The 526,094-nt window shown below is 45.6% G+C and overlaps 28 protein-coding genes, 3 long non-coding RNA genes and 1 other non-coding gene across 62 annotated transcripts; 16 read left to right on the top strand and 16 right to left on the bottom strand.

The window, feature by feature from the left end:
* Positions 1-29,148: 29,148 nt before the first annotated feature.
* Positions 29,149-41,151, top strand: LOC118507748. Of its 4 annotated transcripts, none has more exons than XM_036046753.1 (6): positions 29,149-29,471; positions 29,593-30,442; positions 30,526-31,318; positions 39,210-39,322; positions 39,391-40,260; positions 40,325-41,151. In XM_036046753.1, the coding sequence occupies exons 1-6, from the start codon at positions 29,228-29,230 to the stop codon at positions 40,983-40,985; spliced, it is 3,531 nt and encodes a 1,176-aa protein (XP_035902646.1). In that variant the 5' UTR covers positions 29,149-29,227; the 3' UTR covers positions 40,986-41,151. The 4 variants fall into 4 exon arrangements, with proteins under 4 accessions (XP_035902646.1, XP_035902645.1, XP_035902648.1 ...); XM_036046752.1 differs by lacking the exons at positions 39,210-39,322; positions 39,391-40,260 and adding exons at positions 31,520-32,395; positions 32,460-32,906 and having other exon boundaries at positions 30,526-31,431; positions 40,772-41,151; XM_036046755.1 differs by lacking the exons at positions 39,210-39,322; positions 39,391-40,260; positions 40,325-41,151 and adding exons at positions 31,520-32,395; positions 32,460-33,259 and having other exon boundaries at positions 30,526-31,431.
* A 2,309-nt stretch (positions 41,152-43,460) lies between these two features.
* On the bottom strand, positions 43,461-44,875 carry LOC118503158 (CLIP domain-containing serine protease B14-like). The gene is made up of 3 exons (XM_036036119.1): positions 44,322-44,875; positions 43,937-44,244; positions 43,461-43,864 (listed from the first exon to the last, which is right to left on the bottom strand). The coding sequence occupies exons 1-3, from the start codon at positions 44,792-44,794 to the stop codon at positions 43,542-43,544; spliced, it is 1,104 nt and encodes a 367-aa protein (XP_035892012.1). The 5' UTR covers positions 44,795-44,875; the 3' UTR covers positions 43,461-43,541.
* A 40,086-nt stretch (positions 44,876-84,961) lies between these two features.
* Positions 84,962-87,847, bottom strand: LOC118504850 (calpain-7-like). The gene is made up of 4 exons (XM_036039862.1): positions 87,321-87,847; positions 86,530-87,158; positions 85,566-86,453; positions 84,962-85,466 (listed from the first exon to the last, which is right to left on the bottom strand). The coding sequence occupies exons 1-4, from the start codon at positions 87,607-87,609 to the stop codon at positions 85,092-85,094; spliced, it is 2,181 nt and encodes a 726-aa protein (XP_035895755.1). The 5' UTR covers positions 87,610-87,847; the 3' UTR covers positions 84,962-85,091.
* A 102-nt stretch (positions 87,848-87,949) lies between these two features.
* LOC118504852 (peroxisome biogenesis factor 2) lies at positions 87,950-90,351 on the bottom strand. Its single transcript, XM_036039864.1, has 4 exons — positions 90,220-90,351; positions 89,911-90,109; positions 89,764-89,841; positions 87,950-89,696 (listed from the first exon to the last, which is right to left on the bottom strand). The coding sequence occupies exons 2-4, from the start codon at positions 90,004-90,006 to the stop codon at positions 88,980-88,982; spliced, it is 891 nt and encodes a 296-aa protein (XP_035895757.1). The 5' UTR covers positions 90,007-90,109; positions 90,220-90,351; the 3' UTR covers positions 87,950-88,979.
* On the top strand, positions 87,976-88,990 carry LOC118504853 (DNA replication complex GINS protein PSF1-like). Of its 2 annotated transcripts, XM_036039868.1 has the most exons (3): positions 87,976-88,219; positions 88,301-88,365; positions 88,428-88,990. In XM_036039868.1, the coding sequence occupies exons 1-3, from the start codon at positions 88,148-88,150 to the stop codon at positions 88,873-88,875; spliced, it is 585 nt and encodes a 194-aa protein (XP_035895761.1). In that variant the 5' UTR covers positions 87,976-88,147; the 3' UTR covers positions 88,876-88,990. The 2 variants fall into 2 exon arrangements, with proteins under 2 accessions (XP_035895761.1, XP_035895758.1); XM_036039865.1 differs by having other exon boundaries at positions 88,119-88,365.
* Positions 90,352-90,459: 108 nt separating the features above from the next.
* LOC118504854 (protein transport protein Sec61 subunit gamma) lies at positions 90,460-91,367 on the top strand. Its single transcript, XM_036039869.1, has 2 exons — positions 90,460-90,646; positions 90,733-91,367. The coding sequence occupies exon 2, from the start codon at positions 90,740-90,742 to the stop codon at positions 90,944-90,946; it is 207 nt and encodes a 68-aa protein (XP_035895762.1). The 5' UTR covers positions 90,460-90,646; positions 90,733-90,739; the 3' UTR covers positions 90,947-91,367.
* Positions 91,368-92,125: 758 nt separating this feature from the next.
* LOC118504848 (mitogen-activated protein kinase kinase kinase kinase 5) lies at positions 92,126-103,385 on the top strand. 3 transcript variants are annotated; one of them, XR_004905353.1, is made up of 16 exons: positions 92,126-92,977; positions 93,313-93,733; positions 95,197-95,295; positions 95,385-95,683; positions 95,762-95,828; positions 95,908-95,959; positions 96,872-96,910; positions 98,303-98,627; positions 98,738-98,900; positions 99,000-99,588; positions 99,680-99,873; positions 99,955-100,049; positions 100,370-100,496; positions 100,588-100,714; positions 100,811-101,070; positions 101,170-103,385. XR_004905353.1 is itself a non-coding variant. In XM_036039859.1 (15 exons), the coding sequence occupies exons 1-15, from the start codon at positions 92,867-92,869 to the stop codon at positions 100,917-100,919; spliced, it is 2,817 nt and encodes a 938-aa protein (XP_035895752.1). In that variant the 5' UTR covers positions 92,126-92,866; the 3' UTR covers positions 100,920-103,385. The 3 variants fall into 3 exon arrangements, 2 of the variants coding, with proteins under 2 accessions (XP_035895752.1, XP_035895753.1); XM_036039859.1 differs by having other exon boundaries at positions 100,811-103,385; XM_036039860.1 differs by lacking the exon at positions 96,872-96,910 and having other exon boundaries at positions 92,127-92,977; positions 100,811-103,385.
* A 417-nt stretch (positions 103,386-103,802) lies between these two features.
* On the bottom strand, positions 103,803-106,817 carry LOC118504851. The gene is made up of 4 exons (XM_036039863.1): positions 106,614-106,817; positions 106,036-106,433; positions 104,495-105,957; positions 103,803-104,416 (listed from the first exon to the last, which is right to left on the bottom strand). The coding sequence occupies exons 1-4, from the start codon at positions 106,637-106,639 to the stop codon at positions 104,372-104,374; spliced, it is 1,932 nt and encodes a 643-aa protein (XP_035895756.1). The 5' UTR covers positions 106,640-106,817; the 3' UTR covers positions 103,803-104,371.
* Positions 106,818-107,314: 497 nt separating this feature from the next.
* Positions 107,315-111,232, top strand: LOC118504849 (protein regulator of cytokinesis 1-like). The gene is made up of 5 exons (XM_036039861.1): positions 107,315-107,594; positions 107,668-108,062; positions 108,141-109,492; positions 109,869-109,991; positions 110,311-111,232. The coding sequence occupies exons 1-5, from the start codon at positions 107,554-107,556 to the stop codon at positions 110,683-110,685; spliced, it is 2,286 nt and encodes a 761-aa protein (XP_035895754.1). The 5' UTR covers positions 107,315-107,553; the 3' UTR covers positions 110,686-111,232.
* Positions 111,233-112,574: 1,342 nt separating this feature from the next.
* On the top strand, positions 112,575-205,288 carry LOC118503600 (MOB kinase activator-like 2). 13 transcript variants are annotated; one of them, XM_036037063.1, is made up of 7 exons: positions 114,017-114,100; positions 114,187-114,246; positions 115,566-116,527; positions 197,873-198,033; positions 199,691-199,787; positions 201,398-201,685; positions 201,766-205,288. In XM_036037063.1, the coding sequence occupies exons 3-7, from the start codon at positions 116,523-116,525 to the stop codon at positions 202,457-202,459; spliced, it is 1,245 nt and encodes a 414-aa protein (XP_035892956.1). In that variant the 5' UTR covers positions 114,017-114,100; positions 114,187-114,246; positions 115,566-116,522; the 3' UTR covers positions 202,460-205,288. The 13 variants fall into 13 exon arrangements, with proteins under 13 accessions (XP_035892957.1, XP_035892955.1, XP_035892959.1 ...); XM_036037064.1 differs by lacking the exons at positions 114,017-114,100; positions 114,187-114,246 and adding an exon at positions 112,575-112,756; XM_036037062.1 differs by lacking the exons at positions 114,017-114,100; positions 114,187-114,246 and adding an exon at positions 112,575-113,482.
* Positions 158,464-168,702, top strand: LOC118503609. Its single transcript, XR_004905197.1, has 2 exons — positions 158,464-158,532; positions 168,507-168,702. It is a non-coding gene; the product is annotated as an uncharacterized LOC118503609 (long non-coding RNA).
* Positions 205,289-209,654: 4,366 nt separating the features above from the next.
* On the bottom strand, positions 209,655-211,202 carry LOC118503607 (E1A-binding protein p400-like). The gene is made up of 4 exons (XM_036037083.1): positions 210,781-211,202; positions 210,403-210,708; positions 210,135-210,249; positions 209,655-210,062 (listed from the first exon to the last, which is right to left on the bottom strand). The coding sequence occupies exons 1-4, from the start codon at positions 210,947-210,949 to the stop codon at positions 210,053-210,055; spliced, it is 600 nt and encodes a 199-aa protein (XP_035892976.1). The 5' UTR covers positions 210,950-211,202; the 3' UTR covers positions 209,655-210,052.
* Positions 211,203-211,598: 396 nt separating this feature from the next.
* Positions 211,599-213,148, bottom strand: LOC118503606 (E1A-binding protein p400-like). The gene is made up of 4 exons (XM_036037082.1): positions 212,933-213,148; positions 212,544-212,845; positions 212,166-212,471; positions 211,599-212,012 (listed from the first exon to the last, which is right to left on the bottom strand). Exons 2-4 carry the CDS (start codon positions 212,710-212,712, stop codon positions 211,855-211,857), a joined length of 633 nt encoding a protein of 210 aa, XP_035892975.1. The 5' UTR covers positions 212,713-212,845; positions 212,933-213,148; the 3' UTR covers positions 211,599-211,854.
* Positions 213,149-213,361: 213 nt separating this feature from the next.
* LOC118503604 (E1A-binding protein p400-like) lies at positions 213,362-215,230 on the bottom strand. Its single transcript, XM_036037081.1, has 4 exons — positions 214,696-215,230; positions 214,307-214,608; positions 213,929-214,234; positions 213,362-213,775 (listed from the first exon to the last, which is right to left on the bottom strand). Exons 2-4 carry the CDS (start codon positions 214,473-214,475, stop codon positions 213,618-213,620), a joined length of 633 nt encoding a protein of 210 aa, XP_035892974.1. The 5' UTR covers positions 214,476-214,608; positions 214,696-215,230; the 3' UTR covers positions 213,362-213,617.
* On the top strand, positions 215,229-217,029 carry LOC118503608 (NEDD8-conjugating enzyme UBE2F-like). The gene is made up of 3 exons (XM_036037084.1): positions 215,229-215,971; positions 216,041-216,202; positions 216,279-217,029. The coding sequence occupies exons 1-3, from the start codon at positions 215,663-215,665 to the stop codon at positions 216,393-216,395; spliced, it is 588 nt and encodes a 195-aa protein (XP_035892977.1). The 5' UTR covers positions 215,229-215,662; the 3' UTR covers positions 216,396-217,029.
* Positions 217,030-218,476: 1,447 nt separating this feature from the next.
* LOC118503602 (dnaJ homolog subfamily B member 6) lies at positions 218,477-282,941 on the bottom strand. 12 transcript variants are annotated; one of them, XM_036037067.1, is made up of 10 exons: positions 282,489-282,941; positions 274,624-274,816; positions 259,361-259,365; positions 246,855-246,958; positions 221,983-222,330; positions 221,794-221,903; positions 221,338-221,610; positions 220,510-220,728; positions 220,128-220,416; positions 218,477-220,052 (listed from the first exon to the last, which is right to left on the bottom strand). In XM_036037067.1, exons 5-10 carry the CDS (start codon positions 222,045-222,047, stop codon positions 219,950-219,952), a joined length of 1,059 nt encoding a protein of 352 aa, XP_035892960.1. In that variant the 5' UTR covers positions 222,048-222,330; positions 246,855-246,958; positions 259,361-259,365; positions 274,624-274,816; positions 282,489-282,941; the 3' UTR covers positions 218,477-219,949. The 12 variants fall into 12 exon arrangements, with proteins under 12 accessions (XP_035892960.1, XP_035892961.1, XP_035892962.1 ...); XM_036037068.1 differs by lacking the exon at positions 282,489-282,941 and adding an exon at positions 277,241-277,438; XM_036037069.1 differs by lacking the exon at positions 282,489-282,941 and adding an exon at positions 276,139-276,240.
* On the bottom strand, positions 235,926-236,084 carry LOC118508598. The gene has a single exon (XR_004905815.1). It is a non-coding gene; the product is annotated as a U4atac minor spliceosomal RNA (small nuclear RNA).
* Positions 282,942-283,561: 620 nt separating the features above from the next.
* On the top strand, positions 283,562-284,670 carry LOC118517633. The gene is made up of 2 exons (XM_036063945.1): positions 283,562-283,926; positions 284,002-284,670. Exons 1-2 carry the CDS (start codon positions 283,778-283,780, stop codon positions 284,306-284,308), a joined length of 456 nt encoding a protein of 151 aa, XP_035919838.1. The 5' UTR covers positions 283,562-283,777; the 3' UTR covers positions 284,309-284,670.
* A 21-nt stretch (positions 284,671-284,691) lies between these two features.
* On the top strand, positions 284,692-286,589 carry LOC118517630 (RING-type E3 ubiquitin-protein ligase PPIL2). The gene is made up of 3 exons (XM_036063941.1): positions 284,692-284,839; positions 284,904-286,004; positions 286,067-286,589. Exons 1-3 carry the CDS (start codon positions 284,808-284,810, stop codon positions 286,524-286,526), a joined length of 1,593 nt encoding a protein of 530 aa, XP_035919834.1. The 5' UTR covers positions 284,692-284,807; the 3' UTR covers positions 286,527-286,589.
* On the bottom strand, positions 286,552-287,444 carry LOC118517634 (probable peptide chain release factor C12orf65, mitochondrial). The gene is made up of 2 exons (XM_036063946.1): positions 287,165-287,444; positions 286,552-287,098 (listed from the first exon to the last, which is right to left on the bottom strand). Exon 2 carries the CDS (start codon positions 287,058-287,060, stop codon positions 286,614-286,616), a length of 447 nt encoding a protein of 148 aa, XP_035919839.1. The 5' UTR covers positions 287,061-287,098; positions 287,165-287,444; the 3' UTR covers positions 286,552-286,613.
* Positions 286,559-287,375, bottom strand: LOC118517637 (MIEF1 upstream open reading frame protein). The gene is made up of 2 exons (XM_036063949.1): positions 287,165-287,375; positions 286,559-287,098 (listed from the first exon to the last, which is right to left on the bottom strand). Exons 1-2 carry the CDS (start codon positions 287,336-287,338, stop codon positions 287,060-287,062), a joined length of 213 nt encoding a protein of 70 aa, XP_035919842.1. The 5' UTR covers positions 287,339-287,375; the 3' UTR covers positions 286,559-287,059.
* Positions 287,445-287,716: 272 nt separating the features above from the next.
* On the bottom strand, positions 287,717-290,006 carry LOC118506191 (histone H3-like centromeric protein CSE4). Its single transcript, XM_036042982.1, has 2 exons — positions 289,506-290,006; positions 287,717-288,187 (listed from the first exon to the last, which is right to left on the bottom strand). The coding sequence occupies exons 1-2, from the start codon at positions 289,911-289,913 to the stop codon at positions 287,768-287,770; spliced, it is 828 nt and encodes a 275-aa protein (XP_035898875.1). The 5' UTR covers positions 289,914-290,006; the 3' UTR covers positions 287,717-287,767.
* A 1,776-nt stretch (positions 290,007-291,782) lies between these two features.
* Positions 291,783-292,373, bottom strand: LOC118517636 (histone H2A). The gene has a single exon (XM_036063948.1). The coding sequence runs from the start codon at positions 292,250-292,252 to the stop codon at positions 291,878-291,880; it is 375 nt and encodes a 124-aa protein (XP_035919841.1). The 5' UTR covers positions 292,253-292,373; the 3' UTR covers positions 291,783-291,877.
* Positions 292,374-292,496: 123 nt separating this feature from the next.
* Positions 292,497-293,391, top strand: LOC118517635 (histone H2B). The gene has a single exon (XM_036063947.1). It carries the CDS (start codon positions 292,608-292,610, stop codon positions 292,980-292,982), a length of 375 nt encoding a protein of 124 aa, XP_035919840.1. The 5' UTR covers positions 292,497-292,607; the 3' UTR covers positions 292,983-293,391.
* Positions 293,392-293,949: 558 nt separating this feature from the next.
* Positions 293,950-299,978, bottom strand: LOC118517626 (membrane-bound transcription factor site-1 protease). The gene is made up of 4 exons (XM_036063935.1): positions 298,645-299,978; positions 295,611-298,581; positions 295,203-295,541; positions 293,950-295,122 (listed from the first exon to the last, which is right to left on the bottom strand). Exons 1-4 carry the CDS (start codon positions 299,095-299,097, stop codon positions 294,701-294,703), a joined length of 4,185 nt encoding a protein of 1,394 aa, XP_035919828.1. The 5' UTR covers positions 299,098-299,978; the 3' UTR covers positions 293,950-294,700.
* Positions 299,979-300,122: 144 nt separating this feature from the next.
* Positions 300,123-301,284, top strand: LOC118517632 (H/ACA ribonucleoprotein complex subunit 2-like protein). Its single transcript, XM_036063943.1, has 3 exons — positions 300,123-300,495; positions 300,559-300,631; positions 300,703-301,284. Exons 1-3 carry the CDS (start codon positions 300,330-300,332, stop codon positions 300,932-300,934), a joined length of 471 nt encoding a protein of 156 aa, XP_035919836.1. The 5' UTR covers positions 300,123-300,329; the 3' UTR covers positions 300,935-301,284.
* A 104-nt stretch (positions 301,285-301,388) lies between these two features.
* LOC118517629 lies at positions 301,389-303,979 on the bottom strand. The gene is made up of 3 exons (XM_036063940.1): positions 303,839-303,979; positions 302,130-303,769; positions 301,389-302,048 (listed from the first exon to the last, which is right to left on the bottom strand). Exons 2-3 carry the CDS (start codon positions 303,591-303,593, stop codon positions 301,854-301,856), a joined length of 1,659 nt encoding a protein of 552 aa, XP_035919833.1. The 5' UTR covers positions 303,594-303,769; positions 303,839-303,979; the 3' UTR covers positions 301,389-301,853.
* A 149-nt stretch (positions 303,980-304,128) lies between these two features.
* On the top strand, positions 304,129-305,225 carry LOC118517631 (uncharacterized protein C16orf52 homolog A). The gene is made up of 3 exons (XM_036063942.1): positions 304,129-304,397; positions 304,468-304,680; positions 304,744-305,225. The coding sequence occupies exons 1-3, from the start codon at positions 304,295-304,297 to the stop codon at positions 304,929-304,931; spliced, it is 504 nt and encodes a 167-aa protein (XP_035919835.1). The 5' UTR covers positions 304,129-304,294; the 3' UTR covers positions 304,932-305,225.
* A 105-nt stretch (positions 305,226-305,330) lies between these two features.
* On the top strand, positions 305,331-344,980 carry LOC118517628 (glycosyltransferase 25 family member). Its single transcript, XM_036063939.1, has 6 exons — positions 305,331-305,790; positions 305,853-306,081; positions 306,150-306,682; positions 306,745-306,948; positions 307,019-308,532; positions 344,867-344,980. Exons 1-5 carry the CDS (start codon positions 305,546-305,548, stop codon positions 307,740-307,742), a joined length of 1,935 nt encoding a protein of 644 aa, XP_035919832.1. The 5' UTR covers positions 305,331-305,545; the 3' UTR covers positions 307,743-308,532; positions 344,867-344,980.
* Positions 307,983-308,745, bottom strand: LOC118517638. The gene is made up of 2 exons (XR_004908336.1): positions 308,601-308,745; positions 307,983-308,539 (listed from the first exon to the last, which is right to left on the bottom strand). It is a non-coding gene; the product is annotated as an uncharacterized LOC118517638 (long non-coding RNA).
* A 246-nt stretch (positions 344,981-345,226) lies between the features above and the next one.
* LOC118517627 (ecdysone receptor) lies at positions 345,227-498,342 on the top strand. 2 transcript variants are annotated; one of them, XM_036063937.1, is made up of 8 exons: positions 345,227-345,843; positions 378,919-380,237; positions 382,989-383,161; positions 491,982-492,155; positions 492,247-492,563; positions 492,639-492,785; positions 492,860-493,012; positions 493,096-498,342. In XM_036063937.1, the coding sequence occupies exons 2-8, from the start codon at positions 379,531-379,533 to the stop codon at positions 494,038-494,040; spliced, it is 2,616 nt and encodes an 871-aa protein (XP_035919830.1). In that variant the 5' UTR covers positions 345,227-345,843; positions 378,919-379,530; the 3' UTR covers positions 494,041-498,342. The 2 variants fall into 2 exon arrangements, with proteins under 2 accessions (XP_035919830.1, XP_035919831.1); XM_036063938.1 differs by lacking the exons at positions 345,227-345,843; positions 378,919-380,237; positions 382,989-383,161 and adding exons at positions 431,521-431,707; positions 431,955-432,035; positions 444,164-445,665.
* An 11,468-nt stretch (positions 498,343-509,810) lies between these two features.
* LOC118504722 lies at positions 509,811-511,954 on the top strand. Its single transcript, XR_004905340.1, has 3 exons — positions 509,811-511,291; positions 511,415-511,744; positions 511,824-511,954. It is a non-coding gene; the product is annotated as an uncharacterized LOC118504722 (long non-coding RNA).
* Positions 511,955-526,094: the final 14,140 nt, after the last annotated feature.

Here is a 526,094-nt window from a genome sequence, read left to right as displayed (position 1 = left end):
CATCATCATCGCCGTCGTCGTCGTCATCGGACGAGCAACGGGACATCTACCGGGAGGTCATTACTCTGCATTCTCTTCCCATCGCAGCCCATCGGGGGAGGATCGTTCGAACGTGACCGAACCCCACGGCAATGTCTGTAGCCAAGAAAGCGTCGTGTCCCAGCCCCAGAAACAACTCGTCCCTCAAAACTAAATCCTGTGCTCGTATGCGTTTGCTTGCCTTCTCGCTTCTGCGAAGATTTAGACATCCACGCCGGTATCTAAATTTGTCATTTTTATTGTCCACTTTACGCTCGAACGAGCAAAAACCCGTCCCATTCCCTCCCAGCTGACGAGCACGACGCCGCGAAACAAACGACCCTACAGCCCTGCCTGTCACTGTATGTATGTGTGTGTGTGTGTGTGGCACACGGACAAGCGCACAAACTGATGAGTTCGTTGAAAAGCGGCACAAAGCACACCATGGCCACGAAGTGAAGTTTTTCGCTTAAGTAATTTTGCTGAAAGTGGAAAACTTTTCACTCGATTGCTTTCGGTGCCTTCCTACTGCGATTCGGACCTCCGACCTGTCCCGTATCCGGGTACGGTGGCGTCCGATGCGTTTCACCATTGCCACATTGACCACTCAAGCTGAACTCGACGGTGGAAGCATTTCTTGCCTTTTAGCAACAGAACCGAACCGGAGAGCAGCAGCAGCAGCGAGTTTGGGTGAAAATAAAATGTGATAGATAATGATACGTCACGGTGGTTGATCGGATGGCTCGGACGAGAATGGAAGAAAGCAGATGGAAAATTGAGTTGATAAGTAAGCACAATAGAGAGCGCCCAGTCTGACCAATGAAGTTAACTCTCCACTCCGGCCCCGGGGTGTGTTTCGAAGCCGAAGGGCAACCATCCGGAGGATCGTTAATGGCGGAGCATGGCTGTGGCGATGCATTTAGCACTGATTGCACTATCAGCCGGAATGATCGCTGTCATTTGGTTAATGCATCTGCAGAACACTACCCACAGGCCCTGAGGGATGGTTCAAGTATTGCTCCAGCAAAAACAGCTAAACTATCCCCCTTTCCACTCGGACAAGTTTTACATCGGATTAATGGGAAGTGATGCATTTCAAGTGCAGAGGGGCAATACGGATCCTTCTGTCCGGCAAAGAAGGATCTTTTCTCTTGAATTGCATTGCAGTGAATGCAATTATTTATATCTTGCATGAATGCGAGCAATGCAGTGCGGTATTGTACATCAATTGAATTGCAAATTAAACCCAATAAACCTTAGATTCATTCAATTCTTCTATTCAATAAACTTTGAATTCAGTTCAACAATTGTGGATAGTAAGGAAATGGACAGGATCAAGGACCCAGTCGAAAAGTGTCTTCAAAACCAACATAAAGAACCCTTAAAATTTTTGAGCCAGTCCCCGAAGAACTAGATGAGATGAGAGATGTTCCTTCCACAAGTCCCCTTCATCTAGTGCCTTTCGGCGAGCATCGAGGAATCAAACATGAAGGATTCTTTAAACATGATACACCACGACCGATCTTACAATTAAGAACTAAACCGCAAAATAAATGATGAATGGATGATAATGACTTAAACAAAAAAAAGAAACAATTACAATTACTATTCCATTACTTATCAATTACAAATGGTGGTCTCCTGTCAGCTGTTTTCCCCACTGGCGCATTCCAACCAAGTGTCATGACATCTCAATCGAAACCCATCTGTCCCGTGGCCCGCTGAGCTCCTTTAAACGTGAGCTCCTGTCGGTGGCAGCGAAACCATCAATCCAACAAATTGCCTTCTCCTCGTTGGCAGTTCCGACTTCTAGCTCCCAGTGATGGATGCCACATTGATGACGTTGATGTCGCCCGATTTAAGCGCAACAAACAAACCCGCTTTTGATCACCGGGTATCGGGTTTGCACAAAATTATCAGCTGGAGACGAATGTAATAAGTCACCACAGGTTGCAGACGTACTCGTTTGACGTGGCTTTCCACCGTCGTCAGCAGCTGTCAGCATGGCCGATCGTTTGCGACCAAGGCAACCGGAGAAGGATGAAAGAAAGGCCCTGTCACAGTCACTGCCCGAAAGCCACTAATTAATAAGCGATGCATTTCCACGACTCATAAGCTGTCCTTTTGACGGTGGCGAAGAACTCTATATATCTTTCGATTCGGAACCAGTCGCCAGATGGGGGTTGGGTTTTTTGGTGACTCGTCCCGGTCCCGATGATAGTACGGGTGCCTAGTTTTGGTAGACAACCACCACCAAGCAATGTCCTGTGCTGTTGGACCAATTCTGGGATTCTTGCAAGATGAGCACGATGGGAATTACCCGAAAAGGATCGGCCGTCAGTCGAAGCCTACTCTCGAGAGCTCTACGAATCGGGATGGTAGTGGTTATCTGACAGCTATCTGGACGTCTGCCGACGAGCGAGCACACACACACACGCGCTCCCCTATCTCTGTCAGGCTGGAAAAGTGTCGATTCGAACTATTCGAAAAGATAGTTTCCATCCTTTCATTGACCGGGGAAAGAAATGCTTAGTACGCCCCGCCGGAAAGCGAACGATAAATGTCTCCGGTTTTAGTTTGCTGTCGACTTTGGATTCTGGCCAGAGATTGTGTCCCACTCCATTCGTCGTGCCCACGGAGGCCACAGGAGTAGGGTGGAACAGATTTTTGCTGATACAATCAATTAATTGCTCCAAATGGTCGGTGGCTCTGCTTCACCGATGGATCTGCCTCCGGTGGACCACGACTCCGCAGGACTCGGTACAGACCGGACCAGCCCAGGCTACTGCCGGTCCGGTACAGCCCAGTGACGCCGTCACTGTCGGTGAAATGAAATGATCCGCAAAATGCAAAGTTAATCCGTACCGGATTTGGCACGTTACATCGGCTACCGGAGCCGGTCTGCTGCGAGTGTGTCTCCTACGGACGACAAATATTCGACACCGGTACGGATGGCGCTGGTACGAAACCGCACGAACCGACGCTTCCGGATGTCATTGTCGGTGCGCTGCTGTCGAATGGGAAATCAGACATCACCACCACCACGACAGGGCCGCTTATCTGGACCGGACTGGCGATGTACACGAGGACACGAGCGTTATGGTCAGCTTGCTTTATCTATCCGGGCAGGACCGATGTTTGGTACGATTTAAGCACAGCAGCAGACAACGCTTCTCAATAGAGGCCCGAGGACAATGGATTAATTTCTTAAGGTGGATCTGTACGGCTGAAAGGGAAATGTTTGATTGTCGTTGCAATTTTACTCGGTGTGAAAATGCGTCCATTTTATTACTTTAGTTAAAGCATATAAATAAAGTCCGTAAGAAGAGCCATTTATAGCTCGTTTTTATTTCGTAAAATTCGATTAAATAATCTAACCTGATGATATCTTCCATTCTTTTAACTATTAATAAAAAATTTAGTAAAAAATCTTCCAAGTGCAACTATTACTGAGGCTAGGGAGCCTTTTTCCGTATCAAGCACTGATCTTTGAGCTCAATAATTTAATTAAAAAAACTGTCTCAACAAGCTGCTCAGCTCTCTCTGTTAATAGCTTTCACAATAACAACAATCTCATTGAAAGCTTCATTTTATGAAAAATACCTACATTTGAAAAACACTAACCAATTTAATTAGGATTCAAGTGCAAATTTTCATCGTCGCTTTCTCACAGTGCATCCATCAAAGGCCCCGGCTCGACTACATTGCACAGCTGATTGCCGCTCTATATTGCAATCCTTCTCACTGCCAGGGTGCTGGATTCTGAGATGCAAGGTAATGGAAATTCCTGCTAAACAACTAATCACAATAAAATGTGCAACACCATTCGCTGGAAAAATTCTCGTTGCGCCGGGTAGAAAAATTGCATCGTATGGAAGTGACTCCACATCCAAGAATCTGCGCCTTCCACCACGCTTCCACTGGTGGGTGTCAGGATTTCTTTTCTTCGTGTACTACACCATTATCTCAACACGAAAGAGAAAAAGAGGGAGAGACAGCGAGAGAGTGAGTAAAAAAATATTCAACATGCACATTTTCAAACGGGACGACACCAGTGACAGTGAGTTCATATTTCATTACGAAAAATATTGTCCAGCAATTTATCCGCAGGGTGCCATCCCAGCAGAACTCAGGTTGAGCACAGAAACCGACCAGTCGACAACTTTTGCGCGTTTTACCTCGTTTATGGAATGCTTTTTTCGTGTGCCCGAAAACGTGCACCTTCCGGCACCAGATGCTTCTCGCCGAATGCATACGGGAGTAAAACCTGGGGGGGGGGAAAACCCGTCAACCACGCGCACGAGAAACGTGATCTTTTTGAGTCGACAAATAACTGTGACGTTTGTGCGAGCGTTATCTCTCTGTGTGTGTGTGTGTGTGTGTGTGTGTGTGTGTGTGAAACTGGAGCCTTGTGCATCCGCTCAGAAGTGCTGATCGTGCACTGGGAAGACGATTATGCAGTTGGCAATATTATCGCTCGCTGCAAATCGTGCTGCATCGGATGTGGATTTTGGAGTTCTGGGCGTGTGCACGCCCATCACACACTAATTGACAGCCGGTGAGCATCGTTCATTAGCACCCGAAAACTTGGAAGCTAATGTCCGTGGGGGAAAGTAAAGCGAGTCCCGTAATATGACACTGCACTGTCAACGATGGGGAGCATCAGCAGCAGAAAATTCCCCCCAAAGGACGCGTTCAGGGACGCTTAGCGTGGATGAAATCCCATGCTTATGACACTTATCTTTATCCAAAGGCAACCATTACCATTCAGACTATTGTTTTGCTCCTATCAATAGACAAAAGTCTATTAAAATTTAGGTAAACTACCGCTTAACTTCAAATCAGAGCTCTCTGGGGTTCCTAGACCCGGTAGGTAGGGTTAGGGAGAGTACTAATTATTCGTCCACAATACATCCATATTATTTTATTGCACTCTTAAAACCCTTACCACACACTCGCACACCGAGCTGACTAATCCCAGCAATCGGAACCGTTATCGGAAAAGTCGAATGTTTTCACTACACTCCAAAATCCGAACCGTCATTTGCATGAAATTGAAACCAGTTTCCAACCAGCCGGACGAGAACCGGCGCGAACAGGAGATGGGAGCATCAATGGGAGTGTCAGTGTTCGGTGAGCGCTTACTTAATGCTTAAGATTACGAAAACCATTCACCATTATCCACTCGATTCCTTTCTATGTTGACCTTCTTTTTTGTTTTGGTCTTGTCGGTGGCACGGGTGCGTTATGCTAATCGGGGAGGGGTTTCGTTCGCCAGAAGGATGTTAACATCTCCTTTGGGGATTTTGCTTGGGTCGTTGCCGTGTTTTTGGATCATGATTGTGGGTCTTTTCAAAGGAATAGTTTTAGTAATGGTATCCTTTATGGAAAAACTATTCAGTTTATACTATAACGTCTTGAAGATTGTTTTCTTTTGCACTCACAGTAAAAAAAAGAGGTTGCTCCTCTATCGTCACTCACGTGGATCTCATTATTTGTAATTTTATTTTCTGATTTCAACAAAAAAAGTAGAACTTCCTTTAACCTAATAGTTTCAGCGATTAATCTCTAGAACCCTGATGGCATCAACGTCTTCACTCCATTTCAGTTTGACCCTACCACGACCCTACCATTTGGACAACATTATAGGACTTTATGGACTGTCCGGTGTCTTTCTCATGACATCACCAGCCCAGTGGTGAGATCAGCGCGCTGATAGAAGAGTTCGTTATTGTAGAGACTCCTCTTTTGTCCTGCCCCAAAAAACGAGATCATCTTCCTCTTCTATAGAGGACTTCCTCAGTTTTGAAGAAAACCTATGTCTCAGAGGCGTATGTGAGTACTGGGACTATAAATGTTCAGTCCCAGCTTCGCTCGTTGATTACGGATGTCACTCGGAAAAAAAAACTCCTTGCACTAAAAACTCACATCAACAATCAACAAATCAAATCTTCAAGTCTTTGGCAGACCCTTACTTTTATGCTGGTCTTTTTTGCTTCCAGGATGCAATTTAACCTCTTCTTATAGCACTCGAAACAATTCCGAGCGCTCAAAAACCTCTGCACGCTGTGATTTGCTCTCTATTGACTTGCGGATTTCCGTCTAATACTCATACGAGACTGTCGTCATAGCGAAAAGAACCCCCCATTTTCCCGTTGTGTACAGGGAAATAAGCAAAAATTATACCGTTCCTGCCAATCCGGCATTCATGCAATCATGCAAGAAGAAAAAAACACCCCTCGTCCCGGTTTCGACACATTCTGCCAATCGCTTCCTGACTGGTACGTAGTTAACACAACTTGCCAAGCACCCCGGACGGGCTCGATGATTGCATCAACTAGCACCCCACTTGACAAAAAAAGGGGGGGAAGGGGCGATGCTGAGCTTGATTTTCTTCCGTGTGTCTTTCCGAACTCCAGTCCCAGGCAAAGAAAAGCGGTATCGTTAAAGTGAAAATTTTCAGCGATTGTGCACGACGCCAGGGACAGCCTGGGTGGGATGGGAAGCACAATTCAAATCACCAGTACTCGACTGCACATGCACACACACACGTACACAAAGGAAAATGATCGTATTGAGAAGAAAAAAAAACCCCTACAACGAACCTTCCCCATCGAGGGAGCAATTTTGGGGCAAGTTGTTTGAAAACGATTCAAACGAACCAAAAATAAGGTACCGCACCGGGTATTGTCATAGTTTTTGGTTCTGTTTCGCGTCCACCAAAGGCGCCAAGCTTTTCGTCCCTTCAACTTCAGATGATTGCACTCCGAAGAGCATTCCAGCAGCAGCCGTTCGGGGTTTTTCTTGCCACCTCCTGGACACTAGGGTTACACGACTGGGCGAGAGTTTTTGAGAAAGTTCGTTTAGGATTATCGACAATAAGCGGGTTACCGAGCGAGCGGACAAAAGGAACGCTACCAATCGGTAGTACAACATTCCCGGCCTTCTTCGTGATAGTGACGTTTACCAGTGGCGTACACTGGCACACGGGAAAGGAAAAACCCGGCGGTGGAACGGATCCCGTTCACCATTAACGCCATTTACACCGTTTACGGTAGCTGGTTGTTGGAATGTGCTCCTGTCCACTATCGGAAAAGTTCCGTTTGAAAAGGGGTTGTAGTTATTTTCTTCGCTGGTGTAAATTCGACTTCGGTCGCTGGCTTGATAAGAATTGGGTAGATCTGTTTTGGAACTTCGTGTTGTAGTTTCCAACATCCAGCAGACGCTGTAAACGATGGGGTAACAGCCAATTGTTGCGATACTACTACGGGGTACGAGCTTGCATAGTTCATCCTGATCCGTCAAGTGCAGCTAAATGCAAGCCAGTAAACGCTTGGTTTTTCAAATTCAAATTCAAATGAAAAAAGCACTTCCAATTCGTTCACAAAGGAAAGGCAACTTAGGTTAGCTCTATTTGTAGACTCTTTAAAAAATCTCCAGTGAGTCTGGTGAGCGACCTGGTTGGAGATTTAACTATCCGATCTGACTAAGATTTCACTCAAGTTCACTGATTTCCGTTCTCAGTACACATCGAGACTCAGTTAATCCCCGGTCCTTCCTTATGAAGATCGGTGCCACTGTCGCTTCTACCCCGCGGACTACCCCTTAAGAGAGTTTACGAGTGTTGAACTCATGGAATGAACCTTTAAATAAGTCTTTCTCATCACTTTTAGTGCATTAATGCAACTTCAAAAAGTTGAATCTCAATAAAGCCATAAAAAATTCTTCATGCAGCTTAGCAAAACGAGTTAATGATTAAGAAGATCTAACTTACTAATGCATTTTGATTTAATATTCACATCACTTAAAGGTTGATATAAATCAACAATTGAATCTTTCCATCAGTGCCCTTAATAAGTCGACAGTTGAAGCTTAATAGAATTAAGTTTAAATTAGTCCTCAATAATTCAACACTAATGCAGCCATAAGGTATGCTTCGATAAAGTAAATTGACCTTGAAATAAGCTAAATATCATTTGAAATCATGCCCGAGCAGGCAGACCAGCGTTCCCAACCGATCCAGATCCGTCCAGCTGGTCGGACCCAACAACAATCTCCTTAAGCCTAAATCCTTTTAGCGCTACGACACCCATACGCTGTTAACATTGTAATCCCTTCCACATACACGCACACACACTCGTGCGCATCCAGTACGCAACCAATTATTGATCTTATTTATCGCTTCGATGAATGAATTTAATTGATTTATAATCCACCCCAGGTCAACACTGCTCAAATGCAGCTGCACAAGGCACAATCCACGATTGCGTTTGGATAATGACTTGCCACCACTGCCCAAACCCGCTATCAAGCACCGGAATCATCGCCCACCAGGTGGGCACCATCATTATCATCGAACGTCAGACGCTTATGGTGCCATTTTGTGCCAATGGAGTGGAAGCAAAAAATTGGTTGCCACAAAATCGGCGCACCCATTTCCCGTTTCGCCCCACAGGAACGTACGTACGTGCATGGGAAAGTTTTGCTAACTTTCATCGATACAATTTACTTCAAGCCCTAATGGCTGTTTAAAATGATTCCCCGTTCCCGTCGGAAGGTAGCGCCCACCAGCGCGAAGAAGCAGACCGACGAAAATGTATGCAGAAAATAAATGCACATTACAAAAGTTTAATCGGCTTAACTGCTTAATTTGAGCGAGAGTCCCCACCCGCGTGTGGCGTGTACAGCCGGGGGGGGCGGAAGCGAAAATATTATCAACTTTCCTAATTGAAACATAAGCAGTTTAGCTTGCCAAGTGCAGCACAGGCACCGGCGTTGCATGTGTCAATTGGAGCGACATACTGCGGACAGCGTCTGGCAGTGTGCAGGATGATGATGATGAATGGGACAAAATGGAAACGGTGGCTGCGCACCGATCGGAACCGGCGACAACCGGTGAGAAAGGGAAATTAAGAATGTACAACAGTTTTGCTTGTACGCTCACGGAAAGCTCTTTACCTTCGTGTGCCATTTTTCCTCGGAAATTGCACACACACACATACGCTCACACAGGAAACCTCAGTTGCATACAACTGTATCCCTTCAACTCCCGGTAGCGACGGCAAAGCCTTTCCTGAACCAAAGTTTCCAACCCCAATTTTCCACCGACGTTACACAGCGCTACAAACGACAGCGGACCCACTTAAACTCATTCAGTCCCAGTTTTGGGGCGAGTAACCATTTTCCACTGAATGATTTCCATTCGCCAATGAACCTTCCCGGCCTGGCCGTGTACGAAGCGCGGAATTTCGTGGCCCCGGCCCGAAATATTAATGCAGTGTGTACACAACAGCAACGGATTAAAACTTTCCTTTGATTATGCTGATCGGATTTGATATGCCCGAGCGGCGACGACGAGCCTACTGGGCCGTTCCATCAGTACCGGTCTGTAAAAAGGATTGCAGGGGGATGTATTTTACATTCCCAAGAACGGCAAGGCAAAAAGCTTCTTGTTGACATAGAATTCGCGAAAGTTGTGTAAACGTATTAGCCGACTGCCGCCAGAGCTTCGTCGACTGGGTGTTAGCCGTTACCCGGTCGCCCGAAGTGGTAGGAAAATTTTTACCAAACTGCCAAACGAGGTAAGTTAATTAATCCTCTCCTTTACACCTAGGTGCCGCACTGATAAAAAGATGTAAGATTAATGTCAGCAAGACAGCACGAACGGTGACGAAAGAAAAATCGTGCCCGGGAGAAAGCCATTTAATCTGAAGCAAATTTAGAAAGAAAGGGTGTGTATTGTCGCTGATAGCACCGCCCGGTGGAAAAAGTTGGAACAATGTCTCAATCACAATGATGACTCTTTTTAAGTTGATTAGCGGAGTGGAAAATCAGGTTGTTTGAAGAAAATTTAAGGAAACTAGAGAAGGAGCTTTCCTCACTACTATCAAGATCAATCGGTCTTAAAGAGGCCATTCTCGGATTTTTAATCGCTGGACAATCAAGTCACTCGAACACCCTTCTGATACACCTTTGAGCTTCTCGAATTAGGATCTAACTCTCGGTCTGAGTTTGTAATATTAAAGCTTCAAAAATCAAATAATGAAAAAAAACCGCTCCTTGCACACAAGCGCCTAAATGTATGCAAGGGATAGCATTTAAACCAGGAGAACCGATTACAAACAAATAGCTACAAAAATGAATTATTCCAATTTAAATGGATTTATTCTAAAATAGTTATAGGTAAAGTCGTGTTTTCTCCACACACATAATTGATAAGGCGTTCTGATAAAGCTTGATATAACCTCTTGAATCTGTGTGCAATCCTTTGAAGTACTTCTCTATGCCGGGTACGATCAAATCAGTGGGAGATATACGTGGCGAGTACACAAGTTTGCCTGGTCGACTAGCTCTATAGGTGAGCATCGACTGTCTCTATCGTAAGATCTAAGGCAAGAGCTCGTTGTTTCCAAATTTGCCTGGAAGAACATTCCTGATAAACGCCTAAATATATGCAATACTTTATTTATTTACGACCTATTTTTCCCTTAGCCTTAAAAAAAACTTTTACGCTGTATGGATATAAAATAATTTAGGCATACTTTAATCAAAACCGATTTCAACCTTTAAGTGCCACCAAGCAGCGCAGCATTTTCTGACTACGAGTCATAAATCCTTCCATTAATCCCTCCCAAAAGAGATCTGACCTGGTTAAACGTCACAGCCCTTGATCATCTAAAGTGCTTATATTGAAGCGAATTGCATACTTTCTGGCAATGACAAAAAAAGCAATCCACTTCGCAGTTGCCTTTAACTCAATAGCATCATCGCTGTATCGCATACATAAGTCAAATGCAAATGAATCTCGCAAAAGGAAGAAGAACCCGTAAACTAATAAATTAATTACAGCACGAACCATCCATCCCGTTTCTCTTCCGCTCTTCCCTCGCGTTCCACGTTCGCCGCTATCCCTTTCCCCAAAAGGTTAAGTAATTTGAATAAATCATTCTCGTGGCGGTGCACGTTCTTATCTCGATATCAATAAACTATTCGAATTGCCACTACACAATTACGATAATTCGATTTATTTATTTATTTTTTTCTTTGCGAAATATTTCTTTCAACTCGCAAAGACGCTACGAGAGAAAGGAGCGATCTGAAAAGGGAGCAAGGGAAAATCCCCCCGACCGATTTCGGGTGCACGCTGACTCAACGAAACTACTTCAAACGATCGACGAAAACGCTTGCCAATAAAGCATTCTCCCAGCGGATGCCAGTGAATCGCCGGGAACACACTCCCATTCACTAGCGAAATGAATTTTATGCAGCTCACATAGATTTCGTTTCCCATTTTTTAAGGGGTTTTCTGGTTCGTGTCCTCCGGCGTTCACCTGCAGCTCATCTTCTTAAAAACTCCTTATGCCCGATGCCGGCAAATTCAATCAACCATTAAAACGAATCGCTTTTAAATCCTACCCTTACCATTTTCTATAGTGAGTTCGAACCCGGGACTGGGATCGGCCACGATAGCTTTCTTCCCTCCGAGACGCGTGCTTTGCGTTGTTCATCTGGGTGCGGGAGCGTTGGGCTGGGTAATCGTACCACCGGTCAATCCATTCAATTCACCGGGCAAAGGATTTACCTTCCTTTTCTTTTCTTTTTTACCTCGATGAACAGTGGAAGAGCGAGCCCAATCTGCTCGCTCGGTTTGGAAGCTGCAGTAACCGTGGGGGAAATTAGGACCTCGGGATTGTACATATTTTCTTCCGCATGCACGACGGCCAATTTTCGGTCTGACATTTCAAACATTGACGGGATGCGTCGGTGAGATTGCACGAAGAGGGAAGAGAAAATGGAATCTTACCCATCCCATGAGCAAGCAGTTTCCCTGTCCAAAGTGATTTTCAATCTTCACTTTCAGCAATGACGAGACTGATCTTGCTCGCTCCTTTTGCTCACTCGCACCCGTTCGCAACCAAACGACACCGAAATAAGCCTCGGCCATGGTGAACTATTTCCGTTTTGACACCCGCCATCCCAGCGCGCGCCAAACACGGAGCGGGCATTCCGACATTAAAATTACAAATTGAAAACACCTGAAGAATCGTTAAGCGGCCGTCCGGCCATAGAGTGCTCCCAGCAAAAGTGACGCAAACCAGGCTACACAGCATACACAACAACGCTTGCACATTTTCCGTGTTGGTACCGATTTTCCACTTTCCACCGGGCGATGGAGATGGGCAGCAAGAAAAAGTTTTTACGTCCGCTTTTGCGCTCATCAAGGTGTCGGTGTGTGTTTCCTGTAATTTTCTCCCCCGCTACCTGGATCTACCTGGTTTGCGGGACTGATTCACCTTCACACGGTGTGGAAAATGGAAACTGAAAAGTGACTAACAGCAAGCGGAGGGCCTGTCGGGAGGCATCGGAGGATGAACGCTTGTAATCGTTTTGCATATAAATACCTGTGTAAGCCTTTTCACCAGTTTCCGTTCACTGTTGAATGATGAGGCGAAAACAGCCGGGTTAGGATGGGACAGGGAGCAAATGCTTCTATTACATGGACGAAAATAAAATCAACCCAGTCCGGCGGGACGGGGCGAGATGGTACGTTACGACGATCGTTGGATTTTTCAGGCAGAGAAACAGACCGTAAGGTTTTATTTTTCGATTAAAGTTTTCCGCCCGCATTCGTCATTTCCATTTAAACACTGACAGACAGTTTTAACTGGCATCAAAATTTAATTGAAAATTCATTATTTTCTACCCTGCTACTTGCAGGTATGGGTAGAGTTGTATAATTTTATATTCAACCTTGACTAAATTTAAACTATAAATTTAGGAAATAACCAAGCAACAAATCTCCTATTTATTCCTCATAAAAAGGATATTCGACGATGAACAAAACAGGAGTCCTAGTATCGCTCTCGTTGAGCGATTGAATATTCACGACAATAATATTGAGCTGTTACGCAGCAGTGATCGGCGGATCGGTGGCCGAGGTGGTAGCAGCGTTGATTTTCACACGGTAGAACACGATATCTAATCCCGCTTGGAGGACCATTGTCTTCTCCTGGGCAGGATTGGCTATCCAGTTTTGCGTATAATTGCGTCAAGCAAGCCAGTAATAGCAGAAGCCATGACTTCATCAGCAAGGAGAACTGCAAGTACATAATCCCGAAGCAGTTATCAAAGGATCATTTCAATAAGACAGTGCTGTGATTGATTCTCCAAATATTGTGGTCCAACGTTCCTACTCTCTAAACCTCTAATTGTCAACGATGAGACCACTATATTCCAGGTGAGTTCCATGCTATCTGAGGGGCAAGTTAAAACTGTAAATGTTCTTTCGAGTTCCAGCTCTATCCCTTAGTGTTCATAGGACCCAACTGGTATAGCTGAAAGCGTACCTCCGTGTAGCTTTAAATCTGTGTATGCTGACTCAATCCAAGATTGGCCCAAGATTGTGTTGAAGAATTTCTAAGCTACAATCACCTTTCTATACATCACCTCACACATTTATTTGTCAGCAAGGCAGCTTGTGATGTCACTACTATAACTCCTTGTCACTCTTGCCTGCTATATAGGAGAGTCTAAAAACAATGATGTCTATGTCATCAGTGTATGCCAGGAACTCAATTGACTTACAGCCTATAAGAAAAAGTTGAGCCAGGATGTATTTGTTGAATCCGTTAAAGTTACATAGTGCACTTAGTGTGATTTCTTTTAAATTACAAACAGGAGTTCTCAATAGATCATTTGTGGAGGTCCGGTGGTCGAGGCGACAGCGACGCCAGTCTTCACACGGCAGGACCGGGGTCCTGCCCATCCCATCCAGACCGCCTCCCCGTGCGTAGGGCCGACTACTTTACTACGGGTAAAATTAAGTCACAGAAAGCCAGAAATGGTAGGCCTCTCGAGATTCTAGTTCCACCGAAGCATAAGAAGAAGTTCTCAATAAATGCTTCAAAATATCTTACCAATTCTCCCTATTGAATGGAAAACAGATTTTTCCTAAGAAATTATTGCAAGCTTCACTGCGGCTATTTCATCTTGTTTCATTAATATTTCCTTAAATTACTTCCAGTAATTTTTCTATCTAGAATTTCTATCCCATAGGAAAGTCTTGCCTGCATTTTCTGTAATGTTTTCTCTCCTTTCATTCCTAGACAGATCGCTAAGTCCTTCTCCCACAAGATATTTTGCTGCACGATTATTATTCCATTCCTTTATTAGTTCGTTAGGCTAAAAAACTTATTTTTCAGCCTTTCATCAATCAGAATAACCCTCTTTTATAACTCTAATATTCGGCAATCAAAATCAAGTAAAAACCCCCACTTTTTTATTACGGACTGATCAGCCAAACTCTTTATTCAAAACTTTTTTTTTGCCCAACCCAATCTAAGGCTCAATCCCTGATAATGCTGTGATTACAGGGAACGCATAAAAGCGGTAACTTTAGCCCGCTTCAATCCGGTGGGAAATGCGAACAAAATTGTCCCTCCCAATCCAAAAGCCAAATCGGCAGCAGAACCATCATACCGGCAAGCAAAACATGCCACATTTCGTCACGTACTGGACACTCACTCGCTAGGGAAATTGAATTCACCGCCAGCAACTTCGGCAACAATTGAACACATGATGAATTCGGCGATGTAGTTCTAGAGTAAGTAAATATAAAATCCCTACCCTTCACTTCAGCCAGACACAACACACAAAAACAAGAAACGAAAAAAAATGGGAAATTTCGGAAAATACCTCCCTCCCACTTCCAGCTTCCACTCGGGAGTTGCTAATAAGCTTCCAAATTCCCCCAATTTGGACCGGGCACGTCGCACAGACGCACGCAAGCGTTACCGAGGACGAAGCAAATCGCTGATTTACAGGCGAAAAATAAGCGAATTCGTACGTTTACAGATGGTTAAGATGGGAATTGGCAATCGGTGAGAAAGGGCGAACAAAGCAAATACAGGGAAAAAGGGGAAGCAAAAAATTGGAAAACTCTTCCCGGTTGGTCGGACGAAAGTATCTACCGACCGGGGGCACGTTTCCAATGCACACACATACACACACACATGGTGTGTCGAATATTTTTCACCCAATCGTTCTTGTTGTTGTGGAGCGCTTCAGCACGGCGGAAGCAAGGACATGCCATTCTTCCGTCCCCACGCGGGAAAAGAAAAGGATTGTTGGCTGGATTTTGAAATAATGCCAACGAACGAAGCATCAAATCAACCATCCAAATCATGTACAGGCGCGTTCGTCTTGGTGAGTTCTCGAGCACGATGATGGCCATGCAACACAACACGATCGCTGGTGTTGATGATGCCGATGATGATGATGATGTTGGTGCCCGGGAGCGTAAAGCATTCTAATGGAGCTCCCTGCAAACCCGGAAGCGGTACGGTTGACAGGATTGTACTTCGCAATGTACCCGGGCTCTACCCGCTCTCACCCCCACTGATCCGACCGGAAACTGTAGCAAAATCCATCACCACCCCCCCGAAACTCTCACGTTCCGTTTGACCTCCACCCGAACCCACCATCACCAGCGGGCGGCAAGTGTAAAGGAGAAAAATTGAATATTTTGTGATCAAAATTTCAATTTCTCTCCACGTTCGACGAAACCCTAGAGTCCGGAGCCCGGCAGTGAAACGGACTCGGGCCGGCCGAGTGGAGAGGGATGCCACTGCCACTGGATTGGAAGGAAACGCCAAATCACATGCCACCAACATCGCCGAACGTCCTCCTGCACGCATCCCGTTCCGCCGTGTTGCTGTAGCGCCTCGGAGCCGATGGGTAGTTATAAGTGTATAAAGAGTTCACTCTCACTTCCGGCCCTGGGGGAGGACGATCTTTGGCCCAGATGCAGCGTGTGTGTGTATGCGGCACTAAATCGAAACACGGTAACTCGGCTCGAACACAAAGCGAGTGCAGCCCGCATGTCGGAAGGCACAGTTCCTGGCACAGTGTTTCGCGTGTAGAGTGCTCGAGCTAGTGTGAAATATGATGTAGCTTTTTCGTTACCTTTTTTCTCTTTTTATCTGTTCGTTCGTCTTATCATTGTGCTCTGTATCGGAAAAAAATTCACACGCAGTTAATATTGGGGAGTAAGTATTGCCCGGATACTCAAAGAAAGTCATTACAAACGATAGAATTTGAAAGTTCAATATCTTCCAAGAATATTTAAGAGAAAATATGTGAGACTTCACGCAAATTGTGATTAAAAATTATTTGAGAGAAGAATCTTCAAATCAATAAAGTTCCGATCCGAGATCCGAATCCTTATTCGGGACTTTGTACGTATATAGGTTTAAAGTAAATGAAGTATGATTAAGGCGACCCTCTTCATACGTTAGTACCGGGGATCAAATCTCATCCGGACCGTTCCCCGGCAGTGAGATCTAACTATCCAAGTACGTGGTATCCTGAAATCTAGTAAACCAGGAAAGATAGGCATGATAAAGAGAGAGAGAGAGAGAGAGAGAGAGAAAGAGAGATAAGCAAGATATATCCCATATTCCGATGATATAGCTCGAAGAACGAGTCACACTAGCAAACACTTGAAGTATATTTAAGTAAACCTTAACCCAAATGCTTGACTAGATGTGAAATTCCTGACAATTTACCCACAATTCAATTTACCCTCCCGAAACAGTACAATGGCAAAGACAATTGTTAAACCCCGTTTTGAAGAAATGTCAATAATTTAAGTATGGACATCTCCTGATAAATTTTTCTCCATCATGCTGTACATTCCTGACGCGATTTGAAGCTTTCTCGGAACGGTAGCTCAAAATTTCAGTGCAGCAGAAATTGTTTACTCAGTTAAGAGCTTCAACGTTTTTTTTTTCTTCTCCGTCTTTCTATTTAACTACAATCGATATGCATTTTATGAGGGATCCAACTACGACGAAACAGCTGCCTGCAAGTAATCCCTGGTAATCCATCTTCAAGGGGCAACTTGATTTTGTAATTCCAAGTATTTAAGTTTTGCTACAGAGAAAAAAAGAAAGGATTTTACAGGTAAAATAAAATAAACACAAGCTATGCAGCAGCATCAATCTCAAACCCGTCCAGGAACCGACCGAATTCCAATTTAAAGCCATAGCTTGATTTTATTTTGCTGCATACATGCTCAAGATTTTCCGGAATCTGGGCAAAAGCATGTTGATATTAGCATTCCTGGAAGTGGGATAAAAAACATATTTGAACACTACAGCACATACCCGCACAATCGATGCTTGGCAATTGAAAACAACAACAACAAAAACGCTGAAACGGGAGCCACACACACACACACCCGTGTAGTGTAATCACTCGCATAAAAAAAGCTAACCGCTCGCTTCGCCGTACGAGCGAAAGCGTTATGAATTTTTGAGACATTTTTCCAACCCAGACAGCTGGATAAATTCGCTTCGACATGATATGGCACTCACAGCATGTAAATGCAGATGTCATAAGCCAATTAAATGTGTTTTTCAAAATCTACCGTTGTGTTTATGCTGTTGCAGCGGCGGATGCAGGGCGGCGGATGCTCCGGTTCCGGATTCTGTCCAACGGAATGAAGCTCCCGCAGCTGCGTGCGGTAAATATTCATACCGGCGTGACAGTCGGAAAGGATCGTCGAGCTTTGCACGCCACCGTCACCGGTATGATATGTTTTCCCTCTTTTCATCTTGTTGAGCGTTCCTTCCTTCATATCTCGAGACATCTCGAGACTTTTCCACCCACCGATTGACCCCGCTCCGCCAGGACTGCGTTCCAGAATCTAAAGACGACGGTCTGCCTGCCACAAGAAGGTCTTTACAAAAACCCCATCGAATGAAGGAAAACAGGGAGGATAGAGACAAGAAAAAAAAAGAACGAATATCGGCACACAAGGTACGCCAGTTCGACCCGGGAATGCACCACTTGCACACGAGAGCATCACCGAAATTGCATACCGCACTGTACGATCGCACCACGCGAGAAGGCTAAATATTTGCCCTAGCACTCTTACCCGGAACATGGAAAATAGATTTGCGGCTTTGCGATTGAAAACCGAACGCGAGTGAAGCGATATTCGAGCGCATCCATTTGACGTCCACGATCCGACGATGGCGTATGGCCGGGAAGGACATCAAATTGTGAAATATTGAGCGCAGCCCTCGCAACGCATTATGGTGGGAAGGAGTGATTTTCGTATTAGTCACTTTATCTGTGTGTGTGTGTATGATAAATCTGGTAGCAAAGAATCAGTTCAATCAAATTTTGCACTGATAAGATGAAGATGAAGGCGCAAAATGCAATTTCCGTGTGCAATAAAGCCAGTGAAGGATTGTTGTGTTTCTTACGTCTTATGAGATTATTCGAATGTGATTAGAAAACATTACGCAAATTTCATTCTAAGCCTCCAAAGTTTGTTAGTTATCAACTTATTTTAAACATCACTATTCTTGAATGTCTCAGTTATCCATATTCCCATCAGACGATGTGCAAGATATCTGTAATAGCCCGAAAGCTGTGGATAAAGAATTCTCAGACGAAGGTCTCCAAGATATCCGCCAGTAAAGTCCCAAATTCTTCACTAACGAGTTTTAAATCAAAGCTTTCGCTCATAGTTTCCAACAATCAAGCTCCAGCAGCTCTGTCACACTTCATCCTTAACTTTATCAGTAAAAAGCTCTCGAAAACAATGTCAAAACAAGTCTCACCATCTCCAAGGTTTCTGTCATCTGTTCGAAAAAATAGTTTAGTTATTAGTTTTGAAATAAAGCTGTAAAACACTCAAAGTGTCCAAGGTCTTCTAGGTGTTTTTCTCTTAAATGCTTCCTTAATTACAAAAGGGCAACAAGTCTCACATACGTTTGATGTTTCCTGGATACCTGAATATTCTCTCCAACATTCTTAGGTACTAACGCCCTCGTAATATTCTAGTTATCGATAAAATGATATGTGATACTAACATCTCAAACGCATCTGAAACATTTGATTGGCCAAAAACGCTCGCTAGTTCCTTAGATATCACCTCCAAATTCTTGAATAATGATCTCCAAAACGAGTGTAATTTTAATTGAAATCTTAAGAATGCAACGTACTCCCATCAGCACCATCCAAGCCAGGCGACAAAATGCACATCAAACCGTTTGGAACCGCAGCTGTTGTTTAAGGACACGACGAAGCTGCCATGTTGCGCGCCAGAAAACTTTGCCCACTGCGAAGCCGAAGAGCTCAAAGGTGCATCAAACGTTTCGCAACTTCATCGATCGTAATGAGCGGACGACTTTAATTGGTACGGTAACGAGACACTGGCACACAAAGATTGACACTTTCAAATTGGCCCGGTACCGATGGTTGCACGACCGCCCAGCGACCGCCACCCGTGTCTGCCTTCGCGCTAGCCCTGGGATCTAGGGTCAAAAGTTTACCTTGACAGTCCCATTCCTGTCGACGGTGTGCAACCCCCCGGTTGTGCCGCCCCGGCTGAATCATTGAACACGTTCACCAGCCAGACCACCTGTGTGCACCGTCACCGGTCCACCACCATCGCCTAGCCCAGCGCCCTCTCACACCGAAGGATTGAAAGTTTCAGGAAATTTTAAGTGACAGTTTGAAGAGGGGAGAAATATTAGTCCCGTGATGATTTAGCACGGCACCGGTACGCCGATAACCTTTTCGGCACCGATACTGAGCGCGCATCCCGGTGATGGGGGGAAGCGTCTTCGCTGTCCACTGACGGAAGGATATGTTCCAACTTGCTCGATGGTGAAACTTGGTCCTTTGCTTCACCGGTTGTATCGTTGGCCGTATGGTTTATCTCTTCGCCCAACTGCCCAACTTTACGCAACTCACCGAAGAGAAGAAGACGCGAGAAGAGGAAGACGGATAAGCGCACCCGTCCGGTCGAAGTTGACCTATTATTATTATTGTTTTTGGCTTTGCTGAGGTTTCTTCATCGAGTCCTTGCTGCCTTTGGTTGTGAGGCCCCAGCCCCCTGTGCTTGCTTTATTGCGCTTCAACGCCAAATTTAATTGAAACGAGATGATTAACACCTTCGGAAAAAGGGACAACTTCCATGCCGATCCTTTTTGACCTCCGGCCGCCTTTCTTTGCTGTTGGTTCCATCCATCCAAAGGTAGGTACGGTTTAATCTTTTTTAGCGATTTCATTTGTTTGGGTTTTTTGTTTTGCGTTTGTTTATTGTTCAGCCTTCTTCGACCTATTTTTGCAGTTTTTGTGAGACCTTCCAATATCCAATGTTTCGCACAAGACATCATTTGACCTAAAGCTATTTTCCACACTGCGATACACGCTGTTTCGTAGCCACTGTAATTTCACAACATGCATTACGCCGCTGAACCTTCAGCGCCCGACTAAAACCGACTGAACTTCCGGTTGAACGCGACGCTGGAAGGCACCGGCAGACACCGGCCCCGGTAAATGTACCGTCGCCTCATAATGGGCTATGATGCACTGCTCATGTGGGAAATAAAATAAGATAATATCCTGACAGCAAATTAGGTTGATTCTGTTTGTCGGTTCGGCGTTGCTGCCTTTCCCAAGGGTACCATGCTGCCCGAGCTGCCAACTCACTCAACCTGTTGGGTGTAGTTCAGCAACACCGAACCAAAGTCCATCGAGTAAGCAGGTGATTGCCGAGGAAAACACACCACGCCGACTAAAACAGCGCCGTGTAGACGAAGGCCAGGGAAACCCGTTTTTCGAGAGACCCCCAGAGCGGTCCTAGAAATGATAACGATTCAAGTGTTCAAGTCGCCAGCCTCTGTGTGTGTGTGTGGGTAAGTTTGTGTCGTTCCCAAGGAACACATTACATCCCTGAACAGAGCGCTAACCACAACCATTGCCCATAGCTACCGTAGCGAGTTTCGCTGCTTTCCACCGGAACAGCAAATTGAGACTGTCGTGGCCTCCTCGTCATGGTGGCAGGTTTATTTTTTTCTCAAACTTTTACACCACCCATCGCCCCGAAACGGGAAGCCAGGTGTGAGTTATCTTGCCGCGTGAATATTTTACCCGTGTCGGAGCTCGGGATATAGGTTGGCGCTTCTCGTACTGCACGCTGCAAACCACCGACTAGACACAGTCCTAATGGAGCCACTATTTATCTATCCGGTAGTCACCACTAACTAATGATCTTCCTGTGCCACACTATGAACACCAAAGAAGGGGCACTGCGTGGAACTGGACGAGTGGAGTGATTTTTCTTAACTGCAGCCACAGACACAGCAATATACACTGTGCCGCCTTCTCGGCTGGCGCTCACGCTCCGAACATTCGCTCTCTATGCAGTTACCCCCATCACCGGTGTAATTCACCGACTTCAATCCAACACACGGCGCACATTAACATTTGCTTTCCACAGAAATTAAGCTGCGATAATGGTATGAGCGTGGTGCTTGGAAGGAAATTTTGGGCGGTTGTTTTCCACAACCGAACGACCGATGGGAAGCGAATTCCAGCTGCAATAGCCGGAAGCAATCTTTTCCGTCCGCTCCCGGTGGAACAATACCGTCCCCGCGGGTGATTAATATTTATTGGTAGATTGGTGAAACGCTTTTAATTGGTTTCGGTTGGAGGTTTTTAGACAATTTGCCGCTATGGGAGGCAGGTTCAATGGGAGGTTGGTTAGCTCAATGCTTAGGCGGGAACATATGGTGCAATTATTACATCAGTTACATTCTCCTCAAAGTAATGTCTGAGGGGCTTTCTTAATATGCAAAAACTAGTTTTAAGGTAATGTTCAACCATGTATGGGATATCAAACGATATGTCAAGTTCCAATAGTCTTGATTATAGTCGATCTCAAAGGCAACCACTTTGAAAATTAAACTTTAAAATTTAGTTGCATACTTTCAGGGGACAAAATCCCAAGACACAAACCTATATTAAGGTCGCTTAAAGTTTTTGTTTTTAATTCAACAATTTCTACTTCTTCGGTAAAGAACCATTTGAAACACATGAAACATAAGCAAATTCAAACCATTTTAACTTTTTTTAAGATATATATAACTAACCTATTCCGAAGTCTGTGTAGTTAGGCAGCTCTTCTAGATAGTTTTATGATCAAATTTGAGATTTTTCGAGATCATATTGCTCTAATGATCCGTCTCGATGATTGCGCTTATTCGTTGATAGCTTCTTAACTGTACGAATTTCCCCCTTTAATCAACATGATTGCATACTTCCAGGAGGTATCTTTCAAGCCGCTAGCACTGGTTACATTCAACAGGCTTCGCCAAAAACAAAATTCATTTTTTTACCAAAAAACTATCAATCGTTTACTTTCCTACCAGTCATTCCATCGCAAACACACACACACACACAAAACCTGCAGTTTGTGGTGCAGTTTCGAGCAACAATCTGTTTTTCCCCATCGTCATCGTCGCGTGCACATATGGCACTAACCGCCACGAAGTACATAAGCTAAAGCGTCCCAAAACGTCGTAGCCCCCAGAAGAATGCGAACGCGGGTTGAAGGTAACATGTAAATATATTTAACCAACACTTCCTAAGCTGACGCGTGGCTTCCTTAACTGTGACCGGGGAAAAACTATGCCAACCATTACCGGAACCACTTGCAACGCCACCGCCTGGGAAGGAGCGAAGTTAGCGTATGCATTCTCGCACAACCACACAACGTGCGTCCTTCTTATCAGAGACCGTGCAGTGTGCCGCATTCCGGACCGCAGGTGTAACGGTTTTTGTCAAGTTTACTGCAAATTGAGATATCGCCATTTTACCAACTTACCGAGTGCGCTCAGACGAACCCGTGTTGCCGCAGGTCGCCGAAACGTACCCGTACGTAATCTCGACACGCTCGCGCCGGCTCTTTCGGAGGATAAGTTCGTGCGGTGCGGTTCCGGTTTTGGTACGCTTCAAATATTTGGCAAAGAAGTTTGGCCACACAATGGAGGGCGAATTTTCGCACGCACAAGTTGCGACACTTTGTCAGCGAAAGTTATTTGTGCGTTGTGTGTAATTGCTTTGATATTTTCCCGTGGAGTTGATTTCTTTTCACACTGCCCACGGGCAACCGGGCTGCCGGTTCGACGTTCTGCCTATGGTGTAGGGTTTATTTATTCCTCCCACGACGAGCCGTTTCTCCGACGCTTCGTCGCGGAAAACCTCTTCATCCCTTTCTTTAGCCCTTCCATTGCGTTTTTTTGCTGCTGCTACTGCTGCTGTGCCGTTTTGGCTTTGATCCATCGCATTCCGGCGTTAAATCCCATTAGCTCGGGCCCGCAAGCTGGTGGTGGATCTAATTTATAAAAGAACACAAAGGCTGCTTCCGATTGGCACGCATCCCCTTTTGCCATGCGCCCCCTTTCGTCTGCTGCCCCTATTCCGCTTCACTCCGTTGCCGGAAGCATAAACACTCATACTTGGTGGCTTGGCTAGCCCCGTCCCCTCCCATGAGCTTCCGGCTGGGCTGAAAAGCGTGTGGTTACGCACGATACGCTACGTGGAAATGATCATTACGACCGGTTCTCGAGAGGCTCGCACGCGCATCGAAAGGAAAAGTCAACTCGTTCACTAATTGCGTAGGCCTCCAGCAACGGCAGCTCGCCTTCCGAACCGTGGCAAAAGTTTGGCTCCGTCGCTCCGAACCCGGTTCCGGATCCGGATCCGTGTTGTGTGTAAAGTTTGCTTTCGACGAAATTTCTACCCCGGGTACCGACGGTTTGTGCTAAACAATTAGAAGAGTTATGATCCGCGAAGATGCAAACACGGTAAACTGCGGTCTGGTGATTGTTCAGTGTAGGTGCAGGACAATGGGCCCGGTCTGGAAACCGGTAGTCAAAGGCCTGTAACTGTGCGGTGCGTATGAATTGATGAACGTAATCTAATATTATTTCTGCCCGGTAGTCATACGCTCGTCGCGCGTGCTAATACAATCGAGGGTATAATATGGCAATGGTGATGAAAGCCAGAGGAACGTTAAAATTACATACAAACATTAAATTAGCACGCAAAATCAGGCGAAAAATAACATAAAAAAATTAAGTTGAAATATCAAACAAATTGTAAGATTCTGAAAGATACATTAGCAATGCATTAAATAACACAGCTAAATAGAAAAAAAAACAGTACAATATAGAACTTTAATGAAACAAAGGGAAAATTAACTGAGAAAGAAAAAGGGAAAAATTGTAATCGAGACCTAAAACACAATATCAAAACAATGAATCGAAAGAAAAACAGAAAAATTTTGAAAATAAAACAAACAAAATAGAAATAATCATAAACCCTACAATAAAATAAATAAACAAAGCAACAAAAAACTCACTAACACAATTCTATAGAACTACATCGAAAAGCAAGAAAAAACGCTAGAAAACATAGTAAACTTGTTAAGCAAAAAATTATGAAACAATATTTAAACACAATAAGAATTAAAAATACAAATGACAAATAAAATCTAGAAACTATAGAATTAAAAAAAACATAAAAAAATACAAGTGAAAAAATAAATCCATAATTGTAATGACTGTGCAAAACGGCAAGAAAATGAGAAATGAAAAGAAAGGTTCGTTAAAAAATGGCAACATGTATAATATGAGTAACGACGAGTACGTCTTGAATTTCTGAACTACAAAACTCAAAACTCAACTAGAGAAAAGCAAGTAGCAGGACACGATGTCGCGGGATGTCCATGTCTCAAACCAACATTCCCATCACAGCTAATCGAACCCAATTGGTCAGTAAATTCTAAGAACCGTCCGCACAAAATACCTTCCCTACCCACACACGAAAGTCAAAGCACAATCATATTCATAATCCAATCTTGTCTAATCTACTGACAAATTATACTCATTAATTATTTCACTAGCAAGCACTGCCGGCCGCTCACTGTGGGAGAAGTTGAAGGAGTTCGGGCCATATCCTCGTCGCCCGTCACGATTATCTAAATAATTTTCAAATTCATTATCGCTTATGTCGATGTAACGGGCATGAATTATTCAAATGAAGTGCTGCCCAATTCGGACGGCATTCGGTTGGTGGTCAAGGGAGGGGGTTGCGATACACGCACACTCACTCACACCATCCTTTGATGATGGTTTGATTTATAATGAAAGCCCGGTACCGGTGGACGGTCAGTACGGTCTAGCCGCGGATGCAGATGCATCCATTTATTCAATTTTATTCTCCTCTGACCGCCGTCGTTCAATGTGCGAGGCCACTTCATTATCCTTTTTTTTTCTTCGTTCTCATTCTACGACACCACTGCGAGAACCCAAACAGCGACACTACAAAACACCTCACACATAAAACAATGTACACAGCAGCAGCAGCAGCAGCAGTTGATTAAAAATTGATGTCGCTTGCCTTAATTACCGCTAAGCAGACTTTATTAAAGCTGCCGGTCGGACACGGGTCGGTATTGTAAGCTGCCCGGGAGGTTGTGCTGCCTTTCTGCGCAGGCGAATGCGCCAAGGTTCTACGGTACCGGGTGTTCCCGTTCCTGCTCAAACACCCAACAACACATTAGCGTTTGCTTGCACCTGTGCAACTTCGCCAGCAGGGAGCCTTCCGAGCTGGGGATAATCAACCCAGACTCTGGGCTTGGATCGGTCGGTCTCTTCTACCTGCTTCCCAGAGGGTGCAGAACGCCACAACTCCGCAATGTGTCTGCAATTGAAAGTGGTGTAGTGTACTTAAGCATACATTATGCATAATGCAACTTGCTTGGGTATTTTTTTTTTTACTTCGGTTGGGGTTTTATTTTCCCCGATTGCTCGCGAGATTGCACCGTTCAGGGTGAGTTTTTCTCCCAGTCTTTTTTTTTTGCAAAAATTTTATTTATTTTTGCCTAAGAACACAACAGTCCTTAAACCGCTTCACCACCTGGAGGGATTCTTCCTATTGCAGTGTATGTGTGTTTGGAAGGCTTAAGGAAGCAAGAGAACAGGACAGCCTTGGCTTGGTCGGCTTGGCAGCAACGACGTTAATGCAGTGCCATTTGTCGAAGGAATAAGTTATGCCGCTGCCGTGCTGATAAAACCCACTAAGTGCTACGAGTAAATCAGGCAGCTCGCGGGTTTTAATTTCCAGCTACACTACCACCCTAGCATACCTTTTAACAAACGATTGGCTAGAACGATTATTAATCATTCATTTTATTGGCACGGATCGGAGTAAACCGGAGTACGAGCAGTAGCTTCAAACAAAGCTAATACAGCTTCCCGATGTAGGATATCAATCAATTACCGTACTGCCAAAACTAATCCATCGGAGCCGGGGTGGGTGGCCTACAGCAAAACCTACAATTTATGTTCCACGCCAAACCGTTAAACAATTCTCACTTCATCTGCCAACATAACGAATGGAGTGAACAAATGCAAAACGTTCGTACCACTGGTGAACATGAGAAGCCAAGTGAACGCTCGCTGCACAGGAAAAAAACAAAAACAAAAAACACTCCACGCGAAACTCTTCAACTTTAACCCTTCAAAGCGCACCCGATGCCGACGCGGGCCAGGTTGGGACGGGGAATCCTTCCAAGCGAGAAGCACTGCTTATGCCCGTTTGCCCACTTTTAACCTCACTTTGAAGAGTGGCTGACGGTTTTTCCTCCGTTGTTTTAACCCCCAAAACTCACGGGTGTGCCGGCGATGATGGCAGTACATTACATCCACTCAAAACGTGAGTCACAAAGCAGGTGCTACGGTGCTCATTGGTTCAGCGATCACATTATTACGAACTAACCTTTATGTTTTTTTTTTTTTTTTTGAAGGATTGTATGGGTTCTGCGTGCAGAAGGAATGAGCCTCCTAGTCACACACATTAGCGAGAACAAACTTACCGTGGATCAATTCGTGGAATTAGGTAGCGAATAACGCGCTGCTATAAGTCCTGAAGTAGTTGTTACCATAATATTCGGAGAAGCACGATCAAGAAATACTTGAAACAACGAATGCTGATCACGGCGTTGATCCGGGAATCAAATTCGTGAGGACTGACTGATCCAACTACGTGGTATGATTAAGACCAGCAAGCCATCAAATAACCAGAATGACCTAGCAGTGGTCGTTAAGCCAAGAAGAGAGAGAGAGAGAGAGATTATTTACATATACAGATTATAGCATTACTTAGTCACTAGTTATAGCAAAACGTCAAACACGCGTACGTAACTTTAAGGTATAAACGCACGTAGAGCTCAGTAAGTGTACTCAGTTCTGCAGCGATGTTTTCAATTTCTTTTGCCTGAAATCTCTCACTGTTTTGACTCATCAAAAGAAATCCCCCGTTCCGCACTACACACTCAAGAGTTAATGGTTGCCAGCTGGTTCTGTCAGCATGTCAACCCACCCATGGACGTATGGGTGTATGTGTGTTGATTTACGAAATTGAATTACCTTTAAATTCCAACGGCCGCGTTAATCCTATCAATCAATCGCCATACCACCTTCACATGTACCGTCCCTACCACTTCCCTTCCCTCACCCTCCCACCCCCTTCCATTCGGGTCCAAAAAGATGGGAAAACAAAATAAAAAGCGCAATCACGCGATGGATTTCGCGGTGGGAAAATCGAAAAGGATTGCACCAGACCATCCACCGCGGAGAGTCACCCCGGGCGAGCCACCAATGCCAAGAAGTGTGTATGGGGGAATACAAAAAAAATAGCACTCCCACACAACTTTTCAACACCGGCTTTGCCAACTCATTCCCAAAAATCAGCACGCTTCCCACCCAACCCGTAGGACAGGGGGAAACTTTTCCAATAAAATAGCGCTCGAGCAAATTGAAATGTTTTCCGAACTCGTAATTTTACGGATCGGCAAATGGCGCCATCCCGATACCCGCGATGGATTGTAAATGGCCCTAGACCCCACCCGTCCGGCGCTTGGGAAACGCAAAAATCCTTACATGGTGGAAAATCCGTCACTTCGAAAAACATTACCGCCGGTTGGTGCTACCAAGCGCTCCGTACTGCCTCCGGTGTGTTTCATCAGTCGACACGACTCCGGTGAACTTTCCGAACCGTTCGAACCAACTAATGTGTTGCGAAAATGTATTACTTTATGGGGATGATGGGAAGGCGGGTATCGGTGGATAAAGCGACTGCCACAAAGCGCGTTTTTGTCAAGCGAAGGAAGAATACGAAACATTCGTACTGGGATTTAGCGGTTGTAATCAGCTTTAAGTGAGCAAACATTGAACTCCCAGTACCCGGGAACAGCACACGAACCTCCGGCGAGGACCGTGCAGGTATTGAGAAAAAAACATAGAATTTTTAAAACGACTTACAGAAGCAACAGAACTTTCTGTAAGAGCAACACGTATAGACGAGCTGCAGTTAAATATAAACAAAATGGCAATTTAATTGATTAGCGACGATTTATTCTAATTTATTCCTATTTACGGAATAATAGAACCCCCAAAAGCGGGAGCTCATTTCTTCTCAGCCCTACCAACCTATCTGATATTCGTAGGGCTTATTATTCAACCAGGAATACATCAAGTCCAACCAAATCTGCTAAAGCGCAAACTATGCTGATTTTTAAAACGAATGCAAAACTAACAAAAACATGCTCCCAGCAATGGAATGGTACGAGCGGCCATCATACGTGCAGCCATACTTCATGCTTGCTGGTGCGTAACCTTGACTGAGGTCACCAAGCTCATCTTCACAGCGGCCATGACTTCGAAACGCCTACCGTACGTACCACTTGACTAGATGAATAACGGCTGAGCTTCCAAACTATTCGCTGACCTTGCAGCTTAAATTAATGCTAAAACGCCAACCCCGTTAGGAGGCGCGTGCCATTCCACAATGCTAGAAAAAACTAGTTTTTTTTTATTCCGCGGCTGGATTTCCGACAGTCACGATCATGCTGATGGTAGATATTACAATGCTCTAGACGCGTTAAAAGTGATAAACCTGTTTTTTCTTCCCCCGAAAGCCGGCCGAATGTGGTAATAAAACATATTTCTTCACCGAAACGCGTTCTAGCGCGTTCGCCTACACAATGGGAAAGCATTTTGCTTGCAAGAAAACGGATCTTTTTAAGCTTACCGGTGTTCCCGAGGAAGGAAAGTTACTTACGCAGGTCAACAAATTTTGAATTTTAAAATTCCCCAACATTAATCGCTAAAACCTGTTCTACAAACCTTGCTAAAGTGTGAAAACTGTTGGCCAAGTTTCCTCTGGTGACAGGTATGAGCGACACAACAGTTGCTGCTGAGCTCTCGCAGTGAGCAGTTGAGCTTCACTGGAGCAGCACAGTGAATTGTAGGGTGGCTAAAGTGTGAGCATACGGAACAGTATGGACTCAAAGTTCTGCATCTCTTTGCTAGTGGGGCTCGTGCTCGGTGTGATCTGTCATGAAACATCGGCCCAGAACTATCGGATGGTTTGTGGCAGACGTAGGGTGAAATCGGTATATCTCAACCGAAATGGACTCGACGCAAAGCCGGGCCACTGGCCATGGCATGCGGCCATTTACGATAGTAAAGGAGTCGACTATAAGTGTGGCGGAACCGTCATCGACGAGAACACCATCCTAACAGGTACTCATATGGACAATAGCACTTTCGTTGGCTAAATGATGCTTGATGCTCACTCTCTCTCTCTCTCTCTCTCTCTCTCTCTCTCTCTCTCTCTCTCTCTCCCTCTATCTATCTTCTTTAGCTGCTAGCTGTGTCTTTGAAGGTAGCGTGATAAACGCAAGCGACATTTCCGTCTACCTCGGGCGCATCCATCTGTCGGAGGACACCGAGTACACCCAGGCACTTGATGCAGAGGAAATAATACTGCATCCGGCGTTCAGTGGAGACGTTTCCAACGATATTGCCCTGATCAAGCTGGCGACCAACATCACCATGACGAAGTTTGTACAACCCGTTTGCTTGTGGACCATGAACGACAATCCATACACGATCAGGGGCATGAAGGGAACGATCGTCGGCTTTGGTTCGGAAAATCATTTGAAGCAAAAGACACTTGGTGTCGTCGATGCTACGAGATGCGTGGCGAGCGATCGGGAAGGGTTCGGAAAATTGCGCGTGTCGGAAATGTTATGTGTCGCAGGACAGGAAGGTACGGGTGCGTGTGACGGAGACGGTGGCGGCGGTTTGTTCTTCGAAGTCGAGGGCAAATGGTATGTCCGAGGCATCGTTTCGTACATTTCGGGTGACACTGAAAATGAAATATGTACTACCACTAAACATGCCGCCTTCACCGACGTTACCAAGTACGTCAACTGGATTAAGAAGTACATCGATCCTGACATACTGCCAGTTAGCTCAGACTTAACCGATTTGGATTATGATGAAAAGCTTCAACTGTTTGATTTGACTACGTGTGGTGTGGCATCAAACTCGATCGCCGCCGGAGGTGTACCATGGACCTTACCATGGCTCGGGTTTGTCGGAATCTATAGGTCTTTGGACAATACTGTCGATAAGCGGTGTGTAGTGACGCTGCTTAATGAATGGTACGCTGTTGGGCCTGCACATTGCTTCCAGAACGATGGTTTAGAGTAAGTATGCTCCTGGCATCGAAGCTACTCTTGATTTCTCTAATTGATTGATCTTCCATCTTCCTGTGTTCCTAACTCCACAGACGACGCGTTCTTTTCGGTGGTAACACCGAGCTTGCACAAACGAATTGTGATGATCAAATGAGTAAGGAGCCTTGCGAAAGTCCTACGCAAATGCTCCAGATCCAACGAATCATCATTCATCCAACGTACAACATTAATAACACCGTGGACAATATAGCGCTTATTGAGCTGCTTGACCCAGCCGATACAACACAACCGAATGTACGACCCATCTGCATACCCATCGTACCCAAGCTTCGGTCAAACGCCACCACGGACCTTAGCATTGCCACCCAAACATCATCTCCAATATCGTTTGTCAGCAAACCGGTTGACTACATCGATTCCGAGAACTGCACGGACAAGTACGATCGACAAGGGTTCCCCCTGTTTCTCGAATCCAAACGATTCTGCACCCAAATCTCTACTGTCGAAGAACAGAACTGCACACAGCTCAAAGCTGGCACGCCTCTCCAAGAGCGAAGGAAAATCATCGGAAAGGAGCAGTTTTTCCTGCGAGGATTTGATTTGTTCGAACAGTCTTGTTCAGCATCACTGCCTTCTGTCCACAGTAATGTCAATGCCTATTTGGACTGGATGTTGTACAACATGAGATACAGTGTGTTGGAGGAAGCCGACGACACAACGAACGATGAGGATACACTGATAGAGGAAAGCTGGAATCAGTTGCGCCACGATCCAGACCAGGAGAAGATTTCGTTTTTCAATCTGGACACCTGTGGAGTGACAGCAACAATTGCTAACAATGCAACAAAAATTGATCGAACCTTCTATCCCTGGATGGGACTGTTGGTAACGCACAAAAACACCATGGAACCGTTAACGTACATCGAGAGCGCAGTGGTATTGATCAGCGATCGATATGCACTAGCTCCAGCCCACATTGTGAACAACTCTGTGTCATGGTGAGTATAGAACTATCCGCTTGTAAATGATCGCATCAAGTTCTTCTTAGAGGAATTGATTCAAAAACAAACTCTTATACTATTGCAGGCGATTTGTCGTTCTGGGACAGTGCAATGAATTGATTTTGGCCAGCTGTGCAAACTCGAATTGTGACCATTTGTTCCACAAAATGGAAATTAAGAACATCCTCATCCATCCCTCGTACACCGGCGACCCAAAGCGTCACAACATCGCTCTCATTGAGTTCATGAAACCAGCCGATCTGCAACATCCTTACATCAATCCCATATGCTTGCCACTCGTTCAAGAGATCCGGAATATTTATCCGCCAGAATTGACGGTGATGCCATACAGAAACTATGATAATGAAATCAAAAATGTGGCATCGGTGCATCCTTCCATCTGTCAAGAGCGATTTGCGCAGGAAGGAATGTTGCTATCATTAGATCAAATTCCCAAATGCGTCGAGGACACGGCTAAAATAGTGAGAAAACGTGTGATCCTTAAATCTGGTGCCTTGCTACAAACTACGTCCCAGATTGGCGGTAGAGATCGTTACTTCCTCAGGGGCATTAACATCCACAATGATACTCTTGCAAAAGAATATCAATACTTGCCGTACGCGTTCACGGACACCGACTTGTATCTTGACTGGATCTTGACTAATATGAAAGCACCATCCGACCAGAACTCCACTGCAACAAAAGCTCTGGATGAGTATCAACCTGCTGATTTCGGTCCAGTTAATCTTCCTGCTGTGAAGATGCACATTCAGAATGGATCGCTCGATCAGAACACCTGTGGAGTGTATCCGAAAGTTCAGGAATCAACGAATAAGCTCTACTCTCCCTGGATGGGATATGTGACTGCTCATCCCGATCCTAAGGATCTGTTGTGTGTAGTGCTTTTGATAAGCGAACGATTTGTCGTCGGGCCCGTTCACACTATCATCGATCGTACTGAGTATGTATAACGATTCTTGTTGCTACTTAACGTACAAACCTAACTCCTATTTTACTCTTAACAGCATCAAAGTTCAGCTTGGCAGTATGATCGACTCATCCGATGTGGAGTGCGAGGAAGGCGACGAGTCTACGCTTTGCGATCCTGAGCTGCAGCGCATTCCCATCACGAGAATGATTGTTCATCCGCACTTCAACCCTTCAGATTACAGTAACGACATCATGCTGCTGCAACTCTCACGATCGGTGAGAAAACCACAAATCAATCCGATCTGCTTGCCGGTTGTCGATCAGATTCGAAGCTACGATATTGCAAACGTAAGAGGCCACGCCTTCAACTTGGTCTCATTGAACTTCGTTGCAAAGAAGCTGGACGAACACACGTACATTCCCTCTTCCGAGTGTCAAAAGCGGTGGAACCAACTGGCACTGAACTGGCAGCTCGAAAACGTCACCCAATGTGTAGTGGCTCAATTTTCACCGAACACGGAATGTTTGACGACACTGCCCGGGTTCCCTGTGTACACGCTTCAAACATTCAATGGCATGGAAAGGCTTTTCCTGCGCGGTTTCGCTAAGGCATGGCCACATTTCTGTAGCAAATACTATCCCGTCATTTACACTAGCATCGATGCTCACCTGGACTGGATACTTGAGACCATAAACTAATCCAGTGATATCGAAGATGAATATTTTTAAACAGATGCAGATTACCATAAGATTTTTAAATAATGTAGCTCGCAATTACTTCGCTTGTGGTTTCAAAGGTTTAGATATATGCTTTACGTTAGAATATCCGCATCAATAAACACTAAAATTGGGGCGGTCCGGTGGCCGAGGCGACAGCGGTGCCGGTCTTCACACGGTAGGGCCGGGGTTCAAATCCCATCCAGACCGCCTCCCCCGTACTTAAGGCTGACTACTTTTCTACGGGTAAAATTAAGTCAAAGAAAGCCAGAAATGGCAGGCCGCGAGACCTCTCCAGGTTGTAGTGCCAAAGAAGACGAAGAAGCAACACTGAAATATGTAAAACCACTCGAATACTTTAGTCAGTATCTCACATCTAAACTCTGCACCTGATTTAGATTGTAATCTCAACTGGATCGGGGCCGCCACGGGACTATGTGTTGTGTTGTTTCCTTGATTTAATTATTTGAGCGCTTCTTATTTCGGCAGTAGTAGGATCTCACTATACATTTAGTCCCATGTAACCTACGGTCTGTATCTGTAAAACCCGTTTGAGTATTGTGCGTTCATCTGGCAACTGCTACGCACCAACTAGTTTGCTGTAATAACAGGTTTTGCTAGATGGCTGATAACGATGATAGCATGGTTGAAGATTTTGGCCGCACCACTTAGTTTTTGTCACTTCACATTAGCATCAACTGGCAAACTGACGCTACACCAGCGTTCGAACATGGATCAGCAATAAAGCTCTTCCGTCCACGACACACGCCCAAGTCAACGAGCTTCATGAACGTGTCGGTAAAATGGAATTCCGCATTCAGAAACAACAACTAATCATCGATTTGGTTGCAATAAGTAATAGTACCTACTCTACGTCAAACGACTTCTTCTTCTTCCTCTTCTTCCTCATCTTCCTCTTCTTCCTCTTCTTCTTAGTACAATGACCCACGTGGTGTTGCATAGCTCCAATGTCATTAAGATGTCAAGCGTAGATATTGCTTAGCTCCGGTGTCATCAAACATGATCGATGTAAAGAATCTGTATAAAAAAGTTTAAAAAATACCTTTCGCTTTTTGTGCGGTTCATCTTCTGCACTGCTTCGCACAGCTTTCTTGTTTTTTTTTTGTTCTTTTCTTTATCACTCTTTTATTCTTTATCAGCTCTTCTATATCTATTTATGAGAGATTTTAAATTCAAAATAAGCAAACCATAAAAACCTGTTCATCACACTCGCTGTGGGGTGGGAGGGGAGGGGGAGGGAGAGGCGGTACCAAAAGCATCGACACCCTCAGCTTCCAACGAAATGCGTATTGAATAATCTAAACAAAAACGAAACACGACACAGTTGCTTCTGAGCTCTCACAGCGAGCAGTTGAGGTTCGCAAGATCTAACGACCAATTAAAGCGTGCTAAGTGTTCCCTACGACACACCATGAACGCTCAGTTCCGGTTCTCCGTCCTGCTGGGACTCGTGCTCAGTGCAATATCCCACACCTCCGCACAGGACTATCGAGTGGTTTGTGGCAGACGAAGGGTGAAATCTGACTATCTCAGCTCTATCCAAAATGGGCTGGACGCAAAGCCGGGCCTCTGGCCATGGCATGCGGCCATATTCTATAAGGACAAACGTGATGAGTTCGGATATAAATGCGGAGCGACCATCATTGACGAGAACACCATTCTGACAAGTATGAACTGGCACAGACAAACCACCACTAGATATGGTAAATGAAGCATGCATTTCTTCCTTACCCTTAGCCGCCCATTGTGTCTTTGACATCGGTGTGATTAGACCGAGCAAGCTCTCCATTCACGTGGGCCGCATCCATCTGACCGAGGACACCGAGTACACGCAGCAACATGATGTGCAGGATATCATAGTACATCCGCAGTTCAGCGGGACCAAAATTCATAACGACATTGCCCTGATCAAGCTGACGACCAACATCACCATGACGAAGTTTGTGCAACCCGTTTGCTTGTGGACCATGGACGAAAATCCAAACACCATCGTCGGTAGGAACGGAACGATCGTCGGGTTTGGCTTAACGGACCAGCACGTGGTATCGGAACGCTTGAAGCAAACACTAGTGAGCGTTGTCGACGCACTGACATGCACGGCGAGTGATCGTGAAACATTCGAAAATCTGCTTACGCCCAACATGATCTGCGCTGGAGGGCAGGAAGGTGCGTGCAGAGGGATCGGTGGCGGTGGAATGTTCTTCGAAGTCGAAGGCAAATGGTTTGTCCGAGGTATCGTTTCCTTTACGCCACGATTAACCCAAGACGGGCTTTGCGATCCCTCCGTGTACACTGTCTTTACGGACGTTTCGCAATATACGGACTGGATTAAGAAGTACATCGATCTGCGCCTGTTGCCGATAGCCTCCGATCGGATAAGGCTAGGTCCATATGTGGATGGAGCGATTGTATTTCCAGATGATTAACAAGTTTGATAGTTACAGTTTCACCATCACCATCGCTAGCGGATATATTCCCGAAGCATTCGCTGCAACCAAGCTGCACGGGAGGGTAGTTTGTAATAAATTTTTGAATAAGAGCAAGTATACGATTTTATCCAGAACTCTCAAGCGAACATATCACTCAGTGGACGAAAGGAGTCACGCCGTCCAAAGCTAATCAGGTATGGAATCGTGACCATGGGGCTCATGCTCTGAAGAGCTCTGGTTGACTAAAACCCGCGAGGCTGCGTCTTCTTATCTAGCTTATCTTATCTGTAGAGACGGTAAGTAACTCCGCTGTTGAATTTAAGGCACTCGCGCTAGGTCGTAACTGTCATCAAGTTGCGGTGGACGGGTAAATTCGACCTTGACCCGATGGTAATAGAGCAAGATAGAAGAAAGTGAGCGATAAAAGAAGCAGAGCTCAAGACATGTTCGATCTTCATGTTTCGCAATCCATGTACATATGAACTTCCGCCCTTTGCCGCTATGCTATCACGTAGGGAAAGGGTTTGTTAGGTGACATTAACATTTATACATTTCTAACTTTACTGTATCGTTTCAACCAGTTTCGGTTCACACTACTCACACCCGCGATGGTTCATCACAAGAATGTTTGAAACTTCTTTTGATGCGTGAAATATGCAAATGTTATCCAAACCTGTTTGTGTACTTTTGTGTTAGCTAACCAAAAGCGGACAAATTTTTAGCACTACGAGCAAAAGCGGTATTTTTGAAAACCCGTTCTTTTCTGCTACAGGTTTTGTAACTCTTCAGTTTCCTGCTCACGGCGTTGGGAATTTTGCCTATTTTGCTGTATGTTTTCGAGAGCTATTGGACGACCGCTCAGAACGAGGCGGTGCTTAACACAGAACCGAACAGAAGAAGAAGCAAGAGTTATGCCTGGCTATTCTGATACATAGTAAAATACATTTCATTTGATTACAACTATTTTGAGGTTTTCCGAAATTCGGTTTGGATAACTCAGATAAATTTAGATTATCCTTTAAAGGGATCTTCTCTGGTTCTTCAACCTTCATCGGTTTTAAGGCCGAGACGGTGAAGCGATGTTCAATAAAAAATAACCTCACAACGACGTGAATCCATTTTTTTTCTCACTCGCTTATCTAGCACCGGTACCACAGATTAAGATGCCTGTGATAATAGTGAACCTGCTTCGTGCCAAACCTGTGAGTGACATGTTAATAAAATGCTAAACAGCACGTTCTTTTAGCTGGTAGCGTTAGTTCAAAATACCATAAGCTTTTTTAACGATGTTTCTAATGAGAACAGCCACAAAAAAATCTTCAATCTCATTTCATCAGTGTCCACGTGCTACCAGCATCACGAAACGTTGATACATCAATCGTAAATTAGCGTACGGCAAGAACATTCGAATTCAACGACATCCAATACAAAAACCTGTTCGACGTGCCCACTAATGGGTATCATCAAGAACAATCACACAACTTCCAGCGGATTGTGTTTAAAATAGTCTAAAGGAAGCGCAGAACGTCGTAGTTGCCGCTGAGCTCTCGCGGTGCGCGGTTGATCCGCACCAGTTCCTTGAAGTGTTCCAAGCGGCAAGTCTCTGCAGCCAGCATGTGCTCCAGGTTTTGGATCTCCGTCCTGCTGGGACTCGTGCTCAGTGCAATATCCCACACCTCCGCACAGGACTATCGAGTGATTTGTGGCAGGCGTAAGGTGAAATCGGTCTATCTTATCCGTAATGGGCTGGACGCAAAGCCGGGCCACTGGCCGTGGCATGCGGCCATTTACTATAAGGATACCACCAAACCACAAGGAATCGACTATAAATGTGGTGGATCCATCATCGACGACAACACCATCCTAACAGGTATGAACTCGAGAACCTCGGGAACGACTCCGAATAGCACGTCCTTTCTTCAATTCTAGCCGCTCACTGTGTGTTCACAACTGGACCGGTACGTGCAAGCAAACTGTCAATCCACGTCGGCCGTATTCATGTGACGGAAGATGCGGAGTACACCCAGAAACTTAATGCGAAGGATGTAATACTGCATCCCTCCTTCAGTGGAACTAAAATTGACAACGATATTGCCCTGATCAAGCTGGCGACGAATATCACCATGACCAAGTTTGTGCAACCCGTTTGCTTGTGGAACAAGGATGACAGTACGGAGGTGGGTAAAATTGTCGGTAAGAACGGAACGATCGTCGGGTTTGGCTTCACCGAGGTGAAAGCAGTCTCAAGCACGCTGAAGCAAACGTTGGTCGGTGTGGTCGATTCATTGACCTGCATAGAAAGTAATCGCGAAGTTTTCGGAAATCAACTTACGGCCAACATGATTTGTGCTAGAGGACAGGAAGGTGCGAGTGCGTGTAGCGGAGACAGTGGTGGCGGTATGTTTTTCGAAATCGAAGGCAAGTGGTATGTGAGGGGTATTGTCTCCTTCATTCCACAATTATCCGTCGATGGGCTTTGCGACTCATCATCATACACTGCCTTCACCGACGTGACAAAGTATATCGATTGGATTACGAAGTACATCGATCCTGAGATATTACCGCTCAGCAGGGATGTGATTGAAGTAGATTATGATGAAAAGCTTCAGCTGTTTAATTTGAATACGTGCGGTATAACAACCAACGCGGTCATCGCCGAAGGTGCACGCTGGACATTACCCTGGCTGGGTTATGTTGGAATCTACAAGTCATCGAACGATAGTATCGATAAGCGGTGTGTAGTGACGCTGCTTAATGAATGGTACGCTGTTGGGCCTGCACATTGCTTCCAGAACGATGGTTTAGAGTAAGTATGCTCCTGGCATCGCAGCTACTCTTGATTTCTCTATCTGATTGATCTTCCATCTTCCTTTGTTCCTCCTCCTCCTTAGACGACGCGTTCTTTTCGGTGGTAACACCGAGCTCACACAACCGAACTGTGACAATCGAAGGAACAAGGGCTCCTGCGAAAGTCCTACGCAAATGCTCCAGATCCAACGAATAATCATTCATCCGATGTACAGTATCAACAACACAGCGGACAATATAGCGCTTATTGAGATGCTGAATCCGGCCGATACAACACAACTGAATGTACGACCCATCTGCATACCTATCGTACCCAAGCTGCGGTCAAATACCACCACGGACCTTACAATTGCCGCTCAAACATCATCTCCAAAATCTTTTATTAGCAAACCGGTGAACTATGTAGATTCCGAGGTCTGTGGTAGCAAGTACTTGAAACAAGGGTTTCCTCTATTCCTCGCGTCCAAACGACTTTGCACCCAAATCATTAACAGAGCTGCGCAAGACTGTATTCAGCTCAAAACTGGCGCACCACTCCAACAGCTGAGAAGATTCAATGGTAAAAGGCAATATTTCCTACGTGGATTCGATATTTTCGGGCGCTCCTGCTCCACATCGTTGCCGTCCGTTTATAGCAATATCAACACATTCCTGGACTGGATACTGTACAACATGAGGCCCAATGTTGTGGAAAAGCCGGAGGAAACAACAAACGCCGAGGACGCTGCTATAGTGGACAGTTGGAATCAGTTACAACAAGAGCCGGACCAGAAAAAACTCTCTCTCTTCAATCTGGACACCTGTGGAGTGACGACTGTAAACTTCGATAAGGGCGATGATCGTCCCTTCTATCCCTGGATGGGACTGTTGGTAACGCACAAAAACACCATGGAACCGTTAACGTACATCGAGAGCGCAGTGGTATTGATCAGCGATCGATACGCAATAGCTCCAGCCCACATTGTGAGCAACTCTGTGTCATGGTGAGTGTTGCGCTGATTGCTTCTAGCGATGATTACTCATAACTACTCTATTTTATGCTCTATTGCAGGCGATTTGTCGTTCTAGGGTACTGCAATGCTTTGCTTTTAGTAAGCTGTGCCAATGCACCATGCGACCATCTGTTCAAAAAAGTGGAAATCAAGAACATTCTCATCCATCCCTCGTACGCTGGTGACCCCAAGCGTCACAACATCGCTCTCATTGAGTTCATGAAACCAGCCGATCTGCAACATCGTTACATCAAACCTATATGTTTGCCGCTCACCAAGGAGCTACGCAAGAGCAAACCGTTGGAGTTAACGGTGATACCGTTTAGAAACTATGACAATGAGATTAGAAATTTGACACTGATGCTCCCCACCAGCTGTCAAGAGCGGTTTGGACAGGAAGGGTTTGTAACCACCTTGAAAGCTGCTCCACTATGTGCGCAAGAGACAACAGTTAGTAAAGACCGTGTGACTCTTAAATCTGGCGCTATGCTGCAAACTTCGTCTCGGATTGACGGACAAGATCGATACTTCCTCAGGGGCATTAACATTCTGAACGACACCTTTGAAAAGACATACCAATACTTGCCGTACGCGTTCACGAACACCGACTTGTATCTTGACTGGATATTGGATAATATGAACGACGAGTCTCAGGAGAGTATTGCCTCCAACGATCTAGTCGAACGTCTTTCAGTTGATTCTGGTGCGGTCAGCCTTCCATCAGTAAGGCAACGGTTTAAGAAGAAGCTGGTCAACCTGAACACCTGTGGAGTGTATCCGAAAGTTGAACAGGCGACTAATAAGCTCTACTCTCCCTGGTTGGGATATGTAACTGCTCATCCCGATCCGAAAGATCTGCTGTGTATGGTAATTTTGATAAGCGAATGGTACACCGTGGGACCGGTTCACACTATCATCAATCGTACTGAGTATGTATAACGATTCTTGTTGCTGCTTAACGTACAAACCTAACTCCTATTTTACTCTTAACAGCATCAAAGTTCAGCTTGGCAGTATGATCGACTCATCCGACGTGGAGTGCGAGGAAGGCGACGAGTCTACGCTTTGCGATCCTGAGCTGCAGCGCATTCCCACCACGAGAATGATTGTTCATCCGCACTTCAACCCTTCAGATTACAGTAACGACATCATGCTGCTGCAACTCTCACGATCGGTGCGAAAACCACAAATCAATCCGATCTGCTTGCCGGTTGACGATCAGATTCGAAGCTACGATATTGCAAACGTAAGAGGCCACGCCTTCAACTTGGTCTCATTGAACTTCGTTGCAAAGAAGCTGGACGAACACACGTACATTCCCTCTTCCGAGTGTCAAAAGCGGTGGAACCAACTGGCACTGAACTGGCAGCTCGAAAACGTCACCCAATGTGTAGTGGCTCAATTTTCACCGAACACGGAATGTTTGACGACACTGCCCGGCTTCCCTGTGTACACGCTTCAAAATATCAATGGCAGAGACCGACTGTTCCTGCGCGGTTTTGCCAAGGCATGGCCACATTTCTGCAGTAAATACTATCCCGTCATTTACACCAACATCGACACTTACTCGGACTGGATACTGCAGAACATGGATGCTAGCTTAGATTATCAACAACTTTCGTTCGATCTGCATAAGGAACTATTATTTACGTAGAGCGTACCTAATCAGGTGAATCTCTTTGGTTGGATCTTGCTTGTGCTTAACGTTCGCGTGTTTGCTTCCCTGCGAAGCATTAGTATAAAAGCATAAGATCACAAAAAGAGTCTATTTTCAAGTACAATTTCACAAAACAATAAATTACAATACGATGGTAAGAGCATCCCGTCTATTAGTTGAGAATTTCTTTTACATATCAAAATCAGTTCGTCTACTTTTTTTCCAGCGGTTTGACGTATGAAAAGTTTACACCGGACCAGAAGGTCAGCAGACGACTGGTAACGTCAAAGTGGTGCCTCTGCCCATCGGTACAAAAATTGTGTCAACCAACTGTCAAAATTGGTCAAAACCCAAATGTAGCCCGGGGCAAAGTTACCTTCGGTAAACAAAACCCTGCCTCTATCAACTGTGCCAGGGCTTGCTGGAGATTTATGAACCGTGATTTTTGCAACGGAGAATTTAAACATATTACTTGTACGGAAACATTTTAGTATGCTTTTTTGTTTTCCCACCACCGTTCGGACATTTAAATAGTTCATCAACAATGAAAGAGGAAAAGCGCATAACCAAAACTTCACAACGCGAGCCAATTCGGTACCAGAGGTAAATGATGACTGAAAACAGTATCAGGTTCCCCACCGATCAACTTTGGCCCTGCGCCGTTACCGTCATGAACACTCACTGCGAAACACAGAAAAACCGCTTCCCAACCCTTTCGGTGCATAGCAAATGTTCGGTGTAATGAGTAAACCTTCCGGAAAGCTAGGATCTGCAGGTCTGGCCGCTGCACCGAACGCCATCCAAACGATGGTGGCACATGTTGGGAAGCTTTCTTGCACCAGCCACCATCGCAATCGTCATCCACCCGTACACCGGCAACCAACAACAGCGATAGCCGAAGTTTATCGGTTGATAAAAAGTCAACGATAAATTAACGTCCGCTTTTGACGTTACCGAAATGAATCCCTCCAGCCAAGTGCTGTGGGATTGCTGTTTTTGAGTCCCTCTGCATTAGCGCCGATTATAGAAAGCCGGCAAGATTAAGAAGCGCTCGTGCCAACTCAATACCACAAACAGATCCATCCAAAGCATCTGTTGCAATCCCTGCACGGTTGCTCCGGACACGCTCAAGAATGTGTTTTGCGTTTTAAAGACAGTTCTGCTTGAAGAGATATTAGCTCGGTTTCCATCGCAGCCTTCATTGTTTCTGGAAGTAAAAATATTTCGCATGTGATGTGTCCATTCCAATCCGGCGAAAAACCACAAGCCACAGCGTAGTGCGAGCTCCAACCCGAGGACTAACAACCGAGGACGTCTGCTTTGCTAACGATCATCTCGCACCGACTTGGAGCATAAGGAGCAGTAGCACACAAACAAACGCACACTTACTGCACTGATAGCGATCAGTGACTTTTGAGTTATTTCACTAGCTCCGTCCGCTCCATGGTCTGCAATAAGTCTCCGTCTTTTTAAACCCGAAGCACTGCTCTATCCACTGCTTGGATAGAGTCCGGCGTTTTCCATAATTTTCCTTCCAGGAACTAGGCAGGCAGACCTATTCATTCCGCTTTTTTCCCTTCCACTGCACGGTGGTCAGTGAGGTGCCGGGAACGCCAACCATACCAACCAAACGTGCTGTGCTGTGGTCCGAGGAACGAGAAAATGCTGATTAGTCCGGTTCGGCCAAGCTGCACTATCCATCAAGATTAGGCCCGTTGGGCAAGAGGTAGCTCCAAATTTGGTACCACCCAGCCCCAGTACGAGGGGCAAATATTTTAATTAAAATGTCTCATAACGAGTTATCGTTCAGCAGTATCGGAACGATCATCCAGACCAGACCTTGAAGGTAGGAAGCAGCAAGAGTTTATTTGTTTGATTTATTTCGTTTATTTGTTGAATTTTTGGAATGCTTTATCTCAGCAAAAAAATCATCCAACGTTCCATTGCTTAATACACTCTCTGGTCCGCATCAGGCGTACGAACCAAGGCTCTTTCTAAACATGGCACGATTTGCCATCGAGTTTTATTTCACCTTTTTGGCAAAACAGAGCACCTATATTTACTTACCGGGATTAGGACGGTGGGATTAGAGATGAGCTTTCTACCAACCACCACCACTGATTGCCAGCTGTTTCGAAGACTGTTTCGCATCCTTCCAATTTAGGTTCGTTAGTATAATTGCCGGGCCGAAGCTTCGGGCGCCGACACCATTTGCTCGTGCCAAACTTTTCCACCGTACCAGTACGATGGGATGAGTTGTTCAAACCTGGCCGGGTTTATGATTTGCGTAACATTCCCGGCTGGCTGATTTCGGCGGTTATCGAAATTGGACGAACTGTTGGACAGCTTACTTCCTCGTTGTTTGTAGACTCGCGGTAGACAGGTAAATACGGTCGGTGCAAGGTTTAGCTATGGAACTTGCATTTCACCCCACCCGTCTAGACACAGCAGTAAACAACTTTCAGCAAAAGCTTAACCCAAACAACGTCAACATTTATTCGCTGTTGGTGAACAGATAATGAAGACTAGCGCGAACAGCCACCATTCAACACCTTACACCAGAATTCCTCGGTATGTCTCCTGCGCAATCCAGTCAAGATAGTGGCTAACGTTCGTGTACACTCCTGGGACTCCTTCCATCCCACACCGGGGCCATCCGAAGCTGGTGATTCCGGTCAAATACCAAACGCCATCCGCGGACTCCATCAGCGGACCACCCGAGTCTCCGTGGCACGTGTCCTCACCGCGTACTCCACCGGCGCAGATGTGGCCCACTCCGACCCCGTCGTCATTGGGTACCTGGAACAGCTTCTTGCACCGATTCATATCAAACTCGCGCAGATTTATCTGCTTCAGCAAGTATGACATTCCGGAATCTAGGGGGTTTATATATTGTTGTAGAAATTGCATGTTAAAACACTTCGCAACCAACATGACGTCACACTGACCTTGATCTGTGGAACCCCAGCCAGCTGCCGTGTACTCCGTACCGGGACCACCCGGTGGCAGAATGGTTGCATTCACCGGTAGACATATTGGTGTGACGAAAACGTTATACTCAACATCGGCCGTCAGCTCGATCAGTGCAATGTCGTTCACGTGTACCGCGTAGTTAACGCGATAGTCGGGATGAACCACAAATCGGGCCACATCATAATCCTTCCGGCAGATCGGTACGCCGTAACCCGGAAGCTGTTTGCAATCTTTATTTCCCCGATGGTTCATATAATTCCATTCCGCAACGCGTACCGAGTGACTGAAAATGCGGGAAGAATTTGTAGGAATTTGAACAGATGAAGACTATCGATCACAGGACGTCAGCTCCAACCGTACATAGCCCATCCCTTCTTCTTGGCCATTGTGTAGCAATGGGCAGCCGTCAGCACGAACCGCTTGCTGATCAGCGAACCAGCACAGTTCGCCTGGATCTTGCGGTTGCGCGTCTGAAACCGTAACAACGCCATCCAAGGATATTCTCCTATCTTCGTATCATTCCCACCGAAAATGCGAACACCAAGCGCAAATGGGCCACACTGCGGTTCGTTCACAAACCGGGGACAGCAGACCAGTGCCCTTCCATCCGGCAGTGTGCCACACTGCAATCGCTTCAGATATTCCGTATCGTTGTAGAAAAAGTTGTCCTTGCGCAGGAGATCCAACACATAGCCACAGTCACGCACTCGTACACATTGGCCAGCGATACCTTTAGGCGTAGTACACGGTTGCGCTTCTTGCCCGATATCAGAACACCGGACAGCCGTTAGAAAACACAGCACGCCACACAACAATATCCACAAGCAATGCATTTGGAAGACGGTGAAAGATGGGCGATTGATCGTCGACTGAGCCCGATGAGCATCGGAACTGCACTGGCCGCTTAACAAGATTGCAATTCGAACAACGGGTCTGAATGATGCAGCACCGATGATGCGTAGTGTGCAAAATCAATGACGCCCCTTTTTTCAGAACCAAACGGCGCTATCACTGGACAGTATTATCCAAGTCCGAAAAAATACCCTAACAAATGGAATAACCCTCGTGAGATGGTATTTACTATGGATCAATATAAGTTTAGCTGAGGTGGATCCTCACGGAAAAGATGCTCTTCAACAATCATCCACAGTTGCTGCAGCACAACAACAGCATCGGTTGTCACATTCAGCGAAGCCAAGGCCACTATGCAGTACGCATCATTAGCATCATTTAACTCAGAAAAAATGTTATCGAAAGATGGCGTTTCACAAGAGCTAGTGCGACAACTCAGTGACGTGTCACCATTGGCAGGCTAATGATTTATGACAAGGCATTCCCGACGCTTAACGCGGGCAGATAGCATCTGCGTGTATTTTTAAAATCCCTTCTCGTTGAATGAATGTTGGTGAATGCTGTTTCACGATTATGAGCAACGGTGAGCAAAGAAAAATCATCTTCTTTTTCTACAATATCCACGAACGAACGAAACACCGCACCAAACAAATTTGCATACATCTGAGACCGTATTTTAATTAAATCTTAATTGTTGAACCATACTGGTGCTGGTATCCCAAAAACAACACAAAAAAGGTACCACAAAATTCTCTATAAAAAGCCTAATCATTCCTGTCCCGCATACTGCAACCATCGCTTCCAGAAGCCGATCGGACAAACCGGTCGTTCCTTGGACTTCTAGAAAAATGCATTAGCTACATCCTATCAGGGATCACACACACACGAGCCGGTAACCTTTTCATCCAACTTCAACTGATCAGCAGCTTGTCAGTATGCCTTCACCAGACTGTGTCTGTGTGCTCAAGTACACACACACACTCACTCATACACTCATACATACAGAGTGGTTTGTGGTGCGGTGTGCCTTGCTGTAGCTTTCTTCGAAGCTCGGCTAGAAGGTGGAAGCTACCACCGAAGGGATGGAAGCCACTGCGTTTATCGCATCGTACGCTCCTAAGCGACCAACTCATTCCGGGCGTCCAATCATGTTTTAATTCAACTTTATCCCTTGTTAATTGGAACGGACCCAACGTACGTACTTTATAACCCTGCCGGTTTCGCCATCCTTTTTTTTTTTTGACGTTGTTCATTTCATCACACTTTTTTTCTTTACCTATTTAGCACAACACTCTCTTTGCATCATCAAGCATCCAATCATCGATAAGGATTAAGGTGAAAAAAAGGGCTAGCGAAATAGCTAATGGGGCAGCGGCTTTCGTTACGAAATGTTCGAAAGCATTATGAGAAACTAATTGAAAACAAGTGTGCGATCAGCCGAAACAAACTTTATTTATAGCGCCCGATGAAAAAAAAAAACCATTTATCGGCTTCATGAGTCACCGCCTAAATGTATGCAATAAGCGCTATTCAAATTTCCCGTCCTCGCTGCTTTGGATTTTGGAGCAATTAAAGCACACAATTGCATACCTTTAGGCGTTTGCTATGCAACTTAACATCCTAAAAAGTGTCAAAAATCATCATAATCTCATGATTATTACAATTTGATTGTGTGATCTCGACTACTGCACCACTCACTGACTGCTCAACCTAACTTTACCCGGTTAATTCTCACTGCAAACCTTGGACATTAAAAAAACAATCCCCCCAAAAAACACAAAACCAACAAGATTAACCCATAAACCCATTGATTATCTTTGCAGCAATATTTTAGTAAAGTGCTCTGCGTAGCTCACTTCTTTCCCCCCTGCTCGTATCATTACACGTCCCAGGTCTTTGTTTGCTAGTGCAAAGGTTCACATTAGGTGGGTAAATGTGTAACAACTAATAGTTGTGACCCTTTTCCCGTTCTAATTTCGCCCACCGAGCTATCTCAGAAGCTATTTTTCACACCCTTCATGAGAGTTGCTAGCTGGAGAAGACTGGAGGCCCATACTTTACTGTGATTGCAATGAATGACAGGTACAAGACACAATAGTGTATGGACTCTCCGGAACAAATAATGTTCTGTGCAGTGGCTACAATTAAGCCGAGCATTACTCTCGCCGTCAGCGATAAGACGCCCCGGGGTTTGTATCATCTATCTCTTTTGTATTCAAATTTCATACAAACGGCACACAACTCTACGCATTTATGATGCAGATTGTTGGGTCCTTTGCAGAGGAAAATGCTACATGAGGATAAACTTTGTGACCATTTGTGTAGGAATTGGGTTAAGATAGTTTTACCTGGGTCTTTGTCCTCTGAGAATGGCTCTGTCACATCATTTACAGATCTTTCCTCAGCAGTGCTGTGTTAGGGCCCACGCGTACAATTTACAATATTAATATAAGCCTGCTCAAGTATAAATAAGCAAACGCAGCTAGCAGTCTCCAGCAATATTAAGAAAATGAAACCACCGTTTGTCAATCGTCCCATCCGTCTAGACGCAAAACCCAAAACACAAATATAGCCCTGCAATAGGAACTTATTGCAGTTGTACATCATTTCTGCAAGGGAACGATTTACGTACGGCGTAAATACACCTCCACATCGCCGGCAAGCATGGCGATCACGAAGAGTAAATAATTTACCCCGCCGATTCAGTGCCACGTCCCACGGTACGGCTCGATATCGCCGAATACACCACATTCGCCATTACACATTATCCTTCAGCCCGTACGAAATGCAATATTTCCCGGCACTACGTGCTTCGTAGCGAAATGAGAAACAACCCCGGTGTAAAGGTGTAATCGAATCGTCTTTCACCTCTTGCTCGTAATGAATGGTAAAAATGTATTCCATTTTCAAAAGGGGTTTTTTTCTCGTTTCCTTCCCCCAGCGGAAGCACTGGACTGGAGGCTGCAATGAATTACTTATGCGTTTATTTTTTTTTCCTCCCACCCCACCGATATTTGTACCTCTATCTAACTTCTTCAGATTTTTTTTTGCTCGGATAGCATCTTCAAGCGGAACGGAAGCGCGCCTTGTACGGGCGTGTAGCTTGGCGGTACCGGTGCGAACGCACGCCAAGTAGAAAATTGCCTCATTTAAATGTGTCTACAGCTTGGATTTGAATAATTTATTTCCAGTGCCGACAGAGTGGAGTTGAATAATTACAAAGCCCCGGCCGCACGTAATCAGAGTTTTCCGAGTTTTCCCCCCCAGATTCGTCGGTGTTACCACGACCGCGCCAGTAGAGGAAGCAACCGCGTTTCGATATTACAAGTACTTCATCAGACGTTGCGCATTTCCACTCGATGATTTTCGCGAGCCCTTTTTCCCTGTTTCCCTGCTCTTAGCCAACCCTCCCTAGACCACCCTTCCGACGGCATTGTTTGGGTGGACGGGGTGACGAAAAATGCTTAATTTCATCACTTTCCCATCTTGCCATCTTGAGGCGATTTTGCTTTTCCGTTTTGCTGCCTTCGGTTCGGCTGGCTGGCGTGCTCTATCGGATCGGTGGAGCTCTCGTTCCACCCGCGTTGCCAACATTTCCGGTTGGCAATTTTCGGAACGCATTCAATGTGTCCTTGTCGAAACGTTCTGCGATCAAGAAACAGAGATCGCACCGGAAATTCGTATTATGCACGAACGAATTAACACGTTCACAATCGCAAACCGGCTTCCTGGAGCTGTTGGAAGCTTGTAGCGTATGCAGGCAAAAGAACACACTCTTTTGTGCGTTGTGTGCTTCGGTGCTCGTCTTAATCTTTGCACAAAATCGTCGAATCGTTACTACAGCAAAAAACGAAAGAAGAGCACATTCGCTCACGGTGCTGAAGATAGCGTGAAAGTGCATTTACTAATCAATTTTCGGGCATTACACTCATGAGAGAGAAAAAAAAGGGTGGTAGAGGAAAAGTTTACAATGCCATCGGAATCTACAGTTCACGGTGCACAGTGCGTAGCGTAACTAAATGAATACTTGCTTTTTACTATGCACTTGGCCCGCCAACTTTCATAGTGTTTGCTGCAGCAATTTCAGTTTGAAAGAAGCACTGTTTAGATTGCTGAATTGATTTAGCAATTTAGATTGCTCAGATGATTATTTATAAATACGACAAAAAAAATTGTGCAAACAGCCCCTTTCAACATTAATATACTTTGAAACCATTGTTTAAGCGTTTACAGAATTTTTACTTATCAAAATGTTTAATTTAAATATGCAGTAATTTTTCAAACAATTTCTCAACAAAGGACGCTGAAAAATGTGTTTAAACATTGGTTATCAGACACCAGTAGGAAATGTTTAAAATAATAAATTGAAAGAAAAATTCATTTCCTTTTCCAAGACTGCAACATTTCTTTGAAGTGACCTTGATCGTTAATGTCAAACTGGGTCTTCTTATCTCTTATTGCAATCCAAAGGTAATTTATGTCGTAATCATTGCCCCATCGTTTTCACATTTTCTACCTAATGATCCACAATTATGCTACACACTGTAGATTATTTATTTTCTAAAGTGTCTCCGGTATGGGGATGTTAGCATTACACAAACCCAACATCGGTATAGTATGTCACACAACCGTACAGATTCGTCAAAGGCTCGAAAACGAAACACCATTTTTTTTATTGCTCCCCAAAACCCATTCATTATCAGCACATTTCTTGCTAAGATTTCTAGTTCCTTTGAAGCAATGGTACGAACGGAAGCGAAGGCCAAATGATGATTAAAATTAAAAATGGATGCATTCACGCGTCAACCCTTACACGGGAAGAAACGAAACAAGTACAACAGAAGAGAAACAAAAAAACGTCCCCAACAGCCTTTTTGATTCGCTGCGAACGAAAAACATCAAAACATTACCGAAACCGGGCTCGGTTTAAGCGGTTCGCGTAAATATAGACGTACTAATTATAACACGATTATGATGCTATAAATCAACGAACGCAGGCGACCGGCGAAATTAAGATAATGGCAAGGGACCGCGAAGAAAGCGCAAAAGTTAGGCAAAATGAGATGGCTCACACCAAAATTGGTGCAGCAAAGGATGAAGCGAAAAAAGCTGACCCTTTTTTTGCGTTCATCACAGAACGGAAGCTCGAAAGGTCGATTGCTTAATAGGCAACCGGAAGTAGCAGAGTCGTTTCTTACAACAAAGAAAAAAGGGGTTAACAATCAAGCTGCCCAGTGTGGTAGCAACGCTACCCCGTGCACTGCAGATGGGTTTTATTTTACCGCCGTCTTCGTTTGCTCAACGTTTGCGTGGACGATCTTGATGCTCGTGGTGCAAAACTGTTATTCTCGCTCATTGGACACGCTTCACGCAAATCGGAGGTTGTGCATCGTTAGCGTTAGCGGCAGGAGTTGGTGGTTGGGACGCACGAAACAGAAGTTAACAGTCGAGTATGGTGTGCGAGACCGAGAAAGGATAAATCGTCGCAAAAATAAGCCAGCCCGATGGATGGGCCGAAGGAAGGTCGGCGCAAAGTGGGAAACAATTGCAGATGCGCTTTTCTTCTACCACCTCATTTTGCTCGTTCGTTTTTTTTTTGTTGAGATGCTTCGTTCAAAGTTTTCCCGACCCTCTTCACTTTTCTTCCACAGTTTGTTACGCCTTCGTTCAAGCCACTTCATCTAGCCCATCCGGCCACCACATCCTCACAAAACGATTGAATAAATGATGATGCGACAAATGAAGAGAACAAGAAAGAGAACGTGGTAGAAAGAGCGAGAAAGAGAGCGATATGGTGGGAAAAAATGTTTCAAGCTCGACAACTTCGAAGTGGGAAGGGAAAGATGGCGCCAGCCTCGCACAACAGCTGCCACCGAGGAAGTTCGATAAATTTTGCAGCGAAAAACATATTTCCGGTAAAATTCAACAAATCGTGAATGGAAGAGCGAACCGGATCGAAAGGTTGGTGAAAGCGTATACACTAAACGAGATTTGTATTTTTTGGCTCTGTTGACGATGTCGGTTAAAAATGTGTATCTGATTTATATTTATCATTCATTTTAATTCAATTTTTTTCAATTCTGTTTTGTTGTCTTCATTACGCCTGAATGATTCTGTTGTTGATTATTATTTAATTTTTTATCTTTTTTCCTTTTATTCTCAAAGTGTGTATGCTTATATTTACGTTACACACTGTATCCTTATCGGTACAAGCGCTTTCTCTTCCTAATATTATTTTACATTTTTATAAAAAAAACCCATCTGTGCTGGCATGAGTTTTGCATCGATTCCAATTAAAATTCATTTACGAAAATAAACAAGACAACCAAAACAAAAATGGCCTCCCGTACAACGTTTTGTTTTTAATGAGTGACATATAAAAAATAGTTAACACGCACGTATCCTCTCCCTCTCTCTCTCTATCTCATACACATACACATATCAAGGATTTTTCTGCTCCAAAACCCACTCCAGCACGGTAACCTGTTCTTACTCCCAAAACCATATCACCCGATATAGCACCGGTACGTACGTACCTAATTGTGAGACATTTTCACCGAGCGGCGTGAACGATTTTTTAAAACCTTTTCCCTGCAACCTGTCATGTTGGAGGCAAACCTCACAGTCACAGAACACAAAGAGCGAACCGAGCCCGGCCTCGGTTCAAACGTACTCGAACCACTTACCAGCTCGAGCTGGAGGGCGAAATTGGGCAGAAGTGTTTATGTGAATGCTAAACGCCAACCGAACGATGGCATGTGAAACGGTGGAAAGCACTTTCGATGTGCAAGAAAGTAGGGAAAATATGAATTTTTCATCACATCCATTCATTTCCATATTCAACCAAAATAAGCATTCGAACGACCAACCAAACCCTAGCCCGGACAGATATGTCTGTGACTTTGTCTACGCTACCCACACTCTCGGCTTCCGGCCAGCGTGCATCTGCTGTTGATCATCCGTACCAGCGCTGGAACGAGGAAAGCGAAAGGAAAATGTAAATCCCAACGAAACGGCAAAAAAACACACCACCCTTCAACGAACAAATGTCCATCGTGATACGAACGCCACACTACATGACCGAGCCCGACTGGTGAGGCTTTGTGCACGGCTGTGTGCAAGCAGGTGAGTGTGCAGTGTGGGTCAGTTTCGAGCTAGTTTCGACGAAACGTTTTTCGGGAGGGCCATTTGGAAGACGGGGGAAACGATAAAAGGCTTAGGATAAGTTTCCACCATTCGGTAAGGTAATTGACGGCATCAATAATTAATCTGTACCGACCATACGTCTGTGGCAGCGGGTGGTGATGCAAGCTGGACTGGGCAGAAGAAAACAGAGCTGCCCCCGCAACTACTGCTATCGTTATGGGTTGTGTTATTCACTGTGGAAACATTCTCATACACGCAGGAAACGGTGCAGACTGCACTGAGCAGGGCTGTTGGCAGGTTAGATCATGTTCGTTATAGGAAGAAAAGATCAATTTAGTACGGCTCTAGGAATCGAAAACAAGGCCCAGCGAATCTCCCGGTGCATATACGCATTTAAAAGTAAGCTGTATATCCATTTCGTCCATAAGTACAATTAAGCAACCTTGACTGCGTCAACTTCATCCGTGGAAGGATTCGATCGTTCCGGATGTCTTGGTCATTTGTGGCTGGCTTCAATTCATTATGGGCGGGTTAAATTATTAACAAACTAATAAGTTTCTTATAAGACGTGTCTTCCTATAAGCTGGTAATGAAGTCCTAGGATCCTCGATCATTTGGAGGGCCCCGAACTCCTGAACTCCTCCTCGACCCAGTCAGCATTTTTTTTTTTTATTCATAAAGAACAGCCTGGTCGTATTGCTTATACAAAACTTATAAAAATTTAAATAAAATCCTATTTAGACCATTGTTTGTCGGCCATCCAGATGGTCTTAGTGCGTCATTTTTGACTTCCATATCTCAACCGGTAACCGTCAGCTGGATGGTCAAACCCCACTGAAATTCAGCCCCACTCTAGTCAAACTGTCATTTTAAAACCAACCAAATTTCCCGGAACGATCGAATCGAAGCGCAGGCTCAGCTTATTATCTCTGTTTGCCACCTAATCAATGAAAATCTAGCTCATCACTCAAGCAAAACGTCGGATATAAGCTCAACCGGAAGATGTCTGCACATGGCAGGTGTGAAGATTTGCTATATGTTTTGAAAAGTCTGTCAAAACCATACACACTCAAACACACACTGCAAATGGGAAATACTAATACACTACGTTAGATTCGGTTGACAGAGCCGCCGGGTTTGTTGTGGCGCAGCAAATCGATTCCGAACGGTGCCGATTTCCGTAAAGATTTGGTTGAAAGGCATTTCCGTTTGCTTGCCTCTGGCGTGAGCTAGCATTTGCTGCCGAAAGCCTGGACTGGAAGACACCACTGGCAAACACAAGCGTGTGAATGGTTTTTGATTTTAGGCGTTGCAGGAGGTGAGCCGCTTTGGTACACGGTACGCTCCGAGTCAGAATCGGGTTTATTTTGTAAGAGAAATATAAAATAAATCCTATTCCCAACACCACACATCGGGGGACGTCTAGTGCGTCTTTTCTCGCCTGATTTTGCCACACCCCAAACGAGACGTCTGTCAATCGGCTTGAGAAAGGATGACACCAGGCTGACAGTTCAGGATGCGTGGACGGTGACTCGTACGGGAGCGCGTTCCCCGTGTGTGTCCTTTGCATGCATTCAGGGGACGGAAAGAAAGACAGCACCGTAGATGCCGTACATGTGAAGCTTGCGATAACGGGCAGAATATTTCTTTCCTTTTGAGGCGGCAATACCTCCAGCGATCCTTTTTATCTTTGCCTTCGCTTGATTCAATCACCATTCCCATACATCACGCCATAATCCTATCGATCAAAAGGAGTCACTTCCGATTATGTGCTTTCCGGATACTCTCTCCACACAAACAGCATCTCAGTTGCGAACCATTGCGACAATCACAAGGCGAAAGTAAATCTTACCACTTTTGATCCAAAGACACCGCCAAACTGTTGAACCTGTGGGCGAAGATTTATCCCTGCTGATCGAAGATTTATCCGGAATTGGGCTGCAGTTCGATTCGTTTCCCTTCCCACTCAATCCCCCGATACTTCTTCCCTTGGTTAGCTTCTTGAATCAATTACCAAACGGACGGACTCGCCTTGGGTTGGGTCGGCCAACACTCTATCCGACAGTCTTCGCTGGCTGACTTTCAGCCGGCTGATCATTCTTCATCCCCAGTGCGCCAGCACCACCAGTTAACAGACGCATGTTCCAAACGGTAACGAATTAGGTAACGAAAGCTGCCAAACGTTTCACTTTCTGCGCGCGGCTAGGTCAAGATCGATGAGGTCGATGCTTTCATGAAGATTGATTAGTGGGTGCCACCAGAATAAAGTGGGTGAAAAGCAAGAAATTATGGAGATTTAAACCGTTTAAAAAAGCTGTTCGAAGGAATTGGTTGAGCTGGGGAATTTAACGTTTATTGCTTGTTTGCTTCACTTATTTATCTACTTTTATTTATTTATCCATTGTCTTAGGTTGACTCTTGCTTTAAATATTTTTGTTTAAATGTTAAACGATGAATATAATTTAAAATTTTCCATTTCTTTCTCTCAATTTTCACCAATATTTTTCTATTAGTGATATTGTGTTATAATCGAACTATAATTTTCTCTATTTTATATTTTATTTTTGTAACGCTTCGGATTTATAATACCAATTTATTTTACACTAAACTCATTTTTTTTATTCTGAAAGACTGAACCTCTAAGCATTTACTATTATCATGTAATGCAATCATCTATACATAATAATTAGCTTCATTATCTTATTTGGATTTATGTTTTAAGGGCTTATTTAATTTACTTTTTATGTTTTTATCATTTTGACTCAGTTTTCAATCTGTTTTCACTTTATTTTCATATTTTTACATGTTTTCATTAAATAATTACTTATATTTCTTTCGTTCTCTTTATATTTCTATCAATTTCCTTCATGAACAATATTTGAATATTTCCATAGTTATGCACGCTATCGGTCCATTAAAGCTATCGTATCCACTTTTCGTAACCACAAACGATATCTCCTTCAGTCCCAGATTCACCCCTTTTTTTATTCCCCATATGAATACGAAATGGATCCGTTTTTCGCATTTTTTGGGGAGGAAATATTGTCGATGCCAACACACTCCCCGTTTGTGGTTCGTTAGCTGTTAGCCCATCGGCCACCATTTCACCTTCTTCCTCCGCATGAACCCAGCTACCACGGGTACACCCAACAGCACTGGACAAACGATGTACCGACAGCGTGTAATCGGATTACTTAGTGTAATGTTCATAACCACTAAACTGATGATTCCTGTAATTGTCCGCAGCAGGGCCTCCCGACGCTCTGGCCAGTTCCGAGCCCCGGGTTTTTTTTGCGCTCTTTCATGCTCTCGGGGACTTTTTCCCACCCGGTCCCATTTTTGTTTTTTTGCTGTGCACTGTTGTTGCTTTGCATCATCGTTATTATAATACTATTTGCCTGCGCCCCTTTATGCGGCTCAACTCACAAAAGGGGATTTCGATCGCGGCAACTGTCGGATGTACATCACGGCTGCCCCCTGCGGCAAATAGTGAATAGGAGAAGTTCTCCACTCATCCTCCAATGGTTGCGGCGTTGATGCACTTACACCGGACCAGAGACGGTCGTGTCGAGTGGAGAGCTGAAGGCATATCCCGCGGGGGAGAGAAAAAAAAACGGCGCTCTCTTTCCTACGTGATGGAGTCGTCATTCGTTTTGCCATTACACACGCGGCTGATGCGATGCGTCTAATTGAAATTTAAACGCTGTCCGATGCTTACCGACTGAGCCATTCGTATGCTATCCAGCCACAGCGTCCAGCACGAGGTACGCTTTTTGGGTAACTCGTACAGTATTTTTTTGTTCGAACCATAATTATGGAACTCGCTTGCTCTCTGTCTCCTTACCCACGGCGAAGGGTCCTCGGGATATAGACTAGTTTCGGGATTCCTCCGACAACCAAGTGTGTGTGAGTGCGTATACATTTGGTGGTTGATTTTATGCACACTTTTTCTATCCCTATCTGTCTATAAAACTCGCTCTGCTAGCATTCCGAGCAGATTGCTGTAGTCGTTTAAACAAAAAAAGAAGTGGTACATCAATTAAGTGTTTTTAATGTTCCACTGAACGTCGACTGGACGAGTTTCGAGCGTCTCGTTTGTCTTCCTTTTTGTTTTTGTTGGCGGCGGAATTCACCATCACACGGCTACTCGTGCACTGTTTCTCGTTAGGCAAAGGTCCACTTATGCCGTATTTAGCTTATTTACCCAAGCGCTTACCGAAATTCTTTTAACCACACATTCTTCCGCCGGCTTAACCGTCTGAAGTAGGGAACGCGATACAGCATGGGGGAAGAAAGAAGGAGAAGAAAAAACGACTCTCCACAAAACTCGCCAGCTCACAATCTACCGGATCGTTTTGCATTCAACAAAAATTAATGCACACTCTCCGACTGCTGCACCTCCCGTTTTGCATCGTTGCAACCACCCGGCGGAAGGTTTGGTTCTCAATTTTGTTTCCTTTTTTTTCCGTTTGTTTTTGCTACCCCGAACTGCAACTTGCACTTCCCAGGCGGAGGATCCCAATTTTGCGTGTGCATTGCCTCCCACTGGGACACTCTCCCTACGTGTGGTTTTGTGGAATTGAATTTGAATATATTTTCGCGGTTGAAGTTTTGCGTACGATTCATCTTTTATCCATTTTTCAATCTCTGCGTCCAGATGTGCGGTGTTTTGGCGGTGGTTTTTTTTATCTTTTTTTTGGGAGGGGGGGACTTCTTTTTGAAGTTCTAGCAATGGATGAATCTGCATTTTTGTGCTCCAAAACTCGTTTTCAATGTGCCAGAAGTTGGTGCAGTTCGTTCTGTTTCTTCTATTATGTTCAGCGAGTTGTTGCTTGGTACAACATGTCCGACGGACAGTGGTTGAAATTCTACAGCCCCCGAAAATGTAATGCAAATTCATTACGAACATCAGCAGTTCGGGTTTAAATCAATTTCAACCACGTAAAGCGACTACTTTACACCAGCAAATATCTCGCGCAGCATTACGGCGTACGTGTAGCGTAGCTTCAGACAAAAGACTTTCCTCCCTACACACACACGGTGCATCGACTCCAGTAATTGTTATCGCATTGTTTTTGCCTTCGGCCATCTTCCCGGAAGGAGGTACGCTGTGCTGTACGATTCGACCGTAATGACCGTCGGGAACGGTGGTGGCCGGAAAGTGCCACGGGGATCGCCGCTTTCCGATGCACCTGCATCAAACGGATGGAAATGGTGATTCCGATGGCATCAAAGGAACCGAACAGGATGTATCAATTATGTAGACACGTACCGGAAGGTATGGACCTGCCAACGTGCACCGGACGGCAAACCGAACAGGACCTGTCCAACGGCAGGTGATTGAAGGAAGCAGCTGAAGCGACCAACAGTTACATACCGCTCTGGTACTGTTTGTGATGTACTCTGAAAGGCGCACCACACCACCGCGTACGGCAAAAAGGGAGATAATTAAAAGAATGTGTTTACGGCTGGTGCTGCTTTTGCTGGAGGAAATTGGTGAAAGATGTAAATAATGAGCGTTTAATGATATTAGATTATGTTACCTATTTATTTGGCTTGGGAAATTATTGTCTACATTACATACCGGAAGCAAGGGAAGTACGATTCATTGCAATTATAATTATCTCTCGCAAATATCAATTCTATTTAAATTTATCTTATCTCAATAACGTACAAAGAACGTACGCTTCCAAGCAGGCAGATTTAGCTAAACAGAATCAATTAAAATTAGTTTAAGATGCTTGGGGCATCGGGTGACCGAGCCGATAACGGCACCGGTCTTCACACGACAGGACCGGGGTTCAAATCCCATCCAGACCGCCTCCCCGTACGCAGGGCCTGACTACTTTGCTACGGGTAAAATCAAGTCACAGAAAGCCAGAAATGGCAGGCCGAGACCTCTCGAGGTTAGAGTGGCAATGAAGAAGAAGAAGATGCTTTTAAGAGCCTTTAACCAGCACTTAAGCAGCATTTGGAGCATCAAGCAGTATTTAAAAGAATTAAATAGTATTTTGATTTTATAACACATGAACTACATGTAAATCGGCATCAACTAAACTGCGTGGATCGAGTGACAAATATCAAAAATCCACCCCATTGCTCAAGTGCACCAACAAAGCAGCAAAAGTTCAAAGTTCCATCCACTTCTTAAACAGCCTTTAAGCAGTAGCAAAGCTCAATCTCTATTTTCCCATCCGTTTTGCCTGAAGAAATTCTCTTGCTCTCAATACAACCAGGAAGCAACGGCACAACCTATCGTTTACCGCCCTTCAACCAGCACTCCCGCGAACCTGCCTGACGAAACAAAAAAAATCATTTCTACACACCGTTAATTACCAACTCTTACAGCAAAAGAGCAGGAGCACCGGTGGACCAGCGCACCACACCGCACGACGGAATGAAATCTTTGTCCCTTTTCGCCACCACTAATTATCCGTCAATCAATGACAGTGACAGGAGCGCGAAACGAAAAGGTCAGCAGGATGTTGGGCCTGCTGGCCGCGATTAAATAAATCTTGCGCCATTCCGCTCGGTTCCGCTGCGAAACGTTTAGCGAGCCATCATGCTAGACCAATTAGCTTTATCAATCTGACCGATTTGTAGCATCCGATCGGCCATTTGTAATCCTGTCAATAAAAGCGCTACCGATCGGATGAAGTGCTGACCCCGCCGTACGTACACACACACACACACACGGTGCATGTAATTAGAGCAGAATTACCATTCATGGTGGCAACATGCTTACAAGCTTTGCTGTAACAAAGCATGAATAGAAGCACGCTGCACATTTAGCGCGAATAAATTACAACTAACCAGAAGCCAACCAGATCAAACGTAACGCAACGTAACGCCCTCGCGTGAACACATCCGTGCGAGGCGCTCATTACACCGGAATTAACCCGGAACACGGGCTGAACCCGTGCGGTTCCCATTACCGTTCGTTTCTTTTAATTATGTGCCTCCCATTTCTAGGAACCGCCCCACGCACGGATGATTAAAGCGGAGGGAGTGGACGAGGAGCGTAAATGAAGCGGTAAATGAAAAGTTCGCATCTCCATCGTCCGCAAGTGGACGATACAAAAACACTATCAATGAGCGGTTCGTTTTTACGCTAATTTAAGCACTAATATAATCACCCCGAGGTCGTAAGGTAGCACGGACGTGGTGTTTTAGACGGGTTTTGTGCTTCCTTTCCTATCGGTTGTGGATGTGGGCGAATGCGTATAAGTTGAATATTTGGCGCTGCGTTATTATGCTTCCTAGGTCTGTTCCATACGCCACACCGCTGACGGTGATTGGCAGAGATCGGAACTGAAGCAGGGCGAAGGTCTTCTCGAATTCGTGGCTCATCCGTATCCGGGGTGATGTGCTGCTATGCGGTGGGTATCATAAAATTTTTATGACCCTTGAAACACCCGGTGCCGGTGATTTTCGTACCAAAGCTCAAAGCACGTGGACTAAGAGCAGATAGCTCACGTTGAGATTAGGAGAGGACATTTTATGTTTAAATTGAAACACAATTTCAGCAAACAGAGGGCATTCGTTTTGGAGCTTTATACAAGAATTTAATTAATGAGATGGTTTAAAGTTTGGCTTCATCTATTTTGTTAATGATGTGCGATAAAATAAATAAAAATAAAACCGAAACTGACTCTACGTGACTGTTATTTCGCTTCTGAAGTCAATTCGAGAGATCTGAAGTCGCTGGTATAAACTAAACTAAACCGTTAGGCTGAACCTCGATAAGAAGTCGATCTTAGGCGGATGTTCGAACAACTCGAATAACACGAAAATCGGTTTATCGATTGTATGTGGGATATACTAGGCTTATATTAAGGTTACCGAAGGCTGACCTGTGTTGGAGCTGTGTTGGAACTGTGTTGGAGTTTTGTCTTGAAATGAGCTTTCAAAGACTGGGCTGAACTACCTCCAATTATTATTTTCAAATTATTTTAGAGTGAAAAATGAAAATAGCTTTTGATCTGTCCCGTCAGCGCTAGCTAACAAACCCACTATGCAAACGAATCAAGACATTACCGTGCTGCGTAATCAGCCACACTGATTGGACCGTTTCTCGCCAGTACCTTTCGGAGCGCCCACAGAATCAGAAGGACACTACGGGTGCTTGATTTATGGTTTCGGAGGAATCAACCCCGGACCGAAAAACACACACACAGGCAACAAAAAAGCAGCGCAACAACAACTTAACAAACAAACAAAAAAGCAAACCAAAAACAGCTAACCACCGTGCGAAAACGTCTCCGAGGACAGCATGCTGGCAGGTTTTGTGCGGTTTTATGCTCGTCTAATTCGAACGAAAAGGCAGCCATTCGCGAGTCGTATGTTTTGCACGGTAGGAACACTTTGCCTCGCTGCTCTGTCCCTGCTCCCCACGGCCACCTTGCCGCTTGTCTCGATTCGGCTGCCTTGCGCAAAGAATGGAACGAAATTCATTAGCATTTCGATGCTGTGTGTGTGTGTATAGTTCCAGGCGGCCAGCGTGCAGTGAAAGCTCACTTAAAAGCTTCCGGATGCAAATCAAGCAAACCACCGCAAAACTAATGGCGGTTGAAAGTACGTCACGACGTTCCTGTTGCCGGGGTTGCCTTGCCGTGTCCTGTTTTCTTTATTTCATTTGATTTCCTCCCCTATGCGAGCGATGCGACTCGGCATGCCGGAGAAAGATTAACTTGATAGCAAGCTAGCGTTAGTAGAGCTAAATGATGCGTTCGGGTTCTTTTGTTTTTTTTTTAAGTCCAAACCATCTGCACTAACTTTTCACATCCGCCATTCGCTCACATCAACGAGCAGTTAAATTTGGTATTTTTTTCCACCCCGGGGGTTTTTCTTTCGTTTTTTTTTTCGCCGAAATGGTATATTATCGAGATCATCACACCGTGGCAACTGTTGGATAATGCTATTCCGCACGGATCACTGTGGACCGGTTTTTCTCCCTTTGTGCGTTATGCACGGCGAAAGCCCTACCAAAATCGGGAGGGCGGTCGGCAAGATTTGCATAGCGGGATTTACGGGAATGAAAATTTATGGTAAAGTGCGTTGGCAAGCGATTTAGCGTGAAACGAGTGGTTGTGATGTTTATGAGGCAATTTTTATCTTTTAAGCGTTACCGATCCTACAATCGACTAGATTGAACGTGGGCTCAGCGCCAAAAGCGCATACTTTGCTCCCATTGTGATCCGATAGACGGTGTGAAGCGACAGGTAAGCATATTTGTAAGATGATGATATAAAATATTTAAATTTATTATTACACTCATACCGTGTGCTGCCTCCGACCGCGCGTGCCATCACCTTTTATCACCTTATGCTCATCAAATATTTCTCCACCTGAAATTTATGCCACTCGGACTCGGTCGACTGTCACAGCGCAAATATGAAACGAACGAAAATCGCACACAAAGTATACAATTCGTTCTTCGTGAATTAATTATTTCAAACACAGGGAAAGCAGACAAATGATACGATTCATTTCTTTTTAATGCTCGAACCACATACTCACACAACTTTCGGTAATGAGAATTGATACATTCTTTGTACGTTCCCCGAGACTATTGTCACTGAACTTTGGTCCAATTTTGGTCCATAATAACGCACCATGGCACAATGGTTCGAAATTGGAGGACATTTGTGCAAAAAAAAAATCAGACCCATGGATACCAAGTAGTAAGCGCAGGAACGATTAAGACGAGATTCGTGACATCCACTGGACTCGAGGTGTGTTATGTCCAGTCGTGGTTTTAGATAAAATAACAGACGCTCGTTAAAATATGTGAGAGGTGAGGACGCTAGCAATCACTGAAGGCGCATAAACAACTTGAGCATAGTGAGCTAACTGTCATAGAGCTATCTAGTGAGGGCAAAGCGTTCTGATGACATCAAAAGTACTTAATGAGGAAAAACATTTGGACGAGAGCTAAGCTACATAGTGAGGATCGAGCACCCCAGCAAAAAAGAGCTTCATAGTGAGTAAAACAGGAACTGACACTGTTAGAAAAGAGATTCACAGTGAGTGCCGAGCTTTCTTGAAACAGCGAAGTGGTGGAGAAACTAAAGCCTCTAGTTTAGTGAGGTAAGGTATTCTGGTAGCACCTGAACTCACTCTCCCACAAATTAAATCTCACTATAGATGTATTATTTTTGTAGGCCCGAATTTAAGATAAAATTTAAACCAAACATCCGAGTCCAAAACTGAAGTCACTATAGCGCACATTTTTAAGTAAATATTTCCATCCCCAACCGGCCCCACTGTGCTGCGCAAGCAAAGAAATAAAACAATTCACCCTCACATTGTCCAAAAACCCTCCGACACGACTCACTCGCGACTTCGGTAAAACGCAAAATAATGTTTGTTTGCCAACGGGCCAACCGTAAATTGCCATGCCCAACCCTCCCACAACACATCAACCACGCATACATCGAAAACAATCCGTCACTGAATCCGGTTCCCTTTTGTTCGCTGCAAAATGCATTCCGCACAGTTCCAAGCATCCGACATGAATTTAATTTTCCCACATCATCGTCCCGGCCGATGCATGCGTTGTGATTCATAAACAATCGGCCGGGCACCAGGGCACGGGGAACAACCAAGGACCTTTGCTTCCTGTGATAGAGTCATTAACGTCACCGTCGTTAAAATAATTATAAAATTGATTTATTGTATCATTACTTTTAATACGATATTAATGCAATGAATTTTCCACCTCGTGCGGCTGCCGGCATGTACGTTGATGCAGGTGTGCAGAAGTAAGCAGATTTTCGCATGCACAGCGCACAGACACGCATACGTTTCACAGCGCCGTCAGCGGTATGGTGGTGGGCATGGCATCGATTGAAATTATACGGACGGAATATATGCTCTCAGCCGCATCTAATACCAAGTGACAAACGAATGATTCAATCGTCAGCACAGTCTCCGCTTAGCTTCGTTTCAAGAGTTGCAGTATTAAGTATCAGCAATCGGTACGAAACTAGTTAAACATTAATTTTACCCTCTTAGTGCAGCTTTATGTCCTTTTCCGCGCGCGTTACTTTTAATAATAAATTCTTAAAAGCATCCAACCCATTCGTCCACACTTGAATGCGTGTATGTGTGCGTGCACATGTGATAATTTCCCGAAACCCTGCTCTCGTTAAATAAATAAACAAACAACCTCGCCGGCCAGCTCGTGTGGCGGCGTTCGCTTTAATGTGAACATCAGCGTGGAGTGCATTCCTACGCACAGTAAAGAGCCAATCTGTCTGGCCGTTGTTCGGTCGCAGCATCGGTAGCAAAAAAAAAACCTTCAGAATTGGGAAGCCAAACGTCCGGTCCCCGATGAAACTGTTGGTGTGCCTACTTTGCATATATTGATCCAATCCAATTATCGAGTAGACTAACGGCTATGAAATATTTATCGATACTCCCGGTACCGGTGCTGTCCCACCGGGGCGGGGGGGGAGCAGGTGCAAGCGCGACCGTCCGTTCCGGAGCGGAAGCCTAATGATGTTGCAAAATTTGCTAAAAGTCACACTAAAATGCACCTCATCGATCCCGGTTGGCCTGGGTACAGGAGCCGCATTACTCACTGACGCCTAACCGACCGGAAGGGTTCATAAATCGTGATGGCAAAAGCACTAACCGCGATGCCCTGTACACACGCGCACACCGACAAACACACGTGGTACGCATTTCGGTTGGTGGATAATGTTGCTCCGTTGTTGCTGTACGGTCGGGCCATCAACACAAATTATGCCACACGCGGCCAGGTGACGCACACCTGGAACGTTGCAGTGACGTATTCTTTGTGAATAATCGCAAAAGGACCAGGCGTCTCCATTATTGGAGTGATTTTTTTCTTCCTTATTATGTCGCTTCATTAATGCCGCTATCATTTGCATCAATCATCGTTGATAAGCTTAAATTTTATAAAATTTACTACACAAATTGAATCACACATATGTATGGATGGAAAGATCAATATTACTTCCGAAATATTTAAACCAGCTTTATTGCGACGTTTTTAAGCACAATTAAAAGCATCACCAGGGGTTGAAACCCGATTCCGAGTGTATTAAAATAACCTCCCACCAAATCAACCCCTAAACCAACCACCGCTACCTCCCCAAACACCCCGACAAAACACAGATTTTATCGATGGTTTGATAATCACACTGTCGAACACAGATTGTGACAGTGACCACGTTTCATGCCCGGTGCTGCAAATGTCATCAAACTGGCCTCACCTCGCTCGCAAGCACACTACGCAAATCACCTCCATGTACAACATTAGCTGCCACGGGATTGTAGGTTTTCCGGCAGCGGCGTTAAACCACTCGAACGCCCATTACACTCCTGGGGCCCGTACTGTGGCATCAAGGCTGGTCAGTAATTATCGCAACCAGCGAGCATACCGGTGAAGGGTATAATAATAAAGTGATCGCACGCCCGGCACCGAAATCCGATTGAGCCACCAAATGCAGCCGCTTTACAATTATGTGCAAATTTAACAGATTTTAAATGGTTATCTAGCCACCATGGGGTGGGTTACCCGGAGGTCACGGCGTTGACACGGGCGGGTCACGGTGGTTCGTGATTTTTGAACCGACAAAAACCCACAAAACGTACTCAACCGTGGGCAGTGGGCGCACACCGCACCAGGCGCCTCCATTCGGTTTTGCTCGATCATTTGCTGTTGTCTCTGGTGAGCCTGTAATTTATTTTATTTTGCTTTGAATTTAAATTAGACTCATTACGGGGCACGCATGTGTGTATGTGGGTGTATGTTGGGTGTAAATTGTGTTACGCGCCTGGCTCTTTTTGTTGTTGTTGCTTTGCTGCCTTCCTCTAGTTACGGGCGCAGAGCAGTATGCTTTGTACACGCATGTACGCGATTGCACACCCGATCTGTCATGGGCACTGTACACAATTAACCCATCACGATAATATACGGTCCGTACAGCTAACTGCCCGTGCAAAGATCAACACGATCAGATAAATAACGTTTAATCGATAAATGCCACCCATCGGGGACCGGATCCCGCAGATGGAACCGAACGGACACATTCAACGCTACGCACCGATGGTTGATGCGATACTTTGTCTCCGGTTATCTTTGTGCTCGGTTGGGAAGCTGTTACTATCGTTGAAATGGTGCACACAATGGCTAATTGATAAATTGATTAATTTCATTTGCTGTGTTGGAAACTTTATAGGGCTCCCAACGGTCTGTCAGTTGGAAAGCAAAGGAACACAAGAAAGAAGAAGAAAGATCGGAAAAATGGAGCTCGCGCCTACCCGACGGGAATGAGCAAGAGCAGTCTTGAAACGAAGTTGAAACGACGAACAAGTGTACTAATTTTTTATTTCTCTCTGCATTAAAGATTTCTAAAGAATTCAACCGCGTTTCAACATGCTGCGTATCGTAAGATTAGCTACGCAACCAGGTCGTTCCTATTAAATAAAAAAATTAGAGAATATAGAATAACGAATTACAAGGGGAAGAAGAAAATTAGGTGATTATTAGAAAATTTTATTCAAAGATATTATAAAACATTGTATAGTGTCAATAACACACTAAGAATAAAATAATTTTGGATTTTCCACCCGGTTTTCTTTTTCATAATATTAAATCCATTTAACGTTTGTACGATGTAGTAGTTCATAATATCGAAATAATGTTATTTTATGTTTATTTTTACAAAGTACCTGGCGCCTCCATCGAAAACTTCAATTTTTTTTTCATGTAATAATAATAATTAATTCAAATCTGTTGCCCAGTGGCTAGCATGTATTAAAAATTGCACAAAAATTAAAGAAAAAAAACAAAATCCTAACACAAATACCTTCAGCCATATGGTAACTAAATGTCAGTGCCACGTCAAAGTTATCACTTTTATAACATCCTTCTGGTCACTCGTGATCTACAGCTAACAACACATGAAAAAATGCGCTCTTTCCCCCCAAAAAAAGGCTAAACCCATACGCTAGCTACTTTAAGCACATCATCAACTCCCAGCACATAACAGTCAAAGGCAGCCCAATAGGTCGCTCCCGTTACGTGTGAACGCGTTTGCTCTTCTAACCTTCCAACGCAACCAGGCACAGTGTGGCATCAAGCAAAACACAAAACGAGAAAAAAAAACACCGAAATCCCACCATCATCATTCATCCTGCGAAGGAAAAAAACACACACACACACAGTACATATTAAAACCCTCCCGTACCATATGACAAGGTGGCGAGCGTCCACGTCCCACCAGGCCCGACAACCGCCCCGAACTATTTTTCATTTGCATCTGGCCACAGAACCGTGAACCATTCGTCCAAACCAAACCGAAAGCGCACGAGACGTACCAAAAACGAAAAAAGAAAAGTATCCGTCTCCCAAGACTCGGCCACGGGACGTTGCGCGAGGACACCGCCACTATTAAGTGAGAAAATATATGAAAGCCTCATTTTTCTGTCGTAAATTTTCCCCTGATATTAAATATAATGTATCATTTTAATAGTTTTCCGCCGGGTCCGGGGGATGCTCATCTCCCCCTTTCGTGCCGGTGCCAGCTTCCATCCATGATGGCATGACATTCATAATTCTGGGACCGACCCGTTTGGGCTCGTCCCGCTTTTGCCGCCATGATTTACGCTACTATTTTTATTCTCACTTAACTACACCACCATTCAGGTCGGGTTTTTCTTCCCTTTTTTTTTCTTTCTTCTCACTCACTCACACAAACACACACACACACACCCCAAAACACACCACAGAACGGTCAAAGCAGAAGACAAATGAAAAGAAAAGTCTCCCAAATGCGACTGACTTTCTGCCGAAGCAACACGCTATGGGCCAGAACGGAGTGGAGAGGAGGCGCAGCGCAAGCAAAGTACAAAGCATTCGCGGATGAAAATACTGAGTGCAAGCGAAGCGAAGTTCAAGTAAATTGTTTCCCCATTCAAACGGGCGCGACTTCATTTTGCTGGCTGAAGCCGTCCCGGGATTGGTTTTTTTCCTTTCCATTTTCCGTACATCGCTTCCCAGCTTATTGTGACGGAGTGCAACGATCCATTACGCTGCGTCACTTGCTTTTATTAATCTTCAAGGTAAAGCGTTGCTCGTCAGCTGTCCTCTTCCTCCCGCCGATTTCCCGCGCACAGGCACCATCGTTTCTCGTTTAACCACCATCCAGTGGAAGGAATGTAAAAATCCGTCCCCCTTAACATATGGGAGATTGATGTAAAAATGTATAACAACGTCTGATAAGTTCAGTAATCTCTTTGCTCCTTTCGCCCACAGTGCTCCACTGGCGGCACGATCGAATGGGTGGCCCGTCCACCGTACACGAACACGTTGATTGGTCTCGTTTGACGTTGTAAAACGCCAATCCAGCATCGTCGACGGTAACTGCGGGTCACCCATGTACTCCATGTCTTGGCGTGTGCAAATTTGTGTAAAATAAAAACATATTTATGAGCAGCGATGAATTTCGCTCCAGTTCCACTAGCTTTCGCCCACTACATCCGTCTGTTACGGGATGCCTTTTTGTTTTCTTCTTTCCTGTCCCGCGCTGTTCACTCGTCTCATCGTTTGGCTTCAATCGGTGTCAGTGCAGCAGTGATGTCTGATTTGTTCGAGTGTGTCTCAACGATTTATACGTGCACCGTGTTCGGTGCGCACGGATCCGCTTTGTTTCTGGCCTTCTTTTACCAGCAGCACAGAGATACCAGCTGGAAGGGCAACCTTGTCCTTGGGTGCTGCTTGTGCCAGCGGAGTTGTCATTTCGTTTGAAATTGATATTTCATTTTTTACATTTCTTTTATGTCCATGTGGGTGTATGTGTGTGCGGCTCGTCGTCGTTGTTGTTTGCATCCATTTTGTGTTCTTTAAATCTGCAAGAGAATTTAGAATGCAAGAGCTTACGTTCGGCTCCATTATTGATGCTTTTTATGATGCGTTTGCAAAGAAATGAACATTTAACCGAAAAGGAATCAATCCAACACGCTGCATCCAATATGTGTATTAAAGCACTGCTTAACTGGGAATGAGAAATATGACAATATTAAATAAGAAATACTGCTCTAGGAGATACTCGATGAAGTGGAAATGCATTTCTTTACTTAAACTATCCCCGTAGTGAGGACTTACCGTCCAGCTACGTGGTATCAATAGGTCTAGGTAGCTATACATAGCAGGATCGACCTAGGAGCTCCTTAAGCCAAGAACAAAAAGGTAGTATTACATACATAAGACACATCTGTATAGTTATTGGTGGTGATTTTTGCTTGGCAAGGTCAAACATGTTACCTTGCATTTTCTTGAAGCTGGCCTCGTTTATCTCTTACCAGGCCCGGATTGGAGCCGTTTGCTCGATTATTTTATAAGGAAAGTTATCCTTCCAACATCATTTGACCTGTGAAAGGGTATCTTGGTAAACTTGGCCAGGATTTCAAAAGAGAGAGTGTTAGATCACAGTACAATGTTGGCAACAGTCACAAGAAGCATTCATAATCAATTGCTGCACTACCCTGACGATTATGCAAGGTTTTCTACCTTCAATCCAACACCTGCTCAGCGGTGGACACTTAGTGCGTCATGGGAGGACATGTAGCTAGTAATGGATGAGATACCTAACCTTATTTCCAAAGCAGGTCACTCTTATCTGCAGTTTTCCAGGTCCTTTAAGGATCATTTTCTTATTGCACTTTAACTGTTTCCAACTTATCTTGGCGTTTGCGTTTTTAATTAAATAATATTTGTTTGATTGTAGGTTTCCTGTGCTTCATTTTTTGGTTATATGATTTCTTACATTAAGCCTTCTTATATTACTCACCGTCACCTGTGCGACGGAAGTCATCATGTCAACTGATCCTGTTTATCTATAACTTGAAACTGATTGCATAATTTATAACCCTTTCCACGGTTCTTTGCTTCGCCACGAATGTGTCTCGTCTGCATTTCGCTACAACCACCCAAAGGCACGAACTTTGTGGCGACGCAATGCCACATTTTATCATGTATCAATGTGACTATTTAGCCCGCTAGAGGCTCATCCACCAGGGGGGGGGGGGGGGAACAGCCTACCCCCTTTTTTCCAGGGACGTTTCCTTCGCACCGACCGAACGGTGCTGCACACGAACTTGCAGAACCATCCACAGCCGCCACTCGAGCCCGGATCGATCGAAGCTGTTGTTTTGTATGCGAGGTTCGTAAATAAGACGCCCAACCAGAAAAGTTTCGACAGTTGCCGTCTGGTGATGTGCCGCCGTGGCAGGAACGCGATCGATACAGCTGTAAGAGAAGGCCGACGAACGAGGCTGAGGGGTGAGCATCTTCCGCCCTAACGTACTGCCTAAGCCATGGCGTTCCCATCCACACGGCATTAAAGTTTAATTAATTAAGTTTACCAAAGTCAATTTACGATTATCGTGTCTCACGTGTATCGCGAAACCAAACGTGTCTAAATACGGCGTCGTAGTGTCGCTTTCTCCGCCGAGCGTGTGTGTGTGTGTGTTGCAGATGAGGGAAGATGCTAGCCTCAAAAGTGTCAACGTAGCAGCTGCCACGGTGCAGAGATGGCAAGGTTTCATCGGTTGCGCGCATACAATATGGATGCGGCCCCACTGGTACCGGGGAGTTCACAGAAATCACTATTCATAGTTTATGCATCTAGGTTTGAATGCACGATGAACAGCACGGGCAGCCGGCCTGCACCTTAATGGGCTGACAAGTGAAGCTAGTCATTACTTTAAAGAACACGAGACGATACGTAAACGTGCAGCGTCCACAGTATGACTTTGCCAAGATTAAATGTTTCTCAGCCTATTCAGCTAGAGAGAGAGAGTTTTCTTTTGTGTCGAACACACTTTAAGCCGTCCGTCATTAGTCGTCCAATTTTCTAGCATGCAACAATGTTTAAATCTCATGCGGCAATCCTGTTTTCCCAGCTCCTGTCCGTCGCCCCGCAGCACCCATCGGGGATTAGTTCATTAGGTTCGGGCATGGCGGACCAGCGTTACGTGTCCAAACTTTGTAATAGCAATGTGGACCGCACGGACCAAACCAAACGGACTTGGTGATGTGAGTGTGTGGGGTGAAAAATGCGTACCTGATCAGACGCGGAATCTCAGACTGGGACGACCTGTCAGTGTACGGAGTGCGGCACCGAAACACACTTCCCCACATTAGGCGATGGTTAGACAAAGTTGAGAAACACTCAAGTTTTTTTTTAGTAGTTTATGGATTCACGCTTTGTTTCTTTACGCCTGAAGGTATGCAATTTGCGAATCATTTTTGTTCTACCAACAGGTACACAATGTTTGTAAAAATACACACGATTGCATACATTTAGGCGGTTCAGGAGAATGTCTTTCTTTTTCTCAGCACCACCATACAAAGACCACTCTTAATGCTTGCGAGACCAGCTAACATCATTATGGTGTGAGCAAGGGTTGATCACAACTTTCCCACATAGCATCGGTTGTGATTATAGGATTCTAATTTAGTAGAAAGCGCTTACAGTGTGATGTGTGAGCCGGAGAGAAAGAAAATAATGGCTGCCAGAAAATGTTTTATCTTCGTTCTATTTTTGCCCATTTTTTTTTTTGTTTTTCGCTCTCTCCGTCCGAAATAGAGGTTAATCATCAACGTCCACTATCGACCACGGCAGTTGCACTCATTCATTACCCGTTAGCGTGTAGTGGAGTGAAAAGGATTTTAATGCCTTAAGTCATGTTTGTTAGTTACTTCTAGCTCCCGAACCCGATGTACATTAGCCAGGAAAGTGGAGCCCCATCCTTCGCATTACGGCCAATCTCAACCCATGCTACCTGGATGTGAGGCACATGGTACAGTTTTAACACACACACACACGCCCCATGCCTGCACTTGAATGCTTTTAGTCTCGATGAGATCCACAAACTTCGATTCGATGTGGCTAATGTAAAAACGTTAACCGTCAGCCCACCCGGCATCATCCGGGCTTATGCTGCCCGCCACGTTTTTCGGACAAGACGGCTAATTCCCCTGCTGCCGGTATACGCCGGGTTTACTCGGGGCACGGCAGGATTTAGATTAAAAAACTTTCCAATGGATACCGGCACATCGCAAGTGCTCGTACCGCGCTGAGGAGTAGTTTTTACGTGCTGTCAGTTGTTTTTAGCTGCACTAGCTTTACCGTAATTGTGCCCTATTGCTGGGAAAAGGTCACCTTTCATCAGTAGCTCAAATCAGTTGAGTGTGATGTGAGCGGCAAGGTTTATCAGCAGTAACATGGAGATGATTTTTTTGTTTTGTTTTCATTAATTTACTGCTAAAAACTATGAAGATGCTGGTTCCGTCAACTTAACAGTAATTATTGTTACGTTCAGAATTTGACAGCGAAAGTTAGACTCTTTGAACTTAGTCGATTGGGACGGTCCGATGGCAAGGGTGATAACGGCGCCGGTCTTCAGTCGGCAGGACCGGGGTTCAAATCCCATCCAGTCCGCCTACCCATACGCAGCAGGACTGACTAATTTGCTACGGGTAAAATCAAGTCACAGGAAACCGGGCATGGAAGGCCCTAGACCCCTCGAGGGTGTGGTTTTCTTGTTCAGGTGCAAGGGTTCAGATGCAACTGTCCATTCCGTGCTGAACCGCTACTTACACTCCAAGTTCATTCTAATGCACTCCGTAATGTTCGTAGCGTCTTGCCTACATTCTGGCGCATACAGAGTTCCTTCTACCGGCCGTTATGAGCATGATAGCAGAGTTTAAAAAAATATATAGATTCGGATAAATTTCTGAGATGTTGAGCTGCTTCTGAAATTTAAAATGAATTACAATATATTTTTAAAATAATAGGATTCATGAGCTATATTGACTATCTTGCTGTGTGTAAAATCAAGTCCTGCAGAAAGCCAGAAATTGCAGGCTGAGACCTCTCACGACTATTGTGCCGTTTTCAGATAGGAACGGAATGAACCTAGTAGGTTCTTGAACCTACTTAAACGGGAGCAGCAAACTGTGACAGTGGAAGCGTCTACCAAATGGAACACACCACACACACACACACTATTTTATTGCTTTCCACCGTTGGAGCTAGGTCCCTTTTGTGCCTTGCTCACAGAAGATTAAATTCAATGCCCCATGATCGGAAAATCCTCCTCCCCTATCAGACACACACACACGTGCATCCATTAAACCAAGTCAAAGTGATGCCATCGATTCAATAAATACGAGCGCAATTTATCATCTGACGCCATCGCAAGTACGTGTAGTAGGGTGCGTACAAAAACAGGCGCACAGGCAGTGGGATAATTTCCCTTTAAAATGTCATTGCAGTGCGGATATTTCTTTTTCGCCCGGTATTGCTTTTAAAACACAACAAGCAAATAATAGCAAAAACAAAAATCACCCAAGGGCTATATGCAAACAGCGACCCACTCGCTATCGCTAGCTGTTGCGCTCAGTAAACGTATAGAATATTGCAAAAATATGACCGACACGATTGCTGCGCAAGTTAAGCAAATAGCACAAACACAAAGCAACAAAAAAAAAGGAAAACACACCAGCTCGAGAATGCAGCTCAATGAAAATTATTTGGTAACTATCGGAGCTTTTTTTTAATTATCAAAATTGCCACATTCCAACTTCCGTGCCGCGAAACCGCGAGGAAGGGTTGAGGGAGGGCATACATTGACCCCCCCTCCGGTTGAGTCCGCTTTCAACCATATTCGGTAGGATATTGGATGCGCACTATTGCATATTACGTTACCTTCTTCAATGATGATTTCGGTTCGATTTTTTCCTTCTTTCTCGTGCTCCCTTATTTAAATCGATACTGCGGCAGCATCTTGCTCCTCCAACCTCCCCAGATTGGCCTCGTTTATGGTGATTTTGTATGCAATATTTTCTGCTTTTTGCGCCTTCGCTATCCTCTGCCCGGGTACACTCACTTTGTAGCCAACAGGCAGCGGTGGTTTACGAAATTCGTACAAAGACAAAGTTGTACAACTGGCCAAAAAAAATCCGCCCAGGGTAAAAGACTCGAGAAGACCCCCCCCTGACAAAATTTGTTAGGCGCTGTAGGATTTACGCCTAAAGGTATGCAATCCGCAGTACACGTTGCGAGAGCTTCACAGTGAGCTTTCAGTGTGCTTTCAGTGTGGTCAAAATTGGTTGAAGAAAGTCGAATAAAATATTGTTATTATTTGATTAAAATCCCCTCTCCGCTAACCCTACCATTCATTTTGGGTTACAGGGGCTTCGTACTAGTTTTCAGTCGCACTTGTGGTGAACAATCGGGCCTAAAACATGCACGGCGTTCTCGGACGGTAACGGAACAGTAATTCGATGAATACTTGTAACCTTGCATTGATATTCAGCAAAGGAGGAAACATAAGAATATCATAATCTCAAACCACTTGTTACAATGTATTTTATCAAGTTCTACTCGCTGTCTATTAACAGTATTAAGGAACAATGCACAATGTTTACATCAAATGGGTTTTGACCATACAGAAATCCCACTGTACAACATAAATGACAGGCCACAGTGCTACACACAAAAGATTCTAGGGGGGGCCTTCTCGAGTCTTTTACCCCGCCCAGAATGCACTCGCCAGACCGGTGACAAACACGTCGGTGGCACGTCGAAGCGGTGCTCCCTAGGAAAGAGAAAAACAAAAACGAAATCGGCCACCGACATAATAAACGGCACTGCTGCAGTGATTCTCTTTCGCGGTTCGGAATATAATTGATACACCCGGAGAAGCGATTTTTTTATTATCCTTCACCGCTTCACAGTTTGCACTGCACAGGCGGCACACATACGGCGCCTCGACCACTTCTCCACTTGATTTTGGTATCTCGTTGGGATTGTTTGTGTTTTGTGCTGGACATTTGCTGTATGTTTGTTACGTTTGTTATGCACATCCGCTATTATATTACCTCCCATCCATCCGAATATGCTTACAACGCGTGGAATGGATTAAAAATGTTATAACCCTACCGTTGCCCCTACACTTCGGCCAGCAGTTTCACAGCAATTATGATTTTGGTTTTTGTTTTTTTGCGTTGGAACCCCCTTTAATTGGTTTTGGGAAGAGCCATCCATTAGTTTGGATGATGGAGTAAGCAGTGAGAGTTGATCGCGCAGATACACAAGCAAAGGCTCGTGTGCAATCGATACCAGCGATGTGTGAAATGTTGTATTTTAGCGGCAAAGTGCTGCCTGTGTTGGCCCCTGGTAGAGGATGCTTTCGTAACACTCCATCAAATGTGTGTGTGGATGAACACGGCGCCGGTCTCCTTCACCTCAGTACCGGAGTTCCGTTTCGGGACCGTTCCACCGCAATGAGGACTGACTATCCTGGTACTCGGTATCAAAAGTTCTGGTAAGCCAGATCGAATGGACCGCATATCCTGGCAGCTCTTTAATCCAAGAGGAAGAAGAAGAAGAGCTAAGAAAGAAGACCGGACCTTTCCATCAGCAGTTGAAAAAAGAGATTTTAATTTTTACACGTCAGTCCCTAATTGGACCTCACACATCCCACAGTGTTCAATAGCTGTGAAGTCGACACGCCCAATTGGTCCTTGTGCTTGAAGCTGCCTTGAAGCTATTGAAGACTACCAGGTACCTGAGTTTTCATTTGACCTGAACCCGGAATCTAATCTAGCTCGTACTCAACTCAACCTGATCCCCAGCTAGCTCTCATTCATTGAAGGATCTAATATGGACTCGGTAGTCCAGTCGGTTCTACCTCTTGAAGCTATAAGAAGAGATTCTCGTATGGGTGGAACAAGACATGGTTCCAGAACATCACGTACCCAGCAGGCTATGCTGGTTAGCTGACGTGCGACGTAACTTCTTCTTTCCAACACCGTGCAACTCCGGCGAAAAATGTTGTTCTCACAAAAGAATAAAAACTTTTACGCTTCAGAGAACGATACGCATTGTTGACAAAATTGATCCTAATATGCTAGTCAAGCACTTCCTGAAGAAGACCTATTTGGACAGATACTTATCGCACGCCGCATTAGGGGGGGGGGGGGGGGGGGGAGGGTCACACCGGAACTCTATCAAACGCTTTTTTGATATGTAACTAAAAAAACAAGGAATGCTCTAGACTCTGTTTTCCTCTACCCAGCAAAACGTCGTCTAGAACGGTTCGCCAGGCCGTGAAGGATCTCCCAAACGCTTTACAACGTATGACTGTAAGGCACTAACATGCTAACGTCCCCCTCACCACCAAGCAATGAGCAGGAAGCAAATAAAATTGACCCTTTTGTCTTGCAGTAAGCGTTTTTGTCCTCATTAGTGTGAAAGAGAGAGAGAGAGAAAGAGAGGGGGTGAGAAAGCAAAACACAAACGAATGGAATCAACACAAAACGATACAATGCCCATCGGCCACCGGTACCTGGGATGAAGACTTGTGGACTGGTACAATTATTTATACTACAATTTATCGTCCCCATGGGGGGTTCCAAGGGCTACTCGGCTGCAGGCGAGCTGTGCGAGCCATTGTGGCACGGAAATAGCTTCCCGCATGGCGAGTTTTTGCATGCGTCGAAGGGAGATAATCGACTGAAAATGAGAAAATCGTTCCGTACTGAAATTAGTATTGTAAGATTTATTTCTGGGAAGACATTTATAGTAAAGTAGTAAACATTTTAAGCGAAACATATTCAAACTCAGCAATACGGCCAGGCCGTTCTTTATGACTAAAAAAAAAAATATTCAAACTCATTCCCCATGCTCACAATTTCACTGCATCCAAGCGATCCCACCGCAACGTCAAAGAAGAAGTGCTCGCGCTGCATGTTAGATTTATGGTGGAAAATTTTATGGCAAATAAAAAAACACACACACAAACAGGGCAGCTTTGTAAAACCATCCTTCAAACGAGCTGAATCTAAACACACATCCTATTATAATGCAAGCAGGAATTTTCTTACGTTACAGCGACACCAACGTGACCATCGTCGACACGTCGCAGTAAGAGTGAGCCGGCGCGCAGATATCGGTAAACAACCAGCGCTGTTCGTATGATGATCGCATGCACTTTTCACTAAATCGTATCACGAAAAAAAGGGGTTCAGTTTAGGGAAAGCAAAAACAAAAGCCGAGAAAACAAATGCACCCGGGCGAATGAGCGTGTAATAAATCATTGTTTGCAAGTGAAGTGCGCTCGTGTTTGCGCTTGTGGCGCGCTGTCTGATCGTTATGTGCTTTGCGTACTCATGCCGGACGATGTGATGCGATGGCCCGGCAAGCTGGATCTATCGCTTTTTTGGCCCTCCCCTTCTGCCTTGCCTTCCCCTTCACTCCCGCTCACGAACTCACGCCTGCAAAGAGATTTCCAACATACATTTTGGCGGCGCACACATACTTTACGACAACAACAGCAAAAAATGGTTCGAATACTAAAATGTTGCGCCGGTCCAGCACACAGCACAGCATATGTGCCACGTGCTGGATGGAAGTGTTATTTAGTACAGATTTTTTCGCTTTCATTTTCGTTATTTGGCGCTGGCTGATACATTTCCGATCGGAAACGCCAAGCTGTTTTTTTTTTGTACATTAACTTTAGAAAAATAAGCAAAATGGGCTCCAGCTGGCTGGACGAATCAGTATTTATCGCAAATCGGATGTACCCGACATTCATTGAAGTAACAGTAAATTTTCATCATATCCATTTTCCATTTTCCAGGCTTTGCTTTCTTCCCGACACACACACACGTTTACCTTACGCCCGAAGAGCAAGTCCGCATTTTGCGGACCCGATCAGGTGATTTAGGTGCCAAAAAGCACCATAATTTGGCAAATGGCATCAACGTCCCGGCAGCCCCGTCCCCCCCGATTCGCGTAACAACAAATAACGATAATTCCGTTGCTCAGTAAGTGCTATAAATTATTGCACCCAACCGAATATAGCGAGACCTGTCGGGGAAGGGGGTTTTTGTTTTCCCGTTTTCGTCCAAATGCAATCGCATCCCGTTGCATTGAAGCATAAAAGAAAAGTAACAGCGAAAAGCCACCCTCTCGCCACCACTTCTTCGAATGCAGAGTTCAGCTTCTATACGGATTATTCGGGAGGCGAGAAGGATGGAGGAGAGGGGGGGGAGGGAGAGATAGAGCTGGAAGGAATCGGAAGGGCAGGGCAAAACAAATTACCCTTTCCGCTCCTTCCCGGTTTGCCGGCCGGGAGCAGGCAGTTGGCGCTCACCAAGGCCCGTCAACCCGTAGCCCGCGCGGCGATGACAGCTTGACGATGGCTAGCGAAACGGAGACCCCCTCTTAATGACCGCCGTGGGACGTGTTGAGGAATTAAGATAGATTACAGCAAACGACCGCGCGAATCGCACCGCCACGATGGGTGGAAGCGTGGCTGGCCCTGAGCTACTACTGTGTGTTGGCCCTTCACGGCAGCTGGCACTCCAAACCTTTCCGTTTTTCTTAAAGGTTTACATCTGTACAGGATACACAGTAAACACGGTGAAGCAAAAATGACATTTTTAATACAAGAAATGTGTCTTAACACATCGCTGGTAGGAGTAAATCGAATGTTTCCCGGAAGCTCACAACATTCAACACTGTTCATCGTTTTTTCTAAGTAACTTTGCGATAAAATAGGCGCAAAGGCGATTGTGCTACTTTCGATGGCACGGAGCACACTAGTTAAGGTTGCTGTTGCTGTGCACATTGCCTACTTTTGGGCGTATTGCTTTGTTAGCCGCTTGGCTGTCCATTACGACGCTTCAGCATTGTCTATCTGTCTGCTAGTGGTGTAACTTTGTTGAAAAGATTCAAGATAAGAACCCAACTCACAATACAAACTTCGTTAAACCAAGTGGTTCGAGTGGGGGTACTCATACTAGTGATGGGTCATGCGACAAGCTGGGTACAAAGAGTGCGGGCAAATCCATCGAATGGCTTTACTAGTCTTTACACCATGGCTGACAAGAGACGCGAGATCGTGCGAGAGACCTCAACCTCATGGAAGAGAACACTGGCATCTGGAGCCCTGCTGTCGCACCATCCTTCAAGATTGCGATTCCATTCAGAAGCCAGCAATAATCTTACGGCTGAGATAATTGCAGGACAACCATCTGACCATCGATCCGACAGCCCATACAATCAACGATTTCGATCCGTGCCTTAAAGTTTACCCCGCAGCTATGCAATGCGCATCACAAATTATGCCTGACCGTTTCCGAAATCCACCGCACTCATACAGCGTTGCGCGCAAAGTATCAAATGCAAATGAAGTTACCGATCCACAAAGTTCAGATTGAGGTCCGTACGAGGTCGACAAATGATTGTGCCCGGTTCTGTCCTCGCACACGGGTAGCCGAGCGGTAGAAGATCTCGGGGCCAAGAACATATGCTCCCGGGTCAAAAGGGGTGGCCGGGCCCACCTGGTAAGTTGATTGTGTTTCCACGGAACGCTCGATGAAAAGTGTAAGGTACATCAAAGTTAAACCGACGACCGACATTGTGTGCCTGACGAAGGCGGACGCGAGCGTATGGCTGTGACAGTGCGAAAAGTGCGCCAGAGATCAATGGGAAAATTCAGCGTACCGGTACAACACAGCACGGACCGGTGTACCGACCACCAGGTACCCGAACTTCAATCATACTTTCTCGATGATGAAAACCTTCCTCCCAGGTTTCTCCAGGTGCCGCGGGGGTTGTTGCCCGTCCTTCCCAGTCCCAGCACAGTCCCAATACCTGTAATGTGTGAGCAGGGTGATACGCTGCCGACGGTGACGACTGCGACAACGACAACTTCCATCGTAAATTGCAAAGCTTCATCCCGCCGTGAGGTCGCGCAAAACGTGGGGCCAACAACGGCTTCCGTGTAGCACGTATTCGTACATTTGTGGCTTCGCGAAAATATCAAAAAGCAGTCAGTCAATATCATTTTCCCACACGGCCCTTGCCCACTTCCTTGCCGCCACCGTACCGTGATGTGGGTCAATCGCATTACGGTTGAAAGCGGCGCAAAGGAGCCCGGCCAGCTGTTTGTGGCAATCAATATTTTCTACCAGTTAATACGATTCACCGGATGGGCTTCCGTTGATTGCGGGCCCGTAACAAGATTACAGCCTCCCTAGCCCGCCCGCCTCAGCCGACTCGGCGTACATACCGCCCACGTGGGGTTTTATTTTTTTGAAAATTTTTGGCGGGCTTTTTGCAGGTCGAACGACCCGTCACTGCACTACCAACCAGCAAATTAATCCATCACGATGATGAGATCGAGGTTTTGAAGTGTGGAGTGCGCTGGGCGCATGCATGTGAAGCGTGCGATACACTTCATGCCGCTTCACATTTAACCGTTTCCGCAAACACGTGAAACTACGAAGCCCAAACACAATCGAGCCCCGCAGCACAGTGGGCATTTCGCACAAACGGTTCGGATAAAATAATTTTGCTTGGTGTATAGCTCTAAAATGACAACGATCTAGGGGTGTTTGAGGAGTTGCTGCTGGTACGATCGTAACTTCGGATAACCGCGGAAGCAGCGAAATCCGAAGGCGCTACGAAATGCACAATATATCGCTACGGACGCGAGTCCTGAGTCCTATGCTGACAGCGGGCACTGTTAGGCGGGAACAGCCGGAAGGAAGGTTTCGATGGCTGGGGCACGTGATGGGGATACCCGGATGCCCCCCCACCAAGAAGGTGTTTTTCAGCGAACCGTAGAGGACCACAGCGTGCTCCTCGTTGGCTGGATCAGGTGATCTTCTTACTTGGTTCTGCAACCGCCAGAAATGTAGACGTGTCGAGTCTGGCTTTCCGCGACCGATCTGGACCCAGTCAGTCCCTGCGTCCCAGTGTATAGTAACAGCAAACCGATATGGATACTGTTGGCTGGCTGAGCTGCTTTCCTTTGACCCAGAGCTATTAAACACTTTGCAGAGGTGTACGTTTGTGTGTGAGTGCGCTACAAGTGCGCGTACTTAGCAAATCCAACGGTTGTCAATTACCAACGATAAGATAACATATTTCGCTTGTACTATTATAACGTTACGTTACCGCTCAGTGATGCCTGTGATATGTGTCTGAACCTGCCCAACCATGTAACGCTTGCGGCGATGGTTCTGCTGCGAACCTATCAACTGCACCAACACGGCAAACGCTTCCACTTTACAATCACCGTGACGGATTCTAATGATGGTGATTTCGATCATGTCACGGTACGTCATACATCCGAACCGTCGCAAGGTGCGGTGTTTATTGGCGCAAAAGATTGGCCAGGTCTCGCCAGCGATGGGAGATCTAGCCAGCAGCAAACGTTGACCTACATCTATCCAAGGCAGATGCTAATGGTACAAGATTTTCCCTACTCGATAGCCAACTGTTTCATCTCCTTTCTGAAGCTCGGTAAGCAGAACGCCACGGCATCACCGACGACGGTCAATAGGTACGTGGTGTGCACTAGCGTTCAACTTGACCGGGACACCCCCAGAAACCCTTTTACGAAGTGGTGCCCAGCGCCAGACGACATGCTGTCGTTTGCTACCACACTGAGCGCCACCTGCTTCCGGCTTAATCGTAACGAAATGGATGATTTTCCGCCGCAGCTTAACGATGCCTGCCTGAACGCGCTCGGCAAGATAGTAGCCACCAACGGTACGTGGTCAACCAACGGTGCATCACGCACGATAACCACCTGTTCACGGTGTACGCGGCGCTGATAAGCGAGTGTGTAGAGCCTATCGAAAACCAACCCGAAACGCACTATCGGTTTAGCGCATGCTGGTGGTGCTCCCGGTTCGACACATCCGCTTCACCGATGAGCAAATTTTTAAGGTCCTGGGAAAGTGCGTACGAAGCGCTAATGCCAGAGGCGCGTCGAACAATTGGCCTCCGTGTAGTGGTACAGATTGAACGGGGCTTTTTCAATCAACTTCCGGCCAATGGTGGTGCTGCACCGACCGAGCATCAGTATTACGAACGTCTGATCGCGGCACGGTTTACCGACTTTTGCGACCGGTTCGTGCTGGTGTGCTGTGCGAGCGATGCAACACTGCTGCAGAGCAAAATACTGCTTGAGATCAGGCAGGCGAGCAGGACGGTACGGTCCCGAACGGAGCAGGAGAACATGTATTACGTGCTGCGAGCAACGTTAGCGGATGCGATTCCGCACCAACACGCCATTCGCCCGAAGTGTGTAGAAAAGGCGCTGCATCCAAAGTCGATTGAGCAGTACGCGTTACGCATTCGGGCTGAGAAATGTTTACGCTCGCTCCGGGAACGAGCGGCCTGGTTGGAGCTGAATCCGGATCGTTTGAAAATGTTAACGCTTTATGCGCGAATTGCAAAAAGCAGGACGAGCGAGGTGCTGCACTTCGGTGACTTTGCTGATGTTGTGTTAAGTGCGGCAGCGATAGCACAGACAGTGGCACTAGTACCATCCAGTGAGGCCATATTTATTGATACCGTAGATCCAACGAGCCTGCACCACCTGTACCACCTGCTGACGAATCCCACCGAGGCGTTCACCTGTGCGCACATTATCGTAACGATCCTGGACAAGGTGGACCGCGACACACTGACAGACATTCGGCAGCGAATCGCAGCTACTGGCGGCAGGCGTAAGCATCGTACCACCATTACCGTGATTGTATTGAAACTACCACCGGCACCGCCACAGGAATCGGCGCCGTGGGTCGTGGATTATCTGACGGAAGACTGTAGCAAGAAGTTGTCTGAGCGATACGGCACGCTTGATCTGCTTGGAATACGCACCCCGCTCGAGGCAGTCGTGTACCCGTGCGATTCTTTGGATCATCTAACAAATGTACTGGACGTTCACATCAACCAGCAAGCGAAGAGAACGTACGTGGATGCAAACAAAGAAAACTTTGACAAAATTAAACCTTGGTATGTAAGGCGCACCACAGGCCAATACTCAAAACACACGTATAGGCCGTACGCTATGGAGGAGAACGTCATGGCGCCCGAGTATTTCGCATTGGACGATTATCCATTTCACAGGTTAGCTACGCTGGATCAGTTCGAGGACAGACGCGAGCTGGCGGAAGCGTTGCTCTACGAAGCCAGCGCATCGACGACACCAACCAGCTCTTACAACTATCTAAAAAACGAGCGTGACCGATTGGTCCGGCTTTATGGTGAACCGGGTGCAGGCATGACATCGTACCTTACCTGGCTCGTCTGGAAACTGCAAACGGGCGATCCGGCAATGTATGTGATCAACTTTAATGCGGTAGAACATGATGCCGGTGCGTTCGAGTGGTTAACACTCGCCGTACAACCCATGGCAACCCGTACCGAGATTCTGGCCCAAGATGTGCGAACACTGTTTCGGTTGTCTCAGCTCGTTCGCCGGCGGTTGCCGACACCGGGCACCATCTTAACGGGCGACATGATCCGCAGGGAGCGTAAGCAGATTGATCGTTGCGCGGAACTGCTTACCTGCGATGGCGAAACGGTGGACGTGAAGAAGCTGCCAGCAAACGATCTATTGCTATCGTCGAACGAACTTCTTGAGGCACGATTGTTTGCGGAAAAGTACAACCGCAAGCGGCTCATATTCATGCTCGATGGAGCAGAGGACATTGAGCCCAAGCACCGGGCGGCGATCCAGCAGTTTGCCAATCGTTTGTGGGCGTACGACGGTGTACGGATAACGTTTCAATCCACTCATCCGCACCGTAGGTCGGACAGTGATTCACATCCCTATGATACTGAGTATCGCCAACTGAATCCACTGTCCCGCGTTGATGAGATACTGGCACTGCACAACTTTCTGCGCGACCGTCTCGATGCGTACCGCCGGTGTGAGAGTAGTGTGCAGGTGCAGCTAGTACCCTTCCTGTACGGTGTTTTGCGAGAGTCGTTGCGACATCAGCACATTCCTACGCAGCTACTGTACATGGCGATGAGTCGCTACCTGCCCGTGATAAAACGAGCCGTCGATTTTGACGCTCGGATCGTGAGGGGAAGCATCCGACAGTGGCGGTACGTGGACTCCTGTCACCTGCTCAAAACGATCGTAGACGAAAAGCTCCAATGGACGGACAAACTGCGACGTCAGCATGGTCTGTTGGCCGTACAGGCCGTGTTTGGCAGAGGGCACGCCGATCACCTGTGGACGCACGAAGAACGGAAGTATGCAACGAGCTTCCTGACCGATCATTACGTGTCGTTGGCAAAGTCACGCTTACTAACAGCCGACCGTGTCGGAAGGCCGACCCTGTTTCGTAAGCGTATTTTCGTACATTACTTTGCCGCCCGTTGGCTGTTCGAACACCGTTTGCGCGTCGGTCGAGAACCGTACACGATGTCGGTTGCCAGGCAATTTTTAAATCCAAACGTTAGCTCGCTACAGTACCTCTTCAATCAGATGATCCTTGCCAACATGGCCGGCACGGATGCGTTTAATGAGCTGGATGAGGACGCCGCTTATGTTCCCAGCAAAGACGCCACCGGTCGAACGCTGCTACATTTTCTGGCGGCAAAGCCCACGCCCGATGACACGATGGAGCGGACAACTATCGAGCAATGCGAAACGTTGCTCATGAAGATGCCAGCTCATCTTCTAGACGCAAAGGACGATTTCTTCGGCTGGAGTGCTCTGGATTACGCCTTCTTCACCGAAAAGTGGTGGCTCGTCAATGCGTGTCTGGAGCGTGGAGCAAAGGTTGACCTCGATGTTTGGATGCAGCAACTGCGCTCGTACGAGCTAGATGAGCTGTTGGACAGGATGAGCGCACTGGATCAGCACCTGCTGGCCAGTCACTTCGTCAGGGCTGACAGTGTGCTCGCACGGTATATCCTAAGTTCGGTTAGCGGCAGGGTTGTAAAATACTTAAAGTGCGAGAAAAACATCAGCATCCTGTCGCCGCTGGCGGAATTTCACGACAGAACGATGTTAAGCTGTTGTGTACGCAAATCGCTGTTCAGTCTGTTTGAACAGTTCGTTTCAAGCGCAGATGACCAGACACGGGTGTATGTTGCTGAGGTTCTGAGCAAGAACCGGCTATTGTCCGACGGTGCGTACCGAATGCGAATTTATCTCTACGAACAGGGTCACGTCCAAGTGTTTCCGCCTCGCGCTAAAGAAAATAGCCAATGCTTATTGTTTGCGGCAGAACGTGAGAGCCTGAAGCTATTCAAGGAAGTCTTCAATCAACTGTGCGAACAGGAGCAGCTGGTTTGCATTAAGGACGAGGAAATTGTTGAGGAGACGTGGAAAACGCCACCAAACACTGCCCAACTGGCAGCATGCGACAGCAGTATCGGTGGTGCTGTGTACTACCTCTTAATGCCGATTTTTTGCGAAGCATTGTACCAGGCTAAATTTTACCTGGTTAGCTACACTGTGCAGAAGATTGGGCTTCGAATTTCTAGAACTCTGCTTACGGCGATTATGGAGCTACTACGTTGGAAAGGGCTGCCCGGAGAGTCAGCGTGCATACTGTACTACCTGCTGGACAGGACCCAAGATTTGCACGGTACCGACGAGGAAGGTTGCACTCTGCTTCACAATGCCTGCAGAGCCGGGTGTCTCGTCACGATCGAATGTTTGCTCGCTCGGGGATTCGATCCACTGCAGACGTGCAAAGCGCGGAACCAGTTGAGTACCCTGGTTGATAGTGCCATGACAGAGGAAGCGTTTCGAGCTTCTGCAGACTGCTTGCAAAGCTTTGCAAGCAGCTCATACATCTGTGAGTGGCTTCTTCATTATGCTTTCCGACCAATGGCAGTAACGGTGGAGTAGCGATCGGAGGACATCTTCCACGTAAACGTGGCTCCTCGCGCACAAGGGCTTCTTGAGCTGTGGGACCGAAACTGCCCTATTGACTCGGTGATCTGCGGTGCGAATGCTATAGGGGTCGAACAGAGAGGAGCAGAATTCACCACGAACAAGAATTTTTGTTTGCAGGTTCCACAAGTGTATCACGTCAACTACATCGACACCGATGTTCGTGTTGCATATGTACCTAGGACATGATAGTACGTGCTGTCCGTATCCAAAAGAGGCGCACGAAAATATTGAAATTAAATCAACGAGTAAATGTATTTCTGTAAAAAAAAACTACAACCGCAACCGTTGTTGTAGTTAACGATTGTATGAACTTATTGTAACGCTATCCTCCCACCGGTAGATATCACATTGTATGATTCAATTAATTTTCTCTATCACCACGTTCGTGGTTGACTTCACCTTCAAAAAGAACGGTGATTCCTGTTCCGGCAGATAGGTGGACGGCCGTACCTGATACACACCGGCCGGTATGCCGTCGAGATGCAGCACACAGAACCCGGACCGATAGACGCCGGTATCTTGCGATACGAACGGTGCCGTGACGGTTTCGTCCGCGAGCGAAACGACCGTCAGTACCAGCCCGACCTGATACACCTTCGGACCGCGCAGCTCAATTACCAGCTCGCTCGTATCGGCCGGCCCGATGTGCAACCGGTAGAGCGGGTTGTTTTTGAAGGTCTGCGGATGATTCAGGCAACCGCCCGCCGTCTTACCCTTCCATTCACCGTTCAACTGGAATAGAAAAATGACACACACAGTAAAACATGAGCAATGTCGCACTTTTGCCGGACGGTCCGGTTTGTCGGTTTGCTTTGCTGCTGGCAGCCTTACGTTTTGCACCGTCGCGTATCGCGGACCGAGCTGTTTCAGCTCAAACTTGGTACGGCTGTATGCCCGCAGCGAGTAGTAGATGGTGGCCGTTTTCTCGTACTGCGACACCACCAGCGTGTACCGCCGCTCGGCGGTCGGATCGAGCCGGATCTTGCACAGATAGTGGGGACTGTTGATGCGCACCCCGTCAATGTACGGTGGCGGATCGGTTGGATAGTACACGCGCTTCCCGTTGCTGTTGTACACCAGCACCGTAATGTATTCGTGATTTTCGCGAAAGTCTTCAATGCTGGTGATGTGGCGGGTAAGCAGTATCCATACCGAGCCCCGGCCTGCCGGCACCGTCAGGCTAAACTGCGGATTATCGCCCACGTTGTACGCGTCCTTGGTCGGGCCGACGCCCGCACTCCACGACTGGTGGATGCAGTAGGTGTACTGGAACAGTGCCGGATCCCAGTTGAGGTAGAACACGTCGAAAAAGTTCATTATCGAGCGGTAGTCTATCCAAAACACGCCATTATCGTACGTGGCAGCCATTTTCGGATCGTACCCGAGCGTTCGCTGTAGCTCCGGCGTCCAGTGCACCACATCCAGCTCGGAATAGTTTCCACGCCACCGTAGGTGCGACCAGGGATTCTTAAGCTGCAGCAGCTTCACGCCATCGACCTCGCGCATATCGAGCACGGCGTACGCATGCGTTGAAACGAGCCCGGTGCGTTCGGCTTCCGCATCGGTCAGTTCACCCGTGGCGACCGTTACCAAGCAACGGCCCAACGCAAGCCCTTCCTGCAGCCGATCGTACACGGCGTCGGCATTAAAGTTCGGCTCGTTCGATTTGACCAACGCTCGTTCCGGTATCCATCCCGTCAGCGCGTGCAGATCGATGTTCTAGTAGTGGGGAAAAGCAAAGCACACCATTAATCACACCGTCGGTATCGCTTGCTACGTCCGCAGCAATACGCACACTGTTCGAGCCCGGGAAATCATACCCTCCCATCAGCTTCATGTACGCTTTCTCCAGCAACGACACCCAAAACTCGTTCCTGTTGCTCGAATACGAACACAGCAGCTGATTGTACCGGCCCAGCGGCAGATAATCATCGATCACCACCTTCCGCGGTATCCCATTCACGTGCATGCGTATTGTGTACTTGCCGCTCGGATTGTACATCGGCTCATCCTTGCTGTTGCGCGGATAGATGATGGAGGTGAGTATTCGGCGCTTAAATTTCTTCTCGAACTGTGACGCGACGGCGAGCGAAGCCACAAAGCTACAGTCCGACACGACCGTCTGCCGGATGCTGTAAAAGTCCGCATGGTCACCCACAATCAGCAGGGGCGTATCGGCCAGCTCACTCACACGTGCCCACCCCACAAAATCACGCTTCTGTTTCGGGGCCAGCTCCAGCATGCCGTCCTTATCGGTGAAAGGCATCGGGAAGTGGAACTTTTCCAGCAGATCGATATCCATAAAAGGGACGTACACTTTCGCGTTAATGTGCGACGTATGTTCCAGTACCCTTTTCTCCTCGTTTGTGTAAGCATGCCTGTTGCCACTGATCTCCAGCGTGGGACCCGCGCGCGAAGGGCTGGCTGTGGAATCGCCCAAGAAGTCGATACATTGTTTGTGTGTGTGTGTGTGTGTGTGTGTGTGTGTGTGTGTGTGTGTGTGTGTGTGTGTGTGTGTGTGTGTGTGTGTGTGTGTGTGGATGGGTTTTTTATTTTATTTGGGTAATGCTGTTACGTTGAACTTACCTAAACCGGTGCTGTTTTTCACTGGCTGCAAGGTTGTTGGTGAATGACTCACGGTCGGCTGCTGGGGGGGTGCCACCGGTGCCGTGTATTTGATGCCCTTCAGCTCCTCTGCACGGTCCAGAGCCTGTTTGGCAAACTTGTTCAACTTGTCACGCTTTTCACGATCCTCCAGCCGCAGGATTTTCTCCACCGCCTGTCCGTACAGGTCGATCGCTTCATCCTTCTTGCCCGCCTCATCTGCATCCAGTGCACGGTTAAGAATGGAACGAATTTCACCTTCACTAGTCATCAATCTACGTTCCTACGCGAAGCGGGAATATGTTTTATGTGTGCAGGAAGTCGGCTTGAGTCGAGTCACCGGTCGAAGAACGCAAAAGCCAGCCTGATGTTACGGGTTTAACAAAATAAAACAAAAAAGAGTTGGTTTCCATCCGCAGGACCGTGCAAAACTGTGACTCAGCTGTGTGGAGGTTTGTTATTGTTTACATTACGAACTGTCACAATTATGAACCAATGAGACATCCCTAAACTACGCTACACACCTTCAAATACACAAAACTCCCATTCTTTGCTTCCATTTTCCATGATGCAAATCTTCAATACAATTTTTTTCTGAAAGCATATTTATGCACGAAAAAAATCGATTTATCACTAAGTAAGATCATTCTTTTTGTTTCTTCTCGCTGTTCGGTTGATTAACTTGACAGCAGGATGCTTTGTCAGCTTGTCACAACAAACTATTTACCGCCAAATTGAGCCGTTTGTTTTTCATACCTTTCTGTTTGATAAAATAAGCGATCGCCTGTTGTGCACTTCGCTACGGTCCCATGTCGTCCGATAAAGGATTTGAGCTAATCAGAGAATTCGAACGTTCGACCGACCCTATACCAGCGTTCAATGTGTGTACATTGCCTGCCTGTCCCAATCGGTTTAACGTGCGTGTGTGTGTGTTTAACGTGTCTCTTCTTCGGATTTTACAGGACGATGGCGTACGGTCGGTGCTGGAGGATATTTCAAAGATATACCAGGAAAACTATGCACATGCGTAAGATTTTCGCTTCATTTACCTCTCGAGCATGGAAGCTAACCTAGCTCGCTCTCTTTCAGCATTACGTTCAACGAGACGGGCGACCGAAAATTTCTTCCCCTCGTTATGTATCGTCACAATTTGATAAAACGCCAGAAACGATGTGTGCTTGCGTACCTGGCAAACCGCCTACATCGTCTCAAGCGACTCCGGTGGCACGTGGGTCCGATTTTGCCGCCAGAAATCAAAGGTTGCATCAACGAGCCGGAATCGGTGTGGTTCAACAAGTACTCTAGAATGCTCGCCGAGTATATGGCCTCCATCCACGACGGGTACGGGCTGAATCTGACGAACGACATCAAACCACCGAAATCGCTGTACATCGAAGTTCGCTGTTTGACCGATTACGGCAAGTTTGAGCTGGAGAATGGAGAAATTATACTGCTAAAGAAAAACAGCCAGCACTACCTGCCGAAGCTGCAGTGTGAACAGCTGATTCGGCAAGGCATTCTGCAACACATTACGTAGACGTGTGCTGGTTTTGCTATGTTTCTCTTTACTCGCTTCTGCCCCGTTCCCTCTTAATGCCCTATAAAAGCCCGCTACCGTACGTAATAAATGTAACATTCGCCCTACAAAACTAGCACCTTTTTGAACGTCTCACTCCGATAATCACAAACGTTGCATTGGAACCCTGCATCGGCCAGCTGGTTACCTTTCAGGCAGAGGTAACAAAACACGTGCCGGCATCCCATGTGGTGTGGCAGAATGACCCGCTCATTGCAGTACGCACACCTGGTTTCCGCGTTCAGCTCTACCCGCTCATCCTGCCGATGGGTCGTTTCGAGCCGCAGCATATTCCTTATCTTTCGCTTCAGCGCATGGTAATTGACGAAAGGGATGGTAAATCCGAGCAGCTCCATAAACCCGGCCCATACCAGCTCGCGCGTCATGTACGAGTAGCCGATGTTTCGTCGCTTGGCTCCATCCAGCGACCGATGGTTGATACGCAACAGACAGTCCACCAGCGACGGTCTTGTCCCCGAACGCAGAAACTTGAAAAAGTTTACCAGATTAAACAACACCAAACCATTTTCGACTAGCTGCACCAGCTGCTGAACCCGTGACCAGCTTGTGAGCCGAAACTGGCAGCTTTCTTTGGCATATGGCAACACTGTTGTTAAAAAGTAATGGAAGGCTAACTTTTGCGGCGACAGTTGATCCTTCTCATACGTTATTGAAAGCATCTGCTGGCCAAAGGTGGCATAGGAGGTGCGCATCGAAAAGTTCCACAGCGCGGAATTTAATACAAAATTAATCTCTGGTTGTAGGTGGCTCAGCAATCCGGGCTAGTAGGAAGGCACAAAGAAGGGATAAGGCTACTGACTGGGAAAAGATCTGCGTACATCTTCTTACCGGTAGAACCTGCAGGACGTTCTGTATCTGCTGTCGTAGGAGGTTCGTTATCTCATGGTCTAGTTGTATGGAGTCCAGCTGCAGCAGAGTAATGCCAAACGATTAGGGCAAGCGATTGCAGGGCAGTGTGCTAAAACGAATACGAACCTGATTCACCCGTGGCACAAAATTTGTTTTCATCCTGGGCGAGCCTTGGTTTGCGGTTCCCATTATTGCGCTATCGGCCAATGTTTTTGTTTTCATCAACCGCTCCCAAATAACACTTTCTTATCAGCATGACAGCAAGTAACGCTCCTTCAATTCAACATTTACCCTTAATTCTTTGATGAAGTAAGTAAAACATTCTCTGTATGGAATAAAATCAAGGGATTACTTAGTTGTATAGTAAATCTCCAATTTTTTTTAACTTTCTTCAATTAAAAAAGTAGCACTAGTTATAAATCGTTACATGCTTACATGTCCATACGAATAACAGAACTACAATTTCTTCATTTCGCCATTCATTTTTCATTGAAAAATAATTTCGATTTTCCATGTTCAGAAGCTAACTACCATGCCCATGCGGTTAATAAACGATGGCTGCGAAATACGCCTTACAAATGCAAACTCATTCGACCACCGTTCCATAACGTCGAAAAAAAATGGCTTTTTCCGTCAACTGTCATTGTGTTTGTCCGTGTACCCTGAACCCAGTGTGCAACCACTGGTGACGTTGTCTGCTCGTTTCACACTCCGCATCCGACGTGGAATCAAAAGCGGACACACAGAGAAAAAAGAACACAAACCGCAGCCAAGAAAGCCACAGTTCGGACGCTCGGATTTCATTGCGTCTTTGAATTCTGCTTGCGCTAGATCTTGTGTTGTTGAAAACATCCCATTAAAGGTAGGTCAATCGTCATGGTGAAAGTGGCCAGCGAACGGGAAATCTGCGCCCCAATACGTTTCTAATTGCCGTTGTTTGTCCCACAGTAACGAAATGGATCAATTGACGAAATTCTATGAACCCGGCCGCTCGTTCGCCAAGGACTCGATCCGACTGATCAAGCGCTGCACCAAGCCGGACCGCCGGGAGTTCCAGAAGATTGCCATCGCCACAGCCATCGGATTCTGCATCATGGGATTCATCGGTTTCTTCGTGAAACTGATACACATCCCGATCAACAACATCATCGTCGGATCATAAGCCGTGTGCGCGCGTGTATGTTGCGTTCCCTCTTTCTTTTCCCGTTCATCGTCACCATTTATCCTGCGAGCAGAAGCGTTCAAACCCATCCACAACACCTTCATCGATACGGTATGCTCCGACTTTCTCCGGCATTTCCTAAACCTCGTCGCGAATCCACAGAACTTTGACACGAAGACAAACGGTGTCAACGGCATGGTGTTGGAAGCTCAGGGGTTGAAACGGCACCATGCAGTTGGTTAGTTGAAGGTGTATTGGCGTCGTTCCCTTACGCTCGCGTATATGATAGTGTAATAATCCTGTTTTCTTGCGTTACATGTTAGAAGTAATTCAATCTTGAGCGACCCGCTGCATGCAGTAGCATAGGTCGCGTATATTTTGTGAAACCGAATAAATAATTTATTGTTTCACTAAACAAGTACGCTGGGTGTGCAGTACTGTGAAAGAACCAAATGTAATTAAGATGTCACGAACCAACTCGCGCGAGCATTTCGTGGCATTGATTCGGAACATCTACATACTGCTGTCTAGCAGTGGTTGGCTATGTGTTGTTTGGAAGATTCTTTGGAGTAAGATACGGCCCACAACAAGAAACAAGGGCGATAATCCCACACGTACGGGAACAGTATCGAGCACGAGTAAACTGTAGCGATTTTCGAGCATTTGCTGAAGGGTAGTTTACGGGATTTTAGACACCTTAATTGCATTACATAGCAAAATAGTGCTGCCGATAAGATGATTTGCATGCCACTGCAATTCTACAGTAACAAACCAAAAACAGCAACACTTCGATCATCATGCCTCGATACAGTTGTGCAGTTGACGAGTTCATGAAAAGTACCTCAAACTAAGGTGAATTTTGATTCAAATTTATGCGAAACATAAATTCTAAGCACGGACGATCAACTGAATTGAATCTCCTACATTTAAGCACCATTTCGTTTTAATAAAATGCGACACAGAGCAACGATTATGACCACATCCTCACCGCCCGTTGTGTTTTCTCAACACATGTCAACACCCTGGCCCAGTCTGCCCCATACGATACCTGGCATTTCTGTTCGGTTTCTTACGTCACGCACCCAAACCGTCATGTGAGTAAACGAGACAGCAACAACACACGATTCCAACTAAACACTGCTCGTAGCTAGTGCTGGACTATGCATCCGACAGTCAGCCTGTCAAAACACAGACGTTTTATTGTTGGGCCCAGAAACGAAACTAAACGGGACGACGAAAGAGAGCGAGCGAGAGCGTGTGTAGCAAAGAAACAAAAAAAGATTGTTGTCCTAAGTCCTTCGATTCCGTGGGGTGTCGTTATTACCTATTGTTTTCTCGGTGCATCACACCACTCGCTCAAGCAATCGGCCCCAAACATCGTTCCTCCTGTTTCGGTCGCATTCCGGACGGCCGCTGAACGCCCATCACTCGCAGGGTGGACCAGCCCAGATAAAGGAACAGTGTCGTTGTAGTTTAGAGTTCGAAGCAAAACATTGTTCGGGTTTGGAACGTGCAATTTCGCTGGTGCTGTTGCAGCAGCAGCTGTTGCTGGGTTTGTTGCCATCCCAGCAGTTCGAGCGACCCACTCAATAGGGCTTGGCAAGACACTCGGTCGCAGTCGCCTAGCTGGCACCAAATCATCCGGAGTCCCTACTGTACTGCGTTGCCGTGCTTGATTCCGTTCGTGTGCGAGCTTGTTTGTGTGTGTGTGTGTGTGTGTAGTGTATACGAAATACGCGAGATTTCCTTTGCACCCTTCTCCACCTGCCGGAGGATCCGCATAGGGTGCACAGTACGAGGGGAGCAGGAATCCGTGTTATCCGTGAGTTTGTCGGTGCGGAGCAAGGCGGAAAAGTGTTCGGTTACGCGTACGCATCCGGTATCCGCTACGGAGCAGGCCAGGTGGAAAATGCTGGCAGAATGTCGCATCCAACCCCGATACTGAGTTCGGCCATCTCCCGCCGCAATCCGGAGGACGAGTACGAGCTGATCCACAAGATCGGTTCCGGGACGTACGGCGATGTGTACAAGGTGGGTGGCGGAAAGGGAAATCCCTCGAAGAATGCGTCCGCCCTGTCCATGTCTGGCATGCTGCTTGGAGCGTTGTTCTCAGTTTCCTGGTTGATAATTTTAGATCACAAACACTCAGCACGCCCCATCACACAGCAGCCAGGAGAGCGAAAGTGTTTAATTATTCCCCGGTCCGGGAATATCATTCCCGCGCGCACTTTCCCCATCCCTCCCCCACTTTCTCTCTCGCTCTCGCTCTGGCTCTGTTTCTGTCTCGTTTGGCCGCTGTACAGCCTCGTTCTCTGTGCTATAATAATTACATTGTTTCGTGTATGCCCTCGGCGCGTTTCTTTCAGGCCAAGAAGCTGCAGTCGAACGATCTCGCGGCGATCAAAGTCATCAAGCTCGAGCAGGGCGATGACATACAGATCATCCAGCAGGAGATACTGATGATGCGCGACTGCCGGCACTCGAACATCATCTCGTACTATGGCTCGTACATGCGCCACGACAAGCTCTGGATCTGCATGGAGTACTGCGGCGGGGGAAGCCTGCAGGACATCTACCAGGTGACCGGTCCGCTGACCGAGCTGCAGATCGCGTACATGTGCCGGGAAACGCTCCGCGGTCTGTCCTATCTGCACTCGATGGGCAAGATTCACCGTGACATCAAGGGCGCCAATATTCTGCTCACCGAGCGGGGCGACGTGAAGTTGGCCGATTTCGGTGTGAGCGCCCAGATCACGGCCACCATTAACAAGCGTCGGAGTTTCATCGGTAAGGCAGGGGCATGTTGGACGGGATGGTTGTATCGGCTTACAATCTTTCCGTTACGTTTCGTCGATCGAGAGATTGAAAGTGTAATCGATCATGTATGAGTGCACGGTTTTCACTTTCTGCGATTCCGTTCGGGCTTGCGGCGTGCACGGTTTGGCCACGGTTGATTTCAACCGTTCAAAGGCACGCAATATGCTTCGGGATATTTTCCTTTTTGCTTTCCGCACTTCCCACAAACGCCACACAAAAAAAAAACGGGGAAACAGCAATCTGAAACACATATCCCGTCCTGGTACAGGTGTTACGTGTGCTTCAAATTGTGTTTATTTCATTTCCTGCCCAGCACTATGTGTGCTACTGTTGGCGCATCGGAGTGGATTGTTCCGTAAACGGACCAACTATGTCACGCGATAGTTGCGTCGCGCGTTTACCGTGCGTGGAAGGACGATGGAAGAGCGCTAGGACGCGCCAGTTTTCGATGGGCTGATCTCGTCATGAGAATAGCACCGATCAATCCAGCTCGTATGTGTCCGTTGAAGTCTGGCCACATGTGAAGAAAAAAAAAAAACACCGGGATAGTAGCATTGAAAACACTAAAAGAAAGAGCTAGAAAATAGTTCTGGGGTACTTTGTCTGTTAGCCGACCAATGGCTTTCAATCGTATTTGTTTCTTCTGCGCACTGCGAAAATTCGCTTCCCATAGTGTACCGCGCTGCATTCGTCCGCGGGTTGGTGCTCGTGTTTGCCATTGCGGGCGGCCCTCAAGGCAAAAGGTGACCCGCGACGCGTGACGGATGTGATGCGATCTTCATTCCACTGCACGTCGCGGCACTTTTCTGCCGCAAGCGAGCGCAAGGTGTTGAAATGGTTTTTAATCGAATTGACACACTACATTTACCACACCATCCCAATGGAGCTAGGCGGCGGGGTAGATGGGTGTGATTGTGTGGGTGAGAATCGAGTGATATGGGGCAGTGGAAGCATTGCGTTCCATTATTTATTCACTATTAGTTTCATTTTTTTTTCTAAATCGCTACGCTAACACTAGATAAGGCATAGAAATACTTTAGTAGCTCATGACACATTACCGTGTCTTACTGCAAAACCGCATCGAAATCGCTTTTTGCGATACTGAATTAGCATAGACTAGGCAAATATAGCACGATGTCTTTTGTTTCGCGCTCAGTAACCAACCAGCCAGCCAGCGCACGATAAGATAACGGCTTCTCGGTGGCTGTTTTTGTTGTTGTTGTTGTACAAGGGGGACACACTGCCACTGATTGTGCGAAAGGAAATATTTTGATGTTTACATGATTACATTACTTAATTTAGTTGAATCGCTAAGGATAGAGGGATCCGGAATCTCTGAACTGAACATAACACCAGAATGCAAAACCAGAGGGATGCCTCGAAAAGATAGTATAGATCGGAGAGATTATCCATAACCTTCTTTCTACTATCAGGTACACCGTACTGGATGGCACCGGAAGTGGCAGCCGTCGAGCGGAAAGGGGGCTACAATCATCTGTGCGATATATGGGCCTGCGGTATCACAGCCATCGGTAAGAGGAAAGCAACAAACCTAATACGAAAACGAAAGTGGGTGAACCTTACTGATGCTCCGTTTTTTTTCCGGTTTCACCGGTTCCAGAGCTGGCCGAACTGCAGCCACCGATGTTTGACCTGCATCCGATGCGCGCACTGTTCCTGATGTCCAAGAGCGGTTTCAAGCCACCGACGCTGAAGGAGAAGGACCGTTGGAGTACCAATTTTCATTCCTTCCTAAAGGTGGCGCTCACGAAAAATCCCAAAAAGCGACCGACGGCCGAACGGTTGCTGCAGCACGCCTTTTTCCAGTCGGACATGTCCATCCGGTTGCCGCAGGAGTTGCTGCAAAAGTATCAAAGCCCGCACGCAAGCTACTACTATACCGATACGGAGGAGGAAGGAGTAATTACGTTTGCAATTAGTCGGAACGAGAGAAAAAAAATAGAAAATTAATCCTTTTGCTTATCCTCCTCCCTTTAGGCAATCGCCAATGGACCACAGCGCATTACGAGTCGAATGCATTCCTCTAACTCTGTTTACCATTGCAGTGAGTACAAGCGGGAGTGCATGGCCTGCTGCTAGAATGGCGCTTTCTCTAACCAACGCTTTTCTGTTTACACTTTTAGAACCGTTGGAAAGCGAGCGTTCATCTAGTCCAGAAACACTACCGAGTGATATGTAAGTATACAAGTTGGCCACAGGAGGTCATCGGAAAGGATACGATGGACGGTTTACTTATGTTGGCCTAGAAGAAGCGATCCTATTTTCGTAGTGCAATGCGTTAGCAAACTGTTTTAAACGGCTAACGCTGGCTATTTTAACTTTCACGGTAACCAGTTGATTTAACCGATCCACGCTTAGTAATTGTACCGCGATACGTTTGTTTGATCAGCTTTTGCGGATCCAAAGCTTTAACGAAAAGTTAATGTGCTAATTATGTACCACCCTGAATGTGCTGTGAATGATATTAACGTTAAAGGATGGACCATTCTGAACAAAGCCAATTCACACAATCACAACGTTGCATACACTGTGGTCTTTACAAAACGGGCACACACACATACATCCATCGACTATGCTCTAATAATCGGACATGTTTGGCGTAACGTGGATGTTAACGAAATAATTGCCAAACTGTCCTAAATCACAAAGCTCGTCCCACACACACACACACATACACACATCGTACGGGTAATTCATGTCGCGTTGAAGGTTGAACTCTAGATTTAAATAGGACAATGTACACTTGTGTCTTAAAATGGCGCCTTCAAATCAATCGAGGGACAACGGGCGAACCATTTGCTTCGTGGTACATTCGCTTACGGTGAAAAGAAAATGGAATTTCCCATCCCTTTACGGTACCAGTCCGTTGCTTACTTTACTTAGCCCACTCGTTCGGACAAAGAGTAAGATGCTCCACGTGTGCTATCTTATAATCTTTCTCTACATATAAATCTCTCTCTCTCTCTCTCTCTCTCTCTCTTTCCCTGTTGCGCTCTTAACCAACTCTTCTGCAAAACTACACAACTGGCGCCATATCTCTCTGTCTTGTGTTTTCTTCTATGTTTTTTTTTCTTTTTTTTTTTCTAGGAGTCTATTGCATTATATAGACGAGGAGTTGAAGATAAGGTAACGGACATCCGCATCGTGCCACTTTGTTGTTTCCATTTGCTCCATTCCACACACACACACACACACACCCTCTCTCAGCTCCATATTAGCAGAAAACGGAAACGTTTTTTTTCTCCCCCCAGTGCAAGCCAGCATCCATCCCTTCATAGCTCGCTAAAGGCTCGCCAATTTTCCTAAAGGGCATTCGCTTATGGCAACAGAAACTGTGTGTTTGTGTGCGTGTGTGTTTCTCTGTTGTGTGTGGCCGGTTTTCGTGTGTCTGTGTAAAATCCTATCAACGTGTTTGCAAAAACAATTGCCACCTGTACTTGGCAAATATTGCTGGTCGCTTTCCACGTGCTTAAAGCAAGCGTTCACCTGTTTAACAAATTCACTAACTTCACTTCAATTTTACCAACTGGAAGACACTGTTAGTATAGAATTGATTAAGCATCACGATCATAGAAGGGTAGGTGAGTGCCGAGGGGTGAATTTGATTGGTGTAAAATTCGCTGGTAACGCAAATGAATACCCCATACTGCCTTCTGCGCTTCGACGCTTATGCTTGTGCTCTCCTAAAGTCCTGATCGTTTCCTTGACGACGATACACACGCACACGCACACACACAGAGTCTGAAACATTTTTCTTCTCTGCCATCATGCGATCCAACTCAAGCACACGTTGCACTACCCGCTCATACCGTTTCATCTTGTTGGGTAAATGTTTTCACCTTCACGCAACACCTTTGCTCCTCCTCGCATACTCCCACATCCACACCACACACACACACACACCAGGCATGTTTTAAGTATACCCGAAAGTTAGCCTGTAGCGCTTGTAATTGATAACTTAACATAACATTCGCGAGACATTCTAACACAACAATGCTGGACAATGGGTGGGATCAGCGGTTTAACAACTCCCCAGCCCATCTGTAGCTCTTATGCCATCTAAACTACTAAGGCCCGGTACTGAATAACGAACGATAAGTAGATTCCGGCGGCTTTTGGGAGTAGTTGTTTGCAAGCGGACCATCGCTTTTCGCTGCTACTAACGAGCTAACATCGTAAGGGTCGTGTTTGCTTAGCATAAACCCGCTTTCTGGTGTTGTAACGCCATCTCGTATGAGACACGGTGGCCTTCCGCCACGTGCCGATTCGTGCCCCAGGTGTGGTCATCCTTCTTTCGTATGCCGTACATCTTCTTCCGAATTTGTTTTGGGTTTTTTTTTCTTCCTTTTGTTCTTGCTCTCTTGCTATCACTTTATGCCGTACAGAAGAGATTTTTTAGAAGAAAAAAAAAAACGTTTAATTTTGATTTGTTTTGTTTTGTTTGCTTGTTTTTATCCTTTTCTCATTGTGCGCTCTCGGTTGCTAACTGCACCATTGAACTACGGCCACACCGACCAGGCGTACGCTACCCCTGCACGATAACTCACTGTTGGCGTGTGCGAACGATGACCTGCCCACCGGCAGCAGTAACGGGCAGCAGCATCGCACAGGAAATGGGTCCGGTGGGGCGGTCGGCGCTGGCAATCACCATCGCCATCACCACCGCCAGCATCATCCGCTCGACGATGAGGACAGCCCGATGGCGCCGGACAGCAGCTACAGCCTGACGGCTGACGGTGGCCTATCGGCGGGTTCCGGGTATGACAATAATGGGCGCGACGATTCGACGCTGAGCTACGATGCGATGGATCAGCTGACCGCCAAGCTGGAGCAGCTGAACGCGGTACGTGCCATTCGTGGTCAACTATTCGAAGCCGTTGGCATATCCCGGCCCGACGCCGTTTATTCCCGTTTATTGTTTGCTTTAAATCAACGGTCCTTGTTCTTTCTTAGCAAAACGGAGCTACGGCCATGAACGAATCGCAGGACCATGGGAACAGTGGTAGTGGTGGCAGCAAGCGCCATTCAATGGATCAGCTGAATGAACTGTTCAAGGGCATCGACAAGTCTTCCAGGCAGCGTAGTTTAAGTGACGGCGATGGGAACAACGAAGGAGGTAGGATAGCGCCGACACGACCGGGGGGACACCCGGGACACGGAGCCCTAACATGTGCGGTTTTTTTCTTCCCCCTTTTTTTCCGATCCGAATGCACAGCGCCCGAATCGCAACCGGATCTGTTGAACAATACGCCACCCATTCCCCCGAAGCGACACCATCGCAGCCGCCGGCATACGCCACCGCGTCCCGTCTCCAACGGGCTACCGCCCACACCGAAGGTGCACATGGGCGCCTGCTTCTCGAAGGTGTTTAACGACTGTCCGCTGCACATCCACTGCACCGCGTCCTGGATACATCCGGAAACGCGCGATCAGCATCTGCTGATCGGGGCGGAGGAAGGCATCTTCAACCTCAACCTGAACGAGCTGCACGACGCAGCGATCGAGCAGCTGTACCCGCGCCGCACCGTTTGGCTGTACGTGATCAAGGACATCCTGATGTCGCTGTCCGGCAAGACGACCCAGCTGTACCGGCACGACCTGCTCGCGCTACATTCCAAGCAGACGCACCGCTTTTCCATGCACATGAAAAAAATCCCCGAAAAGCTGGTGCCGCGCAAGTTTGCGCTCACGACGAAGGTGCCGGACACGAAGGGCTGCACGCAGTGTTGCGTGACGCGCAATCCGTACAATGGGTACAAGTATCTGTGCGGTTCGATGGCGAGCGGGATCTTTCTGATGCAATGGTGCGTGGGTGGTTGTTCGAAGAATTGAGCGAAGTCATCGGAGGTCATTTATTTCGTTGCTTGTTTTTGTCTCCCTCTCGCTCTCTCGTAGGTACGACCCGCTGAACAAGTTTATGCTGCTGAAGCAGTGCGAATGGCCATCCGGCAATATCCAGTACTACGGCGCAAACTCGAACGTGTTCGAAATGATCATCACGCCCGAGCTGGAATATCCGATCGTGTGTGTGAACGTGCGGAAGGGCCCGAACGAGTCGCTGAAGCTCGATTTGATCAATACCAACAGCAGTACGTTTGTGTGAACCAAGCAGGAAGTACACTTGCTTCACTGTAATGTACATCGCTATGCTTACTCTCTTATCCCAACAGCTCCCAGCTGGTTTAATACCACCGTCGAAGAGATGGACGGTATGGCAACGGTCATCAATCGTCGGGATACGCTTCGACCAATAAAAGTGCATCAGGTTAGAACTGTTACCGCTATCCAACCCTTTGGTGGATGTTTGTGTGATGTGCATACCTGGAGTCAGAATGAGTGGATGAGTTAAATCTTAGCACTGATTGAAAGCATGTAAATCATCACCAAGAGTAGCCACCAACTCACTCACTACATTTTAACTCACTCAACTCGTTCACTCACTAAGCATAAGGAGTACAGCAAACAATTTGACAAACTTTTACTACAGCATGAGAAGTACTACACTCAAAAGTAGTTGGAAACCCGTCACGTCCGGGCTGGGGTCGATTTTGCATCTAACAGCGTGCACTTACGATTCTTTCACAGATTGAGAAGGATGCGATACTGGTGTGTTACGATCGGTTCGTACAAATCGTCGACATTCAGGGTTTCCCGAAGCAGAGCCGCAAGCTCATATCGCGCGTGGAATTTAGTTTTGTAATCGAAAGCATAGGTACGTACGCAAGTGAGCACACGGTGCTGGTAGCGCGCACTGGCATTATCCGCTAACCTGTATCCCCGTCTGTCGTTCTTTTCGTTCACAGTCTGTTTAACTGATAGTGTGTTAGCGTTTCACAAGTACGGTATGCAGGGTCGCTCGCTGAGGAACGGCGAAATAACGCAGGAAATTACCGACACGAGCCGCATCTACGAGCTTATCGGCAGCGACAAGTATGTGGAACGATTTTGACTGTTGACGTGCTGCTCGCTCAATTTAAAACAAACCAACCATTGCTCTAACCCCCCTTTCTTTGGGTTCACTTTCAGCAAAGTGGTAATGCTGCAAAGCCGCACGATCCGTGCGGACAGTGGCGAAGGGACGAGTGATGTTGGGCACGATCTGTACATATTGGCGGGCCACGAAGCAAGCTACTAGAAGCAATGCAAACCACCCAGATACAGGATGGAACGGACAGCCCCTACCCCTTGGTGTATTGCGGGGTGGTGCGTTCGGAAGGCCGTGCCAGCTACGTGATTGTTGGGTTTTTTTTTTCGCATGGAGATGATTTGATGCTTCATGCTAGCAGGTAAGATTGCAAGAATTGCAGGAATACAGCGCAACAGCGCAAAATGGGACGGGTGACGTGTAGGCCCAAAAACAAAAGAAGTATTAATCCTATTTTTAGTGCGCATTTGATCGCGTTATATTTCACGAAACTGACCACACATGAAGGAGATGCAAACATCAATCTATCAGGCACACTCTGTCGATCAGGGGGGTTTAAAAAAAGGCGAATGATTGCTCCGTTTGTTGAAATGTATTATTTTGATTCGACTGAAATTCGAACTCGAGAAGGGTGGCAACATTGAATTTAATTCAAACACACACACACATACATTTTTTTTTGCGTATGGGGCTGCTAGCGAACCGTAAGCAGTACCTGAAGAGTGAATTACAGGTTGCCTAAAACGGCAGTGTTACACGAGTGTGGTGGCATCGCACAAGGACACATTCAAAAACCCTCAAGAAGCAATCTTGCGTGGGCAGCAGATAGGGCCTCCTGCCCCGCGAAGTGCATGGGAGAGTATATTTTTATATATATTTATATAACAAAACAAAAATCCCCAACCACTTCCGTTTTGTGTCGCGCTGGGAAAGTAAACTGTTTCCGTTCGGACAATTCTGTGTCCGCCCAAGCTAAGCAATAGTCCCAACCGGGGCGAACATTTGCTGTATCGATGAACACTGATGGCAAACTATTTACACAAAACCAAACACTATAAAGACTATAAAACCGTGTTGGGCGCGAACCCGCTTCAACTAATCTAAATGTACAATTGCTACAACAATTCTTCAAACGAACAGTTACGGTTGCTCGCGTATAGCACGTGCACGTGTACATGACCGTGGGTACTAGCTATTCACCAGCTTGCAGACACACACACACACACGCACACACGGACGTCCACAAATACACACTCTTACAACGGAAAACCATAACCATCAAGAGCAAGTGTTGATGGGCTATAAACGCATTAGAAAACAAAAACATTTAGCAATAAACTCAAACAGTTTTGAAACAGTAATAATAATAATAATAATAGGCAGTAGGTGTCGATCGACATTAAAAGCAAAGACAAGCTATCCCGAGAGCGTACAATTACACAGCGAGAGAAAAACGAACCCCGCAGGATCCGGATTCTGTGCCGGTTGCGCCTCACCCGAATGCCAGTGCGAAACAGAGCCCCCAGTTTACCCCCGTGTAAGGGTTAGCTAGTTTTGTTCGTTTAATGTGTGTGTGTGTGTTTTTTTTTAACTTATTTAAAAGAATAATGTAGCATAACGTTTCGAGAAAGTCAGTTTAGCTGTTCGTTACGTTTTGCTGCAGCACGCGGAAAGCTCATTCCGGGCAGTAAAGTTGTGGTAGGCGGACGCAGAGAAGCTGCCCAATTACAATACATCAGCCGGTAGACGGTCGGTTGCCACTTCTGAGCCTGCTCTGTTTTAAAAACTCAACACGTGTTAGTAAGGCAGTTGCTTCTGTTTGCTGTTACGATTCCAATGGAAGACTATGAGTATATATACATCTTGCGTTATTCGTTTGTTAGTGTGTGCGTGTAGTATCGTCATCGCCTTCTAAGTGAGGCTTACTGTGAACAAAGTATTCCACCAACGCAAGGACCACCGGCGCTCTCCCACTGCAGAACCCGTATTGCTCTGCATCAATTCCACGTCAAAACATTCAAGCAGCACTATGCGGGACGAAACAACAGGCAAACCCTGCCCTCCTTTCCAGAAAAAAAATGCATTCTTTACAATTTTCTAAACTGCATTTCCTCTGCGTGCACACGCGTTTGTGCACGTGACTCTTCGTTATGTATCGTTGTGCTCGCGTTAAGTTACTAGCACTAATACACTCTATGCACTTTGTTTAACGATGCGTTTATATTATGTACTGTGAGGTTTCAGTTGAGATTGACTGTGGTTAGAGTAGTTTTCCAGTCAGTAGTAGTTTCACCGTTTTGGACCACACCACTACATGTGCGATTCGAAAGGCAAAAGGCGAGTGTGTCAACTCCTCACACACACACACATGTACACTCAAGTCAGTTTTAGGAGATAGTTTCATTCGAGTGCATATATAAGCAAGCACGATTTTGTGAGGTGTTTGGATGTGGATCATGATACGACTGGGACAAGGAGGACGAGAGGACGGACAAAATCGCCAAACCAGTTGAACAAATAGGATTGTAAGGTAGCAAAGTTGATCAAAACGTTGGATGGATGATGTAAAAAGGAAACCACACAAACACAACTTCCGGTTTGTAATGCGTAAACATAACCAAAATGGGAAGCAAATGAAGACGTGCGTAATAAAAAGTGAACCAATGGAAAGTTTAACCACTGGAGAGAGAGAGAACGAGAGAGAGAGAGAGAGAGAGAACGAGAGGCGCGTGCGGTTAAAATAAATAAAAGTCGATGATGGCCATAAAATATTGTGGAACAACAGGAAATACCTATCCGGTGGTCTTCTCCGGTCGTCCGGTGCCATTCTCATGACAACCACCCAGCCTGTTTATATCGTCGTACAGCTCGTAGTCCTCGGCATTTAAGCAAATCCTCCATTGTGCTCTGTCACAGATATCGGGCAGCTAAGCATCTTCCTCTCTCGAAATTCCGAGACGTTTGGACCGAGTGAAGACGCTCCGGGGCGTATGTGAATACTGTACAGTTATCATTGCTACCATCCTCGGAACTCGTGAAAAATTTCTTTCTACACACCAACGCGGTTAAGTAGCGCGTAATGCGAGTCCGTGATTGCGCTATAATGCTCCGGGGCGACGAGCGTACTCGTGGCGGAGAACATGAAAAAGCCAACAGTTTATTTGGTCAGTGTATGCGTATGTTAACGATTTCTGTGTCCTCCTGTGTGGATGGTTCTGCCGCTGCGGGACCTAGGCTTAGAGCATGTAACTGTGTAACTTGGGTTCGTAGTTAACAGGGCATACGACGATGCTAACGATAAAGGGAACCTTACTACCAGAGGTTCTACACTGCTGGTAACAGAGCTTATACTAATCAAAGCTGAATACTCCCAACCGCCATTGTTAAAACTAGCAATATGTGTGTTGGGGAAGCTGCTGCTGGGATTGGATTGCAAATTGGATTGCGATTGGGAACCCTATGGGGGGGGGGGAATGAAACAAGAGGAAGGGAAGGAGGCCGTCTTAAAAAAAACAATCGAAAGGAAGGCGAAGGTCAAAAAAGGCACTCGGTTTCGCGCGAGGATGATACGATGCGTCATGCGATTCTTCCAAATCTTATGCGCAAATCCTGGTTGATTCTGCTGCAAACTGGCCGCTTGCTTCTCTCAACCACGACGCCCTTCAGGAGGATGTCGGATGTCCGTTGACGGAATGGATGCGGTTTTTCTGAAACGGAGCAAGCGCACAGATTAATCCGGCTTTCAACGTACCCCGTAACGGGAGGAGGGGGTGGGAGGCACTTACAGTGGTGACTGCCGCGGTGGCCGACGCGAAGGCCTCCTCCAGCAGTTCGTCGTCGCGCTTGTGGTCCACTTCGCCGCCATCGTCGCTGCTAGTGTTGCTGCTGGCGCTGCTGCTGTTGCTGCTGCTAGTGCTGCTGTTGCCATCGTCATCACTGCCACGGTTTGAGTCGTCCGTATCCGTCTCGGATTGCTTCTCGGCCGGCTCCTCCTCCTCTGTCTGCTTTTCGATCAGCAAATCGCGCAACATCAGGTTCAGCTCCAGCACCATCTCGGGCGACAGTTGCTGACGGGCGGACGTTGCCTTCGTGCGCAGGACGGGCGCCGGCTGCACCTTGCAGCTGTTGGCCAGCTTCAGCTTCTCGCGCTTGTCCTGGCACCGCTGCAGCACCTGCATCACCGGCATCCCGTACATGGTGAACTTCACCTGGCACCGTTGCTCGAACTCGCGGCACTTGCCCTCCAGCTGCTTCCGGATCGTGGCCAGCTGCTCGCTTACCTCCGCCAGCACCTTGCTTTCGGCGCCCACGGACTGCTTCTGCTTGTCCTGCAGCTGCAGTGCCCGGTTCCACAGCTCCGCCCACTGGTAGATCAGCCGGAAGATGGCCTCGTTCTCGTGGTAGTAGCTTTGCAGCAATTTCTGCTGCTCGATGTGCGCCACGAACGCTTCCTCGTCGAGCTGGTCCGTGTACAGCACCTTGCACTGTTGGCGCTCGTTCGGCAGGATCAAGCACCGTTCCCACCACACGTTTATGCTGGCCCGGAAGCGGCGGAACATTTCCTCGATGATTTTCTCCCGATCTGCCGGTCGGCCCGCCTTCTTCTCCACGCGCATGTACGCTTCGATCGTCATCTCGAACAGCCCATTGGTTGGGGTGGACACGGAAATGTCAACCTCGGAGACGGGCGATGACGGTGGTACCGGCGGTGGGGAAACAACCTTTTTACGCGCTTCGGTCCATTTTTCCTGCACCTTGTTCTGTCCCTCCTGCTCCTGCTCCTCCTCGCCCTGCTTCGCTCGGTCAGGGTCGGTACTGGTCGGGATCGGGACGATCGGTTCTTCCGGCCGGGGCTGCTTCTTTCGTTTTTCCGGCTTTTTCGCCTTCTTCGATTGTTGCTTAGCGGTGTCGGTTTGCTGTTCCTGCTGCTGTTGCTGCTTGCGCTTCAACAGCCCCGAAAGCACAAAGTCCAGATGTTGCAGTTCGTGCAGATTGCTCAGCGAAGGAATGAGCGTTTGTTCGTTGATGAGCTGCCGGTGCCGGTCCTTGCGCGGTACCCAATCGAGCTGCTCTGCCTTCTTCCGGATGTCGGACTGCAGTTCATCGCGGGTCACAATGCGCTTCACCTTCTCCGTACGCAACCGGCTAAGGTAATCGGCAAACTGGGCCATCTTTTGTGCATCGGGCAGGAAGCCCGTTTCTGCATTGGCACACAGCGGTTCGTGTGGTGGTGCCGCCTCGCCCAACTCTGTGCAACGAAAGCAAACGAATCAGTCTGTGCAGTAAGCACGCGGGAAACAGATGGCCTCGTCGGCGGGACACATACCCTTAAGCAGCTGCACCTCCTCCAGCGTGTACTCCTCCATCAATCGTTTACGCTCGTCCGCCTGCTGCTGGAGCGAGTTGATCTGCTGCTGCAGCTGGGCCACCTTCCGGTCGAGCGACATGTTCCCATGACCCCACCCATCGATCACGCCGTCCCGTATGCCCAGCACGCGCTTCAGCTCGTACACTTTGTTCTGCAGCTCCCGGATCTGTTGCGTCTTGCGGACGCAAAAGTTCATCGTGAGGCAGTAGATTTCGCCGAGAAACTGTTCGATGCTCGACGGGAGTGAGGTTAGATAGTCTAGGTAGCAGATCTCGTCGAAAAACACCTTCCACACCTCCATCAGCAGCCGCACCTTGTGGTGCACGATCTCCAGCGAGTTTGTTAACGTGTCCTGCCTTTTGGTTGCGTGTTGTTGTTGTGCGCCAACGTCCGGGATGTTTTCGTTCGAGTGTGCCGCAAGCAGCATCGCGCACGGGGGGAGAAAGTATACAGCAAACGGAGAATGGGATTTAAGCATCGTACATCGGCATGTACAACGGGCCCGATCGAACCCGGCTCCGGGTTGCAATACTTACTCCAGCTTTGCCAATTTACTCTCCATGATCGCGCAGTAGGGGATCGTGGGACAGAGAAAAGTGTTGTAAAAACTAATCAATTCGCCCAGCGCAATATCGTAAACAGTCGTGGCCCGGTTTCCGACAATTGTCGACGAAATTCCGAAACTGCGCCCGACTCTCCTCTCCGTGCACCTCCTCCGCTCCGCGCGTGAAGTAATGCACTTTTTCGAAACAACACCCGTGAATCGCAAAGAATGCATTTTCGAACTTCGCAAGCTGTCATTCCGGAGTTATATTTTCCCGTTTTTGTGTCGGAAAATGTAAGAACCTCCTTTTTCCTGTACAAACAGATTCAAACTTCCCAAAATCCGTAATAAAGGAAAAAATGAGATTTTTTAAATGATTTGAGAAATGTATGTAGTCCCACTCACTTTCGAAAACTACAACCTTGCACAGAAATGCAGGCAGCTATCAAATTCAGTTATGATGATTAAAAATAGTTAAGTAGGCAAATACACAGCAAAATATTTAATTTAGTGTATGAATTTACTTCGTTCTTTTTTATAAAATAGTTTTGCGAAGAAAACAGAAAGCAATACATTGCGAAAATGAGTCCGTTCAACCGTTATTTTCGAACATTTTGAATTTTGCTCTTCAAATGTCACTGCATCCGGCCACTGAACTGAAACTGCGTGGTAGCGAGTTTGAACGTCCAGGTAGACGTTTGCCGTAACGTACTTTTTCAATGTCTGTTTTCTAGGTGCGTGAGACGCCCGCTATCGTGCGCTTGGTGCCGGTTTTTCGTGATCAAACAAAGCATTTACACGTGATTTTGAGTGTTGCGGGCGGGTTATTCCATTGTATTGCGAGTGTTTCAACTGCCTATCAAGAGCTGTATTCCTGTCCGAGTAGAAAATAACACCCACCAGAAGCGGAACGGAGCAAAACACACATCAGCATGATGGAGTCAGCAACAACCATTACGGATGACGATCCATTGTAAGTGGAGCCGGGGCGGGGTATCATTCGAGATTAAATTCACCAATCTGTCTGTCTGTTCTTGTTTGTGCAGTCAAAAAATACATTCACAGATGCAAATTATCTGCACCGCCGGCTTTAATCGTATGTACGCACTGTGGAGCGAAATGTTCGACAAAAACCTCTGTCTGGATTACACCGAACGCCTGCCGGACCATATGACGACGTTTTTCGAGGAAGTGTACGAAGAAAGCTTCCAGCGAAAGCAACGCTTCGTGGTGGAAATTGCACAGCTCAAGCAGGAAGCACTAACCTTGCAACGTTTGCTCGGTGAGCAGCATCCATGTTTGCCGCCCGGCTCCGAAACGAAACCACTGCTTGAACAACGCTCCGCACTGGATGCGAGCCTCGAGCAGATGAGACAGAAGCTGAACAAAAGGCACGAAATTATAGATGAATATATGCTCGAGATGGAAACGTTGTGTGAAGGTATGTGACGATGTGGGTTGATTAGTGCGCTGTTTGTAATAATGCATCTACTATTTTCGCCCCGCATTTGTTTCCCAGAACTTAGCGAAGAGCCACAAACACTGTCGAAAGATCCGCTACCAACGGAGCAAGAGCTGACCGAGTTTCGCTCGCTGTTGGACCATCTGATGGCGGAAAAGATGCAGCGTTTGGACGAAATTTCAAACCTTCGGCGAGAAACGAAGCAGCTCATGAGCAACCTGGAAACGATCCCGCTTACCGACGAGCAGCAGCGTCTGCTGAATGCGCGCAACTTCCCACCGACGCGCGCCAACATGCACGGGCTGCGGATGCTGCACGAGGAAACGGTGGCTCAGTACGAGAGCCTCAAGCAGCACATTGACGATGTGCGCCGGAAGCTGGAACGATTGTGGCACTGTCTCGAAACCGATCCGGCCGTGGTGCGAAAGTTTGGCAAGCTAACCTCCTACACACAGACCACCTTCGACCGGCTCTTTGCCGAGCACGATCGGTGCGAAACGTTGCGGCGTGAAAATATGAAATCGTTCGTAGAGCGTACCCGGCACGAAATCACCGAATGGTGGGAACGGTGCATGAAATCGGCCGACGAACGGGCCCGCTTCAGCACCTTTCACTCGGAAGATTTCAACGAAGATATGCTAAAGTTGCACGAGCTCGAGCTGGAAAGCTTGAAGGCGTTCTACAACGAGAACGAGGCCATCTTCCAGATGGTGCACCAGCGTCAGGAGATGTGGGATCGAATGCTAGCGCTCGAGAACAAATCGAACGATCCGACACGGTACAACAACCGGGGCGGCAAGCTGCTCGATGAGGAAAAGGAACGGCGGCGGATCAGCTGCCAGCTGCCCAAGATTGAAGCCAAGCTGCTGGAGGCTTGCAAGCAGTACGAGGAAGAAAACGGGCGTCAATTTACGGTGCACGGCACGGCCGTGCAAGATCTGATCGAGCAGCAATGGAAACAGCGCGAGGAAAGCAAGCATCAGATTTCGAGCGCTCGGAAGAAAGCGAACGGGCTGCTCGGCATTTCGTCGGTTGGGCGCACACCGAACCGCGGCGGTGAATCGATGATCAAATCATCCTCCATTATGAGCAGTAATCGTTCGCGCCTGGTAGGGGCCGGTGGAGGTTCCGCCATGAAAGCACCGATCACACCACTGCTAGCACGCTCCGCAACCAAGTCTGGCCCGTGGTTAAAGCGTAAGCTGGCCACACCGACCAACAGCACCAGTACGATGCACGCGAAACGATCGCTTCTCCGGGAGCTAAACAGTCCGGTGCCTGGACCTTCGTCCGCTAGCAATCGAACGGGAACCGGAACCAAGCTTACGATCGCGAAGGTTGCACCGGGGAAAATACCCGCCATCAAGGTGTACGACAGCAAGGCGGGAGGATCGGTCGCACAGAAACGGGTAGGTTTTGCCAATGGCTGCTGTAGATGTTAGGAACGAAACGTGGCAATCCGTGCTGCGATAGAACAGTCTGGTTTCACTTCTTTGGTCCATAAGGACAGTCCCGTCCGGGCTAAGCCAACATAGGCTCTCCACGGCTTACAGGACGACTTCTAGGCTTCAGTACCTGGGGGGGAGTCCCACTTCTTGGAAGGATGGGATTCACACTATTACAACAACGATCATCTGTAGCTACAACGGTCTTTATTTGTGTTCTACTCGTTCACTACTTTCATGCATAAGTGATAGAGGATGCTTTTTTATCTTCTAAACCACACATTTCATATCGTATTTATTTATAATCTTAATGCTGATTTATTTTCTTTTTCTCTTGCAGCGATCACGCCGAAAGTCACAGGGCAAACGACGTAGCGTATCGATCGCCAAGGTCCCGTCGGTCATTGTAAGCTCGACCGAAGGAACCATTCTACAGGAATCGATGTGCTATGAAAAGATCGAGGTATGTGTATAATAGCAACAGCAGGTGTAACGTTCGACTATATGTTTCTGTGTCTCTGTGGCGTTTTTTTGTCTGTAAATAATTGGTGGTGATGGTGATGGTGAAATAAACTAAACTAAAAAAACTATTAAACCTATTTTTAATAAGTAATTCAATATTGTTGCCTGAGAACGCCCGTAGGTTTGTGGACAGTAGTATTCCTCGTTTGAGTAGTTGGTCAGTTAGCAATCATCACACACACACACACCAACCTAACCTTGGTTTTTTGCTACGATGTGTCTAATGTTTTGCCACGGTTTGGCTGCCCTTTTTTTTCTAGAACTTCTTCGACAACAATGTCCCGAACCGTTCGTCGGTCGTGCCCGAGAAGCAGCAGTCGCGCCGCATTACCCGTTTGCATCAACATCGCATGATTGAACCGTTGATCAAGCTGCCCACGACGGAGAGCAGCTTTACCGAGGGCGAAGAAAACATTGAACCGGTCGCATCTGCGCCACTTCCACCAATGTCAACGGGGGCAGGTGTCCCCGTTAGCTTTTCCCACTCACCTGCCGCATCATCCACCCTGCTGCTGCGATCACCCGGTGCTGTCGGTACGAGCCACTCGACGTCGATCGCAGGCAATAGCACGCGGCTCGGTGCGGGCTCTAGACGGTTAAAGCCAGCCGCTAAAAATTGTCCCATCATTTTCTAACTTCCATTCGTCCGTCCGTTCAGCATAGCATAGTTTGTGTAATTTTTTAAGGCTAAAGGCAAGCGTTTTTTTATATCAGAACGTTCAAACGACGCATACAGTTGAGCGAATTCGAATGAAAAAATTAAAATCGCTAATGAAAGGTAGCTGGTCGAAGCTGCTCCAGCCAAATCGTCGGTGTACGTTCAGCAGCACTACGAGAGCACAACACAAAAATGTGAAAAGGTCTTTCAACCAGACAGTCGATTCACATACTGTACAAAGATGTTGTTATTACTAATATTATTTTGTTTGTTTTTGTCAAGGAGAACACATTTATATCGTTTACAGTCGAACGTTTTCTTGAACAAGAACTGGTCGCGGACCTTGCTCTCTCTCTCTTTTACATTATTTTTGCATACAATTCCTCATTCACTCATCTGATACACGCTTCGAGTTAGGGAATAGAGTGTAAGTTTAACAAAATTTTACGCAATTGTCGGAACAACATCAATTTAATTTACTGTTGAAGAAAAATAAATATGGAATCAACTAACCGAAAGAATGAACGCCATTACTTGCCAGGGGAGGATTAATGGACAAATTTCTGGTCTTGTACCTATCTTTTCTAACTCTAGACAGGGGTCAACTTCTAACTTCGAGATCTTCTGGGATAAGCCAAAGACTAAGACCTACTAAAGGATCTACAATGCCTTGCCTTGCTAGAATGAGGCAAAGCAAAAGCTACAAGGGGGTGGAGCCCCCAGTGACATTGTGATGTACAGAAGCCAGCCCATATCCTACAATCTGCTGCTCAAGGATACTACTTCCTTAGTCCAAGCGTACGCCTCTGAAACAATGACCGTTTTAAAGGATTGTCCTTCACCTTGTTCGAAAGGTCTTCGCGGCCTGCCTTGTCCGACTTTAGCTTGACTAGAACTTACCCGAGACGGATATTCTGTAACGTTATATTAGACCGTTGGCTTGGATAGAGGAATCGCAGTAGGACCAAAGGATGATGAAAGGATGGCGTAGATGCGCACTACAAGCGGATACCTTTGGCAGCTGTCCCTTTGTATGGACGTCGGTACAGGTTCGAATCGACAGGCAACCTGCGGCACATGCTGCCGTTCTTGTTGAATTCAAAAAATACTTCGTGCAAATTACTAAAAACAGCTATTTGTAATGCCAACCACTTTGTTTGGAAAATATTATCTAGTAACCAAACGATCCAGGCATTTAACGACAATTTCAAACGCTGACAGTGGAAGTGCTGTCAAGTGGAGGTAATCAAATCCAAAAGAAAAAGTAACTTTTATCTTCTAACTCTGCGTTTGTAGTAAAAATTATTTTATAAACTTGTTACAAAATTAGACTACAGTAGGCAAATTGGTATTTTAGCGTGGAGAATAAAATTGGAAGAACCCCGAACACACTCCCCACCAAGGTATATGGATATAGAAGGTAGAGTTGTTTAGAGCAAATTGACATTTCTCGACCTGACATAACAGTTCCGTGGTGATCGAGGGGAAGGGTATTGAAAAGAGTGATGGCAGCGTCGGAGGAGGCGCCGGTGGTGGTATCGCTTGCGATTTTTTGACGAAAAATGCAACCAAATATCGTCAATCTTCTGTGGAACAACATTTGATATGCGAAGATGACCCATAAATTAGCGAAATTGCTCAAGGGATTGAGAATCGAGGCTGTTTGTTCATGTTTGTTGCCCCATACCATATGTTTTTGTAAACAAACTCTGACATAACTCGACTAAAATGTCGCCCTGTCAAATCGATAAAAATCCACCTTCTAAATACATACACCTTGCTCCCCACCCTCCCCAACACACTTATGACATTTCAATGTCTACGATGATGACCGCAGGCAGTACCCACAGTGACCTTGTTGTTGTTGTTCCGAGCAGCGCACATCGTCCGCTTCCCTTCCCCATATACACACACACACACACAAACAATCCGACCCATAATCAAGAAGTTCAGTTTATCTGCTGCGAAAAGATGATTCCGAATCGGCGGCAGGGAAAATAGTTCTTGCCTCCTCACAGAGAAAAAGGTCGGTGGCATCTGCTCTTAAGGTGTGAAGAAATCCTACGTTCCGGGTTTGCTGCAGTACACACACACAAGCAGAAGATTGGCCCATCACCGGTTCTAAATTGCTGTGCGAGCAAAACGGACGAAAATTGGTGAAGATCTTCGCCCCTTCCACATAGTGCAGGAAAAATGCGGAAAACGAAAGAGTGAGGTTAATTGGGGAGCATGCATTTCAAGTGAAAATAGTAAAGAAAACCCCCCGAAAGCTGACCGTGCCGTGGTGAGTGTCACGGCAATCACGGCTTTGCGTCCCTGTAGGAACAGTTTTCAAGTTTGCACAAGCTCCAGCTCGTACGGCAGGAGAAAAGCGCTAACACACTCCCACCCCCCCGTGCCGAATTATCTACCCCCTTCTACCCTACACTGTGTGTGCCCGTGTGTGTTTGTGTGCAGTTTATACAATCGGGTGAATTTACTGGCTACAGCCTGCCTTCCGCAGATTGATTGTGGCGATCGGCAGTTGTTGCTGTTGTCGAACCAGCAGCGCAGCTCAAGGTGATTGCGATCGGAAAGAAGCGATTTTAACTGTAACCTACTACCACTACTACTATTATCGTGGAAGAGAGTGAAAAAGTGTCCAGAATCATTGTGTGTCCGCTTCCGTGTTTTCGACAAACTCTGTCACTGTGTGTGTGTGTGTGTGTGTGCGCCATTGTTTCTGCTATCAGCATAAACTTGTGACTGAAATCTATCTTTTTTCGGTACAATCGGTAAGTTTTCCTTATAAACCGAGTAAGGAAGGTGGAAAAACACGGGGTGGTTCGGGGATGGTGAGAAATAAGGGTTGTTATTTCACCACCTTCCGCCATAACCATATTCCACTTTCTTTGGCTCAAGATCAAAGTGCGCTTGTGTTCCGGGTTTTGCTAAACTTGCAGAGAAATTGCTTGTGTGCGTACGTGCGAGAGAGAGAAAGAGAGAGAGTACAGTGTGCACTGCGAGGTGCGAGCAGGCTGAAGCATTATTGTGACAGATTGTTCTTGTTGTTGTTATGAACTAAAAGGAGAAGGAAAAGTGAGGTTAGCCCGTGCTTGACAGCTCGTGCTACACAGGTGCGAGCGAGACGCGAGATACGGAGATTCGGAATAGTGGCAGCATATTGCTCTTGGGAACCACACCACAACAACACGACGAAGGAACCATTTTCATTGGTTTTCCACTACCGAATGAGGAGAATCTTATTTTTCTAGCTGTATGCCTAACATGTAAAGAAACACGTCTTCGTCCAGTACTTTCCAGAGCAATAAAATCTACGCTCGAACAATCGAAGAATCATTCGAAAGGTCAACAACACCCAAGAAAACAGTTCCGTTTGGCTACTTTTCACGGTGAGGAAAATTGGAACTCTCTGCTCCGCAAAACAGAACCAAACAATTAAAGCAAACATTAAACAACACCTTTTATTTGCTTTTAGTGTATGCAATACATCAGATGCATTTTCTTCCGGTTGGTGAAAATGTAAATTTTGGAAAAGGTCAGTTTTTCCCACCTGACATCAATGCGGGGAGGAAAGTGTGAGTGAGAGCTGTCGGAACGGAACCGTCGGAAAAGTCATCCGATTTTTTCAAACAAGAAGGATGACAAACACACACACATACAAACTCATCTTGAAATAGGACAAAACATGCTGCTTTTGGCGAGAGGAGCAAAATTTCGAGCAAAACATTAATGTTTTTTTTTGGATAACAAATCCCTCTCCGAGAGAGAAAGAAAGAGAGACCGTTTTTCATCGTAATCGTATGCTACTGTGGGAGCATAAGAAAACGGCAGATTGCAGGAGCATACAACGGGGTAGCTTTGGCTGCTTCTTTTGGCATCGGTTCGTATGAAACCTGTGTGTCCTGTGCCCTGGAGTCTCTGTCCTGTTCAAGCGAGAGTGAAAAAATTGTTGTGTTGTGTAAGTTTGGCGTCATCGTATTCCGATATTTAGTTCGGTTTGGGCTATATTTTACATAAATGCGTACTTTAAAAGAAGAGGACAATTATGTGCTTAGTAAGTGATAATTTCACTCGTCAGGAAGAACGCCGAAAGAGAACGTGAAGGGCAACTGAAATGCGTAATAATTGTGGACAGAGAGTGAAACTCCACTGGCATATAATAGTGGCATCTTCCTCTTCAGTTGGCTAAACCAATGTCGATATTCTTTGTTGTCTACGTCGTCAGATGTGTAAAAAGAGTGTTGCGTAAATCTGAAACCGTGCTGCGTAACGTTATGCTGTCCTAGGTTAATGTGCGTATTTGCAAAGTAGCTTTACTTCGATCCAAAATCCAAAAAAATCGTAGAAAACCCTTTTTTAGCTATGTTTTCGCACCACAAACAAACCTTGGATCGAAGTAGGTCGTCGGATCAGTTAGAATAACCCAGAGTAGTAGTGCTTGCTCACTACTACCGTATTAGCTCCCCGTTCGAACCGTCTCATCCCGAGCGGCTCTCATTCTCACCGCGCTAGACACTATTCTATTGCCACCGAGTCCCAGTCCAGTCGCTACCTGAAATATCCTACAGAAAATTACGTTACTTTCCACGACAGTTGAGGGTGACCCCGTTGTACGGGGGAGGACACTTTCGTTAAAAACTGAGCCCCATCTACCCGCACATACACACACACACACAATGCTCAGCCAGCTGACCCGAACTAACAGCACGCCACCGAACCGTCGTTTTCCCGAGTTTCCTAGATTTATACTCTGCACGACACACCGCCGTCTAAACTTAAACAAAACAAAACAAACAAAAAAACTGTCCTCATCCACATTCGTATTTCATAACGTTTTTATTTTTATACTTTTAGACCGACTACTACGCTACTCATCCACTCTGCCAGCGCAAGAGATCCGTAGTGAGATGAGTGCGCCGTTGCAGGCAGACAGGAGACACGGTTGACGGTTATACACATAGCAACAACCTTCGCCAGTGAGCGTGAATGTGCAGCGCGAGTGGCAGTATCGTTCCGCAATTAGGTGTCCGTGCTTTTGCTAGTGCAACAGAACGTTGCACAGATTGCTGTGTTTCCCCGTTGTGCGAAAAGGTCCTGGAAGCTGGTGAATCCCCGAAAGCCCGAGTGAGCAATCCTTCCCTCCGGGTGAGATGAGCGACGTTGGTGACGTTGTTCTTGACTCGATGCTCGTCGATCGCGTTACATAAAGGGTTGATTTTCGTTGTGGCTCCGCGCGCCGCTTTCCACACGGTGTGAGGTAGGGAAAATCCTCACACACATGCACGCACGCCCCACGACACGGTGAGTGTGAGAAAACAGGTTAGAAGTGTGCTGAAAAGTGTTTTTTTTTTCATGTGCCTCGTTGTGTGCACGCGTGGTTATGTGTGTGTGTGTTGTTCCGTGTCCGTGCTTTAACCGCGAAGAAGAAGCAGTAGTGTTTTAAGTGTTTAGGGGAAAACTCTCGTAATTATAGTTCTTTTCGAAAGGACTACCTGTCACGAGTAAAATTGGTGTGATTACGTGCCGGGGAAGAAAAAATCTCGAAAAGTGTTTATTCCTTGACGCAACGCCAACATAATATTGCGTGGTGGTTGGTACACACCCGCCGCGTTCAAGTAGGACCGTCAAAAAGAAGGTAGTCCCGGAACAAAACCCCTGTGAAAACGCCGTTGTGAACGTGCGTCATCGCCACATAGTCGTCGTCGTCGTCGTCGTCGTCGTGTTTATCGTTGCTGGTGCTGCGGTCAACCCCGAAAAGCCGTCAAACTGGAGCGACTTCCAGAATATCTGCGCGACACGGTGGACTGGTTTATGGGGTAAGTGTAAGGTTTTCCATTTTTCTAACCAGTCATTTGCTTATACTTTAGCTCATACGCTTCAGCCAACATCGATCGAAACCTTACAATGAATGTGTAGTTTTTTTTAAATGGGTCAGCTGTTAACTATTCATGCGTGGATCGCCCAGCGTGGAAACTATTCATTTTCTATTTTTTAATGAGGTCCTATCCTGTGGAAAGTCATGAGGAATATTGGACCGTTTAAAATGACGTGCCGAATGTGATGTGATGTGTGCAGGGTTTTCCAATGTCATAACACAAGCGTCCACAAGTTTAAAACAATGTGTAATATTCAATGTTGCATCTAATCGCAACTGATTCACTAATCAAACCATTTTTTTATGATGCGAAAATCCATTTTTTCACAACGGAACGGAATTTAGTAGGTGAACCTACTTGAACGAGAATTGATTATTGTGATAGTGGAAGCGACCCAGTTATCTCTTCTACATACCAATATTGTGGATCAAAGACGACCATTTCCGTACAGCTCGGAACCTTAAAGTACATTAATATAAGAACATAGTATCAATTGAAAAAAAGCACAACCATTTCGTTGCACCGACTCAACCAACGTTCATTCGTTCTGCTTTTAGCGTCGCGATCTATTATGATACAACTGTCGCGCAGGGGAAAAAAAAATTGGGTGTAAAAAATCTACTTTGTGATTTTATTTTGAACTTGGTACGGTCGTTCCTTTGAAGGAACGGAATAGATAGGTTCGAAAATTGTAGAGTAATTGTAGCTTTGGATTGGAAACGCGTTAGATTTGCCAGTTTGGCTCGTGTAAGCGAATCTTTATTCATTTCTCTTAATAGAAAAGAATTCCTGATACTGGGCGATTATATATCGGCAATATTACTCATTAAATGATACCGTTACCTTGCTTAGTTCTTCTGTTCGAGTTGAGCTCATCCGTTATTATGATGGTTTCTTGGCGCCATTTGTCTTCGTAGTTAATATAATGTCTAAACCATTATTTTGCTTACTGTGACAAACACTAATTTTTTTCTCCATTCACCCGTTTTTTATCAGCTTTAATACAACTTGAACTTTAATACAAACAAAATCAGTCAACAAAATTCACATTTTCTAAAAATTCTTTTTTTGAAAACTGAAACTAGAGGATGTGGACGAGTCTGACATTTTGTCAGCCAGATCTGCATACAAGTGTGTCAGTAACAGTGGAAACAGTGTTGCTAGAATATCTGTCTGTCAATCTGTAGGCTAATCGTAGACTGTGTGTCTTAAGCATAATTTTTAATGTATGTTTTAGCTTGGTAAACCCTCTAAAGAACAACTTCACCAGTTAAAGGAAAAGATGAAAGCTTGCTTCAATCCATTCTAACCTTTCAAGAGCGTTTCGCACAAAGGACATGTATATATATTCGCTCCGCGCGAATGTTTAGTCATTTGCTAGCATCCTATTCTATTCTACCGCTATTTTTACCTTCTTCATACTTCTTGACCTTTGAGGGCGAACTGTGTGGGCAGGCTTCTGTTGACAGGCCCACTCCAGAGAATGCACATCTTTGGAGGAGTTTTCCCTCTGCAACCGTCTTCCAAGGCCCGTAAGACGAGATACTGTAAACATAATCGTCCTGACCACGATATCCCATTAACCGCATGTTCCGCAGCCACAGATATTGATTTGCTTATCTCATCTCTTGTCTACGAGCAACTCCAGGATGATGTCAGCCGGGAGGAAAAATGTCAGACAATAAAATTTAATGTCTTTACAATTATCTGGCTTTGGCCAACTTTTTTTGTTGTTGTCGAGATCATTTAAAGGTTAGGTTTTCGTTGGTGCAGTATGGAGTAGAAAAAATGGTGGTCATTTGCTCCACCAATGAAATCAAATACACATCACGATAACGGGAACACATCAATTTCAAATCGATGGAAAAACTTCGATCGCGCTAGTATTAGTTTCCCTCATTTTCCATACCTCACAAGACTGTTCAAACACACACACACTCGTGTCACTTTTCGCAGAGGAAGGGAAACCTTTTTTCCGGGTATCACACACAAGCAACGGAATTTGTCATGGTGAAAAAGAAGCAACAACAGCAAAAACACCTCCCCCTCGCATAAGCCCCTTTTTATGGTGCTTGGCCGTGCAGAGGCCACAGTAAAGCATGAAGGTGCTTTGGACAAAATTGGATTTTCTCCTTCGGACCCGTTTTCGCAGCAAAGCAAACAGAGCCGGAGGAAATCCAATAGAGCAGAAGCAGCAGCAGCGGCGGCACGTGTGAGGAGAAGAAAAGTATCATTTCAAAGAGGAAAATCTCTCTTCATCTGCATACCCCACATGGGAAGAAGTAACGCACACGGTTTTCCTTCTTTTTCCTTTTCTATTGTTGTTGTTTTTGCAAAAATGATAGTAAAATTTTGGCTGAAAAAATTGGTTTACTACTTCCCATCAATCTTACACTGACGATCGATCAACGTTATCGTTCAATCACGCGTCTGAGTGCCCGGACCGATCGTCAAATTAAAGGTACCCGATGAATCATCGGGGTCCGGGTACAGCGCGCTCGATCGATCGTTATTGCAGCAGGCGGGCGAATCATCTTATCCGGCATTGTTTGCAATGCATTGGTGTGTGCATTTCCCAACGCAGAGCCACCAGCTGAAGGCAGAAGTTGTACAACAACTGTTGTGTGTATGTGGTGCGGTGCTGGGTTTTTTTTTGTTGTTGTTGCAAAATTTCCTTTCGGTCGTTTTTCCTGCACCTCTCTTTCCAATTTCCTGCAACGTGAGTACTGCCCATGCCTTCAGTATCTAATTAGTGTGTGGGTTTTTTGGTTGAGGAAAAATTCACCAACAGTAAAGGTGTTGTTGTTTTGCTGCTTCTTAGTGTCGGTGTGAGTGTGTGTATGTGTGTGGGTTAAACAAAAAAAAAAGAACGAAGAAACCCACACACATACACGCGGATGTGAAACAATTGGAAAAACGTGATGGAAAACTTATGATGATAAGTAGCCTAAGGGGGAAGGAAAAAGCGTTGAAACGGAGAAGGAGGTTCGTGAGGGGCAGAACTTCAGGAGTATGTAAATTAGTCTACATTGGCAGCGGATACACGATCGATCACGAATGGCCGCCATTGCAGCACACGTGTTTACACACGGAAAGATGACCGAAACAGCTCCGATTTTTTGTTGTAATATATTTTGTGAAAATAATTCTACATTAGCTTTTATTTTACCCACCGAAAGCTACTAAATCGTTGGGCAGTAAACACAGTTTTTAATTTTTATTCGCTATCTTTTTACATCGTATCTAATGAGTTTGACGGGTGTTCGAGCTCGAGAGTGTGTGGAGCTTTTTTTATTGCACAAAATCTACTTAATGAAAAGCTCTCGTGTTGCGATAAACCCAGATCAAAGTCGTCTTAAAAATTCCCACTTTTTTGTTATAAAAATTATTTGACAAATTTGCTACAATTTGGTGCCACATTATACCACGGAAGCTTCTTCATGCCGTACCTGCGAAGCTTTCTTGCACAGCCACCAATACTCGAAAAGCACACCCACACTGGTGTACGGTACCGCTGCCTAAAATGTGTGTTGGCCGCGTACATTGCGTACGATCGGCTTGCACTAGTTCCGCCTTCATGGCTTCTTCACGCCATCCATACACAGCCCCACACGGTGGGGTTGTTTTGCTTGGATGCCCCACGAGTGTGTCGATGTGTATATGTGCGGCGCTCCACTGGAAATGGCACACATTTTCCTTGCCTGTACACCATCGTGCTGGAGACCAACCGGGAGGGAGGGGGAGGGGGCGGTACGATGAGACGCAGGTCGCTTGATCGAGCCAAAACGCAACGCATATCTTATTGTGTTGTTGCGCGGTTCACGCTGTTGGGCGCTATTTCGTATGAGTTTTCGAAGGGAGCAGGCCGGAGTCGGGCAGGCAGAGAGGAGAGGTTGCGCTGTGCACAGATGGAAGAGATAGGAGGAAGCTTTCGCGTGCGCCTCGACCATCGGCAATCGATGGAAGGCGCGCAGGCACGGGTCTCGTATGGCACGGGTGTGTATGTGTAGTGTATGGTTCGAAAGGCAGCAGCGCCCCATCATCAGTGGAAGTACACGAGGTGCCCGCCTTTTTGTGCGAGCCTGCCGTCGCAGTTGGGCGGGTGTTCGGGAGCGCATTCGGGACCCGTCGAAGTTTTTCGGTGTGCGTGTGGTGGACGAAATATTTGGCAAAATTTTCCCGGCCACATCCGGGTTGCGTGGATGAGTGATCTCAGTCAGTGATCGTTGTCGTGGATCGAGCTAGATCTCTGCGATGTATTGTGCAGAGATCCTCGGTAATATCTGAACCATCTTCGCAAGTGTTGTGAGTGATAAAATCTTATTTTGGATCAGCCGGGATCTGGTTGTTGTGCAAGCGCAACTTCACAAAAGTAGGTCCGAAAGCGAGCGATCCAAAGTTCCGGCATTGATGAAGATCCTACATTCGCTTATCGTGCGCTCTCGGGCCACACAACACGGCGCAGTGTACGGTGCACTAGCTGGTGATAATAGCTGCTCCAAACCACCATGCGCGCACCCTTAGCCCTTGCTCCTATTTCACTCCACTGTTTTATCTTTACAACACAACCTTCGGCACCTTGCCCCCCCATAACTCCGGAGGTCTCTACACCGCACACCGCTTCTTGACATAGTTTCGTGCAGCGCTCCGCGTCAGTGTACACACATCCGACAGACAGTACAGAAAAACCCCCATATCGCGCACACAGGTGTTTTGTGTGCACTGTTTGCCTCGGTAGAGTCTGCTCAAACAGTGTCATCGGGTGCCATCGGTGGCCTAGTCCGTCGCGAACCGTCCTACGGGGGTGAATTGTTTCTGGGTAGATCTTGCCGGTAGTGTAGAGTGGCGTGATAAAGGGAACGAGTGAAGGAATCTCCGAGCGGCGGTTGGAGAGGCTTTTCTTTGAGGAGTTTTCCCATTCGGTTGAGGTGCTACCGATAGTGATCGATTAAGTGCCATCCACGCACACTCCTAGCCGGCTCGGTCAGGTCGAGTTTTCGCGATCCTGCACTTTCACACCGTGAGTTAGTAATCATCGACTACACCACCACCACCTCACACATACGACTACCGTACCAGCCCTGCCCATGGTCACGGCAAGAAGCTGTGAATTTTCCACCCATCAAGTGGTAACGATAAATAATCATGTGAAATTTATCACCCGCACAAGTACGGCGTAGTGGAGGTAGTGGGGCGGGAAAGTGTCTGTAGACCATCTAAACATGTGCGGGTATGCGGCAAGCGTGTGTATATGTGTGCCGATCTTCCTCTAGTAGCTCGTGATGAATGAGGTGTGTGTGTGTGTGTGTGAGTGTGTTGCTCAAATTTCTCAATTTTCCAGCCTGTTTGTTGTGCTGCTGTGTGCAAGAAAAATGAAGTGTGGGGCACCTGCACCGAGTTGAAACCGTTTTCCCCCTTAGCGTGTCGGTGAGGGTGTTAAGTGAGCGAGGTCGTCTCTCGGTCGATGGTCGATGTGGCAAACCGACGGTGGGAATGCGTTTCTGTCCGTAGTGTGTGTGATCGGAACTAATATCGCAAATCCAACCACAAATATTGACCCCCTCACTGCTGGTGAATCTCCGGACACACGATTCTCCCGTTCCCCGTGTGCGGACGACTATGGACGGTGGTGTTGGTGGTGGTGGAGGTGGAGGTGGTGGTCTGAGCAGTAGCCGCTTTTCCAAAATGTGGACCACGGCCGTGCTGAACGCGATCACGAGCCGGGCAACGTCGGCATCGAAAAACTTCTCGGTCCGCTACTCCTCCATACCGAGTAACGATGGATCATCCGGTGGACCGTCGGCGTCCGCCAGCAATCTTAGCAAGATTATGGGCGGTTCCGGTATCATACTGCCGCTGGATGTCGAGGAAACGGTTACGTGTTTCTGCAGGTTAGTCTACCGCACTAGAGAACGTCGCAATGGGACGGGATACATATCACTAGCAAGCTATTTGATGCACCAAAAGGTTATCCAATATTCGTACCCCCAACATCTTATTTGTTCGACATAAGCGCAGTTTTTTGCTTGGTTGAAGCAAAAGGGGTGTTCAAAAACGATTCGTTCCGGGAAGTATTTTTCTTCGCAATTATCAGCATCATCATCGATGGGCTACTTACGAGCTCCCGGAGTTGTTTTTGAAGTCAAACGGACAATTCAAACAACAGTTCCATCGAGCGATTGCAGCTTTGTGTTTTGGAAAATCAAGCTCTTTTTTGTGCGAACTAATGGCGACTGCCCCCGCTGGGTCAGTCACTCGGGAATAACTTCGAATTGGTTGCTTGCACAACACTTACCTTAGAAAAGCCCCATAAGAACGTCATACAGCTTCCCCTACCGAGGAGTCGAGAACCAAAATAGATTCCTGCCAATAATCCTTCTCACGACATCTGATGGATGGTAGCTCCGTTTTCGAACATAGCAACAACATCATTTGCTGCTAAAACACGCATACTTTCCGGGAATGGCGAGGATGGTTGAAAATTTTGCTTTCGGTTTTGTGCTGCATGTTCTTCAATATCCCTACCGGAGTGCTATTTTCCGCACTGGAAATAGGAACAGGAAAAGCAAATGAAATTAGTCAGCGTCACGGACAGTACCACTTTTGTGCACTTTGTTTGTAGGTGGGTGGCAGTATTAGTATTAGTGTGAAAGGGAAGGAACAACAATAGGAGCCAACGTGTTCCGTCACCCGTTCGTACGTGGCCCACGTGCCATAATACCAACCACCGCACCACACCACATCATCCCTGTGTGAATTATTTGCGCTTGGTCGTTTCGCGGTTGACCACATCCGGCCAGTGGTGGTGTGAGTTGAGTTGTGTGATAATGAAATTCGATTAGGTTCGTTGGGGAAGATATTATTGCCAGTGGGGGATTTTTGGGCGTTAAAGGTTGGGAAAATGCAGGGGGTTGATCAAAATTTGTTTGCAGCGATCTCAACACACCAAATGGTGGAAAGTGTTGTAGGTGGGCGCGACCCCTCAAGTGCGACCACTTGAAGGTCATGTTGGGGAAGACAGCACGAACAACGCTGCGTCAACTTTTTGCCGTGATTTTCCAACGCAAATTAAAGCCGTACCGTCCGGAAAGTGGACGCGAAAGGCTTCCTCGGCCTTCAATTGACTCATTATCCACCTTTCTAGGGTGTCCGGTTACGTTTCGGGTTTGGGTCGACCCAGGTCGGGGCCCGGTCCACGTCACCGTACGCATGCTAAAGAAGGGCGGAAAAACATTCATAAAGTTCCTTTCGTGAACCGAGTGAGTTGCTGCTGCTCACTTGTTAAGCCCATTAGTACCATTGCCTTGGTAGTTTGTTGGACTTTTTTTTTGCCCCCGTCAGAAAATAATTCTGACCGCGTTAAACAAAAATTTATATATATATATTTGGCATGTCAATCATTTTCATCTTTTTCTGGAAGTGTGTGTGTGATCTTCATGCTCGTCTCTCTTTTCACCACAAAGTACCCCGGAAGAGGTAAAAAGAGCGAAAAGAAAGCAGAAAGAAACACTCCGATGCCGATATAATATGCGTTGGTGCGCAAGCACTTGCGAGATAATACGGTCTGTGAACCGGTAAAAAAAAGCATCTTGAAACTAACAGTAACAACAGACCAGCAAAAGAAGCGAAAAAAAGACCCGTTGGTTTGCCAAACCTTGGGCAAAATGGTATCGTTAATATGGGTTAGGTGAGGAAGCGTACCACACGCGGCGCGGGCTCGGGAAATCTCGTAGGCGGTAAGGATGAAAATAATGCCAAAAGATAGAAGCGTGGAAATCGTGTGGATACACCAGTAGCGGCACGAACCGATGACGATATCCGCACCAATTCCGACCACTTGGTGGGTCGATCAAGAAAAAAGAGACCTGCACACAGAATAACAGGAAGTAACGTTTAATAAATCATTTTTAACAATGTTGTTCTGGTTTGTGGGGGTATCTTTTTTCGTTTTTGACTGGTTCGCTCGATGAATTTCGTTTCTGTGGTGTTAAGTCATTTTCGGTAATGTTCCGATGCGGGAATGGGGAGCAAGCGCAGCAATCGGTTGCTTTGTTGCTGTGGGTTTACGTTTTCTAGTTGAATTCTATCACTGTCGTTTGTTAGTTTGATGAATTTTGTACGTTCTTTGTTCCTTTCTTTCAAGGTGATTAGGAGCCGATTAGTAGTGTTTCTATGATTTTGTTTTGGATATTTTTTAACTTGCAGGGTTTTTCAGTTGATAAGGCAATAGCATCCATTTTTATGGTAGCCTTCTCATATGAAATGGCAAACAAAACTGGTTGATATGGAAACGGCTTTAGATGCCCCTATCAAATACCTTTTACAGGGGTTTTCAGTTGATAAGGCAATGCCATCCATTTTTATGGTAGCCTTCTTAGATGAAATGGCAAACAAAACTTGAACAAAACAAACAAGTTGATATGGCAACGGCTTCAGATAAAAGTGAAATCAAATACCTTTTATTGTAATGTCCTCAAATGATATAGTCATAGTAGCCGTTGATATTGTACGCACTTACCTGTGCGCTGGGAGGTCGTGTGCAATATCAATGGCAACTGTGACAATATCATCTGAGGACATCACAATAACAGATATGTGCATCTTGAGCCGTTTCCATATCAACAAGATTTGTTTGCCATTTCATCTAAGAAGCCTGCCATAAAAATGGATGCTATTGCCTTATCAACTGAAAAACTCTGTATTTACAATTTTTTCGTGTTATTTTTATGGATCTTGAATAATAATTTTTTTATGTGACTTCACATTTAAATTTTCTTTCGTTTACCTGTTTATTTAATACTTTACATCGAAAAATGCTCTCGATGGCGATCGAACCGTATCGGAAAGTTTGCTGTCCGTCGTTTCGTTTATATTTTACCATTCCTTTCTAGCGCTCTCGTACAACAGAAAGAGTTGTAAAATTGTATGTAACGAAATATTTTTAATTAAAAAGTTAACACATTCAACAAAAAGGGTATCAAAACGGTGTCACACAATTGTCGCGTGTCAAGATGGACCGTTTTTCGTTCTTTGATTGTAAAGTAGGTCAAGGAGCCTCAATTATGTCATTATGCTGCACGTTTGCAACGACAAACTTTCTTCTGATGGGTTTCCCTCTCACTCTCTCTCTCTCTCTCTCGCTATCTCCATTTGATGTAACACATGCATTCGCCGTCTTGTCGTGGTAGAGTTTTGAAAGTTGCTTCTGTCGTTCATTTGCATACCTACAGTGTTGTTGCTTCTGCTGGAAGAACATTTTCCTTGAAAAAAAAAAACTGTCGTAAGAAAATGTGGATGCAAGCTGTTGCAGCGATAGAAGGTATGTCCTTTTTTTTTGCTGCTCTTACCACAATTCATAAAGAGAGAGAGAGAGGGAGAGTGACGATGATAACACACATCCTGCAAGTGTTTGCCTGAATAAATTATTCGCGCTGCCGTTCGCTGGCTGGGTGGAGTGTTTTAAAAATAGTTTCATTACCATTCTGTCACGAATCGTGTGCCCGACTCCTTCTAAAGTGCATACGAAGTGCAGAACGAATTTTGTTAAGCCCATTTACATTGCGGCGTATTTAAATGCTTGCTTTTTTGTGGGGGTAGCGATGTCGCGAGCAAACATTTTTAAACCATGCACTCATCGTTTTGTTTAAAAACTTTTCCCAACCATATGTGGGTACGGTTGGTGAGACCCACCGTTCTCATATGGCTCATTGCGTGCCTGGCCCACGTGTACTTTGTTCTGGCAAAAAAGTAATGACGAACAAAAAGGAATCATAAACCAAACAATACAATTCGCAAGAGGAGATGTTCGTTCCGGCCACAAAAGATATGGCAGCGGATAATGTAGGTGTTTATTTCCTGCCGAGCTGTTGTTTTCTTTCGCGATACGAGGTTTGCATTAGCGCTGGGTGAATCCGGTGCCGACAAAGAACATGGACAGTACAGGGAAAATTCGTTCGGGATGGAAATGAAAATCAGACATTCGCGGCACAGATGGATGGACGACTAATTGGGGGAAAGTTAGGCTTTATTTATTTTGTATATATTAAACCCTGCATTACTGGCAGCAGTACAATAAAAAATTTAAATGATATCTTACTCTCCACCATTTTTTTGTGTTACCTATTGAAAGGATTAGTAATCGATGTAAGCAGATTAATTTGCTCCTATACTTGTAATTGCATCAGAGGCATGAAAATGCAACAGAAAGGAAGATCATGTACGATTAATTTTAATAAAAAAAGTTGAGATTTTAAATGGAAACAATAAAAACCCGTGCGAGATAAAAGCATTACATTATTGCGTCAGTTAGTGCTTGTGGCTTTTGGCTGCTGCCGACGGAAACGTTTGTAATCGACGATCCAGATGTTCAGTTTGATCAAAGCCAGATGTGTAATTTGATTTTTTGTTTGGTTTGCAAGCAGCCTAAAGATAAATCGGCAAACTATTCACGATTGAATTCGTAAGTCTATTTATACAGCGGAACGCTTTGCTTATCTTTAGACTTATTTCATACAAAAATAATCAATTTTTTTAAAAGGAAATTTAGACACTGCACTTGTGATTTTTTCCGATTTCATAACTGACAGCAAGCATTTACCCAAAACCAATTAAAAACACATGACCACGAGCGCTAATTGAGGCTAATTGAAACCATTTCAAGGAGGAACGTTCAGTTCCAAATCAGTATCGTTTGCTCTTCAGCACTTCAAATCTACTCGGATCAAACTGCAGGGGTTTTCAGATGATTTCACACACTGCTCACCACGTTGAAAATGTCAGTTGAATAACGTCAATATGACAAATTTATCGGAACTTACGAAACACACATTGACAACAAAAAATAGCCGTATCCACCGCATCCAACCGGTAAAGCGTTAAGCCTAAAAAAAATGTCAAGCCGACTCTAGTGCAAATTGAATATAAATGTCAGAGATATTTTGTTTTACTAGTTTCAAGGGTAAAATATTGGGATCTATGGCGACTTAGGATTGAGGACTTAGGAAACAATCCACCGCCACCTAGCTGTCCTAGTTAATCTTCCATAATTCATCCGAGTTCATTCCCTGGCGTCAATCCTTTAGCGTCAAGTGTTGTTTGCTTACGTAGTCCGTTCGAGCTCCTTCGTATAAACACAATATTCAAATTTATAATTCAATAATTAATTCAAACAGAAACTTATTCGAAAACCCCTGTAAAATAAGTACCAGGCGCTTGTTAAAAAAAACTTTGCCAATACTTTTTGTAGTTTTCTTTTATTGTGTGTAGAAAAATTGTTTGTTTCGTAAAACCATCTGACATCCTCCATTTCGGCCATGAAATTCGAAATTGCCTACCGGACAGAAGTTTCACTGTCATCATCGTGTTACGTGCGCACCGGTTGCCAATTAATTCGCAATCATCGTTCGTTCTAAACGAGCGTAGCAATTCTAGCCATTTACTGCTAAATGGAAACGGTTTCCATGTATTACCCGATAGCACTCAATCTAATGCCTCTTCCAAAGCCTGTCAAAACAAAGCAAAGCAAGGACACTCCACATCCTTAACCCCTGTGTGTAGGGTTGTCACATGTCGCTTTGATGGCGTATGGGGCGACTTAATTAAGATATATTTTGGCCGAATACAAATGCAACTACAGTAATGGAAATGGCCGATTGCTTGGAAATGGATTTCATAAAACCCAACAATTTGCTTTGGGAAAAAAACATACACAAAAAAAAATACAATTTTTATCTCCCAATTAACTTCGGACATTGTTTGCGCTTTGCTTTTCGGTGCGAAATCCTACTAATGGCACACGAAACGTCTCTTCCTACCCGCCATTGGAATGTGAGTGACGTCGCAATTTTCCATGTCCAAACAGCAGCCGCACCATCATCTCGATCATGCACAACCGGAGGATGCTAAATGAAAATGCATCAGCCCGCGTCCCAGCGTTCCGTCCCGTCGCGTTAGATTGCTTCTAAAATTAGACACTTTTCTGAAAGCCAGCTCTTCTGCTTCCGCGGAACGACCCGCAAGCTGTGGCGGGGAACGTCGCACGAGTCATTCGCTTGCTGTACGGGGAAAAAAAAACAGTGGTGTAGCACGCGGGAGCCGAAATAATCGATATTCTGGCGACACTAAAAATAAGACGCATTCACACGCAACGTTGTTTAAGCACGGCGGCTCCAAGATCTTCATCCGCCGGGCGTCCTGGTTGGCGAAGATTTGCAAAGAGATATATTAATTATTTCAACCATTTTTTTCTTCTCTCCGAGCTTATCTTCCATGTTGAGATAACAATCTAATGAAACAATATTGGATGGTTCAGGAAAAGAAAAAGCACTATTGTGGAGGAAATACTAAGCAGGAAAAGAATCCGTATACCACTTTCCAAGACAACAGCCAATCTCGGCCGGCATGGACGGGCATCTAATGGCCCAAAAACATCGGTCATCGCATCGGTGGCACGTAACGTACTCGTTAAAAAGTCGTAAAAATAAATATCACATCCACTCGACGTCACACGGATGCCCTGTCCGTTTTGCTTTCGCGCAGAGCAAAGATCTATTATCTCCAGCCCGTCCGGCGGTAGTTAAATCGACGGATTTGACGGAGATCTGCTGGTTAAAGGTCCCCACGGACCGAACCTCCGGATGTGTCACTGCCGCCGTACTCGTGCTCGTTTAGGAGATCCATTACCACGAACGGCAGTCATCAGGACTATGGTCTTTGCTTGCTTCCTTTTTCATGGGAGGAAAATGACACAACGTGTGTGTAACGTTTACGGATGGCCAACCGTTTATGACATCGGGACGTAAATTAATTTCATTTAGTGTGTAATGATTTTGATTGGCTTGCACTGGGCTCCAGGGTCCTAATCGTTTCATTAAAAACTTGTGCAGTGACAACAGTCTACAAGGATGCTACATTCCTGTTGAAGGTAACGCAACGTCGAACGTCAAATCGAAAATAAATCTCAATAAATTTGTTCCCGACCCGATTGGATTGAGAGCACAGCAGCGTACTTGAACCCTTCGCCATTAAACGGAGCACGCTTCCCGAAGGACGGCATACCATCGGTTGGAGCGCGGAGTCTATTTCCATTTGCAAACCCATCGATTTCCATCCGTCCTCCAAGCGAAGGGCCTGGCAAAAGGTCACCATCAGGAGGCCACTACACACACACACACTCACCATATGCTGGCTGGCGTCACTTTGACGCTACTACATTTCGGTCCGAGTTGTTGAGCGAGGGTTTTTCGGTGTACACCGATGCATGTTTTCCACGCTGGCCTTGGCTGGCCGGCACCCCGTTCTTCTCGCTACCTTGCTTGCTCGCGATTGGTAATGAAATTTATTGAACCTTGTGTCCGTTGTTGTTGTAGCGCGTGCGGATCGGGAGTTGAGGGTCACACCGCGCCACAACATAAATTTGACAATAATCTGCTTTAAATGCTTGTTTGACGGTGGTAATGGGTGGTTGAAATTAGTGGCATGGTTAATCGAACGAGAACCAATCTATCCAGCTGCACAGCATGGGAAGAGTGGCGAGGAAGGGTGGAGGGAGAGGATTAGGGAGGTATGATTCAAAGTCGCTTAAAATAATTGTCTTGTGTGAATATCTAATTCACGCTTACGTGTAATACACTCGCTTCTTTCTTCTAGAACCGTGTGCCAGTTGCCCCCGGGGTTTATGGTAGATGCGAGAGCGGCGCCGCCGGTCTGCACACTGCAGGACCGGGCATCAAATCCCATCTGGACCGTTCCTCCGTTGTGACGGCTGACAATACTACTCCGTTAAAGTCTAGTTAGAAAGCCAGCCAGATGAGATCGGTCGGCATGATCGCAAAGGTCATTAGAAGTTAAGAAAAAGCAAAATAAGGTTAAGAGTAAGACAAAGCAATTTCCATTTACCGCTGCTGATGTCTCCAGATGTCTAGTGATGTATTGCCAAAGAAGCCTATCTAAGCTCGGCTCGGCAAAGGAAAGAACGCTTCTTTTCTCCGATGTGATACCATTACATCATCCATTTTTCTTGCTTTTCCTTGGACCTGGCGTCCACCCGCGACGGCGACCATCAAACCAGATCTGCTGGTGGTGCTGGTGGGGTTAGACGGAATGGCGTGATCTGTTTAGAGAGGTTTCCATTGCGACGATGATGCCATTGATTGCATAATGTGTTTATCGAGTTTGAAGGCGATGGATGGCGCACATTAATGGCGTGGTGTTATTCCGTTACCGGTCGCCAGAGCTGTCGTCGCGGTAAATCCGTGAGGTGATGGGAAATGTACTCAAAGCGTGGCAGATTTGCTACTTGCAAAAGAATTGCGATTGAAATTAAATTGCCCTTTTTTCCTGTGCCCAAGAAAGAAACCAAACCTTGCCCTTTGGAGCAAGTACTTCCGACTGGCGCTTGCTGGAAATTCAGAGAGTTCGCCGAAGAAGTCTGCTGCGGCAAAGGCAATTTGATTGCTCATCACAACTTTTGGCTGTGAGGAAATTAGTTTCCTCGCCTTAGGAAAACACCGTTCAATAAAATTAGGGTCCCCGTTGGGCTGGAGTGGTGTATCCAGGCAAGCATAGGAAGCTGGAGGATTGTTGTGTGTCCAGCCTGGAGCGGGGGAGGTTGGTCAGAAAACATCGATCTTCTTGTTGGTTGAGAAGCGGACGAAATTTATGGAACGAGGAATGGACATCTCTTCAAGCGGAAGAAGCGTGTGGATGGGTGGAAGGGGGACTACTGGGACAGAGGCGGGATGTGGTAGCTTTTGTGCCATCGGTTGTCATTATGGTAACCTTGAAAAATCGATCGCACGTGCTAGGGTGGTGTGAACGCCGCAGGGAGAGCTCCCGCTGCAGGATTGGTAAAAGCATACTGTGTGGTACAATGTTGCCGGAACGGAGGTTTTTACAAAGTTTGTTGTACCCCTTTTTTTTCGCTCTAGGACATTATTTTTGGACTTTGTTTTTCTTTAAATTCTTCTCAGTGAATTTTCTTTAACGAAACAAATTCAAACAACCAAAAGCGGTTTGGGAGTTGGACTAGGATCTGTTCAGATTTAGGCACACTATTTGATTGAGCGTGGTTTTGTTTGCTCCTGCTTTTCGCTCCATTGCTTTGCATAACATCACCACTAAAACTCACGCCACCTCACGAACCATAAAGCGCATGTCCGTCCGTTTGCCGTTGAGTATGCTGTGTGTACGAGCTTGTGTGCGTGTATTTTTTTTCTTTGCCGCGTACATGTGTTTGGGCATCTTGGGGGGTTTTCCGCTTTTCCCCGTGAGATAAGTGACATTATGGTGATGGCGCTTCTATCTTTCTCACCATACCTCACGGTGAAAAAGGACAACTTTCTCACACTCATCTGATGGCTGATGGCGGTGACAGTTGTTGCTCACTTCTGTCATCCATTCATTTCCATAAAGGGGTGTATGTGTGTGTGTGAGCGTGGTTTTTCCTTCTTCTTAGTTGTGTATGTGTCAGAGGTGGAAAAATTGAAGAGGGAAAATCTCATACCAGCCCGTGCTTGCGCGCGACCCGTTTGGAAATCAGCTGTTGTTTGTTTTTGCAGAGACTTTGGTCGTTACTTGGCGGCGGCAGCGGCCAAGTAGTGTGTGAGGACCTCGCGGTGCGCGGTGTTTCTCGATTTACGATCCTGCGTGTTCCGTGTTGCAGTGATTAGTGCTCTGTCCCTTTCGTTTCGCTTACGAAATGTGTCTCACTCACGGTGTAACAGTTCCTATCGCATCTCCAAGATTCTGCCATTTGACGCAGTACTCTCTATTGCTTTGGGAAATTTGTTTCCAGCTAAGAAATAATGTTTAAGGACTAATTTTAAAAGATTTCTCCGACTTGCATCTATCTTTACTGACTCCTTACAACGCACCTTACAAAACGTTTACGATTAACGATTTCTTTCTCTTCCATTTTCATTTCAGGTGAGTGAGCCAGCTTTTTCTTCATCAAATTGAAATGGATTAACGTTGGGTCTGCGCTGCGCCCGGTTCTCTAATTCCCAATCGCAAATATTCGACCCATTTTAACGCTTTGCTTCTACGCGCCACCACGGGTAGGCAATATATTCCCTGTCAAATTAAACATTGCTTGTCCCAAAAATTGGAACTGGTTGTGTTGGGGCAAGAGAGAGAGAGAGAGCCGCCACGTTAGATACACAGGAGGACTTCCGATAATGTTGCGTAAGTGCAATACTGTTGAGACTGTTCATTTGCTTACACCACTGCTACACTCTACCCTCTGTTCGGTTCTCGATAATGTTCGAAAAAGCAGCTATCTTTCAATCGGTCACTGAACCATCCGCCAGTCTCTGGTGCGAACGCTTTGGGAGACAAACAAAGTTGAAAACCAAATATGGCCGACCGGTGGTAATGGAAGCCACCACCGGTACGCACGAGGGTAGCAGCAGAAGAACCCATCAGAAATTGCGTGCAATACGTCGTTGTCCCGACTGCTGCAGGGCGAAGAACGGTAATGTCCGGTGGTGGTGGTGGTGGTGGTCTCCGGGTGCCGTTAGAGTGTCAATGTCTCATCGGCGCGTTTGACGCAATGCCGCCGGTTGGTTGGTGTGCTCCTGGCGATGACCTAACCGCCACTCTACACCCGCCCGGGAAGCCCGTAAATCACAGCGTAGGCTGAACTGAGCTTGTTGTGGAGGGTGACTTTGATTGGGAAGATTTGGGAGCCGTGCCCCCGCACATGCAAACACCCGAGAGAGTCATCACCTACGTCCAGCGCGACATCGGAATTCAATCTCCGTATCGTGCTGGGCGATCGTAAAGGTAAGGTACCAGGCATCGAATCGGGGGTCCCCGTTACTCATAAACACGTGCCCACGTTCCGGTGGGAACATTGCTCCCGGGCAAGAAATAGCCCAAGGCACGGCAGGACTGGCAATGATATCTTCGTCTAGCCCCGTATCAAGAATGTTATCGTAAAGCGGAGCATGGAGCAGCAACAAAAAGGTCATACTGATGGCTCAATGTCGATGCGGTTAATGTGGACGTCACCGGCGGCGGTGACAGAACGATGCGTTATTTGTTAGCCCAATACGTACGGCTACTGAGTAATATCTACCGCCTTGCTTGATACATCATGGACGTAGATCTATTTCTAGATCGCAAACCGGAACACATAGTCTAAATCGTTTCAATGTCCTTTGATTGCTGCACATTAAACATTCGGTGACTCGGCAGCATTTGTTTGGCAGCTAGAAATCCGAAGAATCCCCAACATTAAAGGTATGCTGCCGGTTTTATCTCTTTCAACACGAAGGAGCAGCAGCAAATGTTAGCCCATTGCCAGAAACTTTTCCAAAGTTGCTCCCCCTTTGCTGGCCTCCACATCGACTAATCAGTCATGTCGTCAGTCGGTGGAGAAGGATACGAAAAGTTTCCCTTGTCAGGACTTTCTTTCTAACTTTGGACTAATTTCAAATCACTTCTACCGCGCGCGAGCGACGCACGACCCCGTTCTGTTTATGGCTAATGAAGAACCGAAGCAGGGCTAAGACTTTGATACCGTTCCTTGTCTATCCCGCAAACTACGGCCCACAAGCATTCTACATTTACTGACGAGCAGCAGCAGCAGCAGCACCAGTCGTCGACACCTTCCGAATTAAAAAAGGGACAGTGCGAACAAAATTCTCTAGTGCGGCCGCTCCTTGGCAATGATAAGCCCAAGCAAGAGGAAGATGGCGGACCAAGCCCCGGGCTGAAGATGAATGGTCCCGCATCTAATGCTGACGCCGGGTTGCCGGGTTCTCTGTTGCTTGCTGCAGCAGGGGCTTTGTTGTAAAGACCGGGGCAGAATACCTCTTGACAGGTCGGTAATAATTTCGTGTCGTTCCGAGATCAAAGTGTCGGTGTTGTCGGAGGAATAAACAGCAGGCGTAAGGTCTTCCGACCGCCAGACGCTGTGTTCCGCCGTGGATACAACTTTAAAGCGCCATTTTTCTTTGCTTCAAAATCTTTGGATGGGAATATTGCCAAAGTTTTCCGTTTTCCGTGTGTTATGTCATGGTACCTGTTAGGGAGCTAAAACTGTGCTTGTAATTATTTTCGCACAACACCGTATGCATCTCGTCCTGATGTTGTAGGGGTTTGGAGGTAGCAATTACTTTAAAAATATACTATCAAAATGAAGTGTCTTTTAACGTCAGCCACTCTATCGCTTGTCAGTTTAAGTGAATTATTTCAATTAAATTCTTAACCTTCGGCGCATCTATCGTCATTCGCCTGTTGGTTCATTCATGAAGACTGTAAGTTGAGCCTACGCGGTACAGCAATTCCATTAGTCACACGTCTTCACGAAGCCAAGATTCGATTGGTGACGGAAGACAAGAAATCAATTCACCGAAGATCCTGTGAAATTGAACGCCGGGTGGTAGGTCTCGGGGGGAACGAAATCGGTCCGAGCACTTCTCGACTCCGAAGCTCCGGAGAGGCAGAACGGAACCTCAGATCCAGGTGCGTTTACCGGTTTACTGGAGGAAGCCTTAGAAGCGATGAAGGAAATGTGCATCAAAAGGGAGGTACCCGAAGAAAAAAAGGACGTCCTTTCCTGGCTATCGTGTTCTGGGAAAGCGGGGTGCGCTGGTCCGGTGTACCGCCACCTACAGCGTGGTTAATTTAATTGTACACTTATCGAAGGACGGAAGATTTTCGGCCGGCCCTTTACAACCACGTCCCGGGTGGATCAGATTTCTTTTTTTTCCCAACCGTGCAGGTCTTTTCGTTAGGATAGGTTAGGGCGATTAAGATGAAATGTAACCGTACGACTCTCTCGTGTGGCCGTCGAATTGATTTTGGTCGTTGATTTCAAGTAATCGAAATGCTTTTAATCACATCCAAGGTTTTTAAGAGCTGTTAATACACTTGAACTAAAACTAAGCAGTATGAGGTCTGCTCCAAGGATGACTGTTGAGTTTATTGGCACAAAATCTAATGATTGAATGAAGTTCAAGTGATGATGTCGATCGAAAACGGGATTCAACATTCTATCCAATTGATTAAGCTGGTGTTATCTAAATGTTTGGTGCCGTACGATTCCTACCTTTCCCGGTACATGGATCCTTTCCAAGTTCGCCTATGATACCCTCTGTTGCTTGGAGTATTGTCGCCTCTAGTATCGCCACGTTATCGTTACGCGATTGATTAGGAAGGTTAGGCTTTTACGGCATTATCCCAACTCATTATCGGAAGGTTCGGGATGACCCGATTCAATAATAGGAAGCTGGATGGATTCTATCTTCTTCTCAATGGGAAGCAGTGGCATCCAACACCGGACCCGTTTGAGGCAAAAAACAATGCGTATGTAACGAAATGTGGAAAGAAGGACACCCATTGAGGAGGAGATGTAACTAAGGTACAAAGTGAATTTGTCCGACCTTTTGGAAGATTTGAAACCAGTGACGTACAAGGAATGACGATAAAGAAGAAGATTTTCATTGAATTCTGTTGGCAACGAGTCCTTTTTTTAAGTTGCAATAGTCTTCAGCGATACCTAAGCGATCCTATAAATGTCATTGTGTGTGTCTGTGTGTTGAGGATAGAAAATCGAACTTTTTTTTAAAAACTAAATAAAAATTCTTTACATATCCGTTTCTTTTACTTGGTCAGCGTTTCTCTCTCTCTCTCTCTCTCTCTCTCTCTCTCTCTCTCTCTCTCTCCAAGAATCGTGTGTAAATTATCGTAAAAGTGAGTGCAAAATTGTGTCCGCTTTGGGTTGGATTTATTTTTAAACCTTTCTGTTGTGTTTGTCCGGTTGCTAAAATGAAACACAATAAAAAAGGGAAAAAAACAAAATGAAAATATGGACAGCGAGGTGTGTGCATAGTGCACACATTTACATCCAGTTTAATTTGTTTTCGTTTTTATTTTCATTTCGCCGATGGGCAGGGTTAATTTTAACTTTTTCATGCTCTTTTGCTCTTTTTTCTGCTTTGCTTTTATATGTTGTGCCTTATAGGCTTCCTTATGAGAAACAAGAATTTTTAAAAAGTTTTATTTTTGCTGAGCGAGCTTTTGTTTGTTTTCCGTTGTACAATTAAGTCATTTTCAATGCAGTACAAAAAGAAGGCAAGTTACAATTTATCCATAAATGTTGCCGGTTTGCTAAGATTTTTTTTCTTGATTTGGTATAAGGCGGAAGTGTACCGTTTCCCTTCTCGTGTTTTTAATTGTATCTGTATATCGAACAAATCGGGCAGAGCAAAACAAAAACTAATCAAATGAAGAACATGTGAGTCCTGCAAGTGGCTCGGTATGAATAAACATAAAAAAGTTTATAGCATGGCGAAAGCATGAGGAACAAACACTGTGTACACAAACTCATGTGATCGTGCAATCGTTGTCGTCCCGTCCGTCCGGAGTAAACATGACACCGTTAGTGCTGTCGTTTAACATCCCGGAACGGTTGGATCAGAATAGCGAATGCGAGCAATTAGCACTACGCGTCGTACGTCGTCGCGCTTTTCGGGGCGGAGTTGTGGGTGATACATCATCGCGGGTGGTTGATGTTTATCGATACTCCGTAAACACCGTCTCGCAGGCTGATGTCGGTGACACAATCATGATCAGCGCCAAACTTTCAACACAACAACCTTATCCAGTTTGTTGGATTTCTACAATGTATTTTCACTTTTGAAGTTTTTTTATGTCCAAAAAATATTCACAAAGATAATTAAAGAGCAATTTTACATATTTTTCAATGTTTTTTTTAAAAACAATTCATCGAAAGTAACAGATTTGGTAGCATTGCACTATTTTGTCCCATAGTGCACATGGTGAGAGAATTAATTTTCTCAGAGAAGTTGCCAACCAACAAAATCTCACTCCTCGCTATAGTGAGCATCCCAGCCAACCAAATCTCATTGTTGCGAGAAGTGAGATATTGGTGGTTGGCTGAAATGTTTGGAGTGAAGCGGTGAACGTTTTGCTTCCTTCTCATTATAGTGAACGCTGAAGCGATTTCGTTTCACACATTTCGATTTTTTTCTTTCGCATTATAATTGGTGTTAACAATAAAACTGGTCTTTTCTAAGTCTTTTTTTTGCTAAAATTTCTATACGTTTTTATGTAAAGCATTATGAAACCGCCAACCAGTTAGCTCACTCCAAGGCGAGGAAAACGTACGTGAGTAACGGATTTCGTGAAAATGAGGAAGCGTGAGAAAAAGAGAGAGCGAGAGAGTGAGAAGGCGAGACGCGATGTCGCTCATTTCATGCGTGCATTTTGGAAGCTGGCCGGTGAGATGAAACGTCTTGCCGCTCAGTTCATTTCGAGCCGTTGCGAGGATTGGTCGCGAGCCGCGAGTGTGAATGTCGCTTACCGTGTGGCATCGTGTGGTAGTATGTTCAAAACCCCGGTTTTTGTGCTTGTGTGTGTGCGCCTGTTATTTTTTTGATTCAAACCAGGCTCAACCGATCGCGACCGATAGCGGCAATTGCAATTTGCAATGAGCAGCACTTAAATGTACGTTTGCAGTAAAAAGGGTGTCAAATTCAATCGTACGTAGGTTGTTTTGTGTTGGTAGATGTGTGCAGGGGCAGCAAAAAAAAAAAGAGTGCACAAGTGGAAAATATTTAAGAGCAGTGCACAAAATGTTATTAAAATTTGTGACCCAAAAAGTGGGTCACTTTTTTTGGAAGGAAGCAAAAATTAAACATAGTGCAAAATGTTGTGCAAAACATAGGCGATCTTGTGTACAATCGATGGTGTGATAGTTCAGTACTGTTTTTAAGAATAAATTGAGTGATGCTGCCACCTGTAATGTCAATTTGGCGTACCTGTGCTGTGTGTGCGTATGTGTGGGGGCACTATAATTACGAAGCAAATTGTCGAAAAGTACACTCACTCTGGCTCGCTACGATCGCACTAATTAAAAGTCCCAAATAGAACGTGCGTTTTGTCTGAAGGTACAATAGCATCCATCCATCAAACGGTTTCCTGTACCGAACACACCAAAAAAAACGCACACATACACACCTGTCGCATTGCTCGCTTTTTGATCTCATCCCATCAGTTTCCCCGGTGGCTGGTCGGTATTCGTGTTAGAACCTTTAGTGAACCACCAACCGCTCACTCACACGTTCACGTGCAGGAGAAAGATCGTTTATATCTTGCCAACCATTTCTGCAGCATCCGGTGTTTTGCTTCGCGCGCGTGTGTGTGTGTGTATGTGCGTGCTGGTGGAAAGGTTGAACCAAACAACATAAAAAAGAAAACAGCTGGAGAAAATACGTTCCATGCTCCAGGGGAAGGAAAGTTCGATGATCGGACAAATCATTACTTGCTCACTCAGGCGCTCAGGGTAAAAGAAGCGAAGAAACGAAGAAGCAGTGAGTGATGAGAAGTTGTTCTACCGCAACAACCACTTGTTTCTTCTCATCTGGTCTGCTGTCTGCCCGCACTAGCGCAGCTGTGGGATGGGAAGCAACCAAAACCCACCCGGAAGATCCATTTTAAAAAGTGAGGTGAAATGATGTGAAAATTAACGTACTTGTTAAGATTTAGCCCATCCGTCTGTTTCTTCTGTGTGTGGCTGCCACGTTGGTGATGTGTGTTTAATGGACTGTTTCAAAGTTGTCCTTTCAAAACAGTGTTTTTAGCTTAATCGTATCGTAATAGACAGTTTGAAGTAAGGTAATAAGGCTTTTAGGGTATAAGGCAGTACAGGGTTATAATACGAATCAATTTGCAATTATCGCGCGGAACTTTGCAATTAGCAGTAATTCGAACTACGCGGATTTCTTTGGTCGACAAAATCCGCCTAAATCGGGAAGTGACTGTATTCTGCAGCGCGTATCCTTTCACAAACAAAAAGAAGTAAAAGCATACACACACACACCCCTATCCAACGCGGCAACGGTAAAGCGTCTACCGGTGGTGAACGACCGATTTAGCAGCAGTTGAAACAATAATAATCAAAATCATGCGAGAATAATTCATGCAATGGAGCGCGCTCGGCCACGGTGCTGTGCCCGCCCGCCGACTACGCTTAAAAATAAGCAACGCACAATTGTGAACGGTGGTGAAAAATCATACGCCGCACTTCGGCCAGAAACCACAAGGAACGGAAAAAGGCAACGGCCCCTACTACCCCCCCCAAAAAAAAAGCGAGCTGTGTGTGTGTGTGTGTGGGTTTATGTTTTTATTTCCTTCGCCTTCGTAAAGCTTGCCGTTTGGTGAGACGTTTTTCGGTGGTGCGCACATAAAAGTACGGCACCACACCATTAGAAGGCGCAAAGCAGGAACCATCCACACAGAAGAAGAAGAAAAAAAAAGTCCGGGTGATCAGACGCAAACGAGCTGGAACCATCGATCGTGGAATAATATTTCCTTCATTTGCTGCTGTACCATGGAGAGGGGGAGGGGGGGGGGGGTGGGGCGTCATCACACGACGAACGGGGCGCAAGAAGTTGAGACCGTCCCCCAATCTCATTATTTTGAGGGAAAGGAAGGAGCTGAAAGCTGAGAAGAGAGAGAGAGAGAGAGAGAGAGAAAGGTGTTAATTAAACTTTTCTTGACTTTTTGCACTTAGTATAAGTTAGAATTGTGGTTTCAAATTGAAGAACTCGGGTCCAGTTGGGATTCGATACCAAGTCTCGGCCATGTTAGCAACCGGTTCCGCTATCACTAAACCACCCGGGCCGCTCTTGATCGGTCAACCTCGGACCTACATAAAAAGGGTCATGGTGTTAAACACCGAACGCCATAAATAATGTAATAAATCCCTTTTAATCAACGCCTCCTGTACGGTCTCGGGGATAGCAATCTCGCAATGGAAAAATCACACCATCTCATAATTTCTCCCGCATCGGAACAGCAGCTGCCGAAAGTTCGTGGTGGTTCGGTTCATAGGTGATAAATTAATTTTAAAATCATCCCACTTATCGCCGAAACAGAAACAACGTGCGTCCCCATGAAAGAAGGGACCACTAAATCGGGTCAAATGTCGACGCAAATTGATTGATATTTCGAGTCAAATTTTAAAGATTAGGTGGTTGAAAGTTGAAGAAAGTTGTTTAACATGCTGTTTTGGCAGTCTAATGATTCTGTGTTCTGATGTTCTGAGCATGATTCTCTCGAACACTGTCCAGAAGCTGCAGTTAATTTAGGACAGGAATAATAGCTCGAAGAAAGGAGTTTGCTCAGTCCGGAGTTTAGGGTCTCTTCAGAAGTGTGATCTTCTGCCGTCTCTGTGCACATCACTTCTCTCTGTCGAATAATCTCAGAAGATTCTCAGAACAACCATGTCTGTACCCTCAGCATATGTCAGAAGATCATCAGTATTAACTCATCAGTAGATGGTTTTCCGAATTTTCTCCTTGCAATCTTTGAAGGCTTTCGCTAACGCTAACTGTCTGGCCCGTCTCCCAGACGTAAAGCTCTTGATGGTTACAAAGGGCCTTATCCTAATTTTCTCTCTGCCTTCATCTGGCATGTGATGTTCCACAAGACCCATGGTGAACATGGTCCCGATCTGATCAGTGAAATATTTCCTTTAGGAAATGATTTCCTCACTGTGCATACTGTTGCCCACAACAACAAAATAAAGACGCACAATAGCTTCACCTTTTCTCTACTGGCCTAAATATTAAATTGTTTTCAGATGTCATTGGCAAAACGTTTGAAAGGAAACAACCAACGCTTTGCACCATTTTCAAGGCTCAATTCAAAAATGGACAGAAAAAAAAGAAAACAACACCGAATGCAAATTTTCCATCCGTGGAGGATATCAATATTCATGCAAATGTTTTTGCCATAGGTTAAACACCTTCACGGCATACGTAATAGTGGTCTGCAAAACCCATACCGTACGAAGCATCCTACTTCCGGTGGGAATATGAGATAATAGCTGGGAATTACATAAAATGAAGTATAGGCAAGCTTTAAGTATGGCACAGCTGAAGGAAGCAGATGACTTGTTTTCTTTTTAAAGCCCCCGTTTCTGCTGCCACAGTGCTGGCAACAGACACATCGCAGAAACGATAAATGATAATGAGGAAATCGTATCGGAGCAGTATGGAAATTGGCAAAACCATCAACGCGAATAGGTGGCGCGAACGTTTTACTCTACGGTTCCTTCTTCTTTTGCGTTTGTTTATGCTCAGGGTTTAGGAGTTCTTCTCGCGCAGCCGTGTCGTGTGCACATTAAAATGCATTTCTTATAATATTTGATATTAAAGCAGATGATGAAAACAAAATGAAAGACTGTCGTAAATGAGCTATCACCTTTGATGGTTAAGGAGTATCAACCACCAACTCAACTCAACAATGCGTTTTTGTTGAACTCTAATCGATAGCACGTGAAGGCAGATGTTGCGAAACGGCGGGTCATTCAGTAGTTTGAACCAGTTGCAACTCTTTACTTAAATATTCATTCATATTCATATTTCGGAACTTGCGACTTGAGCATGACGGGAGCAAGAAACGAAAACCGATTCCATATTGTTCCAATAAACCTCCGCAAGCTTTGTTCCTCCTCTGCTCGGACATCACACTCCAGATTCGACGGTTCTCGTCCCGTGTCCCCCGATCGACGCGTTGCATAATTGATCGAGAGCAGCGAGCTCTCGGGAGATGGAGGTTACGGGAAAATGATTTATCAAATATGGACGATGGCGCGACGATAAAAAGGAGGGTCCGGAAAAAAACGTCTGTCAAAAAGTGGGCCATCTCGGACAGATCCGACAAAGACGAAGTTGCGAACCGGAGAAAACGTATCCAGGTATTGGACGTTTTTCAGACGATCCCTTTTTAGATAACTGACGTGTGATGAGGGGGAAATTAGAAATTGCTGGGGGGGGGGGGGCGGAGGAGGAGGTACTCCGAAAGGGTTGGCTGCAGCCGTCAATTTATTCAATGTGCTTGATAAAATATCTACGAGCAAAATTGTCAACCACGACGCGCAGATACACGGGAGAGTCTCGCACGATGTCCCTTACGAGAAAAAGTCGTCCATTTGGGGGAGAAACAGTCGGTCCACGATATAGATATCGTAGCTCTGTAAATGGTGGTCTCTTGCTGTTTGGTGTGTATCGTACGGGAAATTACATCATACGCGAGCACAACTCTCAGCTGGTAGATGCACCAGCTGCGGGACTGCGAGACAACACCGTTTGTGCAACTTCCGAATAAGGACTCTTTCTCCTGGGCGTGGAGTTGACTGACTGTCTCACTGCCCTCTACAGAACTACTCCTGATGTTAGGTTGTGTGTGTGTGTGTGTGTGTGGAGTGAAAATATTATGCTCCTGCTCATGCAAGTTTAATTAGACAATTCCACATGTGTTGCTTCGCTATCACGACCTTCGTCCCAGAGACAGATAAAAACCGAGAACCCTCATTATCTTTCAGGGACTTTCAGGGGAATGATTAAATTCAAAAACTAATCCAATCTCCAGTTGGAAACTGTCAAGCATTATTTATTTACGAGCTGGCTCTTGGCGGGCCAGAATTTCTGATCTGATTTGATTCAGGGGCACTCTGCTCATTTGCAAAACCAATTCGCTACCCCCTCCCTAGAGCTATCCTCGCTATTCCACGCCTCGACCACGGGTTGAAGGAAGAGGACCCTGGAAAAGCTAATCAAATTAAGCATTATTGACCTCACACTCTAACGCCGCCGGTCGTTTGGAGTTCGTTTCGAGCGCTCAAATCAACTTCGGATTATATGAAGATCGATTTGCTGCTACACGGGCGAAGAAAGGTTGTTTGGCGTTTGTAGTTGGCGTGTCCGCGGCTGGACCCTGTGTGCAATACCCCTGGCGGGGTGTCCCTGGCGAGTCGTTTTCTGGTTGACACGGTTGGGTTGGGTTTTTGTGCGATCAGACCTAAGGTTTGTGGGGATCATCAATAAATCATGCTTATCCTCGTTAATGTTACGATAATATTACGTCCAGCGGGATGCACGTCACGCAAAACCCCTGCTCCAGTTCGAGCTGCCTCATTTGAATATGCCCTTCTTAGAACATCCTCGGGCACGGTCGGAGCGCAAAACTTACACTTATTCAATGAGAATGCGATCGAATGTCTAAGCACGACTTCTTGGGAAATTCTGTCGCCCACAATCGCTTCAAGAAAAGAGAGCCCGGCTACCGGCTCGTCATCATCTACTACAGCTTAGGTAAATACAGGTCACCAATGGCAGACGCTTTCTCTCCTTGCTCGGGGGTTTTTTTTTTCTTCTGTCATAATTTGTGGTGGGCAAATCATTTTCCATTTTCCCATTCAACACACGGGGATCGTGCGGGCGACCGTTTCCCGCGGGGTGACCATCCCGATCCACCTGCCCTGTCCGTCCCCCTGAAGCCTGTAGGCATTTTCCCCAGTCTGTTGTGCCTTTCGTTTTGCCCGCGAAGAGCCCATCTTTCTTCATCGCGTGGTAATGCCATTTTGGATCACGCGCTAATCGCGCCTGGGAATTAGAACATGAGAATTGGATCTACTGTGAGCGTTGTTTTTTTGTTGTTGTTTTGTTGTTGCTGTGCCGAGTTTCTTCTGGCTAGGAGTTTTCCTTCGGTGTGGGAATGATACTGATGAACTGGCTCGATCGACACGTCTGTTTTTTTTTCTGCGTGTTTTTGTTAACAGCAATTAATCATAAGAGATTAAGATGCTCTGAAAGGCGCGATGACAGGTCCAATAAATGGTTGTAAAGTATGAGACGCGTAAAACACGGGCAACTTCACAGCTGAACTAGCAATATGGATTAGTGGCGAGATGAGTAGCGTTATGCCAAAAACGTTGGAAAAAAAGTGAGAATTGATTGTGGCTCATCGACCACTTGAACTATTTGCTAATTGTACACCCTCCCACCGCGAGTCGGACAGATGTCGGCTCACATTCTATTGTTGGCGGTCCGTTAGCAGTCTCGATAAGCAAGTTGGTGGAAGAAGGCGAGTCGATGGTGCAACCTGGCTGAACCGTTTGCCATTATATCACCCGATTACGGCGATACTACTCCCTTCATTGTGTGGAGTGATCCATTTTGCCATTGCGATCTTAATGTCCACTGTTGCGGGAAGCGATGAAGGGTTAGGTAAATGGATTCCTCCTTCTGGAAGGTTACCGTTTTATGTAAGTCCTTCACAGGCGACCTCATTGGATGATTGAATACGCGTCATGAACCGGTGTACTTTGGACATACGCAAACGAATCGGCTTAAAGTGTGTTCCAAGGGTTAGTTGTTGGTCCCTGATGGATATAATTAGGCGCCAATTTCCACACTCTCCAAAACCCGTAACCTCTAGCATCAAGCTACACTTTGTAATAATTTACAACTCTCCACCATTGGCACTGCTGCTGCTGCTGCTGCTGCTGGTTGATTGCTAATCATTTGTCTGTTGATCTTTCGAGGCTCACTTAAACCTATCCGCGTAGCAAAACGCTAAGCAGTAGGCGCAATATGGCCGGTTACAACACACCACTCCTGCGCGCAGCCATGCCTTCAATGTCACTAATTTACAGCCCACCGCTAAGTAAGCGGGCAAACCCCTTTCCGGCCAAGCTGCCCCCCCTACCTTTGGGTCTTTCTTCCGCTTGAAGTTGTTGTCGGTCGGTGGGCTCGTCAAAACTCGGCAAGAAATTTGAAGTGTACACTGTGGGCTTGTGGACCTCTACTCTCGAAAAAAAAACACACAATTACGTCGGCCAGTTTTCGCGGTCGTCCCAAATGATGTCCATCAGTGCGAGGGTTTGTTCGGTGAAGTGGAAGACGGTCATTGCTTTTCCGTTTCCAATACACACACACACACACACACCCTTACCCAGCGGATGGAGTTGGCAGGAGTTTAACCCAGTTAGGGTTTAGCCTTTCCAAATGCCAAGACCACCTAATCCTCCCCATCATCGTACGATCGCGAGAGATCAGCTGTGGTGATGTTGGTTTGTATTGGATGTTGTTGTTTTACCGTTCACCACAATTGGACATCGGAGTGGCTTTGGACTGGATCTGGAGATTCTCCGCAGTCCCCCCGAGTGATCTCGTTGGCCACAATTGAGAAGTCGTGCGTTTTGCTGCTCGAATTAAGCGGTACGGTATGAACGGTTCCGAAGTACTTCCAAGGCTTTTTTTCTCCTGAGCTCCTACAATGCACTTTTGGAGCCATAATCGCATTAAACTGGAACGAGCCCAGCGATCGTGGCGTCGATGGAACTGTGTATCCAATTATACTTTCAATCTTCAAGCCTAGAGATCATACAGAGATCCATCGTTTCTGCCAACTCTGTGACGTCGTTACCCGTAGCAACCGTGTGCATCTGGGATCATTACAGTCTGACCAAGCTTTTCCACGATCGTGATCCCCTAGTAGAAAATCACGACCTACATCACGAGCTTTTTGAGTCGAAAATCTGGGTTTTTTTTACGTCGAATCTAAATCTGTAGTTAATGGGAGCTCTAAAGTTTGTGGTTCGGAGTTTGCCAGTCTCTCTTCCCCTGGGGTGTTTAGCGAGATTCACTTCGACAACCTACACACGGGACTTCCCCTTTTTGTTGGATCGTACGAATCCGTTTATCTTCTCGATCGGTTCTCTGTCTGACGGGGGTCGGTTTTGGGAGTTGAAACTCGTAGCTAGAAGGCATCAGGAAACCGGTTTTCGCCAAAAACCTACCACTGTAGCATTATCGCTGGCGACCCCTGATCGTGGCGCCTGCTCCTCGTGCATGAAGTCTTCACCACCAAATTGCTGCTGGAATGGGATGCTGTTGTGTGCTGGGTGCACTCGGAACTCGGCTTGAGTTTTGCAACAGCCGTGCCTCAAAAAAAGGTGGGCATAAATTACACTAAATCATCCCAAATAATCTTCCCGCGGGCGTAGCACAAGTCACCACCGCTCCAGACAGGGCGGCAGAGTGGAGCTGTTGTGAGCGTCCATTAGGCAATGGTAGAATGAAGTGCAACCGGCCAAACAATCACGCGCCCCGGTACACAATTCGGTGTGTTCTGGTCTCAAGCAAGCTCATAAAGGGACTCTGCTCCTGCCACAGCGGTTCCTTCCAGGTACCTTTTCTGTCCGGAAGGCACTAGTCATGGTCTGAATTTTGGCAGTGACAGCTCTAACGTGCGGGCCGCCGGGCTTCAAACACATCAATCATTTGGGATGAATTGATTCTCGGTAAACACGAGACGTTGATGAAACGTCGGCTCGAGTATGTGTGTGTGGGGGGGGGGGGGGGGGGGGTTGAAGAGAAGCCGGATGTGTGCGTGTGAAGGAGAATCGGTCAAGAAAGACAAAATGGTTTCATTTTCATCGGAATGCGTGCCGGGATGGAACGAACTAGCTGTGGAACGTCTTATTGATATTTCGTTCTCAGGCGATGGTGTTCTTGGGGCGAGGAATCTGAGGATCTTCGCAGGAACTCGACTGGGGTTTTTACCGGGGTGGCCTTAAAGGGATGTTTCGAAATTGCTGATCTCTCTCGTATAGTGCTCTTGATGTAAGATAATTTTTATAGACCTGCCTTCTTTAAGTCTCAAATTCAGTCTCTTGTACATCCTTTCTTGTGTGCCCAATTTATTGGATGTCTTGTCCGGAATGGTTTGTTCTAATCAAGGCTCAAAGTTGCCGTTTTTTCTTTGGTTTCGATCAAAGACACTCGGACCATACATAACCTTACGCTTCACAACATCCGCGAACCCTTTTCTGTAGACCACATTAGTTTAATGGCCGTAACGACGACTCGCAATCCTTGAGGCTGGTGTGTCCATGTTGGCTGGCGAAGCTTTTAATTACTGCATCACGTGTCACACACACGTTGTGCCATCTAACTACCAAACAAAAACATGCAAAGCTAATAACCTGGACACGAGGAATCGCCATGATGCGCCACTAAAAGCTCAACTCGGCAGAAGGCTTCTCCGCCTCATTCAGGGTAATTACGGATATAGTCGCCGTTTTTTTTTCTCTCAACTTTTTCTTCACCGAGCGAAGGATTTATGAGCGTGAGAGAATTGCTTGAAATTACGTGTCGACGCAAACGAAATTGCGGCGTGTCTCTTCCTCCAGCTTAGGCTTCGGACAGGAGGGTAGTTTCTAGTTGTGGTTGGTTTGGCGACCTTTTCGGGGTGGGCACATACACCAAACACGAAAAGAGGCTTGGCTTTCGCATATGACACGTTAACCTTGGCGCTGGAAGCACAATTCTGCGACAATGCGTATCTGTGTGTGTGTCCCTCAGCAAATTAATTACACTTCTTTGTACACGTGGTTTTTGGTGCGGTGACCACCATTACCAATTGGTAGGTGAAAGTGAAATGCATAATTGAATATTGGCTGGATAATGTAATCAACCATTTATCATGCTTACATGATCTGGTGTATTGCGTTACCGGGAGGGAGAGACAGCTGTAACGCATGCATGACTCATTGAGATGTATCCCTGAGCCGCTCGTTTATCGGTCCACTCTGATCAGCGGTTTGCTTGCCGCCTGGTGGTGGGGCCTTTCTTGCCGTATCGCAAATGTTACCCACATCATCAACTTCATAGCTAATAGTCCACGCGGTAACAAAACGATCACGTTTCGGCAACAAGATCTGCTCCAGATTAGCAGCAGCCGTAGGTTTAGTCATAGGTGAAAGGGAAACAAACTGGGACTGGGTACCAGTGTTCCCTGCATCGCAGAAACCTCGACCTACGACGCAGTACTCTGTATCTCACAATCGCCCGTGTTTTTGTATGGGCCAGGGCCGAAGATGCCGAAGATCGTGACGAGAAGTGTCTGATCACTGCCATGCCATAGTCTATAGCCGAGGCAAGACAGCAGCAGCATCCTAACGATATCCGAGAAGTGTCTGGAAAGAATCGTGGCCACAATGCTCGCAATGTATGCTGTGATGTCTCTCGCAACATACAATGTGGAGTTCCTCCTGCTGTGTTGGGTTTCCATTGTTCAGTCGCGAGTGTTTTCTTCTGCCAAAAGGGCAATTAATCAGACACCGTTGCCTCCATCTCGTTCTGGACGTTTGATCTGTGCAGCAGCGTCTGTGTGCACGATTGTTTTAGCCGGCCCCTGCCTATACCGTCCTCCGGCTGGCTTACGCTAGACACAATGTCCAGTGCGACGGCTCGGTGAACATGATAGTGTCTGCACGACCGGTGAGGAGGTTTCGTTGCTTCACTTCCTTGACAGCGATCATTCACCGTTGGCGGTTTGTGGGCTACCATCCAGGTCCCATTATGCCGTCCAATCTACTGACAAACAACCGGCCCAACGCTCCAGGAGAGCTTTCGCCCTTCCCTCACCAAAAGGTCCAACGGTCGAAGTGTCCAGTCCCAACCGCTAGTAGAGGTGGGACTCCATAATCACCTACTCTCACTTTTACTTCTTGTTTTACGGATCGTAAGTAACGTAGAGTAGTATTGCTTTTTTTGCTGTTGTTTTGCTGGCTCGTAGTTGCGGGTGTGATCTTATGGAGTAGTGGGCAGAGAGAGAGAGAGCTCTACGTATCGCTTTGTCCGGTTCGTAAATGACTTCCTCGTTGTGTCCGTCGGGCACTTCCCTTTTTTGGTCGCAATCAACATTTGTAATTGTGCCTCGCACCGATCGATGTTGGACATCATCATCATTCATTATCAAGAAATCGGAGTTACTGACGTCACGAGCTCCTTACATCCGCAATAATCACAATGAGATGTGACTGTTCTCCGTTTGCGCTCTTCTAGTGTTTTGTATGACGTTGAATCGAACCACCACGTTCAAGAATAACCAGCAAGGTCAAATTTGAAGTCTTTTTGTTTGTTTGTTTGTAAAATGGCACATAATGGCAATTGCATATCGTTTTTTATCCACTGAAAATCTCTAGCTCTCACTCACTCTATCTCTCCCACTCTTTGATGTACGCGGAAAATGTGTCTGAATTGCTTCGAATTTTCCACGCCACAATAATTCACGGAATGGGAGATCCGTGTTCCCATCATGTTCCCATGAAATCGGACCGACTGCCCGGATCCCGGATCCCGTTCGCTGTAAGGCAAAAAATTGGTGCAGCCTTCCAGCCACTGAGCCGCGGGAACATTTGCAGCTCCACAGCTGGTCCAATTTTCCAAGGTGTGCTGTGGTAAGCTGGGTCCAGGTTTGATGATTCACGCGCATTTTCCATAAAGTGATTTGTTCCACCGCTGCTGCTGCTGGGGAGTGCTGTCCTTGGATGATAGGGGAAACGGTGTGCTCGCTGTGGAGCAAATAGGATTACACGCTAACGCCGCCTCCGGAGTGGATCTTCGGAGCGGCAACACTGTTTGCATTTAGCTGTTTGCAAACACTCAGAACAGATCAAACATTTGTTGCAACGAGAATGAAGGGTTAGATTTATCGGTAAATGGTGTGCAAGCTATGAAGATTCGCTGGCTGAAAGCTTTTGATGAAGAGCTTTTTTTTTGAAAGTCCCTCAATGTTCCGAAAATGGCGACTGCTCGCACTCCATTTTTCCTTCCGCAATTTTTGGAAACGCTAACGCCATGCATCGCAAATAGTCAGGATGGGTTAGTCGCGGTTCACTGTTTTGCCGTAAATCGGTGGAACAAACGTACCACCGGCCGCACCAAATCGCTGTGACTTGCTGATGACCTCGAAACACCGCCGAGGGCTGTCAGTGTGCGTTTGCCAATATTGACCTAGAAAATAAAACATTACTACAGCTTGTTGGTTTACGGCACCAAACTAAATATCGACACTCTTGATTGTCATTGCAAATCGGCCGGTTGAATTTGCTACGCTTCTTTCCAAAGCCAAACCGCTGCTGGACCGTAACTAAAATATTTTCTCAATAATTGAACCCTGAAATGGGCGCGCGAGTGGTGCGGCGCCACATTCAGCTACTGCGAGGTGATTTACTGGTTAAAAAGGCAGGGTTTAAAAACGGCAAAATACACGACGGCCCAGTGTACGACGGGTGATGTTTTCCTTTCCTTCCTATATACCATTGCGGGCTAGGTCGTTTCGTTCCGTAACTGATCCCCCCCATCGAATTAGGCACGGTTTATTTTATTTTTCACGCTGTGAAACGCGGGTACGGTTTTGTGTAAACACTTCCTTTCCAAATAATTTTGTTGCACCGTTTTTTGTTTGTTGTGGTTGTGGTGTGCGCTATGATTAAAAACGGGGCAAGCACATAGATTTGTCGAAGTGGACAATTGTCATTTTTGCTGTTCGGCCCGCGTGTTGTTGGTGGTAAATGTTTGAGGGATAGCGAAGAGTAAATGTTTTTCTTTTAAATCAGGAAGTTATTCAGTTATTTGTGCATTAGAAGGAGATTTGCGTTTGTAAATAAACATTAGGCTTAAATATTTTCAAAGGGTTTTAGCTCAATATATCCTCAATTTAGTAGCAAGTCAGCTTTGTCTCGTCAAAGAAATCAGATCGCTGACGGTAAAGCTCCCTTTCTCAATTCTTACGCTTCTCTACCATTTATCGTACGATCACATTCCCAAGGTGAGATTGTATCTTATCACTTAACAATCAAGCAAACAACAATGGACCACCCCTGTTCCATGTTCTGTTCACCATCAAAGCTGACCGGTTGACAGAGCACGGCGTGTCAGAAAGACGGTTTCGACTTACGCCCCGAGCAGGCACAATTTGTACGACTTCCATTCTTTCGTGCGCTGGAACCTTAACACAACCTCCGAAAAAAAACAAAACTTCCAGCTGCACAAAACGCACAATTAAACAATTCTCTTCGCTCTTGCGTTAAAAGTGTGTGGTGCGGGTGCGTGGTGCTCTTCCCATCCCAAAAATCGAGGAAGTGGTTACATTTCAATTTGGTTGCGTTTTAAGTGTCGTATTTAAGCGTCGCACGTGACATTGGACGCAACGGAAAGCCAAGAATCGGTGGTACATGCGCAACCGGCACCGTACATCTTGGCCAGTGTGTTGACAATAGTCTTGTCGACTCCCCCCCGCCAAGCCAACTTACGCAAAGTAGCGTAACGATCATAAAGTCCCCCCCCCCCCCCCCCACAATCCGCATCGGTGTGCCGCATGTGGTGTGTGACATTGTGGTTAGGATTTGCTTTGTCGCGCCACATTCATTCGACCCGAAACCGGCGGCGTTGTTTGCGGTTTAAATGTCGACCGAGAGTGCGCCTGGAAGAGCTAACAAAACAGCAACCCCGACTGGGCTGTGGTCGGGTTTCCAGCTGCCATGAATCGGGGCTATTGTTTCGAGCGATTTCTTAAGACCAGATTATGAGCCGAGAGGCCATCAGCATCTCTCGCGCTAACGTTGTCCCGCGATCACACCCGCCAACAGTCGGGCAGATTGTTGACAGATTGGATATAAAGCGTGCGTTGTGCACAAGAAGGATTAGCTTTCGTTTAATCTGTGTTTTCATTTCAAATGTTAGGGACGCGATCATTTTAATTTAATTAGCTCCTTATATTTTAGCTTAGAACAACTTTTAGAGGACTTAATATTTAGCACGAAGCTTTATAGTGCACGATTCAATCGAAATTGCTTTTGTGCGGTTTAATCTTCACCTGGATGAGATGGTCGGTGGTATAGTGGCAGCAGTGTCAGTTGCTGCTAACACGAAGGGACTGATTTTGAATCCCATCCGGGGGGGACTGTGTTTCAACGGGCGAAGGTGATTTTCTTTTTCTTAGCTGCTGGTTAATTAAGCCAAGGATGTAAGAGTTTGTGATGCAAAAATGCAAAAGAGAAGAAGGCAACAACATCTTCTTAAGAAAAGAGACACATAAGCCAAGATCACGATCATATGCAGACATATGACAGATGCGTGAGAAAATATTGAAAATCCTCTTTTAGCTGTGTCTGCATTAAGCTTATGCAACACTGTAATAACGAAATCTTAATCCCAGAAGGCTTAGCTAGCAGCAAATCTAGCACTCACTGATTAAGCACAAACGAAAAAAAAGAACCTAGAAAGTGAAAACAGACAATACGGCATCAGTCCGTAATAATTAATAAATAAATAAATAGAAAGTGAAAACAAATACCACCAAAGTAAATCCCTCCCACACGTCTGCATCTGCTTCTGTTGCCTGCCTCCTCAGAGTCTTTATTTTGAAAGGTAAAAGTGCACCAGTTAAATCCACTGCTCGGTGATCAACCGCTCTTTCTTCGTGAGGTAGCAATAGAAGGGAACAAAATTCTTTCCTTACTTACAATGCCCGTTCCCAGTTTCCAGTCGTGACCACCCGAGTATGTGTCCTGTGCTGTCAAACTTCAAAGAGAGCACACTGGAAGCAAGAGAACGATAACGCGGGAAACAATGTACATCACAGAAAACCGCTGAGTGCGAAAGTGTGTTTCCTGTGTGGAAAGGTCTGCATAGGCAAGGTCGATAAAAAACGACTGCATCTCGCCTCCAACCCGCGTAGTTCAAGTTGTAGATGACGTAAAAAAAATCTTACCTCTGCCTATAGAAATGATGCCCTCTCTCGCAGGGGTTCGGCGCAGAATCCACTTAGACCTGCAGAGAGTTTCACCAGTGTTGATGACGTGTGTCATATCTTGCAGAGTCGGCAGAGTGATACTCTCAACCGGGTACGAACACAATGGTCTTGCTGTTGAAGCATGACCAAAAAATGAGTTAACAAACGATAAACTGCATTGAATGTAAATAATGCGTACTCTGTCGAGCGCTTGATATGGTTGTGCTATCTTCTTCTTCTTCTTTGGCCTAACTACCTCTTAGGTGATGCCTGCCATTTCTGGCTTACTAGACTTAAAGATACCACCTAGTTGGGTAGTGAAGCCCCTCACTACGGGTCCGGATGGGATTTGAACCCCGGTCCTGCCGTTTGAAGATCAGCGCCTCTCTGCTCTGCTCTGATGCTGGCCACTTCTAGCGAGCCACGTGCAGAGATCGAGATTTTCATTCACCATTTTCTTTCTATGAATAATCGTAACAAAAAACTCTCGCTACAGCAGCTGCTGGGAAATTGGAAAGTGCGAGACAGACGCCATCTAAACGTATCGCTAGTTTTCGATAGTGTGTTTTCCAGTGTTTGTTGTTTGTTTGTTACTGCACTGTTTTGCGTTCGCCCCGCTGCTTTTAATTGTTCGTTTTACATCCTATTTTCACTCTCGGTTGCTGGAGATGATGACTTTTTTGCGTGCGGTTGGTGTCTTTTTCTCCTTCTGTTTGTTTATTTCCTACGAAAACAAAGCAAAACGGGAAGCTGGTAGAGTAGAAGTGTGAAAAATAAGTTATTAAAATGCGTAATAATAATGGAAAAGACCAAAGGGGAAAGAAAAAGTTAATCGAAAAGTGAGTGCAACGTATGAGGAAAACCAAATGAAAAAAGTGTGCGCACGTGCCACCACACACAAGCAAGCAGGGTACGCCAAACAACGAAACGATCAAAGACAAAGAGACAAACGTACCTTCAAAGCAAAGTAATTTCCGTACGTTCTTTTCATTTCCTTCACGATAAATTTTACAATCATCCTCCTCGGTGCTTCCTCAGCAGCAGCAGCAGTTCCGTGAGTGATCGCGAGTGTGCAAGAAAAAGCAAAGAGAAAAAGAATCAATTGAATCAAGTGAAAGTGGGGTGAAAATAAGCAAAAGCGAGCCAAAGAAATTGAAAAAGAAATCACCACCGGCCACCAGTCGCGAGATGATCCGGAGCAGCAGCAGCAGCAGCAGCAGCAGGCAGACGCTGCCGGCCAACTGCGTGGTGTGAGGATATGTGTTGGTTCTTTGCTGTTTGTTGTCGGTGTTCGACGTAGTATTTGCGTTTTTTGTGTTTTAATATACATCCCCCGCCCCGACTGTGGTTTGATCTTACGCGAGACAGATTTGCGGAAGGCAAAAGTTTTTGTATGGCATAAGAAGAAAAAAAAAGGCAGAAAGTTTACCCTCAAACGCTCTAGTGTGACGCATTTGGCGAGTGCTCGTCCGTCGTCGTAAGTCCCAAGTGGGAATCGCTCTTCCTTTCGCTTTCCACGCCGTTTTTTTTATCCTATCCTTTGCTCTCGGTGGTGGTGGTGGTGGTGTGAGTGCCCCGGGTGGAGAAGGGGGTGAACGGTGGCGATAAAGGGGCAAGGACGACAACGCTGGAGGATACGCTCTTCCGGTTGAGCAAGTTGCGCGAACGTTTGAAGGCGATGCTTCGCTCACCGGCACATCTGATCGGGCACGGTCCGGGAGCGGGCGGTGGGGGCGTGGTGGGGCTGCACAGTCATGCCTCGTCGCCGCCCCACGCCCGGCCCTCGCTGTTCGATTCCTGCCACAGGAAGATCCGGCTGATCGGCGGTGGTCCAGTCGCATTTCTCGGCGGTTTAGTAGCGTAAGTATACGGGGGCATTCTGTTCCAGCAAACCTGGAACGTTTTGGAATCTCATTCTCAGTTTCTGCTGATCTAATGTTCATGAATCGTCTCAACAAATTGTGCTAAATGTTCATATACTGTACGAATTAACAGAGGATCCTATATACCTCATTCCAGCAATGAGGTTTATTCCTATTTCGCTACCTGGTTTTCCGTGCTCCAACTTATATTTCTTGCCTGTGTGGCCAATATGCCAAGGGTAAAAAAGATAATTTTCCACGCTGTGGTAGATTAAAGCGCATTCTCCTCGAGGGGGGGAGGATGGGTTTTTCTCTCGATCCTTCCAGCTTGGACGATTAACATCATCCCACGATCTACATTCTTCCACCTGAATGATTCCAGCTTTTATGCATCTCAGGTGAAGACGGCCCCCTTCATCTGTGAACGATAGAATAAATCCTCTTTGCTGATTTGTTAAGGATTTTAGTTTTTGCTTTTCCAACCACCTTCCGTTGCATGTAAAATATTTGCTTGCTGTCCAGCAACAACAACAGACCAGAATAAATGTCTCGAATCAATCCACATTACCTACCGAAAGCGCTAAAGTTTAAGCTAGCGTTCCGCCTCCAAACCGTTAAACTTTCTCCACGAGCTGCACAAATTGAAAAGAAAAAAGATTTTCCATCCGCCGCTGCTTGCTGTGGGAAGCGCTTTACGGTTGAGAGACTTTTCGCCTGTTTGCTGATCGTGCCGTGCACTCGATAATCTCTTTCCTTCCAGCTAAGCTAGCCGGGCAGCTGCCGAGTCTGTCTGGGTGGCGATGGCGGTTGGACCGTGGCGCATCATCGTAATGTCATTTTCCACCGTCACATCCACCTTCTCCTGGGGAGGGGGCGACTTTGAGCGTCCCCGTTTGTTTTTTTCGTTGTTTTCGTTGTTCGGTCCTCATTGCCGCTGTCCACTGCTTTCTGTTGTTTTAATGAAACGCATCGGTAGATCGGCAGCTGCTCATACAGTGGCACTAGACGTTGGTGTGCGCACTGCGGAAAAGCAAATGAGCTGAATTTTCCCAGTTTATTTTCCCGGATCTTGTGTCTTCTGGGGGAAAGAGAGGGGAATCAGAAGGGCTGGAACGGTTCCTGTTACCGGTGTGGAGACATCAAAGAGACGAGCTGAATGCGCTCCGACCGCTGACAAATGGGATAGTAATGCTTACATACTTTTTCGGTGCGCAAGACGAATTCCGATTCACTCGTTGCTGAAACATGTTTTCTGATTCGATTCATAACAATTGTGATTTTTTGTTGTTGTTGGGGAAAAATGATTTAAACATTTATACAATGAGCTATGACTTATTGTTTCTTTTAGGTTTATGAACAAGCCTGTTACTGTTTTGAAGCATAATTAAGCATTTTCCACCATTTAATTTGACTAGAAAGCAGTTTTATATGCATATCTCAGGTTCTCTTACTATTGAGGCACATCATAAAAAGAGTCTGATTCTGATTAAAGAACGATTAATATTGGATACTCAGGCGAGTGCATGAACCGCTGTTGAATGGCCGACGGATGATCTGCCAGGCCTTCGACGAAGTAAGTCTCTCATGACGCAAGAACTGCGCCACAACCACGATCATAATGAAGCAGCAGCGAAAAGCCCCATTCCGACCCTGGGAATGTATCGAAACAAACCCCATTTTGCTGACGAAGCAGTTTCGCCATTGCTGTGTAAGAATCGATTCTTTTGCACCCGATCGATGATGATGATGATGATGATGGTGCTGATGGGAAAGTAAAGCATTTCGGATCCGCTGTACTGGTGTTTGTTGTTGTTATGGGGGAATGCTTTTTTTTTTTCTTCCCCGAAGCCTGTCCGCTGTGGAGTGGCGTGTTGCAAAAATAGCCCATTGGGAATTCGTATGAAGGAAGGAAGGCAAACGTCCTGAAGAATTAGACATGGGATCCATTTTCTTTCGTATTGTCTAGCATACTGTTCCCATGAAAATGAGAACGATGAAATATGTTACCTTCCGTGCACTGCGAAATTGTAACAGTAGGAGTTAACTTGAGAGCTTAAGTTCCAAACTGGCTGAGACTTGTTAGGATGGTTGGAGAAGCAGCTCCTGCTCCTTGAAGCTAGTAACGAGAGATAGCAGTAGTAAAATCATTTTTATTCTCTTTCTCCACCACACACTGTAGTGTAGTCAAATAGCTTACACCTCAAATACACTGTTACCACGCATCAGCAAGATGTACACACAGTATACTATTCCCTGAATCACTATGACACCCTCAACAACATACACTACGCTCCTCGGAATGACAATGTGTATGCTTTTGACGTCTACCAAACGCAATCCCATGTCCATGCGTGAATCAACTTCCGTGCTATTATCACGGTACGGATCGTACATCGGCGCATTGCATTGCATCATCCGTGTGATGTAGCTGTCAAAGAACGCACACTGACACCCGTCCTTGTTGGCCAGTGCAGTCGTCCAACTGTGCAGGCGCATGTACGGATAATGCTTCAGCAACGCCTGCAACGTTCGTCTCGTTTCCGACGTGTCACTGTTCTGCGATACGAACAACCAGTATCCATTGACGTGGCTGCGCTTTTCCACTATATTGTGACACATCTGCACAAACAGTGCGCGCGATGCGTGACCCCAAAGCTCGTACCCAAGCTGCAGTTGGAGACACGCGCCGTTGTTCAGCGTCTTTACGCCCGGGCGCAACTTTATCTTAATGCCACAGCACCGGTCACCGTCTCGGTAGTTAAAATGCGTTTTGATCAAATCCACCGTAAACACGGCCGTCACCTGTCTGCAGCTCAGCGTCAGCTGCAGCTGGGTCGCGGTGGTACAACGCACCGCAAGATCTATGCAGCGCCAGTTGATGCCGCCGGTGCGAAAGAATGTATCCGTCCGGCTGCCGGACGGTTCGTAGGGTTGATAATCGACCGGATAGAGGTGCCATTCGGTGCCGATGGCGGTCCGGTTACCGTTGGAGCACATTTCCACTATTGAATTTCTAGCCGTCGGAGGCTCTTTACACTGTCCAGGACGCTTGAGTCCCGAAATCACGGACGAGTAGAGTAGCAATAGCCAAAACCGCAATAGCACCATTGCAAGCCGACATGTAACGTGTGACTACGGGGCGACTTTTGGTGATGTCCAATATATAAGGCAGCACTACCTGTAAGATGATTTAGAGAATCGACCAAATCGATCAATCGATAGCAATTTCAGCATCAACCACTAATGACGTCTGGGTAACAGACCACCTTACCTTGGACTGGAAAGACACTTGGAGATTATGTGCGTAACTTCAACTTAACGGACATGAAAATTTGATTGCCTTTTGAAAGCATTGATACTGCGTGCTAAGGAGTCTATGACGAGCTGGTTCTGAAACACTTCTTAGCACGTGTGTTAAGGTTTAGACACGTTACATTTCCTTCATGAATGTATAATATCCTCAAACTATACCATCTAACGACTCTCAACATGGATCTAATTCTATTTTTTCTTTTTCTCTCTCTCTCTCCTCTACTTTTAGGTAAGTGTCCAGCGTGTGTATAACAGCCTTTTTACTACCCCCGTTGGACGCAGTCCTTTCGTAGGCAATCTATTTTTGGAGCAACACTTTCTCAACGCTGCACAATGGCTTCTAGCGATAGGATTAAAATTTTCATCCGAGTAGGTGGTTCCAGAGCGCATGCACTTTGCGTTGCGTTGCATTACCGGGAACAGGAACTAGTTCTCTAGCGAGACCTTCAATTACAACTACACCCTATCGCCTTGTGAGCCGTTCCAGCACGGCGGGGCGAAGGGTAGCTACTTCTAGACCAGTTTCTAAAGGTATCAGCTTAAAGAGACCGTGTACAAAACTGTCACATGTGTTTTCACATGCAGTTACTTGATCCGGAGGGGGGGGGGGGGGGGGGGAGTGCACAGGCTCCTTGTTCCGGGTGCGCAACGATCACGTCTCGTTCGTTCTAGAGAACCACTGTTCTGTGTGTGTGTGTGTGGGGGCGAACGTGCTTCGCTGATTTGTGATCGCGTGAGCAATTTGGTGCGCATACGACCAGGGTGCAGTACGATCACGGGGGAAAAAAAACCGGAAAACCCGCTGTTCCAGCCACTGAGCAGCCGCGTGTGTATTGCACGGGCACTAGAGAGATCGGTATTGTTTTTCGCTGGTGAAGTTTGTCTCAGAGCCTGCAGAGTACTCCGTCACAACAAGGAATCGGAAACTGGGGCGTGTAGCGCAAGACAAACACTAGACAGCGAGTTGCAGGGGGACCTACTTTGTAAGATGGAGCATGGTCGCCAACTTTTGCTATTGGGAGCGAGGCTAAACGTGCCATGGCATCGGGAGACAATCGATGTTGGGATTAGTTTATTACAATACCGGCTTACAGCATTAGCGGCGCTTTGGTTCCTTTCGTTCCGATCGAAGCGCTGATGAGACCGCAGACAACGGGTCGCTCTGCTAGAAAGTGCCCACAATTGGCACGCGGTGACGCTTTGTGGACGCGTAGAAGGCATTATAATACACACACCGCGGGATACACCGAGTGTGGCAAAGCGCGCCTCTGTGAAGGTTAATTGTTTTGTTTACCAACCGAACCACTTCCCGGGTTTGGCGCGCTGCATCGGCCGCACGGGAGAGGAAGAACGCGTGCACCATATCGCCAGCCTCAGCTGGAACCGCCGTGATTGCGTTCTGCCTGAGAGGCGATCTATGGCTGGTGTAGTAAAGGGAAAATGTCTTTGTCTTCTCCACCCGGTGCACGTACGATTGTTCCGTGGCGCGTGGCGTTTGAAGAATGAAAGCTGTGTCGCGGTCGATGAGCACGGAGCGGAGACAACGCTCTGCCTCCAGATAACACAAACCATATTCATCGTAAAGGAATTTAAAACGCAACCAGCCATGGGGCAGTAGATGACAGTTGGCGGCGTTATTGTTCAGCACAGCTTCAGCTTTTGTGGGCAATTTTTGTTTTAACAATAATATTATTAAAATTCATTAGCCGCAGTGTGACTCTGGGAAGGGGTCGCCATATTCTTGAGAGTGTCACAGTTGCTTCAAGACCCACTTCAATAAAATTGCACCGTGAAGAACGCCATTTGTAATGACGACTTTGCGTCAGCAAACTAATGAATTCGCAATTGTACGATGTCCTTGGCTGGATCTTAATGCAATCCGGTTCCGGGAGAAATGCATCTGACACCGCAAACCTCTCCCCCGCTGGTCAGCCCTTTCTTCCCTTCCCAGCTGCGGGATAATGGGAAAATTTGCATTATGATTCATGGTTAGAAAGCTCGCCTCTCGGTACCATTTTTCTGCACGGCCATTGCGGTTATAGTGGGGTTACGTGAACCTCGTGTTTCCCCTGCGAGTCGTTTGCATAACGCTGCGCGTCCCATGTGTGCGCAACCTGTTGCCGTGCGGTGTGCAAGTTGTCGATGTTGAAGGAAATGGCAACGTTAGCTTCTTTGGACACACACACACACAACCCTTAAGGTTTCTGCTTAAAGGTCATGCCGTTGTTTTTCCAACCCCGGCCGACGGAAGCTATTGTTATGATTTGACCGCACGCGCTTCACTTTCTTTCGTCGGTGTGTCGCCGCGGTGTGTCGGAGATTGGTACCAATTGTGTGCCACACGCGCAAATGGTCACGAAGCGCGCCTTTATTCGTTTTTCTTGCCAACCGTTTGTTAAAACGCTGGAAAAAGGGTTTTTTTTTGCAACGGACAAAAGAAGCATAAACTATTTGGTGCAACAGTCATTCCGGTGCGGTGGAGCGGTTTCCCGTTCGCTTCTAACCTACTTCCTTTAGCCTTCAGCGTACGCTGCTATCAATCCCTTAGTGATGGTAGATTAAGGTGAGACGAGAGCTTTTGTTACTTTATCATAGCAGATACGTTCCTTTCTCGTTTTTCAGCAACATTTGGTGTCGCCTAAAGATAATTGCTTCGGACGGAGATATACGGTTCACGTTTCACGGAAAGTTTTCCACATGTAAAATATTAACCAAATACGGAAAAATGATGCGTTTCAATATTTTAATTTTGAAGAATGCCTTCCAGTAAAACCCCTTTTTTTGCGAGAAGGGACAACATATTGATATGCTTCTTCACAATTCCGGTTTCTTCTGCAACGTTTAAAAAAATACAACATCATCCTTGCAATAAACAAACGTGAAAGGCCGGGGCACACCAGTCGTGATGTAGCGAGCGTCATCACTGTCGCGCGCGATCCCTTGCTTTTGTCGGCCATTTTGCAAAAGCCCTCGAACGAAGAGGGCGAAGAAAGGGAATGTATCGAAATAATCCTGGTGGGTTAAAAAAACTTGCCAGAATGTTGGAATATGATGTAAGCGAAGGGCGGAAGACGACCGCCTTTACAATGTAAAAGGCCCTTCTCGATGGGGGGTGCCTGGGAAGAAAGTGTGGTTAGGGATGCTTCCAAGAACATCCTCAAAAGCAAACGGATGCTGTGCAAATATTGGTGCATCCGCTTCCCGCCGCCTACCTGTTGTGAGCGAAGGTGAGGATGTGAGCGTCTTCCGAACCAGGTGACCAGGAAGGTGACGTTCAAGAGGATGCCCAGGGGAGAGAGAAAAAAAGCACACAGGAAAAGAAAATGTAAATACCAAATTCTTTGTGACTCAATACCTTCCAAAAAGCGCTGGCAGGGGCGTAAGATAGCAGACGAGTGAAAGACGACAGAGTGCAACAAATTTTTGGATTAATCTTTCAAGGTCCCTTTTCCTTACGGCTGGGAAAGCATGCTGCCGGGTGCTGGAAGCTGTTGAACGGGCTGGCGGTGATGATGGGAAAGCCCGCTGGCTTTTGGTGCTGAAAGACAGCGCGCACAACATTGCGGGAAGATTGCGAGGATCAAATATTTACCCCCAAACCGTCAGTCATTCCATTGTTCCGAAACGAAGCTCTTTCCACACACGAGTGTAAGATGAGCGGGGAGGAAACAGTTTTTCCAGAGAATTGTATTTTTTCAAAACTAAACCGACGGAGGAAGGCTTCCAATTTTTCTGGCCCAATTTTTTTGGCTCAACAGGTCACTCGGATGTGTTGGCGAACGAAGCTTGTCCGCCTGAAGCTCCCCAGGTACTTTGTGCATCAACACTACTTGTCGATCGTAAATGATTCACCTTTATCATTTAAATTTGTTTAAATGTCAAGTGAATAACTGCTTTCGAACTGTAAAACATTAAAGTCTCCGGTGGATGGAGGAGCACCCTCCTGATGCTGAAGCCGGCTCATCACGACTTCCATCCATTCGCCCATGTAAGCGTGGGCTCATCTGTGCGTAAATTCAAAAGGGATGATTGAGACGTGAATAAATTTCTCGAGTGTGAATAAATCAACTGAAGCTTCAAAGAGAAGGTGTTCCTGCGACTGGTTGAACATCACAAACTGGAAGAGATGCTCAATGTAGCTGTTAGCAGCTTCAAGGACACGTGCTTTTTGCTAACGAAGATTGCATACTTTCACCGGGGGCTTTAAAGAAGTCGGAGAGATTGCTCCATTTTTGCTAGTGATGATAAGAGTGACGTGTCTTAATAATGTGTAAGGATGATTAATAGCTCGAAATCATCTACTGTTGTTACCGGCTCAGTCGAAGTGCATAGAAATCCATTTACAATGAGCAGATAATGTCTGTCAAAAGTCGAAGCACTTCACTAGCTGCTAGCTGATGCAGTAGTAGTTTATCTCTGGCGACAACCGAAGGTGATCAACAGCAAACAAAATCCTGTAGCGATGTAAAGGGAGCATTAGATAAACTGCTTGATGATGAAAATGTCATCATCGTACCAAGGTTTTCCAATGGATAGAGAAGGAGCGATACGACGCTAGCGTAGGCTTCGGCGCACCATCCCCGCTAGGACCAAAAGTTGATTTATCCACGATTGTTGCTGCACAACCAGCAATTCCAACAGAGGAGATACATCGCCACCCACACCACGCGTCGCGGGGCAAACCACTGGCTCCAGTGTTTTGCATTCGCTGTTTGTCGTACGATTAGACACCCACTCCGGCTGTGCGCCTAGTGACTGGTGAAGTTGTAGTGCCTGCTGATGTAAGTGACGCCGAATCTCTTGGGCACACTATTAGTTCAAGGGAATACGTGGCCGACCCTGAAATTCGCCTGCCTGGTTGGTGAAGGGGGGAGCAGCAGGAGCAGCGCTCGGTGTTCCTGGGGGTGTTTCGATAATTGTCGTTTGTCGTTGCCAAGGAACTGCAAAATTCGTTTCACGGGTGTGCAGACTAGTTTGCGAGAGCTTTTTGCATGACGCAAGACGATGGAAAGTGAGGCACTGGAATTGGCTATCTAAGGCTGGTCCAACCAAGATTTGTGCTCAGAATCGGACGCGGTGCGTTACTCGCTTACCGTTTGAACTGACCTCGTTTTTCCTTTTCCTTGGGACCTAGATAATACTGATAGTACACCACGAAACAACTGAACAAAAATTAGTGTGTGCTCCGTCTAGCTTCCTTTTGTGGGCCCAAACCAACCTGTGTCACCCGACTACCGGCTGACATTATTCAAGCTGTCATTTTCTTCACCCGCCAGTTGAGAGGTGAGCTGAGGTGATGTGTCGTGCACTCACATGTACACCGCACACCACTTCGCTCTATCGCACTGACAGCTGACCGGTTTGACTTGAGCTTAATTTAGGCCCACAGCTGATGGTAACGGTGATGATGACGACGATGATGATGATGATGATGATGAGGCGATGGTTGCATGCTTGGCCGCCTCTGCTGTGCCCGTTGCACGCGCCGGTTGTTCGCATCTCATCTCGTCGTCCGTTGTCGCCGTAGCGGCAGCAGCGAGCCGAAAGCTGATAGCGTCCGTGATGTTGCAATCGGTCGGTTTTACTACTTGCCTAGTGACCGCGACACACGGAGCAACCTCGGCATCATGTAGGATGGTGCGAAACCCATCATATCGTCGTCTCGTCTGAATTGGTCGTTATTTGACCTACTCGCACACATGTAACTGCCGGTGCGGTAGGGAAACTGCAGCGGTGAAAGAAAAAAAGCTATACTACTAGCAGTGGAGCGGTTGGTAGGTAGTAGTGAGCAACCTTTCAGCAGCTCACAAAAAAATATCCATCGAGCTGCTGTTACTCGGCTGTCAAACGAAATTTCTAGCATTCGTACGTAGAGGTTGGAGGAACTTCGGTCCCGATGGTTGTATTTTTTGGCACTGACAACCCGACAGCATGGAGAATGTTGTTCTTGGCGTTGAAGTAGCACATGTTCTGTTGACAGGTCACCCCATCGTCAAATCGTCAAGAAAGAAGAGTTGAGAGCGCAATAGGGGGCGTCCTTCACCGATTCCTTCCACCGAAGGAGATCTTTCACCTGAGCAGCACAGTCTGGTGTATTCAAACTAGTTTCAAACGACCAAGGTAACTCGATCAACACGCGGTCATAGTTTCGTCGCTCTTGTCTTTCGGTGCTGCCTTCATCTTCACGTTTCACGCCGGTCTTCGGGGTTGTGTTGGGGGTTTGCTTCCTTCTCTAGAACACACGCGCACACACGCTGGACGCTCCACCTTCCCTGGTTGTCCCGTTGGCATCAAACTGTGGCTGGTAATTGATACTGGTTTGCAGGCTGTAGTTCTCCGCACACGACACTCACTCGACACGACGAAACGCTGCAACGTATCACTGCTAACCTGATTCTAATGTCAAGGTTGCTTCCACGTTAAAGACTTGACTTACCTGGTGGTAGGCAAGTGTCGTAGAAACGGAGGTGTGGACTGTGGACACGATGATAAACGCATGTCAGTTAGGTATGCCTTCACGTTTTGTCGGTTCCTGCCGATACTCTCGCGTGGCGCTGCACATACGCCTATGTCTTAACCACTCCCAGGCACAAACAATTAAGACGTAGCTCCGGGATATTTGCCACAGGCGGGGCGCCAGGCAGGCACACGATATCTCCAGATGAAGTCGATGAAATGTTATACAGCCAAAGAAGTAAAAGTGACCCCACTAGCCCTGAGCACACGGGGGATTAGATCGGGTGTGAGGGCGAATGCACGTAGACAGAGAGTATTTGACTATTCATTTTCATCACGCCCAAGTTCGTTTGCTTTCATCACTGCTTTGAGCTGTTGCGTTGGCAGTTTGTGCAAGAGACCAATTTTCATTGATCTTGATGTTACGCTTCAATGGCTATTTTATGTGCGTTTTTTTGGAAGTTTCTCCTTAACAGCTGTTTTAACTGCTCCACGTGGTAGGCAATCAAATTAGGAATGGTTTTTCTTTTGGGAGGAGGGAGTTTCGAGCCACGAAGCGAATTAATTTCGCACTCCCCACCGTGGCACACTGAAGTAGTGTCCCAAAACTGGAGACAGATTAAGTGATGAAATTAATGCCCGATTCTACTGTGGAACAAGAGACAGCCAGCGGTTAAGTTACACGTGCGTGCGCGCGCGGCTACTAAGTGTCACTATGATTGATTTGTTTACGCGCCCGGATCGAGTTCGGATTAGTCATTGCGCCCGGTCGCCACACCGTTGGTTGCCACGTTTCGGCACGTGGTTTCCAGGCGTGATTTCGAAGCGAAACACACAGCTGGAGCGTTTTAGTGTTCTTCCCCGTTACGATCCAATTACTCGTTTCGGTGCTTTGCGTCAAGTTTTGCTCGTTTGCTTGAATTTCCAAGAAAATACGGAAATGTCAAGCGAACGGGAAATGAGAAGGGGAAATTGGCGGAGTAAGAGCGTTTCTGTTTTCTCACGTCTGTGAAGGTGATTTAAGAATTTTTCCTAACAACCGCATTCGGAGGGCTTAAACTCGCTCTCTTTATGCCAATGATTTTTTTTAAGTGCATTTTTACTAATAGAAGCGAGACGTGTTATTGATGTTCTGTGTCAACGTTTAGCACTGAAGGTCATTTCTATTGCTAGCCGGCGCGCGCAGCAGAAGCGTCCGTGGAATTGAAAACAATCCAATCCAACTTCAAGGAACTGGGGGGGGGGGGGGGGGAATGTTTTCCTAAACATCACATCCAACCAAAACACTAAATCCCCATGTCCGTGCCTTCGATACGCTTGTGTTGTGCCATTAGTTCTAATGGATGGGGGCAATAAAATTAAGGGTTTAAATTTAAATATAGATTAAAATGTAACCCAAATCACCTCGCTAATATCTTTGACCTTGTGTAGCTGCGCAGGAGGTGAACACTCCAGACCCGGGCACTCGAAGTGTTGGTAACGAAAATCCTCGGCCAGAAAAGCTGGAAGAAAAAAGGGACTGATCGGAAGGCAGTTTTCTCTTCACCCTGTTTTTTTTTTTGGTGCCAACTTCATTATCTACTGATTATGATCGTTATCATCGTGTATGCGCCTTTTCGAACCGATTTTTGCACCCATTTTCTTTGGCTGACGGTGAGGAGTTGTGATTTTTCGCGAGCAACCGACATAATTACAGCCTCGAAACGGGGTTAAAAGTTCAATAGGGTGCGTTTTTGTTTCTTTTTTTTTGCGTCAATTTTCCCTTTTTCCGATACATGTAGAGTTCCTTTTATGTGTGTGTGCGCGAGTGTCTGAAGGCGAAAAGATAGCAAAAGCAAAAGCGGAAACATTAAACAGAGCTAAAGGTGCTTGAAATTGCTTTCCTGAAGTAGAAAAACTGTGGTGCCAACAATAAAACAAAACCGAAAAAAAACCAAACTCCCCAGCCGGGAGTTAATTTTAAACTCTCCACTCACTCACGTGTGCACACGAGTATAACTTCCGGATAGCTATAGCAGCTTTTTGATGGGCAGCGTTGGGACCTTTGGAGCGGTAGAAAATAGCCAAACTGGCCTTAGCGCAAACATGATCATTGGGAATTACTTTTAATTTAGCTTGTGTGTTTTTTTTGTGCTGGTTTTTCCTCCACGGTTTTTCGCAGAGTTTTAGTTGCGCGCGAGCACCACGCGCCATTTGTATGTTAATAATAGTTGGCCGTTTTTGGCAGGAAAATAAGTTTACGACCCTTTCGGGGGAAGAAATAAATGATAGTTAAAATGTAATGGGTTTGAATAACTAATTGTAAAGCTTTTTTGTAGTAGCTGTTGTTAAAAATCAAGGGAGATTTGTTGGGATAATAAAGCGTGTGTTTTGTTGTACATCAGGGAAGCAGCGCGGGTTTAATTAAAATGAAAGGAGATTTTAATGAAATAAATTTAACCGCTTGCGGCAGAGTCTACTTATAAGAAAAAGTCACCCAGAGCTCTCATACTTGTTGCCGTCACTTGTACGCTGTTTAACACTCTCATTGTGTACTGCCGAAGTGTGTCAATCGCGAACCCGCCAACGTCAACCAGAATAAGAACTCAACCGATAAGTGTAGACAGTTTAAAGTGAAATTTAACATCATCGATACTGGTGGCAAACAGTTTACCTCAGCGAACCAGCACACTTCACTTCTTGTTTTATTAATCCCCCGCCATTTTCCGAACTGCTGCCACGGCAGTGCCCCCTCCCTCCCCAGTGTGTGTGTGTAATCCTCGCCCCGTTTCTTCTGCCATCGATTTTCCTACGTTAAATGGCACAAATTTCGAAAAAAGTACGGCTTGCGCTTAATTGGCGTAATTACATGCTAACTGTAAATTTAATGAAGCTGCAATTTATACCCTTCTGCAGCAAGCTCACCCTGTTCGGTTCGCGTTGCCCCACGCGCTTCTCGTTGCGCCCCGTTTCCGTAACTGGGTTAGATGAATTAAGCAAAGGGTGGGGTGGGTGCTTCGAAGGGCGGCCCAGTGGCGTTTTGTGGCAGGAAGCGGTGAGATGATTCTGATGAAATATGTGGAAATCATTCTCGGGATGATGGGAGTACGCTCGGTCGCTCGTTAGTAATCGATTCCATTTTGACCATGAATCCTGAATTTCTTTCTTGTCGAAACGGCACCACACACACACACACGTACGCGTACATTAATCATGTGGATTTTATAATGCTTCACTGTAACTAACGAAAACACAATTTGTCTGGTGGAAAGCGCGTGTGTGCTTTTTTCTTGCAAACGAGTGTGTGGTGCCTTGTGCCACGAAGGGTTAACATGCGTTGCAGTATTATAGCGCACGACTGTCGTTGATTGCACCAATTATCGATCGTTGGTAATTGTTTGATTTGCCGTCACACACAATCGCATTGGATCGGGCGCCGGATCAGCTGATGTTGATGTGTCTATAGAGCGTTAGAGTAGTTCCTGTATGCCGACCGTCATCAAAAAGAAGAGCAAAAACTGTCTGCAGAGAGGATCGATTTGTCGCAATGCTTTTAATGCCGCGCGATGATCGAACGTTGATCAGTGCACCGCAACACCGTTGTGGGAAGTGGATCGTTTTACAATTTCCGCCCCGTTTTTGGTTGTTGTTCTGGTGTGGTTATCCGGTTCCTGTCCCCTTTGATCGTAGCCCAGTTTCAGGCTAAATGTTTTGGGAGGTAGTTTTTGGGCATCCCACCTAACAGAACCGGTTGGGTTGCTGCGGGATAACGGACTGGCGGAAATAGCTGGTTCTAGAAAATTTATTTATTTAAAGTTCAAACGTATCAAATATCGTAGAACGTCTCTTGTCTTTGTCTCGGACATGCTTTTACTTACATTTTGTTTTATTTTTCATTCTCATTTTAGGTAAGTGTCGTGGCGCGTGTCCCAACTGTACATTTCTCTGTCTCGGATCGATGCTGAACTTCAGAGCCCTAATGCTGCCAAACAGTTGAGCATGGGAAAAGACTTCAATCCTGTAATATTCAACAGAAAATTCATAGGATGGTGTAGCAAGTATGGATGGAAAATAAGACCTCAAATATTCAGCCTGACTACATGATACAGGGGGGAGTCCACATGTCTAAAACAGCGCCACAGTATTGAGAAGCAGATGAAGGTTTCAAAAAATGTTTCTATAGACAAGTCGGAACTGTCAAAATCACATTCAAAATTATCTGCATCAGCGGGGGTTTCTTTCAACCAAAAACAACACAAATTGACTTCTTCTTATGCTCCAACCCTGAAGCCTAAGCACGCAGCATTCCTTTCCTTTTGCTCTTTTGAATGGAGCATCGTCCTCCATTCCCAGAAAGAAAAGATCTAAATGGATTTTATCTCACCATTGTTTCTCCGTTCCATTCTATCATCAACACCGGCTTTGTTGTTGTGTGTGTGTGTGTGTGTGAGCCTTTTTTACGGCCTTTTTTTCGGTGACCGACCTCCTTTTACGCGCATGAACAATAGCTGCCGGCTAAAAAGCCGATGCTGGTCATCACATCGGGGAGTGTGAGAGGAATGTGTGTTTGATAGATACACATTTAACGCTTTTCGCACCAAACACGAAAAGCTTGAGCCTTAAAATAAAGTGTCAAAAAGTGAAAGCCGCATCCTCCGTTGTGTGACGCGACTTTTTTTCAATTATGATTTTGTAAAAGAAAAACAACAGACACACACACACACGGTTGTCGTTAGGAAGGAGCGAGTGGATAGAATGGAACCTGATGATAATGATGATGAGCTGCTGATTATATGGTTTAATTTTTGAATGAACACGGGGAAAAACGCGCGCGAAAAACTGCGCGTCACACCTGCGTGTCTGGAACTTTCATTGTTAGTTTGGCTTTTTTATATAAGCGATGATGATGATCATGCTGGTGGCGGGAAAAAAGAAAAGAAACTGGCAGAGCAACATAGGCAATGGTTAACCTCCAAAAACGTAAGCAAAAATAACGCTAAACATGAAGAAGAAACGAAGGTCAAATCGAGGAGTCGACAGAAGTGAAAATCATTCATCATATGTTGCTGTGGCTCTTGGTGTGTGTGTGTATGGGTTGAACACGCCATGTGACAGTTGACTAATGAATTTAAAAATGGTTCAAAGATGGGCTTTATGAAACAGCGGAACAGTTAGAATATGTTTATCATATTTTAGTACAAAGTATTAGAAAAATAGTATTATTTTTGTCTAAAAGATTTTCCATAAAAACAATGTTGGTTAGGGAATTTTTCCAATGCTACACCGAAACTAGAAAAGGGTGAAAATGTCGTTTCTTTGCATCTGTTATTATTATTTTCAAACGAAACCGTGATGGTGTAATGCCTTTAAAAGAATATGATGGATGAGGCACTCCCGATGCTTCTCTTATACAAGCCACTGTGTTACACCTTATCTGGGTGGGTCTAGGGGGGGGACAAGTAGTGGGTGCTATTGCTTTTGTGAGTGCTACTTGTGTCCCATGGAAAGTTTGCTGAATATTCATGAACGAACGAATGAACGGTACCGCTGCCTCCCTCAACGATCGGTCTTTTTTTTTACTCTATTTATTTTGTACTTTTCATCAGCGTCCAACCGTCACTCATCGTGGAAAAGCGATCGTGAATGGAAAATTGCATGCCCTTTTGCCTACTGCCAACTGCACAGTGGGATTTGAATAATGATTTGCGGGGGAAAATAAAATAAATCAATATTGAATAATTTGTAGTATGGAGAATAGGTACAATTATTGTCACAACATAACAATTCTTTTTAATTAAAAATTGTCTCATAATTTTTATTCCGTTTGTACGTATTCCCACTGTGTGTGTGTGTGTGTGTACCCATCACCATCACCAAGCACCATCGGTATCGGTATGATAAAAATATGAACGAAAAATGGACGTGTTTGTGCTGATCGGTTCGCGTTTTTTCCCGTTGGCGGAGGAAAATGGCGCGCGTGATTGATTGCCTACTTCCTTGCTTGCCCGATGCTCCAACCCTTATACTTTGTGAAACGGAGCACTATCGGCTAACGCTAAACGTAACAAACGAGACCACCAAGAACGACCGAGCCCTTATGTGGGCTTATCGATCCCTCGATACCGTCAGCAGTGCTGCTGTGTGCACACCAACGACAAGACAGCTTCGTTCGTCCGCGTGCGATTTTTTGTTCTTGCTCCTTCTTCTTCTGTGGCTTGTATTTTTTTTACGATGTCATAAAGGGATGGGGCAAAAGATTTAATTTTATGCACATGACACACACACACACAGACCGCCATAATTACCGGAACCGGTACGGATTTTTTTTTAGTCGTTTTGCTTTATTTTGTGTTCCTTTTTGAGTGCGCTCATCTAACCTGCATTGCGAGCCGGAGGTTTCAAGCGGGTTGTTGTTGACCCACCCCATGATTCTTAGTACCATCAATCATACTTGGCCGTTTGTTTATGGCACGGAACCGTATGCTTTATAGCACATTTCCGAAACATATCGGTGCATTTTGCGCTTTGCGACACATTTTAATAACAGAATAAAAACATGTTAAGGTGAAACTGATGCTCATAAGTTTTAATGAAATATTTATGAGCATTGCACGGACTCAAAAAAAAACCAAATAAATCGTGTTGATAAAACATTATCGCTCATTACAGTAATTCCATTTTCCATATTTATCAGCAACCGCGTATTGACAATGCTGCTGCCCGTATCTGCCCCGTTCGTCGAACCGTTGCGTGTTGCAGTGTATGCCGTTTGCATTCTTATTTATTTTACAACGCCCAACGCTTCGATACAAGATGTAGTCGACGTCGTCGTCGTCATCGGGCGGGTACAATGTTCCGTTGCGCCCGCAATAAATAGCATCTGCACAAAGTTGGCAATAATTATTCCGGTTAAGCAGTAGCGCACCGGCAGCACAATGGGTCGCAATGGGTCGAACAAGTGTTGCCAAGCGAGCGCGCTCAGGTGCCTGCCTAGAACGTCGTTAACGTGACTCACTTTTCCGGGGCCAGGGTCGAGGTTTGCGAGGTGTTTGTGAACAATTTATGGAACAGTATTTTACGATGCTCGTCCTCAGCGCAGCGCAGAATAGCAAATCGATTCCAAATGTTTTGAAATGATCCAATATTTTGTTCGCCACCGTCAATAGCGTCAGTCTCACAGCGGTCGACGCACGGGTGTTCCGTCGATCCGTCGGCTGGTGGTCATTCTTGGCGTGTGTTATTAAATTAAATGTAATAGCTTTTGCTTTTATAGTTCGTGTTTTTGTTTTTTGTGCCCGTTTTGCAAATGGAGCAAGCCGATCCCGTCGTAGACAACTTTATTGGCGTTTCAGGCGTTTGATTGCTTTGGCACAACGGGAACGCCCAAGGACAAGCTCCATTTTATTTTGTTTGGATATCGCATAAAGTTGTACCTGGGCCGGTGGTAAACATGTGGACTGCTAATCGACTGGGGTTGCGAAAATCGTGACACCGGAACCAGTTTCAATATTTTGAACAGAGTTTTAGATACATGTGGTGGAATTGATATTAGGGGGACTCGTTTGTTTGGAGAATTGGATGTTTATCCACAATGTTATTTACAAGTCAACTCTCTGTCACACTCTCTATTATTTCAAAAAGTTGATGCTTTCAAATGATTGATAAATTTTGCATAACAATTTTAAAAGAATCGCAATATTAGCTTCATAAAAATAATTTGAAAATGTTTAGTTTGCTATAAAAATATACTACCATTATTATGCTATAAATTAACTGATTCTGCTATAAAATTACTTAAAAAGGTCCCTGTACGGAATTTACTCACTCAGTGGAATTCTCAAGCGATGCGGAAACGCTTATTTCGATGCAAATAACTTCCCTTAAGCCGTTCCTACGTTACGAGCACGCGAATAGCACGATCACACTCGCAACAAGAATAGGTTCCTGGTGGAAGAGAAAGCAACCCAAGATCGACAGGTTGCAGTGTACCGTACACCGGACAGAGAACAGGGAAAACAACTTCAGCAAAACAAAAAAAAAAAAAACTCCCCACACGCTCAACATATTTCGTTGTCGGTGCGGTCTTTCTCTGCCAAGCTGCTCTTGCCCCGTCCGTCCCAATGTTATGCAACGGTTATGTCTTTCATCTTAACCTGCAAGAGTTTTTCTTTTTGCAACACGTGGTGTGCGGCTGGAGAGTGTGTACTGCGCTGGTCTTACTTACTGACCCAGACGGTTGCGTCTCGTCGATTGCTCTCCCGCCAGCAAAATTGCAAATTGCTTTACAAGTTTTGCAAGTGCGCGTATGTGTGTGAAGAAGTGGATAACGAAAAAGTGAGGTTAAGTCCTTCCGAGTTCGATTGCGTTTTGATGGTCAACTTTGATAGGAAGAGCATTTAAGTACTTTGCTTGATTTGATGCCTACTAGCCCAGCCACAGAACAGTTTGTTCAACATTGTTTCGCTGTTAAAGTGTCGCTTTCAGTCGTGCTATTACTTTGCATACATTGGGTACGTTTGTGCAAGTATCATCACCAATCCATCCAGCCAATGCTGCCAATACTGGTCACTGCTGTTTGGTTACGAGTTGCAGGTTTGTTGCATCTTCTACCTTGCCACAACACACGATCATCATGCTCATCGGCATCATTACAAAAAAAAGGAAGGAACCCCCCTCCGTTTAGTTGAACTTGCCCTGTCCATGTATGAGGCTCTTCTTCTTTTTTGATCCACTCGATTAAGTTCGGCTCCATCGCTCGAGTTAGCCGTAACTGTCGTAAGCACGCGAAGGAAGCGCGAAGCTACAGATGCAAACGGCGAAGTGGATCGCCCCAACTCGTTTCATCTCGTCGACCCCCAGCGCAAAGAGAGTGTCGTCGGGGCGGTGCGGGTGCTTAACGGTGGTTTCCCGACATGTTTCTCATGTTTTTTTTTTCACTCGCGTCTACACAACATGCTGCGCAAAAAAGGGGGGAAAATCAATACCATCCATCGAGGAGCTGATGCTTTGAGGGAGGGCCGGTTTTTGGCCCCCTAAGACAGTGACCCATTTTCCCCCTTGTCGTCGCTTATGTTGTTTCTGGGTCCTCCATTTGTTGCCCCTTTTTTTGTTGTGTCTCCTTTCCACTGGCGGGTTTTGTGTCTACCTCGGTTGCGGACGACTGTTAGGACGCGACAGGACAGGAATATATCGACGGCAGTGTCAGCGAATTCGAGAGGAAAACGAGAAAAACCGGGCCCAACGACAATAACAGAAACAACTTGTCTTCTACGGTGAATTGCGTAATTGTGGGCCATTTAATGCGACGGCTTAGTGACAAAAAGGTCATAAAAACATGCAAATAAACATCGAGCCGATTCTGGCAGGGTGGTTTGCAGTTACATTGTATTATGGCGCGATTGAAAAGCGTAAGATTATGCCAAAGTTGTTACAAAAATCATCTTCAATGTTCAGTCGAATAGGGGTTTGCTAGACGCTGTTAGGATTCTGTGATAAATTTTTAATCAACAAAAAATAAAGAAATGCAATAAATAAATCGTCACAATAAGTTTACATCTCTCCCCCGAGCAGGGTTGACCTTCGCTAGTTTAGAGGTTCAACGTCCACATCGACGCAAATTCGTGTCAGTTCGGTCGGAAGCATTTTTTTTTTGTTATTGTTTTACTGCCACTTGTCACTCTCACATCCCCCCCCTTTACAAAAGGGACAATAAATTCCAATTGAAGCAAATTATCGAAGATCTGATTGCGTCTGCCCTGATTGCTGTCGATTGTTGCTACTACCCGCCGCCGTCTGCAAGTGAGTGCTTGTTCTAAAGTTCAGGCTGTCAGGGGCTGCTACTGTCCGCCTCTGTCGTTTGATAATGTCATAAAACACGAAACTTACCATTTTGATTGGCATTCCAGGCGTTGGAGCAACGGATGGGCTAAGAAAAAGTAAAAACGATTTCATTAGATTTTATCGCCCTCCTTGAGCCAATCGGAGCGATGGAACGTGATGGCGTTGTGGCGTTAGATTGAAAGATTTGGAGAATGTAGCAAGAAGAATCTAGAATTTTAGTACTCAACCAACAGCCGGAAGAAGTTCGTTTGTTGGCAATAGTTTGAATAGAAACAATTGAGTGCGAATGATTGAGTCGAGCAACCTTCCAGACAAAAATAACTTGGATTGATCACATGATATCGTTATACAACTGTGAAGAGGAGAAATGTGTGTGTTTTTTTACTGGGCTTAGCTATTTGCTATAAAAATAAAATTATAGCAGTTTTAGGCGCAACCGGGCGAGTGAGTATTTTTCTTCCTGGGTCATTAGGCATCGGTTGCTACTAATTAAGATTACTGCTGCTGGGCGATTTGGATACAGAACGAGCTGCGCCAGTTACGCTCGTTTAATTATGATTTTAATTAACTACATTCAGCTGCCTTACAGTGTTGAAATGTGGGCAAGCCAAGCGATTGGATTGCGGGTTTATAGGCAGGGATTGAGTTCTGGCAACGAGTGGTGGTCGTAATGGTAAAGTGTATCGTCCTTTTTTTATTATTTCGCTACGACAGCAAACAAAATGGCGAAACAAACCGAAAGTAAACGCAACACGGCTAGAGCTGCCTGCCTGCCTGCCGGACCTTTATGTTGTAGTTCTCACTCACCCCGTTCGAAAAGGGGGAAGAAGCGTTTTTAATTTAGCTCAGTTTTTGAAACGAACCATACGCCCTCGGTCAGTCTCGTTAGCAACCGAGCACGCGAGCTAGAAGCGACACCCGGACACACGGTGGTTTTTGTTTGCATTTAACATTTTAAGAGCATGTTCTCTGTATCCTCCCATCATCGGTGCTGTAAGGGCGATGCACAGAAGATTGCATGTCGTACGGGTTGGTGTGCGAGAATTGAAAGTGCATTTACCTTTACCTCTCTCTCTCTCTCTCTCTGTCTTGGCACATCGTCAGCAAATGGCACACGTAAACAAATTAATCATATACCAAACGATCATGAAATTTAACCAACGCTCCACAACGACACCGACTGCGCGCTCAGACACACCCCTACAGAACGTCGATGCTCGGAACAAATGTCATCCACCCCTTTGCGAAAGACAGTTGGCGGAGAGGAGGGGAGGGGGGGGGAGCGGGTAGAGTAACGGACATTGGATGCTCGGTCGAGGTTCGTCACCAAAAAAATATTCATCAAACTGTGCGCCACCACCGGCAACGATTCATTCGAAAGGTCACGTCGAGCAACGGGCTGAACGAGTTTGAGGGTCAGCCGGCGGTGGTATGAAGTAGTATATTTTTGAGCGATATACAGCCGCACACGACTGCGAATGTCTAGGTCTAGGTTTTCGCGCTTCAAAAAATGCCGGGTTCGTTAAAAATAAGTCACAAAAGATCAGCATTCAGTGAAAAAGTGGCGAGAGACACCCTTTCCATGTAACTGGTACGGACGGTTTCAACAAGCTCCCCAGCGTCATCTAGCGTAAATGTGAGAGAAAGCTATCGATTTTGACAGATACAATTACGGATCGTGGGGGGGGTGATGATGATCGCCTGCCCTACTCCAAGTGTGTCCAAAATGGTGAAAAGGTGCCGCTACTTCTGTAGGTAAACGTTAGCAGCCGTTCATTTGACGTTTGATATTTACACGAGAGAAATTTCGCAAAATTTGCAACTCAACGTGAAACGTGCAAGCTCGTTGATCGTTCGAAAAAGAACATCATTGATTACAGTTTGATTGCATCCTGAGTACGACGTCAGTAATAAGGGGCTTTGAATGTCAAACTAATCACCTAGTAGTCGTTACTACCGACACTAGAGGGTATGTGGTGGCTCCATCTGCAGGATAAATGGAGAAACGTTGTTAGCCGTCACTATGCAAATAATGGCATCGCTTTACGGCACTGGCTAATTAGCACAGTTATAGCGAATGCCAAGCTGGGAAAAATCAAAAGCCACCTCTATTCTATGGTGGACTGAATTTTCTCACCAAAGGTTCCATTTTTCAGTGTTCGACCTTGAAGGAGGTGACATTTTCCAAATGCGAGAACACTATAAATAACTTTCGGAAGTGTCGACAATGTGCTCGCAGAAGAGTGGGCTATTTTCACATATAGTCGTAGCAGCGCCTTTTTTGCATAAGCTAACACCATCATCATTATCATTATCATCTAGCCTGAGCGCGCCACTCGCATGAATGACCGCGGCGGTGGCGTCCGGTGCCGTAAACATTGACTAATCGAACGCGACCAGGCAGGCTTACAGAAGGGCAGCAGGAAAATTGGGGAAGCTCGGCCCGAAAATCGCTCTTGAAGGGCGCCACGAGGAACGCTTTTTTGTCCACGCAACAACACGCTCGCGTTCACGATCAAGCGAGTGAGCCAATGTCGTATGCAAATGAGGACCGACCCGATATTTCTGTCCCGGCGAGCATCGCCGAATGATGCTGATAAATGTCGGTGTCGTCAGACTGGAGCTGCTGTCGGTCCAGTTCGTGTAGGCTCCGTGATTTCTTAATCGTGGCGCGGCGGTTGGAACAGTTAATCCTCCGGGAAGACCTTAACCTAGTTTTTGAGAAGCAAGAAGCTTAAGAGTTACAGGTTTGACTTAAGCTTCATGAATAGAAGTTGTCATATGTCCTCGGACAATTATTTTCACCAGCCAGTTATTTTGCGAGAGAGATAGTTTTGTTTTCCGCGCAAGTAAAAATGCTCCTCATCTTTCTTTAGTACAATTGGGCCCAAATAAAATAAATCTCTACATCTACTGCTCGTCCCACTCGTCTGACAATATTTATTCGACAAAAAAATTCTCGTGAAACTTGGCTCCGAACATTGCCGGTGTGATTAAATATTATTCCTCCAAAATCCCTGGGGGGAAGAACTGCCGCCCGGTGGTGGTGCGTTCATTGCTCGCGATTAGCAGTAAACGGCTACAGTTGGCTCAATTTGTTTGTTTACGCTCGGTGCGAAATAGCAACGGGCCATTACTAGTACTAGCCAACCCAAAGCCGACAGCAACGAAATGGTGCGAAGGTGTGGTGCACAGCTCCAGGAAAAAAGTGCGTACGAGCATTAATTTAAAATGCAAATTTATCTGCTTACATCAACAAAAGGCTGTGTGTGTTCAGCGTTCGCCTGCCATGCTGTCCTCCAATATTCTGTCCGGCACTCGCCGTTGCTTGCTTGTTGCAGCACCGTTTAAGGGTGTAAATATAGGGCGCGAACGAAAAAAAAAAACCCCCCACTGCAAAAAGGGTTCTCTGGAAGCACCTTCACCACCCGTTCGCACTTTCAAATAGGTCAGTTCTTAAACCCATCGAACGGAAGGCACTATTTTTACCTCAGTTTAACGTCTCGCTTAGACCGAAACGAGACCACCGGTGGGTTCGGCTGGGGCGGTTTAGAGTGATGATGACCTTTTCGAGCTGGTGGTAGTTTTCACTTTTTGTGTTTGCACTTCCCGTTATTTCCCGTGCACTTGAAAATCGATCGACACTATTTTATGTTGGTCCAATCCTCTACTATTTGGTCGAAAGTGAAGTGTTCAACTTTGAAAGTGAGAGAGCGAGTCTTCAGCATTTCGGTCCCAAAATTGAACACACTGCTACAGCAGAACCTTCAATTATGAGGTCAATATTGAAATGAGGGTGTGCACAAAACTTTCTTTTAAACCGGAAGCACGCGTAAATGCGTTTGATGATGATGATGATGATGGGAGCGAGAACTTGCTGCTGGCGCTACTGCTGCGGGTCGTCGAAAACTGGGCTTGGTTAGCGCCATATTCTCCAACCCTTTTTGAGTCTGACGCACTAAAAAGTTGTACCACTTTTTTTAAATTTAACGCCATGTTATTCTGAAAACACCAGCGTTCTTGCGCCATTGAAGATAATATTTTTTTAAACTCCATGTTCGTGGTTTTCCTCTACAGTTTTTACCATACTGCATAGTGCCCGCAGTTTCACCACTATTATCTTCCCTGTTTCGCTCGTCCGTTATTGCAGTGACCTGGGGAAAGGTGTCTCCCATTACAGCCACCGAGCGAGGCGAGCTTGCGGGGTGCTAGCACGCTGCACTTTTAATGTATCCGGTTTCCGGGAGTGTCATCGCAGGAAGGACATCCATGATAGTTCTTTGTCCTTTCTTTTACGCTCTTGTTTTATCGACACATACACTACATCAACAGGGGGACTGATGTGTGAAGAGTCCTTGTAAAAAAAAGACAAAACCGACAACAACACCAACCACGATACAACGTCCATCGATCCTCTCTTAATCATTGGTGGTCCGTTCCGACCTTCTTCTCCCTCCCTTACTTGGTGAACTCTTTGCTGGTGGCGAACAACAAAAGACCTGCATCACACGATAATGGAGTTTTGTTTACTTTTCTACTCGCTGCTCTGCATAATGGTGACAACGCGCGCGTGTGAGTGTGTGTCCATTTTCCCGCAATGGTGGAAACCGTTCGTTCGCACATGTGCAAATCGTTGTGGCGGTTTGGACCCACGCTCCACGTTTGTGCTAAAATTGCAACGTTGTGACCTTCCCGCCACGTGTGCTACAACGGCTTGCCTGTCTGTGGGTCTGTGTGCCCTGTATGGGGGAATGGTGGCTTTCCTTTGTGGATAGCCTAACTAAACCATATTGCTTCCCTTTAACGTTATGGTAATCCCGTTTTATGTTTATAAGGGCACCCGAGCGTTGTAATGTATGCCAATGAGAGGGTTACTCTTTTTTCGTTCGTTCTACTGCACCTTTTGCACCTTCACCTTAAAGCTTCCGCAGTGGTGTGGTGTGTAAATCGATAAGTGGCAGACGCAACGGTGGCCGCGTTTCTGTGGTAGTAGTAGTAGTAGTAGAACACTATTTTGCACCGGAATGCAATTTGCACACGTGTTCTTTGGCAAATGATTTTCAAACCACACACACACACGGTTCATTACGTTTGCCATTTGCTTTTGGCAGTCGAAAGTGGCTTGCTTGGGGTGGCTTGCTGTAAGAGCAAAGATAGTTCGATCTAATGGCCCCTGAGTGGGCTAATTTATTGAATGTCGATTAACAGGCGATGGTGTAGAGGGTTCATCGATTTTTGTGGTCAATTACATGCAGTGGAATGGGAGATTAAAATTTGTTGGTAATGGAATGGTAATAGCAAAACAGATTCTCCTTAACTTCAAACCCTCGTTTCAATCCACGCAATTCCAATAGATGGCGCTAATTCGCTTTAAATCTTATCTTAGTGCAGTTTAAGTGCCTTGTTAATGTACAGCTGATAAAAAATAAAGAGACAGACTGATAACAGAAATGTATCGTTTAAGTAAACCAAAGGCTGTGAACTCCAAAAGCTACAAATTGTCATTATACAGGCTAGTCGACAGCTTTTGCAAAACCTTACAAATGTTCCAAACTACTATCAGTCGCGTGCACTTAACCTGAACCTGAATATTATATCATCGAATATCATCGCTCCCGAGGCAAATAGCTGAACGCATAGCTAACAAATAGCATCTTTCAATCATCGCCCCTAATTGACGGGCGCCAGTGAGATGAAAACTCCGATCCTGGCCTATCACCAGTTCGGCATCATTTGACCAACCCTACGCCGAGAGATGCGTTCCGGTAGCGAAAAAGAAAATCACCGCACATCAAAAGCGATCAAAATGGTTCCGCTTCTGTGCGTGCTAAATAGATGGCGCCTCGCTAGATACTGTTTCCAACAGGCTGGCCGCCCGCTTCTTCAATGCAAATCACATCTGGTACTCTGGGTGATGCTGTAATAGGTCTGGGCCGCGTGGAGACGGTGCTAATAATCGGCCACTGTTTGTCCATGTCGCGTCAGCAGCTGCCATACGGTGCTGACTGTCTGACGGTGACGGCCGTTGTAATTATGGTTCTTGTGGGCGACGTCTCTGGACAGAACAGGCATTTGTGAAGAAAAAAACTTCTTTCAGCTGAGGGTGAAAGAGTTCTCCAAAAAAGAGAACACATTCAAGACTTCAGCCGGATGAGAGGTATCGTCCGTCTAACGGAGTTACGGAGCCAAAAAACAAACCTTCTCCCATGCGTTTCTTCTTCCTTTCGTGGGTTTCGTAGCGATCATTACTTGCCACTCGCCACTCGGTTACTTAATCACTCGTATGATGCTTATCATCGCTACGCCATCTGGCGAGCGGGATTCTCCGTTGTGTTGAGGCGAAGCAGGCGAACGGGCAACGAAATGAAACGTGCTAAGCTAACGAAATGTAACACATCGCACAAGGCACAGGAAGGAAGGAAAACCCCCTTGCAGCCTAGACACGGATGGCGCCGTTACTTCGTAACAATCTTCGATAAGAGTGCGTCTCGCTGCGCACACACGTTAGTTGTCTCGATAATGGGTATACCACCGCTTTTCGCTTTCGCTTTATTCCAATCGGTATTAGGATGGAGGCTGCACTTCTGTCTCTCGCTCCCTCCCGTTTCTGACTGTGCCTCTGAGTGAGGTGTGATTGCGGGTGGAATAATGATAGAGAGCGAGGTGTTCCAGTCGAAAGACTCCCCGCACTATCGTCGTGCAACCGCTCCCCGTAGGTTAGCGTTTTACGTACTAATAATTCCATTTTACTACCCACCAATTGGCACTACTCCGCACGGTCTCCAGTCGCCGGCGGGTGAGTGGAGTGGTGGCAGCTGACGGATATGTGTTGCACATGATGGCACGATCTATGCAAATCCCAACCACAATGCATCTGTAGCGGTCAAATCCCCCCCTCCACTCGCCTCAGACTCCGATGATGAATAGGTCGCATTGTTGGACGGCGAGAGATGATGTCCGATGCCATCTGTCGGTGGCGGCAGTGGCCAGGCCGGGGCACTCTGGGCACGGGTAAGTGAGATCAGCGTGCGCTATTCGAGCGTGCGCTACCTACCGTGTATGTGTGTTGCATAATCGGGCGCAATGTGCATATGCACACATACCGATCGTGTTGTGCAAGTCGCCCGCGATCACCGCAACTCAGTAGCAATTTGAGTGTTCTTTACCGACAAACGACCCCTGACGGGGGAACGATTATCGTCATCGTTTCACCGTGAAAAAGATGGAGCGAGTGCAAGAGGTGAGCGAGGGAGATGGGGAGATCCATGGACAATAGGTAATTTGAACGGTGAAAAAGGCCTTTTTATTTCTGTCCGCTACGATGATCGCTTTGTATGATGGGTAGGTCGTTAATGTCTATTAGTAATATCTCACCAATGAAAGGGGGGATAATTTGCACATTAGCTAGTCTTTGAATCGAGTCTCATCGCAGGTATTCGATCCTGATTCGGTCACGTCACTGCGAATGATATCTATCGATCGTGATCTTTAAAAGGTCCTTTAGCAATTCTAAAGTAAGGAAATAGATCGCTCAGAAATTGACGAGTTTGAACAATTGTCTGGAGATCCCAAATTCCCGATTCCAGCTCGCCCGAAGTCATCACCGTATACTGCTGGTGCATCTGGCAAATGGCTGCACCTCATTAAAAACTGTCTAAATCACACCGGACGGATGCCATAAAGCGTCTAGCCCATTTTACTGTCCACAAACTCCATGCCCTGACATCCGGTAGCGAAACTCCGGACGTTCCAAAATCGAGAACACTCCGTCTGTGTGTGTGTTTGTGTTTGTTTGTACCTTTGCCTTCTTCCGGAAACTAAGGCTTGGGTGTTTTTGATGTCGTGAGGAGAGATGTACTGGCGCATCAGACCCAACTCGAAAGGGTGTTATTATAGTAACTCTCTCTCTCTTTCTCCTTCTCTCTCTTTCATGTTGCTTGTTGTTTTTTTGCCCCCACCGAAAAGCTTTGAAAGGCGCCTACAAAACAAAAACAATCCCATGTCAATAAAAGGGAGTTTCTTTTCGAGACCCGGAAGAAAAAGTACATACGCAAACACGGTTCGCGGTGGTACAGTGATCTAATTTCCTAGCTCCAGTTCCATCTGGACGAACCCCAAAACCATCTGGACGTGTTGGGTTATTTTTTTTTCCGTTTCGCTTTTCCCAGCAAAGGGAGCTCATATTGCACACATAGCTGCGCACCATGCTGCGGTTGTTTATTGATTGTTGGATCGAGATTTTACAACATCATCGCTCTGTTGCTTGCTGGGTCGAGGTTTTTCGCTGCTGCTGGTCGGGGTTTGGAGTTGTGTTTTTTGGAGCGATTTTTATTGCAACCGACCGACCGAGGCAGCCGGTCTCTGCGCGTGCACATCAATCGATTTCCTCTTGTTGGGGGAGAAGAAACAAAAACAAAAAATCACCCCCGAAATGAGGTCTAGAGATGCATCTGGTTTGCGCCGCATGGAAAGGGAATCCTTTCAATAGCTAGAATCGGTTGAGCAACAGCCATTCTCAAGTAGTGTGCGGGCGGGCACGTTCAAAGTTCATGCCGCTTGGTATTGAGTTTCCCAAGAAGCACTTTCGCCAATTTTGTTTCATTCTCGTTGCGGAACCCTATAAATGTCACATATTTCGTCATCACAAATTTCAACATTGAGGTCCTCGGGGTGCGTCGGGGAGACATTATTGTCGCTTGCTGAATAGTGATACAGTGCAATCATGTGTAGCCGCGCATACTGAAGGCTTCGGTTTGATTTTATTGCCTTCATGCTGGTGTGAGAGGTATACACGAGGGGTGACGTGTGCATGCCCTGGCCTATCGTTGCGTGACAGCACATGGCGTAACCGGAGGACCCAACCCTCTCCGATGATATCACTCGCTTTTGATTTACTGTTGTGGCTGGTTTTGATTTAGTTTTCCAATTGGTTTTTAACAAAATTTCTTGGCAAAATGTGTATATATTCCTCCCGATCGCCCAAGAGGACCTCAGTAGCGGAAGTGTTGCTTTCATCCTACTGCACCCTATTCACATCACACACACGCTAATTACTGCCGGCATCAGGTGGTGGAGCTGTCTAAACGTGTCCGAAGCACATTTTACTTCACACCCTTCGCAGTCGCAACCTTGGAAAATCCGTTCGTGTAGGGTGACAATTTTTCAAGACCGGCGCATCTAAGCCGCTTTGCGGATTTGCGGACACTGCATCTGTGGGCAACTGCTCAGCTAAAAGCTTTCCGTTTGATTTACATTTAAACGGCTCGGCCGCTACACTTTAGCGGTGTACCGTGCGCCCTCTGTGTCATCATTAGTGTAGAGCGTTTCCTTCATTTGCATTTCGTTGAATTGATCTTACCGAGTGACGACTGGACCAGAAGTCAATTGGGACGACATTGAAGCTCCCTTTTTCGGTCATGACACACTCCGGTAGGTGTCGGGCGTGAGATACAAAGGTACACTGTGTGTGAGTGTACGGACTTAAGCTGCTTTTGTTTGACTGAGTCTTCATGGTGACGTCCACCTGTTCGTCCCGTTCGCGCTGTGCCAATGCGGGAGGAAAAGCGTTCCCCGAATACCCCCTGTATCACCTCGGTGCTCTGACATCATCCAATTTTGGTTTGGCCGCGTTTGCTTCCGCATGCTACTGCCTCTGGAGCCTCTGTATGCACTTCGGTGACACAAGCTCTCGATTGTTTGCTTTCCCCAAAACTGTCCAAACGCAAGTCGCTTGCTGATGGTGATGCTAGGCTGCCTGGCAGGGCATCCTCGCACCATCCTTGGAACTGGTGAAAACTCACATTGTACTCGAAAGACAGTTTCGGTTACGCCGCCCGCCACCATAAGAAAACAATTCATCATCCTTTAAAAGTGATTGTGTGGACGTGTGTTGTATGAAGACTCAACAGTCGGCTGCAAAAGACGCCAGCACCATTCTGACCACCAGCAGGCAAGTCTTTCGTGTTGTGGGTGATGCAACAGCGACCGAGATGGTGCGTCATCGCTCGGAAAACATCACTTCTCCACCACACTAACCTCTCACCTTGGCAGACACCAACTCGTCCCGTCTTTACACTTCTCGCTTCCTTGTCCATGAAACAACAAACAACCGGAGAGCTGCTACCGCCACTGTTTTTCGGACGACGGTTGCGTTTGCATAACCTCGATGTTCTCGTGCACACCTACCACGATTGCTGGCTGTGGCGGTGGTGTTCGCTCCGGATCTGACGTAGTTTTTCAAGAGCTATTTGTTCTATTTTTTGTCCATCTCTTTGACTTTCTTTGCTTGTTCAGACTTCGGAGTAGCGCAGAGTAGTGGGTGCTGTGTAAGTTTTGGCATCAGTTTCTGTGGAAGTTCTTCGCTTTCTGCTTGCGAATGTGCATCATTGTTTCGAAACCGTCCAGAGTGACGCATATGCGGTGGCGAACGAATGGACTGTACCAGTTAGGAGTAAAGTGAACATCCCCAGCTCCCCCCCACACGCCTCAAGAGCCTATCAGCAAGTAACCAATGTGTTATTTATTCTGGCACTTACACACCTAAGCGTTGTACGGCTATCGTGTCGGGGCGATTATTCGCCCCAGAAACCCAGTTTGCCGATAGTGGTCAACGGCTGGCACTAACCTCAAGAACGATTCTACGGGCAGAACTTTCCATCCAAAACCGGCACCCCGACCTAGTGGCTCCAAAATTCTAATCACATGTAAACAGCCGCCCCAATTTGCCTCCCGACCCCGATCAGGTGTTTGTACGGTAACTATTTACGCCCGAATTATGGTGCACCGTACCTCGATTCTATGTAGAACAAATCTGGGCTTGAGGTGGGGACTTCCTTGTGGTACCTAGCAAGTGGTAGCTGTGGTCATCGTGGAAACTTCCCCTGACGGCAACTTCGAGCCCTCGGACAAGTTTTATTTAGATTGGTCCGATTTGAAAGTTTAATTGCGCCTTACTGCCGCCCCTAACTCTCTCTCTCTCTCTCTATCTTCGCCACATTCCACCACAGAACCTGTGCAGTGATTCTTTATTCGTCGTCCCTTCACCAGTCATCGTCGTCACGAAACGTTAAATTCAAAGAACATTAGGAAATAGGGAAGCCGCTCTGCCGCGGCACGGCGCACGAACCACCAAGCGACCGTTTGCCATCGGTCATGGTTCATGTCGGCATTATGCAAATCGAGCGCAACCGTAACATCGAAGTACAATTACACACGTAGAACTGTCGCCGGCACTCCGCGCACCGCCTGTGAACGGTGGTTCTCGACGATATGAATAACGATGGCTTTGTGTGGTGGTGTGTGTGTGTGTGTAGGGACACTCACACAAATAATCGTGCCAATCGTGTGATAAATGGAGTTTTGGTAAATTAATGTTGTGCAAAAAGTAGCAACGTTTGGACAATCGAACGGAACCCTACAAATGTTCCAAACTTTCCATAGCGACTAACAACCCGTCCGTCCGACAGTCCATGCTCAAGTTTGCCACAGCGGACAGTTTGACATTTACTGACGAGAAGAAGCTTACCGTCTTTCGCGTTTCGTCAGCAAAAACACACGCGCGGGTTGACATTTCGGCATGTCTCATTGTGTCCTCTCTTCGACCTTTTGCAGTCGTGTACAATAAAGCATAACTTCCATTGCAGGTGAAAGTGATCCATCTGTCGGTTCTTTCACTGGAAGAAAACCACCTTCAAGTAGAATGAGCTGGAACCTGTATTCTCCGTGCTGAAGGTGTAGGGGAGGTCGCCAGGCCCAGAAAAACCGCCAACCATAGTCACGTTCTCGCAACAACGCCCTAAGTAGTGAGGTCCGGAATCTCTTCAGGTTTTGCGTCCATTAAAATGGTGGATTCCAACGGCACAAGGGAAAAAAAGGAAACGAAGCATTTTTTTGCGTTTGACTAATCGTTTTGTTGTTTCGATTCGTTTCGTTTCTGCCCTTGACAGACAGGGTGTGTGTGTGTGTGTGTGTTTGTGTTACAATGTTTTTCCTAGGAAAAGTTACTTCCCTTGAATTGAGAGGCTGGTAGGTGGGGTCTACATGGAAGGAGGGAACATTGGAGGGACGTGGAGTCACTGCGGCACATTACTTCCAATCGAGAGAAGCTAACGAACATCTCCACTTATTTCACCCTTCGGAAACAACAATGTTACTTGAGTGTGACCGGATAGTCACTGCTCGCGGCACTGCTGTTGTGTGCGACTTTGTCGGTTTAATTTCAGTCTCCATGCCCAAACCTTGTGTGTGTGTGTGGCCGTCCGTTGTTCGTGGCATTTGGCGACAACAATCGAGTGTTACTTTACAAATTAGGAAATATGTTTTGTACGTGTCTATCGATGTTCGATTCCGTTAGTCGGTCTCGCCGTGTTATAGCGACCAGCAGACGAGTGTTGCTGACGTCGCGAAGGATCGATCACATAATGAAGAATTATTGATGTTTAGTTTAAGATTAATTTATACAACTATGTTTTTGACCGTTCTACCTCCGTGCAGAACATAGTATTAATTTTTATTTTTATTCTTTCTACTTTTAGGTAAGTGTCGATTTGTTCTGGATTTGTGGACGTGTAATGCCTAAGGAGAGGTTACGACTGACGCACAGCTACTTCAATGTTGAGCTTCTGGTTCGAGGATTCAAACAAAACGTCTGACGATGTGTAACGCTGTATTAAAATAAGCATAAATGGTATAAAACCTAATTGTAAGAGAATCTGGAAAATATTAAATAATTTTAAGTCAATTCTAGAATAATTCTAAAATATTAGAAGAAGAACTCACGGTTTACACTTGAAATTTATTTAAGAAACCTTTGCGATATGTTCTAACATTCAAGTGAATTACTTTTTAAAAAATCATGGAAATTACTTAAACTCGTTAAGGAAATCACAACACCAAATCTTACCGGCACCATGCGCCTCCATCGATGTTTAATGTTTTCATTTGCGAAAATTTCAACACGATTTAGTATATTTTTCGAAAGCAAAAAAAAAAGAGAGCAAAACCCAAAACAATCTACCTTTCTCACAATACATTTGCTGCAGTATGTTTTACTGGGGTGAGACAAAAAAAAGGGGTGAGAATTCGGGTGAGAAGATGAGAATGGGAGAGAAAAATCGTAACCCCTAGGGCAGAGCTTTTTTAACTTTGCTCAAACATTTTAACAAAAGCTCGCTCTCTTTCTCACCGGTGAGATACAAGTGAATGAGTGTTCATTCGCCCGTCACCAGATGAGCTTACCCTCGAGGGCCAGAAACGGACCAAAACAAACCCAACCTCATCGTCGTACGTTCGCTAGCGGGACAATTCGGAGTCACCCTGCTGATACAGACCGCCCCGCGTGCCGTAGTTTGTTGTAGTGAGTTTGCGGTTCGGTTGCCCACTCTCTCACTCGCTCGCTCGCTCGCAGTCACGAATGAATACTTCCCGGGTGTACTAGTGCGGAATTCGGGCGGGCCACGCGGATGTTGTGTTGCGCTGTCCGCCGTGAACACACAGTGCTGCACCGGCACTGTGAGGCTGCTGCTGTAAAAGCCACCCTTCAGCTGATTTACCCGTTTTCGCGTTCAAAATATATCGCTTCAAAGTGGTAATCGGAAGCCGGTGGTTGTTGTGGCCCGAACAAAAAGAAAATAATAACAAGGGCACACTCCACCCCAAGGGAGCTCTCCCCAATTTAGTGTCACATTTTGTGACCCCAAGTGTGTGTGTATGTGTGTTCCTTTTTTTTGTTGTTGGTGTGATTCTAAAAGTCGCCCTTGCTGCATTGCAGTGGTAAAGCGACGAATTATTAGCTTTACCGGGGGTTGAGAAAGTACAGCACACAGCGATGGTGGTACCGCGTAGCAAACCGTGTGGTTATGTGTATACGAAGCTCTCCGTAACGGGACCGGAAAATCGGGAAAAGTGAAAAACCTCTTTATCGATAAATCACTGAGAAAGTTTGTTGTTTTTTTTTTTATTTGGTGTGCACAAAGCACACCACGCCACGTGAAAACAAGTGTGAAAAGTGAGTGTTTGCGTTACATATGGCGTTAGTTACCGTTATCCGATTTTTCTCGGAAAGTGAATCAAAATGAAAACCCCCTCTACAGATCGACACAAACAGAACAAAAAACTCCCTCTGCGATTCTGCTTCCTTGTGGCGAAGAGTAATGCTAGCTGCTTCAGGTGTCTCACACATCACAACCAACCATTCCCAATAGTTGGATGACTCATTTGTACAACCGCAACGTGTATTCCGGTAACCCGGATTTTGGGCCGTAATGCGTATGTGTGAAGGTGCTTCTTTTTTTTTTTGCGCAACTACAACTACCACCACCATCACGATCAGGCGTAGGGTTAACAGCGGCGAAAGTAAGCCACGGTAGCGCCTGGCTATATGGGTACACGCGTGAAAGCTGACTAAATGCGCGAACCGAACAAAAAATAGCGCGCACACACGGCACGTGAAAGTGAGGTGAAGCGCAAGCAAACGTTTTGGGTGGACAGTTTGATACTGAGTTCTCAGTGTTTTTTTTTCTTCCCTCCCGGTCATTATTGCTAATCGAGAGGATGTATTTCTACGCCCCGGTAGAGTGTCAGAGAGTCCTTAGGCGACGTACGTCCACAGACTTGTACTTCACCTGTTTGCTTTGAGCTTAACCGGAGCGGTGTAAGATTTGATGCGATTCGTCACTTTGATGACTCATCGTAGGAGGCTTGTCACCAGACGCAAACTTGAAGTCGCTGGAGAATCCCCTTTTTGGATGGGGCGAAGTGGATAAGCCCCCCCCGTACTGTGACTCATGGCTGTGCTCGGTGAATATTAAATTGAAATTCGTCCACCAGAGAAAGTGCGTGCGTTAAGAAGGTGCCTTGAAGGTGTTTTGAAGAGCGACCTGAGCATGGGACGGTGTCATCATGAAAAAAGGTGACTGACATTAAGATGGGCGATTTATCAGGAGATTGATGTCTCATATCGGATATTCGATAGGCCCCCGTCCCCAAACCTTTCGCAATAAGTGTACGATCGTGCCCTACGATTGGTGCTTAGCATATAATTAAAACATTGACCTTCGGGGTCTTTCGCGAGGGAAAAAAAATCATACATGTTACTGCGCGCACAAAAGTTCGGAGCTGCTTGTTAGCTTCAGTTGGTAGTGACTCATGCAAGTAATTGTACTGAGCCAAGTGACGAAATTGCCGTTGCGTTCGCCTTTTTAACAACACGCACCAGCACCGAATGGTTTGTGGTCACACGAAAGAACAATTCTAAGGCAGTTTTTTTGTTTTGCTTCTCAGAGCGCGAAAAACTGTACGAGGTGATGTAGCCTTCGTGCTGATTTTCCTTTGTAAGCGATTTTTCCAAACAAACCCCATTAAGTCAGCGTGCAGCATAATATGGGAAGTACGGTACACAACGCTCGAAAGACACCCAAAAATAAATATCTCATCATTATCCAGTTAGTTTAATTTATCACCGGAACCGATATCCACTGTTTTTCCTCTCTCGCGGGTGGAAATTCTATTCTACTCGGGGATTATGTTTTTATTGTTGTTCCGATAAATTTACCTTTTACGTGCGCTTTTCCGTGCCATTTCCATTCGATCGGAAACAGACCGTAATAATAAAGACATTGTGCGGCTCGTTTTTTTTTTCATTGGACGGTGAAATGTGACCTTCGTGACCATCTTTCTATTACGGTTTAAAGATGCGGAAAAATGGAATTGTTTTTGGTGAGCGTCTGTTATTCGCCCCACCCTGTAGCGTTGGGGGAAATTTATTATATTTTTTTGGGCTTTTTACAGTCCATTCATATCTAAAAACTGTATCAAAAAGGTAGTAGAGGTAGAGCGAGATTGGGGGCCACTCGCATTCTGCCGGTGGTAGAAGCACATTAATATTTTTGCGACTATGAAAACTGTGGAAGGAAAACCCCTGAAGCTTAAATCACGTCCAATTAGGTTTTTGCTTTTTTTTATTTCTCTGGACTCACCGATATAGCACCACCCATTCCAGAGGCGTCGTAAATGTTTTCTTCTTGGGGCGAGTCGTCGCATCAAGAATAAGGAACGATGAGGCTACAAGGTACTTACAAGCTCTACTAGCTCCACACGCTGCTGGCATCGGGGAGGATTTGTATGCCTTTTTTTACAGTCGGCCAGACCGACAGATCTGCCAGCCGCGACGGACAGGTCTTATGGGGCAGATGGGTTCCCTGTTTTTTTTTCTTCTGCCGGAGGTTCTTCAACCTTGAGAGAGAGAGGAAGATGGCTGGGCTGGAAATGGGTGGTAGGAAAATAAAAATTTCTTTTTTATTACTGCGCCCCACCGGAACCGAGCCATGATTACTCGCTGCTTACTGCTAGTACTTAAGACTCTCTGTTTTCTTTCTTTCCCTGATCACAAGGGGTAACGGTGTGTCGAGAGCTTTTCCTCTTGAAGTAGGATGGATGAACCAGGGTCTGGTGAGGATTATGCGTGTTTTACTTGACTTTTTTTTGTTTTGTTTTTTCGATGATGTGTGGTCAAGTTCTGTTGACTTTCATGAGCTTGCGGATTTATGTCCGAAGTACGGGTGATTCGAGCGTTATTTATTGACTGTCATTAATTCGTACGTAGTCTTGCAGCTTGTTATGGAAGCTTGTAGTTTAAATTTCTTAAAGGCAAGAGTTCAATACGCTCACTCTGTCGCGCATAAATAATTCTTTCTTCAAACACGAGCTTCCAAAACCGACGCGCGTTCCTGTTCCAACGAACAGCTGGCCTTCACCATCCAACCATATGGTTGGGCTTTTGGGGTGGCGAATTTTCCAACAAGCCCCCTGAGGCTCTTTATTGCTATTGTTGTGTGTTTGTGTGTTGTGAAACCGAGTCACAAATTGCTGTATGGCGCGTTTCCACTGTTTTTGCCGCATGATGCGTTGCCTTCCCAAGTCCCCCCCCCCGAGACACAAGCTGCTTTTCCGCTTTTCTCGCCGGTAGGCATTTTTCGGGCCTGCTGTTGGAAGATGGAAAAAGAAGAATAAGCGCCAAACAAGCGGAAACTAAAAACGATAAAGCTATCCAAAAATCCAAGGTCATTAGTGAGCTGGTTTTTGTTTTTCTTGCTTCGTTCGTTCATTTCGCGTGGACTTCACACGGGGGTGGGGAGATCCTCTGTTAGTGTGCGGTAACGATTTTCCACCAGCATAAAACATTATTTTCTTTCGCTTTGCCATTTCTTGCCAGCGGGGAGCGGGGTTATTCTAGAACCGAAAGCACACACAATCACAAGAATTGGGGAGGGACAAACATCGAGCCTTGTATGTGTGGTGGTTGGTTGTTTATCTGCAGTGTGGACCGAAAAAAAAAACACGAGCCAACAACTGCAAAACAAATACAAAAGACCACAATTGGAACGGTTCCGTGACAGGACTGCTATACTGTGTGGTGTTGAAGCTCACATACAGACAAAGCTTCCGACGAGAACCCTCCAAACCAAGAACTGTTTGGAACCGCTTAAAGCTCGCCCAACAACTACCACTACCTCTACTACTGCTCAGTCTCGCGAACGTTCTCCTCGAAGCTTTCGGCCCCTGGCTGCCTGTGCCCGTCTGTCTGTCTGTCAGGCTGTCTGCAGGACTGTGTTGCTCGTGTCGTGTGTCCCAACGACCCGTAGTACACGTGCCAGGACGAACGAAGGATAATTGATCCTGTTGATTGGAGCTGTCAGCTTCACATGCCTGTCTTTCCCACCGACCAGCACCCAACCGAAACGGACACGCTTCTTTCGCAAGATGGGCCTGGACCTAATGAGCCGTATTAATCTATTGAGAGATGAAACTTGCTGCTTCATCCGGTGCCGGTGAATCCTTGCGATATAATTTGTCGCAAATTTACAGCCAATGAACTCGCACATGATTCCCCGAATGTTAGGAAGAGTTTGGGAGCGCTCAGAAGCGCCATTATAAAACATCGGCTTTTGACAGTCACGACGTTTTTTTTGCGATAAGCTCGAAAGCTGATTCCCTGTAGCAGGTTCGATAACGTTTTACAAAATAATAAGGAAGCTGGAACGTTGACGTTGAAGACTAACTTGTGAAGATTTATGGCCACTGTCCGGCGTGGCAGTTGGTTGTGTTAGATTAGCAATAAAAGGTCCTATCGGTGGTTAGATAATGCCCCAGCTCAGAACTAGAACCCGTAACACTCGGGTGGGTCCTCCCGCTGACCTTGTGCTTGTTTTCGGTTCGGGGCAGATCCGCACCCCAGCGGCCAACTGTGAGCGAGAAAAGGATATGAATTATTGAAGTCTTGCGCTACACGTGGGAATTTTGTGGAAAATTCGCACCACACACACCACGTTTTACTACCCTTCCTGTCCAGCTGTTTGCATAGCCTAGGTTTGCACAAGGCCAGCGCTAGTTGGCTACCGTCCAACGCGGTCCCAATCCTTTCCTCCAGTGCGAAAGATGGCGTGGGAATGGATCGTTAGCCACTCGATGTGTGTCTCTCTGTCGGATCGTCCATCTGGTGCACGTGCCTGCTGCACCCGGGATAATGGTTAGCTTGGCTTTATGCTGTACTTGCCAATAATGGCGACTCGGACGAACAGCTGCACTTGTGGAGGTTGGAATTTCACCGTACACAACATCATACGTAAAGATTCTAAAATATTGATGTAGTAACCTCCTTTTTATCATATTTACCGATCAAATAATTAAGATTGGAGGAGTTCTTGCTGCAGGAGCTCCAACACCTCCTCCTCAACTACCATATTGATGGCGTAGTTTTGTGTTGCTATTTGACAATTCAATTCTAACCGAAATGACGACATCCAACGTTTTCGGAAAACTGTTTTGCGACCGTTCGCGTCTTACAGAGTACGCACCCTTGCTGTTTGCAATTGTGAATCACCCGTGTGGCTTATCTCTCAGGCTTCGGCAAACACTCGACACTCACACAGCCCATGCTTCAAAGCCTTCCCAAGCGCGAAAAAAAGGGGTGTGATGGCAGTGGGTTTTACGACGTCGCAAAAAAATGTCATCGGCGTTTTGGTGTTTGGTGGTGAGCAGCACACCTATAAGCCTACCACTTTATCCCTGATAAAGCTGTTCCTTCTCTGCTGTCCCCGCAGCTCGGTAATCTATTTCGCATCACATCGGTGGAATCGCAATCTATAAATCCCCCTTTCGTTTCGATCCCTCGAAAGATAAGCACACCGTGTAAAGGGTGTTGTTGTTGGTGCGATTTCCACTTCCAAGTCCCGGTGGGTTCCAATAGCTGAAGGTGGTGCTTCGGTAGTCACCTGATCGCTGGGATCCAACTTAAAGACCCCGGAGCGGCGTCTCTCACGCAACAACACCGCGTCATCGACTCTTTCGGTGGCCGTCGTCGCCTTGTGAGAGACTTGCTCGTGAGAGGAGAGGTGTCGATGCTTATCGCAACGTGACAGGGCAACATTCGCGACATCGCAAACACAGCTGCTACGATGGGGTCCTTCTCGGGCCCAGCACGCGTTATCAGTAGACGATTTGATACCGCGAAGTGAAGGAGTGTGAACACCGCGGTGCGACACCTTTTTATTTCGGCGGAGTTTTGAGCATATTTTAGGTGCTCGGGTTGCGTGGTGTATTGATTGCAGTGCGCTCAGTATTATTAAACCTCAGGAAGCAGAATCGCATGTTGTGTCGACGGTGGTTGGCCCGAGCAAGGTATTAATGCGCGCACAGGCGGCAACGATGTTTGTGCACAGTTGATGTTGTTTGTTCCGGTAGCAGCAACACAAGTATGATCCACCCGATGAGAAACCAGCGCTGGTGGTGCCCGTTCCATTTCTTCTACTGCGAGTGCATCCTACGCCGGACGTCATCGAGACGGCGCAAGTACATTCAGCGATAATATCGCACTACCGTGATTGTGCCGCGATTGTTCAGTGTGAAAAAGGCCAAAACAAACTAGTGTTCTTAGACTTGGCGCATGTGGCGCGTCTGAGCTGTGATACATACGTGTTTGTGTGTGTGGTGTGCTGTAAACGGTTCCTATTCTAGCTAGAGCCACTCTACCCAAACTCCAAAAAGTGATCCATATCAGGAATTCTAGTCTCCTCTCCATCAAAGCAAAAACTACGGAAGGAACCGAACCAGTTCCTGCCGAAGTGCTCTGCCCTCCCCCACAAGAAGTGCCAATGAAAAGTGTGTATGAGCGCTCGTCACCTTCCAAGCTGGGCCTGATCGAGTGTATACTGTACCTGCGGAAGCCTATGTGGCAAGTGGGCATCGTACCGGCAAAGCTGACTGACGCACTCGGATCACTCGTGCGCTATGCTCAGGAATCTCTCAACATCTTCTTCTGTCCGACGTAAGTTGCTGCCGCGGCGACACAATCGACGTAACGGGGTGACATACCTGGGTCGCTTGTGCCGTAAGTCGTACAGCGGCGAGAATTTTCCGTTTTTGGTCAAGTTCCAAATTCTTAATGTTCGTTTCGTTAAATTTTGTCCGCTCGCGTATAACGTGATCTAGAGGGAGAGCTACTCATCGTTACCTTAATTGTTGGCCACAAGCTGATGAGGCTACCCTTTTCATATCTTCCCTCAGTAAAATAACAACGTCGCGACAGATGGAATACAGGATATTTAATGCCAACTTTATAAGTCATAATTTCCATAACCCATGTACAGAGAAGGTGAGCGAGAGCGGGACGTCGGATCTGGTCATGTGTGAGGGTTTTCATATCTTGTGGCCCAAGTCGTGCGAGGTTCTCCTACCAGACACGGGTGGCAATTAACCGTATGCTAAAGAACGGTCATAAAACAACTGTTGGATCGAGCGGGACTTGGATATTAAAACAGCTGGCAACAGTAAAACCCTCGGTAAGGGATATATCGTTTTGACATTTAAAGACGATAGCTTTGAGTCAATGAAAAGGAAGTTCTCACACACAGACCTTGAACTTGGCAATTCAGACTTCATGTCTCAAGTTGCTCCTTCTGTAAAAGTCTTCAACAACCGTTCTCCGGTAATATCTTGGACCAGTTCAGTTCCAACGTCCCTTGCATCTCTTCTCCTGACGCTAACGACTTATGGCACAGCACTCACGTGTACTCTGCGGCGTTAACTACGCAAACAATCCCACTCGGCCACCCCCGACCAGTGTGTAGCGGTCGTGGTTGTTGTTTACAGTGTGACCATAAAGGCCATTATATTCGCAAACGTGTGTACGCACCGTACATTCCCCTGAATGGTGGGACGTGCCCACGACGCACTTCCTCAATCAATTGGTTGAGAGTTGTGTTCTATTTCGCTCGGTGACCAGCGGCCTGGCTCATCAGCATCATCGCATCAAAACAATCAAAAACAAGACACTGGGAAAGCGGGACCTTGGCCACAAGACGCGATTGTTTACATGGCGGCGATAGATGACGCGCCGCAGAAGGACCGGCAGTGATGATCGTACGATCGTGTCTCACCGGACTCACTTAGTCTCAATTGACCTTTTGGAGGAGGGCTGGTGTACTGCTGCCCAGTATTGCCCGTAGTGCGTTTTATTCCTCCACTCGCTCGTAATCGTGATGATACGCGTGAGTAAATACGCAAGACCACGGAACCATGCGCGTCGGGGCGATAAGCAGAGACACGCGGGCAGCGAGAGTGTAGCAAGTAGTATCAGCCACTATTACGTGCCGTTATAATTTGGCGTGATGGGTGTGTGTGTGTGTGTGTGCGTGTCTGTGTTATGCGGACCCGTCGACTTACTCCTCACGCGTTGATGAATGATGTGCTGAATGAAAGAGCAAGATAGCGAGATAGATATGGTGGTTGGCACCCACGCAGACACGCCTTTCGAGTACTCCCTCGTCTTACTACTACCTGATATGAGGCGATATGTAAGGTGTTGTTTGCGTTTATGAGTGTGATATCCATGTTTTACTGCCCGGTTTGATGATCATGAACGCACACACACACACATACACCCGCCCGCGGAGAAGAAGCATCGGTTGATACCGTTTTCGCATAGAGGTCCGTTTCCGGTGTTGCGGAGCGTCGCTGTAATAGCTTATATTGAAAGGTAGATGGCGCTCTGATGGGTTCGCGGCCATTAAGACGATTAGGTGCAAGTGTCCTACTTTTGTAGCTTCCTTCCTTCCACTTCCGACCTGAAGGTGACAACACTTGCCACAACTCAAGTTCCGGTTCCGATTGGCCAACATGTCGGTCACGTGATGGATCACGACTGGTTGTTGTTGGTATAGTTGCAAACAACAACGTTCAAGTACCCTTTGTGTATGTAAATTCATCCATAAAGAACCTCGGCGATCCCCTATATTACCCAGCCCCATATCATTAAGTGGCCTCGTGACGTCCCGATCGAGAACTCTCGATTGAAACTTTATCAGTTAATTTGACCAAACCGAACATAGGCACGCGCACGTGGTCGTTGTTTTATCGAACCGGGAAGAGTCTCGTGATAATGTTTTCATTCCCTGTCTGGGGCATGCCTCTGACACGACAAAATCGGAAACACAACCCCCTAGGTCCTCATGATTATTTTCATAGTGCGCAAAATGGATCTCCCCTTGGTAAAATGTGGTGTGAATTAAAATTCAACTCTTCCCCGTGCGTCGGCAGTGCAATGAGTACGACGACTGCTACAGCACCCTCGGCGATTCGGTTGGTTGACTGTGATGACCCAAATATCTGTCGGGTGGAAAACATCTGGTTCGCACGAGCCACAAAACCTCGCCACACGCGTAAGGAAAAGTCTGTGATGGTATAAGATCAAAGAACGTTTGGCTGCGGACGACGGCGTAGAAGAAAAGAACGGGATTTGGTGGAAGATTTTGTGATTTCTTGAGGGAACAGAAGGGAAGATAAGGGCAGATATGAAGTAAAAAAAACTGGAACATTCACAGTTCATTACCGTTCATCCGTTTCCTTAAAGTAGAGGCGGAAGATCGGCAAGATCACGCTAATTTACGATCGCCTAGACGTAGCAGCGCACCACCGACACATCCATTAGACTCGGAACCACAAGACTCCGATGCATTTAGAACGGGGAAATGCGTTTCGAAACGAAATGCCATCGAAATCAAATTCACTTCCCTGGTGTAACTTTAAATTTCTCAAACATCCGCAAATCCACACAGAGCACGAGCGACGACGAGCACGTGTTTCGTTGGAAAGGGAAGAACCCCGGGCGAACGTCGCCATTAAGCAATGGAGATCTTTTTTTGAGTTAATGCTCATCTTAATGGGACGTGGGATCATCCGATGATTATGATGCAACGACTACGAAATTAAAAGTCGGCTTCCTCAAGTGAAGAATTTATAGCATTTGGAGCTAGAAGTAGTTGATTGATTTTTGTTTTGCGCGTCATCAAAGCAATCGCTGTCAACGTTGACAGATGTCACAGTAGGCACGGTTGGTTCATGTTGTTTATATGTTTCTCTTCTTCTTCATTTTCAATTACAGAAAAGCCCGACGCAAGGAACGAGACGGAGATTCGAATCAGGGCGACACAAAGCTTTACCTCGAGGAAAGTTTACTAGAGCGGAAGCTACCCGATGCGGACCTGCGGTTATTAGTCGATCTACCTGCCGGACTGGACTACAACGAATGGCTAGCCTCGCACAGTGAGTAATAGTAGTGCCGTAATGATATGCGCCATTTTGAAACTTGATCTTTGACGCTCCCAGCCTGTTCGGTGGTCCTCAGAATCTCTTCATTTTTATGATAGCAAGCACCTTTCTTGCTTGGTAGAATTGTTCAAAGTCTTTTAGAAGAAACATTTAGCTAAAACGAAAGCTTTAAAATCCGCCATTGTCGTCAACGTTTGCGATACGGATATCGTCTAACTAGAACTATTAAAAAGCAACGATGCAGCCGGCTGGTTCGGTTGATGGGGATCACCATTCATCATAAACTTCCCACGTCAGCCTTTAGCTTAACAATCGCCCCCAGACATGGTGTCGCCCACCCATCTCGTATAGAGTGATAAGACGATTTTTAACCACCAGTTTTTCTTGCCATCGGACAATGATGCGCAAAGTTGATAGTGTAGCGTCATCTTTCTCCCTCGTTTTGTTACCCTGCGTCGATGAGGTGGGTTTCGTCGTGTTTCATATTACCTATAGCACTCTTTCCTACAGGCCCAAACATTGAAGAAGCGTTCGAGATAATGTGATTCATCGGTGGGTGTCATCTTCTCACACGTTGTCTTGTCTGGATGGTGTCATAATTTTGATGGATTCTGTCAAAAAGCATGTTGCCCTCATTTTGTTTCGACTTTGTTTGTGGCGGAGAAGTCTCTAGAATTCGTATCACTTCCTCCTCGTAGTAGTAGTTACGGACTAAAATTTGAAACACACATCTGTTGGTCTCTTCTGCTAGCCTTCTTTAGTTAGTTCCAATCTAATCACCAACCGAATGCAACGATAAAGAGCATCGAGATAATACTGCTATTACAGCTGAAATAATAGCTCATAATCTTTTCAGCCCCCGGAGGTTGCACTGTCTCCGGGGGCTCGATTGTCATCAATCAAGTGGAGCTCCATTTTTTGCACTCTACTAACAGTGCTTCCCGAGTACATAAGATCCGTCTCACACTCTCTCCCTCTCTCTATAGACTAACTTTTCATTATTTTTAAACGCGTGTTTGAGTAGATAAAAGATGCAAAAAAACATTCCATTTTTTTGTGCCAACTTCTGCCCCAATGTCTGCCCAAAACCTGCGGGTTTCGGCTACTCCACCAGACAGCTGATTTTAAATGCCAAGTGTCCGAAAAGTGTCTTGACGCTCTCTCTCTCTCTCTGACTGTGGTTAGCCACTGACCAACTTCATCTCTTGCGAAGGATATCCTTCTCTCGGCGTTTGACAACTTCAAGAAATGTTTGCCAAAAAATAACTTGAGGTTCGCTGCCAAGCCAAACTTCTCACAAAAATACATCAATAAAAAAAAGTTACTGGTTTGGTTGTTGGCATCGCTGTTGGGGGGAGAACCTCAATGTCCATTTCATTTGGAACTCGTTTCTGATATGATAAATGATGGCGAAGGTCGCGTTGGTTGGTTGGTGAGTTTTTCGTTTTTGTATTTGGCTATGCAAATTGTGTTCGAAAAAGAAGGCACCAATGGTTTGCGGCATAACACTAGCATGGTGCCTTTCTTTCCTGCCTTTTTTGTTAGCCGGACTCGGTACGGTAAAAACTACATTCTAGTTTCAATGTCTTTCAGACGAATAAAAAAACAAGAACTTAGATACTAATCGAAACGTTTCAATGTCTACTTTTAGCACTTGCGCTGTTCGAGCACGTCAACCTCGTGTACGGTACCATCAGTGAATTCTGCACCACATCCGGCTGTCCAGACATGACCGGCCCAGGAACTAGGTGAGTGTAACGAGTGTGTGTGAGAGGGAGAGAGAGACCCCCTTTCCATCGAATGACAAAGGGTGCACGCTACCGAATGCATATAGGACTGTGTGCGTTTTAACGACTCTTTGCATATCTTGAGCGCGATAAAGTGACGCCCGACGGACGACCTGACCAGACACCGACACGCATATGTCACGCGCGCGTCTATTGAGGAGACAACACGGGTGTGTTTAGGCTATCTTGGACAACTTTCTTCTGCGGGCGCACTAATGGCGTCACGTTTTGATGCCGTCTGACAGATTCCGGGTCTCAATCAGGCAGGCCGAGCACGTTCGAACCTTAAATCCACGACCTCTTTGCGGTGTCTCTATCTCTTCAGAACTTCTCCTTTAGCGTGGAGTAGAGTTGTCACGTCCATCAAGTTCGGGGCCTCTAGGCTGGGCGATCGAATCACGCCAACGATCAATAATCTTGTGTCACCCGATCGTGGATCGATCCCCAACCTCAAGGCTCTCTGCTGTTTTTTCCCCCATTTCCAGTAAGACCTCGATTGAACATTTATTTGTGTAGCTGGGCCGGGTACGCGTACGGTGCCCGGAACACAGGATGTTCTGAAACAATAAATCACGATCGTACGCTTCACTTTCTTCGTGCAGTCGTGGTCCATAAAACGGACGAACTTAACAAATAAACAGTGACATAAAACGCGCACGGCTTGAGGCAATTTTGCGATAAATTATTTAACTCGTCTTTAATGAAAATAAATTAACCGCACGACGAAGATTGAAGGCAAATTGAAGGCCTCATGCTTCGGTTCGACCGAAAGCAACATCGGAATGTTTGATCAGCTCGTCAGGAGAAAGAGAGAGGGTGTGTGTATGTCCCTTCAGTTTTATTGCTGGACGTTTTTATATCTTCTCACGTGCTTATCATAATTTCGTATGCACAAAGTATCGGCATTTTGGTTTTAGAAAAGATTGACCCCTTTTAAAACCACACCCTCCGGAGTCCTCTGGCCGAAGATCCGGAGATTGTTGAAATGAAAAGGGACAGTTTGACCTGGCGCGGCTTGCCGACCCAAAGGCAAGCGATACATCGCGCATGATAAAGCAAACAGGAACCTTCACCAACCTCTCCGACGCGCGCTTTGTGCTTTGATCGTGTCCGACCCTACGGTACGAAGAACTCTTCTTAGATGTTCGTTCCCCTTCGAAAAAGTAAAGTTCCGACCTCCCATGGTGTTTGTAAAAGAGGAAGACGAGAACCAAACCAACTCGAGAGTTTTTTGGGGGTTTTTTTTTGTATGACGGTGCACATTCCGGTGATGCTCCGGTACCAATAGTGTACGCTTATTACCTCATCATTTTGGGATCGAATTGTTGTGCTAGAATTCAACAACTCTTGTTCGTTGTGCGAGCCCTATCACCTTCATCATCTCAAGATTATTCTTTTATCCCTTTCAATCGGATCTTCCTTCGTGATCCATCGCTGCGGACAGTAATGACGTGGTAGTAGGCTATGCTTAGTGCAATAACATGGACATCCAAAATAGCCGACAGCCCCTGCCAAATGTGTCATCGTGACAGTCAACCTAATAAATGTTCTGGCCTATTTCTTCGCTGCAGGATGTACCTCTGGTTCGACGAGAAGGGCAAGAAGACGCGGGTGGCGGCCCCACAGTACATCGACTACGTGATGACGTTCACCCAGAAGACGGTCAGCGACGAGTCGATCTTTCCCACCAAATATGCCAATGAGTTCCCTAGTTCGTTCGAGAGCATCGCTAGAAAAATCGTACGTTTACTGTTTCATGTGATTGCGCACCTGTACGCGGCCCACTTCCGCGAGGTCGTCCTGCTCGGACTGCACGCGCATCTAAACCTCACCTTCTCGCACCTGACCGCGTTCCATAGGTAAGTCGGCGGAATCTGCGAAGCGTTCCAGGGCACAGTAATCAAGTTGGTTTGTTTTTTCCTTCCTGTTGCAATTTTAGGCGATTTAATCTGATAGAACCCAAAGAAACAGAAGTTCTGCGCGATCTGGAGATTGCGCTCCGCCTGACGGACGACCCGACGGCTCCGGTGACGGCGGCCACCGACAGTAGTGCCTCGATCGCGTCCACGACTTCGGCCTCGACCGGCACGACCAACACGTGCTCGTCCTCGTCCACGTCCTCGACCGCTTCCTGTTCGCCGCCGCTACTCCTCACCTCCACCACCACCACCACCACCGTGCCACCGAACAACAATGGTGCGGTGAACAGTGGTTGCCCCTCCCAGCTACCATCCTCCACCACCTGCAGTGCGGACAACAATAATAGCAGTAGTAGTGATAATACCACCACCAGCAGCACCGTCCTCAACCATGCGCTCATCGATGGGGACGCGACGGCCCAGCCGATCTGCAAGCAGCCGCTCGAATCGGGCAGCGTCGTTGTAAATAGTAATAGTCATAATCATCACCCGCATCCCCATCACCACCATCATCACCACCAGCACAAGGTGGAATCGTGTGCGACGGGTGGTGGTGGCGGCGGTGGAAGTGGCAGCAGCACGGGCAGCGTTGGTGTGACCGGATGTGGCGTCGGTTATAGTGTCGGCGGCGGTGGTGGAGGCGGTGGAGGCGGTGGACATTCGGGCGGTGGGCCAAGCTCGCAGCAGTCGTCCAACACGCAGACAACGGCATAGTGGATACGTTGGACAGCGAGTGTTGGGGCCGGCGCCGGAACCATGTTCCTGCTGGGCGGGGCGGCGTGCTGTGGGGCCCTCCAGGTCCCCACCCAAATCTGACCAAAATGTGATCTTATAAAACAAAACAAAAAAACACACCCACACACACAACGCGAGAAGGCGAAGGGATAATAGAAGCAGGCAAAACACACCGACACGCACACATATGAGACACGATCGATGTGGTGGTGGTGGTGCGTGAGCGTCGTGTGTTGATGGTTGCTAGGTGTTCGGTACCGCTTGCTGGAAGTGCACTCTGCCGTTTTCAGTATCCTTCTGTACGAACACAGAGACCCCGCGTACACACGTACTCACACAATCATCAACAGCGTAAGACATCACCACCACCACCACTAACAAAACGAACAGAGCGGGGCGTCAATCTTACTTTCTTGTTGTTTTAAATGAATCTAGGAACCATTTTTAAGGTGTGGAAAGGTGTGCGTGTGTGTGTGTGAGTGTGAGGAAGGCGTTGTTGCACACCCGCGAACGGATAATATATTTGTGTTAATGTGGTAGTGTATTAAAAAGGTAGTGAAGAAGAAACCCTCCTGCAGGTCCTCGATCACGTAAAGATTTATAGGAAGCCAGTCTTAGGAAGTTTTAACTGGAATATGAGTTACGAACAACGTTTTCAACCCTTTAAGAAGGAGGACGGCAGACGCCCTACAGCTATCGAAGGGAGAAGAAGAGGGAGAAGATCGTTTTTGTTTGTTTGTCGATTGATGTGTTATCTTTGTTTACGTTTGTTTTCTGCCTCTTTTTAATTGTGATGATTGGACTTTTTAAATTATTTGCTAAATTTTTATTTCACACACTACTTCTTCTTCTCTGTTATCTAATTCTAGTTCCTGTTTTTGGATTTTCTTTTCCCTTGTAGCAACAACAACAAAAATTGTTCGTACATTAACACTTTTTATCCTCAATAATGATCGGCTTTTTTGTTTGTCGTTGTTTTGGTCGTCTTCTAGAAAAGCAAACAAAAAGCTGCGAAAAGTTGCTGTGAAACAAAAATAGAGAGAGAGAGAGAGAGAGAGAGAGAGAGAGAGAAAACATAGAGAACACACACAACAAACGAATCCTTTCCTTATATGTGCTCGTGGTCGTAGAATGGTAAAGAAAAGATCAATTGTTAGGTAATAGACATAAACAAACACAAAACACAGAAAATATAGAATCGGTGATAGAAAAAGAAAAAGTATCCTTCTTCAAACACACACACACACACACTGCTTAGGGATGACCTTCTCTTTTTGTAGCTCCACAACAGACGGTGCAAGAAGGACAGAAAACCAAATGAAGTTATTTTATATTTTAATTTACCTTCTTGTTGCATCCTTTATTTTCAATTTTCTTTTCCCTTTTTACTTCTTTGTTTTCTTTCTCCTTTTTTAATTTTCTTTTCACACTTTCAAGTTTGAGGTTAAATATCGTTTTTCTGTCGAAACAACAAAACATCCTGCCAATAACCGACAAAAAGGAGACAAACAAAGACGTTAGGACGAATGGAAGAAGACGGCTTGCTGTTAACAAAAACCAGAATATACTAAAAACAACACACACTAACACTAGAAGACACTGAGAGATGACCGCTAAGAGTGGCTCTGTTACAGTCTCTAGGAGGAAAAAATAGCCCCTTTTAGTAAAAAACCCACACACACACACATGTTAATTAGGTGAACCAATGTTTTACCTTCCTCCTCCTCCCACTTCCTTTCTCCTTGCGCAAAACAGCGAACAAAGAACGAGAGTCGAGATGCCCTCGTCGCCCCGTCCCGGGCGGTTAAAGTTTCACCAACAACAAAACACACAAGTAGAATCATATATGCAGCAAACTATAATAAATAGAAAGAGCAAAGCGAAGAGAAAAGTGCGGTAGAAAAAGCAGTAACTTAAATGCTGCTTTGCTAAAAGGGACAGTCTGTATAGAAAGAGATAGTAAGAGCTATTACTAAAAATAAAAAACAAACAAAAACACTGCAGCAGTGCACAGAAGAAGAAGAAGAAGAAGAAGAAGAAGTCGCTGAAGCTAAAAATATAAAACATTAAAAACAAAACCCGCTGTGTTAAACAAAGAAAAAGAAACACACACACACACAAAAACAGGAGTGAAAAGATAGGAAAAAATAACAAGAAAAGAAAGAAAAAAAAACACACACACACAGAATTAGGGCTATAAAATAAATAAATATATATATTTAATACAGAGATATAGAAGTGAATGCGAGAGCGAGAACAAACGAGAAAAGAGAGTCAACTTATAGAAACAAAATAAAAAGAAAGTAATAAACAAATCTGTATGAAGTAGACCGGAAGAAGAGGAAGGAGATGGTGGAAAAATGTGTTACAAGAGCGTGATAAAAAACAGAGGAAAAACCCCGGCGCCACCGGGTGTGTTATAATAAAGGATGTGTGAGTTTACAAAAACTAGTGAGAGAAGAAAAAACAAATGAATAGTGAGATGTAGACTCAAACACACACACACACTTTTGGCTCTTCTAGTTGTGCAAAGATAGCAAGTAAAGGTACTAAAGGGTAGTAACCGCGTGAAAATGGAAAATGAGGAGGTGTGAAAAAATTCCCCCCTCATTACTGGCAAGCAAGGTATCCATAGCAACCTTGTGTGTCTTTGCATGTGCGTGTGTGTGAGGGAGAGAGAGAGCTGTAAGATGAATATAGTTGCGGAGGTGAGTTAGAGCAGTACAGAAAGTGGGAAAAGAAGAAAAAAAAAGCTAAAAAAAAAAGAAACACACTTGATGCAAATACATAATCCTGCAATTGTTGTTATTTCGTGCGTTTTGTACGCTTGGTGGTATGGATGGTGCGCGAGATGGTGTGTGTTATCCTTCGAAAGAAAAGTGTTTGTGAAGTAGTGCGCCTCTGAAAGGTATAAAAAAGAAGAACCGAAGACAACGGAAATGGGGTTGGTTTTGTTTCACATTCACCAGCTTCACGAAATGCGTTATTAATTATGTTTTTAGCTCTTATTTTAGTTTGCGTTCTACATATGCATCCCCCCCCCTGGACTCTTCATCATCATCATCACCATCATCATCAAACTCATGGCTGTAAAATTCGTTTCCCATCCTACTGGATCCCATCCTACGGAGAGCAGCAGCAACGATCCATATGCACATTCATCGTGTTTTTATTTTATTTTGCATTAAAGTTTTCATCACTTTTAGGGGGCACAAGGCACGGACATTGTGATAGTGAGGTGGGGAAAAGTGAGTCATTGAATCGCCCTTTAGGGAGCGCCTAAATACAACTATAAAAAAAACAGCCGGAAAGAAGGTTAAAGTAAGGATAGAAAAACGGCTTTTTGTTGATCTAGTTGTTATAGTTGTTCTTATCACGAAACGAAACAAAAAATGAAAAGAGAAAAATTGGAAGAGGGGTTAAAGAATCGAGATTGATAAAATGGTAGAAATGTTTAAGCAAGAATAGTCGGGCGGGCTATTTTGAAAAACGACTTCAAGTATATTATTTCAGTAGAGAGAAAATGTTAAGCAGAGAGAGAGAGAGAGGGAGAGAGAAAAAAAAAACAATCTAAAGAAAGAACCAAGTTCTTCACCAATCATAAGGTATAAACTGTGTATAATATTGAGTTTGAAAAGCTAACGATCGATTTGAAAACAACAAATCAAACGGATTTTTCAAATCAGTAGGCTGGTACTGTAAGCAAACCGTTGGCACACTTTGATCCCAATTCGTGTGTTTAGAAAGTTGTGTTGTTTGACGTTGCGAAAAGCTATTTAGAGAGAGAGAGCAAGAGATGAATAATTTAAAGAAAAATAAAATGTTTTCCGAAAAAAAGAAGCATGTTCGAAATGTTCGCAAGAAAACGGCATACACAAAAGCATACATACCGCGCATTGCATAACTTTAGGCTGATTGACAAAAGTGGCCTTTAGAAGAAATAATTGTCCATTGCGTCCTCTCGTCGTACTTGGTTTGGGATTTTATTTTTTCAACAAACATAATAAAAAAAACAAAGGGAAAACAACACGCAGGAACAAGATTCAAAAAGTATTAATTGAACAAACAATACAAACAAAAAACTAACAGGACAGAAAGAGGAACGGAAAGCGGAAATGTTTCACAACAACCTTCCTTACCTGATTAGCGTTTTTTTTTATTTTTTTATTTATATGAAACATAATTTTGTAAATACAATGGTTGAAAAACTTTAGAGTTGCAATAGGTTTGAAATAACAATTGTAGCAAAATAAAAACGGGGGGAAGCAAAACGTTAATGCTGTTAATGAAGTACACACGCCATATCAGAACACGAACACGAACCTGCATTTTCCGTTTCCCACTCAATACAAATCTTCACTTTGTTCCCATTGTGTTACGATGGTTTTTAACAGTCAATTGAAAGTAAAGAATAAAATACAGAAAGCTCCTACTGAACAGCCGAAAAACCAACTGCTAAAACGAAGAGAAAAGGGTCGTAATTGCACCCCAAAACAGGTTGAACACACAACATACAAAAGAGAGACATAAAAACAGAAAGCGGATACTATTTAAAAGAAAACCCCCTATTGCAGCTTAGTATGTTTACAAATCCGTAACCGGCAGAATAGAAAGCGGAAAACATTCTGTGGAATAAAGAACACGGGAAAAGTTGTTAAAATGAACAAACTCTGATGATGCTACTTAAATAATTAAATAAGAGAGAGAGAGAGAGAGAAAAAAAATACACACACACATTATAAAGCGATACGAAGGAGGTCATGGCATCCCTTTGTGTCGTCTCAAATAAGAAAATCGCATGCGAGATGGCAGCAGCAGCAGGACGAAAAGGAAAATGCAAGAGAAAACAAAAAACCATCGCCTATAATAGCCTGTAAATCTTTCTCGCGTCATGAAAAATAATAATAAATTATGGAAAGAAATTTAACAAAGCTTAATTTTACTACCTTCGGAGAACTTCCTTTCTGATCTTCTCACACTTCTTTCTCAATTTTCAGCAATCATCGTAACGGCTCTACCAGTGGCGGATCAAGGTCTTTGGAAGCCCCCTGTGGAATGGCAGTTGAGGCCCCTCTCATTGTGACTCGTTTATGAGTAAGACCCATTGGATTTCCCTCGTCGATGAGGAGGCCCCCCTAACCGTGGAGACCGCGAGTGGCCGCTCCTTCCACTCCTAGTTTGATCCACCACTGGGCTCTACTTCTTCTGCTTAATACCCCTCTAGGCATAAACTTTTCAAATGTAGAAGATTGGTCGGCATCGGGAGAGATTTCGGGAGATCCGATTGACGGAGGAGGTCATCATTTATTCAACCGGTCTCCCAAAGTCGCACCCTAGAAGGATTACCACAGCAGAACGATTCTAACACGAGCGATGATTCTAACAGACCGTTCAGCATACTGGTGATCGCATCGTAAAAACCAATACGGGAATGAATGGTTGCTAATTTTTATTCAAACAAAAACCGGTCCCGCGTCTCCCCAGGCCCGTCGCTCGTAAACGGAATAGCCCTGTTTGAGCCGAAACACCCCTGGCAGAACGGAACCTAAGACAACTTGTAACAACGTAAGGTGTGCCTGGATGGTCCAGTTTCGCTGTGAATGAATTGATTGCGACGAATAGGATTAATCCGGATAAACTATTTGGAAGCAGTGGTCAGAGTTTCTGTTGATCGCTGACAATCCGGATCAGAGCTCCTAATGGACACACAGACTGTTGCTGTTTGTTGTTTGGTAAATCGATCCAGGGCACGAGGTGAAGATCGGTATAGTGCTCTTGAAGCAGTTTTTTCGCTCTCTCTCTCTCTCTCTCTCTCTCTTTCTCTCTCTCTCTCTGGAGTTTGATACTAATAAGATATCCGAAAGCAAATACCAGTAGATCTCCTGTCGAACGATCTATGATAAAGTGCGAGAATGAAAGAGCCTGCGTCGACACTAGCGGAAAGAAAGAGAAAAACGGATACTCTCCACTTCATTCGACTCATGTACACTAATCGATCGTGCACCTGTGTGTGATAATACAGTACAGTGCGTTACCTAGCTATATGCCTACTTGGGTTTAAGTTTTTGGAAATAAAATAAATGGCTTGAATTTAAAAAATATGTATGTTTTTGTAATATTTATAAGATTCAATTATTTGTTCTGTGTAATGAAATATGAAACATTGGGCATAAATGAAGTTACAGTTTTTCCTCTAAAATAGAGACTAGTTTATAGTGGTTTTAATTGAATTCTGCCAAATTACACATGTTTACAATTTTTTGTACATGATCTCGGTGTTAGATTGATGGTGAGTACATACATATGTATGCTGCATCGTCCCTGGAGGGTTTGAATCGAAAAGCACTATTTAAAATAACAAATAAAATAAAGCGTTTTAAGTGTGAAAAAGATCGTATTAAAATTTGCTTTGCTAATTAAATAAAATATCCGAAAAGTCGAAATAATTTCAATTAAAAGGAGTTTAAAACCCTGTTAAAAATAGTAACCAATAAATACTAATCCATAAAAAAAAACTCAAATGTACATATAATTTCGTCACTCACTGTAGTAGACGATCATGCTTGTGTGTCGCGCTTCACTACACACTGTGCCGAAAAGAGACCGGTATGTGATATACTAACAAGGCGAATGGCGCATTGAAGGTGCGCGAAAGAGATGAACGATGTTTCCCCTAAATTTCCCCCACGTGCTGGATGATCCCTATGGAGATTAGCGCTACCTCCTTGATGGATGCTCTCCTGGTGTCGGGGATCGAAAAACTGGCACTTTTTGGAGAAATTTTGCTCGTCCGGTTTGGGGCATTTTCGAGATTGAGTTGATACCTCCCGAAATGCATGATCTCCTGGTAGCGAGAATCGAGTAACTGGTGCTTTTCGGGAGCACTTTTTTCCTTCGACCAGCGGGATCGGGACGAATGTTTTTTTGATCGGGATGAGATACCTCCCCGGATGGATGCTCTCCTGGTGTCGAAGGTCACACAGCTGGTACGTTTTGGGAGGATTTTTTCTCAACCAACAAAGGAAGTGTGCGAATGGGAAAAAAGAAGAAACCAAGAAAGAAACGAAAAAACGCTTACCCACATACACGATCACAAAATTATACGATTTCGGATGACCAAGGATAATAAAAAAATATTGAATTACGACTTGTAGAATAGTTAAGGTTTAGTTTGAACAATTTTAATACATTTATTTCTCTTTTTTTTTGCGTAAAAATACAGAACTCAGCAACTGCAACTGATTTCCTTATCTCAACGCCAACTAGCTTAATGTGTTCCTCTTCTTTAAAATACCTTCTTCGCCAAAACACTCCAGTGATTCATTCTCCTTCTCCGAATGCCTTGCTTTGAGACACACACAAACACACACACACATCTTCAGTTCTTTGGCTGTATTAGCAGTTTAGTGTTTATGGCTGTGTAAGATTGCTGGAAGTATTTTAATAGAGTATTCCAAAACGGTGGAGCCTATTAGGCATATTAAAGCGTTTGCCCTCATTCTTTTTATTTTTCCCACTTTTTATCGCTGTCTGTCATTTGCGCCCTTTGTTAAACTCGATACATCGACGAATTTATCCCAACCTGAAAAGAGAATTAAACAAATAGAAAATAAATGGAGGCTCGCTGGTGTTGAGGCGGAAGAAAGCTACTTACAGCAAAGCAGCACCAAGTAACGAGGCTCCGGTAGATAAGCCCGACGGTAGTGAACCACCGAACGGTGAGTATCGCGAACCGCTGCCGGGTCCGGATAAGCCACTCAAAAATCCACCTAAAACGATAATAAGAAACAATCGTTACGCCTCTCCCTTAATGTATGCATGGTTTTCAGATAATTTATCATGTTGTGAATATTTGTTGTCGTCATGGAAACCGGTTGAATAGGTTTGTCGGGTTCGGAATCTTTAAATCCAAGCAATCATACCTCTTTCTCCGATGGGACCCGGATAGTAGGGACCCGGTTGAGGTGATCCGTACGGTGAGAAACTTGATGCCGGTGCACTGTAGTAGGGTGAGCCAGGTGGCGCAGGATATTGCACTACTTGTGGTTGGGGTCGATAGTAGGGCGACTGTTGGTACACTGGCTGCGGTTGTGCGTACTGGTACTGTGGCTGCTGCTGCGTTGCTGGCTGCTGGTACTGGACAACCGGCGGTGCCTGAGTCACTGGCTGAGGCTGCTGTACTTCAGGCACATTCATCACAGCCTGTTGAAGATTGTTAGTGTTCGTTCCTGTAAAGATTCACAATACGCATTTACAACCTTTTAGTTACTATTCACTAAGTCCACCATATCCATTCTCACCTTTATTTAATTCCACTACGACGTATTGCGGTGTATCGCCCTCTGAAAATGCGGCCGGTATAATCTCTATTCCAGGGGCCGATTCTAGCACTGGAATCGCGGCTACGATGCTTCCGAACCAAACCAAACAAAAGCAGGAAAAGTATTTTAACAAGATGCAAGTCGCCATTTTCTTTTCTTTTTTGCGATCCAGTCACAACACCGTTGCGGGAACCGTTCTTCAGCACAACCTTCTCGAAAGGACGGAAATTTCAACTGAGCGTACGGTCGTGTTTGGGTAGTAGACATGCAACCCCGTCCGTCTGTCGAGCGGAAGATGCGCAAATTTGTAGTTGTATTCTTTTTTTTTTGTAAACCGGTTTCACAATGCGTTACGTAGACCCACACACCTGATGCGAGCAATTCACACCATGCGGAAACGTTGAATGAAATGGTCCTCGCTAGTTCTAACAAAGCCGCAAACAAACTGGAAAAACCTCCGCCGTCTGATGAGTTTCAGTTAGCGCAACGCAAAATGTTCCCTCAGATATATTATATCAGTAAAAACAGGTGCAGAAAATTTTTGCAAAATAATCATTCAGCACATGCTCGAAAAAAAGCAGTTAAACATGAATACGAATATTTTTCACCAATAGTGAGCAGTGTGCCGATGATTCTCACTTGGGCGAGATGAATCTCATCTCGTTCTCACACAAACACAACAGCTCGATTCGCAAACACACTGTGTTCCTTCCTCACTGGAACTCCTATTTGAGGATGTTTTTCATACAAAATGCATTTATCTACACAGGATGCATTTCCAGCAACAAAAAGCCACATTTTCATGCCCACAGATGCGATTTCTTTATTCACTCCGCGCTCATCACTTCTCACCCGCGTGAGATCACTTCGGCGAGGGCGCGTTTGACGTTTCTGCCAACTTGACATGTTTTGACGTTGGCAGCTGACAGCTGGTGGAAAAATCTGGGAAAGTTTATTACGACAAACACGGGGGGGGGAGCAAAAGAAAAACATTCACCCCGAAACGAAAAACATTTTTAGTGGACAAACTAACGACGTCGGAAGAAACTAAAATTATTCGCACTCTTTGCGATTGTTGCCTTTTAGCTGAAGTTTTAGCAAAGCAGCACCAAGTAACGAGGCTCCGGTAGATAAGCCCGACGGTAGTGAACCACCGAACGGTGAGTATCGCGAACCGCTGCCGGGTCCGGATAAGCCACTCAAAAATCCACCTAAAACGATAATAAGAAACAATCGTTACGCCTCTCCCTTAATGTATGCATGGTTTTCAGATAATTTATCATGTTGTGAATATTTGTTGTCGTCATGGAAACCGGTTGAATAGGTTTGTCGGGTTCGGAATCTTTAAATCCAAGCAATCATACCTCTTTCTCCGATGGGACCCGGATAGTAGGGACCCGGTTGAGGTGATCCGTACGGTGAGAAACTTGATGCCGGTGCACTGTAGTAGGGTGAGCCAGGTGGCGCAGGATATTGCACTACTTGTGGTTGGGGTCGATAGTAGGGCGACTGTTGGTACACTGGCTGCGGTTGTGCGTACTGGTACTGTGGCTGCTGCTGCGTTGCTGGCTGCTGGTACTGGACAACCGGCGGTGCCTGAGTCACTGGCTGAGGCTGCTGTACTTCAGGCACATTCATCACAGCCTGTTGAAGATTGTTAGTGTTCGTTCCTGTAAAGATTCACAATACGCATTTACAACCTTTTAGTTACTATTCACTAAGTCCACCATATCCATTCTCACCTTTATTTAATTCCACTACGACGTATTGCGGTGTATCGCCCTCTGAAAATGCGGCCGGTATAATCTCTATTCCAGGGGCCGATTCTAGCACTGGAATCGCGGCTACGATGCTTCCGAACCAAACCAAACAAAAGCAGGAAAAGTATTTTAACAAGATGCAAGTCGCCATTTTCTTTTCTTTTTTGCGATCCAGTCACAACACCGTTGCGGGAACCGTTCTTCAGCACAACCTTCTCGAAAGGACGGAAATTTCAACTGAGCGTACGGTCGTGTTTGGGTAGTAGACATGCAACCCCGTCCGTCTGTCGAGCGGAAGATGCGCAAATTTGTAGTTGTATTCTTTTTTTTTTGTAAACCGGTTTCACAATGCGTTACGTAGACCCACACACCTGATGCGAGCAATTCACACCATGCGGAAACGTTGAATGAAATGGTCCTCGCTAGTTCTAACAAAGCCGCAAACAAACTGGAAAAACCTCCGCCGTCTGATGAGTTTCAGTTAGCGCAACGCAAAATGTTCCCTCAGATATATTATATCAGTAAAAACAGGTGCAGAAAATTTTTGCAAAATAATCATTCAGCACATGCTCGAAAAAAAGCAGTTAAACATGAATACGAATATTTTTCACCAATAGTGAGCAGTGTGCCGATGATTCTCACTTGGGCGAGATGAATCTCATCTCGTTCTCACACAAACACAACAGCTCGATTCGCAAACACACTGTGTTCCTTCCTCACTGGAACTCCTATTTGAGGATGTTTTTCATACAAAATGCATTTATCTACACAGGATGCATTTCCAGCAACAAAAAGCCACATTTTCATGCCCACAGATGCGATTTCTTTATTCACTCCGCGCTCATCACTTCTCACCCGCGTGAGATCACTTCGGCGAGGGCGCGTTTGACGTTTCTGCCAACTTGACATGTTTTGACGTTGGCAGCTGACAGCTGGTGGAAAAATCTGGGAAAGTTTATTACGACAAACACGGGGGGGGGAGCAAAAGAAAAACATTCACCCCGAAACGAAAAACATTTTTAGTGGACAAACTAACGACGTCGGAAGAAACTAAAATTATTCGCACTCTTTGCGATTGTTGCCTTTTAGCTGAAGTTTTAGCAAAGCAGCACCAAGTAACGAGGCTCCGGTAGATAAGCCCGACGGTAGTGAACCACCGAACGGTGAGTATCGCGAACCGCTGCCGGGTCCGGATAAGCCACTCAAAAATCCACCTAAAACGATAATAAGAAACAATCGTTACGCCTCTCCCTTAATGTATGCATGGTTTTCAGATAATTTATCATGTTGTGAATATTTGTTGTCGTCATGGAAACCGGTTGAATAGGTTTGTCGGGTTCGGAATCTTTAAATCCAAGCAATCATACCTCTTTCTCCGATGGGACCCGGATAGTAGGGACCCGGTTGAGGTGATCCGTACGGTGAGAAACTTGATGCCGGTGCACTGTAGTAGGGTGAGCCAGGTGGCGCAGGATATTGCACTACTTGTGGTTGGGGTCGATAGTAGGGCGACTGTTGGTACACTGGCTGCGGTTGTGCGTACTGGTACTGTGGCTGCTGCTGCGTTGCTGGCTGCTGGTACTGGACAACCGGCGGTGCCTGAGTCACTGGCTGAGGCTGCTGTACTTCAGGCACATTCATCACAGCCTGTTGAAGATTGTTAGTGTTCGTTCCTGTAAAGATTCACAATACGCATTTACAACCTTTTAGTTACTATTCACTAAGTCCACCATATCCATTCTCACCTTTATTTAATTCCACTACGACGTATTGCGGTGTATCGCCCTCTGAAAATGCGGCCGGTATAATCTCTATTCCAGGGGCCGATTCTAGCACTGGAATCGCGGCTACGATGCTTCCGAACCAAACCAAACAAAAGCAGGAAAAGTATTTTAACAAGATGCAAGTCGCCATTTTCTTTTCTTTTTTGCGATCCAGTCACAACACCGTTGCGGGAACCGTTCTTCAGCACAACCTTCTCGAAAGGACGGAAATTTCAACTGAGCGTACGGTCGTGTTTGGGTAGTAGACATGCAACCCCGTCCGTCTGTCGAGCGGAAGATGCGCAAATTTGTAGTTGTATTCTTTTTTTTTTGTAAACCGGTTTCACAATGCGTTACGTAGACCCACACACCTGATGCGAGCAATTCACACCATGCGGAAACGTTGAATGAAATGGTCCTCGCTAGTTCTAACAAAGCCGCAAACAAACTGGAAAAACCTCCGCCGTCTGATGAGTTTCAGTTAGCGCAACGCAAAATGTTCCCTCAGATATATTATATCAGTAAAAACAGGTGCAGAAAATTTTTGCAAAATAATCATTCAGCACATGCTCGAAAAAAAGCAGTTAAACATGAATACGAATATTTTTCACCAATAGTGAGCAGTGTGCCGATGATTCTCACTTGGGCGAGATGAATCTCATCTCGTTCTCACACAAACACAACAGCTCGATTCGCAAACACACTGTGTTCCTTCCTCACTGGAACTCCTATTTGAGGATGTTTTTCATACAAAATGCATTTATCTACACAGGATGCATTTCCAGCAACAAAAAGCCACATTTTCATGCCCACAGATGCGATTTCTTTATTCACTCCGCGCTCATCACTTCTCACCCGCGTGAGATCACTTCGGCGAGGGCGCGTTTGACGTTTCTGCCAACTTGACATGTTTTGACGTTGGCAGCTGACAGCTGGTGGAAAAATCTGGGAAAGTTTATTACGACAAACACGGGGGGGGGAGCAAAAGAAAAACATTCACCCCGAAACGAAAAACATTTTTAGTGGACAAACTAACGACGTCGGAAGAAACTAAAATTATTCGCACTCTTTGCGATTGTTGCCTTTTAGCTGAAGTAAACAAAACAGAGGATTCTGTAATGCACGATTGAAGACGTAGAAAGACGTGCAACCGAGGACGACGACGACGACGGCGGAGTGTTGTTTTTATTTGGGAGCTCAGCACACAAAAATCCCAGCGTGGCTGCAACTCCACTGCTGCACGAATGTGACTCACCGCTACGGAACACTTCCGGGAAAACTGGTACTGGTGCTGCTGCTTCAGAAAGGACTCTTTAGAAAATTAAGGTATCAAGCACAATGATCACACTGGCCCGCAAGAAGAAGGAATCGGGTAATGGAGGTGGAGCTGGCGGTAATGGTGGTTCCACCGCGGGAAGCACTGGCGGTCCTATGGCCGATGCACCGAAACGGATATCGATACGAGAGTTTCTGCTCGTGAAGGAAGTGCAAGAGCTGGAACAGAACCTTCCGACTACCTGCAAGGTGACGTTCCACGATCCGAACGTACTGAGCGAGTTCACGCTGGTGATCAGCCCGAACGAAGGTTTCTGGTGCGGCGGTCGGTTCAAGTTTAGCATTCTCGTGCCGGAAGAGTACAACATGGCGGTGAGTGTGTGGCGAACCAATGGAGAATGGAATGGGTGAATTAATCGACTTGCTTCTATTTCTTTCTAGCCTCCAAAAGTAAAATGTCTTACCAAACTATGGCACCCGAACATATCCGTCGACGGTGATATCTGTCTGTCGTTGCTCCGGCTGAACTCGATCGACGGTCTCGGGTGGGCCCCGACACGCCGTCTCAAGGATGTCATCTGGGGTCTTAACTCACTCTTCACCGTAAGCAGTTGCGGGATTTGTTCCCTCCATCCGCGTTCTAACATTCCTCCTCTTGTCCCTTCTGTTCATGCTGCAGGACCTGCTAAACTTTGATGATCCGCTCAACATCGAAGCGGCGGAACAGTATTCCAAAGACAAGGAGCGCTTCCAGGCGAAGGTGCGCGAGTACGTGTCCGCATACGCGAGAAGATAATAATTCAAGATGCTCGACCTTCCCTTCCCTTCCCTAACACCACCCTCAAGAGACTGTGACCCTGCCGTTCCTGCCTCCGGACTGGCCCTTCGGACAGAGGAAGAGAGCGAAAAACATAAAGAGAGAGAGAGAGAGAGAGAGAGAGAGGGAGAAAGAAGAGGCCGCATGTAACCACTTGATAATAGTATGGCGCACTTCCCTTAAGGAAAAAGGCTTTACAAAGGCATCAATATCAATACACGTTAAGCCAAAAACGGGCCACTAAGAAGCACGACTGGACAGAAGCATTGCCTGGCCAGAGGATCAGACATTAACAGGACGAGAATAGTTAAAATATTAATCCAGTAGACAACACACACACACAATTAAATTGCTCAACAACCATCACTCAAGCAAAAAAGAACATATTTCTTTATAAAATAGAATTTAACCACCCCGCAGCTCTTTCTGTCCCGCTCTCTTTCCGACACTCTCTTTCACTGGCCCAGCAAAGGTTAAAGGGCACCAGGATTCAGAATTGTAATTATAATAATATACCGATGTAATACTGATAATCGAATTTTCGCATGTAAGTTTAGCAATGTCTAGTAAATAAATAAAATAAGAAAACAAACAAAGGTTTAAGCAAAAAAAAGAAACGCTGTAGCTCTGAGAAACACAACAGGCGAAAAGAAAGGGAAACATTTGGAAGGGTGTTTTTTACTCAACGCGCGCGCTCTTGTTTAACAAACTCGCGAAATGTCAGAAATCTTTTATATTTTCATGTAAGTTTATATATCGGTGTTTTCTGTTCTGTTTCTCTTTTTTTACACTTTAAACTTTCGTTTGTTTGCTCCGCGTCGCTTCAATTCTATATAGAGATGTATTTAATTTTCTTTTTGTGATATTTTTCCTCTGCTTTGTTTTTCCCGCAGAAATCGCGTGTAGTTTGATTATAAGTTAACTGTTTATCTTCTTTTTTTCCGTCTTTCCTTATATCTCGCTTTGATTTTTTCTTCTTCATTTTGCTATGCGCCTTGTGTCTCTGAAGTGGTGATAGTGCCTAACGGCTGAGCATCCTATCGAAACGTGGAACGAATGAGGAGGGGGGAGGGGGAAGAGGGGTGGGGGGAGGGTAGAAGAGGTTGGTGGGTATAAGATTTATCATGTACAACACTTCCACAGTGTGATTTTCCTCGTTACCTTAATAAAAGTAATCAGGAGGAGTAATAAAAAAATGTGAGCTTTGGAGATGGGTGAGAATTTCTTCGTGAAATTCGCGTGGGGAATCTACATTCAAAAAGATTTATATCTCGTACAACTGTATCTTTAAAGAGTCTTTCTAAAGCAAGTTTTAAACCTGACCCCAAAGCACACAGCTGACCCTTTTTACTGACAGAGGAGCTGTTCGAATGGTGGCCAGATCAATTCAAATTTTGTAAAATTAAACACAATTCATATTAATTTATCTTCTTTAGAAAAAGAATTGACCCTCAAAATAAATAAAAAGAAAGAAAACAAATTAAAAGGAAGACACACTAATTTGTTGTAGAAAAGCTCGATCTTCTGAATGCTTCCTTTCGCGTTAGTATGTCGCCCGACCAATAGATGGCGCTGATCGATTTCACTCACTGCCTTACCCGCAACCGTTTCACACTGTTCTTCAGTTCAGCAGCATCAAATTAATTAATTATTGTTTTCAGAAAGGTTTCTACCAATTTCTGCACATTCTGCAATCCTACTGAAGCCCCTTATTGCTGCTAGGTTCGATCTTCCACCATGGGACTACGCCTCTCCGTAGAGTTTGACCTCTTCCACGCTCTGGTATACTACAAATTATCAGCCGAAAGAGTGATCTAGCGAAAGTTCTTGCTATCTCCACTGTTAAACCCGAGGGGGGAGACAATGCAGTCCAATATAGTCTATTTAGATGTGCAGCAACCAAGCCGTCCACATGTTTAAAGCAATACCCTCAGTTCGACGAATGATTGCATTGTTCTAAACACAAGTGGACGGCTTGATTTATGACCAGAAAAGCAATCCTGTGAATAGAAAAAATAAGTCCTTTTCTTGCTACACGTCTTGGCGCAGTGGGGAAAAACTGGATTGGAAAGTATATTATATTTTCGGGATTCGTTAGGGGCCCGGTAAAAAAATTGTTTTAAACAGCACCGGGGTTTTGCTGTTTCAACCCCTCTCACACACGGGAGAGGATCTCTCTCTCTTTTGTCTATATTTTCATCTCACATGTCACAATGGGCATGTGCACGCACGCTCGGCCAGCAGCACACGTCGGTTATGCATTATTGTGTTTAAGCCTTACAAACAAAAGCGAAATACATCCTAAATCCGAAGAAATTATAACCTACGAAACGAAATTACTACACACACACACACAACGATATTAATAAAGTGAACAAATTATGATACAATAGAGACGAACGTGTGGCGGTGTGATTTTTCGCCTTTTCACTGCACAACAACACGACCGGAGTGGGGTTTTTTTTGTCCGCGAGGGCGTTAATTTGTTTGGGACAGCGTGTATCCGTATCCGTAGGAAAACAGGAAAGGTTTTTCCAAACCAAACGGTCACCATGTACAAAACACAAATTAGTGTGGAACGCGGTGTGTAATGGTTGTTTTTAATTTTGCAGTTTTGTTGGGGGATTATTCGAATCTGCTCTGTGTGTGTTTGTGTGTCGTGAGGTCGGTTCATTTAACCACCATATTTGTATGTGCGCTGCCTCTCATGCTTCTTTCTATTACTGGTGTGTAACATTAGGTATGCGATTACTATTGGATATTGGATGGCTTCTTCTACTGGTCACTCAGAAGTAGTAGGAAAGCACAGCAATACAATGATAAATTTCATTCCTTGCGTGTGTATGTGTGATTTTTTGTGATCCCTAAAATGTACTAAAATAAGATCCGTTTTTTTTCTTCTATTTAAAATACTATCTAACGCAATCGCCTAAAAAAAATCTTGAACACTACACCAGTGAACACTAACAGAAGCTTCTGAGCACACCTTGGTATTAGTTTCAAAGGGGGCAATTGAAAGGTTGAACAAAAAACGAAGCTTGATCCTTTCGTAAAATATCGATCCTTTACATACTTGTCTCTCTAAAAACCGGTCCTGTCCAACCAACTTCACACCTCATGATCTACTTCTTAACCGCTTCCTTTTGCTACACATACCTCACACACACACACACCCCGCGCATTTACCAAGTGCACAAGGATAAAGGGATAAAAACGAAACCCGCGCAATGGAACGCTCTCTGAACGCGTCCCCACACACACACGCACACATACACACCACTCTCACACTAGTAGTATCGTATTATCATATCCGTAAGGTTTTCTACATATTATTAATTATAATTATTATGTGTATCACTAATCCTAGCGGTAGCTTTGAGAGAAATAATTGTTTTACGCTTAGCCATCAGCCCTGGGTTCCTGTTCCGGATTTACTGCTGCTGCTGCTGCTGCTGCTGCTGGTGCTGGTGCCTGGGGTCCAGTTACACACATTCGTTCCTCGGCCTGCCTCGGCTAATTATTTCTCAACGCTTTTAATGGTTGTATGGTATAGCTTGAGCGACCCCATTTACAGTCTTTGATTTTAGTACATCGTTCTCGTAGGACATGATGGTTTCCGTACCGTTCTCGTACACCCTGCAATGAGATTTGCCCAAACGATTAAAAACGGATCAATCAAACGGCGGTTTGCTGCTTGTGCTCGGGACTTACTTTTTCGTCATCAGCTTCTTGCCATTGATGAAGGTGGTCGAGGTGGAGGTACGCTTGACGGGACCACCGCCACTGTAGCTAAGCTCCGACACGGAACTCATACCACCGCGCGGTGCCATGTGACCGCTGTTGAAGAAATCGTCCATCAGCCCGAAGCTCATCAGCGGCGTCATGAACGGTGACGAGATGACGTTTTGCGGGTGTGAGTGTCGCTGCTGATGGTAATGGTGCTGGTGTCCGTTGGTGGCACCATTCGACCGTCGGCCGTGCTGATGCGCGGGTTGACTAACTGTGGGAAACGAAACGGAAAGGGAGACATTAAACTTCTAGTCGCATACGGAAGGAGGACCCAGGAACGACGTGGGGTCGCGCGCAAACATACTTCTAAACAGCTCATCGAACGGCGATCCACCGAAGAACTCTCGGAACACATCCTCCGGATCGCGGAATGTGAACGGGAAGCCGAAGAACTCGTAATCATCCATACCGCCGTTGCTGCCATTGTGTCGTCGGTGCCGCGTGCTCTGATGGTAGCGATCGGAACCTCCATTGTTGATCAGACCATCCTTGCCGTACTGGTCGTAGATGCGTCGTTTCTTTTCTGTTGGTGTGAGTGAGAGGATTATTAAACAAAACTAATTTCAAATCGGTTTTCGGCACTTGGATTAGAAAGAAACGGGGCATGCCACACACTATACGCCAGGGTTATTTTGTTACAACCGGAACACAATTTACTAGTAACTGATGTACTAGTGTTTCACATTATGAGGGAAAACAGCGTCAGAACGAATCAGATTTCGGGGCGGTTAAAAAGTTGTTAGTACGGCACGCGGTCTACCATTTTTCACACAATATTAGTCAATTTAGATCACTTCAAAAAATGCGGAATCACAAATAAATGTAATATACAGCATGAAAGCACAAGCCTTCCCCATAGTAAAGCCGTATAGACGAGGAGTTTCTCTTGGAGTCAGTCGCAAAAGACTATTTTTTTGGGTAACCACCACACGTGACACCCCCAGAGAGAAGTTTTTCTTCCTCGCCTTAAAAAAGCACAGTCAACAATTTACGTTTTAGTAGTTAGATACGCACGGGGTACGAAAAACCGGTAGCAGTAGTAGCGGTTTTTTGCATGCGGAAGCGAAAACACGCATCATTACGCAGAACACATTTATATGTATGTACAACACAACTACTAAACAATCTATACCAAAGAAGCGGAAAAACGGCGTCGTCTCAAAAAATCCTCTAAACGAATCTCTAAACGTACGACTGCTGCCACTGTTTTCCCGGCCACCGGTCGATCCGTACCGGCTGCCGCCGCCGGACCCGTAACGATGGTGATGGTAATGGTCATAGCCGCCGTTGCGACTGTAGTCGCGGTTGGTGTAGGCGGTGTAGCTGCCGGTGGTAGTGCCACCGGTACCTCCGCCGGTACCACCTTTCCGCGTGCCCCGAGTATCGTATATGTGTCGTTTGTAGGCTAGGTTTTGTGACAGAAACAAATCATAAACCGTCATGAAAAACCTCTCCTCATTCATCCTTCCACTCGAGATGTCTCGATCCTATCGCGGATTCTACCCATGTTGCTACCACAACCAACCGTAAAACCCCTTTTTCGAAATCGTTTAACCAAATTTTCGCACTCGATCGGCACCAAACTTACCATCGGAGAGTACTTCGTATGCTTCCGAAATTTCCTTAAACCGTCTGTTGGACTCTTCTGGATTGTCCGGATTTTTGTCTGGATGCCATCGGAGGGCCAGTTTTTTGTACCTAAAATAAAAAAATATGTTACAATCAGCGGTTCGTTCGACACTTCCACCGCTTGGGGAATGCCACAAACTCCACTTACGCCTTTTTTATTTCAGCCTCTGATGCCGTTCTGGACACTTCCAGAACTTTGTAGTAGTCCACCATTTTTGGGTTTAAGAGGGGTATACAAAATAGTTCCTAGTACGGGGTTTGTCTACTGCTCGGGCCGCGCCGCTTACGGGTGGGGTTTGTGGTTCGCTCTCTCGCTCTCTATGCTCTACACTCAAAGCTCCTCATACACTTCCTTCGATTTAACGATGATGATGCATGTCTTCCTGTTGAGCAGCGTCGTAGGAAAGGTGCTGGAACTTCAGGACAGTTTTTGTGAGACGACTGCAGAAAAAGCTCAACGAGAGATTTGGAGCTGAGCTGAACTGTCCGCTCGAAACTAGGTCAAAGAAATACAAAAGAAAGAGAAAAGAAAACCATGCGTTACTAGATCTGTTGAATGAAAAGTATCTACAAGTGCGTGTTGAACTCTAATTAGCTTGGTTTGATTTACATCTGCCATATAAACCTCGTATCGGGGTTGTGAGTCATGCGCGTGAAACGTCACACGCAATTCAACCATATGTTTGCGCTATCCAGTGTGAGGTTAGTGACACTGTTTCCTCGCCATGCTTTGCTCTGCAGCATCCACCCACCTCCACCCATCCATTGCGCGCTCAACGCCCAAATACAGACGCGGCCTTCTTTGCGGCTTCGCTCCAAACCTGTCGAAACCTGACCCTGGACGAGCGCGCGATCGCGCGGTGGCGGAATGTTTTTTGCCCATGACAATCGGTTAGTATTATTCATAATCCGCTTTTGGAGATCTCACCATTGCTTCCTACCACGATGCGGGAGGAAGACTTTCGGCTCAAAGATCGAACGGTTGTATCGAAAAATGGTGGTTGAAATCGATCTATTAAGCTTGAAGATGCTACCACTTGCGGTTTGCTTATGGGTGCCCGGCCGGGGCCAACAACTGTAACTGTTTATCCGAAATTGGTATTGGTTGTGCCTACCCCCACAGCAGGGGAGAGAGTTCGATCGATTTGAGATATTGGTGACCGGTAGGAAAACAAGTTCAGTGTCCTCCGATGCTCGGGGCAAAAACAAAAGACACGTGTTTCAAATCTTCAAAAATTGAACCGGGTTGACAATACGCCACGTGGTAATCATAGATATCAGTCGATTCCTGGAGCTGCTATGGTCAAACAAAATCCAAATATTTGTTACGGTTATTAAAGGCTGATGAAGAAAAACAAGGACCCTAATCACTGTATCTTCGCCTCTGTCCTAAAAGACGAAATATGTCTATTGAATGAAAGTATCTATACAGTTAGTAACCAACTAACGCCTTGTTCCTGTGGATCGGAGTGTCAGTACACATGGAAGAAAAATCCTGGATCCTGGGGAAAGTACGAAAGGCACACTATTTTTTATACTTAAATCCACGATTCGGGCAAAATACAATTGGCTGTGGTAGCTTTAGAATAGTCATCGCTTACCAAAGCTAGTCTATTTTATCCGTACGTTATCTTCAACGTTGGTCTCTGAGGCTTTATTACTCTGGAGAAGGTTGGTGTGCCAGCACAGGCAATCTTTTGTCCAGCAATATTTCGTCATCTCATCATCTCACGCTAGATCACGACAACAGTTTCCTCACGTCATTGAAGCTCTTTCTCCATTCGGAGCCACCACAAACTCAGATACGGCACGATACACACCACACGAGCATGACCACAGAACGGGAGGTGGTGGTACGTCACCAGACCGGAGATATTGCTGGCCTGCAGTGCCGTGTCACACGTTGTGACGTTTGCCTTTCGGTAACGATATTAAGCAGTCATAACAACACGATTTCAAAAACCGGTATTTGCAACGGGATTGAAGCCTAAGTACGTACATGAGTTCATGAGGTAGACGTGACGATGATGATGAAAGAACCAGACCGAGAGGACCGGGTGTTCTGATTGTGTCCTGTCGCCCATGATTGCAAATCAAAACCGCGAGACTTAACCGCTTGTTGAGGTCACATCCCTGTTCTTCTACTCACGTCTTGCTTCCTGATTTTTTACCGCGGCCTTCTGTGATTAACCGTATTGATCGGTGACCGATGGTGAATATTTCCAAAATCCCCAGAAATTCCCTCCAACAGTCCGAACGATCACCAAACGATCGTCTCTGGGTAATAATGAGTCACGCGCATATTTAGTTTTAATTTTCCACAAATTTTACAACTACACTATGTGTCACTACCTACTACCACTTACAGTGGAACCGCTCCGTCAGAAGATCAGCGAACGATTTTTTGCAATACGACGCATCGTTCGGAAGACCACATCGTGGTCCACATCCGTTTGCGTTTAAGCACCAAGACCTTTCAACCGAGAACTTTTGATTGGGTACCACGCGAATAACGTACCACACACTCCGGTTTGGCCAGAGTTGCCATCCTTATCAGTGTCACACACCAACACCCGCGCATCTCTCTTATCGGGTAACTACACGATAAGGTTTTTGAAATAGTACGTGTGCGTAGTAGGATGGGCTCCTCTGTTCACTGCACGGCATATACAGCGCGCTGCCTCGCTCAACACGTTACAGCACACGGCCGGTGTATCGGGGTTCATGGTGGACACACCGAACACTAAGAGATGCGTTGATTAGCTTGTATGTTTTCGTGCAAGCTTTGACCCAGAGAGACCCTAGTATACACACAGTACGACGCCTATTAACGCTGCTTTGATCGTATACAACGATAGTAGCAAACTGCATCTCACCATTGCAAACGCTTTCCGTGACGCTGCAAGTCGTCCCCGTTTCCTGATCTTTGTCTCAGCAGTACACGGCACTGAGTTTTCATCTTTACTAAGCAATCGGCATATTGTGTTCCAGTAAAACACAACCCCGTCTCGACAAAAAGAGGTTGCGTGCAGCACGTCTGAGCTGAGAATCTAGCCATGTTGCGTCACATTAAAAGTGACATTGAAACACTTACCACGAGTCGCACACGCCTCGCGTACACACTCTCACAGATAGTTCAAACCTTTCGAGATAATGAAAACGGCAAACGGTGCCCCTTTCGTGTGTATACCCTTCGACATACAGGAAAATTATAGCTGTTGCAATGCAGTACCCACAACTATGTTCCCGGCTTGCTGCAGGCGAGATTAATGCCATTCGTCAACACCAGCCACGGTGATGGACTCGGCACAAAGTCCGTCGATGTGATCGGCAGCAGCACGGCCGGAAAGTAGATAGCCCTCAAACTGCACACACAGCTGACGAATTACACACCATTGCTCATCACACTGCACTCACGGATGAATCATGTCCAAGTTCCAGTACTATCTGCAGGGAAATACCATGTTGAGGTACAGGCAATCGTATCTTGAGGTTAAGCTTACTATTATCACTTTCAAAAACAAATCGATGTCCTACATATAAAACCTGGAACGATCCCGGCACACCTGGGGATAAACCTAATTCATTCGCCCGGAGCGCCTAATGATCTTTCCCCCCCCCTTTTTAAAACCCCATTTTCTCCGACACTCCGGCAAGAATCTGCAATTCCTTTCCTTTCCTTTTTTCGCCTGTCGGGAAGGAAATCTCCGGGACCGCGTAGCAGTGTGCGGAAAAGTTTAGAGATGTGAAACAAATGGGAGTTCAAATGTCGTTGCACCTCAGCCCGCTCCTCCTCCAACATCTAAAGCTGGACTTTGTACACACTCACTTTCGTAAAAGCGCCCATTTAACGCGCTTCTTTTGGAGTTGGCGGTGGTGGCCGTGTTGCCTTTTATGTTGCACCGCGCACACAGTTTCCGCAACTGTTTATTGCTCACGATTAGCACGCAGCCGTTGGTGGTTGGTGGTGTTGTTCCTTAAGACACCTTCTTCCACCTTTGTGTTTCGCAGTTGCGCCCGGAGAGAGGTTGCTGAAATTGCCCATATGCGAAACAAATGCGCGTGGTTCTTTCGCATTCGGGGTGGGAGCACAAGTGGGCTACACCGTTTTATCGACACACGAAAGTGGTGGGAAATTGGCACGTCTCTCGCCCCTGCCTTGCGCCGCCCCATTCACCAGACATTGGCATCTGATCGAATGGATTAAAATGTGCATGAGGAAAGGTCAGTGGAAAGGGTGTGGGAGATTGCATACCGAAACTTCGTACCAGTGTTGCATTCATGCATGCATGCCCGTTTCGGTGCATTACTACAGCGTGTGGTGTGAAGCAGTCTCTTACCCGTTTGCCACATTCTTTCATGCTGAATTTTCCGTTGCCCTCCCGGGGGGTTTTACTGCTGCGAAATGCATAAATCCTGAAGATACTGAAAAGGCAAAGTTCCGCATGTCGCCTGAAGGTAGGGCAAGCTTAATTCATTGAGGTGAAATTGTTGCGGTTAACTTCGAAAGCCAAGCAATTCAATGCCCAACGAATTTCTAGATCTTATCGTGCTGAACACCAGGGAAACGGTAGGCTTTCTCCTGTTCCTTCGAAGGCTGCATAACGCGTAACGCTAACGTAACGCATATAACGAACGCTTAAAGCGCTCTGATGACTTGGTGAAGTGTTTTAAAAACTACATCCTAATGCCTGCAATGGAGTGACAAATAGTTCACCCGGTTCGAAAAATGCCTTTCAGCAACGCAATCTTTTATGCTACTGTCAATGCACATTGCGACACTCTTCAATTATGCTGCTACTGTCGCGGAAACACTTCAGAGAATGAGAGGACAAAGGTTTCAAAAAGCTAGATGAACTAAAGGGGGGGAAAATGAAGAAATCTTGCACCCCAAAGGCACACATCAACTACAGTAATTTTGTGTCGAACAATGCAACTACCATGTTGAGACTGCGGTGTACTCGTCTATGAGGTTCTTGTACCCAGTGAATGTCTTCCTCTACGCTGCACACTGACCCCTATCGGCATATCTTGTGCTTCCCCCTTCTAATATGCTTTCCGGTGCTGTTTTTGATGGTGTACTCCACAGACCTCACTAGTGCAAGATTTGGAACAAGAAGAACTTATTTTCCAACGTTCCGTTATCATTATTACGCGCGCTACTGTGACGCCACTACTATTCAAATACACGATAGTGTGTTTAGAAACCGCAGTGCACCACCCACTTACTGCCAAGCAATGCCATCATTCTCTCGCCTCTTTCATCATCATTTTCCTTTCCATTGTTTTCCGGCTCGTCCCAATGTAAAAAAGCCATTACATTGTGTCCCGCGCGCGTCACCAGCGTTCGACAACAACCAGGCGATTGTACATCATCCCAGACAGAGGGTGGTAAAATGGAAAACTCACCCAAAATGAAGTAAGAGAGGACACTACTTGACAACTTTTCTTCAACAATCCGCTAATCTTGTGGACCTCGCCAATGCCACACACCTATCTATCTCCCGACGAAAAGACAGAAAGAAAAGCTTATGCAACACTGGTTGTGATGTTGTGGCGTTATGCTTTAAACTACCAAAATCGTAAGAAAGTAGTAGCCCCACGCCGTGAGACACGCCTTGAGACATGCCCTTTAATTTCATTTTCGCTTCCAGTAAGGTACGCAACATTACACCCCCAGCCAAGCCAGTCAGCTAGCTACACCGTGTGCTGGAAGTTTTAATTCAATTTTACGAAGGTGCTGCGCTGCCGGACGACCCCGGGACCGGGCGGCCTTCTACACTTCCTCCTCCACAGCAGCTCCAGCAGTGACTTAACCTTTTTGTTGTTGCTTCGTTCCCTTTTTGCATTTGTTTACGAAACGCTGGCCCATTAGTATCGTGCACGATTAGACGCTTCCACCGGATGTCCGATGGGTTTTCACTTGGGCGTCAGGTTTGGAACCCAGTGTGTCTCGCCGTATACCCCGTGTGGTGTCACGTACAAGTTCTTGACTCTGTTCCCTCGTGCATGACATTCTAGTTCTCTAGCGTGGCGTGGCGTGAAGTAATCGTTTGCCCTCTGAATGATAATTACGTCCAACCTAAAACCGAAACGCATACACAGCGCGCGCAAAAGTGGGCCTTATCGTACAAAGCGATACAAACGAAATATGGAAAGTATCGTTGAAGTAAAGCACTTTTGAACTTTCGGAGCTGCAATGTCAGGTTTGAGTGCTACACAGTAAGTACAGGGAGTTTCAGCTGATGGTCTATCAAGGTGAACGTTAAGAAAGGCAAACATTCCTAATCTTTCAATTCTGCTTACAGTAAAGTGGATGAATGATACCTTGGCCAAACACAGCACGAGATTCGCGGCAGATTACGTTACGGAGGAGATTATAGCGAAATGATAGACTACCCAAGAGGAGAAGGAAAAAACAAACGCCCCCAATTGATCTGAAACTCCTCATCGTACCGAACCCTCTAAAGAAGACATTATCCCGCCAAAGAGGAGGCCAATAATCGCATAAACCATCAAGCGCTGGGTACTTTCGCGGGATGATTTCAAGTCCAACAGTGGATTAATATTCTTTCCCTCCATTATCCTGGCGCACAGCCATGCAAACTCTCATGGAAAACAATAATTAGCAACAGGTCTCTTTCCCTGTGCTAAAAGTCCAGCATTGGCTGATTGAAGTCTTCCAAAGCATTTTAGATATTCTCACGTAGAAGATTAATTACACAAAAAAAGCGAGATTCACTTTCGCAACAATGTGCCCAGTGTCACGCGTCGCATCAGAACGAACACGAACAGGCATCCTTCACCCAGCCATTAGCAAATGTTGAGAACGAACAGAACCACACACTAATAGCAACATCACGAACTTGACCCACACGGTTCTTCGGTCGTTGCTGGTGTATGCCAAATCCGCGGGTGCCACCCAATCATTTTGTAAATAGTAATTGCTTTGGTACAATTTAGCTTCCGGACATTTTTCGGTTTTCCCGCCAAACAATTGATGCTCGGGTGGGAAAATGCTACGAAAAAGCGCTTCCGCCAGAAGCGTCCGTAACTGAAAAGTGAAATAAAATTTAATTTCCAAAGCACCACGAAAGATCGTGCTGAAGTAAATCGCCTTTCCTCGCCTTCCTCCTATCGATCGATCAGCGCAACTACTAAACGCCACCGTCATCTATTAGCACCGGTGACGGTGAAGAGACTTTTCCATAGAAAGGTACCCGCACGGATCCAGCGAAGAGCGGAAGAAACTAGACGATGATCTCTCTGTTGGCACGACGACGATAGGGCGCGCGATTTGGCTTATGATCGTTACCATCAATAAACTATCTGATGATGACGATGACGATAGGACCTGTGGAAGAACGCTTGCTCCATCCGAATAGAGCAGAGCAAGAATGGCAAAAGACGTACCAGTCCCCGACCATGCTGTCTGGAGACGACATAAAGATATCGCTAAATTGAAGCTAAACGATCCATTGTGTTCCTCATCGGCTGTATCGATCTCTGGAAGCGACTAATCGATGCTGATCCGTTGACAACGATGTGCAAAAGCATAAAAGGCTCTTCAAACACAGACTCCAAGAACAGACTTCAGCGCTGAAAAGAGGATAGTCCTAGCGGTTGAAGACGTAATCGATGCACCCTACTACATCAAAGTGAGCGAAATCTGATCTTGATGTCAACCAAACCCTGCAAATCATTCAAACGACCTGCAGTGCATAGAACATAGATCTCGATTGTTCAAACGATTCTGCACTGCCTTATTGTCGTTATTGTCGCAATTGAAGTGTTTCCCAATTGGGAAAGGGGAGGTTGGCAAAATGTCGAGTGCATCCTCTCCCTACTACTACCTCGCTTCAGTTTGTTTATTGAAGTAAATCAAGGCCAATATCGGATGCATTGCCCGCGTGCGGCGCATAAAAAACGGGCGCTTCGTTGTGTTGTGACCCACACAAATTGTTTCAGTGTTGTCTCTGAGCATCCGGGGTGCTGTCTGGATGCTTTGCTGTGATTTCGTGATGGGTGTGAATTGATTTAACGATTCGCTTCGATGTGTGTTACACTGGGACAAAGATCACCAAAAAGCAGGCGCGTTGCAAAATAATATGGCTGCACTTCAATAACGTAAGGCCCAGGAGCAGTTGGATAAAGCAATTCATTCTCATGTCCCTCTCTAATGGTTGACCGGCACAAAAGAAGTTCTTTAGGGTGCGCTACTCAGCCCCCTAATGCGACTCACACACCACGTGCAACACGCCATGACGGAACAAGTAAAACGTCTACAAAGCCATGTGCTCGAGACAGGGGTTACAACAGCTGGCTGGCTAATCCATTTGCACAATCCACTTCCACCACTCACCTCGTGCTAGGAAGTTGTCCGGTATGTTTTTTGTTTTGCATGATTAGTAAAAGGCTGAGAGCTGGTCTTGTTGCTGACTCATGCAAGAGATCCTGCGTTGGTCTGACTTGCGTAGATCTTCGAGGTCACATCTACGACCGTTCAAATTAGTTTGTGGTTTAAATTAATAGGCCTTTTGACAATTTTCCAGTAAGTTAAAAATAACACAAGCTAGCTATTCATTGGACGTTATCCTAACTCTCAATTTTGAAACGCTCCAACTTGTTGTCTCGAAGGGAAATGGTTATCATTCCTTCGAACTACCCACACTCCTCAGCATCAGAGCTCGGATTAATTTAAATTGTTCGAATTGCAGCAAACCATACCACTCGCTATCATCCAGAGCCTATCAGACCTGTCTCCGCTAGACTAAACGGCTCTTCCGTGAACATTGCGAGATTGCGACACCGACGAAAGAAAAGCTAACAATAAATTGCTACCGTATTCCATCCGTCCTATCGGCTGTTTCATGACGCGCCCGCCAGTCGTGATCGTGACCGGGGACGCGTGCCGCCGGCGAAATAAATAATTGAACGTAGGAAGAAGCTTTTGCTGCGATTTTACTCCTAGCTATAAATCATGGCGGGATTGTAGCTTCAAAGCGTCCGTGAGACGAACGATATAATCTTGAAGAATTAAACCCTTCGGGAAGATGGAATTACGGGGACATCATACTCCTGGGACAAACGTTAATCCAACGACACTAAAATTGATTTCATTTAAGCATTATAAACTTTTGATTGTTAGTTATGACCCGAAAACAGAATGGACCCAAAGAGTCGCATGCTTCCTGAAGATGACTTGTGAACAAACATCATCAAAAATTATGTCCCTCAAACGATAGATTGTAATCTTCTTTCACCGATTACTGGCAACAAACTACAGGGTGTCCAATATCTTTTTCCCCTAGCGGCGTGGTGGCCCCCCCACTTCCCTTCGGGGGGTTAATTTCCCGGCGATTGATGAAGTCTATTAAAGGCAATGGGCCACCGTCGACCGGGCTTCCAGAAATCGCCAACGTCGGCCGGCGATCGACTACAGCAACACAGCGCCACCACACTGGAGCTACTTACACTCCCATTATCCGCAATAGCACCATTGCTATCCATCTATCTTTCTATCTATCTAGCTTTTTCCGCTGATTGCTTTGCCTACCTTTTGCAGCCCCCTGGAGGACGTGCAGAACGGAGCGAACGAAGGCGAGAGCGAACGCGCGCGCGCGCCCAGGCCAATTGTTGTGTTGTTCCATGACGGAACGAAACCCCGTCCGCGAGACATGCTCCAGAGCAGTAGCACGCTTACCAGCAACCTGGCGAGAGAAGGTAGTTGAGGCGGCGGCTCTACACAGCCGAGAAAGTTACGGACGAACTTTCCCATGCACTTATCTGCGTCGCTTGCGCACCCACGATCGAATGGTGGTGGCCACGATAAATCTACACCATATATTCCTTCGCCTAGCGGTCACAGCCGAGCAACCTGTACTAGCAGAGGTTCCCATCCCCGTGCGCAACAAGACCATTTCCGTTTCGTTTACGATGTGTTTTCGTACTAGGCCCCTCGGTGTGCCCGAAGTGATGAAAAATCGAGGTCGATCGGACGCGGCACGAAACGCCTAAACTGGCTACAAAAATGCATTTTGCAAAACACGTGCAACAGACGGGTGAGTGCTCTCGCGTGGTGCTGCCTTTTCTGATGCCCTTTTTCCTTCGCCTTCATGTTGTTGATGCGAGCAGTTCAGTAGCGTTTGTGCATTCAAGGGTGAACACTGTGAACATAGGAAAGCGAAAGATCACTGGAGGAATTAGGAACGTAGGAGACCCAATCTCCTCTACTTCTTCTGTTGGGGGGTGGTTGAGAAATTAAGAAAACAGAAAGATCTAAGCGATAAAACACATCTCTAGTGCTGTCTCATTACAGTCACGACGTGGACAGATGAGAAATGGCCATTAAAAGGCATTAAGCCAGGCAATTAAATGTCGGTAGGATCACTCCCAACGTTTGAAAGAAAGCAGGCATGTTGGGAGACACTTGGGGATACGTGTTTCCAGCATTCGTACGAGATATGTAAGGACCCTATTTTGACAGCTTTTCCTTGTCGGAAAGCTACCTTTGGACAATTAAACCCGAGCCAAACAATAAATGTTTTTTCGCTTACTTTTTCTCCGGTTCATTTCTTTGGTGTCAAAAATCGAATCTATGGCCAACTTAAGGCCGCCTTGAAACGAACCCCTTGGAACTTGGAGCTATAGATTTATCTCCACAACAGAAATGCAATTGTCTGCGCCGCTCTAATGCACGGACCGTGAATCAGGGTCGGCACGAAGCAATGACCCACATAAATGGTAGCAAGCGCGCCCTCAGCGAATCACATCGGCTGACAATAGTATATCGCGTCGAATAATGGAGGCGCCGATCGAACGTGGCGGCCATAATCATTTCCGGTGGCAATTTCAAAGCGTTTGCGCCACCCATCGCAACTCCATAATAAACGTGGAAGGCGTCGTACCGCCATGGATTAATGGTCGCCCCGATAGATGTATGTAGAGATAAGTAACATTTGCTTCAACGTTCCAGTAGCATTAAGGGCACGGACTCAGTCCACAAATAAAAATCGTTTTGTTTGTTCTGCTACGTGCGATTATAGATCGTCGATCACAGAGAAATCTACAAAGAAAAGCGCATTAAAAATTTCTTCGTTTCGATTGGGACTCTGGTTCACACAATCAGCGCCCCCCGAACGGTACCAACACCATTAAATCCTTACGTTTTTCCTCGCTTTTCTTTTCGCGCTCCCATGCGATCGTCACACGACAAACTGACATTAATTGCGAAGTTCAGCACTTCGGCGGTGCTTTTTGCTACGCTCCACTCTGAACGTTCTCCATTTATTATTCATCATCATCCTGACATGCCCACTTCTAATCCCGGCCCGGCTGACAGGAGATAAAAAAAACGACACCAGCAGAGGTGGAAAAAATGACAGCTTTCTCTTCCATGCTGTGAAGATGAAAAATTGGGCATGAAATTAAGAGCTTTGCCAAATCGTTCCCTGGGATGCAAAAACGCCGCACAGTACATCATATTTGCTCGGATGTATAGATGGACGGATGGATGGATGGATGGAGATGTTTTCCGCACTAATGAACGGGGTGGCCTAATCATCATTATTATGTTGATTCGCTCAGGAAGGTCTTATACGGTCCTACTCAATCGCGTCGGTTATTAGGGTTTACCTGTGACTTTAAAGGTCCCGGAAGTCGACACTAATGCACTTAATGTTCCACCCGGGGTTAAGAGGGGAAGAGGCGATTTAAATCGCCATTTACTAGTTAAACAACCCTTTTGCGGTTTTCTATTAATACATGCACAGGTAGTTTGCTTTCCCTTTTGTAGTTTTGTTTTTGTTAAGAAAGACATCACTTTCATGAACTATGTCAGGGAGATATAGATGTCAAAATTGAAACAATGTCCTACAATTTCTTCAGTCTACCTATTTCTCTAGATTGTGAACTTTGGGATGATCCGGTGGCCGAAGCGATAACGGCGCCGGTCTTCACACGGCAGTTCCGGGGTTCAAATCCCATTCGGACCCGCCTCTCCGAACGCAGGGCTTGACTGACGACTATCCGGCTACAGGTAAAATCAAGTCACAGAAAGCCAGAAATTGCAAGCCTCGACCTTTAGAGGTTTTTTAGAGCCAAGGAAGAAGAAGAACTTTAAGGAAACAATAGTTCAGTTCCTCAAAGAAACCGGGACCATTCTGTTACGAAAAATCAAGTCAGTAGGTCAGAACTTTGCAGCCCAAGACATCTCCAGATGATTCCTAGCTCCAACGGAGTTGAAGAACGTGTTAACAAAGATTAACAAATATAAAATAACTCATATCAATCGGGACCATATTAGCACCTCTAAACATTCATGCCCCAGCGGTGGAAGTGAGTTCAAACACTTGAAAGAGAAATTTTCCTCCTCTCAACCCATGGATGTCCATAATTGATCGTAATAAATCCATCATCATCATTCACTCCAAATATGCTCGCCACTTCGCTCATCAATAGGATGACCAAGTTTCCTCACATCACAAAGAGAGTGTGTGTGAGTGTGTGTTCCTCCCTGTGGAGTGTTAGAGTTTCCCGTTCTACCATCATTCGCATTAAACGCAACATCACGCAGCTCCAATTATGATCGATCAGGTCGGTCAGGTGATGATCCCTTTTCCCGCATGACTACACACACTGTACATGGCGGTTACACGGTCTCTCCTAACCCCCCACCACAGCTAACCTATCTTCCCCTCTAGCGGAGATTCCCGCATGGTTAATTATTTTATTCACATTTCTCTCGCTCTCGATCCATCACGTAAATCTTCCCGGCACGTTTGACCACAAAAAAGAGAAAAAATGAAGAGCCATATTGCAGGTTGAGTAGAGGTGTTGTTGTGCCCTGACCTGCCCCGAGTTCTTGGGTGGCATTTGCGGTTAAGAGCCACTTTCAGACCTTGGTGTCATCCACTTGGACGTCTCCTCGTTCACATGACAAGGTGGTGTGTGATTTTACGATAGAGTTTTACGGTGCAATATCGCATAAAACCGAACATGACATGCAACGTGATTCAGTTGTACACGTGGAACGGATTTATGCGATAGACTTACGGCCATAACATAAGTGTGCTTCACCGTATGCAGGCTTGCCCGAATAGAAGCATTCCATACTGAAGTGTCAGTTTTTAATTTCCGTTGCACATATCACTATGACGTACGATGGAAACGTCAAACAGATGAAAGATAGCAGCACGATAAACAATCATACAAGAAAAAACAATATACCTTACACATACCCCCCGACCCGATAGATCTGGCTGGCTGACTGACTGACCGACCGACCCAATGACTGACTGATCTAAACACAGATCAGCAGCCGCTTTCAAAAGCTGCTTTTCCACATTGTGTGCAAAAAGAAAAACACGAACTGCATTCACTATCTTTTCATCACTGAACACCTCCTCTCTCTCTCGTACACGACCCAAGCAGCATCTCCACTCGCGCAAACGAATACCTCGGCATAGGAATCGGAAAACAGGCAAGGTCACAACGCCGTCCTCTGCCTCCAGCTGCTCCGGCAAAGCGAAGGAAAATGAAAACGGAAAATCAGCACAACATAACTAAAGGAAAACGGCTGGAAGGCGACTGCAAAACAAAGCAGCAACACGAACGGCCACAATAATTAATTAATGATGCACACTCACCCCCCCCACATCTACTCGAGCGCGCCCACGTGTGCCTGTGTCGAACAAGCGTTGAAAAATGTTTGAGTTGAAAAAAAGGAAAACATATTGCTTTTATGTTGCGATCGTTTTTTTTTTTGCTTTGTTCTTTTGTTTTTCTTTTAAATTGTTTGAACTCATCTGGCGCACACACACAGACACCGGAGCGGCAGAACTCATTGGAATGAAAAATAAATTTGCCTTGCAGCACCTGTTTACCCGTCGCGATTGTGCAAAGCACATGGCGTGTGGATTTAAATAAATATGTGTTCAATTCGTGTGATAGACACATGTTTCATATCACACGAACGTAGGTAAGCAAACAGACAAATAATAAAATTCTCATTAAACCCTTCTGCCCTTTGCCGTTCGACGTTCGCATCATTTGCTGTAACCAGATTTGCACATCCCTTGTAAAGTAAAGGGATGCTTCAAAAATTCCGACCACCAAGGATCAGCTGTTTGAAAGCGAACCAGCGGACGGGGGTAAGAAAAGGACACACATCCTTTCGTTTAATGGGTTTGTCAGCATCAATGCCCTCACTACACGTTCACTGGACATTATGCTCCCCAAGACAAGGAAGAAAGAGCGAGACGGATTGATGTGCTCTTGTTCACCGTACGGCGTGTTCCGCTAGCGATGCGTAAAATGAACGCGAAACGCAACGGCGTTAGAAAGAGAGACTATGTCGCATATCAGCTGACAGTAGGGAGACAGAATTTAACCAGTAATACAGCTATAGGGTTCTATCTTATACAGCAGATCAAAACTTATCCTTGCTAATACTTACATAGCTTATAACTTGTATTACTTTAACTCTAAATCATCGTTTCTTATCTTAATGACCGCGATTTTATACCTGCAAAGAAAAGAAGGGAATAAAAACAATTAATAAAAGTGTTTGAGAAAACGCATTTCCTTAATCCCTATAATCTGTCAGCCACCGTTAAACCGGTGAATCCCATCATTCCAGGAAAATCATTAATATCATTTAAATGACTCATCCGCTCAATGCTTCACTCTTCCACTTCAAACACTAAGGCTAGGATTATTTTTCCCTCCGCTTTTCCTTACGCTCCCAAATTGCCACGCGTCGGCCTCGTTTTGCCGACTTGTCCCAACAGTTTTGTCCCGGTAAACGACAGAACGATTGACATTCGCCGGTAATCAAAGCTGCCGGTGAAACGGTTCGTGAACGTTCTGTATAAGCCACGCGGAATGTCTATTCACACCCCACCCCCAGATTGCTAAGGTGACAGCTCCCTGCCAGAGTGTCTCATTAAAACATCTCACTTTCTACCCAAGCCGTCAAGCTATTCGCTTCTGGAAAAGAGGCCTCGTTTTGTTCGCGTTGGTCACGTTGGAACTTTGCACTGCTTTCAGCATCCATTCCGTGGTGATGCACAATTTTAACTCTCAAATGGTCATGTTTTTACACTTCTCGGTGGATGTGATAAAAAGATGGCACTCTCGTGCAACAAAAAAGCCTGCAAGCTACTGTCATCAAGGCAACGGCGCTAACACGGTACGAATAATTAAAATGATAATTCTAGTTAACTTCGCCATGTGGAGGGTTTACGGTGCCCGCAGCTTCAATCTTGATGAAACTCACCGCTGCAAGCATCCTGTTGTGCCTTCGACCGTCCATCCATTTAATTGACGTTGACTTGAGCTATTGAATCAAAGCTTCCGCGCGAAGAGGAGCAACATCATTGTGAAGTACCCTTCACAGCGTTCCCCCGGCAGGAGCACAAGCAGGAAAGCTTGATGATAGTTTCCCTCCCAGCACAATTTACAGCAACGCCTCTTTGGCCACCGTCGGCCGGGTAGGCCTTTAGAAAATAGTCAACGCTGCTCGGAACGGTCAGGAGGAGGAAGTTGCGATCGCTCCGGCATCACACGGCACAGACTGGCTGGCGCGCGCGCGCGCAAATATCGTGATTGATGTCGGAATGGAACAAGACACCGGCGAAGTGTAAACTTTTATCACCTTCCCTGCTCCTCCTCCGACACGCTTTTCTTTGCCGTCTGAACGTTGGTCGCATCTTCCCGGGGCAACAAGACATGACACCATCAATTTTCCCGGCCCCCAAAGATGGATGATACCTTACCAGACGTCGCCCGCTTTCCGGCCACAAGAATGGCAAATGATCCATCTCTCGTGCAGATGCAGACCCCGCTTCTGCTGCCTACTTATATCAAACCGTTTAACAATCCACCATTTAGCAAAACACGACCGTGGATTCATCCTTGCGCTATTAATTCGCAATGAGAGATGGACATTTGTGGAAAGCGTTTCAGAAGGGGAATTAATCGATGGAGTTTCAATTTAAATAGACTCGAAGCTAAGAGCTTTGTGGAGGATAGCAGGCGAGACTCTAAGTCTACAGAATAGATGTTCAAATGCTGTTTTACATGATATATTCTATCTTCATTTCTACATAAGAGGTTTTCCTCTGCTAACCCAGGGACCTTTAATCCGAGTTCAAATTCTTAAACACAAATCCGGATAGATTACCTCTTTAAAGTGAACATATCTAAATATCTATTGAGATATCAGAACGATCTTATTTTAGTGGATCGAATCGACAAGAAGCAACAAGCAGGTGGATAAAGTCGGCGGTTCGCTATTAATAGCCCATCATTAGTACTTTTTAAATAAATGGGATGATTCGTAAGTGTAGCAGCACACATCAGCTTCTGACCTATGCGTAGAACCCTTCTGCTTCCCTTGGTAGAGAAGAACCCAACGTTTCTAATGGTGTAGTTGTCGAATTTACAAAATTTGATACCCTGTAACTCTTCTCGTCTGAACATACTTCACTCGACTACAACCACAACAGCATCAAAGTATAAGTAACTCGGAACACACCACACTACTAAATGCAGCATAAGCAGCTGCCATACACACAGTGCCGGACGCCTCTAACTCTCTCGCACACAGCAAGCATAGCGCTCAAGTGAGGCAATTTAAATTGACCTTGACGTGGCAGTGATTCGGAAGCTTGTTGAGAGGAAATATCTGCCCACCCCTCCCCTAAAGCAAAGTGTCCATTACTCATCGAAGGGCAGACAGCATGAGATGAACCATGAAATGTAGAAGGGAAATGGAAGATCGCGCTTGAGAGGTGTTTTGCAAACGCTATGCGCGCTGCTTTCAGACTAACTGAGCCGATTAATTCCCGGAGGCAGACAGAAAGGCCAGGAGGAAAAGTTTCTAACCTCCGAGTGTTTGTGTGCTTGGTACAAAGTCTAAGGTACTTTGCAAGCATGCGATGATGAAGAAAACGAGAAGCAATATCGTTCCAACCAATATTTGAATATTCAAATCAGATTTCCGAAGGAGTTAAGCATGCTCGAGCTCGAACCGCCACTTGTAATTAATCTTTTAATGAAGTGTTGTTTCTCGACCGGGAACGATGAAGCCTGTCGGTTACGGCGATTAACAATTCTCATTTCAATAAAGTTAGGATCGAATCGCATACACTTGGCGCTTAGCTTATGTTGCTTTCCTTGCTTCACAGTCTTGCTTCTTATTTGACAGACGCGTGGAACTTGTGATTATCACTCTAATTCATTCTCTTTATCTTGTGATAATTCAAAGTTGAAGTTTAGCTACACTCAATTACCACTAAGTGGTTTTTTGATAGTAACAAATTTGCCGAAACCCTTATCACACCTTTGGAAGGAAGTTTTCTAATCACCAAATTGCTGAGCGGTTGTAGCTTCGAAAGCAGTATTTCAATCAAACCACCAATGCAAAGGAATGTCAGAGATAAACCATCACACGCTCACAAGCACTATATCCAAGTCCTGTCCGAATTGGTTTGTGGCTTTCCGAGAGATTTTTTTTTTCGCGGCAGAAAGCGACTCCACACAGTTTGCTTTCGTTTTCTTATCGCCGCCACGCCTGGGTCAGTCACGGCCGGTGGTGGTGACGGCCTGTTTGACCGGAGTCGATCTCAACCCGTGGATAGGGGCACTGATACGGTACTTTCACCTCCAAAAACGAAAACCGATTGGTGGTGGCGCTGCCCTTTCGGGAGGATATACGCATGGAGAAGGTTTGCCGAGCTAAAGCCCTCCGGCAATTCGATTTCCGATGCGAAGGAGAGAAAAGAAGTCCTACTTCCATCCCAACTACTTTCCAACGCGGCAGAGGTTCGAGTGACTCCCGCCATACCACCTTCTGGTGAAAGAATTTTCCCTACCGTGCGAAATCGAACATGACCGATTGCGTTTGTTTTTCGTCGCGTTTGCCAACGTCGTCCCTTGCCGATTATGATTTGGGCGCGAGCAATATTTAGGGCGCGTGATACGGCGATCGTAAAAAGCTGCCAATCTAGGCCGGGGATTTTGGATCGCTTTTGGGATGTGGACGTCATTCCGTTCACTGCTTGACACCCTAATCTGACAACGAATTTTATACAAACCGGCAAAAGGCTGTGATTGGGAAGAACCCTTTCGGAGACCTTTTTGAATGATTTATTTCAAAAATAAGCTATATTCCATCATGAAAAGCTAAGCTTGACACAGGAGAGAGAAAGTGATTTTGTGTTTCTATAAGACTCTTTTCACGCGCAAAATTTCACTTCCAAAGCTCCCTATCGACTTCTTCTTTACTACTTGATCCCTCAAAAAGTCCTTCGTACGAGGGGAACTGGTTTAGTTCTAGGAAGGATTTGAAACCGGTCTCTTCGTGGTAACAACTAGAGCCGCAATCTTTACGCTACCGAGCCGTCCCAAGCTCCTATGCTAAGGAGAGCCATATAAGCTACAAATGAAAGATTTAAAAACATCACTGAAAGGAGTTCAAAGGATAATATTTCATTTTCAGCCTTGTCCGTGACAACTACCGTCATCAGAAATCCATTAGAACCTTCGTCCGGGTGGTCATTACACGAACGAGACTGACACGGACGATAAAAAAGTACATTTTTACACACACACACAAACCCAAAAAAACAACCACATCTTGTACCCAACACTTGCCCCACTTGCCCACAAGTTGAGCTCGTTCTCTTCTCCTGCACGATGGAACGATAAAGTTTCTAACAGGGCGTCCTAACGCAGTTTGAAAACCCGCAGCATATTTCCTTCCAACTTTGTGGTTTTGTGTTTGTTGCTGATTCTCTCACGCAAATAATTGCACCAAAGACATCGATGGTCCATACAAGGGTGTTTAGCCGAAGGAAGGGGAGAGCAAAAAAAAAGGCACTTGCCAATTGAAGCTGAAGACATCATGCGGGTTGGCTGAGCACATTCACAATGTAGACGAAGCGTTGTTCACAGTTCCATTTTCCCACCGCCCATATATCGTGTCGAAAGAAATCGAAAGAAAAACCGTTGTACATATTATTGGTGAGCTCCGTACCGATTGAGATTGTCAATCGATTGGCGAAACTTTCCAACTGGTGACCCTTCTTATACAGGCGTGCATATTCGAAGCATCCGAATGGAATGGAAAAAATGTCCATAAAATGTGCGCCTGTCTAGCTCTTAAATTGGCGATTGGATGCTTAGAGCGCTGTGTGTACGGACAACACATCTGTCGAACGCGTCTCCTTTGTGACCCATCTTTAAAGCCATTTTATAATTGTGTTTCTATTTAGCACGTTGTCAGCACTGGTAGCGAGCTCTGATACGTAAAGAAATGTTTTCTATAAAATAATTCAATTTAACAATATTAATCCCGCTTTTATATTATCCGAAAAAGATGCAATTCTGCACCACTTTCTCTCCCCCTTCGCTTTAAACTAACCCAGCGAAACGGAAAACGCTCGCCAATGAGTGTCACCGAGTTGGCAAAAATAAATTGATACAAAATGCAATCGTTTACCCGTTGTGAGGCAGCGTCATGCCTTCCCAAACAACCATTGAGACGGATCTTTCTTCGATTCTGTTTTCTTTTTTTTTTGCTCTCCCCAATAAATAGCAAGACAAACACTTGTCTGTCTGTGTATCCTTGTTTTGGCCCTAGTGTTTTCCTTTTTTGTGTAGCACTGTCATTTTTTTCTGCAAAACCGTACGCTACGCCGTACCATCATCATAACAGCTTGGTGTGTTGGTCCAATTTATTCGATTCGGTCGCCGCATCCGCTTTGATGTGATCGGGGAGATCGGGGGTTCGCTACATTTTTCTTTCTACTCTCACTTTAATTATCTGCGATCCGAACACGCCGTTTGTGATACACGATAGGGTCGCACTTGATAAGGCACCGTCGTATTGCCATCGCCGATCCGATCAAACGTTCCGATCAAAGTGGCAAACGCGATTGATAGACGCCCGCGCGTTGACGAAATTCGTACGAGTGAGTTGTGTTGTGGTAGCAAACGTCGGCAGTCGATGTCGTTCGACACACTCGTTTAATTAAAGTGCAGTCTCGATTGATTTATGTTGGACGATTCGATTCGTATCCGTCTATGGATAGTATCAATAGAAAATAGGAGCTTAGATTATATACTTTTTAACGAATAAATGTTACATTTATAATAAGTTGAAGAAAGCTGTTGTGATAAAAGGTGTGGTTCGAGGGCGAATTGGAGACTGTTATACTTCCCGACTTCTGAATCGCCCAACCCATGCAGGCTTTCAAATAAACCATTATCAGAGCCTCGTATCACGCATCAACAGTAAACATTACCATATGGTGGATCACTATCGTTTTTCCAACTTTCACTTCCCCACAGACAACCAACCAAGATCCAAGATAAACATGGCCATTAATGGATACGAAATGATCGCGTCGGAGCTTCTGTCCCCAACAACTCTCCCCCTCAAATTACGCATATCCCATTGCGCATCGTACCAGCTGTCACCGGTACATCACAAACATCTCCCCATACAGACAAACGTGTCCGGCCCCCCCGCATGTGTCAAAGTCATTATTATTGGGTGGAGAAGGATTTAAGCCAATGTGTGTAGTAACTGAAACGCGATCTATATGTTTTCTTGAAATTCGGTTTCACGCTTCATTCCATTGATTTTTTCTTTTCGGCTAAAGGGCAATACTCTGCCGCCCGTTAGGGTGTCAGGGTGAGGTTCATGGTCAAGTTGAGTTAAATGGGGAGGGAGTCAACAACCACAACATCATCACAACATCGTTGGATCTTAATCAGCCCCCCCAAAAGTGAGGAACTTAACCCACCCTTTGTGAAGAGTCATCCATCCCGATAATTACTTTGGACAGAGATCTTCACCGACACCATCCAGGCGTTGTCTCTTCCTTACAATGCCCACCCCCCCGAAAAGGATTGTGTCAAACGGATCTCACTTCTCACCCTGCCATGTGTCGTTTCGGTTTTCTGTGTGCAAAAGAAATCGAAAACAACAAAACCGTACTCCACCACGATGTTTTTTCGCTAAAATGATGCTCCCATTCCGCATCGTACAAATCTTGGAGAAGAGGTGCTACTGGGTGAGTTCTCTTCAAGTTGGTGGGGGGGGGATGCGCTGGGGAATCGTTAAAACAGGTTCCATCTGTTCGGCATTTTCGCGCGCGGACATTCTCACCAGCCGTATCTCATTTTCCGCATCCGCATCGTAACGGGAAACACGGGCCCGGTTGGGCGATTTCTTCCCGCGCGCCGGATCTCTGCCACTATTTATAGTCACATTCGCGCGGAAGGTGTTGTGGAGAGTGATATTTATGGAAAAATGTCGACTATGTGCGTTCTCCTTCTCCATCACTTGACCATCCCCTTCCTGTTTTTGTCTGCAGAGGAGGTAGGTGGTTTCCGTTTTTCCCGAGGGCGACGTCACTGTTGGCGAGGATAAGGGGAAGCAAATGGAGAGCAACTCACTAAGCTAACTAACTGCAACGACGAAATGTACACACACACACACGTGGCCGAAAAAGCAGCCGCCAGAAGTCGAAGAGAAGATCATCTTCGTATAGGAGATGAGGAGAAGATCTTTGCGGAACACACCTCACGCCAGTGGAATGGCGGCTATAGGCTAGAGGTTCTAGCGGAGTAGGTAAGGGGAGAACGATCGAAACAGTTTGGGTTTTAAATAGATATGCGAGTCTATTTTTAGTTTCCCGAAAAACCTGTCGAGGTAGTTCGAGCCAGTGTAATGGGGCCGAAATAGAAGAAAACGCCGGTGGGTAAAGCATATTTTTGCCCTCGGATGAAGAAATTTTCTTCAGGTGTACACAAAGCGTGTGCTCTTAATAGCAGACTTAGTGTACAGCCAGTTAGACAAGCCCTCACAGAAGGTCCGATGCAAAAAAATTTAATAACATTTAAAAAATATTTCATAAATTAAATATATTAAAAAATCGTACATATGTAAAAAAATATATGAAACTATAAAAAATTTAGTATCAGAAAATCATCAACAAAAACTAGAAATTTAGATATTTTAAACAATAAGTAACACAAAAAAGTGGTAAAGCAATCTATATAAAATAAGATCAAGATAAAGAAAAATACCACTAACGATATTTAGAAAACTAGATAAAAATATTCTTTTAAAAATTTCAAACCAATTTCTTTAATAATTTATAGCGTAATTCAATATAAACCCAATAGGCGATCCACACGCGTGAACACACACTGTACTAGAGCCATAAATCTGGTAGGCATGTTCGCCACCGTCCTGGAATTCATTAAATGTTTCGCTTTCTGCACAGAAAACATCTACTGTTGCAATTGTAACGCCTCTCGCAACTTTGGACGCTTCGGCGACCTAGTATTGTTAATTATTCTGCCAGTGGACTGTGATAAATGCCAATAGTTGCAATATCATTTCACAAAACCACTGCCAACTACAGTGTTGCTGTGCCGGTGAGCGCTACTTCCATCACATTGTGAAAAGGATGATACGAACGAGCCCACTGCCACAGCTTTCAATTATGCATAGTTACAAAACCATGTTTAAATTATGCACGCTAAGCATTGCCGTTCTGCGCGCCATCGGAACGCACATTGGCCACAACAGATTTAAGCTTAGATCGCTTATTATTCCAAAATTTCAATACGTGATTCATGCCGTGGTTTACATTGCATATTGTATCCCTCTGCTTCTCAATTTCTCTCTCTCTTCTCTCTGTGCCAACAAACAAACACAAATACCCCTTTATCGGCCGTCCATAAATGTTGAACAATATTTAATTGATTATGATTTGGGCAAATATTTATTGCTCTCTGGTTCGCGGCTTCTATTCAAAGCATTCTACTACACGGTTACTCATTCCACCACCACACCAACAGCAAGAACACGGTTGGACAAATTTAATCGACCTCAATTAATTTCGCTAAACCATTTCACCAACAGGGACGGTTTCAATTAGACTTGAAGTTGTGCGTTTTCTTTTGTGAGTGCCGCCTAAGCGTCCACGGTGAGCTTGAGTAAATGTTTGACGGTTCAAATATCCTTATAGAGCAGAATCTGGCTACGGAAAGCTTCACAAGATGTACTACTTTCTTCAAATATGTGTCACTAGGTCCTCAGTAGGACTTAACCCACAATTCCCGGATTGTTTAATTAAATTATCCGTAACTGGACAGAAACTGGATAGAATAGTTCTTTATCCGAGGAAGCATTCTGGATAAGATTTGATTACCGACCCTGTTGAGAGAGTGGAAGATCGTCTTCTTCTAATTCTTTAGCACTACAACCTCGAAAGGTCTCTGGTTTTCTGTATATTCCTTATACACGGAGTTGAATAGTCAGTCCTACCGGACTGACCGTATACCGGGAGGCGGTCTGGAGGGAATTTGAACGCTGGTCCTGTCATGTGAAGATCGGCACTGCTATCGCCTCAGCCACCTGGCTGATCCGTAAAAGATCGTCACCACTTCAATATCCTCAAAATGAAGGTGGTCTCTTAACTCAAAGCCTCATATTTCTCACTTCATTTTCTTTTTTGGCACTACATTTTTGAGAGGTCCTTCCATTTCTGGCTTTCTCCACATAGCTTAGCCGTAGCTAGAAGTTTTATCCTGCGTACGGGGTGTGATGGTAGAAATCGGAGAAAAATCATGCAGATTTCCATTTTTTTTTCAGTTCGAGTCTCATTGAAGTCATCAAAAGCAAACTCTCACAACAACCTTCCGAAACTATAAATTGTCAGTGTCAACAAAACCTTCTTCCACGGTGCGTTTTCTTACACTTATCACCCACCTCACACACAATCTGCCAAGGTAATGGCAGATCGCGATAACACTCGCACACTCGAAGAAGCAATAAGCTCGATCCTCGGTCTCGATAAGACTCTAAATGGCAGTGACCCGTAGGCACATAAATTAATTTGCCAAACGATAAAACACACCATATTTCCTCACGTCAAGCATTCTGGCGCCACCAAGGCAATGCCGAGAAGACACAGCGCAAACCAAGAACGCGCATGGGTTTTAATGTTTTATTTTCTTTTCGTTGTTTCAGCTGTTTGTGCTCAGAGTCCAAAACACGAGCTACGCCAACAAGTTCCGTTTTATGATGGGTCACCGAAAATAAAAAAGGAAAACAGCGAGACAACACATCCTATCTGGCATATCACAAAACGGGTATCGTCAGTACAAAAAACGAAGAAAAAGTGCTGATTCGATGTGCATTCGGGCACACGTTTCGCTAATTCTCGCTCACTAGCTAATCTTGTCCTAATGGCAGTTATTAAAGATGGCATGTGTAAAACATGAAACTGAGCTCCACCGGGAGCGAGTCGTTTGATAGGCGAGATGAGCTCGCATTTTACGATAGAAACCTTTTCCTTTCCTTTGCATTTCACTTTTTTCCCATTTTCCTCATACAAAAGATGCCCACACACGTGGGTGTTGCTTTCCATCTTTTCCTATTCCACGCCACAGTCCTATTATATGCAAATTATGCCGGCACGGTGTTGTGGGTAGGAATTAAATTAATTACTTCATTACTATCGCTTCTGTCTCGTGTGCGTGGCGATGAGCATTAGAAATGTGCACGTGAAAAATAAAGCCGAAAAAAAGCATTGAGCGTCAGTAGAGTTATTATTATGCTGCATTTTCTAGGTTAAGATCGTGTTCCACGTGAACCGTATTATTTGAAGTTCCGACACAATTGAAAAGGGAAGTGATAACAACAGCGAAAAAAATATAGCTCGACGATGTGAATTATATTATGCCCAAAAAGCAGACCTCTGAGTAGATCCGAGCATCCTTCCTGAGCATCGGCAAGAGTGAAACAAATATTCAATCGAACTAATTTCATTATTGATTGAATTTCGCTGCATTGCCATATCGTGTGATCGTTTGCGGATAGAAAATAGAAAAGATTTCTCTTCGTTTCGTGCTGCGAGCGATGAAACGTAATAATACACCCCCCTAATAAGATATTTCTATTCAATTTCCATGTCTCGGTATCTTTTAACTTACCTTTTGAGCGATGACGACAGGACAGGAATTCTTCCACTACACAGCTACCAGATCCTGCGCAATTCGAATCCGTTTCAGCATAGAAAGCGTGGTTATATCAACCCCTAAAATGATAAATAAAAAATCATTTATTAGATCATCGTGTGCAGTGCGCTTCCCAACAAGAGTGCTTAAATTTACTCGCCATAAATATTTACTCCGGTACAAGAATGTAAAACACCCCTGATGATTTACATCCCTCTTGCAATAAACTAACATTTGGTTTAATGTACATTAAAATTTTTCATGAAAACAATGTAAAACACATTGCACTATGGGATTATCATAAATCATTTTGGACAAAGGAAAAAGAAAACCATTCTTCCTATTCCCCTGGCAGAAGACAAATACCGGAACCGGCGTAGAGAGTGCAGTGTGAGAAGTGCCACTGAAGTGAAGAATCGTTCTCCTTCGTCTGGCGTGACTGTGGTGGTGCAAAAGATGAGGAAAAATATTTGCATTTGAAAAGATGCAGAACCTCTCACGTCTTCTTCTTTTACAGCTTGTGGCTTTGCATCATGCAGATAGTCTACGTGGACGAGAAATGTCATTTGCCTACTCTTAAAAGGCATGTCTCTGCTGACTGTCTACCACTCGTGGCTTTTCTTCACCTTTTGTAAGTATTATTTATTGACTTACTCGCACTCTCTCTCTCTCTCTCTCTCTCTCTGCTCAAGCTGCAGGTAATGACCGTAAAGAGGAATATTTGAAAAATGTGTGAGAAATGCACTTAGGGCTGATGCAAAGGTGGTAACCATAAAACGTTGGAACGCTTCATCGCTTCGATACCTTTGAAAAAGAGGTGCTACAGAAATGTTGCAGCAGGCTGACAGTCTTCCTATGTTCTTTAGGGACATTCCCAGCAAGGGTTAGAATAGTTATGACTAATGGCAGTTCTTTCTCTAACTTCGTCACTTCCGCAGTTCATAGTCAGAAATCTTGAAATACTTCAGATGCCTTCCAGAAATGTGTCCTACTTGTCTAATCTACTCTTCAAATTCTATGTAGAAACTGTTTCATTAACATCTGAAGACAGCAGACTCATTCTAACACCTTCACAAAAGCACAACAATCTAACAAAAGAAGGGCCGACGCATTCAAATAAGCATTTTGATTATGATTGCACACGTAAATCATGCTGCTACTCCTCATGTCAGGTTATTGACACTACTTACAACCAACGTTCTACATCCTACACCCATCAGAGCGCGCAGTCCCAACCAAAAATATTACAATCGTCCCAAACCTGTGGATCCATCAACGAAGACGGTGGGAATTTTTGGGGGGCCCAAGCGCATGTAAAGCCACACAAAACAAAAGCTAACAGATATTCGCCGCAGCAAGCAGGAAGTGCTTATTCTTTGCAAGATTTTCGGAAAGGTAAAAGACACAACAAAAATCTTCCCCGTGGGAGGCCCCCTCGTGGATAAGATGATGGGGGACAACATTTTCCCAGCGGCTTGCTCGTGTGCTCGTCCACCAAAAAAAGAGGAAACAAACAGCAGTGGAGAAAAAACAATCTCATCCCTGTACATGAATAATTTCCAATTTATTATGTGGGGCTAGTTGTTTGGGCTTGGGTGAAGCCTATAAGGGAAGAAAGACACACCCGGCGTCAGGTTGATGTGGCTCCTACCATTCAGTAAAAGTGCGATAGGAGCTTCATGACTTGGCCACGGAGGAATTAATTTGCATTCTTGCTGGGCTTGATAAACGTTCGACCGAGAGACAAACGACGAAGAATATTGCTACTGATAGATAATAGTAACTATTCGTCAGAAATTCTTATCGCTGCAAGCGTCACTTTCTTGTGCCTTCTAACGGCATGAGGTATGTTTTGTGGCTTATATTGGATGAAATAACTTGCTGGTTTTCTGGTGGCCTGGTGGCTTAGTAGTTGAAGCGTCGGGCTTCTAGACTGCAGGAATGGATTGGGATTTCAGTTCTGAGAAAAGATCTCAGAAAGGCTAACTTTTAACCAGCTCAAGGAATCTAGAATTCCAGACCAAAACCACCCCTGGGTAAGAAGAAAAGAAGGTCTACTGAGGAGAGATCAGCATAAATTAAAATTGTCCTGCAAATATCGAGCTGAGCAGTTCTAGAGATTCGTTTGGAATAAAGGTTAAGGTTTTGTTTTGAAGACACTGCCTTCGTCTTATTCGGCTTGCCTATACCAAACTATAGCGCGTACATGTATATTCTTCAGAAAAATAAATCACGTACAAAAATATAATTGTTTGTTACAGTTTACCAAGCAAATGTATATATTTCCAAACCCCAACGAAAACATCCGCCTTATCGTGAGCCTCGCACAACAGTCACAAAAGTGCTAACGGTAGGGCAGTCCTCCAACACGGGCTTGACTTGACCTCTCAAGCTCATTTACACAACGGCGTCGATATCATGTCGTGCCCCGTCGTCGAACCACTTCAGGGTGCACGGACACGAAGACTCAAACACACACAGACAAACACACATCAATAAATCCGAGGAAAGATACGATGTTATGGGTCAGGTTTTCCCTGCCTTACCCACCCATATCCATCCGGCTCACAACTTCCCAGTTTCTGCGACGTTCCCTCAGTTTGCGTAACGTATTTATAGAACACATGGTATGCGTATCGTAAGTAAAAATAATTCCTACCACCCGCGTCGCGTGTGTCGCGCCGGCGTGTGTACAGCATACACACATGTGGCTTATAGGCCGGCCGGTGCGATGTGTTTGTGTTTATACAACAGAGCCTCACCCCCCCGATAACCCTAACCAAACCATATCGCATAGGCACTGCGAGAGAAACGGAGGTAAATGTCATAAAGTAAATCAGTCAACACACGACAAAATACATCACCAGAGTGTAGCAACATATCGCAATCAACGGCCAAGAGATGGGAAGGAGTAGACCGTTTTTTTATAAAGAGCATTTTACAAAACGCGACTCTCGGCAATCGTGTAGCAACTGACAGAAAGCTCAAAGAAAGGAGAACAAACTAACACACACCTGAATCAAATCTACCCTAAGCATATGATAAATCGCGGTCATTGTTAGTAGGTGAAAACAGTTCTCAATTTTGTGCCCGCACAACTCCGCCCAATCTTCAAGAAAGTCGCGTGATAGACCCAGATTCTTAACCCCGAAAAGTTCCACAAACAAAAAACCATTTCCCGCAAATGAGGTTAAATCGTTGACCCGCACCGAATGTTCACCGACCCCAAATGAGGTCACCAACCAGCTTCATTATGAGGTCACTATTAACTACAGCTAAACTATGCATACCATCATATCAATCCGCGCGCTCATTACCAACTCCGAACTCCACGATGTCCACCAGCGAAAAGATCATTGAACTCCTACTCCATAGCGACATCCTCCTTCTTTAGGGGCTCCGCTCTGATTCATTAGCCGATCAATTAACATCATGGGTAAATTTTGTCAATCGTTTGCCAGCGCACATGTGCTGCACAGCAGTTGTCGTGTGGTGTCGTGGACGGACGACGACCATGCGACGACCATTAATTGAATTCATTATCTCTGAAACGCACCCTCCAACCCACTAGGCACAACTCTTCTTCTTAGAAAAACGCCGGCCCGTCGATGAAGCCGCAGCCGCAAACTCAGGACCGTAAACGACTAATTAATATTTATCAGAAACGATTCACGCTGGTGATTCCTTGGTCCACCAACGATGTCCACAGGCCCGGAGCTACACCGTTGAAAGCGCAGGCAGGCTGCTTCCTCAATTGAATTACCTACAAATTAGTCTTCCTCTACCAACGAGAACTTGCTTTGGACCAGTTTACTCTAGTGGTTAGGAAGTTCGGACGGGTTCTGAATATACGCTTAATGAACTCTCCCACCAGCGAACGGGAAGGTGCGTTACTTGCGAAGGCATACACAGGATATGCATACTCTTCTTAACACATGCACGCAATGTACAATCAAATTAACTACGTTTTCTTGTTCGATTTCTCGATTAGTGACAAAACCACACACAAGCGAACAACATACCATCCAATTAAAATCCTTTCCATGAGTTCTAAATCTTTCACTGCTCATCAGACAGCCATTGGAATCATTTCAAAAATGCCACAGCTGAAGAGCATATCTTTTCCATCTGACTCATTGGATGCCGAAGTTCAGCTAGAAGGTGCCCATGTCTGGACCTGGTGATCGTGCAAAAATGTGGATCACAATCAGGGCCCCCATCTTAATCGGCTGTAGCAGGCCGTTAATCTTCCAGCGAAACTCGCCTAGCATCTCGACCAGGTACACGCTACTGCAAGTACGAAGCAAACACTCGTACACATAGTCATCGCTGCACACTTCTCATTAGGGTGAACAAAAATAATTGACCATCTTTCTTCGTCCTTCACGTTTTTCTTCGCCCGTCTGTGTTCGATCTCTCGAACCCGGAAAGCTGTCGGTTCTATCGCAACGTTGCATCTCACCTGGGCGGCATAACTCCGGGTGGTGTTTTATGGGCTTCAGTGCACAACACAACTTTTCTGAGCCTCGAGCAATGTCAGTCACACTTCGATGATTCATTGGACAAGCGGGAGCTTGCCTGGTTCCGTCGAATGTCGGCTAAGCCACCATAAATGCAGCAAGCAGATCCATCCATTTCATGTGCAGTGTGCATAATAATCGCAACGGAGGGCTGTACAGCTTCATATGCAGTCGGATGAAGAAGAGACATAGGAGCAGCAGTAAGATGCAGACTGTTGGATACACACCTTCCCAGAATTCTTTGCCTCAGGCATTTCTCGTTAAGCGTCTTCTCTCATGAGAGTCTCAATAGGGGAATATTATTTGCTGTAGATTTCTAGCTGAGGTCTTTACATTAAAGAATCTGCCTATTCGCTGCATCTTAAACACGTCCAATCCAGCACCAGTATCTTATATCGCTAACGTATTATTAACACATCAAACACGACTACCACTCTCTACTCCATTGGCATCTTAAAAAACCTCCCCGAGGAATATATCTTCCAGTCTAGCGTGCGAGTGTTACCTAGCGATAATGATAGTACTAACCTAAACCAAAACAAATTAGTTTCAAATTACTACCGCTTCGCTATTCGCCGTGCTCTACTACGCACAGTACTCGCGTTAGATATAATGGCGTCAACTTAGCTAGAGAGACGCGAGAGAGCTCAGCAAAAAAAAAACAGGCTTGCAAACCACAGAAACCGCAATGTTGCCCTCCGGGTGACAGCCGCTCTAATGGTAGCGCGATATCGAGATGTAATGATGCACTTTCTGCTTCTGGAGTAAAATCGATCAACTGTATCATTATCATCGTCATGCCTCACCATGCGCGGCACACGGACACTCTATTTTACATTAGACAAAAATCAATTTGCTTGGCCCATTGTTTCGAATCGAATCAGTGTCCGAACGCTCTGATCAATCAGAAAATAGTATAATGGTTAGTGTCTACAGTGTCATTCGTTGCTAACCTTTCGCATCCCATCCATCATTTAGTTTGGTAAAGGAAGGGTCCGGGTCCCTCGAGACTATGCTCTTGCCCAGAGAACGAGGGCTTCACACCGTGTCGTTCAATATCTGGGAGGCGTGAACACCACCTTCATGTAACAGTGTTTCCTCCGGGACTGAGGTATTAGGTTCAATGCAATTTACTCCAACACATACAGACAGCTCTCTCCCTCTCTCTTCCCCATTAGCCTTTTCCTGTCACCTAGGGCACTGCAATTTGCACTCGAACGATGCGTAAGCTTGCCGCAGCCGCATGTACAGATAAATCAATCATGCAACAGGCCTACTGCTCCCCAGACCGACAATGCACTCATAACTTCCTTCCCATGCACTACCACATCCTCCGATAGCTTACGCATGGCCAATATCCAGCAAGGTTGTCTGACTAGCGAGTGAGCTACAAGCCGACTACGGCCGCTATCTTGTTATATGATACCAAGCCCAACGAACGCATGGACTCATCGGAAGTCATCCTCGTTTGTGTCCGCAACTGAGATCGCCACCGCCGGGATTTTACGATGCTTCCAAACAGTGGCTTCGCGTAAACCGATTGGAATTAAACACCCGACCCGGAGTGTTCGTTAAAGAGGGGTCCTGTCACCGCATCCATATCGTCCCGTCAGTGGTTCGTTCGGTAGCGCCTTCGTTAAGTCGTTAGGCTTTTAAAAACCACACATCCGCAAATCTAGGTCATTGCACACGAGCCGGCTAAAGTGTCGCGCTCAGGCCAATTGGCTGATCAAACACAACGGATTCTTCACCGTACACTAGCGGTGCAATAGCAGCGCTAGCAGCCAACGTGACATTAGACACCGTTCGAGGACTGCCTTCAACCCCCACGAAACGTTTCGGTGGGAGGGGGGTTTGGTCCGCAAAACACCATTACCAGCACACGAGACCGATCTGATCCGCCTGCAAAGGCGTGAATTACAAATTTATGATTACAAACACCATCTTTCATACCTACAACGAGAAACGAGCCTTTTTAAAACAGTCCACTGGTGTAAGGGTGTATGATGCCAAGGGAGCGGAGCAAACTTACCATCTGCCACCATCACACTCCGTTTGGATAGAGAATTTATAATCCATCGATGAAGCCTTCTCGAACTACTGTGCCAGCACGCGACGACACACCAACGGATGCAATCGAAATCGTGTTTCTATTGGTGGTTTGCCATGCGTTGCGAAAGTTTAGCGGTGTATTGACGAACAAAACTGCAATGAGCATGCTGATGACTGTACCCGGGTGGGGTTGGTTTCACGATTCTTTTTAATGCTATTCAATATCATTTTCATGTTGAAAGTGCTGTTTCCGGTCTGCTTCTAGCGATCGACAACGTCACTACGAGAGGTATGAAAGGGTCTCGTCATGAATATTTCAAACGTCCTAAAACAATCAGATTTCACAAATGCTAAACACCCCGGTATTAATATTCAATTGATCTCGAAATCTACATAAGACGATTGTGGACACTATGATCAGTGGGGTTATTTTAAAACTGTTTTAGCTGAAAAGTAAACTCTCCAAAATGCCTTCATCCATCCCACACAATGCCTACAACTTTGAGACTTCATCCAATAGGGATACTGTGTACCAATACAGGGGTTGCCAGGCACACAACGTCCCTCAAATCATTCTAACAATTCTGTCCACATGAACAACACAATTGTCGCTTTTGATTGCTAAACCCTGGCTAAATCTCTCATCTAATCGTGTGCATGCATGCCTAAATATTGATGCACGAAACGACGTGAATTAGGGATACCCTGTGCACGTGCCAACCGAAAACGAACGAACGAAACTACAACTAGCCCTCAAATCGCATGTGACGTATATATTCTCCAAACTCCATTAAATCCTTTATTAGATATTGGCTTGTTCCGGGACGCTTGTATGCATTGCGCCTAAACTGGCACCTCGGCGCGACACCAAAAACGCAATGTGTTTATGATTTATGCATTCGCGTGTGTGGGACGACGAACTTCATCGTGTAGATGACGCTCACGTGTGTTTGTGTGATTCAAATATCACATCGCAATAATGACCTAAGAGCACTATCGTAGTGCACACCTGTCCAGTCCCCGGCCACCTCGTGCTTTCAACCCTAGACACCCTCTTTCGGCTAGACCAAGGTGTGTTCCGGTACGCTAGGCAATAACATTCACCTACCCCAGAGCCCGAGCGACTCTTCTCAGGCCACTGCACCATCGCATGATCGTGAAAATCGCGCACCTGACACCATATGCCACACACCACATTTGCACTAATTTCTGCTGGCGTAATCCACGCCCTCGTGAAGGCCAGCCTGAGCACGGTGGGAGAACGGTCGAAGACCTTACGCTTTTCGGTCATTCGTCCACCTGGTGATGCCAATCGCACCGCAATTCACGGCAAAAATATAAACGGTTGTCGTACAATTCCTGGTCCTGGGTTGATGTATTGGCAAATTTCGACCATAGATCCTTCTCGACCGGGTCATTGCGAATGCTAGTCACCCGCTCTTGCCCTATTCCGCGCTCGCCTAATTGGAAAGTTTAAATTGGTTAAGTTTGATGATCTAGTACGGAAACAGCAGCACCACCCAAGTGTGTTTCCACACCCGCATACAATAGAGCGCGCACACAGAGGCGTGCCAAATGGGGAATCTTGTTTCAAGTGTGCTCGAAGCTAACCGCAGATGGGAGAGAACATCCCACACACTGGATGACCCACCAACAACGGAAGAAGGTGACGATGATGAGGTCTCCGGTATGAGAATTTTTGCCAAACCGAAAGAAAACCTGCCCGAAAGTCAGGGCCACGTCAGCCGAGTTTGGTACCGGTAGACACTTAATTTTAGGGTACAAGACCATTGACCAACCACACTATGGGCCGCTGAGTTCGTAGTCCTGGTTACGCTGCTAGATCAAAGCAGCCGGAACGGACAGTCGAATTGCATTTTCTGCCTAAGGATGAACATTACCCCTACGGCCGTTAATAGCGGGCGACTGACTGGTGGTGCCGTCATGTTCATTGCACTTTACTCGCAAGATGACTAACTTTGGCAGAAGAAGGCGGACTTCCCCATCGATCGAGTCTCACACCACCACTCCAAAGCCGCGAGACGTAAAAACAGGTTTGCAAGAAAAGGTTCAATGATTCTCCCACCCAGAGCACGACGGACGGACGGGCTATGGAATGTGAATGTTTGCAAAATCCAAAGCATCTGACACACAACTGAGCGTTCTTCCGGACTCATAAACGGAAGATTCCACATGTCCACACACCAGCTCGAGAGGACCAGACAAAGCTTCTGAAGTTCCGTACAACAATAATGCAACGGTTGGATCACTGCTGTGTGTCCGATAGAACAAAGATGAGATTCCCGCGTAAGGAAGAATGACAAAACGGAAACATAGCGAGCCCCCCTATCACGTCTGCGTTGATCGGGCGTATGGGATGAAGCAGGGAACACCCATAAGGGATGATCTTGTCCCGTGTCTGTCGGTGGTTGTCATTCAGTCGTTAGCTGCCATCGCCGGTCGAGATCGCGTGTGGGTGTGTTGTTGCCCCACGAGTCTCGCTGTCTCGCTCAAATGAACGTGATTAATCTCACGGGTGACTCATGCACGTTGAACTACGTAGAGAAGTAGGCAATCGGGATCGGTTTTAAATTTCACGCTTAAGAAATCTGTATCCAGCTGGAAATACCTATTTTCTAGCTTTGGAGAACACAAAAAGGCAACAATATTAATCTTCTTTCGCAATACAAAAGGAATTGATTCGTTCATTCAGCAAACCATCACAACACACAAACATACATAATGATGACAATTAACCAAATGAAAAGATCAATACTTGATGTGATTTTCACAAAGCAACATAAATTATGGTTACCCACACCACACCATTTCTTGGCGACCCCAAAAACGCAGATCGGATGGCCGTAACGAAATAAATTAATTTCACCGCAATAACTGTAATCCGTTAATCGCTTTCTCTCCGCATAGGCTTTGTCGGATGGCGGACTTAGCCGCTAACTCACTCGATGCCTCCACATCTCAGCGCGATCGTGGCCGGTAATTGTAATTGTGAGGTTAGACCCACCGCGCAGCAGCAGCAAAATCCTAACCACCAATCATCAATAAAAGACAGAAGGCAAAACATCCACCCCAAAACCACCCCGGGCACACGTTTTATGGTCATTAAAAATCGAAGGCACGGTGTGTTGTGTGCGCGTGCGATGTGATTACATCTCGATCGCTCGTCTCGCTCATCGATGGTAGGCTTCTTACCAAGACACGCCAAAATGGAGACTTCAAACTGGATCATCCCTTCCCCGCATCTTTCCCAATCGTCGGGAAAGAAAAGCTCATAACGAGCTGAAAGCGAAAACGAGAACAAAATGCCATGACGAAACCCAAACGTTTGGGCCGAAACGCCGGTCCGGACCGGCCTCCGGTGAAAAGAAATGAGCGATTATTAGAGAGCATAACGCGCGACGACGCGGTTACATATGTGTCTGGTGGTGGTTGTTGTTCACTCAACACTCTTCTAATTTCATGTTGCACCATGTCTGTGAGAGTGTGCGGCAATCTAATTGAGCACCTGGACCGGCGAAGTATGTGCTCGGGAGATCTAGCTAGTAACGTCTTGTGAGCTCACACACAACTCACTAGTGTTAATCCAATTTGTAGCTTCTACTGTATCGCCCTATATCTTACGTATTTAGGATCTGCATGAAATGCATCGAAGCTTTCCTCCCAATAACATTGTCTAAATCAGATGTTCTCAGATGTTCTCAAGACGCTTTGACGCCACCCATCCAAAAATGTGCCAACAGAGATCTCACATCATAAACTCGCGGTGCTGATGGTCAATAGTTTTCGCCGGACTGGTGCTGCTTTCCCAGGGTTGGTCGTCCAAACTGGGCCCGTGTCGCCGCCAACACCGGTTCGGGTCTGATAAGTGAATACAAAAATTAAACATAATTGGATAAAAGTGTTACAGCCGGGACGCGTATACAGCGGGAGCGGCAAGGATGCCCGCCACAGTTCTTCCCTTGTTTGAATAATCTATGAAGGAACAAGCAACAGCAACACGGATTCCCACCCCCCACCCCAAGCGCTTCCAAACGCTTCGTACGCGATGATGTAAGCGGAACGTTTTAATGCCGGATGCTAACATCGTTTCCATCCGCACGAGAACCCGACCCTACGGGGCGAGTTGTTACGGTGCCGTAGTGCGCTACCAAAGTTTGTCGTGTTCACTTAACCAACTTCGAAGTTCGAGTGGAAGCCCGGGACATGTAGAACCACACTGCCCATAACAATCCTAATGCGAAACTCTGTGTGTAAGTCCGGGTGGGCCAGTTTCTCCTGACGCCACTCGTAATGATCCTGTCGTACAAGAGGTTACGATGCTCGTTACGAAAGGCTTTACGGGCTCTCGTTCTCGCGTTCTACCGGGCTGTTGTTTCTAGGCAGCCTTTTCAAAACGTCGCGCACTACAATAGTTGACAATTCTATTTTAGTAAAATCTTTCCATTCTAAAACCCAAGCACCCAACGCACTGCCAAGCTCCCACACAAAGTGGTCGTGAAAGTTATAGCGGCACAGGGGAGTTACTCTAACAAAAGCTTATGCTTTCGGCTTTGATCGTCACAGCACTTTGAAGTTGAGAATGGATTCAGATTACTTCCTTTATGCTTCCAGGCGTGTGGTAGGTACACCCCGTACGGCTCGTTGCGAACTAGTTAGCAGTCTTTTTCGTTCTCTGAAGCCTTGCTTGTTGAGCGTTGAGCAACCAACCGCTCTGTTAGCTACAACAAAAAAAAACCACCGCGATGTAAGAAAAACCACTACCGAGGGTGGTTTCGAGTATCGTTTGCGACCAAACCAAACACACAGCGACGTCCTCCGGGCGTACGAAATTGAAAATCACTTCCTGTTGTTGCTGCTCGGTCACCGATATGCACGGCAGCAATTTGTTCCATGTTCCAATTGATTTCTTCGTACGGAACGGCGCCCATCATGCTGCCTGGAACTGGAATCAAACGCCCGCCGGCGAGACGATTTTCAACTGCCAACGAAAGATGCTCGAGATCTGAATGGCATGCTCAGCGGTGTGATAAAAACGGAGAACAGCAACCTCTTTTCCGAACGAATACGTACGTGTCGAATTTGTAACGATCTGTGACAGAAAAACGAATGACACTTTTAGCCGATTGATCCTCACCGCCCAAACTTAATCATAGGGGACTATTCTTGGAGTTTTGGCGGCCCCGGCAGGTTTTTAGTTCCTCCCCAGGAAAGCAGCTTTACTTTCGCGCGTTTCGAATCGTTCCAGGCACTCAATTTCCTTTTTTTCTATTTGAACTTCACGGATACACAATTGATTACCCTGCGGTGTGTGCCAGCACACAGTCGAGTGGAATTGGTGCAGTAACAGTAACCTATATAGAAAGCTATTTACATCTGCAGCGCGAACTAACAAGTAACATCGCTCTACGAAGGCGTCTTGCCAGCACAGAGCGTCCCCATTTCATGTTCCGATTGGCGACTCCTTCCCTCTTCTTTCGATAGATGCCCGTTTGTCCATTATTATCGTGATAGCATGAAACAAAACCAATCAAGCTAAAATTATCCAAAATGAATGCAATTGACCGTTTCCTTCTTCGTTCGGTCGGTTGGTAAAACGAGTCGCTGTCGGTCCCCGTCATTAAGGCGCAACAACGAAGGCAACAATGTGTTTGGTTGCCCCGTTGGTCAAGAATTGGCTACATTTGAAACAGGCTCATGAAAACACACGCCAGCCCATTGCGTGACACTATCACTGCGAACCTTTTCCTTTCTGGACAGATTTACACAGCGCACAGAGGTCTCGCGCCCCTCGGGTAATCCTCGCACAGACCACCGCACCGGAAATTATTTCAACAATTGGTGCAACGCTGGACTGCCTACGGTTGGTTTGTAGCACATCCAACTACGTACCTCTTCTGAAACGATAAAAAGATGAAGAGAGAGAGAGAGAGAGAGAAAACAAATAATTAGTTTAAAATTCATTCCAGCTCGTGTAAGTGTTCTGTCACGCACGATCGACTGCATTGAATGGTGGCGACGAATTGGTTCGCATCGAACGATACACACGGTGGAATACTATTTACATTAAAAAAAGAAACAATTTCCTGGCCGTCCACTCGGTAAAAGTAGATCATGCGTAAGTGAAATTGAATCGCAAATACGTAACAATTCATGTGGAGAATGTTAAGCAGGTATGAAACAGTGAATGTGTTATCGTCCCTGGAGCTAAACGATTCTTCAATACCTCAAGAAATGTTGGTCCCAGGATTATACTGATATTGATGATTGAGTGTTAAATGCGACAGCTGGACCGGTCTTCACACGACAGGACCGGGGTTCAAATCCCATCTGGGCCGTTCCTCCATAGTGAGAACCAATTATCTCTAATCTTAAAGCCAGAAATGACAGGCATACCCTAAGTGGTCGTTAGGCGAAGTGCCAAGTGTTGACCTCGAGAGAATCCCGCATTGAATTCATAATAAAAAAGATCATAAGATTAACTTAATAATATAAACAAAAATATCAACTCTAATTATTAGCAGATATATTTCAACATATGTTTTTTTAATTTAAACCTGCAACAAAAGTTGTAATAATACGCGTCTATTAGCAGAATTGAACACTCAACATTGCCATTCGGCTACAATTAACCGTACGACAGCCAAAGATCAAGATCAAGAGGAGAATCGATCTGATTGCGCTTCACTCATCGCTTCTATTTGTGGTAATTACACAGATGGCACCGTAACAAGGTTCCCCACACAGAAAGGTTGCGCTCCAAAAGCTAAAAATCGTTCCATCTGGTCTCGAAAAAGTATCAAGGCGACCACTTTTCCTAGAGCGATTCGTACGAAATGAGTTCTCAATTCGCAGCTTCCCATTTGCCCCGGCAAGCACCACGGTCGGTCTCTGAGTAATTGTCTCGAACCGACCGGGAGGCCATCTGGGCAAGAACTGTGCCCAGGGACAAAGAAGGCAGTGACGAACGCTAATTTGGTGTAAATTGTTTGCACTTCCCCTTGCCCTCGAGAGCACTTCAAGTTAACGGTGTGGCGGGCCTGGGTCACTAATTACTTCCAGCCAATATATCAACAAAGCGATCAGTTCGATACTACTGTGCTGACAACGAGGGGAGGTGGGTTTGAGGGCTCCCAAGAGTACATGGAGCACAGGGAGTAGAAAACAGCATCGCTATTTCGAATAATCTCAACTTCTCGCCTTGTTGACCAGAACCTTTCGGCACTTTTGCAGCTCTTCAGCCGGCGAAATGATACTTCGCTGCTAAGTGATGTACACCATTGGGCGGAAGCAAACGCTGGGGCAACCTTCCAAGGTGTTTCTCCAATTGTCGAAGTTTGAGCCTTGCCGTCGACTTGACCTGGCGCCTCTGGAACACGTCCAGGGCACAAATTAAGAGCCAAGGAAATTACGCTCGCGATAAAGAGCTACACACTTTCACGATAGCACAATAGAGAGATGTCTATATTAGACGCTTCCCCTGACGGAGACATAACATCCCGACCCGACCCGGTCCGAGCACGGCCAAGTAAGCGTCGAACTTATGATCATCTCGCACACAGTGTGATATTTCCGATCACCGCAGAGAATGAATTCATCTCAAGATAGGTGGGAAGAAAAATCAATCCCCACAGCACCCCATAATTATGAAATCGAAAGTTCCACTTCCTGATCACTTTCATCCGAAGAAGATGAACACCCCTTTCACTTTTTTGGGGATTTTGATAAAGCTCTTTTTTGTAGCCTTTATTTTATAATTTCTCAAATTCTTTTACAGCTTCCTTCCTTACCCGGAATTTTATCATTTGCACAGATGCGCACACACACACCTTTTTCTTATTCATTCCGAAATTTGCCAGCAACCGGGGTGAAAACTTAATTAACATTTTAATTTCTTTTTAATTGATACGAACTCGGCACACTGGAAGTCTCACAGTCTTCCAGACGATCGCCGTACATATGCCTTCCCCGTTGGGTCGCTGACCGGAAGAAGATCGCGAAGATCCCGAGGAAAAGATTGGACCGAAGCGTAAAGATGAAAGCTCCCGATTTCACTGCTCTCTCGGGTCTCGGGTTAGCCCACTCGGGAAGGGCGTGTGTATGTTTGTCAATTCGATACATTTACCATTCGAGCCTTGACCGAATGGGAGGGTAGGGCCGGCTGCATACGGGAAAACGTATCGAGATGAAGTTTAAACATACAGCATACAGGGGTATACGAGAAACCAATGCTTGCTTGCGGACGTCAACAGCTTATCTGTGCTTTATCCCAATAAACTCTTCACCTCTCGCATGTATCCGCCACGCACAAACAAGAAGAGGAATGGGCTAACTGCAGTGCCTAATTAATTTCCCGGCCTCGTGTCCAATAAACTCTCCCCATCCGTATCCGTATGCCCCTTCCCTACACGGTTGCTTTGGGTGGTGTGATCGAGTGTCGTTAGCTGGAGCGTATTTCTTGTTCCAATATTTACAATCCGACCAAATTGCACCTAAACTACATCGTGCGATGCCTTCCAGCTAATTCACACGTTTGTACGGCGCGAGGTCTTCCTGCCCCGATGTCCAAAAAATGTACGACCTCTAGCAAAGCTCTGGAAAGCACAGATTAGCTTTGTGCCGGTCAGTCTACAACATGGGCAACAGTTATCTCTTCCATTTCTCGCGAAAGGTGATCACGTTAATCGATAATATACGGTTTTATGGTACACCAGCTATAAAACCATTTTTTTCACGGGTCGTCGGATGCAGATTAATTTTTCACAGCTTTACCAATCTACGAGATCTTTCATTTCCCTCCTGTAGTAATGTCATAAATCTGTTTTTCTTTCCTCTCGAACGACGTTCCGTTCCAAGAATTTATACAACTTCAGATACATCAATTTTAAACTTCAAACGAATATTTTAAATTCTCTACCTCCTTTCAATGAGACTTCCAAAATTGTACCCTTTTGGTAAAGGTATTAATCTTTCCCGGGAGTAACCTTTTGCGCAACGTCACGTTCAAAAACGACCATTATGCAACGGCTCGGTTTTATTGCACGTGTTCGCTACACGAACCACGCGATGCGTAGGTCCACCTCTCTCCCGTGTTAGTAGACCGGTCATTATTCTTCTCTTCCTTCATGCAAATGATTGACGACAGAAAGGCGGCAAACTTCTGGCCACCGGTTCGGGTGATGTGCATTCGGACAACAACAACGACCAAAAGCGTCGAGCCACAACGAACAGACGATGTAGGCGAGCTTGAAGTGTCTATTTTAAGGTGACTCCATGGATTCCAAATTTGTGCTAGTGGATTAAATCATCTTCCATTTTTAAAATTTGCAACCGAATTGCAGGGATGTGAGCGATATTCTGCGATCGATGTATATTACATAGCTCCCCTTTTTAAAGCTCACTCTGTGTGCTCCGATTCAAAAATGAGATATTTGGAGTCTTTGCTAGGTCTCTTCGTTGAGCTAGATCATGTTTCTGATAGGGAATCATGTTACAAGCAGTTTCGCAATCGTTAATGTAGGGCTTAATTAACTTTTTGTTGTTGTTGTTTCTATTGAACCCTCACAAAGGAGTATCTTGTTCGAGTGACATAATCCCATCGATAGATGTCTAAGCAGGGCGATACAACGTAATTGAAATGGAGTCTCTAGCCGCCTTCTCTTTTTTCATCGGAACTACCGTTGACGTTGGTGTATTGTTTTGCAGGGAATAAGAACGTAGTACCAGTAGATGCAACTTTTTGGAATCTTATCAAACTTGGTGCAAATAAGAGTTAATAGTTAAAACAAATGTGTGCGCTTTGCCAGTCTCTAACTTCCTGAGAATATCTCCAAGCACAAACTTACGCAGTGAAGACTTCGTCCAGACGAGCAACTCCAACGAATCAACCCTATAAAACACACTGGTGAAACTCTCTTCCGTACGTTAATAAAAACAAACATTAAAGCAGAAACGATACGTCCCTCAAACCGACGGCCACGACGACGAAGAAATCATCCGTAGAAGGCCTCGGAGATCTCAGGCTCACTTTTACGACCACGCCTTGCGACATGTGCATGTGGCTTTTTCTCTTCAAGAGTCGTGGTCTTGATGGTGGCCTCCTCTTTCACCGCCGTTCGAGTGATAGTGACTGACCTGACCGGCCGGCCACGTGATATCTGTACGACGATGGGGAGGGGGTCCGTTGATATGGCACCATAGTTCGGTGAAAGTTTTTGGATGTGCATATGACACAAAAAAAGGAGGAAAGACGCCCAAACGAGGAAACATGTCCGGCGATGGGTAAGAAGGCTTCGTTTTTAGTGTGACCATAACTCCAGTGTCTTGTGTGTACTGTTTACAGTGGACGGATAAAGAAAAAACTCCGAACTGCATTTCTTTACTATCCCGTCAACATATGTCCAGCCCCACTCCGGGAGGGTTTGACCACCCTCGAAGGTGCATCGTTAAGATACCACACGTCTAACCATTCCTGTTCCCCCGCTATAAAGCGTTCTGCTCAGTTACTCACTCTTCTCTCGCAGCAAGCAAATCTTTCCCTGCCGAAGGGCTCAAGAAATAATTGTGTAAACAAACCTGACCCACATCGGAAAGAGACCCCCCGCCTCACCGTTGACATACTACTCCAATTAGACCATTTCACCTGGCGTACGCAGGTGACGCTAAGGAGGATAAGCTGTGTCGAATAAGCCCCCAAAAAGGAAAGAATGAAACGCGCCGACCCTAACTGGAAGATTTATGTGCCTTGCTACACGCACGCTACTGCTACGCTATCGTGTCAACTAGACAGAGACCGCAGACGAAAGGCATAGAACAGAAACGAAAGCATCGACCGGAAAACCGATTCCATCCGCACGATTCTTGGTGTGATACGCGTGTGAAGCGTCTTCTCTATTTCAAACAATCGAGTTAAGATCGGTTGATTAGACCCCATCAGGCCAGACACAACAGGGACATCACATCGGACGTTTGTCCAATCTCCAATTTTAGGAGATAGTGGTGCATAAGCCTGAACACTGGATACCACCTGATAAAAATTTCTCCAACACAAGAAGACAACCTGAGGATAGCCTCAAACACTGCTTAACAACATTTAAAACTGATTTTGAGTCAGTTTAAGCTTCGCAAGAAATTAATTTATAGCTTGTATTTGATTTTCTCGGTTACAGCTACAACAGCAACTAGCTTTGTGGTTCGCTCAAGTTGCGTGAAATAGAAAATTTACCCATTTCCTTGTGGCAACCAGCGTACAGTTTTCTTTCCCTTTTATATCACAAAACATTAATCTTCTAATCACTGAACATTTCTTTTTTTACGGCCGATTTGAATTAGCCGAACGAGATGATGCGGGTTTGTACGCGCGCTTGCGCCGACTTTTCACTGTACACCAAAAGGCAGGCGTGCGGCGAGCCGGCCTCTTTACTGCTTATTTTTGTACTACCTACTACACCACACGCTTTCATTAATCATCGTAAATTGGTGCTTTCTATCTAGCGATTTATCATCGTAACAAAACTACTTCATTGGGGGGAGGGATTGGGGATTATGGTAAAAAAGGAAGCCCGAATAGAGCAATCGAAATTCAATGGCAAATGATCGTGGACATGAAGCAAAACTGCAACAAGCGCAGGCAATCGGAACTGCCAACTGTATCTCTCTGTTGCAGTTTTTTTTTTTTAACTGAACCGGGCGAGTTTCTTAGTTCCAAAATCGCAATAATTGAAGGCTTAATGAAAGCGAGGCTAGTATTTCTTTTTGGCAGCATTTTTTGTCGGAAAAACTCATCTTAAAATCACGATAAAAGCTAGTCAGCTGTTACAAAAATATCGAACCGCCTTCACAACCGCCGGTCATAATAAAATGATAATTCATTCATTCTTGCCGTCCAGCTACCACCACTCACAATATAGTACTGTTCGCTGCCATATGAACCTGTCACAGGGGGTTTGAAAAAAGATACCTACACGTAATAATAATCCACTATTAAGAAGTGATTCAAAGCCCCCGTACTGCCCCGAGCGTGGAGTCGTTGGTGTGACCGACGCGATTAAATTGCGCGCGTCAAAAGCCAGCCCCCGCCCGCCCGACGGACGGCCTCTGGCCTGCTCAATCTGGCGTACTGGCTTTGATGGTCAGGCGGCAGTCTTAAACTGTCCTATGATGCAACGAGGGAGCATGACAGCAAAAAAAAAGCAAGCACAGACTCACACACAAATTGCAACGAGAGTGTCAAGCAGCAAACGGAGTTCATGAAAGCGCCCTCCAAGAAGCGACGAGCAACATGAAGGTGAACGTGGATCGATAAGTTTCTAGAATTAGCGGAAAGATGCTGTATAATTGCTCTGGAGTATGTCTCTACGCCATCAAGGATAACAAACCATGTAACACCTCCGTCTAATGCCCAACATTCAATGTCCATTTTTTCTAGTCCAGTCCAGGACAGAACTTCCTTGCCTTTTGTTGTATACACCACGTTTTCGAGCAGATACTGTATCAATACTCTATCGAGCAGATACCTTGTATCACTCAGAGTTCAGAGGGAATTCTTATGAAGCTGCTAAGTAACAGTAGGCCTAAGTTTAACATCCCTTCCACAAACTCACCAAGTACGATCTGCCATTTTCTTAGTATACACCCCTCGCGAACACCACAAAGCACTATTGCGTTAGGCTTGATCAGAGAACTATACTTCAGTGACGGCAGGCTGGGTTCCATTGCAAACGTTTAGCTACAAACAAACGGTGTGTGTGTGTGCAGTAGCTCAACCGTCCGCTCCCTAATCACAATAATGCGCGGCACCCCCTTTCAGTCCCTTTGTTTGGCTGGGGCGTAAGGCCAACGAGGTGGGAGCTGTAAGCGAATTTATGTTGCGTGAAGTTTTGGTTGTCCGGTAGAGAAGTAGAAAAATGAAACATCCACTCCAGTACCGCCGCCACCGCCGCCACATAATGACACGGATTCTTCAAGGGAGCTCAATATTTGTGGTGCCTGTGCCACCAGATTGTACACAGAAGGCGCACGCGATTACTATTACCACACGAGAGCTGAAGCCTACTAATCGCTATTCGGTTTTTCATCGGACCACCAAATAATAATAGACTGCATTATGAAAACTCGTCGAACTTTTCAACCTACACCGCGCGATATGGAAATGCAACGCATGGATGAGTGGAACCTTCAGAAAAATTGTGGTTTTCGGCAGCTTGTTAAAGCCTGGTCCATTTATTTAGGCTGGTTGCCGTTTGGCAATTATTTTCTTATGTCCTCCCAATACTTAGCTATTCATCTATCTTCAACGTAAACGGACATGCTAGTATTCAAACACACAAAGGGATTTAGGATCTGTCGCATCCTCCAAATGCCCCATTAAAAGTTTCGCGAACTTGTTATATTCTAACCCTAAAAAAACCCTATTACAGCATCATCTATTGTAAACAATTTCATTTCAACCGCCCTCTCATTAAACTGCCATAAAGCACCGCGCTTTATCCTTTACATCACCCATCATCCTGCTTCTTCGACCAGTGTTGTAAGCGAAAAAAAGGGGTTCAATAGGCTCTCTTAAGACACCTTGGAGATGAAGTTTTACGAAACCTCTTCAGGGACCTTCCTTCGCCCTATTGCCTTGTTAACGGCTGGTTAGCCTCCTCAGCTATTTCTTTCTTTCTCTAATCAAAAGGAGTTAAAGACAGCCTCAGTTTTGCGCTTGAAACTGTGGACCAAATTGTCAGGTTAAGCCGCTGTGGAGCGCTTTTTTCGACCGCAAACTTTCGATGATTGAGCTTGATTGAGGTTATGAACCGTAGCGCTTCTGTATTATGTAAAAGGCTTTAACTTGTACACTAGTACGTTCTTCTATACTTATTTGTGTCTCTGTTGAGGCGACATCCCTGAAAGTTCGTTTGTGCATAAAGCTGACACGGATACCCCGAAGGCTGCATATGATGCCCAATAAAGCCCCGCACGGACGGTGTGTCTTCCTATCCTTGACAATGAACGCTACAACATGCCAGAAAGCTCGTTCGCAATGAGTAACACACCTCATCAATAGTGAAGGTAGAAACAGCCCAGTACGAGGTATAAATAAAACACATCATTCCCTTGCCTGCCAATGACATGCTCGATTTTCCACCCATTAAGCAGACGGCAACCCGATTAAACAATGGCAGCAGGAAAAAAGTGAACCAAGCACCACCCCCTTTACGCCATTACCACACACACACTTGTCAACGGCACACTCTTTTCCTCCCAATTTTTCCACCCAACCAGAAGAGGTGATGGTTGCCAAGGCAAATGGGAGGACCGAGTGAGTAGCGCTCCCGATGTGCAGAAGAAGTACACAATGTTTTTCCAATCAATTCTCCCGTCGCCTGTCCAGAGCACAAAAAAAACGGTGGTGAAGTAGTAGAGGCGAGCAGAGTGTTGGCAAAAATACAAAACAGAAACATCGGCTCCACCTGCGCCACCATCGACAGGTGTGAGACATGGGGGAGGGATGACGACAGGAAAACACCAACAATGGCTGGGTAAAATGGGTAAACTTTTAACTGACAAACTGACAGTCGACGATTTGGAGGTTATGTACACACGCAATACGCGAACCCCAAAACAAAAACGTGAGAGAGTTTGTGATGCTCGTTTTCGATGGGTTTTTTTTTTTGTCGATTTTCGCTAACCAAATGCAATATGGATATTTAAGGGGGGGATGGGGGTCAGCTCAGGAAACCGGGTGTCAGTCATGTTTCAGTACACACAGACACACTTCCCATCGTGCTCAATTTCAATCGATATACCTGTGCTCTGTTCCGGTCAAGTGTATTCAACCTTCACGCGGATCAGTAGTGTGTGCTTTTCATGTTGATGCCTTCTTCTGCTTACACAGCGGCCAGCCAGCACTATTTTCATTTTGGCAACTAGGAAGAGTGGATGACAAGTCCGCACTATAGAGGGAGCATCAAAATGTGCGCGCCTTTATTTTTAGAACTAAAACAGCAATCATCATACTTGCTTTGAAACAAAACAACAAAACGAAGACAGACTCGCCACATTTAAGTTTTTCATTTCTTCTTTGCTGAAGGTGGTGCTGCAGCCGTTACGAAAAGACGTATCGGCGACATTCAAACATCACACCAACCAGCCAAAGTTAAATTTTGCCCCATCTTTCTCCACAAACATTATTATAACACAATTTCTCAAGAAATCGCTACCATAAACGAACGGCGGCGCGAGGAAAAACTGTGAAAAATTTGTGTATTTGGATTTTCTTCCACTAACATCCAAACATTCTGCGGGGGATTTTTCGTTTCTGGTACTTTCTTCCTTGTTTTCTTGGTCGGTCGCAGCACCCGCACCCGGAGGAGGTTTGATCAATATTTGCTTCCGGGAGTCATTACGATTTTTATTCGCCATGGTCACCACCATAGCCACCCTGTTCCCGTAGAAACATCGAACAACGAGAAAGAGAGAAAGAGAGAGAGAGAGCAAATGTGGAAAATAAAAAATTTAAACCGAAAAAATGTATTCTCCAGCTGCTTCTATTTCTAGACGGTTGCCACCATGTTTTAAGCAATATCCGGTGCATTATTAGCAGCCTTGTGCGATGGAGGAGTGTGCGATGCAACACAGAACCCCTATTTTGGTAGGAAAAGAACACCTGGACACGCGATTAAACATGCTTTTGTTCAAGGGTTGCAGTTTTTCCACGCGGTAACTCCTTCCGGACAACGATATCCCTGGCAGGCACCAGTAAAACCTTCAGGATCAGGATTCTCTCCCAAGTATTTACAGTGCTAGACACAATAGTGAGACCGTGTTGAAATATTCGTGTGAAGAGAAAAAAAATTGAAGAATACCTGTTTACGTACCACATATTAAAATTAAACTTAGTCTCATGTGACTCTAATTAAATCGAACTCAAGAAAACCGGATAAAGTAGACCAAGCTTCCCTGATGTCTGTAGTCACTTTCCAAAGTATCATTACCGATTTGGAACAAATATTGGTTACAAATTCTTTGTACACCAAAAACAAATCGATATTAAGCTCCCAATGCTTGCTTTTTCCCACACTGTGCTCTACTGTTCCGAAGTGGACGTCCTTTCGTTGCTGCCGACATTTTAACGGGCCCGATAAGCTATAAAGCTTAAAACTAACGTACGCCCTAAAAACCCTGAGAACTGGAAACAATCCGGAAGGAGGTTCTATCTAATCAAGCGGAAATATTTATGCTGTATAATTTATGAGCTTAACTGCCGGTCTGCTACCCTCCCATATTCTACCGATATTCATTGCCCTACTTTGGAATGGCCATGTGCCGTCATGAAAGGCTCTCACGTGTATTACAACTTTCCGATTAACATCAACAGCTCGATTTTGTGTGATCGAAGCACCCTTCATGGGGTGGAATCGTTGGAAAACTCAAAGAGATCATAAAGTATAACGCATTCCTACATTTACTCCATCATGCCACACCCTTTTTAGTAATTGGAACTTATAATTTGTTTTGTTCTTTCAAATTTCAAACAACTTGAACTGCCTTCTCTCTGGATGTCCTTTCCCAATAACGGGAGCAGCAACAAAAGCTAGTCAAGTGTAACAATTATGTCGAACTTTCAGAACTACCCAAGCCCGTGCGAAAAAAAAAAACCCCTTCGGTTCTACTCGCTGCAAGTTGTACAACTGACGTCCAATGGTCCGGAATAGTAATTGACCGTTACACAGTCACGTCAACTTTGCACATAAAACTTGTTGAGTGATTTCTTGCCCAACACACACGGCGCTACCTGATTCCATCTCACCAACGGCTCACCCACAGCACTGAAGAGACGCACTCAACCACCGCAATTAACAGGGGGGACAGCTAAAGGGGTGCAAAAAACCCCTCACCCCCCGTATCCGTTAAAGAATCGAACCGAACACACGGACAAGCTGACTCAAAAGTCGAAAAAAATCGAAAGTTAAGGTCACTAGGCACCGGCAAACCGGTTTCCTTCAAACTTTGGTCTTTTTCGCTACGGCTCGATCGCAACCAAAGTCACAGACAAGAAGTCAATGAACACACACGCGGGCGCACGTTAGGCTTGAGAAACTTTGTGCGGATAATGTGGACGAGACCGTAGCCGAGCGACTTCTAACTTTTCGAAGCGTTGAAACGGGCCTATCTATTCAAATTTTGGGGCAAACAGCTGCAATCATGTTGACGAGGAAGGTTACAAGAAGCTTCGGCCATCTTGTTAGGTAAGCAGGTCTGGCAAAAGAAACTTAAACGATTATGTCCATTAACAGTCGGCAATAATCTAAGGCTTACTGGAGCACTAAATGAGTTTGATCGATGAATATCCACGATAAAGCAGAACATCTGGTAATTATAAGACATTAATTGGATTCTTTTCTATTCGAAGTTAAATCTCATCTGGAGGATTTGCTTTGGGTCACCTAACTACTGATCGATTTACCTGTAGGGTTTGCTCTCCAATAATTGCAAACTTCCATCCGGGCACGAAACAATGGTCACTTTAGAGACACACGCTCCACTATCTCCAATAAATCTGCCCCCAACATCGGCGCAACGGAAAGCGGAGCTGGAGAGTTGGAAAATGGCATTCCAATCGAAATCAATCAACCGAACACCACCCAATCGCCAATCGGTAGGGCCAGGCACCAAAACAACAGAACGAACCCCGGACGTCACAATCATTTTACGCTTCATTAGCCGCGTCGTGTGGCAATTTCGCGATTTGCTAATGCCGGGGCAAGATATTTGCACGCGAACAAAAAAAAGCAGAGGGAACGCGTACCGAGTAGAGTGCGAGGCGTACGACGGACTGAGGTCATCGAAATAGATTTGCCATTTCGAGGTTTACAACCGGACCCGCTGCCCTAACCGTACGCAGTCGTCCGTTAACGTCCTTTCACTTCTGGTTCTGGATGAATGGGAAGTGACCCACCCCTAAGCACGTGGAGGAGAGCATCCTCAGATCTAGGTCCGTGGCCGCGTGGTGCTTGGCAAAATTGGCGGTAATTTTAGCGGATGAGAATTGATTGAATTTGTCCGGAATTGATTGAGGAACTCTGGCGGGTTCGTCCATTCCAAGAAATTCGCCATCTTTCGTATCTTCAGCTGCTTGGAGGATGATCCTATGGAGATGGATTCCCGGGCAGAAAAGGGCTTTCCAATCGGAACTTTGGGCTCCAGACTCAAATGGCAACCCTGAATCAACACACGAGAGCTAATTGAACACAAGGGGTTTTGTAGCAGTTGTCGGCGAAATCTAATTTCTCGTAGAACCAGTTCCTGTTATACTCACATTAAGCTTTAAGCTCCCCCAACGGCTCAAAAACTCAAACCGGGCCAGTAATCAAGCGTGTTGGCGGGTGCACCACAAGCAGTAGGAGGATCGGAACAGTGTGACCCAGAGCAGACGCTTCCTCACTACACCGACATCAGAGTAAAACCGGTCGGAAGGTTCTCCTTTTACATAACAATCGTTTATGCCTTTTTAGAGACACTGCCAACTTCCACAACCCGTTGGCCACGGATTCTAACCGCACGGGTGGGATGAAGCGTTGTTATTCGGGGACGCGACCGTGCGCCGTAATGTCGTAGGTTTTTTTTTCTCTCCTCAAGCCTAAGGAGAAACACTCGAGAGAAACGAACCAATGAAGCCCAGGGGGGGTTCTATCGAACATCTCTCGGCACGATCTCGATGGAAGAATGGACGAAAAACTTGGAGGATTTTTTAAGACATACCGAGACACATCTTCTTATTATCTCCGCTATGAACGCTTCTTCTGCTTCAACTAGAATCGATCAGAAAAGGAGAAAATGAAACCGTACAAAAATGGCTCAAAAAACACTGCGAGTTTCTACGGCCAGAGTCGTCTTCCAAAACTACACATACATCAAAAAGCTTAGGAACGTGATTGTTCGACACATTCCGGTTTGTCAACTCTTCGCTCCAAAAGATGGTCAGTTTTTATTCTGTGATGGGCTTCTCGCCTAGTGTTCAGAGCATGCCGACGTCCGGCAAGTATTTAACATTCTTTGCACAGGATATTTCAACCGCCACTGAACATCAGATATTAAGAATGAGACTGGTATAGATATCTAGAGGAATAGTAAAATGCAAGATGTTCTTGATATCATACAGAGTTTAAAATTTCCGTAGTTAAAAACTCTTTCAAACTTCAATTATGTTGAAGGGTGTGTCCTTGCGTCAAAAGTGCTCTTGGATCTTTACATAACGCTTCTCAGAAGGAAAACAAAACCCTCTTCCAATATTTCTAAACCAAAACATCATCCAAAATGTTTGACCCAGAAAAAAAGGAAATTGTATGTTGATTGGAAACAAAACGGAAACGATTGAATGATTTACCCACCTTCCAAGAATTGATCTTACTTCTTACGCTTCTTCTGCGAACTAATCCGACCGAAACAGATGGTACATCATTTTCAGCTGTTCATCCTCTTCACGAATTACTCAAACACATGCAACACATTTGTAAATTGCAAACCCCAACACGATATAGAGACTGATCGAAACTAAAGACTACATGGAGAGAGAGAGAGATAAAGGAAGACTGGTAAAAAAAATGCAGTTTCATTGGCTTGCAAACGATTTGACGACACCATTTAGCCCGCCGTAAAACCGTGAAACACTCATTTATATTAGCACCGTATCAGTGTCAAATTACTTTTCTGCAGACACACCAACAGACGCGCTCTCATGGGCGACACGACGGACGCAACTGGTATTGCTTGGAAAATGGACGGGGTATGAACGTCTTGCCGGGTGTGTCTCATTGGACTTTGCTGTTGTGGTTTCAACAGGAATTCCAATCGAATCAGTTCATCTCTTCACAAAACCCCTGTTAAGAGCAGCAACGCAAGAAGAAATATCTGGTATGAATTATGATCATTATTTCACTCCGTTTTTGCATGCCGCACGACACTTCCTCCTAGGTGAGGGAATCTCGTCACAATCGGTGTTGAAGCTTCGTAACAAAACGTCTCTGTTGTCGTTCGATGCATCACCAATCGATCAGACTCGTAGCAAGTTAGGTTCCCTCTACACGTTCTTTAAACGGGCTGGAATCTATAAGCCTGCGGAAGATTCTTGAAGGTTCTGGACGAGTCATTTGAACTTCACGGCAGTGTGCCAATGACGACGGTTTTTTGTTTTATTTTTGTTGGTTATGTAGCAGGCACAGAGGACGAAGCAGCATGTGAAACAGTGATGGATATGCAAACTCAAGCCACATTGCCAACAGGCCTCTCCGTAAAGCCAGTACCAGGCGGTGGCCACCGATCGATAAAATACTATTTCGGGGGAAGCATTTGCTCGTATGGCGATGTTGCGAAGAATGTACAATATTGTTGTGCATCGGCATCGGCATTGATTCTGCTTTTATTTCCTCATCGCTTATTTTACAGTATGGATAATTTGTATGGTGAGTCGTAGCAGTACCGCAATATATAAAATAAATTTTATCTACTTGACTCATTAAATTCCTTCGCAGAAACTGATTTTATATGTAAAAAAATATATACAAGAAGAATCATTTAAACACTTCATAAAATTCTAAATGTTCTAGTGCCATATAAAGGAAGGCTGGATAGTTTATTTGCAATATATTTCATTTCCAGCATGTGTGGCACATTCAACCACAGGCACACCGACACAATCTGCCCCCGGACGCCCACTCCGCGGCTGCACCGCATAAATGGCCATTGCTCATGAAACCACCCCCAACAGCAATAATAAGCAAGGCAGAAGGGGAGAAGAAACTGCTGAGGCTGTCGTCTTGGCTGCTGTCAGCAAAACTGAAATTTCAACAACAAGCAGCACGAAGCAAACGTAACGAAAAATACAGGGCAAAAATGTGTAAAAGGCAAAGAATGGAGCCATTAAAGGGGTTTACGTCTTCTTCTGCACCACGTACGGAGCGGAGGCTTGGTGGTATATATGCTTCAGGGGAAGATGGTTTTCAAACTACAAAAGGATAGCGCATGAATATTTAAATGAGATCTTCTACTTCTTGGAGAGCATTTTTCCATTTTTTTCTGTTTTAAAATCTTTAGCATCTAAAACATAAATCAATATTTTCCTCCTACTGTTAATCTTCTACCTTAAGGAAAAAATACTTAATTTTACTTACTGGCTTTGTGATGACGATTATCGTGCACCGAGAAGATCTCCTCCCAGGACTGACTTAGTGCTCCAGATATGAGAAGAATCTCCACCTTTAATTAACACCTTTTAGGTACACCACACCATATATTAACCACAAATCAAACACCCTTTTTCAAAAGCACGATTCTCTATGCACCACCTCCTGTTAACGAATCGCACTGTAAAATATATAGAAAAAAACACTGAATTAAACAAACGCTCGGTAAAAATTCGAATAAAACTTCAGCCTCAACCGTTTTAAAATATTCTTTTAGTAATATTTTTGGTACATTTTTTATCTTCCGATAAGAAGGCCGCATTTCCGCACAACTTTTTTTGAGAAAGAATAAGGTCAATCACTCACACAAACACTCACAAAATTCCCATCCCAACCCCATTCTGCTAATCGAAGTAGCAAAACCTTTTGATAAAATGTTGCTATCTCAACACGAACAACACGACCGAAAACGTGTCCGTTTTTCCACGCTCACAACGCTCTGCTCGGGCATCAGTCTTCCTGGCAAAATATTTTTCATTCCCTCCAGCAGTACAACACGTCGGATACTACTTGGGCGGATTTTCCTTTGGCACACACAGACACAGGGAACGAACTTTTCCATAGGGAAGCGGAAGCTTTCTAGGATTGAATTATTTGTGCTATTATTTTACTCCCGGTTTTCCACCTTTTTTGTCTATGTGTGTGTGTGTGTACATCTCTCCTGCTCCAATGCTCAACTAAAGGTATATTCTCTCGCCCTTTTAACTCTCACAGGAACCGTTTTGCTGTGTGTTGACCTCATGAGAAAAAGTGAGATGATGATGAGGATTGCCACGGTTCATGACATCGGCAGGAACAGCCGAACTTCCTGGAACAGGATGCCGGCCGGAGGATGAGACATGATGCTCTCCCGCCCCTCCTTCCACACACAGCAGGTGAGTTTTCCAACAGCTTTAAGGGACATTTAAAACACTTGAACAGAGAGAATGCAAGGATTTTCCACTGTTTCGCTGTTTAATAGCTTTTCCACACCGCCAGTAATGGAAAGTGATGCAATAGGTGGATGAAGCCGTAATTTTTGTTCTACATTCCCACTTACACGAACAGTGGCTTCCAGAGTGGTCCTTACACAGCTCGCAATGTATGCAATCGCAACACGCCCTACGCAAGGACGAAGCTTCAACCTTTCGCATGACAGATTGAGAGCAAGAGCAAGAGAGAGTGAGAGTGAGAACGTGCGAAAGGGAGCAAACCACCAACAACAACAAAAACACACATCCCTTCATAAGATAACATACACCGTGCTGCCGTCACTTTATCTAATCTCGAACCGTTCTTTCCAATGTCGATAAAACAAACGATCGCCAGAGAACACACGTAACAGCGCTTGATACACCTTCGAGTGCCTCAGCACAGTTGCAACACCACGGATGGCAGAGATAGCAACGGAGCGACCGACAAACCGACCACCCTACCCAGCGCAAAACCCTCCGAGTTACACACCTACGCGGCCGGATCGGTTCGCCCAAAGCACCCAACCAACACACAATAAACATACGGGCGTACGTTTACCGCGGCAGGAAGTTTTCAGACAACTGAGCAGCAATGCGAGAACGCGAAAAGACGCGCGCGGTTTCACGCAAAAGGTTCCCAACGCACACAGAGACACGCGAGCTCGTTAGCCTTCTCCTATCTCTCTCTCTCTCTCCCTTCACTTTCGCGAATTTGTGTTCCGTTCTCTTGTGAACAGCAGGCCTGTTCCTGCACCAACACTGTCACTTTCGTCCCGGTCACCTGGGTGTGCGAATCCTTTGGCCAATATCTCTTCTTCACAAGCAGGATATCCGGAAGAAGCTCCTTATGCGAATCCTCCGTACCCGCGAAAGTGCCTCGGAGACAGTGAAGGAGATTGAGAATGTTGTACCCATCCCCTACAAAAGCTGGTGAGCGAAAATCCTGCCCGACGAAGGGACGCATGCGCCATATTTCAGAGCTTGGTTGGCAACGCGTTGTTTCTCGCGAATACACCACACCGCGCGCTTTGAAAACGGGGGTGTTCTCGTGTCCCGAATGGAGAAACAATCTCAACCGGTACAACGACACTGCTGTGTAAAATGTACTGCTTCCGTTTCCTGTTTCGAAGAAGGATCGTTGCTGGCGTCCCGCAGGAAACGCAGCTTTTTGTGCTTTCGAGTAACATTTGTTTAACATTTCATTATCGTCATGAGCCCGTTCTACTCCTAAATGTCACCACACTGATGGAGACGAAGGCTCCGATGTCACATCAGCAGCAAAAACGGGTACCCCCACATAAGAAACTAAGTAACGATTATTAGAACATATCACTTGCACTCGCACATATGTCTATACGCGCACGAATGGCTGAGGTTCCGTACACACACTACACAACCACCACGCGGGGAAGAACCTTGCTGGCACTCATAGCCATAATACTGTCAAAATCAGCTGATACACAAGACACACAAGAAAAATAACAAACAACAGCGTTGAAAAACTTGAGCTGCCTTAAACCCCTTAAAACCGTTCTTCTTGATAACTCTTATCAAAAAATCGCACAAAACCAAGAACTAGCACGGAAACCTACCCGTTGATAGTGGAAGTAACAAGCACCGCCAGAGCACGATCGAGCGCACGCACTCAACCGCACATCAACGTGATATGCCCCGTGAAACCCCAAACGATTCTACGACACGTAATGGTACGCCGTACCATACACCGAGAGCCCGACACGACTCGTCCGACAACACAGTACCGCGCGGTTCAGACAACCGAGTTCAACTGAGCCGCCGTCACACAACCACACGACGATCGCGAACGATCCTCCGCACTCATGTTGCACAATATCATCATGCTCTCGCCACAACACGCTCACATACCCGCAGAGCGTGAGCCGTCCGTATACAGCAGGGGGAGCAAAAACGCACACTTTCGCCCTCCACCGAGACTCACGCGGCCCAAGCCATGAGCATGGGCCATGTACAAAGGAACCGCGCGCGCACACACCAAGAAGGAGAAGGAACTGTCTGGTGGGGGGGCAGTGGGAATGAGGAAGCACATGAGGAAGGGCGACGCGGATCATTTTAATGCCCGCGATCCCAAAAAACGATCAAGCCAAGAATCGGGAATCCAGGTAAACAAGCTGTGTAGTGGAGCCAGCAGCCAGATCTCTCACGCGCCTCACTGTGTAACTCACTTGCGCGGGAGATTTTTTTTCCATGGGGTGGGATTGTTACAGCCGGGAAGCAACTGTTCCACACGGTGTGCCTATACTTACACTATGAAAACGCTACTGCCAACAGTGGAAACGTGTGTTCGTTCGTTGACACGCATCGGCAGCCCCACGTTGGGGCCACGGCTGCATGAAGAAAGGGTTGTTGTTCAGGCGCAGTCAGTGTGTGCCTGATGAGAGTGTATGCGTCAAGGGTGAAATTCTAACGCATCGAATATGATCTGTAATTCTGATATTTGTTCAGCTACAAACATTTGCCGATTTTATGGAGGTTGATAAAATTTGATTAAAACCAAAATTATGATCGATTCTACATAATTGACATTGAAACACCGCAAGGCAAGATACACGAATGATCATACTCCTCCTAGAAAAGTTGTCCACATTAATAAAGCAATGTTAGAGTATGTTCAATTTATGAGTACAGGAAACGAATCGGGTGATATGCTCAAATTGCGTCAATTTTCTTCATGAAAAGGACATCGATGCTTAAATGGAGTGAGTTGAGCAGATATATGATTTGTGTTTTTTTTTATTTATGTAAAAATAATAACAATTGTTATTTATGTAAAATTAGTTTGATAACAATTAGGTTAAATGATTCAATTAAGCTCAAACTTCAATTTTCATGCGGTGCAACACTGTACCGGTAGGTAAACCCAATTTCAATGTATTCATTTAACTAACAACGACACGGAAAAAAATCGCAAACAAATGCGTCTAATCACATAAATTGGATCGAAAACGATTCGTGTTTCTAAATTGGAGGCAAGCAATTTTTCATTCACCACCGCACAAAGTCACCGAAAGCGCTCTAAAGAAACCAAATGTGTGTGTGTGGGGTCGTGACCATCAAAAGTAAAAAAAAAGACCCATGGAGAACTAATAATGCTCACATCATTCGTTGAGCACATAAAATATCAAAAAGTGAACGACATTCGGAGGCATGAAAAACCCACAACCGATTTGTGTACGTTAAATAATAGTGCCACTTCAAAATCTAATGTATTAAGATAAGCAGAATGTGTGGACTAGTAGAAAGTATTCGCAATTATTTTAACGCAAAAAAGAACGGATCAAAGTAGAGACGTAGGCACAGGGGGGTTAGCGCATCATTTAGCGAACTTTAATGGTTGGCAACACATTAGACACCAAGCGGGAAGATTCTCCTTTTGAATGCTACCGCGTCCAGCTTCACTGTAAGGTGATAATTAAGGAAGGAGGAAGATGCTGAATCGAGACCTGAAGGTGCTGTTACACACTACATACTAATTAGAGCCATTCTTTTCTAAACTCCAGTTTTTTTGTATCATTTGATTAACGTACATAGCATGTTTACGGATAAAAGGTTAACCCCTGTTTTTGCTATGGACATGGTAGCGAATCTATCAAAAGCACCATGTTATTAATCTAAGAATTTGGAACAATGGAAAGCTCCAAAAGTTGGCGAATAAAAAATAACCAAATCGCCAATCATTTTCTTTTTTCCAATTTGGAATTCCAAATCGAAGTTTGTAGCGCAAGAAAACTCGTTTTTTTGAAGACACTGACCTGTCTCTGTCTGTCTGTCCGTCTTAACAGATTCGCGCTTAATCAAGATTTATACCGGAATGTGGAATGTTTGCATACCATAATTAGTCGCTTATTTAATCCTATCAGCTTGAAGTATTTGTATCCAATATCCGAACCCATACCAAATTCGGGACTCATTTTCTAGAGAATCGCATAAAGTTAGGTATAGTACAGTCAGTCTTCTAGTGAGCGGCAAGCTTAAATGATAGCCATTCTGTTCATCAACCAACAGTATTTAACCTTCGTTTTCATACGCTCTATACCGCAGGATGATCATTTCTGAAGCGATTCAAGCGCCAAAATATCGTATGCAATTATATCGACAATATATCCAACAATAATTCTGGTGGTTTATGGCTTTACGGTTAAAGGATACTGCATCATAGACCTCTCTAGTTGGATTACGCCTTTCAGCTTACTTAGCTGTCTGGCAAGGCTACTCATGACCAGTAAAGGATTTCGAGCCACAAATTAAGTTTGAATCATTGTAACGATATTCCCTGGATTAGCTAACCCGCTTAATTGTACATTTCTGTGCATGCATTTTAAAGGCGACAAAGAATCAGTTAGCTTCTCGCATATCCAACATCATCAAATGGACGCACTGACTGAACCGCCGGGTCGCTCGCTTAACAGCCAACAGCTACATAATAAAAGAAAATGCCTTAAGCTATACCGTGGCTACGTGATGGAACTGTTGATTTTTATGTACTTCCCGTGCCCGATGCATTTGTGGGATGTCGGGTATGCCACACTAACTAAACAGTACATCAAATAACGCCCATACAAACACATTCAGGTGAAAAGATATACAAATTGAACGCAAAACGAGTTCTAACGCACCGGAGACCCTCAACATAATGCGTGTACGCCTTCGGAATACAACTCATCCGGATCCGCGCGTTTGTGGAGAGTTCCTCTGTGGGTGTGTTTTGTTTGCTTCCAATGAATCCAAATTCCAGATTCAAAACCGTTTGACAAATTCTCCTGGAAACCCGATCGTACTACACCTGCGCCGGGGAGAAACATCCAATAATTTGTAACAAATCAAGAGCACTTTTTTTGTCCTCTTTCCAGTCGCTGGCTCACACCTTAATGATCATCGTAATGAACGACGATGGTCTGTTGTTTCGATTCATGGAGCGAGCCAACTTTTGAGGGGAGAGACGTTGATGATGATCGGGATGACGGGAATGCACGGCATGTTTGGTATTTTAATGATCCGAGGCTTTAATCGGGAATCGAGCAGCGTGTGCAGTGAAGCTTCCTGTCCGACGGTGCAGAAGTGGCTACATGCTTAGACTTCGAGATCGCTATTCCCCGCTGTTCCAGACCATTACGATTCAAACGCAGCAAACGCACCGAGAATCCCAAATAAGACTTTCTCTACTAGATTTAGAGACAATCTGTTCAACTTTGTAAAAAAAAAGTCATTTGTTTTCATTCCAGTAGAAGCATTCCGTTACATGAGGGTACATTCAATGATACAAGTTTTACTAAAACAGTTAATTAAAGACTATTTAAAAATTACCTAAATAAAGCTTATATCTAAATATATAAAATTTCCTAAACTTGACTGCAACAACTACAAGGAACAAGGAAATCCTGGTATACGCTGAAGACATAGACATAATTGGTGTCCTCCTATCCAAGATTTACGCAGGGAGATCACATCTTCGAAGATGCCCGAATCTACATCCATCGTTGATCAAATGTCGGCACCGACACCAACACAGTTGTTGACATACGCGCAATGTTGCTGACTGGCAACCGGACATGCTGCAGTCTGCAGAATCTTATTCACCTATATCACATGGACAGTACCAATATACGTCTTTGAGACTTGGACTTCGCCAAAACTGGCAAAAGCCTCTTGCCCTAATTTCGACAGGCAACAGACTGTGGTCATGCATGACCACTATGTTTAGGCCATAAGATGAATTATGATGAAGTAATGTCGCTTCTCGAGGAACATCTTCAGCATACGAAGACCGCAAAGCGACGATAATGCCGGATGAGTAAAAATCATCCTATACTGAGCAAAAGAGAAACTTCATCATTATCATTTTCCCCGCGACATATGTACTTTGTCTTTAGGTTAATGCACAAATTAGGCATCTGAAAACACACAACGAAGAGCGGAAAAAATGCACGCATGACAAGAGGAAGACACTTTCATTGCGACGATTTTGCTGTCGACAACGACATCGAACGTTCGGGGAAGCATCCAAGCAAAGCTTACCATTAGCCCCCGAAAATGAGGCTAGCTAATGTTGTCGCACCGGGCGAAAGTGAAAATACTCTTCCGTTCTTTTAATTTGTCCCTTCTGTGGTGATGGCCTTCGCAGCTTAATTTCTTCGGAAAATGCCCAACCTTCGGTAAACATTGACATTGGTCTCAGGTCCACGGGAGAGAAGAGAAAATCTGCTTCCGGGTTTGTAATGTTCACGCTAATCTGTACCAACAAGCACCAATGCATGGTAACATTACTCTATTAATTAAAAAGTGATTTAATTCCAACACATGCATGGCATGGTTTTTGTTTTTCTGCCTCAATCAAATCCATCATCAAACCAGCATGAATCTGCGCAATACCATTTCCGTGTGGTGCAAATAAAATATCACGGGGTACAAGGATTCAGGAACACTGCAATGGTTAGTAGGCCATGCTTCTAGACTCAGCGGGAACTTTCCTGTTTCTTGCTCCTCTCCATGTGGTGAACCAAGCGAACCGTTTCTGTACCAACATGGACGAACAACATCTTTTTTCGGCGCTTCCTTCGATCAAACAACAAGCCGCACCAACACACAGGCACAGCAAGCGCCGCCGTGCACACCTTTACAGGTCGCTATGCCACATATGGGAAGCGATATGCCGATTTGCACCAAAAAGATTTGTATGAGAAGAGACTACAAAATCCACATTTAATTCGTTTAACACAATCGAAAATAACTTAAACCATCGCTTCCTTTCGTTACACTACTAGTTTCCTTGACCGCTTAATACGTCGCAAAAGGATAATTACTTACCTTCCTAAAAAAACACTAAATTCGCCTTCCTGCCAAATAGAAAACACAAATTCACGATATTTCTTCACTCGCAACGAATTTATCCACTGGAACTGCCCAAACCAGCTATCGATTAGCTTCCACTAGTTTGGAAAATACACAATTCCACGACGCACCGCACTGTAAACGTTAAATCGACACGCTTCGTTTGTTTGTTCGTTGTTTCGTGCAGAACCCTTCTTATCGTTCTGTTTCTCTCCTCTTTCGCTCGAATGGTTGCTTCCCGGTCCGGTTCAACCGATAGTCACCAATTCACCGCGAAGACTGGTTCCAGAATGGTCAGGAAAAATCCCTTTTGCCATACCACGTGTAGCCAGCCAATGTTCCCGGCGCGTACAGCCTACTGTGATCGATCCTTTCGCATTATTTTGGAAATTTCTTCCGTACAGTGCGTTTCCGGCAGTATCCTTTTGTTTATGCCGGCTGCGTCGCACACTGGGAGTGATTGGATGCCGCGATTAACATTTTATCATAGCAACACAATTGTAAACCCAAATAAACGAGAACAGATTGTCTTTATCTGCTATAGTTATTTTATAAATCATTCGAATATTTTTGCTTAATTACAAAAAAATGCCATAAATCCCTGTTCAGTTAATTTAAAGAGCTTTAAACGAAAAATACATAATCACAATCACAAATCCCATGGTGATTGCTTTGCGCGTTTTTTCAGCACCTACTGTGCACGCTTCTATACCGAATGGTTCAAGAGTTGAAAGTACATGCAATCCCATTTCAGCTTAAATTTGTTGTAGTTTTTGCTACTCATAAATTGATTAACTTTTAATTTAAATAAAAACCAATATCGGAAGTGCAAAATGTACTTAAATCTTCCGACGAATTAATAAAACAGAGGAAGCATTCAGCAGACGACATTCCTACCCCTCAAAACATTTTGTTCGTTGATTTCGTTTTACTTTTTCGCAGGTTTTTAAGAAACTTTCTTTAATTTCATTTACCAAACAATTCTAGTGATTTTATACATTGCTATTTGTAGTTGAAAGCTAATACTTTCAACTACTTTTCAGCACATTTGCCCGGCTGCATCCTGCAAGCACAGCTGACATCCCGGTGAATTGTCAAACCGCAGTTAATTTGTTTACTCCTCTCTGTACCAAAGAAATTATTACACAACCGAAAAGCTAGCTGCCGATTTTCTCGGTGCATTCATTGCTGTAGGAAAGCCGCAATCTGTTCGGACGGTACCATTTTGCATTGCTGTAGACGCGTCCCCAACACCACGCACCAGGATGCCTGACGCCGCCTTGCCGATCGTGAACACGCTGCGCCTGCGGCCATTGACGAAGGAAAACATCCTCTACTACTACTTTCCGCTGAAGGGAATGCTCAGCTATGCGGCATTGTCCGTCAACGTAATGAATCCCTCGATTGCTATCAAGTAAGCTCGCACGGTAAATGAACTATCCCAGTTGAATCCGTCTAATGCATGTGCCTACCTGTTTACCTGTTTTAGACTGTTACCAAAACGAGACGTGACGAACTTTTTGCTGCTGCATACCGTACTCGGTACGACGCTGTTCATGTACAGCAGACCGCACCTGAAAGCAGTGCCAACGAACAAACGGGTAGCGTACAGCATCTGTGGATCTGTGCTGTTTAGCTTCGGTTCGGTGCTGGTGTGGGCCGTCATTCGATCAGCCGTGCCGCGCAACCAGGGCCTTGCCACGGCGCTCGGACTGTCGTCGGGTCTGCTGATGGCCAAGCTGGGCTACGATTACATCGAGAACAACGATAGCTTGGCGGTGGCGAAGAAGAATTAAAATGCTTTTGACTTGTTTTAGGAATTCAATACAGTTTGTCCAACCCCTTTTGGCCGCTCTGAGCCACTAATGGACCTTAACTTGACCGTGGAGAAGGAAGAAAGTTATTTAGGAATTTGGGAAATTATGCTGAAGACTTAGTTTGAAGATTGGAAAAATAGACGAAGATTGTTGCTATTTTTATTACCTTACAACAGGCTTGTTGGGCAAGTGGAATGTCGGTGCTATGATTTCGATTCTATTAGGGAATTTGTGAAACATTTTCTATCGTTCTGCTTGGATTTGTACGATTCCTTGTTCGTCAGCATTATTGAAAAAATAAAAGAAATGGCTGAAGCACGTACGCAGCCGTTTTTCTTCAAGCGCATATGTCATATGTCAAACTGCTAGAAGAAAGCAGCCTGAACAAAAAGAAGCAAAAGAAGAGCCAGTTCATTTGTAAACAAACCATTTGGTGGAGGTTCCTTTCGTACGAGAAAACCATTTTCACGGCACCATAATGGGTAAAAAACAGCATCAGAAGGATAAAATGTAAGTAAACCACAATTATTCCTTGAATGAAGCTGATGTAACAGTATTTTACTACCACTTTTAGGTACCTCACGTACACCGAGTGGTCGGAGTTTTACGGAGGTCACAAACGAGACTCGGTGGAAAATGAGCAGATTAAGTTTAAGCGACTTCCGTTCGATCACTGCTGCCTTTCGATGGTACCGTTTGAACATCCCTACAGCGATAAAGATGGGAACGTGTTTGAGCTATCAGCGATCGTTGAGTTTTTGAAGAAATTCAAGGTTAACCCTGTCACGGGCACTCCGTTGGACGGCAAATCATTGATCAAGCTGAACTTTACAAAGAACCACGAAGGACAGTACCATTGCCCGACGCTATTCAAACCCTTCACCAAGAACTCACACATCGTGGCCAACGGCAAGACGGGCAATGTGTTCTCGTGGGAAGCGATTGAACAGCTGAACCTAAAGGCCAAGAACTGGAAAGATCTGCTGGACGATACACCGTTCATGCGGAAGGATCTAATTACCATCCAAGATCCGGGCAACTTGGACAAGTTCAACATAACCGGCTTTCATCACATCAAAAAGAATTTACGCGTTCCGACGGAGGAAGAACTAGCGGAAAGGAAAGACCCACAAGGACGCCTGAAAACGATCAACGCCGAAACGAAAGACATCCTAACGCAGCTGGAAAAGGATTATAAAGCTCCGGAAGAGCAGCAAGAGGAACGCCAGGTGGCGGACAAGTTTAATGCGGCCCATTACTCTACAGGGGCCGTGGCAGCTTCGTTCACGTCCACAGCTATGGTGCCCGTATCGAACCACGAAGCGGCCATAATTGACGATGATATTGTGCGGTACGAACGGGTCAAGAAGAAGGGTTATGTGCGGTTGCTTACGAACTTTGGTGCACTGAACCTGGAACTGTACTGCGAGCAGGTGCCGAAGACGTGCGAAAACTTTCTCAAACACTGTCAAAGCGGATACTACAATGGGTGTTTGTTCCATCGGTCCATTCGCAACTTTATGCTGCAGGGCGGTGATCCAACGGGTGTTGGAAACGGGGGCACGTCGGCATGGGGCAAAAAGTTTGCGGATGAAATTAGACCGAACCTGTCACATGCCGGACGGGGGATACTTTCCATGGCAAACTCGGGACCAAACACGAACGGATCTCAGTTGTAAGTGGGACCATCGGATTTGCAGTGAGACAGCTCGTTCATACGTTCTTTCTGTCTTCCAGCTTCATTACGTACCGCTCCTGCAAGCATCTGGACGGCAAGCACACCATCTTCGGCAAGCTGGTCGGTGGGCTGGAAGTGCTCACCGAGATGGAACGTGTCGAGGTGGACAACCGGGATCGGCCGATTGAAAACATATTCATCCAGCGGGCACAAGTGTTTGTCGACCCGTTCCAGGAAGTGGACGAGCAACTGGCCAAGGAAAGGGCCGATGAGCTGGAACGCATTCAAAAGGAAGCGGAAGCAAAACGTGACAAAACGGCTGGTAAGAAGGGCTCCCAACCGCTCAAGGTGTTCCGGTCCGGCGTGGGAAAGTATCTGGATACGAGCGTTACAAAGGTTCTACCCGCCGTAGCCTCTGGCGAAACACCCGGAACGAGTGGTGGAACCGATGCTTCCAAAGCGAAAAAACGAAAAGTTGCTACAGGAAATGACGGATTCGGTAATTTCAGTTCATGGTAACAATCCAGTGACGGAGCGCAAAGAATCACTTTATAAATCCTATGTCCTGTTTTATTACTATAATTTTATGACTACAATTCCTTTCAGCTAATCCTGCTTTCCGAACTCATCGCCAAACTCACGCTCCTTCCAAGCCTTTTTCTTTGCCTGCAGCTTTTGCTTTCGTCTAGCTGTTTCGGTTTGCTTTTTCGCTTCAATCCGTCCGAGTTGTGCTTCCACCGATTGGTCACCATTGTACAGATGGTCCAGCTTCCCGATCAGCATCTTCCGTGCCTCGCGACGATTTTCAAACAGTGAGCGAGTAGCATGGCACTGCACAACGATGCCGGTCGGTTTGTGCGTTAGTACGACCTTATTGTTCGTCTTGGCAACGGCCTGTCCACCGGGGCCACTTCCACGGACAAACGTTTCCTCCAGCTCTTCCTCACGCAGTACCGGTACACGGCTGTGATCGATTGCTTTCGAGAGTGTTCGCCATGGTAACAAGGGAAGCGGTGTCTGCAATCGGCGGGTTAGTCGTAGCAAGCTGTGCATTATACGACGCGTGCACGATCCAGTAGAGCACGGCCACGCTAGAAAAACGGAAAACGAAATCAATGGCGCATCGCAGGCACAGGGGAGGCATATGTGCTCGTTACCTTGTAACAGAATTCTATCTCTTTCGGATCGGTCAGTGACGCCGACTGACGAAATTCGCGCCTGATTCGGTTGAGAAAGTACTCCTGATCCGTATATTGCAGCTGGGCTCCGTAACGAAGCAACTCACGATACAAGGAAAGCACCAGCCGTTTCGAGGTGGCCGGTATGTTCATTTTATATTACGACGCTATATTACAACCGAATGCACGCTTTTTTCTACGTAGAGAACCACCAGCAAGACGTAGTTTGTGTGTTGCCGCATGGAGAGCAATACAAACACAAGTGACGTTTCCAACAGACAGCTGTGAAGCGGATAAGGCTGCGTACATTCAACCGCATGTGAAATTCATAATACAAAAATGGCGGTTACGCACGCAGCTAAGGATGCGTACTTTTCCGTTTAAGAGTGACGCTAAGAGGAAGGAGAGGGAACAGAGAAGAGGAAAAACCGACGCCAACTATGAATCACACATGAATATTCCTGTTACACTGCTGATGGCGTCTCTTTTCCCGGAAGGTTTCAACAAATTCTTTTAGCAATCTTTTGGTGGTCCTGAAAAGGACCGTTTGTGTTTATCTGAGTCGATGTTGTTAATGCCTTCTTAAGCACGCTCTCCACGGATACGGCGAGCCAGCTGGATGTCCTTGGGCATGATCGTGACGCGCTTGGCATGGATGGCACACAGATTCGTGTCCTCGAACAGACCCACGAGGTATGCTTCACTGGCCTCCTGCAGAGCGGCCACAGCCGCACTCTGGAAGCGCAGATCCGTCTTAAAATCCTGCGCAATTTCACGCACCAACCGCTGGAACGGCAGCTTACGGATCAGCAACTCCGTCGACTTCTGGTAACGACGGATTTCACGCAGAGCCACCGTTCCCGGTCGATAACGATGAGGCTTCTTCACGCCACCGGTCGATGGGGCACTCTTACGAGCGGCCTTGGTCGCCAGCTGCTTCCGTGGAGCCTTTCCTCCGGTGGACTTACGGGCGGTCTGCTTGGTACGAGCCATTTTCACTTCAGTTTAACGCTTAGATATGACGCTCTACGACACGATCACTTTGAGTAAAATTTTACGAATGAGCGAAAAAGTCTGATTCCGCTTTTTATACCCTTTCTGCCGCATGCCAGTTGTATGGTAGTGTTAGTCGACGCTTCTAGCGATGAGAGTGACAGAGACAGCGAGAACAAGCGTTTTCCCGCTCTCATTTTCTAGCTAGAAAATTGTGCTTAGCTAGAATTGTTGATCGGTCAAATTTAGCAAAGTAGCGCTCTTTTTGTTATGATACAATCCGTGTAGAAATTATTAATTTGCGTCAAAAAATTCACACACGCACAGTCGTTAACATGGGAGTTAAATTAATAACGAATGGTTTATAATATCACTTGTATTAAACTTAAACTTGTATTAGTTGCAAAAAATCATTTTCGTTCTCTTTTTTCCTTATTATTGCATTTTTTAGGCCGTAAAAGAGCAATCCATCCTTAAAAGTTTTTCTCAGAGTCCTTGAAAGAGCTAAGAATCGAAGCTAACGTTCAGGATTAAAAAGATCCCATATTCAACTTCATAATATTTAGAGTCTAGTGAAGTATCATGAAAACATGGTACAGTTATTTTTACGAGCATTTATCAAAAGATGCTCTTCTTCTTATGCCGTTCTATCAGGGTTGCATTATTGCTTCTAAAACGCCATTTGCTTGGTACATGTTTCGCCCTGGTCCTTGTATCTTCGCACCCTACTCAACACCCCTTGCACTGATGCAATGGACCGTGAAACACACACACACAATTTACAATAAAAATTAAATAAAAAAAACACACCTTTTGCTACGTATAATGGCGCCAAAGACCAGCTTGTGCGGTAGCGTCCTTTTCGCTTCCTTGGAAAGGGATGCAGTCCGGTAAAGTGATGAAGATTTTTAATTCTATACGACTGGAAAAGTATGGAAAGTTCCACTGCACAATAGTAATGAAACAGGAATATTCATGTTTAATATCTGCATGACTCACTGCGAGAATTACTGAGTCAGTTTTTTTTTATTAGATCTCTCTTCAGTATGGTACAATATGGTGATTTTATATTATCTACATCAAGTAGGCAGTGATACGTTGTCTCTCTCTCTCTCTCATTGAACAAAGCACAAGTTGCCAAAGTAACGTTTCAATACAGGACCTTTACATGATATAATGCGCCGTTATGATGAGGTACAAGAGAACCAACTTCTTTTTTGCTAACAAAGTTTGTAGTCCTGAAAAGGACCGGTTTTGTGTGGTACTGATGTCGGATGGTAATTTTGTAAGTAGTTTTTGATGTCCTGAGCGCTAGACAGCGGATTTAAGCACGCTCTCCACGGATACGGCGAGCCAGCTGGATGTCCTTGGGCATGATCGTGACGCGCTTGGCGTGGATGGCACACAGATTCGTGTCCTCGAACAGACCCACGAGGTAGGCTTCACTAGCTTCCTGCAAAGCAGCCACAGCCGCACTCTGGAAGCGCAGATCCGTCTTAAAATCCTGCGCAATTTCACGCACCAACCGCTGGAACGGCAGCTTACGGATCAGCAACTCCGTCGACTTCTGGTAACGACGGATTTCACGCAGAGCGACCGTTCCCGGTCGATAACGATGAGGCTTCTTCACGCCACCGGTCGATGGGGCACTCTTACGAGCGGCCTTGGTCGCCAGCTGCTTCCGTGGTGCCTTTCCACCGGTGGACTTACGGGCGGTCTGCTTGGTACGGGCCATTGTGCTTGGAGGATGATGCTGCGGTTATTCGGTGGCAAATCTTCACAACTCCGTGCTCGGGAACCAACTAATAACTGTACTTTTCCGGGAGTACGATTTTATATATTATTCCCCTATATGAACACGATTACCCTTCGGGGTTTTTTTGTTTGGTGGCGAGGTAGGCCAACATTAAACGGAAAGGGACGTTATTTATGCATGTGTCCCTGTCTGTTGCCCCCTTGCTCTTTCACTCCTCCTCCTAACCAGGACTTGCTATTAAAATCCGGGAAAATGTTTACCCTTCTTAACCGTTTACCTCTGTATTGGTGAAGGCAGGAATGTCCTTTTGCGGTACGCGATTCGTCTGTTCCAGAAGAAGAAGAGATCCTGCAGCACCACCACCACCAACAACAACCGCCGTGCTGTTGGTCACGCAGGCAAAAATTACCGAGGGTCAGGACGCCAAATGCGCCGTACAATGCATCCGTTTTGAAGGTTAAAGAAAAATGGTGTAAAAACAGGCCACAATGAAAATTAGGGGTAGCTAAAAATGTATTTCTTAAGGACGCCAACTAATCTGATTCTCAATCTAAGGGTACCCGAAATGATGCGAAGAGTTTCTCCTCCCTTTTTTTAGGGGTACAGAAGGTTTAATCAAATGCCAAACACTACTACCCTTGCAATCTACTCTTCATTGGATTATCGATGTACCGCTTTTCTCCAATTAGAATTCACGTGGAGATTACCCGCAAAACCCACCAATGGTTGGTACAGTTCTGTAAAACGTCCCGTGTCCAATGCGTTACATTTTACACGAATTTTAAAGCGCCAACAATTATCCCCGTCTCGCACAGCCTTCTTTCATGGAACGATTTTTGTAGTTCCGTAATATCCGTGAAGATCGCTCCTTTCGGAAAGATTGTTATTTGAGGAAAAATCTCGGGAAAGAATATCATGTGTGATTTACAAATGCATTAATGCAGATGCTTATGAAGTATATTAAACCTACTGGGAAAATACTGTGGAATCTTGTGCGTTGTAGGGTTGTTTTTATTGGTTTATTGGCTTTCTAACTGAAATTTGAGAAGGGAACAAGAACTAGGTTCTTCTGCTGTTCCTATACCTAGAAAGAAGAAGGTTCTGTCGTGTTAGGCGCTAGGGCCAGCAGCAACAAGCTGTCTACAGTATTCATATTCAAAGAAAACCAATGGAAGTAGTGATGGTTCTTTGAAAAGCATCCACGGTACCTTTCCGGATTCCGTGGGAATGGAATCGACAGTTCCACTCCATAGATGGAGTCGTCTATTTCAGCCAGGTTTTGCTTCAGGCATTACAATACAAAAGGCAACACAATAGGCCAACTGCGTTTCTCGTGAGTTCGTTTGATTTCCGATATTTGGAATCGTCTGTGGTACCAGTTCTACTTTTTTGCAAATTTTTCCCATCTCTAAATGAAAGCGATGAAAAGACGATGAAATTTTTATAGAATTGTTGTACACGGTACCATTCTGTTTATTTTATCGGTTGTAAAGACTAGAAAAAATTACGAATCTTTGAGAATATGGAGTTAACAACCAACGGCACGTTCAAATTCAATATTCAACTCCTCATGTCATGGAAGCAAATGTGAATCTTTCAACATGGCAGGATAAACGCCGGCATCATGTTTTGACTTTCTTCAGTATTTTTTGTCTCGCTTCTGTACCCGCCTCTTTCTATGTTACCTTCTCGTTCTCTTTCTATCGTGGAGATCTCTCGAGAAAAGGCAAAAACCGCAATTGCATTTTGTCGACCCTTCCCAATTACCATATACTTAATTTACCCTTTGTATTTCCCCCATTAGAACACGGATGGTAAAAACAATTTTCTTTTTCATGAATGCATATCGTCGCCCTGATAAGGGCGTTTTGTTATATCGTGAGAATTCGGGATGTTGCAGCTTTCTGTCCGTCGTCGTCGTCGTCGTCCGCCATTCAGAGCGCTTAAGCCTTCTTCTCCGTCTTCTTGGGCAGCAGCACGGCCTGGATGTTGGGCAACACGCCACCCTGGGCGATGGTCACCCCGGAAAGCAGCTTGTTCAACTCCTCGTCGTTACGGATGGCCAGCTGAAGATGACGCGGGATGATACGCGTCTTCTTGTTGTCGCGAGCGGCATTTCCTGCCAACTCGAGCACTTCGGCAGCCAGGTACTCCATGACCGCGGCCAGATAGACGGGCGCTCCGGCACCGACACGCTCGGCGTAATTTCCCTTGCGCAACAGTCGATGGATACGACCGACGGGGAATTGCAAACCGGCACGGTTGGAACGGGACTTTGCCTTTCCCTTCACTTTACCACCCTTTCCACGGCCAGACATGATGATGTAGGTTAGTTTTGCTTCAACACTTCACTTCACACTCAAATATTTCAGCAACACACTTGATACGCTCGTACGCTCGTTCACTTCCACTGCCTATCGTTCAATGTCAAAAATACCCCTTTTTCAGCTTATATAGAATTCCGCTAGTGCGCGTTTCGAAAAAGTGGGCGGAGCATCGTTTGGCAGCTTTCGCGGCTTCGGCTGTCAGCTCGGATCCATATATAAAGGATTTTTAGCGTTTTGAGTTCATTGACGAAATTTTTTCTCAACTGTGCAGTACGCTCAACACGTCCACGGAAAAGTTTTTCTTGCAAAGTGAAGTAGCAAAACAATCAGCGTGAAGTTTAGTAAAATGGCCCCGAAAACCAGTGGAAAGGCAGCGAAAAAGTCCGGAAAGGCGCAGAAGAACATTTCCAAGTCGGACAAGAAGAAGAAGCGCAAGACCCGCAAGGAAAGCTACGCCATTTACATCTACAAAGTGCTGAAGCAGGTCCATCCCGACACCGGCATTTCGTCGAAGGCCATGAGCATCATGAACAGCTTTGTGAACGATATCTTCGAGCGGATTGCGGCGGAAGCGTCCCGGCTGGCACACTACAACAAACGCTCCACGATCACGTCCCGCGAGATCCAGACGGCGGTCCGGCTGCTGTTGCCGGGTGAGCTGGCCAAGCACGCCGTGTCCGAGGGTACCAAGGCCGTGACGAAGTACACCAGCTCCAAGTAAACACAGCTACGAGTGACGAACGGACAGGAGGAAAGAGAGTATGAACGGCGGTTGTGTCCGATGGACGGAGAAGGATGGAGCCTCTTTCGAGCCGCGTTCCGGACGACCGGTGAACCAGCAGGGAAATCCTTGTGACCTGCCGGCATTAAGGAAGGATGGAGCAGTGCAGTGACGACTGGAAGAGAGGTCCGTTTGGCCGCCACCGTGTCGCCCTCTGGAGCTCCGGACACCTCTCATCATCATCAATATACACGTACACACTATTAGCCGTTAAGAGTTTCTATTTAGAGATGTAAGTTATCGCTCGAAATTATTTTAACCAAACTAATGTAACGGCGGCTGCGTAGCCGGAATATGCTGGAAGGAATAAAAAGTGAAATCACTGAATGTAAATACTCGGTAAAACATATGATGTAGTTTTTGGAATTGTAAGTATTGTTGCTAGAAGTGCGAGAAGAACATTTGGTGGTATTAGAGAAACGGTTGATACATGACAATGCTTACTCTGAGCTGTTGTTTCCATGGTTTCAACTGAGGGCCTATTTTGAAGGTTCTAGATAGGCCTAGGTAGCTGTTTCTACTTCACTCGTTCCAGCGCTGTATTGTTTCAAATATCGGGTACGTCCCTTCCAACTTGGGTCATCGTCAGCAAATCTAGTGCGATGGCGGGAACATTGACGTCCTTCGCCAACACCGTCCAAGCCAATGTGTTTCCGGAATTTGCTGCTCATATTATTATCCAAAGTTGCAATACTGTCAATAATAAGGCGCAATACTGAATCTTTGGTTGTTAGTCGGGTTATATCGTGGACAGCAGAGACACTGGGTCGCATTCTTACTGGAGAGAAAATCACTTTATGACGCATTCGAAGAGGAGTGTTTGCTGCCTTGTTAGTAATCTGAAGATTTTCCCGTTCCATAGGTCGAAAAACCATTTCTTTCAACCGAATTGAACGTTTCGAAACCGTTTTCATTTATAAAAATATAAAAATATTTTCCTTCTTTATTGTTGCGTTCCTTCCCGACTGTCTTCACCTCGACCGATGCATCACCACCAGGAACACGGACGCGTTTTTTCCAAACCGCCAACTCCCTGCCGGGAGTGGGATTAGGAAACGCGCGAGAGTATACGGATTGACATAATGTATGTTAATCGTCGTTAATACACTGTACAGGGCACCCCCTGTTTTTTTGTTGTTTTGTTTGCTACCTTACACCTACTACCCAACATTTGGTGGTTAAGTTGTTAAAGTTTTAAAATTATTTTTATAAAACTTTGTCACTACTCGCGGGTTGGAAGTAGGCGCGTCACCAAAGGGGATCATTTTCATGCACAAAAACTAAACAGAAATAAACCTACACAACCTACCACCTAAGACTATACACCGAAAGAAAACAGCACCGTTTCGTCTACACTAAATATAACCGATGAGCTAACCGGACAATAACATCTCAGACAACCTTACCCGCCTACGGACCCGCTAGGACGTGTTTGACGGATGACGGGAACTTAAACAGAGGTTAGAAAGTATAACAAGAACATAAAACAACATTGAGCGGGCCAGACCAGGCACTATCCATCTGAGCAACATCCTATCCGCAATCGGTGTTTTCCTCCTCTACCGACTAACGAGTCCTTATGCCTTAGTGTCTATCGATTCCATCGTTTTGGTATAGCCGCACACAAAAACACACACGGTTCGCTCCATCTGGCTCCTTTAGAAGCCAACCTTCTTGAAAACATAGTTAAGCCGTCGCTTGATCGTAAGTCCCTTCGTTTTGCGCACCCAGTTTAGCAGCGCCAGCAGTACAAGCAACGCCACCATTAGCGCACTCTTCGATCCGGTTAGCCAGTGGAAGGGGCCCGCACTAACCACAGTCCCACCGCCGGTGCCTTGACCTTGACCCGCATTCCGATTACTGCCACGATTTTCCGCGTAATAGTCGCTGGCCCCGGTGGCACCGCCTCCGGCGAGCGGAACAATCTTCACTCCGACGGCCATCGGTGTGCCGGCGGTGGGTGATGCACCGGACGGGCCATTAAATACGTTCGGCGGTGCATTCGGGGGAATTTTGTCCGTTTTCTTGTTGCGCCAGCCGGGTACGTCCGGTTCGTCGTTAGCGCCCAGTACGGAGCTTCCTGCACAAAATGGGAAGCGGAAGAGCAAAACGTTTTATTAGTAGAAAGAAGAAAAACCGGGACAGCTAAAGCGTACCCACCCTTTTGACTCTCCAACCGACGGCCGCGACTGCTGTAGACGAGCTCGTTGCCCACGAGCGGCAACATCGGCTGGGGTGGTCCCTGTTTGAGCTGTCGCTGCTGGACCACCAGCAGCTGCTGCTGCTGCTGTTGCTGCTGCTGCTGCTGTTCCTGGATGATTAAACGATCGTTGGGACCGGTGCCGAAGTTTAGTGTGGACATGTTTAGCGTCACCGGATACTCCCATTCCAGCCGCTGGCAGGCGGGCAGCGGTCGCTTCACACCGGTGTGCGGTACGAGGACCTTCGAGTACAGGTGCAGATTGTTGTTCGGCATTCGCTGAGGTAGCTTCACGTTTTCTGTGGAAGAAGTTTGAGAAGTGGGATGAGAATTCTTCACCTCTAGATGGCGCTCTATTCGGCACCCACCTTCAATTTGTTCCGTCTGCCGGGTAACGTTAAGATCTCGCAGCAGGCTCGTCACGTGCGCGGTCATGGTGTACTCCAGCAATGAATCCAACAGCCAAAAGCACGGCTTCTCCAGGTGCGTCGAATCGAGACAGTTCGAATCGCCGTACAGAGCGATCCTTCCGCCGGCCGTCAGTTCGGGACGATTAGCCGTCCGGGCCGTGGTGGAGTTGTGCTGCTGCTGCTGCTGCTGCTGCTTGTGTGCTGCCGCTTTCGTTCGCTCACGCAACAGCTGCCCAATGTCGTCCGCCTCGCGATCATCGTCCGGCAGTGGTTCCTCCCCAGCGTCGATCCGATTCGCTGCCTCATCCCGATTAAACTCCCCACCATCGTTCGGGACCTCCTCGTCCTCGTCCACGTCCGCTCCCCCGGCGGCGCTTAGCAGGATCCGCTTGTTAATGATTGCCCCACGGTCGATTTTGCCGTTTTCCTGCTCCAAATCTTCCAGCGTTTCATCCGGCGGAGCTAGGGGCGGACCTTCCGGGTTCGGTGTGGCCGGCTGCAACCTTGCGTACATCCTTCGGTCCGTCTGCAGCATTCCTAAAATTGCCGTCCGTGACCGTACCTTCGAGCGCGACTCATCCGGTTGCGTTATGGCGAGCCCTTCGTCCAGCAGATCCCGCTCGATCAAGATCGTACCTTCGCCGACCGGAAAGCGAACGATGTTCGCCCCGGAAGCATAGTACATTCGATGATCACGCATGTCAAAATACCCATCGGCAACTCGGTCGCCCAGGGCTATTCCAAACTCGCGCAGCAGATCGTTCAGCGCGGGCACGTTTGCTCCGCCCGTGTCCGGCATCCACCATTGGCGGGTGTTTTCGTCGTAGAATTTTATTCGCCGCATCACGGACGTGTTGTACCAGTCGGCGAACACGATCACGCTCAGCTGCCGGTCCAGTACGTCCTCGCGCAGTTTGGCGATTTCCGCCGGGAAGAATTCTTCCTCCGGATCAACGACGAGCAGTGTGCCGTAATGGGACGCGTTGAAGCAGGTGTAGGGCGCGCCGAGGACTTCCACGTAATAGCCCGCATTGCGCAGGTGGGTGTACATGTCCTTAAAGTTGGTATGGACGTGATCGGCTCGCCAGTCTAGCGGGTCGGACTTGATCTTAAGATTATCCCGTGGCAGATACCCGGGTGGATAGCGAAGGCTGTGATACTGATCCCAAAGGATACGCTTCTGTCTTGGTGGTTGCGGGATGATGCGCACCTTGATGGCGAAACTGACCGTCCCGTTACGTGGCTCCCGCTCGTTTTCACCCTCGGCAGGGCTTTGAACCGTAAGCGTTATGTGACCCTGGGCAATGCCCTCGAATCCACGACCAGCCTCATTCACACCGATATGTACCGCCATCCAACCGGACCAGGGCCACAGCTGCTCCGAGTAGCTAATCGAAACGTTCAGCAGCTCGCCGTGTTCGTTGCTGTACGGATGCCACGTGGGTCTGTTGATCACGCGCCCGATCACACCCATCCCGTTCAGAATGGTAACGTTCGCTATGACCGGCATCGAGCTGTAGTACAAGCTTTGCGTTGTGTACGGCCACATGTAATCCTCCGTGAAATCGAGATACGCTGGAGAAAGCGTTACCCTCGGCCGGTACGCTGCCAACGCTTTCATGCTTCTCAGAATGTTCAACTTGCCGTGCCCTTGCTCGAACATGTTGTTATCCGTCAACCGTTGCGCACCTTCTATGAGGGCCTGCTTCATCGAGGCAGGATTCAGATCGACTTCCGGTCGATCAAGCACACCGCTCGCGATAAGTGTTACCGCCCCGGCCACCATAGGCGATGCCACCGACGTGCCGGAAAGTGATTTACAGCCTCCGTTCAGATTGCTCCCCTTCACCTGACTGCCGTACGTCACAATGTCCGGCTTTAGGCGCCCGTACCCGTACGGCAACTCCCACGTGGTCATACCGCGCGAGCTAAACTTTGCTATATTGTCCGCATAATCCATCCCGCCGACGCCGATCACATCCATCTGGTCGCCCGGATTGTTGAGCGTCCCGTACAGTGGCCCATCGTTCCCGATCGCCGACACCATAATCACCTTATTCGCCGACAGCTCCAGCACCTTGTCCACGAACGGTTGGTCGAGAAAATCCGGTCCGCCGATGCTCAGGTTCAGCACGTTAATCTTCTTCAGTATCGCATAGTTAAACGCATCCAGGAACCACGATGTGTACGACACCTGGTTGTTGGTAAAGACGCGAAAAATGTGCAACTCCGCATCCGGTGCAAACCCGAGACATTCCTTCGACGACGCAATAATGCCGGCCACAAACGTACCGTGGCTCACACCATCGTCCAGCGTTTTTTCGTTCGTCCAGTTCGTGCGCTCCTTGATGCGTTTGAAGTGAGGATGCGATTTAGCAAGCCCGGTATCAAATACGGCCACCTTAACGCCCTGCCCGGTGATTCCCATACCCCACAGGACGTCCGCTTTTAGTAGGGCCGTTATTTGCCGTGGAATTGCACGCAGCAGGCGTCGATTCGAATGACGGCTAGGTGATTGAGGTGGTGGTGGGGGTGGTGGTGGTTGTGCTGTTGCTGCTGCTGCTGCTGGTTGCGATGGAGACGAATCTTCCGTTGCTAAGCGACGCTTTTGAATGAACTCGATAAAATCGTTCGTTTCCGTGTCGTCCAGATCGATTTCCGGCTCTGGTAGTTCTGGCTCCTGCTCGCCGTCTTCATCTTCATCGGTGGCTTCATTTGCGGAATCGAGTTCGGATTGTCGCAGCGGCACGTACTTTAGCGCACGGTGGACCATGCGCTGCGGTGATATGCTTTTAATCGAGGGATGCGTACGAAGCAACGCCAGTCCATCGTCCGCGAATTCAACCGCTTCCTCGAGCGTCAGGACGTCGAAATCGCTTGGGAAATCTTGGGCCGGATTGTTGCGTGGCAAGATGCGCCATTTCTGTACCTAAAACCAAAATCAAACGGATTAGTATTGAAAGTTCGGCACCACCGTAGTGGCCACACTCACCTTCGATCCGTTCAGGGCGGTTTGGATAAAGCCCTCCCGCTCCTTCGGTTTGTAGTAACCGTTGAACTGCACGATGTACTCATTCTGGACGATTTTGGTGGAAAATTCTATCACTACACGGTGCGTCCGGGCGGATGGACTGGATGCCCGGTCGGTGCTATTACTATCACAGCATGGTTTTGCGGGCTGCTCGAACGTGGACGACGACCGGTTGCCAGCGTCTGTCCACGATCCACCGCCAAGAACCGGATCGGAACTATTGTAGCTTAACGTACCGCGCCCGGCGCGTTCCGGCGCGAACGATTGATTAATGGTGGAGCTATTATTAACACTAGCTGACACTATGGTACAGATGGTCGTTGTGGCCGTCAGCAGCAGCAGCAGCAGCAGAAGCATCAGAAATGCCAGCGAAAATACCCCATCGGTTAGCAGCCTAACCAGCCGGATTCTCATCTTCTCCGGCGAAGCTGGTACGCGCAGACGGGTAAACCAATTTTCTAGCACAATCCACCGCGGCACCCCATCTGTCTACACTTGCGGCGGTTACGTGTTTGCCACGACCGATACATTGAGCGATGGGTGGGAGCGGGTGGTGAGGGTGGTTTGTTTTTTTTCGCCACCACCCCCTGAACCGCGGGGGTGTTATTTCTGTCTAGCTGCGGGTGTTGTTTTTCTGCAGCCAAAAGGAAACCCCCTGCTAACCTATCAGATTGCTTATTTGCTCTGCTACCGGATCCGGATTTGCTTGCGAACACTACATTTTCTACCTTTTTCTCTCGCTGCGAGCTTTCACTGCCGCGCACAAATACTCACGGGGCACCAATCTTTTCCCTCTTGTAAAAGCTTCCTTTTTTATCTACTCTGATAAGAGGAAGTGGGATTCCGTGATTTGGCCCAGGAATGGGAAACTGTTGCCACACGAAAGCACTACGCACTACGCACTGGGATGCACTTTTCTTCTTTCTACGTATTGCAGCAAAATGGGCCGTATTTACTTCGCATTTCTTTTCAATATTCTCTTCGACAACGATACACAAAACGCACTTTGCTATGATCACTTTCAACCAATCAACACTATCTTCCTCGGGCCACTTTCAATAGAAGAACAAGCTGAACGCGACTGCGAAGGGTTTGTTTCACTTTCAAGCCCGTTAATTACCTTTGCAGATGCAGACGATTGGGTCTTTTCCGTGTATCTTTTTCACGCAAAACAAGCCCGACGGAGTAGTTGTAGGGGCCTGGTATTGGTGGGCAAGGTACGTTGCTGGGTAGCGGTGGGAGGCTATTAACGGATGACATTTGTAGCGATTGAGGATCTCTTGAGAATAAATGTAAATAAATCAGACTCAATCAACCGTGTGCGGTGATTTTGGTGTGTTTTACTTAATTTTTATCGCCGTGCAGGAAAGCAGCACATGTTCTTTCTTAATTCATCAATCGAAATCAATAAATTTCGTTTTATTTACAACATTAGAACCTTACAACAGTGCGCCCTCCCTCAAAACAAAGCTACCAACATGGCGGAAGAGAAGGCTGTCAAACACTCTGCGAGCAGTGTTTTGCTGTCAAACGAGTCAAACACTCTCTCATCTCGTGCGAGCCGTAAAAACACGTGCCGGATAAAGGAAACGCCGGGAAAGTTAAAGTGAATAAAGTTTTCGTGTAATAACAAACCACAGCTCACAATGGGTAAAATAAAGACGGAAAAGATGGAAGGTGAGGAGGAGGTCGATGTGTCCATGGTGAAGGAGGAGGATTCGTACGAAGATAAGATCCGGAATGCGAGCGCAATCGCGCAGCCGATGGCGTCTAAGAAGCTGACCAAAAAGATACACAAACTAATCGAAAAAGGTGAGAGAAATGCTGTGCTGGGAGGTAGTTGGGACACGCTTAATAACTTGTAACCGGTTGCAGCATCCAAACAGAAGAACTTTCTTCGCAATGGACTGAAGGATGTACAGATTCGCCTCCGGAAGGGAGAAACTGGGTAAGTGCACGGGCTGACACCATGAACCGATGGCTAAGATACTAACGATGGAAATCTTCCACTCCGCACAGACTCGTTGTGTTTGCCGGTGATGTGACACCGATCGAAATCATGTGCCATCTGCCGGCAGTGTGCGAAGAGAAGAATATTCCCTACTGCTACATGCCCAGCCGGAAGGATCTTGGCGCGGCGATGGGTGTGAAGCGAGGCACGGTCGCTATGCTGATCCGCGAGCATCCCGACTATCAGGAGCAGTACGATAAGCTAAAGGTAGAACTCACAACGCTTCCCATACCTTCGTGAGCAGCGTACGGTATAGGAAAGCCTCGCATCGCCCCCTATTTTTATTGTTTAAACCGAAATCTTAATCGTTGAGGAGGAATATCGCAAGCATATTTTAGCCACCCCTTTTTCTTTATCTTACTTTACACTTTGAATTCAATGTTTGAATTTTATGCCGGAAAAGTGGATCGTTTTTCGGTGGTAGGATGTCGAAAAGCGAAAAAAAAAGTTGGTTGCTGCCTTTCTTTATTGGACAGCCAGATTAATTAAGTTTTGTATTACAGCACTACTATCGAACATATAGTATAGTGTAGTCCACATAAATTTCGTTCAATTCAGAGAACCCAATAAACCTTCCATGTAACTACATACTAACGTTCTTTTACTCTTCCTTATTACGCTGTGGTTGTTAAATTCGTGAACAATTTCATGATCGAATGTATAAATAGCCAATCAAAATATGAGAAAACGATCGTACTTTTTAAGTAAATGTGTTGTGTCACTAGCGAAAAACACCCTAAGGAACACGACGTACAGTGGAGAATTCAGTACAAATATTCCAGTTAATAGTAATCCTAACATTCAAATATCGTTATGAGCGTGAGTTTCATTTGTCATGATTTTGAATACCAAAAATTCTTCTAAATACATGAGTTACACATTTAAACAACTACATCGAAATGGATGAGAAATTGGCGGGCTGCACACGAAACATCATAGCCCCGCGTGCATTCTTTTTGGTTTGCTTTTTTGTATAAAATTGGCATTCCAATATCGTCTTACAATCGGTCCGCGTTTTGGTATGAACTTGATGCTTTGGTATGGTATGGTAGGGGTGCCTAACACCCGCCTAATGAACCTTATGAATGAATACTTTACCTTTCTTTTTAGTAGATTAGAAAACACGGTATAGAGTTAGTCCGTTTTGAATTGAGTTGAGTTAGTTAGGTGGATTTTCGTCAATCGATGAATCCTGCTCGCGTATGTAGTTCATCAGCGGAATCATGCGGTCCTGCTGCATTGTGCCAGCCGCTGCGGACTGACGCAAGATGGCACTCGGAGGATTCTGTTGCGTCCAGATACCGTACAGTCCTCCGGGTGGATTTCCCAGCGTACTTTGAGATTCTTGTTGCTGCTGCAAGGAGATGGAAGGTAATTACAAACGCTGCCCTCCATTTAATTCCTCTTTCGGCATTCTTCCAGCATTCCAACTTACCATTCCCGACGGTTCCTCGACGAACGGAGGTCCAATGTTTGGCGGTGCCATCATCATCATTGGCTGCATTCGGTGAATTGGTCTGCAGGACAGCAGCTGTATCGCTTCCACCAACCCATCCTGGCTCGTAATTGACGAGTGCCATGTCGAGTCAGGCGTTGTGCTTTGGCTGCGATCGCCTAGCGAAGATTTAGGCGTCGGACCAGGACCGGAGGCCGGAACAGCAAGCTTCGAGATCGGCATCAGGCGCGTCTGGTTCCAGTGCACGGTGGATTTATCCGCCTTCGCTTCCCACGGCATCGACCAGCGACGCATTTGACTTTCGGGGTCTAGTGCCGCTTCCGAGTTTACTTCCCCCGCTGCCGCTTCCGACCAGCGGCGCTGTCCGTTCAGTGTGAAGAGCGGGAAATTCAGCGGTGATCGTGACCCCCGATAGAACGGTGCCTTCATCCCCGATAAATGGCCTGGGTTGGGGAGCGGTCCACGTATGTTATCCAAATATCCCTGGATCGGACTCGGTCCGCGAATATCATGAGGGGAAGGACCACGCGTCTGTTCGTACGCCGTTGTACCGTGATCGGACGAAGATCCCTGCGTCGATATAGACCCCGTGCGATCGTACAGGCGTGCATTTTCCTGCATTTTCATTCCAAAATGGGGAGACGGTGTTTGTGAGCGTTGGTCCACCGTTATGACGCCTCCGGTGCGAGCAATCGTTGCGGCGGCGGACATCGGATGCTGCACCATCGGGCAGTCGGGATCGTGCGGAAACCCGACCTGCGTTTGGCACTGGTAGCAACACATCAGCTGTGCAAACGCATCGCACGAAGCGACACAGAACTGGTGCTGCAGATTGATCATCGTTTGTGCGTTGTCCTGCAGGATCAGCTGATTGTACTCCTTGATATGTAGCAGTTCGCTTTCCTGCTCAACCGTGGCCAGCGGTTGCGTTTTAAAGTCCTGCAGCACGCTTACGATGTGCGATTTGACCGTGCTCGTTGCCATAACGGACGCTCGGGCCAGCTCATCCCAGGCCGTAATGAACTGAAAGGCCATGTGTGATGGAATCTGCGAGGTGGTGAAGGGTAGCTGCGGTATCTGGGGCTGCTGCTGTGACTGTGGAGGAGAGGGACCACCTGATGGATTGCTTCCGCCACCTCCGGTGGAGTTTGGTTGATCGAAGTACGCCCACGGTTCGAGGGCAGCTATCGTTTGTGCTAGCCGGTAGCCGGCCGCACACAAATTGTTCATTATCTGCAGGTAGTTGAGCCATGCTCCTAAGCACTCACTGACGGCGGATTTCGCAGATCCGGAGCTGCTCGAGCTCGTTGAAGGTGAGATGGAGGAATTGCTGTAGGAAAGAGCACCCGAACCGAGCGAACTGCGTGGTGTGGTCTGCGTTGGTGGTTGTTGCTGTTGCTGCTGCTGTTGCTGTCCGGTTAGTGGGTCATCTAAATCGCTCATGTTGTATAGTTTGGACACCTTGCCTTATCACAAGCTAACTCCAGACACTCACAAAGACGCTCTAATGAGGACTACGATTTACCGAACACCGCCTACCGGACCAATAGGCCATTTTGCTTACCGTTGCACGGTAAACGCACGGAATCCCAATAGAGGATTCCCGCAAGGCGCACAAACTGAAACAAAAAAACCTGTGGTAAATGAAAATCTGATGAAAATTCCGATAGCGTTGACAGTTTGTTTACTTTTCGTTGCAAAAAAGTGGTGCTGAACTGTACATGGTTCACGCAAAAGCAATCATTGTTGATGGAAAACTGGTAAAATGGTATTTCTGTGATGTTTTATGCATCAAAAATATAGTTTATTGTAAAATGCACCAAATTAAAGTGAAACTTACTCGCTCCACCTGTTTATTAGAAGTTATTACAATTATTTTCAATAATTATTTAATGCATCCGGTTTAACACCGGCCCGGCAGAACCTTACAACAGTGCTACGGGTAAAAGAAAACGAACAGCAAAAAACCCTTCAAATGACATTTTATCCAAAACATAAACATTCATATTCTGCAACATTCCACACTTGCTGCAGTTGCCAGTGAAAAGAGGAAAAGGGTGCATACAACGGAGATGCGTTCGTAAATTGAAACGATATTTGCATTTTGTGGGACGAAAACGGAGGTTCTGCACAACATACTAAGGATGGACAAGTTGACGACGATCAGCGCTGGTCTGTTTATGGCGGCGGATGTGTGCGCTATCGTGAGCTTAGCCATGCCCGATTGGATAGTGACCAGTGTGGGAGGTAAAACGGGAACCCGTCGCAGAGGAAAACAGAATTCGGTTTAAACATGGTCTTTCTTTGCTTCTTGCAGGTGAAACGCGCTTGGGATTGATGTGGACATGTATGACGCTTTACAACCGGCCCCAGGTGTGCTTCACTCCGGAACTACAGCCGGAGTGGCTCATTGCGCTGATATGCATTTTCGTGGGTTGCATCTGCATCACCACCACCATTATTCTGCTGGCATCCAGTAACTGGGATCGTAATGTGATCCCCTACGCACGGTGGGTCGGTTTTACTGCAAGTGAGTATGGGGTTTCAAACCAAATAGTTCGAACCAAAGTTTTTAATCCATCCATTCCCACAGTGGTTCTGTTTTGTCTTGCGGCAGTAATATTTCCGCTTGGATTTCACGTGGATGAAATTGGGGGACAACCGTACCATTTGCCACACTCGCATCAGGTTGGCATCTCGTACATCATGTTCGTGCTGGCCCTGTGGATCACGGTCATATCGGAGCTGTTTGCCGAGAAGGTGTGTCTGCCGCAGTTTTAGGGCTGCCAACATGCCGGACCGCGCCTATCGATGTATCTCAATCTGTGCTGTATTAATGTCCCCATGCCGTTCCCCCATCCCACCCCCAGTGCTTTGTACATTGAATCGATTGATAATACTTCTTGATTTCCTAGTGACGGAATTGAATGTCTGTAGACTGTAGGCTGATAAAACAACCAAAAGAGACACGGAAACATAGTACTTGTAATAGCGTTTAGACTTAAGTTAATGATTTCAAACTTTGTATTAGTGAGAAAAAATAAAATTGCAGTGCGATATTTGTTTTTTACACCACCATCTCTCTGCGTACATTTGTGTGTGTTGGTGGTGGTGGTAGTATGAATGAAAACATAAACAAACCAGCATAAAATGCACCCCGTCGATTCGGTTTGACGTTTGCCGCTTCTTGTTTTGTCTAGCGACGGTGGCAGTGTGTGTGTGTGCATGCGTGGCCCCATAAAGACCGATCGGAAAACTCATCTGTTTCATTCGTAGTAGCGCAGCGGAAACGGAAGTTGATATGAGCAAGGCAGGCAGACCCGGTGTTGCAAGCTGGCCGAGTGATTGTTAAGTTTGTTGTTAATGTTATTCGATACGCACAAACCAAACGCCAAATGTGTTCCTTGCTTGGGTGCAGTGCAAGCGCATCTGCGACGAGGCGCGTGAAGATGACGACGATGATGCTGCTGCTGGTGCTGCTGACGACGACAATCGTTCGCTGCGATCAGCAGATAGAGCTTACGGAGCAACTACCAACCGTAATGGTGGCAGTGTTGGTACGAAACAAAGCGCACACGTTGCCATACTTTTTCTCCTACTTGGAGGATCTCGACTATCCCAAAGATCGGATGTCGCTCTGGTAAGTGGTCATATAAAACGGATAAATGAATTGTACTAGCGTTTTGTTACTCTCTGTTGCAGGATAAGATCCGATCATAATGAAGATCGTAGCATCGAGATTACCAAGGCATGGCTGAAAAGAACCAGCGCGCTGTACCACAGCGTTAATTTTAAGTACCGCAGCGAACAAGGAAAGCGAGAAAGTGAGAAAACCAGCAGTCACTGGAACGAGGAACGATTTAGCGATGTGATACGGCTAAAGCAGGAAGCCCTGCAGACGGCTCGGACAATGTGGGCTGATTTTATATTCGTAAGTCACTGTGAAGCTCTTCCATCGCTGCAAGGAAATAGCACAGCCTACCGTTGTCTATCCCGTAGTTTCTCGATGCCGATGTTTTCCTGACGAACAGCAACACCCTTCGCAAGCTGATCGACCGCAAGCTCCCGATCGTAGCGCCCATGCTCGTGTCCGATGGATTGTATTCAAACTTTTGGTGCGGAATGACATCGGACTACTACTACCAGCGGACGGACGATTACAAAAAGATTCTAAACTACGACCAGGTCGGCCAGTGGCCTGTGCCGATGGTTCACACGGCTGTGCTGGTGAGCCTAAAGATTGCCCAAACGCGTCAGCTAACGTTTGAGCGGAAAAACCTCCCGGCCGGCCGGTACGATGGGCCGGTGGATGATATTATAATCTTTGCCATGTCGGCAAACTACTCAGGGATTCCGATGCACGTGTGCAACGAGCTGCTTTACGGGTACATTATGGTACCGTTGGAAGCAGGCGAAACCGTACCGGGGAAAGATTTGGAACAGTTGACCAATGTGCTGAGCTACATCGTGAATGAGTATGGAGAGTTGAAGCTGAAGCAGGATTTGAGTAGATTTGTGTCTGATGCACCAAAGTAAGTTGCAAGTTAAATGTGTTTCGTACGCCCTCACCTACAAGAACATTCCCTTTCCACAGAGATAAACTATCACTTTCGCACATCTACATGATCAATCTGGAGCGACGTTCGGAGAGGCGTACGAAAATGAGGAAACACTTTGATTTGCTCGGACTGGACGTGGAACATTTTCCGGCCGTTGATGGCAAGCAGTTGAGCGATAAGAAAGTGCACGATATGGGCATACGCTTCCTGCCCGGTTATGCTGATCCGTTCCACAAGCGGTTCGTATGCTGGTGGAGGAGTTCTTTTAAACGGTTTGGTTTGATCATTCTTACCCTTTTTCCTTTCCAGTCCGATGACGATGGGTGAAATCGGGTGCTTTTTAAGCCACCACAGCATCTGGGAACGTATGGTTCGCCTCAACCAGCAGGAGGTACTTGTGCTGGAGGATGATATCCGGTTCGAACCGTTCTTCCGTCGACGGGCGTACGGTGTGTTGGCCGATGCACGTCGCATCGGTGGCTGGGATTTGATCTACTTTGGTCGCAAACGGTTGCAGGAGGAGGATGAAAAATGGATCGATGGATCGGAGTATCTGGTAAAGGCGGGATATTCTTACTGGACGCTCGGGTACGTGATTTCGCTCGAAGGTGCGAAGAAGCTGCTACGGGAGCAACCGCTCGGAAAGCTGCTGCCGGTAGACGAGTATTTGCCGATCATGTTCGACAATCATCCGAACGATAGCTGGGCTAGCCATTTTCGTGACCGTACGTTGAACGCGTGGAGTGCAGCACCATTGCTGCTGTATCCAACGCACTACACCGGTGATGAAGGATACATTTCCGATACGGAAGATTCTCTCCGTATCGATGGAACGCTACCAACGATTGGTGGTAGCAAGGGAGGTGCCGGGACGGTTAATAACGATACTCGCGACGGTGCTCAAGTGCCAGCCAGCGAACCAAAGAAAGGCGACAAGGAACAGCTGCCCAACTCACCGACGTTATTGGCCGAATCGGGAATCGAACAGGGTGAGCATGATCTGGAGACGAAGAACAGACGCAGTGAGCTATAGCAAACTAGGAAGAGTTAGAGATGGACAGGACGAACATTTCGTAAGCTTTATACCAAAAACAAAAAGACGGAACCAACTCGAACTCGAATGCGTAGACGGGATAGAATTGCGATAATATTAATGTGCCTTATAATCGATTTTAAGAAACCGCCATAACACACTAGCCATAACGTTGCCATTACGTATCAGTTTTCCCCTTGTTGGATGGAATATGTTCTGAATACATTAAACAGTTAAAAATTATAAATCATTCAATCTTATATTTTAATTCCACGATGGAGAAACAGGACCTAGCTTTTCATTGCTTCGCAACGTCCGAATGTTCTGGGTTGAGAAAAATTTAGGCGCAGTAGGCTCTACTTCCGAGAGTAAAACCAAAGTAGTCATTGGTTGTTGGTCGCGGGATAGGTATAAAAGCAGAGCTTTTAAGTACGGCTGTGGAGTTTTATTGAATCACTTGTCGCGAACGGTTCATTTTCGGAGTTTTCGTCAGTCGCATCAAGAAGTCCAGTTTTATTTTAAAGTTGAGTTCAGTTACCGTTCAGTTGAGCACCCCTGCATTTGAAACACGGTTCGAATACTCGTCGATGGCTCTGCAAGTGTGTGCGTGTCGGCGAAAGACTTTTCTGCAGCCTGTCAAAACATTCCATTCGTGTTTGTGAACCGCAACGGGAGCTGTTTAATTGTTTTGGAACGCTCGTCTGTGTTTGTGCCCTGCGTGTAGTGTGAATGTCGCGCTTGTGCATGTGTCTGTCGGTGCCGTACGTGTGCCGTTCCCCCGGTGTAGTTTGTGAGAGCTAAAAAAGCAAACAGAATTATCCCCAACATCCGTCGAATCCGTGCCGTACACACACTCACAACACGCCGTTCCTCAGCCAGAACTGTGGTGCTGTCGTTTGTCTCTCGCTAAATAGTGTGCAGCCCCCTGAGAAGCGATTGGATGGAAAAAGAAACGCACAAAAAGCGCAGTTGTGAATGGAATCGCGTATCTCGCGGCCAAGCGTGTGCGTAAACTGGGTGTGCGAGTGTGTAGCGAGGGAGCTGTGTTGTTTTTCCTATGTTTCCGTGTATGTTTTACTTTCCTCCCTCGTAACACCGAGCCGATGCACAGATTCATATTTGGAGTGTTTTTTAAAGCAAAACAGGGAAAATAATATACATGTATTGTCTGTCAAACTGGCGCGGCGTAACAACAAACGAAATGTCAAATCAGTACTTACACTCCCTTCTCTTGTGCGCAAACACCCTACTCCCAGCCAGCCAGTCTTTTCCACCCAGCAGTGCTGAAAGAATGCGCGATTGTATGCGCTTTAAGGGAAGCATAAAAACATCAGCCAAGCATTAAACTGACCAAAGAAGAGCTTGCTAGAAACGTTGGTTCCAGGTTCGCAAGTGGTGCCCGGGATACTCTTCGGGATGTGGTTCTTCGATTAGGTGTAAAAGGTTTGATCAAAGCGATGAGCGTGATATATTCCGAGCTTGGAGCAAAAGCCATGAAGAAATGTTTTATGCTTACTCCGTTCGAGATTGATAACGCGCGCGTGCTGTGTGATGTTTACGTGCGTTCCTGCAAGCATACAGTGCGTGAAATTATGTGAATTGCTGGAGTATTTTTTCTTGTTGTTTGTGGCTGTTCTAGCTAGGGAATTAGATTAAATTTCAATTTAAGTAAGATAGCTAGGAAAGAAAGGCAACCTACGACTGTGGACGGCATGTGTGTGTGAGTGGTTTCCATGGCAATAATCTTTCACCGTACGCGTCAATCAGGCCCTACACTTCCGGTTTTTCTTGTGGAGGTTATTTTACTATCTAATTTAGTGTAGATGAAATAAAAAAGGTGTATTTGTTAGAAGGAAGGTGGTATTCCTGTGAGGGATGCATTAGGGGGCTGACTTCGGGAGGTGATGAACTCCGTTTCCTTAGGGGCGTGATTTAGAAGTTTTCCTTCTTGAACAGCAGACAGATATGTTTATTAAAGGTAAGTACATATTTTCCTTTTCTACTTGCTACACGTGCTGTAGCGCGCGACGATTCAAGCATCTGTAAGATAAGCGATAAGCAATAATTCGATAATGATGTAAACAAAACGATTCTCCCTCTCCCATCGCTCCCATGACTCCCGTGAACCGGGCAGAGGATTGATTAGATAATTGTAGCGCCACGAGCGTCCGTTCAGTTACCGGTTATCGAACGTACTGAATGTCTGGTAAGAACTGGAAAACTGTCTTTAAAGTACTCTGGATGATAAGCAGCACACAGTATAATTCAGATTGATTGACTACCAATAAACGATGTCTGAGGAATCTCACCGAGTTGCCATACTTTTTTTTAAGTATACAGTTTATGATTGAAATAATCTGCACTTGCCTCCTTCTCTGGGGAGGATTGGAAACCCAATTCCATTCCGATCGTACCCTCGTATACAGGAATGAATATCATGCAAGGGTTAAATGAAATCAAAAAACCTAGAAATGATCATAAGACCTCCAAAGGTTGTAGTGCTAAAGCCTGTAAAAACATCAAATGAGTGGTTCATAGTAGACTACGGCAGTTTTGTCCTGCCGGTTGCTATAAATTTAGTTTTATTTGTAGATCTCCTAGTTTTTATTTTGTAGATCTCCATTGGCTGAGGCGATACAGGCTCAGGCGCCTCTCAGGACACGTCAAGATTTAGTATCGAATTGCTTTCGGAGAAAAATCAAATCAATGAAGTCAGTAATTTCAGGCCACGACAGACCTCTTGAAGTTGTCGAGTCTGAGAAGGAAAAACATGATAAGATTTAAATCGCCATAGCTGACAATAATCAAATGCTCGTAGAAGACTCATAACAAAAGAGGTCAGAATAGTCCTACCAGTTGCTATATTTGGTAAAAAAATTGAGAAGTATTTTGCCAAATATATTGTGCACATTTTATCGCAATAGTTGATAGAAATTCTAAATGGAATTCTATTTTGAACCATTAACAGCTAACCCTCTGTGAGGAGCAAAGCACTAATGCTAATGCGTACGATGACAAGCTATTTCTAATGACGCAATTATACTTTCTCACTTTCACCCTTCACTTCCTATTACTTCGCCTAACTGCAAATGCGTGTTTGCTCGCTTGCCTTGCAGTTCCAGTCCCAGCAAGTATCAGGTTTCGCCTGAGCTGTAGAAATGCATCTGTGTTGGGTGGTGGTAGGATGGACTCGCGCCGGCGCGCTTTCAATTACCGAATTTCGCTTCCCTCCGGGAAACGAAATAGTGTGTGTGTGTCTCTGCGAGAGGGAGCGAGTGAGCGAGAGAGAGAGATGCACACCCCGGGATGCATTTTCCGAGTTTTCTATTTTCATCTAGGAAAGGCAATGAACTTGAATCCTGTCCATTTTCCCGTCGCCCGATGGTGTTTCATCGATTTGTGCTCGACCTCCACATTGATGACGACGGATGGCACACGGACATAAAATTGCACACATACATATGCACTGCGTTCCCTTCCTGGTGGCGTGCATTCCTTTGCACTTCCTTTGGAATAGAGGCAGGTGCACGGCGAAACCCGATTCTGCTATTTAACTCTGCAGCATTCAGGCGCTTATTATGAAATGCTACGCTTGTATGTGTGGGGCTTTCCCTGTAGCAGGAATGTAGGAGTGTGCTTTTGCAAGGACTGCATTATTGAAATCCGCGCAGTTGCAGTTATGGGGACGGTTAATGATATAACAAAAAAATCACTTTCAATTTCCTGCTTTCAACCGTGTTGGCAGTCTCTTTCGTTGGAATCATTCCGACTCACTCCGTCTGATCGTTTTATTCTTCTCCTGCAAGCGCATTATCCTGCGATGATTGTTTGCATTTTTGACTACATTTTTTTGCAGTGTATGTGTGCGTGAGATAGCTTAGCTATCAGTTTTCCTTTTTGGGAGGAAGCAAAAATTTGAAGCACATTTTATGTGCACATCTTCTCAGAAAAAAGCGAGGGTTTATGGAAATACTGCATCAGACAATCGCTCCTTCATGAAGATCCGTTCTATCCTTCCAGGAAGAAAGCATTCTCGTAGATCGTTGTCCTCTTACGGGATATCCCAAAAGTTCGTTGCTTCCTGCATTGTCTCTGTCGCTCTTTTTTGCGCTATGTACCAAAACAAAATCCGTGTAGTATGGTGTCTATGTTTTGGACGTAGTGTGGCATCGTAATGGCGTTGCATCACCACGCCCTGAAACTGCGACCGGATCGATCGATGACATTTGCCTACCGGTGCCTGACCTAGGGCAATGTCTCGCGAGGTTCATTTTTGCCATTTGCCGGAGATCATTGAACATACGGATGGAGCAGTGTACCTGACGAGAAAGAGAGAGAGAGAGAAAGAGAGAGAGAGAGAGAGAGAGAGAGAGAGAGAGTTTTGAATCCCGAATAGCTGGTGAAGTATATTGCAAAATTTTTACAAAGATTGTATTATTGCAAACTTCAAAGTTGTACTATAGTACCAGGAATAATGATTCAACTATGAAGATTCAAAAGAGAATTCATTGCCATCCAAAAATCCCAAAGTTGATCGATCGACCTTAGGAGCAACCTCTCAAATCGCAACATTAACCTTCGAACCATAATTCGCCGAAAATCCAATACTATTCCTCATCTTATCCTTCGCATCAGGACTTTGCACTTGTTGGGTGTGCCCTTAATGTATTATATAAAACAAAAGTATGCACAGCGAGGGACAAAATAATAAAAGCTTAGGTCACGTTTTCGCCTCCATCAGCTTAGTGTTAGTTGTCTCTCCCTTCGTCTCCATCGTTTGTGGAAGTTTGGTGTGATTTCAGTGGAATGTCATTTGGTGTGATTTCAGTGCGCATTCCATTGCACCAAAAAGGTGTCCGGAATCTCTGGTGTGTGTGTGTGAAAAGGAGCTATCCCTGAGAGCGAGAGAGCAAACACTCATAGTCGCAAGGTCGTTCGGTTCACGTGCAGCATACGGTGCAGCCAGGTTACGATGGATACTGACCCGACTGTTGACCCTATTTGTGTACGATGGAGCTGAGCTGCATACATGCTTTGCGATGAAGTTACTATCGATTCCTTTGAGAAAAAGGTGCGGTTTTTCCTAAAATTGTAAGGAAACAATTTGGAAGCATACTATAATTGTTTTCGGGAGGTTGAATGAACTGGACGAAAATGGCGAATGGTGTTTGTTTGAGCATTATTTCCCATTACGATGAAGCCCCCACGTGAGTACATAACACTTTACGACCTACGACAACCAATGGTATGATGAAATCGATAGATAGCGTAGGTTGTGCTTATCGGTATTTTAATTCCATGCAGGAGAAAACATTGCCAGAGAGCATTTCTATTCCGAGATAATAATTCTGGTTCAAAAAAGCAAAGTTGATGGAGTCGCCTGGTGATGTGTTGATTTAGCAAGCATATGGGCGAACTTCCCCGAGGGAAGTGCGTCATACAGTGAATGTACGAAGGCTGTACATAAGCGGTGCTATATAGTCTTTGAACACTTTCGAGGTCATGCATGGCAATGCCTAAATCGGCTTTGGTTAGTATGTGTGAAGGCAGCGTATGGGGAAGAGATGCATTTTAAGATGCCATACATAACCCAGGGCAATGGACGTCACTGAGTAGGGATTTCGTAGCTGGTTAAGGATGTTAGGAACATAGGGATTTCCGCTACAATCAGTACTTTTCGTATCTTGCTCAGAGCTTACCGTTAAAGTTCAAAGGTGGTTTGTTTTTCATTGTAATGGAAAAAGGGCATATCTGGACATATCTGAAGTACATTGTTTGTTTAACAATATTCCGGGATCTCTTCTTAGCAATTGCACACTCTTGTGATAAAGTGCTGTAATATTCTTTCAGCTTGCTTGTTATAACGTTAATGTACCAGTAGAGCTCCATAAAATGAGATAATACAATCAAAAAGATTTCCAACGTGGAGAGTTAATGAAAGAAGCTAGACCAAAGGCAAATTGTAAACAAAACCCTCCTAATTTCTCGGAAGAACACTTGTTGTAGAGGAAGCTCTGTTTTGCTTGCAGAAAGGGGTTAGCGCGCCGTACGAAGCAAATGAGTTCAAGAGGAACCCCGATAAGTGCTAAATGGAGCGGAATGTATGGAAGAATGCAGGCCAAAAAAATGTGTAATAATAATTCGCCGTTCTTGACCGTGGGGGAATGGCAAACCAAAGAGGAGGCAGCAAGACGAGCAAAGAATATGGGGAGGCGCAGAGAGCGAAGGAACGATAAACAATATAAATGCTAAAAATGGTACGAAATGAATGTTGGCGTAGGTTCGGGACAGGGTCGTAGCATGTTACCCCCTCTTCGAACTGCGGGCTTTCCGGCACTTCTCCGATACAGGGCCGTTATTCGATTCTCTTACCTCGCAATGCTTTTCTTTCAATATCCTTCGTAGTTTGTTGTTTTATTTTGCGTGCTTTAGTTAATAGTTCTTGTGTGGTGTTTGGTTGATTGACCAGAGAAAGCATAGTCGTGTGGGATTATTTTATGGCAGGGATGTAGTCCTTTTTAGATCTGTTTTGTCATATTTTAAATATTTTTTGGTGTCCTTTTCATGTGAAATAAAATTTTTTAATTTAGAAATACGACCAGGCTTTCCCTTATGAATAAAAAAAAAGTATTAGTTGTAGAGTCAATATTTTGGGCTAAAGGAAGTAGATAAAAGGAGAAATTATTTGGAGACTTCATAACTTAATGATATCTCTTTTGTATGGCCAAGTAACAGGCGCTTCCAACACTTTTTTCAAATCTCATGTAGATCGTCATCCCATTTGGAGGAATAACTATCCGACTACTGATAAATTTAGTTAAGAAAGTCACAATAATAGGCCAAGATCTCTTGAGAATATAATGTCAAAGAAGAACCAGAAGACATGTGGAAGGACATAGAATGAATCGCTATGACACCGAGCTCTTATGAGCTGTAAAATGACCTAAATATTGTGCAGGGAATATGATTTGTCAGGTTCTGTTGTGATGGTCATGTCATGAGATTGAAATCCGACGACTCTCTTCGTATCGTAGTAGGCTATCCGCTTGGACAGATGTAACTTGAGAAGAAGTTGACGAGCGGTTTAAAGCAATTTTCGCGTCGGTCCAAGACCGCAGTCAGTCAAAAACTCTCTGGAATATATAGCTCGAAGATTGGATTCTACAAATTAAAGCACTTAGGATTTGATGTCTTTTCTTAGGAAGCTTTCTAATCTTGTTTATCACCTCAAAAAAACTTGTGTCAATTCTGACACCTTTCCCCTACTCCACTTCAAGTACTCAACGTTTGTTTTTGTTTTGTTGTTGGTTAGTATCTCTTTCGGAAACTTTCGTCTTCAGCCGAAAAAAAGGTCAACTCTTTGCGATGGCCAAGAACTTTTCTATTATTCTAACAAAGTGCTTTTCCACGTTTCGGTTTTCCGTTGATTCCGACACCGAGGTCTGGCTGAAGTTTCTCGTTACGTAAAGTTAGCGTACTCAGTTAGCGTGTGTTGTTCACTCAGTTGATCTTATCCCGTTACCTACTCACAACTCTGCGAATGGCGTAATCGAGAGTTGGTGTGTGTAGGGCCTTTGACTATGATAAATGGTTGACATATTACTTCTGCCGCATGATTGCAATTTTTCTCCATTTTTTTCTGCCGATTGTTGGTCATTGATGAAGGACGAAATGCTTTGGATGTTGTTGTTCCATATAAAGAATATATATGGCTTGTACTGTCATTGAAGAGCTGAAACTGTATGTAAGAAGTATCATATCTTGAAGGATATTAACTCTAGTAACAAATGAAGGACAAGTGGAGGTTACTTATCTGCAAGCTTTTTTTTTTATTTAATTTGTTTATAGAGCAGTGCACCAATCTTATCTTCACTGACGTTGTAAACATTCATACTGAATGTTGATACTCATTTCCTTTGCATCATCTGATATTCAAACGTCCTTGACCCCTTACGTTGCAAATGTACGAGGTGGTAGGTCCACGGAAATAACGTGGCACGAGTGGATGGATTAATCCTCGTATCCTTGAAGAGAGCGTAATGTTCGGTTCATTGCGAGATAGGAAGACCTGAAGTCACAGAGGTTGAGAATACAGTGAGGGGATAAATATGTGGATTTGTTTTTCTTTCTCAGTGTGGGAGATGGAAACACCGACTGAGTTTGGCCGTTTTCTCAGAATCTTTGCCAACCCCGTCATAACAGAACGGGCAGGACAACACAGCGCCCAGACGGAACTCATGCTCATGGCCAGGACAAACGGGGTAAGCACTCTCTTTCGTCCTTGGCACAGTGTAGAACCGAGCGACCGCACTCATCCGTCTTCATTAGTGGCAGGTGAGTTCCCTGTTCCGTTCATTGGCATCGGCCCCGATGTGCGGCCTACAAGAACTCTTTCTTTCGCAAAAGCTTTCGCGGGAGCTTTCGGCACACGTCAAGGAAGTTGAGCAAAAGTGAAGGTTTGTTCTCAGTTTTTGGGTTGATGACGACTTTTCGATTTTCACCATCTGCTTGGGCAAAGAACGAGCCAGACCAGTCTCCTTCCTTCGAAAACACAGGAGAGTGAGCTTTTTGTTTGTTCCTCGTCGAAGCTTTCCATATTAAATGTGCTTCCTTTCGGTTTCTAACAAGGATATGGTGCGGATGGCGTGAGATGCTGGTGGGCTCTGGAAACAAGGAAGGAAGTACGGCGCTGCTGCTGTTATTATTAGTATTGTAAGGATTGCTTTGTCTGGCCCAAGACGTCCTTGACTAGAGGTCGCAGGTTCATTGGACCAATTCGGCCCAGACGCTGGGCAATATTTTCTTTCCACTCGTACTCGCTCTCGCGCACATCCGGCCTCTCGCGGTTGTCACTTGGAATTTTCCGCACTTCTACTCTCGGGGTTTTTCGGTACGGACGAGCGTAGATTTCCGCAAAATCTTCTTCCTGATTCGTCTGGGGACAGGCAGTACTGTTCGTCGTAGCCATTGCCGAGTTCGATTTTGGTTGGCGGTGTATATTTTTATTACTACCGTGCGAATGGGCATAGTTTTTCGTGCAGTTAGGAACACTTTGCATAATTGTTGATTTTTAAGAGCAGATTTAGTAATTTGTATAATTTAATGTTAAGATGGAACTTATAGACACATAGCTTATGAATTGAAGAGATGCAAGAAATACTTCTTTTCATATTAAAGTTTTATCGAAATAATGAAATCGCCTTTCAAACATTCCCTCCAAAAAAGATAATTTATGCGGGAAATTTAGACACCTGTCGTGCAAGAACAAAAACCCGCGTATCAGTGAACTTTATTCTTCACTCAACATTTCGGCGCTTCTGCCATTCTCTCCAATGTCGTTCCACGTCCTGCCGATCATCCTTGGGTAAGAATTTGTTTTTACAGCAGCGCCGAAGGGCAACGGCCTGTCTGCTGTTGGATGTCGTCATTCGCAATTTAAAAGGATAACCACGACCACGAGAACTCCCGGGGTGCTGTGGGTGCGTGAGAGGCAACCCCGGTGTGGGGTGGAGGGTGCCATAAGCCTGTCTGGAATTTGATTGGGCTTTCGTGAACGGAAGGCAATGGAACAGCGAAGGCGCTCGCAAAGAAACGCTTCGGAGCGTTCTCTATCTCCGTTGTCTCTGGTTTGTCTGAAGTGTGGATGGAATTTGTGTTGTGGATCGAATTACTTGACTCTTGGGAACCCTCATCAATACGAAGGGACTGTTAAGATACTCGCGAGTGTTTTTGAAAATAATTATCGTTTGATGATTGCGATTAATCATGCTTTTGGGTTCTGAAAATGTTATTTTACTACAGTTCAGTAAATATTTAATAGTTTTTATGAATTTTTATTCAATCAACTTTTGATTAAAACCACCACATATTTTAAACTAAACGCAAAGCTGGTGATAATTTTTTTCTCAATATTCCAAAAGTTGTATCCCCAACTTCATTTTCTTTCAACAAAATCAAAAAGATTTTTGCAAGATTTATACAAGTCAAAAGTGCATAAAAGTATCCTTAATTTCGGAGCAGACTAAATGTGCCATTTAATGAAGTTTATCCTTCCATTTGCTATATTGCGCAACGACTGCTCTTGAAGTATTCATATGCATCTGACATGAAACTCAAATTAGTCCTTCAAAGTCCAAAACCGTAATGCCACAAAGAACGAAGGACATCGCGTTGACATCGTAACGAACAAAGATCCTGATCCATGTTGTCGATTGGATTTATCGTCAAACGGATCAACCGGTACTACCCATTATCACTTTGTGACGCTACTTAGCGCAACCGTTCCTTGTTACATTTGCCATTTTCGCACCGATTCCATTCGCTGGTGTTGTTCCAGATTTTACTCCGGAAACTTCACTATGATCCTGATGGTAATCAGTGCACAATAAATGGAACGCCCGCAACTTCCCGTACAAAGAAGCGTGCCATCGTCCTGCTGCGTGCTCGTGAATGGAGTGCGGTGCATCCAGTCGTGGAAAATGGAATCGACAGTGACCAGCGGGAACTGGTGTGGTACCAGCGGGAGTGGGACTTAAACTTTGATGATATTTTATGGACCAGAGCGATGGGAATCGTTTGTGATGTGTTTCGGATGCGAAAGGGGTCGGCAGGACGAAATGTTAACGACTAGTTAGCTAACAGGAACAAGGCTAATGGTTGGTTTGGTGCTAGAATGGGGAAAGTTTTGTGTCAAAGTAGTGTATTAGAAGCGTTGTTCTTTTTGCACGTCGCGCGCACACCGAAGTGCGTCCCAGGGACATCGATAGTAGCGTCAAGGACGTTCGACAGTGTCGGAATGCAATTGTGATCTACAGGGGTTTTTAGGTCAGAAAAGGTCCATGTTTACAACATTGTAGGATTCAAGATTTACAAAATTAGTTATATCTCGAATATAGGACTAGTTCAACAATTTTCCAATTGTTTTTGGGCGAAAGTCAGATTTGTCGTTTCGTCTATTTCGTTATCAAGAATATCACTTTTTGAATTTACTGTAAATGAGACTTCTTTAAGGCTATTCTTACATTATGTGTGTAAGTCAGACTGACAGATAGATGACTACCTTACCGTTTCTTCTCTAGGCGGAGCATACGAAGCGTTCGGTTGAGCAAGAGTTTGGGCCTCTTGTATTTCAACCTGGTAAACCCTGCATGAGCTGAGGTTTCAGAGAGCGTGGTGTGACAAGCGGATGCTCCAAATGCATATCAATGTAACTTGTAACTTGTTAATTTGAGACCGAGATTGAGATCCGGGAAAGTTTAGTTTGTGATGTCCACCGGATTACAATGCAGCTGGAAATTGACAGTTTGTCCTGATTGTCATTTGAATTGTATGACGGTAACGGATAGCTAATTTCGTTTGAGTGCTATTATTAAACTGCATTATTCAGAGCTAGGGATATTCGAAGAACAAAAGCGGACACTTTATTACCAGACACATATTGCTAATTCGTTTTGATTACTTAGCCATAAATGCCAAAGTACGACAAGTGGTTTCGCTGAAGCGCACGTTCGGAAAGTTTACCTTAAAGTGGTTATAAAATAGCTTCAAGTGTATGTAAACAAAGGCAGCCACCCGGCCCAGCATGATGGACCGTTCGTCCTTGTACGCGTCGTAACCGTCGTTCGATGCATTTTTGTGATCGTGATAACAGCAGTCGCCCAGCGTCGGTGGTGTGTCTGTGTGTGTTTTTAGAGGCAGCCAACCAGCCCGCCTTCTCGGGTCTTTTACGGACTCTCTCTCTCGATCCATGGTGCTCCGGTTGTATTATTTAAAATGCAGGAGAAAAAAGGATTCATATTGGTGTGCATGTTTCGTTTGCCACAAAAAGAAGCATCATGGTAGAATGTCCTAACCTTGGTGAGGACGTGGCGTTCGCTGTTCGCCAATCTAGGACAAGTCCAGCCCCCGAACAACATGGGGTGCGCCAATGTGACCTATTTGTCATGCGGTTAGTGCGGTATGGTGTAGAGGGAGGTATTGAGGCTGATGGAGGGTTTAAAATGCACATCCTGCAGAGAGAGCTACTCAGTGTCACAAAGTGCATCATAGTAACGTCACAAAAGAAAGCATTAATGGTCGTTTTTCGTTGATGAGGCAACCTGGATCGGTTCTATCGTAAAAATATGAACGCAATTCACTAAAGGAGAGCATTCAGAATTCGAAACGAGAAGGACACATTTAGTTAGGGGAAGGATTTTGAGGCATCTACTTTGGAATAAAGTTGTTAATTAATTCGTAATAAACATAATTAATGGGAAAAGTTTACAGTACACATCACAAGCAGCATAATACTTCCAGATAAATGTATGCAAACTAAACTTACAGAAATTGCCCTGTTGCATGCGAAATAACATGCAATCAAAGCCGGTAACTGGTACGAGAGAAATAAAGCTTGTACCATAACGGAACTAATGAACCGACACCGACCACCCATTGGGTTGGCTGGAAGCAGCTAAAAACCCTGAAGTGTTAAATCTCATCCTTGAAAGCTATGGCTCCCAATCGGGAACACGGCGCAGGAGGGTCCAAGAGGATGCGCGGCAGGAATGCACAAAAACAAGTGCAGCATCTCACATCGCACACTTCTTCTCACACCCACATTCTGAGCTGGGGGAGAAGCAATAAAGGGCAAACGGTAGCGAAAGCTTGCCATGCACCCATGTCTGCGCTGCGTTTGCAAGAAGATGCACATAAAGCTCCTAATTTATTACACTTCTTAGCCTGGAAACCCTTTTTTTCGCCAAGGTTCGTTTTCAAATCCGGTTCGGAATGTGTCCGTGTATGAGTCAGCTTTGGGGAAGCAGAAGAAGAAAAGCTTCTGTTTTAAGGGGAGCAAGCATGTTCATGGATGTGTTCAGCGCCTTCGCCGATGGGACCTCCTCTGTGTAACAGCATCAAGAAGTCGTGAAGGTTCGTGTTAGCTCGCCATTGTTGCGGGGGTTATTTGCTCACTCCTTTGGGGTCCAAGTCGTTTCTGACGTTTAAATTCGTTGGGTTTTGTTGGTTTCGCATATTGGATGTAAAATTGCATAACATCCATAGTTTTTTTGTGAGTTTTAGGTATAATTTTTAAGGACTGTACACTCTACAAGAAACTATCGTCTAATTTCTTAGTTTTGCCTTGCACGTTTTTCATTAGACTTTGCCATCATCCGGGAAAGAGACGAGTTAAGAAAATATGTTCCTTGACTTTAATGTTCTTCGTTTTACATTCCACGGTGTCTTATTATCCAGAACGCCGCGGTTCCTGAGAGTGCACTTCATTAACCGCGGTGGTACGCACGTGGTGAAACCTCCGTAGCTCAAGGTTCAGCTATGAAGTTTTACGACTTAATCATAAAATTCAAAATCGAATTCTCTTGCTATTCATGTGTTCGAGAGGTGCAGGTTTCATCCCTATGCGAACGATTGTGTCGATCGATCAATGCTGGAACAGCGTGGTGAACGATGAACAGAGAGAAAAAAAGCAGAACTTAAGAATTTCTGTATACTCCTGTGCTGTGTCTTGTTGGTTCCCTGTGGTCAGTCGCAAGCGATACATGAGTTTTGCCGCAAGCAGGGTGTGAAGTTCTTCACGGTTGTAGCCTTAGCCTGGAGATATTGCTTGGGAAATGAAATAACTTGATGCATCATCCTGACGTTTAATGATAGGAGACGTGTTTTGTTAGATGAGTAAATTAGGTTGTATAGCGGAATTATAAAAAAGTATGAAAGAGATTGCAAATGCGTTAGCATTTTCAAAGAAGATTGGGAAAGTATAATGAGAAATCGTTGAATGTATCAATATTTGTTGATGTCACCAATTTCTTAAGTAAAACGCAAAGTTTTAAAAAAGGTTTTCATCTTTTCTTCATTCTGGGAAGTATCAAATTTCCAAAGAAGCCATAGCCATAGCCACGCTTTTTTGTTTCATTTTGTTACAAGGATGTCAGTGTACTTGGTATTCCGGAATTAACCTTATTCCCAAGGGTTGACTCAAACACCCGCATGGTAAAAAAGGAATCTCATTTTCGAGACCTTTCCACTTGCCCTGTGCGAAGGACAAGTACGCAATGTAAGCGTTTTAATTAAAACTTTTCAAACACATTCTCCAGGATCTGCTGCTACTCTGCACTGCATGGAGCATTATCAAGGTTTAAGTTGTTGAAATATCTGATTAAGGTTAACAGAATATATGCTGTTCGATGCAAAGATCGTCCAAATGCCCTACAATTACTTAAACGATGTACAAAAATGGCTATTAGGTAGGTAATATTGCTAGGACCTGTTAGATGAGCGCAGATCTCACACCTCATCTTTAGACCATAGAATCACCACGTGGTTTCATTCACTTAGAGCCGTAAAGCTTAATCATAAACTCAGTTTTTGAATCACTCTTTTATTGGCGGAGATCAGTGTTGGTACATTGACAGCAAACCCAAGCGAATCGTTCTACAAGGCCCTCGATTATTTCGAGGAGATCGGATCGCGATGTCTAGCTTAGGTCACCCGCAGTGTTTACGCCATGTAGCGAATGTTCGTAAAATAAATCTTATCCCAGTTTTGTCTCCTTTTTGTGTCAGTTGACCACAACAGCGTAAACGGAAATAAAACGACTCCATCTCTGTACTCTCCGGCACGCTAGCTACGGCTTCTCTAGTTGGGTCGCAAGGGCAAGGTGGTGGTTCCCTCATTCATTGGTGGGCTGTAGAAGATGTATGGTGTAATAAATTCACTTCCCGTGTGCGAAGATGCATTTTGTGAGGCAATTCATTCCCACACGATGTTGAATGTTTCGTTTTTCAATGTTCGAACCGATCGGAACAGTTTACATTGGACGCCGCCGAGGTTAGGCTTAGAGGATGGGTTTTTACGAGCACGGAAGATGGCGGACGTACTGTTTGGGTGGCTTTGAGGTGGGAGAAAAGCAAATGCCTAGTGCCAATGAATCATACCGTTCCGAGAAAAAGGTCGAAGATCGTTTGGAATTGCGCTAGAAACCAGTTAGAGTGCCTGAGAGAGAGAGAGAGAGAGAGAGAGAGAGAGAGTGGCCAGGAGTGACAGTGTGGAAAAGGGAAGAGATGTATGTCGCGATCGATACCCAAGACACCAAGACGGCAACGTCCCCAACGGCTCGGACGGTTGGCGGTCCCTTACCTTCTTAACGGGAGATATTCAACCACCCCTGGCTAGACTCCCGATCACATGTGGAAGTGGAAGAGGTGTGGTTTTGCCCTTTCCTGGTCAAGGATTCTCCTCGAAGATGTTTTTATGTCGTATGCCGTAATCTGCGACATTGGCTGGCCTCATGTTTAGTGCTTCTGGTCGCCAGAGATAGTAATCGGTACGGAGCAGTGGAATGGAAGAATGAGAAAATATTGAAAAAAAAAAAACATTTAGGAATCATGAGCCCGATGTTATGGGACAGATTTTGAAATATTGGAAAGCTGTAGGGTAGTAATAAAACAAACTGGTCGCGATAATCTGACAATCAATGATCTACAGGCTTGATATCAATGATGATTACTTTCTGTAAATAATTTAAATGGATGACGGTTGGTATTGAATTGGCTTCCTTTTTTTACTTTATGGACTACGACAAAAAGAAGCGGGGTTTTTATCCGGTAACTTATTCCTTATCATGCTGCACGATCGTTTGTTGTTCATTCGGAAGTCGGTATATCGGTAGATCGGATATCGTGATAGCAAGTGGTGCAGTTTGCCTCGTTTAGGCGATCAACTTTGCGGGTGTGTTTGGTTTTAGATTCTTTCCGACATGCTTGACAGTGGCATTTACCGTTTCACGCTGGTCATAGTTACCTAGAACTTTTAGATGATGCTCTTTCCGAAGCATCCACAGTGAAAATTTTGCAGCAGAAGAAAAGAGAGAACGAATAACAAAAATCGCAACCTCATCGCAACCCTCCCCAACAGCGCGATTTGAACCGGTTTTGGAGATATTTTCTTTCCTCCGCCGGCTGGACAACATCGGAGCTCATTTGCCGGCTGATAGAAATGGAGTAGTAAATCTTACGTCTACTGGGTACGCTGATACGCTCTGGTACGCTGTTTCCAATCTAAAAAAACAATACTCTAGGTTGTAAAAATGTTTTACGTTAAACTTTAAAAAAATGTATTTGTCAAAGCTTATGTTGATGTATTTAAAACAAAACAAAAAAAATGAGAAGGAAGTAAAAAAACGCTATAAACAATAAAAAAGAAAAAGAAGTTCGGAAGAAAAAGAAAACCAAGGAGGCATGAACAAAAAAAAAGCGTAAGAAAAAAATTTAATAACCATTCATTGAGTTAAACATTTGTTACAAGGGAAGAGAAAACAATAAAATGTACAGGAAATGCTAATTAAGAAAAGGAAACTGAAAATGTTGGAAAGAAAAAGAAAAATAAAGGAAAATTTTATAAAAGAAGAAATAAATTAGGGAGATAGAACTGAGAAAAAAATTAAAACATTAAACAATTAATTAAGCGATATTCAGTTGATATGTACCATTAGTAAGCAGTGATTTACTAGAAGTATTTTAAAGGTGTACATTAACGATAATTGAACAGCTGACAAGCGTTAAGGGCTCTAAAGTCTCTCTCACACATGACACCGCTCTACAGCTGAGAACAGAAACTCGCCCGCAGTCAAAGCATTCTTCCATCCAGAAAATCGATGGTCTCTCGCCTAGAATCAAATGCAATAATGCCGTCTGCATCCAGTGTATGCGGACGCATTCGCAGGTCTACCACCATTAATAAGAGGAATTCGGGGCGGAGGTGCAGAGGATGGCAAAGATCATCATCCAAATGTTAGGCATGCCGTGATCACTCGCAAGCGTTGAAGAACTCATCCATGCTCACTCTCTCTCTCTCTCTGTCGCAACCCCATAAAGCTGCTGTGAGTGTCTATCGGGTTTTCTCTCTTAGCCACCAAAACCACCCCAATAACAACAAACTTCGAGAAGCAGCTCGGTGGAGCTAACCAAGCCAACAGACAACCCCCCTGATTCCGGTTGATGCATTAGGGGGTGGTAGCGTGGTCACTCAGGAGCACCAACACTCAGCAGGCAGCAGCTTGTCCGAGTGACGTTTTGCGCTTGGGGTTGCCGTGGTCGCATTGCGAGCGGTTAGTTTCTCACCATTCACGGATGCGTTCGGGTTTGCTTCTGGCGCACGGAAAGCACACGGGGTTTCCTTACCTCCTAAACAGACGAGTGTTGTAAGATTGTTGTTCTGAGGGTGCAGAAAATTGTGTTTGGTTTGGTGGAGTTTCGATTTACCGCGGAAAAGGTATGCCCTTAGCGAGAGAGAGAGAGAGTGAGTGAGTGTGATGATGCTCTAACGGTAGTCGGTTAGTAACGTGTGTATGTGTAATTTTTGGGTGATCGTTTGACAGTTTCGGTACCGTCAGAACGTCTCGTTTGATGAATTGTTTTGGTAAAGTGTTTGACAAGAGCTTATGGTTTCGAAGTTCCGATTTGACATCCGTTCCGGTTTCGTCTCTCTCTGTAAACCCGGCAGTCTTTGATAAGAAACGAAATCGGAGTGCAGACCTCCGACCAGAGAGATGATGCACCTTGCTGCTGCCCGTATGTTGCCGCCCGGACGGTCCGTTGTCGGATGCAGTCTCGCGACTTGTGCACAAGTGTGTAGGTAAATCTCAACGATGCTCGTGCAAGTGTAAACGCGCTTAGCGCTTACGTGCGCGTCTGGCCCGTTCGGTGTATGTGTGCGTGTAGTGTTGTGTGTGTGTGTGTGCGTGTCTGGTCTCTCTCCCTAGTGGTTTCACTGGTATGGGTGGTATGGTGGGAAAAACCACGCGTTTTCCTTCCATCTCCTCCGCCTTCCACCGCGTATTGTCGTCCGCCGTGTGAACGGTTTTTTGGTTTGTTAGTGTTTTTTTTGCCGCTGCGCCGTTTGTTACTTTCTACGTCTTCAGCATGTCTTCATCCCCAATCGGGAGAGCCCTTCGATCAAAAGTCCCAAATTGAACGTACCGGATCGTCCCCCTGCGTCCCGGTGCGTCGTTTGTGAGAGTGTTTAGAGATCTGATCTGTTGTGTCTGTGTTGCGCCACGTGTTTGCGTGTGTGTTTGTTGGATAAAATTAAAGGCTTTTTACTGTTAGGGGGAGAAAAATGTTTCCTTCTTTTGCTGGCCGGGAAAATGTTTGTGTGTGTCCGGCGACATCTGTTCCAGTTACAAAATCGCCTATATTCCCCAGTTATGTGCAAGTGATATTTTAAGAGATTAAATACTTGTAAAGAAAAAGAATATTACAATTCTTGATGTCGTTAGCGTCTGGGCGTGTGTTGTTGTTAAGTGTTACAGATTTAAAACAAAACATCTTCAAACCAACGCTGCCCGACAGTGCCATTGTTTTCCTAATGCTCGCAGTTCCGGTATTAACATTAGACGAGCGATCGACTACGGGAAATGTCATTCATGGTGTACTATTCGCCGTATGTGTGTGTATGTGTGCGATGCTTGCTTCCGGTTTTCTGGGTTGATTTCCAATTAAACAGCAGCAAACGGCAGCAAGCCTGAAAGCCTCCACCGGTTTTAGGTCACTATTACTACAAATCTGCTGACATGCTTCCAAGGTAGGTGCGGCGTACGCTCGAAAGGAAAAATGTTAACGATTTTCAGATAAAAAGGGAAACAGAGAGAGAGAGAGAGAGAGAGAGAGAGAGCGAGAGAAATTACTGATTGGCACGTTTTGTTTCGTTTTTTCGTCCGTGTAAACGTAAATATTACGCCAGAAAAATTCCTTCTATTCCCCAGTTTTCCTCCCACGTATTGATCCGGCTGGCGGCGGTGGAAAAGTGCGTGTTGGGAAAACGCATGATCGGTTAACGGTATTGTTTACGGGCTTTCGGAACCGTGGGGCGAGTTATGTGTATGTATGCGGCTGTTCAGTAGCTCGTGAATCCCGCATCCAGGAGGTGAAATGCGCCAGATAGAACTAAAACGATACGCTAGTGCTGTTGAAAGCAACCTAGAGAGAGAAGATCGCTACAAAACAGATGAAAAACTTGCGTTCACTCGCGGTTGTTTGGTGAATAAAAGGGAAATAGGCTTCACTTACTACTGTTGTGTTATATAGAGCAATTGTGTGTGTATCTCGATTAGTTTGGCGTGCTTGTGTGTGTGCCTGTTTTTCTCTAGGCCCCGCTATGATGCTCTCTTTTTCCAGTGGCTTTTGAAACGTAATTCGTCCAATTTCCTCTAGCCGGGTATTGATTGCTGTACCGCCAAAATAATGGTTAACGTTTAGATTTCGATTTTATTTACGCGCCCCGTTTGGGAAGAGGGCTTCCATTTCAGTGCAATAGTAATGACGCATTTATCGAATTGGGAAATTTGATTAAAATTCCAGAGTGTTTGCTACTTTAGCGATATTAGAATTTCTATATTTGAAGGTCTCACGGAGTTTTATAGCAAAACATCGCTTAAAGCAATGAAATGCTTATTGGATCTATTTCTATTAATTTAAATTCTAGTTCTGAACAATTTATGCTAAGAAAGTAATTTTAAATACTTATCTAATAAAGAAGAAATAATATCCACAAAACAGCTAGCTGATAAACCCATTAAATTTATAAAGCATGCTAAAAAGCCTCCCAAAAATAATGTTCTCATATGTTCGTACTTTGTAGCGACAAGACAAGAAACAAGAAGAATAAAAAAAACCTAGACAGAACCCTTAATTTGAAGTTTGTTTCAGTCGGTTGGCTGCATTCAAATGAGCCAACGCCACCTTGGCCCCTTTTTCCATTTTACACAGTAACGTGCAACAGCAGCAAGAAAAACAAACCGAACCTTTTCCGTTCTTCTTGCTCTTCTTCTTCTAAACTATCGCACCGCGCCACACCGGAAACCCTGCCCTCCCTTCCGTCCCTTCCGTTCCATCCGCTCTGTCGTTGTCGTGCCGTGCACGTACTAGTATTGTTTGGTTCCGTCGCGGTTTTCCCTCCCGTTTTTCTAATGCAACGCATTCTAAGTCAGTACCACTGTTCACAGATGGCGATCGTATGCGTCTGGATGTGTGTGTGTGTGTGTGTGGGTATGTGAGTGGAGCAAGTAAAAAAGCCATGTTGGATCTATTTTTTTTGTGTGTTTGGTTCGGTCCGATGGGTTTTCCCCGTTCCGTGCGGTGGAAAACAATATAGCTACACATGTATATTCCTACAGGGGGTGAAAGTGTGTGTGTGTGTGTAATTCGGGAAATTGTATGCAGTTTTTTTTTACTGTAGCATGGTAAAAAAAAGATTCCGATTTGGTAAAATTTGTTGGACCAAAAAACAGGGTTGAAAAATGAAAGCGTTTCAAGAAAGGAAATCCCAAACCACCATTTGCTGATGTTTTATTGTCTTTTCCTGACATAAAGAAATACATTAGGTAACTTTTAACTACCGTTTTCCTAGAAAGTGCACTCGGTTCACTATAATCTTATGGCTTCCTTTTGAACTACACAGCGACATGGCGTTAATCTTAATTGGACATGAAAGATGCATTTTCTGTGGTGCAAATTACACACATGCAATTACATAGAACGTCGATAGCCCATAGCGACAACTGTAACTCTAACCAATCCTGTTTGCTCGATTGGTGTTCTATTTTATACCTCCCATGAGAATTGTTTTGAAAAATTGCTGTTAATTGAACACACCCGTAACGATTTATAAGGCGATAAATTGTTTCACAGTGATCCTCGGCTCGTTAGGCTAAGGTGACCACAACCATTTACAATTTATTTGATTGCCCTCGAACCAGCAGCTGCGGCATCGTGCGAGATAACGTATGCCCTTATATTTACCCATTCTGCAGATCAGCACCACCAAACCGCCACCAACCACGGTCCTCTTCAGGGGTGGCTTTGCGAAAAGTATTTGCATAAAGTAAATTCCCTCGCACTGATGAAGATGTTTTATTAATGGCTGGTCCGGACACTCTCTGGGCTGGAGTGTTTGGCAAGCGCGCGAAAGAGGAAGAGGTCTTCCTTTACGCTGTCTCCTCTACTTCTTCTGCTTCCATCTTCTGCCTGGTTGCATCGGTGCATCGCGCTGTGGTCAATAATTTTTCATTCATTATGAATGCAACTGACTGCGCGTTTGCGTTGGTTGGGACATGCATGCAGCCGAAGCAAACGCGAGCAATCGATGGAAGCAAACCAAGGAAGCACGAAAAAGAAAATGCAATCCCCCTTCCTTTACGTCCGCAGAAGGACCTTCTGATGCCACACAGCGCCGTGAAGCAAAGGATTGCATTCCCGGTGCAGTGCTGTTTGCCGTCCGTCTGACAGGCAGGCCGCGAAGCCCAACAGTGCCGGCGTTTTGGAGGTTGCAGGCGCTCGTAAGGGCATTAGCCTAAGTATAAGTGGCTTTCCTATTCGTGTGATGGCTGGGCAAACTTAAGAAGCTTCCTGAATGGGGAAGGCTAGCCAGCAGCATTTTATAATGCAATGGTTACACGTACGACACGGCAAAATGCACGCATGTGACGTTGACGTTCTTCGTTCGTTGAGGACGTTTATCGGGAAGCCTAGGCGAACACGGCGGGAACTCTAGGCGGGATGTTTCGCATGTAGATTCGTGCTTTATACATATTTATGTGTGTTACAGAGCCATTGATATGTTTTCGGAACGGAATCAAAATAGATGAGTGATTGGTCAACGGGAAGTGAAGTAGCAATAGATGAGGGCATTCGATAAAACACTAGCAAAGTAGGTCTTTCTCAGTAACCTGCCGAAAGCTTTAAGGAATGAAGTAAGAAAGATTCCCTATGGAAGAAAAACCTCTGCAGTCTTCCAGTAAAGGGTAAAAAATCGATGTCGTTTAGTAGGAGGATATTCATGAAAATCGATACAAAAAGAAGGGTGATTGTGGGAGTGCGAAGTGAAGGGAAAATATGCAAATCTAATGCCTTGTCCTTGAATGTTGATGTTCCTGTAGCTTGTGTGTTGGCCGTTCCCGGGGGCTGTGTTCCTGGTTACTTACAGGTCTGATTTAAATATCCGTTACTCTCCATCCGGTGTCCGTTTTATTTGCTTAGTGAGGCAACTTTATGTTTCTACTTCAGTGTTTTTTGGTGATGTACTTAAGACTTATGTAAGAAAAGATTGGAATGTGGCGTGTTTATTCGTAAAGAGACTATGAAAGTATATTTTTTCCTGTGTAGAATGTATAGCAGAATATCCAGTATCATTTAAGTCTCCCTAGTTATCTTAAATTTATATTATTTGTCTTTTTAAGTAAAATTGTGTTTGGATTGTGTTCTCCAGTTCTCTGTTTATTTATTAATTAGTAACGGTTTCCCCGTGAAAAAAAATACGTTTTACATTCTGGAGTGACGGTAGCCTTCTATATGTCAAAAGATCTACTACGCTGCCTTGAAACTCCTTTTTACGTACAGATTTATTTTATGCACTCAAATTGTCTATCTCACCCAGCAAAACAAAATCTTCCTATAAGAAGATGTTTTTTTTCTGTCCCGATCGTGAATCGGGTTTCTTTTGATGTTTAAAATCCCCACGTAGCAGCAATGTTTGTGTGTGTGGGAACGTTACTTTGCATCCTTGGTATCCGAAAGTGGCATTATTGAATGATTGATTGAATTTCCGATTTGAATAGGAAGAAGCAGCGAGTTGTGATTTTATTTTCGTGCTTCAACTTCTGCACATGAATCGTGCAAATCCCGACGGCAACCAGAAGATGTGCAATTGTGTTTTGGTTGCCTTTATTAAATAAAAGAGCGATGGTGCAGCTGCAACCGCGCAGAAATGTATGCAAACTTTGGCATTTTGTGCACGCCTCTGTCATATTTTTCATTGAACTGCTGTGTTGGCCTTCGTACTCGGCGATGTAACATGAGAAGGGGCAGAACTCGTGATCGTGATAATGGCCATTACAATTATTTATTTTAGTTTATTTTTGAAGATGGACTGTAACTTAAACTCTTTGTAATGTCTTATATATAAAATGTTATTTAAGTTAAACACGAAAAAGCGAAGAAAATCTTAGCATACTATTTCCATCTCACGGCCACTCTCGGTGGAACAATTTTCCCTTCCATTAGCCGCTAGGCGCAAGCAATTAAAATATGGTTCACAGATAATTGCGCGCTCGTCCGGTGACAATTGTCTAACCAGTTGGAATTCGATGCGGCTTTAAGAAACTTTTAGCCTAATCTGCTCAAAGCGTACCGCCAATGGCACACACTAAAGTCCAAAGTGTCTGGCCCAATGTAAAGCCTTTGAAACCTTTGGGAAGTAACGAGCAAGTCGAGGGCGTTGGAGTGGCGAGGTGGAAAAGAGTGAAAAATGTCCATTCGTTGCGTTTCGTTTCGTGGTGCCCATGGTCGCGGTGGGTCGGGGGTGGTTTGGGGTGGTTTCGTTTCGTCGCGCAGTTTGACCACGCGATGCACAAACAATTAAAACACACTGGCCGATTGCAAAATGGCGAAAGAAAATCGCGAAATCGGCGACCAAAGCAAGCAAGTGGTCAGAGGCTGGATTTGAGCTGGGGTTGGTGTGTTTTTTTTTGCAGTCCGTTTCTAGCGCCCTCTGTGGGCCCCCGGTGGGAATGTTGCTTTTGATTTCACACAAAGAGCTCTAGCTTGATTGAAGGGTGATTAGCTCATCGGTTTGGCTGGCAGGGTTGCCCGGTAGCGCGTTGGTCAATGGGCTGGCATAATGGATGGCGCACTGTGGCCATTGTGGGTAGCCGTGGTAGCGTGTGGCCGGCCTAAGGTGTCTTTAGTGGCACTTAGCAGTGGAAATAAACCGCAACAAGGAGGAGGAAGGAACAGAAACTCCTAATATTTGTCCGATGTGAATTGAATTGTTGGATAGTAGAGATAAGGATAGCTCTTGTTAGGGATTTAAATCAGATCGGACAGTCATCATAAAGATCCGAATCATGTAGTTATTCTTTTGGGATTCGAATATCTGGTTAGGACTCACATCTTTGAAACGACTATTAACTCTCTTATTTGCCCAACATGAGGGCTTCTTAAGCTCTGCTCAGGATCAAATCTGAGGATCAAATCTGAGGATATTAGCAACTCTTTTTCTTACTCATTCATTGTTTTCAGGTTTCTAATCCCTGAATCAACTCTAGTAACTCTTTTTTTGCGGATTCAATCTTTAAGGATTCGAAATGTATTCTGCTTGGGGTTCATATCTTTGAAGGGATTAACAATACATTTATTTCTTCATTCACTCTCTCTCTTTTGAATTTGACTAGGAACTCAATTTTGTATTTAAAATCTAATAAACCATTACAAAACCTATCTATTCACTCTCTCACTCACATAACTATTTGGTAGTTTTATTTTAAATTTAAATGCATTTGCAATCTTGCACCGAAGATTTTAAAAACGCAATGAAAACGGCTTCAAAGGTTCACTCTCACAGTAGCGTTTCAATTTCTGATGTCATTTTCCCACCCACCCTTTGACCCTTAAGCAACACCACAAGAGTGTCGTGTCGGAAAAGCATTTTTCCTCCATCCAAGTTGGCTGTAGTTCTTCTTTTTATTGCCTCTGGTCCTATAACCAGCGGTCGATAACCTGCACCGACATGAAAATAGCTGCCTGTGACAGTTTTTCCATCTAGCTACAAGTTTTCCACCTAACCTAGCAGCTCCTTTCCTCAACCTCCGCCTCCCACTGCTTTCACTTACTCTCACTCAAACCCGCACAACCGGATGACATGTGTGTTGCATCGGAGAGGGTACGACCACTTCTAACCTTGACCCAAAAGTGTGTTCACATTAGCAGGTGTGTGCGCGCGCGCGCGCTCGTTCGGCCCGGTCCGGTCCCGGTGGTTGTGTTGCATTTTCGTGCCATTGTGGTTGTGGCCCGTTTGGTTGGCTGGTGTTGCATTTTTCACTTACTTTCCGCACGCACGACGCCACCGACGCTTGGGGTGGAGTTGGAGAGGGTGGCGTTGCGGCCACCCACCTTATTTCTTTGTCTCTTCTACTGTATGTGTGTGAGCGTGTTTTTTTGAGTGTGTTATTTGACTATTTACCCTTACTCACTGGCAATTGGCTAATTTGTGCGCGGCGTCATTTACTGCGCGCCAAACACCGATAGTGGGCAAGAAATCGAAACCGAAACGTATTCCTGCTTGCGTATGCCGGAGACGAACGCGGCCGCCGCAGTTTTTCGCGTGCATATAATACCACCCCCTGCTCCTTCTGGTAGGTGTGGAACGGAATGGAATCGTCGATCAGCACGTGTGTGTGCGTGCTTTGAAGAGTTTTAAAACATAGACAAAAGAGCAAATAGCTAATGCTCGTCAAGGGAAACCGCGAAACAAAAAACAAATTTGCTGCTACTGCCGAAGGTTTCCCCAAAGCCCAAAACGGTTCAACGAACCTCACCTAGGCGGTGGTTGGCGGTCCTGGCGACGGCGACGCGGACATGGGCGATGATAGTGAAACTTGAGCGCATGTGAGTGTGTGCGTCGGTGTTCGTTTGAAGCATGAATGTCAGCGCATGCTAATTAAACTCATTCGTATGCGTATTACGAACGGCTGATGATGGCGGTACACACCGTTTCGTACTAAATGCTGATGGTGGCCGAAGCACGGTGCGCGTATACAGAGGTGTGCCTAGGTATTGGAGTGGGGTTGGGCTTTATGCTTGTAGGGGGTTAGTCAAGTTTAGATAAATGTAACGATCACACGGGGAGGCTTTTTCACATATTCATGAAACAAAAAAGCTTGATAGAGTTCTGGTGTTATTCAAAATGGGAGTATTGGCAATTACGAACTGAGTGGTATAAGTTGCATAAGAGGGTAACATATAATCGACTTTGAAATGAGGTGAGAGCACAGTTCGATTTTCGCTGACTGGATATTTATGCTCGCTACAGCATTTAGTTATTTGAATTTATGATTTTTTTTTCTATGCTAATAGATTTGGGATGCTCTCCTGATCCAGTTGGGACTGTAGTGCGCGAAATACTTGACTTACTCACGGAGCTAAAAGAGCGGTAGTTGAGAAGAGAGCATCAGAGTGCAATATAACAAGAGTGGACCTTATCGTCAAGTATCTCGCTAAGGTCTCGATTAGACATTTGTTTTAAACGATTTTTAGACAATTCCATTCTTTATTTTCTCTTCAACGTTCCATTCAATCTGAAATAAAACTATGGGGTCATTTACCGTCTGTTAACTGGATTTTCTCACGCCTAAACCAAACAGAATGTCAAAGCGAAAAAACCCTAAACCAGATATCCATTTAGCACAGAGCGCCGTAAAAGGACCGGCTTGGTCCTGCATTCGTAAGGAGTTTGATTTAAGTTTCCACCTTAAGATAAATAATACCAAGTCAAACAATCACGCCCTGGCCCCGGGTGTTATGCTAATTTTAAAGCGTTTCCAATATACGAGCGCTAAGATTACGAACAGCTCGTGTGTCGTGTTTCATTCGCTGATGTATTGGGAGAACAAGAAACTCTGTTTGGATAAGGACAAGACAAGGCTCATCACATACCACGCCGTACCAGACACCATCGCCATGCTGTTGTGGGTTGAGACGATGGTTTCGATGGGTTTTCGATTGGAATCGAAGAAATCAGATATAGAATCGATTGCATGTGGCCTTTATTCGTTCTGCGAGAAAGGAAGAATCCCACCTAAAAGGGAAAATTAAATTTCAAAAATCGAAATAAGCCTTTTGTTATTCAATTTATCGTAATATCGTTGTGATGTAATGAGAATTAAACATTTTTTGCCCAGATCATGTTTGGAGTTGCATTCAGTTAAGTGTTCAGTTTGAGGCTTACTGCAGGCTGTCTGTTTGCATCTCATCTCCTCCATTTTTTCAATTTATAATGGAAACATTTCATATTGTGACGGTTCTATTGCTTCGGCTCACTGTGGCGAGGCGTCTTCCGCGTGTCTGGACGATCGATTCTTCTCCCTCCACCCGTCACCAGTGGTGCACTGACGAGGCACCAAAAACAGCGAGTGGTGTTGGCTCGAATTTATTGGCACAAAACATTATGGTCATTGCCGTTCGTTGTCGCCGCCGTACTGGCCACTTTTTTCAAGTTGTTTGCGTTTTTGGTTCTCTTTTTTGTTGCGCCGTTAGAGCGGCGAAAGACCGAGAAGAAGCTTGTTGGGCCGGGTGAGTTCGAAAAAATAAGTAAATAAGAAAATAAATAAAATATTGCAATATCAGCCCGCCGACGACGTCCACGACTCTGCCGATTGTCGCCCGATCGTTTCGATAAGTTTCGTTTTCGTTCACCTTAACCGTGCTCTCGGTCGGTGGAAGGAGCCAAACATAAAGTGACTTACCAAACACAAAAAAGGCCTCTTGCTCGCCGGCCTGACTTGCGGGCGTCAGTGCACAGTCTGTAACAAGAGCTGGTGTAAGGTGCCGGCGGGTGTTGGGAATTGGAGAAGAGACAAAATAAAACAACAAATCTAACCCAAAACCGATTGCCAACATTCCGAGCTGTCGAAGACGAAACATGACGCGGAATGGACGACACTGGGCAATACGCCGAAGAAGACCATGGCGGGAAAAAACGACATACAAACATACGCTCTGCAAGGAAAGCACAATAGCACAATCGACGAAAACAGCACACGTATCACTGCCATTGCCAAAAGCTTTGGTCTCCAAAAACGGGACCAGCACCCAGACAACGTCGCCGACCGATCGAAATGCAAGACATTATGAACAAGAAAACAGACCACGCCGTTGCACTTTTCCTTACTCTCGGGGTCCGGTTTTGCTGTGTTGTACTCTCGTGCGTTGCAGTTCTTCGCGTAGGGGAAGAATAAATTTTCAGCTTTAACTGCGAGTGTGGGGTTTCGCTTTTCGTGCACATCCGGGCCAGGATATCCGCGCAGGGCGGTAGCATTCTGATGCAAAATCTTGTGCTGTTTGGGTTGGCCCGAAAATGGGACCGGCTGTCTGGCTTCGGCCCCTAACTCATCTCTGTTCGGGGGAATTACCGTCTGGGACAATTTGTGGGACAGTTGGTGCTTCAAGAAGCTGCGAAATTTATGATGTACAACCGTTTAAGATTTATGTTAACGATTATTGTACTGTTCTCTTTACTTACAGGTAAATGCGTGTTTTTCGGTGTGGGGAGTACAACACCTTCCTTCTATACGTGATTTAAGAAGTGGTAAGTGGATTGAGCGACAATGGAAGGTTTATTGCTGCCGTTCGTACACAATTGCCGATGATGATCCTTGGTAAACGGGGAGATATATTTTGGAGCAATCGGCAATTTAGGCTTGTAATCTGGTTACGGATTAAGTAGGCATCTGGTGTGGTCCGGAGGGGTTTGCAATAATTTCTTATTTAGCCTGATGTCTTCTGGTCCGCTCGAGGTTACCCGTCCATTACGATTGGTTAATCTACACCTACCCGCATTTAGACAAATGCAAACAAATGACACCCGCATAGAGCCGACATTTATTTATCCATCAACAAGCTTACTCATCGCCAAGTCAATTCGAACCAAAAAAAAAAAAAAAAGGAAGAAGCAAAGCAAACAAACTCACTTAATGACTCGGCAATGATACAGCTATTAAATGGACTAGACCTAATTTCTTCTCGTAGGAGGAGAGAGTCTTGGACGATGGAACGGAAGTTAGCATTGGGGATCGCCGGGGCAACAGGGAGAGCGAGTGCATCAAGAAGGGAGCAACAGCAACCAAATTCGGCGTAAAAATAGCCACCCAGTATCTCATTAGCGAAATGAGGCCAGCAACAGCAGCATGCGCGAGATGATGATTGATTTTGTTGTTGTTCCTGGTGTGAGTCGGTCCCTCTCTCTCTCTCTCACACACTCTACCGAGGACTACCTACCAGCAAAATCAATTTTTCCGTCTGGAAAGCTGCATCCTTAGACGTCGTGTGCCTGAACGGTGTTACGCCTGATGACTATTTTGTCTGCCTTTAGGTTTTTGTCTGCCGTGCTTTATCGCATTCCTAATGTGATGTATAATACACTCACACACACACACACACACTGCCCTCGACGAAGGACACAGAGAGGAGGTACTATTGTAGGAAGGAATATGTAGCGATTAGCAAGCAAAAATTGAGGTCATTGGGAACAGCAATCCCGAGGATTGGAGGAAAACCGTTTTCCAATTAAAAATGCTAACTACATTTGAGCAGCATCTCCTAATGAGTGTGGTCCAAAGTGCTGTTTTGCGAAGGCTCTTCGTAATGGGAGTATTTTTCCAAACCGAAGGTTTCAGTTTTTGTCTGAGATATTATTGTAAGCATATCAGACGCCTTGCAGAACCTTTTTCATGCCGACTTTTAACGTCCAAGTTCACGTCGTGACGCATCTGTCTGTTTCGATTTGCATGAGCGAAAACATGGCGGGCAAGCAATTCTAAATGGTCGGCTGGAAACGGAACGGTCAGAATCAGACTACGTGCTTCCGACGCTGCTGTTGATTCAGTCAATTTGTCTTAAAGACTGCGTTTGTTTGTCGTACGCTCGGTGCGATGTATTTATGGCTGATGGCCGCGCGACTTGCAACAGTGCCGATGTGTGGTACATGCGTACGGTGCGAAAACTATTGAGCCCTACTACACCTACCGTGAATGTGGACCTTTCATGCTTACATCCGCTGCTGGCCGAAGCTTTCTGGTTGTGACCGAAGCGACAAATAGTCTCAAGTATTTACAATGATGTACCGCTGTTAAGTGGTTGTCAGCTTTCAATGTCATAGCGTCCATTTTTTTACCTATAGTTCCCTAAAGGTTCCTACTCCTACGTTTTTCCTGATGGTGACGAACTTTGAGTGTGGACATAGAAAACCATGCCTTGGTGAGGAGGTAAAGTCATGAAGTATATGTATAGTCGTTCTCTAAACAGGGTTTTATCTGTTTAGTATATGAACTTGAACGTAAATAAAAGGTTTCTTGTGAGGGCTTATATAGGGGTCCTGAGCTTAGAAGGCGTTGGCAAGTGCATCGGGTGTAGTCACGTACCCCACTTATCATCACCAGCGCTGTATACCGTACCGCGAGTGTAATGTTTAGAGTCCGCTGCTGTCTATCGTTTGCTTTACCAGACCAATTGTGGCCATTACATAATGGCGGCGGTACACCTTTCGTAACTTCGCTGATAAAACCGTTTTTTTCGTTTTTACCAATCCCACTACTACTCGCCCAAGGGAGGTTTGCAACTCATCGAAGGAATGTTTTCCTGCCTTTCGATTGCTCGATCGCTTACATTTCGGTTTCGGTTGAAAACTTATGCGATAGGACACGCTTCAGCAGATGCCTACCGAATGTTGAAGGTTGAGCGATAGCTTCTCGCTGGGAAGATGGCACAGAAAAAAAATCGCTGAGGTTTATCGGCACGCGTCTGATAGTGACGAGTGAGGAGGATTTAGCCGCGTGGAGGTTTATAAGGTCGTAGACATAACAAGCTAACTATCGGCAGGAAGCTAGTTTTTTGCAGTGATTAGATGTCCTTCGACACTGTGTATGTTGCTCACCGACACGTATCCTAATGCTCAACGGTGAAGCATTAGGAGCAATAGCAAAGAACTTTCTGCAGCAGATTAATTGTAGACCACTGGAAAACCCTCTCAGTGTGGTGCTAACGACTGGACGGTGTAGAGTATCAATCGAGAATACTTTGTGTCTAGGTACGAACTAAACCTTGATGCAGGCTAACAAAGGTAGTTAACCTACTGCAACAGTGTAATAGGTTAGTCGAATGGCTGGGCATTCTGTGAGTGTCTTGGAGTGTTGAAGTAGATGTACAAGATATTTGTGTAAGCGATTGTGTCGGGCCAGGAAACAACTCTCAGATGTTTTTTAACCTTTAATGTGGTGTGAATGAACGTCAATTAAGATTGAAGCCTCAGCGTGTGTGTGCTAACTTCTCCATCTATTGACTAACGCTTTACACTGACCTTTGCGTCTGTGCAGGTGAGACTATCTGCGTGTAAACCCACGATGCGTTTCCCCTGAGTTGCCCTATGCAGTCCGGGGCAACCTTTTCCGAAGTTGTTAACCCTTTTTGTCTGGTGTAGCATTCTCGCGAACATTCGTGCCGAGTGCGTTCAAACAGTTTTGCATGGTTCATTGTGGTGTGGTTGCAGGGCGATTGCGACATGCATTGGGCGTGCTTACCGACACTTGTGCATTCGACACTACCTTCCGTGGCCTTGTCGCCGGCGGGCGAATGTCTGCACCCCCAGCCGTAGTCGTGAAAAGAATTCTCTAACAAAGCAGTACTTGTGGTACGCTGCCGGAGGCTCTTCTCACTTTCTTCAGTCGCGCACCAGACCGAAGTTTGCTAACTGAAAGGTGGGAAAGAGAACCAGTCAGCACTTGTAACACATTTTCGCTCAATGTTGTTTACAGTTGAATAACTGCATCTTTTACCAGGGCTCTGAGACTGTGGGCTTACCGGCTAACCGCTTCGTAGCGGTAATCGGTACGCAGTTAGCTCCGTAGAATAGCCTACAAGAAGATCATCTGCACGAAGGAGGGGGAAAAAACAGCAGACTTCAATTTTCATCCATCGATGGTGAGGTTTGTGGCGCATTGGAATTGGTTCAAAGTTCGAAAAGAATAACGGCCGATGTGAGAGCGGAAGCTAGAAGGTGAATATTAGGAGCAGTAAAAGATCGATAATTGCATGCCGAAGGTGGAGAATTGCGTTGAAACTGGAGCACGTGGGAGTTTTCCGATTAGAATATTGTGGCTAGGTGAGTGTGTGGGTGAGGCTCTGGTGTGTAGGGTTCAGAAAATTGAGCTATGTTCATAGCCCACTGTTGGAAGAAATGGAGGTTTCCTACTTTTTCTGTTTGAGGTGTTATTATTAGCCTACTGAAGGTGCCATAGCGCTGATTTATGCGTATAGGTCTCACAAGAGTGGCACTGGATAGAGTTGAGGTTTTGTCGCGGGACGCATGTGTTGTTAATCCGTGCGTTAACGACTTAACTGTGGGGCCTACCTGAGATGGAGGAGTAAAATGTGCCTTTGGATCCACGCTTCTGGCGGCTGAGCAACATGAATTTTAATCCTGTTTGATTATCATTATATTTAGCTAATCTCCTCCAATGATACATATTTCTTCTACAAACTCCTCCATCTAGAACTCTTTTCAAATTTTGATTATATTGCTTCGACGGGCGCAATTATGACTAACCGGGAGAGCAAAACCCGAAACTAGTGCATTCAAGTTCAGAAGTCGTACAGTTTATGCTGCCTTGGCATTATACCCGTGCATTGTGTAACTTTCAGCGCTGATTGGAAGCAATTACGCACGCCAAAGTTGGAAAGGCTCCGGTGCTTCATGAACCGCTGTTTGCCTCTCCCTTCTCGGTAGAGTAATTATCACATTTGCTGAGCGTATCATTATCACCTCGGAATTAGAACAGTAGTCGGGGCAGAGTTTCTTCCTATCCGGCAACCCATAACATCAATCAGTATACGAGAGTGTGCACGGTATGGCGCAGAGCGTTGGTTGCAGAAGATGCGGGAATCGGATGTTCCGATTTATGATGTGCGTTGGGAGTGTAGTGTAATCCTGGGTATGTGGATTTCGTACGCCCAATCGTCGTGTTCTACGGCGTAACGAGGTGCAACGAGGTGGAAAAATGTTCCAATTTTTATCCCCCCATTTTCGGGGATTGTTGTGTTTGCGTATGGATGATGAGAGAGGGTCGGGAAAACTGGACCAATCGGTCAAACCGATGTACCGATATTATCTACCGTTGTTGATGCTCGCTGCCTGGTGGTATGATTAGGGTGCGATATGTTTCTGTTATGTTTCGATGGTTGTAGGAGTTGTGGAGCTTGTTTCCATAATTGAAGTTGGCTACGCGGGAATCTGTTGGAAAATATGGCGGTTGAACTTTCATTATTCCTCGTGAAATAGCAGGTAACATGATGCTTGATGGCAGGAGAATGGTTTGAAGAGCTTGGCGTTTCAATTATTTAAATGATTAAAATAGAACGCTTCACCATCTCCCAACCAAACTCACACTTATAGCTTCACTGTCGGTATCAGAATTTTGGGAAGCTCCAGTGGTATCGCGGTTCATACGAGATCTGGGTTTAATGTCATCTTTTTAATTATGTCAATGACTCTCAATTCGTCACTCTCTGGTGGGTTTAGTTGGTGTTGCCACACGATGGAAGACCTCTTAACTTGTTCAGTGAAGCTTTTCGGACGGCTCGTTGGGTTGTTCATTATTTCAATTTGGACGTTTTTGTGATTGTTGTCACACCATCCCACTAAGTAGTGAAACCGTTTGCCACCTTCAACTCGGCCCACAGAAAGACACTTAAACTACACACGTACCTATCGTTTCTGGACTAAAAAAAGGGGTTTAGAAATGTGTATGCAGACATAAAAGCTTCAAACTATTTCATTTTCGGGCACATTTCGCCGCGAAGCGTAAAGCTCTGGATACAGGAAACGAAAACCGGCAGGGAAATAACATTAAAATCATTAAACGGATATTCGGTGTTGTGTTGTGTAGAGCGTTTGAGCGTGTTTGAAATGACAAATAGAATGGGGCCGAAAATGGAGTCCGCTCCCCAGGGGGACTGTGGATGCGTGCTGTGGTGGACTGTAGAAGGTGCGTGAAATGGGAAAAGAGCAGCAGCAGCAGCAGCAGGCACACTGTACGAGATTTTATGATTAAAGAAGTCATTCAACTTGTTCCATTTGATGAGATTTTAGCCGAGGACCAGCGAATTTGGAACATGGATCTGTTTTTTTTTTTTTATTGGGCTAATTACGTCATAAAAGTGTGTAGAAACATGACACAATAAACATTTGTCTCTCGTGATTTGACATCTGTCAGATGGGCGGAGAGTAGTATTGTCCCTACAGACATTGCTTTAGCGTGTGATACTGAGGAAAGCATCTATGGTTTATAGATGTAGTCGGACAGTTAATTCCGAGCGTTCCGAGTGGGACGAGATGCTTCTTCCGAAACCCTTGTGGATTCCTAGCTGATTGAATGAAGTGGTGCAGATTTTTAGGAAAGGAAAAGAATTTTGGAAGCTTCGCAGCATTCTACGCGGCATTACTATCGAACCTTTGCGTTCTGGGAAACGATCAATTCTCTGGCTGTTACGATGAGTCGAGCCATTTCTGAATGAAGTCCTCTTGAGTTGCGAGACACTAAGGCCCTCTCGGTGTACAGCTGCAACCTAATGCTCTGCGGCGAGGCAAAAAAGTGGTCCCAAAATTTATCACAACGAGAGAGCATCAAATTCCTCGAAGCGAATCGCTGGGGAACCCGTTTTTCGTGGTGGTTCGATCATCTGCCATCCATTTCACTTTCTTGCAGCTTTACTGCTGCCGTGAACTGCTTTGCTTTTGGTCCCATGTAGCGTGCGTATGTGTTTGGGGTGTCTCGTGATGAACTTTTTTTTGTTGTTGGCTCTGAGCTTTGCTGAATATTCTGCAAAGTTCCAATCCTGCAAGTAGCTGTCGGTATGCGCCTTTCGGATGCTTAAGATGGGTAGAATAGAAAGGCCACAGCGGAATGGCAAAGAATGGCAAAATTTTGGCCAAAAAGAAAGAAAAGAAATCCGAACGGCGAGCGAGAAATAACTTTCCTTCCAACAGAACGTATCCAGCAGGTCCGGACGAAGCAGATCCATTGAACGAACGAGAAGCAAAAAAAAAAGCAGCTACCCGTGGCACAATCTTGTGGCGAATTTGTTGCGAATGCTTAGGCTATTTCCCTTCGCCAAGTCTTAAGCGGCTCGTCTTCTTGGGCGAAGAAACGGCAAAGCAATGCTCTTTGGTGCTCCCCGTGGCCAGTGGCCAAAATTGGCATCGCATCCCGTCGGTATTACGGTGAAAAGAAGATCTCTTGGGCTCGCGCACACACCATGAACGGGTAGAAGAAAACACGGGAACCGGTTTTCGCTCCCCCGTTCCTTCCAACCTTCTTTCTGTTGGAGGATTCCAGTGGGGTTGGGTTTTTGGTGGGGTGGTCACACCGTGTTGTGAGGAATGGCAGGCCAACAAGGTAGAGGAGGCTTGCTGGAGAGAACCGACCAACCAACCAGGTTAGTCGAGGAGTCGCTCGATTCGCACGTGCGTAGTGAGCTTGCTGGTGTTGGTGCAATGCTCGGAGACTCGAGCAGAACTCTCGGCGATCCAAAAGTCTTCAGGACCGGCAAACAACGGCAGTTTTTTGCGATAGTTGTCTCCGGTTTCTTATCTGCGTGTTGGAGCTTATTTCTTGTTGGATTCTAATGTTCGAGCGCGATCGCGAAAGGATAGGTTTTTGTTTCGGATTTCGGAAAAAAATTGGCACCTTTCCGGAATGCAGCTCCTTTGCTGGCACCTGCCAAAGTTGTAGGGTTCTATCGGGGTTTCGCACCGTGTCCAAATGTTTGTCATATTTGTTTGATGAAGGTATCAGATTTGAAATATTCTGGGTTTGGATTTATATTGTTAAAAAAAGTTTTCTAAAAGTGTGTTGAATAATTAGAAGACTTCCTTAGAAAAGAAAAAAAAAGAAGGATTCAGTTGATATGACAAAATTATGGTGGGACATTGGGCTCTGACTGTTAGGACGTAACATCTGCTGCAGGTGTCCAAAGATATGATATTTTCAACTGCCAAACCCCTTATAACTCGATTTTTGTTCCAATTATCCACATGCATTGCTGGATAGCACATTATTCAATGCAAAATTAACTGCCCCCCTTAACTCTCTGTTGGTGTTCCTTAACACCTTTAAAAAAATGTTTTCAAACGAATGTCTCCTGCTGGGTGCGAAAACCAACCCAACAATCAAGAAAAAAGGAAGCGTCTATCACCGTTTCTGGTTCGTTTAGTTCTCTGGCTAGCAAATTCTTCACAGAATACAGCAAAGAAAAAAAAATCGCTCACGTGAACTGCACAGTGAATTAAAAATTTATATGTAAATGAACGTAAAATTTTAGCACCTTTTGTGCGTCTCTGCGTCCCTGCTCGCTGGCCCACTCTCGGCAGCGATAATGAGGAGACGTGACGCATGGAGCCGTGCGAAGGTGGGTGGGTAGCATGAAACTTACTTCATCATGCAATCGAGTAATCTGCGCTTCGTTTCACGTTTTCACGTTTAACATTACGCTGTCGTCCAGGCTAGCATATTTTAGCTTTTATTCCTATTTCATACGCGAAACCAACCCTACCGTGTAGGTAGCGAGGAAAGGAATTGTGCTGCGGTACGGAGGAAAATGGTGTGTGGAGACCGGGTGGAATGGATGCGAATGAGGATGGAAGGTGGAGCTTCTAGTTAAGATAAAGAATTTTTCCAGATTGTTCATGGTAGAGAGTGACGTGAGCACAGAATTTCACAAGCTTCTATCAAGCTCAAACGTTTACCGGTTGCGCTAGGTGTTGATTGAAGGCTGCTCCTTGGAGTTCCCACTCTTGGGAATCGAGCTTTTCTGCTGTGGCGGTTTTCTACCCCTTGAAGGAATGCAATGGTTTATATTGAGTGCTGTCCTCGATTTGGATAAAACGATCGCTGCTCGCTATCGCCGTCAAGTTGCAGAGAAATGTTGCTCTGGACGACCTTGGAAGCGAAAGTGTGTCGTTGGATGGGAGATTGGGGATCACAGATGATACAAGCTGGTGTGCTATGGATGAGATTTTCTTGATTAAACATTTGAAATTTCATTTAGCGTGGTGGATAGCGTTCGCGATCGATATAATTCGATTTGAGTGTAAGGATACTGTATCTTGCGCATAACTGCTGATTGGAAAAGCGTTTAAATTGAGTTGTAAAATAGAGGAGAATGTTATCAAATCAGACAGCTGATGAAGTCTGCACTTTAATTAAATTAAATGTACAATTAATGTGTCCTTAAGCAATTTAATTTTTTAAATAACAAAATATTAATGGTTGTCCTTCTTTTTTTCTCTTTGTTTACAGAAATGTGCCTCCCGTTTCGTCAGTTGTCATACTTTGGTCTTAATAGCAGACTTGAAGACTTGTATCAAACTGGAAATCGTGAAAAATTGTGCACGATTTTGCTCAAAATTCTCTTCTTCGTTGATGGAGACCTTCCATGAAGTGCATATCTTTAAATTCATTTGATTGTTAAAAGAACAGTAAAGGAAAAAGTATCATAACCTCAGTTTTCATTTTTAAATCCCAACAGCACTACGATGCAGTTCTTCCCAGCAAAAAGTGTCATGGAAAAGCAATACAATGCAAAAATTGTGCAAAATGTACAAAATCCAAAGTGATGTGGTGAAATTTTCGGCAGTTTAAAGAAAAAAAAAAAAACGCGAAAAGCTCCAAAAAAGAGAGATAGAGAGAAAAAAGTGGAAGAAAGTGAAACCAATGTGTAAAGTGAAGCAAGGTTGGTTGGGAAGGTGATAGGCAAGGGTGAAATAGAGAAACCGAAATCATCTCAATCCGGAGAAAAGTCGTTAAGACGTTTGCGCTCGAGACGCAAACAACTGCACAAATGGAGTGATCGTTGTGATTGCAGCAGGCAAGCAGGCAACAGCAGCAGCCGGCGATCACGAGTGAATGAGAAAGTGGTTCAGCAATATAAGCTTCCCTCCTGTGGCCCAAAAAAAAAAGGGGAAAAATATTACGGCAGACGACGGTTGCCGGCCTAACCTTGGCTGAGTGCGATAGGTGAGCGACAGATCGGTGTGTGTTTGTGTGTGTGTGTGTAAATAAAGGTCCGGGTTTGTTGCGACTCCGAAAGTAGTGAAATCGTGAAAGAAAGTGAAGTGACGCGAGCGCGACGTTTCGTATTGTCCTCCAATGTTTTTGGTGTGTGTTTGTGAGTTTTGTTTGTGAAATATTTTTAATTGTGTGGAAGTGTGGCATAAAAAGTTTCCTTAGTGTAAAAGATACATGTAAGTGGTAGAGGAAGAAGTGTACCACATGTAGGAAAAGCGTAAAATATGCAAAAGTGTAATGTGGTGTGAAAACATACAAGAATAACTTGCAAGAGGTGTAACATAGATTAAGAAAAAAAGGAGGTAAATGATAACCATCGTTCGTGTTCGCTTGACGCAACCAGCAAAACCATACTCGATAAGCAATTCCAAGACTCTTCTGACAGAAGCAGAATAATATTACTTCGTGGGTACGTCAACACTCCCAGAACAACTGCAGGTACGTACCTCGGATGGAGTCTAATGTTTCCGAAAAAAAGAACCTTTTTTTTCCTAAATGTATGCGCAGGCTAACTTCCATTTGAATCACCAAAAACCCTTGAACCATCCGGACGGTCGCGGCTTATTAACCTCCGAATATAGATGACCGAAATTTCACACATGACGTGTGCGACTCCATCTCCCCAAAGCCACGGATACACTCACCAACCACACCACAAAAAAAAACCCATGTCGTCGGGGGTTGGTGTGTTTGTGAGTGTTTGGTGTGTGGCTGTGTTTTTCTACTTCTTTTATCGAAACCTTCAAAAGTTTCCGCGACGCCTCGGCATACTAGCGCTACTACGCTGGCAACAGATGAGAGAACATTTCGGTCAAATTTGTGAAGCAGATTTATGGGGGGGGGGCCCCAGGTTGTCCGAGGGAAATAAAAGCGAAACGTCTTCCGGTGTGGTGGTGTGTTTTGTCGTTATGCGTTCGTGTGTAGTGTGGTAGGGTTTGCTTCACTCTATCTTTCTCTCTTTTCTTGTCGACTCTTGTTGTTTGGCTATGTTTTCTGGTGTTGTTTTTTGATTTGTTACTCACTTGCTTTTGGTTTCCCGTGTTGTGCTGTAAAGTAATGATTTTTGCTTTATTTTTCCTGTTTTGTTTTTGTGCCTGCCAAGCATTAACTTTTCCTTTTTTTTCGCTCTGCTTTCGCGTTGTTTTGTAATTAAAATGCATCGCAGAAAGAGAATGGAGCGATGAATTATTTTTGCAGGTGAGCAATTTTTCTTTCGTTTGCTGTCATTTGTTATGGAAAATTTGGTAGAGAAAATCGTGGAAAAGGCATTTGCTGGATGGAAAGTAAGGCTTGTCATAATTGCCGAGGAACTCATACAGTTAGTACTAGTACATTTCTAGTAAATGCAGTATTAGGCTACTTCAGAAATAGCGTGCTATAAATTTGTCATAGAAGCAGATTCATGTGTCACCTGAGATGGCATGCGTGTCTCACGATCACCGTGAGATTATCGATCTGTTGTCTCATCTCGTGAGCACTCATCGTGAGTTCACTCGTCAACCTTATGTGCTCTGGTGCGTAACGCACTCAAGCACAAGGAGAGAAGAGTTGTGTTTCACAACTGTGGCGTATGCAGATGCGTCGTCCCTCTGCGGCGGCGTTCTGTGTGCTGGTTTTAGTAGGTCAAACGCGAAACCGTGCTCGAATTCGGTTTTGGGTTCATGGGTGTTTGATGTTTTTTTTCCGTTGGTAGATGGCGTGTCTCATCTAGTAAGGAGACTCTTTTCTTCTATTTTCCTAATTCTATTAACTATTTTCCTTACTCCATTCTATTCTAATATTCTATTAACCTTCAGGGGCTCCTTGAAGTCTTCTCCAATTTCGATTCTTATTTGAATAAGTATTTCCATGTTTGAGCCATTCAAAACATTTTACAAATTATAAATCATGAGAACAACAGACAAAACTAACCAAAAAACTAAGAAATTTGGAAAAAAATAATTTGAAGTTGCATAGTTTCCAAGTTGAGGCTATTTTGATTAGTAGCGGACTCACGTCTTAAAGTAGAATAAAAGCCATCTTGTGTAGAGTAACAGGCATTCTTTTAATGTTTATTTAATTTTCAAACACCCACACGCACACATCCTGTGTAACGATATAGCCTACACAGCAGCATGCGGCACATCATCGACAAGTGCAGTGGCATCTGCATCTCTTGCGGCCAGGCTGGCGGTGTGTTAGCGCTTGTTACTAAAAATAGCTTCCCACATCCCGTTGCGGGTACGGTGCGTTGAAAGTGTATTAGAGAAAACCGAAAGGTAACGCCATGTGGGTATGTGTGTGTGTGTGCGCATGTGTCTGGTATGTTCTTCAAGATGCAGTTTAGCGCTCATTATTCACGCCGCATCTTCTTCGCGTTTTGCCGTGCACATGCAATATCTCTCTGTGTTACTTGTTAATCTTCTTCTAAAAACACTTGTCTTGTAGGTGTGCTTCGTGTGCCGAGGTGTGAGAGGAAGGAAGATGGCCTCTTGGTGGGTGTTTTGCGTGTGTGACATAACCTGCGATGCAACGACCGTGTGTGTGTGTGTAGGTTGAAAAATGAAACCAGCGCAACCGGGTGTGCACCGTTCTAAAGGGCAAGTGTGCGATGCGATGAACGAGGCGCTTGAGTCAGCGCCATTAGAATGAATGAACAGATAGGCAGAATAGGTAGTTTGACAGATGAGATGGAAGAGGCTTCTTGGAGTAAAGAAATCTTGATCGAGAAATTAATAACTTGAGTATTCTAAGTTACTCTACTGGATCGTCGTCATCAAAAGTTCTTTAAAATCCACAAATCGTTGGTCCTCCCTCCCTAACCATGCGTACAATGACCCGTTTCGCCCGCTTCCGCCAATCTGCCAAGAACAATGATCAAATGCGTGTCCGATTCTTCTCTTCGTGTGCGCTTCAAGCCAGCTCAGTTGTCTAGTTCGTGTGTTTACTTAGCTCGTTAGAGAGATAGAGTTCATTAGCATATGCGCAACCGCATTCTCGATAGCGCAAACTGAAGTCATAGGCGCGGTAGGCCTACTTCAGTTTTCTTTTTCCTTTTTTCCAACGCATCTAAACAGTCACCGGGCATCAGGCACTTGTTGGTGTTGGTGCCGGGTGTTTGCACAGAAACGGCAGCAGATAGAATGAAGTAAAACGCACCCTACTTCCTCTTGTCCGCCACGGCAGAAGAAGGGGGTGGAGGTTGGCGTTTTTCTCCACACCACAGCCACAACTACTGGCGGAGCATGCACATGCCACTGGCAAGCGAACGTTCAAGGTTAAACTGCGTAGCTATCTATCATTTCTGCGCATTCTGGTGTCCGTATAGTGCTTACTGGGAAGTAGCTTAAACTTCAGCGTAGAACTTCTCCGTAGACAATCGCCGGTGAAGTTGAAAAAGCTTGTCTTGAACCGTCGCCCGTCCAACAACGCATAGAACCTCGTAGAATGCAATGTTGCGCAGAGTAGCTCGAGGCTGGGATAAAAATGGAAGGAAAAGTGTCGATTCATTGTTGTAACGGCGATACAGCAGCGTGTGGCTACTACCTTTGTGTGTTCGTACATTTTCTACTTCCTGTTCTTGCATCGCAGTGTTTTCCTTCGCTTCCGTTATCTAGAATGGTGATGCTTGTGTTTTTTTTGCTCCATTCTTCCATCGATAGAAACGAATCTAAGGCGACGCAAGAATGAACATCGGTCTTGCCGCTATCAATACACATCTCGGTACCATTGTTGGTGGCTCTCTTGCCGCCATTACGTATTTTTTGTGTTTAGTGAGACCCGTTTCGCGGCATGGCTTCCGTTCCGAGCTAGCTCCGGGGGTGAAAATGCGTGATCATTAAACCTGAACGATGATGTAACACTGTGACGAATTCTGGTGAAGGCTTCTCGGAGGGAGGAGATCCATCTCTAGAAGGGAGAATAAATGAGAAGCTTAGCAGGGAGAGGAAATAAAGAAGATAGTAAAATAAATCGAAAGACAATGCAGATCAGACACACAGGTGTTGGAGATGGGAGCTCAAGCGATCGAGATTGCTTTGTTTGAGAAGTGAGAGTGAATGGGAATTGTACGGCTATTTGCTAAGTTAATATCTAAGTAGATATAGTTTGAAGTTGGTAGTCTATGGAGTGAGGACCCTTTTTATCCAGGGTCATAGGAGAATATCATTGAGTAAAAGGTACATTTTCTTCTGATGATACATAAGTGATCGATTGAATCTGCTTACCAGGCAAAACTTTCTGGAGTCGTCGATTCAACGGAACGAAAGAGAAGCAGAAATGGGTCTGGAATTCAGATGTTATTCTTAGCTCAAATGCTTTTGAACGGCATTATACTACTTATCACGTCATTTCTGCGAAGTTTTATTGGCGGCAATAAACCGTTCACCTGCTGCTAGCAAACTACTATTCCATGTCTTTAAAGGCTTTCGCAGACCAGAGGAATCTCTATAGTGTACCGCCTTGATCATCAAACAAAAACCACACGTCGATCGGCCATTATGCAGCAAACAAAAGACATCAAACGTGTTGGGATGTGTATACGCCTAGCAAACATCTGAAAGAGTCGATCAAAAATGGCAAATCCTAGGCACCTAGGGCCACCAGTCCAAAAACCACGCCTTGCGTACCGTCTCGTTTGACGTTTGACAGATCTAGTGAGCTTCTATGGAAACTGCTGCTAATGCTACGGTCAGAAAGGTGCGAACGTGGTCTGCAATCAAATCCATCGCCGCGTGCGTTGCCGAGGTTAGAATCGGAATAGTTCCCGGGCTGTGTGTCACGTGTTGTTCTCGAGAACGCTGTGTGAGTCAAAACGGTGATCCGGTCATGGCAGATCACGACGACGCACGAGGGCGTTCTAGAGGCGCCGATATAATGTTTGTTGCCTTCTAAACGTGTTATTTTTTTGGGGGGGGGGTTTACAGGATTGCAATGTTTTCGCTTCAAGCTGGAAGGAGGAGAGAGATACAGAGGATTACAGCGATCGGGGGGTTCGTCAGATTCGCGGAGAGAATCGTGCTAATGAATCGTGTGGGTCAACGAACTTCGAGGATTTTGAGAGGTGGGAAAAAGGGGGCAACCTGGACGCGATTAGTTCGTCACTTTTAATAACTGCCGTACCGCTCATTGCTCCCTTTGGCTTCCCTGCTGAGGAGTGGTACCGTGCACGTAACATAACCTCACAATGTTGCGGCCTCAGCGCGGGTGGCACGGTTTAATGGGCTATCAAGATGCGAAAACTTGGCGATGAGGATGGAATGAAGAGATGCGGTGCGGAGGACAAAGTGTTAGTTGTGATTTCTTTGCCGATGTGGCCTATCTCTGGCCGCACGCATACCCACACCCACACTCAGGAGCAATCGCTGCGTCGCCATGTTGCTTAACGAAGTGCTGACTCATGGCAGCTCTGTACGCGCCTGGGCTTAAAAAGCTCACTATCTAGCGAGAAACAAGATCAGAACGGTGAAAAGTCGGACGAAAAACAATGTAGCCCAGTGGAAAATATTGTACGAACGACTCGGTTTTCTGACTGGGTTCTGTACGAATTCGCTTTCTTTATTGCGTTTGTTGAGGCTTGTTCTTGCCTTACCTCCCATGCTATACCTGTCAATCAAACTATTTATCGTTAATCAACCGATTGACGTGGTTTGCCGAAAAAATCTCTCTAGAAGAAGAGATTGGCGTGATTTGTGTGGGTTTGGTTTGAGTTTGTTAAATTGGATATTCAAAGTAAAACCGAGTATCGCCCAATATTGCTCTAGCACATTGTCTATGGTTGCCTCAAAGTGAATAATAGATACAAACTAGTGCTTCTAGCCATATCAAACAGTTTTTTATGTTTTCTCAGTTTTAGAGCAAGGATTAGCACATCTACCGCCAAGCGCACACAAACACACCCAGCAACGTGTTCCACCCTAACGTGCTGTGGAGTAATTTATAGTGGACATTGATTAATTTGCTGCAAATGTGCCTACGATTAGATTGTGCAGCTTTGAACCAAAGGTTGTTCTAGAAGAAAGTGTTTTGATCGCGTGTGGCAAACGGGCAACAAGCCATGGCCGGGGTTTAAGGGAACGTGGGAACGGCCCAATGAGCTTTTAGTGTAGGCCGCCAAGTGATGGAGTTTTTAGAGCGGTGCAGATAAGACTCTGCTGCAGCTTATTGATAAACGGTCCATTAACTCAGATGTTTATGGAGGAGTCAGTAAGCCTAGCTTCACTTTATTTAATGTCCGTAGGTGAGTTTAGCGATTTTTTAAGTTTATTCCAATAGAATAATGTTATAGTTTAATTTAAGTACATCAGTGCAAATCAGTTATTTGATTATGGTTTGTTGGTATAAGGAAACGATTCCAGCGACTATGAAGACTATCGTACGTTTATTGCAATGAGCAAGACTTCAAGATAAAGGCCGGACCTCGACCAAACAATCTCTCGTAGGTGGTCGGTTTGGTTTTTCCTGTTTTTCCGTTTGTTTGTTTTTCGTCAGCTTTTCGCCTCTCTCTCTCTCTCTCTCTCTCTCTCTCTCTCTCTCTCTCTTCCGTTTGTGTCTTCTGCGTTCGTTTTAAAGCCGGTGTCTTATTTCGGTTTGTTGGCCGTAAAGTGCGCGCAAAATCGCAAAGGAGATTATCAATCATTTGCACACGCCATTAACTTTAGGCAAACAGACCGATATATCCTCTCCCATGTGGGTTGTGGGGAGTTTCTGCGGCGTTGATCGGTGTCACGCCTTTTTGGACAACTGACGAACGTGCATACGTTCTTGTGTGCTTTTAGGCGAAGCTTTGGATGGTTCCCGGGGTTGGTAGTGGTCGTAGCCTAGGAAGCTAGAGGAGTCTAGTATTGTGTACGGCACAGAGAGATTTAGAATCGTTGGCAGAAACGTTGAAGTGTTTGAATTATTATCGAATGCTAACGGCCGCACCGGAAGTCGAGAGCAGTTAGATAGCGTTTTGAGAAGGTGATTAATGTCATCCATATTAACGCTCCGTGGTATGCGGCAGTGTCTCTCACAAGTTATAGTTTCGGTTCTAGCTCTGCGGACCGGAAAAGGAAACTGGAATTAAAATGAAATATAAAATAGAACATGCGCTTTTTTTTTGTTTTATAAGGGCCGTCAGATTGATAAATGTTGTTTATTTAACTAGCTTTTTAATATGGCGATGAATATGCATATGGTCGGACATTGGAATTTGAGCAGTATTTCATAGAGAGGAATAATTTAAAACAAATCTTAGCTTAAAGCAGTACGATGACGTTCAATTTTAGCGCGAACTTATTAATAGAAGTATAAATTACTTTCATAAATCTTGTCAATGCTAAAGAACGTTGAGTTGAAAGTGAATCGCATACGTCCAGTAGACACCTTCTCATCAAATTCTGTCTCATTTAGCTACAAATTTATCGGAATCGTTACTGCTCCCGACATCTGATGCGTCCAGGAACAGGCTTTCGGTACTTCGGGACGCCCGTTGATAGACGTGGTATGTGTAATTGTCCATCGCGTATCGTTCAATTATCCTTCTTTGGACAGCATGTCCGTATTTAATTAAACGTTTAAATATCGCATCGCTTTCTTGGGGCGTTGGGACGCGCAACATTGTAGAGTCGATGCCGATGGCCAACATCGGGAGGGTGGACGGTTTGCATTCGATGCATTTCCATGCTCGCCTTTCCTGGTGAGATAGGGGGCCGAGCGGAGTCGTGAAAATCGTTGCTGCAAAACTTCTTAGCAATGTTCGACCTGTCCGCCACAGTCATATAGCGGCATGTGTACGCACGCAATAAATGAAACCAGTTTCCATCGGTAGTTTGCCCACTTTGCAGGAGATGCCAGTCTGAGAGGAGTAAAAGCAAAAAAGAAGAAGCGTTCGTACTCCCCGACTTAGCTTTTACTAGAAGCATTTGTGCGGGTTTGCAGGAAGACGAGGCCAGTTGAACAAGTCGTCCCACTAGCATTCAGAATCGTCGTTCATGTCTCCCCTCGGTTAACTCTTCTGCTCCAACCCTTGTCGGTTAGTTAGCGTTACTTCTCTCTGGCGTAATGCGTGTGTGTGTGTGTGTATGGTCGTATGTTTTTTGTTGGTAGCCATCGTTATGTTTTCCTTCGGCCAATTCCCGTCGACCACACTGCCGGTAGACCGGTTTCTCGCGGTGTGGTGTGGTGGTGACGAGAAACCGGTTCCCGAGCCATCCGGGCTGAAGTGCGTGCGTCTGCTGTTGTCTGTTGACCTACACTGTGACATTCACCGTGAATGCGAGTGCACGGAAATCGTGTCGATGAAGGGATTCGTTTTTTTTGCATAAAATATGAAGAAAGAAATGATCGCCCGGTACTGAGCAATCGATCTGATGCACTCGCGGCTCCAAAGTGTGGAGAAGGGAGTCGAGGAGTTTACTGTTATCTCGTCTCGTATTTGACAGCTCGTGTTTATAGCTGCAAGTTGTGCGATGCGTTTGACGACCGATAAGTCCTTCTGTCCACCAAAGATCGTAGCTCAGTACGATGTATTAAAAGCCATTAGGAAATAGAGCTCGGGATAAATGACAAGATCGAGGGAGCGATGAAGCATAATCGATAAGTTGTAATTCTTTTGACAGCGAACAGGAAAAACAAACAAATCTCTTACTAACGTTCCACGATTAGGATCTATTTGAGCATCCGACATTCGTGAGTGAGCACTCAGGCTTGGTACCTTGTAAGAGAGGTCGAAAACGATCTGATAAAATGACACGGATCTTCCTGAGCAATAAGTTTGCTATGTTTCTGTACTCTTCTTTATGAAAAAACCGTATGTCCACCAATCTCTCCTGATGGGATGTGATTTGAATTGATCATGTTACCGCGATCGTTCTCTGAACAAGTGTTCTCAAAGACCACCCGGCCGGTGTACATAGGCGGGAAACGATAGCGATCTTAAAAGGACTTCCTTCGAACCTATCTTCCTACTGAGCTACTATGGGGGGCCTCGCGTTCCCCCACTCACGGGTCAGTTGTGATTGCGGATGTCATATGAGGGAAAACTAAAGGTTGCTCACACATAGCTGCTGCTGCTAATAATGGCTATCTGGAAGCTCATTCAAACGACGATGTGCTTTGAATGCTTAATACGATTGTGTATGATGGGAAGCAATGCGTTAATACGACGAATGTGCTTTGAATAAAGCTTTGTTGATTTTTTGTTTCGAATATCACTTTGTGACAATAACTTGAACTAAGTATAAACGTTATTAAATCTTTTTCCAGGAATTAGTATTTCTAATTTGTGGATATTAAAAGAAGCCCACCACCATCAAAAGCTCACCTCACGTAACGCGACTACTTTTTTGAACTTCAACTACAGTTGCGCTTCGAACCTTTGCCCATCCTGGTGAGAGCCGTCCATACTTACGATTCGACTACGGTGAGAGTTGCAATTTTCGTTGCTAAATTCACTCAAACAGAAATGAATTTCTCATTCGAACTATTCACTCCGAAATCGCATTCCTAACAATTTCTGCTCCAAGGCGTTCGTTCTCAAAACTGTTTTCATTTAGCATGCAAATACTACGTTCGATATTCTTGAATACTATAACTTGTGAACGCTACATTTTCGGGTGTTACTTATAATCGAAAGATCGTTTGTGTGCACGATCTGGATGGAAATGTATTCTAATTTCCCAACCGGCTCAAGACCAACCCAAACACCAGCGTGTACATTGGCGGCAACGTTGTCTTCTTTATATGGGAGCTTCCCATCAACCGACAACAGGCGTTAGAAGGGGCACTGTATGCGTAATTCAACGATCGCAAGTGGCTCCTTCAATTCCGATGCAAAATTTAAGCTAAGCTACTAAATCTTTTGTTGCGAATGTCTCGATGTCGGTGGGAGAGAAGACGAAGCGTAGGAAAAAAACGCAAATAACCCAAGAATCGTCATTTCATTGCATATTGTGTGACAAATCCTATCATTTCATTCAAACCCATTAAATACAGCTAAAACTCTGAATGAAAAATGATCCACTGGGAGTTTTTTTTGCGAAATGTTCCGGCGGCTGGTGTTTTGTAGTCGCCGTTTTCAGGGTCGCTTTGCGCAGGGAGGGAGGAACTCCGAAAACCGTGCAGCACCGGTGAGATGTCTGGTGTGGCGAGAAAAATTCAACTTGTTGCCGAGTGCTCACCTTGACAGAAAAAAGTATGATACGTGCGAAACCCGTTCTTCTGGTCGGCAGCAGTCCTCGCATTTCAGGGACTGAAACTGGTCGTTCGAGTTTTTGGAGGAGTACGTAAGTTCTTTGCTGGTTATCTTACGGGACTAGTGGGACCAGATGGGAGGGATTCGACGGGGTGGACATTTTACAAGTATGACAGATGATTTTCCAAACCAATGGTCCAAGGCTTCCCTGTGCGCTCGCTACGATAAGCCGTGTCGCGCTCCGGCCGTTTGTATTTTCGCGGCCGTATCGAACAATCCCGCGCGCAACGAATGTCATCGATCGACTCGGCTGATCAATCAAATCATTATACAATTAGCGTTTCTCGCTTTCCGCAATCGACGCAGCAACTGCCCGTCTCGTGGCCACGCACTAACCTGCGCCGGCTGCCTTCCACCAATGAACCGGGGCAGAAATAATATTAATGTTAAGATTTAATTAGCAATATCTGGCGTGTCGATCGATAAGTGGGACGCGATCAGTGCGAGTGGTGGTTGTGCAGAGTGCAAATGCACTTCGAAGGCACAATCTTTTCCCTTCGGCCGAGGTCAAGTCGATGCCTGCTGTGCTGTGCCGTGCGCTCCTTCAGCATTGTTCGTGGTTTGTCTGTGCTAATGGAAAAGCTCGATAGTGGAGGGATTATATTTCAGCCCGAATGGCACAGGCAAACGGGCACCGTTCAAGTGGTTAGGCTACGGTGCATTTGTCAGTAGAGTGCGAAAAAGGGGAAGACGTTGATTCGTATCTTGATCATCGTTGGCTCGGTTGGGGATTAGCCCCAGGGCTTTCATGACGCAAGTGTAGTTGAACATTGTTTCTAGGGTCTTTACATGATGCTTGAAGGTTGGTGTTCTTTAATATCGGTTTCACCACCAAGTTGATGTGTAAGTAAAGTAGTAAAGTTTAATTTAATAGTGTTGTTGTTCTTAAGTCCATTTAATATCGTTCAATTGAATTGATTTGTTCTTAAACCAAATCTCAACTCCTCTTTGGCAAAGGCACGCCTCGAAACCTCGATTAAACCTTGTTTTTCCACGAGTGATGAATTCATCCACTCTCGGAAATCAATTCTTGTTTAAACGCCAACATCGAGTACATCGAGCGGAAGGAGCAGGAAAACCACCGCTTCTAACCCTAACCTGATGCATAATGGATGAAGTTTTTCGCCGCTCAGCCAGCTTCGGCAACAGGAAGAGTTAGAAGCTTCCCCGCGACACGACAGCGGCAACATCGAATACACATTTATGCAATTTACCATTACGATACTTAATATTTTGTTTTTGTTATTCTGTGGCTTAGAAGTTTCGCTGGCCTGTTGTTTTCGTTACAGTGACCCAGTGCTAGAGGGATTCGGTGAAGGAAGGATTGTGTTATGGGCTGTATTAATTGCTTTAGAATTACAGCGAAAAATAATGCATAATCGATTGAAACTAATCACGTGTGTATATTTTTTCCTTTACAGGTATGTGTTGGGACTGATAATCTGGCCTATATTTAAGAAAAGATTTTACTCAACTCGATAATCCAAGTCACAACACAATGAAGTAAGATTTTTCAAGCAATTTCATATTAATTAGCTAGGTAAAATCAAAATAGCTAATACTCGTTCAGTCAAGCACTTTTCACGCTTGTTAGAAATCTTGCAATGGAAAACGTGACACACACACAAATAAGGGAGTATTTGGCTTTACTGTTGTTTGTATTGAATCAGGTGTGTGGACATTCTATTGGCAGATTGAAGAAATTGTTTGTTGCGTAAAAGAGAGAAACGTCACAGCTTGCAATTTAACTGTTAAGATGAAGATTTTCTGAAGGCAGTTTTTCCGATGAACCATAAAAAATCTGGGGACAAATTAAGACTCTCTGTGTGTTGTGTGGCTAATGGGGTCATACCCCTTAAAAAACTGGGGTTTTCATAAGATAAGAATTGGTCAAGAAAAACCTCCAATGTCGCTTAAAGTTTGAATTATCGTTTGCCATTTGCTTCAGGTCTTTTACTCGCCACTTTATCGTTCCTTTTTTATTTGTTTGGTAAGAATGACGATAATCATTAAGTGATTCCGAGAAGATCATTTCTTTCGTTTTTAATCGGTTTGATGATTGTATACCAGGAGGTCAGCGAACGAGACATGCTTTATTGGTTTAAAAATTTAATTCAAGACAAGAGAGAGGAGAGTAGATAAGCCAAAATCATCAACTCTTGGCAATTAGACAACTGCGACTGATATTAACACAAAATAATCAAATGATGACGTCAATAGTGACGTGTAGACTTCAAGCTCAGTAGAACTATGCGATGCGCTCAGCACATAACTTGCGTAGACATCTTTTTGTTGTGCTCTTCTTTTTAGATTTTATTAAACGTCGATCAACAACGTTCCAATCAACAGAAACGTTAGCTGCAACAGTTTATCTCCGTACAAAAACGTTCCGCCGCGCAAAGTTTACCGGACGTTGATGTAAAATAATTCCATGCCCCGTTCGGTCATGTTTAAAGCCGTGTCTGTTGCCTTCCCATTAGCCGGATCATGGTTTATGCAGCAGAAAGCCTCGGTTTGGGATGGGAAGGCTCACGAAATGGCGTCAGCTTTCTGCCGAAACGGACGACGCACCCCTGTCGTCGTTTGCACCCAGGGCCTCCCGAAAAGTCCGTCCCGCACGGAAAGGAAGCGGGAAGTGACCGGCCATGTTGTTCCGGGTGAGATGGAGAGTAAGGGTTCGGTGCTAACGTTTGCTAACTTATGTGCATTTTAGCACAAAAACAGTACACACACACGCACACACCCTGCTCAAGGCCAGCGGGAGAGGTGTTTGACGAGAATCGTTGTGTCGTGTCTCTGGTTCATGGATGTTCAAGGTCCTTGGACTGTTGGATTACATGCGGTGCGAACTGGCGAACAGGACATATATCCCGTGGGATGTATTGGAGATCCAGCACAACCCGCATGCAGATCTGGCAGACACACACGTTTTCCTGTGTGTTTTTGTTCCGAATTTTAGAGAATTATCAACGATTGGATTCGTGTTGGCAAAAAAGACTCCAGAGGGAGGGAGGTGTGCTTTTTGGGAAGAATGTCTAGACAACACGGGACGAGTGAGTTTGAGCTTAAAATATTACGTTGGAGCGAAGCCAAATTTTGAATGTTTTATGCGTCAAGTTTTTGCTTTTCATATTTTGAGCGGTGGTAAATGAAGTAAAACTTCGCAAGCGGAGTTCCACCAAGACGGGAGGACGCTTACTGAAATTTTTTTATGAAATTTTTGTATCAAACGATTAAAAGTCCCCAGGAAAGCGCGCGTTCAACGTCTAAAACGATGAATTGCTGCCCTTTTACACCCCGGATATTGATTTGTACCGGAGGCTCATAAATCGTGCAAATAATAAATTTGATGTAGTCGAATTTTCAAAACAAAGGTCAGGAATAGGTGCTGGGCACTTTTTCCTTCCAAGCGTAAATGTTTGTCGAAACCATAATTCACTGTCAGGTCGCCCGGGGAAACGACGTATTCAAATTTGTGTCAAGTTTGAATGGGGTGGAAGAAATCGAGGCTTAATAATGTTTTATTTATCGATTGATAAATGTTGAAGCAATTTTTGAGTAGCAGGCCCCAACCCTCGGGCGGGAAGAGAAGAGTGCTATTTAAATATTTTTCTGCGGAAGCTTCTTGCCTGTTCTTCACGAACCTGACAGCCACCTTCGCCATCGTCGCGGCTATCTATCTCCTTTCGCTACGAATAACGCTCGACACTGTTTTAGAGCGTGGTGGTTAGACGAAAACGAAACGGTTGTTGTGTGTGTTTTTAGGTGGCGTAGACTCGAATAGGCATTAGAAATGTGAAAATTGATAATTTATTTATCCCTGACCTACCTCACACACTAGCGTGTGCTTCAGTGGGAGGTTTTTTGGTTTTTAAAGTCCGCCAGTTGTGATTGAAAATTATTGCATGCTTATGTTGGTGAGAAAATGAGTGTGCCTGGTGATGTTATCGCTGTCAGTTAACACGGAACGATGAATGCTTGTAATAACGATAAACTGTACCTGTTAGAAAGATAATTGCTTTATTCTGTATAGGGACTGTAGGGTTGAACTGTATAGGGACTTTACTCAAATTTGTTTTAAGTGCATGGATCTTGTCCAAAATTAATGCTCGAAGCTCCAGAGTTGTAGAAGGACGATGGAAGATCCGCTGTAGTTCAAATTTGGGCAGTCAATACTCAGTAAGTATACTAAGTATTTGATGGCTTTGATACATCCACCAGAATATCTGCGTAAATAGATTGGCGAAGCTGTTGTAATGTTGGACAAATAATTTTTGAAGTAATTTTTTTTTGAAAATCGCGTTTTGATTTTAAATTCCCAGATCAAAGAGATATGTCTCGAAACCCGATGGTTGGTATCAATATTGCGGTCAAACAGCACAGACGCAGACAAAATTTAATCCATTTGATTTGAGTATCCTTTTTAAGGATGGCACCAAGCATTTCGTTTAGCAACACAATTCAATTCCTGGGCAGCGGTCCAAACCTTTTTCTAGGACGACGTGCTTGTTTATTATGATCTCTCTCTCGTTCTCAGTCTCTCTTGAGACGAGATGACAGTCGACCGATGTCTTCCGACATCGGTTTAAGAGGCCGGACATTGTCCATCCCCGTGTTCGCCCATCGATGTGCCGGTTTCCCCTCGACGCTCTCTGCACTTTGTCCTTTCCTTCGATTAAGTGACCTCGATCGGCGGCGTCGCAGACGGGCTGGACTGATTGGATTGCATCGGAGGATGCGTGTACGTTCGCCATTTTATTGACATTTTTATGCGTCGACGGTTGGCGAAGGGGGGAAAATGCTAAATTGACCCGTATGGAAGCGTAAATGTCGGCTATGGTAATTGAGGGCTAGCTTTAATAGGCAGCGCTTAAAATTTATTTGTTGTGTCTAAAAATCATAAAGGATAATAAGTTCCGAAATCTGTATAAAAGATGTGGATGAATTGTCTGAATCTATAAAGCTTTCTTCTATGTGATGTTTCGTTGGCTCAGAATTTTTCCTCAGACGCAACATACCGTTGCGTGCTTAGAAGCTATTTTTCCAGCAGAATCATGGGTTTAAGGGTTGGTAAAATGCTTTTTTTTCCATTCACATCCTTTTACCCCTAGGCATTCTACACGATATTCTCGGTAGAGTCACGACTCACTCGGTGAAATGTCAGCGCTGGTGGCCGGTGGTCCTCTACGTCACTGTGCTTTGTGTCCTCCTGTAGCTGGTCTCCTTTCTAGCTTCTTGCTTTATTGATGACCTACATTTCAGATTTGCCGTGTAGTCAACCATATTTATGCACACACAAACCTATGGAAAGGTGTGTCATCCTTGATGCAAAACAAAAAAAACAGGAGAGGAGCAATATGTCAAAGAAGCAGGCCCGTCTCTGTGCGTCGTTATACCGCGTGAGGTTTGACATTTCGGAGGATACGGGACAAAGTTCGATAGGTCGTCGTCGCCGCCACTTGACGTTATGATGTGTTCGTGCTTGGTCACGTGCGAATGTGACGGACATAATTAGATTTGTTCTTGCTGTCAAGCCTGTCCCCCACATCGGCGAGATTTCCAAGACCTTCGATGACCCTAACCTACCACAACCCGGGAAAAAGCAACAACAAAAAAAAAGGAACAGAATGGCACCGACCGGCCTTCTTTCGATCCACCAAACCTCCCACTATTCAATCAGCGGCACATGCATGCGTAATTATGTATGAATTGCTGTACAACATCAACACCACTACACCACCACCTCCACTATCATGTATGTGAGCCCGGGGCGCCGAGATACAACAATGCAGACATCGTGCTGTTAGTACAGCTGTTTGGGTTTTTGTGCCGGCTTCAGTCATGCAATCGTTTAAGCCTGGTGGTGGTGCTGCTGCAATGCTGAAACATTGCTCTCGTTGTCGTGTGTCTTCTCTCGCCTGTTGGTCCGTCTGTATGCGTGTCTATCCGCCTGTTTATGTTTGTGCGTTCATCCGCACGGCTCCGCATTTGACCCCGTTTACTACTGCTGTTCGGTGAGTAGGAGTTGGTGGCCCCAAAGTGGTTGGTGCATTTTTAATGCAAGACTCATTGAAAGGAAGTATTTATGGTGGAGGCATGGTGCATGGTGGCCTCGGAGGTAGGTACGCTCAGGAAAGTATCGCATGAGTGGAAACAATAGTGGCCATGTTTTCTTCAAGGTGAACACTTACAGGAATTAGAAGAACGGAGGTAGAGGTTGCGATAGCAATATGTTAGTAGCATTTTTTGTGAGTTGGTTGGAGTTTGTTTAAAAACTCGGGAAAAAAGGAAATTCTTGTTTGCTTAGAATCCACAAAAAATATGCTTTCAATGCTACAACATAAATTAGCATTCTTGAATGTACTAATCTACATAAAGCGTCTACAAAAAGTAACTCCTATTTTTGTGAAGAATTCCTAGGAGTGACTGGACTTGGCTAACTACAGGTCAGAGTAGCATTGTTGCACTTGCAAGCAATTTAAGCAGTTAATTATGACATTCTCCCCACTCGCTTTAGTTATGCGGTGCGGTCACAGCAGGCCTGCTACTACTTCTAGCAAAAATTAACTCCTAATCTATGTGGGCCATTTGTTGGGTCAGTGATCGCGTTGCAGCGATGAAGCGTGGTCGTGCGGCAATTTGTGGCATACTTTGCTAAACGATCCATTCAGGCAATTGTTGGAGTAGTTGTGGGCCACCAGCTTGCTAGTAGCTGCTTGCTCTTTCATACATGACCGTCAAAAACGCGGTGCGTGAGTAAAATAAATATTTCTTTTGATTTTTCGAGATTATTATATTATTTACAATTATGATATTTATGCTTGGAATCTTTTATTATTTTTTGGGAAAATATGAAAGTCTTAAAAGCAATTCTCTTAATACAATGCGCATTTTTTTTTGTTTATTTAGATGTTAACAAGCTTTTCCTTTTTACGAATAAAATATCGTTTTGAAATACAAATTTTTAATTTGAAGTACTTCTCAGTCGAGGCAAACTGTAAATATCATCTAATTTCTTTTAAAATTTTCGCAAACTGTTTGGTTTAGCGCTTGATGCACTTTTTGTAGAAGACGATCCCTCCTTGCAGTAGGTTTGATTAGAGGCACTCACTAAGTGCACTCAACCGATGCGGTAACTCACTCTCCGAATCGCCCAGTTCACTCCGGAAATAGAGTGATCTACGACGCTAGCAGCTTAGGGTGAGGACACAAATGGCGAAGGAAACGGCGATGGTTAGATGTTGGGAATGGTGGACGATGCATGTTGATTTATTGCACTCGCTTGCAGTTCAACTGACCATCGCCGTTCGTGTGTACGTACCCCAACGATACGATTTCCGATGGGTGTGTGTGAGAGTGAGTGTATATTTGCATTCCCTCGGCGAACTATGACGCGCGATTTTGCCTCTTCGTTCCCGCCTGTACGCGGTGGGGAGCCATTTTATTTGTCTATTTGATGCCGGGCGGTGGGTTTTTGCAGTTTTAAGCATGTGTGGTGTGTGTCTCGCACTCTAATGCATCGTGTTTGTTTTTTCTTGTGCTACTGGCTCCTATTGCTGCCTGTATGGGACGGGGCGTGATGGGTGTGTGGAGCGCGTTGTGACGGCGGGTCAGTCCACACCGGGCTAAGTTCATTGCTCTAGCTCTGCGTTTTGTATTTAGATTTCGCTGATGATGAGTGACGCGCAACTCTGTGGTCAGTGGGATGGTTGGGTCGTGCTGCAGTGACCGGGGTGACAAGCAGGTGACTGTCGTGTGTGCGTTTGAATGGGGTGTCAACGCGGGATTTTGATGCGCGTCTCGACCGCGCGCTGCATTTACTGCGGTGTTTGCCGTTTTTAGCGTGGTTTTATTTGTTTATTTTTCGCCTTCGCGCTCATTCAACTTGAATTGTTATATGAGCTTTGCCGGGGTTAGACGGCGCGTGATACACGACGCGCTGCAGGATGTGTGTGTCTCGTTTTACATGCACTCATTCGTTCGTCACACTCTCTCTTTCACCTACGGATGCATTCAAGTTGTGTAAAGCGGCACAATTTGCTAAGAATGTCTCTATTGCACCGGAATTCGTCAACACATCAGAGAGCGGAATGATGCTATGTGCGAGATAAAAATAAAACGCGGGAAATTGATTACAGCTTTTCACTTTTTCTCCCCGTGCATATCCGTCCGTGAGGTTAAGGTCACCTGCTGACCTCCTGACAACAGAGCACGTTGATGCGCTCGGTCTGGTTTCTCGTGCAGATGATTTAATCCGGTTGTAGCTCACACGACGTAGCTGTGAAAATAGGGGATGAAAACCCATAGGAAAATAAAAAACGCCGAGAAAGATCATCTGTTGATCGGATGAAAAATTGTTCTTTTTTTTTGTTTCCATTTGCAACAAGGCAGCCGTATGATCGTGTTTCCGCTGCGTCATAAATGCAACAACACACATATGGCCTTCTAACGGCGTCGATGATGGTGTTGTTTTTTCTTCCGTTCGTTCGTTTGTCGGTTTCTTGCCACTGTTTGTCCTGCATGTGTGGGGAGTTGTTGGGTGATGTGTATTTTTATTTAAACAAAATAGAAAAACGCGAACCGGCAACACCCGACAAGATTACTGGTGCAACGCCGGGCTTGAAATACGACCATAAGCCACTCAGTCCGTAGCAGAAGAAGCACAACACACGCATCGCAGAAATCGCACTCGAATGTCTCGCCGCATCTGTTGGGGTGAAGGACAAATCTTCGTCCCCGTGGTCGTGTACCACCAACAGGGTGAGAGCGGGTGATGTTACATTTAGGAGCTGATTGGCGTTATATTTTGTTGTTCTCACCGTATTTTAGTTGTGCAACTGATTTGCATTTTGAAGAAATTTAAAAGAATATATAAAGTTTAGTACCAAAAACGAAATAGTAGAGCGAATTTGAATCCGCAGCCAACACTGTTGGTGATAATGAACCTCTCGAACGAGCGCACTTCACTTGCACATTGTTGTTGTTTTCCGTTTCGACCTAACGATCTTCGAATTTCATTTCCGCTCAATTCATCTTTGGATGCGATTTTTCGGGGTGATTTTTTGTACTTCGCTGTTGTTTGTTAATGTTGTTTTACGGTGGTGATTATTCTTTTGCCTTGATTGCGTCCGCTGCACGTCAAGCGATTGCATATTCTTCCTGTGTTTAATTTGTATTGCACAACCTGGCTTGGGATGGATTTTTTTGTGTCGTACAGTGCTTAAAATAACTTTAACAATTTTTTTTTTTAATTTGAGTAATATTACTAAACAAATAAAAAATGAAGATTATTCAAATATTTTTTTAAATGTAATATAAATTATTAAAGTTATTGTAAGTTGGGGAAATGTACAAAAATATGTCTTTTACTGTACTGTTTGCTCTTAGATTCGTTATACTTTTATTTTTAGTATTTTATTTATCCTTTGTTTTAAACTTTTTTTATTATTACCCAAAAAACGATCTTAAGTAGAAAATGAAGCAATGCAACAATAATGAATATTTATTTCACTCTCTATAAAAGAAACACACATATTTTGTCTTGATTTCTCGCCCTCCTGTGTTTGCCTTTTCTGATTTGACAGCGAAGAAGAGGAAAACACAAAATCAGTGAAAGTGACACGGCCGCAATAACGCTAATGAAAATGGCCCCAGTAATCGTTTGCATCATGGTTGTTTTTTGGTTGTGTCCTTTGCCGTCCAGCCCGCGCACTCCAATGTGCATGTGAATCTTGTTGAAACTTCATCTGGTTGCCCATTTCACTTCCAGATGGAGAAAGAAACGGAACGAGACAGAAAACAATGCAAGAACTTTTGGGCAGAGAGCGTGTTGCTGCATCACTTCTCTCCCCCCAGACATGTGCATGTGCATCGGGGAAACGGGGCGGAGGAGGAGGAGGGTGGCAAGTGGAATGGCAGAAAAACACAGCCAAAATCGTGTCATAAAACAAAACGGAACCGAATTAAAATGACCTTGCCCCGTCATTGATTGCGGAGGGTTTTGGAGTGCCTTTTGGTGTTTTTTATGCGTTTCAGTCCCTGCCGAAACCTGCCGCCGCCGGGGATTGGTGGTGTGAAGGTACATTTGTAAGGATTGACCATTTATGCACGATTGGGCCGTTTTCTGCGAATATGCTGATTTCGCGCTGCGAGCGGACAATTTTTTTCCGTACGAATCGATAATTGATCGATTGCATTGGGAGGGATGGGAGCGAGCAGAATGGGAAAAAGAGGAAGGCATTGTCTGGTCCCGTTGCAGTTGCATCCCTCCGCCCGAGTGGGGTTGTGTTGCAAGCACCGGCGCAGTTCGTCTATGGCACGGCTGTTTGTTGATTTATCGACGATGATGACCTCATTTGCCGATTGATATATTTATTCCGCTGCTTATGAATGTTGCATTTGATTAGATTTAACGTATGCAGAGAGTGGCCGGTTGGAAAGCCGGGTCTGCATTAATTATTGGGGGTTCGGACGTGTAAATGGACCAGGAACACAAAATAGGGGAAAAAATCTGAATTTTTCAAGAATATTTATTCTATATTAAAATGTATTTATGTATTTTAAAAATACATTTAAATTTAGCTAAGCCAGCATTAAGCTTCCTATTGTGTAAGAGTGTTCATAAAAGAAAGTATCACACGCACACAAAGGCACACATACATCATAAGGGTGCGCCAGGACTACCTCAACAGAAAGTGCAGTTGCGCCTGCAGCGCACGCTTGCCACTGTCGCCACGATGTGCATCCTGCTACTGGGTCATTTCTCGGCGCTGCATTCTCGACTGCACGCGAACGGATGCACCTCGCTGCACTTCATTGCCAAACGTTCTTCGTCATCGTCACGTCGCGCGAGGAAAGTGCACGGACGCGTTGAAGAGGAATGCAGTTGCATCGCGCCACATTGCATCGGCGTAGCGAGTGAACGCCGGCTCGGTGTGCAGTTGTCGCGCGGCCTGTCATCGGGTTATCAGGTTGTCGGTAATGGTAATAAATCGTTGTTGGGATAATTTGTAACAGATTTATCACGCGGTGAGAGGAGCCCTTTTTCTGCTCTGATGAACTTTCACTCGGGGAAGAGAGATTGATTGAGGTTGATTTATTCATTCGAGAAGGCTTTGGAAGGCTGGAAGTTTTTGTATGAATTATAAAAAATGCTTATTAAAGAAGAAATCATTCATATATTGTCCACACAGGATAAATAGCTTAGATTTAAGCATCTTTATTGAAGAAGAAACTACACACAAAAAAATGTGAACAATCATCTGGAGATTAATTCAACGGAAGATGTCATGTCAGAGGAAAATGTTAAATATTTTAACGGTCCTAATATTTATTCAAACGTGTCACACTCTTCCAGATGGATGGAATTGTTAACTAAACGCATGACAGCAGATTGCGGGAAAGAAATAGAAATATTGAGTTGCAGTGAGCAAAATGCAATAAGGAAGAAGCGAACCGTCGCACAGTGGGAAGGCGAAGGACAAGTAAACGGACATGTAGAATTTTTTGTATTTTAGTTGTTCTTCGAATGACCGTATACTAGTTTTAATAATTAAGAAGATATACTGGTAAGAATAAGTAAAAAATAAGAGGTTCATTCAAAAATAAGTTGTTCACTTGATGGTAACAACGTCTCACATTTCAAACAAGAGCAACAGCTTAAAATTATTTGGCAACATGCGAAGAAAATTGTTGTGGTATTTTGGCTTTAAACCTAGAAATTTATCCGGATAGCCAACTATTTTAAAATGAAACAAAAAAAAAAAAACTTAAAAAATACAAAAAAAATTTCCTAATTTTGTCCACTCGTTATCCCAACGTGCGGTCTCAGCCCGCTCGTGTTTTCTTCATTGCTGTCCTGTTTCACTGGTGCGTTCCTTGCCTTTCGACAGTTATTCCGACGGCTTTTTGATGTAACATCATTTTTCGTGTGCTGCTCCTGCGCTTACCACGTCCCCTTTATGCTGCACTCCGTGTGCAGTGCAAAAGTGCAGTGAAAATCTCAAAGTCAACATTTTTATCTTTCCGCCATTAATAATTCATTTGCGCTCGGGTTCGAGAACGCTTTTGCTGATTGTGCTGTGCATATTTCTTTCGTTCTTTCGTTTGCCTTAACTGCTTTACCTTCTGATGCCGATATCAATGCACGGGCCACGGTTTGTTGCCCCGGGGCGGTGATGTTGGGTACAGCGGAGGAAAAGCTAAAGCGCTCGACTAACCTTCCTACCGGTTGGAAGGTTGAATGGCAGCAGCTGAGCTTTTTACCCTGAGCTAAAAATCCGGCTCTAAATTCGAGCTGCATTTCGGTTGCAACCGAACGGGTTGTGCAGTTGTTGGGCGGGAGAGGGGTGGCAACTCCGGAAGACCGACCCAGACAGTGGCTGATTGACATTGCGCTGTAAATTCAAGGTGAAAGTCATCCTTGGTTGGGTTGGGTGGTGTTTTTTTTTCGGGGGCTGTTGCTGTTGCATATTCGAATGACGGTACCGGTGTGTCCTGTTCTGTGTCGCTTTCTGTGTGGCACAATGCAGTTTTATATGCATAGTAGGAGGTTTGGAGAAAGAGAAGAGAATTGGAGGAGACCCCCTTTTTTTTCGGATGGAACGAATTTTAAATGAAAACTTGAAGATGATGATGATGATGTCCTTTGGGACGAGGGAAAGATAAGTAAAAGCATCGCCTTTTATCAGCACGACCATCTTTTTTCCCCTTTTCAAGTGAGCGAGACATTCAAGCGAGATGCATTCAAACCCATACGATTAGAATCAGCATAATGGTTTTGTGGCAAATTTCGCTTCAATGAGCAGTTTTTTTTGTGTGTGTTTCGTTCTTGCTTTAGCATAAATCAATACGACATTTTCGAACGATCTCGAGCTTGTTTGGGGCATGGTAAGGAAAAGGCACGAGTGAAGGATACAGGGGGGGATTGGGTTCTGCGATGAGGGTAATGATAATACAATTTAATTCAATTTGCAAACACCATTTCGAGTGAACACCTTTGAACACGCCGGGACGAACAAGAATCCGGCCCAGAATCGTGTGTGGGAAAGCTTGTGGAGGAATGGAAAATTCAAATTAAACTCACCGTCGTGTCGAGAGGGTATGGGAGAGTCACACTTCTTCTTCTGCTTAACGGCCATGTTTGCGCACTAAATGTGGCCCAAGGAAACGATAAGCGAACGGAGAAGGGTTTGGAGATGCAATTCAATTAGGAAGGCAACTGATCGATCGATTAAGGACACATGTGGTGTTAATTTCCTGCCAAGCGTTTTTCTGTGTGCGCCTTTTTTGTGCAATTACAATATTCTGTTTTTGTCCTCCGGGTGGGCCTCGAGAGGATCTTTTTGCAGCCAGTTATCTTTTTAGGGAGCTCTTACCAATCATCCTTAGAGTGTGTCGTTAAAAAGACATCGGGTGGTATTTTTTATGTTGGATATTTTTTCATATTCGACATATATTGAGCATTGGATACAACACATTTTATTAATAAATGTTGACGGACTGATGCCGTATTGTCAGGACACAACACATGTCAGAAAAAAATCTCTTTAGAAAAGACTTCAATTGTTCAGTGTATTGAGTTTGAGTGTCTTTATCGATAGTATACGATTACCTTAACCTTACTCTTTTTTGTGTTTGAAGTTCTTTTTGGTCAACCTGGAAACTAGGGGATATTTTTAAAAAGTTGTCAAATAGTTCCTCACTACGAAGAAACCCCTTTATAGATGGGATTCGAACCACGAACTCGCGGTACTTGGATCCAAAAGCCTTAGATCAAAGACCAAGGGACCATTATCAATATTTTGTACTATGTCTGGACTAGATACAAAGTTTTTGACATTATCAAAAGTTAACATGACAGTTTTACTTTGACAGTTTGTGTCTGGCATTAGTTTTGACCTAATGTTCTATTGTTTTAATTTGATTCACTCAAGTCACCGTATGGGGGAATAAATTTTTTTCTGTTGAGTTATTTTCATCAACCAGCATTGGATGGGTTGGGCAGCAGTGTGGTGGAAAATCCATCCAAAACATTCACTCATGTCAAAACACACAACCAATGTCCTCATGTCTGACCCGCATCCAACAAGAGGTTTCTAAAGCCCATGCAATTTTTCATGTTTTCCCCTAGAATGTTTTCCTGTGGGATGTGTGTGATGTGTGGAAAGATTCGCTAACACTTCGCCTGTTCCTTTATCCTTTCCGTGGTCCGGTGATGGATGGAATGTCCGAGACAAACGTAGATAATTTATTTGTATGCGGTTTGTGGGGTAGCTCGAGCACAGGAAGCAGTTTGAGATGAATAGTGTCCCTTTGACGGAGGCGGAAAACTGTTTGCCGTTGTGAGTTTCACAGTTCATTACACTTACACGGGGAGGTGACTGGAAACAAATAGCGCCAGACGTCACTTAATAACTGTGACCCTCCCGTGGTATCCACCGAGCGGATTAGATTGGATTTCCCAGTTTTAATCCATTCCTAATGCGGTCGAACATCCGCACGGGGTTTTCTTGTTCGCTGCGTTGGGAGCCGGCGTTTGTGTTACCTTTTACAAGCCAATGGGTATACACCCGAGACCCGAATAAAGTTCAGTTACCCCCATTAGCAGAAAGCAGAGGTTTTGGGGGTTTTATTTGTTACGAAAGGGACGCGAAAAAGGATACAAACCATAAACCTGGTAAACCTCTCGCACCGGGACCAATAGAAGAAGAAAAAAAACACCCAGACACGGCGAAAGGCCGTTCCTTTGTTACACTTTGGGTCGCCGTGTTTTTGGTCGGATCTCGAGCCCGATGAATTTCGGGCAACCGACCGATGCTTTAAAGCCCGGTGTAACGAGACGGAATACACTCCCCTGTGTGGTTTGACCATAATTTAGTCGAGGCGTACAGCAGCGAACTCACCACGTCGAGACCGAATGTAGCTCACGCGCGTCCCAGGTCGGGCGTCGTCGGTAGTAACGGCTGACGTCGTCTACCGTCGGTGTGGCGTTGGTGGGTCCTTTTGTGGGTTCACGCAAGGTTCAATGGAAGCAAGCGCTCGATTTTGCTCGGAAGGAAGCAAATGCCAAATAAGCTGCGGTAATCGGGGTCCGGAGATGGCGAAAGTGGCACCCTCATTACTACCACGTGTCTTCCACCCTACGAAACTGCGTCGCCATCGATAAGGAACGGCGAAAAGAAAACGGAAAGACCCAAAATAATATCGTACCGAAAAGATTGGTGTGCCACTTTGAGGGATAAACGCCTACGTGGTAGTGTTTCAAGTGAAAACCCGGTTTACGAAGAAAAGAAGAGGTTGAAACGTCCGAATCAGAAAAAAGGGATGTTATACGATGGAGGCGCTTGGTACGTCACGATCGTCGCTTGGTTTCGGCGTGTCTGTTTTCCCTTCGGAGGTGATGAGCCCTCACGCTGTTAGTTTGATGTTTGCTTATCAGAATGTTTGTTTTCGTTTATGCCGAATAGAGCACGAGAAGTATAAGTTTGACTGCAGGAGGATGATTGGAAAATGGTGGCAATTTGTTGGAAGACAATCAACTTATTTGTAGGATTTAATGCACGAAAATTGGTAACCGAAAAATTATTGGTGGTACAATTTTCGGTGAAAACTGTAGGAGTTTTAAAAAGTTTACTCCAACAAGATGATATCATTGATTTCTGGCAGAGAGTTTAAGTAATAACTGTGATACATTGACCTTTTGAAGAAGAGAGATTCTTCCTTTTCTGTGGCATTATCACTTCGGGAGGTCATGGCCGGTAATTTCAGGATTTTTTATTTGAATCATTCGTAGTGAGATGGTTTTCTGGTGGGCAGTTAGCCATTGAGGAGATCCCATTATGCGGTTAATCTTGGAGAAGATGGCAAGACAGCAGCTATAGCCAGCAGTGGCCAGGGGTAAGTTATAAGTCTTAATGAGACTTTTTGGAGTCCTGACCAAGTATACCAAGTTAGATGAGACAGGTAAACCGGTCCGAATAGGTCCGAGAAGATGTCTTCTCATAATGAAGTTTATGAGAGCAGTTCGAGACCTAGATGGAAACCTTAAGGGCCATCTTCTCAAAGTTAATCCAGATATCCTGGCGAACTGTTTTGGAGCATTGACAGTACCATGACTACTCACTTATGGCTACTAGACATGGACTCTGTTCAACTCTGTTATAAACCTCCTTTAGACCTTTAGACGTGGAACGACAATGGAGGAGGTCAATGAGCTGTGTAATGACCACAATATTGGGCAGTGAATCAGATTCGTCATCGCTTAGGCAGGATATTTAGCAAGAACTTAAAGGTTCCATTGAATATCTCTTCACTGATAGCCAATAAGTGCTTCCAAAGTTCATGGATTATTCATCTGGAATTGTTGTTAACAAAAACTTGTTTTGTTTGAATGATTTCGTTTGGCTGAAATATGCTAGACTTGTGCAGCATTTCATTGGCTCCAAATTATCCCCATTTTGTTTGTATAGCTCTCCAGGGACGAAAATCGTAATAAATAACATTCACACATTCTCGTCAGTGATATTTATCCCCCGACACGCTCGCTCATTCAACGCCTATTACGGACGCTTTCATTCAAGAGCGCTTCCGACTACGCAAAGCTCCTCAACATCATCACGCTCCTTCAGCACTGCTCAGCGTGGAAGATACGTTGAAACCTCGATGAACCTATATTTTACTCGAGCCTTTTCCTTCTCGATGGTACCGGTTTGCGTGTGCGAATAAAGGGGGGGAAATTTCACACAAACATACCACGGCTCCCTTACGGACTCGGTCCCCTCCTGTCAATTCTCGCTGCAGGACCATCCCGTCGCGCATCTGTCTGGTCTTTATCGATCGATGGTTTTCGGAGGTTGTAAAGGTCTACATTTAACGGGGCGAGCCTCGGCTGTGTCGTGCTTCTTTCGCACATCGTCGTCGTTATATCCTTTTTCACGCACCCGAAGCTTCCGAAGCGGGTAGGGAACTGTCACGCAAACATCGGCTGGCAGACAGGCAGCGGCACAACGTTTAGCGCGTAATCTCCCCCCACGACGAAAGCTTCGGCTTCGGGTTCCTCTTGTAATAACGGCCGGCCAGCAGTCTGGGCCGGTCCGAAAATTAATTGAATGAATGGTTTTGGTTTTTTCGAGTGAAGTGTCATGCTTCATGCTTGATGGCGCCCAATTCAATCGGCGGGAGGTCCTGAGCTGTTTGAAGTTGAATGCCAGTTGAATGGTGGAGGTAATTATATTAATTCTCGTATGACATTAAACTTTAATTGAAACGCCAGAATGAATTCTTAAACCCCAGTTTCATACTAGCTCGTGCTCTAAATCTGGCTGTATTTTATTTTTGCAATATCCTTAATGTATGCAGTACAGAAAAAAGAAGGTCTCCAGCAAGCAATATTTCAAAGGAAACAAAAAGTTTATTTAGCAAAAAAATTGTTGTCTCAAACATGCGTTGTTTGGATGAATGACTTTTCTTCGTCATACTGTCCTTTTTTTCCTCTACAGCGCCGGTAAAAATGACAACGCTATCGAATGCAGACCAACCTAGATCAGTTTGATTGATGAAGTTATGCTCTGCATATACACACACACATACGCACACACCTTCTAACAACAAAATCCCACTGTGGCCACAAAGGGACGTTTTGTGGTGGGGTTTTCAGGGGGGTAAGAAGGATGTTTTATGGTGCGATTGTATGAAGGAAAGCCTTAATGAGCTTTTTTGGGAGTTTATATGCTTATCCTCCTGCCACAGCCATAGGATCCGTTTTTCTGGGATGTATACATCCCTGAACGATGGTTTAAACTAGACGATGGGCAAAAAGTTTCTCTAAAGCCTACATTGAATTGTGTGTTAGCTTCGGCCAGGCTAAAGCCGAAAGCCAAAAGATGTGGGTGGTGCGGTAACAAGGAAGCTTCCGTTTGGTTATGTTAAACACAACAGAGTCAACGAACTATCCGCCCATCCCGCTAGACGTGGCAATGTGCAGTGGCATTATTATACAACCTATCGGAAGGCGGCCGTGTATTAAGAAAAATGATGACCCATTTATCGTGACGAAAAAGATTTGCCGACGGGCAGCGTGCGTAGGTTTCCGGTGCTTTTCCTGAGCGCGGGCCTCTAGGATTCATACTAATGGCTTCATCATTGCTCTCTGGTACGAAATCTGTGTAAAACACGGTTGTCTCGCAAGCTTAGCTAGGAGGCTAGAAAGCGCTTCCGTACCGTTTTGTCTAGTGGCACGTGGCTTGATGGGAATGAAGAAAAATGATAAGCGGATGTGTGATGCTGTCCTGTGTCTTAATTTCTTTATGATGGTGCGTAGGACTATCCATTCCGACCGACTGGTTTTGTAATGACTTTAGCAGAAAATTAACAGCTAGTTTTAAACAGAGCTACCATTTACAGAGAGACTAATAACGAATTATATATTATTTTAACTCGTGATGAGTGAGAATTGTGGTTTAATTTTCCCAAAGCTCAATATAATTTGAAGTGGAAACGCTTTTCCGTTTGCTCCGGGAGCTTTTCCGATTTTCCAGTACAACTGCATAATGTCGACATTCAGCGGGAATGTCGACTTAATGTTGCTACATTACAGCGTAGCACAGTTGAAAGCTGTCGAAACGGTGGCGTTCCATGCGTTGAAACGTTTCAGTGAAATATTTCACCACTTCGGTTTGAACGGTGAAAGCGCCATCTGGCAGTAAAATGTGGAAAGCTTGGGTGGAATGTTTATGAAATATTTTTTCCTTTTATATTGTCATGTTTTTGACTAGGTTTAAATAGGATAAACTGTTATGTTTTTGGTAGGGAAACATATCTGAATTGAGAAGAAAAACAGGTATTACTAATTAAGCTGTGATTGTATATTACAATTCATGTCAAAATAGCTTTGATGTTAGGAGAAGTCCTAAGGACTTTTGGTCCTCAAAAACTATTTTACCTTGCCGTTGGTGCTAATTTTTAGCAAAGTTTAGTGTTTGCTTGAAGATATATAAATTGTGCACCCGGAGATATATTGGAAATAATACCTCATGATTAACTGCAAAACGACTGTTTACTTAATACCTTTTATTAAAGAATATCCTTATTTGCTGCGGTCAAGTCTTAATCAATTTTCACTCGCCTTTTTAATTGTACCAATTCTACTTCATTACGTGAAAGTACAACCGCTAACAATAACCCTACCCAGTGATAGTGCGTTTGCAACGTTTGCAACCTTTTCGAAATGGAAAGTCCTTGAAATAACCTTAACCCAACCCGGTCGACATTGACAATAATCTCCAGCGCTATTTTTTTTTGCAAATTACGTTGTAACTTCATCTCCACCCGCACCACGTTTGCACCTTACACCAGAATAACGTGCATGATGCGAAGCGTCGGTAACATAAGCGACCGGGATTGTTACATAGACCATAGGCGGCGGTGAATCTGCACCAAAACCATGACCTATGACCCCGAATTTCGGTGTGCCCCGGTTGGAATGACCGTGCGCCTAGTGCGCAGTCTCGGCGCAAAATGGTGTGGCGTCGGGAATTTGCCAGACTCCGGACGTTGGAAAGCAACCATCATCCCAACTTCGGGTCTCGCTCTCCATGCTCGTGCCTTCCGCTGTCTGGCGCTTGAATATCGTTTCTACCGGCGAGGGATAAAAATGGGATAGGAAGGATAGGGGGGTAGCTGTTCACATGAGCCTGGCTCTCAACGTAGCTTGTGTGTCGATTGCACAATATCAAGGGACATTCGGATTCATGCAGGTGTCTGCCAGTAAATAGAAGGGAACGCCAAAAGAGAAAAGCCACCATACAGAAGGGTGTACCAGCCATTATGTACCAGACCATGTTTTTAGAGGATGGAGTCGTTGGACGCAGTTCTCCTTGAGCTTGACTTTCGCCTGCGGTAGGTATCTGTAGACTTTAGACCGTATGCCTATGTCATCAGGATTCACTGATGTACTAATATTTTAAGAAAAGCAAGTCTGAAGTGTCAGAAATGCTTCGTCTACTATTGCAGTTACCAGCTCCCATATTAATAAAGCACATTTTCTACTGACGACATATCAAGGTATCAAAAGTGCTTCCTTTTTTCCATTCTCTCTCGGTGGCTTTGCATTATGTATGAAGTTGCAGCGAACTTCAAAAAGCGAGAAACACAAGCGCTGTTATATTTTCGTGTGCTTCTAAGTATATATACATGTGCACACAAATACACCGCCACAGCCGATGGTGGAGCAGCTTGGTAATAATCGCATTCTGTGGAAAAATGGAAAATACCTTAGGGTAGGTCACTACCAGGACGATTGGGGCATGGCTGGCAGCACATCCATCCCCACCCGACGGTTTTCTTTTCGACTTTTCGATTTGGCGTCTGTTTTCCATTTTCCGAACGCTCTCCTTCGCACTCCTTTTCCCCCCTGTTCTTCTCCGCCCACGTGCGGGGAGGCATCGGGTTTTCTCCGTTTGCCAGACGATTCTCGGTGTTTTGTCCTTCTGGGGGTGCCGTTTATGTGTTCAAAGTACTGCATTGACCTAAATTCTTATGTATTTTCGATGTCTCACGCGTTTAGAGACCATCACCAGCACCACCACCGGGCATGGGGAGCTAAAATTGCAGGAAGAGTAATAAAAAAAACTCTGCTTGGTTCCGTCGCCGGGTTTGTTGGGTGGCCTCCGGGACATTGGGAAAGGTCGATTTAACGAATGGAAGAAAAACGCCAAAGGAAGATGGTTCTGTTGGACGACGAGTCGAGCACAAGGATACATCGTAATACATTTTTTATGAGTATTCATTAGACGAGCAAGAGAAGACCGGGAGCTTCCATTTTGTTTTTTTCTTCTGCCTAACAACACACACTCAGAAATGTAGAAAACACAAAAGAATGGTTCGTTCGTTCGTTCGTTCGTTTGCATGGAGGATGATGATGAGGATGTTGGTTCCACCGGAAGCGGCGGACCCGATGGGTTATGGGAGGGGAGGGGGAGGAAAATTCTTTTTCAAACTCTAAAGGATCTGTTTCGTCTTGTGATATGTGTATGTGTGTTTAGATGGGAGGCAAACGATTTTCGCTTTCCTTTCAACGGTGCGGAACAGGGTTCCATTTGGAAAATTGTGCTCCGGGTAGCGTTTTTCTTATTGCAGAGCTAAAAGAACTATGTTTATTATAAGCTGACGATTAAACCGAATGGCGAAGGCAAATAAAATGGAATGAAAAAGCTTTTCGTTTTATAGAAAAAAGCTATGTCTTATTAGGGGAAAATGTTATAGTTTGAAGCGCTTGAAAACATCGGTGATGAATATGCTCTCGCGTTCTAAGTCCTTCTTCTCTGTCTTCTTCTTGGGCGCTGGAGAACGAAACCTCACAAAAAGAGACAATTTTGGCCTTTATTGACATACTTGACTTCATTTAGTCGTATAGCTTTATAAAACCACTCTCGCGTATGGGAGGGGGGACTGGGGTCTGGATGAGATTTGAAACCGGTCCCTTCCATATTACCTACTAATGCCGCTACCACTATGCCACCGGGTCGTTCCTGCTCTCGATTGCATAACGACAATAAAAGTGAATGCATCATCCGTGCTGTTCTTACGCCCTGAGTGCCAGCGACATTAAAACGAATAAAAGGAACGGAACCTATTTGTCCTACGAATCCAGCCCGGATAAGTATACACTCAGCAAATGAAGTTCCTAGCATTCTTAGCTTCTTAGTCCACCCACGGTCAAGGCTCTGGCATTTTATTAACGCTTCGATTGGTTTGAAAGGAAAATGAAAAACGGTCTGGTGAAAATTCATCTACCTAATTCCCCATCTACCTAAGTCCGCTCACAGGCAATCACTTTTCTAAGGATTAATTAATGCTTTGATGTTAACTTTCCGCTGTGCAACTGGTTAATATGTTTTAATCGAAAAACAAGCTGGCTGCTATTGAAGCGCTCATGCATCTCTTTATGGTCATTGTTGCACCCAGACCGTAGAAGTTTTGGTGGATGCAGAAAATTGCACGAGACCGTAGAATTCATGACCATTTTGACGCCTTTCGACCGTTTTATTTTGTTTAGAAAAATAAATCAACTACTCCCTGTGTTTTTCTTTTTCAAAGTCAGTTCTGATACTCTTAAATAAATATGCAATTAAAATTAGTCAACAACAACGGCTTGTTTATTGTTACGATAGGATACTTTATCTGCCACTCGGCTACGTGTGCGCGAACAGTGAAAAAACAATTCCATCGAAAAGGAAAACCATGACCGGCCTTTGTCTAGGCGCTTTGGCTGGTTTCGCCGTCGTCTGCCGAGCGCTAGCGATGAGGAAAGTGAGTGGCGACACGATTTTCCACCATCTCAACCGTGCCAACCTTGCGTCTCACTCGCTGCGCTCTGCGGTGGAAAAGCTATGTATTATTTTGTTTAGGTTTAATGGCCTGAGTCGTCTGAGTATCCATTTCCACGCTTTGCACACATACTACCATGGATGACCGCTCGGCTGAGAAAAGCACTCAGCAAAAGCGATCGATTTTCCTCACTTTCGCGTTTATCTCAAACAGCTCGATATAGTGAGGTGAGAAAAATGTGGGGAGACTTTCGGAAAGAAAACTCGCCTCAACACCTCGCCTGAGTGAGTGCCACCCACCCACTCGCTGTGTCGGTGTTGGTGTGTCGTCCATTGATTCCGAGCAGCAAGCGCATCATCCGACCTACGCCAATAAGCCCCTGCTTGTCTACCGTTTCGTTTTTCATGTTGATTTTCTCGCAATGGCGCACCTTGCACTTGATAGTTTCACAAGGGTGCCTTTGAATGGGGTGTGTTTTGTGCTGCATTTTCAATGCCTCCCTGGCTTTGGCCGTTGGCTTGGCTGGCTGGCTGGCTGGCTGGATGTCTGGGTGTATGTGTTGGATTTGTGTTTATTTGGACTTGATAATGTTGCACGTTCGGGTGCAAGCGCGGGATGGTGGATCGATTTTTCATGCCCCGCGCTTTTGACTGTATTTGTAGAGTTTGGCTCATTGTTTTCGCTGTCTGGTGGAATTTTGCAGCGATATGGAGGGAGTTTTGCAACGAGCCCCAGTAGCCCTTTTGACGCTACTGTTGGATTGTGTAGACCAAATGGGTGATAAAGATAAACTGGATTACGATGATCCTTCCGGCAAGAGGTGGCTAATCTACATTAATCCAATGGGATCGCTTTATATCCTTATGGCTGAAGTTATTGTACATTACTGATATTTTTTTTTAATATTTCCGGAATCCATGTGAAGAACTCTTCAAGACTAACAATTATTTTCCAATTTCCATCCTTCGTTTCAGATATTCTTCCGTGAATCTCGCCGAATCTTCTTCCAATACGACACTGTCATGTCCGAAGGCATAAGAATGTTCCCGATCAGTTGTGTCGCGCATGCAAACGCCTATCGAAGCAGCACATTGGTCAGCTTGCGGCTTGACCGTGTCCTAAATCCGGACTACATATGAACGTTTCTCACTCGCACAGAAACTCACAATAAACGGGCCGAGCAGGCTTCACGAAGTGCAATAGCGAGAAAGCGAGAGTCGAGAACCTAGCTCGATCTTTTAGAATACCTTAAGCAAAACTACTATTTAACCTCACAATCAATCTTATCTGCGACAACAAAACAACAAGCTCGAGAAGTGGTGGAGTAGAGTAAAATGGACGTGCGGTAGAATTAAGCATTACGAACATTCTCGAATCTCTGCAAATTCTTAAACTCTGGATACGTATTAAGATACTGGTCGACAAAGTGCGTTACATTTGGACGGTGACGAATCTCTGGCGAATCGAATAGAGATCACTGTAGAGGACAAAACGTTTACAAAACGAATCTCAACCGCCTTGTGTTGAGAGGGTCGCCCCAGTCGTATAAGAATCCTTACCTTCCCAATTCGTTCTTCCGGTTGGTCATGTACCGTGTAAACATCGTCAGCACAAATCCGAGCGTGTCAGCGAGCAGTAGCAGCAGCAGCAGTGGAAGCAGTGGAACTGGCGGCGTCAGCAGCAACGTTGCAATTCTTCAGCAAGCGCCGCAAATCCTTGGAATCACCGGCGGAAGCACGATCCTGGCGGGCCAAACCGGTACGACGACACTGCCGATCGGAACGATAGTGAGCATACAGCAGCCCCAGCAATCGTCCCAGCAGCAGCAACCGAACCAGCCTGCCACGGCTACGATAATCGGCTTGAGTGCCAGTACGCTCAGTGCACTGAATGCGGCAACGGCGGTCGGGACGGGCGGTGGAGCCACGATAGCGAGCGGTGGAGCAACGATCACACCGGTAACGGCGGGGGCGGGCGGCGCGACGGTTGTCGCCAATCAGCTGCTGAAGGTGGCCGCCGGCAACAACAACAGCATTAGCATCCTGAAGATCGGTGATGACATCATGCTGAAAGCGGTGAAAGTGGAACCCCTGCCGAGTGACACGGGCGGCGGCGGTGGTGGTGGTGGTGGTGGAGGAGGAGGTGGAGGAGTTGCAGCGGCCTCCACGACCACCACCACGACCGGAAGTAGTGCCGGTGTCACTGCTGCCAACACTGTTACCGTGACGACGATCCCGCCGGCTAATGGTGGCAGCGGCCATGTTGTCTTCGGTGGCAAGCGAAGGCATGAGAGGTATGTTGACTGTTGCGAATTGCATAGCCGTAAAAATAAGCGATACGAAAAGAAAAATGACAGCTGAAACCTTAATTCTACAAAGCGAACGCGATTTTTCTGAAAAGACGTTACGAAGCGTTACAAAGCGTTATAAAGGATATCCTTTACCAAAAAAATGAAGTTAGATGTAGTTTTTTCGGTTATTCCTACGTGTCGGAATGCCACAGACAACAGAGAGACTAAATTTAATTAGGAATAGCTACAAACCAATGTCCTCCCCTCAGTTTCGGTCCTGAGCTCCCTTCGCGCTTTGTGCATTCACAAATCCTAACCACAGACAACTCTCCATATTCCCCTGAGCGTAGTCCTACTCTCCAATCGAAGGAATACAAAGCCGGAAATGCGTCATTCACCACGCCGCCGACGTCTGACAACCTTGTTGTTTATTTTTTGTAATCGTATGCATATGCGCTACGTTGTCGGTGAGTTGACCTAATTTGGTGAGGAGTGCTAAGGAGAAAAAAAAGAGACGAATTGTTGGCTCGTTATGTTCACCGTTTCAACCTTCTCCTCTATTGCGACTACCGGTACCGGTTGGCATGTCTGGTTTGTGGTTGGTCACCGTAAACACACACACACGCACATACAGTCTAGAAAAACGAGAAGAAAATCCAATTTAACGCCTTCAATTAGCTGGCTGGGAATGGCTTCAGTTGTATGGACGAAATTGTTGCTCGCCCTTTTTTTTTTTTGAACAGCTTCGCGATATGTTCCGAGGTCTGTTTACACGAGACACAGTTTTGCGCAACACTGTTGTGCATTGTAAAAGTTCATTGGGAGATAAAGTTGTTTCCCAATACGTCTCAAGGTCACCGTCGCTGTCTGATAACAGGAACGGGAAGGTAGGTGTGTGTAACTGTCTGGCTGGATTTGTAAAATCACTATTGGCTCAATTCATTCTTTGTTGTGCGCCTTATCTCGCGCACCGTACAAGCTGTCATTCTAGGTTGCAACACGGTTGCAAATCATTAATGGACTGCAGCAGCGTTTGCGGCGAGCGTAAGCAAACAAAATTGTAATAAAGAGATAAAACATTGAAGCCCATTAGCAGTGTCAGACACAATTTCCTAACTTCTGATGAAGAATATTGGATGGACAAGTAAATTTGTCACCTCGTCACGACATTGAAAGAAACCTCAAAAGATCTCGCTAATTCTGAAGCTAGACAGGGCGCAATGAAAATGGAACAGAAAATAGCAGTACCCACTGTTCGCTTTTCCGGCCAAACTTTCTCCCACCCTGTAACACACCCAGCCGGAAGCCTCACTGGAAATTACCTTGGGAAAGGTCGTGAACATCGCTCGCAGGCCGTCTGTATCTCATCCGCTACTAGCGAACGGATGGCGTGCGACGACAGCGAGGTGTGTGTGTGTCTGTGTGTGATGATATTATTTGTCCGTTAAAATTGCTTACCAAACGTCTGGCGTTCATCGGCGTCTGGGTCCCACCCGGGTGATTCACGCCGGTCGGTCTGTCTGGCTGGAAAATGGCCCCAATGTGGTGGGGGAAATGTAGACGAAAGTCACACTTTGCTATCAACGAAATATATCCAGCGACGTGTGCACGGCCTGTGTGAAATGGTACACGCCGGGATCTATTATCAGATGGGAAATGAAAGCTAATGAGTATAGGAAGTGGGCAGGAAAGGGTTTGAGCTCCGCGCGCTCGTGTGTGTATGTCATTCTATGCAGACGAGTTCTTCTCTCCGGTCGTGGATGTAATTTGGGTCAGCTTTCTCACCTTGTTTTTTTTTTTAATCTTCCGTTGTTGCTGTCGTTGCAAGTCTACTACACTGAGCTGCACACATCACAACCGGTCGACTAGCGAATGGCGGCAAATTATGTGAGGCGGAGGTCTCGTTAAATCGATTTTTATTTGTTTTTCCCATTCGGTGGGTGTCTGGTTGTTCTCAAGGCCTCGTTAAATGGTGATTTGCGAATGCTCTTTGTTTGATGCACGGAGCGTTTTACAAATTTGTGTGGCGCAATTTTTCCGCCGTGCGTGTCATGGGCTTAGCGATGGGTTCTGTGTGCTGAGAAGGAATTATAGAGCGAGAATAATATTACTAAAGATGAGTTCACAAAGATGACTAAAGATGAGTCACAGTACATAATTAAATCCGAAGAGTTCTCAAAATTTAGATATCTGTAGCCAACTCATCCAATCTTTTGGGATTCGGGATATCTCGGACGACTAGTAACTCTTTCACCTGCTTATTCATCACTCTTTCAGGATTTGACTCTATGTTTAGGATTTCCAAATTTGAGGGGTTATTTGTTAAGAATCCTCTATTTTGGAGCTGTCGAGCTATGATGCTCGAAATTCTAATCTCTGTGGGGACTCTCTTACTCCTATTCCTTACTACCTAAGCATTCATGGCTCTCTTAATCTGATCTGAGACATGATTTAGCGATTCTTTACTAGAATTCGAATATCTGAGTAAACTTCAAATCTCTCTGGAAACTATCTACTCTTTACTTACTTATTCGCTTTTTAGGGAATACCTGTTAAGGATTCAAATCTCTTTGGTGTTCGATAACTCACAGCTCAAATAGCTTCTACCTTTCTAGTATTCTGCCAGTCATCATGATGATACAGTTCAGATAAAGTCTCTTAAAAGGAGACTTATTTCAAATCTGATTAATTTTTTTTTTATGTTTGACAGACATTTAATCCTTCAACATTCTATTTGAATTCGTTCCTTTACAGCAATGAAGAATGGATATCCTCACCTAGTCCCGGGAGTGTGCAAGGATCGGCACCACCACTGAGCCCTTCGCCCGGCTCGCAAAGTCACACCTACACCAACACCATGTCGAACGGATACTCATCGCCATTGTCCAGCGGCAGCTACGATCCATACAGTCCGAATGGGAAAATGGGTAAGTACCGGTCGTGAATACGAAACCGAAGCTCAGAACGCTTTTTAATCGACCGAAAAAACAGCTGTAAGCTAAAGAACCTCAATCGCGTGTCACCTCCTCCCACGGTTTGTTTGCATCATAATTCCCCGTAAAGAGGATGGAATCATAAAGTGCACAACTCTGCTCGATGCTGGCGGGGGTGCAACAAAGTAATTCCACCGTCTTCCCAGACCGCACGGATACAGCGTGGAAAGCCCTTTTTTGCCAACCGCTATATGACGCGCGTGTCCTGGTCTACTTCGCTACGGACAATGTTCGCATCCCCGCGTATTAATGAGCAACAGGCACACAACTGCAACAATGTTAATCTATCGTCATCGGTCGTCCCCTTTCGTGCTATTTTCAGTGACGTGCGTTCAATTTTTGTGCATCCTTTTAATGGCTCGCCGAGTGCTCCTACAACGCCCACCACGCAAATGGTGCCGTGCCGTGCTAATGAAGCGTGTTATAAATCGTAAATGTGTAAATAATTTGCAATTAAATGCGGAAAACTGTAATGTGCGGGGCTTGGACAAGGGAAAAGTGTTATAATTGTCCTTGTTTTTGTGTGTGCTGCCGTTGTTGTCGTCGTTGGTGAATTTTCCTTTCGTAGAATGTAGCAACATTTTATGCCACCGAGAGACCCGAGGGACCCTTCCCGGTACGATTGGCAGAGATTGGTCTAATTTTAGATTTATGTTTCCTCAATCGTCGCGAATGAAATATAATGAGGCCTCAGTTTTGTATGTGTGTGTGTCGATTGGAAGAAAACGAAAAAGATCTCTTATTTCCACTTTGCAACATTCTGCAGTGTTCGGTGGAGTTGAAGAAGAGGACACACGGTATTAATCGTACCAACTACACCGAAGTCACGATTCTCCTCAATCAGCTGCATGCTCTGGAGCTTAACCGAAAGAGTAGTTAGTCCCGTGGCCTTCTGGCGCTGCAAAAACAACAGCCTTGAACTTATATTGCGAACCGGTCAATTGTAGAGGCTCAATAATTGAAGGTTAACCATTGAATTACGTCAAAGCATTTGCACTTTTCTGTATCATTTCTGTCGCTCGGCATGGCAAATATTGGCGAACTTTATGCTCTGATCACTCATCAAGCGTGACTTACCATCTTTTTTTTCTGCACACCAGAAAGGAGAAAGTGACGAATTATGCACCACCCCTATCGAAAAGTAAAATTTAAACACACAAAAGCAACCGCAAGTGCCTGCACATTACTAATCGATGGGGTATGAATTAAAAGCAAAATTCGCAATTCGGTAAGAAAGAGTGGGAAAATTCCTTTTTCTTTCACTTTTCGCGTGTTTGTAATGATAGGATGAGTGGGAAAAGGGGGTGGGGGAAGCGGCGAGCTGGAGCAGGAGGTGCTGGTGGTACTTGATGTAGTAATTTGCTCTCCCACAAGCGATCTCGATAGCTCGGTGCTTAGACAATCAAAATGGCTGCTCACCGAATCAGCAGCTCGAACACAACCCCCCGAAGGAAAGAAAAATTTCTACTCCAATTAAAACGCGAGCGCTACATTTCTACATCGAGCGAACGGCGCGTCGAGCAAAAGGAAAACTGTGTGGAAAACCCGGTTTTGGGTTGTAAGACATGTTTTCCTCCCCCAACCCTTTCCCTTCTTCACCCCTTTCTGCAGAGCTTCTAATGGCCTGCGGTGCGCTCTCGATGAGCAGCGTCTTGTTAGATGTCGGTTGCTCCAGTTCCTGTAAGTGGTGGGGTGAGCGAGAGAAGAGGTGGAAATGAGGGGCTAATTAACACACACACACACACACACACAGATACACAAGAAAGGTAGTGGAGCATTAGATTCGTCAAGCAATGCGCTGCAGCTAGCAATGTTTCCGAAGTGGCAAGATCTTCATTATCAATCGAGTGGCTAGGGAAGAGGGGATTAGGAGAGGAATCATCGCGCGGTGTGTGTGTGTGGGCTTGATTCACTTTTTCCTTTCCCATTCCGAACGGCCGGGTACAAAATGCAGATGCAGAACCGGTGCATGCAGCAGCATGGGGTTGAACTTGGCGATCGTGCGCGCGAGCTGTACTTCACCTAGAAAACTACTTTTATGCTCAATTTTTCTTTTCCCGCTCAGTTTCCATTTCTAATCCAGCGGAATGGACGGTTGAAATATTTTTCCTCTACCCTTCTTTTCTTTTTGCATCAAATGATGGATGCCATGTAATAGAGCAGCTGGAACAAAGAAAAGTGCGCCACACCCCACAGGGAAAGGATTGTTAATTGTCGTGGAACGAAGAAAAAGAAGAAGAAAAAAACGCAACAATCGAGGGGTTCATTTTCACGGATAAGGTGTGCGAGGCATTTTCCGGCTGGGTGGAAAATGAGTTTTTCTTGCAAGGGTTTTCTTTTAATGCACTCAGCTCCTATTCTAGAGAATAAATTTAAGAATTAATTTCAAATTTAGTATTACAACGTATTAATATTTTTAATCATTGTTGTAATGTTGATAGCTGTAAGTTTACTTTTTATGTGAAGAGTTTAGTAAAAAATTATTGCCATTTTCAACCCCCATTTTCACTGAACTTGAAGTGAAAAAATATGCACAATGTACTGGTAGCCCTCTATGTGTCAAATTTCGAAGTATAATCAATTAGACGATATCTGGGTAAAGTCTCAGTTGCAAAATCATCCTTTGTAACATAACTATGTACCAATGTGCAGAAGATCGTTTTTGCAACTTATTCTTCTTCTTTTTCTTCTTCAGCAATACTACATCATGTGGGCACTACCATATATTTTGATGATGATTTTTGTAATCCACTTCTCATCCTCGCCATATAGCTTTTTAGAGATTATTTGTGTATTCTGACGCTTACTAATATATTTGTGCACTAACACTTATAAACTGCACAAGAAAACATTATCTTCAAAGTGAAATTAATAGTCTAAATTCAATCTGTCACATTGATTATGTCACATTGCTTTGCGGATGATATTTTTGTCCCATACTATATCCTACATAAAGCTAACTCTCTGGTCTCTGGCTATCTGTCTCGAGCCACCTTCCTTATTACCGCATAAAAAAAAACCGGTGAGGATGGTTACAGCATATTAAAAGGGAAAAAAGGTCCATTGCAAAGCAGTCGTCCTTCCCGAGCGTTCCAAGGACATTCGAGTTCATTTCACTCTGCGTGCGCGCCACGGTTTTGTGGCAGAGAAGCGATGGTTTTAAATTATATTTATCTTTCCTTTTCCGATTTGCTTTCTCTTTCCTGTCTGCTAGCGAACGGCAGTATTAATTTTGCTAAGAAAAAGGAAAAACATTTTCACTCCGCTGGGCTGCGGGCTGCTGAATGCTTTTGATGTGTACGGGCGAGGGAACGTTTTGAAGCTCAAATTTCTCCCCAACATGCTATCGGCGGGCTCTAGTGCTAGCGAAGCTTCTTCGGTATCCCGTTTGTTTTTTTGGTTGCCTTCTTCACTGCGATCGATCGGAGCGAAGGTTCAACCGATGGTACCGTGTCCTAGGTCGCATGGGCTAGAAGAGAAAAACCGTTGCGCAAAAACCCTTGTTGACTGTTTCCTAGGGAGAAGGTTGAACACGCTTTCGCAGTGGCGCTCGGAAGCCAGAACAACCGAGCACGCGCATCACTTTTACCACGCCGGATTGCGAATTATTTACCAAAACCTCCCTCTACCTGCTAAGAACTGGGAAGGGATCAAACAACGAAACTGAACGAACCAATACAACACACACCCGCCCGCCCGCCCGTTGCACTGTGACGGCCCGGTTCCTTCAGTATTATGTGATACGTTGGGCAACCTTCGGGCGCGTTCCATCCCAACACCCAACATTTTCCAGATGCAGGTGACTGGATGGGGTGGGTTGGGATGGGCGGGATGGGTAGTCCCTTTACGTGCCCGAGTGCACTGGCTCTTGTTGCGGTGTGGTGCTGTAACCTTCAAAAGGTCACTCAACTGCCGTGTTCTGTTGCGCTTGCTCCCGTTCTGTTTCTCCTCGTGACGGTTGTTTGTGGGGACATTATGCGGCCCATTTTATCTGACTAGCCCTAGCGATGGCGTCCCATGTTCGGGATACGGGGAACCGGTGGAGATGTGGACACAAATAAACCAGTGGAAAAAGGAGGGGACAGTAACGGACCGGTTTTATTCTGATCAGAAGTAAATTTTGAATTTGTTTTAATTTAAAGCTCTAGCAAATTCGATACACATTGCTTCTCAGCACATAACATAAGGGTATTCATGCTTAAAACAATATGCATGTTGAGATATAACAACAATAAGTTGTAAGTAGAATGCTTAAAAATTCGCCTATTGTTTTATACATCTAGACAATTGCTGTATAGACTTGAAAAACACTGTAAGTCATTCTTAAAGAATGTATGATATAGGAAAAACGTTAATAAAATGTAGGGTCCACCGTAAAGACCCGCTAACCGGTCTGATGAATCCAACAAAGGCAAAAGCCGGGAGAAAGCTGACACTGACCTGCGCCAAGCGAGGCTAAATTGTACCATCAACACACACCACAACTGTCTGTATTTTCTTTCCTTTGCATTATTTTTGCCCAGTCCCACACCATCGCAAGGGCTGTCCCCTTTGCGCCCTTTTTGTGTGGGAGGAATTTGACATCAGCTCGCCTCGAAGACACAAACCACCCGACATGAGCCCCAAAAAGGTTGTTCTGTATGGGCGGTCGCTCTGTTGAATTATTCGTTTATTGTCGGATCGATACGGCTGACCTGTGTGGGTGTGCTTGTTTCAAAATTTTCCGACCGCTTTTCTGGTGACTTCCACCCATCCCAGACACCCATCCCAGACGAGACTAATTTTCCGGACCTACCTCAACGGCAGTCCTCTGCCTCGATGGTTTGGGGGGTAAAATTTAGGCGACACTTGTATGGATTTGTTGCCACCGGCGAATGCTAGACACACTGGTGCTCACATGCTTTTCCATGGAGTCGGGCGTTGCATGTCCGAACGTCACGTTTCAGAGCTCGCGATAATTGCAATATAATTACCCTAGGGATAATGCCACCGTGGGAAGGAGGGAGCTGAAGGATGGAAGGGGTTTTGGTGTGGAAAAAGAAGGTAGAAATGAAAATGATCCATGACCTAGCAGCCGGGTGACGTGTGGGACAAGCATACGTGGACGTGGGCGGGGTGGGAACAAATCACAAACAAAGGGAAATGTGAAATGTGGGGTTGGATGCGATCTGGTCTCGCTTTCACGGACAGGTGTGAGTGAAGAAATGGAGCATCGCTGGTTTGGGTGTGAAAATGGAAGGTAGTGCACCGATGCATCCATTGCAAACACTCACTCACTCACTCTCTCTCACACACAGAGGCATGAATGTATCAGTTTCGTTTCAGACGCGTAATCATCGCACCGTGATGGTAATGGATAGTAGGTTCGGATGGAAGTGCAAAATAATGACAATGATACTTGTTCGACACACAGTCACACACATTTTAGTGACACATGTTGTTCAGTTTGTGAAAGTGGCTTGCTTAATGTGAGAATAGTTTGATAAAGACTATAAATTACTTTTAAATTATATTTGTTAGTATGCTGTAAAATTTTAAATGTATTTTTAAATATAATTTGCAGTTGTTATAAAAAATCCTACCTCAAGCTACCAAACCAGTCTTGTAATCCTTCATAGTCACTAGTGGCTTCAATAGTTATAAAACTGTTTAAGAATTGAATTTCGTGCTCTAGACGTTGAAGGGTTTGAAGAAAAATATAAACTCAAACTGCCAATCACCTAGTAAAACCGTGTTTAGTCACGGGTGGTTTTATATGCATTTGTTGACTCAAAAAGATATTTAAAAAATAATTGCAAACTCAAGCTTTTAAGTACTTTATGTTACTTTTAGTTGATGAGTGATTTTTTAATCATTTTTGAACCTTTTAAAGTAGCTTCTATGAGATATGCTTTAAGCTCAATCTTTCAACTACCTTTTGTAAACTCTTTTAGTCACTAGTTGCTTCAATAGTCGTGTCAATTTACTGCTCGATTCGGATGAATGCGTATTGGCTTCTGCTGCAGAACCCTGAAGGAACAATGGCACAAACACGGGTCTGTCCGTCCGTTCGTCAATACCGTGTTGCAAAATGCCATCCCCAGATAGGGCGGGGGAAGATGTTTGACTCTCCTTATAACAAACACACCCCAGACACGCAAACAAAAGCCAGTCCCCAACACCAACAACATTAGTCACCACCAAACGGGTTCCTTCAACCGGCGGCAACAGTAGGTGAGAGTGTTCCTGTTTGCATTCGTGTGTGCAAAAAGGGAGGGCACAGGGGTACCACCGTGTGCATCTAGTAGGTTGCATGTGTGCAGTGATGCAGTTTTAATGACCTTTCTTATCCGACGCTGGTGGTTCGGTTTGTGACGCACGACGTTGACCAAATTCGACAACACCGGCGTTATCGCAAGTGTACCGCTCTTTGTCGTCGGGTAGGTCGTGGTCGCTGGGCTGTGTACTTCTTGTTAGTGTTTTCGAGAATTCTATGATTCATAGAGCTGGGTGATGGGAGAAGGTTTATACAAAAGTGTCGCTTTGAGTGTGATGACCTTCCTTCGCATCTTCTTTAACGAAGAGATATTGAGGGGTGTGTTTGAAGATATATTTTTACACAAGTAATTGTTTAGTGAGCAAATGCCTAGAAATCGCGACTTTTCGATGATTCCAATCCATCGCCACCGTTTGACATTTGCTTGACAGCGCCATCCATAAGAAAATGAGAGAGAGTTGAGAAATTAAACAAGTATTTTATGTTCTCAAGCTAGACAAAAATCGAATATTTCCTTTTAACGCATTCAACTTGTCACAAAGCCCTAACTAATGCTCATTGCTCCACAAATATTTTATGCGTTCGGAAACCGTCCCAGCTGAGCTTTTTTTTTATCGGTCATCGAGCGATGAGTGTTCTAATTGCTTTTTAAGTGCACACACACTTTCAGCCGGCAAACACAGAAAAAAGGTGCATGGCCTTTCGTTTGCCGTGAACACTGTTTGCATTTTTTATTATAGTCGGAAGATTCGTTGCTTACACGGGTGGCGTGTGAGGGAAGAGGAGCTCAAGGGAGGGGACATGAATTGAGACAAAATAATTTGAGTTGTCGTAGGTTCAGGTTGGTGGACGCGTTGTACTGTCTGCAGTTGCAGCGCATTCGTGCAATTGCGCTCATTTTGACTGAACCTATCCCAACAAAATGGGGTTTGTGTGATGGTTAATAAACGTTTATTTGTGTTTGGTTGGTTGTTGTTCCTGCGGGTTGGTGGGGTTTTTCCGTGGCACAAAGAGCATTTAGAGGGTGGCAAAAAAGCTGCGAACGCAGACCGTATCGGGATGCAGAAAAGCAAACATCTGATGCATACATGGGTGACGATAATACGTCAACCACACAACGCCGGAAGCTGCAACGTCATGCAGTGTAATATTTCCTCTGTGTGTGTGTGGGAAATAAATGGTTGCGTTGTGGGCGTTTAACAGTCGGCAAACATGAGGTTTGATAGCGGCTTATGATCGGTGCAAAGTTGTTTGATCATTGAGATCGCCCAATAGATATCTGATGAGATGGTTGTTGATGGAAGCTGTTGGAATTTGAATAAATTAAGCAATCTTAAATTTATGTGTGCTTATGTTAGGAGCTCTTGTACATCACTAAACTGAACACTGGGAAGCATCATCATTCTCAGCACCAGATAGAAAAGGTAGTAAAGGTACGTAAGGATGAAATCTTTTAATGAAACTGAACTATTCGTAACCACTCCTTGTAGGGATAAGCGAAATTGCTCTACAAGAGCTAAGGTCCTGATGGACACTTCAATCATATTTAGCCTTCCGGCGAAATTTCATATTTATTTGAACCGCTCCATCTGCTTGCAGATTGTAAGCGAAAACAAAATTTCCATAATGACCTAAGGACCCTTTCGGTCGTCCACTGAGCAGACGGTTGGCTCCATTTTCTAATCAGCAATCCACACAAAAACATAAACCATCCTTTTGGTGAACGATGCTCTGTGTCTACCAGCTGCCCACCAGAACCAGAACCACAAATAGGGTAGCATAGCGTAGGCTATAATCATCGTTCCCCCATATCGCTGCAACATATTGTGTCTGCAATGAGTGTCGCGTGCTGTTTCCACCGGTTGATTAGAAACGCTTGATTTACAGGGCGCTTTTGGCGGCAGTCCGGAAAGCTGTGCAGTAATAATATAGTGCTGTGAGTATCCAGCTGTCTAAAACACACTGAAGCAGCTACCATCTCCGGGCGTCGAACGTCTAGACGGCAGTAATCCTATGCCTATGCCTGGCTTGAGGCGTGGATATATTAATTTTACAGCAGGTGATACCGCGAACGTGGGTTAGAGCAAAAAAAAAAAAGGCTTAGAGACACCGAGCAAAGGCGAAACTATGCTAATTCTATTTTGTTTCATCAACCTACTCTTCCTTCCTTTTCGTTCGATTATTTGCTGCAATTAAATGCATTTGCTGTGTTCCGACGAATTTCTAAGCACCACCGAGCTGTTCTTACCATTAGGAGCACATTCTGCGAAAAACTATTACGCTGCTTAACCAGTTTTTAATTGCTAATAACCTTGACCGTGTGTTCCCTATTCTACGAGCTGGTGCTTAGGGTGCAGTCAGGATTCTCGAATAACGCAGCATGTTTAGTTTTCGTGTCTTTGTGTTCTGTGCAAATTCTGCTCCGAACGCACCCGTTACAGGATGTGCAGACAATTGCAGGACCGGGTTGCTATTGCCGGTGAAAAAAGGGAACCGAAAAGTGCAAGGTGCATTTTTCGTATCGATCGCATTCGAGTCGCGTGCCCGCTGCTCGAGGGCAGACAGTTTGCGTTGCACCTTTCAAATGGTGTGTGTACGATTTGATGTTGAAGTCGGAACCGATTGCACCGGAACGGAAACGTTGGTGTTCTTTTTACCTTTAGGGACTTTCAGAAGAATTGTAGATAGTGTTTCCACGATAAAAAGTGAATTGTTTTTAATTTTAGGAAATATTTCAAATTTGTTAAAATTTTTGATTAAATTACAACATCAATTACTGAGTTTACTTTTAATTTGAAAATTGACGTATAGAGGGCCACCTTCATCGAGCATTTTTGCGTATATTTTTCACTGGGTGAAGTGTTAGCGTTAGTATTGGAGCGTTAGGATAAGAAATGAAATTGTCGACCATTATTAAGGATCAAGGCTATAGCAGAGTAAAACCTGGAGCTTCGAACATCATGAACACATCTCGTGGGGGGATTCAATCCCCCACGCATCTACACCATGTGCATCCGGTGTGTCGCTTATAATAAAAGGATGTTATAATCGTTTTTCTTTGCGTTAGATATCAACGTGGCGAATTGCAGGAATAAAATTGGGGCAGCAAGAGAGATACATCCAAGGTGCAGATCTTAATCGCTACGTATACAATGATGGTGATGCGAATCAAAAACCGACTCTAAAGGGTGGTAATATGTCTAACGTTCTGCCGGCTGTGAAGAAGCATGAAAATATATGCAGCTATGGTTAGGAACAACTGGTTAAATTGAAAGACAAAGGAGGAAAATAATAATAATAATTGTTGAAGGGTCGGTTTGGTCGGAAAATTCTTGGAAAGGCTGTAGATCTCTTGGAATTTTTAATAAGTTTTTAGTTGTTTAAGGTTTAAATTTCTTTATTCAATTCGAAAAACAAAAATTTATTTGCTCTGATATCACTTTAATGAATTTCGCCTTCCCAACTGAACCTTTTCTGGGTGCGGATAAATGGCAAAAGATTTAGCGATTAGCGCACAGTCGAATTAAAAATTTGCCCCAGTGGACACTTTCATCTCCCACCACGTTCTACCATTTTCACTTCTGTCTCTCTTATACCATTTATCACTTCACATCACAGAAGGAAGCTCAAAGGAAGCGAACTGTATTAAATTACACGCGCAGCAATTTAATTGCTCCCGCTTAATGCAATCAAAACCGACTGACCGGCGAGCCTGGTGCAGAATGACGGTGAGATCTCACAATGCCGTTCTGATTCCCAACTGTGCGGCGATAAGTGTGGAAGTTGCTCGGGAGGGACCGAATTTATGACATCACTTTCGGTCAACAAATCAAGCAACTCTCGTCCGAGCTTTGGCCTTCGCAAAACTGACAGCAGCAGCAGGAGTCACGTACGCTCTACGCACGGGAAGAAAGGGAAAAAAACTTCTTCTCCACACATTTGCTTCCAGACCAACGATTCTGTGCACTTTCGTGGTGCATTAATTGCATTTGGAAGTTCTCCCGCGGCTGTGTCGGTGTGTGTGTGTGCATAGGAAAGAGAAAGGAGCGAAACAAACTGCGTCCTGTGGAGCGCATTACGCATTCGTAAGTCGTTATGGCTTTTGTGACAACAAGACGCACACTGACATCAAGCCCTGGAACGCATGGGAATTACTGCACGCATAGTAAATGTGATGATTCGCGGAAATAAATGTGTTCGAGGCGGTGGTTTCGTCGGTGGCCGATTGAGCGAGCGAAGCAAAGGAACGGCGAAAACATTTCTAATATGCAGTTGATGATGTTGCTGTCGTTATGCAGTTTTGCAAGGAATGTTAATCTCCTGCAAAGTTCTGACTGTTGTTGTTTATAACTTCCAAGAATTTTCAGCTCAGTGTCCGTAGGCTAAAGAAAGCTCTTCAAACCCCGGTTCAAAAACTTGAAGAACTCAAACGAATTTTAATCTACAATACCACCTAATGACATCCGTAACTTGATCCACTCGCAAAACCTTAATTATACTGCTTCTTGAAGAGAGGGGTTTTTGTTTCTATTCTACTCACAACGAACAGGCGATCAAGAAAATGGCACGTTGGCTTTGCGAAAATCCCCCGCACGAAAATCGTCTTGCTTTCCTACCATTTAATGATCGCCAATTTATTCCCGCTTTTGGAGAATCTTTGGGGTCTGGTCCGTTTTGAAGCTGCTGCTGCATCAGCCGAAATGCATCAACACGAGAGTGTTGTGAGTGGTGCAGCAAGAAGATTATCTTAAGCGATAGAGACCTTCGGGGAGGCCTTGTGCCCGGGGATCCGAATCACCTGAACTTCGATTTAAGATTGGTGAGCGTTTCTTACTCATCTTCTTAAGAAGCGGACTCATTAATGCACGCGAATAAACCCACAAACCGGTGGGTCGGACGTGATAATGTGCAAATGATTATGCTGCAAACTCTGCTGAAAGAGAGAGAGAGAAAGAGAGAGAGAGAGAGAGAGAGAGAGAGAGAGAGAGAGCTAGAGCGAAGAAACGGGAAGCCGAAGCAAACGGTTTGACAAATTACCTCTAGAGTTCATAATTAATCGCCTGAATGCGTTTTCTGGCTTTCGTCTTTGCGGCGGGTTTTCTCGCAGGGAGATCCTGCCGGCACAACGGGTTCGTCGTCTGGCGGCCACTTGCGGCTTACTTAAGTGACTTCAATCGTCTTCTGAAGGTGCTGCAGTCGTTTCCGCTGCAGTTTGCTGTCGGTCGGGGCCGTTGTTGAGAATATTCGGAGCAAATCTTGGCGAACCTCCTCAAATGGAGGGTTGGGATTTTGTGGTGGTTTTATTTTTCGCATGTCAGCATTGCTCAAATATCAATCGGTTTCGGTTGAACGGGAAGAAGCAAGTCAACTGTGACTAAACTGTTGGGTGGCTACCGAACCTGGATGTTCGCCTCTCATGTCAAATTTTGCTCAACAAGTTGATAAACAAGCTGACAAATTTCTTTATTTACTTTAAAAAAATGATGAGGAGAATAATTTGGCTATCATGCCATATTTGCAGGATATTAGTGTTAACCCGAGAAGCAAACAAAACTGATGAAAATCTGCTTAAAGTCATTAAATTAATGACTATCAACCATTGTGATGGAAAGATAACGATGGCGCGGAAAATGTTTTTGCCCGTACATAAGGTTTGTTTATTTTTCCTTGTGCGTTTTTTGTAGTGTGTGTGTATGCATTCTCTCTGCTATCTGATGCACTTTTTTCACATTCTTTATCCTGGACAAAAAACGGCTCAAACGTCGGTGAGAAGGTAGAAGAGGCCAACGGAAATTAACGCAAACCAATTGTGTACCGTGTGGTGCGGGTCGCTGCATAATGTGGGCATCCTCTTTTTTCTGGGGGAGAAGGCTCGACACTGTTAAACAGAAAAAGAACACCGAAGATACTAAACCATACGCCGGACACAGCAGAAGCACTGAGAATTGGCTTATGGGATGAAATTGAGCAAAACTGCTAATTTAATTTAATTTGCGCTTGGTGGTGATGCCGTTCGACTGTTTGTTGATCCGTCGTTACCGTTTGCTCCTTTTCCGATGTGATTAAGAATGAACAAAATTTAGTATTTTTAGTTGTCCAAAAATGTTCATGTATTTTTAAAATATACAAAAATTAAATAAAGGTTCGTCGCTTGATTTTTGTTGAAGTCTTTCGTTTTGAAATTAATTTTCTCGAAGCGTTGGTGATCGAAAACTTTTTTTTTTACTTTTTTTTGACGATATTCAAACAATCTTGTCAATTTTCACTTGCAGTTTTGTTTGTTTTCAATTCATCCGGCTCGTTATCTCGAAAATTGCGTTCATTTTCGTTATGCGTCGTCGTCCGTCGACGGATGCAGCTAAGCAGCACTTTCCGTTATTATCGATCGTTAGCGAAAGCGTTACTCTCGAGGTTTGCTGTGTTGCTGAAGTTGTGTTGTGTTGCAGTTTTGCTTTCGATGTGTGTAGAGAGGCCTCCCATTAAATCGTTCCCCACTTGCGGCCTAATAGCTGTTAAAGCGGCAAGAGGCAAACCAGCAGACAGAGTATATAATCATCAACCACGAGGAGTACTCTTCTACTCTCCCCGGTTTTTTTTTGTTTTGTTTTGGTTTTGTGTGCTTGGGAGTAAAATGTCATCTCGATAATCGGCAGCTGTCAGAGACAGGCCTGGTGGTGGTAATGTTAGTGTTTGCCGAACCCACAGACGCTTGAAAATGTCTCAAATAATGCACCTCGGGCGTGTAGTCGAACGGCACGGCAGTCACCAGCGACTGCACTGAATGCACCCGAGTGCATGAAATGCAACACCACCATGCCGGCCGCTCGATCGATTTCCATCGGCAGTCTTTGGGTGGTTCGGGTGCAGCAAGTGCACCACAGCACCGGCTCGGATGCAAACCTCTTCGTACACCGGTTCGATGGGAGCTGATGCATTTGAAATAGTGCATGATGCTGATGCGGTTGGCAAGCAGCAGGCCCACCGACCGGCTGTCGCGACACCATAACCGGATCGCTCAAGGTCTTCTAACGGGTGTTTTCTTCCGCAAATGTCGCCCTTCCCCGGCCTGGTTCGCGTCCCTCGGCTTAGGTAGAATCGAGCGTCGTGTGTGCGTGTGTGTGTCCCTTTTCTATTCTGGTTTGGGATTTTGCAACGAAAATCATGCGACGGCGTTGGGAGACGTTACACAAACCCGCTTTTCGAAGTTGAGGTTGTTGGGCCGGTCAATTAAAGCCGTGCGTACCGAGAGCCGATGCGTGAGGAAACGTTTGCTCCTTTCTAATGCATCTCCCCTTTCGTGTAGAGAATTTCCGTGCATAACAAGATGCTTTGGAATGGTGGCATTTGTTGCCTTCGGAGGTGCTGTTAAGTGGGGTTTGTGAAACAGTTGAACGATTTGTATGTTAATGTCTTTGCTATCGATAATAGAGCGGGACTGGTATGAAAATTCGTTTGAATGGTTAGAGAATGGTTGGAAATAAAAATTCTTGCTATCTTTTAATGCACTTCATGTGATGTGAATAAAATAAAATCTATTGCAAGAACTCCTTTTACAGCAGAAATTTAAACTGTTGCATTCGACCCCGTTTTACGGTTAGGCAATGCTCACTGAAAGCTGAACACCTTCGGTGGAACAAGACTTAAACCATCGCGAAGAAGAGTAAAACCCTCAAGCGACTCGGGTGTCCAGAAGACGAGACTTCTCCTCCCGGATGGTTCAGTTTTCTAACGCGAAGCGGAAGTTCGATGGCACGATAGAAGCGAGCCTCGCCTTTCCGTTTTATGCAATCGGCGGGGCGGATGAAGGGCGGCGTGAAGGAGAAGAGAGACGAAGGTGGCTTTTCTTACCCCGTTCCTCGAATGCAACCCGATGCAACCTGGTGTGGTTGTGTTCTTGCCGACGTAAACCAAATTTCCAAAAACATTCTTATGCAATCTGTTGCACCTTGTTCGGAGGTTGACGAGGAAAACGCAATTGGCGAGCCTGATGCATTTCGATGCAATTTCGGTGCATCACCGGCAAAACCATCGCCCCGTCCGGGAGCTTCAAGAAGAACAGTTGGTCGTTTTGCGTTGTGGAGCGAATGAAGTTTGTGTGTTAAAGCGAAAGTAAGCGCGCAACCAGGGGCTAACAAAACAAAGGAAAACTGCAATCCCCGAACGCAGAGAACCCCAAATCGACAGCCAAACAATGCATCTGCATGCATCCAACTGTTGTTTGCTGATGTACTGCAGTTTGCAGTTCTCGTTAGGTTTCCTTTGAAAAAAAAAAAGCACAAACCTTGCCCTGTACAAGAATCGTCCGAGCTGAGGGAAGAACTGCATCGCCGTTGCATCCCGCAATGGGCCCAGAAAATAAACGAGGCTAAGATGCAGAATGGGAAAACAACTGCACAAGGACAGGAAAATCCCACGGCCATTTCTTTTCTTTTCCAATCCGTGCACCGTATGCATTATTGCAGACACACACACTCACATATGCTTGGGTCGAACGTAAAAAGGGGTGCATCGAACAGCATCCACCACCAGATGCCAGAGTACTATTGAGGAATCTAAGAAAGCGTTCCTGTTCGCGCACATTAAGGTTCTCACGGACGATTATCTCTTGGACGGACCCCGTTGCTTGCCGGACAGACAAATCTTATATGCTTCTTACGTATGTTTTTTTCTTTTCTTAAAGCATCAGTAGTTTCTAGGAAGCGAAACTGGTTTAAATCAAGTATTGCGATTAGAAATCTTGACCAATCGTGGACGTCACAAGTGAGTGGTGTATCACGCTTTAAGGTCGCTTTTAAAATGAGAAATTTATGATGGCGTAAAGCGCACAAACGGCATAAAGATTGAAATCATGCTCGCTGTGGTGTAATCTTGATTTTCTGCTCGAGCAACATATGATGGTGTGATACGAAGGTTTTTCTCATCGAACTGGACTTAATGATTGTTTTGTGAGTTCTTATTCTAAGGAGAACAGCCAGGGTTAAGCATCATAAAGTTTATTTTTGATGTCTTTTTCAAATGGCCAAGAGCTCGAATTAAATGAGTCCAACTTGTTGATTGTAAAGACGACAAAAAATAGAAGCAAAATAAATAGTAACAAAACGCATAGCAATATTAAAGTAGAAGTTTAACAAAAGACAGTATAAAATATAAGACAAATAATAAACTATAAGCAGCAATTTATTGTGCTTAATAGCTACCAAACGCTCCATAAGAAAACAAACAAACCGCCGTACAAATTATCTTGTTATTCACAGCACACCTTCCGGATGTGTGACAGAGAGTGGCCCCGAACGGGTCAGATCGGTATCGTGTTCTGTGTCCCCGTCGTATGATTGTTTTTTGACTTCATATTTTGTATGCCTTCGGGGGTAGCATCATCTTCGTCCCATCCATTGCGCCGGGGTACGCTGTTTTACATAAAATGCTAATAGTCCAGCTATATTGCTCGCAAAACGACCGGCAACAATCGCTGTGACAACACATCAGCGCGTACTTACGCACACCGTTCAATTACATCATCATCATCATCAGCGCCGTCGTTGGGTTGGATCGGGTGTAATCCACTCAGGGGCTGGGTGGGTGTAATAAAGATGCGGGAACTTCCTTTCTGTGAGGTTAGTGTTTATTTACCCTTTTTTTTCGAGGGGAAGGTTTCGGTCGTTTCCGTATGAGCTTCTCGCGCGCTGACAGTGAGACGTGTCAATGTGCGAATGCAACTGTGTCTGTGCATAGGGCAATGCGTCTTGCATTCGAAATCATCCATTAACCTTCTTCACCGTGGGAGAGAGTGCAGCGTTTTGTATGTGTTCTTACACTACGCGATACATACATTTATGCAATACATCATTCGGGGGTTTCTTTGTAATGCTGATGGTTTGCTGGCGCTAGGGAGTGCAGAGAATGTCACCGTTTCCTTCATCAATACAGTGATGGAGTAGAGTGTGAAATAGAGCTATAAATTTAAATACACCCTTTTGCACCGATAAAAGCGACTTCCGCAATGATTGATAGCATGTTCAACAGCCCACTGCTGGCAGCAGGAGAAGCAAAAAAAACCCACTGAAACATTGTAAAAACATTCACCAGAACCGATTGGAACGTAATAAAAGCTGTTGGCAAATCCTCTGCGTAGTTGCGAACCCACTCTCTCACGGTAGGAAAAATCTCATTTGCAAGCACAGTCTCCTGCTTCCGATGCTGGGCGACACCCACCTCGACAACCCAGCAGGGGGGAGTTGAACGAGCCAGGAACGAGCGGAAGTCAACTGTACCCCAGCGGTACTGCGAGTGTGTGTCGCTGTGTCCAGCTGTGTACCTTCCCGTTTCCAGGAATGCAAGGTCATCGCCACACCAATGTCCAAGGGCGGACATTGGGCAAAAATGTAATTATTCTGGATATTGGATGCAAGTTATCATATTTGAGTTCATGCAGTTATAATTTGACATATTATCAATGCTGCAAGGAAAATAGTCGAATACTGAGCCTTTGTAGAATTGAAACTTTAATTTCTAATGTATCAGTACTGAAAATTTCAATTATTCCTAGCAGACCCTTTTAGAGTTCTGATCAACTTAAATAATACTCCAAAATTACAGTGGCGCCATCTGGATGTCAAAATCAAGTTGAACATTGTCATCAACATCACATATCACTGCCCAAATCATACCAAAATCTAGAATCTGGTCTGGTCCTACTGTGCGTCAATGTCGACAGTGCCAGCTGCAGTGGATGCAAATAACGAACCCTTCGGTGGTGGCTGGTGGTGCAAGAATTTGCAACACAGGCATACTTCCTACCGTCCGCTGCCGAGAAACGGTCGATAGCCTTCGGTAGGTAGGAGTGTGGGTGCCAGCTACACGCCACCTGATTAATGCTGGACCATCGCCACGTGGGCATCCAGCCGACGCAAAGGGACGACAACGTCAACGTTTTCTACAGCTTCATGCCGGATGGTGGTGGGTTTAGCGGCAGGTTTGATTGGTTCTTGTTTTGTCTAGCATAAAGTTGATTTTCCTGCAATTCTGGTTGGAGCAGTGATTCAGTCGATATTAGTAGCTGATTAATTCTTCCTACTTGAGAAAAATGATACGCCGGACGATTTATGACAGTTTGCGAATTCCGGTCTGTTAAGATTGTCGCTCGCACAGCGCGTCTCGAAGCGCGTAGTTAATGATCTCTTCCATTACAATTCATCTCGCAAAGAAGCCTATCAAGTGACCTTCGTTGGACCAACGATTGGAGAACTAAAGGACCGTCATTAAATAAAATGTATTTCCCTACCCGTGTGCGGTTTATGAAGATTGTCTCCCTTCACTTTTCACCACCTCGGATGCTAATTATGAACCCTTTTTTTCGGTGTGTGTGTGTGCGCACAATCGATTTCGCTTTCGAGCGACCAAATACCAAATGTCAGTCAGCTGTTGTTGTGCATGCCCGGCCGTTCCACCGATCCACCGATCGGACTTGTGGTCGCTTGTGTATAATAAAGCTAGGCCCCCGCTCTCTTTCGACGAGAGGGAGAGATTTATGGGCCTCAATAAAGAAGGTGGTGACGGCGCCGGTCGCACCACGGATGTCAAGTTCACCATTGCTGTCGTTGCCGGCATCGTCAAAATAACCACCGGTCCAAGGGCTTACCGATCCTTGATGGCAAAGATCAAAGTCAATAGAGGGTTGATGGCGTTGTTGAATCGAGCGAAACGATCGTGAGCCGTCAATCGGTCTTTGATGTGGACGGTAGGTTTATGGCAGTGTGTTTTACGAGTCGGCTGCCTGGTCGGAGGGGATGGGTGGAAGTAAAACTGCCACCGAAATTGCACACTGGGTGGATATAGATGAGAGGAAAAAAGGGGTCATGAAAAAAGTCGGGAGAAACAATGTGTGCAGCTATTGTGCGAGGAAGAAAATCATTGGGCAGAATCCATCCGTCGCGCGGTGTTGGTATATCACGAAGCGGCCTATTTAAGGGATGGCTTGAAGTTCAATTTCGTGGGATGAATGTCTAGAATATTTGGGGTTGTGGGAAATTTTGGGGGAGTGACACCGCTTCTTTGGGTCAGGAGTCCTATATACTTAGAAAAGTTAGATTTAGCTTAAGATGAGTGCTTAAAAATTTGACAACTAGAGGGCCAGCTTTCTGTGGTAACTCGTAAGTACTTTTTTCACTGGGGCTCTCTACTACTAGGATTGTCTCTACAGCTACTTTAAAGTAAAGTTAAAATTGGAAATCTCAATAGAAATCACCCTTAATCATCAACTCTTCAAGTCCTACTAATTGAGTTATCAATATGAACAAGCGATGGAAAAACCAATTCATTTCTCCCCATCTCTCACATCACGCTTGACGTGCCATGGCTGACTAAGCACCGCCACAGGGACAAACCTCACAGTTCCCTGCGGGTAAACGCAAATTTGGTTTGACAATGTGCAATTTTAACCCCTCCAAATATACAAAAAAAAAAACTCTTTTTTCGACCCAACAAACCAAAGAAAAAAGACATCAAAAAGTGTTCTCGTTCGTTTAACAAGAGCGTTAAACACACACCGAAACTGTCGTTTGCGTTTAGCACAACAAAAAAAGCGGTATGCGCAATTGCTCTACGCAGCACAATGTTACGCACCGGGGTTGGAAAAGATAAAAGAAAAACGCAAAGCCGAAAAACGAAGTGAAGTTAATAGCGCATTTTGTGCGCTCGCGAGAGAGGAGTAGTGGGGCAAGTGGGTTTTATGCTTGGCCGATTTTGATGACAATTTTGTTTGTTTCTTCGTTGTCGTGTCGCTTTACTCTTTTGGGAGGCCAATTTTTCAGCGCTTTTCATTTCTTCCTGTGTGTTTTTTGTTCGTTTTGTTTTGTTCTTCTTAAATTGACTCGTTTTTGTCACTTTTTATGTATCACTGTGCTGATGTGTTTTATGTTTATACATGTTCGTCTGAGGTTCGTATTACTTTTATTATTTAGTTTTTTTGTTGCTTTTTCTCGAGAACTACAACAATTTTGAATCGAGTTAATATTTTTGTTTCCTCCATTAAGCTACAACATTCCACGCTGTGTATTGTTTTCTTGCCGGTGCACACTTTTCCTTACCGGGAGTCTTGTTTTATTTTTTTGTGAACATAGGACTTTGAAGCGATTCTTATTTTGTTGTTGTTGAAATTCTTCTTCACTGACGGTTTATGGTTCGGTGAGTTTACTTTTATTGTGTTGAAAAAGTGCAAACTGAAGTGGTAAAACGTTGCGAGAGCGAGAGACAGGAGAACGATGAAGGTGAAGGTTTCTGCTTTGAGCTGAAATCGGATCCATCATCTCGGTGGTAGTATTATAGCGATAGACGCCGCCATTGTGGGAGGGCATGTGCGGTCGACGCATTTGTTGATGGTGGTTAATTAGTGTTTATTGTGTTAATTTGTGCTCAGGTAGCATTTTGTGTGCATTTTTATTGTGAATTCCGGTTTAAGCCAATGGCTCAGCTAGCCGGCCGGCGTTCAATGCGTCATTTTTCCGTCATTTTCCTCACCCGTCTCTCTTTCTCTCTCTTCTTCTTTCCCTCTCTTCGTTGGTGGTTAGTTTTGTTCTTGTTTTCTTTTTTCGCAGTCGTGAATTTTAATTTCCCTTCAGAGTTTTTATGTCTCCGGCACAAAAGCCTTTTCTGCAACAACATTTTGACGTAAATTATGCAGCGCCATAATAATGAGCGACAATCCGCTCGGGTCTCATGTCTGCGCACTAGGCTTTGTTCTTCTTCTTGCCCGCCCGGGGGGGTTGGTGGGGAAAGGGTGAGAGGGCTCATAATTGTAATTAACTGTTGCGTGTGCTGCCACCCCACCGGCGAGGCACTGATTTTCCATTCCCTGACCAATGCGTGGCCGTGTGAAAAGCGAACACTAGGAACACACTCGGGGGGGGTCTAGGGTAACCTCTTCCTCGTGGGGGCAGCCTCATGGTGTGTGGTGTATTGTTGCGAAAAGAAGCACAGGAAGGCACACCAAACCAAACACACACACACACACGCGCACACGCAGGCCCATATATTCCATGGGCCAGTCAGGCTAAATTAATGCGTATGACCATGAACCTGAACCTTGCGTCGCTGGCTCTGGCCAGGTTGTTCAACTTGTGATTTTAAAAGCTAAATTGGAGCTTGTTTGATGGATTCGTTCGCTGGTTTTTGTTGTTTTTCGTTGCGTGTATTTGTTATTCTTATCGTGGCCTATGCTTTACCTTTCCCCCCATCAGCATATGATGGACGATTTTGTCGAGTGGAAATTTGTTTGCTACTTCTCTCTCTCTCCTATTTTCCGACTCTATGATATAATTTGTGATCTTCTGTCTGATGTTGTAATGGCGAATTATCGTGATGGTTTATTACTTTCAATTATCATCGTTTAAGTTTTCACTTTACCCATTGCTGCGAAGGTTCTAGAAATTGTTATTGTGTTGTTATATTTTTTCCATACTCTTTCTAACTTCTGATTTCCTTTTTAGATGTTTTTTTCTTGCATTTTGGCTCTTTTGGTATGTTTTGAGGGTTTGAAATATTTTATTTTTTTTTTCATACTGTTTTATATTAGTATTTTAGGCTTTTTACTCTTACTAGTGTTTTAGTTATAATTCTCTTTTTTAGGTTTTGAAAATATTGGATACGTTATTATTGTATTTTTATATCCTTTTGTATTTTTATTAATTCTTTTTTTTTGTGTTATGTTACTCTGTTCTCGGTTCTTTTCTTTTCATTTTTATGTTCTACTCTAATAATAATTAAAAGGGAAGGTTTTTCATATTCATTCGATTTCTTCTTCATAGTCGTTCTATTAGCAGCGCGCCACCAAACCAAAACTTATACTTTTACAACATTTTTCCCGAACAAAACTTCCTCCACGGTTCATTTGCCATAAGCGCTCGTCGTCATACTTCCATGGTCACAAGAAAGTGAGCAGCGCAAACAAAAACAACACAGCAAATTTGAAACACTGCCTCTACCCAGCTTGAACTTGAACTTGAATTTGCTTCTGCTTTTCCCTCTGTTTTTCTTTCCATTTCGCTATACGCAAGCACGCCCGTCACAGCCCGTGTAATGGCTCATGTTTTACTTTCGCTCTGCTACAAGCGCACTGAAGTATATGTGTGTTTTGGGGTTCGTAGTTTTGGCTAGGTTTTTCCCAACCAGGCGCGCTCGTCACTAATTTCTCCCGCTATAAGGGAGGGCCCTGCCTTTTCGTTACACTCGATTTCGCGAACGCTATGGCAACGATGGTACATGTACGGTTGGGGTTTGTTTATTTTTATTTTTTTTGTTTGATTAACTCACAACGGCCCTTTGCAGTAAACTAAGCAGACAGAGGCAAGAAAAAAATGATAAGAAAACAGCAAAAAGAAAAACTGCAAACACGCGACTAAACAGCTGCATCCTTTGCATTGCGCGAACGGTGTGTGGTGGTTAGTTGTCAAATTTGGGTTTTCCTTTTCTTCTTGTGTTTCGTTTTTTTTTAGAGGAAAATTTCACTTACTGATACATGCGAAGCACTTTTGCTTTCTAGTGATGATGATTTGAAGCAAAAGCATGAAAGTAAAATTGGTATTTGAGTTTGATTAAAAATGTGCCGTACTTATGTAAACCTTTTTCACGTCTATTTTTTTTTCCTGCAGTAATTTTCTTCATTTTTCCACACTTCTCGTGAAAACAAACTATCAACCCTTTTGGAAAAAGGGGTCCCTTTTTTTCGGCAAAACAATTACGCCTCTGTTGATGGGTTCCCGGTTCGACTCATTCATCGGGGCACACCCTGCGGCATGCCAATTTTTTGGGGGAAACCAAAGTGACTCTGTGGTCGACAAATTAGCTTTATAAGGGACGAACAAAAAAACCGGCAAGTGTGCATCACGGTGTATGTGTTTGGTGATTCGCGTGTCAAACTGCAATTGCAGTAATTTTTTATTTTCCGCTCGGTGCATCGTCGGTCGGTCGTTTTGGAAAGTGGCTGGGTACTAATTGGGTTTGGTATAGCTGTTGACATGTATTCGTTACATACGAGCAGCGTAATGTCGCGTTTGAACTTCACCCGAGGCCGGTGTCTCCCTGTCTAATTAGCCGATGAAAAGGGGTAACAGAATTTCAATTATTTTATTTGTCCTTATATTTGCCGTTTTTCTTCATGGAAATGTAGATTTAACTTTTTTTTTACTTGAAAGTAGCTACACGTGGCTAGTAAATAGACAATTTTGTAACTATTTTGCTATCCACTTCCAACCAGGGAAATATCTTGTCCAAAGGAAATGTGCACAAACACTCTGGCCGTACGTTGTATCATTTCCCCGGCGTCTCATTTCATCCAATTTGCTCAGGGATTTGGCACGTAACGGAAATGAGGTTATCATGCCCGGCAGAGCCTCCACAACTGCCTTCTTCCATGCATTTTTATTCTACTTCCGCGGGATGACATTGAGCAAGTGCATCGACAGCTTCACTCTTCACTTGCGCACACTACCATCAACGACTCTTTCCAGAACCAATCATTACGTGCTTGGTGTCCATTCGCTTATCAATCTGCAATCGGAGCAAGCAATGATGTTGGCAATGGGTAACGTTGTATGTAGAAGGTGTATCTGGGCTTGAAATATAATCCCAACTGCTGCACGAGCTGGTCTGTTGGTCAGTAATCAGGGAAAATTCCATTGCAAAAGGTAAAAACCTTTTCCTTTACCACGTGGAAGATCGCCGATAGTCGTAATAAACACAAATTTGAAATCGCTTTTTGGAACAACTTCTGACGTGAAATGACCAACAGTGGTGTGATTCTGCTATCAATTCGGTTGATTTACTCCCTGATTCTTTTAAGGCGATGCTAAGAGGCTTATCAATCGAAAAAGTCAGTAGAAAATCTTTGATAATGATGGATTAAAAAGAAGAGGGCTCCCAGATTAAATCTAGATTACATTGGATGAATGCTTTTGAGAAGTTAGAGTGAGATTTTAAACCATCAAAAGTCCATCGACATTTTATTGCGATTGCATAACACAGAATCAGTGATCATGGTTCACGAATCCAATAACCACTTCATTGGACAATTTGAATGTGTGCTTTGAGTTTTGACTGATAGAGGGCTTCTATCATCTTGAGGATTATGAATGCTTTTTTTACTGGGAGAGGCTTTAGGGCAAATGGTTAAATGGATAAGTGTAAAATAGTTCGGGTTAAGAACAAAATTGGTTGGCGTACCGATCACCTACAGCTTGAAGAGGTCTTCGTGAATATATTTTAAACCTTTTCCTAACGATGTCTTCTCCTCAAGCAAGAAATAGAACAAAAAGAGGAAGCTCTGTTCAGTATACATTTATTTGTATACTACTTCAAAACGGAATAAATCCCTGCTTGTTGAGTGTCAGGCATGTGTTTTGCCAGGTGAGCAATTGAAAGTGTTACTGCTGAAGTACTCGATGGCTCCTATCAGTTATGAATGTGGACAAAGTGCAAATCAAGATGTGATATGACTCAATCGATAATGAAGATTTATTTTACGAAGAGCTTCAAGTATCTACTTATTGTTTAGGGATACATAAAATCAAGATAGTAGGACTTCTTTAACAGATTCTTGACTTTCTTGATTTTGTAATACTTATTCCTTTATTCCAAAGCATTAAATTTAATAACATCTTTATTTTAACGAATTTTAATCACGTGAATAAAGTTCCTACCACTACCACTAAGGCGACGATCACTTCGACATCGATACCCGGCGATCTGCCCTTGACTTCAATTAGCGAAAGGGCGCAAGACGCGCGGTTTCTATGAGATCGATTCCGCCGTCTCGTGTGTTCTGGCACTCGCGGAACATAACACGCCACACGTACACACACACACACACACACGCATACCTACCACACACATCTGTCACGGCAATTGAAGTTGGTGTGCGAAAACGGAACATGTGTCCGGTGGGGTACTGACAGGTCTGGACACGTTTCACCCACCCGTTTCGCCTCCCTGCGTCGAAAAGTGAACGTCGTTGTGTTCCTTATGCCCCTGTCGGGGTTGTCTCTGGAAGGTACCTTTATGGTACAAAAAAGAAACGGGTCGACACGATTAAAGAGCGTTCAAAGGGTTTACAGATTTATCTCTCGATCCTCGAAGTCATGTTAATGTTCATTTTCGTCTTCTTTTTCTTTCCACAGGTAAGTCACGGACCCGTGCACCGGGAACGCTACATGTCCAGAAATGGGATCTGCGAAACGATCAACACAAATCTGTCAAATCTGTTTCACACTTATGTGACCTGGAGTTTAAATGGGAAATTTACTACATCATATGGCGTGAACTTGATATTGCTGGTGGATAGTAAGACGATGATGTAGACGTGCTCAGAACGGTGGAAGCGAATAGGCTCTAGAATTCTCGAGAGTCACGGAGTCGTGTTGATACATTTTTAATTCGTTTGCTCTTGTGGATATTGAGGTATCGGAGTTGAGCGCTCGTTGGTAGCTTGTATATCAGCTCTCCAAAGTTTGCGACTTCTACAAAACATTCTGAACATAGCCACTAGCATTAATCAAAACAAGCTTCCCATTAAAAAGCCTTCTAGCTGGAGACATTACTCTTCAGACCAATACCGTACAAAGGCCTCCTCCGGTCGTTACAATCTCACGATAATTACATGGCTCGTTGGCAGGCCCCCTAAAGCAAAGATTTCCAATATCCGACCAATCGGCTCCATCGTGATCCCGTAACTCCCTGTGTGTATGTGCGGATTAAGTGGGTAATCGTGACGATTCAATAAGCCGATCGAGAGAACACTCCCCACGCTTGGCAGTTCTGATAAGATCAAATCTGGCCCTAGGCCACCACCGTACCAGGAAATAGATCGCGACTTGTTCTATCAAAATGTTCCGCTTCTCCTTCTCGGTAGATAGTGGAATGTTTATTAAAGGGGGGGGGGGGGGGATTTTGTTTGAGGGGGGGATCACGGCGAGTACAAATTGCCTCGATCGTGATTTCACCCGAACGGGGCTCACCTTGAACGTAGACATAATCTCTACGGATGCGATGGCGCTTCGGGGGTGTAGTAACTCATCGTCGAGCGTCAAGCACATACATCATGCTGACGATATTATTGTATAAGATCACGCGTACCGCGCGAGAATCATCTGTGTTGCGGACGGTGGTGGCTGAACTCTGATGAACTGCCATCATCGATTTGTTGACATAACAACGCACAGGCTGGCAGGCTATGAACCCTCGGCCTGTTGGTGAGTCACTTGGCGGTGTGTCGTGTTGTGCGGCTGTGGGTACTACAGCTCTAGTTGTGGTTCGTATTAGATCGGTTTTGATTGATCATTTTGATGTCAAGATCGGAGTGGAGTGGAATCGAGATGTGTCCCATTAGACATTCTCATCGTCATGATCGAGCAGGTATGATTAATGTGTAGTGCGTACTCTGATAGACTGACGCATCATTTTTGTTTGACTGTTGATGAAGAGATGATGTTTTGGAAATGCAAATCACTCATAAAGTAGACATCAACTGCTTAAACTCCTAGATATATTCGCAATTGTGGTCACCCTGGTGATGCTTTAAGACAAAGAATGGTTTTTATTGCCTTTTTCCCTTTCAACCATAAAATCTCACTCTCGGCAACTGCTACGAACCACACGGGTGCAAATTATTTAAAGCTACATAAACAAACAGCCCTCAGACTAAACAGTTCCACCGGCTCGAAATGGCCCGTCGCTTGCAAATAGTTTTTATTCGCATTACCATAAATATTAACCTCGTTGCGTTGATCTTCGATCTCCACGCCACAACGGACCATCCTCCGCACTGGGCCGCTGTACAATGGGTCGTCGTCTGTGCGTGTGTTTGTCGTCTTTATAAATAACACCAAAGTAACAAGCCGTCACGCAGATGTCAGACGAGCCGCCCCAGGTTCGGTCGAAGGAGGAAAGGAAAGATCGCCAACCACTGATTCCGTTTATGGTGGTGATGTCTTTTTCGTTGTTTGTGGTTGATGGCTAGCAGACACTCCGCTTACTAGTCTCACGATGACTACCACCGAGGCTACTCAGGATCTCTGTGTCATGCACCAAAAGAAATTATGTATCAACAAAAGAGCACCGTGTGGGCAGTTTGCCCGCACATGATTTATGAGCATCCTTGGGTGGGGTGTGAATGATGTGTGCGTGCGTGCGTGCGTGCGTGCAAAATTGTGGTCATCGACGACCTTGTGGTGTCGCGAAGGTAAAAGAAAGATATGCTGTATGACATTTCTGGAAATGAGTTACTGATGAGATCAGGTTTGCTGAAAAGAGGTAGGTGGTGTAGCTTTCGTTCTTTCAATTGTACAGTGATTGCAGAGAGCTCGTTTAACACTCGATTGAGTGTGAGTCTCTGACATGAAATATTAACTTGTAGATTGTTGATGTGAATACACTGTGGGGATGAATGCATGGTGGATCCCACCCATTGCCTTTAAATAATAAAAAAAATCCCAAAAAAGCATATCCATTATGGCAAACCTTTTAAATTAAAAAAAAACCTAGTCAATTCGATCGGGACATACTCGGATAATGTTGGATCGGCGATCCTTTCCTTCGTTTGCCCATAAACGGTCAATGCAAGGTAGCAGCATTGCATGCGCTGGGCATGCAGGGCCATAAGTTTTATTGAGTGCATTCGCGGTGGAAAATCCCAATCGCTTAACCGTGTGCTGTAAAGAACTCGCGCATGCTATAAGATTATTTTATTGTAACTACCTCATTGATTGAAGAATAAAACCCCGCAGTAGCACCTTCTTCACGCGTAGTGGAAGGCCTCCAGCAGAAGTGTCCCCGAATGTAGTAGCACCGAAATTCAGCCACACAACACACACACACACACACCCCATGCTCGTGAATGGTGCTCACGTTCGACACTCAAAACTCGGCAAGCCTGGTGCCTTGATCGGACGGCCGGTTTATTCGTGAACTTGTCCCGAAGTGTGGGTCTGCTGGCACTACCTGGCAAGTCTGTCAGGGCTAAACAGATACCGGTGCCTTGGCGCAACTGCGCTGAAGGTTGACGGAACGTGCAAAATATCTTCGTCGTTTTCGGTGGGCTCTCGATCGGACGGCTTCGGCTTCGGGGCAAGATTGGACGTGTGCGGCTTTTTGTTTCTTCGTTTCGCGTGTTGACCCCCCCCCCCCTCCTTGCTTTGTTTCTCGCGTTCCTTCGGATGGCGGATTCGGATGGCGACCCTGGCCCAATTAAGAGGTCTAATAGGGTGGATTAAGTGGAACGTGAGAGGTGGGTGACTGAGCGTGTGTGTGAGGTGAAGTGGTCGCGGGCCACCTTCACGCAGCCGAACCGGGTTTGGAAAGGTGGTGGTTGGATTGACTCGACTCGAATGTGTGAGTGTGGCTTGAAGAATGGTCAACAACTTTTGCCTCATTATACAGCAAACCAACACCCGCTTGCGCCAAACGCACGGAGCGATGCGAGATGACATTCGCATTTTGATGAGCGAATGGAAGCGAATTTCAAACTTCATTTTCAAATCGTTTTATCTGGTGTGTGTGTGTTATCATAATTTATTGTTTTATAAAATTCTTCTGGCCTTGCCTGCAGTAAGATTTCTTCAGTTTCGTTTGAATTATCATGTTTTAACACCTAGCTATTCACTGACCGAGCGAGCGACTTGTTTAATAGTTTCTTTGTTACAATTGGAGAACTTGTCCACGGTAAGTAAGAGTTCAATAGCTCACATCCGATGAGTCACAACGTCACACACGCTTGCCTGAAATCGTGCAAGAACGAAATGCAAAACCGACATGAATCAGGAACCCTCTCGCGCCGGGTGGACGGATAATTCGCTCGTTATTGTTTCCTTCCACGGTTTTTCGGTGCATAATTTTAGCCGGTCGTTGAATTCGGTGGCCATTCGCGCATTGCGTTGATAGTCCCGTGGTCATTAGCCCACGGAGCAGCATTGTTGCTGGTGTGCTGTGCGACGGCCTAGGAAGTGGGTGACCTTTCGCATGGTGGCAGACGTTAATGTTGTCCAACCAGTAGCACCTATGTAGATGTTGCGATGAGGTGAGGCAAATAACGTGACGGTGAAGAAGAAGTACGGCGGAAGGGGGGGGGGAGGGGGTGGGGGTTGGCATACGCAATTGGATTGACAACATTCTCATCTGGTGGTGCGCTTCTCGAAGGAGAGCGAAGAAAAAAGTGGATCATTGTGCCGTCCGTGACAAAACTGGAGCCTAGGAAAATGTAAAGAGAGGCGCACACACAAAAAACACAAAAAACAACCCAACGAACTACATCTCATCATACGCATGATCGTTGAAATGGAACGACGAAAAATGGTGGGGAGGGGGGGTGGGGAAATACGGCGACCAAAAATCCAAACTACCGGGAGAGGTTCGTTGCCTTACGCCGCGATAAGTCTTTCGTGTTCGTCAACGGGGTGACCTTGGCTTGATTCTTTTGCTACCTTTCTGCCTATCCACTGACTGTAATGGGGTTGTTGGGGTGTGGAGTGTGGGATGAGAGGGGGCATTGAATTTTGCCGATGTTGCCGAAGCGCATAATTTATCCTTCGAGGTTTCTGTGTGTGTGTGTGTTTTTTTTGTTGCCCTCCATCGAGCGTCTTTTGAATCACACGGCGCACCATATGGCGTTTTGAGATGCTATTGCTGCTAGAAAATAGATTCTTTTCTCAGGGTTTTGTTGTTGTTGTTGGTTCCTGCTGTAGCTCCCCCTGTCACATGCTACTAAGCGAGTACGCGGCGATGAGCTTGCTATTTCATGCACGACGAAATAATGATATTGCTTGTGGTGGGGAGAGCGAGACGACGAACCTTTTCGGCGATCACCACCGGTCCTTGTATGCTTTAATTGTGTAGCGTGTTGGGGAGCGTGCAGGTAAAGGGGGCAAAAATCTAGAATCCTAGAAGTGGAACCGTGATCCGGAGAAGATTCGATCGGTCGTTCTTGGCAATCACCATCATCATCATCATCATCCTTCCTGCCTCCCGTGCAGCTCCGAGCGCGATGGATGACTGTCATAAATTTTGCTTTTAGACACCGTTCGATCGATGGCGCTTTACGGTGGGAGCTAGCGTTTTTGGGGGGTAGGGAGGGGAGCTGGGCAGCTAGCTCGAAGAATTTATTGGAGAGTTTCGTTTTTCTCCACAGCACCTCCGACCACTACTCCAAATTTCTAGCCTACACGGCGTACGTCAAACACTCCAGGTGTGTGCCTGTGTGTTGCAGGGAGGCCATCTTCAGTGTCGTGACCATAAAGTTGAACTTCAAAAATAAACTAGCAATTCCTCATCGAGCCGTGACGGGTCGTGGAACAGTTCTGCTCCGCTCTCGAAGCGCGTTTCATACTGGTGTTTTTATTTCGCACATAAAAGTCGCCGGACGTATGCCGGAGTGCGCTGGCAGGGTTGTTTTTTTTTTTGGGAATCGAAAGCGGAATAGTTCCAACTGTTTGACTAATTGGTCAAATTGATCCCCGGTGCTCATTTAATCACCATTCATCGGGGAAGTGCGAAATAAATCAGACCCAGGGCGGTCATTGATTTATGCGCCTGCTAGCGTAAAGCCTAGGTTTTTGAATCGGGTTTGCATAAAGGAAGTTGATTTTTTGTTTCCTTTTTTAGAGTTTATTGTATTTAAAAATTAGAGAAGAAGGTGTAATTGACTTTATTTGTTTTTCTCTCTCTCTCTCTCTCTTTATTGATTTTTTTAAACAGCCTAGGCTCAATGATGATGAAGGCTGTTCTATGATGAATTTATTTATTTTCCTTTCTATGCACACTTTGTAAAAGAAATAACAATCCATTCTCCTAAAAAGATTTCCGGTCCCGTTTTCAACTTCCCTTACCAAAGGTCCTTGTATTGTTCACTTTCTTTCTTCATCCTGAACTTGAACAACAGGCATATGTGTGTCTTCAAATTATTGTTATGCCGTGGACTCGCAGGAACAGCAGGAGCCTAGCGAGAACTCCTGCCAGTAATAAGAGATCGACCCAAGCAAGAACGGATTGACATAATTTTATTCATTTTGCTACTTTCTCCTTCAAACAAGCTATTTCACACGCCTTTCGATGCGCTGGTCTTGCTCTAGCCCTTAGTGCAGCACTTCAGGAATTGTTGTTCCGTCTTCCAGCACTCCTGGAAAGGGTTGACAGTGTTAAAATACAGCAAAAAAGGGGTAGAAAAAATCTGAAAAATAGGGGTTTGTAGAATTGTCAAGCCTTTTAGGGATCGGTCCATAAATTTCACTCTCGTCGAACAGCAAGCTTTGTGTAACCTTGAGCATTTCAAAGGTAAGATTACTAACCCTTCTACCAGGCTTGAGCCGGAAAGTTTGACTATAATTTGAATTTTTTTTCCCATACCAGCGAATGATTGAAGAGAGACCTAAGTCTGTTTGTTTGGTAACATATTAGACCAGAAATTAATCATTTATCTGGTGGGCTTTAATTGTCCGTCCCTTTTCGGTTCGGTGGGGTGATGTCTGCATGACATCATAATCCTTAATGTAACCTTTTTTTTTAAAACGAAACAAACACTGCTTAACCACCAATTTCGATGATAGTTCCGTTTCGTTCTCGTGTCGTCGGAATTAATATTGCCGAGCTTCCCTGACCGAAGGTGCGCTCTTGGGCGAAGCAATTTATTTGGCCGGTGAGCAGCCTCCCCCCAAAAACGAGCTCCATCTCCATAAAACTAATCATTCGTTGGGAGGGTAGAGAATTGTCTAGAGTGAACACCCACGTGGCTGTTTGGCGTATTTTTTTTTTGGGGGTGTGCTGTTTTGTGACTGAAGTACCTCCAACGCAGCTAATTGAAGACATTTTAAAACTAGTTCTGGAAAGATATTAGCTTGTTGGGCTTAAAAGTTATTTTTTTAGAGCTCTTGTGACTCATTGCAGCATTCGTTAGCCTGCATCTAACGGTGAAAACTGTGACGCAAGTGTAAATTGTGACATCTCTTGTGTTTGTGTGTGCATAATTCATGCAAAATAAGCGCGCTTGCGCCATCCTTCCATGCAACCCTGACCCCCCCATGGGCATGAGATGTTAATTTATTCGCACAGCACTGTGCCTAATATTGGTTTTCTGAGACACTGTTGTGTGTGTGTATTTCCAGCTGCTTGTAACAAAAATTTTAACCTGCCCAATTTGTAAGCGCGGGACAGTTTCCTTCTGACAGTCTGTGCAGCATGCAGCTGTTAATTAGAGAGTCTGCCGGAATGCGGCGCACGCGTTCGAGAGGGTTATTAGATGAATCGAACCGCTTTTATCGTCCCATCGTCACCTTCAAACTCGTGTGCTTGAAGTCGTCCACGTCTAACCTGCATTCTCTCTAAACCTACATGTGATGCAACGCAATTTGCAAGGAAAAAGCGAGCGTGTCTGTGTACGCTTCCGGGGTTTTCTTTACGCTTTACACGGGGTTTTTTTTCTGTCCACCGCCGACACGGGTTGACATTGGGGTAAAGCGTTTTTCTCTCGCACCGATCACTTGTAATTGGTATTGTTAACAGCAGTTGCTGTCCGCGGCCGTTTTCTTTCTCACTTCCCACTGCGCCTCTGTCAGCGATTGGGATTGCATTTAATTGCACACACGACGCAACGCCACACTCACCACCAACGTGCAACGGTTAATTACGTTTGCATGTGAACGGTTTTTCGGGGTGAAAGATGGTGGCGAGCACGGACGGACACAATTTGCTTGCGTATCGGAAGACACAAGAAAGAGGAGCAATTTGTGGGAGCATGTTTCACTTTGAGCGGGAATAACAGTTTGCAGTTGGAACTGATGGAAAAAAGAAGTTAAGAGTGAAATTCCCATTTTAAATAGATTATTTCGTATCAATATCAACGGAAAATCTAACCAGATAGCTTAACAGCGTCATATGGCTTGCCGGTTGCATAACTTCAGGGGCATTCCTTCTAAATACCGTATGTGTGTTGTTCTAAGGATTGTTGAATCATTTCGGATTTAAATGGATTTTAGAAACATTTAATTGAATATGTTTAAATTAATCTTTTTAATTTGTTTATCCATTTTACTTATGAAATTTTTTTCTCTACGCATCGCAATCGCATCGTATGTTATAATTTGTCATGATTTTTGCATAACTGCAGGAGTTTTCCACTTAGTAATTTAACCTAAAATATGTTAAAAAATATATCTTTTTTTAATCCCATTTCAACAAAGTACACGCTCTTCAACAAAGTTCTGATCATTTCGCTTACACGGGCTATTTATATCGATCGAACAATCTGTTCTAATTTCATTCCACACGGTCGTACTTCAACGCCAGCAACAGCCAAACAGAATGTGGCACCAAAACCCGAAATCTTGCCGATTTTCCGACCGACTGCAAGCTGCACTTTGCACATGGAAAGAATTTCTCACTAGCTTAAGGGTGGGTCTCCCATTCGTTCGACAGGCCTTCAAACTAAACTGGGATGAAATGATGATGATGTTGCTAAGCGATGCACGCAACGAGGACAGCTTGCGGACGAAAACCCGACCACAGTCAGTCGGGTCCACATTCCTGTACTTGGTCTAATTTTCGCTGGTGAATTGATCGACTGTGCCTGTTCTATTTTCAATTTGGTAGGTTATTTCGGTAACAAATAACGACAAACATCGGCTCGATTTGCACACAAAGAGCGAACGGATTGAAGTTTAATCGGGCGTTCTAAAGGAAGCAAACATGTTAAGATGATATTGTTGGTGAGATGCTTAAGAAGCATTCGGTTCGCGTCTTTCCTCTCCATAAAGGTAGCAGCGTGATGGAAGCAGCCGGCAGACTGTTTTCAAAGCCATCTTCTTGTGGTTGGCCTCGGTGTAACCACTCTGAAGTACAAAAACCAGAACAGCGTGGCACTGCGTCCTCTTGTGTGTTGCAGCTTTCCACACTACGGAAAACTGAACGAAACGAATGAAAACGAGGAAAAATCACTCACAAACACACTCAACATCAACCTCTAACGCACCTAACACCAAAACTCTTCCTTTCGCGAGATCTTCTGGGGGGATGATGGTGGTTTTGTTTTTCATCTTTACCTTCTTCTTGAATGGTGGTTCTGCATTTTCGAAAAAAACCAATTGCTTCCTCTTTCAAAGCAACCATGCTTGGCTGTTGTTTTTTTTGCTCACCTAAGACCAATTCCGATTTCCGATCGCTTTCCGATGTGAAGACGTGTACAATAGGGATGGACCGGACCGGCCGGACCCGCTGCGGAGCCGGCTCCATTCGTCAAATTGTAGTCTTCCGCCTAAATTGCTCTCCTTCGACTTTTTCGCGTGCCATCTTTGTGGCACGGTAAATGGCCTAGTGGGTCCGCTGCTGTTGGGGGGGGGGGGGCTTTCCGTCTCGCTCTCGCTCTCGTACATCGCCGTGATGCATCTTCAGCGCTGATCACCAGCACCAGTACCCCGTATGGTAGCGCGATGTTAAGTGGCCATATCTTGTCCGAGATGCGCTTCTTCCCGCAAAACGCGCCATACGCGCTCGCTTTCAGCTGTGGACCCCTTTGGTGGATGGACAGAGGACCCAATCTGTAGCACGCAGCGAATGGGCTGCGGTTAAGCTCTTGGGACGCTGTTGGAGCTTTTTTGGACTATTCTTACGAAGGCCTTTTTCATGTTTCTCTAAAGAAAACACCAACTAGAAGAGAAGAGAAGGGAAGAGAAACATGGGACGGGAAGTGTTTTTCGCATGCCACAGCACACAGAAGAACGGCAACAGCATACTCCCATCGAAGAATGTGTAATTTTTGGAACCCGCAAAAGCCCGCAGCTGTGTCTTCGCTTTTCTTACGTTTTCGCAAATCAATCGATCGAATAATTTGCCCTTAACTGTCTTTATGTGTGTGTGTGCGTAGATGTGTGTGTGTCTCTGTGTTTGCATCCATCAGGGCACTTGTCGGCTCCTGATAATAGTTTCTCCCTTCTCCGTTTTTTTTCTTCTTCTGGACGAGATTGGTCTTGCGTGTTTTGGACTGCTTTGTTGAACGTCACAGAATGGCTTCTTGGGGAGCGACTCACCAGTCAGTCGGACGTGAAGCGAAAATTGAGATCGTTCATGTAAATGTGGCATCTTGGATGGAGAATTTGTTGTTTCTTGGGGGTATCGAAGTGAAGGCCGGCGTCGGTATTTATTTTGACAGGATAAATCAAGTCAGGGAACAGGATCATCGACCATTCGGTGTGTTTGTATGTGATTTATTGGAGATTATTTGTGTTTCGAATTCTGACAGATAGAGGGCTTAGTTTACTTACTTAACAGGCACCGTGAGTGATTCCTGGTCTAGGCCTTCTCCAGAAGTCCGCGATGAAGTTCACAGTTGAATCTCGTCACTCCATCTTAGTTTGATCCAACCCAGTCTCTTTTATCTCATTTATTGGGTCATCCAGAGCCATTCTCATGACTTAGTTAGCTCACCGAGGAATCGCCTAATTGCAGTTGCTTCTACGATGTCCTCGCATTGCGGGGTGAAAAGTTCCTCTAAGCATGCGTAGAGTCAATATCTTGGAGACGCATTTGATGTTCTTACTTACTTACTTATCAGGCGCTACAACCGCTTTGCGGTCTTGGCCTGCTGCAACAATCCTCGATACCGCTCACGGTTCAGCGCCGTCGTCTGCCAATCCGTTATCCCGGCCGTTCTGGCGGACGCATTAACGCCATCACTCCATCTCAATTTGGGCCTACCACGCCTCCTCTGTCCTTGTGAACGGCCTAGAAGGACTTTACGGGTTGGGTCGTCCGGTGTCATTCTCATGACGTGACCAGCCCACCGGCCGCCTGGCGAGTCTAATTCGGTGCACGAAGGTAAGATCATCGTACAGCTCGTCATTGTGGCGGCTCCTCCATTGTCATTCCACACATACGGGGCCAAAAACCCTTCTGAGCATCTTCCTCTCGAACGCGGCTAGGAGGGCTTCGTCAGTTTTGGACAGTGTCCATGTCTCAGAGGCGTATGTGAGTACTGAGACTATAAATGTTCTGTACAGTCCCAGCTTCGTCCGTCGCGACAGGTATTTAGAGTGGAGAAGTTTCCTCTGTGTGATGTTCTGTGACCATAAATATAGGTATACAGTTCCAGGTTTTTCCATCACGATATGTGTTTTGAACTAGAGAAATTCCCTCGTGCGAGAACCTCAGACTACTGTAACTGCAATCCTGTACAAAGCATAGCATCTCTTATCCGATTCAAACTCCAATAAAGTCCAGAAATAGATGTCCATCAGTGACATTTTACAAAACCCATAATCTTCTTCCCCGATCATGCGTATCGTAAACAACATGACACGCCATTCCACCCCAAGCACTGGACGTCAATGCTCTAAACCTTTTGTCCATCCCGATTGTTTTTCCTCACCCAAAAGCGGCACCATGACACTGCTTAGAATTCTTGCTTCGTCCTAGCGCTCTGTTACTAGGAAAATTATCCCTCTTTTTTTTGGCCTTAAGATCCCTCAAGCCGGGATTATAATTCAATTTTTCATTTTCCCTCCCGGGTGTGTGCGAATCGGTTAAAGAAGAGGCAAATGCTCTCATCCCAGTCAAAGCTTCCGCACGAGGATGACTTTCATTAGGGATAGCGATCGAATCGAACGGGGATGCTGGGACAGATGCGTAGTTGGTAGCATCGTTATTAGAGGGAAAATGTCTTGGCAGGGGGAAGCAACTCGTCACCCTGTGATGGAAATATGGGACAAAGGGGTGAAGATAATGAGTGAAGGTTGTTTAAAGCAAAGGGTGGTAACGTGTGCAAATTTTATTAAATTATTTCTCACAGAGAATCCACACCATTCAGAGATGCGTTTAGAAGAAGGGTTAGAGTGAGTAGCTTTGACATTGGTTATTTTGAACATAGAGTCGTGGTGGAGGACAAAGTTAACTAGCTATCTTACAGCGGATTAGACTTGTATTAAGCTGTGGTCTATTCTCGTTCGGGTTTTGATATTCTGAAGCAACGATTCTAATACACCGTAAACCCTCAAAAACCGAACCAATTGTAACGCGAAAGCATTCAAACAGCCACCAAATTAAAGTGCATTTGTTTCTCATGCCCGTCCAAACCGTTCTTCCCTGCGCGCAACTCAATTGAAATCAATTTTGACAAGATATTCTTCCGCCCGTTTGACGGTGGTGCCGTCCAGCGTCGCGCCGAGTGACGCCGAGAGCATGTGCAGTTTTTTTATACCAACGCGCCTCGCACAAGTCACACACTGTTGTGTGTCGGATGACGCGGCGCGGCTGCTTCCTGGATGCAGTTTTGCTGCAGGCAGAAGCACACACAAAAAAACACAACCAAAAAGCAAAATGCAACAACCCCATGAAGCAATGGGGTGGAATGCAACAGAGAGAGAGAAAGAGATAGAGAGAGAAAAAGAGAGAGAAAGAGAGGCGTAGATCGGCAAAAGTGGAGATGGAACGGAGATAAAAATGTAAATTTTCCTTCTAAACAATATGAACGGGCCGGCAGCAGTAAACCCGACTCGGCATGTGCGTGTGTGTGTTTGTGACTTTTTATGCATTTTCTCTTCTTCCCTCGTTGCGCCTTCCCGTTTCGTTTGCCCCTACGGCGTTTTGGTTTAGAACACGGCACAAAAATGGACAAAAAAAGGCATTCTAAGAAGCCTCCAAGACCTCAAACCCCTTTGGTGGCATTTCAAACGGGTGGGAGGGAGCAGGGGAGGGGGGAGATACAGTGGGTTGGGGGCACGGCTGCCTTTTTTCTTGAAACGATGCATATCGCATCAGCAATGCAAGCCGGGAACATATGCACACCCAGGTCGAACTCCGGGTCCCATCGAATGGTTAATAGTATCGCCATAAGGCTTCCAAGTCTCCCGGTCTCCAATGTTGGCTGGACGGTTGTTTGTGGTTTTGCATTTTGCATCGCAGCCCTGCTCATGTGACGTACGTACACGTACTGGATCGAACGTTGGATCATCTTCCCGTTTGCTTTTGACGGAAGCGCACTGATTTACCGCCGACGGAGTGAGGCCACGCTGCCGGAGTGCAGAATAATGAATACTTGGCTTTGTACGGGCTCGGGAAAAACCAACGCTCTGCGTCTTAGAATTGGGGCCGAATTGAGCGTAAAGAAGTATTGGGGACTATTTTGAACTAACCTAAAATTTTCTTGCTTAGAACATGTAAGATATGATCTAATTTTATTGAAGTTGCCAAAATGTTGAAATTTTTACTTCTATAGTCCTTTAGTGGCTTTACTATAATTATTCTTTTTATTAAAGAGGTCGAGAGGATAAAACAACGAACCATTCGACATGTTGTCATAAACATATGGACATTTATTTTAAGTGGCGAGCTATAAAATCCTGTTCAAACCTCCGAGTCAACAGTGATTCATTCCTCGAACCTTTACACACATGTTTTCTGCAACACCAGATGTATGTCGGTCTGATGCATTTCTTCCTGTCGTTTGTTGATTTTAGCTGCATCTTCATCCGACGCCGGCATCTTGTGTTAGATGGGTGCATCTTTTACCGGTGCTTCTGATGTTTGTTCTATTAACACACATATGTTGGCTTATGTTTGCTTGTTTGCTATTTACTTTAAACTGCTGTTTTGAGAACTTATTAATTTCTTAATTGTTTTTGATCAAAAATTTAAAAACTTAGAACAAAAGGAAAGAGTATCATGATCCACCTATCAACAAAACAACATCGCGATAAGGAGAGATCTAGAAGGAATACTCATCCCGCAACTTGAGCGAACCGTTTTCCGCTCACCAAACCTTCTTATTGTTCAGCTCAAGTATCCCAAAGGAAACCCCCCGAAAAAAAAAACAGAAGAACCAAAAAGCTGCTGTTTGGGGCAATAAAAATCAAAAGTAAAACAGAACAAAACAGAGCGGAGCATTCTCCTTCCCCCGGGGGGAAGCGCGAGAAAACAACCCCTTCCCGACCCGACGGAAGAATGAAGCAACTTGGGAGAAGAACGGTGGTTCACCCAAGGGATGGCAAAATCGGAACGTAAATCGCCGTGAACGTCGATCGCACGTACAGAAGAATACGAATACGGGTAGAATACATCAAAAAGCAGGTTTCTAAGACGCAATAAAACGTGAACAGTGAGTTGGCTGTTTTGTATCCCGATCCGTTTACGGGAGAGAAGTTATTTTGATAACATTTCGGTTTCCTGCTAATATCTTGAGTATTTGCTCAGTTGTTTTATTAATGGTTGGATATCTTTTCTAACAGAGTTTAAGCTAAAAATAGAATAGAAAACTAATAAAGATGTAATAAATAATGGAAAAGATAAACGAATTTAAAGTTGATAAAAGATGAGCAAAGTAAACTTAAAGAACACCGAAAGCATCAAAACAAGATAAAGTAGCGCGAGACAGGAGAACAGCAAGCACAAGAACCCACAGCCAAACCACAGCCAACGACGAAGAACTGAAGAATGTGTAGCTAATGGGATGAGAGTATCCGGGGCGAAACGCCAGCTGGCGAACCGAAATTGAAAGGCCACAATGTGGCGACGTAAGCATGGTTCGATGGGAAGGTGTAGGATAAGCGCCCTCCAATCTCTCCACCATCCGCTCTGCCCATCTCCACCGTTTCCTCCATCTTCCACATTAATGGCCGGTGGAGCTTGTTTTTCTTGTACGCCCCTCTGGATGGGATGCACAACCGAATACTGATTTATTTTGGGTAACTTTTTGGGTGAATAAAACTGAACTGAAAGAATCATCGCAATGCAAACACACACGGACACGAAAGCAAGAACTTGATGGGGAGAAGATATTAGGATTTCTCGGGGACTTCAGCGGGAACTCCGCCGGGGGTTTGATGATGGGGCAGGTCTTTTTGATGGGCAGTGGGTTGATGGGTTACTGATCTTCGTCATCCATTCGCGGTAGGGTATAGGAGGGATATCTCTTCTTAAGGTTTTAGGTGATTAGTTGGTTGGTTGGATTTTTTTTCTGGTGGGTTTCGAAGGTTTTTATCGTCCGACCATTAGAACGCGCGATGCGAGTAAAATCCGGAATGTGTGTTAAATTGCAAGAACAGATGATTTCTATCTGACGTTTGGGTGCTTCCACAGGTTTTGGGAGATGTTGACAAGCTCCGGACATTGGGAGCTGATACTAGCGAGGAGTCTGGACATCAGAGTTGGGTTTCCTAAGCGGCGAATCCTAGTCGCTTCGTCTCTAACATTCCTACCAAGGACACACCCAACATGAAGCATTCTTCTCGCCGACCTTCCGAAGATGGTGAAAAGCGGATCAATAAACCGACGCACAGCTTCAGCGTCTATGTTTCCCATGCTGTCTCCCTTTAGGGTGGCGCCAGGGCATTAAACCTTCCCAGTTAGCAAATAGCACCAAACAGAAAAAATGCATTCCCTTTCATATCTTCTACCAACAAAACATTCAAAGAGCAAAAAACGAAATCTCAAGATGATCGTCTCGCTTCTTCTCAACCTCTCAATGCGGGCGGACGTTTGTGTGCAGTGGAGGAAAAAAAGGCAACCCAAAATACCCGAGAGAAAGGAGAAAGAAGGAACGGATCCGTAAAGAACCTCAGAAGCATACATTTCTTTCGTTCGCTTCTCTTGGGAGGATGATGCCGTATTTTTTTATTCTTTTTGGGGGCTGGATGAGAGAAATTTTCCCTAACCTAGACCAACGTGAGACCATTTCTGGTAGGGCACGCACGCATGATTCGGGCGAGAAAGTAGCGCCGGCCCGGCACGCGGACGAAAAGAGAAAGCGAGCGCGTTATGCGTGAGCGTGGGATGTGAGTGATGCGTTATATGCGTTACGAGATAGCTTGAGAAGAGTGTGTGCGAGTGAGAGAGCGATCCATCGGCGTCAGTCCCTCTCTATTGCTTCTGTTTGTTTACTTCATTTGACATTTATGCTGTACCGAAACAACAAGCGTGGGGGAACACTGCTGATGGTGAGGACGATGAGTTTCTATGTTTATGAGTGTATCTTCTTTTTACGAGTCTGACTCCCCGTTAATCCCACCGCCGTGGTGGTTCTTCTCCAGTCTGGCTGACGTTGACTGTGTCTGGCTGCGTACTGCGTAGAATTCGAACCTGACAGCTGATGTTTCGGGATGGAATCAAATATTCCATGCTGGTTCCTTTATTTTTTCTTCCCAAAACTATTATACATGCGCGGACGACCGTTTTGCCATCTGGAATGGGGAGGATGGCGTGTGTGCATGCCATGCTTCCGGGCGCCATCTTTGTTCACCGGATGTTAGACGGTCACGAATGGCGCCTTCTGCAGCCGTGGTTAAAATTAATTCAAGACGATAAATTTGTAAACTTTTGTATTATTCACATTCATTTCCTTGTTTCGATTTGTCTGGTCTTTCTTTAATACTGTGAGTAAGTAATTTACTCTATAGTCTTTTAACTTTTACATTTCATTTAATTCTACTACTTGTGAGTTATACTGTTATATCGATCGATTTATTCTGTTATATTTAAACTTTTTCTACCTTTTGCATCTTTCTGTGAAATTATGTGAAAACTTTTGTATTAATTTTTTTTATATGTTTACCACTTCAATCTTTTTGCTTCTTTTTTTATTATTTGGTGTATTTCTACTGTTCCCGTTTGTAGTTTAATTTTATAGTTCTAAATTTTGTTAGATTTTCATTTCATATATTCTTTTTGTTCTTGTTGTGAGTTGTATTTTTTCTTGCCTTTATACCTCTTAAGTTGGTTTTTTTTCTTTTCTTCTTGTAATTAAATTGTTCTTTACTTTTGTTTGTTTTTTGTATGTATAAATCGTACATCAAAATAAAATTAAAATTTACTACTTCAACGAATGAAACTTAACAAAACTACAAACCATAAAGGAATGGAAAAACAAACCCCTCTTCTATCTAGGCCATTCATCTGTCACTCGTTTACCGATGAAGTCGTAAACGTTGGTTATGTTACTATAAAACCACCAGGCGACACTCGGTGCTGAGTATCCCGTCACATCGCTCGTCCATCCGCTCGTTTTCCTACCGTTCTCCCGGCGGCCCTCAGTTCCCGCACCCTCGCTCTACGCTTGATTATGGCCAATAATGGTGATCATGATCGTGCTGGTACGATAATAACGGTAACGAAGCGGTAACCTGGTGTGTTAGGAGGATGGTGAACAACGACAGGGAAGGGTACGAAATTGAAAACTTTCAGTAAAAATAAAAAAAACCCTCTAGTGGACGCATTAGAAGAGCCATCGACAACATATAGCGCCAAAAGACGACTGACGCGCACTGAAAAGTGCAACACGACACGAAACACAATGCAACCGGATTGGAGAAGGGGTAATGGGATGATGGGGGTGTTTGGGGTAAGCTCTCCACCCCCACCCCCCTTTCGGTGCAGTATTATTTGACTGAAACAATCCTCTTTACCGACTCGTCACCACCCCTTCCCGCGACAGGTTTTATGATGACGGAGACGGATTTTTTTTTGCCTTGCTTGTTCTCCATTTCCCATTTTGTTAAATTTTTAAACCGGCGTGCACTTCCATTTCAATGCACCGTGATTTGTTCCCTCCCGTTGCGGAAGACCGGTACCGATGGGTGGGTGGTGGTGGTGGGTTGCGGGCGTCTATGTCTATGTCACGACGACATTGGCATTAGGTTCGCCGGCAGGCCAGCCCGCTGCATGAAGCATTTTATGTATCGTTTATGTTGTTCTATTAGACGCCATTTGGGTGCCGTGAAAGCTGTTTAAAAATAAACCTAAAATCCTGCCAATGTTGCTAAGGCATTCTCATTATTTTTATAACATTTATTTATTTATTCATTTGAATTTTATTTATTAACAAAAAAAATATTTCAAAATCTTCGTGATAACTTATTTCTTTCCGACGATCGATCAGGCTGACAGATAGCGCATGATAACCGCATTTAAATATTTACTTCCGGTAAATAAATAAATAACGTCACGCAACGATTTCATTGCAACATTTCGCTCTCGAGAAGAAAAAAAAATCTTAGATAAACCAAAAATTTCATTAATCAATTTTATCGCATTCGATTGATAAAAGCACGAACAAGCCTATTAGACGCCTGTGCCTGTGCTATGATATAAGTTTTATTTACCTCTCTAATCTGTCACCACCCAGAACCGGCTCATTCACCGGCTTAAGAGTATAGTGCATTTCTCTACCCCAATCGGCAAACAAAGCCCGGCCCACCCCGTTTAGATTTTCCCCTGCTGGGAGTTTTTTTTTTTTACTTGCTCGTTTGCTAATCTGCTAAAACTAATCTTCAACCCAAAGCAGCTAATACTGATAATAACCTTCCTTTTCCAACACACTCTCTGTGTGTGCTGCCTCGCTGCCGGTAGAAATTATGTGTACTAAGTTCAGACACATTCGGCCCACACAGACACACACACACACACACGAAATCATACCGCTGTTGCATCAAGCATTAGATGGATGGTCAGCGTTAGGAGGAGAGTTGCTGCAACCCTGCAACACACACCTCGGTAGAGTTGGGTGAGTTTTGCAGATAACGGCCACGATGCGATTGCACTCTCGCACGTTGGGGAAGGCAATAGTGGGGGGAGAGAGGTTGGAGTGGCGAGGTGAAGTGCAACTTTTATTAGCCTTGTGGATGGGGGGGGGGGGGGGGAGGAAGGAATGAAAGGGTGGAGGCATGAAAGGAAGTATGATGGAGAGGTTTACTGATAATGCCTTCTTTCGCCTCCACGCCGCTACTCTCCCGGTCCGAACGGTCCTCGCCACGCTGCACAAATACAGATGGAAATGCACAGTGCTGGTGGTGGCGCATGGAGTGAGGGCCACATGGAAACCGAATTCGAGGCCGACGAGAGGGACATAGCAGCAGCGGCAGCAGTGTGCAGTGTGCAGTTTCGGTTTTTATGTGCGCGTAAGCATAAAAAATCAACAAATGCGCATAGCGGGCATGGATTTCTGGATGACTTTTTTTTACGTTTTCTACTTAATTTAGATTAAAATCGGTGTAGTTTAAGCGTGTGTGAATATTCAAAGAACTTAATTTTATACAGCGTCTACATCATTTGATGGTGCCGTGACCAGGATAGAACTACGATCTTTAAGCTTCAACACATAGAATACAGCAAATGCATTTTTTATTGCTTGTGATACAGGCCGATTACTTCATTTTATGAAAAAGAAACGATTTTTCTTGTCAGAAAACTAATCCATGATATAAAATTTTCCTGGTGCCATGACCAGGATACAGAACCTATATTACGCGTTTTTGTAGCGAATAAAACTCTTTCTGAATGGAAATACATACACCCGGCAGCACACACATGCACATGTCTGCACACGGAGTGTAGTGTGTGTAGAAATCTCGTCCGAACGCGCACTGGAAAGTGTGTGCGGCGGGAGGTGTGGTTGTAGCGTAGAGTGTGGACTCTGCTGCAACGGTAGATAAGCTCTCTGGTGCGCGATGCGCGGTGTGCTTCTGGTTGCATGCATGTGCTGCCCCATCATCATCACCATCATCATCATCGCCACCGTCGTCAGCATCGTGTCAGTGTGTTCCGTACGAAGAAAACGACACCGTACACCGTAAAGACGTTTATTGGCCTGTTGTGGCGTGGCCGGGGCAGGAGAAAAAACGAAATAGCGAGAGTGCGAGTTCCCGCTGTTTGTTCCGTCGACGTCGAAAAACGGTGTTACGTAAGTCGTTTACAGTTGCATATACGCGTCGCCGCGTTAGCTGCAGTTGGTTGAAACCAAATTACGGAAAAATTCTTACACCCCGCACCCCGGTCACCACAGGGCAACAGGGGGTGCTTTTAATCATTTTTATTCCTATTTTATTCAACCCGATTGTTTTAAGGGTCAGCAGACGCATGTAGAGAAGCCGTCTGTGATGTACGTTTGGTAGATGAAATTTGCATGCATCTCTCGCCTCTGGGTCGGTCTCTCCGCGGGTATCGGACGAAAAACGTGACGTGGGTGTGTGTGTGTGTGGTTGCAACTTAAAAATTCTGGTATTCTTCCTTATCACACCTTCCGGACCACTTGAAGTAAACAAACTCTGGATGACCCAATCGAACTACTTCTTGAAGGGGGAGAAAGCCTCCTTTTCTGTTTGGGGGTTGGAAATTTGGACACTTCCGTTCGGTGGAAGACATTCGCTAAACCACGTTCGGAAGATCTCAACCCGATGCAATGTGCCACGCCACAAAACCACCCGATGAGTGCAATGGACAACCGCCCTGTGGTGTGTTGGTGTTTGCCGAAGCATCATCATTTTCTGTTGTGTCCAGCGCGCCGGGAGTATTTCTTATCGCATACGGGTCTCCGGCTGACGTGGAGCTGGGCTGCAGAAAGGGCAGAAGTTTTATTTTTCCGTTTCGTTTGTTTGTTTATTTGTTCCATGCTTTTTTTTTTTGCTTCTCTTCTGGTCGGTTTCGAAGACCCCGGACGGGGGTTAGAAATTTGCCTTCCGAATGCATCGCGCTTCGGTAGAACGGTCCTGCCAAATGGGGAATCTTCTGCGCAGTTTTGCGTTGATTGCGCTCAGCGGTGACGGTTCCATTGATGCTCGCTGCAATCAGTTGGCCACGAAGATGGGGTCCGGAGATGTAATTCTGATTAGCTAACACGCCAATAAACATTGCAATTTATTGAGTGCTTTTAAGCTGTTAAGTTTTTGTGTTGCATATGCCTTACTAATCTTTATTGTGTTCTTCTCTTTTCAGGTAAGCAAATGTCGACTAATAATTTGTCCTGATATGGATTTGGTATGTTGGATGTGTTTGTTTGTTTACTACTCCTTGCTGTCAAATTGGACGTTTATTTTTTGGAGCTGTCAAATCTGACATTTATCCTAGGACTTCCATTCGCTGAGAGGGTATGCTATATTCAAGTTTATGTATTGAGAGCGCGTCAACAACTTCTTAAAAACTTTCTATGGACTTTATGGGACATCTTTATTTATTGAGCAAGCAAACCTGTCAAAACGGACATTTATTTGTTTGGAGCTGTCAAATCTGACGTTTATCTATTTAATCTTATTCACTTAAGGCTGTCATATTGTATTGAAGTTTATATATTTAAAGTCCTTGGGCAACTTTATACAACTGTCAAAAACAATACTTACTCTTCCCTTTAGTCAAATGTGACATTTATCCAACTATTAGTATTCGCTGAAAGATTGTCAAATTTCTTACGCCCTTTGACGGAACTGAATTCTTCAAAAAACTTGCGATATAACGATGTACTTAACAAGCGTATCGTTATCCCAATGCATTTCACCATCGTCAAGTATTGTCATTGTGTTTAGGTGGAAATGGTTTCCCATTTTCCTGTCACGAACGCGCCTTTTGCTGATCCAATTCCTCACCATTACCACCGGGCCGGGGTGAGACAGCAGCAAAAAAAGGAAACAGAAAAACTAGACAATTCCCCGACGTCGTTGCCGGCTGGCCCCACCAGACATCAAACGTCGCTTCCCGGTTCCAGTGCAGCTCGGGAATCACGTTTCCCGGGATGGCACAGTTCATTGGAGTTTATTTCCTCCCGCACTGGTGTCCCAAACCCTCCTCCTTCCACTGTCCCCGTCGCACCCGTTGTGGGTTAGTTTTCAACTAGTTTTTCACATTCGCCCCTTCCCATGGCATCACATGCAACAAACGTCGGCTCCACGGTCGTCCGACTGACGTTGGATGCATTTTCCTCCGCCGGTACACCCGTTCCTTGCCGTTCGTTCGTGAATGGGGTTTTATGTTGGAGCGCGAATGTGTGCTTTTCTTTTGTCTTTTTTGTCTATATGTGAACCTCCACTATGCTCTTCACCATGACACTGGCATACATACAGAGCGAACGGCGTGTCGGCTTTGCACATCGTCGAGTTTGTGTGTGTTTGTTTGTGTGTAGGTCAGTGGTGGTTCCGACGTTGCCGGCGCCCTGCTGTTGTTGCTGCTGCTGCTGCTGCAACTGCGCTGCAACAACTTCTTGCAGCGTTCAGTGGCGGCAAGAGCACTTTTCTAACCCTTTTTCGCCGCGTTCGGGACACGGGAACTGGGTTTTCTGTAGCCATTACGACATCCGTGGTGTGGGGAGTGGAACGGAAAGTTTTTCCACGGCTATCGTGCATGCCGGTGCACGGTGGATTTTCTCTTTTGGCTCGCTGTGCAGCGTCTTAAAAGCGTGTCAGTGCAGGGGAAAATGAAAATGGGAAATACGGAAGACGGACCGACCGACCGTTAAGGAGAACATTTTGCTAGCATTATTCAAATTTTATGTTATAAATTCTGTCACATAAAATGTTCAACACAATTAAGAAAAAATAACTTAAAATATTTTTAAAATTTTCTCTATATTTATAAAAAAAGCTAAAATATAAAGTTTTGTTAAAACACTTTTTCTATGCACCAACTGTACGAACGAGAAAGAAAAAGAAGTGTCTCTGCACAGAGTGAAAGGGAGAGCGGCGTAAAATGCATAAAACGCTGTGTTGGTGTGCGTGTGCCACAGTCACTCAGCGAGTGAGATGAAAGTGAGTTGAGCATGAGATGAGAAAGTGAGTTTCGTGTGAGTGGAATCGAATACAAGAAATGTGTCCCAGTATGGGTGTCACTCTCGATTGTTGCACACTGGGTTGTACGAATGTAATAAATATATTTAAAATTTATTACTGGTTTTGAAGACGAGTTCCTCACGATTGAACTAATAATTTATTGCAAATTTTATTAGACGTTTTGTAGATGAAAATTATTTCAAATTCATTTGAAAATTTTAATTTTTTGAATTTATTGTAATTAGTTTTTCTAGGAAAATTATGTTTCATCGGTTCTAATCTGAAAAATAAATTTAATGATTCATCTGACGTTTTTTCTTATCGAAACAAACTCTTAATAAAACCTGCTTTGCCACTTAAAAAGCCTCCAAAAATCAATTAAACAGTCACTCGTAAAATTTTGTCCCACTGTTTGTCGCGAACGCACTAACGCACACACATACACACACCAACTGCTCACGATTCGCCGACGCGCTCACGAGTTCCCTCGCGCACTCGCGGCTTTTGCGCGAACTGCCGGCCTCGAGCATCTCGACCGTACAACCCGTCACTCAGTACTCTACTGTACCTCGGTGAATTTTGGTCGACCGGCGACGTACGTACGCAAACGTGCCAGCGCGTTCGGACGGAGATTTCTGTTCGAGAAGCTCGACATACACACCGCAGCTACACTTCTGCTCCGGACCAAACAACACACTGTGCCGGGGTTGCCGCGGTTTGTTTTCCATCGAGATTCGAGTGTGGTTTAAAAGCGCGTGTGCGTGTGTGACAAAGGAAAAATAAGATATACAAGTGACAAAAAAGTGTATATTATTGCAGAAGGTATTATAATTTCTTTAACCCACCGTTCAAATTCCACACGTCAAATGTTTGACTGTGTAGTGTGTTCCTTGCTCTGAATGTGGCCAATGAGCGAGAAAGAGAAATAATAGTGTGCCAGAAAGCATGGTAGTAGTGTGACAAACCAAAAAAAAAGAAGGAATTTGATTAGAATTCTACCGGCAATTAGAATGGTGTTTGGTGTTTGTACTGTGTGGTGTGGTGCGTGGCGTTGTAAATTAGATGCAAAAAAAATAATCTCGTCCCATGACAACAACAACAACAAAGCGAAAGAACAACTGTGCCGGGGTAGAGCATTTGCGTATGAGGAGAGCACACACTGGCAATAGGGTGATGGCGTTGCCCGTTCGTCCGTCCAGCCAGAGAACTTGATCACTTGCGCTTGATCTCCCATAGTGTAGTGCGTCATGCGATCGAGAGACACCTCTCGATCGTCGTCGTGGTAGTAAATTAGATCGGAAAGTTTGTGAGCGCGTGCAGGCCACAGCTACTACTGCTACTACTACCACTACTACCGGTTTAGTGATCGATTTGCGTGTCGTCCGAAAATAAATCAAATTTTGCAGCATATTATTCGCTCACCGGTTTCTTTTCTGTGACACCTGTCAGTTACATATACAGAGCGTTATTTTGTTGCTGACCGTTTTGTTGTGTGTGCTGCTGGTGAAGAACATCAGCTCTCAAGTGTTCGGCATGCTAGCTTATGTACACACATACACACGCATGCATGCGTTGCTTTGAAGCCATTTGAATCACTAATCACCATTTCCATCATCGACTATTATTTGGAGGAATCTATGGATAAAAGATGTGCCGGTAAAGTGTGTTGATAGTGAAAAAGCAGATGTAAGGATGTTCTCTTAGTGTGTCATCTGTCAGAAGAAAGTTACAAAAGTGTGCTAAAATAAATCGGAACAGTGAAAAATGATTGTGGAAGCACAAAAAATCTAAACAAATGCTCTTAAAGATGGATGAAAACAAAATTGTTTGTGAAAAAGTGAACACGAAAAGAGTAGTTTGAAATATTAAATGCCAAGCAGTGATGGAAAATTGTTCAACGGGAATTTCGTTTTCTTTATTCTTTCCTCTGAAGGATTATGATCAGTTTGATTCCACACGGTATCGGATGAAGAAGGAGTGAAGAAAAGAAGAGTGTTTTATTTTGTGAAAAAGTGTAAGTTTTTAAATTAAAATGTACAACCACTCTTCTACCAAAAAATAAAAAGAAACTTTTAAGAAAATATTACAAACAGACAAATTCCAAATAAACACATTCCTCGGTCAGAAATAAAGTTTTTTTTGAAGCCTCGTGGTCAGCCAGCGTCCATCAAAGGCGACCATTTTTTCCCATCTCTCTATCTGCTTTGTCTCCCTTTTCCACCACACGCATCCACCGACGCCATCGACGCCATCATCGTGTGTTGCATTAGAAAATAGATAGGCAACGCATGGGACGCATCGATAGGGCAAGCGGAACACAACTGTGGCTGTATTACATTCCCGACCAGCGCAACACACACTTAGAAAAATCCGGACGCGTTAGAAAGAGGTACAGCAGAGTGAGCGGGGGTGCGCAGTGTACGGGAGCGAAGAGTGAAAGGGAAAAAGTGCATCAGAATGCATCGGGCGGTGCGGTGGTGTGTGTGTGCGTACGAGACAGACGCGCTGGGGTTGTGTGGTGCGAAGGGAAAGACGCTTCCTTTCCACCTACTCACACCGCATGACCACGCACACACACACAGAAACACTCGGGCGAGACAGTGAGTTTGATCTTGCGAGCCTCAAAGTCAGTAGGTTACTTTTACTACTCGGCCGCCGTTTACTACTATTCTAGTGGCTATAGTGCTCACCACTACACCATCAAACAGCATCCGTACAGCGGGCCCCTTTGCAGCGTGCAAGAGAGATGCAAAATACCAGCAACACCATCGTGCACCAACATGTGTGCACTTGAACCTGATTCTGCTGAAATTTTTTCCTCCATCTCACTTGATGTGGGCTCTCTCTCTCTCTCTCTCTCTCTCTCTCGCACTCTCACACGCTTCTCCTTTTTTCACCCTTCTCAATAGTGCATTTGATATGCCTCCTGGTTTCTTCGTCTTTTTTCGTGCCTCACTCACACCGAAGCAACACTCTTGGCAGCATCGTTACATAGTAACCCAGATGCAACTCACCATTTCTAAACCCATCGTGAACGTTGCCTTCGTGTGTGTGTGTGTGCGCTCGTGTGTTTCACTTTTCTAATGCAACTGCATCGGCACAGGCTCGGTGCGTTGTGTGGGCTAGTGTGAGTGAGGGAAAACATGGGCACATGAGGCACAGCGTGAAGAAAGCATAAACAGGGGTGAGATGGGCCGTGAAAATTGGAAACATAAAAACTCATCAATGGGATGTGAACTATTAGGAGGAATTTGGGATTTGGAAATAGTTTTCCTTTTCCCTTGAATGTGAAATTTGATACCAGCTCTACTAACTTGTATTTTGACAGCTGTCAGTCAGTTGTACAGCTGGTTCGAGGCTGTTATTTTCAAAATTCAAAATTTTTACTAAAGATGGCTTGTGGAATGTGTCTGTTTTTTAATTAAACTTAAGTATTTTTGTTGTAGAAGAGTGCGTTTAATAATTAACAAAATAATTCATAAGTCTCCATTGCATTACACAAACATATAAGACTGCTGATGTGTTTCTCCCTTTAAAAAAATAGATTCATATTCCATGTAATTCAATTAGGGAGAAGAAAAACCCAGTCTCCTCATAGCAGAATAGTTAAGCAAAACCCTCGCAAAACATTAGCATTGTGCTTGCTGGTTTGAATATTTGCTGCATCAAAGCGCGTTTGAATCTACTTTTCCGGGTGTGAGTTCTGCAGGTGCTGCTACCGTGCGAAACTGCCGCGACCCGGGGTCGTTGGTGGAAGATGGCGGAGGAGAGATCGGAATAAATTTAAATAATGTTACCTTTCGACACGCGGCCAAAAACGAGACTCATTCCCCGCGACAAGGATTCGATTTGACGGGGTCTTTTGCCCACACGAAACCGAAGAATTGCATTGTGTTACTACAGTGCGTGTAAGCGATTGAGAGCTGACATATAGCAGCCCCCCCACCCGTATTTCGGGGGTTTGTATGCTCTGTGGAAAAGCGTCAAAGCGTTTTTGCATAATGTGGGACAGGACTAAAATTGGAAATATGTTTTCTTGGAAGCCTTCAGGTAAAGGTGGGCCAGTCTAGGGAAAGGTGCAAATATATGAAAGAGGCGGTCGAAAAAAGGATGTAGAGTTTCCTCGAAAAAAGAAATAGGTAAAGAAAATGATTACAATGTGTGTGTGGCTCAAGCCTGGAAATGGGTCAGAAAAACACATTCAAAGTTCGGGAATCACGGTGTATTGCGTAAGTGGTGGAATAGATTAAAAAGCGATTTAAAATTAAATGTATTTATGGAGTTTGCTCATGGATAAATATTTTCATTTGTGGGAAAACATCTACTCACTCGCCTTTCGGATGGTTTTTCGTCTCATATCATAACATTTTCCACAAGATAAACAAACCACCGCCGCTCGAGGGTGGCAGCAGCGTAAGTGCGTCTAGGCGACGCATTTTCCAATCGCCTTTCATTCATGAAACCACTCAAGTAGCGCAAATTTGTATTGCGAAAGCCCACACAATTGGCTGTGGTGTGTGGCATCGGTGGTGGTGGTGGTGAGGTTTGGTGGCGTTTTCTTTCCATTCGGAAGCAAGGACATTATTTTCTTCTCCCGGCCGGTCGGTCGCTTGTTATTGCGACACACCAAAAGTAGGCCAATATGGGTGTTTGATAATGTTTTGAAATTGTATCGGAGATTGACGATAAAGTGATGTTCAAAATGGCGTTCATTGTAAGAATGTTATATGTAATAATTAATTTATACATTAGCTGTTTAGTTTGACAGTGATGGCTTAAAGTAGATTGTTAAAGAAATATGTACTTTAATAATCCTGCCACTGTTCTACATACTCCGTACAATTATGCTAACATAAACTGACAGCTCGCTCGCCTATTCCGCGACACCCCACAAGAACTCTCGCACATGACCGGCAAAATGAAATCGAAAAAATAAAACCATGTCAGGTTTATTTTCAGTTTGCGCACCATTACCATTCGCCGGCATTCGCGGTCAAGTTTAGACTGTTACCTTTCCTCCTGCTCCTCTTCTTCGCGCCCGCCAAACGTCTCCGTTGACTGGCTCTGTCTGTCGATTGAAATCAATGTCAGGCTTACGCACACGACGACCAGTGCCAGCGGGCCTCCCAAAACCGAGAGGTCAACTGGCTGGGGATGACACACGGCCAAACGTGGTACCGACGGCGAGGAAAAAAAAGGTGCAAACACGGTTAAAAAAAAGTGAAACATATTTAAATGAACGCACGCTCGCCCCGAGTATCATAAATTATAGGCAAAGGATCTCAGTCAATGTCAGCCGTCGGTGTGACCGGTGTCTCTCGCCCTCGTTGTGCGAATTGTGTGAATCATTTGATTCACGCTAAACAGCACCGAAAACGATGGAAATCGTCATTTTAATTTTATGTTCTGCTTTGAAACATAAACTACACGGATGTGTGAACGCTCATCGGCTTTGTAGTTGCTGTGGTTGCTTCATATTTTATGACCACTCTTTTATGACACTTGTAACAGGTATTAAAGAAAATTTTATTGGACGGCAAAACGGGATGAGATTGTTCGGGTGGAAGTATGTTATAAATAGTTTTAACTATGGCACCTTTGAACCACTCAGAATAAATTTGCGACACATTCAATCATAGTTTGAGCAGCACTTAAAAGTCAATCTTGAAGGATTTGTTCCACTGTCATGCTCCGGGTTGAAACAAACACCAAAGATTCAATTTCTACCACCCGAAAAGGTGAATCAAACCTATCATAGCTCGAACAGCAGCCCATCTAAGCACCGTGGAATTGAAAATCTCTCGTGGTGGCAGAAAAACCGATTGCCTTCTCTTTTAATCAATTCTACAAGCACATTGAAGGGAACGGCGACGGATTGCTCATTTCCAGCTCTTCCAGAATCGTTTGTTTTGTTCATCGGGCTTTTTTTTATTTAATGCTCTACGATCGCTTCGCTCTGCATCACTAATGATATGAAATTTCCTGGAAAACGCATCGTAATAGACGGAGAGATGAGAAAAAAAGAAACCATCGAATCAACGACCATGCGGAAACACAGGGGTTTTGCCCTGTGGCAGAGGGAGAAGATTAAAACAGAACACGGAAAGTATACACTGCCGCGCAAGATGGATCGTCATCGCTGTGTTGCGTTCTTCTAAACAGAAAGGAAAAGAAATCCCGGCCAAGGGCAGAAAAAAGAGCATCAAACACTCTGTATTCACACACGTGTGAAGCTCATAAGCGAGGTGAATTAAATGAAGAATGGACTGCTCTTCTAGTAGTAGAAGGAGACACCGAGAGAAGCAGAGACACAAATAATAACAAAACACAACCCGTTGTTGTGTTGGTAGGATATGATGGAGGCTTTCCCATCGTTAAATTGGGTGGAATAGAAATTGCTCCTTTTTATTGCTACGATTCTGTGTTTTAATAGACTGATAATGCTCAAAAGGAAAATTCCCGACAAGTGTAGAACTTTTCACGAGTAATTTTACCCCTCCATAAGGCCAAGTAATCGATTAAAGCTCGTTTTTAAGGGGTTCGTCGCTTAGCGCCCCAAAAAGTGAGTCTTTTGTTTTTATTCCCTTTCTCTCGCGCTCCATATGTTATTTCATAATTTTGGGAAAATTCTTACCTTCTGACCACCCTTGTGGGCCTTGAGCAGTGCGTTCGTGTGCGTGCGTGCGTTTTCTTGTTGTGTATTAGTCATACAATTCGAACACAACCACACCAATACATCCGTGCACTGGTTGAATGCTTCCTCAGGAAATTCAACCTTCAGGTGATGTTTAGAAACCGTGCTGCGGTGTGTATACACATCTATCTAGGAACGAGCCCGTGTGCGTAAAGCACTGTTCCGGTTACGCTATGCGTAACGTGAGCTCACCTGCGTGCGTGAACGCAAGACAGAAAGGGAAGATGATCGTTCGGGGTTGTTTCTTTCTTAAGCCGCTTCTTCAACCAGGTAGAACGCGAAGCATTCTTCAAAGATGATTTGAACGCTTGTTTTTTTTTTTCTTCCCTCTCAGAAAACCAGCAGATGATGGAGGAGGATTTGTTATGTTCCTTTTCATACACAAATGTGTGTTCCTGTTTGATTCGCAGTTTGTGTTGTGTTTTTTTCCCCAGTTTTAAAAATATGTTAAGAATTGAAATTCCCAACTACGCTTAGGCTGCTTTTGGGCAGAGTAGGACGAAGCATGTAAACCCTCCTCCTAAGCCTCGCGCTGCCTCTCGTGGGCCCTCTCGCGTGTACCGCAATCTCCAGCGGGTTCGTCGCTTACGCTTAAGGTTGATGGTTGGCATTAATTGTATGTTCAGATTTTAATACGTTTCGCCGTTGTCCCTTTTCGTTGCTTTCCGAAGCTGCTGCTTCAAGAAATTCTAAATAGCTCGCAGCGCAGAGAGTTCTCGGTTGCGATGGTGTGCGTCGTACGGAACCAACGTTTCCCCATCGTCGTACCCCGTGTATATGGTGGCACTTGTGCGTAAGAAAATGCTACGGATATCGGAGGGAAAAAACCGGTTTGGTCGCTCGATGATACGAGCGCACTGCTGGTCTAGCGCTAACAAACGCGACCCACCGCACCATTAGCGTTTCCTGCCTCCCTGCCCTCCTGCTCAGCCCGCTGCCCATGCTCTAACTTCGAGCAACAGCAACTTCTCGACCTGAAGACTTTGAAAACCTTAAAGTAAAAAAAAACAGAAACACACCGCACACATCCTCATCGGTTCATCTCCTCGGCGTGTTTTGATGAAGAAGTTTCGATTTCATTCGTAAGAGGACCATACAGGAGGAGAGAAAAAGAAGGTGAAAAGATGGTGAAGAACGAAGAACGGAAAGGGACTAAAATCATAACAACAACGTGATCTCTCGTGTGTGCTCTGGTAGGTTCCTCGGTGACGGGGTGGGATGAGAAGGGAAGGATTTTTATTATTGGATCATGAATCTTTCGGCAGAGATATTATGCAGAGATCAGCCGAGGATCATCAAGTCGTTGTGCTCGTGAGAAAATGCTTGGACCCCCCCTCCAAAAGGCGCACACTATACGATCAAGGTCAAGCAAAAGGATCACCCATAAATAAGGTGTTATCCAAGTTCCAAAACGTGTTAAACTATTTTCAGGCAAAGTTTTGGGGGATTTTTTCGCTCGAGATTGCATCTATTTTATTTATTTCATGCAGACACAGACTCACACTCCAGCTATTTCAAAGTCACCGTCCTTGAGCGAGATCTGTGTGTATGTCAGAACACCGGTTGGAGAGTCTTTATAGCATCCGCTTTTTGGTGGTTTCTTTTCGTCCAGTCCGCTATTCCACCTGTTTTTGTTTTGTACAATTTTCCAAACCATAAGGAACTTGTTGGCTTTGGTCCTAGAGCATCCCCTGAATAGAACCAAAAATGTAGGAAGATCTCAAAGCTGATCATCAAGCCATCTAGTCATAATTACAGATCTCCCCATACACGATGCCATTCGCTGATTTAAAGTGGCAGTCGAAATAATTTTGCATAATACAGTCTCCCCCCCCCCCCTACATCGGGCCATAATTTGCCCGCGAATGTGTATCTATTCTGGTGGTTCGAACAAGCTCCGGGCTAAGTCGCTTATCGATGAGCGCGCACTGATTTGGCGGCGCTTTTGTTTGAAAAGGATGAGTGATGGGTTCCCTTTTCGTTGGTGTTGTGGAGCAATGAACCTGCTGCGAGCTCCAAATAACAGCGCACCGGTTGATTATCATATTTTATTGAAGCTCAAAATTTGTATGCAAATTTTTTTCACTTCAGAACAATGGTGCTCCAAGGCTGCGAGAATTAAAAAGCGAATAATAGAGAGTTTTTTGGAAAATCCTCCTAAGATCTCCAATAAATTCTTCAAGATTTTTTTTTTTTTGTTTTGTTAGACACGCACCTAATGTCTGAAGCGAAGAATTTGAAGACGATCGGACATAGACATCTGGAACGTGAGATAACCGTTGCTCGAACGTGCGGGTGATCGTCGCAAAAAAATAAACTAAAGTCACGTAACCCTTTTACTCACGACACGTCTGTCTGCAAGGTTGCCGTCGCCGTGGGTTTTGAGTATGTGGCCCTGAGCCCTGATCCAGTCTATGTCCCACACCGGGGTCGGTGTTGATTAGTCAGAGTTGTTCCACAATCGTGATTAGTCTAGCGCAGCGGAGTGTCTCAAAATGCGGGTTAGTAGAAAGGGGGAACCACGGTTTGAAAAGCCCTCTTACGCTCACAACTGGAGCACACAAACAACCATTACGACCGAGCGTCCTCTAAGGCAAAAAAGGGCAAACCTCTACTTTGATCAGCCTAGGAGGCTAGGAGGCTATGGGGCACACGCTGCTTCATCGCATATTCAAACACCCGCAGGGTTTTTTGCACTTTCGCACCTTCGAGTGAGCTGATGGAATTGCCCGTTGCCCGTGGTATAAACAGGTGACAAATGTCTAAAAAATGGGCGAAACAGGAGCTACCTTGCACCTCTTTCGGTACGCGATCGTACGCGGTGTCATAGTTTGCGTTTACCTAGCGTTTAATTTATAACGCTTCTTTCCCCGATTGTGCATAGTCAGACGACGAAGGGGTGCTGCACTATTATGCATCGTGCCGCTCGATGCAGCTGAGAACTTCGTACCACCATCACCACCCAACAAAGGTTATGAAGGCAGAGCGGGCCCTTTAAAAAAACAACAACACCCCCTCCCCTCATTCCAGTGCCAGTTTCTGAAGAGAGGGCGCGCGTTGTGTGTAATGGAATTCTGCACGAAAGTTCAACGGTCGGACAACGGCGCCGGTTGCGTGTTTATCTGTCGGTGGAAAGGTGGGTTACGTTCTCCGGCGCAGTCTTCTAGCCTGGTCCCTGTTCAACCAATGGGAGGCTCTCCCGCATTTATGCTGGTTCTGGTTGACCGTGTAGGTAGAGCGCAGCATAAGTAGCGCAATTTATGATGACCATGAACTTGTGGGTACACCGCTTCGGTTGGGACGGTGGGAGATACTCCAGCCCGGTGTCTCACGTGTCCTTCATGGTTCAGGTGACGTCCTCGAAAAGTTCACCGACTTTGCGGGAAGTGTTGTGCAAGCTTGCGTTTCTACAGGCTCGGACGTTCCCACAGGAGACATGGGCTAGGGTTCCGCACGGATTGGAATGTTTTTATAGCGACGTGTTAGTTTTATAGCACCTTCCATGGTGCTCAGATGATGGGGATAGAATTCTTCGTAGAAATTTGACTCCCCTTGTGTGTTGGTTCTTCTTGACGTGTCGCTCGATTCATCTCGGCCTTACAAGGATACGTACGGTGAACCATCACACGACCGACCGATCGATCGATTGCAATTTATGACACTTTGCTAGATCTCTCGCCATAATATCCATCCTTCATGTCCGGGATAATGATTTGAATGTCAGTTTTTTATGACACCAAGAGAGCCTCCGTTGAACACGTTTACGACACGGAGCAACATGATCGTATTTCATCCATTCCATGCAGATGATGTTCGCTTACTCTTGGCGGCACCATCGGGCGAAGGAATGAAATAAGGAAAAGGATTATTATGGAGCGTCCTATCAATATTTAAAGGCAAGGTTTTTTTTTACTTCCAAAGTTTGACAAACGAATCAGAAGAAATGCATTCTTTCAACCGGAGAATCCATTAAGGGGCGCGGTGTGTCCAGCTAAGATTCGTGCACGTCTAACTGTCATGGTTGAGATGTCGATTTATTTATTGCTGCTCCCCTTTCTAAACATACATCGCTCGTTATCCAATTTATAGCAACGAATCACTTTCAATTGGGGGCTTGCGATTTCATTCAACTGTTTTATATTCCACCTAGACGACTGATTGAGATGACCAACTGATGGTCCTGTCCAAGTTCTCGACATTTCCTCAAACTGTTCCTCCAGAATTGGGGGATCAAGTATGGATAGCTGATGTTTAATATTTTATTTTTTACAAATATTACCTCCATAACGGACACCCCTCATCCAAACCTGCTGACAATTAAAGTAAAGCATGTTTGATTGCTTCCGGGCATCGTGTGAAACCTAAAGTTTAATAGTCATGCTGGAATTTTAAGTAAAGATCCCGATATCCCGATAGCAGCGCGCACCGTCACAGCGATCTGAAGGAATGCTCCCCATCGAGTAAACATCGCCCGTAGCAGCCGTACTGCTGTTTGTCCCTGAACGCGTTCCTTCACACGGGGACGGTTGCCGGGATTTTTAACTGTCAATGCGCCTCGCCTCTCGCTTTCGGTCGCAACCTTGATGAAGGCGATGCAATAAGAGAGTGCCTGCACGGTGCCAGCTCACCAGCACTTGCACTTCTTGCGGCCACCCGTAACTGAGATGCAGGCACGACGCCGCTTTTGCTTTCTCCGTTTCCCGTTCGCCGACATCGCTTATCGTCGTGAGAGCCGCCAGTCGAGTCGTGTGGCGGCTTTAGTCGGGACTCCAATTTCGCTGGCCTGATGATAGCGCGCGGAGCAGCATGTTGGTCGGTTGGTACACACATATGTGCAGTTCGTTTCAAGTCGCGACGCAAACAACACCCTACCATTTGACCCCACACCAGTACGCCAGACAACATCGACCGGACCGGAGGATGACAAGTTTGAGCAAACGGAAAGAAAAGGGAGCGAAAAAAAAGTCGCTTCATTTTAATAAATCGCTATTTGTTAGTCTCGGTCGGGCCGTAGAAATCTAGACGAATGGACCTGCGTTGGAAGGGCGTGAGGAGGAGGACCTGCTGCTGGTTGCAAGAAGTCTAGTTCTCTGCTCTTGCTTTCTGATTACGTTTTCAGCTTCGTTAGGGAAACGGCTTTCGTCCAACCACGCCAAGGTGCATGTTAGATTCCCGTGTCGTTGCGCTATCAGTAATCGATGCATCTCTGCTTTGCCTTTGATGACGTTGATGGCGGCATCGAAATCATTGTACAAACAGTTAGAAAAGACACTCCACTTTAGGCCTGTGCCGCCTGTTTCTTTGATGCAGTTGAAGAAATTGAGGAAGTGGATGCGAAGAAAAAGGTGGTTTAGAATGACTCGTAGGTTTATTTTCTTCTCGCCCCCCAAAATTTGACCAACAATTTTCAATTTATTGGAGCAGTATGAAGGAAGTGTCAGCAAAATATATACACTCTAATATATAAAGCCACATTTTATCCTCACTGTTGGATTGAGTAACACAATACTCTCGTGGCCAATTCCACGGAATCAGGATGATAAATCCCCTGGACAAAGACGTAGCCTTCGTAATATATAGGTTATTAGACATCTGATCCCGGATTTGTACATGCATGGTAGGTAATAATGAGGTTACGATAACCTCAGCCCCTTCTATGTTTTACGTGCAGTTAGTTGATTAACCAATCGCCAAGGATTAAGAGGCACTATCTTGCAATCTCACCCTACCCCATGACTATGCTCACTAGCACAACTTGTCTTAAGGCCCTCCCGTAAGCATCTTTGTTACTTGCGTTGGGGAACCTGTCCGTGGAACATGTTGTTTGCTGGTGAGATTGATGGGGTAAGCTTGAGGGTTGTGGTGGAATGATGAAGCCAGCTCCACCCTTTTCCCCCCGTTCCCGTTTCCAGGTCCCAGCCGGGATTGAATCTGATACTTTTTTTCCCCAACTCTCTTGCGCGTTTAGTATCTCTTATCGCTTATCAATTCACCGGTTGGCCTAGTTTCGTTCTCGGGGGCTTTTGTTGAACCGGGCGGCGGCAGCTCTGATAAGAGAATCGTTCGGGCCCCGGGCCAACCATCCCGGGAAGACTTTATTCCCTTTTTCGCCATCCAGCTGAAGGGCGTACGTGGTGATTGTCTTACGGTGCAGGGTTCGTTGATTACTTGGCGCGCTTCGCCGCAGAAACGTCCAACGTTAGATGGTAGATTGTGGTCAGTTAGCTCTGGTGCAAGTGTTTCCAATGCAGTCGAATCGAAACTATCCAACGAAAAACATTTTCCTTCTCTATCCACATACGCACGCAGCGGCGTGTAGCTCACGGAGCAACAGGTACCTCGCCTTTCGCAACAGGTTACCTTTTTGTCGATATTATCTTTGGCAATTTTGCTCCAGAGTCTGTCTAAGGTTCCTTCTCGCATCTTCGCGCTCACACGCCGGAGAGCACAAAAACAAAACAAAAATGGGGAAAAGCAAATGCCAAAAGCGAAAAAGGCAACAATCAGGATAATGAACGATACCGGGGACACACGGCATGTTGGAGGGCACGAAAAGAGACGCAAACAAACAAAAAAACTATACATACTTTGAGGCAAAAGCAGAGGCAACATCGTTTCACCGATTGACCATGATATCCACCAGGCGACCGGACCGGAATCTTCGACGCGAAACAGGCACGAAAGCAGAGGCAACAAAAATATCCTGTTGCTTTTGTGTCAGAAAAGTGAAGGGAAATTCCAGCACACATACACGCACACGCACACCATGTAGCACCCGAGGTGCCTGGCGGGGTTAGGTGTTCGTTCAGTGACGTGACGCGGCGGTTCGAATTCTGAGCCCAGGTTACACTTGTTACCAGCGGCGGCGGACATGAGTGTGCTGCATGAGGTTGATCTTGTTCCTCCAGGGTTCTCGTTCCCGGCAAATTATAGAACGGTTGGTCCCTAAGCTCCAGGAATATCGGTCCCAGGACCGGTTCGGACGGTTGCTGGCTCTTGGTTGATTGAGACAACTTACTGGTATTGACGGGAGTGAGAATCAGGGCGCAAAGCCTAAGTGACATTCTTTGACGTCCCGAGTCGTGCCCCGTGCCGATGGTTACAATGTTGACGGTGGAGGGGCCTACTAAGCTTTTGCTTAGTAAGGGTTACAGTATCAAGACACGGTTGTCAGAAACGATTTTGATGCCATTCAGTTTTTTGCTGGAGACGCTCGAAAGTGATACAGATATTCGAAGGTGTTAATGTCATTTTATAAAACTTGTTGCAACACAAGACATCCCGAACCTAATCGTTGCTTCTTCTTCGAGAAACACATCAGCAGTTATAGTTTGTGTACGCAGTGGTGTGACGTGGACCATCGCGAATTTCAACTAACCATGTCTTCAATTATTCTTTTCCCCGTGTGTGCGTCCATTCGGCATCGTGCAAATTCTTTTACCCAACAGAATTAAATTACCTCCCAGTGCTTAACATACAGTGGAACAGTCTAAAGTGAAGGCGATCCTTTGTGATTGCGTGTGAGATATAGGTAGGACTGCAGTTCTCTTCAACGCCAGCGTGTCCGGAAGGCACAGCATGAAACTGCTCGGGAAGCGCAGATACTACCCGTCAACAGCAGCACCATCAGCAGCAGCAGCAGTAGTACTACAACTTGCAAATAAGCACACGGTCCAGCTGCCTCCAGGAGGTCCGGAACACCAGAACGGTGGTGCGATCTGTGACGCCGTTCGTTTCGTGCGGTGATCTAACGTTCGAGAACATGGCGGCCGCTGTGTGAGAAGTTGCGTGATATACGGTGCGATACATGCGATAGTGAGATATATGTGCCACAGTGAGTAGTGGGCTCTGGGATCTATTTCAGCAGTAGTGGAGCCAAGTGAAGGTTATTAACAAAAAGAAAAATATCTTAATAACAGGCGTGTGGAGAAGTGTTTATAAGTTAAAGGAAAGTAGTGTGATTAAAGGAGATTCTTAGCATAATAGTGCAGCTCACTGTTGATCAGTAGTGTGCGAATAGATTATCCACGACGGTTTGGATATAGTGGAAAGCAGCGCAGTGTGTGTACAGCGTTATACAGCTCGACTCTTTGGCCTTTGCGTTGTAGTGGGGAAGTTCTCTCGGTTAACGACAGTTGCTGTGGCAAGATTGGGAGAACTCCTGCCGCTACTCAACCTCAACTTCTCGACCTCAATATAACAACAACAACAACACAAACCAACGGTACAAACGCTTCAACCTCCGTCGAGAGTACCTCCAGAATAAGGCTTTCGGTAGTATTTGACCCTGCAGGATACGGGCTCGAATCGACCACCCCGAAGCCAATTCTTTCACCTCATCTAACCTCAGCGGACAGGAAGCAAGGGAGGATCAGTAGCTTGTAAGACAGATTGCTATAGTAGGCTAAGGTGCGAGAGTTCTAACCCAGCAAAATGATGAAAAGAAGGTGGTCCAACAACGGGGGCTTCACCGCCCTGCGTATGCTGGACGAGAGCAGCTCCGAGGTGACGTCCTCTTCCGCGGCGCTAGTTATGTCACCGGGCATGACGATGTCACCGACGTCACTCGGCTCACCGGAGTACAACGATCTCGAACTGTGGGGCGCCTACGATGAGAACGCGTACAACGGTCATAGTGTCCTGTCGAACGGGAACAACAATCTCGGCGGCGGTGGCTGTGGAGCGGTCGCCGCCAACCAGCTGCTCATGAACGGCATCATGAACGGTGGCAACAATCTGAACGGCATGATGAACGGGATCGGGCTGGGGCCGGGTTCGGTTGGGCCCAACGGTGCCGGGCAGGCCAGCACCAATCAGATCCAACAGTTCGTGGGCAACCTGATCAACGGTATGAACCACTCGCAGACGATCATCCCGCCACTGCCATCGATCATCCAGAACACGATCATGAACACGCCGCGCAGTGAATCGGTCAACTCCATTTCGTCAGGTAAGTGTTTTGGGATGTCAGAATGGCACGCTAATGTGTCATCAAACTGGGGAAATTTAGAGTCACACGGACACTTCACCATAGTGTGTCTTTCGTCCTTGGCTGCGTGTCTGTTCATCATCACAGCTCAGGTCACCCAGGTACGAAGATCGCAATGTCTGACTGGGGAATTCCTGGCCATCTCGGCGATTCTTACTTTCATTGACCTACATTCGCCTGCGAATGAGTAAAGGTGTGTGTGTGTTTTTATGATGTTACGACGGATCATTGTCGTCACATCGTTGTAGGCAGCACGTCATTCGCGCCACCCTCCTCCATTGAAGGATGATTAAGCATGCGGCGTTTGAGCACAACCTTGCCCGCCGGAACTTACAGATAACGACAGCTGCAGCAACGGTGTGTTTTGCTGTTCCTGCTCGTCAAAAGATGAAAGCTACTGTCATGTTGGAAATCGAAGTTCATATCTCAATGCGATTATGCGTCGCCTGACACACATTCCAAGCATTAGTATCAAATTCTACATCTTTTCGGTTTTTGCAATCAGCATCAACCGCCTATCGAAACTCGTGCCTCGTTGCCATTACATCTCGAGCAGTGTCAACTTTTATTGGCCGCAATAAATTATCCTCTCGCTGCAGCGTGATGGACCTATGTACGGTGACATTTCAACAAGTCAGCCAGGCATCCCGCGCGTTACTGGCAGGTATCTCCTCTCCTAGCCTGGGTCCTGGGTCCTGCTTGGGACAAATATTCTCAAGTACGTGTGTGTGATTTTGTTTTTCTTCTCCGTTATGAAAGTGGTCTCCAAAATATATATAAATCGTTCCCTTAGTTCCCGCCGTGGTTTCTAAGCATGCCCCGAGCGTCCGAATTGGAGTGTTGGAGGTGGGTTATAAATTGATCATAAATTATGTTACCAATGGCGGACGGTTTGACGGTGGCGAAGGAGGCGACACACATAATAGCAGCCACTCTCCGGACCCTTTTTGTGTTGACGAATCTGCTCTTGACCTCAATTTCTGGCAACGCGCAAAGAACATCTTCTCGTGTGTTTTCGGGACGTGATGTTCGCTTGGCGGTCAGATGTGTTGCTCGCATTAGAAAACAAAACCAGCCATCACATCTCGCTGGTGGGTGTCCAGTCCAGTTTGAGGCAGTGTGTGGGAGATTGCGCTATGTTTTGATGGGGGTCGGCAACGACCCGCGTCGAGATGGGCGTTGGGTTGTGTGTGTGTGTGTGTGTATTCTAATCTCTGTATGCCACCGAACCGAACGGTTCGGGAGCCCTGTAATAATGCTTGCACTCTCACACGCGATGCGTGACCGTTTTGGCGTGGTGCGCGTGTTACACACGACACTTGCGCGAGTTTATCAACGCGTTTTCTAGGTCAGCCCCAACCACCAACACGGTCAGTATTCGCGGCATTCATACAACCGTCTGTATGTGTTTTAAAATGCTGAGACGTCCCCATCAGCACGATTACCTTCTCCTCCCCCTCCCCAACACTGCACGACCACAGACGCAAGTGATTATCACACAACAGCACACAGAGACAAGAAACCATACGGGGCACGCTGCTATCGAAGTTGGGTTGGTGGCGCTATGCTTTTTTAATACTGAGGCATATTTTTCAGGGTCACCAACGCTTGTCAAGATTTTTGCGAGTGTGGTTGGGGTGCTTTTTACATCAACTGACGGGAGAAATGCGTCATTCCAGATTGGAAAACAGTCGAATAACCCTTTTTTCGGCGAGAAAACTTTGCTCAGTTACTGAAAGACGTGATTAGTTTGGAATTAGTGCCACGTATTTTCTCTAGAAGCGTCCAAGAAATCACTATCTCCCATAAACTTCCCAACTGTCACGCCGCCCAAATCTAAGATTCGACCGGAGTAACCATTCAAGGTTCATTAGCGTTGCCTTCGAATGCTCCCCCTAGTTGTCGTTTGGGAAGGACGATTAAATAAACCCACCGATAACGTGCCGTTCGAATGTTATTGTTGGGGTTTTCTTTGCTGAGTACGTTCTCATCCTAAGGTCAACTATAAGCTTCCTTCTCGCTGCAGGGTGCGTACGTGAAGAAACTACCACCACCAACACCGGAAGCAAAGCCAATAGCGCGTATTGTTGTGTGGCGAAGCAATGCGTTCTATCAGAGTCACATATGAATGGGAAGTTATTATTTATGAGAGACCCAATTCCGTTCGCGGCCAGTGGTGTATAAGTTTTTTTTGGAGATACCTTGACGCGCTTTGGACGTCTAAATTCCTGCTTGCTAGAACCTCTTCGAAACTTATCAATCAATTTGATAAAGTCGTCATTACAGAACCCGCTGTACGGTTGTGTCTATTGGTGAGCCACATGACAGCTCCATAATCCCACCCTCTCTGTTCAATGACACATATGGGACGCCCGCTGTTCGTAGTGTTTTGCTGCCCTATTGTAGTTGCCCATTGTCGTATCGGGGCGCATCTGAAATGAGGTTAGCTTTGAGCCAATTTGATTAAATGATTACCCTCATTTCTTTGGGCGTTCGAGTGTTGCTTTTTTTTTATTTCTACTTCCACCCTCTGCACAATGTCCACGGGAGGCTCCCTTCGGTGAGATGTTGTCATCTGCATTTATAGGTCAAGGAAGGAGAGACGGAGGACACTGAGGACTAGCTGGAGCTCAAGTTAAATATCCATAGCGATAAATAGTGAAAGTGCAATTGGACAACACTACGGACATCCGGACGTCAAATGATTTCTTGGGAAATCGAAGCTATCGTCCAACTTAATTCCTCACTGACTTCCTTTCCTCACTCCAAAAACCGCATTCCACTTGGTTCATAAATGTTGTTTTGTGACTTGTCGGGGTGGCTTGTTATCAGGTGGCTGATTTTCGCGTTTTTACCCCTCGCACGTGTGTGTATATGTGGCAGCCTCTATTACACACTTCCCATTTCCTGTTCGATGTATTTGTTGCTACACCCTAATCTAACCAAGCCCCAGGCCCCGCAAACACAGTTTGTTTTTATTCGCATTTTTCAAGGGCATCGGCATAACATTGCGGTGTAACAATTGCCTGTGGGGCTTCACCACCCACCACCCACGCCGATCGCTTCCGAATCGGTTTAGGAGGCATGCTGATAAAAACAATATGGAGCACAACACACTGTGCACAGTGTGGGGCTCGTAAATAGAGCGGAACTCCTCCTTTCTAAACCTGCCCGGTAAACCTCAGGTGTGCTGCTTTGTGTGACAAAAGGAGGAAGAAGAGTGTATAAATGTTCATTGACAAACAACTCATCGAAGACACACAAAAAAAAAACAACAAACATGTCCGCCATGAAAAGAAGGAAATTGCAACGTACTAAACACCCGCATTTCACCACCCTCTCCTCTACACACTCTGTGTGTGTGTGTGTGTGTGTTTGTGTGTTTATGTGTCAAGGTTTTATGGCGAAGGTCCTGCTGCCCTTAATTTTTAGGCCCCAACGCCCAACCCCATCATCATCCCACCCGAAATGGTTTGGCGTAAAAATTCCTCTGTCTCTTTACCGGGCCAAACTGCACACACGGATTGCATCATTTGGCGTTTGGCCAAATTTGCCTTCGTGTGTGTGTTTTTTTTTATTATTTTTCCTTTTAAATACCTCCTCACACCAAACGCTTTACTACCGTCGGCCACTGTGTGGGATGGGTGGCTGGGTGGTGACGCATCGCTGGGAGGAAAAAAAAACTCTAATACACACGCGATCAAGCCAGTAACAGCAGAGACCGGTCAGTTATTTGGTCATCTTGGCACGAGCAGCATGGTGATAAAGTTCAATGCCCATGCTGCTGAACTACACGGACGCTGCAGTCTTTTTTTTTCTCGGTGCGTTGGTCATGATCTTACGCGAATGGGACAGTTTAGTTTCTTGACCTTTAACCAGTGCTAGGGGTGGGGTGAGGCATCAAGCAAGTAACATAACGCCCACAGTAGCGTGATATTGACCCACAATGATCACTTTTCATTTCACAAGTAGATTTAAGTTGACAGAAACCTAACATTTGTAGTAGAATAGAATTTTAGAGGTTTTGAAACACCAAGGATGTCTTGGAACTTGTGGTGTAATTGAGAGAGCAATAATAGCAGGAAGCCATAAGTGATAGGCTATGAGCTCTGGATGCTGTTGTTTCAAACAAGAGAGCGAGGACTCGCAGCACTACAACCTCCAGAGCAGTCCTCCTCCAAGCAGTTGAAGCTACTTCTCCAAGAACCAGTTGATCACGGAAACCCCATTAGAACATTGGCTTAAGCAGGTCGAATAATAATTGAGTAACCTGTCGAGTTAGCATCTGTCACATCAGACACAGATTGTAGCTTATCACTTTCTATTGTGCATTTAAAGTCTCCAGACGTCAAATCGCTTGGTGTCTCCAATAATTGGATGCTCCACTGCAAACGAATTCCGCATGGGAAAAATTTGTAATGCATGCTTTCCTATTGCGCAGTTTAAAAACTGAAAGTCCACTACATTCATATCCCGTTCGCCGCCGGATTCCGGAGGAGGGATGCAAAAATCGGATCTCTCTCCACCACGCGTACCGCACTGGCGAAAAGTTCGTCGAACTTTGCTCACCACCAAATCGCGCCACTGGCTGTGTGTGTGCATGTGAATTTGTTGTTTTATCTATCTCCACCGCAGCTCCTGTGGCAGCACTCATTCAACGGCTTCTTCCTCACTGCCTTCACTAAACACACCACCCTCCGAAGTCCCGCGCCGTCCCACTCTCAACTGCACAACTCGCGTTGGCAGTTTGTTGCCTCTTCTAATGCAACGTGTGGCGCAGCGATAAACAAAATGTGCAACAAAATCATCATCTCTTCCGTTGTGTTGTTGGGTTTGAAAGTTTTTAAAAATACCACAATCTCTACCAACACACGCACACACGAAGACTTGATTGCATGACATGGTATGGGACTTTGTGGGAAGAAGAGAAGATGGGAGGACCCAAAGAACGGAACTGCAGTGATGCAACGGGTGTGTGCTGTTACTTTTTAATCCTTATCCGAAAAAAATATTCCATTTGAATGTCTGGGGGGGAAGCAGTGGATGGAGAGTACCGGAGAGGGCGGGTCAGGTTGGAGCAGCCGATTCTGTTTTTGGGGTCAAGTTCGGTACTCGCTGTGTGTGTTTGTGTCCGTGTCTTGGAGAGGGTGGGTAAGTGATCATAATTCGCAACAAAACAACGTAGACGACCTGTTACTACTACTAATGTCTGTTGCCGTCGTATGGTTTTTTTCCTCTACTCCCTACACACTATCTCAAAGTGCCAACCCCATGTGGATGTGGAGGCCGACGGCAAGGAGTTCCGCCGAGGAGCGAGGCAGCGCGCGAGAGAGACGCAAATGAAATAAAACAGCATTTTTACGATGATAAACATTTGCGCGGAGGATTCCGTGGGGTCCCCGAAACAGGGTGGGTGGGTGGGTGGGTGCATGGAGTGAAGCTTCGGGGGTAGAAGCGGATGAAAGAGGGATGGTGGTGCGTTTTTGGGGTGCGCCAGATAGAATGCCGAGACACACGAGCCGGTAGGTCCGCGGGTCCGTGTTTGGCCTTGAAACAATTTTGCCACACCGCACCACACCGCCTCCCCACCTTCATATCGCACACCCTCCCCTTGCACGGACAACTCTCACGGGGTGGCCTAGTGTGCGATTATCATCATCGTCGTCGAATGTCGATTTTCGTGCTGTTGTTTTTTTGCTCTTCTGTTCACTGCCGGGCGTTTGTTGTGTTTTTTTCGGGGTGAATTTCACACACACATCGAGAGACAGTGACACTAGATTTCATTGAGTGGTGTTGGTTTATTTTTAAGCTATCGCGGGGTATGTTTTAACTTTTTTTTAACGTCTCTCAGAGCTCCCAATTTTTCATCTAGCCCCAGGTCTACTACCGTAAAGTCATACAAGAGAGCGAGAGAGAGAGAGAGAAAGTCTTTGAGGTGTCAAGTTGCCGGGAAGGTTCGATCCCCGGTACCAAGCTCGCGACCAGAAGCGCGGGAATGTGTGATGTCGAGAGGAGGAGGACCATTGTCTTATCGCAGTTTTTGGGGCCGATTGGTTTTTGCCCTTTCGACGGGCGGGAAGCAGCAACAGCAGCAGCAGCAGCAGCAGCTATCAATCGGCTCATTTCGCAGCTCCAACAATGAATGTACTGTTTCTGCACGTTTTTTTTTTATTTGGTTTTGTTCGTGCACATACCCGACGCGGGGTGCGTCAGGATTCAAGACTAGGTCACCTCATTTTTGTGTTTCTCATCCGGAGGGATTTTTTTTTGCTTCGTCGACTTCGTTTATTGTTTGATAACCATTACAGGGTGTTTGTTGTAATGTTGTGGGGTATAGAAGCGATAGAAGCTAGGGGAAGTGCGTCAGACGTCCTCGTTTTGGTTTTATCTGTTACAATGCCACCAGCCAGTGACGGGTAATTGAAGATGATCGAACAATAATTGGACCTGTCACGTGTTGGGAGAAAGACGCCAGACAACCAGCAAATATTCATCACTGGGGTACTGCACCTCCAAGTTTAAAGCAGCAAGAACCTAGAATATCTCATTACTTCCTGAGTTCTGCCTGCTCAGTACACTTCACAATTAGGGCAACGGGAAATGGTTTCGACACATCTCTGCCGGACCTGAAGATCGAATAATCGAATGCGTTTGCTCGACTTGATTGATTTAATATCCCGCGTTTAAAAATAGGTCAAGCCCTTTTTAAAAAGCAACTCACCCATACAATCCCGAATGTGTTTGAAGTGTTATAGAAACACAACGCACGTCGACGTGCGTACAACAACGTGTGGTCTACGTGGACACCGGGGGGAACTGTTACGCATGCGTAATTCTCATTTCTCGTGTTGGCCAACGTTAGGCAGCAATGTATGCTACAACGTGTTGTAAGCGCTATAGGAGTCGAGTCGGGAAGATGATGCGGTCCATGGTCAGGAATATGCGCGGGAACATAAATCGGCCAACAAGCGCATAACCAGCAGCGCCGGCGGCACAAATGCAACACGCTTCTGCTGCAACGCGCCACTACCTACACGCGGGAAGATGACGATGGTGGCGCTCAGACCGCTGTGTGTGTGTGCTAATGGGGATGAAGAAATCAGCTTTTCTTTTCGGTGAGGTTCGGCTGAGGCGTGTAAGGCAATCGTTCTAGAAAACGCGTGTGCACTCTCACAACAGTGCGGCGATCGGGCGAACGCCGCCGGGGAAGGGCGACCAGCGAGAGACAGCGATGCAGAGGGCTGTGGTTTCTATTTTTGTGCTGTTTACTAACCGCCGGATGCGGTATGGAACACGCTGGCGGAAGCTCACATCACGTTGGATCGAACGACAACTGAACGAGGTTCCCGATCTTGTGGTGCAGTAGTAATAGAAAGCGTGTGTGTGTGTGAGAGAGAGAGAGAGAGAGAGAGAGAGAGAGAAGAGCGATAGGATGATCGGACAGTGTACAGGAATATTGACAAGCATTGCTAAATGTTTAAAAGAATAGTGTCTTCAGCTAACCTCCATCAAGAATTGAAGATGCTCCATTATGGCCATCTTCGTCAAACTGATGTGGAAGGGATTTTTCCAATATTTCATCATCCTCTTTCCTTCCGACGGAACCGTAACGTAACCCCATCGGCATGTACCTTCCATTTGAGGAGGAAACCCGGCGTTTGCTTTGCGGTTGCGCAGGTAGACCGGGCAAGAGTGCAAGGACGTGCCCCACATTGGACAGGATCTCGCGACTGATCGACACCACCATCCGAGCGTGTGCTGCGCGCGGTTCTACGCTTGTGACTTGTGGTCATACGTCTAGCGTGCACCAGAGAGTTCATTAAACCAAAAATACCGATGTGGTGCTGTGCAGTGTCGCTGCTTACTAATGCCGTGCGGCAAATTGACAGTGCTGGTGATTAGGTGACAACTAGTTTCTTGCGGAAGATGTCAAGCACAACACGTACAGCACTCGGCATCCGCCAATGGCTAGAGGTGGCAAATTTATCAACTAGACGATAAAATGCAAACTAAAGCTGATGCAGGAAGTGGAGTGTCTCGGTAGAGCGTTGGGTGGGATTATTTGTGGCTAGATTTCATCACCTCAACAGTTCACATGGTCCATCGAAATGTGGTTCGAATCGAAGGTTGCCACCACCATCCCATGGACATCTTCATATACGGTGTACTTCAGGCGAAAAAAATATCAACTTGCGCTACAAAAACATGCCCATAAACTACACCTCTGCGCCAAACATTTGCCAACAAAACACACATGCCTGCTGCTCGGGATCAGATTGATGGATGGGCTTCGATTTCTGGAGAAGGTTATTTTCCTTTATTAACTTTCTCCTTTACACCTCTGGAAGTCACCATCATGTTTTTCTTTTCGCCGCTATTGTTTCTTTTGCTAAGTGTTTTTCACGTCGTCCCTCGCCGCTCGTTGCTAGAAATTATTCTTGATTTACTGCAGAGAGCTCGGCTGCGTATCGACACATTGCGTCATGGGATGTTAAGCTATCGGCAGCAACCCCCGCACGCACATGAATGTGGGTTTTGTTTTGTGCGATAATTTGTAGTGTAGTTCTTGTGACAACAACATTTACACGCATAAAACTACCTCATTTCGAGTAGTCGTGGGCTCAGTAAAATCGGTTACCAAAGACAACCCCGAACACCGAAGGTTCGGAAGGAAATTTATGGCAGCAGCAGATTCGAAGGCCGCGTGGCCATTATAATGCGGCCATCGTTGTTAAGGACTGAGTTTTTCTTGCTCCGCTGGTGTGGACGACCACCACCAGGGGTACTTGTGCGAAGTCATTAATCATCCCGCAAATGAATGACATACTCACGAACGCACACCTCTTCTAATCGGTTGCTTTTTTTTTGGGGCAGGCAAAGTGTCTCTGATTTAGCTTCTTCCTAACCTGGTGAGACCTTACATTGGACGATGTTCACATTGTCCGAAGAGAAGAATATGTGTCGGATTTGCCTCCGTGCTCCATTAGCGCGCGCTGCACGGGAAGGAGGTTGCGTAATGGCCGAACCCGAGGCCAAGGGTGGTAGAAGCTGTGTGAAGATACGGTGGCGTTCGATTTCGGTTCGAGACCACATATGGAACGGATGTTGAAGGTTTTTTTTTCCTCGATTGGTTCTACTTTTTTTCGAATGATGCTGGGAGAAGGTAACTTACTACTTTTTTCAAGACTATTGCTCATCCGCGGACGAAACAGATGTTTTCGATGTTGTTCCTTGTCAACGTCAGAGTGGACGGTAAATTAGATAACCTTGGCATTGGGCATCACACACATGTCGGCCCCACGGCTGACGTCGATCTGTCCATCGTTTTGGGCATCCTCTTATAGTAATAGGAAATCTTATTTGCTCAAGTAATTAAAGCCGATGTTTATTGGATGGGAAGGGATGTCACCGAGATGTATAAAAATCATCTGCGGTGGATGTCCACGGGAACCGAGCCCGTCTGATGAGTGAAATTCTACGCTGAATGTAAGCAGCGTTCCATACGAATGTTGTCATCCGCGAGTTAATGAAGAGATGCGACATACTCTGCTGCTGCGTGTCCCATGCAACGCACTCTATTTCAGGTCATCTAGGCTTGTCTGTTTTGCCGACCAACTTTGTCACATGTCCATCAACGTGCGTGCCCTCCCTTTTCGCGTGTTCCGTGAGTCTTCAGCAACCATCTTTTCACCGCGCAGAACCATTGAAACACGTACAGCAAATTCTTACATTGGCGAATGAGAGTGTAAACAGCCTTTAATACGTATTGAAATTGCAAACCCAAACCACACGAAATGATCACTGGCCTCAAAATCAATTACTAACCCCAAAAATAAAACTTCACCCCGGTGCGTGCGTGTGTTCGCTTTTGCGTAGGCAGTGGAGGATGTCGTAGCAGTGTCGTCCTTCTTTTTTTTTGCGCCCGTCCAATCCCCGACCCTTTGCCGTCGAATATTCAGGTCGAATGCGTTAGGTGTCAAGATGTCTAGAGAGCTCTGTGCGCCCCTTTGCCAGGCGACGATTGTCCGGCTTTTCAATGTGACTCTGTGTTCGAGTGACGGCTGTGGGCGAAGGTGACACGCGATGTGGTTGGATTTTCCCTGCAGTGCGTGTGCAATTGACAATTGACAGCATCCGAACTTGAAGCAATACAGCTGTTGCCCAGGAGAAGAGAGAGAGAGAGAGAGAGAGAGAGATATTGAAGTCGTCTCTTTGAAATGTGAAAATTTTACTAATGAAACCCTTTTTGTGTGTATCTTTACAGGTAAGCATTGGACGCCTAAACTGCATCCAAGAAATCATCCGGATGTTTCGCAACTTACAGAAACCATAAGTACCTCTTTGAAACAATCCTTCATATAAGTAAATTGCAAGTTCAAAACCGGCTTGCCATTCTATGACATTTATCCTCGAATGTTTTTTTTTCTTTTTACTCGATCCACAATGCGAAATCAGCACGTCTAAGTGACGTCTATTTGTTCAGCGCCATTACCAACGCGGCCGAGTGCGCGCCGGTTGACAATTTCGTATCGAGTTACACGTTCGCTCGAACCTATCCATCAGAAACCGCGGACGATCACTTAAGACCTGCTTTTTTTTGTCATCCCTTTCATCAAATCCAGCACATCCAGGAAGGAAAGGGCTCGTGCAAGAGATGAACCATGCTGGTCGCGATTTCTTTGCACGCTTTGCGAAACGATGGATAGTGAAACCCGCCGACCGAAGTCAAGCTGTGCTCTGCTGGCTGGCTGGCTAGGAGGGAGGACAGGACGGCGATAGGGTGACCCAATTACCGTGTTCGACATTGAACCACAAGTTTTGCGGTACCGGTTTTGGATTTCACTTTCTTCGGGAAGTTGGGTCGTGGTGTGTTTTAGATCTCAGATCTTCTTGATGGTTTTTTTTTCTCGCCCAAAGAAGCAAACCATATGGGCTATGCAACATCAGCTCATCATTCTAGCGACATAAGGTCATGGAACGCTTAAAGTAGAGCATGAGGAGAGTCTCATCCATGGACATTAACTATCAGGTTCCTCTTTTTTATTAGAATGATGCTCCTAGACAAGGTCATCCTGGTTTGTGTGTGTAGAATAAACTTTAAAGCAAAAACTAATGACAAACGAACTTGAAACCACAAGCAAAGGATAAAAAAGTTCAGCGGTGACTATTATCAGCGCGGCAGAACCAAATAGATTCCACCAACAAAAGATGTTTGGACAGAAGAGAGATGTTGCCCGAGAAGACTTTTAAGGCGCATAATAGATATGTCACTCTTGGGGTGGTCCTATGGTTTCGGAAAGCCCCCTCATAGATAGTGAGCCTCAATGGAAACATTCTAGTTGGGCTTGTAACTTGATATACACTCCCTGTCCCCACCAGTCCCGACCATTAATTGGAAGGTGAAGTTTATGTCAGGCAACTTGCTTGTGTATCGATGTCCCGGAAGGTACATCAAAAACCTCACTGATCAATTACTGTTACAGCTCAGTGACTTTTCTAGAATGTGGATCCACTTGCCTGGAGGAAATGGGCTAGAATGTTGGGAACTTTGAAGCTTGAAGATGGGAATTTTACACCAGATTAAAGATAGCATATGGCAGGTAGCTAGCTGTTGATGAACTTGAGACCGCATGAACTTCAAACCGCTTCACGAACAGCTGCCTTCTAGCGATGTTTTGGTGAAGCGAACATCTTCTGACACGGCTAGAAGTGAGGCATCTTTTTCTTTCTGTGGACGAATTTCGAGTGCCGCCACAGTCTTGCACTGATTTCAGCTTACTTTCCATTTTTATTCACCAAACAGCGCCGTGCCACTGGCAGCGAAAGTGCGTGAGACCCATTTATTGAGGTTCCGGGAATAAGACACAAGAGAGTGAGGATTGCTGCGAAAAGTAAACATCGGTGAAGAGCAAACTGCTGCTGGCCCCCTCCCAAAAGCCTTCTCGAAGGTCTTCCAACCCAGAGGCAACGGTTAAAGGGTCGTCACCCATTTGGCGACTTTCCTCCCGCTCTTCTTGCTCGACCGGTTTCAGAAGGTAGTAGCCCCGCAATGGTCACGCCGGGTTTTGGGCGCTTTTAGAGTATAGGGCCCCCGGAGGGTATTGTCGTGGTACGTCCGGGCCCCAGTTCCACATTTGGCAATAGGGTTGGTGCGAGGTTCCACCGGTTGTGTGCTAAAAGGAGGGCACTCGTCGGATTGGAACCGGTTGACACAGACACGGACAGACCGGGCTTCCCTCTGTGTGTGTGTGTGTGGTGCCATGCAAACCCACAACCATAGCCTGCGGGGCCTTTTTGCGAACGAAAGGGTTTTTTTTTTCGGACGGGTTACTACCACTCCCCGAGGGCACCACTACTCCAACTCCGTCCTTCTTCAACTTCACTTTCGACTTTTTCGATTCGATTTCTTCTCTACGCACCTTTCTTTTCCCTTTCGTTCGCGGTGCGCTTTCTCCCGAGGCACCTAGCACCTCGCTTCACTTTCATTTGGCTCGCAACCTCGCAGTTTTTGGAGGAGACTCTACACAGCGCCGCGCTTGTAGACGTCTAACTTTCGCCGTCTGCTGCGTGCGTGACATTTACGTTTGATTGAGCTTTCTTTGAGTGGTTGCCAATGGTCCGGTGCTGTACCTTCCACTAGCCAAAAAAAAAAAGCGTTGTCCGCGTTAAACCACGTGAGAAATTTTGAAGGTAAATAAGAGGCGTCGTGTGTATCAATCGTCCAATTATCGTCTCTAGCGTCGAGCCGTGCCTAATAGCTGTTGTGTAGCGTTTATCGTCCGTCAGCGCTTAAGCTCGGTGTAAGATGAAAGATAATTAGAAGATTGATATGCTGCTGCCACCTCTACCGCACGAGACTCGAAGGGCCGTCCTAGAGATCTTGGCTCGCAATATATGGAGCAGCTTAGAGACCTGATAGGAGTGGAAACTGAAGCAAAAAATAGATCTAGATCAGATAAATGAGGTCTCTCTGTATCTCTCGATGTGTCTCGCTCTCGTGCTGTGTATCTAACCCTGAATGTGATGATCACGCGAGGCAGGTACGGGACTTGCAGCTGTGCGGTGAGCTTGTGGTATTAACCACATCAGTTGGCCTAGGCTTAGCATGGTAACTGTGACACCTTTCGTAACACCACCACCACCACCACCGTTGCCGTTGCTCATGACACAGCCTCCTAACATGAATCATGAATGAGCGAGAGATTGCACGGAGCGTTTTTTCTTGCTCTATAAGCGGCTCTTTATGTATGTGTTTTAAAACACCACTCGTGAATCTCGTGTGTATGTTTGCGTGTGTCTCTCTCTCTATCGCTCTTGGTTGGTGGTGTTGCGCCGCACTCTATGTTTTCTAAATCACCCGGGCTTGACCTACTTTTCCCTACTCTACACCACGACCACAATCACCACCACCCCCTGGTTCGTTTCGTTAGCATTAGCAAAAATGGTGGTGACGTAGACCACCGCCACCACCACCACCACTACCCCTCCACCACCGGAGCCGTCCTCTACCTAGAGCATAAGTTTCACGATCACGATCAAACAGCACTCGGCTCGAGAGAGGGCGAGAAAAATTGGGGCCATTGGCGCGAGTGAAAAGTGAAAGGTGTGTGTCGGTGGACCGAAAGTGGGAAAGTGAGATTAGTTTCCGAAGGGTGAGGTTTGGTGTCGCTGGTGGGTTGAAAATAGTAACGGACAGAGGCAAAAAAAAGAAGGTGGAATTGGCAAGCAGCTGAGACATCGCCTCACGTGTATCTAATAGGTTTCACCCCTTGTCGGATTTTTTGTTGTTGCAACTTTTATTTTCACTTTCCTGCGCAGACTGACTGACTAACTGATCGACACTGAGAGAAGGTGCAACAGGATGTTTGTCCTATTATCACCTCCCACCACCAAGAAAGGGAAGCCATCTCGTGGAATTGGTGCGATTCGAGACGAGCGCCCTAATCTTCACAGGAAACCACTAATCTTAAAATATTCAACAGTTAATTGACTGAAATCGAAAACCCTCATTGCCCTTGAACTAGTTTAACCCTTCGGCCTGTCGGAGGTTGCACGATTCAAATGCAGCCGGTGGCTTCGACGCTGAACCGAACCGTTTTGGCAAACTTGGTAGTCGATGTTTGAGCGCGAATTTGGATGGGAAATGAGTGACATTTGCATTTTGGGGAAGAAGACCATAAAGCTCGCGTTTTTATGTCCTCCCAAGCCAAGGTAGTGTTCCTGTTTTAATGACTCCGTTTCCCAGGTCCAAGAAATGCCCAAAGCTCAAGCTGAATAATAGAAATGCATGGGAACATACCTCTTCCCAACGGCGCTCTAATACGTCGTCATTTTTGTTGCGAATTAAGAGCGCATTTAAGTAAATGGCTTCCCAAAAGCTCGCACCACCATCTAGACGCGAGTACCTTGGAGTGGTGCACAATTTAAAAAAACGCACAACCGACGGCACAATGAAGCGATAAAAACGCCCCGGCACAAACTTTTCCTTTCGTTCAATTGTGTACGCGCCATTGTCGCGGCCAAGCTTTCGAGGGATAAGGAACGCGACGAGGGCGCGCCCTGCTCCTCTAAGCCAAACGGGGTTCGGGAGGTGGTGAATCATTAATATTCCTCTAGACTTCGCTTTCCCATACCGAGGAGGGAGGAGCACAAGGGAACCACTTTCGTTTTCGGCGTTTCGAGCCCACCCCGACGCGCCGGCAGACGCTTTGACGGATTCACCTTTTGCCGAAATGGGTGATGCGCCGGTTTTGCTTAAGCGCATTGTTTCGTCCGGGAATAGGTCCGTTTCGGTCGTACTTACGCGCCACCATCATCATAAAGCCATTGCATAAAGGCCTGCCTTTCTGCCCTGCCGTCTGCTAGTAGGTACGCGGGGTGTATTTTTGGCTATGTATCGGACGTACCCATGTGACCTGGATAAAGCGCCGGTCGCCGGTTGGCCTTTACTTGCGGCTGACCTCGATTTGTGAGCCAAGCAAGAGAGACAGCGTGTGGAGTGGGGAGGACGAGAACGTGGGGAGTTTTGGGCGCCATTCAACGAGAGATTGAATGCTGCTGGTGCTGCTGTGCCGTTGGGGTTGGGAGGAATTTTGCCCATAAATGGAGACGAGAGGCACATTACTGTACTCTCTATCCCGTTCGGTGATGGTGGTGGCCTTTTTTCGCTTCCGCAGGAAAATCCACCCACTGTAAGTGGTAACTACCTCTGGTCTGGTGCCTTCGTAGTCCTTATTGGGCGTGAAGGTTAGGATGAAGCGCGTTTTGCACATCTCATTACTGTTCAATTATCGCTAGCCTGTTTCTGTCGTTGCACCAGGGAAGCAGGAAAGAAGCCCCACAACGGCAGCAAATGTTTTTGGCCATTCGACGTCATTCGGAGATGGATGACGCAGCGTGACCGTTGTGTCCTAATTTGGGATAAGTTTTCGTTAGTGAACCTAGCACCGGACGAAGAAGGATCTGCTAATGGTGTGTAGTGATGTGACGACAATTAAATAGAGTAGAGAAAGTGTCCAGCAATCTCCATAACTTCTTGCAAGAGTTAGGCCTCTCCAAGGCTTTCCAGATTTTCGCGCTATTCCGCCATATTGTGTAAAGTGAATTATTCGCATCCTGATCTTCGCTATCTTTGCTCTGTTTCTTCATGCAGGATATCCGCACGTTATGCACACTATATTTTAAGTTAGATTTGCCCTATTTCTTTATCCGGAATAGCCGTGGTTGCCAGATGATGTTTCTCAAGAAACGCCACAACTCCCCCAAATTATTGCTTTATCCTCTTGTAGAATTAGCAGGAGAATTGTATTTCGAACCTCAAGAGTACTATTTATACCTGTATGCTTTCAGTTACTTTATTTTTGACAGCCTATGTCAAACATATTGGAACCAACACCGCTCGCACTCTGTCGCGAATGCTTAATCACCTTAAGATAACTTTTTTTCTCGCAAAAAAAACCCTCCGCCACCGATATGTAGGTTGTCCAACACAATGAGGCACTCGGACAAAGAAAGGTCTCTTTCCTTTCTTGCTGGACACTTCAGACGCTTCAGACGCGTTTGTTGAGGACTTCGGGGGGGCAGGGAGCGAGGACCACTCGGGGAACCAAATATAAAAATAATAAAAGTGAATTTCGCATCATGTGTGTGCATGGTGGGGCCCCGGTCATCGTTGACACAGATTCCGATATCTCCGTCGCCTCCCACCGCAACGCCACCAGATTACTCCGTTCGTTCGACTCTTTGTTGCAATGTTTCCGTCAGTCAGTACCGTCGTAAACCGGATCTCTCTTGTCTGAGCGATACAACAAAAAAAAAAACCCACACAAGAGACCTTCAAAGCCCTCATGATTGAAGGAGGATTTGACTCCTCCCCTCATGTCCTCTCACGTTGGACTCATTAATATTATTGTGCATTTTTTATTTTTGCATGTGCATCCACCCGCACCGGGCGAACCGCTGCATGAAAGTTGTTTATGTTTGTTTGCAGTGTTGCTGGCGTTTACTGTTATCCATTCTGGTGTATCACTACACCCATTACCGTTTTGATTGGAGACCCGTTTTAAGGTTCGTTTGCGAAGGTTTTGTTTTGCATATTTTCTGCATACTCATTTGTCTCGTTTTGTGACGATGATTGGTGGTGGCAGTGGAGATTTGCAAAACCCAGAGTTACGGTTAAAAAGACTATAAGTAAAAGGTGGGATTTTTTTTATTATTTTGTAAAATATTTGCGTTTAAAATAAATCTCACATCGGTCGCTTGAGAAACGATGACAAGCCCTGCCCAGCCGAGCAACGAACAACGGGGCCGGCCCGCGCGCGGTAAATGAGTTTGCAATAGCTGTTTGCAAAAGCGATTCCATCCAACAAGTGCTTCGCCCTATAATTACATCTTTGCCACACATTTTTGTCCCAAATTCTGCCACAAAAGCATTCTGGCAGGATAATCGCCAACAAAAAAGAAGAAGCGGTGAACCTTTGTCTGCTGGCGTTTGGGTAAGAAATTGAGGGTCTCCTCGGCGAGTGCTCCAAGATGTGTGTTTACCTTTTCGCTTAAGGAACCGTTGCAAATCGGATTGGGTGAGGAACTCGCACAAACACGCACCCACACATCCACACACACACCCTTTCTGGTGGTGTGTTTTTGTGGCGTTATCTTCCTGGAACTCTCCTCCACACGCCGTTAACATCAGCAGGGAATGGATGTGTTCCGAATGTAGGTCAGCACACGTTTATTTACACCATCCATGTCTGCCGCTACTTAGTGACGTGGTCCGCGCGTCCCGCAAGCATTGCTTCTTCCAGAAACGATCCAGAAGACACAGGTTGCCAGTGTAACATGGACGCCGCAATATACGGTAGTGAAACACGATAGCAGCAAGGGAATATAAAAACATCTTGCTTCGCGTTTTCGGCAAACACTACGCCCGCTGTACAAATAGAATGGTAGTGTACGCTGGGCGCTATTTTTTTTTTTTTTATTCCTTGCCTTGGAATACCTTGAGCAAATCATCAAACCTCTCTAGCCGGCATCCATCGGCAGATCGCGCACGGTTAAGATGTGGTTTGTGCAAACTACGGCCGGACTGTCCCGAGAACAACCAACTTGGGAGAAGCTAGATTGATGATCATCGATGTTTGTGCGCCGGGTAAATGGCAAACAGTCAATAGTTGGTGACACCCTTCTTTTGCATTTAGAAGAATCCCATTTCTGGGTATGGTGGCCTCAGCCGAGAGTTAGTAGGAAGGTGCTAACACCGAGGGTAGGTCACCAAAAGCTCGAATCGAACACTTGTCTAAGACTGTTTGATTGCTGTATTCTTTGTAAAAGAGCATTAGAATGTTACAGCGAGCACTAACAGTGCGATTAGAACATTAATGCTCCTATTGGAGATCATTTTGGATGATTAATAGTGTTGCCTCGTAAAATGACTCACGAACAGCGAAAACGGTGAGGCTGAATGTATGCACGGGGCTGAGTAAAAATCAATATGGAAATGAGCGTTCTCGCGTGTGCCCCTAGACCCAAAGATCCCGCGGTGAGCAATTAATTTTAATTATCCTTACAACACGCATGCAGATGAAGAGGGTCGACTGTTCTGTGGCGATATTATTGAAGATGTACAGAGTTCTCTCTATCTCGATAGTTTTTAAAGCATTCTTTAAGGGAGCTTTGAGACACATTACTTTAAGGCACTATCGGAAGTCATTTTGAAGTTATCGCATAGAAGTCAGAATAAGCTGGATTGGCGGAACTTCCAAGATAAACAACAAAAATGTACGTTTAATGCTTTATTAATTCAAAACCGCTTGTTAATGGTCTAAATGTCTTAATGCGCATTATTTCACGGCAAAAGGATTTCGTAGATGTCACGGTGCACACCCATCATCATATCCAGCCTTATCCACTGTCAGCATGTGGCCGAATAAAACTACCCATTATCCCGGTGGTTTTAAGCCTCCCGAAAGCTCTGAGAAACACAACAGCATCATAAAAATCTGTGGACCATAAAGCGTTTAAATTCTGGTTTCCTAGGGCGCGCTGGGGCTTTGCTGCATAGGTTTTAACAGCCCGACAACATTCACCAGAATCCCAACAACGCAAAAAAGCCACTGATTTCGAGCTGAATGGAGAACTTTTATGTTCCAGAATAATCATCCCGTGGACGTGATCGCAACAAAAGAATAAAACTATAGATGATTATAATCAGTTGTAATGCTAATTTGCTTTGCCATCCATCCTGCCCTCCCTCCCGCGGTCCACGCTGATGTAAAAGGACATCGCTAAGCCCTTTTGTCAGCGCTTCGCACACACATTCGGTAGAATGTCCACCTTTGGAATCGATCGCTGTCAACGGTTGTTGGTGGTGCGTCGCCAAAAACCCTTTGCCCGATTGATCACACGCATTCCAGCACATCGAGAGGCGCAGGTAGTGCGAGACATGATGGTCACCCTGTCGGTGGCTCTAGCTGTCATAGTTCTTTCAACATGTTACACAACCACTCAGCTGTCAAGCGAGCGAGTGAAGTGTGCGCACAAAATCCACAACAACGCCCGTGTTGGGTGTGTGTGTACGCGGGCAGCACCGGTACGGGATCGGAATAGCTAATGAGGATCACACCTTTTCTAGCGGGTGAACCCTTGTCCTCCCACCCGCACGGCACGGCTTTACCTGCTTTAATCACTGCTGAATGTGGTTTTGATACACAGCATAAGACACACCTCGTCCATATTCACAACCAGCAGCAGCAGCAGCAACAACAACAGTCCAGAATTGGCAAACTATTTGCAGGCCATCTCCTGCAACGAACGGGAAGAGTTCGAGACAGTCAACGTCAAAATTCCAGATGTCAGAAGCGGTGACGAAATCGTTTCAGAATATTCATCCGATCCGAGAAGATGGACAGCGGGTCCAATTTCGGATTATCTTTTGCGCCGCAATCGGAGCGTATTTTTCGGACTGGAGACTATTTAAATCAAGCCACGGTTCTCCACCACAAACAACCGCGTGACAGGTTGTTAATTATTCAAACTTAAACTACGCACATGCGAGCTCCGTAGTCAGGCGGCCGGTTGTACTAGAGCACCGAGCTAGAAAGAAGTTGTTGCTATTGATCTTGAATACAACCCTCCGGGGGTAACCACCCATTTACTTGAGAGACCCGTTGACATTCGCCCTTAACCCTGCCGTCCAAACGCCGGTAGCCGAGGTACGATAGTTTCCCCGTTCGTGGGGATAGAGTGTTTCTATGCGAGAACCCCTTCATCACTGGGAAACAGTGTCAAATCGTGGCCTACAGCCGGCAACAAATGCCACCCGGTCACAAACGGCCTAGTGTAGTATCAAAAAGCCTAGCCTAGCCGAAGACTCCTCCAGCACACGTTCGCGTGTGTAAGGGGGTTGGGTCAATGACCTTGCACAGGGCGACCCACCAGAGGGGCCTATACACCAAGCGTCGTTTGAGCGGTGATTCTGAACGATATTACGTGTATTACCTGCCCAATTATGGGTCAAAGTGAGGGATGACATGCAACTGGAATTTCCTATCTCACCACTACAGTTAGCGGATCATTTTCGAACTAAAAAATCTCCAACTAGGATTAGAACTCTCCCTTCCCTGAACACCGGATCCAGTAATGTGCACACTCTAGGCGCACTAAAGCATGTGTCAACTCATCGTCGGCATGTTTTGGTTGCGGGCCTCTTTAATTTCCAAACCTCAAGCGACTAAGCCTAAGACTAAGCGTGTTTTCGCCGACCGTTGTCGCACTTCATGACACGCTCATCAATCAATCATACACACACACCACGTCCACATGATGGTGGAAAATAACAACAAGCCTCACGGAATCGTGCGTTCGGTTTCTTTTTTGCTCCCATGGAAAAGCCTCCACCAGGAAAAAAAAGAGTCCACCGAAATGGTGCCGAAATTTAGTTAACATAAGCCACCACGAAAAGGATAAATGTTGACCACATCGCGCTACGGAAAAAGCGGACCCAGCGTTTGCCGAAGCAGAGTAGGCCTCATTTGACTTCACGTGGCGGGCAGTTTTACTCGTACCGAAGCGATTTCCTACTGGCCAGAATTAGTTGCCAGGGTCGGAAAATGTAGGACACGGGTTTCGTTTACGGTTTCACTGTTGCTAGGATACCTGCGGCAGTAAGTCTGTGTAGGCCTAGCTGGAGCCTTTTTCTGGGTCTAAATTATACATTCATTCCGTTTACCGTGAGTTTGTTGAGAGGGGGGAGGGTTCTAGCAAATTGTGAATAGTTCATTAATTCTGGAAGGGAGCGAGGATTATTCTTGTAGCAATTCACGTTACTTTAGAAGAGCTATCAAGTAAATTTAGTCTTCAATTAAATGAGGTGGTTAAGAGCAATTATTACTGAAGACCTTAATTTCTTGGAGAACTTAGGAGATAGTGCTGAAGCGAACAAACAATAGCTGATCGCTATATGGCTCGCCGCTTTAATGATCGGTCAGAAATTATCAGAATTAAGAGGATGCGTTATCACTGAGCGAAAAAGAAACCAACTCCATTAAGCACCATCAAGCCACACGGGCTAGAATTGAAGCTTCTTTGCCATGCTTGCGCCACTCCATTCGCCCACAGCGGGGCCCGCCCGGAAATGCATCATTGAAAGGGGTTGCAATTATTCCACGTCCGTGTAGGCGCCACGGTCAATTTCGATTTCATTTTCTCCGAGAGCCTTCTCCAACTTTCGAGCAAAAGTGATGCATCTTCGAAGATTGATTTGATCCAAATTTGCCTACCACCGCTCTTTGACTTTGACCTCCACCGAGCGAGGAGCAACGCTTTCGGTGGGTAACCTTTAGCAGCGGGCAACCGGAAGTGCAGGTTGAAAATGGGGTTCAATTTTCATCAAAGTTTGCCTATAAATTGGAGTTCCTTTCCCTCGCGTAATGATTCATTAGGAGAGGATGTTGTACGGTAATAATTTGAATGTTTTTAACGTTTATTATCGTTGGCTAGTGTGTTTTTGAACGTCGGGGGATTGAGAAAATGGCTTCAGAATGGATTCAAAAATCTCCAACCTAACTCCCCTTACCAAACCCATGAATCACTTCCAACCTTAACCCCTTTGTAACGGGCGCAACGATTTGTTTATCAATGGAAACAAACCAACCCACATTGACTATGCAAACAAACAATTGAGCTTGTGGGTTACGGGGTTCATTTGGTACGGGGAATAGAACAAAAAACCCTCACGGATCGGAGCTACTCCAAAACTACAAACTATCCTCCTTAAAAACTTACTTTGCCCATAAAATCATCTACAAGAAGCCGGCCGTAACCGTAGGCGAAAGTGAGAGAGTGGTTAATGTCTTTTCTTTTTGGCAACACCGGCAATCTTTCAAACAACAAAAAAAGCTCTTATTGACACTCCAATCACGAATTTCTAGCCCTGCGTCATGGTGCCAAAAAACAAACCGAAAACAAACGGCCTGTGTGTGTTGTGTTAGCTAATTATTCAAATTAGTTTCAATTTCCGGTTTCCGGGTTGTGTGTGAGTGTGGCATTTGGTTTGCTTTTTTGCTTGTTTGAGGAGAAAATCTTACTTCACTGTGTGGTTTAACTATTGTTGAATTTGTTTTTTTTTTAATATTTACCGTCATTTTATTACGCATATTTAAGGTGTCAAAAGTAGTTTCATCCTTCTTTCTTTCTTTTTTATGTTTTATTCCCACTTTCCTCTTTTTCATTATTTGTTTGTTTTAATTATATTTACCTTTCACTTTATGTTTTACTTATAACACCTTTTTATTACACTCTTCTACATTTTAAATGACTCTTTCTATTCTATTCACCTGCCTTAAATGTCTGCTGAGTCTTCGATTAAGATTCACTCCGTCCGCGGTGATGGGCTTCCTGACCTCGAAAATGTGAACCGCATGTGAGTCCCGTTTGTCAAACAGCGCGTTCCCGGCCGGTTTTTCTGTTCAAAATGAAAACAAATAATCAATAATAACAAACACACGCGTACCACCATTCGCGCTACGTCACTACACACGCAGGGGTCAACAAACGGCAATTACACTACTTTAATCCTTGCGGTCGTCTTCCATTGCCCACCACTTCCTTGCGCCGGGTGTGTTTACAGGTTTCTTGGGCTTTTCCCCGTTCGCACGCGGCTACCAATAGCTGGGGTTATGGGCTTTAATTCTTCCAAGTATGTGTGTGTGTGTGTGTTTGTGTGTGGACATAAGATTATGCGTAAAGGAAAGCAGACGTTCAAGTTCTTGCCGATGCTAAATGTGTGGTACATACAAAACCAGAATACGATCATCCAGGTCTATCTTATTGCCTTCTGCTTCGCGAACAGTTCCTTCCGCTCGGAATCGTTTAGAGAAAGGTACGGTTTTCGGAGCAGTAATCATCATTTGTGTTTGGTCGCCTTTCCGAATGCGGCATCAGAACTGGGGAACTCGAGCAAATCAGAATAATCGTGGCCTTCTTGTCGCCTTCGAGCTTACGGCCAGTACCCCTAGACCCTTCTCTGGCGACATTCTACACCTGTGTTGTGTGTGTGTTGGTGAGCTTTTGATCCGTGTGGGGTTCTAGGTTTGTGGTGTAGAGCTAGAAAACCCGAATGGCTTAACACGGGGGAAAGAATGAAGGCACGATTCTTGTGGGTTTTCTTGCGCACAACCACCACGGGATGATGTTAATCAGGGAATCACGCAACCAATTATGTGGATGACGGCGCATGGTAGAGTGTTTGGGGGGGGGGGGGGGGGGTTATCCACGGACGGAATATAACCGGGCAATAAAACGATCTGTGGAAGAGAGCAGGAAAGTAAAGCAGAATAACGAAAGCAGCGTAAAATCGTGCTAGTCTTGACTATGAACTTCAAGACTTCACGGGGCTCTGACGTTTAAAGGTCGCACGTGGATAGCCAAAGGAGTACGTGAGGCGGTGCACGGGATGGTGGTGGGTACATGATTTTTAATAAGCTCCCCCGGAACACGACCTGTCGACAGCGGGATGCGAACAGTGGCGGAAGGAGAAGAAACAAAAAAAAAGGCCTACAATAGTTTCAACTTCTAGCAAACTAGAAACTACCCTAGGAAGGCAGGCAGGCTAGAGTATGTGGCTCCTCACCCTCTAGTCAGCGGGAGGGATAGTTGTAAATATCGCAGTAAAAAAAAGACGGCAGAACTGGTGTGTGAATAAACCTGTTTGATGGTGTTCCTTCTGCTTCTTGACTCTTTGCGCCCTCTACATCTTCTTGGCTGTCTGTTAACTACATGAAAAAAAAACTGACAACTATAATTCTCTTTCTACGCGAAAAATATCCGCACAGAGGACCGCACTTTATTAAGTGAGTACTCCAAAAGCTTAAAAGTAGCTTGTGGAGATCTTCACCAGAGGGCGCTTGTTCCGCACATCCGCATGATTGATAGTAGCACCCCACAGCACCGTCTCGACCCTAGGACCTAGGGTGGGGCAACACTTGCGAGCCTAGATGTGCTATTTGCATGAGGCCATTTCCTTGCGGCTCATTCCACTGTGCTCGTCATGATTCTTCAATTCTTAGTGTAACTCTGCCTGCGGTGGCTCATTCATCGTTGAAGTAGCTTTTTTGTTTAGGTTCTGGTAGAGTGCGTTTTGCTTCGTTTTTTCGCGTCTATTATAAGCTGCCTGCTGCATTAGTTACGGGAATGATACACGAAGAAAATATCATCCCATCCCAGCTGGTGCCACCGCCGCCTGCGGAGAGCAATCAGTGAACGAAGCGGAACGATTGTGGATCAATTTTTTGTTCCTCTTTGTAGTCACAGAAGTTTATGGTTCAGCTATTATTTATTGTATATTTTTGCACAATTTTAAACTCAAGTTAGAAACACTTATAATAGACTTGTAAGAACGTTTCCTATACATCTATCCATCCGATTCGTATCTCGGTTTCTCTTGTGTAGAGGAACTCAATTCCCCGGCGTTTCATTGCCAGTGAATGGAGCCGATCGTCCGGTTTCGGTGGAGTACATGTATAATTACGTACGGGAGAGGGCATACCTTCGACTACACATTACGCCGCACCAGAACCGAGAGGTTGTTCGCTTCGGTTTGCATCTTGTTTCACCCTACCCGGGCTTACCCGGTATGCAAAAAGGTGGAGGGGGGGGTGCTAGAGTGGGGTCTATTATGTAGATTATGTAGGAACACACACTTTCGGGGGGGGGGGGGGGGCAGGGTTATGTTAGAGCCTGCCTGCTGCGGTTCTCTGCCAGTGAATCTATTTTTTTCCTTCTATATCGAGTATTTCAACTTCCCGGTCGATGAGTACACGACGGGGCACGGTCTCACACATTCACAGACACCGGCAGCATTAGCGTCTAGCGTTGTAACCTTAGAAATAGCGCTCCCTAGACTTCCTTCTTTGGTGGCTCATTCTCCGCACCGCGGCTTCGCTTTTGTTTCGTACGCCAAAGAGAACTACTCGGATAGCATCGTTTTGTTCCCATAGCCGTAGCACTAGACAAGTACCCCCGTAGCGCCAGTTCCACCAGGTATCTTCCAAGCTCTAGCTCCATGTCCTCCATGCCCCTTGATGCATGCCGGCGTGGAAGAGAAGTGGAAGTACCCGTACCCGGTTTGTCGGTTTACGGGTTTCGAGCGTAGTTGGTTAGTAGGAATACGGCACGTTGTGAGCAATAGGAAAAGCACAACCAAAAGTATGTGATTGAGGTGTTGCAAATAGTAGTCGGAATAGCACGTCCGACTGTTTCAAACCGTCGCTCTCTTTGAGAAGCTTTGAAACTTTGCTATATAGCAGAGAAATTTTGAAGATCTAGGCTAAGCATCATGCCTCAAAAAGACGTATGTCCTACATCTAGTTGTGAATAAACCTTTCAGTTTGAATGTCTACTAATAAGGTTGTTATAGATCTGAAATTGATCGATGTAGTCCCGCCGTGCCGTCTGGTTTGCGGTGTGACCTCTCACTCCATCCAAATGTTTGGAATCTACTGACCTCCACGCGAGGTTCCGAGAACTGACGTCTGTAATGAGCACTAGTTTAATTGAATGCTCAATTATCGATTGCAACATGTAAGCGCTCCAATGTTGCAGCAAATTCTCGAGCGCAAAGGAAGTGAATGAAACCCCGTTTTTGCCTCTATATAGTGTACTCCACACAGATCGCTCCGTTCGTCGGTTGTAGATCACCCGGTCGATGATCGTGATGATCCGGTTGCAATTGGACGCGGCAGTACATATTTTTGCCATTCGCTGCAAGACGAGCTCCGTGCAACGAGACCGAGGTACTGGAGATGCATCTCAAATCTCGCAGCTAACAATACTGCGAATTCATGCGAAATGAGTGCGACTTGGTGGAGACCGCCAGGCCGTAGAAGGGGTTGGCCGCGATCTTAATGTTCGGCTCGCGCACAAACATCATCTCGCGCACGTGACGGTGACGCCGATGATGCAGCAGAGCCAACGTTGGCCGCCAATGACCTGAGCGTGCGATCAACGAATCAAGATAGTGTGGTGCACTTTCTGGCCGCCTGACAACTGCTGCTGCTGCTGGAAGGAAGGGGTCTCTCCGCCGAATGCTCTCTGTTGATGCCCTTGGCGGGTATTGATGCGATCCAGTCCGGGCCGGTAACAGGGCACAAACTCTCCCTTGGCGGAGGGTGGATTGTCGAGATGATGGCTCAAAGGGCAAGGTTGCAATAGTGTACTCCACTCGACTTGCGCTATGCTGACGTTCACGCCACTTCACACAGCCAGACGCACACACACACACACACACCCACAAAGCCGTAGCCGGAGTGAGGGAGTTGCATCGGAAACCCTAAGACTGGAGCGTCCAGTGATCTCTAGTTGTATAGTAGAGATTCGGTGGGCGGTGGGATTATGGAGGGAGGTTTCGAGTGGAGCGTTATGTAAAACAGCGATACGGTTTGATGATCTTTCGCACTGCGCTGGTGTGTGTGTGTGTTTTGGGTTGTGTGTCGTTTGGAGGTGGGACCTTCTGCTTTGGAGGTTATTGCTAAGGCGACGGCGCGGCAGCGGTCTTGAATATTTCGAATGCAATCCATTAACAGATGCGCTTTCCCATTCGGGTTCTTCGAGGGTCATTTGAATATTGATCGTATCAGCTTCTGGCCGATCGTGTTTGAAAACACTGGGCGGATTTATTTAGCCTCCCGCGAGTTGACCGTGCTCCTCGACCCGACCGTTGGTTCGCATTTCTTGGCAACTTGAGCCTGGATTTGTGAAGCAGCGGTACAGAAAATGGTACTAATTACCCCTGATCGGCTAAACCATATGCAACAAGTGGATGCTGCTGAATCGGGTAGACGTCTCCGTCAAGAAATGCTACAGGAAGTCGAAACTACGAACGCTTGTGGAGTACATTCGACGGGCGCCGTCGGCGTACTTGAAAGATGATAGTTTGTTCGTTTTCTTCGCCTTAACGAACCAGTGCGCCATGTTAAACTGCAATTGTATATTCATAACTGCAGTCGTCTGTCAGTTGCAGCGAACTATACGCTAAGGTGCATTAATAAAAAATCCAAGCTTCCATTACTCCCTTTCGGACATGTCTACCGGGGCTAGACTTCCTGAATTGCGAAGATGTACGTATGCGAATACGTAGCTTGGGGATTTGTTTGTACGGCTTTGCCGCAACTATGCAACAGTAGTGACATCGGGAATGCCATCACGCTATTTGTCTTGCGGTTGCACACACGAAGCAAGAAAGGGGAATAATGTTCTTGACACTAACCCTCACCATTCTTCGCCTTTTTTATGCTGTGCACTGGACGACATGTGACGTGCGCTGGGAAGATGCTACAATGTTGTAACAATAGTCACTGATGTTGTTGAAGCAAATAGAACCGATGCTATTGTCTTTGAGGTTGCGGTAGCTTTATTTGTGCACTAGTTTCGGCATTTCCTTTGTGGGATGTTCACCATCATCGTCCATGATCGCAAACTCATGAAAGCTATTTTTGTGTTAAATGTTGTTTAAATAGCAAATAGTAATATTTTGTTTTTTTTCTTCTCTTTTTAGGTGAGTTTACAACTTCAAGAAGAACGTACAGTGTATTGGAAGTCATATTTGAAAAACCGCAAGTATCAGCGCCAGAAGAAATTGGTTACATTTTGCAAACAATAATAACTTACGTTGTGTGGTATCCAATCCATGAGTCATCAAAGAACAGGTTTAAAGAAGACTGTTTGTTGTTTCACTTGGACGCAAGCAATCACTGATAAACTTTGGTGACTGAAAAGAGCCTCATGAATATCTCATATCCACGTCCAGCAATAATAAACATGGCATTAGGACCTCAGCGGTGGTGGCTGTACGGAAATTCGCAACGAAAATCTGCTGACACGAGTGTTTTCATGTTAGGAAATTGGAAATGAAAACAAACCAATGCAACGATGCACAATGCACACAAAAGGAAGCATAGACCTCGAAGGCTGCATAATCTCAATCGGTTTAATGTAACAAATTGTACTCGATTTTTGGACGAAAGAAGCCGATCTGCTGCTGTTGCATGCCGGCACATTTCGCACAAAACACGCGCACGTATAGAAGACGAAAGGAACAAAAAGCTGGTTGTTTACATTTTGGACCGAAACGTGTGGCGTACGAATGGCGTGTATGTGCCCTCGCCATCGCTGCAGACCGATGCAGGCTGCATGCAAAATGCAACTTTTCAGCTGGGAAGTGCAAGAAGCTGACGCGTGGAATCAATTAACTGCGGAATGGCGTTTGCTTCTCCTTTCCGTTTCTGGAGAGCGTCTTGCAATTAATTAGATTGGATGAGCTCTTACAAGTAAGATGGAAAAAGTATGCAATTAGACTACATTTTGAGCAGAAACTTATCAACGCTCGTAGGGAAGTCTACGATTTGATTTGCACTGGATGAATTACTCTGTTTGTGCCAAAGATCACGTTCAAGTTCATGACTAACTGGGGGAGCGTATCGAGTGGGTAATCTCTATTTTCTCTTATTCCCTAAATGGATTCCAGAAAACATGATGAATCACTAAAAGTTGAACGATTTTCCTCTACTTTGTGTAGTTTGACAACATATTGAAGTACGGTTAATAGGCTTAAAATTAAATAATGACCAAAAACAAGACTAAGAGGTTATTGTCACGATGTAAACCGCTTTACCTGCTTTAATTCTACTGAATATCTTAAAAAGTTTAAAAATCTCCCCCGATAAATGAGAGTTGCGTTGGCGTTTCTGCGCGTCATTTGCTAACGTGGGAGGTGGTGATGCACTCCGATGCACTTCTGCCTGTTCTTCTGCTCTGTGATCCACATGGGCACGGCCAACCAGTAGTGCCGTCTCTCTTCCTATATCGGGTTTGCTGCGCCAAGGTTCTTAATACCAAACCACGCCATCGCCTGCTTCTAATAGCCTTAAACGTGCTCGTCCCACGTTATCGCCAAAGATTCTAATGAAGCAGCAGCCAGCCAGCCAGCCCATGCGGGGCGCGATCAGGGCGATCGAAAAATCATTTCCATTCTGAATTATGAACACTTCGCAGTCAATTAATAAAATTGGTTCAGCTACCAGATTACGCTACGCCTGCAAACGGCAGAGAATCGGCAGATAATAATTATAAAAAAGAGGTGTACGTAAATTACACCGTTCGAAAATAGGTATAATTCATTAATCTCTCTCTCCCTCCACGCCACTACTTTGTATGGGTGTGTGTGTGTGTTTTAATTCTCTTCATCTTGTACAGGGTAGTCAGATCATTTTTACTTGTTGTAATGAAAGGAAAATCTTTTCTTTTATTTTCCCTCTCGATTCGCCCCGCGATTCAGCTTCCACTAAGAGTCTCCTATTTCATTGAATTGTTTTCTTATTTGCTCCTCCCGAGAAGCTTCATCCTGCTGCTTCGTGATCGTTAATGATGATGAAGCAAGTATTTCGTACGGTTCGAAATGCATCACCATTCGGCTCTTCAGCTTCTTTTAGGCTAGCAAGACGTGCAGAATCGGTCAGCTAGAAGAGCTGGTTGTCGGCGTGAATAGTGTCTAGTCATGGTCGGAATAGCTCAGTTTCCGGTAGATCTGGAAGCACGATGGCGGCAACCAAGATATGTGTGCGTTTGTGTGTGTTTGCGAAAAGTTTTTTTTCGCTACTTTGCGCAAATAAATAACCTGTTTGCTAGGCGACTGTTTATGGTACGTTTTTGGATAAATAGATCGTCGTCATAGGTATCCAAAGCTTGGGGAGCTTTATTCTGACAGAAGCGATCCACGGTGTAATCTTATAATTAAGCGTTGAAGTATGTCGAATACGGGTACGCTCCTTAACGATCACTGTTGTGCGATTTAATACGCCTTACCTATTTCACCATTGCTGAAGACTGCTCTCGATCGTTCCACCCCGCTCCACGCTCCACTCACTGCCACAGTTTCCTGCTTAATTTGAATTTGCGCCCCAAGCTTTCGGACCAACCGTGTGCCTCTCGTTGGTACGTGATGTTTCGAGGGTTTCGGACCCAATCGACGTTCAATTATCCGAACTTCAACGAGCTGTTCTTGGCTGGGCGAGGCGCAGACTCTGAACTTCACTGTCCATTTCTTCTGTGCGCGCGATTGGATTGAATTCTCTATTGCCCTCCAGCGAGTCATTCAAGTCCACACCTGCTACAATCGAGATATCTAGCCGAGACAACTTCCAAGGTGAAGTCAATTTCTCAGTTTTCTCGCTCCGGGCAGAACCGCAGAATGCAGCTGAATGTAGTAAACGACTTTGCACGATCTCGTACAGAATGGTGTACACTTCATTATTGGTAGTCTTGAGAGTAGGAGACGATAGACGTAGACACAGAGACACACACATACACACGCTCAGAGATCCATCAGCTGAATGGTGGTGCAGTGTTCTTATAATAGGCCCCTTCCATAGCCATTGGTAGAGCTGTAGAGACTCCGTGGGCAATTTTACGGAGTAGCAGGATTCAATGGACCTTTTCCTCCAATGAGCTTACAAGTTGTATCATTGAAGTTGGTGGTGGACTCAAGAATTCTTTGCAGAATAGTAGCACCAACGTTTAATGCCACTCTCAACACAAGAAAGGGGTATCAACCTACCTCATTGTACGTCATAGCTCGCTGGCGATCTGGTCGTAAAACTAGTTCGAGTTGTAATTAAAATTAAATATTCTCGTCTTTTTTTTTATTGACGCAAAATGGCCAGTAACTTAATAACGCAGCAACGATTTCAAAGGGGAGCTTTAAAAGTCAATGCTTTACGCCTCGGTACGCTGGTGAAGCAAGCGAGTGAACGAGTCGTCTGGGTGATGCAGCAGGAATCGGGGCAAGGGAGGCTTTTACTTTTCTTCCCAGCTTGTTGATCACTGTTGGGCTGCGCTCGTTCAATCAATCCATAAACTTGCAGCCCCAGACGGAGCCCTGCACCGTCCGGAACACCTCCATCTCCTTTTCTGACGCTAGGCTATTATTCTTACCACAAAGCCAGTGAGAGGCGTCAGTGAAACCGCCAGTGTGGAGTAGTATCCTCTGCAGTGTCCAAGAATCCATCCCCCCCCCCCCCCCCACACACATACACACACACGAAGGGCATAGGAGCTGTGAAGCGGGTGAAGGAAGGGATCTCGAGGCGAAAGATCAAGCAGACCTTTATCAGAGGCGAATTGAAAACCAGTTTCGAATAGCACGGCTTCGCCCCCGGCTCGTTTTGCAAACATGGAGTCGCTCTCGGCTGCATGACGGGTGGTGCCTCCCAGTGTATATGATGAAGAGGTCCGCTCATAAAGCAGCATTCCTCCTTTACTCAGTGCGAAGAGATCGCAAAGACTTGTTCCGTTTTCGAAGCTCACGCTTCACAGTCTTACTGAGGATGGCCTTAGTGTATTAGTGCTAGGCAGGTCCAGCAAATGTCAAAGTTTACTGACGACGACGACGAAGATTAGCGCCCGGGATCGTGAAGCACAGCAACCTGCTCATCAAAGCACCAGTCTCAACCGTATAGAACAACATTATGATCAGCTTCCGCCCTTTTTCGGGAACCCCGATTATCTAAGGAGATCGAACCTCGGTTTAGCATACAAACTTCTGCCTCCGTTGGACCACCGGATGAGGCTGGGCAGGCGGCGCAGACCAGTCCCACTCCGCTCGCTCGCAATCATTACGCGAGATGGTAGCACACCATTCGCTTTTATCTACGCTCTCCTGGCTAATGAGTTTGCAAGATTTTTTTCTTCTCGTCCGTTGAGGTACATGTTGTTAGCATGATGCTCCTGAAAGAAGCAAGAAGGCAACAAAAAGAACTCATTTAGTTCGGCTTTCGTCGATTGGCTTCCATGTTTTTAAAAAAAACCTGGGCAGGCTGAAATGTGGAACGAATAAAGGTTTGGAACACCGTGTCTCTCGGTTCGTGCACCACACATCCTTCTCGATCGGTGCCGGGTGTAACTGTGTGCTTTTGGTGAAGTTCCTTTTACTTTTCGTACGATTATTTATAACTTCCTTCCTCCGGACGAGATTGGTTGGCAGGGAGGGTGGTGTGGTGCAGAGCATAGGAGATTGCCTGAAGCGACCTGGTCGTCTATGCTCACCGATCTCCAACGGTGAATGGTGAAGAGTGAAGTCCGGTGTGCCTAGCTTCCCCCTGACTTTAAGAGGCGAGACTCGATTCAAGGTCAGCTCTGGTCCATTTCGATCGATCTTATCTAGAGACACCGGAGGTCTCTAGTGCGTGCGCATATGTACAGAACCGGCCCTTCGTTGGGTTCTCCCCACATGAAGCTAGTTCGATCGTACTTATGCGCCTATTGTCGCTTAACTTATGTTGAAGGTCTCCAATTCCTGAGGTTTTTGTAGTTTCGTCGGTTTCCAAGATTATTGGAGCCTGTACCAGAAGGTTCTTCGATTCACATGTGTGACTTAGAAAGGCTACCAGCTGCACATACCTCTCGCTATCACGCACACACCGAGCAGATCTCCATTCTTACTCCCAAAAGAGGGCAAGGCATTGAGATTGGAAAGTCATCTAATTGCGCTACTCTGATTCTGTTTTCCAACCACGATGTGACCTCCTCAAAAACGTTTTCCGAGTGAGGAGATGTTTTTGTTTTTTCGGGTGTAAAATCTGACAAAATTGACTTGCCGGTCTCCTTGGTTGGAGTTTCTTCCGCTACAGTGATGGCCGCCGGTCCATATATCTCTCCGGTACATCAGCCCCAGCAAACCGAACAACCCCGAAGCACGTGTTTCTTCACGCTTTGGTGGATTAATGCTGTTGTTTCATATTCCGTCAAGTTCAGGGCAATCTATTCGCCAGCTGGTTCGTTGAGACCTCATGGCATGTTCCATTCACCTAGAAGCAAAGCAGCAGCAACTTCTGGTGATGATTGCGCTGCTTTCGAACGGTTACGAGCGGTTGCCTCGGAGCGCTCTCCACAACTTATGCAGGCACCATTCAATCATTCGAACTCGCCGTTTGACGTCAGGAACGAAGTCAGTCAAACTTCATGGGCTCTTTTTTCACGCTAAATTACCAATCATTTCCTTGAAGCCACAGCACAAGTGTCTCGTATCCGGATGTGGACAACTGATGTGTTTTATTTTCGGTGGCCATTTGTCCATCACAAAGAGCACGCAGTTACACTAAGAGTTCTAATCACATACTTACCAAACATTCGCAACCGAAGACGCTGCCTCCTCCCGAACACACACACACAAACACGGCGAAATGCGCCGTATCCTCCATGTTTGGCTTTAATTTCATTCTAAATGCTCGTAATGCGATACTTGCCCCGGCCGTTTTGCATTATTTAAAGTTGCATTCACCTTCACCTCGCGAGGCGCGCGAAGCATTATTTTCGCGTTCGCATTGGTTGGCAGTTGCGGCACCGTGCGCCTGTCAAAAAATTGCATTCGAACCGAACCTCCGGCTTTCCCTCCAATATCGTCAACGTCGCAGCGAGGCGTGGCATTAGCTGCGCCACTGCTGCCCGCGCATACAAACGATTCAATTAAAGATGGGTGTTTTGCTGCTTTTGCTTCCAGGGCCTGGTGCCTCTTTCCATCGTGTTCGCACTGGAGCATTAGCGAGTAGGGAAGGAGAACAAAACGCAGGCAAAAATAAATCAAAGCCCCGTCAGTTTAATTCCTTATTCACAATTTTTGGAAAACCGGGCTGAGCAGTAAGGAACACAAAAGAGTGTTAGAATACGTCCTCCTAGCTCAGATCTTAGACATACATCGGAACGGAAAGGTTTGCTCAAATCACAGCGAAAATTAAAAACAGACAAGAGTTTCCAAAAAATAACAAACTGCATTTGCACTGCTGCTGCGGCGCCGCCCTGGGATTCATGATTCCGGCTTCGTGTGCGCACACCAGCGCCTATCGCATGCATCCCGCAATTCGGGACGCTAAAAATATCCTTTGGAAAAAATATTTCGTAGGATATTTTATTGACTACACGGTGCGTGTTTGCTGTTGCGATCTCTTGTTTTATTTCTTCAGCCCCGGTCGGCGGCGTGTTCGGCTAATGTTGGGTTGGCAAATTTTGAAATCGTTTTGTCGGGTTTTTGTTTTAAAAGAAAAAAGAAGGAATCGTGCCACCTTCCCTCTTAAGACCGCTACTACTTCTTCACCATCCCGGTTTAATGTGAAGTGGCCATTTTATGTGCCGCTGTTCCACTGTCGCTGTTTCTCACCCTTGTTGTCACTGCTCGCTGGTCGCTACTAAAATACAGAACGATATCAAAAACGAAATGTGCAACCAAACTTAACTTCTCGCCTGATTTGCTTTCGGTGCAAAGCAGTAGACGAAGGTGGCTGGCTGTTGGAGTGGTGCTGCTAAGCGCGCGCTGCAACACAACCGACCGACCGACTGGTTTTCGACAACCGAGAGAGTGTCAATGCACTTTTGGGCGATCCTAAAATGTCGCGGTGGACTTGAAATGCCTCACCCTCGCCCTGTTCATGGAAGTCGCGGGGAGAAAGGGAGAACCGGGAGGGGAAGTGGAAGAAATTAAGAATCAATCAACAACAAACAAACACCTCATCGGTCTGGCATGCTGCGGGTTTGCGGCTGTTCGGGTCTGTTTAACTGTTTTAGATGATTTTATTGAGCATGTTAGCGTTTAACGAAGAGCATAATGAATTGATGTGATGTGTGTCCGTGGGTGAGAAGCTAACGATGCATCGGAATGCGCCTTTCAAGAGAGACTTTCAAGATCATGATGGTAATGAATCGAATTGATGTCTTTGTGAAAGAAACCAAAGATGCATTGGAATAATTTGATCGAGAAGGAAGAAAACGCCTGTAGGTATGCAATTTTTAGAACTTTGTATATATCGGACTGCAATTTAAAATGTTTAAATTCTTCAACTAAATTATGCAAACAAATTCGAAAACCGAAACAATATGTCGGCTACATTTTCTGTCTTGTTTCTTAACTCTCCAATCCACTCAAGCGAAGGTGATGTCACTTTCACACTAATTTTCGCTTATCTCGTCCATCCAGTGCATTAGGTGTGTCAGAACCTTCCACTAGCGTTCATAACGTGCTGTAAGTTATGGACAATTTAGCTTCATCAGCCTTTGAGCCTCGCTTTTGAAATGGAGGCTGTTTAGTGTGTTTTTATGCAATGCGAGTCCCTGTTTTCTTCTTCGCATTCTACGAATTCTGATTCCCCGCAGAGCTTAAGATGCACCATAATGAAGTGCAAATGTGTAGGAAGCGGGATTTTTTTCCCCGACGTTGCCATTCCGTCCGCGCATGTTGCACTTTAATTTGTTATGATTTCTTTCTGTGGTGAGTTTCTTCACAAAAAAGTGGTGGTTGAAAAATTAATTAGCTAAACAACAATAAATTTTACTGTTTGTTGTGCAGTGATCATGCAAAGATTGTGCGATTGGCCGCTGTCAGATGAATAATGTTTCGACCACCCAGACATTGGCCATAACCTTACGCAGGGGGGTTGTGTGCGAAATAACAGCATGCTCCCTTTACGCACTGCAGCTGTTTGAAAGCAGAACAAGCAATCAATTCATCATCGCTGCGCTGAAAAACGAATCTGCGTGTACTGTTTTGCTAATCTCAAGATCTTCCGAGGGCACACCGAGCACTTCTTAAGAAAACGCTCCCCTGAATGCTGAAACAATGCTAATGCTCTGTTGTCAATCGTGTATGTGTGTGTGTGTCTCTCTCTTGTTCGCCGTGTTGTGTTTCAATGTTACAACCTTGAAATGAATCATCAAATTACTTCATTATGCGCTTTGCTTTCCACATTTTCTACCCCGGGTCGTATGGCTTTTCCCTGCTGCCTTAAGTGCATCTAGCGCGGGTCGTCTGTTTTTGGGGGTGTTTCGTTTTAAAATAGCGGGAGCAGGGGCTTCTCTTGGTGATTATCTTAATGTGTTTACTGTAGAGGAATGCGTGTACGCTCATTCCCTGCAGCTGTAGAAGACCCTGCCGCCAACACTTAAGGGCGCACATTATTGAAAAGTGATCCTTATCAGAGCCCTGTTGGTGTCCCCTGTGCCCGGATATTCCCGGACGGTAAGTTCGTCATTCGTGGCCCTATAAATACACGTGTCAACATATGGCAGCAGCAATCAAACACACCGTCGGTCAGTCGGAAGCGTTTGAAGCGATAGATGTCACCGAGACCGCGGTGTCGCATGCTGGATGCCGCTTGATGCCTCGTTCGAGTGGGACTGCAGGACAAAAACCGAACTCAAATTCTTAAAATGAGTAAATACTCAAAATTCGGACCCTGTCTTCTTGTCCGAGCCCGACTGTATACACGTGATGGCGTAAACGATTGTTCATAAGAACGCACTAAATGACACCTCCTATCCACTTGCGACGATAATTACCGGGAAGTATTTAAAAACGATTTTAAACATTCGAAAGCAATCATCGCGCGAAAAGCTACAATTTCGTCGCTTAATTGATTGCACTGCACTGACTGGTGCTGCTGCTCTTCTGCGTGTCGCGAAATAGCTTCCGCGAACGCCGCCTTCGTTCTTTGATGTTTGTTGTTGAGTTGTTTGAAAAACTCTATCAAAAACAAAATTCGCAATAGAATGTCCGAACGAAGAAGCATCGCCTATTATTGAGTAAAAGTAGGAGGGAAGCGAACCTCCACGGAATCTGGCACGCCAATGTTTTCAATGTCAGCCGTGGCGTGGTTGTTTTGTGTGTGGATAATTTTAGCCACGGGCGGCAGTGTGGGCATACAACATTTTTACACTGCAAAACGGTTTTTTGACGTCTTTGACCACGCAGTCTCGCAGATGCAGGCAGATGTGCTTGTTGAAAGTGGTTGCCTTTCCTTTTTTCTTTTTTTTTTGTAGAGCGTGATCTCCTTACGCTTTTGAATGGTGAGAAGCATCGCCCCAAGTTGGTGTGTATGATTTTTGTTTATAATGATGCATTAACAGCAGTACTTTTATTGAATTATACGCCCCTTGCGGCACGAGTTTGCAAATTAGTTTTTTGTGTTAGTAATCACTCGTGTCCTGCATCATTTCATCATACCATCACTTTCCGTTTCATCAACAAGCGTAGCATTATTTTTCGCACATTGATGCAGTGATGTTGATTTTATTGACTACACCGACACAACACCGTTCGCTTTCTTTCCACTTTCTAATGTTGTGCCGTGTGTCGCGATGGTTTTACGATTGCCCCGTTTGAGTGATTGAAGCGGAGCCGTGCGTGTGATGAGTGATCGTCATAAATTGGGCGAATCGACATTCAAGTCAGGGAAAACGATTTATTACTGGCCACGAGTTTCCGGGCTAAATTTCGTTTTTCGTTGTTGCATTAGGATTTCTAGAAAATATGCAAATATTTATTGGAGCAGATGACAAAACATTAGCGCGGGTAGCTTTCAGCCACACAAGTCATCATGCGCGATAGGAGGAAGGCTTTGTCGCAACAAGAGTCTAATTCAAGGACGCACTCACCCAACCCAAGATACGCTGATCGGTTCGGTTTCAAAAAGGAAACGTAGATTAAAACGGTGACGAAAGTCTGGTTGACTTTGCGAAAGTAGCATCGTCGGTCCTCGTTCCGTACCTGTGGCGGTGTAATGCGTGTTCAACGCAGCCACTCACTCGCTCACTAGAATGGACAGCGAGAGCCGCCGAGGATTGCCCAAGTTCGAAACCATATCATCGCACTGATCGTGATCGTGACAGGCAACTTTGCTGCAGAAAGTGTCTTAGGACCAGGCGGAAAAATGTCAACCAGAGAGTACGCGTGCGGTGGAGACGCTCGTGCGGCTTACAGCTCCAAGTACGGTCGATACGCCATTATGGCGAGGTGCAACCGGTCCTAGCCAAGTCACTCATTAGCCGCTTGCAACATTGCTTGCACAGAGACAGACAGCCCCGGGTACGCTATCATGGACAGTTCCTGTGGACATTCAGCAACATAAATCGATTAATTTGAGCCATGGTGTGGTGTAGCCGTCGACATCGAGATCTAAATTGACACGACCGGTCCGGCAAGTTCTCGGCATTTGTCCACTTTGGATCTCCAAGAAGAGATCTTGTGACACACGGCGGCTAGAAGTTGTCTGAAAAGTAAAAATAGCTTTTCCGCTCTCGTGCGTGTGTTACAGATCGAGTCACGATCAAAGCCTTGCACATCCAATCCATCTTTGCCTCGAAAAAAGGGAACTGACCTCACTCACGCTGTGCCCTTCAAACGGGATGCTCCCGAAATACGCCACATCCTGACCTCGTAACTCCATCCCGTTGTACCATGGTTCAAGTGAACCAACGCTCAGGGGTAATTCGCGTATCGAATTGCCTGGCGGCTGGCAGGGCACTCCCTTACCACACTCGGCATCCATGACGCACGAGTTGCAATTTAGGTTCACTTTCATGGTACGCTCCCCCGGATCATCTCTCGCCCCCCCGCCATTCAGAGGACCGACGATTCCTTCTGCGCTGCATTCAATTGCTGCCCGGATGTGCATGCGGGTAGGGCAACAGAGAGAGAGAGAGCGAGAGATTGTGTGTAGGCCACAGAATACTGCGCCTGCCTTGCCTTGCGTCATCGTTTCCATCGTCCGTCCCTCCCTCAATCCCATTGTCGGGGTAGAAGTGCATTCTGGCGCAAGCGACAAGAGTCAAGGACGCACAGTGCCCTCATCGTCGTCGTCGACGTTGGTCGTGTGATGGTGGTGGTTAGTACTCTCGAGCGCGCGCATGTTCGAGTGAGTGCACTTCCCATTTCACTTTCCACTTAAGCGCAATCTTCTCAATCGTAGCTTGTGCGCTGTGCGTTGTTGCGGAGGGAATAGTCTTCGGTTGGGCGGAAGACCTCCTCCCAGTCACCCAACACCACCTCCCCCGAGATAGGGACATTCTATGCCATCTGAAATCCATTAGGCAAGAGGAAGGTGGTCCTCCTCCCGCCTGCAATTCCCTGCTTGAGCTAGAGAACTCACACAAGTCACAATTTTCTTCCATTCTACGAAAATTCTAGCAGGGGTCTGTGCGGCCATACACATTACCACCGAACAGCATCAGGAACTGTCACTGTTGCACACTGTCTCTGTGTGGAGAGAGGCCCGCTTGAATCGTACGTGTGACGTCGCCGCTTCACTCGGGGCAACGATGATAAATTGCACAGCGGCCACTGTGGTACTGAGTTTGTGGGTTGTAGATTACACGATGGCAGAAATAGGCGGCCACGTCTGGCCTCCTATCTGCCCTCCCGCCCCGGGGTAGATTTAAGGGGTGAAGCAGAGAACGAGAGAACGTGAGTTTGCACAGTGCAATCAAGTGTGACAAGAGCTGTTAATAATAACAAGCCGGGCTAAAGCTTCTCAGCCGGCCAGGATTTGCATGATGAACGGAATGAAGTTGTTAAGGAGAGCCACTTTTCGGGCACATGTTATTTCCGAAGGATCTCTTCACCATCATAAACATGTCTTTTTGCTTTCCCGGTGCGTTGTCCCTTCTTCCTAGCCGCATGAATTAGCTCACCCCAACTCCATCGTAAAAACAGTTTTACAACCAATCGGGACATCGAGCTTTTTATGTCCTCGAATATGGGGGTTTAGTTTGTCAGCAAAATCGGGCTCCAAAAAAAAGAAACAAGTGTCCGAGAGGTTCTGGGCGGAAGGGATCTTCCCGTTTTCCAATAACTAATGATGATAATGATGCTACACGAGCTCTGGGCACTACTACCAACACCCCTTCCCAGCAAACATGCTGTATGTGGTGTACATTTGCGATTTTTATTGCCTTCAAGAATCTCTCGCTACGCTGCTTCTTGAGAAGGGGGTTATTTCTTGAGTGTGTGTGTGTGTGTATGTCCCGAAGATAGGATATCTTTAGAGCGAACCATTGCGAACGTTTGTCATTTTCATTCGCGCGACGAAGAAGAAGCACTCGTCCATGCCTCGCGAAGAAGTCGTCGACAGTCAGGCGTCACTGGTGGAGAAGATCATCCACCCCGATGCCCCATGCCTGGAACCACCACACGCCCTCTCTCCCTCTTCCAGAAGTCCAGATTCGTAGTTGAAAACGACGACTTCTGGTGCGCTGCTGCTACGCTCGAAGATGTCCCCGCCATGTGCCGCACGGATACGACCGGGGTATCTATCTTTAGATGCATCTATCAACCACCGTCCCGTGCACCGTCCGCGTCCGGGTTGCATCTCGACCGTGTGCTGCTGCCCTGGTTGTCGCAATCTTATTCGCCCGCACACGCACCCGAACTATGAAGTGCGCACACGAGAAACCCAGTAACTTACTTGCGTGCGCTCAGGAACCGACCCGCATGTTCGCAGCGAGAAACGACGAGTTCCCTTCGGTGGTACGCTGCCGGATCGATAATTCTTTGTTTCGTACGCCACTGGCCGTGTTGCGGTCGGTGTTGCTCGCTGGCAAACGGTTATCTTCACACATTGCTTACTTTCGTCGTTCGTCGTTGGTGTGTCTTCACTTTCTTCTGGCCTGGCGGAGGCACAACGCCGCACATCTTCATCGTGCTCATATAAACATTTTTTTTTTCTGCCGCCTCCACCCCTCCCCACCTTCCGCCCGCTTTTTTGTCCATGGGGGTTGCACTGCACACAGCACCCGACCTATGACAGTAATTTTTCGAGTCGGGCAGGACTCGCGTGTGTACATATTTTCACCGTACTTTTTTGTTGCTCTTGCCGTGTGTGTGTGTGTGTTTGCTTTTTATTTCGAGGGGGTGGTCTGGCTGGCTTCGTCGTGCATCGCAGAACCAGACAGAGCGAGCGAGAGAGAGAGACAGAGACTCGTTTTTATATGCAAACAACACACATGCACACGCCGCGGGAGCTCGTTGAATTGGGTGTCTTTCATTTCTTCCTCCTATGCTCCCTTATGCATCGATGGGCGACACCCGGATCCCGGATGAGTGTACACAGTGCACCGCACATCGCCACAGACAAAAGGTACTGTTGGTGTTCCCCGGCGCCCTTTTTGTGGTTTGCCACTTAACGCGGGCGTATTATTAGTTTCGTGCGACATAAAACCCAAAACGAAGCGAAGACGACGGGAGATGGGCGGAAGACTCACCAAGTCACCGAGTTTTATTGCCGATGCTAAAATTGAATGAGATGAACCATAAACGACCGATGATGCATTTATGGATGGCGCTGTGCATTGCTATTTATGCACGGATGAGTGTATACCACCGTGTACCCGCGCGATTGCCTGTTCTAGCAGGTATGCATGCTGGAAATTTTAATAAATACAGTTAGAGGTGAACAATGTTCCAAGAACTGGCTCGGAGTTATCCATCCGAAATCAGGTCAGCTTACTAGCATCTGATTTTAGCGCTGGAATAAAAGCTTCCCCTCACAAAGTTATGTGAAAGGTGGGGGGGGGGGCAAAGCACATTATTGATCACATCCCATTTTCACCGGAAGAACCGGTTCGGAAGAGTTGGTTGAGCTCAAAACCAACGACAGGGAAAACAAAGTCCCCCCACGAGCATGCCACGAAACGGTAGCACGCCCGGCTCGGTTTGGTCGTTAAATTATACAGCACAAAGTCTCAGAACATCCCATACCACAGCCGTGGCTTTCGTGCGTGCTTAAGGTAAACAGCGGTGGATTCATCTGGCGCAACATTGTTGCGCTTCTTGAGGGAAGAATTTACGGACCGAAGGCTATCCAGAACACGCGCTGCTTCATCCACCCAGGCAGTGAAATTAATCGTTTGCCTCCTAGGGTTCTGGAAGACGCCACGCCCGGGGGACAAGAAGATCTGTTCCATGCAAGAAACGATCTTCAGGTATGGCTGGTAAATGACCGCTGATGCACCGAGCGATGTATGGATTTATTAGACTTGCGGATATGGGTTCTTCTCCCGTCTAGCTAGCTCTCCGCAAGATCAGGTTGAATCAGGGAAAACCAGTTCACCACAAAAACCCTGACCGGACCTGCTTACAGCACGACCGCGTGTGAGGAAGATCTGCTTAATGCCTTCATTTCAGGTTGAGCAACTTCAGCCCGGTACACAGCTTCATCGCATTCGCTTCCAAGCCCAATAGATCAACGGCAACTTCGCCGAGAAGTCCCACTAGCAGCGGCAGATATCAATACGCCCAAAATCCTTGCGCACTGTGTGGTGGAAATAAATGAGCGCAATAAAATAACTCATCGGAATCGTAAATGCTTGTCGGGTTGTGCTCCACGAAACAGCAAGGGGTACGTCGCAGTCGAAGATGTGTTTTTTTTTTCATGGCATTGGCGCAAATTCTCCCGGACGGATCATCTACCGCGTACGAAGTAAGAAGGTTCGAACAGATGAGCTGCAAATTAGTCCGTTGAGATGTGTCACATTAGCTGGGAAGAGCAGTTTTGACTTACCGTTCGGTTGGGTTCGTTGGACGGGGTCATAAATTTGGAGATTATAATTTTGAGAGGTTCGCTGATCAGATCAATACACAATCGGGGTAGTCTCCGAAAGAAGGGGGTTGCTTTGTGTTGCCAAGTATTAATGATGCAGAGTTCTCTGAGGTTACTCGTTGGAATCTGATTAATTGGGCAGCAAATATCACTTACTTCTTGCGGGGTGTAGATTTGTGGGCAGTGCTGATTTACTTCATCAGCTGGTTAGGGCCATTTATTCTTGAAAGTTAGAGCGCTGAAATTATTGCATTACGCCCACCCAGCTTCCGAGCGCATTCGGAACTTCTATTGCATTATTTACTGCTCTCTCGGCGTACTGGCCGTACGTGCCTTTCCAGGCGGCGTGCATTAGATTATTGCAAACAGTGATCGTGACCAACACTTGAAGCACCAGCCCACCCCTTCTACACCCTCGAGGTCGTCGATCGTCCGGTTTCCGAGACCTAACTGCTGACGTCATCGGAAGTTTAACGCTTCGCTGTGGGCCGCTTTCGGTTCAACCGCAAAGGACTCTACCCAACTGGAACTCAACTTGTTGTTGAGAGTTTAGTAGTTTCTAGATAGACTATGCCCGCGCCGTCACTCAGTGACGCAGCTGCAGGGCAAGATTACATGATCGCGCGTCGGTGGAGACATTCCACCACTTTGGCTGGTGGCGATCGGTGGTGTGGCGTTCACCTTCAGACTAGAAATCCATGATCAACAACTACGTGGCTGCGACTGAGGCTGATAAGCACGTCATTGCGGGTGTGATGAATGACTCCCTGGCGCACGCTGTAGAACCACTGTTCTAGGGTACTGCGCGCGACCTTCAAGGATCTTTCAGCTTATGGGATGCCTTACCTCCCTATCTGAGACACTGGAGATCTTCGATCTTTTCCAGATCATTCGAGGCTGCTTGGCATCTTCGTGGTATAGCCAAAAGAACTCAAAGATTTCCATGAACCGCCGTAGTAGCTGGGTAATTCCACCGAAATTTGCATCCGCATATCTTCATTATCATTTTTTCGGTACCCGCGATATAAGTACCCGTGAAGCTCCACGCCACAGAAGAAATTGATCCTGTTGGAATCGCTCACGCAATCAACAAACGCGCCGCTCCTCCCGAATTCCTTCCTTATCCCGTTTTTTTGTAATTCAATTTTCAAGGTAACGCACATGCATAAGCAGACACATTCTCTATCTCTCCAGCAGCCAACTCCCTGTGCTCTGGTCAGCGTCCTTTTATCTCTTTTTTTTTGTTGAGGGCCCTGATATCCCTTGGCGAGTTCTGTCGTTTTCAAAACATCTCATCTTTATTAAAGCTAGCGTAAGAAGCCTTTCCGCGTCGTCGAAGGCAATGAACCGTGTCAAGGAAAACAGTGGTGCTGGCAGGAGTTCGCGTTGGACCACATTGTGCGCGATTGATTAGTAATTTAGATGAACCCTTATTCGGGGTTCTTGGTGGTAGCGCCGTGATTTCTCTTCCGCCTTCTTTCTCGCTGGCCAGCAATGGATGGCACTGGACAGTGGAATTTCGTGCTACGAGCTACTTGCTTGATAAGAGCTGCTTTCGGTGACTGAAGCGTCCTAAGAACTACAGACACTACGCTCTAGACAGCTCGATCTTGCGCAGATCCCGCAAATGCATGGCTCGTCTCTTGCCGTGAGGACTGCATGGCAAAATGCGAAATTAACGGCCTCCAAAAGTGAAAGGTAGTCCCGCCGCGCCGGTGGTGCTTCGGTGCATCGGCAATACATTTTGCCTGCCCGTGGTGGAGATTTATGGAAGATTTTTAATTCTTACCTCCACCACCAACTCTCATCCCCCCTGTGTTTAAGCAGTCGCAGCGTGATGTTTGCGTTTTGCCGAAGGGATGCTCCGCATGTTAGAATGCTGTAGGTTGGTTTTTTGTGGAATGCTTCTTGATCCTTGCTTTCATCCTGTGTGCGTGATTAGCTGGAACGACGCAGCGTCTCGAGGAGTGCGTGCCTCCTCGCGTCGCCGTTGTCTTAGCCCACGGTAAATAAAATGCATTTTTTCGCGGAATGCAACAACCGCGACGACACATTTATGTATCGCATATCTAAAAAAGGCTGAGCCAACACACACTGCCGCGGTCGTCGTGGTGTCCCCCCACGAGAGATCCGGTGGTGCGATTGGGTAGACTGTGGAGCGCTTTTTATTTTGGGGTTCTTCTCCTGCCGCCCATCGAAATGGTCGCCATAATTCATTCGCCGCATGTGCAACACGAACTTTACCAGTGAGGTGGAGTTTCAAACCGCTGCGAGATAACTTTTCGGTACGGTTCCTCTAATGTGCGCTTCTCGTTCGGGCGATGATCAGGTTCCGGACTTTTATTTTTTGGTGTAATCCCACCGGCCCTCGCCCGACCGTCTCTTCTAATGTGTCCGGGTCCGCCCGACGACAGACAGACACAGTGACAGACGACAAAATTGCATTCCTTCTCTCCTGCGTGTCCCGAAATCGAAATCACGATTCCCGCAGGCGCATAAATAACGCCGCCTATGTATGGGTTCTAGGTCGATCGGTCAACCGCGAGCGGGAAGTTGGGACTCGATGTAGGTGTCACTAATTTGGTGTAAAACCGTACCTCACAATCACATCGGTGTCGGGGCAACCGTGTGAAGGATGGACACTTCTAAGACCGTCCCCAGCCCAATCCATCGGCACACCCGACCTTTGCATGTCAGCGGCTGAAAGATATACGGTTCAGTTCATAATTAATTGGTTGCTTCTGCATCCCGGACCACAGCCGGAGTGGAACACCCGTCGGCTCAGAGTAGTAGCAGGGATCGCACACCCCGCGGGGGTCCCACGAAAAACGCCCGATTTCTTCCGATTGCATGCTGCCCGATTTCTTCCTTTCTGCACTTCACAAGTACGACCAGTGGCTCAAAATCTCCTCCAAAAATTAGTCCGCGAAATACATTGCACATATTTAATGCACTGAAGCAGGGTGAGGGGGAAGAGGGGGTCTGCCGAGGGCGAGACCTTTTAATAATGCGCCACGTCAAACTGACACAATAAATACATCTGCGCATGATATAATGAGATTTGCACTGTTGTGGCTGCTGCTGCATTGCGCCCCTCTCTCTCTCTCTACCCCTACACTGGCTTAATTTATTTCTTCGCAAGGATTACGTTGCTCGGGGCTGGAGCGGCACGCATCTTACCACCGATGCAATTTTCTGCATTCGCGGACGCATATTGTCAGCGGTAATAACCACCGCAACACGCACTCTCGCACGTCGGATGACGTTCTTAAATTTCCGAAAACTGTCACGCCAAGCCTCTGGGCCGGGGGAGTTGCGGATCCAGAACACCGGCTGAAGTGAGCGAGGATCACACAGCGCGTAGAATAATAATGGTGACAGCAGAAACGAGTTCAAGAGCAACCATTTTTCGAGGGTAATTAAAGCATGTCGTTTTTTTGTTGTTGTTGTTCGTTCTGTGGAGGTCTTTGTGGTCGCTTTGTGGTTGGTTTTGGGGTGGTTGTACGTTTGAGAACCTTTTGTTGCGCGCCCGTGCACTCGCTTATCAAATCTTTCCGTCAGTGAGATGGCTTCGTGGAGATATCCCAGAAGTGCATCCAATTTTCGGTCCTGATGTTCTGCTTCTAATGTATTTCGCGGTTGGAATGCGAAGAGACAAGCGTTTCCCCGCGTGAAGATCACGCCGCGATGCCGGCGGAAACATTGCACATTGCATTTCAATGCTACATTGTTCTTTAGAAGCGGATCCAGCACCAGCTGTTGCGTTCCTTAGAGTAGTGGATAAGATCTTAACATATTTGGCCCGCCGTAAATGAACATAATCACTAAGCACTATCCTTCTCCGATTTGTCTCACCCCCCACCCAACACGCAGGACGTGAAGATTTGTCCCCGTCGAGCAGTCTGAACGGTTACACCGGCGATGGCAGTGAGGCGAAGAAGCAGAAGAAAGGCCCAACCCCACGGCAGCAGGAGGAGCTTTGTCTCGTGTGTGGTGACCGGGCATCTGGCTATCACTACAACGCGCTTACCTGTGAAGGCTGCAAGGGTAAGTAGACGATTGTGTATCACCACGACGAGCGTTCGACGGAAGTGCGTTCCGGCATACCTAACCCCCCCGTTCCGCTTCCCCGTTGCAGGGTTCTTCCGGCGCAGCGTCACCAAGAATGCGGTCTACTGCTGCAAGTTTGGGCATGCGTGCGAGATGGACATGTACATGCGGCGCAAGTGCCAGGAGTGTCGGTTGAAGAAGTGTCTCGCGGTCGGCATGCGGCCGGAGTGCGTCGTGCCCGAAAACCAGTGCGCTATCAAGCGAAAGGAGAAGAAGGCGCAGAAGGAAAAGGACAAGGTGCAGACGAACCCTTCCACCACTGTCAGTACAACGAACAGCAGCTACAAGTCGGAGCTGCTGCCGGTATTAATGAAGTGTGAATCACCGCCCACCGCAGCGATACCGGTAAGTATCGGTTCAACGCACGCGTGACGCGTTGACTAGCGTGACAGCGACTTATTGGAATTCCTTACTGCACAGCTACTGCCGGAGAAACTGTTGAACGAAAACCGACAAAGAAATATACCTCTGCTGACGGCTAATCAGATGGCCGTCATCTACAAACTCATCTGGTACCAGGATGGGTACGAGCAACCGTCGGAGGAAGATCTCAAGAGGATAATGATTGTAAGTAGCCCGACACGCTGCAGTTAGGTGATTGCTCAACAACTTTCCCTAACGATTGCTCTGCCACTCCGTAGAACTCACCGAACGAGGAGGAAGATCCCCACGAAATCCACTTCCGGCACATAACGGAAATCACCATTCTCACAGTACAACTTATCGTCGAGTTCGCGAAGGGACTGCCAGCATTTACCAAGATCCCGCAGGAGGATCAAATTACGTTACTAAAAGTATGTGCAGCCAAACATTCAGCCATCGCGCAGAACTCTTTATCGGTTACTGATACTATACTGATACTACTCTCCCACTACAGGCGTGCTCCAGTGAGGTGATGATGTTGCGAATGGCCCGCCGGTACGACGCCGAAACCGACTCCATCCTCTTTGCCAACAACCGATCGTACACGCGCGACTCGTACAAGATGGCGGGCATGGCGGACACGATCGAGGACCTGCTACACTTCTGCCGGCAGATGTACACGCTCACGGTGGACAACGTCGAGTACGCGCTGCTCACCGCGATCGTCATCTTCTCCGACCGGCCCGGGCTCGAGAAGGCCGAACTGGTCGAGACGATCCAGAGCTACTACATCGACACGCTGCGCGTCTACATCCTGAACCGGCACGGGGGCGATCCGAAGTGTAGCGTCACGTTCGCCAAGCTCCTTTCCATACTGACCGAGCTGCGGACTCTGGGCAACCAGAACTCGGAGATGTGTTTCTCGCTCAAGCTGAAGAACCGCAAGCTGCCCCGGTTCCTGGAGGAGATCTGGGACGTGCAGGACATACCGCCGGTCGGGCTGGCCAGGCATCAGGAGCTGGTCGCGCAACAGCAGCACCACCAACAGTCGGACAATCCGAACGCTTCCTCCATGGCATCCACCTCGTCGAACATTGTCGTCGTGCCGAACAACGGTGTGCATCTTGCACAGATGCAGCAGCAGCAGCAGCAACAGCAGCAGCAGCAGCAACAGCAACCACCCAGTCAGCTACAGCAGATTCACAGCAATGGTGGCGTGAGTGCGCTTACGCCCGTCGTCGGTACTAACGTGGGGATCAGTAATGGGGCCGTCAATGGCGGCAACAGTAGCAGTAGTAGTAGTATCAGTAACGGTAGCACAAGCAGTAACAACAGCAGCAGCAGTAGTAGCACGACAAACAGCAGCAGCAGCAGCAGCAACAGCAGCAGTAGTGGTGGTGGTGGTGGTGGTGCTAGCAACGGACTGCTCTCCACTGTCGGAATGCTCGATCACGTATAGCTAGCGTAGGGCACGGTGTCGCCCGCGGTCGTCGGCACCGTCACCGTCGTCGACGCGCTAGCCGGGGACGTACTGTTTGACAGTCACCATCCGCTGGCAGGACTCGGCGTCGGCGGCGGCGGCGGCGATGTCGACGACGACGACGACGGGGCGACCACCGGCGCAAACGTCTTCCCGGACGACGACATTCTATTTATCGTAGAGAGTTAATTTATTTAAACCGTTTATCATCCACTCCTCCTACACGTGTGTGTGTGTGGCGCCATTTGCTCTGCACAAACGAATCATCCATGTACGAATCCTTAGGGACGTTTTCGGTCTTTTCAACGCACACACACACACGCCCCACGTCGTCTGTGTTTGATGCGAGACAGAAGCGAAGCAACAATATTTCATTCCTCTCCCCTCTTTATATATACACACACACCTAATAATACAATTGTACAGTTACAGTGGCGAAGGCGTAAAATGAATTGTTCTAAGTTTTTCCTATCTTAAGTCAGTTAGTTAAGTTTAGTTAATTTAGAGAAGGGCGTGCTCGCTTTCTTCTCGCTGTTGTACACATTTTCTTCTCTATGGCCCGCGTTTTGTGTTGCATGGAATGAAAACACACACACACACACACATACAAATGAACGTTTGTAAAGAGGAGAATGAAATTGGGAACGTTTGCAATAGAATAGAACGGTAGAACAGCGGAAAACAGTCCGATCAGACTGTTGTCAGGCTGCTTTGATCGTGAGCGAGTTGTGAGTGAACCCTGCGCGTTTTGTGAATTATGGAGGACAGAAGCGAACAGCGAAGCTACTGTTAACACTACATTGTACGGTAGTGGAAGGATAGGAACGTGTTTAGATAGGAACCCCACCACCGGGGCAGGGTTAAGGGTTGTGCCTAGGGAACAGCGGGGGGGGGGGGAGATTTACCCATCGGATGCGGGGGTATTTCTTTCCGGTTTCCAGCTCGGATAGAGTGTGACCGCGTGTGTGTGTGTGTATTTAAGCGACGATTAGGGTGTAACGATACTAATAAGCTAAGGGGAATCAGTAGACACACACACACACACATCTGGAACAGAGCGACGTTAGGAGCGTCCTTCTAATACACGCAACACTATTACTACTACTACTACTACTACTATTACTGTGGAAAAAAGGTGCGAAAGAAGGCGCAAACCACCACACATGCACATTGAAGCATCAGCACACTTCCAGCACTCACCACACACACACAAACATACGAATAAATACAAAAGAACCACATTGGAAAATCTTCAGAAATACTGCCAGCTACAATGCGCTGCTATACTAGGAACTACTACTACTACTACTACTACTACTACTGCTAACAAACCACTACCACTTAACTGTGTGTGCGTGTGTGTGTGTAATGCGAGACTTGATCCGCCGCCGACACACAAACAAACAAACAATTACGTACTGCCAATAGAAGACATACGATCCCTCTCGCCGCTCTCTCACTCATTCTCTCCCTTCTACCCTTGGGAGAGTAGTAGGAAGGTTTGAGCGACTTAAGAAAATAGAGAGAGGGGTTCGAGACCTGGTTTTACTTTATCAGGATTTCGGTTCAGTTCGTTGAGTGTGCTAGTGTCACCCCCATCCCCCCCCCCCCCCCACGTTAGTACTGTAAGTGTGTAGTCCAGGTGGTTCAAGCAGGAGTTTGTTGTGTGTGTGTGTGTGTGGGGCAAAGAGTGTGTGTGTGTGTGTGTGTGTACTGCGGGAACCTTCTTTCGTATCGTTTGGCTGTGACTTGTTAATAATTTTTAAGAGAAGCATATATTAACTATTACTACGATCAACATATAACTATAGAGGACAGATTGCACGTAACGCATAAAACAGCCAGCTTCAAACAACGGGAAAATTGCGGGGCTGGTGTTGTGCACATGTGTGTGTGTGTGTGTTAAAAAGGAGTAGGGAATGGACCAGCAGAATATCGAACCAGGTGGGAGAAGAGTAGGGGTAAAAAGGGAAGCAAACAAGGAAGGTAGAATTAAGCCTAGCTAAGTGCTCTCAGTCGTAGTGGATCGGAAATCCCCTTTCTCCCAGAAAGTAGATGGCCCCAACACTCGCGGCTACTGCTTCTACCACGACCAGCCCCGGGCAGTTGTTTTCCGATATTTGGAACGAATTAGTGTCTGTGCCTGACCACGGACGGACTAGGACTAGCCCGGTAGCGAAGTAAAAGCGTGTCTCGCGACTTCTCCCCATCTCTTAACAGCTTTGACGCATTTTGGCAATGCAATTCGGAACAAAAATTGTCGTTTTGTCCACTCTTCCTTATTCCCCTTTTTTCGCGTGTTTTCCCCCCACGGATGTCCCTTTCGAGAGAGAGAAAATTGTGCACTTTTTGTTAGGGAAAAGAATTTCGATTAGTAGTGGCAAGATTTAGCAGAAAAACAGACGTGCGTCGGAGGACAGGCACAAGTACATACAGAAACGTGCATTTATTTGGTTGCTTTCCTGTCGTCTTTATATACCATTCTAGCGCTCAAAATTCTCGCCTGAACTCGTTTAAAGTTCTTTTACATATCCGCGCGTAATTCGACATCCCCTCTAATTAGCCCGCCGTTGTGCGTAAATCGAATTGTTTAAACCGCAAATTATTAAATCAATTTAGTAGTCAAAATTGTTAATGAGGATCTTTTACATTAGCCAATTAGCCTTCCACCACCAACCTGTCCAAGCCTGTTTGTAGTGAAATTTTAAATTAATTACCATCCATATCGTCCCGTCCTATATATATGTATATATTTCTCTCTCCCTCACTCTCTCTCTCTGTCTTGCTGAGGACAAAAATTAGCTGATTTGTTTTGTTGTCCTACTCTCTTACCTTCAATATTGTGAAAGCTTAACATAAAAAATGGGGAACAACCACCACCACACACACACATCCATTATGCGGCGTTACGTGAAAGTGCATTAAATTCCGTGTGAGTGTGTGTAAGAAGCTGGCTCGCAAAGATAAGAGAAAAGGAGAAGAAAACAAGACATGAAAAGTGTGAGGAAAAAGTGAACAAGTGAATGTGACAAAATAGAGTGCGTGCGTGTGTGTGTGTGTTTTTGTTTTTAGTTTGAAGAATTAATTGTTCTGTTTCGGAAACGGAGGTGCCTTTTGACAAAAACAAAACAAAAACATAACAAATAACCTAACCAAACAAACAAAAGTCGCAAACAACTGCAGGAACTCGAAACCTTTTTGCAACAAACGAACAAAACAAACACAAAACGGAAACACATTCAAACCTTCAAGCATAGCAACAAAACATAGAACAGATGAGAAAAAATAAGCAAAAAGAATGGAAAAACCGATAGATGTAAGAGAATGCCCTTCTTTACCTTCTACTACACCAAAACAGTGCAGCAGAGCTTTCATTTGTGCAACCAAACAAACAAGGACAAGGAAAGGAAGAAAACGAAAAACTTTACCTAGATAGGCACGGTGGGAAACGAATTAGAACAGAACAAAGAAAAAACATGGGACTGATGCGAAAAGGTTTCGTTCAAGAGACAAACGGGGATAAGTGAGTGGCCGGAAGTTTAATTGCAAACACCTCAGTAATAACGCAAAGGATGCATGTTTGGGTGAGTGTGAGTTTCGGACTATTGTAACACTGTTCGTTACATGCTTTTATGCGACAGTAAACAAAAGAAACCTCTTCTCCGACCGAGCACTTTACACTTGACCTACTGCAAAGGGAACCGCATCTGCTGTAACCCACCCCTCGGGAGTCCAACAAGTTGTATACAAAAGGTAAACGAGTGAGAGAGAGAGAGAGAGAGAGCGAGAGAGAGAAGAGTAGCAAAGATATGAAGCACCAGCACACACAAGCTTTATGTGTAAAATTGTACAGCTTTTAAAGGAAGGAAGGTAGTGTGGAAAAACAAATTTATCTTTTCACAATTATTAAAAAACAAAAAACCGGGAGCGTGTTAGGTTTTAGAAGCATGGCAGGGGGAAAAACTGCCGGACAAAACAAAACAGTACTGCAGGAAAATGGAATAGGGAAGCTGGTTTGTAGAAAATGCAAGGAGTAGGATGGATACAAACAAACAAGGTACAGCAGCGGCAGCAGCAGCAGCAGCATTATGGAAGGAAGAGGAGCGCGGCGCCTAGTGTAATTTTGTGTAATCGCGTGTAAGCATTGAACTGGGATATGTGCAAAATTTTCTCAAATACTATTAATGACTTATCGGAAGTAGTGTTACATTTTATTATTATTGCTATATTATTATTTTATTATTTTTTTGTAATAAAATATCTCTTTTTTATTCAAATGCACTTTATTTGCTTCGTATTGTTTCTTTCAATATTTAATTGCTATTAAATTTGTCTAAATTATTGCTATTTAAGTTTAATTTGTCCAACACAATGGGAGTGTCGGCCTACTGTGCCATCCAGGACCGGTTCATGCACGAATACAACCCTACATCTGAGTGCGCCATCTATGAGTGAATATTCCAACTACACCATTTGTGTTGCGATTGCATACATTCGGGCGCGATTTCAAGTATTTGTGTTCTAAATCGGTTAATCTAATTTCCTTCAAGCATTAATACTATTTGAGAAAATAGTTTAACAGCGTGCGAGTATTTGGATGGACATTTTCAGTGATGGGCGAGGGAAATGAGTGCCAGTTAGTTGTTTTTCGATTTCGGTTCGACTTTAATCGAATCCAAATGCATTGAATGAAGCATGAAAAGTACACCAACAACAATTTGAATGTGAGCATGGGAGCATTTTCTCAGCATGCCAGCGGACAAGTTTTTTTTCCCCTTCGGGCCAATAACACTGCCGATTTCGATTACCGTAGAATCATACACCTAGGAACCATATAGTGCGACACTACCGTAACATTATACACGCATTGATGCATAACACATAAGCTGCAGTTCGAGTCTGTGTGTGTGTCTGTGTTAAGTAAGCTTAACTGCATACACTTATGTAAAAAAAAGAAAACAAAATGAAAATTGCCCACAATTTGACTCCATCGAACGATTACAATCTAAGAGCGATTTACAAAACAGCAACAATCGTGTTTGTCTAATGTGTGTGCTGATAAGAAAATGTGAGCAAGCAAAAACATTTACTCCTCATCACAACACAACCATTCTACCATAAGGTAATGAGGCAGATGAAGAACAAAAATTTCAAACATAAATTTACAGCAAATAATACGCAAGTCAGAGACGATGCAGAAGAAAAGGCAGGCTGAGGTAAAAGTAAAATTGTAAAACATTGCCATCACGCCCACCATGGGCTGGGGGCGGGAGAGTAAAAAGTCTTCAAACAGATACACAATCAACCACCATTAAACCTCGCTACGTGCGACGGATTTTTTGGGCGGGAGCTATCGATTACGATTAAATGCATAAAGCGAAAAACATTACTAAATGATGTAAAACACGCAATTCGTAAAATGTAATTTGAGAAAAACAATTTTAAAGGGTGTAGCTTTTATTGGCGAGAGCATCATTTCCGACTTTCCGATGATGAGCAGTGGAGCAGTTAGAGTTAAAGACACATTCCAGTGCAGTAAAATGTCATAACCATTGAAGAAATGATCCATCAAATCTCGTATCGGCACGTAACGGTAAGAACAAAACTCAAACTACCCAAAACCAAGCGCGCTAAAGCGATTATTGTTGCCATAATACCCGTTCTAGCATTGCACTACTACGCCATACTTAAAGGGAACTTAAGCTAAGGGAGGCAGTAGAAAAGAAGAACATTTTACAAGAACCCATTAAGAAGATCCCTTCAATTTATTCCACCAGTAATCACATTTGGCAGTAACATATCTGTGTGATAATTTAGATGTAATGCTGCGCATCATTCAAACAATGTTACTGCATGATGGGTAAATTAAGAGAGTAAATTAAGGTGAAAATAACACACAACACAACACATTTGGCTTTCTGCGTCCAGATGAGAAGAAAATATCACTGCCATTAATGAGATTGGATTGGAGTTTTTGAGTTTGTTTCCACTAAAGTAAAACACGAAGGACGCACCTGCTGAAATATGCTCAGCAGAGCTGTCATGCGGATTGCATACTTTTTGGCGTAACGATTTAAATCGAGTTAAAGGAAAACATCGTTTCGATCGGTCGAGCAGCAGATTTGTTGGTTAACATTGTGTTCTTTTGTTAACATATTTTTTTGAACGATTAGTGAAGGGTTTTAAGCATTTTTTAAGTTAAGGAACGAGATTTTGCTTCCACTTTTAGAATGCCCTTTGGCAACGTTTTCAGCACAGCAATGTGTTCATATGTTCTGTTTCGATCTAGTAACAACGATTTAACACAAAAACAATACTGCCACAGTGGGTTTTAGGACTGTTTCTTCGATTGCATTCATTTTAAACGTCTTTTGTGCTTTAAATCGTATTTTCCGTTACAACAATTTGATCGCAGTAGGCGAATCGCTCTCCGACTCCTTGCGTAGTTTCTCGACACACATGCAAGACAAACCCATCCAACCTGGCAACTATGGAAACGTGAACAGCACACGTTCCCCATCGGAGCAATCTCCTAACACCTGTAACAAAATCCGATCCTGAACCGTCGACGATACGGACCGGTTCGCGCTGCCCAAAAGTGAGGAGAAAACATCGACAACGTTTAAGGACAACAACAAACTGACACATCCTTTCCATTGTGTAGCTAAGAACACTCTAAGCGATACATTTCTTATAAGCCGAAGAAGTTGTGTGAGGGAGAGAGAGGAACCAGAACAAAAACAAGAAATATTATTCTTAACCTGTAAGCTACATGTGTAAACACCGAAATATTTAAAATTTAAACATTTTTGAACAAGAAAAAAAAACACAAAGAAGAATATGAGACTGGTCGGGAAGAGGGAAGAGGTGGTGAAATGGTTGGGAAAACACACAAACACACAAATAGATTGCTTTTCTATATTGTTCAAGCGATGTTTTTAGTTTTGCAAGTTGCATACTTTCAGGAATACTGTTAGTGTTTACTTTTTTATGTTTCGCCATTGAATTAGTTAACTCATAGTTCTCAATTTTCAACTCATAACTTTCAATGCTTTATGTTTTTCTTTATTTAGGGTGTTTTTCTACTCTTTTACTCTCTATTTTGCTGGTTTATGCCAATGTTTGCTTTGCGATGTTTTTTTTAATATTTGTAATTGCATACTTTCGGGCGTTTCTTTTTACCTTTTTTTTGGTACACTTTACTCTTTTCCTTTACTGTTTCTGTTCAGTTACTTAAATAAAAAAAACCCAACCAAACACGGGCAACATTAAAACGAAAGATGACTGATTGCGGTGCTCTTGATAGTAGGATTAAAAGATATAAAACCAAAAAGGAAAACACACAGTAAGTAAAGTGAGGTAAAGTAAAACAAACCAAACCCTTTACCACTACCAATTGGAGTAAAAAGTCTAAAATTAGAATCTTAGAGAAAGCAGCAGCAAAACACTAATCGTAGCGTTTTGTTTTTGAAGATAAGAGGAAAAGTATCGTATAAAGAAAAAAACACACGCACACTTAAAAGCAGTCCAACCAGTTTAAGCTATTTTATTCGAGTAAATGGTAGACGGTAAGCCATTTACAATTCTGAATCATTTCAAATCCACATCGCTTTTTCTAACGTTCCATTTCAACGCCAAAAGCAATTGGAAAAGAAAATCTTCTGCAAAAATTACGCATAATTGGTAAACGAAAACAGAAAATCAAAGTACTGTAACTGTAATTGGAATATAAAAATATTCTTAAGGGAGACATCCACACTGAAAGGACTGAACGGGATACGGCAGGCGAAGATGGTTAGAATTTTTTGAAACTAACGAAGCATTTGGATTGAAGGTAGAAATTCATCAAAATTAGACTGGCGTAAAACTTATACAAAATTGAGAAGCGAACAACAAACTACTTCTTCCCCCGATTTTTAATGCTTCTGTAGTGTAGTAAGGTTCTACCGAACCAGATTGTAACCACTTTAATCTGCATCTGGAAGTTAAAAAACGAAACGCAAAACTCCCCCCCTTAGCTTGTTCAGTGTTCTACTCCCCTACCTACTCGCCCAACTGTTTCTAATCCTAAGCTGTTTTATTATTAAACTGTTTGAAGCGAGTGCGACAAAATTGGGGACAAATGTTAATTATTTTACATTTTCTTACCCTAATTGCGTTTTTTTAAAGAGATTGTTTTAAACTTTTGTTACCAATTGTCGATTTAGAAACATTTAGAGTAATTTAAGAAACAAAAATCATTTGCGTTAACAAGGTGTTTGAAATTAGATTAATTAGTTTAAGTAGGGAATTTTCATTTTTCTTTTAAAAGCAAAACCCTCCCAAAGCTGAAAACTACCTGCGGTACAGTACGAGCCGGTGTTGTTGGGAAGGATGTGAAAGAGAGAGAGAGAACGAGGTAGGGTGACTGTTATAAAGCTGCGTGTAAATAGAGTGGAGAAATGAGAAAAGGGAAAGCAGGATGCGCATATGGAAAGGAAAAGCGTTTCCCCCCTCCTCCCCCTTTAACCCCCGATACGAATGAGATGCGTTATCTCCCAGTGTACCAGTGAACAAACCTTCTGACCTGAACCAAACCCCCGGTTGAATTGTTGATTTTGCATTAATCCTTGCAGAAACCGCGCACAAGAAAAAAAAACAGAAGAAAAACGAAAACGCATATAAGCATTAGTATATAGCTGTGTTAATAAAGCGATGAAAGGTGAAAAAAAGAAGAAGCGAAGAAGCCAGCAACTGTACAGAAAAGTATCTATCTCTTATATCTAAGCACCACTTTACAAGTGTACGGGAAGAGATAAGCAACAACAAACGAAAAGGAAACAACAACAATAGCTCACAGCAAAATAAGAAACCTGAACCAGAAACGTAAAACAAGTAAAAGAAGATAGAAGCAGAAGATAGAAATCGATGAAAAAAGCTTATTATTTTTATAACAGCTTCTTTAACAAACAAAACAAAACAGTAAAGAAAAAAAAAGGAATGTGTGTAAAAACAAGACAAAGAAATACAAAGGAGAACAGTGTTACGTTAAAAGCTGAACCACAGTGACACAATGCAAAAGCAGAACGATTTCATTTTCTCTTTACCGATCTCGTTTTTTTTTTTTTGTCATCTTTCGAGCTATGCAAACAACACTCATGATACGTACAAACAAACAAACAAACAAACAAACAAACTAAATAAGAAAGAGAAGCAAATCGAAATAGAAAACTGTTACGCACGCCGTTGCATTTACCTCAGTGGGAAGCTGCTTGCAACAATAATTCCAACTCACAGATGGCAACAATTCAACGATGGCTGAAGGAAGGCAAACAAACACGTACACACATATACATATATACATTCTAAGAACCGCCGCTGTATGACTGCTGTCTATTTAAGAAGAAGAGGGGTAAAAATGGGAAAGTTGACAATGCAGGGGGGAAACAAATTTAAAATTAATGCAAAACAGAGAGAAAAGAACAGCAAAAAAACGTATAAAATAGAACAAACACACACACACAAAACCAACTGAAACCAAACTCAGAAGTCGAAACAGACAGACAAAAGAAAAGGAAAACTATATATTATATTATAAAGAAAAAACTTTACAAAACAAAAAAAGGAAAGGAACAAACACAACCACAAAATGATAAGAAAGCTATGTAAACTATATAAAAAAGCGAGATGCGATGTGACGAGTGAACAGTGAGAGATAGCAAACCGAGAGAAGGACGTGTAAAGTAAGAGCAGAACGGGCGAGAGGAAAGCAAAGCAAAAGGCACAGAAATACAAAATAGAGAAATAAACTACCATACAAACAAACACTGGAGGGAATGGAAGCAAAACATGGGCGAATGGTAAAACTTTCAATAAAATATGTATTCATTATTAAAAAACCTACTCAACTGTGGGTGTTTGTGTCGTGGGAAAATGTGATTTATCACACAAACTCCCCCGCTTCCTAAGCCGCATCATTGTGGGAACGATGTTATCGGACGGGTTTTTGAGGCTAGTTGGTCTCTGGGATTCTGTACGCGGGAAGATTAAAACTCCACGAGACGATCACCACCGCAGTTGGGGGATTGAGCGTAATGCATCTGTCCCTTATCACCCACCCAGCCACCAGACGGATCCTGCCGCGGAGTTGACCCTGGGAACCGACATCGAAAACTGTGTGTTCCCGTTCGAGGTTCGATGAGCCTCTATCAGAGTCTGGACGACTTACTGCCCCTGCGGTGTGATAACCCGCGGAGAGTAGAAGGTTAGCGCAAGGGTCACTGTAGCCGTCGGTTCTGTGGCTGTTCGTTATCAGCTTCATTTTTCTGTTATTATAAAAATAATGCTACTCACTTCTCTCGAGTGACATTGAACAGCTAAACTCTTCTCAACTATGGAGATCTCAATCTGACCCAGGATTCAATGTGAATCGAATGTCAAATGCAGTCCGCTTGATAAGACGAGTCTCATGCTGCGCTTTTTTACAAATATTGATACATAACCAAGCTCTATTCGTGCCGTTAGATTACACTATCAGATCGAAAAGGGTCACGGTAGACTGCCTAGATCGTCATCTAACGATCAACTACGAGCTTGAGCACTCGACTTGACACATGTGTAACTTAACTCGTTCCTCAAGTTTTTGTAAAAGAAGTTCTAAAAAACAGCTGAACTACGTTGAACTTTATGCTAAAAATAGAACCACTTCCAAAGAATAAGATGTATTGAGTTTGTGTCCACACGAGAGCTGTCTCAACATTCTGCCTCGAAAGGGCGCAATAGCAGTGGCTTGTATTGAATTATTCAAACCTGGCTAACCAGGTTAAAATTCGATGTATGCAAATGTATTCTCCCCCCACCCATTCAAGGTGCTTCTTTAAATCGGTTCACCAGAAATAGATTCCAGAACCTATATCGAGGCTCCTATCGTTATTGGACATTCGTTTCCAGTGAGTCAACCTTAAAGTGGGTGAAGCGTTAAGGGGTTCTGATAAGCATGAGGAAGGTTGACTGTCATTTGCACCTAAATTGTGATGGAGGAGGTTGGGGAATTCAAGAACTAGGCCTTTTAAGACGAAAGAGCATGGTAAAAATATGATCCAGGAATAGTCCTCGATGCGATATGGATTGCTTGAAGTAGAGAGATCTTCAAGCTGTACAACCAGTGACGGATCAAGGTCTTTGGAGCAGTTGAGGGCCCTCTAATTGTGACTCGTTTGTGAGTAAGACCAACAGGATTTCTGTCGCCGACGAGGCCCCCCTAACCCGAGCGGCCACTTCTTCGATGTGCGGAGTTACATCCCTTCGATGTGAGATGAAGTTCCCTGACAGCTCTGAAGAAAGAGACCAACCTGAACTCTCCATAACCTAGAGTATCCAACAAAAACGATGTCCTTACGACACGATACCAGGCTTACGATACCAGGCTTACATGCCTTGTGGAAAGGGATAGTACAGCAGTTATCAAAGTCAAATAGTCTGAATTATCGAGAGATTAGGTATAGGACAGACTCGTTTAACTTAGACTCGATTTGTCTGGAAGGTGTCTGGCCTCAACAGCCTCTACGGGAGAGCAAAGTGTAGCCTAGGCGATCACATTGATCTTGTGCTCTTTAACAACGTGACAGAAATTGGGCAGCTTCTCTAATACATCTCAAACCTTTCCCAACCATCTTGGTTGATTTGTATTATTCGAGCATCATGTACAGCTAATACAGTTTAAGTCCTAGTAATTGAAGAGCCAAACTCATTCCTCCATCTTGTTCTATTCCCAACCAAAGACTCTACTCTAAATCGTGCCCCAAACATTAAGCTCCCACAAGTGCTACCCTGCATCCGTCCTATTCCACTTACAACAAGCATCCCAGCATCGGCCAACGCACCAGTCCCCAACAATAATGTCGGCAATAAATACTTAACGCACAGCTTTAAATTTCCCTCCGCTCTCGATTGGAGGACTTGCGCGACTTGAGCGTCCCTGCTGGGCAGATAAATCTTAAGCCTCTCAAATCGCAAGCACATTCGGGAAAGAGTTGCTTCCGACGACGACACATGTTACAATGTTGGCCGTGTTGGACAGGGCGCGGTAGTAAATACCTGCGTGAAAGATAATATCCCAGAGCGCGATCGGCGACATGCAGGAGGCAGTTTACGGTAGCGGGGCAGCGATGCGTTGTGCGGTGGAATGTTTCTTGGGGCCTCTGTGACAATCCTGCATTTGTCGTACGGTGAGCACTCGGCAGCGGCAGCAACAGCAGGAGACCGTGATCTATTTTCGGACATCTATTATGGCGCACGCGTGTCTTCGAGGGGACACTGATGCTGGGAGCCTCCCCCCCCCCCCCCCCCCCGAGTAAATAGCGGTGTGATTTCGATTTCATCTCACCGACGCTCCGATTGCCCGGGTGTAACTTTATCCCTTGCACGGTTTGTCGAGCACGTGGCGTCCGTTGCCAAGTTACCGACGATCGATTCCGAGGCGATCGAGATTATAGCGAGATGCCTTCAAAAAGCTTGCCCTATGTATCGAACTAGCGACTGTGAGGGGGGCCGGCCAATATAACCATCGAAAATCGCCCATAACTGTGGGCTTGTCCGCGCACGCGCCACATCCGATCGAGCACGGGCAGCGTACCGACGCGAGGCTACCGCTGATGCTGCTGACGTGCGCCTGTGTGCGGAGCAGCAGTACGGTATGGGCATAATTATAGAGTACCGGCAGCCGCCCAGCCAGCAGCATGCAATCACCGACCACTTTGGCCGATTTCGGCTACTGCTGAAGCATCCCTCCAATGGCGCATCCAACGCACCCTTGAGGAAGACTCTTGATGATGATCGCGTACGTAGCGTGTAGCTGCACAGCGCGTTGGAAGCAGGCCAACCGAACCGAACCGACCACGGCACATCGCACGGATGAGAGTGAAAATTGATCCCCGCATCGATGGGCTCCCCGTTCTGGGATGAGGGAAAATCCATCCCTTACGCGGTGTTGTCGGTGGTCGAATGTAGTCTAGCGCAAATTAACACCTCCGAACTTGATCATCATCAATCCCTTGGTGGGGTGAGTTCCTTCTCGAGCTTCCTTCTCGATGACTAAGCGAAGAAATGGAAGGGTAATTGGACGGCATTATCTGATATTGCTTCCCTCCAGCTTTTCGATCAGCTTCCCCTGCTCAAACCAGATCCCCGGCGAAGCGTCAAGGCAAGGGAAGTAGTGGGCAAGAAACCGTACAAATCCGTGTTAAATGCACAGCATCGCACACGCCCCGAGTTTACGAGTTCGGCTAGCCCCAGGTCCGAGGGAAACGGCTGCGCTGCGATCGTTCAGCTGAAGAAGAATGGATCCATTTATAACTGGGTTAAGGCGTTGGAAGAGGCAGATAGAAAAACCGCGACAGGCTCTCTACAGGGTTGCTCAGTGGATAGAAGGAGATCCGAGAGGTGGCCTTAAAGTCGTTTGGCCCCTGCGAGAGCTGATCTCGTCATTCGAGTGATTCCGGTTTCAAATTTACACACCCCAAACCCACCGTGACCAATCAACACTCTACGAACCCTGCTCTACAGAAGCTAGATTTAGAGGTCTAAAGATGACTCTCGAACGAGACTTGCTGTCTTGGTAATTCTTGCCTCCCCCTGTTTTTTAATAGCACCTTCATCGCGTATTCCCGATCGAGTTGAATCGGTACAAAGTCAACTCGACACGCTGGTTTGCTCTCTGTGCCCGCCATTTGAATGATTCTTATCTAGAGTAAACCTGGGCCAATAAAACAAAAACCAGGTGCTACTTACTACCCGCCGGACATGATAAGGAGACAGCTACCCGTCTTCTTGAGGGGGAGACTCTCCTGAGGCGAGTGAGTGTTTGGTTTTTGAGTAGCTTATCATCCATGACATCACTTGAAGGGATACGACGGCATTGCTTCAATGTCTAGGGTAAGTCAGGTGTTCTTTGGTGAGTGTCTTGGTTGGCTCTCGAAGCTTTCATCATCCATTCTGTCTAGCTCTTCTAGACAATATTAGCGATAGTTGAAAAAATTGTTCCAATAGACCTTGATCTTCAGGGACCAATTTCGGCTTAATGTCTCTTTAGTCAGAGCAGTAGTTCTTGCGCAAATGATAACGGCAATCGGCATACCATCATCCCTTTCGTTCCGTTATAAATAGCAGTTGCTAGTCATAAAACGCTTGTCCACCACCACGGAATCAGCGCCCCAGAGGAAGAGAAGAAACAAACCTCCCTGAAACGCCGGCGCCTTTCCGAGTACATCGGCAGTTCGCTTCGCTCGGTGCTTGATTTTGATAAATGAAACCACAAGCCATTCTACGCGATCGCGTAAACGCGCGTCCGCTTTTGTAAGGCTTCTCCAGCGGCTCCGTGAAGGACTGGGCTTCTTATCGCAAAACGCTGTGTGTGTGTGTGACCACCGGAGCCCGCCCGGTCGGGTAAAAATGGAAACCCAAAAGATAAAGAGCTGACAAACGGAATCTTCCGTGGTGATTTATTCTGCGGTTGCTGCTGCTGCTGCTGCTCGGGGCAGTCGCGCGTAGGATGACATCGGACGAGATGATCGTTTTGTCCGTCCGATAATCTTGAGATGGGTGTACACAAGCATCCTCAAGAAGCGACACTTCACCGCGGACCGGAGATAACGGAGACACACACATCCCAGCCCCGGCTTATTAAGCGACCGATTAGTGAGATCCGAGCTGTACATGGGTTTCGTGATTACGGATCGGGGGGGGAATCGCCAAAAAAAACCCCCGACGATGTTACAAACTTTCCTACAGCAAGACACGCTTTATCGGCCGGCGTTCATAATGGTGCCCCTATCTCTCGCCCCGAGCTCAGCAGTTGGACACCACAATTTCCAATGTTTCGCGTGTGCGCAACCACGCGTTGCAGAAGGCCTGTACCTAACCATTTTAACGCTTTCCACTTTGTGATTAGTGAAATACATCGGACATCGTGAAAAACGGATTGGCGGAGATGCGTTCGGTTCTCTCTCTGGCCACATCGGCAGTGAAAGCACCTTGCGGGAAGTTTAATTCAATTTGTCATAATGTAGACAGCGAGTGACAAATCGTGACCGATCATCATTATTGGGAATGAGCTGATGATTGGGTCTCAGGCTGACACTAGAGCCTAGATCTTTACAGATGATCGCTCACCCCGAAATCTTAAGCTCCGAGTGTCTCGCCGACTCATTTGCGCGTGGCATTTAAACAAGACGTTGCTACACATGTGCCATGTCATTGACCGCATCTGGAATTGAAACCGCCTCATCACCTCCCTGGCTGGGACGAACTTTGGGGAGGGAAAAGAGAACGTTATGTGTGTGTGTGTGCGCTTTTTTCGCGTTCGTCCGTCCATTCTGTTTTCGTGCCTCTTTTTTTTTTAGAACCTGAAAAAAACCTGTCTCACTTTTGTTGTACCACCGAGAGAACACGCTTCTTGCCGCCGCGCGGTTCCTGCTTCCTGCCTGCGGATATCCCAACAGGCAGGCAGGCAGGCAACAAGTTGCGCTGTTTCCGCCGGTTCTCCCGTGCGTCCGTTTTTGGATACACCGACCGGTCCTCCTCACGCCGACGGATTCGGGGAGAAATTTGTTTTACGACGCGCGTTCCGGGACGCGTCCCATCTCCGGTACCCAGGGCCAGATGAGCGCGAAACCCGAATAGGGAGCGCAAAGTGAAAAGAGCGCTGCATTTGAATAAAGGCGCGTTAATCACGACGATGCGGAGGCTGGCAAGCTGAAGGAGTAAACGTTTTGCGATCGCTTCCAGGACGTCATCATCATCATCATCATCACCGGCATCATCGGGGGGCCGACCCATGATCTTGGGTGTGAGCGAGCGAGGTGGCGTAGTCAGCAAACTTATCAAACTCATTCCACTTCTGCTGCTTCGCGGCGCAGAGCACCGTATGTTGAGCAGGTTTTTGTCTATATGTGCAACAGCACTGCGCCCCGCCGCCAAGACCACAGGACGACGACAAGTTCTCCCTGCCTTGGCACGCCTGCCCTGGGAACGCACTGGGACACAGCGTACCGGGCCGAGGGTTTGGTGGAGCAAAAGTATTAAAATTTAACTGGTAAAACTCGTTTTACGAAACACGCAACAGGAGTGCTTCTTCTTCCTGCGTTCTTGGGCAATTTTGCGCACACACACACACACACACACACACTGCCCGAGATGGAACCACTTGTTCGGAAGTTCTAGTGAGGATGACGCTGGCTGATGCTTTGGCCGATGTGTGTTTTGATGCTGGAGAACTTGTACTATTGGACTGCAGAATTGGATGTCTTAGTTTCGGGAGCATCCATTCTTCAAGTTTGATGAAGTAGAATCCAGGATCTCCAATCTAGCTGGTGCCGTGACCAGGATTGAGGATAGAAAAAAAACGAGTCAACATCAACAAGAACTCGTCTAGTACAGGGAGGGCCAATCATGGGAAAATATTGATACCAACATGCATCCATCAGCCAATGCACTCGGTCCAAGAACGCGGCTGTCCAAATTCCAAACAGTACAGTGTATCATGTCGCGCAACATTCTTCCTCGAGAGACCCTCGATGTGTTGGACCAGTAACGCACTGAATGTCTTCATTTACCCCACGTCCTCCTCTCCAATGCCAACGGAACTAACCGCAACATCTAACACGAATGTCTGCCCAATCCAAACCCTCCCTCTTCAGCTTTCAGGGTCCCCAGACTGCCGTCCCAAAAACCCGCTGCTTGAGAGCTGCTGAAATATGCAAATTCCATGCCCGTGTTGTCAAAAAACTGCAACTGCGCATGCACCGCACTGTCATTCCTCAGCACTCCTGGTCGGGAGTTTTTGTTTTCGCGGGCATTACATAAAAGGGGGAAGAGTTTTGGCTTTCCTTTTTTGAGGACCCCTTCCATTAAGATTAGCATTGGATGATGTTTGCGCTGACAAGTCTCAAACCTCGCCTCATATTAATGCTGATGAGGAGCTCCCGAGCTGTTGTCGCTCGCTATTCGATGAGACTTTCGGTTTTTTTGCGTGAAGAAGAAGTGATGCCTCCAACTGCTCCAACGCTCTCTCGTTATGAGTCGCATTTCAAGCACTCGTAACCGAAGCGCGTCTAGGCTCTTGGCACTTGCGTTCCACTAACTTCAAGGCAGCTAACAGCAAAAAAAAACTGCTGCAATTAACGTAACAAAAACGCATTCATTAAGAAGCCCTGACTGGCTGCCTGGGCAACACTGGCCATTTACGCGTGGTTTGGTGAGTGGTTTGCGCCTTCACGACGCCGTTTTCGCTGCTTTTTTTTAATGCACACCTTCCTCACTTGCCAATATTTTTGTAAGACAGTGGCAGTAAGTTTTTATTTGCTCCTTTTTCGGGTAGAATTTCACCAAGAACTCATCGTGCCCGTATCCGTCCCAAATCGAGGATCAAAACGGGTGAAGCGATAGCCGACTGCGAATCGTCGTTGGAAGCGCTAAATCGAGGATAAACATAGGCCTCCGGCGTACCGTCACGATGGACACACCCTATCATTTACCGGAAAAGGGCCACCGGTTTTTGGCGCCCGGTTTGGTGAAGGTAGCCTGCACAGTTCTGACAAGGGATGTTTTCGGCCGGACCTCCCCGATGCCTACGTAACGCTTTTGGCTTGATTTATGAACCTCAACATCAATTCTCGATGAGAACTCTGGACATGGTGATTTCCAAGAAGTAATGTTTTAGTCATCTTAGTTCTTGCAGAGTTCTAGCGGCTAGATAAAATAGGGTTAATGTAACTCTTTCGTTACAGCAAACCAATGCAACCGGGCATCCGTACAGTGCGTGCTCGGGAGAAGAAACCTCACGTCCGCGAGATTTGGAAACCCTACAACTGTGGCTACAACCACAGAAATAGACGTTGCATGTGGCCGACTCCAATAACCGTCGACGCGGCGTCGGTGCCATCAATACTGGCGCGGTGGCAGACTAGAAGTGTTACAAGTTCAACCCTCTTCGGAATAACGCAACAGATTGACATACGAAATAAAAACGGGAGAACTCGAGGGCACGACAATGAGACCATTTCCGGTACGGAGCAAGTCTTTGCTGGCAGTTGTTAGTCATTCCGACCCGGGGAATGAGATGCTTAGTAAAATTATTTATTGCACCGGCCTTATTTCATCACACTTTATCAGACGGTCAGAGGTTGCGAAATAACTCGGCTCATTGTGTGAGGAAGCGATTCTGAACAGGCAGAGCACAGAACTCTAATATATCCACCCCATCATTTAACATGATCGGTGATTTGGATCTATCCCTTCGTTCGGCCGGGACAATTTTTTTTTTTTTGCGTCCGTTTGTTTCTTCGTTTCTGTGCTCGGAGATCTCGGAGATCATTATGCCTGGTCGCCTTATACCCATCGGGATGTTATGTTGCAAGCAACGGGACAGAGTGTGCTAACATTGTAGCATCCACCGGGGTAGACGGCCATCCATGTGTAAAGCAAGCAGCACAGACACACAGCAATGATTTGTTTGATGGCTGGTCGTGTATGGACCACTTTTTGTGACTTGAGACACAGCGGACCTGAGGACATGAGTGATAGCGTTTGATACACGTCCGCACGTGATCGACGACCTCCCGCTGATCGTTGCTCGGCTGGTCTGAACCGTGCGCCACAGAAACACGAAGGACGGGTCGAAGATCTTGAACGGGGCAGCAAGGCGACGAAGGATGGAAATTAATTGTAATCGATACAGACGCATCGTAGGGGGACGGGGTTTTGCGATTATGTCCTAGTCTTCGTTCTAGCTATGAGCGCTCGCCGTGATCTATGCTGGGCTGTCCCACCACGCTCCTTTGGTTTGAAACCTGTTTAACGGTTCGTATTGGAATTTCTATTTTAAGGTTCAGCTAACTGCCAAGTTAACTATCATAATCGCTAGTTTCACTGCAAGTATTTATAGTTCAACCTGACCACCAGCAGGATGCAGCAAGGCCTGCCATTAAAGAGCCCGGTTTTGGGTAATAAAAGTACACTCACTTCTACTCACGCTTTCCCCGGGACTCGGGCTCGTGAAGAGGCAAAAAAGTTCAAAAAAGGTTCCAGCTAATTAATCGGCAAGTTGTCGCAGATCGCTCTCCAGAGTTCGCTTTCGCCATCTTTCGCTGCAACGATAACGGATCTATTGGTTAGTTTCGAAGGCGGTTTTCCTCACTCTCTCTCCATTTATGCTTTTAAAGGTGGCTATCAACGAGTGCAGTTTTACGACCGAAACACGGCGTCACCTTATTCCCAACAGGATACGCACATCTAGGACCGCAAACCACCTGTAAATTGCCTGTAAAGATATTTATCTGTCCCATAATGTAAACAAGTCTTCGGGAATGGTTTTGCCGTGTTTTCTTTCTCGAACGGAATTATTAACCCCTTCCCCCCCCCCCCCCCCCCCCCCCGGTAATCGGTAATGCATTTTTGATTGCCGATGCAATGGAAAACATTTCCGTCCGCACACGCACACGCTGCAGCCGGTGATGATCGTTTTGTACCTCTAGCGCCAAATTTCAAACTCCCGAAACTGTTGACAAACGCGTGCCCTCGCCGGAAAGCGAGTCAAACGGTTCAAACGATTTCCGGTTTCCTGCCTGCACGCGCGCGTTTCCCCCTGCCGCATTTTCGTTTAAGCACCGGAAGTTTGAGTCTACACATCTCGGAGCTGCCTAACCCGTGCGCTAACTGGACACGCTGATGCATCCTTAATGGGTAGCATCCTTCTTACCTGACCCGTGCGCCTCTGCGCGGTGGACTGTTTGAAAGTTGTTAGGAGTCGTCCGCGGGGGTTGATTCTCGTTCGCAACTGTTCGCAACCTATGGCGGGTGTCTGCAGCTCGACCCGACCTCGTCACCTTTGCGGCGGCCATGTGGCGATCGATGCTGTTTCCGGCATTTTTTTTTTTTTTGTTTGGTTCCTTCTTTTCGCTTGTTTGGTCAAATGTCACGCTTCCGCGGTCGATCGAGGCGGACAAACGATTACCGATAGCGAGAAAGATGTTTCCGTTTTCTACAAAGTATTATCTGTTCGATCGGTTCGGGCGGTGTCGTCAGAGCACGACGCTTGGCGATCAGGCATACACAGTTCTCAAAAAGGTGGATCGCTGTCGAAATGTGGTTGGCTCACGAACGGCTTTCGGCAACGCAACGTTCCGTGCCAGTAGCAGCAGTAGAATTATTGGAACAGTTGCCGTATCATTTCCAACGCATGTGAAGAGTGTATGAGCGGAGGCTTTGTTCAGCTGTTTCTCTTTCCTGTTCTCAAGCTAGTATCGATCGAGCGTTTGGATATTGGAGAGTTATAGATTTAACCTAATTTTTCGTCAGATTGTTACCAACGAACTACTTTGCCTCGTTGCATCTTTTTCCAAATCAATCCTGATATCCAATCTCTTAAATATATTCTAGGCATTGGGAGGGACTGATTTTTCGATTAGATATCATCTCGATACTTTCCCTTCAAAGTGACGTATCAAGAGTTTAAGAAGCACTTGGTGGCTAAGCATACCTTGCACGATGAGCCATACCTTGGACAACATCGTCTTCAGGAGGCCGAAGTCCTTGTATGGGAAATTTTGTAATTTATTTGGAGATTCCAAGTAGGGCGACGGACTATTTGGAAGACTTTTCAGGGTCCTCATCTAGCCCTTGGACAACCAACTCTTTTGAAAGACAAGGTTCTTTTGAACCACGAGTCCGAATCAAAAGGCTCCATGAATGACGAGATCCTTAGACGATATTCGACTTTGCGAAATTGCGTGCTGTATTTGAAACTTGTTGAGGCCCTTGAACGATTAGCTCCTTTGGACATCATAATCTGTCATCTCTGGTCGATATTTTGTACTGTATTTTTGAAGTCCCTTCGACAACCCTCAGGTACCTTGGACAATCGACCTTTGGATGCCGAGGCTTTCTTCAAGATGAGATCGCGGGACATCTCCACGTCTAGCTCCAGGACGACAAGATATGTTTGTAAACCACTAAGTTGTCAAGATCCTTTGGCGGATGAGACCCTCGTCCGGCAAGGACCCTGGTGACAGCCCACTTTACCCACCACAGACCCCGCTCATTTATGGTTCCCTGCGGTTGCAGTTTTCACTCGCTTTAATTCCCCATTACAATGTTGCTAACCAGCCAACCCACACGCCCGCTTCCGATACACCACATTAAGCAAGCCAGGATGGATGGGAAACAGCACCGATCAGCACCGATGATAATCGGCCCTCTGAATGATTCAAAATTTATTACCATCCAAGGGACGATTTCGGTGCGTTTGCCTCTTGCTTTTAGCTCAAAAAACTATACGATACAAATAAAATCGATGGAATGACATAATTTTTAACCTTCCCCCTCGAAACGGTCTCGCTAAAAACGGCACGTATGCTCGGTACAAAATTAGCTTCCACGGTTCCCCGTTGCCTTCTTTCCCTGGTCCCGAAGAAGCACAGTAATGAAAAGAAAAGAAAACTCGTACGCCAAACGCACACGCCAAACAGCATGAAAACGGGAACGAACGAAGCAGATGAAACAAACGTGGATGTCCCCATATGGTCAGCATGGTGTTACGCCACCACTGCCCGACCAAGACCAAGACCGACCGGCGACCCCAGGAAAGAACGCTTGCACGAACCTCACCAGAGCGGTTGATGCGGTTTTGGCCCTCTGTGTGTGCGTGTGTGTGTATTCATGACCACCATGTTCCATGTACCATGTTCCGTGTGATTCCGTTGGTGTGTGGCTTCTCTTGGCGAAACCGCGATAACCTGGGTGAGTGAAGGATGTGCAGAGGGGTACCTTCAACGCCATGTTGCAGCACACACACACACACAGGCGTGCCTCGGTTGTTTGATTTGGAAGAAATGAAAGCCTTGCCTGCTCCAGTGTGCTGCCAAACATCACCATCCGCCGCCACCAGAGCCGTTGATGCATGTCGCACAGCACTAGCGAGTAGCGTAGCGGAGCAGGAATGAAATGTGCATTAACTTCACACACGCGGTCCGAAGGATGAGTCCGGGAGTTGCAGAAGAAAGTGCAGCTAAATGCCTTTTTTTTATTCGCGAAAGCGTCCATTTCTCTTGCCCGAGGTCAGTGGTGGTGGCGTAGCGGCGGGCTAGGCGCAGGAAGCGATGCGTTTGAGCAGTTAATGTCCAGTATGTGGAGTGTGCTTTCGACTTGCCAGTTGTACATTGTTCCGTTTGTTTTGTTCCACACTCGCCCTAAATTGTGCTGAGGCTTGATGTGTGTAACAGTGCAGGTAACAGTGCTCCCCGGTCTGCGACCACCCCCCCCCCCCCCCCCCCCCGTGGAAAACTCGCTCACGCGCTGGCCGGGGAAAAGCCGCATACCAATGTTTTCCTCGCGTGCGTACGATACGGAAAGCAATACCACCCACGAAACCCACCCAACGGACCTGGTACGAAACGACGCCAGCTGCTGCTGCTTTAAGGTCCACGGTCACACACACCGAATGGCAACAATTTAATAAATTTCCCCCGTCGTTCGTGCCGTGTCGGGTCATGCCGTGCCAATGCCGTGTGTCGGTGAATGTTACCCAACAGACAGCAGCCGCTTCCTCTCAAGTTCGCCTGTCCACGCGCCGGAGCTTCACGGATCATATTTGCTTTGGAAGCCGCGAAATGATGAACCCTGGTCGGACAGGTTCGGAGCGGAGCAGTAAGTGAAAGTCCATTAGTGTGTGCACCCGGTTGACAATTACAGGCTCACTGTCAGACCACTAGACGAGGATCGCCTGTGAGCGCTTCTGCCAAGGATCTCATCACCACACCTTCGTGTTGGCAGCAGCGTTACCGTGTGTTTGTGTGTGTAACCCGAGAGAGTTCATCGATCCTTGCCTTGCCTTGCCGTTGGACCATTGCCAACTCTCAACCCCATCAGCAACAGCGGTACAGGTGGCGTGACATGTCGAGCGCGTAACGCCACACGCGTCACACACGGGACGGGACACACAGGTTCTGCGGCTAATCCAATCAACCCCACAGTCCAATAAAACCTGTACCCCCCCCTTTTGCAACCGTCTTCCCGTCCCATGAAGGCGAGAGCAAACTGGCCGGTCTTCGACTTTACCGTGGGACCCCCAACGGGTCAGGACGCAACCTGGTGTGCAACATCACCTTGATGACCACGCGCGCTCGCGAGCGGATGCAATGCCGACTGCTGCCGCTAGTCAATCGATAATCGCTCTCGTCCGTCCGGACACGTCCGACGGCTTATTTTTTTGCCAATCGCCAATTTGCATACGCTTCGTGCGAACCATGGAACCTTGCAGCACCTGGCCGGGACCTAGGGACTCAAATCAACTCCTCTGCGCAGGCAAGCAGGAAAGGCAAGGCTGTAAATAAGGAAAAAGTAGTATGCATTAATCGGGCGAGTGGCGAGTATTAACACGGCACCCGACAACGCCATCATCGAGCTATCGGGAGGTGGTTTGGAAATTAGCTGCACCCAGTTGCAGTCGGAAAGGAAGATCTGCACATTCTCTTGCCTAACAGAACTTCCATACTTCCATTGGCTTCATCGATGGTGGTGTCCGGAGATGGTGGTGCGTTTGACTTAATCCCAACGCTTACGCTTAATAACATGACAGGTGAGTAGTGATTTGATTACCTGCCACCATTAGGACTGCATTCTGAGCGCGGTAATATATCTGGCCCGAGTAGTCACAGTTCGAGTACGATCGATACTGGATGGCCGCGGAATGTTGCGATCGGGAGGAACTCGATCATACGATCGCTCTAGATCGAGGCACCACCGCCACCTGGCAGAGTCGAAATGTTATGCATACGAGGTAGGTACGCGGCGCGTGACGCTACCGTACGGATAATGTGTCAGCATTCGGATGATTTGTACAAGGACAACGGGTTACCGGTTGCCGGTTGGCCCTCAAAAGGCAAAAAAAAACACCCGCGAGCAAGAAGATGGGATGCGGAAGAGGGATCAATTCTATCAACATGGCGTCCGTTGCAAAAACCCCGTCTCTCGCTCCTGTCTTACACCACTTAATGCATCCACCGACACCTTGGGATCAGCGCCAGGTGCAACACTAGCTGATAATTAACTTCGTACGCTCGCCACCGACTGGAGTGGGCAAGTGGAATTGCACGTCTGAGTGTGCTAGGGGACACCATGTGGAAAGTTCCTCGGTTCCTAGCTCGGGAAGTCGTTGCAATTGGATCCGATTGTAATGTCAGCCGATCGATGACATTGCTGATCTCCTTCGATCGCGGACTGTACTTCAATATCCCGCCGCTCGTTTTATCCAACTAATTCCGACGCTTTAACATCCAGTTCGTATTTTTCGTTGATTAAATGGCCCTATCTCTCGCGGCTGGCTCACTCAAACTTTGCTCCTACGGTTATGCGTTCTTGTCCGACAATCATCAGGACCGAATCATCCAATGGCTCCCAAGGGTGGTCCCCCGGCACGACAACCGAGGCTATTCAACTTGTTAATTAAATGCAGATTAATTGAATGGAATATTGACTGCAGCGTTGTGCTGTGCTCGCCATCCAGACCTATATGCTTTTTAACTTATTGAAAAGCCTCCCTGCGCTCACCGAAGAACTCCCTTAATGTCTGTTTAGTGGCGAGTTTTACTTTCCTGCCTGTATGCCGGGAGTGTGGAGTTGTGCGTTGGGGTAGAAGAAATAAATCTAAAACAAAGCATATGTTCTTCCATCCATATTGCTTTCGAGCGAATAAAGGCTCGTGCCTTTTGAAAAAACACAGCTTTTCAATATCCGAGAATGGATGACAGCGTGTGGCCTTGGGTGAAATACCATCCCAACTACAGCAGGCTCATGGTAGGAAAAAAAGATGCTTCTCGTACGACAGACATCTTTGTGGATAGTTTTTGTACGCATTTACGAGACAAATTGCAGTTGCTTTTTTTGCCATTTGCAGCAAAGCGCCTTTTTTATCCCATCCCGTCCGCCAGAGGTGTTTCAGAGGGCCATTAGCCATCGGGCCGAGGGCTTTGCTCGTTCTAGCTGAGGACACATCGGTTATTGATTGACATTTACATTTAAATGGTGTTTGAATGTAAATAGCGATACGAAGAGTTAGTAAAAACGATTCCCAAACGTCCTATTTGGTGATTTTAGACAAGTTTTTATCTCTCATGCGTACCTCCAAAAGGCGTCGTGACACTGACCCCCGCTCGATCGATGCTTGGCCGCCATTGCTCTCCATCGCCAGCTCAAGGATTTCGTTAGATAACCACGAGCTGGTAGGAAAAAGTGCACGATTTCTGCTATTACTTCATGGCTTTTTGTACCACGTTCGATCATCCGTCCGGCTCTATCGGAGACATTTAACCTCCAGGCGCCTTCATCAGGGTCCACCAGCAGGGCCCTGTCAGTCGTTTGACCGTCCACGCGGCTATAGTGTTGCTCGCTGGACGCTGGAACTTCACCGCTGCTATCATTAACCTCAAATCGCCCGGGTCATCCTTCGCTGCCGTCTTACGCACTACCGAGCCACGTCTTACGTGGGGAAACAACGCTAGGTTAATTGGATTTTTTGCACTTTTGTTTGGATTTTTTTCTTCTTCCGATTTTGGATTGTTAATCAGTTTGTGCAAATCGTGCGCCATGCATCGTGGACACACCAACGTGTTTCTCTTCTTCTTCCTTGGCACTACAACCTCGAGAGGTCTCGGCCTGCCAATTTCTGGCTTTCTGTGACTTAGTTTTACCCGTAGAAAAGTAGTCAGCCTTTCGTACGGGGAGGCGGTCTGGATGGGATTTGAACCCCGGCCCTGCCGTGTGAAGACCGGCGCCGCTGTCGCCTCGGCCACCGGACCGGACCAACGTGTTTGGGGGTTGGTAATTAAATTGATTAATTCGGCCACCTTGACGATCGCAGCAGAAAGAAGCGTGAACTATGCAGCTGTAGCCGAAGCACTGAGACTGATAAGTTTCTTCATGAATTTTTAATACTTTCATTTTCTTTGAATTCAAATTGCCCATCATTGCTGTGTAAACATCGGCTTTAGGGTTTTTTTTTTGTTTTTGTCACACATAGCGGCCAGTTAAAGTGTGTACCTTCTGTGACGTATAATCAAGGACCACTAGCGTCATAAAGGGTATTGATAATGGCAGAGTGTAGCAGCAACCTTATTGATTAGTAATGCTTCCGACACCGCGATTGACTGTCCCGGGGGGTTTTTTTTATCGTCGTTCCAATAATTTGCCGACGAGGTGCAGCAACCGTTCCGTAGATGTGTCCGTACAGAAGAAGAACTTCCTGCTGAGGATATAAAAACATTAAATTTGAATGACGCTTGTAGTTTCAACCGGTCCACCGTGCCTTATGCTTCCAAACCTCTATGTCCGGCGCGAGTACGCGAATGTGCAATTAACAGTAATTTATTTACAAATCACTTCACAACGAAGCACACGGACATGCACAAAAAAAGGCTACCGGGCGTTTAGCTCCCTGCCCCGGTTGACGCATGACTGCCCCGTGACAGACCGTTTGTTTTTTGCTTCTTGGTGATCGCTTGTTGTTTGGAATCTCTTGTGCGTTCCTTCCGCAACGGTTCACCCTGTTTGCTAGCAATAATGTGACAAATGGACTGTTTTAGTGGATGACTTCTTGCAGTGCAGCCTACGCCGGCATCAAATTGGCCTATCGGTTGGTAGAATCAAAACTTGAAGCAGACGCGGACCAAGCCAAGCTTCATCGATACACACTTATTAATCTTCTCACGTATAGAGGGAGACACATGCTTCCCGCAGCCTATCTGCTACTCGATCAGGTCTCTCGGTGTTCGATCGCTTTAAGCCAGCGCTAAATCGTGCGTATTTAGGCAGCCAGAACGGTACTAAATATAGCGTCACGTTAGGTTGAAGACAGGCCGAGAAGCCGAGCCGAGACTCAAAAAACAAATGATGATGATGCATCATGTAATGTGTGCGTGGCTCAAGAGGCCGCTTTACGACCGCCGTAGGCTAATCATTGCTTTGGGAATCGATTTTTGAAGAAATCCCTATAATCCGGATCAGAGTTACACAGGCAAAAAAAAACACAGGAGAAACAGTGTACCGTCTCTAGTTACTCGTTTGTTGAATGGTGTTACCAACTCAAAGTGACGAATGAATGGTTCGAAAGACATGTGAGGATCGCTCCTCGTTTGGTTGGCGATTAGAAAACGCAAAGCTCCAATCAACATGCCTTAAAGAGCGCATTGCAGTTATGCACCATCGGCACATTACATGCTGCAGGAATGCTACATTTAACCATGCGTTAAGCCAATTAATCATCAGTTTTTTTTAGCTCAACGAGCAAATTCCTGGGCAGTTTTTTGTCGGTTTTGGGGGCAAGGTTTTCGAAGCCCAATGTGTGAAGTACACTCAAGTCAAGCGTCTTGCTGTGATGTGCTAGGAATCCACAATCACGATCGCATCCCAGAGAATGCATCAGCCAGAGGTCAATGATGATGCACTTACCAAACGTGGAGTCAACAAATGCTCGCTTTGTAAACTCTTGGAGCCGGATTTCTGAGAATGCTGGCATTTGGCGAAATCAACTACAGCTTGGGGTGATAATTTTTGCAAACGCCTCAACGACAGCCAGACCTCGTACGAGGTCAGCTAGAAGAAGACACACAAACCCGGGAAGTATTACGACATTTGCGTTCAGCCAGCTCATCCCTATCACATCACAATCCCCATTCGATACCGATTGACCGGCCTGGTGGTGAATGATTCCAGAGCAGGCGTCATAAGCGAATCACGACATCCCGCCATGTTTCAGTATCATGCAGTTGGTCCAACCAAGACACATCAGCACAATTGGAAGTCTGTAGAAGCAAATATAATGTTCGTGCTTTGTTGGCTTGGTGATAACCTCCACCCAGGGGGCGCATAGGTTATCAAAGGATGAAGATTACCCGCCCTATGTGTAGCGCTTCTAGCAGCAGCAGCAGCAGCAGCAGCAGCAGATCGCCAAAGGCCTGTTTAATGGGCTGTTTTAAGCCAGATCAGAATACCCGGCGTTGCATCACTGTTTCCAAATTACGTAATCTTCGAAATGGGGTCCATAGCAATAGGTCTCTCACTCGCTGGCCACGCTATCAGTCGTGGACGAACTTACAACTCCCTCCTCCCGTTCCATGGAGAACTGATGCCCAAAATGGTCTAGAATGAAACCATTCCATTATGTATATGCTCCAGAGCCTGTCCATTTCTCCCATTGCGCCACATTCAGAAACGCTTCACAGTTTCGGCTTTCGACAACTTCCTCCACTCATCTATCATTCGATCGATTAAGATCTCATCACAAACGACGCATCTTGACGCGGCGACAACGTGGGCTCGGTCCAAGATAGGCCCGGTCGAACCAGCGCCGATGCAGCAGTTACAGTTTGGGGGAGGGGGGGGGGGGGGGGCGAACCCCAATGACACGCAAGATCTAATCGACGTTCGACGACGAGTGAGGCGGAAAATATCCTTTTCCCGTTTGGGAGACAAATTGAAACGAATTTGGGAGGAGGTTGAGGCACTCACACACATGCCGGGAGACGACGGTGAAGATGCTGCTGCTGCTACTGCTGATCGTGGTGCGCGGCAAGATGTGACAGTTTAAAAATACGGCGGTTGCGGACTATCTGAAAGGAATGGAATACCAAATAAATACTATTTTTGGAACTTCGAACGAGTGCTGCTGTTCTGTGATTATGCTCCGCTATTTCGGCGGGCCGGCCAATGTCTCAGAACATCCGCAACAAAAAGGTGTCTTCTGCTAGCTGAACTGAAGCAAAGAAGGTGGATGAGTTGAGGCGTTGCCGGAACTGCTCGGCGAAAGTGGATCTGGCTTCTGGTAAGGATCGTGATCAAGAGACTGACATTGATCTTACGAGGTGTTTCGCTAGATCGATTGGATCTCTAGCCGTTGCATTCCCAGCGGTCCCACTCCGAAAGGCGGGTTCTGTGCGAGGCTTTCGCAAAGAAGACGATCCGCATGCTTTTGTGTCGTCCCCACATTGTGTCTAGTAGCCGAGTGGGGTTCGGGAAGGCACACGGAATTACCATTCGAGCGTGCGTGAGCCAGTGTGTGGCGCAGAGGGAAGGCACTCGGTGAGATGGCGTGAAATCGCTTAATTATAGAATGATTGACAGCTATATCGTCGTTCCAACCCCGGTACTACACACTCTCAGACCTGTGCCGGACGAGGCCGTAGCAGTAGATCGACGTATCTTACCCATCACTCGACACCCGGTGATGTTGTCGATTTTTTTGCTGTGCGTGTGTGTGCAAGCGTGCATGAAGTCGTTGCTTTTTTATGCTCGGGAAAATGTTACGACTTCTTGGCCGGCAGGATGCCTATGGATCTTCCTTCAAAACTCCAGAACCGGTCAGCACCGGTGTGAGAGTGCCCGTTTCTTCAGAATTCTCGGTAGTCTTCAGATTGCTTGGCTTGGCCGGCATTGTCTGCCTACGGGTCGTATGTGATTTGCTGCAGACATACCAGGAAAACCAGACCTTTGCAGGCGTCCACAACAAAGTCCAGCCAAGCTCAGATCGCTCTTCATGATCGTACTTGTTTGCATCAAAACAAGCAAGCAAACTAGCCATTTTATCTACAAAGATAACAATAGAAAAACAAAAGAACAGCATATTTTAGTCGAATCATCACGAATTTTAGTTGCCGCAGTTTCTCACGCTAAAATATTCGCCCTCGCACACACACACACGATAGCTTATCACTTTCTTTCCCCTCATACGAGGGAGATAGCAACATTCTCTCATCTTATTCTCGTTGGTGCATGCTCCGATGGAGAGAGCAGGATAGCAACGACATATTTCTGAAAAGAGAGTTAAGGAAAACGTGCGTGAAGATTTTGTGATTTGATAAAACACCTTAAATTCGATGCAACACAACACATTAACCAATTGTAAATACAACATTCGAAAGAAATCGTCCCAAAAGATGATCATGGCAATCTATAGCTTGCACCTCCAACAACATTATTCAACTTGCTCTCACTTTCTCATTCCACCGCCGGGCTAGTGCTCTCGCTCTATCACATTTCTTTGCGCTTGCGCCATCGCACATCGCTCTTTCTCCTGCCGTGAACCATCCGGGACTCCTCTTCTCTTTCTCTCATTTATCGCACCGCTCTACCGAAACAACTCACACATACTGCTTGCTCGCTCTCGCACCCGACAACACTGCAGCTGGGCTCTCGCTCATGCCAACGCGCCCTGTATAGGGCCGGTCGGACCCACACACCGGAGGGGATGCAATTTGAATGTTGAAGAAGCACATTTTCCTTTGGAGTTAGTCGGAAACAAAAGTCAGTTATTGTTCAAATTCACGACGCTACTCGTCGGGGTGTCTCGCGCGGTCCGCTGCTGCGGCTGGTTCGCCTATTTTCAGAAAGTGTTGGTCGCTGCTGCAGGTTGGCTGGTTAGCTGGTGGCTGGCTGACGGGCCGGCCACAGCCAGCAAAGTTCCGTGGAAGAGGATAGACGGGCCTCCGTCGTGATTTCGGTCTGAGATTCGCGAGTGTCCAGCAAGTGTCGTCGGTGTGTTGAGCCATTAGGGATCGAGAAGTTGCGGTGAAAAGTGTGTTCCGTGCGCGTGCCACGTTGTAGTGGCCGGAATTCGGAATCAAATGTACTTACTGCCAGAAAGTGTCCAGTTTCATAGCTGTGTGCTTGCTGGTGTTCCGCGTTGTACGGATGCGTCGTATCCTCTGTACACCGGCGAAAAATGCGGCACAGTTCAATTGAATTGGCTTTCATGGAAATTAATATCAATTCAACACGCTCGGTTCTATTTACTGTTGAACATTTTCGGTGTAAATTGGTTGGCGGCTGTCTCCTTGCTCGAACTCTATCGTGTGATTCTGTGAGTTTGGTGTGTTGTGACCAATAGGACAGGAAAAAAACTTGAAAACGCATGGTAAATTTTCGGCGGAACACAAGGCTCAGGAACAAAGCAACCACAGTCGTGTGTCAGATAAAAGAACAAGAAAGCAGTGTGTGCCTTCGCTGTGTGTGCAATTCCGCTGAATCCCGATGGTGTGGTGTCATGGAAAAGAAAAGGGAAACAGCGGAAGGATGGATGGTAGTGGTGGGGGAAGAGGAGCGCGCAGTGTACAGGAAGAGGAGGCAGCGAATCCATTTTGGTTTTGGCGCTGCGTTGGCAATTTCGCGATAAGAGCGCCGCGTCGTCGTCGTCGTCACACACAGTCACACACACTTTGCACTTGGGACCCAACGTTGTCCACCGAACACCACGCCGCGTGTGGTATTGGTTGAGTGAGTAGTGGTGGTGTGGTGATGATGATGATGGTGTGCTGTCAAGCTACAAGGAGACATTTTATCAAGAATTTTCTATAAAACTATCAGCGAAAGAGATGGATGCGGTTAAGTAGGAAGTAGTGGTGGTGTAGTAGTAAGATTGTCATTTCGCCGGAAAAGTGTGCGAAACGCGAAGTAGTGTGCAGAAGAAGCTGATCATGGTGGCGGCGTCGCTTGCCAACACGTTTGGACATGTATCAAAATCCTACTGGACGACTGGTCACATAAACCGCCAAGCCCCAAAGCCTACTGAGGATAGGTTATCCTTTCTCTTCACTCTAACCTCACTTTCCGATGTGATGCCGCGCATGGGCGAAGAACTTCCAGTAGTGTGTGTTTGTAGCCGATTTGATAAAGGAATAGAACCGAAAGCGAAGAAGCTCGCACGCTTCAACTAAGAAGGTGGTGCGCGCGTAATTCCGTATATGGTGTACGGATTTTGGCCATACCACCACCGCGCCACGCATCGTAATGCCGGGTTGGTAAAACGAAGAAGTCGACGAGAACTGTCATAATGCGCTGTGCTTCTGATCGAGAAGCGCGCACGCGGCCGGCAACGCATAGAGAGCGAAGCGAAGGCTCGTTTGTGTGTTCAATCGAGTGTGCCATGGAGAAGAGCTCCATTCTGCGTCGTTGAAATTCAAGTTTTTTTTTACATTCCTTCGCGTGTGTTTGTGTGCCGTGTATGTGGCGTTTGT

The sequence above is a fragment of the Anopheles stephensi genome, chromosome 2 (assembly GCF_013141755.1).
Source record: "Anopheles stephensi strain Indian chromosome 2, UCI_ANSTEP_V1.0, whole genome shotgun sequence".
NCBI lineage: Eukaryota > Metazoa > Arthropoda > Insecta > Diptera > Culicidae > Anopheles > Anopheles stephensi.
This window is presented reverse-complemented; position numbering and strand designations above follow the sequence as displayed.

Bases quoted from the DNA above. Each gene is read 5' to 3' on its own strand.
- LOC118504848 (XM_036039859.1), top strand. From the start codon at position 92,867: ATGTCGCATCCAACCCCGATACTGAGTTCGGCCATCTCCCGCCGCAAT. The intron at 95,296-95,384 runs GTAAGAGGAAAG...CACCGGTTCCAG, and splicing joins CTGCGGTATCACAGCCATCG to AGCTGGCCGAACTGCAGCCA. The intron at 95,684-95,761 runs GTAATTACGTTT...TCCTCCCTTTAG, and splicing joins CCGATACGGAGGAGGAAGGA to GCAATCGCCAATGGACCACA.
- LOC118504854 (XM_036039869.1), top strand. From the start codon at position 90,740: ATGGATCAATTGACGAAATTCTATGAACCCGGCCGCTCGTTCGCCAAG.
- LOC118517635 (XM_036063947.1), top strand. From the start codon at position 292,608: ATGGCCCCGAAAACCAGTGGAAAGGCAGCGAAAAAGTCCGGAAAGGCG.
- LOC118517627 (XM_036063937.1), top strand. From the start codon at position 379,531: ATGTACCGTGTAAACATCGTCAGCACAAATCCGAGCGTGTCAGCGAGC. The intron at 383,162-491,981 runs GTAAGTACCGGT...CCCAACACGCAG, and splicing joins CAGTCCGAATGGGAAAATGG to GACGTGAAGATTTGTCCCCG. The intron at 492,786-492,859 runs GTAAGTAGCCCG...GCCACTCCGTAG, and splicing joins ATCTCAAGAGGATAATGATT to AACTCACCGAACGAGGAGGA.
- LOC118517637 (XM_036063949.1), bottom strand. From the start codon at position 287,338: ATGAACATACCGGCCACCTCGAAACGGCTGGTGCTTTCCTTGTATCGT. The intron at 287,099-287,164 runs GTAACGAGCACA...CCGTTTTTCTAG, and splicing joins AGATAGAATTCTGTTACAAG to CGTGGCCGTGCTCTACTGGA.
- LOC118507748 (XM_036046751.1), top strand. From the start codon at position 37,146: ATGTGCTCCAGGTTTTGGATCTCCGTCCTGCTGGGACTCGTGCTCAGT. The intron at 37,402-37,460 runs GTATGAACTCGA...CTTCAATTCTAG, and splicing joins CGACAACACCATCCTAACAG to CCGCTCACTGTGTGTTCACA. The intron at 38,338-38,422 runs GTAAGTATGCTC...CCTCCTCCTTAG, and splicing joins TTCCAGAACGATGGTTTAGA to ACGACGCGTTCTTTTCGGTG.
- LOC118517630 (XM_036063941.1), top strand. From the start codon at position 284,808: ATGGGTAAAAAACAGCATCAGAAGGATAAAAT. The intron at 284,840-284,903 runs GTAAGTAAACCA...TACCACTTTTAG, and splicing joins CAGCATCAGAAGGATAAAAT to GTACCTCACGTACACCGAGT. The intron at 286,005-286,066 runs GTAAGTGGGACC...TCTGTCTTCCAG, and splicing joins AACACGAACGGATCTCAGTT to CTTCATTACGTACCGCTCCT.
- LOC118504850 (XM_036039862.1), bottom strand. From the start codon at position 87,609: ATGACTAGTGAAGGTGAAATTCGTTCCATTCTTAACCGTGCACTGGAT. The intron at 87,159-87,320 runs GTAAGTTCAACG...GCGATTCCACAG, and splicing joins GAAAAACAGCACCGGTTTAG to CCAGCCCTTCGCGCGCGGGT. The intron at 86,454-86,529 runs GTGCGTATTGCT...CCCCACTACTAG, and splicing joins ATTTCCCGGGCTCGAACAGT to AACATCGATCTGCACGCGCT.
- LOC118504851 (XM_036039863.1), bottom strand. From the start codon at position 106,639: ATGGAGAGTAAATTGGCAAAGCTGGA. The intron at 105,958-106,035 runs GTATGTGTCCCG...TTCGTTGCACAG, and splicing joins GGAGGTGCAGCTGCTTAAGG to AGTTGGGCGAGGCGGCACCA. The intron at 104,417-104,494 runs GTAAGTGCCTCC...GCTCCGTTTCAG, and splicing joins CCACCGCGGCAGTCACCACT to AAAAACCGCATCCATTCCGT.
- LOC118504849 (XM_036039861.1), top strand. From the start codon at position 107,554: ATGATGGAGTCAGCAACAACCATTACGGATGACGATCCATT. The intron at 107,595-107,667 runs GTAAGTGGAGCC...TTGTTTGTGCAG, and splicing joins ATTACGGATGACGATCCATT to TCAAAAAATACATTCACAGA. The intron at 109,493-109,868 runs GTAGGTTTTGCC...TTTCTCTTGCAG, and splicing joins GATCGGTCGCACAGAAACGG to CGATCACGCCGAAAGTCACA.
- LOC118506191 (XM_036042982.1), bottom strand. From the start codon at position 289,913: ATGGCCCGTACCAAGCAGACCGCCCGTAAGTCCACCGGTGGAAAGGCA. The intron at 288,188-289,505 runs TAAATCCGCTGT...AAGCGTTAAACT, and splicing joins GTATCCGTGGAGAGCGTGCT to GAAGTGAAAATGGCTCGTAC.
- LOC118517629 (XM_036063940.1), bottom strand. From the start codon at position 303,593: ATGAGCGATTTAGATGACCCACTAACCGGACAGCAACAGCAGCAGCAA. The intron at 302,049-302,129 runs GTAAGTTGGAAT...ATCTCCTTGCAG, and splicing joins TCGAGGAACCGTCGGGAATG to CAGCAACAAGAATCTCAAAG.
- LOC118517626 (XM_036063935.1), bottom strand. From the start codon at position 299,097: ATGAGAATCCGGCTGGTTAGGCTGCTAACCGATGGGGTATTTTCGCTG. The intron at 298,582-298,644 runs GTGAGTGTGGCC...TTTTGGTTTTAG, and splicing joins CCGCCCTGAACGGATCGAAG to GTACAGAAATGGCGCATCTT. The intron at 295,542-295,610 runs GTGGGTGCCGAA...CTTCTTCCACAG, and splicing joins GCAGACGGAACAAATTGAAG to AAAACGTGAAGCTACCTCAG.
- LOC118503604 (XM_036037081.1), bottom strand. From the start codon at position 214,475: ATGGCGACTTGCATCTTGTTAAAATACTTTTCCTGCTTTTGTTTGGTT. The intron at 214,235-214,306 runs GTGAGAATGGAT...GAATCTTTACAG, and splicing joins CGTAGTGGAATTAAATAAAG to GAACGAACACTAACAATCTT. The intron at 213,776-213,928 runs GTATGATTGCTT...TTATCGTTTTAG, and splicing joins GGGTCCCATCGGAGAAAGAG to GTGGATTTTTGAGTGGCTTA.
- LOC118503607 (XM_036037083.1), bottom strand. From the start codon at position 210,949: ATGGCGACTTGCATCTTGTTAAAATACTTTTCCTGCTTTTGTTTGGTT. The intron at 210,709-210,780 runs GTGAGAATGGAT...GAATCTTTACAG, and splicing joins CGTAGTGGAATTAAATAAAG to GAACGAACACTAACAATCTT. The intron at 210,250-210,402 runs GTATGATTGCTT...TTATCGTTTTAG, and splicing joins GGGTCCCATCGGAGAAAGAG to GTGGATTTTTGAGTGGCTTA.
- LOC118504852 (XM_036039864.1), bottom strand. From the start codon at position 90,006: ATGAAAACAAAAACATTGGCCGATAGCGCAATAATGGGAACCGCAAAC. The intron at 89,842-89,910 runs GTTCGTATTCGT...ACTCTGCTGCAG, and splicing joins TTGTGCCACGGGTGAATCAG to CTGGACTCCATACAACTAGA. The intron at 89,697-89,763 runs GTAAGAAGATGT...CCTTCCTACTAG, and splicing joins ACGTCCTGCAGGTTCTACCG to CCCGGATTGCTGAGCCACCT.
- LOC118504853 (XM_036039865.1), top strand. From the start codon at position 88,148: ATGTCGTCCGATAAAGGATTTGAGCTAATCAGAGAATTCGAACGTTCG. The intron at 88,366-88,427 runs GTAAGATTTTCG...GCTCTCTTTCAG, and splicing joins CAGGAAAACTATGCACATGC to CATTACGTTCAACGAGACGG.
- LOC118503602 (XM_036037067.1), bottom strand. From the start codon at position 222,047: ATGGTGGACTACTACAAAGTTCTGGAAGTGTCCAGAACGGCATCAGAG. The intron at 221,611-221,793 runs GTAAGTTTGGTG...CACAAAACCTAG, and splicing joins ATACGAAGTACTCTCCGATG to CCTACAAACGACACATATAC. The intron at 220,053-220,127 runs GTAAGTCCCGAG...ATCTCATTGCAG, and splicing joins AAGAAGCTGATGACGAAAAA to GGTGTACGAGAACGGTACGG.
- LOC118517636 (XM_036063948.1), bottom strand. From the start codon at position 292,252: ATGTCTGGCCGTGGAAAGGGTGGTAAAGTGAAGGGAAAGGCAAAGTCC.
- LOC118517633 (XM_036063945.1), top strand. From the start codon at position 283,778: ATGCCTGACGCCGCCTTGCCGATCGTGAACACGCTGCGCCTGCGGCCA. The intron at 283,927-284,001 runs GTAAGCTCGCAC...TACCTGTTTTAG, and splicing joins AATCCCTCGATTGCTATCAA to ACTGTTACCAAAACGAGACG.
- LOC118517634 (XM_036063946.1), bottom strand. From the start codon at position 287,060: ATGCACAGCTTGCTACGACTAACCCGCCGATTGCAGACACCGCTTCCC.
- LOC118503158 (XM_036036119.1), bottom strand. From the start codon at position 44,794: ATGCATTGCTTGTGGATATTGTTGTGTGGCGTGCTGTGTTTTCTAACG. The intron at 44,245-44,321 runs GTACGGTTGGAG...CCGCATTTTCAG, and splicing joins AAGAAGAAGGGATGGGCTAT to TCACTCGGTACGCGTTGCGG. The intron at 43,865-43,936 runs GTCAGTGTGACG...TAAACCCCCTAG, and splicing joins CTGGGGTTCCACAGATCAAG to ATTCCGGAATGTCATACTTG.
- LOC118517628 (XM_036063939.1), top strand. From the start codon at position 305,546: ATGTGTTCCTTGCTTGGGTGCAGTGCAAGCGCATCTGCGACGAGGCGC. The intron at 306,082-306,149 runs GTAAGTCACTGT...TCTATCCCGTAG, and splicing joins TGTGGGCTGATTTTATATTC to TTTCTCGATGCCGATGTTTT. The intron at 306,949-307,018 runs GTTCGTATGCTG...TTTCCTTTCCAG, and splicing joins GCTGATCCGTTCCACAAGCG to TCCGATGACGATGGGTGAAA.
- LOC118517632 (XM_036063943.1), top strand. From the start codon at position 300,330: ATGGGTAAAATAAAGACGGAAAAGATGGAAGGTGAGGAGGAGGTCGAT. The intron at 300,496-300,558 runs GTGAGAGAAATG...AACCGGTTGCAG, and splicing joins ACACAAACTAATCGAAAAAG to CATCCAAACAGAAGAACTTT. The intron at 300,632-300,702 runs GTAAGTGCACGG...CACTCCGCACAG, and splicing joins CTCCGGAAGGGAGAAACTGG to ACTCGTTGTGTTTGCCGGTG.
- LOC118517631 (XM_036063942.1), top strand. From the start codon at position 304,295: ATGGACAAGTTGACGACGATCAGCGCTGGTCTGTTTATGGCGGCGGAT. The intron at 304,398-304,467 runs GTAAAACGGGAA...TGCTTCTTGCAG, and splicing joins GATAGTGACCAGTGTGGGAG to GTGAAACGCGCTTGGGATTG. The intron at 304,681-304,743 runs GTGAGTATGGGG...CCATTCCCACAG, and splicing joins GTGGGTCGGTTTTACTGCAA to TGGTTCTGTTTTGTCTTGCG.
- LOC118503600 (XM_036037053.1), top strand. From the start codon at position 122,207: ATGGACGGTGGTGTTGGTGGTGGTGGAGGTGGAGGTGGTGGTCTGAGC. The intron at 199,788-201,397 runs GTGAGTGTAACG...TCTTCGCTGCAG, and splicing joins ATGACCGGCCCAGGAACTAG to GATGTACCTCTGGTTCGACG. The intron at 201,686-201,765 runs GTAAGTCGGCGG...TTGCAATTTTAG, and splicing joins CACCTGACCGCGTTCCATAG to GCGATTTAATCTGATAGAAC.
- LOC118503608 (XM_036037084.1), top strand. From the start codon at position 215,663: ATGATCACACTGGCCCGCAAGAAGAAGGAATCGGGTAATGGAGGTGGA. The intron at 215,972-216,040 runs GTGAGTGTGTGG...ATTTCTTTCTAG, and splicing joins CGGAAGAGTACAACATGGCG to CCTCCAAAAGTAAAATGTCT. The intron at 216,203-216,278 runs GTAAGCAGTTGC...TTCATGCTGCAG, and splicing joins GTCTTAACTCACTCTTCACC to GACCTGCTAAACTTTGATGA.
- LOC118503606 (XM_036037082.1), bottom strand. From the start codon at position 212,712: ATGGCGACTTGCATCTTGTTAAAATACTTTTCCTGCTTTTGTTTGGTT. The intron at 212,472-212,543 runs GTGAGAATGGAT...GAATCTTTACAG, and splicing joins CGTAGTGGAATTAAATAAAG to GAACGAACACTAACAATCTT. The intron at 212,013-212,165 runs GTATGATTGCTT...TTATCGTTTTAG, and splicing joins GGGTCCCATCGGAGAAAGAG to GTGGATTTTTGAGTGGCTTA.